The sequence below is a fragment of the Bubalus kerabau genome, chromosome 4, assembly GCF_029407905.1.
Source record: "Bubalus kerabau isolate K-KA32 ecotype Philippines breed swamp buffalo chromosome 4, PCC_UOA_SB_1v2, whole genome shotgun sequence".
NCBI classification, from domain to species: Eukaryota; Metazoa; Chordata; class Mammalia; order Artiodactyla; family Bovidae; genus Bubalus; species Bubalus kerabau.
Genome location: NC_073627.1, coordinates 43220913 through 43721844, shown reverse-complemented (window position 1 = coordinate 43721844; position 500932 = coordinate 43220913). Strand labels below are relative to the sequence as shown.

The 500932-nt window shown below is 41.9% G+C and overlaps 8 protein-coding genes, 2 long non-coding RNA genes and 5 other non-coding genes across 25 annotated transcripts; 6 read left to right on the top strand and 9 right to left on the bottom strand.

The window, feature by feature from the left end:
• The first annotated feature begins 22311 nt into the window (after positions 1–22311).
• Positions 22312–23153, top strand: LOC129651367 (ferritin heavy chain-like). Its single transcript, XM_055580112.1, has one exon. It carries the CDS (start codon positions 22527–22529, stop codon positions 23070–23072), a length of 546 nt encoding a protein of 181 aa, XP_055436087.1. The 5' UTR covers positions 22312–22526; the 3' UTR covers positions 23073–23153.
• Positions 23154–60252: 37099 nt separating this feature from the next.
• On the top strand, positions 60253–167804 carry TAOK1 (TAO kinase 1). 2 transcript variants are annotated; one of them, XM_055577078.1, is made up of 20 exons: positions 60253–60553; positions 105797–106018; positions 114325–114396; positions 117842–117943; positions 119160–119205; positions 119750–119846; positions 121820–121933; positions 126897–126988; positions 130338–130431; positions 132062–132143; positions 134423–134590; positions 136660–136863; positions 140842–140976; positions 143437–143673; positions 145258–145386; positions 145473–145676; positions 147337–147576; positions 153415–153627; positions 154525–154707; positions 160027–167804. In XM_055577078.1, the coding sequence occupies exons 2-20, from the start codon at positions 105887–105889 to the stop codon at positions 160486–160488; spliced, it is 3006 nt and encodes a 1001-aa protein (XP_055433053.1). In that variant the 5' UTR covers positions 60253–60553; positions 105797–105886; the 3' UTR covers positions 160489–167804. The 2 variants fall into 2 exon arrangements, with proteins under 2 accessions (XP_055433053.1, XP_055433054.1); XM_055577079.1 differs by lacking the exons at positions 60253–60553; positions 105797–106018; positions 114325–114396; ... (2 more) ...; positions 119750–119846; positions 121820–121933 and having other exon boundaries at positions 132088–132143.
• A 30-nt stretch (positions 167805–167834) lies between these two features.
• On the bottom strand, positions 167835–180819 carry ABHD15 (abhydrolase domain containing 15). The gene is made up of 2 exons (XM_055577081.1): positions 178945–180819; positions 167835–175957 (listed from the first exon to the last, which is right to left on the bottom strand). Exons 1-2 carry the CDS (start codon positions 179823–179825, stop codon positions 175432–175434), a joined length of 1407 nt encoding a protein of 468 aa, XP_055433056.1. The 5' UTR covers positions 179826–180819; the 3' UTR covers positions 167835–175431.
• Positions 180820–181725: 906 nt separating this feature from the next.
• TP53I13 (tumor protein p53 inducible protein 13) lies at positions 181726–186252 on the top strand. The gene is made up of 7 exons (XM_055577077.1): positions 181726–181961; positions 182141–182215; positions 182428–182469; positions 184233–184361; positions 184497–184700; positions 184823–185378; positions 185458–186252. Exons 1-7 carry the CDS (start codon positions 181890–181892, stop codon positions 185568–185570), a joined length of 1191 nt encoding a protein of 396 aa, XP_055433052.1. The 5' UTR covers positions 181726–181889; the 3' UTR covers positions 185571–186252.
• An 809-nt stretch (positions 186253–187061) lies between these two features.
• GIT1 (GIT ArfGAP 1) lies at positions 187062–201973 on the bottom strand. Of its 2 annotated transcripts, none has more exons than XM_055577075.1 (20): positions 201690–201973; positions 195389–195522; positions 194858–194970; positions 194632–194737; positions 193912–194129; positions 193732–193826; positions 193353–193395; positions 191238–191286; positions 190789–190861; positions 190147–190244; positions 189647–189758; positions 189418–189551; positions 189173–189325; positions 188844–189074; positions 188700–188753; positions 188426–188512; positions 188233–188306; positions 187946–188128; positions 187757–187820; positions 187062–187601 (listed from the first exon to the last, which is right to left on the bottom strand). In XM_055577075.1, exons 1-20 carry the CDS (start codon positions 201739–201741, stop codon positions 187389–187391), a joined length of 2286 nt encoding a protein of 761 aa, XP_055433050.1. In that variant the 5' UTR covers positions 201742–201973; the 3' UTR covers positions 187062–187388. The 2 variants fall into 2 exon arrangements, with proteins under 2 accessions (XP_055433050.1, XP_055433051.1); XM_055577076.1 differs by having other exon boundaries at positions 188426–188443.
• Positions 201974–205672: 3699 nt separating this feature from the next.
• On the top strand, positions 205673–223302 carry ANKRD13B (ankyrin repeat domain 13B). The gene is made up of 15 exons (XM_055577068.1): positions 205673–206124; positions 216266–216401; positions 216528–216652; positions 216740–216785; positions 217373–217516; positions 217606–217795; positions 217872–217938; positions 219243–219324; positions 220099–220163; positions 220388–220518; positions 220619–220776; positions 220907–221059; positions 221200–221363; positions 221451–221527; positions 221936–223302. Exons 1-15 carry the CDS (start codon positions 206011–206013, stop codon positions 222171–222173), a joined length of 1890 nt encoding a protein of 629 aa, XP_055433043.1. The 5' UTR covers positions 205673–206010; the 3' UTR covers positions 222174–223302.
• On the bottom strand, positions 223186–231566 carry CORO6 (coronin 6). Of its 5 annotated transcripts, none has more exons than XM_055577069.1 (11): positions 231335–231564; positions 229910–230169; positions 228320–228442; positions 227593–227722; positions 227307–227488; positions 226073–226192; positions 225526–225630; positions 225292–225437; positions 224870–224927; positions 224540–224770; positions 223186–224450 (listed from the first exon to the last, which is right to left on the bottom strand). In XM_055577069.1, the coding sequence occupies exons 2-11, from the start codon at positions 230105–230107 to the stop codon at positions 224328–224330; spliced, it is 1416 nt and encodes a 471-aa protein (XP_055433044.1). In that variant the 5' UTR covers positions 230108–230169; positions 231335–231564; the 3' UTR covers positions 223186–224327. The 5 variants fall into 5 exon arrangements, with proteins under 5 accessions (XP_055433044.1, XP_055433045.1, XP_055433046.1 ...); XM_055577070.1 differs by having other exon boundaries at positions 229910–230109; XM_055577071.1 differs by lacking the exon at positions 226073–226192 and having other exon boundaries at positions 231335–231566.
• A 3192-nt stretch (positions 231567–234758) lies between these two features.
• On the bottom strand, positions 234759–234831 carry TRNAE-UUC (transfer RNA glutamic acid (anticodon UUC)). Its single transcript has one exon. It is a non-coding gene; the product is annotated as a tRNA-Glu (tRNA).
• Positions 234832–235450: 619 nt separating this feature from the next.
• On the bottom strand, positions 235451–482219 carry SSH2 (slingshot protein phosphatase 2). Of its 5 annotated transcripts, none has more exons than XM_055577063.1 (16): positions 482141–482218; positions 415285–415365; positions 371021–371064; positions 295989–296092; positions 289940–290004; positions 282954–283075; positions 278260–278328; positions 277409–277474; positions 272750–272944; positions 268711–268804; positions 268447–268575; positions 262124–262170; positions 258134–258280; positions 254297–254497; positions 244570–245404; positions 235451–242430 (listed from the first exon to the last, which is right to left on the bottom strand). In XM_055577063.1, exons 1-16 carry the CDS (start codon positions 482201–482203, stop codon positions 240403–240405), a joined length of 4290 nt encoding a protein of 1429 aa, XP_055433038.1. In that variant the 5' UTR covers positions 482204–482218; the 3' UTR covers positions 235451–240402. The 5 variants fall into 5 exon arrangements, with proteins under 5 accessions (XP_055433038.1, XP_055433039.1, XP_055433041.1 ...); XM_055577064.1 differs by having other exon boundaries at positions 278260–278325; XM_055577066.1 differs by lacking the exon at positions 415285–415365 and having other exon boundaries at positions 482141–482219.
• On the top strand, positions 246796–254302 carry LOC129649542 (uncharacterized). The gene is made up of 3 exons (XR_008713154.1): positions 246796–246926; positions 250692–250877; positions 253101–254302. It is a non-coding gene; the product is annotated as an uncharacterized LOC129649542 (long non-coding RNA).
• Positions 279733–279839, bottom strand: LOC129651854 (U6 spliceosomal RNA). Its single transcript, XR_008714361.1, has one exon. It is a non-coding gene; the product is annotated as a U6 spliceosomal RNA (small nuclear RNA).
• Positions 287762–287832, bottom strand: LOC129651944 (small nucleolar RNA U2-30). Its single transcript, XR_008714434.1, has one exon. It is a non-coding gene; the product is annotated as a small nucleolar RNA U2-30 (small nucleolar RNA).
• On the bottom strand, positions 287972–288051 carry LOC129651947 (small nucleolar RNA U2-19). Its single transcript, XR_008714437.1, has one exon. It is a non-coding gene; the product is annotated as a small nucleolar RNA U2-19 (small nucleolar RNA).
• On the bottom strand, positions 311247–311319 carry TRNAG-UCC (transfer RNA glycine (anticodon UCC)). The gene has a single exon. It is a non-coding gene; the product is annotated as a tRNA-Gly (tRNA).
• Positions 338638–452367, top strand: LOC129649543 (uncharacterized). Its single transcript, XR_008713155.1, has 3 exons — positions 338638–338750; positions 402863–402940; positions 452236–452367. It is a non-coding gene; the product is annotated as an uncharacterized LOC129649543 (long non-coding RNA).
• Positions 482220–500932: the final 18713 nt, after the last annotated feature.

Below are 500932 nucleotides of genomic sequence, written 5' to 3'. Positions count from 1 at the left end.
CAGTAGTAAAGAATCTCCCTGCTAATGCAGGAGACATAATAGATGCAGGTTTGATCCCTGGGTCTGGAAGATCCCCTGGAGGAGGGCATGGCAGCCCACTTCTGTATTCTTGCCTAGAATCCCATGGACAGAGAAGTTCATAGGGTTGCAAAGAGTCAGACACCACAGCCAAATAAATCAATCAATCTTTAAAAAAAAAAAAAAAAAGAAGAAGGGAGTTGAGGGAGGAGATGTTTCAGGGTAGGTGAAGAGGGTTGTCAGACCTGACCTCTCAGAGTAAGTGACATTTCAGTCAGAAGATGAGCAAGAGTTAGGGGAAGAGTAGAGTATTCTAGGAAGGGAAAGTGGCATATCCAAATGCCATAAGGTAGAAAAAAGCTTGAAGCCTTAGGAGTAATTGCAAGATCAGTGCAGTCTCTGATGGAAAAGCATGTCTAGGCTCCACTTTTCCCCATTCCAGTGAGAACAGAGTACAACCCAATGAGACCATGCGCAGGTGGCAGCAGCTCAGGTCTCAGTCGGGTCTATCACTTAGCCCCTTACGTCTGGACCTTGTTTCAGCATCTTCAAAATGAGATTAATGGATTTCCGTCTTGAACCTCTTTGAAATTTATTGTATTTAATCCATAAAATACTTGCCATCTTTATGATGTTACAAGTGCACATCCTGAGGAAAAAGAGTAGAAGCTACCCACCTGTTTATGAAAGTGAAAAGAGAACTATATTCACTCGTTTGCAATTGTCATTCAATTCCAGAAGACTAATTACGATCATGAGCTAGGTCATCTATTTTTGTGAAAGTAAACTGTTATTTGCAAGAAGGTGGTCTACTTGAAACTTTCTCAAGGGGAATCCAGTGACTTAGCCTAGAGTTTTGTTGTGAAGTTTCTACATCTTCAAGTCTTTCACTCTATCAGATCAGATCAGATCAGTCACTCAGTCATGTCTGACTCTTTGCGACCCCATGAATCCCAGCACGCCAGGCCTCCCTGTCCATCACCAACTCCCGGAGTTCACTCAGACTCACGTCCATCGAGTCAGTGATGCCATCCAGCCATCTCATCCTCTGTCGTCCCCTTCTCCTCCTGCCCCCAATCCCTCCCAGCATCAGAGTCTTTTCCAATGAGTCAGCTCTTCGCATGAGGTGGCCAAAGTACTAGAGTTTCAGCTTTAGCATCATTCCCTCCAAAGAAATCCCAGGGCTGATCTCCTTCAGAATGGACTGGTTGGATCTCCTTGCAGTCCAAGGGACTCTCAAGAGTCTTCTCCAACTCCACAGTTCAAAAGCATCCATTCTTCTGCGCTCAGCATTCTTCACAGTCCAACTCTCACATCCATACATGACCACAGGAAAAACCATAGCCTTGACTAGACAAACCTTTGTTGGCAAAGTAATGTCTCTGCTTTTGAATATGCTATCTAGGTTGGTCATAACTTTCCTTTTAAGGAGTAAGCGTCTTTTAATTTCATGGCTGCAGTCACCATCTGCAGTGATTTTGGAGCCCAGAAAAATAAAGTCTGACACTGTTCCCACTCTTTCCCCATCTATTTCCCATGAAGTGGTGGGACCGGATGCCATGATCTTCGTTTTCTGAATGTTGAGCTTTAAGCCAACTTTTTCACTCTCCTCTTTCACTTTCATCAAGAGGCTTTTGAGTTCCTCTTCACTTTCTGCCATAAGGGTGGTGTCATCTGCATATCTGAGGGGATTGATATTTCTCCTGGCAATCTTGATTCCAGCTTGTGTTTCTTCCAGTCCAGCGTTTCTCATGATGTACTCTGCATATAAGTTAAATAAGCAGGGTGACAATATACAGCCTTGACGTACTCCTTTTCCTATTTGGAACCAGTCTGTTGTTCCATGTCCAGGTCTAACTGTTGCTTCCTGACCTGCATACAGATTTCTCAAGAGGCAGATCAGGTGGTCTGGTATGCCCATCTCTTTCAGAATTTTCCACAGTTTCTTGTGATCCACACAGTCAAAGGCTTTGGCATAGTCAATAAAGCAGAAGTAGATGTTTTTCTGGAACTCTCTTGCTTTTTCCATGATCCAGCAGATGTTGGCAATTTGATCTCTGGTTCCTCTGCCTTTTCTAAAACCAGCTTGAACATCAGGAAGTTCATGGTTCACATATTGCTGAAGCCTGGCTTGGAGAATTTTGAGCATTTCACTCTGTACTCCTGCTTTAAACTGTTTGGTACTTAGACAAGTGTCACAATCAAACTGACAATAATGCATCCAGAGTCTCACCCCCACCCCAAATGTGCTGGGCATAATGCTGAACAGTTTCATGCCATAGTTTTCAGTTATGCCCTACTGTAACAACCCTATGAGAGTCATGTGTGTCAATTCTCATTCTTTTTGGTAGTTATCAATATATTCTATGAAGTGGCCACAAACACCGAATTAATGGCTATCAAACCATCACTCCTAATGGAAACAGAGCGTTAGGTTCCTTCAAACCTCTAGTCATAATATTTTCATCAATGGATCAGTACTTAATCTTAGTTTATGTGTGTCTCTGTTTAAAGACACCATATGTATTATATATTATTGATTCCTTAACATTGAACTCATGGCCAACAACCTTATAACTCATGCCTGTATCTAATGTTTATTTTGTCCATCTCTCCTTCATGACAGCCCTCTTGCACCTAGGAACAGTAGACTGCACTTCAGCAATATGCTTGGGGGACATATTAAGTAGGGAAATCACCAACAGCAAGTGCAAAATGTGGCATTGAATAGACCATTTGATGTGATTATGTCTACATGTGGTACCCTGGAAGCGTGGCAGCCATCTTACAACCAACCATGAGGAGATAAGCCTGAGGACAAATACCAATACACTGAAGAGCAGAAAATTAGGGGAAAATAAAATACAGAAATCCTCCATCCTTGATAATGTTATTTGCTGCTAAATTAACCAGCCTAGTAACTACCCTATCTCTTGCCTACTATGTGAGATAATATATTTTCCTTATTTAAATAATCTGAGCTGGAGTTTTCTGTTTCCTGTAATCAAAAGCAGCCTAATTGAGAAAGTCTGCCAAGAGAAATTTTTTAGCCCACTGATTTTCTAAGGCAGATCTAGGTCCCCTAAGAGAAATATCCCTCTGCCTAAACAGACTAACGTGTACCCTATTTTCACAAATTTGGGTGGAATTTGAGCTCATGAAAGAAGATAGTGGACTGATCACTTATTTAGTTCACACATGAAGCTTAACATGATGTTTCTAGAAACTTAATGGTTTTTCCTTGTTAATAATATGACACTCCTACGAAAAATCTTCCCTTAAACATACCCCTTTCCCCTAAAGCACCCAGAAGACCGGTTTTCATGTATCACTAGCTAGAATTTCATTACCTGTCCAAGCCTAAAGTTATGATTCCCTTAGGTCAATAAATATTCACATCCTAGAAAGATGAAGGACCTATATATCCATATCTTAATAAAACTGGGGTTCTCTTAGCAAGAAAGAATGGAAAAAGGGAACTACAGTTGGGTAGGCAACAAATGGGGTCTACCACACTTCTAAATAGCTGTTATTTGATGTCATCTTGCTCACAGGCTAATATTAATATCCTGGACAGAGGAGCCTGGCAAGCTACAGTCCATGGGGTTGCAAAGAACTGGACATGACTTAAGTGACTTAGCACAGCACATACACGATGGATGTCATTGATAATTGAGCTTTTAATGAAACTTATTCAACATTATAGGTTTACTTTTGGGGAGGGCAAAAATAATACAGATAACTCCTCCTCCAATCCCAATCCATTTGGGTAAAAGTTGCCCACATGATGCCCCATTATCCAGAAATACTTCAGAGTATAGTTCCTACAAACATGAGTATTTTCCTACATGACCACAACACAACCATCAAAACTGACCCATGATCACCACCTAATACTCAGAATCTATTCCATTTTCAGCCATTGTCCCAATAATGTTCTTTGTAAATACAGGATCCAAGATCATATGTTGTTCAGTTGTAACCTTCAATCTAGAATAGTATTTCCTCAATCTTTCCTTGACTTTCAGTACTTTACACTTTTGAAGATTACATACCAATTATTTTATAGAATATCCCTCAATCTGGGTTAGTCTCACGTTTCCTAATGATTAGATTCAGGTAACACATTTTCGGCGGGATGATGACAAAAGCGGCACGGTGTTTTTTTCATTGCATCCTGTCACGTGGTACAATTTCAGTTTGTCTCGTTGAGTTGCTGACGGTAACTTTCATCACTTGGTTAATGTGATATTTTCCAGGACTCTCCAGTCCAAAGTTACTCTTTTTCATTTTGTAATTAAGTGTTTTGTAAGGGGATATTTTGAGACAATTGCCAACATCCGCTGGATCATGGAAAAAGCAAGAGAGTTCCAGAAAAACATCTACTTCTGCTTTGTTGACTATGCCAAAGCCTTTGACTGTGTGGATCACAATAAACTGTGGAAAATTCTGAAAGAGATGGGAATATCAGACCACCACCTGATCTGCCTCTTGAGAAATTTGTTTGCAGGTCAGGAAGCAACAGTTAGAACTGGACATGGAACAACAGACTGGTTCCAAATAGGAAAAGGAGTACGTCAAGGCTGTATATTGTCACCCTGCTTATTTAACTTATATGCAGAGTACATCATGAGAAACGCTGGACTGGAAGAAACACAAGCTGGAATCAAGATTGCCGGGAGAAATATCAATCCCCTCAGATATGCAGATGACACCACCCTTATGGCAGAAAGTGAAGAGGAACTCAAAAGCCTCTTGATGAGGGTGAAAGTAGAGAGTGAAAAAGTTGGCTCAAAGCTCAACATTCAGAAAACGAAGATCATGGCATCCGGTCCCACCACTTCATGGGAAATAGATGGGGAAACAGTGGAAACAGTGTCAGACTTTATTTTTCTGGGCTCCAAAATCACTGCAGATGGTGACTGCAGCCATGAAATTAAAAGATGCTTACTCCTTGGAAGGAAAGTTATGACCAACCTAGATAGCATATTCAAAAGCAGAGACATTACTTTGCCAACAAAGGTTTGTCTAGTCAAGGCTATGGTTTTTCCTGTGGTCATGTATGGATGTGAGAGTTGGACTGTGAAGAAGGCTGAAGACCGAAGAATGGATGCTTTTGAAGTGTGGTGTTGGAGAAGACTCTTGAGAGTCCCTTGGACTGCAAGGAGATCCAACCAGTCCATTCTGAAGGAGATCGGCCCTGGGATTTCTTTGGAAGGAATGATGCTAAAGCTGAAACTCTAGTACTTTGACCACCTCATGCAAAGAGTTGACTCATTGGAAAAGACTCTGATGCTGGGAGGGATTGGGGGCAAGAAGAGAAGGGGACGACAGAGGATGAGATGGCTGGATGGCATCACTGACTCGATGGACGTGAGTCTGAGTGAACTCCGGGAGTTGGTGATGGACAGGGAGGCCTGGCGTGCTGCGATTCATGGGGTTGCAAAGAGTTGGACATGACTGAGCGACTGATCTGATCTGAAATTTCTTCTTCCTCATCAAATTTTCTCCCATTAACTTTAGTATCCACCATATTTCTTGGCTGAATTAGCTATCACTACAGGTTGCCAAATGGTGATTATCTAATTCCATTATTCTTTCTACATTTATTAGTTATATATATATATATATATATATATATATCCCTTTTATATATACACACACACACACATCCCTTATTGTGCTCATGGGCTTTTGCTTAGTCGTTCAGTTGTGTCCGACTCTTTGCGACCCCATGGACTGTAACCTGCCAGGCTCCTCTGTCCATGGGAATCTCCAGGCAAGGATACTGGAGTGGATATCCATTCCCTTCTCCAGGGGATTTTCCCAACTCAAGGATCAAACCTGGGTCTCCTGCTCTGCAGGTGGATTCTTTACTGTCTGAGCCACCAAGGAACAGACCCAGTTAGAAGTAATTAGAGAAGTGACAACTAGAATTTTAATAGACAAAATAAATTTCATTTCTTTTCAGAAGAAAAGGCCTGAGATCCAGTCTGGACCTGGCACTTTGGGGAGACTTGTAGCCAGGTAGCCAATTGCCTAGTTTTATAAAAAGTAAGGCTGCAGTTACTAGCTTCCAGCAGACATTGTTTTGAGAATGTACAGAGAAGGCAATGGCACCCCACTCCAGTACTCTTGACTGGAAAATCCCATGGACGGAGGAGTCTGGTGGGCTGCAGTCCATGGGGTCGCTAAGAGTCAGACACGACTGAGTGACTTCAGTTTCACTTTTCACTTCCATGCATGGGAGAAGGAAATGGCAACCCACTCCAGTGTTCTTGCCTGGAGAATCCCAGGGACAGCGGAGCCTGGTGGGCTGCCGTCTATGGAGTCACACAGCACAGAGTCGGACACAACTGAAGCAATTCAGCAGCAGCAGCAGCAGTGACATCTAAGTCTGACACAATTCAGAAAACTCAAGTTCTTAGCAATACAAGGACTAGTCTGAAATTATACCCATAGTGTCACGTAGTCATTTCCTTGTATGTCTGAACCATATCTACTCTATTTTGACTTTTAATTGTAATATCCTCCTTAATAGCCAAAGCTGATGTCACTATTAACGATGTAACTGCTTCTCTAGGTATAAGAAGAAGCAAGAACTGGGACTCATCAAATCTTCTCCTGAAAATAACTGAAGGCCTGTTCTGCCAGTTTTTCCTAGAGCACACAGTGCCTCATTCCTGATTTCGATGCTGAACTCCTCTCATGGGGTGTTGAAGGTCAGCAGCTGCAGTAACCATGATTTAATCTTTATAGAGATAGATAGCAAGTGCCAGTTTCCAGTTGGCAGGGCCCCTTCATGGTTATAAATTTGACCATCGTTTGAGGGGGGCATTTCATGACCATTTCATTCCACGGTACTGGGAATGCTCATTCCCAGTTCTGGCAAAAATTTTGCTGATATGCCACAAAATGTGCTGTTATTGGACTAGGCCATGAAACAGTATCCAGAATTCCCTGGACCACCTGTCTTGCTAGCCTCTTACAGTCCAGGAAAATATTTCCTCTTGTTGCTTCTTCCTATATCTAGAGTTGTATTATTATAATCATCGATATCATATGGAACTATGTATTATTTTACAGTCACACAGTTGGTAATGTAAGAAACAGCAATTTTGTAAAACAGGTGAAATTACAAATAGCATAGCTAGCAGTATTAGTATCCCTTATGTATATAGAGATATATCTCTTATACATATTTTTATGTATGCATATGTTTATTTATATTTGTTTTTATGTCTCTATTAATATTAAACCATGTGTTCGCACTGATAAGTTTAACTCTAATATAACATTAGAGGGCATTCTAGTTTTCTCCACTTCCATATTTGTAATTCCCATTGCAAAATATCTTCGGTATTTACTCATTGAATCAATCCCCCCAATATTCCGCAAATGGACTAACTGTCCAAATCATGATGCCCACTTTCCAGGCAAACGTTCTCTTCACCCCATTCTTCTTTCAACAGTCTGCACCTGGTTAACACTGCCCTTCATCCTCCTTTCCTGTGGACATCTACCTTGCTTGGCCCCCACATAATGGCTTTAAAAAAAAATTTATTCTTTTGACTGTGTGGCATGTGGGATGTTAGTTCCCCAAGCAGGGATCGAAGCCATACCCCCTGCATCAGAAGCACAGAGTCTTAACCACTGGACCACCAGGGAAGTCCTGACATTTTAATTGAATTATTCAGGAGGAGAGTAAGTCAGAAGGGCAGGATGGCAATCAAGAAAGCAAGCTAGTCATGTCTACCTTTTACGAGTGAGTACTCTAGCCCAAAAGAGAACTCTATCAGAGTAAGAAATGTTGGATGCTGGGTCAGGCCAGTGGAGATTATATTTTGGAGGAAGCAGACCTTCATTACAATATTTAAATAATAAGATAAATATCAGTGCTTAGAATTTAATGTAAATTAGCATTTTTCCTTCTAAAATATTTATGTTCAAAATTTTGAGTTGAAATAAATCACATCTCTTAAGCTACAGCCTTTATACTCAAAGTATGACCCACAACTAGCTACATCAACATCATCTGGGATCCCATAGGAAATACAGAATCTCAGTCCCCACCCTGGATGTACTGAATCAGAATCTGCATTTAGCAGGACCCTCCGAATGATTCATCCATACACTAAAGTTTAAAAAGCACTGAGTTTGAGCATTCACCAATTATTAGTAAAATCCATCCTGGTCTCACCTACAACATGTAGGCGGTAAAAATCCTTCTTTGCTAACTACAGAAGTTAAAGATGAAGTTAAATGCTCCAGGATTTCCCGGGTGGTCCAGTGTTTGAGAATCCACCTGCCAGTGCAGAGTTTGAGAATCCACCTGCCAGTGCAGAGGACATGGGTCCAGGAAGATTTCTCACGTGGCAGAACAACTAAGCCCATGTGCTGCAGCTACTGAAGCCCACACACCTCGAGCCCATGATCCTCAGCAAGAGAAGATGCTGCAGTGAGAAGCCTGAGTACTGCAACTAGAGAGTCGCCCCCACTCATTGCAACTAGAGAAAACCAGCGTGCAACAACAAAGATAAATAAATACATTTTGAAAAGTAAATACTCCATCTGTCTCATTTCATGTTCTTATTATTTTTATCCCCTCACTTCCTTCCTCATTTCCTATCTGCCTGCCTCCCTCCCCTTTGTTCCTTTTCTTTTTAAATGTCTGGTTCCCTTAATTAGGCAATAAACACCTTTAGGATAGAAACTATTTGTCCTGTAAGTTTACAGTTTATTAGTCAAATACCAAAGAGTCTGGCTAATGATTTACAAACTAACTCCTACAGGAACTATATTCAAAGAGTACAATGAAATAAAACGCAGTTAGATTGCTATACTTTCAGAATTAGCTTCAAATCAGAGAACTAAATTATTTTTCCGTTATTTTTCTTCCTGCAAAATGTCAGCATTTTAATTCTGGAATCAGACAAACCTGGATTCAGATACCGTAAGTCTGTGATTTGCTGGCTGTGTAAAACTGGGCAAGTCTCTTAAACCCTCTGAACTTTGATTTCTATTTTTGGAGTGTTCAAACTCATGAGCTTTTTGGAATAAGAAATCCAAGCTCTGAAAATTTCTTTTTCTTCTTTGATATGTAGACTTGGGCAAGCTATTTAACCTTCTTTATCCTCAGTAAAATAGAGACCCACATCAGAAGTTTGTCTTGGGAAAATGAATGTCAAGTGCTTAGCACAGTTGTTCAGCCGCTCAGTCGTGTCCGACTCTTTGTGACCCCATGGACTGCAGCACGCTAGGCCTTCCTGTCCTTCACCAACTTCTGGAGCTTGCTCAAACTCATGTCCATTAAATCAGTGATGCCATCCAACCAACTCATCCTCCCCCTTCTCCCGCCCTCAATCTTCCCAGTATCAGAGTCTTTTCCCAAGAGTCAGCTCTTCGTATAAGGTGGCCAAAGTATTGGAGCTTCAGCTTCAGCATCAGTCCTTCCAATGAATATTCAGGGTTGATTTTATTTAGGAGTGACTGGTTTGATCTCCTCACTGTCCAAGAGACTCTCAAGAGTCTTCTCCAGCACCACAATTAGAAAGCATCAATTCTTTGGTGCTCAGCCTTCCTTATGGTCCACTCTCATATCTGTACATGACTACTGGAAAAACCATAGCTTTGACTATATAAACCTTTGTTGGCAAAGTGATGTCTCTGCTTTTTAATATGCTGTCTAGATTTAGCACAGTGCCTTGGCACATAGTAAGATGACCACTGAACAACACGGGCATTAGGAGCACTGACCCTTCATGTAGTGGACAAATCCATGTTTAATTTACAGTTGCTGCTCCCTAGCCACAGTTCCACATCTGCGGATTCAGTCAACTGCAAATCATATCATGTAGTACTGTAGTATTTACTCGAAAAAATCCATGTGTAAGTGAACCTACATAGTTCAAACATGTGTTGTTCAAGGGTCAACTATGTGTTCAATAATTGTTAAATCTTTTTTCAATTTGGAAATAAGGATAATTATCTGCAACAAAAGTTGCAGTGAGAGCTTAGACAACGCAGGATCTGAAGAGTTTCCGGCACAAAGAAAGCATTCGTAGGGTTGGCTCATAGGTTGTCGTAAGGATCCAGTAGGATAAGACAGTATGATACTCATCATCATTATTGTTCCCTCCCTAGGAGGGTAGTTCTGACCTTGGGTTTTAGAGAATTTGGACTACAGTGTCTGTAACCTGCAAGTTCTTTCGGGTTTGTTTGTTTTTTTTTTTTAAACCATTCTTCATCTTACCTAATGCTTGTACTTATCACTTATGGATATGCTGAGATGCTACAGAAAGAATCACCTGGGCATTTCCACTTGGATCTGCCTTTGTTATACTTCTCTGATCCTAAGATCCTGCTCCTGAAATGGCCAGCACCATCTGGCTCTTCTGGGATGAGTGGCTGGATTTGGACTTCAAAAGAAGAGAAAAGGAAAAGCAGGTGGAAAGAAATGTTCCAAACTCTTCTTTAAGATAAACGGCAAGGACTACATGTGCCTCAAAAATGACTTCTTTAAAGGCCATGCAAACGATAGAGAGAGGGAGGAACAGAGGAAAGAGCAGCATCCAATTGCTATGGCAACTGGAATTTTGCAAATAAATACTTCAGCATAGCTTGTTTCTCAAACAAACTGACCTATTCTTTCCATTCTTTGATTCCCCTCCTGCTTCCCTTATCCTCCCTTTGTAAGTGGACACTCCTTCCTATCATACCTTGGAATGAAAAGGAAAAGTATTTCTTTTTGAGACTTTTTGTCACCCCCTCCCCAGTAAAATCCAGTAACACCTTGTTTGCTCATACATTGAGGCAGGAAGTGTCTATTATACAGAAACTCTGTCCCTCCATGAGTGGCATCATGGAAGTGTGGTAAGGCAGGAACTTCCCCCGAAAACTGATGATCAAAACAGTAAAGGTCTACTGGTGACTTGTGAGTCACCAGATTTCTGTAAGCTTCCCTTTCCCAGCATGCATGGAGGGAATGCTGCCCTAAATTATGGGAAACATGGGCAAGATTTGGGGCATTTGTATTCATATTCAACTGACCCACTTTGGACCCAGTCTTCCTGCAGCCTGAGCTCTCACTGGTCTCCTGTGCTTTAGCCAAACACGTCTACTTGTTCCTGGCACACACACTTCTGTGCCTTGGCTCTTGCCATCTCTGCCTGGAATGCCCTCTCCCCCTTTCTCCATTTCCTCCTCCTATTTTATCCCATCTTTCTTCTTATATGTCTCAAATCAAATAACACCTCTTCCACACAGCTTTCCCTGATTTCCACGGCAAGTACATTTCTTGCTTTTCTTATTTGTGTTCTTTCCTGGTATATGTGGTTGTTCATATGCATCTTTTATCCACCTTCCCTTCCTTCAGAAGAGATTAAGCCTCTTGAGAGCAGAGAACGTATATTCTCCTTGATTCTCTATAGCATCCCAAACTATAAATGGCCTTTTTACTTACAGGTATCCTTCCCCTACAGACTCTTGACTTATAAGCTTTTTAAGACCAAGGGCCATGTCTTGTTCCCTATTATATACCCAATACCTAGCTCATGGGCTTCCCTAATAGCTCAGTTGGTAAAGAATCCGCCTGCGAAGCAGGAGACCCTGGGTTGGAAGATCTGCTGGAGAAGGGATAGGTTACCCACCCCACTATTATTGGGCTTCCCTTGTGGCTCAGCTGGTAAAGAATCTGCCTCCAGTACAGAACATCTGGGTTCGATCCCTGAGTTGAGAAGATCCCCTGGAGAAGGGAATGGCTACCCACTCCAGTATTCTGGCCTGGAGAATTCCATGGACTGTATAGTCCATGGTATGGTAAAGAGTTGGACATGACTGAGTGACTTTCACTTTCACCTAGCTCATTGCTTGGCACATTGAACTGATATTCAAAAAATAATGGTTGAAGTAATGAATGAAAGTAGCTGCTTTTGGAAATGAATTAGATTAATTTGTAAATTGAAATAACTCCAGAAAGAATGAAGGGATGGAGCCAAAGCAAAAAGAATACCCAGCTGTGGATGTGACTGGTGATAGAAGCAAGCTCCGATGCTGTAAAGAGCAATATTGCATAGGAACCTGGAACGTCAGGTCCATGAATCAAGGCAAATTGGAAGTGGTCAAACAAGAGATGGCAAGAGTGAATGTCGACATTCTAGGAATCACCGAACTGAAATGGACTGGAATGGGTGAATTTAACTCAGATGACCATTATATCTACTACTGCAGGCAGGAATCCCTCAGAAGAAATGGAGTAGCCATCATGGTCAACAATAGAGTCTGAAATGCAGTACTTGGATGCAATCTCAAAAATGACAGAATGATCTCTGTTCATTTCCAAGGCAAACCATTCAATATCACAGTAATCCAAGTCTATGCCCCAACCAGTAACGCTGAAGAAGCTGAAGTTGAACGGTTCTATGAAGAACTACAAGACCTTTTAGAACTAATACCCAAAAAAGATGTCCTTTTCATTATAGGGGACTGGAATGCAAAAGTAGGAAGTCAAGAAACACCTGGAGTAACAGGCAAATTTGGCCTTGGAATACGGAATGAAGCAGGGCAAAGACTAATAGAGTTTTGCCAAGAAAATGCACTGGTCATAGCAAACACCCTCTTCCAACAACACAAGAGAAGACTCTATACATGGACATCACCAGATGGTCAACACCAAAATCAGATTGATTATATTCTTTGCAGCCAAAGATGTTTTGGCTTGTTTTGCAGTCAGCAAAAACAAAACCAGGAGCTGACTGTGGCTCAGACCATGAACTCCTTATTGCCAAAGTCAGACTTAAATTGAAGAAAGTAGGGAAAACCACTAGACCATTCAGGTATGACCTAAATCAAATCCCTTATGATTATACAGTGGAAGTGAGAAATAGATTTAAGGGCCTAGATCTGATAGATAGAGTGCCTGATGAACTATGGAATGAGGTTTGTGACATTGTACAGGAGACAGGGATCAAGACCATCCCCATGGAAAAGAAATGCAAAAAACAAAATGGCTGTCTGGGGAGGCCTTACAAATAGCTGTGAAAAGAAAAGAAGCAAAAACCAAAGGAGAAAAGGAAAGATATAAACATCTGAATGCAGAGTTCCAAAGAATAGCAAGAAGAGATTAGAAAGCCTTTTTCAGTGATCAATGCAAAGAAATAGAGGAAAACAACAGAATGGGAAAGACTAGAAATCTCTTCAAGAAAATCAGAGATACCAAAGGAATATTTCATGCAAAGATGGGCTCAATAAAGGACAGAAATTGTATGGACCTAACAGAAGCAGAAGATATTAAGCAGAGATGGCAAGAATACACAGAAGAACTATACAAAAAAGATCTTCACGACCCAGATAATCACGATGGTGTGATCACTGACCTAGAGCCAGACATCCTGGAATGTGAAGTCAAGTGGGCCTTAGAAAGCATCACTAGGAACAAAGCTAGTGGAGGTGATGGAATTCCAGTTGAGCTATTCCAAATCCTGAAAGATGATGCTGTGAAAGTGCTGCACTCAATATGGCAGCAAATTTGGAAAACTCAGCAGTGGCCACAGGACTGGAAAAGGTCAGTTTTCATTCCAATCCCAAAGAAAGGCAATGCCAAAGAATGCTCAAACTACTGCACAATTGCACTCATCTCACACATTAGTAAAGTAATGCTCAAAATTCTCCAAGCCAGGCTTCAGCAATATGTGAACTGTTAATTTCCAGATGTTCAAGCTGGTTTTAGAAAAGGCAGAGGAACCAGAGATCAAATTGCCAACATCCACTGGATCATGGAAAAAGCAAGAGAGTTCCAGAAAAGCATCTATTTCTGCTTTATTGACTATGCCAAAGCCTTTGACTGTGTGGATCACAATAAACTGTGGAAAATTCTGAAAGAGATGGGCATACCAGACCACCTGATCTGCCTCTTGAGAAATTTGTATGCAGGTCAGGAAGCAACAGTTAGAACTGGACATGGAACAACAGACTGGTTCCAAATAGGAAAAGGAGTACGTCAAGGCTGTATATTGTCACCCTGCTTATTTAACTTATATGCAGAGTACATCATGAGAAACGCTGGACTGGAAGAAACACAAGCTGGAATCAAGATTGCCAGGAGAAATATCAATCACCTCAGATATGCAGATGACACCACCCTTATGGCAGAAAGTGAAGAGGAACTCAAAAGCCTCTTGATGAGGGTGAAAGTAGAGAGTGAAAAAGTTGGCTTAAAGCTCAACATTCAGAAAACGAAGATCATGGCATCTGGGCCCATCACTTCATGGGAAATAGATGGGGAAACAGTGTCAGACTTTATTTTTGGGGGGCTCCAAAATCACTGCAGATGGTGACTGCAGCCATGAAATTAAAAGACGCTTACTCCTTGGAAGGAAAGTTATGACCAACCTAGATAGCATATTCAAAAGCAGAGACATTACTTTGCCAACAAAGGTTCGTCTAGTCAAGGCTATGGTTTTTCCTGTGGTCATGTATGGATGTGAGAGTTGGACTGTGAAGAATGCTGAGTGCCAAAGAATTGATGCTTTTGAACTGTGGTGTTGGAGAAGACTCTTGAGAGTCCCTTGGACTGCAAGGAGATCCAACCAGTCCATTCTGAAGGAGATCAGCCCTGGGATTTCTTTGGAAGGAATGATGCTAAAGCTGAAACTCCAGTACTTTGGCCACCTCAATCAAAGATTTGACTCATTGGAAAAGACTCTGATGCTGGGAGGGATTGGGGGCAGGAGGAGAAGGGGACGACAGAGGATGAGATGGCTGGATGGCATCACTGACTCGATGGATGTGAGTCTCAGTGAACTCTGGGAGTTGGTGATGGACAGGGAGGCCTGGTGTGCTGCGATTCATGGGGTTGCAAAGAGTCGGACATGACCGAGGGACTGATCTGATCTGTAAACTGAAACTTTAAATAGTGGGGAAATACACTGAGTAGGTACAGGTGCATAAAATTCATTCATTCATTCAATCAGCATTTAACAGGCAAATAAGGATCTCGACTTGAAGCTTATGTTTTAACGGGACGTGGAGAGAATTAGCAAACAAACAAGCAAACAAAAATGTAAATTCAGATTGGGATGAGTACTGTGAAGGAAATAAACAGGGCAATGAAAGGGAGTCACTTTAAAAAGGGTGTTATATAAAGTGTTATTTGTAGGGTTTCTCAACTTCTGCACTATTGTCGTTTTGGAATGGATAGTTCTTGTTTGCAAGGGGCTGTCCTGTGCACAGTAGGATGTTTAATAGCATTTCTGGCCTCTGTCCACTAGATGCCAGTAACAACCCTTCCGGTTATGATGAAAACATCTCAGGGCTTTTCTGGTGTTCCACTGGTAAGACTCCTCGTTTCCATTGAGGGGCAGGGCTGGGGGGAGTGAGTTGCTATTCCTGATTAGGCAATTAAGATCCTGTATGCCTCACGGCACAGTCTAAAATTTTTTAAAAATAAAATAGCAAAAACCAAAAAAAAAGCCTCTTAACGTTGCCAAATGTCTGGGGGACAAAATCACCCCCAGTTAAGAACCACTGCATTAAAGTAGTACCTCTTAGAGCTTGTGACATGAATTGAAACCTGAAAGACAAGACATAAATAAACCTTTAAAACTAGTGAAGTATATTTCAGGTAGGGAAGTAGACTACAGCCCATACAAACACAAATAGACTATAGATATGAAAATAATGAGTTTGGAGAGGAGTGATATATGATATGATTAGAGAGAGAAGCAAGGGACCAGTCATAGTTGCCTGAAGTCATATAAGGAAGCTTAGTTTTCATTTTAAAGTACTAGAGGTCATTAAGGGTTTTAAGCTGAGAGGCAGCACATTCTAATTTGTTTGTAAAGCTTGCTCTGACTGTAACATGGCGAACGGGTTGGGCAAGAGTTGAAGCAAGGAGACCAATGAGCAGACTATTGGAACAATCCAGGTGAAAGATGAGGCTTGGATTTCTCTAGTGGAGCAGTGGCTAAGAATCCACCTGCCAATGCGGGGGACATGGGTTCAATCCCTGGTCTGGGAAGATCCCACATAATTCAGAGCAACTAGGCCCGTGTGCCACAGCTGCTAAGCCGGTATGCACAGACCCCATGCTCTGCAATAAGAGAAACCACTGCAGTGAGAAGCCTGTGCTCTGTGCAACTAGAGAAATTCATGAGCAAAGCAAGGAAGTGCAGACAAACATAAATACATTTTAAAAATAAATAAAAACAGGAAGTGTTCAAAAGATAGAGATGCTGTGCCAGAAATTTAGTTGGGGAAAAAAAAAAAAAGATGAGGAGGCTTTAGTCTGCGGTAATAACAGTGGTAATGAAGATAGTGAACAGATTCGTGATATCAAAGAAGTATAAGACAAATTCTATCACTTAAAATTAGACACTACCAGTTCAGAACAGGACGACTTATGGCGTGGTAAACTGGGCTCCTCACTTCACCTCTCATAGTACTGCTTGGTCTACAGTCTCCATTCTCTCTGCAGGTGAGTTTCAGTGCATCCACCGTATTTTGGTCCTCACATGGTTTTGATCTGTGGCCTAGCCTCAACGGTACTCTTTCATTCAAGTATCCACCACCTACTAGTTGCCTCCGTCTCTCGGCTTTACAATTCCAAATTCTTGGGAGAGGTAATCTGATTGGTCTAGTTTGCTTCATGTTACCCTCTCTTCCAGGGGACATGGGTGGGACAAGTTCACTAAAGATGAGATACAAATAAATCACAGCAAGCTGTTTTTTGATCCACCTCCTAGAGTAATGAAAATAAAAACAAATATATACAAATGGAACCTATTAAACTTAAAAACTTTTGCACAACAAAGGAAACCATGAACAAGACGAAAGGACAAGCCTCAGAATGGGAGAAAATATTTGCAAATGAAGCAACTGACAAGGGATTCACCTGCAAAATATACAAACAACTCATACAGCTCAATATCAAAAAAACAAACAATCCAATCAAAAAATAGACAGAAGACCTAAATAGACACTTCTCCAGAGAAGATGTGCAAATGGCTAACAAAAACATTAAAAGGTGCTCAACATCACTAATTATTAGAGAAATGCAAACCAAAACAACAATGAGGTATCACTTCACTCCAGTCAGAATGGCCGTCATCAAAAAATCTACAAATGATAAATGCTAGAGAAGGTGTGGAGAAAAGGGAACACTCTTGCACTGTTGGTGGGAATGTAAATTGATACAGCCACTATGGAGAACAGCTTGGACATTCCTTTAAAAAGTAAAAGTAGAACTACCACATGACTTAGCAATTCCACTACTAGACAAATACACAGAGAAAAATATCATTCAAAAAATGATGCACCGCGATGTTCATTGCAGCACTATTTACGATAGCCAGGGCATGGAAGCAACCTAAATGTCCATCAACAGAGGAATGGATAAAGAAGATGTGAGATATATATATATATATAGTGTAATATTGTTATTGTTGTTCAATCGTTCAGTCATGTCTGACTCTTTGTGACACCATGAACCGTAGCACTCCAGGCTTCCCTGTCCTTCACTATCTCCTGAAGTTTACTCAGACTTACATCCATTGAGTCGATGATGCCATCCAACCATCTCATCCTCTGTTGCCCCCTTCTCGTCCTGCCCTCAATCTTTCCCAGCATCAGGGTCTCTTTCAGTGAATCAGCTCTTCAAATCAGCTCTATCAGAGCTTCAGTTTCAGCATCAGTCCTTCCTATGAGTATTCAGGGTTGATTTCCTTTAGGATTAACTGGCTTGATCTCTTGCTATCCAAGGGACTCTCAAGAGTCTTCTCCAGCACCACAGTTTGAGAGCATCAGTTCTTCGGTGCTCAGCCTTCTTTATGGTCCAACTCTCATATCTGTACATAACTACTGGAAAAACCATAATCTTTGACCTTATGGATCTTTTCTGGCAAAGTGATGTTTCTGCTTTTCAATACACTCTCTGAGTTTGTCATAGCTTTTCTTCCAAGGAGCAAGCGTATTTTAATTTCATTTAAGTAGTACATTAAAATATTCACTAAAATTCATATGAAATGGATTGCTGGCTTCCCATATAGTACTGTGCTTCCTTTATGCGAAAACTGGAAATGAAGAAGCAAAACAGAAATGAAAAAGAAGAGGTTAAAAAAGTGAGATGTAGAAAAGCCTTAAATAAGCATTGTTAAGCTGGGTAGTATGACATGATGTGTCATTACAGAGGTATATGCAAAGTGCTTTTGGAAGCACAGAATAGAGTAATGCTGGCAGAGCCAGAGAGGAAGTGACATTTGAGCTGTGTTAAAAGATGAAATGGAATTTTCCAGGCAGAGAATATTAAAAAAAAAAATGTTATACCATGTATAAGTAAAGGCATGGCATTTTCAGAATCTGTTACATAGTTTAACTTCCTTCTGTAGGTCTTAGAAGCAAACAGCAGAAAATTACCTGCTATTATTCAGGTCCATGGTTGATAACTGTGATGGCAACATGGAAGATGGGTTGGAAGAGGAAGATTCTTAAATCCTGGAGATCTGCAATGATATTGTGCTTGCCTAGGTAAAGAGGAGGGCTTTCTTGGTAGCTTGGTGATAAAGAATCTACCTGCCAGTGCAGGATATCTGGGTTCGATCCATAGGTCAGGAAGATCCCCTGGAGAAGGAAATGGCAAACCACTCCAGGATTCTTGCCTGGGAAATCCCATGGACGGAGGAGCCTGGTGGGCTACAGTCCATGGAGTTGCAACAGTTGGACACAACTTAGTGATTAAACCACAAGGTAAAAGCACAGTGAATCTGTTGAGGTATGGAAGAAAACAAAGAGCTTTGGAAGAAGTTGCCTATTGACTGCAGCAATGAGAGATGGTCAGTACTTGAAGATAACTCAAATTTCTGACTTCGGCAACCACCCAGGTAGGTGGTACTTCCATTGTCCAAGCTGAAGAACCAAAGAGAAGCAAGTCTGTGGACATAAGGAGACTATACATATTTATTTTATTTTTCTGCCTGCATCTCTGGAAAAGAGGATTTCCCTACAAATGTTATAGATAGTTTAAAAAGCTGACTTTTATCTGTAACACAGAATTTTAATTTTGCCTACTTTAAAAATTTTTTTAAATTGTTGCATGATATTCCACTGTAGCCCTGGTGGCTTTCCCGGTGGCTGAGCTGATAAAGAATCCGCCTGCAAGGCAGGAGATCTGGGTTCGATCCTTGGGTTGGGAAGATGCCCTGGAGGAGGGAAAGGCTACCCTGTCCAGTATTCTGGCCTGGAGAATTCCATGGACTGTACACATAAAGAGCTGGACGCGACCGAGTGACTTTCACTTTCATTCCACTGTTGGGATGTAATACTTAATTTCATGACATTTCAGAAGTTTGCTTTTTATGGTTATCATACTGTTGTTTACACATAATTTTAAACTTTTAAAAATGTATTGCTTGTCCACATTTTCAGCAATAGGCATATACCATCAATAAAATTTTTTTTTAGGTTAAAGAAGAAGCAACAATGTTGGAGTTTTGAGTAAGCATACTAGAATCCTGTTGTCATTGATCAGAAAAAGGAAAGTCGGAAGGATGAACTTTTTGCAGGGACAGACTTGGAGGTGCTGGCCGAGGAGCCAGTGTTTCTAGTTTGGAACAAGTTAAGATCTCAGGAAAATTAAAACATAAGACTAGAGCTCAGGAAAGAAATGAAATATGAAGATTTGGGATTATTCACAGAGGGAGAGTTGAAAATGCACAAAGAAGAAAATGTAGAAGGAAAGAACTGAGGGTGAAGGAAAAACAACAGGAAACACATAAATACTGCACACACACAGAAAACATGAGGGTTTGTTGTTAGACTGAGTTCAAATTCTAGTTCCATAAATTGCCATCTGTTCCAAAATTTACCGAGAGTCTTCCAGGAAAATCATTTAATGTTTCTGAACCTCAGTATTCTCTTAAGTAAAATGGGTATAAATAATATCCTAAACTATAAATAATACCCTAGGCAATGGTCCCCAATCTTTTTGGCACCAGAGACCAGTTTCACAGAAGACAATTTTTCCAGGGATCTGGGGTGGTTATGTGATGATCCAAATGCATTACATTTATTGTGTACTTTATTTCTATTATTATTTCCTCAGCTCCACCTCAGATCATCAGGCATTAGATCCTGGAGGTTGGGGATCCATGCCTTAAAGTGCTATAAAAATAAAGAAAAATGTAGGAAAAGTTTTTTTTTTCCAATTATCTTTTGTTATACAACAAATTTATCCCAAAATTTAGCTGTGACTTATTCTTTCACAGTTTCTAGGAGTGAGGAATGTGGAAGTGAGTTACTTAGCTGGCTCAGAATCTCTCATGAAGTTGAGATCAAAGGTCAGTGAGGCCTGTGGTCCTCTGAAGCCGGCAGGGTTTGCTTCCAAGAGGGGTTCATTCATATAGCTGATAGAAAAGGGTCTCAGTTCCCAGACAAGTGAACTTTGCCATGGGGCTGTTGGGGGTACCACTTCACAACAAAGCAGCTGCTTCCTCCAGAGTGAGTGAGCTGAGAACAAGGAGAAAGCTGTGATGCCTTTTATGACCTATCTCTGAAGTCAAACACCATCACTTCTACAATAGTCTATTCCTTAGAAGCAAGTCACTAAGTCCAACCCACACTCAAGGAGAATGGGATTAAGCTCAATCACTTGAAGAGAAGAGTAGCAAAGATTTTGAGGGTATATTTTAAAACCACAACAGATACCAGGCAAAATGTTACTTCTTGAGGTGTGATCCCGAATCCTCTTTTCTTCTCTACCAATCTTGATTTTTTTCCCAACCCAGTCTTCCCTTAACTCTCCTCTCCCCATAAATGACACTACCATTCACTCAATTACAAAAAGCCTGAGTCATTCTTGATTCTTTTCTTTCTCTGACTGTCGATCTCCCAAGAAATCCATCTGCAAGTATTGTGGACTCTGCTTCTAAGATAATGAATATATGAAAGTTGGGGGTTGAAGTGATAGAGACCCACTTGAGAGAAGGGGAAGTAGAGGTTTGGTATGGTTCTCCTGCCTTCCTAAAGCAGCATTTCACACCTTCTTTATTCATTCTTCCATCAGTGGATATTTAGGTTGTTTCCATGTCTTGGTTGTTGTAAACAAGACTGCAGGGAACACAGGGGTGCAGATACAAGACAGAGATTTTGTTTCCTCTGGATAAATACCCAGAAGTGGGATTGCTGGTTCTGCCCATTTTTAAATTGAATTATTTGAGTTTTGTGTTCCTTATGGATTTTAAGTGTGTGTGTGTGTGTGCTCAATCGTTGTGTCAGACTCTTTGGGATCCCATGGACTATAGCTCACCAGGCTCCTCTGTTCGTGGGATTTTCCAGGCAAGAATACTGCAGTGGGTTGCCATTTCCTTCTCTAATGCATTTTAAAGATTAACCCTTTAACTGACATATGGTTTGCAAATATTTTCTCCCATTCTGTAAGCTGCCTCTTCATTTTGTTGATTGTTTCATCTGCTGTGCGCAAGTTTGATGTAGTTTCTATAAATATAGTGTCACTTGTTTATTTTTCCTTTTGTTGCTTGTGCTTTTGATATAATATCAAAAAAAAAAAATGATTGCCAAACCACCATCGAGGAGCTTTTCCCCTTTGCTTTCTTCTAGGAATTTTAGGGTTTCAGGTTTTACATTTGAGTCCTTATTCCATTTCAAGTTAATTTTTGTGACTGATGTGAGATAGGGGTCCAGTTTAATTCTTCTGGATGTGAGTATCCAGTTTCCTCAACACTGTTTATTGAAGTGACTAAGCCTTTCTTCAGGCTTCCCAGGTGACTCAGTGGGTAAAGAAGCTGTCTGCAATGCAGGAGACGCAGACAGACATGAGTTCGGTCCCCGGATCTGCGAGATCCCCTGGAGGAGGGCGTGGCAATCCACTCCAGTATACTTGCATGGAGAATCCCATGGACAGAGGAGCCTGGTGGGCTGCAGTCCATGGGGGTCTCAGGGTCGGACACAACCGAAACAACTGAGCATGAGCCTTTCTTCATTGAGCATTTTTGGTTCCTTGTCAAATGTTAGCCTACTGCTTATGCCAGCCACATTTTATTAAGCATTTACTTTGTGCCTTGCACTACACTGAGTAAGTTTCATGTACTATCTCATTTAATCATCACATCTTTCTAAGGAGTAGAGATTACTATTGCTCATCTAACACCTTTGTTTAAAAGCTTACTTTTACTGTTATCAAGATAATGCATGTTCACACACATACTTTTTTATTCTTCTGTTAATTTATTTTCTTAGGATAGTTTTCAGAAGTGGAACTACTGGGTCAAAAAATATAAAACTTTTAACAGTCTTAGCGGAGAGTCGCCGCGGTTTCCTGCTTCAACAGTGCTTGAACGGAACCCGGCTGCTCGTCCCCCCCTACCCCGGCCGGCCACTCAGAGCCAGCCCTCGTCACCACTTGACAGCGCCCTCCGACCGGCCCAAGGTCCCCGCCACCGCTCCAGCGCCGCTCGGCCGTCGCCGCCACCACCACCACCGCCCATTTTCAGCCGCCCACCATGACGACCGCATCCCCCTCGCAGGTGCGCCAGAACTACCACCAGGACTCGGAGGCCGCCATCAACCGCCAGATCAACCTGGAGCTCTACGCCTCCTACGTCTACCTGTCCATGTCGTACTATTTTGACCGTGATGATGTGGCTTTGAAGAACTTTGCCAAATACTTTCTTCACCAATCTCATGAGGAGAGGGAACATGCTGAGAGACTGATGAAGCTGCAGAACCAGCGAGGCGGCCGAATCTTCCTTCAGGATATCAAGAAACCAGACCGTGATGACTGGGAGAATGGGCTGACTGCGATGGAATGTGCTCTGTGCTTGGAGAGAAGTGTGAATCAGTCACTACTGGAACTGCACAAACTGGCCACTGAAAAAAATGATCCCCATCTGTGTGATTTCATTGAGACTCATTACCTGAATGAGCAGGTGGAAGCCATCAAAGAATTGGGTGACCACATAACCAACCTGTGCAAGATGGGGGCCCCTGGATCTGGCATGGCAGAGTACCTCTTTGACAAGCACACCCTGGGACACAGTGAGAGCTAAGCCTAAGGCTGGTTTCCCACAGCCACAGGGGTGACTTCCCTGGTCACCAAGGCAGTGCATGCATATTTGGGTTACCTTCATCTTTTCAATAAGTTGTAACAAAACATCTACTTAAGTTCTTTCTTTAGTACCATTCCTTCAAATAAGGTAATTTGGTACCCCCCAAAAAAAATAAATAAATAAAACTTTTAAAGCCATCAATAATTTTTTTTTTCATCAAGAATTTATTTTATTTTATTTTAACTTTACAATATTGTATTGGTTTTGCCATATATCAACATGAATCCGCCACAGGTATACATGCGTTCCCCATCCTGAACCCTCCTCCCTCTTCCCTCCCTGTATCATCCCTCTGGGTCGTCCCAAGAATTTTTTTTAAAAATTCTTTTTTCTGTTCCTCTTTTCCTTTCCCCTTAACTTTTTAAAAATGTATTTTTAAAGATGTATTTGTTTATTTTGGCTGGGTCTTCATTGCTGTGTGTGGGCTTTCTCTAGTTGTGGCAAAGAGGACTACTCTTTGCCGTGGTGTGCAGGCTTCTCATGGTTGTGGCTTCTCTTGTTGTGGGGCACAGGCTTCAGCAGTTGCTGTGTACTGGCTCAGTAGTTGCCGCTCTTGGACTCTATCTTGATCAATAGTTGTGGTACGGGGGCTTAGTTGTTCTGTGGCACATGGGATCTTCCCAGACCAGGGATTGAACCCATGTCTCCTGCATTGACAGGTAGATTCTTAACCACTGGACCACCATGGAAGCCCACCCTTAACTCTGATTTTGAAATGGGTTTTTAAAAGATGGTAGACACAGATTCCCAAGAGAAGGAATGAGGGCACAGCCAAGAAACTGGGCAGAAATACTGTAACTTGGCTTAATTTTTTAACATTTTTCCAAAATAACTCTTGGTTAAAGAAGATCTAGGGCTTCACAGGTGGCGCTAGTGGTAAAGAATCCACCTGCCAATACAGGAGATGTAATTCCTCTGTCAGGAAGATCCCCTGGAGGAGGACATGGCAACTCCAGTATTCTTGCCAGGAGAATCCATGGACAGAGGAGCCTGGCAGGGCATGCGCAATAGGGTCACAAAGAGTCAGACACAACTGAGCACAAAGATCTATGGAATATTTACTTCAAATGGCTTCTGGGTTTTTTACCTTCAATTTTAAGAGAATATAATAGGTAAAAAAATTAGATTTAATACCACTAATTATTATAACATCAATAACCTTTGTCAAGTCTCACTTGGAGGACTTATTTGCTCCCTTTTTTATATGTAACATTTCTATTAAAAAAGTGGACTCCTTCACTGCTGATGGCCTACCTTAGAGCCTGATAGATGACAGATGCTTAATAAATATCGACTTCATGACTACCAAATACTATATTTAGAGTTTCTTACCTAAAAGCCCATCTAAGGAAAATGGCTAGTTCTGTCTTTTATGAAGATTTGAGGATGAGCTTTTACAGAATTGCCTGATTTTATTGAACTCATTCATTCATTAATCTACAGTTTGCCATCTTGTAAACAAGACAACCTTGGACTTCTCTGGTGGTCCAGTGGTTGGGACTCAGTGTTTTCACTGCTGTGACCCTGGGTTCAGCTCTTAGTTGGGAAACTAAGATCCCACAAGCTTCACAGTGAGGCAAAAAAACAAAAACAACGTAAGACAGCAACAACAAAAAAACAAATCTTAAGGTGGCTTAGAAACTTGTGAAAAGAAGTAGCAAGACAAAATATATTCCATATAAGAAAGACAAAGCACAGGGAATATAAGGGTAGGAAAGTAAAATGGAGCCAAATATCAACAAGCACATGCCATGAAGTTTTGTGTACACTTGCTAATAAGAGCAAAAAATTTTGATTTTAACTCCCTGGCAACCCAGAAAAAGAGATGAGAATGTGATCAGTTGCAACAATGTTTGCAGTGTTCATAGGCAAAAACAATCCAGCTACTCAGGAAAATCATCGTCCTTCCTGGAGATAAAACCTGACATAAATTTGCGCTGTGTTTTCTCTGATCGCTAATCTTGTGAATAATGTCACCTCCAACAGCATCCTCCTTATAGTAAACATGGAGATGAATTTTGAAGGGCTGTTTCTTATAGTGCCTATAATAAAAGCTGAGAACATTACAGCCATGTACAGTTCAGTAGGGCTTCCCTGATAGCTCAGTTGGTAAAGAATCCACTTGCGATGCAGGAGACCCCCGTTCCATTCTTGGGTCAGAGACGGCATAGGCTACCCACTCCAGTATTCTTGGGCTTCCCTTGTGGCTCAGCTGGTAAAGAATCTGCCTGCAATGTGGGAGACCTGAGTTTGATTCCTGGGTTGGGAAGATCCCCTGGAGAAGGGAAAGGCTACCCACTCCAGTATTCTGGCCTAAAAGAATTCCATGAACTGTATAGTCCATGGGGACATGAGTCAGCAACTTTTTCCAATCCATACAGTTCAGTAAGGACTTCCCAGGCGGCGCTAGTGGTAAAGAACCTACCTACCAATGCAGGAGACCTAAGAGAGGCAGCTTCAATTGAGTGGAGGGCATAACAACCCACTCCAGTATTCTTGCCTGGAGAGTTCCATGGAAAGGGGAGTTTTGGCCAGCTGCAATCCATGGGGTTGCAAAGAGTTGGACACAATTGAAGCAACTTAGCATGCACACATAGTTCAGTAAAGGCAAAAGATGATGACAATGTGCAGAAGATAAGCAACGCTCTCCTGGTCTTATTCAGCTTATGTTTCTTTTATTTAAGGGATCTAGTGTGAAAGTACTCTTGCCTGGAAAATCCCATGGACGGAGGAGCCTGGTGTGCTGCAGTCCATGGAGTCGCTAAGAGTCGGACACGACTGAGTGACTTCACTTTCACATTTCACTTTCATGCATTGGAGAAGGAAATGGCAACCCACTCCAGTGTTCTTGCCTGGAGAATCCCAGGGACGGGGGGGCCTTGTGGGCTGCTATCTGTGTGCCTGGTTCGATCCCTGGTCGGGGAGCTAAGATCCCACATGCCTTGTGGCCAAAAAACCAAAAACATAACATAAACAATATCATAACAAAGAGTTGGACATGACTGAAGCGATTTAGCAGTAGCAGTGTGAAAGTGCTTAATTTAAGATTCATGGACAACATTTGTGTGGGGTGTCGCTTCAGTCATGTCCAACTCTTTGCGGCCCCATGGACTGTAACCCACCAGGCTCCTCTGTCCATGGGATTTTCCAGGCAAGAATACTGGAGTGGGTGGTCATGACCTCCCTCAGGGGATCTTCCCCACCCAAGGATGGAACCTGCATCTCCTGTATTGCAGGCGAAATCTTTACCTGCTAAGCCATCAGGGACAACATTAGGGTATTTAAAGTCTTTGAAATTGTGTGCAAAAACATTGTATCATTTTGAAAGATTATGACATGTCAGTGTAGATTCATTGATTGCAACAAATGCACCACTATGGTGGGGATATTGATAATGGGGAAGGCTATACATGTCTGGGAAATCTTTATAACTTACTCTCTGTTTTGCTAGAGCCTAAAACTGATCTTAAAAGGTAAAGGTTTGGGACTCCCCTGGTGGTCCAGTGGTTAAGACTTTGCCTTCCAATGCAGGGAGTGCCTGGTTCGATCCCTGGTCGGGGAGCTAAGATCCCACATGCCTTGTGGCCAAAAAACCAAAAACATAACATAAACAATATCATAACAAATTCAATAAAGATTAAAAAAAAATTAAAGTCTTAAAAGAAAAAAATATGTCAATGAGTAAATGTACTTTCCTGGGGAAAAGTCTAGAGCAGGAGTTCTTAAGTTTAACTGCACATTAAAGTCACCTGCTGCTGCTGCTGCTAAGTCGCTTCAGTCGTGTCCGACTCTGTGCGACCCCATAGACGGCAGCCCACTAGGCTCCTCTGTCCCTGGGATTCTCCAGGCAAGAATACTGGAGTAGGTTGCCATTTCCTTCTCCAATGCATGAAAGTGAAAAGTGAAAGTGAAGTCGCTCAGTCGGGCCCGACTCTTAGTGACCCCATGGACTGGAGCCTACCAGGCTCCTCCATCCATGGGAATTTCCAGGCAAGAGTACTGGAGTGGGGTGCCATTGCCTTCTCCGTTAAAGTCACCTAAGCAGGTTTAAAACTAATGCTGGGAACTTCAGCTACCATGACTTTTAATTGGTCTTGAGAAGCCCAAGCATAGCTGTATTTTAAAAGCTGCTGTGAATACAAAACACTTAATGATTTTGTTAAAATCCAGGTACTGATTCAGTATATCTGAGATTAGGCCTAAGAGTCTGCATTTTATTTTAATTTATTTTATTGACGTTTAGTTGATTTGCAATGTGGTGTTAGATTCTGCATTTCTCACAAGCTTCCACTGCTGCTGATCTTCAGAACATAACTTTGGTTAGTAAGGCTCTGATGCTACTGCTGCTAAGTTGCTTCAGTTGTGTCTGACTCTGTGCAACCCCATAGACGGCAGCCCACCAGGCTCCCCCGTCCCTGGGATTCTCCAGGCGAGAACACTGGAGTGGGTTGCCATTTCCTTCTCCAGTGCATAAAAGTGAAAAGTGAAAGTGAAGTCGCTCAGTCGTGTCTGACTGTTTGCGACCCCATGGACTGCAGCCTACCAGGCTCCTCCATCCATGGGATTTTCCAGGCAAGAGTACTGGAGTGGGTTGCCATTGCCTTCTCCGGGTCCAGTGGTTAGGACTCTACAATTCAACTGCATGGGGCATGGGTTCGATCCCTAGTCAGGGAACTAAGACCCTGCATGCTGCATGGCAAGGACAAAAAGTTTTTTAAATCCTATGCTAAACCATAATGGAAAAGAATATTTAAAAAAGAGAATATTATATATGTGTGTGTGTATATAACTGAATCGCTTTGCTGTACAGCAGAAATTGACATGACATTGTAAATCAACTATACTTCAATTAAAAATATTGATTAAAAAATTCAAAATAATAAAAATAAAACTCAAAAAAGATCCATTCAAAGAGCAAGAAAGACCAATGGATTTTAATGAAACAGAGAATAAAAGGTTCATTGATATGGTTTCAAATTCTACACTGCAGCTAAGCTTTAAAAAATTATTATGTGTTTAGTTTCCATGTAATATCAAAGAATAACCACAATTATCTGAGAAGGCTATTAAAGGACATCTCCTTTTTCCATCTACACAGCAGTGTGAGGTCCAATATTCTTTTTATTTGTTTCTGTGTCCCATGCTCCAATATTCTTCATATACTACACCTAAAACAATGTATTGTAACAGTTACTGTGTACATAGATGGAAATCTAGCTAAAGAAAACATTAATGATAATTGTAGAAATGTAAAACATTAACACTTTTATTACATTTTTTGGAAAATATAATTACTTGTCACAAAAATACATTATTTATCTTAACATGTACCAATAAGTTTACCACTATTTTAAAAATTAAATAATTATTTCTTCATTTTAATTTCTAATACAGTAATTATTGGTAGATATAGCCTACACATGCACATGAATTAAAGCTCATTAATTAAAAAATTTTTTTGGTTTGAGAACTGCTGCTCTACTTTTATTAAACTACAAAGAGCTCCAAGACCTCAAAGTGATTAAGAACCTCAGACATTTAAAAAGGAATGAATGGATTTCTCTGGTGGTCTAGTGGTTAAGAATCTGCCTGCCAGTGCAGGGGATGGAGTTCCATCCCTGGTCTGGGAAGATCCCACATGCTAAAGCTGGTGCGTGGTGAAGCCCACGCACCGCCGAGTAGCCCTGGCTCTCCACAACTAGAGAAAGCCCACACACGCAGCAAGGAAGACCTAGCGCAGCCAAAAATAAAAGTAACTGAATAAATCTTTAAAAAAAGAAAAAGGGATAGATGAACTGATTGCATAGTCTCCACAAAGATGATTTTTCTCAGTTAAGCTTTCGATAAGTATGGAGTTGCAGTGAATTCTAGAATATATTTCTGATAAGAACTTGGAGTACAACAGTTCAAAGCTGCCAGTTATCCACTCAGTCTTAATATTAAAGGGTTGAAAACAGCTCTTGAAGCGCAAATCCAGTTCCATTTCCTAGTATGGTATACAAAGCACCTTTTTGATCTGTGCTTTACAAGAAATAACCAGTTTAATTCATGACCACTCTGGTAAAAACTTGTTATCTCTGATTTGTACATTTTGTTGAATGAATGCGTGAGTGACAACACGAGTAAATAAAACTAAATTTTTCACCTGTATGCAAGTCTAATTTAGTAAAGCTTCTCTATATAGCTCTACTCAATCAGTAGTGATCACTTCCTATATTTTTTTTTCTCTTTATTTGCCTATCTGAAGTTTCCTTCTGTGTTTTGATTACCACTTGTCTCTTTTTAAAGTTGTATTCATTTTTTATGGATGTATAGTTGTTTTACAATGTGGTGCCAATCTCTGCTATACAGCAAAGTGACTCAGTTATACATATAAAGACATTTTTTTTTTATATTTGTATATTTTTTATATCCTTTTCCATTATGGTTTATCCCAGGATATTGAATATAGTCCCCTGTACTATGAAGTAGGATCTTGTCATTTATCATTACTACTTGCCTCTTTGTTTTATCTCCACAGTTAATCTCTTTCCTTCTCAGCTTGATATCTGTCTCAATATCTCCATGTACCTTTTAAAAATATGTACATTTATACATATATATATTTATTCTTAGTTGAAGAATTGCTTTACAATATTGTGTTGGTTTCTGCCATACATCAACATGAATCAATCATAGGTATATATACATCCCCTCCCCCTTGTTGTTATGGAGCCCCGGTTGGATAAAGAAACTGGTATATACATACAATGGAATATTACTAAGCCATAAAAAGGAAAACATTTGAGTCGGTTCTAATTGGGTGGATGAACCTAGAGCTTACTATACAGGGTGAAGTAAGCCAGAAAGAGAAAAACAAGTATCATACATTAATGCATATATATGGAATCTAGAAAGATGGTACTGATGAACCTATTTCAAGGCCCCAGTGGAGACACAGGCATAGAGCACCTTTTGAAAATAAGTACCAATATCATCGTCTCAACACCCTCTTCCAACAACACAAGAGAAGACTCTATACATGGACATCACCAGATGGTCAACACCGAAATCAGATTGATTATATTCTTTGCAGCCAAAGATGGAGAAGCTCTATACAGTCAGCAAAAATAAGACCAGGAGCTGACTGTGGCTCAGACCATGAACTCCTTACTGCCAAATTCAGACTTAAATTGAAGAAAGTAGGGAAAACCACTAGACCATTCAGGTATGACCTAAATCAAATCCCTTATGATTATACAGTGGAAGTGAGAAATAGATTTAAGGGCCTAGATCTGATAGAGTGCCTGATGAACTATGGAATGAGGTTCGTGCCATTGTACAGGAGACAGGGATCAAGACCATCCCCATGGAAAAGAAATGCAAAAAAGCAAAATGGCTGTCTGGGAAGGCCTTACAAAGAGCTGTGAAAAGAAGAGAAGCGAAAAGCAAAGGAGAAAAGGAAAGATATAAACATCTGAATGCAGAGTTCCAAAGAATAGCAAGAAGAGATAAGAAAGCCTTCTTCAGTGATCAATGCAAAGAAATAGAGGAAAACAACAGAATGGGAAAGACTAGAGATCTCTTCAAGAAAATCAGAGATACCAAAGGAACATTTTATGCAAAGATGGGCTCGATAAAGGACAGAAATGGTATGGACCTAACAGAAGCAGAAGATATTAAGAAGAGATGACAAGAATACATAGAAGAACTATACAAAAAAGATCTTCACGACCCGAATAATCACGATGGTGCGATCACTGACCTAGAGCCAGACATCCTGGAATGTGAAGTCAAGTGGGCCTTAGAAAGCATCACTGTGAACAAAGCTAGTGGAGGTGATGGAATTCCAGTTGAGCTATTCCAAATCCTGAAAGATGATGCTGTGAAAGTGCTGCACTCAATATGCCAGCAAATATGGAAAACTCAGCAGTGGCCACAGGACTGGAAAAGGTCAGTTTTCATTCCAATCCCAAAGAAAGGCAATGCCAAAGAATGCTCAAACTACTGCACAATTGCACTCATCTCACACGCTAGTAAAGTAATGAGCAAAATTCTCCAAGCCAGGCTTCAGCAGTATGTGAACCATGAACTTCCTGATGTTCAAGCTGGTTTTAGAAAAGGCAGAGGAACCAGAGATCAAATTGCCAACATCCTCTGGAGCATGGAAAAAGCAAGAGAGTTCCAGAAAAACATCTATTTCTGCTTTATTGACTGTGCCAAAGCCTTTGAACTGTGTGGATCACAAGAAACTGTGGAAAATTCTCAAAGAGATGGGAATACCAGACCACCTGATCTGCCTCTTGAGAAATTTGTATGCAGGTCAGGAAGCAACAGTTAGAACTGGACATGGAACAACAGACTGGTTCCAAATAGGAAAAGGAGCACGTCAAGGCTGTATATTGTCACCCTGCTTATTTAACTTATATGCAGAGTACATCATGAGAAACGCTGGACTGGAAGAAACACAAGCTGGAATCAAGATTGCCAGGAGAAATATCAATCCCCTCAGATATGCAGATGACACCACCCTTATGGCAGAAAGTGAAGAGGAACTCAAAAGCCTCTTGATGAAAGTGAAAGTGGAGAGTGAAAAAGTTGGCTTAAAGCTCAACATTCAGAAAACGAAGATCATGGCATCTGGGCCCATCACTTCATGGGAAATAGATGGGGAAACAGTGTCAGACTTTATTTTTGGGGGGCTCCAAAATCACTGCAGATGGTGACTGCAGCCATGAAATTAAAAGACGCTTACTCCTTGGAAGGAAAGTTATGACCAACCTAGAGAGCATATTCAAAAGCAGAGACATTACTTTGCCAACAAAGGTTCGTCTAGTCAAGGCTATGGTTTTTCCTGTGGTCATGTATGGATGTGAGAGTTGGACTGCGAAGAGGGCTGAGTGCCAAAGAATTGATGCTTTTGAACTGTGGTGTTGGAGAAGACTCTTGAGAGTCCCTTGGACTGCAAGGAGATCCAACCAGTCCATTCTGAAGGAGATCAGCCCTGGGATTTCTTTGGAAGGAATGATGCTAAAACTGAAACTCCAGTACTTTGGCCACCTCATGCGAAGAGTTGACTCACTGGAAAAGATTCTGATGCTGGGAGGGATTGGGGGCAGGAGGAGAAGGGGACGACAGAGGATGAGATGGCAGGATGGCATCACTGACTCGATGGATGTGAGTCTGAGTGAACTCCGGGAGTTGGTGATGGACAGGGAGGCCTGGGTGCTGCGATTCATGGGGTCGCAAAGAGTCGGACACGACTGAGCAACTGATCTGATCTGATCATCTTCTCCATCAACTAGTCCTGCCTGACTTACTGCACCCCAGTACTCATGCGCCCTCTATGGGCCATGTGCTCATCCTATCAAGTGGAGCTCCTCACCATCTTCTGATAACACTAATAATAACAAACACTGATATTCACTGAATACTTACTGTGTGCTATGTGCTTTACTGAATGACCTTAGTCTTCATTGCGTAGCTACAGTACTATTTTTATCATTCCTATTTTACAGATTAAAAAATATAGGTTCAAGGAGTAAAATAACTTGTCTAAGTTTCATAGCTAGCTAGGATTTGATTTAAACCTTTTTCCTTTCACAGCTCTATTGAGGTATAATTTATATATTATAAAACTAACCTATTGTAAATATGCAATACAATGATTTTTAGTAAATTTGTAATTATGACCATCACCACAATCTAGTTTTGGTATATTTCCCTCACCCCCAAAAGTTCCTTTGAGGTCATTTGCAGTCAATTCCTGCTCCCACTCCTAGCTCCAGAAAATTACTTATCAGCTTTCTCTCTATAAAGTTATGTTTTACGGAATTCATATAGGTGGAATCCTACATTGCATTTAAGTGGACTCTTCTGTGTCTGGCTTTTTTTCACTTAGCATGATGTTTTTGAAGTTCATCCATGCTGGATAGTTTATCGGTAATTCATTCCTTCCTGCTTATCTATTTGGCTGCGCTGGGTCTTAGTTGCAGCATATGGGATCTCATTCTCTGACCAGTGATGGAACCTCAGCCCCTGGCACTGGGAGCATGAATCTTAGTCTCTGGATCACCAGGGAAGTCCCATTTCATTCCTTCTTATTGCTGAACAGTATCTGTCAGATGGATAGACCATGTTTTGTTTTGTATCCATTCACCAGCTGATGTACATTTAGGTGATTTCCATTTTGGGCCTACTATGAATAATGCTGTTATGAACATTCATGTACAAATTTCTGAGTGGACATATATATGGGTGGTTTTTCAGAATGAAATTTCTGACTCATAGACTAAGTTTACGTTGAACATTTTAGGAAACTCAAACTATTTTCCAAAGTGACCACTTTATATTCATTTTATATTCCCACTAATGATATACGAAGGTTCCAATTTCTCCACATCCTCATCAACACTTGACATTGTCAGTCTTTTTGATTATCACCATCCTAGTGGATGTGATGGAGAAAGCAATGGCACCCCACTCCAGTACTCTTGCCTGGAAAATCCCATGGACAGAAGAGCCTGGTAGGCCGTAGTCCATGGGGTCGCTAAGAGTCGGACACGACTAAGTGACTTCACTTTCACTTTTCACTTTTATGCATTGGAGAAGGAAATGGCAACCCACTCCAGTGTTCTTGCCTGGAGAATCCCAGGGACGGGGGAGCCTGGTGGGCTGCCGTCTATGGGGTCGCACAGAGTCGGACATGACTGAAGCGACTTAGCAGTAGCAGCAACAGTGGATGTGAAGTGGTATCTCATTGTGATTTTAATTGGCATTTCCTTAGTGACTAATAATGTTGAGTATCTTTGCCTGCACTTTTCAGCCATTTACATATCTTCTTTGGTGAGAACCCATGACTACAAAGTTAATGCCTCTCAAATAGACCATATTCATTTTTGTCTCTCTGCTTTTGATAGTCTTCCTATAACCTAAAAGGCCCTGGTATTTTATGATCTCAAATTTACAGTTTATTTTATTTATTTATTTATTCTTTGGCTGTATAGCACAGCTCTCAGGATTTTAGTTCCCCAACTGGGGATCAAACCAAGGCTGCCTGCAGTGGGAGCATGGAACTCTAACCATTTGACCACCAGGGAATTTCCTGCAATTTAAAAAAATCTAGTTCCAGATTTGCATCCTCTATAAGACTAATCCTGGCCCAAACTTTTATACATCCTATCTCCTGTCATATTTTGCATATAGCAAGAATCCAATAAATGTTTAAGTTTATAGATGGACTTTGTCCCATTAAAACATATGAATTCTATTCAATTTCTGAGCAGAACAATCAACATATAGTTCCTGAGAACTGATACTGTAGAAGAGACCAAGATGAATATAGCAAAATAAAATTTATCATCTAGTGAATCAACTCTCATGAGGCACAGATACAGGCCCAAATAATGCAAAAGGTACATCGTCTGCATTTGTCATCACCTCAGGCATAAATGAGACCCCCAAAGCCTACTATCTATTCGTGCATCAGTTTGTTTGACTATATCATTTATTGAGTATCTCCAATGTATCCGCTACTGTGTAATTGCTATTGTTAGATAAAAGACATAAATAAGATCCTTCTATTTGTTCATAGCAAGATAAAGAGAAGTGATAGGTAATCAATCCTAATACAGTGATAAGTGCTATAAAGGTATCAGTAGTTCCAGCGGGGACCACAGAGGAAACTGTGATCATGCTGTCACAAAACAGATGACTTTGATTTGGTTCTTTAGCAAAGAGTATTAGCCAAGTAAAATATGGGGCTTCCTGGTAGGAATCTGGCCCGTCTCTGGGTTTTTCTCTCACCTCAAGGAAGTCAGACTGTTGAAAACCATATCCAATTTTGGATTCAGTGAAATAATCAGGGCACAAAATTGTCCTGGATTGACCTGAGTTCCTAGGGATATTGGGATAATGTCAACAACATCACTTCTCTTCACCTTTTACCTCTCTGGGCTCATTTCCGGGCATTATCCTCTGAGCTTTTAGGAAATGAACAATTGTAGAAATCAACAAGGGACAAGGGCATGGATACTAAATAAGAAATGAACCTCTAGAAAAAGGCCATCTTTCGCAATCTGATCTCTTCAAGCCTGGAGGATAGCCTAAGAGCTGGAGCCCCTGAATTGTAAATAAAGTTAAATGTTCCAAAGTGAAACTGTTAGGTTTTTAGGTTCAAAAATTGTGTCCACTTGTGTTGGGTTTTAGCTCATACTGAGTATTATTTAAACCTTTCTTGGAGGACTTAATCTGGAAAACAAAAGTGGATGATGGCCAAGAAAACAGAGGAAGTATAAATAGTGATAACAGTCTTGGGAATTGTTATTTTGAGTAAATCTAAACAAGAAGGTGTTTCTCCAGCCATTAACCTGGTGTAATTAAAGACATAATTTCAGTCCTGATTCTGAAACCTTGTTCAAACCACTTAAATCTCCTAAGTCATAATCTCTTTATCAGAAAAATACTCCACCTTTCACTCATTATTGAAAGTTAAAGGAAGTATTTCTGTAAAAACCCTACTGGTTATCTACTTGATGATGGTGATGACGATTCTGATACAAATAGTGAACATTTATTGAGCATTTTCTACGTGCCAGTGTTCCAAAGTGCTTTGTATGATAATAATTATTTGTTGAATCACTGCTCAGGACTATCTCTATATGAAAGACCAGTGAATTATCAGTTGTCTTAGCCAGCCTGGGCTGTTATAAGTATATATACTGGATGGCTTAAACAACAGATACTGATTTCTCATAGTTCTGGGGGGTGGGAAGTCCAAGGTCAGGCTGTCAGCATGGTTAGGTTCTTGGTGAGGGCTCTCTTCCTGGCTTGCAGATAACACCCTTCTTACTGTATCCTTACATGGATGTTAAGGGGAAAACTCAGGTCTCTTTCTCTTCTTACAAGGACACTAATCCCATGATGTGGGCTGTACCCTCACAACTTTATCTAACATAATTATTTCCCAAAGATCACACTTTCAAATATTATCATGTTCGAGGTTAGGGCTTCAACATGTGAATTTTGAGGGGGACATAAACATTAAGCCATAACACCATTCTAGGAATTGGTTCTGCATCCTGGCTGCACACCTAATGTGTGTGTGTGTTCAGTTGCTAAGTCGTGTTTGACTCTCTGTGACCCCATGGATGGTAGCCCGCCAGGGTCCTCTGTCCATGGGATTCTCCAGGCAAGAATATTGCAGTGGGTAGCCATTCCCTTCTCCAGCAGATCTTCCTGACAGGGATTGAACCTGCATCTCCCGCATTGGCAAGTGGATACTTTACCTCTGAACCACTGGGAAGCCCTTGGTCATCTAGGGAACTTTCAAAAAATTTTAATGTCTATATGCTAGACAAATTAAGTCAGAATATTTGGGGAGAGGCCTGTTCTTTATTAAGGACAGTTAGAAAGAGGCAGAATTCACATTTTTCCCAAGTAATGAGTACCGAATTTCATAAAGCTCTAGTGGGCAGCCCAAGGAACTCTGATTTCACCCAATTTTCACTTTATTTCTGGATTTTTTGTTTATCCATATAGGAAGAAAATCCAAAGAGAGACTTCTTTGAGGATTTCTGTGGCTTCTGAAGAAAAGACATATTTGAGGCTTGATTAACACACCTATCAGGTCTCTTACTAGTTTTGGGGACAAGCTTTGAATTTCTTGTAAAGATGTTCTGTTATAGATTTATTTATTCATTTATTTTTTGGCCACGCTGCATATGGAATCTTAGTTCCCTGACAGGGATCGAACTTGGATCTGTGCAGTGAAAGCACAGATTCTTAACCACTGGACAGCCAGGGATGCCCCTGGATTTATTAATTTGATTACTATATACTGACTGCATACTATGCATCAAGAGTTGTGCTCAAAAAAGAAGAAAACAAATGCTTCCTCCCTAAAGAATTCACCTTCCAGGGTAGGAGACCCACACAGAAAACACAGATAAAAAGCAGAAACTTTCATGTAAAAATATTGTGAAACATTTTGAGAATACTTAAAAGGGAACAGTTAATTGTAGGTTATTAGGAAAAATTGGAGAAGGAATATGCCGTTTGCATTGGGTTTTAAGGACAAGATGATAACAAGGGATGGGAGTGGGTTGAGAGGGTATTTCTGGCAGAGAGGCAATGTGAGCAATGGGCTGGAATGTGATAGAATGTTGAGTGGTCCAGTGTCACTCAAATGTAGGACATTTAAGGAAATCACAGAAAATGAGAATAGGATGGCAATTTCTATTTAGTGGCTCAGCGGTTAAAGCGTCTGCCTGGAATGCGGGAGACCCAGGTTCAATCCCTGGGTCGGGAAGATCCCCTGGAGAAGGAAATGGCAACTCACTCCACTATTCTTGCCTGGAGAATCCCATGGAGGGAGGAGCCTGGTAGGCTACAGTCCATGGGGTCGCAAAGAGTTGGACACGACTGAGCGACTTCACTTTCAAGGACTTTCTTTCAAGAGATTAGAAGACATAGTTCAAAGAGAGTGGGAAAGCTTTGAAATGGCCATTTTACAGAATGGGAAAGGGAGTTCACTAAGAATAAAGATTGCTGTTGTTCAATCGCTCAGTTGTGTCTGATTCTTTGCAACCCCATGGACTGCAGTGCACCAGGCTTCCCTGCCCTTCCCTATCTCCCAGAGTTTGCTCAAATTCATGTCCATTAAGTCAGTGATGCCATCCAACCATCTCATCCTCTGTCACCCCCTCTCCTCCTGCTCTCAATCTTTCCCAGCATCAAGGTCTTTTCCAATGAGTTGGCTCTTCCATTGGGTGACCAAAGTATTGGAGCTTCAGCTTCAGCATCAGTCCTTCCAATGAATATTCAGGGTTGGTTTCCCTTAGGATTGAGTGGTTTGTTCTTGCTGTCCAAGGGATTCTCAGGAGTCATCTCCAACACCACAGTTCAAAAGCAACAATTCTTCGTCACTCAGCCTTCTTCATGGTCCAACTCTCACATCTGTACATGACTACTAGAAAAACCATAGCTTGACTATACAGACCTTTGTTGGCCAAGTGATATCTCTGGTTTTTAATATGCTGTTTAGGTTTATCATAGCTTTTATTCGAAGGAGAGAGTGTTTTTTAATTTTATAAATAAAGATAGTAGCCACCATTTATGAGCACTTACTATGTGCCAGGCAATATGCTAAGTGCAGCATATGCATTGAAGAAGTAAGTGGACTTGACCCCTGCCCTCATGGAGCCTCCAATCTAGAAGGGGAGGCAGACAACAAATAGGTGTATTCTAAAAATATGTAACATTTGAAATAAATGTTATGAAGAAATAAATAATATCATGAAAAGGAATGGTTAGGGATGAAGGCCAGGTTGGAACAGGGGAAGAGCCTTGGCCCAAGACTCAAAGGCTGAGAAACAGACCATGACAAGAGCAGACAGAAGAGAGCTTTTTGCTAAAGCCTAGGCCCAGAGAGAGTTTTGCCTGTTCCAGGAATTGAAAGAAGGCCAATGTGGCTGGAGCACAGTAGGAGAGAGTGGCAAGAAGTGAGAGGAGATAGGTGGGTAGAGGCCAGATCATTCAGAGTTTCTTCTAGGCCCTAGTAAGGAATCTGAATTATACTCTTAGCGCATGGGAATTTGTAGACTAGTTTTAAGCAGGGGAATAATATGACTGGATTTGTGTTTTAACATTAGTTACTAAAGAGACTTCCCTGGTGGTCCAGTGGCTAAGACTTCAACACTCCCAAGGCAAGGGCCCAGGTTCAATCCCTGGTCAGGGAACTAGATCCCACACGCCACAACTAAAGATCCAGCATGCTGTAATGAAGAACAAAGATCCTGAATGCTGCAGCTAAAACCCAGCAGAGCCAAATAAATAAATAAAATAAATATCTTTTAAAAATTAGTTACTATACTAAAGGGGAGTGGTTTGCGTCAGAGCAATCAGGAGGCCTCGAGAAACTTTTGGAGGGCTAATGCCTCTATCAGATGAAATCCTGAAGGAAATTAAGAGCACAGAGTGGTTTGGTGGAAAAAGTGATGATGTAGGTTTTATTGACTTCAGGTTGATATATATTAGTTATTTTTAGCAGAGCTCCAAGTGGAACTGAGATAAGAAGATTTGTAGAGTCAGCATGGACAGCTAATGTAAAGATAAGAAGGGTGGGAGAAGTGATGACAAGATTGGAATCCAGAGAAGTCAAGGCATTTTCTTACCCAGAGCTAGTTTTACAGGGTTGTCAAATACCTCACATTATCCTGTTGAAGATGTTCCACAAACAACTGGACAGGACCAGTGAGATTCAGGTTGTAGAACATAGCAAGAAGTTAATTAATATTTATTGAATGAATAAGGTTGATGTGATAGTTCTCCATCTAGCAGGAATAGTTGAAGGTAGAGGAATGGACAAAACCACTGAGGGATAAAAGAGAGAGAAAGAAAAGGGAACAGCCGAGAACAACTAAGCTCTAATTGGAATTGATCTGATAGAAACTGAATGATGTGACCACAAGAGAAATTTGAGTTACACTCTGGAAGATCCTAAAACTGATATTTTTAATAAGAATAGGAGAATATCTATTAAAGAAAGATGTTTAATTTTTATCTCTTACGCCCAAAGAGATCTTTAAGAATAGACAGCCTACTACATAAGTAGGATCTCAAGCATTTGGGGACACGATTTCAATTACATTGGTATTTTTTACATAGGTCTTACCAGGACAAACTAGGAGTTTTTAAAACAATAGAATATTGAATAAAATGGCATTCAGTCATGGAGAAATTGTCTCACACAAAATGGCTAAGTAGGGTCTCTTAAAGAGCTGTAATTAAAGGGGAGTGAAAACAAATTCTTTGCTTACAGTTTCAGTGGGTTTAATTAAAATGTATTTATATGGATGAGGCAGCCCATTCCACATGTAATTATGTATCTACTGTATCTAGATTTAGAGTTCTAGGAAACAAAGTCAAAGACACTAGAATAGACCAGTTGATTTTCTGCTTTTGTGTAGGAGATGTGGTGGTGGTGTAGTCGCTAAGTGGAGTCCGACTCTTTTGTAACCCTGTGGACTGAAGTCCGCAGGCTCCTCTGTCCACGGGATTCTCCAGGCAAGAATACAGGAATGGGTTGCCATTTCCTTCTCCAGGGGATCTTCCCGACCCGGGGATCGAACCTGGGTCTCCTGCATTGCAGGAAGATTCCTTACCGATTAAACCCCCAGGGAAGACAATAGAATAATCTAATTATTAAGATTGAGGGCATTAATGTCAGACAGACCTGGTTTTGATTCTTACTCAGCCACTTCCTAGCCCTGTGACTGTTTGCAAGTTACTTAACCTCTCTAGGCCTAGTTTTTTCATCAGTGCTACATAGAAAATGGAACAACCTACTTCAAAGGGTTATTGTGAAAATTAAATGAAAAAAATTAAAGCATTTAACCCAGTGCCTTAAATACAATCCCTGACATGTTCCATTATAGAAAGACATAACAGAAGCAATCTAATATCCAATACTTAATCTATGCCAGCTACTGTGCTTAAGTAATTTAAATACCTAATCTCATTTAATCCTTTGAGATAGGTACTATTTCTTTTCTGAATTTCACTCATGAGGAAACTGAGGTTTGAGGAATTCCAAGAATCAGAGAGCTCTACAGATACGTCACCCACAGGTGTGCATATGTAATTTAATGCAGACATATGCAAGGGTATTTACACGTTCATCATTTCCAGTCCTTTATTTCCTGGCACTTATATCTGAAATTGGTGGTGCTGGAATAGCACAGTGACATTAGTGGAAATGGGTGGAGGAGCACCTACTCAACCAGCATGAGTGTCCTCATGAAAAGGGTGTTGTAATATTGTAAAGAGTCGGGACTTCCCTGATGGTCCAGTGGTTCAGACTTCACCTCCCAATGAGGAGGGGGAAGGTTCGATCCCTGATTGGGGAACTGGGATCCCACATGCCTTGCAGTAAAAAAACACAAAAAAACAAAACAGAAGCAATATTGTAACAAATGCAGTGAAAGTGAAAGTCCTGCCAACTCTGCAACCCTATGGACTTGGAATTCCCTATGGTCCATGGAATTCTCCAGGCCAGAATACTGGAGTGGGTAGCCTTTCCCTTCTCCAGGGGATCTTCCCAATCCAGGGATCAAACCCAGGTCTCCCGTGTTGCAGGCAGATTCTTTACTAGCTGAGCCACCAGGGAAGCCCAAGAATATTGGAGTGGTAGCCATCTCTTCTCCAGCCGATCTTCTTGACCCAGGAATTGAACCGGGGTCTCCCGCATTGCAGGCGGATTCTTTACCAGCTGAGCTATGAGGGAAGCCCACAAATGCACTAAAGAATTTTTAAAAATAGTCCACATAAAAAAAAAAAAAAAAAAGTATTGCAAAGAGCACAACTCTATTTCTAACTTGCCCCAGGACCCTGAATGAATCATCGAACTGACTCTATGGGCCTCAGTTTCCTCATCTGTAAACTGAGGGTGCTGGCTCAGTTCTAGAATCCTCCAAACCTAAGCAGCCCTCAAGCCTACCACCTTGTATAGACAGTTCTATACAAACACTCTCGCCCCCATGGCAACAGCCACTCAGCTCTGAGCAGCGCTGGTATGCCTCACCACTCTAGCCAGCAGGACTATTTCCATCACAAATTCCTGGGTGAATAGAGGGTTTGAATGGGGGAGGGATCTGTCGGTCAGAAATCTTAAAGCCTCTGGCTTTAAAAGAAAGTCTGGAATAAATTGCCTGTGGGTGGCATGTATGTGCTAAATTAGAAAAAACAGCATCCCTGTTTAATTCACAAAAATCACCCTCTTAGCAGGTAGAGGAGCTGTCTTCGCTGAGATGAGATTTGAAGGGTCACTTTGCCACTAAGTGCTGAGTCAAGGAGTGGAGGAGATTGCGGCCCAGGTTCATTAGCATTGGCAAGGAGACCAAAGGAACGTTGCCAGAGGGTGTTTAAATCAATCCAAAATTTTGAGAAGTGATTCCAGTATTTATTTTCAAGATCCATACACTTGGATGTGACTCTTTCGTTATAATCAGAGCTCCGTTTTAGAAGCATGGAGATTCTGGGGCAAAAGGACACGGATTAAGTTTTGAGAAAAGAATAATTTTTCTCGAGGAAAGCAAGGGATGTCTTTGAGGAGGCTATCCTCTATCTGCTCTACTCTCTATTTTCAAACCTTTGAAAAGCTGTTTTCTCTGCTGGTAATGGTGATGATGAAAATGCTGAATTCATGGGGAGGAGGTCCTTCTTTTTCCTCCTCCACATTGCTTCCTTAAATCTGAGCCCAAGAGTGGAAAGGGGTACTGTCTGTTTATAACTCGGATGCAAAAAGAAAAGAAGGCTCAATAAGATACCAAGTTGTTTACAGATTTGACTTTCAGAGAGGGAGAGGTTCCAGGGAAAATGTAACATGCACTTCCCTAGGTCCCCACTTGAGGGCAGCAGTGCTAACTTTAATGACCTCCTTGGGGCTGCCTACTGCCAGGTCTGCGTTGCAAGGGCGTTGAGGAGAGGAAGAGTGTAGGGTGAGGAGCACCTGCGAACCAGGCTGGGGAAGAGTTCTCAAAAGAGCGTTTTCTGTAATGGGAGACAGGGCTGTGTCTATGGAACTGTGGGAATTCTGGAATAAATGCGTGGTCTCTGCTGAAGACTGAGCAACACAACGTGCTCAGAGGTAAGGGAGCTGTGACATTCAGGGCTAATCAAAGCTGGCGGCTCCTCGTAAACCTGTCGAGCTGGAACGTGCAGATTTTCGTCTTGCCACTAGAGGGCAGAATACGAAAAGAAGACTTAAACTGGCTCCACACCCCTGGAGGAATTTTGGTTTCAGAAAGGACAAACCTTGATCTTGCTAACATGTGTATCTGGTCAAGTCATGTCCCTGATTACACCTTTTCGCTGGCTCCCTAAAGTCTCCAGAGTAAAGTCTGAGCTGATGATAACAGTATACAAAACCGTTTCCTAATTGTCCTTGGTCCTCCTAACTACCTTACTTATCAGTTGGCCCCCTGCTCCCCACTGAATATACACAATCTTAGGGGGAGTAATGAGGTAGAAAGGGTGAGGGTTTGGAGCCAAGCACAAGCCAGTAAACCACCCCAGACTCCCTCTTCTCCCTCACTCTCACATTCAACTCCACTGCTGCTGCTGCTGCTGCTAAGTCGCTTCATTCGTGTCCGACTCTGTGCGACCCCGTCCCTGGGAGTCTCCAGGCAAGAACACTGGAGTGGGTTGCCATTTCCTTCTCCAATGCATGAAAGTGAAAAGTGAAAGTGAAGTCGCTCAGTCGTGTTCGACTCTTCGCGACCCCATGGACTGCAGCATACCAGGCTCCTCCATCCATGGGATTTTCCAGGCAAGAGTACTGGAGTGGGGTGCCATTGCCTTCTCCACCAACTCCACTAACTCCCGTCTATTCTATCCCTTAGATGAACTCCGTGAGGGCAAGACCCTAATTTGCCTTGTTTAACTTTATATCCTTGTTTAATTTTATATCCTCATACTAAGAGTAGGAGCTTATTAAATATGTATTGGACAGAGGAATGAATGAATGAATACATCCGTGGCATTTTTATCATCCTGGTCTACTTTACTACTGCCTTTTACCTGGTCTGCAATAGGAACCCAAAGTGTCTCCCATGTCCCCCCACTGTATACTCTGCAACCAGAGTGATCTTTCTGAAACACAAATTTGCCTAAAACCCTTTGATGCCTTCCCACAGCTCTTAAAATAAAGACAATAATTCATAGAGTAAGTATAATTTAGCAGTTTGGGCACTTGCTAGTTAAGTGATCATAAGAAAGTTACTAAATCTCACTGTCTTGATTTCCTCATCTAAAAAAAAATGTAAGGAACATAATTATTCCCACCTGATAGGGTTGGTGGGAGAATTAAACAAGCCATACATACACATAAAAGGTTTAGCATAGTGTTCAGTTCTGTGTTCAATAAGTGGTCATTACAATTGTTAGGTCCTGAATGAGGTAGTCCTGGGCTATCCCTTATTATTCCCTCTCATTTCTGGCAGCCTCATTAAGCTACTTTCAGATCTTGGAATATGCTATGCTCTTTTTTATTCCTATTCCTCTTTCTGGTCCAGATGTAAAGTTTACTTCCTCTAAGAAGGCTTTGTTGACACTTTCCATCTGGTTCAGGTGATGCTGCAATGGGTTCCCTTAACACCCTATATACCATTTATCACGGCATTTGTATCCACTCCCAGCACAGTGACTGACATTTAGCGATGTCTCAGTAAATAAATGTGTTGAGTCAACTCTAGACACACTGCACTTCTCTTTTTCCATGCTGTTTGTATATGTTATGTCTTCTTTCTGTTCTAAACAGAGCATCATGACTGCTACATCCATATTTCCTTTCGAAGGGAAACTTCACTACATACAGCCGCTGTTGAAGAGGTAGCCCGAGGTGGCCACAGTTCACGGAGGTACCTGTGCCTTAGCTGACAGGACCAGAGTTGGCATCTGATGCAATGGTGGACAACCCAGAACCTGGCCAGCAACTTACATACCTGACACCAAAAAAGGATGAGGTCAATCAGATTCTCTCTTACTCTCTAAGAATGAATTACAAAAAGGAGAGAATGTGGCTATTAATAACAGGAACAAGATCTAAAATCATATATAAAGAAAAGTCATGAGAGGGGACTTCCCTGGTGGTCCAGCGGCTGAGAATCCACGCTTCCAATACAGAGAGCATGAGTTCAGTCCCTAGTTGGGGAACTAGGCTCACTCATGACCTGTGGCATGGCCAAAAATAAAAGAGAGAGAAAGAAAGACCCCTCAGGGTCATGAGGGGTCAAGGCAGGCTCTAGCGGTGGATATATAGAAACGACAGGGAAGAGACCATAATACAAAGCAGAGACCAAGGAACCAGTTGGAAAGGAGGCCAGGAAAAACAGCTAAGTCATGCTAATGACTGAGCATCAGGATTAAAATACCCAAGATGCTCTCTCTCGCCCTTCTGGGCTATTACTTTTCCTGGTTTTCTTGTGACTTCTATCTTTCAAATAACCTTGTTGAGCTAAATGAAGTGACCCAGAGTGCCTAATTGAAAAGCTGTTTCTGTTTAGGAAAACCCAGGCATCCTTCAAGCCTGAATTTCTGGCTCTGGCTCTGTTCTCTCTCTCCATTCAGAGAAGTACTTGTCACATTACCTGTAATTACTGGGTTTTCTATTTCTACCATGTGGATATCAGCCTTTAAACTCTTTGAGGATAGGGCAACTTGTCTGTGTTTCTCAGCTACATACTCTGTCCAGATGCATCCTTGATATATAAAACCGGGGTCTAATCAAAGTTCTTTACATGTATCAATTTATGTAAGCCTCATGACGGAGAAGGCAATGGCACCCCACTCCAGTACTTTTGCCTGGAAAACCCCATGAATGGAGGAGCCTGGTGGGCTGCAGTCCATGGGGTCACAAAGAATTGGACACAACTGAAGCAACTTAGCACACAGGCATGCAAGCCTCATGAAAGCCCTCTAAGCAGGGTACTAGTATCTTTCCCATTTTACAGACGGGGAAAATGAAGCACAGAGAAACCTTGCCAAAAGTACAAAGTAAAGGGTAGAGAAGGAATTCAAACCAAGACATTTGTCACTAGAGTCCTATGCAATATGACCTTGAACTAAAGGGGAAGAGTGGGCAGAGAATAGTAGTTCAAATGAATATTTGAATTTCACAAAATGTTATGCTAGTGTCTGTTATTTGTTTCCATAATTTATTCAAGATTCCACATTGTATTTAGTTGCATTGAACAACTTCAGCCCCGTGCAAAAAGTTCTGGTAAATTCTCTTTTCATTTTTACTCTGTTACAAATACAGGGGTGTATTAAAGTATCTTTGATATTAATTTCTCATTTAAATATTTTCTTCTCTGTAATCACTCTCTGTGTTTTTTTCAGTCTTCTAACTTTATTGAGGCTTTCAATGGCTAAGTCAAAGACCTCTCTTGGTAAATGTCACATTGCACTTGAAAATTTGTGGGTTATTTTCAAATATCATTGGATGTGGATTCCTAACACAATTCTACAATGACAAGAGGACAGACACTGTATGTTTTTAGTATCTTTAGATCAAGAAATTTTTTTTACCTTGTTTTATGTCCCTGGATATGTTCCAGTGTCTCCTAGTTTATAGTCTCTGGGAACTTAAATATAATTTGTATCCTACTGTTGTGTAAAAATTGTCTAAATCTTAATTATGTTGACGTGGTTCATGGTGCTTTTCAGGTCTGCTTCTACTTTTCTGTATATCTGTTCTATTAATTTTTGAGAGTTAGACATTAAAACTCCAACTAAAAATCTTAATTTATCTACTTAAAAAATAATTGTAATATATAGTAGAGCTATATGTAACTTTGTTCTGTATTTTTCAAGGCTCCTGTCAATGTGTTATTGTACTTTCATAATTTAAAAAATAAAAAAGAAAGAGAAACAAACTGAATATTTGAATACTCTTCTACAGGGTATGAAGCACTTTCATATGTATTTTATGAGGACTTCAGGTGTCCCCTCCCCCTCTGTGGGAAACCAACTAGCACTTCTAGCCCTGAAATGACAACTACCTGGATTCTTTCTACCAGCACAGAAAAAAAAAAATGAAGTATAAGTAAAAGATACATACAGATGTATGTTTTAAATTCCATGGAGTCCTAGAGATGTTGATACTTTGTAGATTGGTCAGATTTCTAGGCTAGTGTTTAAGGAAAAAATTGTACTAGAATTTTTTTAAGATTTTTTTTTTATGTGAACCATTTTAAAAGTCTTTATCAAATTTGTTACAATATTGTTTGTGTTGTTTATGTTCTGTTTCTCTTGCTTAGGAGGCATATGGATCTTAGCTCCCTGACCAGGGATCCAGCCCTCGGATTCTTAACCACTGGACCACCACAGAAGTCCCTGGAATTTAGAAACCTTTCATCTGGGGCAAAACAGCCAGTTTCTCAGCTGTTCCAAGATCTGAGTCTCTCCATAAAATCAGCAATTGAAAGTATGCGTTGGGCGTGGTAGAGAAGGTGGATGGAGTGGTGATTCCACATTATGCTATTGTTTTTAAAGGAGTCTGAGTTTGGGGACTGATGCCTGTATTGGCAGCTTCAATCATTGTGTTTGAGTTACCATGACAACAAGCCAAACTTCAGGGGCTATTTGTTGGTGAGTGGTAAGGAGCCAACTGAAGGGAAGCTCTTTGAGGAAGCCTGGGGTTGTTTGTGGGTGGTAGTGGAACAGGGTAAGTGGTACAGGGTAAATCCAGATACTTGCTGGCCAGGTATACAAGTAACCTCCTCCTGATTGCCTGTATCTCAGGGATCTGAGTGAGTAACCAGAGGAGAGGTCTGACAGTAGCAACTGTTCAGCATGAGAAAGTTCTTAAATATTAATGGTGTTGTGGAAGAACAGGAAGAGTCTTTGGGTTCCTCAGAAAGTGAGGGAATGCACAGGGAGCTTTATTCAGTGCTCTGTGGTGACCTAAATGGGAAGGAAATCCAAAAAGGAGGGGATGTATGTATACAGATAGCTGATTCACTTTGCTGTACATCAGAAAATAATACAACATTGTGAAGCAACTATATTCTGATAAAAATATTTTTAAATAATAAAAATAAAAGACAATTAAAAAATTTTACAAAAGCGAGGGAACAGCAGGAGATGCCTATACCTGAGTAAAATTTACACAGGAAGTGAGTGCAATTTGTGTTGGGGCTGAATTCCTGGTGACACAGCCATATGGCTTTTGCTGACTGCCATCCTCCAGACAGTATATTCCTTTTGCAGAGTGGCTAACGTGTACATAGGATGGTGCTTTCCTCATGGTCACCTTTACTCCTTCCCCCAGCATCAGCTGGTACTCTTAAATGAGGGTGCTCCTACCTGTCCATCCAGCCTGAATTCCTACCCAAGAGGAAGGGTCTGGATCTTTTCCCCAAGCCACTTCCTCACATCTCTGATTTCCTCTCGAGAGTAGGAGGCTCCAGGGGACCACAGCTGACTCTGCCAGGCACAGAGGGTTGAGTCATCCCGCAGGCGTCAGAGCTGTTAGCAAAAGCTCTGCTGATCTGTATGCAGCTCCAACTCCCTCTCCGGTTCAGAGTTTTGGAGCCGTCTTGTTCAAAAGTAAAGAACGGAACACAGATGGCTGGTAACAGGATCCTACAGGAGCCTCCTCTCCCACTGAGCCCATCCTGCTAATCCTTTTATAGGAGAAGAGAAAATAAATGGTGAATGAAGAAAGAAAAAAAAAAGGAGTGTCAGTTTTGCTCTGTTCTTTGGGTTTTGGTGGAAGGCCTCTGAGAACAACCTCCTGCTCTTCATTACATTTCCCAAACATTTCCCCTTCCTGGTCCTTGTTTCTTCTCCTTCGCTTCTTTTCCCTCCCAGTTCTCTATTCTCTGTAGCATCTTTGAATCTGATGGAGTATTTTGCTGAATGTCTGCTATTTAGCCAGGCAATTGTAATCCATACAGACAAAAGAAAATCAAATGCACTAGAAGTGCATGTATCAGGTTTATCTCTTGGCAATTTATTTAGTTTCTCCTCTTCTACTGAAGCAGCATAATGCATTACAAAGAGTACAGGCTTTGGAGCCAGAGAGAAGTGGGTTCTAAGCCCTGTCCCAGGAAATAAATAAATACGTTAAAAAAAATCTGCTCTGTCACTTACTAGCTGGGTCATTTTGAGCAATTTACCTAACCTCTCTGAGCTCCAGATATGGCATTGGAATACGTATATCAATTCACTTCATTCGCTCAGTCATGTCTGACTCTGCAACCCCACAGACTGCAGCATGCCAAGCTTCCCTGTTTATCACCAACTCCCAGAACTTGCTCAAACTCATGTCCATCGAGTCGGTGATGCCATCCAACCATCTCATCCTCTGTCATCCCATTCTCCTCCTGCCTTTTATATGGGTATAATAGTATCTATGTTGTCAGTTGAGTCATAGATTAAACTAGATAGAGGTAAAATACAGTACCTAGGGACTGTCCTGGTGGTCCAGGGGTGAATAATCCACCTTGCAGTGCAGGAGACACGGGTCTGATCCTTGGTCAGGGAACTAAGATTGGATATGCTGTGGACCAACTAAGCCCACACACCACACTTAGAGAGCCCACGTGCCACAACCAGAGTCCATGTGCTGCAACAAATGATCTTGCATGACGCAATGAAGATCCCTCTTGCAACAACTATGCAGCCAATTAAAGTAATTAATTTAAAAAGCATAGTATCTGGAACATCATAGATATGCCCAGTAAATATTAACTTTCTCTTTCTTCTCATCTTCTGTTGCAATAAATACCAGGCCCCTGATTTTCAAGTATCTGAAAATTTTTTTTTCCATTTTTTTTTTCCATTGAGAAAGTTAGCATCGACAATCAGGTGCTACTGATGCAACTGAAGAAAGAAAGGCGAGTGGGAAGTGTGTGTGAGTGTTTTTGCAAGACCAGAAGACCAGGACTTTGTAAAAACTAGCATGCGAATATGATAAGGTTGCTTTCCCTCAGTTTAGAGATTCTTGGCCAAGATGCTGGTTTCCTCATGTTGCTGCTGTAGCATGGTTGATACTAATTTATTTTCCTTGGAAGATAAGATGCTAGGTTGCTGATTAGGTAAGTTATTACCTGTCTCTAAGCTTCTCTGGAACAAAGGATCACTGCTCCTCTTCGGTTCACAAAAGGAGGAGGATTGGTTGAAGTCTGTGTAAATTCCAGGAGGAAAGTTAAGTATGGCTTGGTATTATCCTTGGCACTGAGAATACCGGAAGTGTTTGTACAGTCAGGTCAAATGCCACTGTTCAATTTATGTGATTACCAAAGACTCAGCTGACACAGGGCTGTGGTTTGACATGGTTCCTTTGTTCCAGATAACAAACACGTGTGATGTCAGTTGTATTAATGTGCCGTGCTCTAGGGAAGCAAGAAGGAGGCTGATGACGGGGCCAGGATACTGTACCTCATTCTCTCTGACCAGGAGCTCTCTGACAACACGTTTTTCCTGTCTCTCTTTGTAACTGGTAATTAGGTTCTCAGCTGAGCTGCCAGGAATCTTGACAAGTTTCACAGGCAATCACCATTAGACAATTTACAACTGTAAGCTTTTCATAACTGGCATAGTCCCTCCCCAGGAAGCAAAGTTTCTCAATCCTAATCTCCTCCTATCATTCCAAGAGTCTGATCTGAGTGGAAGGCTAGCTCAGTGCATTATCCAATTCCAAAGCAGACTATTGCTTCCAGTGGAGGTGATGGGCAAACCTCTGTATTCACGTATGCCCTCAATAATAAGGGGATATGGTTGGGTAACAGAGTGGAAGTTGTCCAAGCCAGAGGTGGCATGCGCCTATGAGAATTTAAGAGCCTATCAAAAAGAGAGAAAAAAATTAGTTAATAAAGTGGCTTTTCCTTTTGTTCTTAGAAAGCTAAACCCCTGTACACTCAAAAAATTGAAAGCAAGGACACAGATATTTGTACATCATGTTCATAGCAGCATTATTCCCACTAGCCAAAGGCTGGAAACAACCCAAATGTCCATCAACAGATGAATGCCCAAATGAAATGTGACACCTACATCATACATGGAATATTATTTAGCCTTCCAAAGGAATGAAATTCTTTTTTTCAGCCACCTATGAGGTTTTTGAGATCTTAGTTCCCTGACCAGGGATAGAACTCATGTCTCCTGCACTGACAGGTGGATTCTTTACCACTGAGCCACCAGGGAAGCCCTGAATTGCCTATTTTTAAATGGTTAAAGTGGTAAATTTTTTAATGTATATTTTACCACAATCCTTTTGGATTAGGGAACTTAGGTAGTGGATAAAAAGAAATCAGTTCTTGGGGAGTTCCCTGGTGGTCTAGTGGTTAGGATTCTGGACTTTCACTGCATGGACTGGATTCAAATCACTAACTGGGGAGCAGAGGTTCCACAAGCTGTGCCAAAATAAAACCAAAAAAAAAAACACCAAAAACTCAGTTCTTCCCAGAAACTCCTCAGATGAGCTCGAATACTTACCTTGATCACAGCACTGGCCGGACTGTACCACCAAGACTATGATGCTGCTCACCTCTTGCTTTTTGCATCCATCCTTTCTCTTTCTCTTGCTGGGAACGAGCCTGTCCTCTAATCATAGTCTATGGGTTCCTGTGACATTGCCTCTACTCTGCACTCCAGGGATGGAGCAGGTTTACCGGGCCTAAACCCCCAGTGTGTGCAGCGTATGACACGCCCTTGGCTCTGGGTCAGGGATGGGCACACGATCCAATTAGAGCCAATGAGAGGCAAGAAGATTTTCTCTGGCATTTGGGGAAAAGAAATTCTCTTCTTTTTCCCCCCACAAATTGGATGGCAATAATGATAATAAGAATAATGAAAATAAGTTATTGTATTAATAATTGAATAATTATTAATTAATAATAATTTATTAATAAGATAAGCACTTATTGAGTGCTTATCCTATGCCAGGGAGAGTTCTGAACACAATTTATTTTCTTTAGCCCTCATGATAACTCTACTGAGTAGGGGACTTCCCTGGTGCTCCAAAGGCTAAGACTTCCAATGCAGGAGGCCTGGGTTTGATCCTTGGTCAGGGAACTAGATCCCATATGCTGCAACAAAGATTGAACATCTCATGTGCCACAACTAAGACCCAGCACAGTCAAATAAATAAATAAAAAGAAATATAAGAAGAAAAAAAACACACTAATTATATATATATGTATGTATGTATGTAGTTTGAACTATATTGGATAGGTACAATTATTATTCCCTTTTTACAAATGGTGGAAATGAGGCACAGAGTGTTTTGATCAACCTTTGAAAGCTCTCATAGCCAGCATGTGGTGAGGCCTGATGTAAAACCAGCTTTCACTCTGAACCATTACACTCTGTTGCCTTGAGAGGATGTAAGAACTGGAATTGCTGATGCCTCTTTCTGTGAAGCTTCAGACCACACACAGCCTGGTAGAAGTCCTAGAGATGAAACCAGAGTATTTAGCCCAGAACCAACTCTGCCTGAAGCCAGCCTGTGGACTTCTTAACATATGTGAGCCAAAATATTTCCTTTTTTTTTTTTTTTCCTTAAACTACTTTGGGTCCTGTTTCTATGTCAGCCAAAGGACTTTGGAGTGTTTATTTGTTGACTTTTCCCATTAGGCTGTGACTTGAGAATAGGAATGGTATTCATCTCTATATCCATAGAGCCTAGCATAATTCACATAACTGACATTCAATAATGATTGCTGTCTCTCAATGCATCATTCCATAAACACTTATTGTGGTTTATGTGTAAACTGGGTTAGATATGGGAGACGGAAATAAAATGAGTGAATGAAAGTTGTTATCCCGGAGTATATGGAAGAATACCAACTATAAAGGTTAATGTGATAGAGAACTCTAGGGATGCACATGTGTGCTAGAGTTTGAGGAAGTTGCAGTCACCTTGATAATATGTACCTGGATGCTGGGCAGGGCATTTTCTGGGTTCCTGCAGATGCCAGATACTTTCAGGACTGTATAATGTCCTGAGAATGTCTGGAAGTCACCTGCCTCCCAAACTGATGTACAAACCAGATTTACAGCTGGCGCTGTCATATGAACCATGCGTTTTCTGCTGTGCTTCCCTGTGTTGCTTGACTTTCAAAAGCACGTTCTGTAAAATAAGCGTGTCCTGCCCAATTCTCATCATCATGGTGACAATCAGAAGAGGTAATAGATAAGAACATTCTACAATGTGACGTTCCAGATGACTGTTGCTTTCTTTTACCTGGCCACAGCGAACACTTACATACTGTACTCTAAGAAGCATCCCCACAAAACCGTGTCGTTTGGCCTCGCCAGCAGTTCTATTCTTCTTGTAGTGAACATCTGTTGTTTTCGTCTGTCCAGAATTTCTCCCTCATCTTCTGGCAAAAAGTACCCTACATTCTTTTAAGGAATTTCCTCTCCATCACTCCATGTAATTTTGTGGAGCTGTTACTCTGAGCCTCTTGCCACAGGGTGAACACACAATCCCAGCTAGGGCCATCAGAATGTCTCACCCCTTGGGGAAGAGACTAGCCCACCGAGGAACATATGACACAGCATCCAAGCTGGGCTACTCAGTGATGCTCCTTTGGATTTTTTTAAAAGATTTATTTATTTGTTCATTTATTTATATTTGGCTGCACTGGGTCCTCATTGCTGCATGAGGGCTTTCTTTAGTTGTGGTGAGCACAGGCTACTCTTCGTTGCAGCACATAGGCTTCTGGCAGTGGCTTCTCTTGTTGCGAAGCACACACAGGCTCTAGGTGTGTGGGCTCAGTAGTTGTGGCGTGGTGCTCTGGCTCAGTTGCTCCAAGGCATGTGGAATCTTCCCAGACAAGGGATCGAACTCATGTCCCCCCACATTGGCAGGCAGATTCTTATCCACTAGATCACCAGGGAAGCCCTCCTTTGGCTTTTATTACTGTTAAGTGAGAGGGAGAATCTTTCCTTTACCTTTAGGGTCACTAAACTGGGATGATGTCAATCTGGACTTCTGTGGTCATTCCTTTCACTGCCTTCTGCTCCCTTGCCCCATCCCTCTGCCACATGAATCAACTACGAAGATGGAAGTTCATCTAATATGATCTATGTGAAGCCTGCTTACATGTCTCCTGGAAACACTATCTATGGTCCATATGCCCTAAATTCTGATCTGCTCATTCTCACAAAGTCCCAAATGACTTCAATTTCTTACATTTACAATATTGTAACATTTTTGTGTTGAGAATATTTGTGAAGAGGAGAAATAAAGGATGAGTTTCATGATAACCATTTGCATGGTACCATTTGATCACTTGGACTTCCCTCATGGCTCAGACAGTAAAGCGTCTGTCTACAATGCGGGAGACCTGGGTTCGGTCCCTGGGTCTGGAAGATCCGCTGGAGAAGGAAATGGCAATCCACTCCAGTAATATTGCCTGGAAAATGCCATGGACAGAGGAGCCTGGTAGGCTACAGTCCATGGGGTCACAAAGAGTCGGACACGACTGAGCGACTTCACTCGCTCACTTCACTTATTTTATCACTAGACTAGACGTCTAGTGTTTTTGGGCAACAGGTGAGAGAGAGCAGGTTATGCAAGAAAGACCACATAGCATGCGAGCTTAAGTGGTTGTATAAACCTCGATTTTGGAACAGGGACTCCTGTTACTAGTGATCACAATACAGTGTCATGTCAGCAAGGGAAGTATCTGGTTAAAACTGATACTAGAAAACTCCTTGATGGACTTCCTGGTGGTCCAGTGGCTAAGACTCCACTCTCCCAATGCAGGGGGCCTGGGTTCAATCCTTGGTTGGGGAACTAGATCTCACAGTCTGCAACTAAAGATCCCATGTCCTGCAACCAAGACCCAGTGTAGCCAAACTAAAGAGAAGAAAGAAAGAAAGAAGTCTCCTTGATTCATTTCCTGTGTATAGACAGTATTAACGGCAGGATTTAGTGCTGGGGTATACTAAACTAGATGATAGCAGTGGGAAGCACCTGGATCCCCTAGTTGCATTCCCCCCTCCCCAATACAACACAAATAAATTTATAACAAAAATTCAATCTATAGACAAAAATAGCCAAGCATTTGGAAGCTGGGTATGGCGTGTGGAGAGGAGGAAAGGAGAGACAAAAAGGGGCAGACATCTGACAAAATTCTTTAAATTCCTGAGGCACTGGACTTTTCAGTTACAGGATTTAATGCATTTCCTCCCCCTCACCCCCTCCAAGCTGATTTGAATTGTCACTTTCAACCAAAGTCTTCTTGCTAGTATTGTACTACTGCCCAGCAAAGAGAAGGCTCAAAGAGGAAGCCCAAAGATAATCTTAGGCCAATAAAATGTCAACTTATTTGATATTTTGATTGCCAGCTGTTTGTTTCATATCTTATGTAGCACAACTCCCATAGGACTTTGTGTTTTTGTTTTTAATCCTGGCAGATGTCAGCCAAAGACGAGGGCATGACAAAATCACCAGTTGATCCAGAAGTGCATTCCAAAAACCTCTCAGTCCGCAACCATGCAGCCCAACCCTTGCCACATTCATGGATGTCCCAGACAATTGTGATGTACTGATCATGGGCGCCTGCCAGACAGTAGCATCAGAGAAGTGTGATGAATATTTACCTCCTGACACACACACACACACACACACACACACACACACACAACATCTACAATTTGAAAACATTTCCCATGGGTTAGGCACTTTACATGTTACGTTAGTATTATTTTTTTTAATAATTTTTAAAATTTATTTATTTTTGGCTGTCCTGGGTCTTTGTTGCTGCACAGGTTTTTCTGTGGTTGGAGTGAGCGGGGGCTACTTGTCATTGCATTGCACAGGCTTCTTATTGCAGTGGCTTGTTTTGTTGCATAGCACAGGCTCAAGGGCACCCAGCTTCAGTAGTTGTGGCAGAACTCCCTGGCTCTAGCATACAGGCTCAATAGTTGTGGCACATGGGCTTGGTGGCTCTAAGGCATGTGGGATTTTCCTGGATCAGGGATCGAACTCCAGTCTACTGTTTTGGTGGGTGGATTCCTTACCATTGAGCCACCAGGGAAGCCCCATGTTACCTTATTTAAATCCTCACACAATCCTGTGAGGGAGGTAATGTCAACCCCGTTTTACAGAAAAGGAAAGCAAAACTCAGGCTGGTTATGAAGTCAGCACAAAATAACATACTCACCGACAGGAATGACAGCGGGAGACGGAACTCCACGGTCAATTTTTTTTTTTGTCGTTAGACACTTTAATTTTCTTCGTTAATATACACGCATTGTTTTTAGTTGTTAAAAATAATTTTATTTTACATTTTTAGTTATATTAATATATACGGTTTATTGGCAACATTGTTTATAACATATTGTATCAAGTGCACCACATGGAACATTTAACAAGATAGACAATATCCTAATTATATTCTCACAATACAATGAAAAGGATTCAACTCAAGCCAGAGCCTGTAAGAAATTATTTGCACATCATGTACATCTGATAAAGGACCTCTACAGTCCATGTTTTTCACTCTGGCCGTACTGCCTTCACATCCACTGCCTGATATCTTCAGGGCTGGCTTTCTTTAAGACTCCGGTGCAGCTGCTTTAATTTATTCATGGCTTTTGCTACAGATGCGTATCTGATAGATACCCGAGACTGAAAGTTTTCTAGGGCAGGACTTTGTTGAACTAAATTGTATTCTACCATCCTTAGGGACCTTGGCCCAGCGTTTATTTCTGTGTGTTAAAATGGGACAATCTAGGACTTCCCTGGTGGTCCAGTGGTTGAGACTCTACAACCCCAGTACAGGGGGACCTCAAGTACCTCAAGTGAGAAACAGGTATGAACCATCACAGCAGAGGCCATGGGGAAGAGGAACCAGGCCAATTCAAGAACTGTTCAGGAGTTAAATCCACAGAAAGCACAGTCCCTGCAACCATTCTAAGCACTGACTACCACTGATGAGTGTAAATTTCTTTTCTTTCTTGGATAAATTCTAAGAATTGAATAACTTATATGTTTTACAGTATCTACTAAAAATACCTTCATGTTGAACAAATCTGACTTTGGGATATGCCCCTGTAGGTGTGTGTGTGTGTGTGAAATTTGAAGAATTTGAGGAAAGAGGCCTATTAGCACAAGATCATAGGCACAGATCTGGGATAATAATAATAATATTAAGACAGCCAGAGTCTCTTAAGATGCCCTATGTGTTGAGGAAACAGAGTGGGGTGTGGGGGAGCTGTAATTTAGACAGAGGTAAGTGTGAGAACAAGGTCATGGCTGATACAAAATACTATAAAAATACTCCCTATACAACAACAAACCTTTATTAGTCTTAAAAAATTTTTTTTAGGCTATGCCATAGGTCATGCAGGATCTTAGCTCCCCAACCAGGCAGAGTCTTATCCACTGGGCTGCCAGGAAAGTTCCCAACATCAAACCTTTAGATTTCACTCCCAGTTTACAAGAAAAATAGTGATTGAAGCAAATGTGAAATGACATCATAAGGATGCAACTGGCCAAGTCCAGAATGTGGAAATTTCTTAAGATATATAATCTGGTTTCTTCAGCAAATAATCTGTGTATGAAAAAGGAAGAAAAAAGGAAAGGAGAAGAAAAAAAGGAAGGGAAAATGTTATACATGAAAAAAAACTTGAGAGACATATTTATCAATCAAGTGCAAAGTGCAGATCCCGATTCAGATAAATGGGGTATGAAATAATATTTTGGAAACTATTGGGGAAAAAACTGAACATGAGTTGGGTATTAAATCATATTAAGGACATATTTTAAAGGTGTGATAAAGAAATCATGGTTATGTTAAAAGTATTTATTAGAGATACATATTCAGTTCAGTTGCTCAGTTGTGTCCGACTCTTTGTGACCCCATGGACTGCAGCATGCTAGGCTTCCCTGTCCATCACCAACTCCCAGAGCCTGCTCAAACTCATGTCCTTCAAGTCAGTGATGCCATCCAACCATCTCATCCTCTGTCATCCCCTTTTCCTCCTGCCTTCAATCTTTCCCAGCACCAGGGTCTTTTCCAATTAGTTCTTCGAGTTAGTTCTTCTCATCAGGTGCCCAAAGTATTAGAAGTTCAGCTTTGTCATCAGTCCTTCCAATGAATATTCAGGACTGATATCCTTTAGGATTGACCAGTTTGATCTCCTTGCAGTCCAAGGGACTCTCAAGAGTCTTCTCCAACACCACAGTTCAAAAGCATCAATTCTTTGGCATTCAGATACCAGAGATATCAGAAATCAGAGATACATGTTAAAGTAAATATTTACAGGTGAAATGTTATCATGGTTTGTTAGAGATTTACTTAAAAGTGCATGAGGGTGGACTTCCCTGGTGGTACTGGATAAGAATCGGCCTGCCAATGCAGGGGACAGGGGTTCCATCCCTGGTCCAGGAAGATTCACGTGCCACAGAGTAACTGAGTCCATGCGCCATAACTATCAAGCCCGCATGCTACAACTACTGAAACCTGTGCCCCTAGAGCCTGAGCTCTGCAACAAGAGAGACGCCACTGCAATGAGAAGCCCATGCACAAGAAGAGTAGCCCCTGCTCACCTCAACTAGAGAAAGCCTGTATGCAGCAAGGAAGACCCAGCACAGCCAAACAAACAAACCCCCATGGGGTGAGGGAAAAGGTTGTGGGAGAACAGGTGAAACAAGAATGATGAAGTGTGATAACCAGTGAAGTTGGGGTAAGTCATGAGGTTTACTATTCTGACTCCTTTTTTGTTTGTTTGAAATTTTCTATAAAAAATTAAGAACAAATACTACAGGAAAGCATGAATCTCTTTCCATTCCCAAATGTATAAAGTAACCAGAAGAGAACATTCTTGCTGTAACACTCTCAGAAAATGGGATCAGGATTGGAGGGGCATTATTTAAGGAGTATGTGGCGGGAGAAGGGCTCCAGGGACAGGACGGTACAAGAAAAACTGTTTCTGAGCAGTGCTGAAAAAGCCATAGAGGAACACAAATTTCAAGATGAAAGGAGTATCAACTATGCCAACTATTGTAGATGTCAAGAAGGAAAGGATTAAAATGATTACTCCACTAGATATAACTAGGAAGTCACTCTTGACCTTGGCAGGATCAAAGTTTTCATTTTCAGTGGAGGTGGGATGATATACAACTTTTCCAAGAACTTGTCTATGAAGGAGAGGTACGGTGAAGATTGTAATCTCTCCTTCAATCTCAAAGAAGAATAAATTAGGGCATTTTTTGGTTTTTCATGCTGAGGGGAAGTTGCCCCTTTGAGAAAGATTGATGACATAGATGAAAAGAGTAATGACCAACTGATTTGCAAAGCAAGGACTCTTACTAGGAGAGGGAACATTGCGAACAAATTATACATACATCCCGCTGAAGCAGAGAGCTAGTTTTTTTTCTCATCACAGCCAACGTACTTGCCTAGTTTAACTTCCAATTATTGTTCTGGCGTACATATTCACTTACAAGTCCCACATGACACATCTATTTATCTCAGTTTTATACACTGAAGAAAAAAGATTTTTTTATGACTGAACTTTAGGCATACCTTTTGGTTCTTGAATAAAATTGTTCTCTTTGTGGCCCACCCAAGAGGTTTTCCCCTTTAAAAGGTTTTCATTACAAAAAATGAGAAGCACTACCTCTTCTCTTAGAACTCTTCAGTTTGTTTACTGCTCTTATTACTCAGCCTACTCACTCCACAAAAACTTTTCAAGAATTTGTCCTTTTTCTACCATCGCTAACATATAGGATGGTGTAGATCTGTATTTCTCTTATTACCGTTCCAAAAATTATTATAAACTTTTCGAATCTGAAAAACTCAATTATATACTGATTACGCTGACCATCTTATCTCTGAATTCCAAGGAGGGATTGAAGTAAAGTGTGTAAGAAGGGGATTATTCAACACGTCAGGGAAAACTTCATTCTCAGGGTTATGGGTGGGGGGTGCAGATACTTTGGGAGTGGGAAAAGCAGAGGCGGAGGAGAGCATATAAGCTCTTCTTTCTTAGGTTTCAGGGTGAAATAAATGCACCTGACGCACGCGTGGCAGAAGAGCTCCGCCAGCTGAGCGAGCCGGGGCCGGACAGAGGCTGTAAACTCGGGGACACTCGTGAGACTCCGTCCAGTGTTAGCACTCGCGCGTTCCCGTGAGGGCGTGCACGCGTACGCAGTCTTGTCTCGCGCAGGGTCGAGCCTGTCAGGCGGGAAATCTCGCGAGATCGGAGACTGGGATGACTGTCGGGAGGAGGGGAGTGGTGTCGGGGAAGGGGGGGAATCTGGGCAGCGGCCGGGCTCTGTGGCTTCAGGGCTCGGAGAGAGAGAGGGAGGGTGGCAAAGAGAGTGAGTCGGTGCCGCCGCCTGCCTAAGGAGAGAGGAGGGGTCCCGCTTGCCTGCGCCCTTCGCGGGCCGAGAGCGCGAGGCACCCGCAACCTCTGAGGCCTCCGGCCCCTGGGGACCCCGCCCCGCCGCCGGCCGGCCGGCCCGGGGCCTCTCTTCCCTTTGTGAGCGCCCCCTTCCCAGGGGTGGTGGTGGTGGCGGAGGGCTGTGCGTGGGCCCGCCCGCCGAGGGGCCGCGGCGGGGGACCGAGAGGGCCTCGGCTGTGTGAGGACAGGAGGCGGCCGAGGCCCGGGCCGGTTCCCCCGAGGCGGCGGCGGCGGCGGCGGCGGCTCCCGGCACTTCCCCGCGCCATCTTAGCTGAGCCCAAGCGCTGAGGGCGCCTCCTCGACCCCAGTCGTCCCCTCGCCCCCCCCCCCCCCCCCCCGCCCCTTGTCGCAGAGCTTGGGCTGGGCGGCTTGCTGGGGCTCCGGGGGGGGGGGCGGCGGTCTGTCGCCTGGCCCCCTCCTCCTCCTCACTCCTCGCCCTCCAGCGTAGCGGCTCTCTCGGCGCTGCAGGGGGCTGCGCCTGCCTACTCCGCCCCAGACCTGTCGGCGAAAGGGTAAGGGCACCTCTGCTTTGGGAAAGGGAGACATGGAGGGGGCGGGGAAATTCGGCCCACTCTGGCCGCTGCGCGGAAGCTGGGATGTGGGGGTGGGGTGGGGGAGGGAGACAAGGAGGGTCTGTGATTCTGTGGGTGGGGTGAGGAAGCTGGTGAACTAGGCGCCCTCCTGTTTTGAGGGGCAAGAGCAATTGCATTCCTCTTTCCTGAGGGTCACCGGAAGGGGTGGTGGAAGGGGATGTCTCGAGGAAGGTGTGGCCCTCCTAGGGAGACAGGGTTGATGTGCACCCCGACTTAAAGGCGCGAGGTCCCCTTCCCTTCTGATCCCTCTGCTCCTCCCTCTTCTCCTTTGTAGTGTCTGTGTATTCTTGAGAAGGGAGACTGCTCTGGATAGTCTACTGGGTAGATTCCTCCCGCTCCCCAGGAAGTCTGTACCCCACTTCTGTAGGGGTGATGGAAGCGTTTCTTTCCCCCTACCCTTCCCCATCCTTTAGTCTGCTGCAGTGCTGCAGAAGTCCAAGGCAGTTTCTTCATACACAGGCCCGTGTATACACTGAAGGGAGGGGGAGCGGGAGAGGGAAGTAATGGCGATTCCCTTAGAAAGGTTACCCCTTTTCCTTTGGTTTTAAATCGATAACAGTACCGGTTTAATACTCTTGAGATCTGTCCGTGGGAAGTATATCTGTTCCTGTTGTTATTGCGGGGATATGGCCACTCAAGAGGGACCCTGCCATGTTAGGAACAGTTTTGATGGTCTCTCTTGCTCTCTCATTTGAACAGTAGATTGACTTTGTGTGAGCATATTGGGTTTTCGTTAAGATTCAAGTAAAATAATTTTGTTTTCTCTGATTTCCCACTTTTTTTTTCTCTTCCTATGACTTTTGTAGTACTTGAAGAATTATTCAAGATTATTCTGTACAGACAGGATGTCAGATGGACATTGCTTCTCCCTGAGCTGTGAATTTTTAGGGTTAATACTATTTTGTATACATCGAAATTGGAATTTTCCCAAAATGATTAGGCCACACACCTTTCTATTGCAAATGCTTTGTTTCTTAGTGTAAGGGAAAAATAAACGTTAATTTGCCTGATTATGCTGTAATACAATATTCTGTAGTCAAAAAGTCATTTTCCACTTTTGCTTCATGTCATATTTGTTTAAGACAAATCATCTTATCTGGTTTGTGGTAGTACTTATTGGTTTTGTTTAGTAGAATAGAAATAAATTAAAAAAAAATTACATTCTAGAAGTATGTTGCCAAGTTCTTCTTGTGACCAAAGAGGAGTCTTGAAGTCTATAGTTGATACTTTTCTCTTCACTGATGGAGTGAGTTCAAAACGTTCCATACTTGAATATTTATATAATTAAATAACTGTTACACAGAGTGATGAAGATGACTAAATACAGAGATCATGTCTTGACATTTTACCATCAAGTTGTATTTATTGTTTAAGCTTTACTTAGTGGCTGACTTGTTTTTATATACTTCCCTGCCATCTACATTTTACATTGTTCATCAGAGCTCTTTTGGTGTTTGTTGCATTTTGAAACCCATTTTAAGACAAGGATTTAAAGATGTTAAAGGCAGTAGTAGTGTTAAGCATTAATTTATTTTCTGTCTTATTTCATGATTTTAATATAGGAGGACACGTTAATGGTATGTTAAGTCAGTTTTTATTATTTTTACTTGGCAAATCTCCTTGCTTTTTTTATTCTCTTGATTTTTTATCTGAATTCATTTAAATTTAAACAGCACTTCTCATTTGAATCTTTATTTCATGGCACAATGCAGCATGTTGTGGTGGGCAGTTTTTCCCTGTATGGCAAACTGTGACGTAAAGTTTAATTCTCTATGTTATGGCTTGTTGTTGATAATTAATTCGTATATACTAGCATGTGTAAACCCCAGCTTATTAAAGAGTGTCTGTTTTGTCTTTCAAAGATGTAGAGAGAGGGGATTTATCAATAAGGGCTATAAAACTTAAGGATGTAGACAGGATATAGGTAAACTACTTGCTATACATCAGAATGCTGGAACTAAGAAGTACTCTTTAGAAAAATTATAAAGAGACCCTTGTCAATAGTTGGTAGGAATTCTGCTAAAAGTGGTAAAATTATGTTCATGACCAATTAGATAAATTCATTATTGGGGGAAAAACTGAGGGTTATGGCAGCTGAGTTCTGATGCTGCTGTCAGAAAGAGAATACTGAGAACTATTAGTCTGAGTTGGTTGATTCCAGATTAGTATGGTACCTCTTGTGTTTCTAAATAGTTCATCTACAAAATGGCAGTGGACATCACTTCCTGTTCTTTCACAACTGACTCTCTGAATTCCCTTTTAATGACTTAATTTTTGGCATTCTCGTATCTGATTTGCTAATTTTGTTATAATTCTCATGCTTTATAGATGGAAGAATTTGTTAGAATCAATTTAGTTTTAAAAGGTTTTATATAGAATTATTTTGACAGTAACTAAGTATCCTTCCAAATTAAAGGATATTTTCTCAAACATTTAAACTCTGAAAGGTTTTAAAGAAATATAACAATATACAGGACCAAAAGTATGAGTGAACTGAATAGAAAGTAGTTACTGTATTTTCTGTAATATATATTTTGGGAGAACAGTAGATATGCAGTTAATTGACCATGTTAGTATACACCATGCTTTCTGCATATCAAAGTATAGGCATGATACTTGATCCCATGTTATGATGCCATCCCACTAGTACGAAAGAAACTAATTATTTGCAAAATACTAGAAGAACCAAATACTCTTAACCATAAAAAGTGTAATTTAAGAATTTGCTAGTACTTGTAAATATGGAGCTGGAGGAGGGCACAGCATCCCATTCTAGTATTTTTGCCAGGACAATTCCATGGACAGAGGAGTCTGGTGGGTGACGGTCCATAGGGTCACAGAGAGTCGGACATGACTGAAATGACTTAGCATGCACACAGTGGATATGAATACTTAGTAAATCCAGAAGTTATTTAGAGGGCCAATTCTTGGCATTGAATTTACATTTGAGATTGATCTTATTCAGATTACCTGGAAATAAATTCTGTTTTCCATTTGACCACTTGAAATATTAAAATCGTTTTCTCTCTCCTGTGTATATCTTTTTGGTTATCAGTAGTCTGTTGTAACAATTGCACTCATACTATTAACTTTTTAGAAATTAGGAGCTTTTTTATATGTATTAGTTAAGGGCTGCTGTTCAGTTCCGGATTATATATGAATGAATCTCTTCTAAAGTTTCAATTCTGTAGTCAAAAATAAAAGTGAGATTGTTGTATCAGAGTGCCAATGTATGTTCATCCACCTTTAGGTTTCTGTACTTGTTCATGGTTGGATTTTTTTTTTTATTGTTCAAGGTTTCAAATTTTAAAATGTGAGTGTAGGAGAAAGAAATGGCAACCCACTCCAGTATTCTTGCCTGGAAAAGTCCATGGACAGAGGAGCCTGGCGGGCTGCAGCCCATGGGGTTAGATGACTGAGCATGCATGCATGAGGGTGGAGAGAGATGGGTTGGTAGCAATAAATTGGTAGAACTAAAAAATAAATAAATAAAATGTAAGTGTAAAAAACACAAATCCATTATATTGGATTAAAATTTTTAATTTTTAATGATAAAAATTAATATTTAATATCATTAAAGTGTCTCATACCTTCTTCTTTTTTTTTTTTTTTCTCATACCTTCTTAAAAAATCCAAATGAATTTAAAAATTATGGAGGGACTAGAAACAATTTCAATTGGGATGTTCTGTCAACATTTGGTAACAATTATTTCTATATCAGTCTCTTGTTTGTGCTAGAAGAAGACTTTTTGTTCTGAAATAGAGTTTAAGGCTGCATCCTCTTACCTAGTGACTGAATTGAGTGGCCCATAAAAGGTGGAAAGGCTTTTCACAATATAAAGTACTTGGCATGTAAATAGAGTTAATGAAAGTACAGGTTACTAAATACTTTATATAATAAATATATAGCCTGTTAAAAATATCAATGACACTGGAATTGTTATGTAAACATAACTACATTTAATGTACCCTAACTTATCTTTGGAGAAGGCAGTGGCAACCCACTCCAGTACTCTTGCCTGGAAAATCCCATGGACGGAGGAGCCTGGTAGGCTGCAGTCCATGGGGTCGCGAAGAGTCAGACACGACTGAGCGACTTCACTTTGACTTTTCACTTTCATGCATTGGAGAAGGAAATGGCAACCCACTCCAGTGTTCTTGCCTGGAGAATCCCAGGGACAGCGGAGCCTGGTGGGCTGCCGTCTATGGGGTCGCACAGAGTCGGAAACGACTGAAGCGACTTAGCAGCAACTTATCTTTAAAGTTAAGAAGGGGATGATTTTTCCTTTTGATAAAGTTATTCAATATGATAGTGTTGTGCAGATTCAGAAATAAATGAATTACTTCATTTAAGGAGCACACATGCAAAGTTCAGTTTCTGAGAAAAGCTGCTGCTGCTGCTGCTAAGTAGCTTCAGTCATGTCTGACTCTGTGCAACCCCATAGACGGCAGCCCACCAGGCTCCCCCGTCCCTAGGATTCTCCAATCAAGAACACTGGAGCGGGTTGCCATTTCCTTCTCCAATGCATGAAATTGAAAAATGAAAGTGAAGTCGCTCAGTCATGTCCAACTTTTCGCGACCCCATGGACTGCAGCCTACCAGGCTCCTCCATCCATGAGATTTTCCAGGCAAGAGTACTGGAGTGGGTCGCCATTGCCTTCTCTTCTGAGAAAAGCATCAACAGATAATGGTATGGAGCACAATATTTGGATCTGTAGTCACCAATAATAAACTGGCGCTTCAGTTCAGTTCTGTCGCTCAGTCGTGTCTGACTCTTTGCGACCCCGTGAATCGCAGCACTCCAGGCCTCCCTGTCCATCACCAACTCCTGGAGTTCACTCAGACTCACGTCCATCGAGTCGGTGATGCCATCCAGCCATCTCATCCTCTGTCGTCCCCTTGTCCTCCTGCCCGCAATCCCTCCCAGCATCAGCCTTTTCCAATGAGTCAACTCTTCGCATAGGTGGCCAAAGTACTGGAGTTTCAGCTTTAGCATCATTCCTTCCAAAGAAATCCCAGGGCTGATCTCCTTCAGAATGGACTGGTTGGATCTCCTTGCAGTCCAAGGGACTCTCAAGAGTCTTCTCCAACACCACAGTTCAAAAGCATCAATTCTTCAGCACTCAGCTTTCTTCACAGTCCAACTCTCACATCCATACATGACCACGGGAAAAACCATAGCCTTGACTAGACGGACCTTTGTTGGCAAAGTAATGTCTCTGCTTTTCAATATGCTGTCTAAGTTGGTCATAACTTTCCTTCCAAGCGTTTAATGTATCTTAATTTCACCATTTATTAGCTGTGTGACTTCTTTATGTCACTTTTTAAGCCTCACTTTCCCTGGTGGCTCAGAGAAGGAAATGGCAACCCACTCCAGTATTCTTGCCTGGAAAATCACATAGACAGAGAGGTCTGGTGGGCTACAGTCCATGGGGTCTCAAAGAGTCGGACGCAGCTGAGTGACTAACACACTTCCCTGGTGGCTCAGATGGTAAAGAATCCGCCTGCAATGCGGGAGACCTGGGTTCAATCCCTGGGTTGAGAAGATCCCTTGGAGAAGGGAATGGCAACCCACTCTAGTATTCTTGCCTGGAGAATTCCATGGACAGAGGAGCATGGCAGGCTACAGTCCCTGGTTGCAAAGAGTCGTCTGAGTGACTGAACACTTTTTCCTGGTCTATAAAATGAAAACAATGTCTACTTTATAAGGTTGTTAGGTTTAAATGGGATAATACTTATTAAGTACTTAACATATTGCTTGATATGTAGTAAGCACTCAATAAGATGTTGGCTTTCACATACTGGCCACTTAATAAATGTTTATAAATGAAGATAGGGAGTCTTAATTTTTAAGAATGAATTATATTCCATAATTTTTATTTGAAGTTAGATTTATACATTTGGAGCTCTCTTTCTGTGTGTGTGTGTGTGTGTGTGTGTGTGTGTGTGTATATATGCATATAACATTTTTGAAAGAAATGGTTAGAATTTCTTTTTTAAAATAATATTTATTTATTTGGCTGACTGAGTCCTACTTACCATGTGGGATCTTCAATCTTCATTGCTGCATGCGGGATCTTTAGATGCGGCATGTGGAATTTAGTTTCCTGACCAGGGATCAAACCCCAGTGCCCTCCATTGGGAGCTCAGAGTCTTAGCCACTGGACCATCACAGAAGTCCCAGAAAAGGTTACACTTTCTAACCAAGGGTAGCTTGCAAACTTTTTGTACCTATAATGAACTACTATGTGGTTCTGTAAGAGATTTTCTTTTTCCTTTGCTGGATGTAAACCTGTCTTGAAGACAAAATTTCCTTTCCCTTTAGTTGTTGTTGGTGTTCAGTCACTGAGTTTGTGTCCAACTTTTTGCAACCCCATGGACTGTAGCCCGCCAGGCTCCTCTGTCCTCCACCATCTCCCAGAGTTTGCTCAAATTCATGTCCATTGAGTCAGTGATGCTATTAATATCTAACCATCTCATCCTCTGCCACCCGCTTCTCCTTTTGCCTTGTTTCCCCCTGCATCAGGGTCTTTTACAGTGAGTTGGCTCTTCGAATCAGGTGGCCAGAGTTTTGGAGTTGCAGCGTCATCAGCAGTCCTTCCAATGAATATCGAGGGTTGATTTTCTTTAGGATTGACTGGTTTGATCTTCTTGCAGTCCAAGGAGACTTCTAAATCTCATACTTCTACTTCCTGGAACTCTTTTCAGTGTCCCTGGCTTTGAAGGAATTCAAAGTAGTCATTTTCTCCTAAGGCTTTTTCTAGGTATGTTTTGTAGGTATGTCCCACCTTGAACATGCTTTATATTCCACAGTATATTAATTCAGCAAATGTTAAGTGATGATTATGTGCCAATAAGACTTGGTCCCTGCCGTGGAGGAATCCTGTCTTTTCATTTTTTCCACTTAAATAGTTTTCTCAAACTAGATATTCAGAGGAAAGCAGGGACCTTCCCGTGGTTGTCAGTTCCTCTAAACCAGTTCTTTTCAAATTTTAGGTTGTGACCCATTAGTGACTTGTCAATTCAATTTAGTGGATCACAACACCAGGTTTTTTTAATGAAAAATAATGAGGAAATGTCAGAGTGTGATGTGTAAGTAAAGATGAGCGTTGTAATGGGAAACTTCTTTTGGCTTTATTTTTATGAGTTCTGGGTACACAGTTAAATTGTTTTGAAATTTCTTTTTGAACCCTCATATCTGAATATGCTTATTTTTTCTTTTTCTTTCAACAACTCTACTTTCAGTCTCTCCTGATTCTAGTCTCTCATCTATTTGTTAGTTATGTTGCACATATTTACCTTTCCTAGGTCTTAAATCTTGTAGGGTACTGAAGACTTTGTCTAGTAAGTCCTGGGCAGGATGCCAGCAGTTTGGGGTATGATGATAACTTCTGAGGTTTTTATTTTGGGGAATATATTATCACATATCTAATGTCACATCTTACGTGAGGGCAGTTTCTCACGAATTGCAGAATTTATTAAAAAAAAAACAACTTTATTTGGAGCATAATAAAATATATTTTTATTTGAGGCATATGTAGATTTAAACTATTAGTTGTAACATGTAATTCAATAAAGTTTATTATTATTACTAAATGTATTGAGTATATTGAAAAAATTTCCGTGTACTTCTGTGCATTGTCTAAAGATATCCTTATATTTTGATGTTTTTAATTGACTTATGATAGTAGTTACAAGTCTCAATAGTTTGTATTTTGGACTGATTTCTTCCAATTTATTCCCATGAAAACTGAGAAAAGTTTCAGAAAAAAGTTGATGAACAGCATTATTAAGCAAGGTCAAGGTTTTTTTCCTTTTTTACACTTGGGAATTTAGTGTCACTCAAAATTGGGAAAGCTTTGTCTCTTTGCCAAAAGCATCCGTAATCCTTGATTGTAATAACTTATTAATGTGTAATTGTACTTGATAAGGAAACTTGAGTCTTCAACGTTGCACGGAAAACTCTGTATGGTTTATATTATAGTATTTAATATATAGAATTTAAGTAAACTCTTGCTGTGTAAATGGTAGGTGATGACTGTGATGTTTTATAGAGCCCACCACTTCGTAGGAGTACACTGTTTCAGTTAGTTGTTTCTTAAAATTCAAGGGTGCTGAGTCCTGGGGTGCAGTGTAATGTGCTCACTTTCACATTCTTTACTTTATGTGATTGTTAGTGATGGTAATTTTTCCATTACCTGGAAAAGCACAAATAATTTAAACAGAGTAATGAAAAGATCCTTTTATCTTTAATTTAGATACTGACAAAATCGTTTTGTGTATTATGTATGAAAGTTCAGTTCTGTGAAGTAATGCCATAAAACTTAAGGCTAAAAGGATTTTAAGAAGGAAAAGATGTGAAAATTTTCTACTTAGGAAAGAAATGCTCTGTAGTAGAAAAACTTGAATGCTAACTGTAGAAAGTATAGAATATGGATATTTGTTTATGTGATACTTGGAGCTCATTGTAGATATGCATGCAGATGTAAACTGGAGAAATCACTGTGTTCAAAAATAGCATGGTTTTAGGGGAAAACAAAAATAGTGATACATGAATTTTGTTTTGTAATGTATATTAGATACTTTGATAAGTATCTAATATATCTGTTATAATCTGATATATCTGACTAATATATCTTATACTTAGAAGAATAAGGTTTACAAGAGAGTTTGTTCCTGTAGTAAAAGTTTTACTAAATCCCTAAATAATGGATTGTTACCAAATGAGTTTTTCTTTGGTTGAATACATAAGAAATAGATATTGTTTATTATTTAATCATCAAATCAGTGATAAGGGTGGTGGGTTTTTAAATTTATTTTTTGTTTTGCTTTTGCATTTAGTATTAATAGTTTCAGTTCATTTCAGTCGCTCAGTGGTGTCCAACTCTTTGCAACCCCATGGACTGCAGCACACCAGGCCTCCCTGTCCATCACCAACTCCCGGAGTTTACCCAAACTCATTTCCATTGAGTCGGTGATGCCATCCCACCACCTCGTCCTCTGTCATCCTCTTCTCCTCCCGCCTTCAATCTTTCCCAGCACCAGGGTCTTTTCCAGTGAGTCAGTTCTTCGCATCAGGGGGCCAGAGTATTGGAGTTTCAGCCTCAGCATTAGTCCTGATTTCCTTCAGGACGGACTGGTTGGATCTCCTTGCAGTCCAACGGATTCTCAAGAGTCTTCTCCAACACCAGAGTCCAAAAGCATCAATTCTTTGATGCTTTCTTTATAGTCCAACTCTCACATCCATACATGACTACTGGAAAAACCATAGCTTTGACTAGATGGACCTTTGTTGGCAAAAATAGTTTCAGTGTCAGAAGGGAATTGGGTTTTGTGTCTTTAAGAAGGACCGAATGTGATTTTTTGCATTTTTTTTTTCAATCAACGAGAATGGACCCACGTTGGCAGTTAAATGTTTTGAAAACTTTAGATAGTGATCAAATTAAGAACTTTCCATTTTTATTTATCAGATTTGGAATGCAGATATTTTAATAATAAATCATTCTCTCAAAAATTTTCCTTCAATTGAATACTTAGGCTACTAACATTTTACAGTCTGTCTACTCTAAACAACTAAATTTAACAAGGCATCTGGTTAATTTAAAAGCCTTGTAAATACACATTTTTGTTCAACCTTTCAGGAGATGGCAAGGAGTATATTAGGGGAGGAATAGTGAAATAGATACAGTAAGCAAACATCTAAAATGTATTTTATGGTTATCTTAGAGGTGGTAAATCCAGTCATCACCAATAAAATGGTTCTGTTGTTGAGATACAAAATGTTTATTAAGTAATACAAAAACTGTAATTGTTTTTGACAATACATTAAGGTATACTGCCATTATATTGGATTAATATTAAGTGAAATGATATCCCAAATTTTAGTTTCCTATTATTCTGCTTTATCTTATTCAGGTTGCATTGTGATATGTGATTAAAACATTTTTTTTAAAGTTTTATTCTTTTAATCCTTTTCAAACATAGTCATTAAGCTATTTGGTTTACTCATATTTGGTCTAAGCTTAATATAGATATCAATTTCAATTTAACTACTTGAAATACATAGATTATAGTTTATGATCTGTTGATTTGTACTATGAAAGCATCCAATTAGAATGGTAATTGATGGAATTTAAATTTAAAGACTACCAGTGGGCTTCCTTCATAGCTCAGTCGGTAAAGCATCTGTCTGCAATGCAGGAGACCTGGGTTCAATTCCTGGGTCGGGAAGATCCCCTGGAGAAGGAAATGGCAACCCACTCTAGTATTCTTGCTTGGAGAATCCCGTGGACAAAGGAGCCTGGCGGGCTACAGTCCATGGGCTCACAAGAGTCGGACACGACTTAGTACTAAACCACCACCAGTGTAGCTAGTATACTGTATAGCTTTAGTATCAAAATAAGATTCTGTAATAACACATGTACTTGTTATGTATCTTTTGAGTGCTTTTCATTCCAGGCACTGTGATTATCAAAATAGGTTCAGTGATGACATCTCTTATTATACATTTTTAAATGCTATTTGCTAGCTACTAAGCTGGGATACTGAAATGAGTACGATTTAATCTCTCCTGTTTTTTCAGTTTAGCAGGGAAACAGACTTGGAGACAAATTATATCATACAAAAACGCAGTGTCAAATTTCTCAATCATGGCAGTATTGACATTTTAGGTAGGATAATTCATTGTTGTGGGGTCTGTGTTGTATAAGACCATTTGCAGTATCCCTGGCCTTTACCTTTAGATACCAGAAGCACTCCCTCTCCCCAGTTGTGACAATTAAAAATGTTCCCAGACATTGTCAAATGCCCCCTGGGGAGTAAAATCACCTCTTATTGAGATTCACTGGCGTAGTGAATAAGTTACAAAGAGCTGTTATTGTACAAATGAAGGAAAGTCAAGGAATGTTTAGGTGGAGTGACCCCTTATGGGAGTGAAATATTGTATGAATCTTGAAGAAAAGTAGAACATGAAAGATCAGTGTCTAAGAGTGTAATTACTGATAGTTTGTGGCTGTAGGCTATGTTGTTTGGAAGGGAAATTCAGTAAAATGAAGCTGAAAAACTACTTTGGGGCCATGTAGCTTTTAAACTATTTAATTGAGTTATAATTAGTGCAGCAAAATGCATAAATATTAAGTGTAAGCTTGTTGAATTTTTGCAAATTTATATACTCCTGTAACTCACATGCGCAACAACATATGGAACATTTGCAGCATCTCTCAAGTTATTTCTTTTTTCCTTTTTTTTAAAAAAAATTAATCCGTGTTGTTTTTTTTAAATTAATTTAGAAAAATACTTGTCTGCACTGGGTCTTAGTTGCAGCATGCAGGACCTTTTAGTTGTGACATCTGGAATCTAGTTCCTTGACCAGGGATCAAACCCAGGGCCCCCTGCATTGGGAGTGTAGAGTCTTAGTCACTGGACCACCAGGCAAGTCCCTCTTACAGTTATTTCTTGAAGGCCCTTTTTTGCTGTGCTCCTGTTTGATATGAAAACCATATAAAAGCAAGGATATGGTATGATCAGATTTATGTTTTGAAAAGATTACTCTGGAATTATTGCAGAGAATAGATGGGCAAAAATTATACATAGAGAGGTTGGTTAGAAGGTCATTACAGAAGCCTATAAATAAGGAGTAGCGCTCATATGATGGATTTTAGAGAGATTACAAATAGCTGTGAAAAGAAGGGAAGCGAAAAGCAAGGGAGAAAGGAAAAGATATTCCCATTTGAATGCAGAGTTCCAAAGAATAGCAAGAAGAGATAAGAAAGCTTTCCTCAGTGATCAATGCAAAGAAATAGAGGAAAACAACAGAATGGGAAAGACTAGAGATCTCTTCAAGAAAATTAGAGATACCAAGGGAACATTTCATGCAAAGATGGGCTCGATAAAGGACAGAAATGATATGGACCTAACAGAGGCAGAAGATATTAAGAAGAGATGGCAAGAATACACAGAAGAACTGTACAGAAAAGATCTTCACGACCCAGATAATCTCAATGGTGTGATCACTGACCTAGAGCCAGACATCCTGGAATGTGAAGTCAAGTGGGCCTTAGGAAGCATCACTACGAACAAAGCTAGTGGAGGTGATGGAATTCCAGTTGAGCTGTTTCAAATCCTGAAAGATGATGCTGTGAAAGTGCTATACTCAGCATGCCAGCAAATTTGGAAAACTCAGCAGTGGCCACAGGACTGGAAAAGGTCAGTTTTCATTGCAATCCCAAAGAAAGGCAATGCCAAAGAATGCTCAAACTACCGCACAATTGCACTCATCTCACACGCTAGTAATGTAATGCTCAAAATTCTCCAAGCCAGGCTTCAGCAGTACGTGAACCGTGAACTTCCAGATGTTCAAGCTGGTTTTAGAAAAGGCAGAGGAACCAGAGATAGAATCGCCAGCATCCTCGAGATCATGGAAAAAGCAAGAGAGTTCCAGAAAAACATCTATTTCTGCTTTATTGACTGTGCCAAAGCCTTTGACTGTGTGGATCACAAGAAACTGGGGAAAATTCTGAAAGAGATGGGCATACCAGACCACCTGACCTGCCTCTTGAGAAACCTGTATGCAGGTCAGGAAGCAACAGTTAGAACTGGACATGGAACAACAGACTGGTTCTAAATAGGGAGAGGAGTACGTCAAGGCTGTATATTGTCACCCTGCTTATTTAACTTATATGCAGAGTGCATCATGAGAAAGGCTGGGCTGGAGGAAGCACAAGCTGGAATCAAGATTGCCGGGAGAAATATCAATCACCTCAGATATGCAGATGACACCACCCTTATGGCAGAAAGTGAAGAATAACTAAAGAACCTCTTGATGAAAGTGAGAGAGGAGAGTGAAAAAGTTGGCTTAAAGCTCAACATTCAGAAAACTAAGATCATGGCATCTGGTCCCATCACTTCATGGCAAATAGATGGGGAAACAGTGGCTGACTTTATTTTTCTGGGCTCCAGAATCACTGCAGATGGTGAATGCAGCAATGAAATTAAAAGACACTACTTTTGGAAGGAAAGTTATGATCAACCTAGATAGCATATTAAAAAGCAGAGACATTTCTTTGCCAACAACCTTTGCCAACAAAGTTCCCTCTAGTCAAGGCTATGGTTTTTCCAGTAGTCATGTATGGATGTGAGAGTTGGACTGTGAAGAAAGCCGCCGCCGCTGCTGCTGCTGCGTCATTTCAGTTGTGTCCGACTCTGTGCGACCCCATAGATGGCATCCTACCAGGCTCCCCCGTCCCTGGGATTCTCCAGGCAAGAACACTGGAGTGGGTTGCCATTTCCTTCTCCAGTGCATGAAAGTGAAAAGTGAAAGTGAAGTCTCTCAGTTGTGTCCGACCCTCAGTGACCCCATGGACTGCAGCCTTCCAGCCTCCAAAGCTGAGCACCGAAGAATTGATGCTTTTGAACTGTGGTATTGGTTGGAGAAGACTCTTGTGAGTTCCTTGGACTGCAAGGAGATCCAACCAGTCCATCCTTAAGGAGACCAGTCCTAGGTGTTCATTGGAAGCACTGATGCTGAAGCTGAAACTCCAATACTTTGGCCACCTCATGCGAAGAGTTGACTCATTGGTAAAGACCCTGATGCTGGGAGGGATTGGGGGCAGGAGGAGAAGGAGACGACAGAGGATGAGATGGCTGGATGGCATCACCGACTTGATGGACGTGAGTCTCAGTGAACTCCGGGAGTTGGTGATGGACGGGGAGGCCTGGCATGCTGCGATTCATGGGGTTGCAAAGAGTTGGACACAACTGAGCGACTGAACTGAACTGAAGGTAGAAATATTGATGGAGATCGGTTCACTAGAGGTAGGGGAAAGGATATGTTAAGAATGACTCTAATTTTTCAAAAAAAGGGAAAGATAGTGATTTTGGCTTTGGTTGTGTATCAGTCAGGAGAGACCAGGTTATGTAGTGGTAACAAACAGTTCAAACATTTCAGTGACTTAACAGGACAAATGTTTTTTGCTTGACATGATGTGTATATAGTGTGGGCTGGTGGGGCATTCTGTTGTTCTTACTATGTAGGATCTCAGATTAGTGGAGATTCCATCACATGGTTCCATGATTTCTTGCCATGGGAAGGAGACTGTTGCTAATAACTCACTGGTTCTTAAAGTGTCTTTCTAGAAGAGGGTCATATCATTTTGGCTTATCATTTATTGGCCAAAACAAGTTATATGGTCTTAAGAGATTTCACAGAGAAGGTAAAAAAGTGCAGTATGTCCTGAAAAGGAGAACTGAAATATTTCAGCTATGATAAATATATGTTGATTTACAGCTTTAGTCATTTCAAAAATGAATTATGTGACATTTATGATTAGAATTTTAGTAGTAAAAAGACCCACTGTTTATTGATCCAGGTACTACTTTATATGTATGTGTATACACACACACACACACACACACACACACATATTAATACATGTTTTATCTAAGTTTTTCATAACATCCCTGAAAGGTAAATAGCAAGTTGCATTTTGTAGGGGGTAACTGATGTTCTTGAAGTTAAATAACTTACTGGCTAGCCAGTAAGTGCTGGAGCCAGGAGTGTCTGTAAAGCCTGAGTTGTACTCTTATTTGGTTGGGTAAAAACTATTTGGCAGTAGGGTAGGAGGGAAAAAAACTGATTGAATAATCAATCAAATATTGTTGATTCGACTTAATATTGTTAATTAGACAAATGAACTAGCAGTGGTATTCTTGTAAATAACATTTTTTGTCTAAGATTTTTGGGAAATGTTACAAGTATAGACTAATTTCACTGCATTTTAAAGTTTCACAGATTAATATCTGCTGAGTCTTATTTATTTATTTTGTTTTTTACTGCCTTCTCTCTGGGTTTCTGCCTGTATCACTCTACTGAACCTTTTCTCTAATTTTTTTCATTCTTTTAGATTTTTTAATTTTTAATTGAAGGATAATTACAGTATTGTGTTGGTTTCTGTTGTACATCAACATGGATCAACTATAGGTATACATATGTCCCCTCGCTTTTAAGCCTCCCTCCCACCCCATCTCACCCCTCTAGATTGTCACAGAACCCTGGTTTGAGTTCCCTGAGTCATCCAGCAAATTCCCACATAGGTTAGTGTGTATGTTTTCATGCTACTCTCCATCTGTCCCACTCTCTCCTTCCTACTCACTGCCCCCCACCATGCCCATAAGTTTGTTCTGTATGTCTGCATCTCCATTGCTGCCCTGCAAATAGATTCATCAGTACCATCTTTCTACATTCCATTGTTGTTGTTTAGTCACTCAGTCGTGGCCGACTCTGCAGCCCCGTGGACTGCAGTATGCCAGGCCTCCCTGTCCTTCACTATCTCGCGCAGTTTGCTCAGACTGTCTACCGCCCCTTTTCCTGTCCTTAATCTTTCCCTGCATCAGGGTCTTTTTTAATGAATCAGCTCTTTGCACCAGGTAGCCAAAATTTTGGAGCTTTTGCTTCAGTCCTTCCAGTGAATATTCAGGATTAATTTCCTTTGGGATTGACTGGGTTGATCTCCTTGCTGTCTGTATGTATTAATATATGATTTTTGTTTTTCTCTTTCTGACTTACTTCACTCTGTATAGAAGGCTGTAGGTTCATCCACCTCATTTTCTCTAATTTTTTGAGTGTGAGAATCTTTCATCAGTTCTTTGTACATGAAATGCTAGTGTATGTGATATGCCTTTCTATTACTCTTAGTGAGCATTTCTTTTTAGGTATGTGAATTGCTAGTCATAGGGGTGTTGGTAATTAGAATAAGAGGGAGTCTAGCTGTTGAGAATAGAAAATTCAAGTTGAAAGCTGAGTCAGGAGTAGGAATTTTTATAAGAAAACCTTAGAAAAGATTAAAGGAAACAAGTAACTCTGATCTGTAAAACTGTCTTCTTACCTTGGTTGGAAGAAAAGGGCTTATTTTTAGATTATCTCCTTCTTAAGAATTTGTTTTACTGGTTCTTTCTGACTTCCCTTAACTGTAGATGTCTCTTGGCACTTGATATTTTTCTTTCTCTCTCTGGTCGTCTTTTTCTGCCTGTTCTTTCCAGTGCCTCTCCCAACCCCATCCTGTGTATCCAACTGCCTGTCTAAGAAGTTTTGTACTTCTTGGTTATCTATAGGCACATCAGGTTCAACTTATCTAAAAAGAACTCATCTTTTTCATCTCTTCTTGCAAAACATTTTTTTAAAAAGTTAACTTTACCAAGGGCACAACTTAGTGACTAAACAAACAACAATGTACTTGGCAGTAAAATTCACATTTTTAATGTACAGATCAGTGACTGTAACCATCAACCTAGTGAAATATAGAACATTTTTATTTCATCTAAAAATTCCTGAACAGTCTCATTCTACTCTTATTCTTAGACAGCCACTGATGTGATTTCTGTTATTGTGAATTAGATTTGTCTTTTCTAGAGTTACGTAGAAATGGAATCACACAGTATGTGTTTTTGTGCTTGGCTTCTTTCTCTTGGCATAAGTCTGTGCTATTTATCCATGTTGTGTGTATCAGCAGTTCTTTTTTATGTTCCTTAGTAATATCCCTGTGTTGTGATATACCATTAATTCACTTATTGATTGATAGTTGCATCATTTCCAGTTTTTGACTATTGCAAGTAAAGCTGTTTTGAAAATTTGTGTGCAAGTTTTTTATGGACATCTATTTTTATTTCTTTTTTAAACCTTTCTAAAGTCTTGTAATTAGAAACTTGGATTTTTTTTTTTTTCTTTTAATCTCTTTCCTCACTTACATTCATCCAACAGATCATGAAGTCATGGAGTTTCTTTTTTAAATGGTTTTACCTTTATGTTCTCTTTTTCAAAGATCTTTAGCATTCTTGAAAAGTATTTTAATTTTGTGAAGCCTTATTTTAGGAATAGGGCATGTAAGGGTGATTAGGCAGAAGGTGTCCTTGCTAAGTGAGGTTATAGCCAGGTGGGAATGCTGATTGAAACTGGGGAGAGGATGATGCTGACATTGAAGTTACAGGATGGGGAAAAGGGATGTTTCTGCTGAATGCGCTCCATCCCTGCCTGGTAAAGCACTGTTTTAGTCCCTATTCTTGTTGGTAGGTTGAGATTGCCATTTTTAGGTTTTTGTTTTGTTGTCTGTTTATAGGTGTATTTGTAATGTGTCTGACGAAAAGAAAGTTCTTTTTTCATGGATATGCTCATTGCTAAGAAATCTTCAGCCAGTTACTTAACATGGGCCTTGGCTTCCTTATCAGTAAAATGGGGATAATAATAATAGGCTTGTCACATAGGGTTATTAAGAAGATGAGAAGCATTATTATATGTAAAGTTCTTAGAACAGTACCTGGCATATTGTGTTCTGTAAGTGTTTGCTAGTATGATTACCTTAATTCTGAGTTACTAAGGCTGACTTTTCCTCTCCCATTTCAGTTCCTTTTCCATATTACTGTAAGATTTATCTCCCAGCACACCACTCTTCTGTTACCTATTCAAACCTACAGAACTGCTGTATTATTTGGCAACTATTTATGTGTCTTTTTTCTTTTTTTCAGTTGTGGTAAAGTATACAGACAGTAAAGTGCACAAATTAAATTTTACAAATTTATCAACCACTCAGACTAAGCTATAAAAGTTTCTAACATTCCAGAAGCTTCCCATTTGTCCCTTTCTATTCTCACATCTGTTTTGACTTCTTTGCTATTGTTGAGTTGCTAAGTTGTGTCCGACTCTTTGCAACCCCATGGAATATAGCCTGCCAGGTTCCTCTGTCCATGGGATTTCCCAGGCAAGAATACTGGAGTGGGTTGCCATTTCCTTCTCCAGAGGATATTCCCGACGCAGGGATCGAACCTGCATCTCTTGCATTGACAGGTGGATTGTTTACCACCGAGCCATCAGAGAAGCGCTTTTGATTTCTTTACCATAGGTTATTTTTGCAAATATGTCCTTTTTTAAATTGAGGTATAATTGACATACTAGTTTCTGGTGTACAACATGATTTGATAACTGTATATATTGTAAAATGATCACTATAATAAGTCAGGTTAACATTTGTCACTATACATAGTTACAGATTTTTTTGTGTGTGAGTGATGAAAATGTCTATGATCTCTACTCTTAGCAACTTTCAAGTGTGCAATACAATATTATTAATTACAGCCACGCGGCTATACATTACATCCCTGTGACATTTGTTTTATAACTAGACATTTATACCTTTTGATCCACTTCACCTGTTTAGTTCACCCCCAGTCCCTGCCTCTGGCAACAGCCAATCTATTCTCTGTATCTCGACCTTGTTCCTGACCCCTCCCCCGCAAGATTCCACATATAAGTGAGATCACATGGTGTTCTTTCTCTGTCTATTTCACTGAAGGTCCATCCATGTTGTCCCAGATGGCAAGATTCTCTTCTCTTTTTTGGCTGAATAGTACTTCATTGTGTGTGTATTTATGTATATGTGTGTATGTCAGATTTTCTCTGTCCATTCATTTGGTGATGGACATTTAGGTTGTTTCTCTATCTTGGCTGTTGTAAATAATGTTGCAGGGAGCATGGAGATGCATATATCTTTTAGAATTTTCATTTTCTTCAGATAAATACTCAGAATTGTTGGATCGTATGGTAGTTGTTTTTTTTTTTTTTTTAGACCCTCTAATGTTTTTCATAGTGGCTGCTTCAATTTACATTCCTACTAACAGTATGGAAGGGTTCCCTTTTCTCCACATCTTTGCCAACACTTCTCTTCTTTTTGATAATAGCCATTTTAACAGATGTGAGGTGATATCTCACTGTGGTTTTGATTTCCATTTCCCTGATGATTAGTGATATTGAGCAGCTTTTTATGTACCTCTTGGCCTTCTGTATGTTTTCTTTGGAAAAATACCTACTCACATCCTCTGCCCATTTTTAACTTGGATTGTATGATTTTTTCCTCTTGAGTTGTATGAGTTTTTAAAGCTTTAAAGTTTTTAAAGTTTTCAAATATAAAGGTTATATTTGAATATTAACCCCTTGTCAGATACATGCCTCACAGATTTTTTTTGTGTTCAGTAGATTGTCTTTATTTTGTTGATGCTGCAAATAATTATTATGTTTAATTTTAAGCTTATCTGTGATTGGCCCCTCCATACCTATGAGGTCTTATTTCTCATTACTGCCTAGCATACAGATTTTATTATACCTGCTCTGTCTATCTTCATGATGTCCTGTTAGTACCCTTTTGATCTCATCTGTTCTTCCTGTCCATTCCAGTATTCTTTCCTGAGATTGTCCCCAACTGGTCCAAATTATTATTGTCTTTGTCCCCTCGGGCCCCCCCGGGATATTCATCATGTGGGATTTTAGTTCCTTGACCCCAGATTTAACCCATGCCCCCTGCGGTGGAAGAGCAGTGTCCTAACCACTAGACCGCCAGGGAATTCCTCCTGTCCTTGTTCTTATCTAGATTCTTTTTGGCTCATTTTCACTGTCCCAGGTTAGTACTTAATGAGGTGTTTTCTCTTTTTGTAATTACTTAATTGTCTTAACTTTAGTGGTACTGTGGTTATTTTCTATTCCTCCCTTATGATGCCTAGCATAGGATACATAGTACTAATTGTTGAGTAGAATCTGAATTTTTATGTTTAAGTTCTCTTAAGTATTGGATAGCAACTAGCAGTCATACTAAACAGCTTGTCAGTGAACTAGGATAACTATAAAACTACACAAAGTATAAAAATCACATTTTCATGAACCTGTGGAAATAATTGAGGCTATTCCAGTATTAGACTACAGTAGAATGGGAAATTTAAAACTGAAAGAATCATAGAGATAATCTAACTACGTATCCTTCAGTCAGTTCAGCTGCTCAGTCGTGTCTGACTCTTCGTGAACCCATGAATCGCAGCACGCCAGGCCTCCCTGTCCATCACCAACTCCCGGAGTTTACCCAAACTCATGTCCATCGAGTCGGTGATGCCATCCAGCCGTCTCATCCTCTGTCGTCTCCTTCTGCTCTTGCCCCCAATCCCCCCCAGCATCAGAGTCTATTCCAATGGATCAACTCTTCGCGTGAGGTGGCCAAAGTACTAGAGTTTCAGCTTCAGCATCAGTCCTTCCAATGAACACCCAGGACTGATCTCCTTTAGGATGGACTGCTTGGATCTCCTTACAGTGCAAGGGACTCTCAAGAGTCTTCTCCAACACCACAGTTCAAAAGCATCAATTCTTCGGCGCTCAGCTTTCTTCACAGTCCAACTCTCACATCCATACATGACTACTGGAAAAACCATAGCCTTGACTAGATGGACGTTTGTTGGCAAAGTAATGTCTCTGCTTTTTAATATGCTATAGGTATCCTTACCCCACCTTAATGCTGAACCCATGAGAATTGCTTGCATGAGTTACAGTAGGTCTGTGAACTTCTTGAGTTTGTATGTAATTTGCTATGTATATGTGTGCATACATACATTTTTCTAGGGTAGGTAATCTGTAGCTTAATTAGACTTTCAAAGGTGTCTGTGGCTCTAAAACTTAAATATCCTGTATCGAACCAAAATATGACATTTCACTGATAAGATAACTGAGGCTCAGAGATAATTAAAACAGAATAGGGGTGACTTACTCATATATTCATTGTTGTTCACAATGATGATCCTGAGTCAACGGGAAAATATTAATTATTTCAGTGTGCTTTTCTTTATAAAAAGGGAAACAAGACTATACGAAAGAGTCTAATGTAGCTAGTAAATATTTCTATCCCAGATGGTTAGAATGGACTTTTGAAAATTTGAAGTGAAATTCACATAACATGGAATTAATACTTTTAAAACGAGCAATTCAGTGGCATTTAGTATATTCATAGTGCTGCATAATTACCACTTCTTTCTAAGTTCCAGAGCATTTTACTTACCCCAGAAGCAAACCCTTTACACATTAAGTAGCTACTTCCTCTTCCCCCTTTTCCCTGCTGCTGATAACCACCAGTCTGTGTTCCGTCTATGTAGATTTACCTCTTCTCAATATTTTATATAAATTGAATCGTAAAATGTATGTATCTGACTTTTTTCACTAATGTAATGTTTTAGAGGTTCCTCATTTCAAGACCATCCCCAAGAAAAAGAAATGCAAAAAAGCAAACTGGCTGTCTGAGGAGGCCTTACAAATAGCTGTGACAAGAAGGGAAGCGAAAAGCAAAGGAGAAAAGGAAAGATATACCCATTTGAATGCAGAGTACCAAAGAATAGCAAGAAGAGATATGAAAGCCTTCCTCAGCTATCAATGCAAAGAAGTAGAGGAAAACAAGAGAATGCGAAAGACTAGAGATCTCTTCAAGAAAATTAGAGATACCAAGGGAACATTTCATGCAAAGATGGGCTCGATAAAGGACAGAAATGGTATGGACCTAACAGAAGCAGAAGATATTAAGAAGAGGTGGAAAGAATACACAGAAGAACTGTACAAAAAAGATCTTCACGACCCAGATAATCACGATGGTGTGATCACTGACCTAGAGCCAGACATCCTGGAATGTGAAGTCAAGTGGGCCTTAGAAAGCATCACTACGAACAAAGCTAGTGGAGGTGATGGAATTCCAGTTGAGCTGTTTCAAATCCTGAAAGATGATGCTGTGAAAGTGCTGCACTCAATATGCCAGCAAATTTGGAAAACTCAGCAGTGGCCACAGGACTGGAAAAGGTCAGTTTTCATTGCAATCCCAAAGAAAGGCAGTGCCAAAGAATGCACAAACTACCGCACAATTGCACTCATCTCACACGCTAGTAAAGTAATGCTCAAAATTCTCCAAGCCAGGCTTCAGCAGTATGTGAACCGTGAACTTCCAGATATTCAAGCTGGTTTTAAAAAAGGCAGAGGAACCACGGATCAAATTGCCAACATCCGCTGGATCATGGAAAAAGGAAGAGAGTACCAGAAAAACATCTATTTCTGCTTTATTGACTATGCCAAAGCCTTTGTGTGCATCACAAGAAACTGTGGAAAATTCTGAAAGAGATGGGCATACCAGACCACCTGACCTGCCTCTTGAGAAACCTGTATGCAGGTCAGGAAGCAACAGTTAGAACTGGACATGGAACAACAGACTGGTTCCAAATAAGAAAAGGAGTACATCAAGGCTGTATATTGTCACCCTGTTTATTTAACTTATATGCAGAGTACATCATGAGAAAGGCTGGGCTGGAGGAAGCACAAGCTGGAATCAAGATTGCCGGGAGAAATATCAATCACCTCAGATATGCAGATGACACCACCCTTATGGCAGAAAGTGAAGAATAACTAAAGAACCTCTTGATGAAAGTGAAAGAGGAGAGTGAAAAAGTTGGCTTAAAGCTCAACATTCAGAAAACTAAGATCATGGCATCTGGTCCCATCACTTCATGGCAAATAGATGGGGAAACAGTGGCTGACTTTATTTTTCTGGGCTCCAGAATCACTGCAGATGGTGAATGCAGCAATGAAATTAAAAGACACTTACTCCTTAGAAGGAAAGTTATGACCAACCTAGACAGCATATTAAAAAACAGAGACATTACTTTGCCAACAAAGTTCCCTCTAGTCAAGGCTATGGTTTTTCCAGTAGTCATGTATGGATGTGAGAGTTGGACTATAAAGAAAGCTGAACGGTGAAGAATTGATGCTTTTGAACTGTGGTGTTGGAGAAGACTCTTGAGAGTCCCTTGGACTGCAAGGAGATCCAACCAGTCCATCCTAAAGGAGATCAGTCCTGGATGTTCTTTGGAAGGAGTGATGTTGAAGCTGAAACTCCAGTACTTTGGCCACCTGATGCGAAGAGCTGCTTCAGTTGAGAAGACCCTGATGCTGGGAAAGATTGAGGGCAGGAGGAGAAGGGGACGATAGAAGATAAAATGGCTGGATGTCATGACCGACTCGATGGACATGGGTTTGGGTGGACTCCGGGAGTTGGTGATGGAGAGGGAGGCCTGGCGTGCTGCGATTCATGGGGTCGCAAAGAGTCGGACGTGACTGAGTGACTGAACTGAACTGAACATTTAGTAGTTCATTCCTTTTTATGGGTGAGTAATATCCTGTTGTGTATATAACACATTTATTTATCCTTTCATCTGTTAATGGACATTTAGGCTGTTTTTATTTTTTGGCTGTTGTGAATAGCGCTGTTGTGACCATGTGTATACATGTACTTCTTTAAGAACCTGTTTTTAGTTCTCATGGGTATATACCAAAAAGTGAAATTGCTGGGTCATATGGTAATTCTCTGTTTAGCTTTGAGGAACTGCTAACTATTTTCTACAGTGCCCGAATGCACAGAGGTTCCATTTTCACCACATCTATTCCAGTTTCACCACATCAATTCCAATAGTTGTTATTTTTCATTAAAAAGTTTTTAAAAATAATAAGCCATCCTCATGGATATGAAATGTTACCTCTTTTGGTTTTATTTTGTATTTCCCTGGTGACTAATAACGGAGGAGCCTGGTGGGCTACAGTCCCTGGGGTCCTTAAGAGTCAGATACGACTGAGCGACTTCACTTTCACTTTTCGCTTTCATGCATTGGAGAAGGAAATGGCAGCCCACTCCAGTGTTCTTGCCTGGAGAATCCCAGGGACAGGGGAGCCTGGTGGGCTGCCGTCTGTGGGGTCACAAAGAGTCAGACACAACTGAAGTGACTTAGCAGCAGCAGTAGCAGTGACTAATGATGTTGATTGAACATCTTTTCATTTGTGTGTTGGCCTTTTCCATATCTTCTTTGGACAAACAGAAAATAAACTTTTGGTTCTCAAAGAGGAATGCTTTGGTTATGAAGACAAATCTTTGAAGATATAAAATATTTGATGTTAATATATAATTAAGTGCCAAACTGGTGTAAATACAACATACTATGGGTAATTAAAAGGAGGAGATGTGGTAAGACTAGTTTAAACTTTAAGACCCCTTCTAACATTATGTACAGTGATAAATTTTAATGCAGGTAAAATAACTTTGGGACTTTTCTTGCTTCAGCTATTTGATTATTGTTCTCTGACTTGGCATTGAAAGATGCTGGTTTGATTTTGTGCCTGAAAACATAAAATTTGCAGTTATACATACCAAAGTACTTGATTTCAGGTGACTAACATAAACACATATAATACATTAAATGGACAATAAAAATAAGCAGGTGAAAATAAAGGTAGGATACTAAGAGGCTTATAGTAAAACACTCTGAAAGTATCCATGATAGTTTTAGCTTTATTGAGGTACAATTGATATACAAATAATTGCACATATTTAGTGTATACATTTTGATGGGTGGACAGAAGCGTACACCTGTGATACCATTACCACAACAAGGTATCTGTCACCTCCCCAAATTTTCTTGTCTTTTGTGATATTTTTGTTTATTTGCTTTGTGATGAGAACACTTAACATGAAAACTATCCTCTTAACATATTTTAATGGTATTCACAGTTGAAAGAACTCGATTGAGAATTCATTCTTCCTTGCTTCTTTTTCAATGGATGGAGAGAATCACATATAAGATTCACAGTGCCTATTAGACTTATGAGGGAAAAAGCCTGTTATTCCATGAGAAGTCGTAGAGAAAATAATTGGATCATTAGAAAAGGGGTGGTTATATTTTGGGAATTATTGCAATAAGTCAAATAGAATATATTGAATAACTTCTTGCATTAACGCAAACTGAAGGAGTATGTTTGCTATCCTTTAGCCTTGTTTAATTAAAAACTATTTGTAAAAAAAGAGGCAGACTCACAGATAAAGAGAACAAATCAAGGGTACCAGAGGGCAAAAAGGAGAAGGAAATTAGGAAGTACAAACTATAAAGTATAAAATATGTTATGAGGATAATACTGTAAAACATGGGGAATATAGCCAATATTTTATAATAACTATAAATGAAATAGAATTTTTTAAAATTGAGTCATTATGTTGTACACTTGTAACTTACATAATACTGTACATCATGTGAACTTCAGTTTAAAGAAAAGCAGAAAAAAAGACTTTTAATGTGTTGAGTAAGAAAATGATTCAAGACTTTCCCTTTTTGCAGTTAAATTTGGTACCTTGTTTGGTACTTCATAAAGGCAGATTTTGAACTCATTGATTTTTTAAAAGGGGCACTTTTCAAGGTAGGATTGTCTTTTACTCATCTACTATTAATATTTAATAAATATTTGTTAAGTCAAATTCTCCTATATTTGCCTTCCCACTTAATCATTTCAGAATCCCTAACATCTAGGACGGTGTGTAGACTTGGTAAAGACCAAGTAAATACTGAATGAATTATGCTTATTCTGGTTTACTGGTTGGTTTTGCTATTGTCTTGTTATGTCAGATGAAGGCAAATTGGTTCAAGCTTGATAGAAATAAGAATGCTTTATTTACATGTAGTTCCTCTTCCTGTATGAATTACTGTATATATTTGGATATTAGAACATGGAGCATTATTACACCTCAGTGTTAATGATTTGCTAAGATAATTATATCTTTTAATGTATGGTCAAAACTGATATTTCTCCCCTTAAAATTTTATATATTTTAAAGGATATTTTGCCCCTCATTTTAGGTAATCATCCTTTTACTTGAACTATTACAGTAATTACTTAGAATAAAATGTATCTCTCAATTTGCTAATATTTTGGCATACCATAAAAATTCATTAACTGCAGAGGAATCAATATTAATTATTTTAATATTTCTTCCATAGGATTAAGTTTGAATTATAGAAATCAAAGTAAATGCTAGAATACCATTTTAATACATAATTATTGGTAAGGGTTCTAAGTTTGGCAATTTCACTAAAGAGTCAGGAGGTTTTAAAATTTTTTATTGCAGTATAATTGATTTAGAATGTTTTGTTAGTTTCAGGTGTACAGCAGAGTGAATGGGTTATACATATACATATATCCTCTCTTTTTAAGATTCTTTTCCCATATGGATCATTACAGAGTCTTGAGTAGAGTTCCCTGTGCTGTACCATAGGTACTTTTTAGTTATGTCTTATATATAGTAGTGTATATATGTCAATCCCAATCTCCCAATTTATCCTCCCTCTTTTCCCCCTAAGCATAAGTTTGTTTTCTACATTTGTGACTCTGTTTCTGTTTTTTAAAGAAGTTCATTGGTACCATTTTTTAGATTCCACATAGAACCAATATCATATGATATTTGTCTTTCTCTATCAGACTTAACTTTACTCAGTATGCCAGTCTCTAGGTCCATTCATGTTGCTGCAAACGGCATTATTTTGCGTTTTTTATGGCTGAGTAATATTCCATTGTATATATGTATCACATCTTCTTTATCCACTCCTTTGTCAATGGACATTTAGGTTGCTTTCATGACATGGCTATTGTAAATAGCGCAGCAGTGAACATTGAGATGCGTGTATCTTTTCAAATTGTAGTTTTTTCTAGATATATGCCCAGGAGTGGGATTGTTGGTTCTTAAGGTAGTTCTATATTTAGTTTTCTTTTCCAGTTTTAAAAAAACTTATTTATTTTTGCAATTTTTTTTTTGGTTGCAGTGGGTCTTCGTTGCTGTGCATGGGCTTTCTGTAGTTGCAGGAAGCAGGGGCTACTCCTCATTGTGGTGTGCAGGCTGCTCATGGCAGTGACTTCTGTCGTTGAGCACAGGCTTTATGCACACGGGCTTCATTTGTTCTAGCCTGTGGGGCGTGCAGGCTTCAGTGGTTGCAGCATGCGGGCTCAGTAGTTGTGGCACGTGGGCTCTAGAGTGTGGGGTCAGAAGTGTTGGCACCTGGCCTTAGTCGCTCCGTGGCATGTGGAATCTTGGGATCAAGCCTCTGTCCTCTGCATTTGCAGGTGGATTCTTATCCACTGCCTGTGTTTAGTTTTTTAAGTAACTTCCATACCGTTCTCCGTAATGGTTGTACCAGTTTGCATTCCCCTAATCTTCCATAACTAAAAAATAATTGCCAAGACAAGAAAATCAATGTTGGTATAATACTGTGAACTTAACCTCAGGCCTTATTTAAATTTTACTTTTTTTTTTTTTTTTAGTAATAACCCTTTTCTGTTTCAGGACTTCACTCTGCAGTTCGTCATGAGTCGTTGTTCTCCTCCAGTCTGTTGGTGGTTCCTCAATCTTTGTCACTTTTTTTTATCCTTGTCATGTTTAATGAGTACTGATCAGTTATTTTTAAAATGTCTCTTGATTTGGGCTTCTCTGGTGTTTTCTCATGATTAGACTGATGATATATTTTTAAGAATATTGCGGAGTATATTGTGGCCTTCTCAGTGCATCATCATATCAGGGATCTGATATGTGATGTTGATATGTTTTACTGTTGATGTTAATATGGTTTGTTAAGGTGGTATTTGTTCTATTTCTGTACTGTAATTTTCCCCTTTGTAAATAGTAAATACCCTGAGACTATGTGTTTAAACATACTTTTGTCAAACACTAAGAAACTGACATGAAACAACATGGTCTTACCTGTATAGCACAGGGAACTAAATATTACAGTATCCTGTAATAAACCATAATGGAAAAGAATATGAAAAAGAACATGTATGTATAACTGAATATTTGTACATCATGAAGTAACACAGTATTGTAAATCAGCTATACCTCAATTATAAAAAAGAAAGAAACTGACATGAGTATATTACTTATTTAACTCACAGACTTTATTTGGATTTCACCAGGTTTTTTTTCCCCACCAGTTTTTCCATTAGTGTTCTGTTTCTGTCACAGTCTCCTCTGAAATATGATAGTTTCTGTCCTTTATGTCCTTGGTTTTCATGACCTTGATACTACTGATTAGGTATCTTGAAGAATGTCACCAATCTAGGTTTTTTTTTTCCTTATGATTAGCCTGAAATGATGGGTTTGGGGGAAGAATACCATAGTGCCTGTCTTATCAAATCATGGGGTGTAAGATAGGCCACATGACACACTGATAACGTTAGCATTCTTCCTTTGGTTACTGTAGTGTTGGCCAGGTTTTACTGTAAAGTTACTGTTTTTCCCTTTCCCTACTCTGTTCTTGGGAATTTAGTTGCTGAGTCTGTGTGTGTGCTCAGTTGCTCAGTCACCTCCGACTGTTTGCGACCCTGTGGACTATAGCCTGCCGGGTTCCTCTGTCCATGGAATTTTTCAGGCAAGAATACTGGAGCGGGTTGTCATTTCCTTTCCCCGGGATCTTCTGGGCCCAGGAATCAAACCCATGTCTCTTGTGTCTCCTGCATTGGCAGGCGGATTCTTTACTACTGTGCCACGTGGGAAGCCCCACTAAGTCTAGGTCACCCCTTAAAAGGGGGGCGATTCATATTTTGGTTTCCACTTCATGTGCTTAATTGCCATCTATACTCTTCATAGGCTAAGTGTCTTCAAATTATTTGCCCATCTCCTCCATTTTAAAATGGGGCTGTTATTTAGTTAGAAATTCTTTGTTTATTCTTTTATAAGCCCTTTATTAGATATATACAGGTTTTGCCAGTATTATTTCTCAGTCATGTCTTGATTTTTATTTTCTTAACAGTATCCTTTAAAGAGCAGTTTTCAGTTTTGATGAAGTCTAGTTTGTCAGTTTCTTTTAAGAAATTTTTGTATAAACCAAGGTCACAAAAAATTTTTGTCCTTTACTTCCTTTTAGAAGTTTTAAAGTTTTAGGTTTTACATTTAGGTCCATTATTCGTTTTGACTGAGTTTTTGTTTAAGGATGAGGTAAGGGTTTTAAAACATATATATATTTCATTACATTTGTTGAAAAGACTGTCCTTTCCCCTTTTGATTATCTTTGTACTTTTGTCCTAAAACAACTGACCATATATTTATGGGTTTGCTTCTGGTCTCTATCCATTCCATTTGTTTCTAACACCAATGTCACACTGTCTTGATTACTGTAGTTTTCTGGTGTCTTGAGTTCAGTCAGAGATTTCCAGCTGTATTTTATTCAACATTGTTTTGGTTATCCCAGGTGCTTTGCTTTTTAATGCAAGTTTCAGAATCAGTTTCTCCAGAAAAGACTACTGGTCTTTTGAGATTGTGTTGAATCTTTGTCTCATTTTGGAGAGTATTGACAACTTAACAATATTGAGTCTCTGTTTTCATTTTTTTTTTTTGTCATGAATGGATTGAACCTTGTCAATTTTTTGTTTTTTTTGCATCTACTGAAATCATATGGTTATGCTTTTTTAGTCAAATAGAGTGAATTACATTGATGGATTTTCATTCCTGGGATGAACTGTACTTGGTCATGATATATTATTTTCATAATTTGCAGGATTCTTTTTTTTTTTTTCAGAATTTTTGCATTTTATGTCAATATGGGATACTGGTCTGTAGTTTTCTTGTTCATCTCTGTTTTGATATCATGGTATTGTTGACTTTATAAGATAAGTTAGTAAGTGCGTAAATGCTGGAAGAACTTATGTATAACTGGTGTTATTTCTTAAGTATTTGGTAAAATATGCCAGTGAAACCATCTGGGCTTCATATATTCTTTCTTGCAAAGCTTTTAACTATAAAGTTAGTTTACTTAATAGAAACAGAGCTATTGAAGTTAGGTTTTCTATTTATTCTTGAGTGAACTTTGATAGTTTGAGGTTATTAAACACTTTGTCTATTTCATCTGAGTTATCAAATTAACTGGTAAAAGTTATTCATAATATTTTCTTATTCTTTTAATGTCTTTAGGGTCTGTAGTGATATCCTCTCTTTAATTGCTGATACTGGTAATTGGTATAATTTCTTTTTTTTTTTTTCCTGTATCAATCTGCTAGAGATTTCACTGTTTTTTATCTTTTCAAAGAACTGGACATTTATTTTTCTTTTAGTTTCTTCAGTTTTTAATTTCATTGATTTTTTACTGTTCTTATTACCTTCTTTCTGCTTGTGTTGTGTTGAATTTGCTCTTTTCTTGTTTGTTTCTTAAGCTGGAATCTTATGTTACTGATTTCACATGTTTTTTGTTTTCTAATAATATGATTCAGTGTTATTAAATTTCCTAAGTACTTCTTCACCTGTGAACTATAGAGTCTGATATACCATGTTTTCATTGTTACTCAGTTTAGAGTATTTTCTAGTTTCTCTTATGTCCTGCTGTTTGACCAACCATGTGTCACTTAGAAGTATGTTGTTTAATATCCAAATAATTAGGAATGTTCCTAATTTAATTTTTAGTTCTGTGTGGTCAGACAACACACTTTGTATGACTTTAATTCTTTTATATTTACTAGACTTGTTTTCTCGCCCAGTGTATAGTCTAGATTGGTTCCATAAAGCTTAAGAAGAAAGTGTATTCTGCATTTAGTCATGGAGTATTTTTTAACTGTGAATTAAGTCAGATTATTTGATTGTTAAGTTTCTGTACACCTGTTGGTTTTCTATACTTGTTATCTCAATTATAGAGAGGAATATTGAAATGTTAGCTATTCATTTGTTTTCATGACTGATTCATGGTATAGCATGTCTCAGAATTTCCTTCCTTTTTAAAAAAAAGGCTGAATGATATTTCCTTGTATGTATATGTTTATCCATTCATCTGTTAATAGATACTTGGTTTGTTGTTGGTGGCTCAGATGGTATAGAATCTGCCTGCAGTGCAGGAGACCTGGGTTCGATCCTTGGGTCAGAAAGATCCTCTGAAGAAGGGAATGGCTACTCACTCCAGTATTCTTGCCTGGAGAATTCCATGGACAGAGGAGCTAAAGTCCATGGGGTCACAAAGAGTTGGACACAGCTGAGTGACTAACACTTTGCACTTATTCTTTTTTTTTTACTTTCACGTTTGGCTATTGTAAATAACGCTGTTTCAAACCTTGGTATGTGATATTCTTTGAGCCTCTGCTTTCATTTCTTTTGGGTGTGTACTTAAGGCTACCCTGGTATTCTTAACAGTGTTTGCATGATTTTATATCCTTCTATTTTTAAGATATTTTTGTCTTTGTGAGTTTCCTGTTGAGAGCTTTTTTTTAATTGCCTTTTTGAAAAGGGCTTTGCTTTGTAATTCATTCTGTCTCTCCTTTTTATTTGGAGTGTTCTTAGACCATTTACATTTAATGAAAATAACAATATGGTTGGGTTTCACTGTTCCTTCTTGCTGTCTGCTTTCTGTTTGTCTCATCTTTTGGTTATTTCTTTTGTCATTTTTCCCCCTCCTTTGTTTGGATTAAGTATATTTATTTATTTAATTTTATCTCCACTATTGTCTTAACAAGCCATATGTATTTTAAAGTGGTTATACTAAGATTACAATAGGCCTTTTAACTTAACACATTTCACTTTCAAATATTATAACACTTCACATGTAATGTAAGAGCCTTACAATGGCATTCTTATATTTTTCCCTCTAATCTTGTGTGCTATTGTTTTCATACATTTTTCTTGTGTGTTAAAAACTCAGGTTACATTGTTGTTATTTTCATGTAAACAGCCTTTTGTATTTTAAACGATAATTTAAAATTATTTTTAAAAGTCTTTTGTAGTTATACCATATATTTGCCATTTCTTTTGCTCTCCATTTCTTTGTGTAGATTTGACTTTGTGTTCAGTATCATTTTCTTTGTGCTTGAAGAACTTGCATTGAAGTGAAGTGAAGTCGCTCAGTTGCGACCCCATGGACTGTATGTAGCCCACGAGGCTCCTCCATCCATGGGATTTTCTAGGCAAGAGTACTGGAGTGGTTTGCCATTTCCTTCTCCAGGGGATCTTCCCGACCCAGGGATTGAACCCGGGTCTTCCACATTGCAGGCAGACGCTTTACCGTCTGAGCCACCAGGGAATCCAGGGAACTTGCATTAGGATTGGTTTAAATTTTATCGTAGTAGTATGGCCAATGTTATGGCATCATTATTGATTGAATTTTGACAGCACATACTTGACATTTTTCTACTCCGTCTTCTGCATTATGGAAAAGCTAGTGGGGGCAGTGGAAGAATGTAACTCATATAGAAATAAGTGAATGCAGATATGTAATAAAACAGATATAGAGTGGCATGAGTTTTTCCTACAATATCCTAGTGCATTATTGGAATCGATAAGAATTTACATACAGGGGAACAATTGAAGTAGTTTTAGAAGGGTAGATAGAATTTTTAGGCAGAGAAGGTATTTGATAGCATTGCAAGGGGAGAGAATAGCACTAATAAATATATGTCATGCCATTGGTGAGAAATAAGTTTAAAAACTTTTATTGGACTCAGATATGGAGAACCTGGAAAGGTCTGTCTAGTGAAGATTGTAATGGTGAGAAGTTGTGGGCCATTTAAAGTTTTTGAGTAGGAGGATTGAGTGGTGCTGTAGAGGTGTTAAATGAGTCAGGGGGTGCCCTATTCATTAAGATCTTAGTTTGAAAATAGACTGCTTAAGGAGAAAAGATTTATTATAAGAGTATTAAATTACTCATAAACTCAAAAGGAAAGCTGGAGAGCTTGTCTCGGGCAGTTCCTGGGGTCTTACTATCAGGAATGAATTGATAGTCTAATCTGGATGCCACCTAAATGAAAGCATGTCATCCGTTTTTTCCCCATAACTTTGGTCATTTTTTTCAAAATTCAGAATCCCTGGAAATAGTTTATTGGCTTATCTTGGTTGATGTCCATTCATCTGTGAGGTGATAATCTGGCATTTTTATAGATAGTACTGCCTAAGCAGAGGAGAGGTAATTTCCCAAAAGGAAATCAATGCCATTACTGAAAAGTGGGGATAGATGTTTGGGAGGCCAGCAAACAACTACTCAATAGTACATCATAATGAATTAAGGAGGAAAGCCTAGAGATTCGAATTCTCATTTGGGAGGCTTTCTTCTGAAGAACTTCTGAAGAGGTAACAGAGATCTTAATAAAAGGTAGTGGCTGTGTGATTGGCTAGTAATGGTTTTGATATGAAATACTCTGGAGGTAGAATCTAAAATTTAGTTTCAAATGCTTCTTACTCCTGTAAATATATAGATAACTAAAGTTAACAAAAGTTAAAGAAGGTTGATGACGTATAGTGGAAACCTGGCTCTGTTACTAAGCTATGTGATACAATGAGCAAATTAAATTACTTAACTTTTCTGAGCCTCGAGTATAATTTGGGTTGATAATTATTTTAGGACAGTTGTGACAATTCAATAAACTAAGAAAAATGCTGTAATATAAGAATAATTCAGTGAATTTTAATTCTCTTCATTATTAAACAGAAAAACAGGATTTCTTTTGATTTTTCTTTTTTTGTTAGGAGATGCTTTAGGGAAGTGCTGTGCTTTGTTATTTGGTATTATATACTCTGTACACTTAGTATTAAAACTTAATTCCTTTATGTTTTGAGATTTTTATGGAAACAGAAGGGAAACATTCTGGATTAGAAATTAGCTTGAGTTAGACTTTTTAAAATAGGCCTTTTATTTTTATAATTTTAGACTTAGAGAAAAGTACAAAGATAATACAGAGAGTTCTCACATACCTTTCACTCAGCTTCCTCTAATGTTAATATTTTAAATAACCATGGTATATTTGTTGAAATGACAAAGTTAACATTGATTTAAGACTATTAATTAAATTACAGATTCTATTCACATTTACCTGATTTTCCACTGTTGTACTTTTTTTCTGTTCCAGGATCCAATTCAGGATACTACCTTAGAATTTAGTAAATTCAGATTTTTAAATTCCACTTCTGCAAACCACTTAACCCGTCAGACCCTCATGCATAAATTTTGACTTAAAGGATATCTATCTGAACCTCCATTTATAGTGCTCATGTTCTGAGTCTGTTTATATCTGTCACACAGTGTGCCCTGTTTTTATTTTTGAAAGAGATTCTAAGATCTAATCCATATACCAGATCTTTTGACAGTAAAAAAAAAAAATTCCATTTATATCTTATAATTTTGCTTTACTATTAAAGGAAAACTATAAATTTATTGAGATTTGGGAAAACTTCAAGAACTTTTTCTTCCATTTGAACAAAAATGACAGAAAAGCAGGGTTGTGTAATAATTGAAAGGAAAGTTATAAAATATGAGTATTGTTAAACTGCCTGTTTTGAGGGGCAATACTAGGGAGGGCATAAAGCTTAGAAATGTAACTTGAAAGTGAATCTTCATGTAGTGGAATTTATAATGGAAATAATTGAGAGCAGATATATCTTTTCTCCAATAATCCAAAGTATTTCATATAGCTGCTTGTTAGTTCTTCTCAGGTTTGGGCACGGTTTGGTATAGGTTAAATTGTTTATATATTTTAAGTTGTCCCTTTTTCCTTCCAAGCTATGTCTGTGTTAGGGAAAATATCATATTGGAAATAATTTCAAGACAGTTGTATTTTATCCCACAGATTCTCCTGTTCAGAAGTTGTTGAACCTATCAACAGTCTTGCCTTATGAATAATCAACTTTAATTCTATAATAGGTTCAGTTAAATAACTTCATTATTTTTAGGGCCGTTGCAGTAGTATTTTGATTAATTTTCTTATTTAAATTTACTTTTAATAATTGGGTTAGCTTTTGTTATTCTAATCCAGTGACTCTTAACATGCTACACAATTTTCATGCAGGTGGCTAAGGATTACACTTTGACAAAATATAAATGTGCAGCAAAATTTTGTATTTAGTGTCTCAATTTCTGCTTGTTAAAACCATATTTTTCATTGTTTACCTTTGTAATATATATATTCACTCTGACACTTTTTTTTTACTCTGACACTTCTTGAATGCCTACTCTCTATGAGAGATATTGTTAGGTATATAAGATTCAAAGATAAATAAGGTAGCCTCTGCCTTTAAGGAACTCAGTGATAGGTGAGATAAATAGATGCTTAAATAATTCAGTACGATGAGATGTGTTAGTTGAGCATAAGCAAATTTTAAGAAAGTATCACACAGAAAACCAATTAATTGTGCCCGGAAGAACTGGATTGGGAAAAGTTGCTCTGTGGAGATGACAACCAGAAATCAAAAAGCAGAGGAGTTTGACTTAATAATTTTGAGCACAGTGTTTTATCTGCATATTTCATTTAATCCTCACAAACCTCGCATGACTTAGAGGCTTCCGTGGGGGCTCCGTGGTTAAGAGTCTGTCTGCCAGTGCAGGAGATGTAGGTTCGATTCCTGGGTTGGAAAGGTCCTTGGAGAAGAAAATGGCAACCCACTCCAGTATTCTTGCCTGGGAAATCCCATGGACAGAGGAGCCTGGCTGGCTACAGTCCATGGGCTCACAAGAGTTGGACACAACTTAGCAACTACAACAACAACAATTTTAGAGATGGGAAAACTGAGGTTAGAGAGATTAAGTTACTTGTCCAACAAGTTAACTGCCAACCGTAAGTATGTTGGCAGATCCAGTTTGGGGACTTAGATAATATGATTTCAGGACCTGTGTTTTAGTCACTGTCTGTTCACCACTCTGTAGAAAGAGGAGCACAAGTGATAAACTGGGAAGCCCCTGTCATCAGAGCACAGGAAGTTGGAAGGAGATGAAGATAAAGAGTAGGTTGTGTCAGACCATACAGTTTCTTAAAAGTCACGGTAAGGATTTTTGTTTCAACCCTAGTAAAGTGTAAAGGCATTGAGCACTTAAATAGAGGGGATGACATAATCAGATTTGCATTTTGAAAGCTTATTGGTTATAGGAGACCAAATGAATTGGAGGGGGGCCAAAAGTGGATGCAGTGGCACCCTGTTGAAGTTCATGATAATAAGTAGCCCAGGTAACGTAAATAGCCTGGATGGAGCAAATAGGTGATTGTTGGGATGGAGGAAAGTGGGCTGGTTTAAAGAAAGATACAAAAGGGTAAGACTACAAGACGTGGTTATGGCTACATATTACTTATACATTCTATATCTTTATCAATGCTCAAAATTAAACAATATTCATAACTGCTCCATGTAAGGCTCTCCTACCCAACGACCCAGTGACATCTCATTTATTTATTTGGCTACATTGGGTCTCGGTTGCTACATGTGGTATCTTTCGTTGTGGTGTGCAGGCTTCTCTCTGGTTGTAGCACCTGGGCTCCAGAGCTTGTGTGCTCAGTAGTTGTGGCTCTCTGCAGCTCGTGGGATCTTAAATCCCTGACCAGGAATCGAACCCACGTCCCCTGCATTGGAAGATGGATTCTTTTTTTTTTTTTTTTTTGGAAGATGGATTCTTAACCACTGGACCACCAGGGAAGTCCCTCCAGTGACTTCTTTAACTATTATTTTTGCTTTTTACCTTTTTCCTTCTTTTCAATTGGACATACTTAACAGTGGTTCAGAGGATTGATTCTGTATTTTCCACCATTAATTCACCATGTGGTTTTGAGAAAGGCATGTGACCTTTTGAAACCAAATACTCTTAATTTCTTCCAATCCTAAAATTTTGTAATTATATATAATATTTATAAGTAGGTTGAAGTACCAGACATCAAATGAGTTCTGTGTCAGTTAAGCCAGATGGGAGTTCCTGTAACATCAAATTTATCTCATTGGTGGCATTTCTCAGTTGTATTTATCATTTTTAGTTATTGGTATAGCAACTGGTATACATGTGTGTTTCTTTTGAGGGAAGACATAGTAGACAGTATAATGTGTGTCTGCCCATTCTCTGTAAAGAGACAGTTTTTCTTTCTCTAAAGTGATTGAACATTTGACTAAGTTGGCTCGTTTCTAAGCTTGAGCCCTCTGAGTAACAGATGTAGGGAAAAGGGCGTTATGGTATTGAAGCAGTTGCATAAAGCCAACAATGTCCTTTTTGTGAAAATCTGAAGGTTCTTTAAAGATGGAATACCATGACATCATCACTGTTCATCTAAGGAGCATTCCTCAAGTAATACTGAATATGCTGTGATTATCAGTACCCTTCCCCCTTCTTTCTATTGCTTGACTGATGTTATTGTCAATTATTTGACTTTTTGCAAATGTGGAGCAGTTACTTAATTCTGAAAATCCTAAGAGCCTGAGATTTTAAAGTATATTGGGTTTTAATTCTAGTTTCATCAACTTTCTTAGAGATTTGTGTTTTAGGATTGAATAAAATGATTTCATCCACAGAAACTGTGTTATCTTTTACATTCAGCCCTCAATAGCCTAATAAATGATAAGCTTCTCTGGTCTATTTTAATGGAACAGAAACAAATTAGATCTCCTTTGCTGTTTAGAGGATTCTTAGTATCTTTTACTATTCTCTTTTAGTAGGAGAGATACGGTGAGTTATAATAATGATATTTTCCCTGAAGAACAGATTAGATATCTTTAAAATATAATCTAATAGTCTGGTTTTTTCTTTTGTAAGGAAGATTATTGCAGTCTCATAGAACTTTTTACACATGCTTATATCTTTTAAGCCTGATCACCAGTCCATCCTAAAGGAGATCAGTCCTGGGTGTTCATTGGAAGGACTGATGCTGAAGCTGAAACTCCAATACTTTGGCCACCTCGTGTGAAGAGTTGACTCATTGGAAAAGACCCTGATGCTAGGAAGGATTGGGGGCAGGAGGAGAAGGGGACAACAGAGGATGAGATGGATGGATGGCATCACCGACTCGATGCACGAGTTTGGGTAACTCCGGGAGTTATGGACAGGGAGGCCTGGCGTGCTGCAATTTATGGGGTCGCAGAGTCGGACACGACTGAGCGACTGAACTGAACTGATAGTTTAACAAGCTGTATTAGTACTGTACTTTGGGTATTTATGTACTTAATATTTACGTTTGGCAGAAATTAAGGAGTTTATGGTTAGGGTTGCTGTGAAAGTTCCTCTCTGCTGTTTTCTTTTCCCTTAGTTTTTCACGACAGCTTTTGAAGATGAACAAGATTCAAATCAAGTACCTTTGTCAGTTTTACACTGATGACTCTGTGTTAACTCGAGCTTAACAGTGTAAAGTGTAATCTTTGCAGAGACTACAGTTGAGTCTCAAACAGCATGGATTTGATCTGCATGGGTCCACTTATATGCAGGCTTTTTTCAGTAAATACATGTAGGTACTGCCAATGTATTCTCTCTTCCTCATGATTGTCTTAACATTTCTTTTTCTCTAACTTACTTTATTGTAAGAATACAGTATATAATATATATAACATACAAAGTATGTTTAATTGACTTTGTATTATCACTAAGGCTTCTGTTCAACAGTAGGCTATCAGTAGCTAAGTTTTTGGGGTTGTTGTTCAGCTGTGTCTGACTCTTTGGGACCCTGTAGACTGCAGCACACTAGGCTCCCTTGTTCTTCACTATCTCCTGGAGTTTGCTCAGATTCATGACCATTGAGTCAGTGATGCTCTCTAACCATCTCATCTTCTGCCACCCTCTCACATTCATTGATAGTGGTGTTCTACAGTGTTCTGTATATTTTCAGACTACTTTTAAAGTTCTGAAAGGAGTGTTGGAGGCTCTCAGTATAATTATAGGCTTGTCCTATTTCTCTTTATCAGTTGTATCAGTTTTGCTTCATTTTATTTGAAGTTCTTTTGTTATTCAGGTGAATACAAATTTAGGGTTTGATAATGGCATACCATCATTATGTAAGTTGCTCCTTATCCCTTGTGGCTAACCCAGTTCAGAAGTCTGTTGTCTGATATTAATGTAGCCACTCCAAATTTCTTTTGTTTAGTATTTTGTATTTCTTTTAGAGCAGATCTACTGGGAACAGATTCACCTTTTAAATATATTATTCTACTTTCTGGGACCTCCAGTATTTCTTAGCAAAATCTGTGGTCATTCAAATTCTTGTTTACTTTTGTTTTTTAGCATTTTGATTATGATGTGGACAGCCCTGATTTTCTTTGAATTTTTCCTGTTTGGAATATACTGAGCTCCTTGAATCTCTAAATTTATATCTCTTGTCAAATCTAGGAAGTTTTCTGCCATTACCAAAACAATTTTTTTCTCTACCAATTTATTTTTCCTCTCTTTATGTGAATGTCAGTGATGTAAAACTTAGTTTGATATTGTCCTTTGAGTCACTAAGGCTCCATTCATTTCTTTCAATCATTTTTTTCCTTTTCTTATTTCATTTTAGATAATTTCATTTGCTCTCCTTTCAAGTTTACTGACTCTTTCTTCTATCATCTCTGTTCTCTGGTTGAGACCATGCAATGAATTTTTAAAAAATTTTCTGATACTGTATTTTTCAGTTCCAAATTTTCCATGTGGTTCTTTTTTTTTTTTTGGGTTCTTTTTTTAAAAAAATAGTTTTTCTGCTAAGAATTTTGTTTTTTCAGTTGTTTCAAGAGTGTTAACCATTATCTCATTTGATTATAATAGCTGCTTTAATTTCTTTATGTGATAATTCCAACATGAGTCATGTTAAAATAGGCATCTGTTGGCCCCCTTTTCACTTGATAATTTGTCACACTTTCCAGTTATGTATATTATTTATTTGCTTTTACATGAAAAGTAATTTTGGATTTTTTCCTGGACATTTTGAATATTGTCATTTCTGATCCTGTTCATATCCTCTGGAGAGTGTTGATTTGTTCATTTCAGACAGCTACCAGTTAGATGGCAAGTTCTGTCTTACTTTCTGTGGAAACTAGTTCTACCATCAGTTCTGTTTTCAAAACCTTTGCTGTGCTCTTTGGATTTGCCCTTCAGTGTACCTCTCAGTGATAATCTGAGACTTGGGCAGTGGTGTATATCATTGATTAGGTCCTCTTTAGCATAGTCTTTGCTGCACCTCTTTGAGTCTATTTACACAGACATAAATCATAATTGTACTGGTTTGTACAGAGAATTGCTAAGTCACTTCAGTCGTGTCCGACTCTGTGTGACCCCATGGATTGCAGCCTAACAGGCTCCCCCGTCCCTGGGATTCTCCAGGCAAGAACACTGGAGTGGGTTGCCATTTCCTTCTCCAATGCATGAAAGTGAAAAGTGAAAGTGAAGTCACTCAGGTGTCCGACTCTTAGCGACCCCATGGATTGCAGCCTAACAGGCTCCTCTGTCCATGGGATTTTCCAAGCAAGAGTACTGGAGTGGGGTGCCATTGCCTTCTCCGTGTACAGAGAATTAGGGGATCTCTTTTCCAGCTCTCTCCTCTCCATGATTTCCCCCATGCTCTTCAGTTTCCAGGGCCTTATTCCCAGTTCCAGAAAGACATGTTTCTGTCAGAGCTTTTAGACCTCTGCATTGTACAGCTCCCCATATCTGGGGTTGCCCTTAAATGAAGTGGGGAAAGGAGAGAGATGAGGGGAAAAAAATAAGGGGAATTCCCCCTCATACTTTTTGGATGACAAAGGCCCTGTTTTCCCAATTTTTCTGACCAGAGAGATTGGTTTTCTCATTGGGGTTTTTTTCTGTTGCTGGGACAGTGCTATTCTATGGCTGAGGAGAGAAAAAAGACCAAAAAGAAGGCATTCCCTCCTGCCAATCTCCAGATCACAGGATTCCCTTTTTCTGGCCCTTTGGACACGGGGAGAATTTCTTTAAGTGTTTTTTGTCAGCACCCTAAATATAGTTTCGTAACTTAGATCACACTCCTAGGTCAAAACTGGGAGATAAAGGGATAAAGGAGAAAAATGGAATGAGAAGACTCATGGCTATACTTTCAAGTTTTGACTCCTCTCCACAGTCATTTATATTACCTCTTTTTGGAATGTTTATATATATCCTTTGGTCATTTATATTTTGGTGGATTTGTTATTTCTTCAGTGATTTGGATGATGCCACCATATTTAAGGAATAATAACCCTTAGTTTTGATGCCACCATATTTAAGGAATAATAACCCTTAGTTTTGTGTGCTCTGGATATTTCAGTTTTTGTGTTCAACTCAATTTTTTATATACAGATTTTTTTTAAATGAATTAGTCTTTTGTAAGTTCAAGTGCTAATAACCTTTTAGATGTTCTCTCTAGTTGGAGTGTGTATGCTTCTAGTTAAAAAAATATATTCTATTTTTCTCAAAAATTTTTTTAATTTTTAGAAGTGGTTGGTATAAAAATTCAGATAATATAGATGTCTAGGTTAACAAGTAATGCTGTTCATAGCCTTACTTTATCAAAGAAAATGTTACCATTTTAATACACATCCTTCTATACCTTGTTCATAAATTTGTTGTATATACTTATATATTTTAGATTTTAAACCTTTTTATTTTTTAAAGTTATTACTTTGAGGTATTATATACATAAATGCATCCATTTTAATATAGTTTGAATTTGACAGGAGTGATTCTCTACTGAAATCAAAATACAGAACATTCTAGAACCCTAGACAGTTCCTGTGAGCCCTTCTGTGGTCAATTCCTCTTTTCTTCCCAAAGCTGATCCAAGCAACCATGAATCTTTCCCTGTATACTAGTTTTGCCTATTTGAAAATTTATCAGGGATATCATATAGTTTTTACTGTTTGATTTCTGGCTTTTTTTTTTTTTTTCCCCTTGAGAATAATGCCCTTTTTTTCTTTTTTGGCTGTTCCACCCCTCCTCCACCTCCTGCCCACATGTGGGATCTTAGTTCCCTGACCAGGGATCAAACCCACTCCCTGAGGTGGAAGCTTGGATTCCTAACTTCTGGACTGGCAGGGAGTTATGGAGCATAATGCTTTTGATAAGTCTTCTGGGTTGCTGCATGGATCAGTAGTTTATTCCTTTTTATTACTTTTAAAAGAATTTCATTGTGTGAATATACCACAGTTTTATTTTATATATATATATATATATATTTGTTGATAGACGTTTGTATTATTTGCAGTTTGGGACTATTATTAATAAAGCTGCTATGTACAAGTCTTTTTGTGTGCCTTTGTTTTTATAACTTTTGAATAAGTGATATCTAGTTAAGGAACTGTTACATCACATAATAAATGTTTATTTAATTTGAAAAGCATCTGTTAAATGGTTTTCTAGAATGGTTGTACCTTTTCAAATTGCCATCAGCAGTGTAATGAGTTCCAGTTCTTCACTTTGTTTTTTTTTATCTTTTTATTTAATTTGGGGGTGGGGGGAAGTGTGCGCAATGCTTATGGGATCTTAGTTCCCCCACTGTGGATCAGCCCAGGCCCCCAGCAGTGGAAGCGTGGAGTCCTAAGCACTGTACCAGCAGGGACTTCCCCCAGTTCCTCACTTTGTGCATTTATCATTGCTTATATTTTATATAAGTGTTTTTGATATGGGTTCCTTAAAGTTGGATTTTTGTGTGAAATGTTAAGGGTACATTTGATTTTTGTAGGTTTTTCTCCATAGGTTTTGTACTGTTTTTGCAATACCACTGCCACTGTATAAAAGTGCATATTTCTCTTGCACCACATGTCAGCGTGTGGTGGATTTTTGCTGTTCTGATAGGTATAAAATTAAATCTTAGGATAGTTTTAACTTGTATTTCTTATACTTTGAGTGATGTTGAACATATTTTCACATATTTAATGACTGTTTCTTTTCTTTGTATTTTTTTCTTTCTTCTGTGAACTACCCATGTCTCTGCTGAACTGTTGGGTAGTGTTTTCTTTGTGTGTGTCTGTGTGTGTGCGCGTGCATGCTGTTTTTAGAAACTGTATATTAAGAATGTAAGATTGTCAGATTATTGTCTTGTTTGTTGAAACTTTTTACATATTAGAAATACTAACCCTTTGTAAATGTAAGTTTCAAACATTTTTTTCCCCAAGTTTATTATTTGTCCCTTTTATTTGAAGTCTTTTCATGGCCCCTCCTTCCAAGTTTAATATTTGCTGTTCTAACCCGTATATAATTCTGATGTTTAGTTTGAGGAACAGGTGTTTTATTTTTTTCCCAAATAGCTATTGGTGTCTCTCAACAACACTTATTTTTCTCAAATACTTTTTTTCACTCATTGATTTGAGAGGCCTGGTTAAGCCATTTAGCAGTAGTGTTTATATAAGGTATGTGATAGGGATATAATTTCTCTAATTTTTTCCAAATGGGTTCTTAGTTCTCTCGACAAAATTTGTTTCTTCTTTAACTGTATGCTAAATTCCTAGGTACACATACATGGGTTTGTTTCTGGACCTTTTTAGATACCTGCTTAAAAGCTTTATGAAGTGGAGGAGAGTTAGAATCTAATGACATTAATTAGGAGGCAAATGAAATAGCTTTGGGAGATTTTTTTTTTTTAATTGGTGAATTTATTTAGTTAAGTGGCTAACATTTAATGTAGTGCTTACTATGCCTAAATACTAATCTATGCTTATATTTATTCATTTAACCTTCACCAACCACTGTATTAGGTAGGCTATTGTTTTCATTCTACAGTTTAGGAAAATAAGGCTACTCAGTTCACAGCTTGTAATTAGTGTTGCCAGGACATATTCAGGTAGTGTCATTCCAGAACCTAGATTCTGAAGCTTCTCAATTATGACCGCCATTTTTTAAATTAGGTAATCTGATATAGAGGAACTGATAACCAACAAATTCCCTGGTAATTCTGCTGTCTGTAATATCTACTTACTGATGAAGCAGATTTGATAAAGGCTATATTTTAATGTGAGTCATGTTTATAGAGAAAGCAGTTAGTTGTCTGTTAAATTCATTACTTTCTCCCATTGCATTTTTCTTTGGAATGTCTGTATAAAGAGTTGATTAAACACTGGCATATGAAAGGAAAAGAAAGACAACTTACTGAGTTAAATTCTTTGTGTATTTTCTTACATTTGAAAATCATTAATAGATGGGAATCTAACCTTTCTGTTGTTAGAAACTTCCTATGGGTACACCTTAAGTTGGCATGCATACTTTTTTAATAGCCTATGTCTTCTGCCAGTGGGCTCACTACCTCAGAATTAGGTAAGGATTAGATAAACCTTCTAAGATGTAAACATTTATTTAATTTTTAAATTGTGTGTCTGGTAATGCTTACCCTATGTGTAGTTCAGTTCAGTCGCTCAGTCGTGTCCGACTCTTTGCGACCCCATGAATTGCAGCACGCCAGGCCTCCTTTTCCATCACCAGCTCCCGGAGTTCACTCAAACTCACATCCATCGAGTCGGTGATGCCATCCAGCCATCTCATCCTCTGTCGTCCTCTTCTCCTCCTGCCCTCAACCCTTCCAGCATCAGAGTCTTTTCCAATGCGTCAACTCTTCGCATGAGGTGGCCAAAGTACTGGAGTTTCAGCTTTAGCATCATTCCTTCCAAAGAACACCCAGGACTGATCTCCTTTAGAATGGACTGGTTGGATCTCCTTGCAGTCCAAGGGACTCTCAAGGGTCTTCTCCAACACCACAGTTCAAAAGCATCAATTCTTCGGCGCTCAGCTTTCTTCACAGTCCAACTCTCACATCCATACACGACTGACTACTGGAAAAACCATAGCCTTGACTAAACGGACCTTTGTTGGCAAAGTAACGTCTCTGCTTTTGAGTATGCTGTCTAGGTTGGTCATAACTTTCCTTCCAAGGAGTAAGTGTCTTTTAATTTCATGGCTGCAGTCACCATCTGCAGTGATTTTGGACCCCCCAAAAATAAAGTCTGACACTGTTTCCACTGTCTCCCCATCTATTTCCCATGAAGTAATGGGACCGGATGCCATGATCTTCATTTTCTGAATGTTGAGCTTTAAGCCAACTTTTTCACTCTCCTCTTTCACTTTCATCAAGAGGTTTTTTAGTTCCTCTTCACTGTCTGCCGTAAGGGTGGTGTCATCTGCATATCTGAGGTTATTGATATTTCTCCTGGCAATCTTGATTCCAGCTTGTGTTTCTTCCAGTCCAGCGTTTCTCATGATGTACTCTGCGTATAAGTTAAATAAGCAGGGTGACAATATACAGCCTTGACGTACTCCTCTTCCTATCTGGAACCAGTCTGATGTTCCATGTCCAGTTCTAACTGTTGCTTCCTGACCTGCATATCGGAATCCTTTATTTTTTTAAGCCCCACAGGTGATTGTGATGATGAGCCAGATTTAGGAACTCCTGCACTAGCAGATTGGAGAAGGCAATGGCACCCCACTCTGGTACTCTTCTTTGGCAAATCCCATGGATGGAGGAGCCTGGTAGGCTGCAGTCCATGGGGTTGCTAAGAGTCGGACACAACTGAGCGACTTCCCTTTCACTTTTCACTTTCATGCATTGGAGAAGGAAATGACAACCCACTCCAGTGTTCTTGCCTGGAGAATCCCAGGGATGGGGGAGCCTGGTGGGCTGCCGTCTATGGGGTCACACAGAGTCGGACACGACTGAGGTGACTTAGCAGCAGCAGCAGCAGAACTAGCAGATCACACTTCTTTCTCAGTGAAATTCTCGGCCTGAAGTAACTTTATATATGCTATCAGAAAATGATCTTATACAAATTATTCTTAGCAGCTTTTCCTGACTTTTTTCTTCTCTTATTTCTCTACAATAGCTTATGCCAGCGTGGCTTCATTCATACAGATGAACCAAGGATTGGGATAGCAGTATAAAATTAGAATCAGACAGCTGATTGCCCAGCAGGATGCCATCAACCAACCGTGCGGGCAGCCTGAAGGACCCTGAAATTGCAGAGCTCTTCTTCAAAGAAGATCCAGAGAAGCTCTTCACAGATCTCAGAGAAATTGGCCATGGAAGCTTTGGAGCAGTCTATTTTGTAAGTGTTAAAGGCTTAAGTCAGTGACCAGAATACTTAAAATTCAGTCATGGAAAAATAAAAAATAATAATATAAAGAGACAGAGGCCATAGTTCATTTTATAGTCACTTGTATTGCTCTGTGTATATAATATGAAAGTAGTTTTAGTTATTGAGTTTCTTGGCTTATTAAAAAATTGGAACAAATGTATATCCTCCTGAGCACTTCTTTCACTTGGTTCCATAAGTTTTGATGTGTTGTATTTTTTTATTCATTTAACTCTCAGTATTTCTACCATGCCTTATGACTTCTTTGGTACATTGGTTTAAAAGTATGCTGTTTAATTTTTACAGTCTTGTGAATTTTCCTTTTTTTCCTTTTTTGTTATTGATTTCTGACTTAATCCTGTTGAGGTCAGAGAAGATACTTTGGATGATACCTATCTTTAAAAATCAGTTGAGACTTGATTTTTGGCACAACATGGTCTATCCTGGAAAATATCCCATGTGCACTTGAGAAGAATGTGCATTCTGTATATCTGGTTGGTTTATTATGTTAAGTTCTCTATTTCCTTACTTATTTTCTGTCTGGTTGTCCTCTTCTTTCGAGTATTGAAGTCTTCAGGGCTTCCCAGGTGGCTGAGTGGTAAAGAATCTGCCTGCCAACGCAGGAGATGTGGGTTTGATCCCTGAGTTGGGAAGATCTTTTAGAGAAGGAAATGGCAACCCACTCCAGTATGCTTGCCTGAAAAATCCCATGGACAGAGGAACCTGGATGGGCTACAGTCCATGGGGTAGCAAAAGAGTTGGACATGACTTAGTGACTAAATAACAGTTGAAGTTTCCAACTGTTATTGTAGAACTGTCTATACATAATGGTCTGTCCATAGGTGTGTGAATGTTTACAATTATATCTTCTTGATGTATTGAACCTTTATTAGTACATGATGTCCTTCTTTGTTTTTAATAACATTTTTGAATTTAAAGATTTTTTTATTTACAAAAGTCCACAAAAGTCTTTTTGTGGACCCAGTTTTTCATTTCTTCTAAGTAATTACCCAAGATTTGTTGAAGGTGTATATTTAGTTTTATGGCCAATTGCCAGACTTTTTTCACTAAGTAGAAAGTTTACATTCCCATTTGCAGTGTATGAGAATTCAGTGTATGTATCCTTGCCAGCATTAGATGTTGATGGTCATTTGGAGTTAATTTGATGGGTGTATAATGGTATTTTAGTTAGGTTTTAATGTGTATTTCCCTAATGATTGGTGATGTTGAGCTCTCTTTCATAGGCTTAATGGCCATTCACATGTCTTTGGAAGTATCTGTTCAAATATTACATCCATTTTTTGAAAATTGGGTATTCTTTTTTAATTGAGTTTTCAGGATTTCCTTGTGTATCTGGGTTACTTGATCAGTCAATGTATCTTTTGTGATTATTTTCTTCTAGTGTGTACACTGGAAAATTTTGTTGGTGCGATGATCTATGTATGTCAAATGGCTAATATTTGTAGGTTATAGTCTTCAGATCTTTTGAGTCTTTTGATTTTACTAGTTTGTTTTTGTCTGTGTCAGTAACTGAAAGAGGTGTTTCAAAATCTCCACTGATATCTATTTTGCCTTTTAGCTCTATCTTGTTTTACTTTATACATTTCTAATCTGTTACTAGAAATATACAAATTTAGGAATACTGTATCTTGTTGAATTGTCCCATTACCATTAAGATTTCACTCTTTACCTTTTACAGTATTTCTTGCTTTAAAAATCTACTTTTGATATTATTGATAGGTTTCCTTGGCTAATGCTCACATAGTATTTCTTTTTCCCTTTCATTATGTGAGAGCATCCTTATGTAGCCTTTGTGAGTCTGATATTTTTGGCCCAGGGACTGTTTTTAATACAGATGCCTGCCACGTCTTTCTTCGGTGTATGGTGACTTTTATCCTCTTGATAGCGCACTGGATGTTGAGCAGGGCCTCCTGTTTGCTCTGTAATTGTCACAGCCCTGTTGGAGATAAGGTCTGCTTCCCAGTTATTGCAGTGGAAGCCCCCAAATTGGTTTCTGAGCTGTGGTATGAGGTAGGTGGGAATGGGGTGCTTCTGCTGGGAGTGCAGCCACTGTGTATGCCTCCACAGAAGCTGTCCACCAGGAAGTGGGCTCTGTGGTGCAGCCTGCTGTGTGCACTCACAAAGTACACTGTAGTTGGCACTACCCTTGACCCCACCTCAGTTGAGGAATACAGGCCGTCACCCTGGATATCCCTCAGGTTCTGTGCTCACAAAACCAACTGGGGAGATCCACCACAATCAGGCACCTGGACCTACCATGAGGGCTATAGAATCAGTCCAGACCCAGGCTCTGCCTCTGTGTGCCTTTGCCCTCAAATCCCGCAGTTGCCAATACTGGACCTCCCCATCTTTGGAAGCACCAGTATTCCCCCGTAACGCCCCTCAGACACTGGGCTTACAAAGCCGCCAGTAGCAGTGTGAATCCACCAGTGTTGAGCTCATAGAGGGGGGGCCACATCTACTGTGAGCTCCTAGAAAATGAGGCTGCTGTGGTAGGGCCCTGCCTGTCCCTTTACATGTGTGTTAACTTGTGTTTGGTCCCTCAGTTGTGTCCGACTCTTTGCGACCCTATGGATTTCAGCACGCCAGACTTCCCTGTCCTTCACTCTCTCCTGGAATTTGCTCGAACTCATGTCCATTCAGTCAGTGATGCCATCCAACCATCTCTTCCTCTGTCACCCCCTTCTCCTCCTGCCCTCAGTCTTTGCCAGTATCAGGGTCTTTATGAAGGAGTCAGCTCTTTGCATCAGGTGGCCAAAGTGCTTCAGCATCAGCATCAGTCCTTCCAATGAATATTCAAGGTTGATTTCCTTTAGGATTGACTGGTTTGATTTCCTTGCAGTCGAAGGGACTCTCAAGAGTCTTCTCCAACACCACAGTCCAAAAACATCAATTCTTTGGCGCTCAGCTTTCTTTATGGTTCAACTCTCACATCCATACATGACTACTGGAAAAACCATAGCTTTGACTAGACAGACCTTTGTGATTTCTGTTGCGGCCCAGATGTGCATTTTGGGGTGGGGAGTAAAGGGAGGTGGCCAGGACCATCTGTGCTGGTCTCTGCCTGCCCTGTCTCCCTCAGGCTGGTTGCTGGACTCTCTCTGAGCCTGTGAAGCTCACTGTCTGTCCCAGCCCATCTCCCAAGAAGTGAAGGGGATTCCCAGACTGAGGGAACTTTGTTCTTTCATAGCTCACCCTCAGGGGCACAAGTCCTGTCCCAGTTCCTTTTTTTTTTTAAATTCACCCTACCCTGTTACATGGTGATCATTCTTGCAACTTGGGTTGTATGAAATCTTTTTTTGTTTGTTTTGTATGAAGTCTTCTGCCAGTGTTCAGTAGATATTCTGTGAGACTTCTTCCACATGTAGGTTATTTTTTTTAATGTTTCATTTTATATTGGAGTATAGCCGATTAATATTGTGATAGTTTTAGCTGCACAGCAGAGCGATTCAGCCAGATATACACATGCATCCATTTTCCCCCAAACTCACCTCCCATCTAGGCTTTCTGGAGAAATGTATCATTTTCTTGCAGGGGCAGGGAACATAAAAGATAAGCCTTATAAGACCCTGTATCAGAAAGCTAAAAAGTGCTTTAAAAAAAAAGAAAAAGAAAATGGGGCCTGTCAGAAAGAAAATGGAGCCAGCTTGGAGGGCCATATCTGAAAGAATTTGAACATCAGTATAAAGATAGTAGTGAATTATACCCATTTAATAAAAAGGGAATTCATAATTTCCATGATAGAGAAGGATGGATGGATGAAAAGGGAGAGCTTTTCCTTAAAATAGAATGCCTGACTGATATATGTGAAGGGAATGGCATAGGTGTTTATGGGGGGGAATCAGCATTTTGTTATCATCATAGTGAACTGTCATTTTGTTTGGGGCTTTAGTGTTTGCTAAATCTAAGGGAAAATTTTGATGAGCAAGATGTTTACATGGTTTTAAAGTATCTCTCCACAGATTGCTTGTTAGATACAAGGTAGGAAATGGTAACTTTGCCTATACACATTGGAAAACCAGAGACAATGCCTTTAGCGGGTGAGTAAAATTGGTAACACCAGTGAGGAATGGACACATTGTATACCTCCAGATAAGATACCCTGGGAGGGCACAATATTCTTCTAGTGTTCTGGCCAGGGGTGTATAATCAGAATCTAATCTTGAAAAACTGTCAGACAAGCACAAGTTTAGTTACATTCTCTAAAAATACCACTGCGTATTCTTCAAAAATGCCAGTATCATGAAAGACAAAGAAGGGTTGTGAAATTGTTCTAGATTAGAGGAACTAGTAAGACATGATAAGTAAGCAAGATATGTGATCCTGAAGGGAAGGAAAACATGTTAACAAACATTTAATATTTTTATATTTTGCTTTTTAAAAACACGAATAAATAAAAGTCCTATCTCGTTTTAACTTGGTCATTTAATTTGAATTTTGTCATTACTATGTTTGGATTTTATTAATAGTCATGTTTTAATTTAACATGTATTATTTATTAACAATGTATATTATTTATATCAATAAAATGAATGTAATTATTTTATAATGTGTTATTTTATGTATTCTTTATTATGTGGGGTTTTATTTTTATTATTTAAAGAATTTTTTTTACTTTTGGCTGCATTAGGTGTTTGTTGTAGCCTGTGGGATCTTCTGTTGCACAGTGCAGGCTTCTCTCTAGTTGTGACATGTGGGCTCAGTTGCCCCATGACATGTGAGATCTTACTTACCCAACCAGGGATCGAACTGGTGTCCCGAGTTTTTCCAGATTTCCTGGTTTGTCTCTTCTCTGTCCTAGAATCCAATCCAGAATACTACATGGCATTTAGTGTACCCACTTTTAAATTAAGCTTTGGCCAATTAAAAGTGTAGCAGTTTATGGCTTCCCTGGTGGTCCAGTGGTTAAGAGTCCACCTTGCAATGCAGGGGGACACCAGTTTCATCCCTGGTCCTGGAAGATCCCACATGCCACCCAGCAACTAGGCCAGTGAGCTGCAGTTACTCAGCCCACATGCAGCAACTACTGTAGCCCGTGTGCCTAGAGCCTGTGCTCCACAACACAGGAGAAGCCATCACAATGAGAAGCCTGTGCACCGCAACTGGAGAGTAGCCTGGGCTTCCCTGGAGGCGCTAGTGGTAAAGAACTTGCCTGCCAGTGCAGGAGACACAGAAATGATTCAGTCTCTGGGTCAGGAAGATCCCCTGGAGAAGGAAATGGCAATGCACTCCAGTATTCTTGCGTGGAGAATCTCATGGACAGAGAAGCCTGGCGGGCTACAGTCCATGGGATCACAAAGAGTTGGGCACAACTGAAGCAACTGAGCACAAACATGCACACACCTCACACATACCTCGTAGTATAGAAAAATTAGCTCAAAATGGATCAAAGACCTGAATGTCACAGTTAGAACTGTAAAATTCTTAGAAGAAAATACAGGGGTATATCTGCATGTCCTTAGTTTAGCCAAAGGATTCTTAAATGTGGCACCAGAATCATGAGCAACAAAAGAAAAAAATAAATTGACTATAATCAAAAATAAAAAGTTTTATGCTTCAAAGTCGTGAAAAGACAGCCTACAGAATAGGAGCAGAAAAATTGTAAATCATATATCCATAATCTGATAAGGGACTTGTGTCTAGAATATGTAAAGAACTCTTTTAAATCAATCAAAAAACAATCTAATTTAAAAATGGGCAAAAGTCTGAATTGACATTTCTCCAAGAAAGATGTGTTAATAGCTAAGAAGCACATGAAAAGATGCTCAGTATCATTAGTCATGAATCTTGAAAAGAGTCAGTCACAAAAGACCACATATTACCTGGTTTCATTTATATGAAATGTCTAGAAAGGGCAAAATCTCTAGAGAGACAGAAAAGTAGATTAGTTGTTGCTTGGCGTTGCATGGGCAGAGAAAAGAACAGGAGGGTGTTAGCTAAAGGGTATGGAGTTTCTATCTTCTTTTGTTAATGGAGAAGATTTTTATTGTATAACACACACAAAATTTACCATTTTAACTATTTCTAAATGAACAATTTGGACTTTCTTTTTGAGGTGATGCAAGTTCTAAAATTGACTGTAGTGTTGGTTGCATGTAGTGAATATTCTAAATGCCAAAATTGTATGGTATGTAAAGTGTATCTCACCTGTTACAAAAGAAAGGAATATAGCTGTTTAGAAATGTTGATTAAAATAAAGGGGTTCTTAAATAAGCAGAGAATATTTTGAAAAAATAAATTTATTATATATTCAAGCCAGAGCTTCTGCGGATAGATCTGATTCACCCATTACAATAAGTAGTGCCAGTTTCCTAACCAATTCACTGGTAATTGAAATTGGAATGTGAGTAAGTTTCCCAGGGCCCACTTAACGGAGTCTTTTTTTTTTCAGGCCACTCTTGAGAAATAATTTACAGATGTGCTGTCCTTTTTTAAGTATAAATTATATACCATAAGTTCACCAATTTTGTGTGTGCATTTCAATCATTATCAGTAAATATGAGTTTAGCAGCCATCACCATAAAATAATTTAGAACTTTTATCTTTGGAAACTCCTTAAAATCTGAATTGAAGATGAGTTCTTCCAAAAGATGTTTTGAGATGGTTCTGATGCTTTTAGTGAACCCACTTTAATTATTTCGCAGCTATTCTCATGTACCTTCTTAATATATAGATTATAATTTTTTAACACATAGGAGTTTGGCTTTTTCTTTTCTAGTTAAATAGAAACTGGAACTTCTAGTTCTTTCCTGTTATATTTTGTTACTTTTTTTCAGACTGACTTCAGCACTATTAAATAATAATTGTGATAGCATTTTAGCAGTCTTGTCTTAAGCCTGATTAATAGTTGTTTACAATAGAGGTGATTTATCATGTTAAGAAAGGGCTTCCCTGATAGCTTAGTTGGTAAAGAATCTGCCTGTGATGCAGGAGACCCTGGTTCAATTCCTAGGTGGGGAAGATCCCCTGGAGAAGGAATAGGCAACCCACTCCAGTATTCTTGGCCTTCCTTTGTGGCTCAGCTGGTAAAAAATCCGCCTGCAATGTGGGAGACCTGGGTTTGATCCCTGAGTTGGGAAGATCCCCTGGAGAAGGGAAAGGCTACCTACTCCAGTATTCTGGCTTAGAGAATTCCATGGACTGTGTATAGTCCACGGGGTCGCAAAGAGTCGGACACTACTGAGCAACTTTCATTTTCATCATGTTAATCTACGTTTCTAATTTGTGTTTTCTAAGAATGTGGCCTTTTTTGCATTTGAATGTATTTAGAGTGGGGCCCTTTCTACATTTTCAGCATTTATGAAGTGCTTATATGTTTATTTCCCCCTTTACAAAAATGTGGTAAATTATGAAATTTTTTCTGGTAACAATCTTTTGCATTTCTGTAATTATAGTGTATATCATCCAAATGAAAAATTCTTCTAATGCTCTATAATATTTAAAAAATTTCTAGAGTTTTCTGGTCTTTATTTGGGCTTCCCTGATAGCTCAGTTGGTAAAGAATCCATCTGCAATGCAGGAGACCCTGGTTCAATTCCAGGGTTGGGAAGATACCCTGGAGAAGGGATAGACTAGCCACTCCAGGATTCTTGGGCTTCCTTTGTGGATGAGCTGGTAGAGAATCTGCCTGCAATGTGGGAGACCTGGGTTCGATCCCTGGGTTGGGAAGATCCCCTGGAGAAGGGAAAGGCTACCCACTCCAGTATTCTGGCCTGGAGAATTCCATGGACTTCAGGGATCAAACCCACACCTTCCACAGTGAAAGTAGAGTCCTAACCACTGGACTGCCAAGGAATTCCCCACTCAAGAGTACTTTAAAAATAGTTCATTGATGTTCTTTTCAGTCTGCCACCATTGTTTCTTTTACTCATATTTTCTTCTTTAGATCAGTTGTAGTAATTTATTCCTTCCTAGAAAATTGTCCATTTCATTGCAATTTCAAAATTGATTAGCATAGGCTTATATGTATATATACTAGTCTCATGTTGTCTCTTTGTTATAGTGCTGTTCAAATTTCTGTTTTTTCCTTAAATAGATCTCTGACAGTTAAACCCTGCTTTATATTTCTTTCCAAAGTACCAGCTCCTGGATGATTTGATAAGTTTCACTATATGGTTATTGGTGTTGTTTTTAATGTTCTTCAAAGTCAGTTTTGATGTCCTTTTTGACAGGTAGCTTATGAATGCTTTTATTCTCAAAGAAATTATTGCCCAGATTGTTAATTTTTACAATAATCTTTTCTTTGTTTTTTTTTTAAGGCCCGAGATGTGCGCACCAATGAAGTGGTGGCTATTAAGAAAATGTCTTACAGTGGAAAGCAGTCCACTGAGGTAAGTGAAATATTTACATTCTTATTCACAGGCTAGAAAAAGACATGCTATTTTTAATTGAGGATATTTTTAACTTTTTTCTAGAAGTATAACGTACCTGAAAGTACATACAAATACAACATATATCTCAGTCTGGTTTTTTTTTTTTTCCCACAAACTGAGTGTACCCATTTAACTTGTCCCTAGAGCCCATTATCATCACATCACTGGCATCTTAGAAGCTTCCCAACTTGGCCCCAGTTTCTAATTTTTTTAAACTGGGGTATAATATATTATTCGATTATCAGTTTCTAAAGGAGTAAACTAGGATAAGATGCATTTAATAGTAAATTATATTGGATGTAATTTTTTTAATGATTTGGAAATTAAGGGCTGATTATAAAAAACTAGTATGAAAAAATTTTTAAATACAATTATTAATACTATGATGAGTATACTTTAGTTTATTAATATTATGATTAGTGCTTTTCAGTATATTTAATTGCATGAATTTATTTTGTGGAATATAGTCTTTTTAAAAACTGGGATCTGTAATTTTCAACATAATTATTTTTAATTGTGGTAAAATACATATAACACATTTACCATTATAACCATTTTCAAGTATTCAGTTCACTGGCATTAAGGGCATTCATATTGTTTTGTATCCATCAGCACCATTCATCTCCAGAGCTCTTTTTCATCTTAAAAACCTAAAATTCTTTGCCCATTAAACAGCAACTCCCCATTCCCTCCTTCCCTCAGCCCCTGGAAATCACTATTCTACTTTCTGTCTGTATGAATTTGACTAAGTATCTCATGTAAGTGAAATCATGCATTTGTCCTTTTGTGACTGGCTTATTTTACTTAACATAATGTTCTCAGAGTTTATCCATGTTGTGGTATGTGTCAAAATTTCCATCCTTTTTAAGGCTGAGTGATATTTCTGTGTATGTGTGTGTGTTTATCCATCCATTCATCTGTCAGTGAATGCTTAGGTTTTTGTTGCTGCCTTGTTATTGTGAATAATGCCACTATAAACATAGGTTCGGAGAAGGCAATGGCACCCCACTCCAGTACTCTTGCCTGGAAAATCCCATGGATGGAGGAGCCTGGTAGGCTGCAGTCCATGGGGTCACTAAGAGTCGGACACGACTGAGCGACTTCACTTTCACTTTTCACTTTCATGCATTGGAGAAGGAAATGGCAACCCACTCCAGTGTTCTTGCCTGGAGAATCCCAGGGAAGGGGGAGCCTGATGGGCTGCCATCTCTGGGGTCGCACAGAGTCGGACACGACTGAAGCGACTTAGCAGCAGCAGCAGCAGCAAACATAGGTTATGCAAATACTTTTTTTGAGTCCTTAGTTTCTGTACAGACTTTTAGGTGTTTGATCAGAGTTGGAATTGCTGGATCAGTCTTTAACTTTTAAAGATCTTGGTTTTCTACGTTTTTGGAATTTCATTATTTTATGATAAATCTTGTTTTCGTGGTGATCATACAATGAGTACAATAACACTTACTATATTACTGTTCCATCATTTTGATACCTAAAAGACTCAATTTCTTACATGGTTACTGTCTCTTATTTTCCATTCTGTAGCACAACTTTAGAAATAGCTTTCATAGGTGCACTTGTACTGTATTGAAATGTTTGATTAGTCACACCTAGAATAAAAAGTTTCATTTAGAAGTCATCTATTCTCATCTAATACTAATGTCCTTCTTGACATTATTTTACACTGAAAAGATGCTGGGTTTTGTTTTGTTTTAAAAGTGTCAACTATCTTTGAAATTTGAAAGCTGTGGAAACATTTTCTGAGTTTAGCATTTATATCTTACACATTTTATATAAAAATTGTGAACATATTTTGCTTTATTTTGTTGAGGGCTTATGAAATAACATTGGAATTATGTGGTCTTACATTCTAGTACAAAACATTTTCTAAAGTTTTCTATTATGCTAGTTTCCCTGGCTTTGAAAATACGGCCCAAGTCAATGATAAAGATTGAAAACTAAAACAAGGACAAAAAATAGACTTCCTAGTTCCTATCCCACACCTGCCAAACCTCTGGAGTCTCTGGATATGGACCTAGTATCCTGTATTCTTAGAGTTCTCTGGTTGCTTCTTAAGAGTAACTATGTTTAGGACATGGCCTAAGTATCTAAGGTTGTCATGGAGTAGCTTATAACTGAAGGTTTATGTGTATTTCTTGGTATGTGTCATTGAGGAATGCTGTTAGTAAAATATGTAGGAAAATGTTTTTATACTGTTCCCCCCCCTCCCCCCGAACTTTCCCATATCAGTTGAGTTGAGTTCAGTCGCTCATTCATGTCCGACTCTTTGCGACCCCATAAATTGCAGCACGCCAGGCCTCCCTGTCCATCACCAACTCCTGGAATTCACCCAAATTCATGTCCATCGAGTCAGTGATGCCATCCAGCCATCTCATCCTCTGTCGTCCCCTTCTCCTCCTGCCCCCAGTCCCTCCCAGCATCAGGGTCTTTTCCAGTGAGTCAACTCTTCGCATGAGGTAGCCAAAGTATTGGAGTTTCAGCTTTAGCATCAGTCCTTCCAGTGAACACCCAGGACTGATCTCCTTTAGGATGGACTGGTTGGATCTCCTTGCAGTCCAAGGGACTCTCAAGAGTCTTCTCCAACACCACAGTTCAAAAGCATCAATTCTTTGGCGCTCAGCTTTCTACACAGTCCAACTCTCACATCCATACATGACTACTGGAAAAACCATAGCCTTGACTAGGATGGACCTTTGTTGGCAGAGTAATGTCTGTGCTTTTCAATATGCTATCTAGGTTGGTTATAACTTTCCTTCCAAGGAGTAAGAGTCTTTTAATTTCATGGCTGCAATCACCATCTGCAGTGATTTTGGAATCCCAAAAAATAAAGTCTGACACTGTTTCCACTTTCCCATATAGTAATGAATTATTCTCTAACATTTTATTTTAGAAGGTATGCACTTAGGGGTTTAAAATCTTCATTTGAATTTAAAAAGCAAACTAAACCTTAATGTTTGGCAGACAACATAAGCCAAAAACACAATAGATTAACTTTGTGCTATGTAAATTATACACCAAAAAGCTACAATTAATAACGGGAAGTTGAACTTTTGAAGAAATATCACTAAATATGGTATATAGTTTTCATCAATATATCTGATGTGTGATTGTAAAATTTTAATAAGACCCATTGATGGTACATTTTACAAAACTAAAATTTGTCCTACCCTGAATGGAATAATTTTGTAAGTTGTGTAAATTGAGTTATATACTGTATAAACGTAAGTTTCTAATTTATTATTTTGGTATTTAAATATTACAAATAAAGTTGTATGTCCTTGATAACCCATCTTAGTCTAATAATTATTTTTTTCTTATACAACTTGCTAAGGAAAAGCAGCTGTTCATAATTCTTTCCTTTATTTGTTTTTTTTTTTTCTCCCCACAGAAATGGCAGGATATTATTAAGGAAGTCAAGTTTCTACAAAGAATAAAACATCCCAACAGTATAGAATACAAAGGCTGCTATTTACGTGAGCACACAGCATGGGTAGGTATATTCTTTCCCCTTGCTATAATTTTAGTTGGCTGAAATGTTAGTTCTTATTGAGAGGAAGAGCAGCTTTTCCTAGAATCCTAGGCAAAGAAGATAATACAGGTTTTGCAAATTTATTGCAGAGATTTAGCTAACCTTTTATGTACCTGGTAAAATGTTCTCAGACATTTTTAGTAGTATCATTCTTCAAATGGTTTATCAAACATTGGTGAAAGCAGTTCTGTTATTTGAAGATGAAATCTAGCATATCTTTGACATAAATGTAATCTGTTTAACCACAAAGATCTTGTTGAAGTCCTGATGAGTCCTGGTGAAATTTGAACTGGTTGTGATTCCTTGGCTGAATAATACTAATGTTAGAGAGTTGAAACACTTTGTTATAAGAAGTGGAAATTAATTTTGCGCCATTGTTACCATTCATGTGATAATGGTAGTAATATTGTAGCAGTGTGGGCATAATAACTGTATCTTTTAAGAGAAAGGCAAATTTTCTTTAAATAAGAATGATTCCTTATTTTGAGTAATTAGTAATTCACAATTAATTTTCATTTTAGTATACTGAACTTAGATTTGTAATCTTGGGTGCATTTTCATCCAGTTTAATTTTGATGGTGGTCGCGGTGGTACTCAAATACAAGGCTGTGGTTAAAGAAAAACTTTGACTTTTTTTTTTTTTTTAAAGCGACTTTGGGGAGATTACCTCTCTGTCTCTCAAGTTTCTTCATTTGTACAATAAACATAGTGATAGGGTCTACCTCATAAGGTATTTGTGAGGATTTACCTGGCACATAGAAGATGCTCAAGATGCTCTGTGTTTGCGTTAACTGTAACCTAAGCTTTGTTCAGAGAACAATTTTTTGCTTCCTAGCAATTTTCAGTATTGCTGCATACTATATACTATAGATTAATAGTAACAGCATATGTATATTCCTTTATAATTTTAGTAGTAGTTATATCTGAAATACACATCTTGTACAAGTAATTGTATGTTGGTAAATGTACCATTAACACTACTTACACATTTGACAAATTACTAAATACATAAATAGTCATTTTTTTAAGGTAAATGGTGACTAGGATTTGTTTTGCTTTAAGCTGTCTTCTTGAACTCTTTGGTAAATTTATTTAATCTCAGATAGAATCTTTTTAATATATTTTAATGCTTTTTTTAATATATTTTAATGCTTTCATAACTTTTTTTCCCATGTAGCTTGTAATGGAATATTGTTTAGGATCTGCTTCAGATTTACTAGAAGGTAGGTTTCCTTTAATTATTAAGAAAAAATAGTATTAGCACAATAAAATGAGAATTCAATGAGAAATTTCTTAAATAACGTACAAATTTTTCAGAAAGAATAAAAATCTTAAACTTTTCTGTGTTCTCAGCATAATATGCATTGTGGTCATTAAATATTATATAGTAGCATAAAAGTGATTTTTTTCTCTCATTATCACTTAAGTTTTTTTTGTATTCTTTGTCATTCACCTTAATCTGTTCTTCTATTCACAGTGAAGGTATATGAGAATAAAGGGAGAACATTTATTATTTTTGTTTTTGTAGTCACCAAATAATTGCTTATTTGTTGTCAGGTTAGACAAAATTGGCTGTGAACTATACTTCAACAGCTAGGTACAGCTGTATACTAGTTGTAAAGTTCAGTAGGCTTATTTTATTATCTTGGGGAGAATATCCCTTCTTGCACACTGTTAGTTTGTAAAAATTGCCCTATATATTAGGTATCTATATTTATTTTTAAACAAAAATAAAAAGTATTTTCAAATAACTTTTTTTATTTTAAGTTCACAAAAAGCCATTACAAGAAGTGGAAATAGCAGCAATTACACATGGTGCTCTCCAGGGATTAGCCTACTTACATTCTCACACCATGATCCATAGGTAAGTAGTTTGAAAATTGTTATATACTAATAAGCAATGACTTGTTGTATTTACCAACCCTGAAACTTACTAACCCTGAAATTTTGTTGGTTATAGCCAAATAAAAGCATTTCTTCTAAACTCGTTTTTTAGATTGTCCATGTTAAGAACAACATACTGGTACACTTGATCTCTCTGTTTAAGATAAGTTTTATCTTTGTCTATACATGATGCCAGACTTTCTGAAGTACAGGCATACATTTTATTGTGCTTTGCTTTATTTCACTTCACAGATATTTTGTTTTTACAAATTGAAAGTCTGTAGCAATCTTGTGTCAAGCAAGTCTTTCAGTGCCATTTTTCCAGCAGCATTTGCTCACTTTATATTTCACATTTTGATAATTCTCACAGTATTTCAAATTTTTTCATCCTTTTTGTTATGGTGATCTGTTGATCAGTGATCGTTGATGTTACCATTATGATTGTTTTGGCATTTTTTAGCAGTAAAATATTTTTGAATTAAGTTATGTACATTGTTTTTTAAAGTAAGGCTATTGCACACTAAGTAGCCTACACCAGTGTAAACATAACTGTTATATGCACTGAGAGGCCAGAAAATTCATATGACTTGCTTTATTGCATACTCGCTTTGTACAGATAGTCTGGAATCAAACCTTAATATCTCTTAAATATTGCCTGTATTGTACGCTTTATAGATTTGTGGTAGAAATTTAATTGTGGAGTCATTTAATTTGGGGAATGGAAAGGACAATAAGGGTTACATAGTCTTATAAGAAACTGCTCTCCCATTTTGTGACTAATTTCTCAAAGTTTACAAAGCCAGATAGATTTAGACTAGAACTAAACCTAGATCTTCTGAATTCCTGGTAAGTGATAATGCCAGATTTATTCCATTCATTCCATGCTCTGGATAAATAAAAGATACTTAATACTTTTTGTACTTTTGAGTATTAATCCTCGATGATCCTTTATAATAAATAGTAACTTTAAGCAATTCTATAATGCATTTTTAGCATTGATATTAGTTTTGCCTATTTTAGAAGAAAATTAGCATGTTTTGATTATATATGTGAATCAGGGAATACATATTAAACTTTATAGTAGCATCAGGTCCTAGAGTAAGGTCCAGGAGAAATTTCCATACTAGTAAATAAGTGAATAGAAGATTTGGAATTATAACCCAACTTCTTTGCACTTAGCGGCTTGTGGGATCTTAGTTCCCCTCCAGGAGTAGAACCTGGGCTCACAGCAGTGAAAGCACCAGGTTCTACCCACTGGACCACCAGAGAATTCCCTAAAGTACCCCTTCATTTAAAAAAAGAAATGAATGGAAGGAACATAGATTAATTTATGTTCGCTACAGTACTGTGGTAAGAACTGTACTATAGTAAGTGCTTAAGAACTTAGTTTTTCTGTTTTTGAAAGGATAATTGTATGTTATGGTGCTCATTGGACTTACAGTCCCATTTTATAAATATCCGTAATTCTTTAGAGTCATGGATATTACATTATCCAAATGTTTGTTTTCATTTCATATTTAGTTAGGAAAACTATCCTAAGGTTTCAAAATGATTGGGGACATGAAATGCTTTTCTTTTTTTTTTTTCTTTTACATTAAGTAGACATTGTGAAGGAGTGGTCAGCTATTTAAATTTAATTTTTAAAGCCATTTAAAACCATGTTTGTACCAATAAACAGGACCTCAAATATAGACTTTACACTTTAATCACCTGAATTTCTGTCTTTTATTGCTGTTTTGCCTCCTCTTTTACAAAATTGTTACTTAGTATGAATTTTGTATTTTTTGTTTTCTATTTTAGATCTTAATTCTACCCCAATTGAGAGATTATCCTAGGACTTAATTATCTTGATTTCTCCTTTTCTATTTTATGAATTTTTATTTTATTTTTATCATGGTTTTACACAATCCAGTGAAGGAAAGAGAAATAATTTTTTGTGTTCCTTAAACTCAGAGATATCAAAGCAGGAAATATCCTTCTGACAGAGCCAGGCCAGGTGAAACTTGCTGACTTTGGATCTGCTTCCATGGCATCTCCTGCCAATTCTTTTGTGGGAACGCCATATTGGTAAGAATAATCTTATCTGGATTTAATCCTCATAATTGAAATTGTGTGTGGTTGTATATGGTTGTGCATTTTTTAAAGTGTCTTATCTTTTTCCTGAAAACAAAATGTTATTTTGGACATTTTAAGTTTAAATATTATAGTTAGTTTCAAATACAGATTTGGAGTGCTCCCTTTACATCCCCCAATTTTTAAAATTTGCCTCTTTCAACATTCTTTTCTATTATTTGCATCATGTTGGGTGTGGGGACTTTAATAAAAATTCAAGTGGGGAGAAGCTAGAAATGCTAAGTAGAAATTTTTGTATTTTCTTTTTTTTTTTTTGGTATTTTCTTTAGATTTATGTTTACTGTATATCATTGATGTTCATACTAAGAATACCTGAAGACTGGTAGTGGACTTGGAGTTCTCTGGAGTTTTTTTGTTTTTATTTTTATTGTGGAGAATTTTAAAGATACATAACACTTGGCGGAAGTATAACGAACCCTTACATACCAGTCACTCAGCCCAAGAATATTATCACATGGTCTGTCCTGCCCTATGCATTCACCTCTCCCTCTCTTCCTCTCCCCACTACATTTGAAAGAAATTCTAGACATCATCTAAGTGTGTTACTCAGTTGCTACATCGTGTCCGACTCTTTGCAACCCCATGGACTGCAACACGCTGGGCTCCCCTGTCCCCCATTATCTCCTGGAGTTTGCTCACATTCATGTCCATTGAGTTGGTGATGCTATCTAACCTTCTCATGCTGTTGCTCCCTCTCCTTCGTCTTTCCCAGCCTCAGGGTCTAATGAGTTGGATCTTCACGTAAGGTGGCCAAAGCATTGGAGCTTCAGCATCAGTCCTTCCAATGAATATTCAGGGTTGATTTCCTTTAGGATTGACTGATTTGATCTCCTTGCGGTCCAAGGGACTCTCAAGAGTCTTTTCCAGTATGATGATCCAAAAGTATCAATTCTTTGTTGCTCAGCCTTCTTTATGGTCCAGCTCTCACATCTGTACATGACTACTAGAAAAACCATGGTTTTGACAGTACAGACCTTTGTTGGCAAAGTGATGTCTTTGCTTTTTAATAAGCTGTCAGGTTTGTCATAACTTTCCTTTCAAGAAGCAAGCATCTTTTAATCTCATGGTCGCAGTCACCATTCACAGTGATTTTGGAGCCCAAGAAAATAGAATCATCTAATTTTACCCATAAGTAATTTATTGTTAATGGCAGCGATTTTGAAGGGAATAATTTTCCAGATCTTCAACTTTCAAATGTATCCTCTTTCTCTGTGTATACTGAAAGTGGTGTCTTAGGCCCACTATGTCATCTTTTCACCTGCCTTTCAAATCTCCCTTCTGCTTTATAAAAGAAAGGCTTCTAACCCAACCTGAATATTGCAATGATTCACTGCTCTGGAATGTCAAAGCCTCAAAGCAACACCAGAGGAACAATTTGAGAACATATAGGATCAAGTCAGGACACAAACTCTTGGCAAGTCCTTGTACCTTTCCAGTCATCTGTCTTCTGTTCCTTTTACCCCTTGCTTTTTCTTTCTCCCCAGTTATTCCCCTTCCCTTCTTTTTTTCTAGTGTAGAATTTATAACTGTGACATGGTTGTCATGGGGATGCATTAACATGTTATTTGCATTGAATTCAGACTTTCTGGCACAAAGTGATTCTGGTATAACTGATTGATATGACCATGAAGACTGCCTTTGCTAATTATATTACACAGCAGTGTTTTTAACAAATTGCGTGAACTAATTCTGCAACCCCAAGTTTTGAGTATCTTTAAAGCACATATACTCTGTGTGTATGTGTGGACATACACTGTGCATTATATCCTTTGCAACTGTTTATAAAATTTATATATCAATTCAAAAATGTGCAAGGGATACATAGGTTTTATAAATTCATTGAAGGTAAATAATGAATAAAAAAATTTGAAGACCACTACTCTAGATGACCAAAAATTTCTTACGTAAAACCCTAGTTTAGATAGAGTGTCCTCTTCTCTAAAAAAAGGGTTCTGTGAGTGAATGATATTTCTTAGTGCTTCCCCTCTTTAGACATCAGTGTATTAAATATTAAAAAGACCCTCAAATGTTCTGCAATAAAGAACAAATTACTCATTTAATTTTTCCTAACTATAATTTCTCAAACTTACTTCAACATCTTAAAGAACACATTGGAAATACCCTGCTATTGACAATAGAAAGTTTATAATAAAGTGAATATATTTTAAAATTTGTGTATAGTACATTTGGAACACAGGAACTAAGCTCATATTTATATGTCTTTCCACAAATGCACATGGGTACCTGCTACCCACATACACAAGTGTACCTGGTAATAATCTTATTGACGCAGTCAGCAACTGTACTTAATACCAAATTACATACGAAGTAAAAGGTAAAGTATCATAGGAACATTAGATCCTAGTTAGATCCTAGTTAAAGACAGGAGAAAAGGAAAGCTATCCCCTTTGAATACAGAGTTCCAAGGACTAGCAAGGAGAGATTTAAAAAGCCTTCTTCAGTGATCAGTGCAAAGAAATAGAGGAAAACAATAGAATGGGAAAGACTAGAGATGTCTTCAAGAAAATTAGAGATCCTAAGGGAACATTTCATGCAAAGATAGACAAATAAAGGACAGAAATGGTATGGACCTTACAGAAGCAGAAGATATTAAGAAGAGGTGGCAAGAATATACAGAAGAACTATACAAAAAAGATCTTCATGACCCAGATAACCACGATGGTGTTATCATTCACCTAGAACCAGACATCTTGGAATGCAAAGTCAAGTGGGCCTTAGGAAGCATTACTACTATCAAAGCTAGTGGAGGTGATGGAATTCCAGTTGAACTATTCCAAATTCTAAAAGATGATGCTGTGAAAGTGCTGCACTCAATATGCCAGCAAATTTGGAAAACTCAGCAGTGGCCACAGGACTGGAAAAGGTCAGTTTTCATTCCAGTCCCTAAGAAAGGCAATGCCAAAGAATGTGCCAACTACCACACAATTGCACTCATCTCACATGCTAGTAAAGTAATGCTCAAAATTCTCCAAGCCAGGCTTCAACAGTATGTGAACTGTGAACTTCCAGATGTTCAAGCTGTATTTAGAAAAGGCAGAGGAACCAGAGATCAAATTGCCAACATCTGTTGGATCATTGGAAAAGCAAGAGAGTTCCAGAAAAACATCTGCTTTATTGATTATGCCAAAGCCTTTGACTCTGTGGATCACAACAAACTGTGGAACATTCTTCAAGAGATGGGAATACCAGACCCACCTCCTGAGAAATCTGTATGCAGGTTAAGAAGCAACAGTTAGTACTGGACCTGGAACAACGGACTGGTTCCAAATGGGAAAAGGAATACGTCAAGGCTGTATATTGTCACCCTACTTATTTCACTTATATGCAGAGTACATCATGAGAAATGCTGGGCTGGATGTAGCACAGGCTGGAATCAAGATTGCCGGGAGAAATATCAGTAACCTCAGATATGCAGATGACACCACCCTTATGGCAGAAAATGAAGAACTGAAGAGCCTCTTGATGAAAGTGAAAGAGGAGAATGAAAAGCTGACTTAAAACTCAGCACTCAAAAAACGAAGATCATGACATCCAGTCCCATCACTCCATGGCAAATCGATGGAGAAACGATGGAAACGGTGAGAGACTTTATTTTCTTGGACTCCAAAATCACTGCAGATGGTGATGGCAGCCATGAAATTAGAAGACACTTGTTCCTTGGAAGCAAAGCTATGACCAACCTAGGCAGCATATTAAAGAGCAGAGACATTACTTTGCTAACAAAGCTCTGTCTAATCAAAGCTATGGTTTTTCCAGTAGTCATGTATGGATGTGAGAGTTGGACTGTGAAGAAAGCTGAGTGCCGAAGAATTGATGCTTTTGAACTGTGGTGTTGGAGAAGACTCTTGAGAGTCCCATGGACTGCAAGGAGATCAAACCAGTCAGTCCTAAAGGAAATCAATCCTGAATATTCATTGGAAGGACTGATGCTGAAGCTGAAGTTCCTATACTTTGGCCACCTAATGCAAAGAACTGACTCATTGGAAAAGACCCTGATGCTGTGAAAGATTGAAGGCTGGAGAAGGGCATGACAGAGGATGAGATGGTTAGATGGCATCACCAACTTAATGGACATGAGTTTGAGCAAGCTCTGGGAGTTGGTGATGGACAGGAAAGCCTGGCATGCTGCAGTCCATGGGGTCGCAAAGAGTTGGACGAGATTGAGTGAGTGAACTGAAAGACAGGAATTAGCTTTTTTTTGGCCATGTTGCTCTCTCTGGTCTGGGAGCATGGAGTTCTAACTGAACTGCCAGGGAAGTCCTGTGTTTCATTTTATAACCAAGACACATGTTGGTTGGTTATAAAGTTAATAACTGTGATGATTTTAGTTATCAGCTGCCCTAGCCACTTTTATTATGGATCACTATTCTAATTTGAAAGAAGACTGACAAGCTATGGTTAGTCATTGTTGGATAGTGTGACAGATACTTTCTGAAATACATGAAGTGAGCTTGTCCTTTCAAGGGAAACAACTGATGGTATTCAGTGCCAGTGATAAAATTCCCTCTTTCAAGCAAAAATCAGATGGAATTTTGAGACCAAAATGTTTGAGAATCACTGGGCTAAAGGATATACAATATTCGAATCCGCAAACTTGAACAGATACAGAGTACAACCTTGCTCTCAGGCATCCTTCCTTTAGGATGCTGTTATATGATCATGATAGATGGTGAGAATGAGTCTCACACTATACAAGCAAAGTTAAATATTTACCTCACAACCTGTAATGCATTTATTTCTCTTTTTCAAAATTATTACGTCCAGATGTCTTGCCAGGAATCCACACAAGTGTTCTCCATATAGATAGTCATTACATTTTAAAAGACTAGCATACATTTTTTTTAAACTTTAATTTAAATGACATTTTTTATTTTAGGATGGCCCCAGAAGTAATTTTAGCCATGGATGAAGGACAGTATGATGGAAAAGTAGATGTATGGTCTCTCGGTATAACTTGTATTGAATTAGGTAAGCATGTTCTTTATTACTATGTAGTAAGTTTTGATCTGTGTTTTACCTCCATTTCTATACCAAACTACAGCTTTTTATTTTTTATGTTGGTCGCTAAAGGGAGCAATATTTTAAAGGTTTCATTTTGGTTATCTGATATATATATAAGGTTATGTATATAGGTTGTATATAATATATACATTAGGTTATATATATATTCTATATATATTAGGTTGTGTATATTATATTTGCTCTGTTAAATTAGATCTTAAATAATTTCCCACTGTATAATTGTCTTAATATTAACGAATACTTGTTAAACACTTGATTATATGTGTGATTGCTAGATTTGCCATCTACAGATGGTCTCTAAAGCATTTATGAGTTGCTTACCTTTACCTGAGGTCCTTACTACTTTGAGTTAAATATGTGAATCTATGTGTCTGCCCACATATTGTAGCAGTTTGATTTTATGCACACATTTTGTTCTGTTGCATATAAATGGAACTATGTTTAAAGCAGTGGACCATCTCATAGCTTATGTCTTATGACCAAGAAATCTTAAAGTGCAAGATTTTCCGTAGGTGGGTTTATATGTTTGATTACAGTTAATCTGATGAAAAAAAATCCCTGGTTTGTTGTTTTGAGGCATGATTATACAATGGTGTTTATAAAAATAAATGTACCACTTTTTCTGATTATAAAAGTATATATTGAGGGTATAAAAGGTTTAGAAGGAAAATAAAAGAACTATTAACTACAGTAATTTGTTAATGGAGACACAAGATAGAAAGATGTAAACTGCGACGTGAAAGATACAGAGAAAGGAGTCCAAACCGAACACTAAAGACAGTCATCAGATCACAAAGGGAGGAGAGCAAGAGAAAAGAAAGGAGCAGAGGAATTACGAAACAGCCAGAAACCAGTTAACAAAATGTAATGGGTACATATGCTTATCAGTAATTAATTGTAAGTGAACTAAATTCTCCAATCAAAAGAAATGACTGAATGGATGAAAAAACAAAACTCGTCTATATATTGCCTACATGAGACTCACTCCAGATGTGAGGGACACATGGAGACTGAAAGTGAGGAATGGAAGAAGATATTCCATGTCAATAGAAACCAAAAGAATACTGGGGTTCTTGTTCAGTCTCTTAGCTGTGTCCAATTCTTTGCAACCCCATAGACTCCAGCTCGCCAGGCTTCACTGTCCTTCACCATCTCTCGGAGCTTGCCCAGACTTATCGTCCATTGAGTCAGGGATGCCATCCAACTCTCTTGTCCTCTGTCATCCACTTTTCCTCCTGCCTTCAATCTTTCCCAGTATCAGGGTTTTTCCTAATGAGTTGGCTCTCACATCAGGTGGCCAAAATATTGGAGCTTTAGCTTCAGCATCAGTCCTTCCAATGAATATTCAGGGTTGATTTCCTTTAGGATTGACTGGTTTGATCTCCATGCAGTCCAAGAGCCTCTCAAGAGTCTTCTCCAACACCATAGTTCAAAAGCCTCGAACAGAATAGACTTTATAAATATCAGACAAAATAGACTTTAAAAACAAAGACTATCAAAGTAGACTTTAAAACAGAGACTGTGGAGGAGGAAATGGCAACCCACTCCAGTATTCTTGCCTGGAAAATTCCACGGACAGGGAAGCTTGGTGGGCTTCAGGCTCTCAAAGATTGTAGGATCTTAGTTCCCTAAACTTCATCCCACAACTATGAAAGCACCAAGTATTACCACTAGACAGCCAGGGAATTCTTGTCACATCTTAAGATGTCAGTTACCAGAGTGTAAACCTCATCACAGCACCACATTATATACTTGAAAGTTGCAAGAGACTGGTCCTTAAATGTTCTCATCACCAAAAAAGAAATAAAAATTGTGTGATGGGAGGGAAGTGTTAGCTAATGCTATGGTGGGAATTGTTTTGCCATATATAAATGTATCCAATCAACGCATTGCACTCCTTAAACTTATACAATGTTATATATTAATTATGTCTCAATAAAGCTGGAGAAAAAATTTTTTAATTAAAAAAGAGGCTGCAGTAAGAGACAAGAATATTACATAATGACAAAGAGGTCAGTTCAGCAGAGGTTATAACATTTGTAAATATTTATGTACCCATCATAGGATCACCTAAATGTATAAAACAGTATAAACAGACCAAAAGGGAGAAATCAACAGCCACACAATAATAGTAGCATAGATGCACAAATCCTCAACAAAATATTAGCTAACTGGATGCAACGATACAGTAAAGGATCATACACCATGATCAAGTGGGATTTATTCCAAGGATGAAGGAGGGTTCAAAATCCACAAATCAATCAGTATGAGACATCACAATAACAAAATGAAGGATAAAAATCATACAGTGATCTCAATAGATGCATAAAAAATCTTTAGACAAAATTCAACATCATTTTTGATTACCTTAAGGTAATCTTAAGGTAAATTTAAGTGGTCAGTGAATACCATCAATAATGGAACCGTTTGAAATTATATATAATCTCATAATAAATATCATCTCATATCATCTCATAGAATAAATTTGAAAAATATATTATTTACTTTTGTGATATTTCTATCAAAGTTGTATAACCCAAATTTTATCTTTAGAACCAACCAAAATTGAGGGATATTGAAAAGTCTTCTATACTTCAAAATAATCAAGGTAATGACTTCAGCTGTCACCTTGAGTGTGGATAAAGAAAGGGAAATTCAACCCAAAATAAGCATAACAAAGAATACAAATATCAAAGCAGAAATCAGCTAAATAGAAGCAGAGAAACAGTAGAGAACATCAGTGAAACTAAAAACTACTTCTTTGAGAAAATTAATAAAATTGATAAACCTCTAGTCAAACTGATCAGGAAAAGAAGAGAGAAGACACAAAGCACTATCAGAAATAAGATATGACATCACTACAGGTTTTAAAAGAATCATAAGGAAATACTGTGAACAACTTTATGTTAATAAATTTAACAACTTAGATAAAATAGTTTCCTTGAAGGATACAAATGACCAAAGGACACTTTTGCTACTGAGACATTATTGGGATACTTGATTGAAACTTGAATGGGATTTGAGGATGAGATGATAGTCATGTATCAGTGTTAATGGTCTAATTTAGTCGATGTGTTAGTTTTTTTAGTAGAGTATGTTTCAGAAAATAAACACTAAAGTATTTAGGAATGGTGGAGCATCTGGCCAGCAATTTACTGCACATTGATTGACTTGAAATAATTCTTTGAACTCTACTTGAAGTTTAAAATTATTTAAAAAATAACAAAAAACAGTACTTGTATGTCCCTGTTTAACAGGCATATATTTTAACAGGAAAGTTTTTTTTCTTTTACAGCGGAAAGGAAACCTCCTTTATTTAATATGAATGCAATGAGTGCCTTATATCACATAGCCCAAAATGAATCCCCTACACTACAGTCTAACGAATGGTAAGTATTGCTAAGAGATATATTACTCAACATTGTATAAATTAAATGCTTTTTCATAATGTTATCAAAGTGATTTCATTTCAATTAGGTAAAATGTATTACTGAAAAATTATTAAAATAGGTTCTATCATGTTTATCCTTTATTATGTGTGCTTTTCTTAGCAGATATATGACTCAGTTCAGAAATAAAGGATAGATGATACCACATAGAAGCAATAAGTATTTGCTTTTTACAAAAAAATATTTAGTTTTTTGAACTTCAGAAACACATATAACCCTGATTATATAATAAATAGCATGATTTAAACATAGTATTTTACAAGTGAAATATAGATTGCCACAACCTGTAGTGATGTTCAGTTGGGGAATGGCTTATAATTTATATAGCATATGAAATAGGTAAAACAGTTTGATTTATCAGAATTACCAGATAAATTCATAACTTTGAAATCATTCTGATTGTCATTATGACATTTATTATTCAAATTGCTTAATGTTTTTCTCTCCTATTGCTTCCTTGATTTGAAAAATTAAGTTCATTAGTGTAAAAAGCTTATAGAGACCTGATTGACAGTTTTTAAAAACCAGGATTTCATCAGTGATAGAAAATTTTAGTGGGAAATAAATTCCTCATGGGTATCAAACATTTGAAAAATTCTAAGGAAATAAACAGCATATTTAATAAATATTGTAAAGTTCAAAATAGATGCATTAGTTGCCAATAATTTATTTTAATAATTAAATTTAATTATTAGAATTTAATAAATAATTTATTAAATAATAAATTGATAATAAATAATTTAATGGGCCAGTGATAAGGCTTAACTAACACATTCATAGGTCTTAGTACTTAAGTAAATACACATAAAAGGAATCTTTTGGGACAGAGTTTAGTATTATGATACATATAAATAATGAACACAGATTGTCTACACACTGTGTTTGATGCTTCAGGGATTCGAAAGAGAATTTCTTTTTTGCCTATAAGGAATTTAAAATCTTACTTAGATATTGAAGACGAACACCAGTGGAGTAGTAATTACTTAATACTCTTTGAACTCTCATCAGTAACATTATACAATAATAATGGGTTACAGACTTCCAGTGTTTTAAATGTTTAAAAAAGAAATCTCAGCTGGTTTTCTGGATTTAATGGAAGTTATATCCATTTGCTCAGGGATACCAAATACTTAGCTGTACGGAGTACTGCTTCCAAAGCAAATGGAGTAATACTCTGAATCCCACTATACAGAAGATGATCCAAGGGGCAAAGAAGAGAGAGAGGTGGTTTATAGGGAGAAAAATAATAAGAAAGTTATCCTAGATTTGAATGCAAAAAAGAAAATATTGGCTTTTCTAACTTTCCCTCTATATAGAATGCGCTGTGATATTTTAATTGCGGGAGCAGAAATTTAAAATAATCTGTGCAAATTTATCTTTGGAAAATGGTGAAGACTCATTGGCTGCTTTAGATAACTTTTCATAGACATATATGAAATGTATCTATATCTGCTTTTTTTTATCATTTCATATCCAGCCCCCCTCCCAACAGTAGGCACATGCTTTGTTTTGCTGGTGCGTTTTTAAAGGAAATAGCAATATGTTCACTTGATACTTTCCTTTACAATAGGTCTGATTATTTTCGCAACTTTGTAGATTCTTGCCTCCAGAAAATCCCCCAAGATCGCCCTACATCAGAGGAACTTTTAAAGGTCAGTTCAATTATACTGTTTTCTACTCCTAAGAAATTTTTTTAATGTGTCATTTTTCTTTGATTTGGAATCAATATTAGGTATGCGCTACTGGTTTTTAACTAAAATACTGTGTATTCTATTAAAGTAATATGAAGGAAATAGAAATGATATGTGATATATTTACATAAATATTGTGAGAGAAAAGAGATTTTAAAAGAAATTGTTAAAATGAATATCATATTTTTGTTTCCATTTTGAAAATAAATTTTTCTAACTTAGCAATGAAAAGATTTTTTAAATCATGTGTACTCTTCAGATTTCACAAAGTTTCATTGCCTCATTTAAATATGAGATTTACATGCTTCCTGTTCTCAAAAATTTATTATTTCACTTGGCAGTTGACGATTGTATCAATAGCAGTAATAGTGTGTTGAGCTTAATATAGTTCTTAAAACATCTAGATAAAGCAGTGGTAAAATGGGATTTGATTTTCTTTGTGACCCTAAGAAGTCTTACTGGTTTTTCACTATAAAATTTAAATAGCCTATTTTTGCATGAATGTTTTACAGTTTCAAATGGATTAAGTTTATTTTCATCAATGCACCTCAGTTAAAGATACAAAGAAATTGAAAGGTTCTTATATGTATTCAGTAGTATTACTTGAAACTTTAGTGTGTAGAAGAGCAGTACTGATTTTCAATAATGCTTGAGGAATTTTAGGCGGTAAGCTCACTTATACTCTAAGAAATGAAAACTTGACTAAATTGGTACTCACAATAGCAACAGAAGGTTTGGTATAGTTCGGAATTATATTAGTGAAAAATAAGCAAGATCTGTATGTAGAAAACTGGCAGACTTAGAAATATAAGATATGAAGTTGGGATAAGAAGATGGAATATTGTATTGATAAATAGTGATACATACCAAGCTAAGGCTCAGGAAAAAGGAAGAATGTGACTTGTTTCTCATACTTGCCCAATATAGGTGAAAGAAGCTCTTTGGGTATAACCCAACCTACCAAGCCCAGGTATTTGGTATTTGGTGATTAGGTTCCAAATCTGAATATAGTGTTCATTTACCTAGTTGATAGCATATATTGGCACAGCCTTATTGGAAATGATAGGAAATATCTAGCAAGTGTTTCTTTCCCTTTGGCCTGACATTTCTTTCATGATTCGTCGTAAAGGAAAAAACAGAAAAAAAAATTCTAATGAATTTTTAAATTTTTAAAACAATTCTATGAAGCCATTTATCTCTGAATTAAAAGTTGGAAATAACTGTCCAGAATTAGGGTAATGGAACTTTGGCATAAACCTTTGATGAAATATTCTGTAGGCATTATGTTTACAAATTTGAATTAACAGTCTTATGATAGTGAAGCAGAACCAAATATGGTAGAGTTAGAACTCTTTACATAGAGAAGTAAGTTTGGCTAACAAAAAAGGTAAGTGTTACAGAAATTCAGGGGCATCTCATGAAGTCAAGGGCGGAATGTGTCTTTCTGCAATCTATATATTTACGATCTATAAAACAAAAATCTGTATATAGAAAATTCCTGAAAAGAAACATATCAAAATGTAGCAGTGATACTCTAAAGGTGGAATTATTCTTTCAACTTTTCCTTATTTGATAAGGTTAAGTTTTATTCAATGTTAGTAAAAATCACTAATAATATGCCTTTTAATCAACTACTAGTGTTTTATGAAGAGTATTGTTTATGCAACATATAAAGGAACCCAAAATATCCAGGTTTATATTACATAATTCACCAGCAGTAAATACATTTCTCTTGAAACCTAATAAAACTCAGAACTGACATGCCTTTTCTGTGAAATCAACAGTTCTAAGAATATGTAAACCTTTTTTTAGCATTTGTTTAGGGCTGTAATTGGGCTTACTTCTTAGTATTTAATTAAACCCTTTTATCATTTCAACTCTACATTTTTAGTTGACCAAAGTTTATATAAAATGTAGGCACAGAGTAAATATATATAAATAATGATTTTATAAGAAGTCAGAAATATAATAGAATAGCATAGATTATAGGCATTATCTGTGATGATTATTTAGGATAGTAACTCTGGAGTCTAAGAAGGGGCACATGTGTGCATGCTCAGTTGTGTCTGACTCTTTGCAACCCCATAGCCTGTAGCCCACTGGGCTCTTCTGTCTATGGACTTTTCCAGGCAAGAATACTGGAATGGGTTGCTATTTCCTTCTGCAGCTAAGAGAGGTGTACATTTGTATTAATGGAAAAATAGTAGGTTTCAACTTGACTTTTACATTCTTTTATCCAGCACATGTTTGTTCTTCGGGAGCGCCCTGAAACAGTGTTAATAGATCTTATTCAGAGGACAAAAGATGCAGTAAGAGAGCTGGACAATCTGCAGTATCGAAAGATGAAGAAACTCCTGTTCCAGGAGGCACATAATGGACCAGCAGTAGAAGCACAGGAAGAAGAAGAGGTAATTTAGAAATGAATCAATATTGAGCTCTCTTCATCGGCTTCTTTTCTCGTGGAGCTCGTCTTTTACATCATGAATCTCTTATATCAGTGGTTCCCATTTGTGTTTTCTTATCACTGGTCCTGTAAAATCCCATGTGGGAAAAACAGTTTTGTGTTATTTAAATTCAGTCCCTTTGTTGTGCACATTGGCATATATAGTAAAGCTCAGCAACGTCTTTTATTAAATAAACAAATTCAACTTTGTTTAATTTTGGCCCTTTCAAATTTCTTAGCCACTGAACCCTTTTTTGCCTTATTGTCTCAATTGTGAGAGACATGCTTTTGAAAATATATAAAATTATTGACTCTGGAAGTTACTCACTGACAAGTCATTAGCAAGTTACTAAGCATTCTACTGTATTACCAAGGACATTTCTTTTCAGTTCTGCATAGTTTCATTCCATCTACACAGTTCTGAAATACTTATTTTCAGTTCAGTTCAGTCACTCAGTTGTGTCTGACTCTCTGCGACCCCATGGTCTGCAGCACACCAGGCTTCCCTGTCCTTCACCATCTCCCAGAGTTTGCTCAGACTCATGTCCATTGAGTCAGTGATGCCATCCAACCATCTTATCCTCTGTCGTCCCCTTCTCCTCCTGCCTTTAGTCTTTCCCCAGCATCAGGGTCTTTTCCAGTGAGTCGGCTCTTCTCATCAGGTAGCCAGAGTATTGAAGCTATGTGTAAAGCAAGGCTCAGTGGTTTACTCAGTGTAGGTAGAGGCATATGGGTTCAAATTCAGATAGCTCTCACTCTCAAGGTCAAGTTCTTTCTATGTTGCTTTTTAGGGAGAATGGAAATACAAATGTGCAGTGGATATGTTATAGAACTTTCTAATGTTGAAATATACATATAAAGCTTTTACTATAATTATTTTCACTTTTCTTTGCTTCTGTCAGAATTCCAGAGCTTTGGTTTGTTTTTTACTGTTTTCCAGTGAGAAATATCATTTTACATTTGGAAACTAGGAGAAGCAGTTACTTTTTAATAGTGCTGCACAATTACTGAACTATAAAATGCAAGATTTTCTTAACCAGCAGTTTTGGGTTTTTTCATTTTTTAGTTCTTATGATAGTCTTTTGAAAATTGCTTTGGGTTACTTTATTGTGGGATATTTTAGATACATGAAATAAAATTTTGAATAAAATAAAGTTTTAAAATTAATAAATTTCTCATGTAGTTAAATCTATAACAGCATCTCTGTTAGGCTAGAGATAGGAGAAAAGTTCCTTTGTATATACCATATGTCTATATTAAATTCTCCATATCTTAGAGAATTTTGGTATGGTAACACTACTAAAATGTTGGTCACTTCAGAAAAACATTCTTATGATTTTATATATATATGTGTGTGTATATATATGTATATGTAATACATAATTTTTAATTTAAGAAAAATAGGATTTCTTTGGTGGTAGAATTTTTAAGAAAGAAAGAAAAATATACTTACAAAAGACTTCAACAAAAAATAACTAAAACGAGGTGTTTCTAGGATTTTTTTTTTTTTTTTTAAGTTGGGGCTTGTTTTTCTGATTTATTTTTTTCCTACGCCCTGTGGCTTGTGAGATCTTAGTTCCCTGACCAGAGATTGAACCCAGGCCCTCCCTCAGCAGTGAAAGTGCTGGACTCCTAAACCGTACCACCAGGGAATTCTCATGGTTGGGGCTATTTTAACCATGGGAATTATTGAGAAATAAGCAAAATCTCTCTGTATACCCAATGAGATGTGTGGTAAAAATGGATTTCAAAAAATGGCAGACAGTTTAGAGAAAATGCTTTACTTTGGAAGTAACCCAAAACTGATAAATTGACTTCACATAGTTGGTCAGGTTTTTATTTACTTGTTGGTCATTTTTATTTGTTTATTTTTCTGTTACGGATCAACTTCCTGGTTTCACCAAATAAAGGGAATATCTCATGATAGACCTCTGACTTTCTAAAGACTGTTGGCCAAGCAGTGTGCTTGATGCTTCTATTGAACAAATCAGGAGAGATGGAGATGTCTGAACCTATTGCTCTTTTTTTCCCTAGGAACAAGATCATGGTGTTGGACGGACAGGAACAGTGAATAGCGTTGGAAGTAATCAGTCTATTCCCAGTATGTCCATCAGTGCCAGTAGCCAAAGTAGTAGTGTTAACAGTCTTCCAGATGCCTCAGATGACAAGAGTGAGCTAGACATGATGGAGGGAGACCACACAGTGATGTCTAATAGTTCTGTCATCCACTTAAAACCTGTGAGTATTTGGATTTCAGTGAAAAAAAAATCAGCTTTGGTAAATAATTTAATTCATCTGGTTAGTTTAAGAGTTAATTTTTTTTTTTTTTTTTTTTTCTGTTTCAGAAGTTGGGAACAGTTTTAGGTAACTTATTTGAAAATGGCAATAGGCTTGTTAATTTCCAGTATAATATCTGCATTTGTAAAATTAATGTCTTGAGAATATGGAAGGAATATTTTAAAAATATCTCAGAAGAAATACTATATATAATGTATTATTTGAAGTCATTTAGATGGAAAATGAAGTACTTTAAAAATAGTAGGTATACTCATGAAATTCATTGTAATATTAATATAATATTTTTGAAGCATGGGAGAAAGGATTAGGATGGATGGTGACCAAAAGTGATTTTGGTCACTTTACATTATCCATATAATGTTTACAGCTTTAAAATAAAACTTAGAGTCTAATTATCAGATCAGATCAGATCAGATCAGATCAGTCGCTCAGTCGTGTCTCACTCTTTGCGACCCCATGAATCGCAGCACGCTAGGCCTTCCTGTCCAACACCAACTCCCGGAGTTCACTGAGACTCACGTCCATCGAGTCAGTGACGCCATCCAGCCATCTCATCCTCTGTCGTCCCCTTCTCCTCTTGCCCCCAATCCCTCCCAGCATCAGAGTCTTTTCCAATGAGTCAACTCTTTGCATGAGGTGGCCAAAGTACTGGAGTTTCAGCTTTAGCATCATTCCTTCCAAAGAAATCCCAGGGCTGATCTCCTTCAGAATGGGCTGGTTGGATCTCCTTGCAGTCCAAGGGACTCTCAAGAGTCTTGTCCAACACCACAGTTCAAAAACATCAATTCTTCGGTGCTCAGCCTTCTTCACAGTCCAACTCTCACATCCATACATGACCACAGGAAAAACCATAGCCTTGACTAAACGGACCTTTGTTGGCAAAGTAATGTCTCTGCTTTTAAATATGCTATCTAGGTTGTTCATAACATTCCTTCCAAGGAGTAAGCATCTTTTAATTTCATGGCTGCAGTCACCATCTGCAGTGAATTTGGAGCCCAGAAAAATAAAGTCTGATATGGTTTCCACTGTTTCCCCATCTATTTCCCATGAAGTGGTGGGACCGGATGCCATGATCTTCATTTTCTGAATGTTGAGCTTTAAGCCAACTTTTTCACTCTCCTCTTTCACTTTCATCAAGAGGCTTTTGAGTTCCTCTTCACTTTCTGCCATAAGGGTGGTGTCATCTGCATATCTGAGGGGATTGATATTTCTCCTGGCAATCTTGATTCCAGCTTGTGTTTCTTCCAGTCCAGCGTTTCTCATGATGTACTCTGCATATAAGTTAAATAAACAGGGTGACAATATACAGCCTTGACGTACTCCTTTTCCTATTTGGAACCAGTCTGTTGTTCCATGTCCAGTTCTAACTGTTGCTTCCTGACCTGCATACAAATTTCTCAAGAGGCAGGTCAGGTGGTCTGGTATGCCCATCTCCTTCAGAATTTTCCACAGTTTCTTGTGATCCACACAGTCAAAGGCTTTGGCATAGTCAATAAAGCAGAAATAGATGTTTTTCTGGAACTCTCTTGCTTTTTCCATGATCCAGCGGATGTTGGCAATTTGATCTCTGGTTCCTCTGCCTTTTCTAAAACCAGCTTGAACATCAGGAAGTTCATGGTTCACATACTGCTGAAGCCTGGCTTGGAGAATTTTGAGCATTACATTACTAGCGTGTGAGATGAGCGCAGTTGTGCAGTAGTTTGAGCATTCTTTGGCATTGCCTTTCTTTGGGATTGGAATGAAAACTGACCTTTTCCAGTCCTGTGGCCACTGCTGAGTTTTCCATATTTGCTGGCATATTGAGTGCAGCACTTTCACAGCATCATCTTTCAGGATTTGAAACAGCTCAACTGGGAGTCCATCACCTCCACTAGCTTTGTTCATAGTGATGCTTTCTAAGGCCCACTTGACTTCACATTCCAGGATGTCTGGCTCTAGGTGAGTGATCACACCATCGTGATTATCTGGGTCATGAAGATCGTTTTTGTACAGTTCTTCTGTGTATTCTTGCCACCTCTTCTTAATATCTTCTGCTTCTGTTAGGTCCATACCATTTCTGTCCTTTATTGAGTCCATCTTTGCATGAAATGTTCCTTTGATATCTCTGATTTTCTTGAAGAGATCTCTAGTCTTTCCCATTCTGTTGTTTTCCTCTATTTCTTTGCATTGATCACTGAAGAAGGCTTTCTTATCTCTTCTTGTTATTCTTTGGAACTCTGCATTCAGATCTTTATATCTTTCCTTTTCTCCTTTGCTTTTTGCTTCCCTTCTTTTCACAGCTATTTGTAAGGCCTCCTCAGACGGCCATTTTGCTTTTTGCATTTCTTTTCCATGGGCATGGTCTTGATCCCTGTCTCCTGTACAATGGCACGAAGCTCATTCCATAGTTCATCAGGCACTCTTATCTATCAGATCTAGGCCCTTAAATCTATTTCTCACTTCCACTGTATAATCATAAGGGATTTGATTTAGGTCATACCTGAATGGTCTAGTGGTTTTCCCTACTTTCTTCAATTTAAGTCTGAATTTGGCAATAAGGAGTTCATGGTCTGAGCCACAGTCAGCTCCTGGTCTTGTTTTTGCTGACTGCATAGAGCTTCTCCATCTAATTATGGAAAAATATAAATTCTGGGTTTAGGAAATAATGGGTATTTACTACATTAGTCATTATACTTTTGAATGCAAAATTTTAAATGTTCTTCAAAATATTTTAAGATCGGATAGCTCCTTTAACAATTAATAGTAATGCTTCCTTTTTTAACTTCACAGCTTGCAGTGTTAACTAAAAAGTTATTAGGCAGAAATAGATGAAAGGTGGAAAGAATGGATAAATAAAACCATGGTATATACATATGGTGAATATTACTGAGTTATACAAAGGAAGGAAATTCTAATAACATGATACAACATTAGTGAATTTTGAAAACATTATGCCAAGTGATATAAGTCAGATGTAAAAGGACAAATATTCTATAATTCCTTACCTAGAATAGGCGAGTTCATAGAGACAGAAAATGGATTAGAGGTTACCAGGGGCTGAGTAGAGGATGAAATGGAGAGTTTATATTCTTAGGCAAGAGGATCACCCATAAAAAAGATTATTCCTGTAACTGCTGCTGCAGCTGCTAAGTTGCTTCATTCGTGTCCGACTCTGTGCAACCCCATAGACAGCAGCCTATCAGGCTCCTCCGTCCCTGGGATTCTCCAGGCAAGAACACTGGAGTAGGTTGCCATTTCTTTCTCCAATGCATGAAAGTGAAAAGTGAAAATGAAGTCGCTCAGTTGTGTCCGACTCTTAGCAACCCCATGGACGGCAGCCCACCAGGCTCCTCCGTCCATGGGATTTTCCAGGCGAGAGTACTGGAGTGGGATGCCATTGCCTTCATGTAACTAGTTGGTTGTTAATTGACTTCCTTTTCAGTAATGAAGTAATGTATATATCAAGAAAGACATCGATTCTTAAAATTTTTACAATTATTTTTTGTTTACTTATTTTGGACCGGTGGCAGGAGTATTACAAAGTTTTTTTAAGCTACATTATTACTTCTTAAACCCAAGAGCCCTAAAGTAATTAATTGTATTACTGCTATTTAAAATACTAGCTGCATGTTTTATTATCTTTGTTTTTAAGTTATATTAAGGCTTTGTAATTTTGCACTTCATGAATATTATATAAATCTAGCCATAATGTTTCATTATCCTCATTCTGTATACTGTTTCATACATTGAGGAAATAATGTCTCCTGATTCAAATTATGTTGAACATAAAATGTCAGCATTCCCATTTTTTGTTTTTGCTTTTTAGGATTATGTCTTTGAGATTTATTGATCCATTTGTCTTTAAAATTTAATTTTCTCGAAAGTTCACCCAAACTGTGTTTGTTCACAACAGATTATATTGTTTGTTTCTTTGCCTAGGAGGAAGAAAATTACAGAGAAGAGGGAGATCCTAGAACAAGGGCATCGGATCCACAATCTCCACCTCAAGTATCTCGTCATAAATCACACTACCGTAATCGAGAACACTTTGCTACTATACGGACGGCATCACTGGTATGTACTACCCCAAATTAGAAATACGTTTTTCATGTTAGACCTTGGCATCTATATTCAAGTATAATTATATCTCTCTTTTTTTTTTTTGTATTTCTAAAATTTATTCAACATTTAACTGCCTGTTATAAGAAAGATCTTACAGAAAGCACTCTGAGAGATGTGTGTACAAATAACTAATATATTAGAATATATTAAATGCTTAAGAGGGCTGAAAGTGATAGTCACTCAGTTGTGTCCAGCTCTTTCGATCTATGGACTGTAGCCTGCCGGGCTCCTCTGTCCATGAAATTCTCCAGGAAAGAAGTGGATCGCAATCCCCTTCTCCAGGGTATCCTCCCAACCCACAGGGCTAAAAGGTACTAAATAGGAATTCAGATTACCTTTGATTTAGGGTGAGTATTTATAAATCGTTTGAGCCTTTAATAATTAGTTGGTTTTAGGCACAGGGCGAGAGAAAAAATGTAGTTTCCACCTAAGAGTTGACAGGCTAACAAAAATGAGGGGAAGTGTTCATGAAATAGCAAGTAATCCAATTTGATATACTTAAAATATAGTTCTTCTGACTTCCCAAATAATGAAAATGGATTATTTGTTCATTACAAAGATGTTGTACTGGGGTACTTATAACCCTGATCAGTCAGATATGTAGGACCAAAACATGATAAAGGTGGGGATAGAAAGATGTTAAGGTATCAAAGGGAAGTAGGTTATTAGTAAATATGACGGAAAAAAATATATGGAAATTGTCTGAATTATCAACTACATAACAGATCTTGTAAATCTCATTCTGTGGCCCATGAATCTGAATAACATCTGGGGTCAAAAACACCATCCCCTGGACTTCCCTGGTGGTCCAGTGGTTAAGAATCTACCTGCCAGCACAGGGAACATGGGTTCAATCCCTGGTCTTGGAAGATCCCACAGGCCAAGGAGCAAGTAAACCCACGTGCTGCAGCTACTGAAGCCCATGTGCCTAGAGCTCATGCTCCGCAACGAGAGAAGCCATCACAATGAGAAACCTGTGCTCCGCAACTAGAAAGTAGCCCCTACTTGCCACAAGTAGAGAAGGCCTGCAGTCAGGAACTAGAGAAGACCCAGGCCAGCCAAAAATAAAAATAAATTAAAAAACAAAAAGATAAACACCATCCCCTATGATAAGTCAAGTCGTTCCTACTGTTCTTTAACATGTAAATAATTCTTTGAACAGAGCAAGTAGCAAAGATTGCTTAGTTTTTTCATGACCATTTTAACAAATACCTGGACAAGGCCAGCTTGTTGGGAAAACATCTTTGTGACTGGGCACATATTAATGTTTCCCAAGCAAGCCTTCTGTCTCAAATTTTAGCTCCCTCAAATTAATTGAGGAACGTTTTTTTTAGTCATGCCACTCAGCTTACAGGACCAGGGATTGAACCCACACCCTCAGCATTGCAAGTACAGAGTCCTAACCACTGGACCACTAGGGAATTCTTGAGGAATTCTCTTAAGTTATGGATTTAGACAACTGAAGATCCATATCCCTAAACCTATTAAGTCTATTTATTTCAGATAAAACATTCATACAGTAGGTAGATTTGTGTACAAAGATATGCGTAGCTATATTTTTCAATAAAAGTACCATGTACTATAACTCAGTCTGACTGCTCTGCCTTGGGTTTTTTTCATACAATAAAATACACAGATCTTAGGTCTTCAATTTGAAGTATTTTTAGTGGTACTCATTACGCTAACCATCAACTAAGAAGATACATATACATACTGAATGCTAGTGTTGTTCACTTTAAAATAATTTATTTTATATTATGTGAATTTCACCTCAACTAAAAAAATCAGTTTACACATTTTTTTTCTTTATTGTCAGTGCTTTTTGTGTCCTGCCCAGGAAATACTTGTCTGCCCTACAGTCATGAAGATAGTCTGTGATTTCTTCTACTTTATGATATCTGGATTTTGTGTTTATGTCAAATGATTCTTTTCAAATTAATTTTGGTATAGAGTGATATAGAAGTCAAGGTTTTTGTTTGTGTTTTATATACAGAGAACCAGTTATAATTTGATAATACATTTATTTCCTCTTTGACCTGACTTGACTTTTTGGTAGAAAAATCGGTTGACTAAATGTATATGATCTATTTCTAGATTTTATTCTGTTCTTTTGATCTGTTCAGCCTGTCCTTCCACCAGTGCCACACCATTTTGATTACTGAAATGTGTGTCTTGCAGCTTTTTTTCCCTCAAGAATGTTTTGCTTCTTGTAGCTCCTTTACATCTATATATAAATTTTTGAACTAGCTTGTCTATTTCTTTAAAAGATCACCTGGAATTTTAATTGGAAACTGCTCATTGGAATCTCTTACAGTAATTGTCTACTTGGATAAATAACAGAGTGGTCTAAAATGCTTCTGAAAGAAAAAATGTTTTGCTTTATTGTTTTCTCTCCATTGTTTGTGTGTCTAGGTTACAAGGCAAATGCAGGAACATGAGCAGGACTCTGAGCTTAGAGAACAAATGTCTGGCTATAAGAGAATGAGGCGGCAACATCAAAAGCAGCTAATGACTCTAGAAAATAAGTTGAAGGCTGAGATGGATGAACATCGCCTCAGATTAGACAAAGATCTTGAAACACAGCGTAACAATTTTGCTGCAGAAATGGAGAAACTTATCAAGAAACATCAGGCTGCTATGGAAAAAGAGGTGGCTGATTCACTATTCTTAATTTCTTTACTGTAGATCATAAGCATCTCAGAATTAACCAAGATGGCATTTTGATGTTAGGATATTTTCCCTAGAACCAAGCCAGTTCAATTGGGAATAAGGGAGAAACATTTATGTAACATGTATAGTATCAGGTACTAAGTCTGGGAACCAGTAGACGTAGGATTATTTCCTAATGCTCATAGTTTTATTGTATCACAGTGGGTAAATCCTGCAACCATTCTAGGCCCTGATAGTACTCTGATAGTATGAGGAGTTTCTTAATTGTCTATCAATAGGTGATTTAGGTCTCAAAAAATCATTTATGATTCTCTTTGTGTGTTTTTTGGAAACCTTCCTTCAATTTATAGTAGCATTTTAATATTAGAATAATTAAAGATTACTGTAATATAACAAAGTGTTAGAGATAATAAGTTAAGAGAGATTCAAATTAAGATTTGGCCCATTTTGTTTATTTACAAATGTGTCATTCTACTATATGATTTAAGTATATATATTTTAGGATTCTTCTTATGGGAAACCTAATGTTTTTGATGTCCCATCAATTAAATTTTATTTTGATAGTCACATTTGTCAAGTATAATGTAAGCTTCTCAGTAAATTAGCACAATATCTAGAAATATATCTAGCTAGTCCACATTGAGGCATTATTTATTATGGTTACCCTGTTCACCTTCCTGCCCCGCCCCACCCCAAATTAAAAGACCCACTCTCATAATAATAGTTCAGTTCAGTCGCTCAGTTGTGCCCGACTCTTTGCGTCCCCATGAATCGCAGCACACCAGGCCTCCCTGTCTCTCACCAACTCCCGGAGTTTACCCAAACTCATGTCCATCGAGTTGGTGATGCCATCCAGCCATCTCATCCTCTGTCGTCCCCTTCTCCTCCTGCCCCCAATCCCTCCCAGCAACTTAGGAAGAGATAGATACTAACATATTTAGAAAAGCAGATCATGACATAGGATGTGCAATGTGTTATTTAAAATGTGTGCATGCATAGAAAAAATAGGAAAGGTGTGTATCAAGTTGTTTTTCTTGTTTTTCTCTGAGTGCTAAAATCATACAAGGTTTTTTTTTCTTTGTGTTTTTCTGTATTTTCTAAATGATCCACAGTGAATATACGTTGCATATGTAATCAGAAATAAAACAGTATGATATATATGTATCTAATATTTAACATTTTTATTTAATATATAAGTTAAAGGTCAGGGTTTACTTTGAAGAGGAGTATATTATTTAATATACAAGTCAATCTAGATAAAAGGTCATGATTTTATTATATTTTGAATAAATACTTATTTTTTTATTGGGGGGGCATATTGTTAAATTTTTAAAAAGGTGAAAGCTTTTTAATTCTGTAATAGGTCAACATTTTAAAGATGAGTCCCATTTTACTGGTTCTCTGAAATTCAAATAAGATGCTAAGTAATACTTATTAGTAATTTGTTGGATGTTCTTATTTTGGTAATGCTTATACAGATTTTATCCTAAGTGGTATATATTAAACTGTTTCTTTGAATCTGTCTACTTAACTAATTTGATCCATTTTTTAAATTTCTCATAGGCTAAAGTGATGGCCAATGAAGAGAAAAAATTTCAGCAACATATTCAGGCCCAACAGAAGAAAGAACTAAACAGCTTTTTGGAGTCTCAGAAAAGAGAATATAAACTTCGAAAAGAGCAGCTTAAGGAGGTACTTTTATTTAATACCAAATACCACATGATATATTTATGCCTTTGATTTTTATGTATTTTGAACTGAGTTGTTTATGTTGCCAGGAGCTGAATGAAAATCAGAGCACCCCCAAAAAAGAAAAACAGGAGTGGCTTTCAAAGCAGAAGGAGAATATACAGCATTTCCAAGCAGAAGAAGAGGCTAATCTTCTACGGCGTCAGAGACAGTATCTAGAGTTGGAATGCCGTCGCTTCAAGAGAAGAATGTTACTTGGGCGTCATAACTTAGAGCAGGACCTTGTCAGGGAGGTACGTTTGAAACGCGAATCTTTTCTGAAACTATGTTAGTCCCTTGTCAGTCTCTGGGCCTTTGCACTTGTGCCTCCCTCAGCCTGAATTCTTCTTTCCTAGATTATCTACATGGTTTGCTTCCCCCCATTCATGTCTCTCCTCAGAAATGCCTCCCCTAACATCCAAATCCTCCTCCTTATTTAAATATTCTTCTCTGCACTTCTCTCTCCTATACACACACACTTTTGGGGGAGAAGCTTCTCTTCTTGCCTAGAATGAAAATTTTATGAAGTCACCAGTTTTATTTTCTTCCAGTCTTTATATCCCCTATGTGTTACCATTTAATACTTTCTTTATAATCATGTACTTAATTGAGCAAACGTAGAAACTCTTGTGTCAGGGAAAACAAATATCATCAGTATCAGGGATACCTCTGAGCACAGATTAGCTTATTTCCAAGAGTGGCTTAAAATAAACTTCAAGTATAGCATAATTGTTCAAATTTACTAATAATTAAAGAAATTCAAATTCAAGTAGTTGCATCAGTTAAATAAGAACAGTTTAACAGACTGGCAACATTGAATCCTAGTAACGGTATTGGGAAATGTGCAGTGTTGGTAAGAGTATAAATTGATACTGCCCTTTTGGAGCTCATATGCTTTTACCTACAAATCCACTTCTAGAACTCTATCCTAAAGAAATAATAACATAGTTATATGATGCATGATGCATCAACATTTAATGAAAATTTTTTTATAAAGCAAAAAATGGAAAATTATAGTATTTCAAAGTAGAAACCTATGGTGAAACTTAAAGATCTGTATATACTGATCAGATCTGAATATATGTCCATTATATTGTTAGCTGAAGAAAGCACATTACATGCCTATGTTGTATATTGTTACTCAGTTTTTTGAACTATATGTTTTTGTATAATAGTTGTTTCACAGTAGCATGGGGAAGGTTGGGAAGCATTTTCTTCAAACTGTTGTCCTTTGCAGAAAGGTTTGCAGGGGCAAAGGGAACAGGTTTGACGTGTGTGTGTTTTACACTTGTTCTTTTTAATCTGAAAGTAAAAAGGAATTAAAACATTTATCGAGCATCATGTGCTAGGTATTATTCTGAGAACTTTCCATTTATGAATTCATTTCATCCTCACGTTAAATCTGTACAATAGTTATACTATTATTTCTTTGAAAAGTGATGAAACTAAAGCACAGCAGGTTTAAACAACTTACCCAAGGACTTGGTGACTGTAGGTAGCAGAGCCAGGTCCATGTTCTTATCCATTACACTATACTGGGTATACTGTATGTAATAAAATTGGATAGGACACTCTGAAGAAATTCAAAAAGTGGCTTCGGGGTTCTCTTCAAATATAAAATTGGGAAAGAAAAAAAGAAGGAAAGAAAGAAGGACATTAAGTCTACTGAGATTTGATATGTTTTAAGCTTATGGCATAAAATAGTATTAATGAATAGTAAATACTAGAATAAGGAAATTTGTCTTTACTAATTGCCCATTTACTACTGTATAGGTCATAAAATCTGATATTTACTGTGTAGTCATTATTGAATCTGGGATTACATCTATTTCCTGGTTAATCTGCTTCTTAGGGATTTTTCCCCTGGCATTGTACAGCGATAAATATACCTTTGTCTTTTGTATTATGGATTAGGAGTTAAATAAAAGACAGACTCAGAAGGACTTAGAGCATGCCATGCTACTACGACAGCATGAATCCATGCAAGAACTGGAGTTCCGCCACCTCAACACAATTCAGAAGATGCGCTGTGAGTTGATCAGATTGCAGCATCAAACTGAGCTCACTAACCAGCTAGAATATAATAAGCGAAGAGAACGAGAGCTAAGGCGAAAGCATGTCATGGAGGTTCGACAACAGCCTAAGAGTCTGAAGGTACCTTTAGCCTAAGCTAAAGTTATTTAAGTAACATGTCTGTGAAATGAATGATGATTTTAAAGTTAGCAGCAGTAGGGCTTGGTATAGACTTGTTTGGTGTTGAACCTTTCCTTTCTCTTTCTTATTGATAACCTTTTCAGTTTGAAAGTTTATAAACACTAGTGTGATCTTTGCAGATACTATACAAAAAGTGAGGCAAAAAACAATGTTTCACAGTTATAGTCAGGCTTTGAATAGAATGTCTGCTTTTGATGACAAATGAGCTCAAGATTTTCCATAAAGGAGATTGTTGTTACTTTACTATGGAAGAAAATGACCATTTCCTCTTAGTTATGTATCTGTATCTACTTACTCAATTTGAACAAAACTGACTTGATTTTAACATCAAGTTATCCCATTTTTGTTTCCCTAATAGTTGCAACTTCCGACTTCCTCCAGGAATTTAAAGAAGACGGGGGACATCAGTTTTAGCACTTACGTAATTTAACTGGTCATCTGAGTTAAATTCACCCATTCCAGTCCTGATTAGTTCACTGATTCCTAGAATGTTGACATTCACTCTTGCCATCTCCTGTTTGACCACTTCCAATTTGCCTTGATTCCTGGACCTAACATTCCAGGTTCCTATGCAATATTGCTCTTAACAGAATTGGACTTTGCTTTTATCACCAGTCACATCCACAGCTGGGTGTTGTTTTTGCTTTGGCTCCATCCCTTCATTCTTTCTGGAGTTATTTCTCCACTGATCTCCAGTAGTATATTGGGCACTTACCGACCTGGGGAGTTCCTCTTTCAGTATCCTATCATTTTGCCTTTTCATACTGTTCATGGGGTTCTCAAGGCAAGAATACTGAAGTGGTTTCCCATTCCCTTCTCCAGTGGACCACATTCTGTCAGACCTCTCCACCGTGACCTGTCTGTCTTGGGTGGCCCCACACGGCATGGCTTAGTTTCATTGAATTAGACAAGGCTATGGTCCGTGTGATCAGATTGGCTAGTTTTCTGTGATTATGGTTTCAGTGTGTCTGCCTTCTGATGCCCTCTCGCAACACCTACCATCTTACTTGGGTTTCTCTTACCTTGGTTGTGGGGTATCTCTTCACGGCTGCTCCTTACCTTGGATGAGGGGTATCTCCTCAGGGTTGCCCCTCCTGACCTTGAATGTGGGGTAGCTCCTCTCGGCCACTCCTGCACCGTCGCAGCCTAGCGCTCTCGGTCGCCACCCCTGACCTTGGGCGAGGGGTACCTCCTCTTGGCCGCGCTTCTGCACGGTCCATTGCAGCTGGCAGCCGGCGCGCTTTTGCACGGTCTATTGACCATTATATCTACTACTGTGGGCAGGAATCCCTTAGAAGAAATGGAATAGCCATCATGGTCAACAAAAGAGTCCAAAATGCAGTACTTGGATGCAATCTCAAAAACAACAGAATGATCTCTGTTCGCTTCCAAGGCAAACCATTCAATATCACGGTAATCCAAGCCTATGCCCCAACCAGTAGTGCTGAAGAACGGTTCTATGAAGACCTACAAGACCTTTTAGAACTAACACCCAAAAAAGACGTCCTTTTCATTATAGGGGACTGGAATGCAAAAGTAGGAAGTCAAGAAACACTTGGAGTAACAGGCAGATTTGGCCTTGGAGTACGGAATGAAGCAGGGCAAAGGCTAATAGAGTTTTGCCAAGAGAACGCACTGGTCATAGCAAACACCTTCTTTCAACACACAAGAGAAGACATCACCACACATGGACATCACCAGATGGTCAACACTGAAATCAAATTGATTATATTCTTTGCAGCCAAAGATGGAGAAAAGAAGCTCTATACGGTCAGCAAAAACAAGACCAGGAGCAGACTGTGGCTCAGATCATGAACTCCTTATTGCCAAATTCAGACTTAAATTGAAGAAAGTAGGGAAAACCACTAGACCATTCAGGTATGACCTATTCAAATCCCTTATGATTATACAGTGGAAGTGAGAAATAGATTTAAGGGACTAGATCTGATAGACAGAGTGCCTGATGAACTATGGAATGAGGTTCGTGACATTGTACAGGAGACAGGGATCAAGACCATCCCCAAGAAAAGAAATGCAAAAAAGCAAAATGGCTGTCTGAGGAGGCCTTAACAAATAGCTGTGAGAAGAAGAGATGCGAAAAGCAAAGAAGAGGAAAGATATAAGCATCTGAATGCAGAGTTCCAAAGAATAGCAAGGAGAGATAAGAAAGCCTTCCTCAGCGATCAATGCAAAGAAATAGAGGAAAACAACAGAATGGGAAAGACTAGAGATCTCTTCAAGAAAATAAGAGATACCAAGGGAACATTTCATGCAAAGATGGGCTCGATAAAGGACAGAAATGGTATGGACCTAACAGAAGCAGAACATATTAAGACGAGGTGGCAAGAATACACAGAAGAACTGTACAAAAATGATCTTCACGACCCAGATAATCATGATTGTGTGATCACTGACCTAGAGCCAGACATCCTGGAATGTGAAGTCAAGTGGGCCTTAGAAAGCATCACTACAAACAAAGCTAGTGGAGGTGATGGACTCCCAGTTGAGCTGTTTCAAATCCTGAAAGATGATGCTGTGAAAGTGCTGCACTCAATATGCCAGCAAATATGGAAAACTCAGCAGTGGCCACAGGACTGGAAAAGGTCAGTTTTCATTCCAATCCCAAAGAAAGGCAATGCCAAAGAATGCTCAAACTATTGCACAGGTGCACTCATCTCACACGCTAGTAAAGTAATACTCAAAATTCTCCAAGCCAGGCTTCAGCAATACGTGACCCATGAACTTCCTGATGTTCAAGCTGGTTTTAGAAAAGGCAGAGGAACCAGAGATCAAATTGCCAACATCTGCTGGATCATGGAAAAAGCAAGAGAGTTCCAGAAAAACATCTATTTCTGCTTTATTGACTATGCCAAAGCCTTTGACTATGTGGATCACAAGAAACTGTGGAAAATTCTGAAGGAGATGGGCATACCAGACCACCTGACCTGCCTCTTGAGAAACCTGTATGCAGGTCAGGAAGCAACAGTTAGAACTGGACATGGAACAACAGACTGGTTCCAAATAAGAAAAGGAGTACATCAAGGCTGTATATTGTCACCCTGCTTATTTAACTTATATGCAGAGTACATCATGAGAAATGCTGGGCTGGAAGAAGACTCTGGGCTGGAAGAAGCACAAGCTGGAATCAAGATTGCCAGGAGAAATATCAATAACCTCAGATATGCAGATGACACCACCCTTATGGCAGAAAGTGAAGAGGAACTAAAGAGGCTCTTGATGAAAGTGAAAGAGGAGAGTGAAAAAGTTGGCCTAAAGCTCAGCATTCAGAAAACTAAGATCATGGCATCTGGTCCCATCACTTCATGGCAAATAGATGGGGAAACAGTGAAAACAGTGTCAGACTTTATTTTTCTGGGCTCCAAAATCACTTCAGATGGTGATTTCAGCCATAAAATTAAAAGAGGCTTACTCCTTGGAAGGAGAGTTATGAACAACCTAGACAGCATATTCAAAAGCAGAGGCATTACTTTGCCAACAAATGTCCGTCTAGTCAAGGCTATGGTTTTTCCAGTAGTCATGTATGGATGTGAGAGTTGGACTGTGAAGAAAGCTGAGCGCCAAAGAATTGATGGTTTTGAACTGTGGTGTTGGAGAAGACTCTTGAGAGTCCCTTGGACTGCAAGGAGATCCAACCAGTCCATCTGAAAGCAGATCAGTCCTGGGTGTTCTCTGGAAGGACTGATGCTGAAACTGAAACTCCAGTACTTTGGCCACCTCATGCGAAGAGTTGACTCACTGGAAAAGACCCTAATGCTGGGAGGGATTGGGGGCAGGAGGAGAAGGGGACGACAGAGGATGAGATGGCTGGATGGTATCACTGACTCAATGCACATGAGTTTGGGTAAACTCCAGGAGTTGGTGATGGACAGGGAGGCCTGGCATGCTGTGATTCATGGCGTCGCAAAGAGTCGGACACGACTGAGCGACTGAACTGGACTGAAGTGAATTTAACTGGGATTTGGAGAGTTCTGGGGTACCCATGTCAATGGAATAGGTGATTGACACCTGTTGCCTGCTCTGCTGTTTCTTCATCTGCCATCCAGATGATGACTTGTCAATGTTAGATGAGTAGAAACAACTGTAATTTAACATTCCTCTTGCGTTCACTTCAGTCAAACATTAAGGGGTATAGTTTATTCTTGGTACAAGTATTACTCTTCTTAAAGAAAAAGCACATTTTTCAAGGTCTTTTTTTTTCCCCCCTCTCATTTGACTAGTGGTGTGGACACTAATTACAGTGTTTTCTTGACACAATATTTAAAAATAAAAACTGTTAAAAGACTGAAGGCTGTTATACAGAGGTAGAAAAGAATGGCTAAATGTCATTGTCCCATTCCTGGCTAACTTGAATATTCTTTCAGTATTGTTAACCAAGAACAGTATTTAAGAGTGGCACCACTAAACTTAGCTGAACTAAGAGTTTCTCTTTGTAGCTAGGCATTTTTTGACCTTTCACAGGATGGCTGTAACTTAATGACTTGGTTGGTACAAAATGTGGAAAGTGTGTATTTGATACTTTGGTATTTATTGGCAGAGGTGGTGGAGAGGATGAATAGTTACTTCCTTGAAAAGTATGTTACTTTGGTTTTATATGCATTTGTTGCACACTGAATCAACCAGTCAGTATTTCAGCTATAGTTTCTGCCTTGTGAAGTACATGAGTAAATTCTCATTTTTGGGCTTGAACAATATACCTTATAGAAATATATCTCATCTTTTCAAATTTTGTTAGGACCTGGGTTCATAGAAATAACTAACCTGCGATTAACCAAAAACTAAAGCCAAACCCCTTTGTCTATGAACTCAAATTGTTTTATCTCCCAAATGTTTATGTAGTTCAAGTCTTTTATCATCACCTCAAGAAGGCCTGTCCCCTCCCTTGCCCCACAGTTTATTCCCCTTATGGGAAAGATAATTATAATAATGTTGCTGCTGCTAAGTCACTTCCGTCATTTCCGACTCTGTGTGACCCCATAGACGGCAGCCACCAGGCTCCCCCGTCCAAAGAATTGATGCTTTTTTTTGATGTTTTAATTACTGAGAATTAATTCTCCAGGCAATAACACTGGAGTGGGTTGCTATTTCCTTCTCCAATGCATGAAAGTGAAAAGTGAAAGTGAAGTTGCTCAGTCGTGTCCGACTCTTAGCGACCCCATGGACTGCAGCGCACCAGGCTCCTCCGTCCATGGGATTTTCCAGGCAAGAGTACTGGAGTTAGTCAGTTATAATAATGATAGCCTGCTTTTGTGGGGTCTGTCACAGACTATGTAGTTAGAGTTGAGATTGTCATTAAAAGAAATTGGAGCAACGTGTCTCAGATAAGGAACAATAAATATGCTTATTTTCTGCCTTAGAAATCTGATAAGATATTGTCTGGCCAATAAAAAACTTTTGTATCTACTATTGTTAATGCATGAGAAGAAGTTTAATTTTCTGTCATCAATATACACAGCAATCTAAATTAATTTTAATATTTATTTGTAACTATTACCAAAATAATGAGTACTACTTGAAGTCATATGAAAAATGAGGTACTTGGTATTCTAATGTTCTAAATTAGAGCTTTTGTAATACATAGAATCTAATGGTTTTTGACCTAATAGCCAAGTAGAAACATACTGTACCTGCAACCTTATGATCTAACTATTTTGTTTTTCCCTCTCCCTTTCTCCTAGTAGCCTTTTTTTTCATATAAGCATAAGGTATACCAAATGCCATATGTTAAAAATTATATATATCTTTTTTTTTCCTTCTCAGTCTAAAGAACTCCAAATAAAAAAGCAGTTTCAGGACACCTGTAAAATCCAAACCAGACAGTACAAAGCATTAAGAAATCACTTACTGGAGACTACACCAAAGAGTGAGCACAAAGCTGTTCTGAAACGGCTCAAGGAGGAGCAGACCCGGAAGTTAGCCATCTTGGCTGAACAATACGACCACAGCATTAATGAAATGCTCTCCACCCAAGCAGTGAGTTTGTGTTATTTAGGCAAAACAAATTCAGGGCCACTTTCTTCCACCCCCTGAAAGAAGTCTCAGTAATTAAAACACTAATAGGAAGTGGTAGCTCTCCTACAGCCTGGGAAATAGTAGTGGTTATCTGTATTTTTCCTGTCTCTGCATTCTTTGGAAGTAGGCATGATTTATATAAAATTCTCATTGATGCATTTAGACATGAGATTCTAAATAGGCTCCTTGCCAGTGCCTCTCAAGTGTTGAGCACATATCGATACCAAGAGTATACCTAGATTAGAGCAACAGCATTGTTAGGCATTGGGCAAAAAGTAGTACTGTATTAGAAATCTAAATGGTCACATTTTAATGGAGGCAAATACAAAGTATTTTCTATGTAAGTTTTGTGAACTTTTTCTTAAAGGGCCAGATAGTAAATATTTTAGAATTTGTGGGACAGAATACAAAATTGAGGATATTATGTGAGTACATATAGCCATATAAAATGTAAAAATCATTCTTAATTAGCAGACTATAAAATTAATTAATTAAAACAGGCAACTGTCCAGATTTGGTCTGTAGCTGTAGTTCGCTGGTCCCTGTTCTATAATTACTTTCATTGCGGAGAAGAGATTCAGGGTCTTATATCACTTAATCAGATTCTAGATTTTTCTTAAGAAAAATATGGTTATTCAGACATCCTCCAAATAGCATATGATATGATAGCTTTTATCTTCTCGTTATCATCATTGGTTACTGTGCCTTCCTTTTTCAGAGATGTTTACTCCAAGATACAAGAGAGAACAATTGTGTATCCTATAAAAGAGTAGTCTGCCTTTTCTCACACCTCCTTTCCATAGGTCTTGAATAAATAGTTCACAGTAGGATATATCTGTTTTTTCCCCTCTCTTTCAGCTGCGTTTGGATGAAGCACAGGAAGCAGAGTGCCAGGTTTTGAAGATGCAGCTGCAGCAGGAACTGGAGCTGTTAAATGCGTATCAAAGCAAAATCAAGATGCAAGCGGAGGCACAGCATGATCGAGAGCTTCGGGAGCTTGAACAGAGAGTATCCCTCCGCAGGGCACTCTTAGAACAAAAGGTATAGATGATAGAAGGAAGTTATTTGTGCTAACATTTGCTTTCATCAGAAGTATTTTATAAATACATTTTCATATTAAGAGAGGTGGCATTTGGTTGTTTTCACCATATTTCCTTAATTCTAATTTTGTAGTGTTTTTCTTTAAAATTATTGATTCAGTAATGAACCTTAATGAATTCTAAACATCAGGGGGATATAATTAAGTAGTTAATGCTGCTGCTGCTAAGTCGCTTCAGTCATGTCCGACTCTGTGCGACCCTATAGACGACAGCCCACCAGGCTCCCCCGTCCCTGGGATTCTCCAGGCAAGAACACTGGAGTGGGTTGCCATTTCCTCCTCCAATGTATGAAAGCGAAAAGTCAAAGTGAAGTCGCTCAGTCGTGTCCGATCCTTAGCGATCCCATGGACTGCAGCCTGCCAGGCTCCTCCGTCCATGGGAATTTCCAGGCAAGAGTACTGGAGTGGGGTGCCATTGCCTTCTCCAAGTTAATGCTAGAGGAAGGATATGGGGTTATGTGACGAGAGTTGAATTGTGATTGAGTACCTCTGGCTCTGTGTTCCCTCACTTTTTTTGTGTACCTAGCTCTACCTAAAGAGGTTGGTGAAAAACTTAGATAAAAAACTTCTTTTCTTAGAAGAAAAAGAACTTTAGTAGTTGCCTGAGAGAGGCAGAGGCAAAGGATGTGGAATATATACTTTACTGTTATATCCTGGGCCTGGAACTATAGAGTACTAGGGCACAGAAGGTAAAACTTGTTCTGCACAAGCTGAAAATGTTACTTCTAGATGTATCTTTTTTTCCCCTCTCTCTTCTCTCTTTTAACTTATTCTTTGTCATATATATTAGAGAATAGAACTAGAAGCCCCAAATTAATTTCCATTCTTTAAGGTATTATAGCTGTGTTTTGTGTGTGTGTGTGCATATTTGGGGGAAAAGCTAATGGACAGAGATTTTTAAATTTTGAAAGATAAAGGAAAGTTTTGTCATGAGAAGTAATAGAATACAAGTTGTACCCAGGATTCAGAGCTATGTTCAGAATTCCTGAGCCATAAGTTCCCAGCAGGTGATTAGTCTTAGGTCCAGTGATCCTTTGTATGTTAGTACTTGCCTAATTTATTAAAAGTTGTCATGGTTTCTAGACCATTGGTCCATAGATTTTCCTCTACTTCCAGTAGTTCTTCTGATAAAAATAGAATGCCTTACTAAATTAAAAATACATTCTTAAAATATAAATAGGTTATTACTAATAGAATACCTAAATAAAATATTCCTTTCTGTCACAACTCTTATCACTGGCTTCTCCGAGGGGTACTTGCTTCTAAAAATTATCTCACTTACGTTTCCCATTCATAATGGGAAAGCTAGAAATGCATATAAATTTTGAGAAAAGTCTAGTTTGTCCCATGTACAGGTTTCATAAATCTGATTCCAACTTGCTTATTAAAATTAAGTCTAAAATATTGTCTCTTATGCTTCAAGAAGTTATCATTGGACTTTTGTGATGGTCCAGTGGTCAAGAATGCACCTGCCAATGCAGGGAACATGGGTTTATTCCCTGGTCCGAGAACACCCCATATGCTGCGAGGCCAGTGAAGCCTGAGGCTACAACTGCTGAAGCCCACACACTTAGAGCCGGTGCTCTGCAACAGTAGAAGCCAACACAGTGAGAAGCCCGCACACAACTAATGGATTGCAGCCCCTACTTGCTGCAGCTAGAGAAAGCCCACGCAGTGAAGCCTAGCAATGAAGACCCAGTGCAGCCTAAAATAATAAATAAATGATTTATTTAAAAAATTATTACTAAAAAAAGAAAAAAAATTATTACTAAAATGGAAACTCCCATGGTGTTGTAAGAGAAATATTGGCACTATTTACAGTCAGCTCCCCCACACCAGTGGGTTCTGCATTCATGAATTCAACTAACAGATTATGATAAAAGTATTGAGGGCAAAGAAAATTCCAGAAAGTTCCCAAAAGTTCCGGAAAGCAAAACTGCAGTTTGCTGCAAGCCCCAGCAACTATTTACATAGTATTTACATTGTATAGGGTATTATAAGTAATTTAGATATGATTTGAAGTACTGGAATAGGGCTATGTATTTGTATTTTTAGCTCCACCTAGTGGTTCAGAGTTAGTGCTAAGCAGTATCTTCAGTTAACAGTTCAGTCGCTCAGTCGTGTCCGACTCTGTGCGACCCCATAGACGGCAGCCCACCAGGCTCCCCCATCCCTGGGGTTCTCCAGGCAAGAACACTGGAGTGGGTTGCCATTTCCTTTTCCAGTGCATGAAAGTGAAAAGCGAAAGTGAAGTTGCTCAGTCATGTCTGACTCTTAGCGACCCCATGGACTGCAGCCCACCAGGCTCCTCCATCCATGGGAATTTCCAGGCAAGAGAACTGGAGTGGGGTGCCATTGCCTTCTCCAAAGCAGTATCTTACACAGTCTTATTTCAGTATATGAACCAAGTGGATATGTTCTACAGAGCCTAGTGAAATGTGTGCATAAAACCGATATGCATTGGTCAAGGTGCAGTGGCACTCTCATATATAGTTAATGCATTTTGCAAAGCAACTTGGAAGTATATATTGAGCTTTGGAAATGTTACGTATTTAAGACTTTGAAAATTTATTCTAAGGGAAAGAAATCCAAATATCGGAAAAATAAGATGCATAAATATGGTAATTATAGCATACTTCATAATGTTTTAAAATACATAACCATCTAAAACAGAGCTATAATTAATTATAGGCAAGCCACTTAATGAAATCTTATTCAGCCATTTAAATGATGGCTATAAAGATAGTATTAATATAGAAAAATGCTTATGATGTATTGAATAAAAGTGAATTGAAGTAATGCTAGTAGTGGTTATATTAATATGGTAGAATTTTTTTTTCTTTTTTTACTTTTTTTGTGGGGGGAGAAGGGCATACCATGCAGCTGTGGGATCTTAGTTCCCTGAACCAGGAATCAAACCTGTGCCCCCTGCAGTGGATGTGCAGAGTCCTAACCCCTGGCCTGCCAAAGAATTCCCTCTATTTTACTTTTTTAATATGGCTTATATTAATTTAATAAGAGAAAATACATTCAATTAGTATTACAAATAATAAAGGAACAGTAGAGTGATAAATCTATAAATCTATTTTGAGTTGCTCCTTGATTTTTAGGGCTAATATTTATGTTTCAACTGAAGTGCATGACAGTAAAGCTGTTTGGGATCAGTTGGCAGCTACCAAGGCAAGGTACCCTCTGTACAAAAACCGAAAAATCTTAACAACTATATTTTCTGCACTTTGTACTTACGGCTATACAGATAAGAAACAGTCATCTGAAAATAGAGGTGGAACCAGAGTGAATATTAGTCGTTTCATGCTGGGTAATTCTCTTTGAAGATTACTTTAATCTCCAAAGAATCAAGAATTGTTCCTTAGGTTTGGCACTAACAGAGTAGGGTTAGGGTTAGGGCTTCCCTCGTAGCTCAGTTGGTAAAAAATCTGCCTGCAATGCAGGAGACCTGGGTTCGATTCCTGGGTTGGGAAGATCCCCTGGAGAAGGAAATGGCAACCCACTCCAGTATTCTTGCCTGGAGAATCCCATGGACAGAGGAGCCTGGCAGGTAACAATCCATGGGGTCATAAGAGTCAGACACAACTTAACGACTAAACCACTACCACTAACAGAATATAACAAGTAAACCTCATTTGGCTCACATGAAGCCCTTTGATGACTTTTATCATTTCATTTATGTTAAAATTTCAACAAAATAGCAACATAACTATAAATGTTAAATTCCTTATTTGGTCCAAACAAGGTCCAGATACTGCTTTTGGTTAATTGTCTTTTAAGTCAATGAGTTTATAATAGGACCTTCTTCCGCCCATGTTTTTTTTTTCCCATTTGAATTGGATCATTTGCTCTGTAGGAATTCCAGTTTGGGCTTATTATGTCCTCTAGTGTCTTTAAAAATGTATCCTTCTCTCTTTTACTTCGTATTTCCCATCAGCTGGTAATTAGATCCAGAGATACGATTAAATTTAAATTCTCTTCTCTTTTTAAAAATTTTTTGCAAGGAATTTTCATGAAGGTTACTATGTACTTCCTTTTACATTACATCAGGAGATATATAATGTCTAGCTGTCCCCCTTTTAAGTGATATTAATATTGGTCAGTAGGTTTAGGCAATTATCAATTTGATCATTCATAAAAAAGTTCTCCATGAACTTTTTTCATTGCCTATTGACTTTATTATGAATTATTTTACATTAAAAAAAAATGTATGTGCAGTCAACTACACTTATTTGTAATACCTTCCAGTTTTCCAGAACTGATTATGGCGGCTAGCCAACCACTAATTTCTAGGTATATAGAGTCTCCTAACTTTTTAATGAAAACTTTATGGTTTGTGTTTGTTTGCTTTTTACTTAAGGCTTTGGTGTATCTGGAATATGGTGTAAGATGGAGTTCCATTTTTATTTCCTTCCAGATAGTTGGCCATTGTGCCTGTGTTATTTGTTAAAAATTCATCTTTTCCCCATTGAATTAATTAATGCTCTTGTCCTGCTTTAAAACTCTACAAACTGAGATCTTTATTTCTATTTCACTAATAATTTGTCTCTACACCAGTACCACATTTAATAGAGTGACATTTTGGTGTGTCTGATAAAGCTAGTTTCCCTTCACCCATTTTCATTTTTATTCAGTGTTTTAGGCTTTCCTGGTGGCTCAGATGGCAAAGAATCTGTCTTCAGTGCAGGAGACCTATATTTGATCCCTGGGTTGGGAATATCCCCTGGAGAAGGGAATGGCAACCCACTCCAGTATTCTTGCCTGGAGAATTCCATGGACAGAGGAGCTTGGCAGGCTCTATAGTCCATGGGGTTGCAAAGAGTTGGACACAACTGAGTGTCACTCACTCACTCAAAAGTCATCCAGTTGACAATCTAGAGACAGAGATGGCTAAGGTATTGTTATTTACAAGATTGGCCAAGGAGAGTCCCAGGTGTCTTCAGTGTTTTACCTAATGATTCAGTGTTTTACGTAATGATTTAGTAGCCATTGATGATAATTGGCTTGATTTATTAATTCAATAGAGGTTATTGCCTTTGTTTTTAAGAATTTGGTTTTACACATCTTAAAAATATAAATTGTATATGTTTCTATAGTACATCTCTTTGATTTTTAAATATACATCCACAAAATAGCCATTGTGAACTTTTTTATGATTCACTTCAAAGCTGACTAATTATGACTTCCTTATTAGTTTATAGATTTAAAAAAATAGATCAGCTTTCTTTTTGCTTCCCTCTAACCCCCAACAGATTGAAGAAGAAATGTTGGCTTTGCAGAATGAACGCACAGAACGAATACGAAGCCTGCTGGAACGTCAAGCCAGAGAAATTGAAGCTTTTGACTCTGAAAGCATGAGACTAGGTTTTAGTAACATGGTCCTTTCTAATCTCTCCCCTGAGGCATTCAGCCACAGCTACCCGGGAGCTTCTGGTTGGTCTCACAATCCTACCGGGGGTCCAGGACCTCACTGGGGTCATCCCATGGGTGGCCCACCACAAGCTTGGGGCCATCCAATGCAAGGTGGACCCCAGCCGTGGGGTCACCCCTCGGGGCCAATGCAAGGGGTACCCCGAGGTAGCAGTATGGGAGTCCGCAATAGCCCTCAGGCTCTAAGGCGGACAGCTTCTGGGGGACGGACGGAGCAGGGCATGAGCAGAAGCACGAGTGTCACTTCTCAAATATCCAATGGGTCACACATGTCTTATACATAACTTAATAATTGAGAGTGGCGATTCCGCTGGAGCTGTCTGCCAAAAGAAACTGCCTACAGACATCGTCACAGCAGCCTCCTCACTTGGGTACTACAGTGTGGAAGCTGAGTGCATATGGTATATCTTACTCATTTTTGTAAAGCATTCTGTTTTGTGTTTACTAATTGGGATGTCATAGTATTTGGCTGCCAGGTTTTTTTTTTTTTTTAACTTTTGAAGAAATTTTGAAAAGGGGAACTGTCATGTAGGTGTGTATACAAATACATACACACCCATATATATGTATCAAGCCTGTGGTTATAAGAAATTGGGTAGATAGGGGGTATTTTTGAAAACTGCAAAAATAGACTGCAGCAGTGTATCTTGGGTCATCACTTGGGGGCAATGATACATCCTAAGAAGGATGTGAAAAGATCTAAAGCCTTTCTACATATCCCACATTCTTATAAGCCACTCACAGCAGGCAGCATATGCTGAAACAAGTTCTTACTGAAACACATCTGTATCCCCTTACCAACGTAAATTGGTCTGACTTCTCAGCCTCATTTGGAGTGAAAAAGAACATGGAAATCCATGAACACTAAAGGGTTGCATTGACTTTTTCAGAGAGTAGGAAACAATTTAGTTCTTTTTCTGAATGCTGCATAGATTTGTCAGTGAAGTTTTTTTTTTTTTTTTTTTTTGGTGCATTCAATTGTGCCTTCTTTGTGGCATGGTGAGATGGAGGTGCTTAAGGAGATCACAAGTGGTGTGGGAATTGTATCAACAAACCCATGAGCCTTTAAAGGGGAAGACAAGAAGGGTGAGAGAGGCCCCTGAAAGTTCATATGGTAGGTATGTTCAGCAGCAAGAGTGAGGAGATGAAACCTCTGTGTCCTGACGTTTCGTTGCTTATACTGTGATATCTCATCCTAGCTAAGCTCTATAGCTTCCAAGACCCCAAACAGTACTTCTACTTTGTACAAAAACAAAGATATATAGCCAATACAAATCAAATGCCAGAGGTATTTGAATGATGCCATATTTGCAAACTGCCATCTATTGGAATTTTCACCACACTACATAGACAGAATTTGATTACCCCCTTTTGGCTTATGGGATTTCCTGTTTACAAGTAGAATAGCCAATTATTTAAATGTTTAGTTGCCATAGTGAACCAGGAGTCACTGAGCCAATGGCTTTGCCAGCTGCTGACTAATCCTCATCACCACTGTAGATTTTGCTGCATGTGCAGGTCCTCTTTTTTTTTTTTTTTTTTTTCTAATTGCTGTTTTTGTTGCTGCAGTAGTTTACAAACTTCTAGTTCCTTGAGCCTTAGTGACCATTCGGCATCATGTTAACATCACACAACAGGAAACACCACTTCCAGAAGTCTCTAGCCTCAGTGCTAAAGTACTACTGAAAAGGAACTAGCTAGTTTGGCAAAGTAGAAAAAAAAAGTAAAGTAAGTTATAGTGGTCAGGGAATCTCTTGACAAACGCTAACTTTTTTATTTTTTCCCACAGAGGGGCATGTTTTGTTTTGTTTTATTTTGTTTTGCAATGAAGGATCAACCCAATGCTGAAAGTTAGATGTTACTTGGTATTCCACTGTTAGTGTGGAAATTGAGTTGAAGGTGGGTAGGAAGCTGTGAGTATGACTTGAAGGAAAAAAAAATGTTCTTTTCAGTGATAGAGTTTCTTACAAGTTACTGTTTTGCCCCCTCCCTTGTCTTGAAGAACCCTTGCTGCTAACTCTGGATCCTGCTTTTCATATAGTCAGAGGACCCCCAGGTAGAATTTTCTAAGGCCCTCTCAATGATACTCTTCACCTAGGTCCAGGCTAATGACCAACCAGTAATCTGTTTGTTGAAATCTTGGTTTTCTCAACCAAATTTTAGTCTTCCCCAGGTATGTCAGTCTAATCTCCATGAATCCTCCCCTTTAGGAATTTCTGGCATTCATTTAAAGGTAACTGGAAGAAAAATTAATGTAAGTCTTTTAAAAGGCAAGATCACAGTAGAACTCACACACACTTTTAGGCAGTGTTTCAGGTAGTGCTCTGGTACATTGTCCTCTTGGCCAGGCTTGAAATCACCAGTTTTTAGGTGAACATGACATGTACTTGCTTTTCTGTCTAATGAAAGGGGCTTTTTATTTTCTGTCTTTTTGCATTCATGTTGTATACAGTATTTCAAGCAAACTGAGGTATCTACCTATTTGGAGGAAAATGATAGGAGAGAGCTTTAGAGTTAATAAAATGTATAAAAATATAATGAATTTGATACCTTTTATAAAAATTCTTACTAGATCTGGCCCCTCTGTACTACTGGAGGGGTGGAATAGAAGTGCAGATCAATTTTACATATAAAACTCTTTAAAAAATACTACCAATAATACATGTTAAAGTCCACTTGTGGACTTGAATTAGTCAAATTGAATTATTGAATTCATGCAGACCGTATGTACTTGTAAAATTGTGGTTGAATACTGACTCCAGATGTCTATCCAATAGGTCGTTGTATCTGATTTGTGTGGCAACCAGTTTTACATGTAGGTCATGACTATACCTGGATTATTCCATTAAGTTAATTAAAGTATATATAGTTTGCAAAAATGGTTCAAATTAATTGATTTGTGTGTGTGTGTAAGATCTAACTTCTGAAGAATATCATACATAGTAGGAATCATCAGAGTAAAGCTTGTAGCAAGAAAATTTGAAAGGTTTTGAGAGATCCTAAAGAAAGAAGCAGGCACTTTCTGAATCAGTGTACAGACTTCAACATTTGATCAAAGTACTACTACCTCCTCCCCAGTGTTGGTGTTCACTATATATAAATGTGTTTGAGAAAATAAAAAGTATGGGAAATTTTACACACGCATATCAGAAAGTCATATATGCTATGTCTGGCATCCAGAGCTTGGCAGTATAAGTTTCTTGTGTTCACTCTCTCCCCCTTTTTTAAGTTAGCATTTGAAAAATGCAAAACCTCATACTTTGATACATTGTTCCTAATGGGGTTCCCTTCCTTTTGCACTTATTTTTCCCCTTATTAAAGTCAGCTCTAACCCCAAATTAAAGTATCTGAAAGTATTTTCATTATATAGATAACATTAGCTGGAAAATATGTTTATATTTTATTCAGAGCTGCCATTCTTTTCTAAGTCATTTCAGTGCCTAGAGATGAACAGTCCTGGAATTGAAGCCACACCCACGGAAATGAGATGCTTGGTACTCTAGGCCAAGGGTTTATTGGTAAATTGAACTTTTTAGCATAGTCAGTATGATTTTCAGCTGCCTAGACATCAAGTAAACACCATTTAGCACACTAAAGAAACTGTCCTTGACTCTCTCCCACTTCCACCTATTTTTCCTCTCCCCCTTTTCAAAAATCAAAAACACTTTGAGTATCTTTTTCAAACCATAAGGCAGACTTTAGTAACTTTCTACTTCTTTATGTCTGGCATTTTAAACTTTTATAGAATACATTGTGTTGGACACTGGAATAATACTGTTTATTTTCACCTGTGAAAAATGACTCTATTGTACTTGAAACACCTCCTTTGCATTTCTCCATTTGTGCCATTCACTAGTGGAAATAAATTGTATTATACCATAATCTACTGGCTTTTAAAAACTGTGTTAAATATGCACATTTTTGGTATAGCTATTATCATTTGTATGTATATATTGTATATACATATGAGTGTCTATATGTGTGTATAGATAGATGGATATAACTCATACTGTACATTTCCATCAGGGCACTTAAGGTTCTGTTATTTTGTTTTGTTATTTCAGTCCTCAGTTAAGGCAAGAATGCATGTGTTTCTTAACAATTGAATACTCTGGGTTGATATTTATGAGAAGGTGGTCATTAGATGGAGTCTTTTCTTTTTTGATCCTTTCTTAGCACTTGAGTGGGTGGAAAGAAAGTTAAGTAAATTGTGGAACCATAAGTTGCAATGCAGTAAAGTAGTGCTGGGGAAGGAACCAGTTAGTGTTCCTGTGAGTTTGTGTCGTGATGCAGTGAAAGATAGAGATGCAGAGAGAAATGAACCATGGTAACTAAAAACCACTGGTGGTGATTCCTCTGCAGAGGTGAAGAGAACCGATAAATCACATAATCTTCATGTGCACTCCATACATACTTCTTAGTAGTGGTGCCATTGATCCTCTTACCCTTTTTGTTCCATTAATAATGATGATGATAATGATAAACTTTGCTAAGGACCAAAACATCCAAGAAAGAAATTACTGCTAAAGCATCTAAGGTTCTCCTAAACAATAAAGTCAACAGGAAATGGCCACTGGGAGAGAAGGATTTGGTGTTGGCAAGGGGCTTTCTCCTTTCGGCTGCCTCTTCTTGCTTGCTGATAGTGAGTTCTTCATGTACTGTCCACCCCTTCAGAGGCAAATCTTTGTAAGCACAGATTTGGCCCCACACTGCAACCCTTTCCTAGGAAGTTTATATGGCCCTGCGTTTTGTTCCATGCTCACAATGTGAAGTGTCTAGTGTGTATTCAAGTCAGAAAATAATATATTTAAGGTGTTTAAGTGTGAATCTCCTATAATGATGAAAGAGGAGGCTCTTATGTCTTAAAAAAAAAAAAAAACAACTGTCTTCTCTAAGGAACAGATCTAAAACTTGGGCTGTCATCTTGGAGTTGCTTACCAAAATACAGATCATTATTGTTAAAGAGAAACTGATTCTCTGTTTTCCCTCATCTGTCATGATAGTGCCCCCAACCAGGCTGTAGCATTACCTTTGAAAAGGCCCTCACTTACTCTTAGTTGTTAAGAACTGGAAATTTTCCATCCTCAGATTCCTTAAAGGATGAAGAGTATGCTGTACACTTAGCAGACTTGCCTCTTGTATGCAAGGACTACTGATTGAAGTCTATTTTGCTGTGTGTCTGGTTATGTTGTCTGCACTTTTATTAAATCACTACAATAAGTCTACATTGGAAATGACTTAATTTGTAAAGTTTTATTAAACACTGTCTAGAAAAAGAAAGTGAAGCTGAGAACTCTTCCTTTGCTGTGTGTTTATATTTTCTACTGAATTCTGGTAGCCCCTTTTAAAGTCAGTTGACTAGTTCTTCCCTCACTTACATTCAGATTTCCAAAATTTCACTCATGCAAGGGAAGAGAATCCATTTGGCCTAATAGTAGTCCTCAGATCATAAATACATAAATTAGTATGCACCTTATCTGCCTGTTGTGGGTTTCTTAAACTTGCACTTCCCTCTCACCCACCCCAAAATAGATATCCTTTAAAGAAAATAAAGGCAGAGAATAAAAACTGGGGAGCCATTTACTATGTCACCATCACTGTTAACTGTTACCCAACAATCAGAACTTTTTGAAGTTTCAGAGGATGTGTGCATGTGTGTGTGTGTGTGCGTGTGTGGTATCTGTTTGATTGTGTTGGGTTTGTTTATTTTTAAATATACAAGAGATTCTTTTTTTAAATAGAGAAAAAGGTTAATCCTCTCTGAAACAGGATGCCCATTGGATATATTAATCTAGACATCTGTAGGTAGTTTGCCATGAAAAAGTGGAGAGAAGATGAGACTTGTGAATGAATGAAAAGGGTATCTTGATACCCCAGAATTCCCCCCAAAGTACGGGTAATTCAACCTGCACAGTTTCCTTTTCACTCATAGTTTTTAGCAATTGTGAGTGAAGAAATCGTGTAATTATCTGTAAATATGTAGCTAACAAATTGACCTAGTTTCTGTATTTTTTTTGTTTTTGTACTAAAGTTTATAAGTCTGTGCCAGCTAGAGAGGAGTTGCTGTCATTGCCAGTTGTGGTCCTAGCATCTAACCCTGAAACCATCCTAGGTGACATTTTTAGAATTAATGCTTCAGTGTTGTTAAACGGGGAAGTTAAGTTTAATCATTGGTCAGGTTTAAAATTGTTTGAAGCAGAGTCATTTTATTTAATATGATTACATGTCCTCAGTCATGAATGAGGTAGGGAGCCTCCCTCCCCCAGTGGCCATGTTTACAGAAGTGTGTTTTGTCTATAAAGTGCAAGAGTTTTAATGTTTGTGTAAATTACGCAGGTGATAACATTATGGCTTGGAACTGTTTATTGGGCTCTCTTGCTGAATTTTCAAATGAACTATGCTTATTACTGGCACATTGATCCCATTTCTGGAGCATTTTTCCTATTTCCAGAACTACATATGTTCCTTTGTCATTATCCCTTGATATGCCTTGTAGCCTAAGGTATTAAAAGCTGTTAAACATAGATGAGGGAAATGCGTTTTTTTAAATCCATGAACCTTCACTTGTATGCTTTCATTACTCATGTTATGTTTCTATGGCAACTCTGAGGTCAGTGGAGTTTAGAAATGAGATACAAATATTAATGAAAAGTGTGTGCTCTTTGCTTTTGCATGGCTTGGCTTAGCATCAAAGGTATATTAGGCCACTTGAAAGCATGAAGACCAGTTGTATGGGAACAGGTTTCTCTCGGTGGCACATTTTGCTTTTTCTGAGCCCTCAAATACATTGCCTCAGCGTGAACATTATTGTTTCTATAATTACACATGGTCATGGAATGAATTATGTGACTTAAAAGGATGGAACTGCTTGATGTTTGCAGATTCTAACTGGCCATGTGACTGTTTGGCACATATCACACAAACCTGGGGGGAAATATTGGAAGCCTTCTAACCCCTGTTTAGTCATAGACAAGTGTATTCAGCTTATCAAGATACTGACTGCCCCTGTTGTGTTGCCAGAAAGCTCTTCTTTGGTGTCCATTCCAAATGTGCTTTCTTGCATTTCATAATATCAAAGAAACCACCACCTCTTCTCTCAAAAGCATTTTATATGTCATACCTTTTATTCTATATTAAATGGGAATTGTGCCTGTTTAGAGTGCCCCTCCAATTAATTACATCCATGTGTCTAAAATAATCCAAGCCGGAGGCACAGGTGGGAAAAACATTTTATTTTTTAAGTCCACTCGAGGCCAGTAATTTATCTGACAAGGTATTTTACCACATTATCTTGACATTTGCTATATGAGCCTATTAGAAATTGCAGGTGGTTTCATAGGGCAAAATCCAAGTGGAGAGGGATATGTGGGGTTTCTATTAAGAGATAATTTTGTTATTGTTTTACCTCTCCTTTTATGATCCTCCCCTGCTAGGTTAGAATGGGTTAATTCTCCAAATTTGTTTTTTATCTTTTAGGGAAATTTTTACAAAAGCAATGGTCTGATGTAAATAACATTTTGAAGTATAGTGCACATAACTTCCCCAGACTATTCCAACCTGATAATTTGTAAATGCTTTAGAGTTTTTTAAATTAACACTTGTGTTGCTAAATCCTATTTATGTAAGTCTGCTAAAGATTTTAACCCATTTAAAACTTAAACATTTAAATAATGGATGGGTTGCTCTGAACAATTTAGCTTTCAGAAACCCCTTGTTTTAGTATATGAAAAGGATAGCCTAATGCGCATTAATGAGGTTGGAGAGACTATGAGAAATATGTATAGTGTATATTTTAAAACAGCTTTGCTTGTATTGTGAAGATTTAAAAACAAACTTGAGATTTTTAACGTAACTATTAACACAGTTTTAACATAAGTTATCCCACTGGGTTTAAGAGCATCTTGAATGTATAATCCTTTTTGTAACCCAGGTTGGTTTCTGCTTTTACCAGTCATCCAAACATATTATTTATGATTTTAGTTTTATATACTCATTTACTTTTGTTTTCCTCAACCAGCATGATTTTTTTGCACATGTATTGTAGAAATTTTTAAAAAGAAAAATCAATACATCATTTTCTCTGAATTTTCTTCACTTCTCTCTTCCTTTCTACTAACCCGTTACCTTAAAGGCCATATCGCTCCATTTGCATTATTTGTGCAAATGCCAGGTTGGTTTTTATTTTTATTTTTGCTATTTACCGAAAAAAAGAAAAATGCTTCAGTCAATTGCTTTTTTATTTAAAAAAAATTAAAAAAAGAAAAAAAGCTGTAACCTTATCATTTCTGAGTAGACCATTGAAAGATGAATGCACACCTGTAATAGACCAGGACCAGCTTTGGTGGCTAAATGGAATATTTTAACTAAGCAAAAGGTTCTTTTCTAAAAATGGTGTATATAATCCACAATCTCTTTCAGTTATTCCCACAAGTCAGGGGTCCAGATAAAATGAGGGTTATCAGCTAACTGATATGTTATCATTGAGATTCATCAATGAATTTGTACATTTCTAGTTCCCTTTGGTGAAGGGGAAAAAAAAACAGATTTTGCAAAACCTAGATTTTGGCTTGGTTTATTGCCTCCTTTTTTGGCAGCCTTCATCTTCTCATCTCCCAAAGCCCTTGAGCCTGTCGGGTTTTCATGGTGGACAAAGGACCGTGGTCTTTTAAAGCTGGGACGTGATTTTTTTTTGGTGAGAGATTATCATGTTGAAAGTGATGTTCTGCCACTTTCCTGATGACTAATTTTAAATCTACACAGTCCTCTTAATTTTTGGACCAAACAGACACCCACAGTGGAGGCTTCCCAAGGGTTCCAATGGAGATGAAGCCTCTCCCCCACTGTCAGCACCAGCTGGTAAAAGTGACTGTACAGATGTGCATTTTCCTTTTGGTAGAAATGGTTTGCAGCACTAACTGGTAAGGCTTATTGTACAGTATATTGTCAGTATTCTTCTGGTTCAACATACCTTATAGTTCATATATAACCTGTATTAATTGTATAGATTGTGCATTTAAAGCTGTTACCAAGTTGTCAGAACATAAGAGCGAAAACAAGGTCATATGTAATATTTTGTTTGTAAGTATCCTTTGTATCATAGCAAAGGAAATGTTTAAAAAAAATCAACTGTAATAAAGTAATTTTAGTACACGGAGTGTCTGCTCAGTTTTTTTTAAGTAATTGTATTTCCATAAAATATATTTCAGTTCAATGACTGTTTATTGGATAATCACTGAATCTCAGGCACTGTGCTGGATGAGTGAGATGCGGCTAAAAATGAGCTCCCTGATGTCGGCTCTAGTCTAATTGCCTCAAATTCTGTGTGCCCAGGCAGTGATGTAGCCTATTGTGTTGTGGCTGTGAGATACAATTCTAGTTTAGGTTCTAACGGTTTGATGCATGTTCTTAAGTTTTATACAAACATACGTTGTGGTATATATTACTCCAGTTCCTCCCGTACACATGGACGCCCAGCTGTCTGTGGTTCTTGGACCTTGTGCAAAGAAAGTTTCTGAAGGTGGTTTCATCTGGGTTTATCTTCCCAGATTTTAAAATCGCCACATTTTAGCCCTGAATGAGGTAGATCATCTAATCCAGTCCTGTTAAAATGACTTTTTTTTATCAGAAGGCTTGGAGGGACGGAGTTTCATGGACTGGGGCTTCTGTGTTTTTTTAATTAGTAGTTTTAAGTGTCATTTTCAAAAGCATTATTGAGATTACCTACTTTATTGAATAGAAGACTATCAGAAAAGTGGCACTTTTCAACATAGCTTTTAAACTCCTAGAATGTTGATATTGAGCTACTTTGAGATTAATTAGCATTTACATAGGGTTTAATTTGCCTGGGTCAAACAGCCAAGATTAGATTCCAGGTGTTCTATCTCTAGCATTTCCAGCATCCCACCTTGAATTTGGTTGAGCTATAAAAAGGGATTTAAAAAACAAGATTTCTTTTTATATCTCCACAATTGAGCTGTTCAAACTGCAGTGAAAGGAGAGTATCATAAAACATGTGCTTCTAACCATGTCAGCAACTCAAAACACATGTTGTTATTGACCAAATGCATCAAAGATGCTCTGAGTTAATGCATAGGGTTTAAAGCCTATCCTACCTGACTATAAAAGAAATTTGAACAGAAATAAAAAATCAGCACAGTGGTCTGCTAGCTCCAGAGCCCCAGGGTTGTAAGCTAGCACTGTCATCTACATCTGAGTGATGAAAAACCGCTAAACCAGGGTTTTCCTGTATGTGTCCCAGGCAACTAGTGACTATATTTTCAGATACTTGTTCTTATGGATAAGAGGCAAGGCCAGCAGGGGAAGGGGGGGGGGGTTGCTAAGGCTATATGCAAACTGCAATAAACTTTAGGGACACCATTCATAGATACATGTTGACTCTGTCACAGAGTTGTGCAGCAGCTCTGAAAACAAATTCTTTCTCCTTTTGTTAACATGCTTTACATTATGGAGTTTAAGATGAGCATTACTTATTGTCATCTCAGTGATTGACTAGGAAAAGGCAAAGTTTGGCTTGAAGAGCAGTGGTTGGGGTTCTGGTCTTTAGCCCCGTCACTACTAACTGTGAGATCTTGAAGGGCACATCCTTTCTGACATCACTTATAAGAAAAAAGCAGATGGTTTTTTGGCTGGAACAAATGAACCAATGATAACATGGTTATCGGCATGTGTGTGTGTGTGTATGTGTGTGTGTAGTGTATATACGCGCGCGTGCTTGGGAAGGGAGTGGAAAGAGTTTGCTTTCAACTGGGCAACCCAGCATTCAGTCTGTGAGCCTCAAAGGTGCTGCTCTTCCAGGTCCTTCCCTACTTTGCAATAGAATTAATAACTAGAACTTCTTGGCCTTATAAGAATCGGAAAAAAGATTCTGATCTGAAAGCAGATGTCACCTCATTACAGAGGTCTTTGAACTCTGATTGTGGAATTAAATGGATTTGCAGAACAGGATCCATCTGCTTTTATTATTTCATTTTAGCCTAACAGACCTAAATTAAGGTTTTTTCATTGTCTCAGTGTTTTCATGTGGAATAACTCATAACTTGCCCAAAAGTCCTATGTGTCACTGATAAAGAAGAAACTAGAATCCACATCTCCAGAAACTATTGCGGTATTCTGTCCAACACACAAATTAATAATTGCCCCTGGAAAATATCTCTATGTAGGTATCATTGATGATCAGGGAATTTTGAGCCTACTGGGAAATTATTAGCCCAGAGCAGGAGGACTGGTTATTGATTAAACAGAGCTGCCAGTGGTTAGTGTTAGTGGACACAAACCTAGATCTATAGAAGTGAAGCAACACCCAGCAAATAGTGTGCAGTGAGGCTCTGTTAACTCACAGGTAGGTAAGTGTGGCTTGGTACATGGAGGACTTGAGACAAACAGCATGTTTGTTTCTGGAGATTTAAAAATGACATTCCATTGTTGCAGGGAGACTGCAATTTATTATTCAGAGGCAAACAAGTTGGAGAGAATTTTTTGTTTAATCACACTAGTGATAGACACTAGAACAGGATATTATTATATAGGAAGGCTGGAGGAGCTAGAGATACTTGTTTTTAAAGTGTTAACATCTTTTATTGTTTGTTTTAATGAAATTGCACTTTCTCAGCATAGGTCCCCTCCACGATGTGTGCCAAGTGGCTGTCTAGGTTGCATATTCTACCAGAGTTGTGGGACTTCCTGCTTCCTAAGGCATTCATTCCACCTCTGGGCACTCGGACACTCCCTGGGTATAACTTCTCAATCTTAACTCTGTAAAATGTGATAAATAGTGAAAACAGTTTCTGATGCCATCCTATGTGGCTTGGATGTAGAATCATTGATATCACTGAATCACTGGTATCATTGGCAAGTTCCGCCAAAGTGGCCAAGTGTATCTGTTTATTTAAGCATGGAGAAACTTTAAAGTTCATTTCTAAAGGAAGAAACCTTGGCATTACTAAGCGTATCTGACTGACAGAGGGTCCTGTGGTCTGGGTGGAAGATGAGTACAGAAGACTCTCTGGCTCTGGTGTGGTTTTGAGGTTGTATATAAAGCTGAAATGACACTTCCTGTGTCAAGACCTCTTTTATAACAGCACTCAAGTCTTAGCAAGGATATCTTCACTCAAAACAGAGAATGTCTTCTCAAAATGAGGATTTGGTGCTATGTTTTTTTTACATTGTCATCTCTGGCCAATCCACCTTGGAAACCCATGTATAAATACATAAAATACTAAATCTTTAAGAGAATTAAGTTACAGCTTAAGCACAGTTTTTGATATCAAAGGTCAGAACTTAGCAGAACTCAAAGAAACTTTGAGAAGCAGTTGTGGGCTTCCTACATTCTGATCCAGTGGATGGAGACATAACTCAGTTTCTACTTCGGAGATAATGTCTCCTTTATTGTCTTTGGGTTGTGTTTTTTCCCCCTTTACCATTTGAAGGTGATTATAAATAATGAAGAGACCAAAAGGGGAGGTGAGCAAGTGAATGAGACCTGAGTGGACTGCCAGACATGCTACCTGAACACTCCCAACTCATGGTACTTCCTTGGGTTTTGTTTGTGTCATTGTTTTCTTGCCTCCCCAAGTTTGTAACTTGTCAGTTTGTCCAAGGGCCGGGCACTCTCTCAGAATGTGTGTCTGGGGTTCTTCCATCTGGTTTCATATAATTAGCTCACAACCAAAGTGGAGCCAGTTTGGGTGAGTCCTTTATCATTAGATGAAAGGCAAAGTCACCCAAACCTGCTTGAACAGGAAGTACACTTTCTTGCCAAAAATGGGCTGAAAAGCAGTGATGTCACCAAATGGTGATGAGAAGACGGGACAGAAGTAGCTTTTTGAGAACGGCTATGAGTACATCTGGCACAAGGAGCATGGAGGAGAATTGGGGTTTAGGTCATTAGAGCTGTGGATCCAAGGCAATCAGTGGAACTGGATTGGGCTGTTCTGAAAGCTTGGCTCTGGAGAGGGAAAGGCTAGTAGTAGTGTCAGAAAAGAGGGAACTAACCAAAAAAACACCTCAGATGTGAGGGTCATACTTTTATCACATAAAGGATATATATATATATATATCTTCCTCTACCCCCACCCCACAAGCTTGCTTTCCCGTAAAAGATGAACCATGATTTCTCCAAAAGCTATTATCTTAAAGGACTAGAGTCTCAAGGTATCTGGCCTAGAGAAACAATCCAGATTTTAGCCCTTAAGGGCCATTTAATCCTGGGGGTGCAGTGTGGGGGGGGGGCGGTGTTTAAAAAACCACTGTTTGGTTTACAGTGAGTTCTGAACTATCATAGGGTCCTGAATATGGGAGTGCCAGAGCTAATAAACGGAAATCTCCACTGTACCAGATGCTGGTGGAGAGGGTGGCCAGATGTCAGTAGCTCTTCACCAAGCCTTACACCAAGGCAGTTAGCCAGAAGTACAATGGCTTCTTTGGGGTTCCCTTCCTTATTATTGGAGAAGGCAATGGCACCCCACTCCAGCACTCTTGCCTGGAAAATCCCATGGGCGGAGGAGCCTGGTATTATTTCTCCTGCTCAGAAACAGTGAGAGAATGTTAGCTGAAGAACGTGGAGGAAGAGGAACCAGCAGTGGGGAAGGAGGGGGAGAATCTTTTCATGACAGGATAATGTGCCTTAGACAATTGAGTGTTGTCTGCCTTCCGGTTCAGATTCTTAGATTAGTTTATAGAGTTTCTTCTTATTTGATCTAGAAGAACAAGAATGGGCGAAGATTATCCAAATCTAACATCATGGCCCTAGGAATTCCTCATACCAAGCCTTAGGACATGGTAAACGTCTCTCCTCCTTAAAACTGCTTTCCTGTTGGTGAGGCCAGGATGGAGCCGCTTGTTGAAACAGGTGCTTTCTTTTCTTGATAACCAATTAAAACTTCCGGGCAAAGCTTTCTCTTTTGGGGGGAGGGGACAGACTGGATGTCCTACTGTATTGCTTAATGGCCTAACCCAAACCAATTGTGTGGGTCAATCCATACAATACCTTATTTTACTCTAATCTTCAGCGTTAGTCCTCAAAACACCGAGGTTATCAGTCAGTAAGTGGCCAGATCCAGGGGGAAGCTTTTTCTTCATCTACATGGATGGATAGCCTTTTGAATAATTGAGCAGAAAAGGCATGATAATGTGAAATATTCATAAATCACTGAGTCAGCTCCAGTCAATCTCTTGGAACTACTGTTTTCTCTAGTACCAGATGTCTCTCTGAAGAGGGAAAGGCTAGCAGCAGTGTCAGAAAAGAGGGCAACTAACCAAAAAAAAACCACCTAAGATATGAGGTTTGTACTTTTACCACTTAGAGAAAGCTCACATCTCTAGAGAAAAACACCTCTCGCTGGAGCTCTGGAGTAATCCCCCAAAATGGAACTGGAAAGGGCACCTAGAATGTCTGAAAGCCTGGCTCCTTGAGCCATGGTCAAGCACACCCTGCAAGGATTTCCTATTCTTAATCACTCCTGGAATCTCTCCAGTGAGTCTGGAGGTCCTAGGCTGAAGCCCCAGATCAGCCCCCCTCGCCCAATCAAGACTTGCAGAACTCATCCAAACACTGGACCTTAGTGTACCAGACGCAGGTGTTCACGTTCTCCGCCTTGTCGCCCTCCCCAACCCAGTCTCTGCACAGCACTGACCGCCTCGGGCCTTTTTCACTGACACAGCCACACGGCTCTATGAGCCGCTTCCACAGCTGTCACCGTGTGAAGTCAGAGGAGCGCCACAGCCGCAGAAAAAAAAAACGAGGGAAGTGGGACCAAGACACAAACATCCTGTCTGTCCCCACTACCTCAAGTGGCTCCAGCTTGAGAAGCTGTGGGGCACAGACCTACCAATGGCTCACAAAAACTCATCTTCTCTGTGTCATCGCTAGTGGACTAGCATTTTCTCTAAAGTCCAGGAACTTAAATGGTGCTATTCCTTGGCTTATGAAGTCAATGACTGGACAGTGACGGGCAATGCCCCGCTGCTGAGCCAGGATGAGTTGGCATGTGCAGAGCAGGGTCTGGGCAGGAGTTCTCCCCAGGGGCCAGTGAACGCCAGCTTCCGGGGGGGGTTCCATCTCTTTCCACAGACCAGTTTAATAGAGGGGCTGGACCAGGGGCAAAGGGCTGCAGCGGCCTGGCCGCGTTCCGTCCTCATTGCCTGGTAAGGACTCAGCCATGCGCAGTTCTGTTCTTCCTTGTGGGGCTAGGGGCTTCTCAGGTCAGGTCTCACCGCGTATAGGATCTCTTCCAGCTAAAGATCTCCTCCAGACTGGAAGAGGGGGAGACCTCCCGCTTCGGCAGGGTTCCCCAACGACGCCGGCCCGCAAGGAAGGAAGCTCGGCGCCTGCTCAGCCCTTTCATCCTCTCTTCCGTCCGGAAGAAGTCAGTCAAGGCCCGGAAGTACTCCAAGGTGACCTCATGGCTCCAGGCTGGCAAGGGCTCCTGGCGCAGGAAGCCGCAGTGGCCCCCGTGGCGGCTGAGCAGAAGGAAGAAGTAGGGGTTGCTGTGAAAGAGTTCAGTTGGCAGAAAGTGGTTTGGGGGCCCGCATACGGGGTCGTCGGCACTGCAGATGCACAGCACAGGCACCGCCGCCTCATCCACATCCCGGAGGGGGTCGTTGTGGTCCCAGTAGGTGTCCCAGCTGATGGGGAAGCTCTTGGTGTGGCAGAAGAGGGTCTCCTCAAACTCCCGCAGGGAGCGGCTCCTGAACAGTTTGCCGGTATCCACCGTGTCCTCCAGGGCCGTGGCGTACCTGGCAGCAAGAAGTTGGAGGAGGAAGGAAGGAAAGAGAAAATAAATTGACAGCACATGTTACAGAATGGCTGCCCACAGGCCAGAGTCTGACGACGGAGGCTTTCTTTGGCCTTATAGTGTGTTTAAAAACGTCCACATTGTTGCCATCATTTAAAACCAGGAGATTTGGGAATTCCCTGGCAGTCCAGTGCTTAAAACTGCCGTGGGCCTGGTTTGATCCCTAGTCGGGGAACTAAGGTACCACAAGCTGCATGGTGTGGCTAAAAATAATAACATCAGGATAATTCACATAAAATGCAGCTAGCTGGCTTCTCAAAGGAAATGAGGAGGTCTAATGACGTGGGCTGGCATGGCAACAATCAGGGTTTTCTGCCCTCCTTCCTGTATTACAGTATCTATGAGGATGGTCATTCATGGCATCACCTCCTCAGCCCTGGGGCAGCATTTGACTTTACAGCTGTGACCACTGTCCTCCTGACCTCAACTTCTGAGCCCTGTAGGGAACTTGCTGTCACCTGTAGGGAACAAACTGTCACCTCCTGTACCCCTCTTAGAACCCACTGGCTCAGACTATCCAAACCAGCAAGTGACACCCCCATCATTAACATTTTACTCTAAGTTGTATTAGTTTGCTTGCTTTTTAAAAAATATATTTATTTATTTATTTTTAGCTGTGCTGGGTCTTTGTTGCTGCACGGCCTTTTCTCTAGTGGTGGCGAGCCTAGTTGCAGTGCCCGAGGTTCTCATTGCGGTGGCTGCTCTTGTGGAGCATGGGCTCTCACTACGTGGGCTCAGTCGTTGCGGCTCCCGGGCTCTAAAGCATAGGCTCAGTAGTTGTGGTGTAACTGGCTTAGCTGTTCCATGGCATGTGGGATCTTCCAGGACCAGAGATTGAATCCATGTCTCCTGCATTGGCAGGCAGATTCTTTACCACTGAGCCACCAGGGAAGCCCAGTTTGGTTGTTTTTTAAAAAATAGATTATATGCTGTCCGGATGATGACAAATGAATGTGACCTTGATCAGTGGGGCAAGTATTTCTAGAGAGGGCTGAGTGGCGGAGGAAGTAACTGAGAGTGTAATAATTAATTTACAGGGTGCGTTCCCAAATGGGAGCCTGAGAGCAACTGCTCTGGAAAAGAGGGATATATTTGCTGTTTCCACCTCCCTGGGGAGAGCCTGGCACCCTGACCAGGAGGCCAGGATGGGTAGTTCAGTACTTAGCTTGGGTTAATTCAGCCTTAGCCAGCTGAATTTGGATAGGTGCTTCCTGCAAACAGTCAAAGAGGCTTGCCCCAAGTGGGCAATCCCCAAATTCCATGGGCAGGACAGTTCCTAAAGGCCCAGTTTTTCTTTTCACTTCCCCACTGTATCCTCCAGCTGGCACCTGGGGTCAGCAGCACTGATGGTGGTCATTTGTGGAAGGAAACTGACAATCAGGCTATGTGAGAGCATCTTGCCCCTGGACTGTTCCAGTGGCTTTGGGTTGCCATGGTAGCATGTGGGCTGTTGTTGAGCTCAGGGTTTGGGAGGCAAAATGGAGCAAGGAAAGAAAGAGAAATCACAATTGCCACCACGTATTGGTGCCAGGCCCCGTACTTTGTTTATCTTACTTCATGCCACCTTGTGAGGTTCAGTTCAGTTCAGTCACTCAGTCGTGTCTGACTCTTTGCATCCCCAATGAATCACAGGACGCCAGGCCTCCCTGTCCACCAACTCCGGGAGTTCACTCAGACTCACGTCCATCGAGTCAGTGATGCCATCCAGCCATCTCATCCTCTGTCGTCCCCTTCTCCTCCTGCCCCCAATCCCTCCCAGCATCAGAGTCTTTTCCAATGAGTCAACTCTTCTCATGAGGTGGCCAAAGTACTGGAGTTTCAGCTTTAGCATCATTCCTTCTAAAGAAATCCCAGGGCTGATCTCCTTCAGAATGGACTGGTTGGATCTCCTTGCAGTCCAAGGGACTCTCAAGAGTCTTCTCCAACACCACACTTCAAAAGCATCCATTCTTCGGCACAGCCTTCACAGTCCAACTCTCACATCCATACATGACCACAGGAAAAACCATAGCCTTGACTAGACGGACCTTTGTTGGCAAAGCAATGTCTCTGCTTTTGAATATGCTATCTAGGTTGGTCATAACTTTCCTTCCAAGGAGTAAGTGTCTTTTAATTTCATGGCTGCAGTCACCATCTGTGGTGATTAGTAACTCCCTTTAACTGAAGATGAAAGTGAGGCTCATAGGGATTAGCTAGACATGATGGTAACACTGTGGTGGGGCAGAAAGACCTGGGATGTGGGGTCAGACCCATTTGGGTTCAAATCCTGAATTTCCAGCAACTTAGCTGACCCTTTCATCTCCTAAGAAAGCAACAGTGTAAGCCGAGGCCTGGTTATTTGCTGTGGGACTGTCACCCAGGCCTTTTCAGTGGAAGAGTCTCCCTGTCACCCTGGTGGTAGATTCTTTTCTTTTTGGAGATTTAAAGAAATATGTTTAAACATTCTTAAAATTTTTTGCATTAAATATTGAGTACATACCTAGGAATATGCAAAACATTTGTCAGGTCTAAGGACTTTCAATAAATCAAATAACCACCAAATTTCTGATTCCTGTCATCTCCAGGCTCAGAGACTATAAGGAAACATTCTGGACAATCAGTCACAATTGCTTCCAGAGCCCTGTTTGCTGATTTGACTAGGCGATGTGCAGCATCAGGTGCTCAGGTTGCTAGGATGAAATGCAGCGGAGGTGAGGCCAGGGGGCCCCCTGGGTTGGAGTCCCTGCTCCAGCTAATGATGCTGACTCAGTCGGTCCGTGACTTTTAAATTTGCTTCTCTGATTCTGTCTAGATTAGAGGGTTTGGACGCTTCAGAAACTGTGGAGAACTCTGCCCAAATTGCTCTACACATGTTTGATTCAGTACCAGGCAGAGCTGTTTCCCAGCCCCAAACCCCTACCCACCGCGTCTGCGGCCCCCATTACCCACCTGCTGAGGGCGATCTTCTGGTGAAGCAGAAAGCCCCGCTCATAGGGCCAGGGCAGGCCGGTCTCAAACCACTCGCGGCAGCGTAGCACGGGTGAGATGCAGGCGGCTCCGGTCACGTAGCTGGAGGAGCCACACTCGCCCAGGTAGGACAGCAGCAGCGCCGAGCCCGAGCCCTCGCTCACCGCGAACAGCGGGGCCGCGGGGTGTCGGAAGCGGATGTAAGTGATGGCCTCTTTGAGGTCGGATGGGTCCCCAAAGGGCTGCAGCCGGGGGCTGACCAGTGGGCAGCCGTGGTGGCCGCGCCGGTGGAAGATCACCGGGTAGTAGCCGCGCTCCAGGGCCAGCAGGCAGAGGCCGAGCACGTTGCGGGTGAGGCGCCCCCAGGCATTGGGGATCACCAGCAGTACCGCCGGGAGGCCCCCGGCGTTGGTGGCCCGGCGGCCCCGGGCGCCAGGTCCCACAACCCAGTCCAGGGCCACCAGCCCGTCATCTGCCAACTGCAGGTACTCCCGGGCCAGCTCGGACCCCGGCCCCACCGGCAGCACGAAGTGGCAGAGGGTCTGCAGGTGGGGCCCAGACAGCCAGGGGCGCGGGCCCGGCTCCAGCGCGGCCGAGCGTCGCAGAGCGCGCAGCAGGCACTGGGCCAGCGCCGACGGCTTACAGATGAGGCTGCAGCCTCCGGGCAGCGGCTCCCGCCCGTCGCTGAACTGACCCGCGGGGCCTCCGCCGTCCACCTCCTCCCCGTGATCTTCTCTCCGCGCCCCCGGTAGGGTCCTCGCTCCGACGGCGCGCCTGCCGGGCCGCCGCAGCTTCAGGACTAGCAGGCAGAGCAGGGCGAGCGCAGCCAGAAGTAGGGCAAGGGCGGCGCCCCACGGTGGCATGGCGAGGCCGGAGAGCCCCCGGCGGGCGGTCGCGGCGGGGACGCCCCTCGGCTTGCTCCCCGCTCTGCCCGCGGCTCCGCCCGGCCGCGGCGGCCGCCCAGGGCCCTCCCGCGGGGCAGGGAGAGGGTGCGCTCGGGATTGGCCGCGGCCCCGCAGAGGCAGCCAGTTCGCGCCCGGCTCCCCTCACCCGCCCCCCGGCCCTTTGTACAGCGATTGCGACAGGCAGGAGCAGAGGGTGAAAGGAGCGGAGGCCACGGAGAGGCAGCGAGGACGCGCCGGCGAGGCGGAAGGGAGTGGGGAAGGCGAGCCGAGGAGCGGAGTGTGGGCGGCGGAGGAGTGGGGGGAGACGGGAGTGAGCCTCAGGATCCTCTGCCCCCACCCCTCCGCCCCGCGTGGTGTGTGGCTCCCGGGGAGCCCCTGCGTCACTGCCCTCTCAGGGGCCGCTGCCGAGAAGCAGCAAAAGGGAGACGCGAATGAACCGCAGCTCCCGGCGCGGACCCCGGGCTCCCGCGGGGCGGCGCGGCGCGGCTGCAGCGGGAACCATCACCCGCACCTCTGTCGCCCGGACCGGCGGTCCTCTCCGACCTCGGTGTCCGTCTCCGCCCCGCCGGCACCCGCAACTGCGCAATAACTCCTGCCGGGAGAGGGTCCGGCTCAGGGCCAGCGAGGGCCAGGGCAGGCGTTCCGCCCCGACAGCGGGCTTGCAGCGGGAGCCCAGAAGGCCAGGGACCTCTCGTTCCTTTGCCTGCATTAGAGCGCCCTGCCTACGCCCCCGCGAGCACGGGGTTGCCCTGGATCCTGGCTGCAGGGAGAGGGAACCCTCAACACCGCTCCCCAGGAAGGACTTCCCCAAAAGAAACAGCCCCTGAGCCGGAGGGAAAGAGGCATTCGGGTGCCTTTGGAGGGGGGTGCCTGTCACCCCGCGAGCGGGCCGTGGCGGGGGATGGATTGAGTCCCTTCATCAGCTCAATCTCTGGAGCGCGGGGGGCGGGTAAGAAACACCCCTTGCAAGTCACGAGGGGTGGGGGCGGTGGATGTGGGAGACGCTCTTGTTCGATTTCAAAGTTTCAGGCTGGACATTACAGCTCTCCCTCTCCACCCACTTTCCCGTCTTCCCTCAAAATCTCGAGCTGGGCCAAGGAGATGGGCGCCCCGCTGCGGGGAATGTCTGGCCCGAGCACCCTGCTGGGGGAGAGGCCTGTGACTCCACCTCACGAGGTGGCCAAAGTCTCCTCGGGCACCGGCGGGTCGCCGTTGGGCTTATCACGAAAGCGGAGGCGGACGTGGACAACAAAGCAGCCCCCAGCCCGGCTGCAGTTTCCCGAGACTTCCAGGCCTGGGGAGCGTGGAGGCCCGAGACCCTCTGAGACTCCTCCGGTTTCGGGTGCTATTTGCGAGGGGAGCAGTGGGGACCCTCTCCTTTCCGTAGCTTGTTATTTCAGGATTCTGCCCCTCTTCCAGAGGCAGTCATAATGATGAATCTGAAGCGGGTTTGCCGAAGGAGCGGACGCGTCTCCTTTCCTGGGCCACCTAGTTCACAGGAGTCCCATTTCCCGCCCTCCTTCACGCTCCACGATCCCACCCAAGAGCTGCAGCTGCGCCCTGCAGGCCGCGGAGACCCGCTGGGACCAGTTTCGTGGGGAGGGAGGTGGTCCCGCCTGTCTCGCTGCGCAGTGAGCTGAGGACCGGCTTCCCGACGACTTTTCCGGCTTGGGCTGGCGGACGCGTGCGCGCGCGGCCCGGGCGGTGGGCGGGCCCAGGGGCGGGGCGGGGACCGGGCGTGAGCCGCCCGGAGCCGCGGGGGCGGGGCGGGGCGATGTCGGGGGCGGGGCGATGTCGGGGGCAGGGCGATGCCGGGGCGGGGCGATGCCGGGGCGGGGCGGGGCCGGGGGCTCGCGAGCCCGGGGAGTCGAGGCGCGCGGTCTGGGGTCGGGCCAGACCCGCGCGCGCTAGCCCGGGGTCTACGTGGGCACGCGGGCGGCGTGGGTGCGCGGGGGCAGGCCCAGGCGGCAAGCGTTCCCTTGTTGGCTGGGCGGGCGGCAGGCCGGCCTGGGGCGGGCCGGGATGGCGCCTCCTCCGCCGCCGCCCCAGCTGTTGCTCCTGGCCGCCCTGGCGGGACTCCTGGGTCCCCGTGAGGTAAGGCGACCAGCTGCCGAGAAGCTTTCGGCCCGGAGTCTCCAAGTGCTTTGCCAGAAGGAGGGGCGTGCCGAGAGGGGAACTCGGAGTTCTCCCTTGGAGGGCTGGGCCTGGGAGGGAGAGGTCATAGCCCTCTCCGAGGCCAAACAACCCAGCTCTTCTGCGCCTTGAACCCACAGGTGGTGGCTGAACCGGCGGCGGCGGAGGAGGCGGGAGCCCGTTGTCCCGAGGGCCTGTGGCCTCTGCCCCCACAGGTGGGAGCCTGGAGGGCGGTGGGAGAGAGGAGCGTGAAGGGGTAGCGCAGTCCCGCCCTGGCCTCGCGGTGCCCTCCACACCTTGTTCCTTTGGCCCTCGTCACCAGCGTCACCATCCCAACGTGACAGCACGGGCCTGCTGTCGTGTCCCACCCCCATCCCCCCAGCGGAGTCCCCCGGGGCCTCTCAGTTCTCTTGTCTCCCTGGTACAGGTGTCACCAAGAGTGACCTACACACGGATGCGGCCACAGCAGGTGAGTACAAGCAGCAGGCATCCTCGGGGTCTGTGCTGGAAACAGCCAACTCCCTGCAGGCTCCACCTCTTCTGCTCACTAGCTCCATTCTTTACTGCTCCCCACTCCAGGAGGAGACCTTAGTGCTCTTAGTCCTAGGACAGTGAGCTTAGGCCTCTGTCTTCTGCAGTGAGGTGTCAGGAATGCTATGAGTAGCTGGCTGTGTGGGCAGGAGGCTGCAAGGGGGTTGAGAGTCCTAGGAGAAAACAACCTGTGCTCTAGCTCTGCTGTGTGACTTTGGAAGTCTCTGACTTATCTGGGCCCTGCTTTTCTGTGAGAGAGGTTCTCAGTGGTTATTATGGGCTTCCCAGCTGGCACTGGTGGTAAAGAATCCACCTGTCAATGCAGGATATGCAGGAGATGTGGGTTCGATCCCTGGGCTGGGAAGATCCCCTGGGGAAGGAAATGGCAACCCACTCCAGTATTCTTGCCTGGGAAATCCCACGAACAGAGGAGTCAGGTGGGCTGTCGTCCATGGGGTCAAAAAGAGTCAGACACGACTTAGCAAGTAAACAACAAGGAGTGTGTGTATGTCAGGTTACCGACCAAACCTTGGGTTCACCTTGTGTGCCTGTGTGTTTCACTGCCAGTGGTTGGATAGCTTCTCTGTCCCTTTGGTTTTCCTTTTGAAATACCTATTTTTGATCCTTGTAATATCTCCAAGCCAGAAGAGCTCATGCCACCTATCCGTTTCCTTTCCCCAAACAGCCCTTTTCATTGCAAACTGTTAAGAAACCAGTGGCTCCTCATTTCCCACCTTATCGTGGCCCCACCCCCCTGTCTGGTTTTTCTGGCTCTACCTGGTTCAGTAAGCGTCGTGTAACCTCTCCACAGCTTTGGTTCCCCTTCAGTCATGTTGGTCTGCTCACCACCCATGAGTGTGAGGCTCCTTCCCCTCTATACCTGGCCTGACCTGACTTGAAGGGGGGCAGCTCCCTGCCCTCCTGCCATCCATCCCTACCCTTCTTTAAGGCCCAGGGCAGGAGTCAGCTCTCCCTTGAGACCTTGCCTGAGCACATTAGCCCTTATTTATTCATCACCTTCTCCAAATTTGTGTAATGCTTGAAATCGTCTCTTATAATTTAACTGCTAATCACTTTGAGCTTTATTAGTTTGCTCGTTCATTTGCATTAGTCCTGTTTCCCTGAGTTTCCTTTGTATTCCCTGCAAGCGGAGCCCAGGAGTTCTCTTTTGGCATCTCCTACAGCCTCCGGCACAAATGCCGAGCATCAGGTCAGCTCAATCAAAGAATGATTCATAACTGAAGTGTTTCCATCCTGAGATTGTGCACCTGCTGCCTGTGTGCCCTGTATTCGGATGCTTTGGGGAGACTGAATATATATAGATGGGTCAATACATAGAAGACCTGGTCTCTCTTTGTGGGGGTGGTTACAGCCTAGGTGGGGACCTGTAGAGCCAGGTGCAGAGGAACATAGCTAAAGAGGGTGGTCTGAGTCTGGCAGGGTTAACCACGCATGTTGTCGTGGAAGCTGTGACCTTTGAGGGGTGGCACTGCTTGGAAAGGAGGGATGAAAGGAATGCTCAGAGGCAAGAGGGCATGCACACCAGCATCCAGGGCTCTTGATCCTTTCCTGAGCCCAGAAGGTGGGAGGGTCATCTGGTCATCCTGGGAGTCCCTTGAAGTTGGCTCCCCAGGATGGGAGAACTTGGAACTCTCAGGAGGGACCTGGGCCCGGCTTGATGTCTCCATGCCTTTCCTGCAGTCTGAGGACGTCAGCTTCCTCTACCACCCCTGTGCCCACCCCTGGCTGAAGCTCCAGCTTGCTCTTCTGGCCCACACTTGTGTGGCCCAGCCCTCACTGGCCCCTGACTCCAGCCTCACCCAGGATCGGGTAAGTGCTTGCTGAAAGTTGATTGGTACCAGTGGAGGCTGCAGCGCCGTGGGCAGGGCAAGGGGAATTCAGGGCCTCTGCTTGCTTGCTCCCCAGCTTCGACTTAGCTATAACAGTTCTCTCTTCCTTTCGTAGCCCCTCGTACTGGCAGCATGGGGCTTAGCGCTGGAGATGGCGAGGGTGGAGCCGGCCCGGGCTGCCCACTGGCTGAAGAGGAGGCAGCGGCAGAAGCAGAGGAGAGAGAAAGCTGGGTTCCGTTCTGACACTGTTCCTGGGCCCCCTTCCTTGGTGCCCATGCTGGGCAGAGGGAGGCTGTGCAGTCAGCGAGGGTGTGTGCAGGTGAGGGGTGCTGGCCAGGCGTGGCGGTCATGGGGTTGCTGGCTCAGGGTGGTGGTGCCATTGGGTGCCATTGGCCTGCATCTGGGCAGGGAGGGGGTGACTGCTGTCTCTTCTCCTCTTAGGCCCCGGCTTTGGCCTTTACTCTGCGGAGCTGGCAGCCACCCGGCGTGGAGGTGGCATCTAGTGGACATGGGCAGCTCTTTCTTAGTGGTGCCAGGAGACGTGGGCTGCGGGCTGCCCTTGGTCTCCAGCCCACACCCTCAGCCCCGAGGTTCCCCTCTGTTTCCCCAGGGAGCTTGGAGGCCAAACAGCCCATGTTGGGATCTCAGGGTGAAGGCAATAATGCCGGGTCTGTGTCCACTGGCCCACTGCTGCCTGGGGGACCAGGAAGCAATGTCAGCTCCAGGCTGGAGGTTCAGCTGTCCAAAGGGCAGAACAGTCCTGGGGGCTGTGCCTGTCCGGGTCAGGCTTCCCCGGCCCCTCGGGCGGCAGGGCCACCGAGGGCCGCCCGCGGCCCTACCCCGCGCACAGAGGAGGCCGCCTGGGCGGCCATGGCCCTGACTTTCCTGTTGGTGCTGCTCACGCTGGCCACGCTCTGCACTCGGCTGCACCGAAACTTCCGACGCGGGGAGAGCATCTACTGGGAGCCCACGGTGGACAGCCGGGACACCGTGGCTGGTGAGACGTGGCCCTCCTCACCCCCAGCCCCACCCCGGGGCTCTTCCCGGCCCTTGACCACTCCCCCTCCTGCCCATAGCTGTGCTGAAGCGGAGGCTGCTCATGCCCCCTCGCCGGGTCAAGCGCTCCCGCCGGAGACCCCTCCTCCCGCCCACGCCGGACAGCGGCCCGGACGGGGACAGCTCCGAGTGACCTGCACCAGCCCTGCCGCTGTGGCAGGTTCGGCTCCTCCCCCCGCCGGAGGCCGCAACCTCCGCCACGTGGCCCCCGCGCGGGGCGGCCCCCTGGCGGCCGGAGGGAGCAGTCACGCCCGAGCGCGGCAGATGGGCTGATCCTTAGTGTGTGGTTTGCTGGGAGGAATGGGGTTGGGGAGAGGGAGGAGAGAGAAAGGAGCAGTTTCAAACTTCCGTTGCAAAAACTCCGTTTTTATTAAATTATTTTAGTAGAGGCTGGAGTTGAGCTTGTGCATCTGCCACACAGACTGACTCACTCCCGCAGGGGACACTGTCCTAGGTCACGTAGGTCGTGTTTGAGGTCGGGAGGGGGATATAGCATCAAGTCAGGCACCGTCTGCTTGCTGCCTCTTACCAACCTGGCCTCAGATCCTGGGTTTTAAAACGTGGTAGGCCCTTCCACCACCATGGGCGGCCAGGTGGCAGGACGCTGGTGGTAGTTACTGAAACGTTATTTGCAGGACCCCGCTAACAGAAGACAAGGGGCTTCCCTCCCCTTCAGTATGGGGGCTGCAGCAGTCACCGTTTTCACTGGCTTCATACTTTTGCCAAGTTGGTCTTTCTCCATTTCATGTCTGCACCTCCCTGATCCCTCCTCCCACAGTTCCCAAAGCATCAGAAAAGGGCACATGGTCACTTATTTATTTTTGATACAAATGTACATGACACACGTCTTGACAGTCAGCCCACCCACCACCACACAGGTCGAGCCTGGCCCCGGGGACAGAAGTGGGGCAGGGAGAGGAGCTGGTAGGAGCTGCCGTCTGCCTCCCCAGGCTGCAGGGGCCCAGACACCGCAGGCGCTGGCCTCTCGGAGGTCACAGGGAGGGGCTCTCAGCTTCGTCGGGGACCCCGGGGAGCCAGCCCCAGGCTCGGGTGCTCAGTTCTCAGCCCCAGCCGGCACTTTCCCCCTCCATAAGGGAGGGGAAGAGAGATGGAGCGAAGTGGTTTTCCTTTAAGTTCATAGAGGGTATGAGTGGGGGGAGCAATGAGGGGAGGCAGAGGGCAGGACCCAGCTGGTTCCCTCCCCCAGCCCCTGGCCCCAGGATGGGGGGGGGTCAACGCCCAACCCTGGTCCCCTCACCCCTCACGAAACCCCAGATGGGCCAGGCCTCTGGAACGGCACTGCCGCCCCGCACACTCACACGCAGGCACACTCAGTTACCACAACGTTAAAATTAAGGAGTGGAAGAGAGGAGAGGAAAAAAAAAAAAGATTAGACTTTTCCAGTGTTTGCTGCTGGGGACCCCGGGAACACAGGTTGGGGCCTGTGCCCTAGCTGGGGCCGTTTGGCATTGGAGGAGAGAGCAGCAGGGGGCTGGTGGCTACAGGGTGGGGACATCCACAGGTATTATGTACAAGGGGGGGATGCCCCCCCACTCAGCCCCCAGGAGGGCTGGACTGGCTCATGGGGGTGGGGTGCATCAGGGGAGCTGCCCCACTTAGAGTGTCCCTACCCGACCCTTGGCTGAGGGTGCCCCCGAGGGCATGGGGTTGGGAGTGCCGCCTTGCAGGCCCCTGCACGCTAGAGGGGTAGGGGGGCTATGTACAGGGAGGGGTGCATGGAATGTGGGGGCAGAAGCTCCTGCCACCTCACCTCCCCATCCTTGGGGGCTCGAGGGGGACGGGCACCAGGGCACCTGGCTGCCGGGAACAGTGGCAGCGCTAAGGGCACTTGGGCCGGCGGCTCGGTGGGGGTGTGGATGAGTGTCTGGAGTGGCCCAGCTCCCACGGCCAGTGAGGTCCCAGGGTGCGGGTGAGGGTTTGGGGACAGTGGTCACTGCTTCTTCTCGCGGGTGGTGATGGTGACCAGCTGCTTGGCGGCCTTGGCGATGTCGTAGGCGCACTGGATCACCTGCTGAGTCAGCAGCTGGAAGTCCACGGGAGCGCCGGGCTCTGGGGGCACCGTCTTCCGGCACTCGCTCTGCAGCCGGTAGGCGCTGGCGTTGAGCAGCCGCAGCGAGCTTCGCACGGGCTCCAGGGCGGGCCTCTGTGGAGGAGTCGGGCCTTGGACGTCCAACCACGAGCCATGATGGGACCCCGAGGGTCCAGGGATCCAACCAGGCCAGCGCCATCAGACTCTCCACACCCGCCCCACCCTGAGGCACCCCCGCCCCCTCCAGGTCCCCTCTCTGTCCCCTGTACCTTCGGGAAGAGAGAGGCCATCTCAGTCACGGCCAAATGGATCTTCTCTGAGCAGGGCACGAAGCTGGGCGGGGGGAGGGGGGGGAAGGGCAAGTGAGGGAAGGGTCCCAGGACAGTGCAGCACTGGTCCCTCCCTTGTCCTCTGCAACACCCCCAGAGGCCCGTGTGAGCCTCTGCCCACCTCTGTACCTGTCATGCTTGAATTCCTGGGCCGCCCGCAGTAACTCCTGAATGTTCTTGGTGACCTGCTCCGTCTTCAGGATGACATCCTCCGTGCTGGGAAGCCCAGGGTCGAGGTCGCCATCCAGGCTTTCCAACTCCGGGTGGAAGTCCTCTTCCTTGCCCAGCTCCAGAAACCTCTTCCCTTCCAGGCTGGGGTTAGAGAGGGAGGATGATTCTAGCCGTGAGTGAGGGCCCTTGCAGACACTCTCATGGACGCTCAGGGGCCACCATCCCCTTTCCCCACGGAGCCTCACCCCAGCAGCGGGTCCCCACTTTGCGTGTTCTCATAGTCACTGTCTGCGCCGCTGCCGTGGCGGGAGAGCTTGCTCTGGAGGGCACAGGGCCGGGGCAGCAGGTCAGGGGTGTGTTCGCGGACCCCCGTCACCTCACCAGCACACCTCTCTCTTTCAGCCCGTCCCTCCCTTGGGCCCTGGGGATGCTCGTTACCGTGTGGCGGCTTCCTTCCTGGGAGCACGACAGCAGTGGGGAGGAGGGAGTGAAGGGCACAGCTGAGGCCGACACCCCCTTCCGGATCTGAAACCCAGGCAGGGCTGGAGTCAGTCTCCTCCTCCCCACCCCCCTGCCTTGCGGCTTCCCTGCAGCGAGGCTGGGACCGTGTGTGTCCGGTCACCCTGTGCCCAGTGTCCCGCACAGAGCCTGGCATCCGCTGGGGCCAAGAACCTATTTGTGGGAATGGACCCACTTCCCAGGCCCTGCTTACCCGGTAAAGGCCGGCAGGGACGTGCACTGAATAGATGGCGTCGTCCTCCAGCTCCTGGGGGTGGCACAGGGGGGTCACAGGGGGCCCTGTGCTGGTCCCAACCCTGTCCCCACCCCACTCCCCTGGGGCCCGCAGGCGGCTCACGGTGCTGTGGAAAGGCTGGAGCCGGGTGGTGAGCTCGTCCCCGGGCGGGACCCCAAAGGGCTTCAGGGCGGAGCCTGGTTCATACATGGAAAAGGCCTGGCGGTCCCTGCGGTGGGTGCTCCCGCCAGGCCCCACGGGTGCGTGCTCAGCTCGCTCGCTGGGGAGGGGGGGTGTGGGCACCGGCCCTGGTGGCTGCCGGATCTGCAGGTTCTCGGCCTGCAGCTTGTGGATCTGAGAGTGAGAGGGGCGTCAGAAACCCCAGGCAGCACCGCCACCTCCCGGAGCGTGCCTCTTCCCCGCCCAGCAGGGCCCGGGAGCCCCCTCCTCACCTCCCTCTGCAGCCTCCGGAGCTCATCGCTCAGGCTGCTATTGACCTTCATGAGCTGCTGCACCTTGGCCTCGGAAGCGGCCAGGGCCTTTTTCAGCTCCAGGTACTCTTGCAGCGTCACAGCCCCGTCTGACAGGTCCGAGGAGTCCATGCTCTGCAGAGGGAGACGGGCCAGTCAGCCCCCTCGTCGCCGCTGGGGCCCCAGGATATGAGGAGTGTGTGGGGGTGTCGGGATGGTTCTCGGACCCGAGCTCGGTTGTTCCGCGTGGCACCAGCACTGCGCAGGGGCTCCTGGTCTGTGTCCTCGTCCGAGGCCACGCTGTCGTAGTCGTGCTGGTCGTCCAGGTCACTCTGGCCCCGCGCGGACAGCTCGAGGTTGTCTGAGGGCACAGGCTTGTCACTCAGGGCCCAGGGCCGCAGCCTGTGTACCGCGCCACCCGGGAGGGAGCGCACCCTGGAGGGGCGCCCTTCCCACCTGTGGGGCTGCCCAGGCTCTTGCCCTGCTGTCTCCTCTTGGCCTCGCTGAGGATGTCGATGATCAAGGTGGCGAACTCCCGGGCGTTAAAGCGGGCCAGCTTCTGTCGCCCCTGGGAGGGAGGCAGGGCCGGGCTGGTGTGAGGAGGCCCATGTGGCTGATGCGAGACGTTGGGGACAAAGCAGCCAGGCCATCCAAGGAGCCCAGCCCAGGGTGATACAAACATGGAGGGCCTGGGGGGAGCTCTCAGAAGCTGGGCAGCGCCCAGGGGCTGCTCACCGAGGGCTCAAAAGAACAGCCTCCTCCCCATTCCCACATCACGGAGCCAGAGGCCAGGGTGAGCCAGAGGCCAGGGCGAGCCAGAGGCCAGGGCAAGGCCTCGGCCAGGAGTGGGGACGAGCAGCAAACAATGGCCTGTCTGCCGGAAGGGAAGGGCAGGGCCCCGCAGTGGTGACCCAGCAAGGGAAGAGATGGCCCCAGGCCCCATCCAGCCAGCTCACCTGATTCCGTGTGGCTGAGTACTCGGGGTTCACTGGCAGGAAGGGCACGGCGCTGCGCTCGGTCACCAGGGTGCTGTGGTTCTGGGTCGCCAGCCACACTGTGGGGGAGGGGCAGGGGCGGACTGTCCACGGGGGCTGGGCCCGCGGGACAGGCCGGGGCGGGAGGGCCGGAGCACTGCCTTCTGAGCTCCTTCCCAGGCCCGAAGGGCCCCCAACACTGGTATTCAGAACACAAGTAGTTTGGGCCAGGGAAAGGCTGGGTGAGGCCAGCTGGGGACTGACAGCAGAAGAGGAGACTCCCTCCCGCCTCTGGGCTGGAATCCACTATAGCCAGGAAGGAGGGATGGAGGGGCGGAGCAGGGCTGGGGAGAGAGCCAGAAAGGGCGGCCACTGGGCGGAGAGGAGCCCCGGTCCAAGGGGCTAGGGAGAGGAGCAGGCTGGCTGCCTCGAGCTCGGCAGCTCTGCCCACTGGCCGGGGCCGCTGGGCTCCCAACTGGCAGGACTCACGGGCAGGCCTGCCAAGCAGACCAAGCCAGGCACCTCTTCCTAGTCCTGGCGAAAGAGCCACCCAGGTACCAGCCCTCCCCGGCTGGCAGGGCCTCCATCCCCTCTGCCCAAGACTTCCATGCCCTCCTGGCTCACCAGCGTCATTTTCCCTTCGATCCACCTCGTCATACACGTCCATGGCTAGTTCCTCAAAAAGCCGGTTGCTGAGCTGGAGGCAGAGAAGGGGACCCGGGCCCTGTCAGTTCAGCCAGCCCCAGTGCCCACCGAGCCAGTGCCCCAGGGTCTTGTACGATGTGGGCAACGACTTGTGTTCCCCAGCTCTCCCCCCGTCTCAACTGGAAACCAGGGCGGGCAGGGGTCTGTCTGCCCAGCTCTGAGGTGGGAGAAAGAGGGAGACCAGGGCAGACAGTTAGTGCCCATGAGGGTAGAGACGAAGGAATTCCCCTGGGAGCCATAGGAGGGCAGAGTCAGAGTCACAGACGAACAGTGGGAGGTGGGAGACAGGAGACTGGGGAGACTAGAGGGCGGGGCTGTCACAGGAACAGAGGGTCAGCGATGGGGGCACCCTGTCTGAGCAGACTCACCGCCTGCAGCTTCTTCTTGGCAGCTTTGGCCAACTCGGACAGGTCCAGGCTGTGGACGAAGGAGGGAGACGGGCACAGGGAGGAGGGGAGAGGCCAGATGTGAGAAGCAGCCAGGCCCCTGCCAGTGACCTCCCAAACATGCAGGGACCCCAGGGAGATGACATCCCAGGTGCTGCGCATCAAGTGCCTCTCTGCCCCGCCCCTCCTCCAGGGCCTGCCCCCGAGCAGGCACGTATACCTCTGAGACATGCACTTTTGCCGAGATCTAAGTCCAGAGGAGGCAGCAGAGGAAAGAACAGGACAAGGTGGCAATTACCCAGGAGCAAGGCACACAAACTCCCGCGCCAAACTCAGACCCAACTCCGTGCGCATGCCAGACCCGAGTGTACCAAACCCAGCTCATCGTCCCCCAGCCCACTCCTCAGCGGCTGGCGTGACCCAGTCGCCCTGCACCAATGTCAGCTCTGTGCCCTGCAGCCTCCTGCATCCTCAGGCCCTGGCCAAGCCTTCCCAGGTGCTGCCATTTCATCCTCCTGCCTGGTCTTTGGCAGCATTTTTCACCCATCTTCCTGCGTCCAGCCCTGCCCCTGCAATCCTCTATTCAGCCACAAGCCAGGGCATTTTGGACACATCTGGCTGCGCCATTCTGGCCTTAGAAACTTTTTCAATAACAGGGTATGTATGGCACACTTCAACAAAAAGCTCACTTTAAAAATATGCTAAGGAATTCCCTGGCGACCTAGTGGTTAGCATTTAGCACTTTCACTGCTGGGTCCTAGGTTCAGTCCCTGGCTGGGGAATCAAAATCCTATAAGCCATGTGGCGTGGCAAAAAAAAAAAAACCCCAAAAGCCTTAATGCTTTGCATGTACTATCTTATTTAGTGTTAACAGTCCAGAAAGATAACTAAGGCTCAGAGAGGTTAAGGAGCCTGTCTGCACTTACACAGCCAGCCAGTGGCAGAGCAGACTCCACACCTCCATGTCAGAGCCCCTCTGCTCCCACGACAGTCCCAACTCACGTCGGGGCTCAGCACCAGCCACTCTCTCCCCCCCACCTCTCGTCCAGTCCTGCTCCAGGGATTCCCTGCCTCTCCCATGCTCCAGCCTCGAGGTCTGCCTGCAGCTCCTCGCACAGCACTCTCAGGTCTGTGCCTCTGCCTCTCTGGCCGCACTCCCCACACAGGACTGCAGTTGACTAGGGCCCTGGCCACCCTGTTGGGATGGTGATACCCCTAAGCACCGGGATCACGCCTGAGGTACCTCTGTGTTCCAGGGCCAACAACAGCTGGCACCGCAAAGGTGCTCAGCTAGCATCTCATCGAGAACCTGCCTATGTGCGTTTACAACACACGAACACACACAAGCAGACAAACACACCAGGCAGAGTCAGACCAGAGAAATGGGGGGAGTCTTGGGGGTCTCAGAACAGAGAAGATCTGGGGCTCGAGGGACCTGAGGGGTCCAGGCCTGACCAGGGCTGTCTGCCCACATGGGCTTCGGAGCAGGAGGGAGCCTCTCCAGATCCAGGCCAGCAAGCACAGCTCGGCCACAAAGGGCAGCCACCAGGTGGCGCCAGCGCCCATCCTGCGCACGCGTCCCCCACTGCCTGGGCTCCTGGGGCCTCTCACACAAGGGGTGGGTAACACGTCTCCTGGCCTTGTGCCCCCAGCCCCTGCCGGATTTCTGAGCACACCACAGAAGCCTAGCAGAACCCCAAAGTTAGTCAAATTCCCGGGGTCCGCCACGTTTTCACTGAAGAGCAAAAATCTGTCTAAAGATTTGACAGTTGGGGTCAGTGCCCCTAACAGAACCCAGAGTTCCTGGTCTGGGGGTTGGGGGGCTGTTTCTTGCACTCAAGCCCTATGTGCTTGACAGCCATGGGGGTCAGGCTGCTGGCCACAGGCTGAGTGGACATTTCTTACCTGCCTTGGGGCCCAGCATTAGGGAGTGAAGACCAGACTGTGATAGGCTTGTGCTTCCAACCCCTGAAGGGGGGTGGGGGCAGGGGTGCAAGGTCCCTAAAGCCTGAAGAGTTGGGGGGTGGGGGTTCTGGGGGTTGGGCATCCTCATGGCACCCAGCAGCCTCTGGGAAGGGGCATCAGGTGGGCACTCACCTGTCTGCCATCTGTGGGATGATGTAATGCCCATTCTTGTGATCTGAATAAAAATAAAAATGCCAAGTCACTGGTGCTGGGTGGCCTCAGCAGCTAGAAGCCCACCCACTGCCATGAGCAGGACTTGGCACCCAGAAGGGACAGGGAAAGGGAGGAGGGCAGGCTACCCCCAAGGGCCCTGGGAACTGGCTGCAAGTTATGCCCACCCCCACTCCCTACCCCAACATGCTGCAGCCCAGAGCCTGCAGCGATTTCACAGGAGCCAGTTGCCTAGCAACACTGTTCCCCAGCGGGCTCTTGTCACCATGGCACCTGCTGCTGGGGTGTGTCTGGGTCCCACCTGCCTGGCCCTGCCAGGCCCGCCCCACACTCTGCTCACCCGGCTTGCGCCCACAGAGATAGAAGGCCAACCGGTCAGTGAGCTCGTACTGGCACTCGACTAGCCGTTCCGCAAGCTCATGGTGCCCCGCCTGCCTGTGGGGAGGTCACACGGCTCAGCCCTTCAGCCGCAGTCCATTGCCCACACCCAGCCAAGCCTCACCCTTTGGCTGGCCCTTACCTGGCATAATCAATGGGTGTACGGCCGTTAACATCTGGGGAGCCAGGGTCAGCCCCATACACCACAAGCAGCTCGGCCTGCAGCGTCTGACCTGCCTTGGCAGCCACATGCAGAGGTGTGGTGCCCTTTTCGGGGTGGAAGAAGTTGGCCTGGGCACCCAGGGACAGCAGGCGCAGACATGTCTCCAGGTTGCCCGTTCGCACGCTTGAGTGCAGTTGCTGCGAGGAGCACAGTGTGCAGTAAATGGGTGTGTGCCCCCACCTCCCCGCCACAGCACCTGGTCCAGGCCCCCGGGACTCTGGCCAGCTCCCAGGACCCGGCTGCAGGCAGGTTGTCAGGGAGGACTGAGGGCTGCACTTCATGCCCATGAAGCACAGCTACAGTCAGTCACCACTGACCAACCGTGAGCATGCAGTGCGCTCGGCTTAGAACAGACACTGTCCACGAGGTAGATACTCTTTCTTTTCCATTTTACAGATGAGAAAATGGAGGCTCTGCCCAACGTTTTCTGGCTCTTGGGTGGCGGCTGGACGATTTTAGCCTTGCGTGTGCACTTGGAGCACAGGGGCCTTGATCGCACGTGGCCTGAGCATGCAATCCTGTCCTTCCACTGTGCCTACTGTTCTCGCCTGACCTGGCTGCCTTGGGGACCTAGGGCTCAGTGGGGATGGCATCATGGGTGAGGATGGGCCTGGTCCCCTTCCAAGGTGCCCCACAAACCTTGCTGAGGTCTTTGGCGGTGACTCCGTCATCGTCCCGGCAGGGCAGCTTGTGCACAAAAGCCAGCATCTGGTACTTGGCCCTGATGAACTCAGACTTGATGGGGCTGCACGGGGCACGCAGGAGGAAACGGGGAGCAGAGCGGGAGAGGTCAGGCACCAGGCCACCTCCCAGGCTCATGTCCCGACCGCACAGCCACAGCCCCCACCCCTCACGCCCAACTCACTGGACTTTGTCTTGGGGGTTGGCTTTACGCCGGCCGCTCTGCACCTGCGCGGGGTCCAGCAGGGAGTGCTCCCAGATGGAGTTGGCCCCGTTGCTGGCGAGCGTGTGCACCATCTGTGGGCAGGAGGCACCAGAGTGAGCATGCCCACTGTGCACCAGCAGACGCCTCCGAGTCCCGAACTGGATGCAGCACCAACAGGCCTACTGTGTGCCTGGCACTGTCACACCCCCAACCCAGTCTGGCCATCCAAGGATGTGGGTCCGGTTGAGCACTTCAGGGGTCGTGGTGGGTATACTGAGGCTCTCAGCGGTTAAGCTCCATACTGCACGTTCAGGAGTGGCAGAGTTAGGGTGAACGCCCAGGTCTGTGTGGCTCCAGTCCTGGTGGCCTTGTCTCTGTGCCCAGGCGGCAAGGGGCAGGACTAGGCTCTGCCGCGGGTAGGGGGCCCCGGGCAGCTGTGTGTGTGGGCACGGGGGAAGTGTGCCTGCGTTCAGCATGCCCTATGGTAAAGACAGGAAGCAGCCCGGGTACCTGCAGCAGGGTGGGGGGCCAGGCGCTGTGGCGGAGGTGCTTGACAATGGAGATGTGGCGGCCCAGACTCCGGTGCACGCTGCAGCACTCGTCACACACCAGCACACCCCTGCTGATGGAGGCCCAGCCGGGGTCTGCGGGGTGAGCAGGGAGAAGGGTCAGCCACAGCCAGACGGATAAGCCTCCCGAGCACGGCCCTGGACCTGCACTGTGCTTAGCTCTCCACGCACAATTTGCACACTCAGTCCCCTAAGGATTGGGGAGCTGGGCCACTGAGGGCGCTGAGCTCTGGAGGAGGGCGGGAGGGACTCCCTGAAGGCTTGCTCCAGCGGCCACTTACGGAGCCAAGCCTTCTCCTACACGTCTCTGCCCCTGGGGAGGTGTGGTCCCCAGGGCCTCCTAAGTGGGCACAGCTTCCTGTGCTGCAACCACTGGTGCCAGGACCACAGTCCTTCTCCAGGGAACAAGACTGCTGCCCTAGCCCTGCCCCTGGGAGGCACGAGTCCCCAACGACTGCATGCCACATCCCCAAGAGACACTCCTGTGTCCGGACCGGTGCCACAACTCTCCGCACCCAGGCTTCTTTTGGAGTCACTGGCCCACCTGTCTGACCCATCACACCCTCCAGGGGCGCCCGCGTCTGCCCTCACCTGGGCAGGTAAGAGGCCTTTTCATGGCAGCCTACCACCACCATCACTGATGGGTAAGCTGGAGCCCCGCTTAAGGGGGATGGAGGGGGCAAAGGAACTAACACTGCCCGAGCACCCACTGGGGACCAGTTGGGTTTGCCATCAGTATGGCGCCTCTAACAACTGTCAGGCAAGGCGGGAAATACTACCCCCGCTTCACTGACAAGGAACCCGTGTCTCAGAGATACTAGGGTGCTTAGTCAAGGCCACCCAGCTCATGAGGGGGATTGCTGGGATGTGAACCCAGGTATTTAGATGTCCACACCAGCCGCTCTTGCAGCCCTGAAGTGGGCGACCCCAAGTGGGCAAGAGCCCTGGGAGTCACTTTCTACTCTTTGAGAAGTGAGCTTTGCAAGCAAGCAGAGGGACCAGAGAAGGGTGGGAGTTCCTGGGGTCCTTCTCAAGGGCAGCAGAGATGCCTCCCACCCCAGGCCCCTTGCGGGAGGGGGAGGAGACAGCTGCATACAGCTCAGGCTGCGGAAAGGTCACGGGGAGAAAGCAGCCATTGTGTGTGGCCGGAGAGTGGGGGCGGGGAGCCGCTCTCCCAGGACTCTCTGCTCTGCCCAGCCCCCTGCCCGCCTCAGAAGCCCCATCCTGGGGGGTTGGGTGGGGGGCTGGCTCTCTGCCTTGCCCCTAGTGCTCAAATTGTCCACAGTGGTCCCCACTGGGGGAGGGGACAGGCTAGGGGCGATGAGAGCCTCTCTAAGCAGAAGGCAGTTCTCAGGCCCCTCCCCGCGAGGACTCCATCAGCGCTCCCCAGGGCTGTGAGGAAACTGAGTCAGCGCAGCCTGAGCTGCGATGGTGTCTTCTCCGCGGCACAGAAACAGGAAGAGGAAGGAGCAGCCCCTCTCTCTGGGTCTGGGTTTTAGGGATCTGCCCCCAAAACATGACAGAGGGGTGCAGCAGGTGCCCCCACCCAGCTTCATCGGAGGCTGACTCTGGGGGGCCACCATCTCTGCCAAGAGGGGGAGCCCTAGAGCAAACAGGAGCGCTGGCTTGACCCAACCGGTCTGGCCTTCAGGCAAGGAAAGCTCCCTCCCCCGCTCCAAACCCCACTGGGTCAGGGGTCTGCCTGCCAGCCACCTCTGGCCAGCCCAGGCAGGAAGCTGGAAATGACGCAGCCCAAATTCCTCTTGTTGAAATGGTGGGGTTTCCTGTCAGCAGGGAGCCGCCCAGGCCAGGATCATAAATGGGCCGCTCTAAGGCCTCCACCCCAAGCCCATGGTCCTCCCGGAGGAGCCAGGCCTGGACGGGCTGGCCAGCCATCCAGCGCCAGAGCAGACACGGTAACCCTTGAAGGCGGCAGGGACCAGGATCTGGACAAAGGGGTCCAGCTCTCCACTCTCCCAGCCTGGCGGAGGGTCCTCCCTCCTACAGTGACCTGAACCAGGTGGGCAGGGGAACACTGCCCTGGTCTGGGGCACAACGGTGCCAGCTCGGTTCTGGGTGACATAAATGGGTCACTCTGCTCCCTACTTCCTCTGCCCAAGGGGCCTGGGCCTCCCACAGCAGGCGCCCCCATGCCCCACCTAGGCCAGTTCCGAAGGTGAAAGACCAGGAAGGGGTTCTGAAAGTCAAATGGCTACTGCAATTTGAGATTAAGGGACCCGTGCCCCCTAAAAGGCTTCCAGGACCAAACTCGGGGCAGAAAGGACAGGGAACGTGAGGGTTAGGGGGTGCGGCCACCTCCTCAACATCTGCCAAGTTTCCTGCCCAGTTGGCAGTGGCGGGTGGGGCTGGGGCGCAGGGGTCCCGTGTGTGCGCCAAGTGGCAGGAGTGGAATAATGCGAACCAGCACCAAGCTCATGGATGCCTCTCCTAAGGGGAATTCACGCTGCTGCTGCTGCTAAGTCGCTTCAGTCATGTCCGACTCTGTGCAACCCCACAGACGGCAGCCCACCAGGCTCCCCCGTCCCTGGGATTCTCCAGGCAAGAACACTGGAGTGGGTTGCCATTTCCTCCTCCAATGCATGAAAGTGAAAAGTCAAAGTGAAGTCTCTCAGTCGTGTCCGACTCCTAGCGACCCCATGGACTGCAGCCTACCAGGCTCCTCCGTCCATGGGATTTTCCAGGCAAGAGTACTGGAGTGGGGTGCCATTGCCTTCTCCAAGGGGAATTCATACCACCACTCAAAGCCATCAGTGGTCTCTGGGGCCAGTAGCTAGCCTTTCCTATCTAGGCACTTGGGCAAGAGGGAGAAGCCCATCATCTTGAAAGCAGGCAAGAGTAATCTACTCCATGGGACAGAGGTCACAACGGCAGTTCCCTGTGGGGGCGGGGGGCGGGCCTTGACACAGAAAGCCCTGTAGAGTGTTGGGCGGGCTCTACTTCTAGATTGGAGTTGTGGCTACAGAGTTATGTATGTATACAGGTAAAGACTCATCAGGTTACAGAGTAGGATACAGGCACTTTGTTGTACAGAAGTTGTGAGTGTGTGCTAACTCGTATCTGACTCTCTGCGATCTCATGGACTGTAGGTCCCTCCCGCTGCCGCCCCCCCTCCACTCCAGCTCCTCAGTCCATGGGATGTTCCAGGCAAGAATACTGAAGTGGGTTGCCATTTCCTTTTCCAGGGGTACATAAGCTACACCTCTGTGAAAGAAAAAAGCTCAGCATTCACCCCAGCCCACAATTTACATCATGAAGAGACAAATGAGACTGCAGGTTCCCAGATGCCTTTAGCTGGTGCCCAGCCTTGCTGACTCAAGATGCCTGTTAAGATGGGCATTGTGAGGGCTTCACGTCTGTGCCAGGGGCTGCCCGAGCCAGGGGGCTGCCCGGGGGCCCAGGGCGCAAGAGGCAGGCCCTTAGAGATGAGGTGGCTGTGCGGCAGGTGGAGTGGACGGGCAGGAGAGGGGAGATACACATCCTCCAGGGTTCCCAAGGCAGGTGCGGTCACAGACGGTGCCTGGCGAGGCAGCACCACCGCCAGGGCCGGCAGCCGTGCCACGCTCACAACACTCAGACTTGTCTCATGCACCCAAGCCTGGAAGGAGGGTGGAGCTCTTTGGGGTCAGGCTCATCTTACCTTTTACCTCAAGACCCCGCAAATCAACCAATCACAAAGAGACCACGACCCCACTCCCAGGGCTGGGTCTGCAGGGCTCTGAATACGGTGAGAAGCCTACAACTTCAGGTAGGAACCACATACCAATGAGGGGGCTCCCAACTGCTAGTTTCCCTCCAGCTGGGCTAGAACCTGGGCTGTTCTAGGTCCCAGACTGAAAAATGCCCCAAGAAGTCAGGGTCCTGAGAAGCCTCCAATCCCTTGGGGGAATGCCTGCTCTGTGCTAGAAACCATGCTGGGTGCTGGGGTGAACAAGACTTTATCAGCACCCTGCACGCCTCACATCCTCACCTCAGCACCTGCCTCCTCCTGACCTGCTTTCTGGATCGGGGCCCGAGGTGGGGGCGGAGGGAGGGGGTTCCCAGGAGCACACAGGACTCTGTGGGATGAGGACCGGGGATAGGAGCCAGGCACCCCAACACATGAGAGACACACCACTCCTGCCCATGCCCACTGGGCATCCAGAGGCTTCTAATCAAGTAGTCAAAGGCAATGGAGAAAGGACAACTGCCTTGCTAATGCTGCCCTACGTCCCCCTGCCCAGAATCAGGACAGCAGACTGGAGATGGGACGGTCCTCAAAAACCATTTCTACTCCAACTTCTTGGCCTCAGAGTTGAGGAAACTGAGACTCAGCATGTTTTAGAAAAGTCTTGCCATGAGTCACAGAGTAAGCTAGAAACAAAGGCAACACAAAAATCCAGGTTTCCATGATAAAGTGTCTGTTAAGCAACCCCCTCCCAGCCACACCTTCCCTCCCCACCAATGCTCCTTCCCTCCTTCCACGGAGGAGAGGGGCAGCCTGGCAGAGGGGTAGGTGGGCAGAGGGGCAGAACAGCCTTGGACCAACACACAGAAGGCAAGCTCTCCTCTTAGCCCTTAATCCCCCAGACCTGCCTGCAGTTGGGGGGAAGGAAACAGTAGTTTCTAACTAACCAGAGGTAAGGACACCCCACATCCCTGGACACACAGCTTCCTCAGGGCCCTCTAGACCACGGTATGCCCTGAGAGGAGGCCTCAGGGTCACAGCCACCCAGACCACCATGCTCCTGCCAGGTTCCCACAGCGCCCAAACACTCAAGCTTGGAGCCACTGAAACCACCAGAGCATCTGTGGGTCTCAACCTGTTGGGGTCCTGTTGTTATTTACTCTCTCAAGACGTGTTCGACTCTTCTGCAACCCCATGGACTGTAGCCCGCCAAGGCTCCTCTCCCCATGAGATTTCCTAGGCAAGAGTACTGGAGTGGGTTGCCATTTCCTTCTCCAGGGGATCTTCCCGACCCTGGGATTGAACCTAGGTCTCTTGCATTGGCAGGTGGATACTTAACCACTGAGCCACCAGGGAAGCCCTGGGCGTGTCCAAAGGGTGGCAGGAAGTTATGGGCCACAAAACAGCACCCCACACTCTCTACTTAATTGTGCCCAGAGTCCTCCTGGAGTTCATGGACCCTCCCTTGAGCCTGCCCGGAGATCTCCCAGGGAGATAGCTCCTTTTCTAAAGAGAAGATGGTCAAGGGCCAGGGCTTCGTTTCCCCAAGCCAGCTGCGGAGCCCGATCATTGGCAGTGTCCTACAACATCAGAAGGGAGCAGCCTTTCCGGGTCATTTCTCCTCACTTCCTTGGCAGGTCAGGGGGGTTTCACATCAGCCTGGACCTGACTCGGTGGGAAGAAGAGAAACAGCACCGAAAATACAGCCAGGAGGCAGGCCACAAAGCCAGGTGGGTCCCGGGAATGTAGGCACCCCTCCGCATGCTTCCTACCCATTTCTGGTCAGGCTGGGCTAGGGGACAGGGAGAGAGGTCTGTGCCCAGGCTGGGGTATGGCCAAACCCATCTTCCAAGCAGGCCTTACTGGAGCACAGGAAAAGCTGAGGCTCATTGTCCCGTTACCAGGCCTGCGGACACCTCAGGGGACGATGCCCAAGCCTGTGGTGGCTCTGAACACCAGGCCCTGCGAGGAGCCTTGGGAGCCAGGGGCAGGGAGTCCTAGGAGCAGCCACCCCGCCGTCTGCTCCCGAGAAAACAGAATCCAGACAACCCCCCACCCCACCCCTGCCCATCTGCCCGCTTTCTGCCCCTTGCCCTCCGCCACCCCTACGGGCGCGCAGACCATGAGAGCAGCAGGTGCAAGACGCGGGGGTGGCCCTGAGATGACACAAAACCACACTCGCCCCCACCTCCGAAGCCCGGCCGGCCTCCGCCAGTCCTCCTGGCCACCCTAGGCTGGCGCTTCCGTTTGGATCCAGAGATGGAAGGCGGGGGGAGCGGGGGAGGGTGGGGGGCGCCAGCTGAGGGGCGGGAGGCGGTGCCGGGAATGTCCTTCCTCGCTGGTCCACGGACGCGAGCAAACCGCGGCCCCCCGAGCGGCCCTCCCTCCAAGGACGCGGCTCCGCAGCGGCCCGGGCGGGGGCCGAGACCGGAGGCCGGAGGCCGCAGCCCCCAGCCCCGCCCCGCCCTCCGGCCCCGCACGGCGCGCCCGCCAGGCCCCGGCGCCCTCCCGGCGGCGCCTCGGTGCACGGTCCCGCCCCCGGCCCGTCCCCGCTTACCCGGGGCGCTGCAGTCCGCACACACCTCCGCTCGCGGCCCCTTCCGGGACATCCTCAGCGGCGACGCGGCCGCAGCCCTCTGGGCCAGCGTGGGGGGCGCGGGCGGCGGGCCCGGGCGGCGGCGGCCCCTGCTGCCCGGCCCGGCTCCGGCAAGGCCCCGGCTAGGCTCCGCGCGCCCGGCCAACCGTCCGCCCCCGGGGCTGGCCCGGAACCCGCCGTGCCCGCCCGCCCGCTCGCCCTCGGGCGCCCTCCGCCCCGCGCCGCCCCGCGCCGCCCCGCGCCGCCCCGCCGCCGCTCGCTCTCTCCGCCCCCTGCGCGGCTCCGGGCCGCTCCTGCAGGAAGCGGCGCAGGCCCGGCCCACCGGGGGAGGGGCGGCCCGCACACCCGCCCCGCCGCCAGGCCCAGCCCGCCGCGCCTCCGGGAGAAAGGAAGCCGGGAGCGCGGGCGGGAGGGGGCGGGGGCGCTTAAAGGGGCCGCCGCCGCCGCCAGGCCTGAGCGCGCAGCGCCGCCTGCGGCCCGGGCCTCGGTGCGCCCCTGCCGCCGAGACGCTGCGAGTTCGCCTCACAGCCTCGTCCCCTTCATATTCGAGGCTGAGGGTGGCCTGAGGAGCTCGGGCCCAGGGACAGTAACCCCTGGGGATCAGAGAAGAGTGAGGAGCTGGAGGCCCCGGCCCCCCCCTTATCCAGGGGCTGTGGTTCGAGGTACCCGCTTGTCTGTTTGGGTTGAATTGTGCGTCCCGGTCCTCCCGTGTATCCACATTTGTGTGTCCAGGTGTGTGTGTGGTCCCACTCTTGCTGACTAGCCCACCGCCAACAATATGGACGGCCAGGTGCCAGAGGTCATGCAGTGAATCCCCCAGTCTCCGGGCTAAAAAGACATCTATCCGTCCTCCATGCTTTCATCCAGAGAGAAAAGAATCTGGACAGTTTTGTTTTTTTTTGTTGAAGACCTCCTGAGGAGTGAACACTGTGCCTGTGTGCAGAAATATCCACTTGGTATCAGTGTTGTATACATCAACGGTATTTCTGAGCCACTAGGGGTGTGTGTCCAGGGCGTGGGCATATAACATATAGGGATCCTTTCTGTGGTGGTCTTTCTTCCTGGACTTCACGGGGAGACTCACTGGACGGGTGGGGGTGACAGGGAGAGGAGGCGCAGGCCTCACATGGGTGCACCCCTGCACTGAGCATGCTCCCCCGTACACGTGTGCCCCACGTGCACCCAACCCCCATCACTGCAGCAGCAAAAGGCCAGCGCTCTGTTTGTTGGGAGAGGGCAAGGGTGCCCAGGCCCAAGGGCCAGGGTAGTGGTGACACGATTAAGGCAGGTTCCCCAGATTAGGGGAGGGTTGCCTATGGCCGGGAGTCCTGCTCAAAAGCAAGGGGGCTGGAGGGGAGTCCTTGGCAGGGGTGTTGGAGTTGGCTCATTTTATCCCGGCGGTGCCAGAGCAGCAGTGACTTGTGGGTGGCAGGCTGCTTCCCTGGGGGAGACAAGTAATGCTCATGAGTCACACCACCCGAAATATATGCAAAGCTGCCTCCATCGCCTTTCGCTGCAGCCCAGATTGACAAGTTTGTTTGAGATTGCGATCCACAGGGTGTATTTATAATCGCACCTTAGAAAAAAAATCTTGCAGGCATCCCCTCCCCCCATAGCCAGCCGCTCATCTGGCAGGGTTTCTGCGAGCAGATACCTCGCGGGGTGGGGTAGGGTCGGGGTGGGGTGGGGGGGTTGGCACCACCTGCCGCCCCGTGGTGCACCCTCACCGAGGAGTCAGTCTGTGGGGTTGGTGGCCCCATCCCTGGTGATGGGAGGAGTGGCCTGGCCGCTCTTACTGGGCGCCCAGCCCACGAGCTGTGGCCGCCCGCTCACCCCTGATCGACCCCCAGCTATGGAATTTCATTTATTAAATGTCGAGGCGGCTGCTGGCAGCCCCATTGCTTGGCTGTCTTTGTTTCTCTGCTGTGTGGGCGCGTCTCGAGCACGTGGCAGCTGGAGCGCGCAAGCTGGAGGAAAAGCGACCTGGGTTTAGAGTCCAGGGCCACTTGGCGAAAAGAGAAACTCCGGCTGCCCAGAAGATCCCACCCCCCCAATCCAGGCTGAGCTCCCCGCCTCCTTGAGCTCCAAGCCTTTTCAGGGGAAGAAGGATGAGTCATTCGGTTCCCCCGACCCCACTAGCCCCATCTCCTGGTTGGCCCTGGGACTACCGGGGAGTGGCCGAAGCACGGATCCACTCTCCAAACTTTGTTCCCGAAGCCCCCAGCCCCGCCACAGACGAGCTTCTGGGCCTGGGGCTTAGGGATAAAAGGGTTTCCAAATTTCCCTTTGGAGACTTCGCCACCTCAGGAAGCAAGACAATTAAAGAGGAATCACAACAAGATTGTAAAAACAATTTAATGAGGAAATGTACAGGCATTCTCCCGGCCACTCCTGCCGTCCCTTCCCCGCTCCAGCCCCCTCCCCAACTCCGGCTGCAGCCACGGCACTCTGGTGACCCCTCGTGGTGGAGGTGGGCAGCGGTCCCCGGCAGCGGGAGACGCCAACTGGCTCCGCCCAGCCTGGAGAAAGGGGCGAGGCAGTCCACTCCTCCTTCATCGTTCCGCGCCGGGGCCTGGCACCGCAGGGCGTGGAGGAGGAACGAGAGAAGACCACACAAAGAAACCTGAGAGGCACGGAGAGTTTGCAAGCTTTCGCTAGCACCTCCCACACAAACGCTTCTTGGATTGTTCTAAGTGGGGCTGGTATGGAATCCCTGATTCCTGTCTTGTTCTAAGGTGGGCTCCAGAAGGCGCAGTGCCTGGTCCCGCCACTGGGGGACGGTGGGAGGGATAGGCCTGGTGGGCCTGGTGAGGGGAGGGATGAATCATTTCCAGGTCAGTCGCCATCCTTAGCTAACCCCAAGAGGTAGTATTAGAGTCACATTTTAGAGGTGAGTGGTCTGAGAAAATTAAAGCAATTTGCCTAAGGTCAGGCAGTTAGTAAGGAGGAATAGGAATTCAGGTTCCCTTGGACACCCCAGTCCCTCCCCGCCTCCAGGGGCTGGGCCAAGCCCCAAGTCCTTCTAGCCCCTGCAATAGGCTGCCCTGGAGGGCAATTCCACTTTTATCGAGGCATCTGCTAGCACTCTTCTGGAAAGATTTCTCTGCCCTGGAGTTATTCAGGAAGAAGAAAGTCTTTGGAACCAGTGCTTCCTCTTCAGAGGGGACCACACGGGGTGGAGGTGGGGAGCTGCCACCTGCTGCAGTCTCTGTGCAGCCCCACTCAGGTCCTTGCAGAGAGCAGCGTATGGGGGGAGGGGTGTGTTCTCCCATCCTTAATAGACATCGTCTTTCTAACGTCAAATGCAGAAGATGGAGTTTAATTTTAAAAGAAGGCAGGGAAGACTCCTACGTAGTATTTCAGGTGCTAGATTTCTGGTTGCTCCAATGACCCTTGGCACTGCACACTAACGCCTCGCATCTTTCTCAGGACTCCTTCCACCAGTCACTCTTTTCTTGGAATCTGGATCCTGCTCACATTCCACTGGGACCCAAACTCAAGCCTGAAGGCCACACCTTCCCGCGCCCCCTAATGCTTGAGGAAGGCCTGTAACCCCGTCCCTCCCCAGCAAAAGGCAAAATGCCAGGGGGTGGGGGTGCACCCCAGTCCACCAGACGTCAGGACACTGCCTCCGACCCGGCCGGGCCTGACTCCCTCCCCACTGTCTCAGTGGATCAGGGGGACAGTGCGGGACCCTCTCCGGCCACTCACCAGCCCCGGTTCCACGAGGCGGACTACAAGCCCCATGATGCCGCGGGGCCCAGTGATAACAAGCGCTGCCCAGGGCATCCGCGTCCCCCTCCTCTCTCCCCCGCATCCCCGCATCCCTAGCCGATCGCTCGGGCTGAGGGCCGGGCTATGCAGCTGCGGGGTGCCGGGGGCCGCGGGCGCGCGTCCCTGCGGCGGCGGCGTCCCTGGGGCCCGCGCCCCGAGCGCCCCCGCGCCCGCTGCGGGCGCCTGCTCCCTCCGCCGAGCGGCGTCTTTGTGCGCGGGGGTGTGGGAGGCAAGGCGCGAGTCCGCGCCGCGCCGCCGAGTGCCCGCGCCCTCCGCGGGCGGGTGGGGGCCTCTCCGCGTCGCCCGCCGCCGCCGCCTCGCGAGGACGCCCGCGGCCCGCGCCGCCCGCACCGCGCCACCCCCGCCCGCCGGCGCCGCTCGCACATGCCCGAGCCGCAGCCCTGCGAGCAGGCAGCGCCGGCCCCCCGCCCCGCGACCCCGGGCCCCGGCTCTGGCGCCGTCCCTCCTTCCGGGCCGGGCGCCGCGGCCCCGGTATGAGGAGCGGGCGATGATCCCCGCCAACGCCTCCGCCAGGAAGGGGCCCGAGGGCAAGTACCCGCTACACTACCTCGTGTGGCACAACCGCCACCGCGAGCTGGAGAAAGAGGTCCGCGCCGGTCAGGTAAGAGCGCCGTCGGGGCGCCGCGAGGACCCCACGGCCCGGCAAGCCCGCCGGACTTGGGGAGGGGGCGCGGCGCTGGCTGTCCCGCCCCCCTGGCGAGTTTGCAGCGCTTCTTTGTTCGCCGGCGCCGCTTTTGTGCTGTTGACCTGGAGAGGGTGATGGGAGCGGCCCCCTCTCGCTTCCCTCCGGCCCGGCCGTGCGGTCCACACGTGCTCCGAACCCTCCCTGATTGGGGTAGGGGACGTCCTGCCCCTCCTCCGCCGGGGCAGTGAGGGCTGCGGGGAGGGGCTGCCGGCTCCATCTGAGCTCCACGCGGTGGGAGAGTCCGCCCCACTCAACCCGGCAGCGACACCTCCCGCGTGAGTGTGCGGAGGTGGCCTGCGTAGGCAGGGGGTCACAGGTCAAGGATCGGAGACTAGGCCGGGACCCTCCCAGGCGTGCCTGCCCCACCCAGTGCCCTCTACCCTCTCCACGAGCGCTTATCTGTTTGCTCACACTGGGCTGAGCCCCTGAACCCCACCGACCCCAGCGCCTGCTCAGGAATGGGGAGTGAAGAGAGAGCGCCTCTGGGGTGAAGCCCTGGAGGGCCTTGTCCAGGTGCTGAAAGGCGCTCTCCTGCCCTCTGATGCTGGGCCCGGCTTCTAGGTGCTGAGGAAGCCAGGGCCCCACTGGCCCCCGACAGGGTTTGAGGTTTTGTACACACAGCGGCTCCCTGGTTCTCTAGTCATTGAGAATGGGTGGGTCAGCCAGCCTTGGCTGGGCGGTGGCCTCCAAGAAGATATGATTAGGGATGGAGTCTCCTCCGCATTCTTCAGGACAGAGGCAGGCAGGCACAGGTCACAGGTAGTTTCCAACTCTGCCCTTGGGCCCAGGTCACAGGCAGGCTCTCCTGGCAGAAACGACTTGCTCTCCAGGGTGGGGAGGCAGGAGCCAGAGCTGGGCCCCCCTGGCCCTGGTGTATCTCCATTGAGGCCTGCAGACTTGGCCTGGATCTGTGATTCTGGGGCCATGGACTGGGAGTGGTTTCCTCAGGCGCTGCCCCCTTGGGGAATATGCCTTTTGAGGGCCACTTCCTGAGTCACAGGAAGTTCAGTTTGAGGAGCTGTCTGCTTCCCAAGGGAAGAGTGAGGTGGAGAGCAGGACATCACCAGGCCAGCGAGGTGAGGGTCGGAGCCCGTCTTCAAGTCCACCACCAGGCCCTCAGAGCAGCACTGCATCCAGCTGTACATGGCAGGCGCAGAAAATGGTGGGGTGACCTGAGCCTTCACCTCTGGTTGGGGTGTCCACTTCCATTCTACCTCCATTTCCACAAGGATGCTTCAGGTTGCTCTTCGGATCCTGTCTCTGTTTATCCATCATAAAGGAAGTGGTTTGCTGCCACTGGTAAAGGAGGCAAGGTCAGAGTGGTAGCTCCTGGAGACAAAGATGAACAAACCAGGCACAGCCCACGCCCTCCCAGAGACCCCCTTGTGCTGATGCAAATGTGAGCAGGGAAGCAGTGTGTTGTGCAGGGTGCTAAGTCAGTTCAGCCTCTTCTGGCTTGTCTCTACTTTCCTCCCCTGAGGGCAAGAGAAGACATCCCTGAGGGAGGTTGCAGCTGGAGGGATTTAAGTATGACCTAAGAGGAACTTCCCAGTGGGATGGTTGATGATTGGCTGAAGAACTGTTAGGCAGAAGGCTAGTGGCTGAATGTCCAGAACACCTTGATCATGCTCCCTTGCCCAAGAGGAGGGTGCTCTTTTCCTTGCAGAGACTGGAGAGAGGCAGAATGCCCTAGAAGAAAAGGCCATTTCACCCAGGCCTTTTTGATTGATAGTCCTTGGGTCAGCAGTTCTCTTGCTGGGGTGGGGTTGGAGAGGGGCGCCAGAGCCTGCTGCAGGTGGGGCTCCTTCGGACCACTGAGTGTGGTCCCCTCAGGCTGCCACAGAAACCAGGTGCACCCCAACCCCACCCACTCATCCCCTTTCCCTGGTGAATTTGTGTCTTCCTGAAATGTACACTGCCTGCCCTGATCCCAGCCCAGGGGGACACAGGGCACTGGTTGAGGATAAACCCTTCTTCAACCACAAAGGAGCCAGATCAGTCCTCTCCTTTGCACCAGGGTGCCAAGAAGGGAATGCCAGTCAGTCTGGGTGGGAGAGCCCCCAGGCGGAGTTTCGACTCCAGGACTGATCTGGACGGAATCCTTGCATCCAGATGTGCATTGCTCAGTTCTTCGGGCCTCAGACTCCCTGGGAGAGCTAAGGATGCCTCCTCCCCAGGCATTTCCTGCAGGTGAGGGGTCTGGGGGGGGCCACCTAACATCCTAATGAAACCCTGTCAACCCCAGGTGTCTCATCTGGGGGTCCCTGATCTCTGGTCCTCTTGGCACCCACTGTCACAGAAAACAGCCAGGCTTTCCTCAAACACACAGCAGCTGGGTTTCCCTGGTCTTCATTTGGCATAGCAGCCTCCTCTTCACTCCAAGAAAGCCCTGCAGAGGCCCTCCCGTGGGCAAGCTTGGCAGTGCTGGCCAAGGAGGAGGGGGATGGCACGGCAACCTTCTGAGCAAGTTCACAGGGGCTGGCTGCAGGGTGTGGTGGGGAGAGGGAGGTGCTAAGCGGAGGTTTTTTGAAGGGAAGTGTCCATGATCGCCCCTAGCCGCTGCCCAGCAGTACAACGGTTGCTGGGTGCCCTGCTTTCTGCCATGCACCTGCTCTGCTAGGTTGGGAGGGGGCAGGAGGTTGTAGGGTAATGGATGTGCCAGTTCTCCCTTAGCTGGCATGAGGCCTGGGGTCCAGACAACTGGGCATGGCCTTGGAGCTGCGAGTCCCTGGGGTTCCCTGGGGGTAGGTGGTGGAGGTTAGACGGGAATAGCTCCCTGTGGGAGGGCCAAGGAGAGCAAGGTTCTTCTTGGGCAGCAACCACTCTGGAGGGGACTGGACGATGGTCCTAGGGGAACATTTTCTTTCTTCTGGAGGCTGCCTCCATCATAGTCCTCCTTCCTGATTTCCCCAGGTCATCTCTCTGACCTGACACCCCAGTGAGATGGGATTGTGGGGCCCGTGGATGCTCAGAGGCTGTCCCACCCAAGGTACCTGTTGTGACCAGGAGCACCTGTGATTGCGTCTCCTGGCAAAGTAGGCAGTCCCCAGTATAGGCTGTCACCACAGCTGATGAGCTGGGAAGCTCGGGAGAGGGAGCCACAAACCCTCAAAACCAAAAATCAATGTGTCTGGGATAGGGGGGAGGGGCTGCGTGGGGCAGAATGGAGGGGGACTCAGCAGGTGCCACCCCCACGGGCCCAGCTCCACTGTCCATGGGGGAAACACCCTGCCTCGCTCCCCCTTGGAGAGCTCAGGTCCGCCTGGTGGGAAAGCAGAGAAGCCGTGGTGGCCACACCAGACTCGGGCTATCCTCCCTGGGGTGGGGGTGAAGCAGGGCAGGGAAAGGAGCCTGTCTACTCCTCCAGCACCTGCGTTTACTCTATACATTTGGTGTGTTCTTATAAGATTTCACCTAACAAAAGGACTTGCTAATGCTAAACAACTTTGAAAGATACTCTGCGAGTGCACGTGGGTTCAAGGAGTGTGCATGTGCAAATGTGCTGGCATCTATGTGTGTTACACATGAGTAGAGGCCTGCAGGCTGGAGGGCAGCTGGACATATGCCCTTGGACACACGGGTGCACATGTACTGTGCCTGTGGATGCAGGAGCACGTGTGTGTGTGTAGTGTGTGTGTGTATGCAGACGGGGGCCTGAGTGAAAACAGGGAGACTCTATGCCCAGGGAGCCCCAGCTCCTAAGCTCGAAAGTCCCTGCTTGGGCCCCCAGCTGAGGCTGGCTGGGGTGCAGAGCTTCTGTCCTCTTGGCGGGGAGGGCTGGGGGTTGGGTTTCATGGGAAACCTTTTCATTCCAGCAATTAAATAGCAGCAGGCCTTTGCCGAGAAAATTAATGAATTCTCCCACCTGGGCCCTCGGCAAGGTGCCGCTTCCACCGAGGGCCCAGCTTTGAATGGGTGCAGGGGATCTTCTTTGGAGCCTGGCTGATGGTACACAGGGCTCATGGTGGCCCTGGAAAACACTGGGGCCCTAGGGACCCTGGGGAGTGCTGCCAGGAGAGCTCCGGAGGAGCGGAGGTAGGGCGGGCACCCCTTCCTGGCCGTCACCGGCCTCTGCAGCCTGGAGCCGAGGCACCTGAGGCGGGGGAGGCGGGCGGCATCTGGAGCCCTGGGGCTGGCCCTGCTGGCTCCCTGGGGCCTTGTTAGCAGCAGCAGCATCTGGAGCAGGGCCAGTGGGAGGCGTGATGGCTCAGCTGCGGCCCCGTGGGAAGCCCTCCTCCTGACACCCCACTGACCCAGCCTGCTCGGGGTCTGTGGATGCTGCCTCACTCCTATCCCAGGACTCAGGATCCCACCCAGGTCGGACCCTAAGGGGCCCAGCTCAACCTGTAAGAGGCAGAGAGTAAATAATGCTTTGCCCTCCTCTCTAGGGAGCTGGACTCCAAGCTACAGCTCAGAGGGCACAGGGGCTGGGCACAGTTTGGGTTTTGTTTTTTTTTTGAGGCTCCTTGTATATTTAAAGACAAATGCCAATGGAAGGTTATAAAAATTATATAAATCACTTAAACTGTTTTATTTTTGACAAAGGAGTTCCCTACCTCCCCCACCTCTGCATCTCACCCCCAGAGGCAACCAGTTTGAACTCTTTAGGCGATTCAGTTATTTGCCTCATATTATAAACAACATACTTCTACAGCTATTTACTAGCTAATCAATTTTACACTTTACTGCCTTGCCCTCCTTCCCCATGTCCCTTAAAAATAGTCATCTAGGCATTTGCTTAATAAATATTTATGAAGCACCCATTATGTGCCAGACACTGTCCAGAGCTGGGGATATAGCACGGAACAAAACAGACAGTTCCTTTATGGGGCTTACATACAGTCTAGGGGAGGGAGACAATGAAGAAATAAGTAGGCAATTTAATGCTGAAAGAGAGCTGGAGCAGGAGAAGGGGCAGCAGGCAGACAAACAGCAACTGTCACTTGAGCTGGCTTGTCAGGGCCAGCCTTTCTAAGGAGGTGACATCTGAGCGGTGGCCTTAATGAAGTGAGGGAGGAAGCTTTGTAGCTACCAGGACCCAGAAGAAGATGGTTCCAGGGAAGGCCAACATGCCGGAGTGGAGCTTGGAGAGATGGGAGAGCATGTGAGTTCAAAGAGACATTCAGGATGCTATCCTCAACTGCAGGGGAAGCCACGGAGAGCTTCTGAGCTAAAGGGCGTCAGGACCTGAGGAGTCATATTTTACAGGTACCTGTGATGGGCCCTAGAGAGAACAGACCTAAGGAACCAAAGAGGAGTGGGAGGAATTAGGTGACAGACAGGGTGGCTACGACTAGGAGGGTAGCCTGAAGGTGGTAACATCTAAAATGACTCTGGATCTATTTTGAAGGTAGAGCCTATAAGGTCAAATTTTACTGGTGGATTAGATATGGAAGGTGAGAGAAAAAGGAGAGAAAAACAGTCTTCCCTGGAAAGGGAGTGACCTGAGGTGCTGTTTACTGTGATGGGGGAACTGGGACAGGTGAAGCTGTCCAGGGACAGCTGGAGTGAAGAAAGCAAGGGAAAGAAGCACAGGTCAGAAGGTCCCATTCTGTTTCATGGATTCAGTTTCCTTTTTGTATTTTTGTGAGGGTGCACATGACTGTGCCTGCCTCCAGTTTTCTGTTTCCTGCATTGACAGTTGTTTCCTCTGTGTTTTTAGCACCTATTTGGAAGTTTTGGTATCTTTCTTTCACGTTGGGCAGCTTTCCTCAAGTGTCTGGTCACCCTTGGCTGCTGGGGCATAATTAAGGATGGAAGTGTGGAGCTTATTAATACGTGGGTGCTGCTCTAAGATGACTGGCCTGCTTATTGTTGCTGCTGCTGCTAAGTCGCTTCAGTCGTGTCCGACTCTGTGCGACCCCAGAGACGGCAGCCCACCAGGCTCCCCCGTCCCTGGGATTCCCCAGGCAAGAATACTGGAGTGGGTTGCCATTTCCTTCTCCAATCCATGAAAGTGAAAAGTGAAAGTGAAGTCGCTCAGTCGTGTCCGACTCTCTGCCACCCCATGGACTGCAGCCTACCAGGATCCTCCGTCCATGGGATTTTCCAGGCAAGAGTACTGGAGTGGGGTGCCATTGCCTTCTCCGTCAGTATATATCAGGCTCAATTTATTTAACATTTATTTTTATTTATTTATTTGGCTGCATCGGGTCTTTAGTTGTGGCCCACGGGATCTTCGATCATTGATTAATAGATCCCTCACTGGGGATCAAACCCAGGCCTCCTGTACTGGGAGTGCAGAGTCTTAGCCCCTGGACCACCAGGGAAGTATCTCAGGCGCAATTTCTACAGAGGGTAAACCCCCTGGCATCCCATGAAGAGAAGTGGGGGGCATCTCCCAGCTTTACAAAATTCGGGAGGGAACCAGGGGTTCTAAAGTTTAACCAGGCCCCCCAGTATTCAGTTCTGAGCCTTTCTGCCACCTCTGCTGTTCCCACTGCCTGCATGTTCTTCACCTTTCAAGGGTGCTAAGTGGGGGGCTCTAGCTTGACTGGGGTTTCCCTCTGTGAATGGTTGGGTTCTAGTACCCTCTCTTCCCCTAAGTCAGTTGTAATGCCCTGGCCACTTTCTTGTGGGTTTTAAATATTTTACTGGCATTATTTTAAACAAAATTATTTGACTGTGTCATGTCTTCGTTGTGGCAGGTGGGATTTTTGCTGTATCATGCAGGGTCTTTGATTGCAGGGTAGTTGCCTCGAGGCCTGTGGGATCTTAGTTCCCTGATCAAGGATCGGACCCGAGACCCCTGCATTGCCAGGCAGGTTCTTAACTACTGAACAACCAGGGAAGTCCCACATTTACCTTTTGAGGCAATCTTCATTTCTTTGTGTAGATCTAAGTTTCTATCTGGTATCATTTTCCTTCTACTTGAATAACTTCATTTAACATTTCTTGCATGCCTTCTGGTGACAAATTCTCAATTCTTATTTGTCCACAAAAATCTTTATTTCCCCTTATTTTTGAAGTATGTATTTTCACAAGATATGGAATTTGAGGTTGACAATTCCCATCCTCACCCCACCCGCCAGCACTTTAAAGATTTCATTCTATTGTCTTCTAGCTTGCATGGTTTCTAATTTTTTTAAAAATGTAGAATTTTCTGTATTCGTCCTTCCATACATAGTGCGTCTCATTTCTCAAAACGCTTTTAAGATTTTCTTTTTATCACTAGTTTCCAGCATTTGATTATAATGGGCCTTGGTGTAGGCTTTTGGGTATTTATCTTCCTTGGGATTCATTGAGTTCCTTGGTATTCATTGAGTTCCTTGGTTCTGTGGATTTATCATTGTATTAGTTTCTGCAACAAACTACCAGACAGGGTGGGTTAAAATAATAAATTTATTCTCTCATCATTTTGGGGGTCGGAAGTCTAAACTCAAGCAAGATACCCGTGCCGCTCCCTCCAAAGGCTCTGGGGGAGAATCCTTCCTTGTGTCTTCCGGCTGCCCGTGGCACTGAGCGTTCCTCGGCTTGTGGTTGTGCCACTTTAGTCTCTGCCTCCCCTCACAGGGAACGTCTCTCTGCCTCTTACAAAGACGCATAAAACTGGATTTAGGGCCTTACTGGATAATTCAGGCTGATCTCATTTTGAGATCCTTAACTGTATCTGCAAAGACCCTTTTTCAAAATAAGGTCACATTCATAGGTTCTAGCAGTTAGTATGTAGATATATTTTGGGGTTGTTTTTTTTTTTTGGTGAGGGGGATGGCACCAGTATTCAGCTCACTATAGTAGGTTGTTGTTTTTTTAAATGGAATTTGGGAATTTTTTGGCTATTCCTTTAAATTTGTCTTATTCCTCCACTTCCTTTCTGAACCTGTGGGATTCCAATTATACATATGTTAGAATGCCTTATGCTTCTGCTAAGTCGCTTCAGTCGTGCCTGACTCTGTGCGACCCCATAGATGGCCTCCCACCAGGCTCCCCCATCCCTGGGATTCTCCAGGCAAGAACACCAGAGTGGGTTGCCATTTCCTTCTCCAATGCATGAAAGTGAAAAGTAAAAGTGAAGTTGCTCAGTCGTGTCTGACTCTTAGCGACCTCATGGACTGCAGCCTACCAGGCTCCCCGTCCCTGGGATTTTCCAGGCAAGAGTGCTGGAGTGGGATGCCATTGCCTTCTCTGAGAATGCCTTATAGTGTCTGACACATTGCTGAGGCTGTTGGAATGTTTTTTCAGTACCTCTTTTCTCCTCTGTTCTTCAGTTTGTATAGTTCTGTGGCTGTATCTTTAAATTCACTTATTTTTATTTTCATTCTGATGTATCTAATCTGCTATTAACTCTACCCAGTGAAAATTTCATTTCAGAACATTTTATCTCCCAATTTTTCCTTTGTGAATGTTGTTTTTCTTTAAAGTTTTGAGCACATTGAGCCATTCATCTTTATTATGTCAGAATATGTTTCTATTAAATGATTTTTCTCCTGATTATGGGTCATATTTTCCTACTTCTGTGCATATCTAGTAATTTTTAACTGGATGTTGGACATTGTAAATGCTGTGATGTTAAGCATCGGGATTTTGCTGTCTTCATTTAAAGGAGTGTTAGGCTTTGTTCTGGCAGCCTAATTTAAGTTACTGGCAAATCAATTTGATCCTTTTGAACTTATTTTTTATCTTTATTAAAATTAGGTCTGGGTGGGTCTTTAAGGACAGGCTGGGGTTGCAAAGAGTTGGACACAGCCTGGTATCTGAACAACAACTTCTAGGGTATAATCCTTCTTTTGAATACCTCTCTATTGAATACCCTGGGTAATCAACAAGGGCTCTCTACTCTAGCAGGTTGGAGCTTGAATGCTTCCCTGCTATGGCTGAACTCTGAGAATTTTTTTTGTTTTGAGTCTGTTGTTTCTTTTCTGCCTGGTTTTGTTAAGTTTCACTGTAAAAATGTGAAGTTTAGTATTTAGCAAAGACTCAAAGGAGCCACATGTAGATTTCTGGAGCTCTTTAAAAACAAACAAACAAAATGTAGCTTACTTTTTCCTGGAACTCTGCCCTGCAAGTTTTAACCACCTCAGCCTCCCTGCTACTGTCTCTCAGCTCCTCAGCGGACTACCGTGCCCTGCTGGGGATTCTCCTCTCTGCATGGCTGTTGGGAACATTCCTCCAAGTACAGACTTAGACAATCACAGGCCCCACCTTGTTTGTTTGTCTTACTTTAGGGATCACACTCCTGGGCTAATTGTTGCCTAATGTCTGAAAACAATTATTTCAAGCAACAGTTTTCTCTGTTCTGGGTGGGATGGTAATTTCAGTTATTTATTCATGTCAGCATAGAAGCCTTTCCCTGGCATTTTAATCAAGTTTTGGGGGCAGAGAAGAGTAGTTACACGCATGTGGTCAGTTATTTACACAGAAGTCCTAGTCTCCTGAAGTATATCTGAATGTTTATATTTAACAAACATATGTTTTTATCACCCAACAAAAATTTCATGCAATATAACTGTACTATTCACAAAACAACAGGATTTATTAAAAAAAAAATGTTAGTGTCCCAAAGGCACAGGACATGGATTTGAAGGTGTACCATGAACATGTTCTTTTCTTCCTGTTAATGTATCACTGCAGCTGTGCTAAAACCTCACAGTGATAATGTCATGATCTAAACTGATGGCCCTTCCTGAAGGTGCGGTGTTGGACACCTAGGATGGGTCTCAGGTGCCCTCCCTGGCCAGTAGCCTCTCTAGACCACCCTTCAGCCCCAAGCTTACCCTTCACAGGCAGACCACTGGGCCTTGGAAGAGTGAACCCAGTCAGGGCACCTAGGTGAACTGGAAAGGAAGTTCCTCCCTTTTTCAGAGTTACTTCCTGCCCTGTCCTGCAAGCCCCTTTCCACTCGACCCCAGTTCATTGTGCCTGTCTCTCCCGTTGCTTTCTGAGACAGGCAAGGCAGGACAACTAGGTGAGTGCTGCCTGCCTAGAGATAGATAGCTCGTCACTGTATCTTCCTGAGGCCTTTCCACACTGCCTTGATTCCATCATTAATGGACTCCTGAGGCAGGCTTAGATGGGCTGCCTCGTGACGTGACCAGGGCAACCGCTTCACCTCCTCCAGGTGGACATTGAGCAGCTGGATCCCCGGGGGCGGACTCCCCTGCACTTGGCCACCACCCTGGGGCACCTCGAGTGTGCCCGCGTGCTCCTGGCGCACGGCGCAGACGTGGGCAGGGAGAATCGCAGCGGCTGGACAGGTGGGCACCCCTGCTCGCTTCCACCCCACAGCCTGGGTCTCCTGGCACCATATCGTCACCTCTGGTTGGCTGCAGGGAGCCCTAGGCAGGGTCCTGCCCTGTGACATTGCCCCCCTCGACCCCCAGTGCTTCAGGAAGCTGTGAGTACCCGGGACCTGGAGCTGGTGCAGCTGGTGCTACGGTACCGGGACTACCAGCGGGTGGTGAAGCGGCTGGCGGGCATCCCCGTGCTCCTGGAGAAGCTGCGCAAGGTGAGGGCCAGCCTCTTCGCCTCCCCACCGTGGCCCTCGAACCCTGTCTCCAGTGCAGGCTTAGCCACTCTCCTTTTCATCCTCCAGGCCCAGGACTTCTACGTGGAGATGAAATGGGAGTTCACTAGCTGGGGTAAGAGGGGTTGCCAGGGGCCTCTCAGGGGCATCTCCCACCCCAGGGCTCCTGCACTTGCTGCTCCCTTGCCTGGAGCCTTCTTCCCATTGCGCTCCCATGGCTCCCTCCCACCTTTTAGTTCTCAGCTCAACACTGTCTCTTCCTGAGGCCTTTCCACACTGCCTCAATTCTGTTATTAATTCCTTCACTTTGTAATGACTGGCTCATTTGTCTGTTACCTGTCATCCCTTGCTAGAAGGTAAGCTCCAAGATGGCAGGGGTCCTGTCTTGTTCAATGTTGTATCCCCAGTGCTTGGCACAGAGGAGGTGTTTAATAAATATTTGTTAGACGATTGGATGCAAGATTGAATGAATTAAATGGTGAATACTAGGGACTTAGTGGTGGCTGACTCATGCCTGTCTCTGACTTTAGGTTGCTCATATCTGAGTGACTGTGGTCTACATTTGTTGGGGGGTTGGTTGGGGGAGAGGCTGCTCTCCCACCAGTCCCCTTACCCATTCCCAGACACACCCCTGACCCCCATGTTCTGAGGTTTGGTGGGCCAGGCAAACTGAAGCCACCTCTGACCTTCTCATCCACTCAGTGCCCTTGGTGTCCAAGATCTGCCCCAGTGACACCTACAAAGTGTGGAAGAGTGGACAGAACCTTCGGGTAGACACCACACTCCTGGGCTTTGACCACATGACGTGGCAGCGAGGGAACCGCAGCTTCATCTTCAGGGGCCAAGGTCAGGCAGGTGGGAGGCAGGGCAGGGTGGGGAGGCTGGGGACGCCCCCACGTGAGCCCTGACTCCCTGAGCTATTCTGGGGCTGGCAGACGCGAGTGCCGTGGTTATGGAGATTGACCACGACCGCCGCGTGGTGTACACGGAGACCCTGGCTCTGGCCGGGCAGGACCGTGAGCTGCTGCTGGCTGCTGCCCAGCCCACGGAGGAGCAGGTGCTGAGCCGGCTCACTGCACCTGTTGTCACTACGCAACTGGACACCAAGAACATCTCCTTTGAGAGGTAAGTGGGCATGGCTTTGGAAGCCTGGAGCCAGCCTGGTGGGTGCCCCCTCACCTAGACCACTCTGCTTCCCCAGGAACAAGACAGGCATCCTGGGCTGGCGCAGTGAGAAGACTGAGATGGTGAATGGGTATGAAGCCAAGGTGAGGTCACAGTTCCCAGGTGCCAGACCCACCACTCTTGCCTACACTGAGCAGGACAGGGGCTTCCTGACCAGTTTCTAAGCCCTGGAGGTACAGAGACAATACAGTCTGGAGGGAAGAGCCTGAGACCAACAGGCAACTGATGAGAACAGCTGGAGTTTACTGGTCCACCTAATACTACGTTCAGGCTTTCCTGGCGGCTCAGGGTAGAGAATCTGCCTGCCAATGCAGGGCATGCAGGTTTGATCCCTGGGTTGGGAAGATCCCCTGGAGGAGGAAATGGCAACCCACTCCAGTATTCTTGCTTGGGAAATCCCATAGAGAAGCCTGGTGGGCTACAGTCCATGGAGTTGCAGAAGAGTTGGACATGATGTAGCAAGTAAAACAAAAACATTACATTCACGTGCAATGCCCTGTTTTGACATTATAAATGTATGTGCATGTGTGTATGTGTGTCTATTGTACACATGTACACACGTCTATGTACATATGTGTGTATATCTCACACACGCTCATTTAATCCTCACAACAGCCTTTTAAGGTAGGTGCTTTTATTATTCCCGTTTTACAGATGGTTTACAAAAGGTTGATTTTAATCAACCTTTCTATGGTTTCCCATTTAATCTTCACAACAACTCTATGAAGTAGGGTATTGGCCCATTTTATGAAGAGGAAGCAGAAGCTTAAAATGATTAAGTAACCGGCTCAAGGTTGCCCACATCTTCTGGCTGACTCCAAAGCCAGGCCTTCACTCCTGAGCAGACTGTTGAGGGAGGTCTCCCACAGTCACTAATGGGACCCTCACATCACCCATGTGGGGTTACACGGTGAAGAGGCCAACCAGTGCAGGGTTCTGTGTTGCTGCTGTTTCCTCCTGGAGGCCTTCCCTGGACCACAGGCTAGGCTATGGTCTCTGCTTTTTATTCCCACAGTCCTGTGCTTCTCCATCTAGAGGACATGTCACACTGGGTTATTACCATCCACTGTCGTCTTGTCTTTTCAAAAAGACTGTGAGCCTTAAGAGGACAGGGATCATGTCTGGCCATGCTTGTTCATCACTGTATCCCTGATGCCTGCCTCAGTGCCTGGCCTAGAAATGGTCCTCACAAAATGTCTGTTGAATGAATAGGAAAATGAATGAATAACTTCATATAATTACTTGCCCAAAGGCCTGGAGACTGGAACAAACGGTACCTCCCTCCCCTGATCATTCCTTAAAGGAAATGTTTGTGATGCCCTTGGGGGCAGGGGCAGGGACAGAGGTACCAAAGCTGTCAGCAAGTCCTTTCCTCATCTGTCCCTAGGTATATGGGGCATCCAATGTGGAGCTCATCACCCGGACAAGGACAGAGCATCTTTCAGAACAGCACAAGGGCAAGGTCAAAGGTAATCAGGCAGAGGTGGGTGGGGGATGGGGAAGAGGTGTGTGGGGAAGAACCAGCTCCCACATGAGCCCCTCTAATCAGTATTTCCTCTGACACGCTAGCAAGAGTCCGGATAGCTTACTCAGGCAAATAGACTTCAATTCAAATGCCAAATCCTAGTGATTGGTAGTGGCTGCCTAGAGTGCTGATAAGATTCTAAGGCAACATTTGGGCTCAATAGGAAGGGATGCTATAATTGATTACTAATATCTGCACTGGATTTGTGGGTGGGGGGACGTGACATATGCTATCAGCCATTCCAGTCTAGTAGGGCACACCGGAGGCAGAAAGACACGGGCCCTGCCACTGATTCTCTGTGCCCGCTGATACCTACACCGAGCTCTCTGGGCACCAGTTAAGTCTGTTTAAAGTGGGAAAATGGAATTCCCACGTCACAAGAGAACAAAATGAAGTTACTACGGAAGCCCCCAAAGGAAAACACACACATGCATATCCCCAAACTGCTCCCCAAAGGCAGGAATTTTTTGTCCGGTGTCACCAACCTGGACAGTGACATTTTGGGAAGTCTCTCCTGAGCCCCAGGCCTACTTTTATTCCAGCTGGTCCTGCCCCTGCCCCCTTGGAGTCCTCGGTCACCTTCAGGTGAAGGTGCCTGGGTGTGTGGTGTGGGTGAGCCACCCTCCCTCCCCACCAGGGACCAGCCTCCTCCCTGGGTCTTGGGTGCTGTCCCTTCTGAGGGGCTGCAGTGTCCTCTGAGACGCCGTGTTTCTCGTAGGTTGTAAGACACCTCTGCAGTCCTTCCTGGGAATTGCTGAGCAGCATGGGGGCCCCCAAAACGGGGTGAGTGTGTGCCAGGGGTACCCCTGTGTGGAAGGGCATGGATGGGGATCAGGAGGAGTCATACTGTGTGGAGCTGCTTTCTTTCCACAATGCCCAAGGCCCTGTCGGCTCCACAGTGGTGGGGAGTTGGGGGAAAGGAGACAGATTTGGGGCTTGTAATACCAGGTGGCTGCCTGGCCTCAAGGACTGAGAAGGGCTCATGCACTCCTCCCTGTGTGGTACAGACCCTGATCACTCAGACCCTGAGCCAAGCCAACCCCACTGCCATCACTGCAGAAGAGTACTTCAACCCCAACTTTGAGCTTGGAAACCGCGACATGGGTCGCCCCATGGAACTGACCACCAAAACACAGAAGTGAGGGCCCCTGCTGGGGCTGGGGAGGGTTGGGCAGGGCTGGGGGAGGGGTCACGGCTTCTACAATGGCCCTCACTCTTTGGGATCTGCGGGGGGTCAGGTTCAAGGCCAAGCTGTGGCTGTGTGAGGAGCATCCCCTGTCCCTGTGTGAGCAGGTAGCCCCCATCATTGACCTCATGGCCGTCAGCAACGCACTTTTTGCCAAGCTCCGGGATTTCATTACCCTGCGCCTGCCTCCGGGATTCCCCGTCAAGATTGGTGAGGCCTCTACCCTCGTTCCTCTTGAGCTGCTCTGGGGAGAGTGGGGCTTCTTAGGAGGTTAAGAGGGGGTACCCATGGTGGGAGGGAGTGGGTGGTGGTGGCGCCTGATGGGTTTGCTCATCCTCAGAAATTCCGATTTTCCACATCCTCAACGCCCGCATCACCTTCGGGAACCTCAATGGCTGTGACGAGCCGGTGCCGTTGGTGAGAGGCAGCCCCAGCAGCGAGACCCCTTCCCCAGGCAGCGACTCCTCCAGCGTCAGCAGCTCCAGTTCCACCAGTGAGACCCCGAGCCCGCCCTCACTCACTACCCCCACTCTTCCCCCGGCCCTCACCGAGCGCTTCCCCGGGGAGAGGGCGGGAGGGGGTGGTCTGGTCCACTCTGACCCCCTCCCCGTCTCCCCGGCCTGGCCCCTCCAGCCTCGTGTCGCGGCTGCGAGATCTCCCCCGCGTTGTTCGAGGCCCCGCGCGGCTACAGCGTGCTGGGCGGCCAGCGCGAGGCCACCACCCGCGACGACGACGACGACCTGCTACAGTTCGCCATCCAGCAGAGCCTGCTAGAGGCGGGCAGTGAGTACGACCAGGTGCATCTCCGGAGGCCGCGCGGAGGGTTCCCCACCGGGACCACGGCGTCGCCACCACAGCTAACGGGCTCACATCCCGCCCCGCAGGTCACCATCTGGGAGGCGCTCACCAACAGCAAACCGGGCACTCACCCCATGTCCTACGAAGGCCGCCGGCAGGACAGGTCGGTGCCCGCCCGTCCTGAGAAGGTTTCGAAGCGTCTATGCCCCCACTCCCGCCTCCACATAGAGAACACGACCGGGACCCTGTCCACAGCGCGTCCGGCCACTGCCGGCTGGGCAGCCCCCCTTGGCCCAAAGAAACCGCGGTCCCCTCATCGGGGACCCTGCTGGTGTCAAGGTGGCGTCCTTTCCCAACCCAAAGGCGGCCTGAGAGCTTTCACAGATCCTCACCAGACAGAGGTGGGGCTGGGATCCACTCCCACCGGGTGGGAGGGAGCCAGGGAGGTGACTCGAGACCCTTTGACCCCACTGGAGGGTGGCGAGGCCCGCGGTGTCTGAGGGCCTCCACGCTGCTTCCCGCCCCGCTTCCGGGCAGATGGGCCCTAGACGTCTCTTTACCTGTCCCGCAGGAGCGCTCCGCCCACGCCGCAGCGCCAGCCCGTACCTCGCGCAGCCCTGGCGTCGGTCCCCAGCCCTCGGCCCAGCCCGCGCCCAGGCCCGGGCGGCCACGTGTTCCGGAGCTACGACGAGCAATTGCGGCTGGCCATGGAGCTGTCTGCGCAGGAGCAGGAGGAGCGGCGGCGGCGCGCGCGCCAGGAGGAGGAGGAGCTGGAACGCATCCTGCGGCTCTCCCTGACTGAGCAGTAGTGCCCTCTGCCGGGCGCCCAGGCCACGCCCCGCGGAACCCGCCCCGGAGCGAGGACCGCCCCGCCCGCACGCTCACCGAGATGTCTGGAGACCAGAGGGGTCGCCTCGCGGGCGCAGCGGCGCACCCGTCAACCGACGCGGAGGGGTTCAGCCCGGCCGCGGAATACCTTTCCGGGCCAGGGCCCTGGAGGCAGCCGGCACGGCCCGGTTCCCTTGCTTTGCTGTATCCTGACCCCCCCGCCACCCTTCTCCTCTGGGCTCGGACCGGTCCACGGGTGGAACCAGGTGGTCCTGAGGGGGAGACGGTCCTGAGAGGACCAGGGTGTCCGTCCTCTGCTCCTTCTGGCCGGTCCTCCTTTCTGCTCACTGACCCCACTCCAGGACACTGCCCGTGAAGCCTTTGCATCTCCGCTCTTCCCCCCTGGGGAGGAGGGGGGTGCAGCTGAGCTCCCCACGTGCTGTGTTGCCGCTTTGTCCCAGACACAAACCAGCACGTCCAGGGCCCAGCCCCTCCCCCACCCCCGCATTTCAGCGTCAAGTGCACTTAGCGGGGTGCCAGGCTCCCCCAGCCCCCACACCCCTCCCGGGTCTCAGGGTGGTCCCAGCTTCTCTTGGGGGCGGCCAGAGGTTGGAGTCCCCATCCCCAAGGCACGTTTTTTTGTGATCAGGGAGGAGGCTAGGTCTGGGCAAGGCCTGGCTCCCTCATGATGTCTTGGCGAATGAGGGGCATAGTGGGTGCAGCGCAAACACAAGACAAGGGTCGCCCAGAGCCGTGGCACCACTACCCACCCCTTCCCACCAGCTGCTGCTAGCCCTCTGTGGTTGTGCATCCCACTTGCCCCACCCAGGGGCTGACTCTAAAACCCTTCATCCAATGGTGCTAACCCCCGGCTCCCCCCTGCCCTACCCCACCCACCCAGAGAAGCACAGACCCCGCCGGGGGCAGGGGCCCACCGCACACCCTTGTCTGGGTTCTCGGACTGGCCTTCCTGGCTCAGCCAGTGAGACTCAGAAGGGACACAAAAGGGATGGAAGAAAAAGAACAAAGAGAAGCTGTTCCTCTCACCCCCTTCCCTGATGCCAGGGGCACCAGACTGATTCTGAGGCACAAATAAAAGAGGCTTCAAACCCGAGGTTTTTCTTATTTGCCTTTACTGGGGAAGACCGCCCACCTGCGGGCTGAGGGTTCCTTCTGAACTTCAGAGTGGGGAGGGCTCTGAAGAAAGAGGATGTCTGGTGGGTCCTGAGCCGAGGGTTTCATCTGTCAGGGCCTCCAGGATTCTGGCGGTGGCATTTACAGAGGCTGGGGGTCTTACATCCCTACCCATGCAGGAGGCAGAGACTGAGCACTTAGTAAAATGTTTCATTCAGAACATCTTGTTTTCCTCCTAGAGTCAAGGCCACAGCAGAGGGCTGGGAGCTGTGTGTGTGTGTATGTACAGCAGAGGGCTGGGAGGTATGTGTGTGTGTGTTCAGCAGAGGGCTGGGAGGGGTGTGTGTGTGTAGTGGAGGTGGAACCTGCTTCCTCATGCCAGTTTTCTGGTTGGTTCTTGTGAGGAAGTGCCACGCGGGAGCCGCCCTCTCCCCCGGAGGTGGGGAGAAGAAAGGGAGCCCTCTGCCATGGACTACATGCGTGTAGCCCGGGGGACCGGCTCTACAGCCAACGTTTGTGTCTGTCTGTAGAAATGGGGTGACGCCCGTTCAGTTGACCACTCAGGATGGTGCGGTCAAATGAGCTGATTAGAGGGAGAAGCATTGTAATTTTCCCCAGTCTGGGGAGACCCGTCGAATCGCTACCCCTTTGAGGTCAATCCCAAGCTCCCCACCATCTCCAAGCATTGCGCTAACACTAAGCACTTGCTCTGCCCCGGGCGAGGAACAAAGGGGACACTGCCTGCGGCGCAGCACCATTGCTGAGGCCCCGCCAGCTCCTGCCTAAATCCCGGACGAGGTACGCCGCCAGGCGGGCGCCAGACGGACGCGAGTCTCTGCAATTGTCCAGATCTCCCGCGAAGGGCGGAGTTCCCTCCCTAGTCCCTGCCCAGGCCTAGAGGGGCGGAGTGCGGAGCTCGGGACCCAAAGCCAGGGCCCTCGGGTGTGCTGGCGCTCCGCCCCACTGTGCTTCCCGGCTTGGACTTCCCCGGTGGCGCTGCGCTAGTCCGTGCCGTCCACCAGCTCGCACAGCATGTTCTCCAAAGACGTGATGCGCTGCTCCTGGGCCTGCACCTGCTCGCGCAGGGCCTTGATCTCCTGCAGCAGCGTCTCCAGGGTGTGCTGCTGCGGGGCGCAGAGGACCGGAGAGGTGTTGGGCGCGGGGCGGTAGGGGGCTGTAGATTGGGCCTCGGTGGAGCCGGGCGGGGCCTTACCGACAAGGGGGCATTGCTGGCTGACTGGCTGCAGCGAGGGCCGGAGGGCGGGCGCACGTCCAGGATGTTGCGCTTGGTGACCCGGAGCTCGCGGTGCTTGGGAGGCACGTAACCGTCCCTCAACGAGATGAGCACGGGGTCGGCGTCCTGACCTGATAGCCATTCGTCTGCTTCTAGGGCCGGCTCGGGGCCCGGCGTATCTGGGTAAAGGTCGTCCTGGAACAGGTCTGACTGCGGGGGGTAGGGAGACAGGAGAACAAGCTCAGCGTCCAGCCTGCTCCGCTCCCTTCCGCCTCGGAGGTGTGCCCAACCCTCTCGAGATCAACTCACCTTGCGGGGCACAGTCATGACGATGGGTTCACACTTTCTTTCGTGCAACTTGTAGAACCTAAAAGGGAGCGGGGATCAGCACCCGCTCAGGCTCCCACTCCCTTCACTTTTGCTGGGGACCAGGGGGATCGCAGAGTCGGACACTTGCTGGGAGCCTACGATGCCTTGCACTTTAAACACATCCAACTGGTAAAACGCCTCTGAGAGGGTGTTTATCATCCTTAACAGGTTAAGAAACTCAAGTTCAGAGAATGTCAAGCGTGTAGCTTTGGGGCTGGCACTGGAAACAAGTCTGTTTGACCCCAACCTCCCAATCCAGCCCACTCCTTTCCAAAGATTACACGCCTGGGGAAGCCCCCGCGTCTTCCCAGATGGGACGTGGGGTACAGAGGAAGGTGAACAGGAAGGGCAAAGCTGCTGACCGTGCGATCTCGCACTTGCTGACATCGAGTCCCCGCTTGGGCATGAAGCCCATGCCCCTCTGCGGCTCCTTGCTGCTGAAGGTGTTCAGGTAGTGCACGAAGGGAGGTTCCTCGGTGATCTCAAAGTACCGAATGCTGCTGTCGCCCTGCAAAGCCAGTCGGTTCAGAGCCGTATCGGGCAGGCCCCCCTCATCTCCGTCCGGCCCCCTCTTCTCCCCTCCCGGCCGCCAGCACCTTGCCGCACAGGTAGACGATGCTGGAGTCGGGATCGTAGAAAGGCAGTAGGACCCCATTGCTTGTGTCCATCTCCTGCAGCGCCACTGGCTCCTCGAAGTTGTTCTGCCCAAGCACAGGAGACGTGAACAGCCAGCCCCAGCCCGCCCTCGGTGGCGCTTCCGGATGCCCCGAAGCTCCTGGACACTGCCTGCCCTCCCTGACGCCCTCGCACTCCCAAGGCACCTCTGGTGAACGAAGCTGCAGACCCAACCTCTGGACACCACTCCTGGTCCCCCGCACCTAGACCCCCTGTGCCGCCGCATGCAGTCACCGCAAACCACCCCCAGGGACTCGGCATCACCAGGTGGGGGCGCCAGCATGGGCTCCTTCAGGCGACGCAGCAAAACTGGGCAGAGGGGTGGGTGTGGGGATGGCAGGCGCTGCCAAGGGGGCAGCAGCCTCCAGCCCTGTCCAGGTGGGCATGCCCTGCGGGTGGGGGGCGCCTGGCCCCTCCCCCGTGATGCCAGTCCCCGGGGCACACACCCCAAGCGTCCAGCTGCGTTACCGGGTCCCACAGGCCCAGCTCTCGCTGGCTCATGCGGGTGAAGCCCGTGGTGAAGATATGACCCTGGCGCGTGAAGACAGCCCGCATGGGCCTCATTCCCTCGTGGGCCGCAAACCTCTCCTGGGGGCGGAGGGGAGACAGGGAGAGGCGTCACCCAGCTGCTTGCCCTGGGGAGCCTGGAGGGCCGGGCAACCAACTTGCTGACTTGGGTGTGAGGGCGGGGGCAGAGACAAAAGGGGCCCTAAATATTCAGTTTCCTGGGGCCCCCCTGGGTGGCCCCAGGCCTGGAGAGCACGGGGCGTGAGCGTCTCTCTGCAGATGCTGAGCCCTTAAACGCCCTCAGGGCAGGGGAGATGTCTGCGGGCTTCCCTGGAGCGCGGCCAGGCTCTTCCCAGACCGGAGCTCCCCGCTCCGCTTCGGCTCTCTTGGGCGCGGGCCACGGCCGGGGAGGGCGCTCCCAGCTGACCCAGCGAAGGAGCGAGCGCGTGCGCCCAGCGCGGCCTGGCCTACCGGGTCCCAGAGCGCGAGTTGCCGCTCACTCATCCTGCTGAAGCCGGTGCTGAGCAGCTTCCCGTCTGTGGTGAAGACCGCCCGCAGCGGGCGGGCGCCCTCGTGAGGCCGGGCTCGCTCCTGCTCGCGGGGTTAGTGGGTTAGAGCGCGCGCGGCTCCGCCCGGCCCCGCCGCACTGGACGCGCGCCCTCCGCGCCGACGTGCAGTGTCCCGCGCAGCCCGCGCCCCGGGTTAGATTGAGGCTGGTGAGGCAGGTGCCGCCGCCCTCGCAGGCCACCCAGCTGGGACAGACAATGCGCGGGGATGGCCCCCAACCCTCCGCCCGGCTGGTCAACTAGGTTGGAAAGGGGCCTGCCCGCGAGCCAGGGTTGGGTCCAGACCCGGGAAGAAGGCGTGCCAGCTGGGAGAAGAGGGGTCCGGGGGCTCAGGTTCATGCAAGGTCTGGTGGGAGGATAGAGTTTGCAGCTTCTCCCCTCCTCAGTCACAAATCGGGCAGCCCTCATCTAGGCTGCTGAGATGCAGGGAAGGGGAGGAAACAGGAGCCGGGCAGAGACCAGCGGAGCTGGGGGCTTACTTAGGGCAGGGGGCTAAAGGGAGGACTGGGGTCTGGGATCGAGGTGGAGAAGGTGAGCGCTGGAAGCAGGGCTCAGGGGAGGGCGGGTACAGAGGCCTGACAGCTGCCCCCTGATGTAGGGGCTGAGGAGTGGCCAGGCCAGGCACTCACCGCCACCACCTGGCCCTTGCGCGGGTCGATGATTCGCAGGGTCTTGTCCTTGCAGGTGGTGGCTAGCAGGCTCCCGTTGGTGTTCCAGCACACGCTGTGGATGACGTCTGGGTGCATGTCGTCTAGACTCAGGAGCACCTCCCCAGTGCCCACGTTCCAGATGATGATCACATTGTCACCACCTGCCCAGAATGGACAGACATCATCACCTGGGCCCTGCCTTTGCCAATACCACCCCCCCCCCCTCGCATCCCCGATCTCTATTAGAACCCCTAGCACCCCAGACCTGCACTGAGCAGGACATTCCGGGCAGTGGGGTGCCAGGAGAGGATGCCCACACGTTTGGAGTGGCCCTCCAGTGTGATGATGGGCTCTGTGATGCTGCGCACAGGGGTATAGTCTGGAATCTGCCACACCTGGGTGGAAGGAAAAGGCGTAGGGTAGGTGGGATGAGGAGCCAGCTTCATCACTGCTCCTCCCCTACTTCCTGGAGAAGGAAATGGCAAGCCACTTCAGTATTCTTGCCTGGAAAAGCCCATGGACAGAGGAGCCTGTTCATGGGGTTACAGGCTACAGTTCATGAGGTCGCAAAGACTAGGACACGACTGAGAGATTTCACTTCTTCCCCTAATCCCCCACCCCCACTCCACCTGCTCTCTTGCGGGGTAAGGGTCAGATGCAGAACAACATGTGATGGTGGCCGCCTGGGGCAGAAACGGCTGGGAGCCAGGAGGGGGCGCTGTCAGCTCTCCAGAGACCTCCCTACTCCCCTGAGCAGGGCGACTTCAGAGCACTGCCCCCCTGCTCTTCAGGCTCCAAGGTGGCCACGGCTATAATTAGTCCTAAGCAGTGCATCCTGGGAGGGGGTGGACATGTAGCTGAAAATAGCCTGGGAGCTGGGCAGGGCAGGTCCTGGCACTCAGCACCTCCCTTACCACCTTACAAAGCACAGGTGAGGCCGCCCTCACGGCTTCCCATGCCCCACAGCCCAGGAGCATCCACCTGGTACCTACCATGATGGTGGTGTCGTCTGAGGCACTGGCAATGACGTTGTCATTGTGCGGGCACCAGTCAATGTCCAGCACAGGGGCAGTGTGCCCAGTGACCAGTGGGTAGTTCTTATCCACTCGCCCTGTCTGCAGGGGTCAGAGAAGGAGATATGGGGCTATTCTCCTGTGTGTTTTCAGGGGGCTGGGAGTGGACCTATTTACATCTCAACTATCTGTTACCTGTTGTCTCTTTGCAGAACTCACCCCCTCTCTGCTCCTCCAAACCCAGACAGCCTACTTCCTCTACTTCCCTGAAGGCAGAGTCTAAGTCATTTAATATCAAGGAATCAGACGCAGAGAGGTAAGATAACTTAACCAAGGACACACAGCAAGATACTGGTAGAGCCAAGACTTGACTTCTCAGTCCAGTGTTCTTCCAAGAACATCTCCTTGGAGGACGCTGTTCTTGGGCCTGTCCCCTGCACCTGAAATCTCCCTGGGAAACCCCTGCTGGACTAGGTCAAGGTAAGGTTATATGCAGTGCAGGGCTGCACAGCTCCTTCCTAGCCGCAATGGGCAGATCTCTCCCTGGTCACTGGCTTTACCTTGGAACCACAAGCAGCAGGCATTCCTCGTGCCTGCTATCTCCCAACCTGAGCTGAGGCCCATCTATTTTTAATCTTTATGGTATGTTTGGGGGGGGCTCTGAGGCCTTTGCAGGGGCTGGCATCGACCCAGACCAGGCGGCAGGGGAGAGGGGTGGCTGTGTGGCACTGGAATGGCGGTTGTACTGGGGGAGGGGGTGGCTCCCACTGAAATTTGAGCCCTGGGGATGGTGTCCTTGGATGGCGTCTGCATTGTCTTGGAGTGAGTCACTGGCTATTGTCAGGCCTCATCCTGACCTTGCCACCTGTGGGGCCTCTCCTAACAAGGTGTAGAGGCCAGAATCCAGGTCAAGGTCATGCCTTGGAGTGGACAGCCTATGGGTAGGGATGGCTGAGGGGCTTGAGGCTACTCAGTAAAGGTGATGGTCATTGCTTGGCCCCCATCCCTGGAGTACTGGGGGCTCTGGCCTCATGACATATGGGGACATATGTCATGTCCCCCTGCCTTTTGCTCTTGTTCTACCTCACTGCAAGAACCAGAAAGGGGGAGGCAGCCAAGGATTCTGGATAGAGCCTGACCCTGTCCTCACTGTGCTGCTCTGGGGTGTGATTTAATCCAGTAGTCACCCTGGGCTGGGTACAAAGATCCAGAGGCCAGAAACACGAAGGGGTGTGGCATCAGGAGAATAGGAACAGAATCCAGCCAGGTCCTGACTCCACTGCTTCCCAACTATCCATCACCCCCTCCAGGTCCCTGCTGGGTACAGGGTGCTGCATGGAGAAGGGATAGGCTGTGCGTAGGTGGGGACCAATGTGATGCTGCTGTTCTGGGAGGGATGAGGGAGCTCCCAATCAGTCCCTGAGAGATTGGGGAATAGGGAGCAGTCAGTCCGCCTAGACTGCCCTGTCGAATTAGGAATGGAGCTAGGTGAGAACACAGGCTGCTGTCCGGAGTCCCCAGGAGTCACAGTCGGTGTCCTCCACCTGCTTCCTTCCCCTCATCCCTCACCTTGGCCAGAGGCAGGACGATGAAGGCACCTCCACCCCCAGCCTCCACAATAATGGCCAGGAATTTGGGGTTGACGGCACAGAAGGCGCTGTCCCATGTGACCTTGGACACACGGATGTCCTCGTAGGCCTGGTCAGCCTTTGCCGCCTGTCCAAACACGTGGCGGAACTTGCTCTGCCGAACCACGCGCCGGCTCATAGCTGGGGGCAGAGATGGAGGATCTCAGTGCCCAGAAATGCTTTTGGTCCTTAGTCCTGTAGCTGTGGGAGGGAGGAAGAGTTGGGGGAGTGGCAAGTGAGAAGGATTATCTTGCCAAGAGTCAGGTATAAATTAATACGGAGTCTGGTCCTAGAAGCAAGGCGTTTTCTTATATATGGGAAAGTTCTTTGCTTAGTTCAAGGGACTTGGATTTGGGACCTGACTTCTCCTTAAAGAACCGGCCCTTAGACTGGGGCCAACAGTGGAAGCTAACTGGGCCTGAAAGCTTCCTGGACCTTCAAGTGGTTTTGGGAGGAGCCTCAACACCAGGCTGCCCTCCGGCTGCCAGCCTTGGGTGAGCATCTCTTCACCGAAGTGGTTTATCTCCCAGAGGCGTCTTGTCCAGAATCAGAGACTTCCTGGCTTAAGGCCATTTGTGGGGCTAGGACTGCAGCCCCCCAAGATTCTAAGCTCAGCATCTCTGGCAAAGGTTAGGCGAATGGGGTTTGCCTTTTTCTAAAAATTTGCCAAGGAGGAGTTCCTCCTGTCAGCTAACCTGAGTCCTTCCTGCTCCTGCTGTCATCAGTTTCTTCCCATGCTGTCGAGGGTGGGGTGGGAGTGGGAGGAACGCGCTGTAAGGTAGATTTCCTCCTCCCACCCCTCTCGCACCGGCTTCTCTAAGAGGCCCTCACCACGGTATTCTGGCTTTTGCCCGCCATACTTCAGTCCCACTTCTCCTCTGGGTCCTCTCTCCTGCTAAACTCTTGCGGCTAGGGTCCTCGAACCCCTCCCCAGGCCAGAGCCAAATTTTCAGAAGTGGAATGGGGAGGGTGAGGTGCCTCTTCTCCCTCTAGGAGCTTGCACTCAGCTCTTCCCCAGGCACCACACCAAGCGCTTCCCAAGCCGCAGCCACTGCCTCCAGCCCCTCCCCAGCACCGGGCATCCTTGTGCCCTTCAAGCCACTTCTGCAGCCCCCGGCCTCAGGCCCGGCCTCTGGCCTCCCAGCACCCTCCTCCGGCCCCGGCACTGCGTTCTTGCGAGACGAGGTGTCTGCGCCCTGAGGGCGCGCGGGCCGCTGTCCGGCCAAATATAGACGCCAAGTCCGCCCCGCCCGGGACCGAATTTGGCGGCGGTAGGGGGGAGGGGGGAGGGAGCGCAGACCTCTGTCCCCTCCAGACACCCCGCCCGCTCCACTGGCTGCGGCGGCGGTGTGTGGCGGGGGAGTACCTGGTCCTGGGCCGGCCGAGGGGCGCTCACGCTGCGACTTCTCTGCGGAGGGGCTTGGGGGTGCGCTGAAGGCCGAAGGAGGCGTCAGGGCGCCGGAACTGCCTCTCCGGGTGTCCGCGGCGTCTGGGGCCCGGGCGTTCGGCTGCGCGCTCCGGCCGCTGCCTGCAACTCCCGGGGCCGGGCGCCGCTGCAGTCCCAGCTGCCGCTGCCATCAACCTGCGGAGGCGGGGCTCCGGCGGGGGCGGGGTCACACAGGCCCCGCCCCTCCAGCGGCGGGAAAGTCGAGCGCTGCATAGGCAGCACGACTCGTCCTCCGGCCTGGGAGACGCGTCCAAAGGAGTTTTGCGTGTGTGCTCGCGGGCTGTGCGCGATCCTTCTCCGGGATCCGCGCCTACCGGGTGAACTGGGGAGGCCCGGGTTCCCAGACCTTAGAGCTGGGCGCTGAGAGAGCGAGCCTACGAGGGGGCGCGCTCCTCTTAGAGCCGGCGGCCGCGCGAGATCAGATGCCTTCGCGCTGCATTCCTGCTGCAATCACAGTCCCAATTTAGCCAGTCCCGGCAGGCCGGGGCTGCGGGACTGCACGTCCACACACCACCGAGGAGAGAGCCCGGAGGATGCTCTGGGGACCCTTGGATGAGGGCCTAGGTTGGCCCAGGGCAGCTGGGAGAGTCCCTGACGGGGCTGTGAATGTTACTGTTACTGTGTTATTAATACACTGTCACTGTACTAGACATTCCACCCCTTTAGGGAGAATTCCACGGAACAGGGCAGAAAGCAACCTAAAAACCGGGAGTAGGAATGAAGAAGAAAAAAGTGAAAACCAGGTTTAAGGAAAAGCAGCTGGCCCAGGTCTTTGGCCAGATTTTAGACACTAAACCTGACTCCTCAAGTCTTGAGGGCCTTGTTTATATTGATGTTCTACTGTGTTCCGGGGAAGCCCCTACCCCACTCCCACTCCCTTCAAGACCCTTGGATGAGTATTGACCAAGATTAAGTAAAAGCTAAAGTCGCTCAGTCATGTCCAACTCTGCCACCCCACGGACTATACAGTCCATGGAATTCTCCAGGCCAGAATATTGGAGTGGGTAGCCTTACCCTTCTCCAGGGGATCTTCCCAAACCAGGGATGGAACCCAGGTCTCCCTCAGGGCAGGCAGATTTTTTACCAGCTGAGCCACAAGACAAGCCCAAGAATATTGGAGTGGGTATCCTATTTCTTCTCCAGCAGATCCTCCCCACCTGGGAATCAAACTGGGGTCTCCTGCATTACAGGTGGATTCTATACCAGCTGAGTTAGACCAAGATTAAGGAAGAGATAAAAAGAAATCTGATCAAAATGCAGCCAGTGAAAAACAATTAGTCCCTATAGCTGCTCTTTAAGCAGTCTCACCTGCTGCCTGGATTTCTTCCTTTAGATCATAAGGCCCTGGAGGGTCCAGGGGACCAGCGATTCTCATTCTCCAGGAGTGAGTGAGTGAAGTCGCTCAGTCCTGTCCAACTCTTTGCGACCCCATGGACTATACCCTACAAGGCTCCTCTATCCATGGGATTTTCCAAGCAAGAATACCGGAGTGGATTGCCATTTCCTTCTCCAGGAGATCTTCCCGAGCCAGGGATTGAACCCGGGTCTCCCGCATTGTAGACAGATGCTTTACCATCTGAGCCACCAGGGAAGTTTTTCTCTGGACACACCTGGAAATCAATGGAACACAGCCTTCCAGAAGGTAGAGGTCAGCATTAGGGGTAAAGGGAGGGAAGGTGGTGGGAACCTCAAACGGATCAGAAGGCTTCTCAGGAAGAGTCCAAGTATTCAGTGGCTTGTGGGCCAGACACTTGTTATGGGTACTTCAGGAATGATTATGGCATTGGAGTGGGGCATAAGAGTAGTTTATGAAGAATCTCCCTTTTACCTAAAGATTCCAGGCACATGATTAGGAGGAAAAGATCTGAGGGACTCAGTAGCTCCTTAATAACAATAGCTACACACTGTATTACAGACATTACACTTACTAATTCCATTCTGATAATAGTCTTCTGAGATGGGTGCTATTATTACCCGTGTTTTACAGATGAGGAAACTGAGGCAGGAAACTGAGATAGTAGAGCTGAGATTCTTACCCAAGAGTTCTGGTGTCTGGGTCATGCTTTTCAGCACCATGCATTTCTTTTTTTTAAAATTTTAATTGATTTGGCTGTGCCGGGTCTTCGTTACTGCTTGGGCTTTTCTCTAGTTGTGGCGCGTCGGGGCCTCTCTAGTTGCCTCTCGTTGTGAAGGACAGTATCTAGGGTGTGCAGCATCAGTAGCTGCAGCTCCTGGACTCTAGAGCATAGGCTTGATAGTTGTGGTGCATGGGCTTAGTTGCTTTGCAGCATGTGACATCTTCTGAGATCAGGGATTGGATCTACGTCTCCTGCATTGGTAGGTGGATTCTTTACCATTGAGCCACCAGGGAAGCCCAGCACCATGCATTTCTGTCTCTCCTTGAAGGAGAATGCCACTTTGTCTCACAAATGCTGATACCAAGAGTTACGTTTTGTGGCACAGAGGAAAGGACGCATGGACTAACTACAAAACTGGAGTTTTAGCCGTTGCTCAGTCACCCTATTTTTGCACCTTTCTTGAGCTGTATAATGAAGAGGGCTGGGTTAGGTTCTTTCCAACTCTGCACCACTTGTTGGCAGAAAAGCTACGTGACATGCTGTCTCCTACCTTGAAATGGCATTTTTTTCTTCTCTCCTCTCCTTTTCTCCTTTTTAGAGAGAGCCAGGAGCTCCATTCTAGAGGGAAGGGTCTGGGGCTAGGAAGCAGGAATCCTTCAATCCATTCTGCCTTCAGTTCCATCACTTGGGAAGCGGGGGAGGTGTGCTCTCCAGGTACAGGAGCAGGAACTCAGATATTGTTTAGAGCTGGTAAGGCTCAGCCCTGCCCTCTAGCCTTCTGGCTGCCAAGGCCTGGCAGAGCCATGGGTGAGTGGAGCCAAGGTACAAAGAATCAATCAGTGGAAGAAGCTTCTTGGACTTAGTGCTTTCCCCGGCTGTTATCCATCTAAACTGCAATCCGTAGAAGACAGGCATAGAAAGCCACGACTGATCAGGGTTAGGGACTCCAGGCACCTCTGGAATATTTTGTGAAATGACCTTGCCTTCATCATCAGGCACTCTGGCACTCGAGCCAGACACCAGTGGTGTGCTCATCTCATTTGATATGGATGATTCATATCATCCATAAAACACTGACAAGGCAGTGTTTTCTCTGGAAATGGAGCTTTCCCTAGATGGTAGCACTGCTTTGTATGTGATGAACGGCATCACTAAATATCTCATGATGGGTCTGTTGGAGGGGTGGGAGAAATGGAGACCCCTTCCCTCCCAGCCTGGTTTGTTGTGGATTTTTGGGCTGTGCCGTGCAGCTTGTGGGATCTTAGTTTCCTGACCAGGGATTGAACCTGCGCCCTCTGCAGTGAAAGCTCAGAGTCCTAACCACTGGACCACCAGGGAATTCTTCCCCTCCCTGCCCTGTCCCCAGCCTGTTTTATTGGAGAGCTGCTCTTTGGCCCCATCTCTCTTCCTCTACCATTGACATTAAGTGCTTCTTTTCTAACGGTGGGAGAGGGTTAAAGCTTTTACTTTGGAAAGTCATGTCCCATTTCTAGAAACCTTTCCGTGAGCTGAGGTGCCTTGTGCCGAACAAAAGCTTGTGAACTCTCATTCATGTCCAGAGAGGTCATCTACCCAAGAAATCCAGTCTCTGCTGGGCCAGGTCACGGCAGCTGTCCTGAGCAGACCTTGTCCCACAGATGGCAGAGGAATTTTGGTTCCTTTGCTTATTCATTCTAACATTTAGGTGGTGGCTTTGACAAGAGCCTCTTTGACCAGGCAAGTTCCCAGCCTGGTCACTTGATTGGAGCCACACTATCTGAAATACCCTTTGGTGACCCCATTTCCCATCCAGTCCCTGTTTTGTGAGAGGTAGAAAGTTTTATTTTCCCCAGCAGTCAGCTATCTCATGGGGAGGGAGAGCAATCAGTGAGAATTGATTCATGGTTACCATCAGTGTTCTCTTCCAATCCCACCTTCTCACCACCCCCTCTTTTGTTGCACTTGATCCAGTACACACTTCATCTTCAAAATAAAAATTTATTCAATCTGTAACAAGAACATTGAATCTGCACATTTGCGCACAAGTTCACATTTAAAAACAGCGGAGCACATCAATAATAAAAAATCTATGATACAAGTGGAACATCCCAACCAGCAGGAAGATTAAGGAAGGAGATGAGACCACTCTTTATATTCTGCTTCAAATGCCTCAAAAAGGTCCCAGAGATTCCAGGGAGCACCTGCTTTATTTAATAAAATGTGAGCATAAAAGTTTGGGATTGCCTGGGCAAAGGTTAACAGTCAGTGGGAGGGGCTTTGGGGACTTGTTTTCTACCTTTACAAGTCCTACAAAACAAAGTAGAAAGGAAAAAAGAAAAGGCACCTTAAGCTATGCCAAGCAAACCAAATTCCAATAGAACATAAAAGCCAAACAATTCCCTGTGGACTTACTGATGGGGAAACATTTCAGGGCCAGTTAGTTGCCCAGCTTCCAGACTGAGTCATCAGCTCGAGGTAAGTCCCGGGTATCGGAGGCGGCTGCTAGTGCCACTGTGAGGACACAGATGGTGGCCCTAGTCACATACCTCCTGGGGCATCTTCAAGCCGCTGAGGGCTGATTCCAGTTTAGAAATTCTGCCCCAGATCTCTGGGGCACTGAGAAAATGAGGCTGGTTCTCTTTTCACAGCAGGAGCCAGGCCCAGTCACCCTCCACTTCCAGGCTATTAAAATACAGAAGCATCTTGCAATAGCCCTCCATGGCATCCAGGGACCCCAAGCCCTGGAGAAGGGTTAGGAGTGTGCAGCTGCCTGCTCTGGTGGCAGGCAAATTTTCATTCTAATACGGCCCCTGGATGAGTTGAGGCAGTAAATAAATTTATGCCTAATACATGCCTTGATCTTTTAGTTTGGAAGGGAAAATGAATCCAAGATGCTCTTAAGTTGGATTGGTGCTGAAAGAAAGAGCTAAGATTTCATCTCATCTACCATCAAAAAGCAAAACAAAATTGAAAAACAACACTAGCCATTCACCATTACAACCATCACTATAAGACCACAGCATCACTGAGGAAATGACGACTGTTTCCATACAGCGTGTTGGCCGGGAGTGCAGGACACAGATGGAAATCAGCTCCAGGTGGCCCCCACTTCCCCATGAGGGCTGACCACAGGGCCTTGGTCTGTGTGAGGATGGCCAGGGCGGGTGCCTGGAGGAGGAGAGGGAGCGGCCATCAAGATGATGCTCCTTTTAATACTCACAATGTAAACAAAGTATCCACAGACAGTTGTTCAAAAAAGCCAAAGAATGGCTTTATTTTAAAAATTGAAAATGCCCTTGAAAATGACCCTTTTTGCATAATGCTTTCTTAGAGAGAGAAATAACTCCCACCCCCCCCCCCAAAAAAAAAACAATCTCTACTAAACATAGCTAGACCACCTCAGAACTGAAATCCTCAGCTGGAGCAAAGGAAGATGTCTGCGAGTTGCTACTCTCAGCAACTTCAGGTCTATCTGACGGCATCTGTCCGGGGCCTTTTAGCAGGAGGGGGGACCCCAGAGCCTGCGTGGTCATCCTCAGACTGTCCTTGGGGCTCTTGGTAGTTCCCAAAACAAGAAAGAGGAAATGCCAGCTGGGATACAGGTACAGAAGCAGGAGAATGCTAGGTAAAGAGCCTGAAATGTTAGGAATGATCCCAAACATTCGGAATCTGAAAGGCCATCCAAATGAGGTGAGATGAGGATGACTACAGAACAGTCCTACGTCTGCCAGAGCACACACCGCGCCTACGTTGTTTCTAAAATCAAAGAGGGGGGGGCTTTTCCTGCTGACCAGAGCGCCATCCAGATTGCAGCTCAAAATCTGTGTGCCCGGGGGCTTGCACCCCATGCACCACAATGTGACTTTTTACACACACACACACGCACACACAATCACACAGCCCTCCAGAATAAATTTTGAGTCAGGCTATGGTAGTTTTCAAAGTAAAGAGAACAAGAGGCACTGAGCGAGAGGTCAAAACTTCTACTCATCTCTGTCAATCGCCCAGACCTGCTGCTTTGGGTCTGAGTTTTCCATGAACAGAAAAGGGAAATAGGTCACCCGAGATTATCAGACCGTTTGAAGAGAATACAGTTTGGAAAGTTGTTGATAGGCTATCATGGACTTCCCCTGGACAGAACTCAGCTACGTAAATAGCACAAGAACACTCAGTTGTGGGAGTCTGAGGGCTGGCAAAACCCCGTGGCATGCTTGAATTACAGACCTCATGTAGAGAATGTTTCTTTAGGCAGGTAAATTAAATGATTAAAAAATATAATTATTTTTAAAAAAAGGCAGAGCAAGACCATTTCCTCGATGCTTAAAAAAAAGTTTCTTTCTTCACAGCGTTTGAGGGTTCCCCAACCCCCCGCATCTCTGCTGTTATTTAATGCAGTGAGAGTGAGCATTGAACACCATGGCGAGAACAGTGCAATACTGCAGACACCCAGGTGTGTCCTTCTTGATATGAGGGATGTCACCATCTCAGGGGAGTCACCGAGTGGACACGACTCTTTACCTCCATGCCAAGCCTCCTCTTCCCAACCCCGCAGTTTCCTGTCCTTTCCCCATCATCTTGGTGATGGAACTGCCTCAACCAGACAGGGAAGTGTTAATGGATGAGCCCTGGAAATTCTTAACCCTGTCTTGCAAGTCTCCTCACACTGGAACATGCCGCCTAGCAGAACACTTTACAACACATTAAATATCCAGGAGTCACAAAACTGTGTGGATGACACATCTGAACACTGAAGAAACTATTTTGGAACAGCACAGGTACCTATCATTACTACACCTTAAAAAACACTTAGGAGGTTTCTAATTGGCCTCCTGGCAGGGACGTCAGACCCAACCGCGGCCTCCTCACAGCAACTGGATTCACAGCTCATCTTGAGCACCTAGGAGTGGCCTCAGCCCACCTCTGCTGTCTCCTTTGGGTCACCCTGTCCTCACCGAGCTCTGGCCTCTGACATCATATTCACAGCCTGTGAATCTGTCGTCTTCTCTCAGTGCTGTGATGAACCCCAAACCTAAACCTCAGCTCTGTGCTTGGTGTATTTCTCAGCGATGTGGCCATCGACCAAAGCACACAGGAAGCCAATCTGTAGACCTCTTTGGTTCTGAGGAGCTGCAGAAGGCGTTCCTTCCGGGCTAAACATGTGTTCTGTAAGAAGCTGAAACGGTATTTACGGCAGGTGCTCCTGCGTTAAGGACCTCCACAATAGCAGCAAAGCAACAGCATCCTAGATGTGGTCATTAGGGGCACCTGCCCTTGCTGAGGCCTCCCTGTGGCTCTTCAGCCCAATCCATTAGGGGCTTCTGACCCGGGCAGCAGTAACACTCACATATGCTCCCTGGCTCTGATTCAGCCAATGTTCTGGGATTTCAGTCTCAAAGAGGCATCAGCCTTCAGTCACGCTGCAATCTTATTGGGAGCCTTTGGGGGTTTCTCTGAGGAGGAAGTTACTAACACATAATTTGGCAGGAGCTGGTGATTAGAAGTCTCCATTTAAATTATACCACTGTCCATAGATTCTCTGCAGATTCCTACCAACACCCATGAGTTTTATTTCTGTGGTATCTGTATGTCTTCCAGTTGCAGCTTTACTCCTTCTTAAAATGGATAAATCAAAAAGACCCTACAACAACAAAACAATGTAACAAAGTGAGGACATTATGTACATAAATACTGTATATAAACTAGAGAAATAACAAATCTTCCAGGAAAAGAAAAAAAGAAAACTTATGTCAAGTGTTAACAGTGATAATATTAAACAGAAAAACTTTGCATTCGATGGAGGTTATACATAGGTCATGTAACAATTCAAATATCTATGAAATTAAAAAGTTAGGCAGCGCTGGGAAAAACAGCATGAGGGAGGAAAATAAATTGGAAAAATATGGCCATGAAACTCAAAAGGCCCGCAGAATTATTCAAGTAACGAAAGGGTTAAAACCCTACATTTGTACTCATTTTAGAACACAAACACATTTTCAGCTGTTGTTTTTCAAACTTGTCCCTATCGTGTTTTCTCATTGGGAGGATGCTGCAGAGCACATTTCCGGGGGTAGAGGGGAAGAGGGGGAGGGGAAGAAAGGGTAGGATGACCACCTTAGTGGAGTCCATCCACCCAGAAGCTACTGGGCGTGACCACCTCTCCACCCCCAATTTCACCTCTTCTTATTTGGATTCCCTTTACAGAGGACCTCTTGGATTTCATTTGGAGGTCATTTTAAATTTAATAAAATGATTTGCTTGGGGTAAAAAAAAAAAAAAAAGTATTTGCTTGATAGGTTTACAAAGCCAGCCGTTATCATGCCTTTTTATAATGATACACTCTGGAGACCAGAAGAGATGAATTCTAGAAGACCCTCTTTGAAAGCAAAGCAGAGCCTGCCCACCTCGGGAACTCCCAATGGGCTGGGCTGAGAACATGCTGACGTCAGGCTGCCCCCTTCAGCAAATCTGAATCCAATGCATCAGGTCTGGAGACCAAACCCTCATCACACAGGCCCAGGGCAGCGCTTCCAATTTCCAGCTTCATCCCACCCTCCCCTCATCTGCTTCCTTCCTCAATCAAGCCAGCAGGCCTTTCCTAGGAGGGCAAAATGAGGAGCAGGTGGCAATTGATTGAAAAACAGCACGTTGCCTTGGATAAAGGTGTTCTTTGAAAATGAGTATTTTTTTGAGGTTTGAATTTTCCAAAAAAAAAACAACAACAAAAAAAACCAAAATGGTCTTGCCGTCCAAATCAAACTCTCTCTCTCACACACACGGGGTGGGGGTGGGGAACAAACCCTGCATGCGCCAGGAACAGTAAAACGACCAAAATATTATAAAATTAACCAATAAAGTGCATGGTTCCTTACGTATTACACCTGCCCCTTTTACAAACATTTCTTTTAGAAAGTCACGTGTACAGGCTCAGAATCACATGGTATTATAGAAGGGGTTGGTTGTCCGTTTTTTATCATTTGCTTTTCTCAGTCTCCTAAGGGGGTGAGTTCTGCCGTGCTGCTCTCGGGGCGCCACAGCCAGCCCCGGGGCCGGGCTGGTGTCCTGCAGTCCCTGGGTCGGTACCGAAGGAAGGCCTCCTTCCGAACTAGTCAATTCAGGTCCTGCCCTGGGGAGCAAACACTGCTGACTGTAACCGAACTCTTTGGCATACTGTACAAGGGGCCTCTCCACTGGCCTGCTCTGCGCGATACACTCTGTGGTTCTGAGCTGCTCTATGAAATACTTGGTGGGCTCTCGGTTCTGGGGAGTGTCTGGGTTTTCTGGGGGCTCCTGGGCCTCCATGCCCGAGTCCATTCTGAGGAAGGGCTGAAGCAGTTTGAGATGAGGGGACTCAGAGGAGACAGGCTCCCTCTCTGGCGAACAGTCTTTACAGAGGTCCAAGTAACCTAACTTGGCAAGGGAAGCTGAACGCCTCATTTGGGGTGGCTTGGGGAGCCCTACCTGGAAAGTTGCTCGGGACTCGATTTCTTTAGCGCGTCCCTTCACCACCCTGGGGCTCTGACTGGGACTCTCTATACTGTCGCTACTGGAGCTGTGTGGGAGCTGATGGGCTACAGATGTTGGGTCCAGTTTTTCTGGTTGCTCCCCGATATTATTACCCAGTTGGCTGATTAAATGCAGGTCTTCGCTACTGAACTGGGAGCCCTGATATGGCACTTCACTGGCCCTGGAGAGGGGGCCCTCCTGACTTTCTTCCCAGCTGCCCTGCTCCGTGGAGGGCTCGCTGTCTGTGGTGCTGCTCTGCCCTGTGAAGCCTTCCAGGTGAACCACCGTCTGGGGGTGCAGGTGATCCAGGCTGGCGCCACATGGTTGGGCCGTGGGACTGACAACAGGCGCTGCTGGGCTGCTCAGGGTAGGGGGCAGGTTGACCGGCCTGCTGTGCTCGTGCTGGGGAGAGGAAGAATGAGGCGGAGGTAGCACTCTGAGGTGCAGAGGAGCCTGGTCGGGGCTCAGCGTCCGGTTCAGATTTTCATCCAGAGCACAGAGGACAGTGAGGGTCTCTTCCACCTTCACTGTCCTCAGTCCCTGCACCCCACTCTTCTCACTGCTGGCTCTTTCCCACCCTGGCCCGGGATCAGGGGATGTGGCTGTGTAGGTGTATTCAATGATTTCTATCTTCTTGGGAAAGGGAGCAGGGGCCGCTGGTGTCTCCGGCCCCTGGCCTGAGACCACAGTCCTCGGCTCCCGCAGGACACCTTCGTGCTGTGGGCCATCCTGAGTTGCTGGCGCCGGGTGAGACTCCCGCAGATCAGGGGCCGGGACGATGGCAAGCTGCTCAGGACGTGGTAAAGAGCCAGACTCAGACCCACCGCATCGCCCTTGGCCCCTGCCCGTCTCTGGCTCCTTGGGGACATATGACAGTTCTGGGGCGGCTTCGTCACTCTTCCCTTTCGCTGCCGGGTCTGCCACCGAAGAATCGTTCTTGGAATTCTTGCGAGTGGACAGCGAGATCCCCGCAGGGGCAGCACCATGGTGCTCCTGTTCTTGCCGCAGGCGCTCCTCAAACTCCAAGGTGGCTCGCCTCACGGACCCGGGATACCACTTGGCACCCGGAGGCATCCCGGGACCCCAGAGCTCTTGTTCCCCCTCCGCTGGTTCCTCTTCTTCTACCTCCGCGGTGGAGGAGTGTGCGCCTGGGCACCCCTCGGGGTCTCCCTTCCCTGAGTCTTTGGCTGGTTCAGGCTGGGCTGGGCAGGAACCTTCATTCTGCTCCAGGTTTCCAGGTCTGTTCTCGGTGGCCTGGGCCCTCTCCAGGGGCAGCTCGTGGACGATGTGCTTCTTTGGTGTGTGACATGGGTTGGACAGCACGTCTCCTTTCACTTGAATCTGTCCGACTCCTTGACTGATGGATTCAATCTCAGTGACGATTTCTTTGACTGACATTGCATTTTCTGAGTGCGGCTGCATGAAGATGTCCGGGCTGACCTGTTCTGAGATTGCCTAAGAAGAGGGAACAGTGAGAAGGTTATGGTAAACTGGAGTCTGATTGAAAGAGCCAGACTGATTGCTCACTAGCTTCTGATCCAGGAGAACCTTCTGGCTCTGAGGACACAAATCATGGGGTGCCTGGAACTGTCCTCTGCCTGGGGTTACGCTCTATTTCATGGTACAAGAAAAGAACAGATTTACCAAAGGCAGAGATACAAAATTAGTCATACATCGTGTCACTGCCTATTAAACTTTTGTTCTGTTTGCTCTAATAGAATTCTGTTCCAATAGCTTGCTCCAAAAGTAAACAGTAAGTAGCCCTGGAGGCTCCTATAATCCTTATTTTCTGAAGACCCTGAGCCTTCTAGATTCAGGCCATCCTGGGGTAAACGAAACTTTTCCTCTCTAGCCTATCAACTTCTGGCCTAATCTGGTTCAAGGGGAAGAGTTCCACTGAAGGGCTCAGTGGCCGCCTTACATATGCCCAGAGTCTGAGGGAGATGGATGTCTGACTTGGAGTCTCACTGCTCTCTTCTGTCCTCTGTCTTGCCAGCTCTCATCCACTCCTCCCCCTGCTTCTCCCAGTGGCCGCACCCCAGCATGTGAGCACAATTCCTATGTTTCATGGGGCTCCTTCCGTGGCCGATGCAGCCACATACCTGAGCACACTGAGGAACTGTGACTCTGACATTTTACTGTTCCACCAGTTACAAGTCCCCAGATGGGTTTAGAACTAAGCCAAAGAAAACTGGCCAATGCGAAATCAAGCCCTACTGTAAAACAGTTAAGAATCTCAGAATTCAGAGATGGCCCTTGGATGTCTCTTAAAGCAACATCGTTCTGCGCCTCAATCTATTGTGGCAGCATTTTTGTAAATTTTCAAAGTACAGTATTTCCCTAGGAATTGTTCTGGTCTTTCGCCTTCATAAGAGTCAGAGCTAGTGCAGACTAGCAAGGTCAGTTATGCCTTTGGGAGAAATGTGCTGGGACATCAGGCAGAGGCCAACTTGCCAAAGCTGGGAGAGAAGCCACAGCGGGCCCAGTATGGTGCAGGGGCTGTGGAGAGAGTGCTCATATGACCAGGAACTTTGCAGAAAAGCTATTTCTGTCAGAGCCGCTGCACCCATTAGTCCAAAGGCGAGCTTGGGCATTCTGGTCTCCCGGTAGAAATGAAATAGAGGCATAATTTTGGGGGAGAAGAGAAGACAGAAGCAGAGGCAACAACTGCCCTGGGTTGGTTAAGAAGAGAGAAGAAACATGATGAGTATATGAGGTGGTAAATTTAAGTAGGTGGGTATCAGGAGATGTCAAGACTCTAGTCAGCTCCACTGAAATCATTAAATGACTTCATTTATGTTAAACCAAATTGATCACCATTTACTTCCCATTATCAATCTAAGATACCATTGTTTTTAAGATACCACCCAATTTCCAAGTCAAAATGAGAATAATAATTAATTTGAGTCTTAGAACTGTTGACACATAATAACTGTTCCCCTCCCTGGTCTGAGATGGCTCAAAGGAACTCATCAGCCACTGAGAGGAATCTTGGGATTCTGTCTGCTCTTAAATTATTTCCTCAAACCATCTCTCAATTCTCAAATACCAGAGGGTGGCAAGATGAGGAACAATTCAGACGCATTATCAATAGCAAGAACTCAGCATGGGAATTAGCTGCTACACCAACAACTATTAATACATGTCCAGTCTTTGAATTTTCTGAAGCAGAAAGAACTTCCCCAAACAAATCCATCCTCTCAGAGAGCCGGGTCTCACTCAGGCAGCAGGTGAGTCCCTGGCACCTCCCTGCTGAGAGAGGGAGATATGATCTGAACTGCAGAGGTCCAGGGGGGACCTCTCCTTGTTCTGGGAGGACATACATTTTGGCTAGTCCCTTCTTCCCTCATCCCCTTTCAGAAATACTTCTAATGACACCAAAAGCCTGGAAAGATAAATTCCTTGAAATGCCACTGATTTAAAAAATATAACTATATTTAAACCCTAAGTTTCCCCAGAAAGTCACAGCCAGACTGTCTCTCCTATATCGCCTTCTTCAGTCTTTATCAATATCAAAAATAGAGTGAAGAATCCCAAATATTCTGTCTTCACAGAGAACAAAAGTAGGGACAGAACCATAAAGAGAGTCTTTACCTTTGACTGCTCCTCATCTACTGAAGACTCCTCAGATGCGTGGGGAGTATTACTCAAAGAGCTGCTTCTCTGGTCATCAGTGGTCGCTTCAGAAGGGGCTGCTTCCACCACTGACAGTCGACAGCTCTCATTCCTTCCTCCACCCACTTCCTCCATCCTTGAATGAGAAAAAGATCGGGACCGGGTTTCTTGGGAAAGCTCTACAAACTTCTCTAGAGCGCTGAAAAAGTCAATGCGATCTCCACTGAAATCTGAGACTGTGGCCTGGCAGCTGGGTTGGGGGCTTGGTGACTCGGGATCTGGGGACATGGGGAGATCTTTCAGGCGGGATGTCAGCTCTTCCATGGGCAGCAGGTGGACATTCATGTCTGCTTTCAGCGCGTCCGTCTCCAGATCTTCCACAGTTAAGTCTGGGAACTTGTGGGCCATTTCTGGGTCATTTCCAGGTTGGATTAAGGCTTTGGATGCATGGCAGTTGTCAAGAGGGAATTTCGGTTCATTGAGACAACACCCTGATGAGCATCCATTGATGTCATTTAGGTTTAATTCATCTTCAATCTGTCCGGCGTGAAATTCCCGAGACGTAAACTCCAAGCAGATCATTCTTTCTTTGGTGCACAGGGCTTTCTGATTCTCATCCTGCGGGACCACGTGTTCCACAAAGACGGGAGGGATGGTTGGGTGGCTCTCCATGGTCTTCACCTCGGCAATCTGATCTGCTGAGGTGGTAATCTCCTTTTTGTTGAGTTCCAGTCCTGGTTTGCAGATGGGTTCGTGGTGGTCCGAGAGGTCGCTATCTGAATGCGATCTCCAGAGTTTGTTGTGCCGCTGTTTGCTGTGGAGGACACACATAGGAAATGCCTTACTCTGATTTGTGAAAACAATCAATACCCTCCCAGGAAACCGCTCCCAGAGCAACGTAAATCTTATCTTGCAAGATGCTCTGTTAACGCCCAGTGGGAGTAGGCAATCAACAGTTGAAAAGAGGTTCAATGTTACTAATAGCAAACAACAAAAACAAAGCAAAGCAACAACAAAGACAAATGAATATGAGATCTGACTTTTTACATCGGACTTACAAGAGCCAAGATGGTTGTTAACATATAGTGTGGATGATGGTTTGGCCAAACTAGCACTCTCATGATACATGGTGGGTAGGGGTGTGAACTGTAGAATTTCAAAGGATGAAATCTGGCAAGAGCTCTCAAAATTTAACCCTTTCACCAGCAACTCTCCCTTTAAAATTTTTACTTTGAGAAATACTACTACGTAAGTGCACAAAGCTATATATATAAAAGGATGTTTACTCTAACACTATGGCACCAAAAAAATTTATTTAAATTACAGTCCATACACTGACATGCTATGAGGCTATTAGAAAGAGTCAGTATTTCAATGGAACGATGTCCAGGGTGTATTATTAAGTGAAAAGCATGTTGAACACACTTGGAACATTTAGTTCCCATGTCAGAATAAATGTAGGAAAACATCTGCAGGAGCACCATTAAACTGGTAACAGGGTTTATTTTGAGGAAGGTGGGGCTTTCACTTTGGGGGAGGGCTTTACATTCTACACTCTGTAGTATGTCTGTAATTTGTGAATTTAAAATGAGCATGTTTAGTATTAATAACTGGGGGGAAAAACTAAAACAAACAGCAAATAATACAGAGAAACACTTCAATGGAGCCCAGCATAAGTCCTCATAATTGAGATAAAGGCCCCTTTCATAAAGATATCTGGATAAAAATCACCAAGCTAAAGTGACCCTGGAAAAGGAGGTAAGCCAAAAAGACTACACACATGTCCATCCTGTGGTTGATTTTGTGGAGAGGAGGTCTGATGAGATCTCATTTCAAAGCCTGCTCTAACAGGGAAGCACAGTTCCCAAGGCTCCAGTCAAAAAGAGGAAGGTGGCCCTGTGGCTGGCCCAGGGAACAGGTCGCCAAATGTGGCATTTGGGGGTGCGGTTTTCACGACTCACAGGCGGATGAAGAGTTACTTCACCTCAGGGTGGAATGGGAAACAGCCCAGGACAGCTTACTCAGGGCACAGGGCCATACCTGCCTCGGCTGCCCATGAATCTCTGCCGAGTCATGCGCCTGCACTAATGTGAACCCCTGTTTGTTCTCAGCTCTGCACCTGCTCTCAGCTCCCCCGCCTGTTGGCTGCTTGGGTGGGGCTCTGACTCAGGCCTGCCCAGCAGAAGGGTGCTTTTCCGGGTAGGGAGCAGGTCAATTTGTTTATGAAGACAGCTATAATCAATTAGCTGGCTGTGAGGTAGGCTTTTCACCTTTCCCAAGCTGCACGAACTCCAGCCACCCCTAGGAGGAGACAACATGTCACACATCCCAAATGCGTGAGTGGTGGTGGGCGGGGGCCAGCGAACTGGTTGGATAGGTGGGGCCTTCGCGACCAACAGATGCCCCTGTGCTTTAAAGTTCCTTCTTTTCAATTGAGACACTCTGTTTCCTGACCTAAATAATGACTGTGTTCTCCAGTTTATGCTCTTCGCCTATCGTGAGGATTTTCAAACTGGCACCAAGTCCTCTCAGCCACCATGGTGGGGTGACTCCTGTGATGCAGACAGATCACTGGGAAGGCTATCTCTGGGAGGAGCTGTTCTCACCCTGATAATAAACAACAGCTTAAGTCACCAGGCAACTGTTATCTTCCTGGTCCTGAGAACCCTCCAAAGTATGTTTCTAAAGAACTGCCTGTAAGTCACTACCAATGAGAGACGGATGTTATGCTAATAGGCACAAACAGGGCCAGTCTCAGAGGAAGTGGCTGACATCATAGCTGCTTTACCCAGCAGGGATTTCCTTCCCTTCCTGCAGAAGATAATCATCAGAAAATACTGGGTCAGAGCTCTGGAATTATACTGACACCTCCTGTAAAGGAGAGAGAAAAATCCTGATCCAAAAATAAGTCTGATTCTGTCGCCTTTTTCATTTTTGCAGTAGGACCTGCAGGGAGAGTGGCAGGCAGGTCTCTGACAGTCAAGACACGGCCTTTGTTCCGTGTGGCCCCTTCTCATCCTTCTCCTCCCAGTGCAGAGGTCAGTAACCAGTGACCTGAGTTTTGTGCTGATCACACCCTCCTTTTTCCTTATTGTGTCATTACGTTTTGTTCTGATAATACATAGCTTGGTTTGCACGTTTTGAATTTTACATAAATGAAATCATACTGTGTATTCTTCTACAAATTTTTTTTTTTTGGGGGGCCTAACATGTTTTTAAGATTCATCAATGTAGCTGTAATTTTATAGTGTAGACAGTAAGCCACAATTTATTTATCTGCCCTGCTGAGCAGCAGTTTTGGGCTACGAATGATTACAGACAACACTGCTGTGGATATTCTTGTGCCTGGTGCTGTTTGGTTTCTCAAAGGTGTTTACATACAGGAGGGGAAAAGGTGGGTCACAGGGCCTGTGTGCATTGTTAATTTTACTCAGTAACACTACACGGCCTCCCAGTGAAGCCTCTTCCTAAGCCAGTTTATTCTAATACTCCATCAGTAGGGAAAGATATAAGACATTAGATCATATTTGTTACTTTAAACTGTTAACATTTATACTCAGCTGATGCTCCAGGTAGGCAGCAAGTAAAAAGTGAATAAGTGGTGGTTGCTCAGTTGTGTCCGACTCTTTGTGACCCCATGGACTGTAGCCCGCCAGGCTCCTCTGTCCATGGAATTCTCTAGGCAAGAATACTAGAGTGGGTAGCCAGTCCCTTCTCCAGGGGATCTTCCTGACCGAGGGATCGAATCCAGGTCTCCCACATTGCAGGCTGATTCCTTACCATCTGAGCCACCAGGGAAGCCCCAGACAACAAGTAAACAAGGTCAAAAAGAACTTCAGAGCTGGTTTGTGGCCTGGATGATGCAACCAAGTCTCAGGTTCTTTTCCTCCCTGAGTGGCCTCTGACTTGAATTTGGATTCATATAAACACACTGACACATGTGAAATGACTGGGTCATTCTGGGTAGGAATTTGGCCTTTTACTTAGTAAGTGAGCAAGAAGGAAATCTAAACGACAGGATGCATATGAGATCCCATTCTCTTGCCTCCACTTTTTCTTACTGTTAGTTGCTCAGTCGTGTCCGACTCTTTAGTGACCCCATGGACTGTAGCCCACCAGGCTCCCCTGTCCATGGGATTCTCCAGGTAAGAATACCGGAGTGGACTGCCATTTCCTACTCCAGGGAATTATTTCTTCCCGACCCAGGGATCGAATCCGTGTCTCTTTTGTCTCCTGCACTGGCAGGCAGATTCTTCACCACTGTGCCACCTGGGAAGCCTCTTATTGTTACATGTTTGGTAAAGTACCAACTCTTGAGAAAATTATGTAGAGGAAAATACTGCTAAAAAAGGAGTATCAGTTGTAGTAAAATCAAAGTGTTTATGGTCACTTCTCAGGGCATTAGGCAGTCTGCAGAGAAGAGGAGAAGGAAGAGGGAAAGAAACCATCAGCTGAGCATCTTCTGAGCTGTGCACGGTCCTAAATGCTCCAAGATTATTTCACTGAAACGCTATTAAGAAAATCCTTTAAACTCTACCTGTGATTGGCTGTCACCTGACCAGGAATCCATGTCCTCTCATTCTCAGGTTCCCTCCTGCTGGCTGACCACTGTGTGCCAGCTAACTAGACTAATGTCTCCACCAGCAAAGACAGCTCTATCTTCTCTGGCCCTGGTGACAGGGACATTCAAAGAGTCAAAACACCTATGAGGCCATGTCACAGACTACCCCTGGCCACCATCCAGTTTTTCTTCCTCGCGCCTTATATGCTGGAACCTGATATCTCAGACACATGGTCCAGCTTGCAGATACATGAAAACTGAGCCTGTCGAATGGAATATAAATCTGCCAGATACCTCAATGATCAGAGTCCAGGATAACAAACAGGGTTGCTGGTAGCTTAATGGAGGGTTTCAACACACACACACACCCCTCCTCCTGCATCACTCCTATCCCCAGCTATAACAGAAAACATAAAATTAGATATGAACAGTCAGTACCTTTGTGATAAATATCCTCACTTTCAGATCTAAAGGAGAATATGAAATATTAGCCTTCTTCAGGCTTAAAGACAGGCTGAAAGATGTAAAAAGTCCCTTGAATTTCACAGGGACTCTCACTGTTTGGTCTACTTTCTCATATCCTGATTAAGAGACTGTAACCACCTCATAAATCACTACAGGGGCCTACTGTCACTTTGTTAAGCTTCTCTTCTAGCCAAGGGGTTGAAGTGCCAAGCTAATACCCTCCAACAGAGGGTTGCTCTCTCAAGTTAAGCACCCTGTGCCACTCTAGACAACCAATGGGGCTTGACAATGCCAGGATCAGGCTGCTAGTTCTGTGGGAAAATCACGGCATGCTTCCTGGGAGAAGATGTGAAATACAAGATGTCTGAGTGCCTGGACAGGAAATGGAATTTCTTTGCAAATACAGTGAGTCCTCGGGATTTTCCCAAGGACTTTTCCTCTCTTGGTTACCGAACCACAAGGCTTGGCAGAGCTTCAGACAGTCACAGGCCTCTGGGGCTTCTCCTTCTTTGCTCTTCTAAGCATACAGACCCTGAAGCAGGTCTCTAGGGCTGGGTAAGCAAGCTTCTCTGAGGCCCAACCCACTCGGCAGTCAGCTTGGCAGGTAGCTTTACAAGTGCTGTATTCCTGACAATACATCATAGCCTGCAGACCCGAGCAGCTATATGCCCAGGAGGCACTCCCACTCTTCTTCCTTACTGGCAGAGGCCCAATTTGGTTTGAGTGTTCAAGTCCCACAGTGAATGTGGTACTTCCCTAACACTAGAGGGTGAACGTGCATTTATTTTATCTTTTTGGCCATGTGGCTTGTGAGATCTTTGTTCCCCGACCAGGGATTGAACCTGGGCCACAGCAGTGAGAGCGAGGGAGTAGTAACCACTGGACTGCCAGGAAATTCCCCGTGAGTTTGTTTTAACCAGCCCAGGAAATTCTATCTTCCTAGTCAGTGATTAATTAGTTTTAGGAGTATGACCCAGTCCTGGTCAATGGTCCTGTGGGGGTGAAGTGGGTGGCAGACTGTTGGGGCGCTTCTGAAAAAGGTCTTCTCCTCTGGTTGAAATGCCCATTCTTTCAGCCAGATGCTGTGGAACTTCTATGGAGATGCCTAGAAATGTGGCATCTGTCTGGAGTCATAAGGCAAATTCAAGGACCAAGCCATTAGCCAGGGAAAGGAGAGCAGGAAGACAGCACCGACCAACGTCCTTGATGCCACCCCAAGCCATTATACAGTCTGCTTGGATGCTTCCTGCTACAAGAGATGGTAAATCTTTCTAAACTACCTACAGCTGGGCGTTGGGCAGGGTGTCCAGTGTGTACTCCTGCTGATCCACTCTTCAGCTGAACCACTTCCCAGCCCACTCTCTGCCCTGGAGACTGACCTATGGCTCACCTCGAGTGGCCCCTTGTCTTCTGACTTCCGCAGGGTTGGGCTGATGGGGAGCCCCAGCAGAAGACTGGAGGGAGGTGAGTGGAGGTAGGCCACTGTTCTCCTAGCTTTTTACCCGCAGGGCCACTCTGGCTGGCTGGCTGGAGCCCCTGCCTGAAGGCTGCTGCCTCTCTGAAGGGGTCTTTTCTCCAGGAGTCTTCTTCCAGGTTCTAGTAACTGCTTCCCCTACTCTGGGCCCAGAAGTTATTACCAAACAGCTCTGCTGATACAAGTTCCTTGATTCCACTACAGTCTTAAGGCCTTTGTAATCAGTCCCTTTAAAAAGTCTTCCTCATAGAATCCGAATCTGAGTAATGGGCTTCTTGTTGAGACTCCCAACTGATGGAGACCGTCTATTACTTGCAGCTCAAAGTCACCTAAGTGACACCCCAGCACTGGACTTCAGTTTTTAAAATTCAGGAAACATCACAATACAGACAATTCCAGGACACTTCCATTCCAGTTTCAAGGGGAGTGAGTGTGTCTGTGGGTGGTGGGAGGTGGTGGTTGGAGGAAATAAATGGCACATGCATATGTGTTTTCTGGGTAGCCCTGCAGGAAGCATGTGATGAGAATCACATCTGAACAACCCTTAACAGTACATATCATACATTATACACACTCTTATTTACCATAACGCTGTGAGCTAGGGCTCTTGGTTTTCATTTTATAGACAGGATCAGGTGAGGATGATAACTGAGAATTCTCAAAGCTGCAACAAGGGGGTGAACCAGGAACGGAAACCAGATCTACTGACTCAAAATTCTGTGGTTTCCTCACTCCCCAGGGCTTTCCCTTCCCTCTGTGAATCAAGACCAGAAAGGCAGGAGGGAACCAAGAGGGAAAGGGAAGAGGCAGGGTGGATGTGTGGGTTAATCCTACCCTTCCTATCCTCATCCGAGATTTTTCTGCAATTCCTTTAACATATAAGAAAAACTACATATGCTAGAAAAACCCAATCCAACAGCTTGCAGTAGCTTGGGATTCCAGAATAAATACTGAAATTGGCAGGACACAGAGTGTTCTTCCTCTCGACGGGTCACGTGAGGACACTGCCTAATATCTGTCATGTGTGCGTCTGGGAATATACAACATTTATGCGTCATTCAACCTTCAGATGCCCCTTTCTTGTGCCAAAAAGAACTGCTCTGTGCCCTATCTTCTGATCTGACCTAAAAATGTCATCAAAATCTGGCCCCAAAGACCTATAAATTCTTTTTAAGTGGAGGACTTCAGTATCCTCCCAGCCTCCTAAGAGAACGGCTTGGATGAAATCATGCCAAGAACTGAGTAAGTGGGCGGGGTTTTTAGTGGAAACCATAGTGCTGTGGCCACATGTTCACAATACCACGGGGGTGGGAGGGTGGTCCTTTGGCTGGGATAGGTTGGAAGGCTATTTAACATTTTAACATCAGGGGAAACACAGCCCAGATTCAAGAGTCAAGACCAAGTCATGAGACTCACTGGAGTTGAACTCTGGCATCAGCTCCGCCTGCTTCTAGGCAGCTGTGCCTTCACCTTAACAAACCACTCAGAACATGCCAATGTGGGAAAACACAGCAAAATACAGCACTCCACAGAACTCCAGCACGTGGCATCTCAGGAAACTGACCCTTGAATTCAGTTTACTATCTCAATCCTTTTCCTGGAATCTGCTGAAGGTGGTTTTCACCACCCCCACTAAAGGGGTAATAAATAATGTAGTAAAATTATTAACTCATCTTACAACCAATTACCAAATTATTGTGGAAAGAGCCAGTTCGTATTGATACAGGAAGATATTGAAGACCTAGTTCTGGGTAGACAGAGAAATACAAATACTGTACTCTTACACATGGAATCTAGAAAAGTCAAACTCGGAGAAAAAGAGTGGTGTAGAGTGGTTGTTACCAGAGGATGAGTGGGGTTAGGGGGTGATGGGGAGATGTTGGTCAAAGAACACAAATTTCCAGTGGTGAAATTCTCAAGTTCTGAGGATCTAATGTACAGCATAGTGATTATAGCTAATAATACTGTATTATATACTTGAATTGATGTTTTCTATTTGTGGTGCTGAAGAAGACTCTTTGAGAGTCCTTTGGATGCAAGGAGATTAAACCAGACAATCCTAAAGGAAATCAACCCTGAATATTCACTGAAAGGACTGTTGCTGAAGCTCCAATACTTTGATCACCTGATGCGAACAGTAGACTCATTGGAAAAGACCCTGATGCTGGGAAAGACTGAAGGCAAGAGGAGAACAGGGCAGCAAAAGATGAGATGGTGGATGGCATCACCGACTCAATGGACATGAATTTGAGCAAATTCTGGGAGACAGTGGAAGACAGAGGAGCCTGGTGTGTTGCAGTCCATGGCGTCCCTATGAGTCAGACACGACTTGGCAACTGAGTAACAACAACAACACAGAATGCTGCTAACAGAGATAGTAAATAGTCCCACCACAAGAAAGAAAAGGTGATTATGTAAGGGGATGGAGGTGTTAGCTGACAATATGGTTGAATTGGTTTGCAATATATAAATTTATGAAATCAATACAATGGACATCTTAATAAAGCTGTGGAGGGGAGGAACAGTGACAGTTAAGTGAAGTGTAAGTGCTCCATAAATGCTGCTACAGATTTAAAAAAAAAAGGCCCAATACTGAGTGAAGAGGTAAGGCTGAAAAACAGGTTTTGTGAAAAAAAGAAAAATATATCCATCAGTATATGTGGTAAAAGACCTAGAGACCCAGATAAGATAACGTCAACTGCTGTCTGTGGGCATGGAGTTTCTAAAGGATTTCTCCCTTTGTATTTTTATGTATTTCTGCAAAACATATATAACATTGGACTGAAAGATCGTAAAAAAGAAAACAAGAGTTATTTCTGGGAAGTAACTTCATACCTCACATGGATTACTTATATCCCAGTTTATGTTGGGAGCAATCAGTATCCGTTTTGATACAGCAGCTGTATCTGGCCTTAGAAGATGTTGAGGAGTATTTATGAAAACCTGCACCTACTTGAGAACTGAAATAAGGGGATCTTATTTCCACCTTTTAAATGTCTTTAGATGAAATGCCTAGTCCTCCATGCTGAGCTCAATCAAGTTCTGGTACTTATTTTTTAAAAACTAGATGGATAGAAGATTTCAATTTTCAAAATGTATCACACACTTAAATTAGGCTGAGGACTAGGTGCACAGAAGGACATTTCAGTGTGGCCTGGGGAGCATAAAGGAGGGAAAACTCTGAGCAAGTCAATTAAGGAACTCACCTTGCCAGCAAGATCCCCTGGTACTCTTCCAGCTGTCTCATGAAGCTGGGGTTGGGCTTGGTCACTGTCCGTCTTTCCTTCACATAGTCATAGGCTCGGTCCAAGTTCCAGCCATACTCCTTCATTGCATAGGCGATCACAGTGGAGGCCGAGCGACTCACCCCCATTTTGCAGTGCACGAGGCATTTAGATCCGTGTTTCCTTGTTTGGGGGATTCAGGTAAGGAGGAAAACACAATAGTGAGTACATTTTATCTTTATTTTTTTGAGATTTTTAATGTGGGTCATTTTTTGAAGTCTTCACTGAACTTGTTACAATATTGCTTCTGCTTTATGTTTTGGTTTTTTGGCTGTGAGGCAGCCTGCTCAGAGGTGAAGTCTTAACTGCTGGACCACCAGGAAAATCCTTAGAGTGAGTACACCTGAAAAGCTAGGTTCTTAATGTGTCCGTGTTTCCTGTTCGGCCCTTTCACTTTCTTGCTATGTAATTCACCCCACCTGAGTGCGCTTGTGTGCACCTCTAATCACGTGTGTGGGGCAATCCTGGTGCATTCAAACAATATTCAGTGTCAATATTAAGCCTCTTTAGTTCAGCAAATGTTTAGTTCAGCAAACATTTACCGAGCATTTACCATGTGTGAGACCTTGTGCAAAGTCTGTGATGCAGAAATAAGTAACAGGTTTTCCCTGGAGGGTAGGATTCACTGGGAGAAGCGGACAATTAAAATTCAGAACGGTAATTGCAATGACAGTTGGTCACAGAGCACAGAAGGAGAATTTTCAGTTTAGAGACTGGACCCCATTTTGTGTGTGGCTGCAGGCCAGTCCCCTCGGCCCCAAGGGCACATTTCACGGCTGGCAGGCTATTGAGTTACAGGTGTGGTGGTGATTCATCTAATTTATCCAAATGCTGGAGTTGCTTCCAGTTCCAGCAAGAGTTCTGTCCCAGGAGGAAAGCACAGACCAAATGAAACTGACTCTCCTCTTTACTCAGACGCAGCCCTGGATATTACTTTGCACACCACCACCACCCCTGTGGTATCTAGGGACTGGCTATATAACCCGGGGGAACTGGACAGGACCATGTGACGCACCACATGGCTTTCTCAGCCAGAAGGGTGGCATGAATAACAAGCTGTTTGTTTGTTTCTTCTTTTTTAATGGGGTAGAAGAGAAAACAAAGTTCCCATAGAGTGACAGAAACAAACAAAACTCCTCAGTCTTATGCCAGAGCTAATTCCTTCGGATCTGAACATTACCTGGTTATGCTAATTCTACTAATAACACAGTGTCTGGCCTGGAGTAAGCCTTCAAATGTTTGCTAAATGTATGAACAAACTTATGGATCTGCTGATTTTATCTGTCAGCTGTAAGTAGGATCGACATTTTAAAATCTGCAAAAAAGGACAGTTACTCTTATCCCTAGTATACATGGGCTGGGATCCTTCCCAAGGGGTTATCCCAATAAATTTAAAAATGCACATGTCAGCCCAACAGGGGAAATCTATTCATTCACTCACTCACTCACTCACTGTATTGCAGTAGACATGCTTCCTTCCAGAAGCTTATAATCCTTTTGCTGGAGAGACAGAGACACATGAAAGAGTTAAGCACCAATGAAAGGAAGCATGAGGTTAAGTGCCAAGATGAGAGAGCCAGCCAGATAAGCTGTGAGAATGCAGAGCGTGGTCTGGAATAATTTAAACAGCCTCATAACAAAGGTAAAATTTTAGCGTCCCAACGGCTGGTGCGAGTGTGTGTCTCTGTGTACTCAGATGATCCCAAATGACTAGGAAATATTTGTTTTGCTTATGGCACCACAGAGCTTTCATTTAGACTACAGTTGGGAAGCCACGTCACAGTGACTCAGATGGAAGTTCAGACATGTGTTCTGTATTTTCCCATCAAGCTCTGACAACTTTAATACGTTGAATTTCAGGTCTTTGCCTGCAGGCAAGGAAGGTACTCAAACTTGGCCAATCTTAAGAAAAATACAATTATGAAATCCATTCCTATGAAAACATTTCTACATTTTGAGCTGGGCTTTTTCAGTGAATGGCTTCTAACTCAGGTAATGAAGGATGTGGAGTTGGTTCTCACCTACCCCAATTTCATCTTTCAGGTTCAGTGCTCACCCCACCCCCTTACTTCAAGTGCTAGACTGTCCAGATGAAGCCCGGCATCACATTAGGACTCCTAAACTCACCCAAGTGTAGGCAGAGTCTGGAATTCAGGGCCCTGATTAGGGCTGAGATGTCCAAATGAGATGTCCAGGGTGCCACTTACGGAGGCGCTCACTCTCAGATGCTGACCTATACTTACAGGACATGAGAGTGCGTGCCTCTCAGTAAATGTAACATGGGCACCTCATGTATTTCCTTTCAACCTCAGCCCTGCTGGAATCAGCCTTTCTCTTCACTGGGACTGGGGCCTCGCCTCGATCTCTAGCCTCTTTGGCTATAACCCTGACTATTGCCTCATCTTTTCCAGTCCCCTTTCCTTAAGGAACTAGACTGCTCCTATAGTTGATGGACTGAAATGAGACACCATCTCAGGTTCAAGTCTTGTCTCCACCAGTTTTTACTTAATCTCTCTTTGAACCTCATCTCTGTATTCTGTCCTCCTCTGTACAAAAGGAAGGCAGTATACACCTCTCTGGGTTTTGGCAAACAGAGGAGAGAATATGTGTAAAGTACATGGGACATAGGAAGCATGCTATGAGTGGTATTATCATTAATAATTTAGTAAGACGCATCAACAGTACAAAAGTTTTTCAGGTACCTCTAGGAGACTGAGAGAATGGGCTCAAAGCTGGAGTATGGGAATGGGAATTCAGGGTAACTATAAGGAAGCATTTTCTGACCATGAAGGTCCTTAAGTGAGGTGTGGTATCATTCCTGAAGGAGGACTTTAAAAACAGAAGTGCTTCTCATCTGCCAGGGAGCATCTGAGTGTTGCCACACCTGCAGAGGGAGCATGGGCAACACGTTCCCTGAAGGTTTCTTCTTTTGAAGGAATATAGAGGACTAGCAAGGAAATCCCCAGGGACTTAAAAAAAAGTGTTGACATATTAATACTAATTAATACTAAACCCTAAATTAATACTATGGAATCGTTTCAGTAAAAGGAACACAACCACAGAAGGGCCAGAGGAAAATTTCACTATTTAGAGTACTGCAAATGTACAGGACCTGATACTCATTGGAAAAGGCCTTGATGCTGGAAAAGACTGAAGGCAGGAAAAGGGGGCAGCAGAAGATGAGATGGTTAGAGAGCATCACTAACTCCATGGACATAAATTTGAGTAAACTCCGAGAGATAGTAGAGGACAGAGGACCTGGTGTATTGAAGTTCATGGGGTTGCAAAGAGTTGGACACAACTTAGCAACTGAACAACAAGAAAAGTAAAAAGCAGGGGGAAAGATTTCGAAAGCTTGCTGTGTCTTTCCCCTTGATTTCAGAGAGGAGGATCTACTGTTCCATCTGTCTGGAGTAATTTCTATTCTATAACTTTCAAATGTCTTCACTGGCAATTTCAGAATTTCTTCCTTCTCTCATTTCTATTTCTTTTGCTGCAGCTTGAGTTTATTTTCTCTCATTTTGTGCTCAATGGAAATAGCCAACATGAAATCATCTTCCAGGGGCTTCATCTACTTAAAGCAAAAGTTTTAAGTCACTAGTCATCTTTTTTCCTAGGATTAAGAAATCCCAGTCTCCTTTTTTTCTTTACTTCCTTTCCCTGAGTATCATCAGTAAGTTATCTACAGCTTTCAGGCCCCAGCCATGTGTGGTGCAAAAGGAAGAGGAGTCCAAATGTGCACGTGGGACCGTGACTCACTTTGCTTTAGAGATGAACTTGTAAGTGTCATTCCAGTAAGCCAGGAGGTCGGTTGCCTCTTCATCATACACCCGAATGTTGTGATACTCAAAGACTCCCGGGAAGAAGTTGTCTATTTCTCGAGTGACATTCAAGATATAGCGAACCCTGTGAGGAAACCAAGAGAGAATATGAGCTCTATTACTCAGGCGAAATCCAATTCTCAGCATGTTTTTTCTTATTTAAAACTGGTTTACTCCTGAGGCTGAAATTAAGTACCAAACTACGGAAGAAAGCTAAAAAACAAAAGCAAAACAAAACAACCCTAAGAGGCTACACTTAATACTGAATCTGTAACAGGCTGGGCATAGCTGGGTCTCAGGGTAACTAAGAGAGAAGCTGTCTACCAAGTTCAACATCTACTAAGTTCAGTTTGTGTGTAGTTATACAATCTCATCTTTCAGAGTCTTTTGAAAATATGCCTTGCAATGTACTCCAAAGAATCAATTTGAAGCTGGTCATCTGACAAATTCTCTTCAGTCACAAAAATTATACCCGCAACAAAATTTATTCTGTGGAAGTCATGTGTATTAAACCAGATTATTAACATGTATCTTAAGAAAAAAAATAGAAGGAAATATTTCCTATCTTTCTAAATGCCAGATTGTCGGCTTTTTGCTCTATTACTCCCTTTAAACTACATGAAAGGCAAATGAGGCCAGGGCTGGGAGGGTCAGAGGAAAGTTGGACTTCAAACTCTCTCAGCTTTCAAGGCTGCATTCCTGGCTGCTATGACAGCAGATGTGTCTGAGAGTTCTTCCAGGCTTGCAGAAAATGGTTTCTGTATCAAAAATTTCCTCTGCTGCCTCTCCCACTGTGCAATCTCAATAAATGCTTGGGTTTAATTTGCCAAAGGATTACCTTTTTGCAGTGCTGTGTGGCCTTAAGACATCACTGTTGCCTACTTCAACAGTACAACACAGTCACTCGTTTCTCTCTGTAGAAGCAATTTCCTTCTCAGAACCACACATGGACTTCTAGAAACCCAGTCTCTGAAGTCAGAGGAAGGACTACAGAAAGGGAGAGCCATGGCGAAGCAAACCCGTGGTGAAGGTCAGGCAACCAAAATTTTTCTGGGACATGATTTCCATCTGTTTCAACTGAGCATCAAAGTCCATCACTAGAAAGGATTTTTTTTTTTCCCCTTTTTAATTTAAAAAGCAAGCTGGGCTTCCCTGGTGGTCCAGTGGTTAAGACTCCACACTTCCACTGTAGAGGGCACAGGTTCTATTCCCTGCTGGGGAAACTAAGATCCTGCAAGACACGTGGTGAAGCCCGCCCTCCCCAATTAATTAAAAAATAATAAAAGGCAAGCAACATGCACCTGTGGAACACATTCTAGAAGTTCTCCAAAAGGTAACCATCTGATCCAGTAATTCCTCTCCTAGGTACAGACTGAAGAGGAATGAAAACATGTCCACCCAAGGCCAAAAAGTGGGAACAACTCAAATGTCCATCAAACGATGAGTGGACAAATAAAATGTGGGGTATGTGTGTGTATCTCCATACAATGGAATAAAAAAGGAAGAAAGCAGTAATATATGCTATAACACTGTAAACCTTGAAAATACAATCTTAAGTGAAATAAACCATTCTTAAAAGGCCACATATTGTATAATTTCATATAAATGAAATGTCCAGAATAGGCCAATCTCTAGTGATAGAAAGTAGGTTAGTAGTTTCTAGGAGTTGGGGAGGTGGACGGGAAATGCGGATAACTGCTAAAGGGGCTTTCCCTTCAGGTTGGAAAAAAATTTTTTAATGGATTGTTACACAGCTCTGTGAATATACTAAAACCCACTGAAGCACACATTTTAAAAGGGTGAACTATAAAGTATGTGAATTATATCTCGAAACTGTCAGAAGAAAAGGCAAGCACACTTCTTATTTCATTTAAAATAAAAGTGAACAACTCTCCCATCCCCAGTCCCATAATTCAGTAAGGGATTATAGCAGGACAGGGTTTCCCAATCTTTTCATTATGGAAATCTAGGCAGCCACTACCCATTGGAAACGACACTCTTTGAATCCTACTTGCCATTTCTGTAAAGGAGCAGCAGTTTACCTGGAGTTCTAAAGTCAGTGCATTGGGAGAAAATGGCCTTATTGTCAAAATTACACTTGAAAATCCCTTAAATCATCCACAGGGGCAATATACATGTTTTATATACAGATCCCTGAACTGTAATTCTTCATCCATTTAAGATGAAGCACCAATGAATTTAAGAAACAAGATCTAAGCAGATGCCTGAGCATCTAACCATACTTGCCTGTTTTCTGTGTTTTATAATTTATCCTCGTAAGTGGTAAATGAGATAAACAGGTCTCATCTCTAGCTGGGGATATCAGTCAAAGTATATACATACATGAATGCTTCTAATGCATCTGGCAGGCAGTGCTCTATCAAGTCAGATTTCTTACTGAACACTCTACAGGTGCTAGTTTCCTGCAGATCACAGTCTGTCAATTTTTCTATCATTCCTTCACATTTACTGGGCACCCTTCTGGTATAAAGCTCTAAGTGTGGTATGTTTCACATAAAACTACGATATAGTCTCTGCTTTCAAGAACTACTGATTCAATCCTCATCAACTTAAAATTTCCAAGTTCTCTTTATTTTCATACCTTAAAATTAAGTAACCAGATTTCCATTCCCCCTCCCCCAAAACTCTTTGTATAATCACTTGTCTTTCTTCCTTCTGAGGGAGAAGTAGAAGTATGCATTTAATCACATTCAAGATAGCCAGAAGGCTGACTTGGAGCTGAGAAAACAGGCAGCCAGCAATCAGCCAAGGAGTCATCACTATCTCTGAGTTTCAGTAGGTCTTATCTTGGTCCAAATGACGAGTTAGCATGGCCAATGTCCAGACATGATTTTCTCTTCTCTTAATGTAATGATCTGACCTAAAGCTGAGTCTGATGGAAGATTTAGGCATTAGCTAAGAAGGGAGAAGGAAGAATGGTGGCTTTTTGCTTGATGAAGGTTCACTGTGGTCTCAGCTGCTATAATCAAAGATAACCATACTGTTTAGGAACACATTTCTTTTTTTTTTTTAGGAACACATTTCTTAATACAAGTCAGTCTTCTTGTTCCATTTTACATTGTTCATTTTATATTTATAACCTACCTAGTCTTCATGCACCTTACTATAAAAGGATAGGGACTGAGACTTATTTTTCTTTGGATTCCTAGCATCTAGCTGTGCTTGGCCTACATAAATTACTCAATAAATGTTGATTAGAGAGCTGTAAACCCAACACACGTGGTTCTGTGTACTCTTACATAAAAACAGGAACTACAACTCAGAGAGACAGTAAAAAGATCAATGGTTGCCTGGGGTGGGAGTGGGGAATAAATGGACAGAGCACAGAGGATTTTTCACACAGTGAAGACACTCTGTATGATGCCATCGTGATGGACACACGGTCATTATACATGTGTCCAAAGCCACAGAAGATACAACACTAAGAGTGAACTTTTCCATAAACTATGGGCTTTAGATGACTATGAGGTGTCAACATAGGTTCATGGGATGTAAAAAATGTACCTCTCTGGTGAGGATGTTGAAAATGGGGGGAGGCTACACATGTGTGGGGGCAGGAATATTCGGGATATCTCTGTACCTTCCCCTCAACTTTGCTGCAAACCTTATACTACTCTGAATAAAAAAACTCAATAACTGGGTTTGATTTTTAAACAGCATGAAAGGCTTACACATTGGTCTTTGAAGGACCTTCCACTGCAACAGTTGCTCTTTCTTGGGAGGAGGGGGATGAAACAGTGGGAGAATAGCTGTTTTAATTTTTATTAGATTATGCCCAGTAAAGAACCAACTGGAAGCAACTCTGAAGCTTAAACTTCCTCACTGACACCTCTTGGTCCGGAAATTGCAAAGATAAAACAGTGATATTTGCCACCCAGGGATGTCAGCAATTGCTCTGTGTGCTTACCCTCGGTTCTGTAAATCCTCTAAGTTGGAGGCATTCCATTCCGAGCCCTGCAGAACCAAAAAGACAAGGTTAGGGAGAGAGAATTAGCAAATGGACCAAATACAATACTTGAAAAGGAGTTCTATGAGGGGAGAAGCACAGTTTCTAAAAAGAAGGCCAATAATGGCTACCACATTTCCTCCTCTCTATGTGCCAGGGATTTTAAATGCTATCATATTCAGTTCTCACAAATGATGAGATTAAGAAAGTTACCTTCATTTTTTAGAGGTACTAAAACCAACCCATATAGAATTCAAATAATTTCTGCTCACGATCACATTTGCTCTACTTACAAGGCAGTTTTAACATTGTCACACCAATACCAAAACCAATAATGAAAATATTTAGTTCAAATTTTCTTTGCATTTTTTTTCTTATTATATCACACTAAGGAGTATAATCGGAGAAGGTAATGGCACCCCACTCCAGTACTCTTGCCTGGAAAATCCTATGGACGGAGGAGCCTGGTAGGCTGCAGTCCAAGGGGTCGCTAAAAGTCAGACACGACTGAGCGACTTCACTTTCACTTTTCACTTTCATGCATTGGAGAAGGAAATGGCAACCCGCTACAGTGTTCTTGCCTGGAGAATCCCAGGGACGGGGGAGCCTGGTGGGCTGCCGTCTATGGGGTTGCACAGGATCGGACACGACTGAAGTGACTCAGCAGCAGTAGCAAGGAGTATAATCAGAGTATGTATTATGCTTTATGCTTAAGTTATCTGAATTAATTTTTTTTTCTGTGAGGTTATCAGTTTGATATACATGTGGGTTAATTTGCTCCTGCTTATATTCAATTTTAGGGTGTGTTTTTTCTTCCATGTTTTCAATTTTTTTTTTGAATATACAAGACTTTTAAAAGGTTGAGAGTCAAAAGTTTATTAAAAAGTAAACTTGGAAGTCTCACTCCCACGCCTATCTCTTCAATCCCCATGGGAAACCATTTTTATTAGTTTGTGGCTTATTCTACCTATGTTGTATTTTGAAAAAATATAAGCAAATATATATTATTGCTTCTGACTTACACACAAGTACTGTACTACATCTACTTTTTCTGTTCTTTGCTTTCTTCACTGTACAACGTATCCTCAAACCCACTCTGCATCACAGTGCCACTTTCCCCATAGCCTTGCCAACAAAATGTGCGGTTAAGCTTTTGAATATTCTCCAAACTGATAGGTGTGAAATGTTATCTCAGTGTAATTTTCATTTGCATTTCTCTTAAGAGTAAAAGTGAGCAACTATTCAATGTTTTAGGTCCATTTTCTACCTTTGAGCTATCTGTTCATGTCTTCTGAAAAGGCAGTTTTTAAAATAAGAATTTATATATTCAGAATAATGCATTAAGTGGGATTTCGCATTAGAAGACTCAAGTTCAAGTCCTGACTCCCCCTCTGACTGGGGGGCCTTGGGGAAACTGCGTAACCTGTCTTCACTTTCCTTATCTGTAAAATAAAACACTACCCCCACCCTGGCTCTAGGAATCTAATGGATGGATACCTTCCCCTCAAACTACAAAGTTTCTCCCATTGCTTTTTCCATGTGAGAACACAAACAGCAATCCTGACTACACTGCTACACTGATCTCAGACTACAGCCTCCAGAATTGTAATGTTTCTACCTTTTATACAGACTTCCCTGTGGCTCAAATGGTAAAGAATCTGCCTATGCTGCAGGAGACCAGGGTTCGATTGCTGGGTCGGGAAGTTCCCCTGGAGAAGGGAAAGGCAATCCACTCTAGTATTCTTGCCTGGAGATAGAAGCCTGGTGGGCTACAGTCCGTGGGGTCTCAAAGAGTCTGACACGACTGAGTGACTAACACACAGTATATATATGCCAGCACCCCCACCTTGCTCTCCCCAACCACATTTCTCTCATTTGAAAATGGAAAACCCTCTCCCCATCCTAGATCCTCTAGACATTGTCCTTCTCTTCTTCCCTTCATAGCCAAGATTCCCCAGAAATATAATGCTCACTTTCTATAATTCCTCATTTCCCATGTATTTCAACCCAGAACACCATGGCTTCTTGCCCTCATCACTGTCGCTCATGATCTCTTCTAATTTTCTAAACCAGGTGACTTTGGTAATCTTACTCCACTGGCTTTCTATGAGTATTTTTCTTAATATGGTCATTACTCCCTCCTTATTTAGATCAGACTGCACAAACACCTAGCTTCATGCCTAGCACAATAAAGAGGATCATCAAATGCCTGTTGAATAAATGGTCAAATGAGATAAGTAAATGAAGCACTCTGAAAACTGTCAAGTGTCACTCTAGCGCTACCTTCACATTACAAGTGCTCTGTAACCTGGCCACTGAACTAGGAGACCTCAAGGATGCTGTAGGAAAAGGTCAGTAAGTGATGGACAACTGATCTCTTCTAGAGACCAGGGCTCACTTGATTTGCTTTTAAAATAAACATGTATAAGAGGTTCTTAAGACTCTGTGCTCAACCTTGAAAAACACTCCCACACCAAAGAAACAGGCAAGAAGAATAAAAACAGGGCTTTCAAGGAGACAGAAGCCAAGCAATAAGGGTTGAGTGGCTAAACTGGAGCCAGGGAAATGTGACCACCTCACTTCTTAATTTAGAAATCTAAATCCCCTACAGAATTCTGTCCAGCTAGATGGAAATAACCCTGACGTGATGGGAAGAGTCCACGGTTTACATCTACTAGTCCAGAGAAACTTCAATCTGACAATCTGAAATGATACATACCCAGAAACAAAAGAAATTAAATTCATCAGCTACTGATTCAGTGAGGCTCACATCAAGTGACCTGGGCTCTGCTTAGGGCTGCTTCAGCTTGGAAGAACTGGAATCAACATGGTATCATTACTTTTCTGTCCTTAATACCAATGCCATGCATATTAGCCTCCTGGGGTCCTCCACAAACTCAATCTTTTTTTTTTCCTCCATGTTTCTCAGGCTTACAACTACATACTTCCATGGGGGTTTTCACTAAGTTCTATGTAATTATGCTAAGCATATTTTAATTGTACAGAAGTATAAAATGAAATCTTAAAACTGCAATACATCTTAAAATAAGTTCACTTCCATCTTTCACTTTGGTTCACCCACATTATACTCTGGCCCAAAGACTGAAGTGACTGATTTTTTTTTTCAAATGTTATCCTTAGGAAATAGCCTTGTTGGGGACCAAGTGTTCCAAGCAAAATATAAGGGGACAGCACATTTATGGCAAAGGAGGAGGACTGTACTGGGGGTTCTGCTAAGACCATACAGCTCAACACAGAATCTTTAAGGACTGGTATGCCTGTCCAAATCTTTATCACACCATAGCTACAGCATCAATGCTGTGAGTCACTTTACTGTGGTACAAGCTCTACAATTTCTTCTAAAAAGTTGATGATATACATCTCCAGTTGAGGGGCAAAAATCCTGAACAAGAGACTTACCTTAATGCTTCTTTGAAATGGAAACTCTTATTTTAAAAGATTTGTAATGTCAAATCTTGAAAAAGATAACCATCAGTGGTAAACTTCTGACTACTTTTTTATTCATGAAGAAAACTACTGGTTGCCTGTCCAATAGTTCCGTGTTTCCCTTGTTTAACTAAGAAAGCTGATGGCCTTTCTGCAAAGGATCTCTGTTCACATCTAGCATTTTCTCAGCCAAATCGGACAGCCTCCAGGAGAGCTGTTGATACTGAGATTTGGTTGGGCAAAGGCTTCCAACTCAGAGGAGTAGTACACTCTTAAGGGTGGGGAAAAACTTTTTCTGGAAATACCCTGGCTTCCAACCAATCAACCCTGTCTTCTCGCAGCAGGTTTTTCTTTAAATTATGCTCTATACTTTTCTTCTCAATATCAGCTGGACACATTTCTGAATAAACATCTCTGTGGAGTGCACTACAGAGCTGAGCATTCTTCCTAAGGCAGGGGAGAATTCCTGCTGCCTCCCTCCACACAGTCTGCTTGCACTCCAGGCATGGCAGCTATGAACAAGACGAAATGACTTTGCAGAAAATTAACACCACCACTTGCAGTTTGGATAAGACCTCTTTTTCCAAGTCAACTGCTGGGAAAGCCAGCGGAGCACAGACTCACTGGAGAAGAGATACGGGTTTGGACACAGGATGTGGCGATGCAAACAAAGGGAGGAAGCCATGAAGGAAGATGTACAATAAGATGTTTAGACAACCTGTTCGTGCACTTATTTTGCTGCATAAGAGTTAAATTTCAGAACTCTCCAGTTCGAAAATTGCCCCCCAAAAGAAAAATATTCACAAGGCAAAGAGCATGTCCATTTCGAGAAAACAGAATTATATCTGAAGCTGAATACATTTTCCCTTTTTCAAAAATATGCACATAGATATATATTAAAAAAGTAAAAAAGAGCTAGAAGGCAGTATTATATAAGCAAGGATAATGGTGTTTATCTCTCTTGTGTTGATTAAATGTCGTTTATTGTCTTCTAAAGTTGTCTAAAATTTTTTGCAATGAAATCGAATTATTTTTGTAGTAAGAGAAAAACCCAAGACAGAAGACTATGCCAATAATCATGAAATAACAGGATGAATCTATTGATACAAATACTCAAAGGCCTTTCTAGCTGATTAGGGACTAATTTGGGGAGAACTGGATTGTTCTTTCTGTTTAAAGTACTATTAACATGTATTTATATGTCCTAAAATAGTAACATTTGAAGAAGAGGAAAGGAGAAGGTAGCTCTTAAGAGGGTGGCATCTGAAACACAGGGAAGTATGTCTGAAATTAAACAGCTAGATAGTGACTGAATTTGACATTTATCATGTCTGCATCCTTTTAGGTATTAAGATTCAAGCTCAGTGGAAAAGCAACTCCAAGTTTATAGCTTTGGTCACTTTCTAACGAGTTATTTTTGGCTACAGGCACTTGCCTGTCACAAAAATTAGTCATGTTACATGGAGACAGTTGGGGGCAGGGTCCATTTGAATGAATGACTCATACGTTTTCTATGGACAACCCAAAAAATTCTTTCCAAGGATACAAGAACAGGGAATACTTAAACCCTCATAGAATTACATACAAAAGTCAGCAGAGCCAGGTGCTACACAAATGGAAAGGTCAATGACAGTTTTGCCATATGATCTATATCCAGAAGTGGTAACACACATTGGTCAAGTTAAAGTAATGGAAAAGCAGTTCCCCTCCCAGCTCACAGCTTTTCATGAGTAATTTCATAGCTATACACCCCATGAATCACTCGACAAGCACACACTCTCCAAAGTGTCAACAAGTTAATTCAGGGCACAAGCCTTCAATGGCATGAAGTCTAACTGCTGGGTGAAACAAACTCATTCAGGGTGAGATGATCCAGTTTAGTCAGTTCCTGAGCATTTATTCCTCTTCCCTGTTTCCCAGCTTCTAATCATTTCACAGCTCACAAATGTCCTTCTCAGAGAAAGGAAGTGAAATTCAAACCAATCAATTTAGTTCCTTGTTAGCATTTTTAGCCAAAGTATGTGAGAACCGGAAATAAAAGTGAGGTTTTGGTGTTCTCCACTGACTTTAATTATCCTTGTGTATCCTTGTTCCCACTACCATGTACAGATGAAAACAAGAACCTTTAACAATTGGGAGATAAATCGGTCTTGGGATTTTAGAATCTTTCCTAATCCATCTGTCAGAGACCTCTCCTTGGGCTAATTACAAGTCACTGAATGTCCAGCACCATCAAGAACAATTTTAAGTCACTGAAGATTTGGTAATCAAAAAGTAACTGAGGGACTGAAAACGTAGCTGCAGGGTTTCAAATATTTTGAAAGTTCAATAGTCTCTGTTAGAGGTAGTTTTCTGCTCTGTTCAGATGTATCAGACCTTAGACCCATTTGGCAGATGTGAAAGAGTGACATCCAAGGATCATTCTATTTGTATACACTGGACTGGTCTGCTTTGTGACTAACTATTACTTCCAACAGCATGAGATCTTTAACCACCCATGGGGAGAAAAGGCTTGATCTGTAGCATCTGCCAACTTCCTTGGTGTAAATTTTCCCACCATAGTCAACTGTTGTCACTGAGTAACTGGGAAGAAATGAGCAGAAGCATACCATTATATAACCTTTCCACCTCACAACAGACGTAAATAACCTTTAGAGCATAGATAACAGTAAAATGTAGTCAAATAATTAGGAAGTGATGACGTTTGGGTATTTATTACCTTTGTTTTTAACATAAGCTACATTTTATTTAAGTATAATAAAATTTGATAATTGTCCCCTATGAGTTGGCAGAGATGAGGTTTGGCAACACCCCTTTAAATCGGCCCGAAGACTTACCAAGAACACATGCTCGAATATCTGTGTAGGGCTATCCATCTGACCAAGGATCACTATCATTTCATTATCTATAAATTCCTTGAATTCTCGCAAGTTGCACACCATTTGCATTTCCAGTTCAGTTCGTATCTGAAACAGAGATGACATAACTGTACTAATCTCTGAATGGTCCCTCTGGACTTTCAATCGATCACCATTTCCAACCCCTCCTCCTATTATTAATCTACCTCTAGCCTTGAACAATGAGGACTCAAGGTCTCTTACCTCTTTTGATGTGATATTCTCCAAATCCTTTTGCATCATAATCTCCCTTAATCTGGTTTTAATTAGCCTCTCTGTCCGCTCACGTTCAGTTGGTCTGAGAAGAGAGAAATGGTGATTTTTCTTAGGTAGGAAATTGACCAAGTTAATGAATGTGTCATTTGATTATGTTTCCAAATTGTCAGGCTTTTCCTTTTGTTATTCTTAAATTTATATTCTGGAGGCAGGGAAAAAAGAAATTGATATTTTAAGTTTCTTTTCAGAATGTATAGAATGTAACAGGGAGAAATTATTACTTGAAGAGACTGTACATGTCTAAAAGCCCATAAATACATTCATGTATAAAGATCCAAGAAGGAGTAAAGACAAATAGGCTACACTGAGTATAGTACTTTAATGGACGACCATTTCCATCAAGTAACCTTCAGCACCGCTTGTTGAGCTAGAAAACCAAGCTGGGTATGACCTACTATGGAACTGCATCTTTTGTAGCTTAAAAATGCCACCCAGTGCTGATCATTTGTTGCTATGACTGGGAAAGAGAGAAGAGTGATTTCTGCTTTCTTCAATGAAGCAAATTCTCTTCCAAAATGAATTTCAAGAATTAACTACCTAGAGTACCCTATCCAAAATATTTTCCTTTTTCACAAAAGCTCTTGCAGTATTTCTGTGAAATTATTATCCCCATTTTACAGATAAAGGAAATAAACAACTGAGAGGTTAAATGCTATGCCAACCGTCACTTACGATGGCAAGAGAACCAGAACTCTTTGCCCAGCTTAACACTCTACCTGCAGGATAATGCTGCTTCCATTAGTCTTCCAACTCTCTTAAAAATAAAAACTTCCCTTGGAACTTTATTATGAAATCAAACTAGGAGGCTGATTCTCCAGTTACTAGAAAGATACTGGTTCAACATAACTGGATGTTTCTCTCTAAAAGCATTATTCCTTAAGATGCAGCATCTGAGTGGGGCTCACAGGGAGCTCTTTCTGCCTCTGCCTTCCCTCCTACCTACTCAAGAAGGTATCCATTCTGAACTTCCTTATTTGGAGATGGAAATGGACTAAGCCTTCAGGCATCCTGCCTGCCTTTGCTGCCTACAGCCTTATCACTGGCTGCAAAAATAGCTTCAGTATAATCTCCAAAGATGGATGCTCTGAGCCCACAACCTTGGGGTTCCCTACCACTTGGACTCTTAAGTTTTTCATGAACCCCGCAGAGTATAGCTAACACCTATGCCATTCCTCTGTCAATCAGCTCAAGCACCCTAGTCTTGACCAGGAATAAAATGCTTAACCATGCTCCCCACCACTTTTCCTAGACGTAGTTAATGGTAGAGAGTTACACATTTCAGTCTATTAAAAATAAACACTGGTCTTAAAAAAAACAAATTGTAGCACCTGAGTGCAATGGGTTCGATTCCCTAGTTTAGCAGCCTTTCTCCCAATCCTTCACACTTATTGGGGCAGAGTGTTTGGGAGCAAATACACCTGGGTGTTTTTTCTTTTACATTTTTTTTGCTTGTTTTGTGTTCTTAAATTTTGGCTTTAGTTATTTTTGCTGCTCGTGGGCTTTTTCCAGTTGTGGCAAGCAAGGGCTACTCTCTAGTTGTGGTGTGAGGGCGTCTCATTGCAGCGGCTTCTCTTGTTGCAGAGCACAGGCTCAGTAGTTGTGGCGCATGGGTTTAGCTGCTGCATGGTATGTGGGATTAAATCTGTGTCCCCTGCATTGTCAGGCAGATTCTTAACCACTAGACCACCAGGGGAAGTCCACACCCGGGTTTTAACCCCAGCCCTGCTACTTACTATTTATATGACCTGAACAAATTTCTTTCTTTCACTGAGCCTGGTTTCCTTTTCTATAAAATAAGAACAGTAATACTCTCTGTCTCATGAGGTTTTTATGAGAATTAAATGAGATACTATGGATGAAGTGCCTAGTATAACATTTGACCTACACCAGAGGCACCATATACCTATGTTCCCTTCTCAACCTTCCTTGGATTTCATAATATAAACTTTATTCACAGTGGAGCACTTAAGTCCATTTTGGCATACATTCTCTGTATCCTCAGCATTCTTTTTAAGGCTCTTCTAGTCAACTTGGGAAAGAAGAGGGAATGGAAAAGGCATTATATCACAAACATACTTTCTCCCTCAATTTCACTAAAGAAAAATTTGGAAAATACATATATACAGAAAGAAGATAAAAATCACTGAAAATCCTTCTATCATTATTAGTACTCTGACCTACAGCTCTGTCTCTTTTACTATAGACAGACACTTGTTTACTAAACGTATCTTAAAACTGTGGTTATATTGTACATACGAAGAATTAACATTTGATGGGTCTTTACCATGTGCCAGTGACTATAATTTACATATTTATTTATTTATTTTTGCTCAAGGATAGAGAGAGATTGGAGAAGGCAATGGCAACCCACTCCAGTACTCTTGCCTGGAAAATCCCATAGATGGAGGAGCCTGGTGGGCTGCAGTCTATGGGGTCGCTAAGAGTCGGACATGACTAAGTGACTTCACTTTTACTTTTCACTTACATGCACTGGAGAAGGAAATGGCAACCCACTCCAGTGTTCTTGCCTGGAGAATCCCAGGGACGGGGGAGCCTTGTGGGCTGCCGTCTACGGGGTCGCACAGAGTTGGACACGACTGAAGCGACTTAGCAGAGAGAGATTATGGGCAATTTCATTTTCTTCCTTTTTTGGGGCTGTAATTTTCAAATTCTCTCTAATAAAATCAGGAAAAATGAAAAGAAAGGTTTTCTCTCTCTGATTCAAAGTGTCTGTTTATAAACCAGATGAGACGTCCGTTCCTCTGACACCCATCAACCAGTCATAAAGAGTAAATCAATAACACTGCTCATGTGGACTTTGCTGGCAATCAGTGGTTAAGATTCTGAGCTTCTACCCCAGGGAACTAAGATCCTGCAAGCTGTGTGCCATGTCCAAAACAACAACAACAAAACAAAATAGAAAAACCAAAACCAAAACAACAATAAAACATGGCCCCCAATTCTGAAGGCCATACTATGCTTATCTTTTTAGTCACTGTGGAATCTTGAAGGGACTAGAGCTACCAGTACTAACTGACCCTCGTACCAATCATATCCTACACAGAAAAGTTTCCACTTTTTTAATGACTATTCCCTGCACACGATTTTTGGAAATTTCACTTTTTTCTAGTAAAAAAAGCATTTCTTATCAAAATTAAGCCTTTAAAAAAATCATGCACTGCTTAGGTGTCACTTCCGGAATCTGAAGGCAAAGGGGTGTAAGATCCTTTTAGTAAGTCGCTACTCTTCTTTCCCAGATGTAGAAAATACCTTGGAGGTGAAGAAAGATCAATTCAGAGCAAAATAAACATCCTGATTAATTACGAAAGCAGGAACTAGGTATGAAAAATTTTCATAAGTTTCAACACACAGACCTAACTAAAAGGAAATAAACATCAGCTTCAACTTAGGTCTTTATCCAATTCACAGCACAGCAGGGAGATTTAATAAAAAATCTACAGACCTGATAAGTCAAATGTGGGGCTAAAACACAAATTATAAAATGTATTTTAAAAAATCTTAACAGAAATCAGTTAAAATGTCAGTATTCTTTTAAATTGACTGGAAACGTTTTCTGAAGTGTTTAGAAACATCTGCGCTAAAGCTTCTCAATGTCATTAACTTGCTTAGCAAATGCTTCTTTTATAGATAATGCAAAGACAAGAGCTCAGCCGAACTCCTTTAAACTCAAATTTCCAATTAGTGGAATCGGAATTAATGGGATTTTATGGTACTGCAGTCCTTAACTGTGGAGACTCCGCTGTGCTCAGGTGTGAGACTCTTTAGGTCTTTACATACAACAGAAAGAACAGGGTTCTTTGTGTGGCAGATGTGTAGTGTCAACAATGACTAGTATCACTCTTAAGGTTCATTCCCTAAGAGGAGAGATAAGGGAGCAACATGTTGCTTCCAAACCCCTGAGAACCTAACAGAGGGGACATCTGGGATCCCCAGCAAGATGACTTACATGTCTGTGAAGAGAGCAGGAGAGTCAGGTCGGTGGGACTGTACATCCTGCATAGCATTCCATTCGTTGACCGAGGACTGGTCTGAGTTGATATGGCTCTCATAGTAACTCACCCAGGTGAGAAACAGGCTGCCAGGGTAGTAGTTATGCATTCTGGCCACTTCACAAGCCTTGTGTAAACTCTGCAGTGCAGACCTGAAAGATAGGCTGGGAAGTGAGACTGGAGACCTGTGGGGATACCTAAAGGCCAGTAATCCATGTATACCCCAAACTCTGCCAATTTTAAAATCTTACAGAATTGGGCCTCTGGAGAATCTACTGCTTGGAAATCAAGATTCTCTGATTCTGATTATAATAATACTATATTATCTATTCATAGCAATCAACTAGACAGTTCTTGCTGAAAAATATGATGCATTATAAAGGTGGTGGTGGGGTGGAGGGGAACTGACAACCTACCAGTGGAAAATAGGTCCAAGTACCTGTGGAGCTCACCATGAGCTCACAATATATACAGTTAGACATTTGTTGCTGTTGTTGTTTAGTTGGTAAGTCATGTCCAACTCTTTTGTGACCCCCATGGACTATAGCCCACCAGGTTACTCTGTTCATGGGATTTTCCAGGCAAGAATACTGGAGTGGGTTGCCATTTCCTTCACCAGGGGATCTTTCCAACCTAGGGACTGAACCCACGTCTCCTGCATCTCCTGCATTGGCAGGTGGATTCTTTACTGCTGAGCTACCAGGGAGGCCAAGTTAGATATAGTTATGGTTTTATACAGCTATAATTGGAACCATGCTATGGCCCGTATCACTAGAGAACTCAAAAGATCTACTTCATTTACTACACAAAGATTTGTTTCTCTTGGCACAGGGTCACGTAGAGCATATATTCCCTATAATTCTTAGAGGTTCCACAAAGATCACACAGACAGATGTCCCTAAGCTTTGAGGACAAGTCCTTCTATGTCCAGGATGTGCTGCTCTAGTGACGTTTGTCATTCTTGCTGCCTTAGTCCCCTAGTCACTTTAAGCCATTTATTCATACCCTTGAGCTACTTTCTAAGAACAGCTCTGGTTATTCTGTGACTAATTAGATCTCTGACTCCAAATCTAGGAACTCAAGAAAGGTAAACAAAACTGAAAAATATTGTTTTGGTTATATACTTGGGAAAAACTTGAGCCAGAAATGCTAGGAAGTTAGTTACCCCAAAGCAGGCATCTTTCTATGTTTTTGTTTACTGATGTATCTCAAGAGCCTAAAAGAATGCCTTCTTTAAAAACAAAGCAAAACAAAACGCCTTCTAGTTCAAAGTTAAAATTTGTTGAATGAAATGCCTTATTAACTATAAATTAATATCTCTTTCCTAAGGGAAAAGGACATTATGAGAGAACTCTGTGGCCAATCTATTTATATCCTTTGCTTAAAAATGCCTTTTTACTGTTTCTTCTTTCATAACAAATATGATCATGCTCATTTTAGAAAATGTAGGGACCTGAGGTAAAAGGCAGGAATATCCTATAATCTGACCATCCAGAAATAACAACTGTTAAGTTTTTAGTATAGATCTTTCCAGTCTGTTTGTCTCTGCAGAGATCTAAAATAAAGACATGATCATATTCTGCATACCATTTAGTTTGTTCTTTTACTTTATACTTTGTTGTCAACATTTTTGCACGTCAATAAATGTTCAACTAGATAATTTTCAATGGCTGCATATTTAGAATCATGGATGTACTGGAATTTAATTGATTCCTAGTTTTTTTAGACATTTAAAAATTGCTTTCGATTTTTTTGATACTATTAGAACAACTGATAAAGATTCTTAACAGTTAAAAATCTGCACACACCCTTGATTATTACCTCAGGATATATTCTTGGAAGCAGAATCACTATGTCAAAGGGTATACAAAATGGTAAATTGTACTGGCAAATCACTCTCCAGAAAGATCACTCCAGTTTATCTTCCCATCAGTGAGGCTATGACAGTGCTGTTTCTTGAATCCTTGTCAACCTCATATAATGTACATTAAAAAATAAAATTATGACCAATTTTGATTGGGAAAACATGCCAGTCCATTTCTACTAGGGAATTAGATTTTCTCCAAAGAACAAAATCACAGAATCTTTTAAAATGCTTCCTTTTACTCAAACTAAGCCAAATTCTGAGAGTTGGGCTGGGAAGAAAGCTGAGCGCCGAAGAATTGATGCTTTTGAACTGTGGGGTTGGAGAAGACTCTTGAGAGTCCCTTGGACTGCAAGGAGATCCAATCAGTCCATTCTAAAGGAGATCAGTCCTGGGTATTCTTTGGAAGGAATGATGCTAAAGCTGAAACTCCAGTACTTTGGCCACCTCATGCAAAGAGTTGACTCATTGGAAAAGACCCTGATGCTGGGAGGGATTGGGGGCAGGAGGAGAAGGGGACGACAGAAGATGAGATGGCTGGATGGCATCACCGACTGGATGGACGTGAGTTTGAGTGAACTCCGGGAGTTGGTGATGGACAGGGAGGCCTGAAGTACTGTGAATCATGGGGTCGGCAAAGAGTCGGACACGACTGAGCGACTGAACTGAACTGAAGCCGAATTCTCAGCAAATTTTAGTTTCATTACACAGATTCAAGTCTCTAGTCACCCGCAGGCTCAGCAGGTAAAGAATCCACCGGCAGTGTAGGAGACGTGCGGGTTGGGAAGATACCCTGGAGGAGGAAATGGCAACCCACTCCAGCATTCTTGCCTGGGAAATCCCATGGACAGAAGAGCCTGGCAGGCTACAGCACAAGGGGCCACAAAAAGTGTTGGACACGACTGAGCATGAACACATATTCTAAAGTAAAAGCCAGCTTAGTGCAACATACAGGATATTCAATGCATGTTTTCTTCATCCAGGAAACACATGCTTCAAAAGCATATGCCACAAGTATTTGGTACAAGAACCCTAAAACACATTCAAGGCACAGCCACCTTGTATTTCAGCTGTGTACAGGAGAGAGAGGCTATAGTAACCACCTTCCTGTGAAGGAAACACCTGGTTTAAACGCTGCTTTGATTCACACATCATCTACTAGGGTTTTTTGTTTTCCTGTGACTTTCAGTTCACTACTCCCCATGTGGTACACCAAAAAAAGTTTATTCTGCAATAAGCTAACAGAGCTAGGACTAGTCGGTCTACTTTAAAACATCAAAGCTTGAACTACTTGAATCCTAAAGAATTAAGACTGCTTTGTATCCCTCCCCAAAATATAGCTGAGAACACTGCATTTATGGGACTTAGGCTGTTGGGTTTTGTTTGGTACAGGTCAGATGCTTTTTTTTTCCCCTTCAAACTTTAAATGTTTTATTTTGTACTGGGGTACAGCTGATGAACAATGTTGTGGTAGCTTCAGGTGAGTAGTAAAGGGCCTCAGCCATACATATACATGTATCCATTCTTCCCCAAGCCCCTCTCCCATCCAGGCTGGCACATAACATTGAGTAGAATTTCATGTGCTATACAATAGGTTCTTGTCATTTATCCATTTTGAATACAGCAGTGTGTAACTGCAGGTCAGTTGCTTTTAACTGAATCTTAGTCAAAAGAGGTTATGAGTTTTTCTATGAGAAATTTATCACTGAAATATGGCCTAAAACTAAAAATTGGTCTAAACACATGACCTGAAACTCTGTCCTATCTCAATTACTGTATGAGGTGATAAGATTTAATTGTTCAGTGGACTCTCTTTTAGGACTGCACCCACTTCAAGCCTATCAATCCAGTTATTCAGGGGTAAGTGATCTCCCTGGAGTCTTTTTCAGGCTCCTTTATTTCTCCTTTGGCTTGCATTCTGCCCATTCTGCTCCTCATGGGGACTTCCACTACAGAACAGGCAACTGAACAAGGGACTGAAATTCGAATCCCTGACCGGGGGATGACTCTGAATCTTAAGAATCACATCACTCCCTGCTTATATTGGATCATTTTTCTAGATAATCCAGAACAAGAGAAAAAGAGTCTATTCTGTCTAAATGTAAGAGATACTCGTAGGCCAGTTATGTGACCTCTCTCACCCATCATAAAGAGCTAATAATATTATTCTGGGGAGTTGGTGTGATGATTAGATGTAATCCTTATGTAGAGCACTCAATGCCTGACACACACAGTAAGTAACCCCAGAAGTGTCAGTACATCAGCTGATGGGTTATTAACAACTACAGTGTTTTTTCTAGAATTTATGTGCATTATATAAATAGTGTAACAAACAGCTGCCAACAATTTAAATGGAAACATTGATATATAATGTAACTCCATCACTGCTATACCTGATTTCCTGAAGAAAGGGGAAATTAATGCACAGTCATGAATGTTCTAGATGCAGCTCTAGATGGCTACCAACTAACTGAGTCAATGTGTCCCTATAAAGCTCAGATCCGACTGGCTATGGATTCACTTGTTCACCAATGCTGAAGGCCTTCCATCGTGATCATTTGAAAACTGAACTTCTAGGACATCTTTAACTATCATGGCCACACAAACAAATCACACAATATCCTATACACACAAACAGATCACTGGACATTTTCATAAAGAACTGTTCCATTTCAAATACAATTTCTCATAAAATACTGTTTCAGTAACATATTAAAAAAAACTTTTGTAGAGATATTAAAAGTCCTCTTACCACATTGCCTGCACAGATACAGGTTTGAATATGTGAACTCTGTTATCTGTCGAGACGCTGAACCCACTAAGGAAAACAGAATGAAACAAAAATCCGTTAAGTGAGAGTAGGTTATTTCAGTTGTGAGTTTTCAAGGTTGTTTCCTAGGCTAGCAACCGCTGGCTCAGTAGAAGGTATCAAGTACTTTGTGCAGAAGTTAACTGGAGTAGGACTTGACTGAAAAGTCCTTCAACAAACTGTCTGATTTTATCTACCAAGCAACATGAGTGGACTCCCACGTTGGAGTGAGGGAATTACATACCATTTCCCAGCTGTAGCTATGGACAAACTGTTCTGCTGTATATTTCTACTTGGAAGTCTTGCGGGTTCTTAGTAAACCTGACCCCGGTATTATAAACTGGAGCAAACATCTTGGTCTCTTGGGGACAAATTCTAAAAACACCAGGAGGTGGGGGTGGGGAGTCACTGGAAAGAACTGGCACAGAAATGGGTTATACTGTAGGCTGACAGCTGGCAGAGGCAGTGAGAGGTTATTTGAAACAGAACATATCATCCTCCGGGAGAGCATTGCAACAGTCCCACATGCTCAGACTAAAGAGTGAGCCAACAGACTAGCTCGTCTTTGTTTGGATTCTTACCATAGTCAGCCCAGAAGAACAGAAGTGAGAGGTTCTGGCAAGTTGTATTTTTACTCTACTTTACAAAACAGGAGTTTAAAAGGACTCGCTGAGCTGCTGATATGACAGTTCAGTTGGGTACAATGGGCCTCCCATTCAGCTGAATGAATGGGCACTAAGATGGAACCCCACCCCTTGGCTTTCTGTAGGAGAATAAAAAGGGAAAGCTCTTACCCATCACCATCCAAATGGATTAGGGTGTCACTCCAGAGAGGCAGGACTAAACCCATGGTACAAGTGCTACTGCAAGACAAGAAATAATCCGTAAGTTACTTTCTATTACCCTAGGAAGCAGTTCTTTTTTTAACTCTTTCACCACAAAGGATAAGTCCCTAAGTTCTAAATTCTAACATAGGTGGAGAAATTTCTAACATATTACAATGAATCCAATGTATGTGCCAGAAGCTGTTTTAAATAGGTGTTTAAACAGTTAGTTAGGTACTTATATTAGTATCTGTTATATAACTAACTATATTTGTTAGTTAGATACTTATATATTTAACAAAGAAAACTTAACTGACTCAGCTTCCTGTATTGCTGTCTTGCCAATGGCCGCTATCTGAAAAGACCAGGTGATGGCTGATGCGCTACTGGCAGGGCTCAGCCCAAGATTACAGCTCCCAAGTCAACTCTAAGAATTATTTCTAATACCAAGAACTACTGCTGGTTACTGCAGATCTCTGAATGTGATTTGCTCAATTTTAATTCCGAGGTTTACATAGATTTATTAAATGCCAGAATATACTCAGTAGTCTAAAAGGGAAAAGTAATTGTTGATGGCTTAGAGAGACAAAATAGGCACACTGCCATTTAAATGAATAAAACAGTGCTTGGTGGCTATGCACTGAAACAGCACTGCTGAAATACAGAGTGAACAGGACTCTCAACAACCAACAAAGGGGTAGCTCTAGGATCGTATGTTAAAATATTGTTTAAATTACACACTATTCCAGGAAGGAAATTAGTTTTAAGTTAGTGGAACAGGCTTGAATAGGAAACCATGGACTCCTGATTGAGTCTCTACCACACCACTTCTCTGGACAACTATAATTACCTTAGACTTCTGTCACTTCTCCTTAAGGCTGCCATAAGCCATTTTCCCTTCAATCTAGTCTCCCAAAGGCTCCCACACTCTCTCCCTGCCAATATATCTAGAAATGCAGCATGATATAGGAGAAAGAACACTGGATGTAGGAGATGGAACAGTGAAGGATGGTTAAGAACACAGGCTCTGGTGTCAGAGGGGCTCTGGAATCTGGATTCTGACATTAATCGTATAATTAACTGTGTTGTGCTCCAGTTTCCTATCTGTAAAACTGGGATAAAAAATACCTTCTTTACTGGGCTGTTTTGAAGATTAAATTAGATAACACACCAAAAAAAAAAAGTGTGCAATAGTGCCTAAACGTAACAACTACCATTTATTGAGCAGTTAGTTATACTATGTCAAAAGATCTGAACCTAATCTCCTTCAGTATTTCAATTCCTTTTGACATGTTATTTAACCCTTCTTAGCCTTAATTTCTTCATCTTAAAATGCAGGTACCAAAGCCTGAACCTCATAGGGTTATCATAAAAATCTAACATAAAGTGAAAAATAAAAAAATATATATATATATGTTTTTTTTTTTAATATATGTTTTTTAAAAAAATACGGAACACTTCATGAAATTGCGTGTCATCCTTGCTCAGGGACCATGCTAATCTTCTCTGTATCGTTCCAATATTAGTATATGTGCTGCCGAAACGAGCACTAAAGTGAAAAAAGAAATTTAAGTGAAAAATACATATGACCATGTTGTCATGTAAAACAAATGTTGAATATAAATCTGTAGTGGGTGCTCTAATAAAACGGAGACTGATTTTGGCAGGGCAGGGAGGGGGACATCATGATAATGCATTAAGAACAATACAGGGAACGTGGAACTTCCATCGCTGGAGTCACTGCAGGGCTAAGGGAGGCCGTCCCCTCGTTGGGCTGCATCTAATGTGCACCGCACTTGCTGGCCTGTATTGCTCACAACGCCACTAGTGATTCCAGAGTAGGAGATTCAGATCAAGATTGAACAGCTGATGCACACTGTAACCTCGGGCCTGAACTCCTGAACAGCTCTTGTGCCAGGCCCTGGAGGGAGGAAGACAGCTCTACCACTGTTTTTGTTGAATAGATGAGATGGGTGCAGAGAAAACCTGTTTTGAAAATGGCTTCTCAAGGTTGAGTGAGTTTTTAGAGTAAGTTTTTTTTTTTTTTTTAAGCAAATGCTTAACTAGGTCCTAGCAACAAGTATATGAAGGGTCAATAGCTTAGTGAGAAATCGAGAAATTAAGTAACTAAACCAGGTATCAAAGGTTCAAAGGAGTGTGATCCATGGGCTCGTGACCGGACACCAGTTAAACTTTAGACAAGTGACAATGATATGCAGGAACCAAACATCACATTTTCTGCTTGTATTCAGGTTAGAATGTGTTTTTACATTAAGGAGTAGATTCATCACATGACAGGAAAGAGAGGCCTGAATTAGGCACATCTAGTATTTTTATCTAGTTTATCTTGAGTCACATGCGATTTTCTCCATTAAAATATAGTTACTTCTTTTAATAGATACTCATCTCATTAAAAAATATTTATTGAGTACCTCCATGTACCAGACATTTCAAGGTATTGGTGGAATGAGGAAAAATTAAAACATTATAAAGCTCTTTTATAACTTGAAATATGCATCAAATGCAATTTGGAAATTAAAGCTATACTTTTTATTAAAAAATTTATTACATAAACTGTAACACAATACTTAAAGATCTTATAAAGAGGCTAAATAAATTGGCTGTAATAGATTTTGAAAATCCTTTGAATGAACATGTCATAAACATTCTGGGTTCCACTCTGGTTTAATACTGTTCTGAAACATTAACTTTTTGTATTCTCAGATACAAAAGGATACAGGTTCCTTAAACAGCAACTGAGACAGAAATGATACTAGATTACCTGAGCAATGGTATTCTGAAGTAGGTAGCATTTTTCTTACTATTTAAGCTCATTCAAACAGAGGGTGTAGGGGAATAATTCATAATATCAAATTTACCAAACCGAATTAAAACTAGTTTCTCTAGCTTTTCTTATCACATTTTGTCTTCCGTAAATGAAAATTTTCTTTTGTTGGTCAGATATGATTCAGGCAGGACTATTACCAAAGACAGATGCAGTTTACTGAGGATAAATTACTGGACACTCACATTAATAAGCATTCTTTATGATTTCTGGGGATGTTCAGAACAAAGTGAGAGAGAGAGAGCGTTGGACACCTGACCCCTCACACTCTGGGTCAGAAGAATCTGCAGCTGTCGCCTCTCTCTCGGGCAAGACGCAAATGATGTGTCACCCAGTTCCAGTTCCTGTTTTATGGGACTTCCAAAGGAGTGCTCAGGGAGAACCAAAGAAAGGAAGTAAGGTGGAGAGCAGCACTGTCCACCTGATCTTTCTGTGACGATGGAAATGTTCTGTTCAACACGCAAGCCACAAGCCACATAGAGCTAGAGCGTGTGAAATGTGGCTAGTCGTGGCAGAGGAACTGAAAGTTTAGTTTTATTTAATTTTATTTAAATAGTTACGATGTGATTAGTGGCTATCATACTAGACAGTACAGATCTAGAAAGATAAAAACCCAAGGCAGAGGTTTTAAAATACTAATGAATGTCGGCAAGATAGGTATTCTTACAGGATGAATACATCTTGAAAGATCTGCTGCTTAGCTAACAGAAGAGGTTAAAACCGGGCAGGAGAAAAAGCTTCCTAAATGTGGTTTTCAATCCTGTGTAATTTCAGGGTATTACAATTAAAGGCTGTAAGTGGTACACAAGGCAACGACTCTGGCCCTGTGATCCTGGTGAACCCACAAATCATTTTCAGGCTGACTGCTATGTTCAAGCTCAGGTAAACACTAGTTCGAAAATCTTTCTGGTGACAGTGTGATTTTTTTTTCCCCTCCTTCCAACATCAGGACAATGAGAAGAGCTCTCAGTCTTCTTTGTTCTCTGTGGCTAAATTCTCCCAGCCTGGGTCACACCCCTAGCTACTCCACAATTGCACTCTAGTCCTGAACCAGGAAGTCCACGCTTTGAGACATCTGGCAGGATTTCCTGAGGCTTATTATCTACAGTGCAAAGATCTGCTTAGCAGCCACATTCCACAGTCTTCCTAAGATTTCTCCAGAAAAAGTGGGAAGATAAAAAAAGAAAGCGACAAACCTTCAGGGCACAAAGGAGCCAGGTTCTGTGTGATATCTTTAATCTTAGGATGTAAAGTGCTGCTAAAGTCAAAGGTGAATATTATAAAAGGTTCTGTTTTGAGTTTTAGAAATCATCCTTCCCCCCTTCTTTCTAACTCAGAAGAAGAAAAAAGGAAGTGTGACATCTGACAGAAGCAAGGTGTAAGGCCATGGATGTAAGAGACGAGAATTAAAGTGGGCTCTCTTTGCCCCCAGAACCTACTGGTACAAAATCACAAAGGATGTGTGCCCCAGAATCACCAAGTGAGTCATTATGGCTTAAAATAAAGTGGATTGCAAAGAAAAGCCTTTTTTTTTTTTCCTCCTTGGAGACAGAACTTTAAACCATTTTCTTTATATCATTACCACCTAAAGATGAGAGTAAGGAACAGTGGTAAATCAGGGACACATAACCAAAGACATCAGTAAACAATTCTGTCTCTAAAGATTGTGTGTCTAAGATACTTTTGATGTTCTCTAGTTTTACACACGGAACGTTTTAGAGGTAGAACTGCATAAGATGTTCCTGTGATAACTCAAAAGGTAACTGGAGTAGGTGGTTTAAAAAGAGGTTATCCCATCCTCCCATTTGAGGTATCATACCTGTCATTAGAGGAGAAATCCATTCCTAGGACGATGCTTTCTTCAGTGTCTTGTCTACCATTAGTTGAAACCACTACCATATAGCGTGTTCGATTCTGGTAAGTACTTTCTAGTCTTACAGCCTGGAAATTAAGAAATTTACAAGATCAATTTAAGATCATTCAACCCTTTTTATATCACCATTTTAAAGTATACTCAGGGAGACAGCAGAGCCATAGTTAGGAGACCTAAATTTAAATTCCAACTCATGTATTAACTACGAAGCCTTCAGTAAGTTATTTGGAAGGGATATAATAACAGGTATTCTGCTGGGTTATAAGAATCATATGAAATAATGCATGTGAAGTACAGTGCTTGGCATATACTAAATGCTCAATAAACATTTGCTGTCAGGATAATTTATAATAGTAACAATTACCCTGGCATGTTCTATTGACCTAAGAGTGGAACGTGATCTGTGACTCACAGATCCAAGTCCCACCAACAATTATAATAGGAAGCAAAGCTTAATATCCCAGAGGAGTATGCTCTATTGAACTCTTACAGATTATGCACTATAAGATTTTCTTGTTTCAAATATCAGAAGTTTATATTATTTTTGTCAAAATTACGCTATTTTAAAAGGGCCTTCACAAAATTCAAATATGCACATGGTCTTGGATTACATTAAGAGCTTACTGTCAGCATGATAAGGGCCTTGTTAGTTATACCTTTTTCTTAAATATCTGGAGTAAGAGGACATGATGCCCAAGTTTTACTTTAAGATCTTCCAACAGTGGGAAGCAACAAGATATTCTCCAGTAGGTGAATGGATAGATTATGGTACACCCAGATAATGGAACATTCAGTTCAGTTCAGTTCAGTCGCTTAGTTGTGTCCGACTCTTTGTGACCTCATGAATTGCACTGTCCATCACCAACTCCCGGAGTTTAACCAAACTCATGTCCATCGAGTCGGTGATGCCATCCAGCCATCTCATCCTCTGTCGTCCCCTTCTCCTCCTGCCCCCTCCCTCCCAGCATCAGGGTCTTTTCCAATGAGTCAACTCTTCGCATGAGGTGGCCAAAATATTGGAGTTTCAGCCTCAGCATCATTCCTTCCAAAGAACACCCAGGACTGATCTGCTTTAGGATGGACTGGTTGGATCTCCTTGCAGTCCAAGGGACTCTCAAGAGTCTTCTCCAACACCACAGTTCAAAAGCATCAATTCTTTGGCGTTCAGCTTTCTTCACAGTCCAACTCTCACATCCATACACGACTACTGGAAAAACCATAGCCTTGACTAGATGGATCTTTGTTGGCAAAGTAATGTCTCTACTTTTCAATATGCTATCTAGGTTGGTCATAACTTTCCTTCCAAGGAGTAAGCATTACTCAGTGTTAAAAAGAAAGGAGCTGTCAAGCCATGAAAAGACATGGAGGAATCTTACATGCACATTACTAAGGCAAAGAAGCCAACAAGAAGAGCCTAGATATCTACTGTATGGTTCCAGCTCTATGACATTCTGGAAAAGGTAAAACTATGGAGTCAGTAAAAAGATCAGTGGTTGCCAGAGGTTAGAGGGGCACTAAGGATTTTTAGGGCAGTGAAATAACTCTGTTATGATACTAAAGTGGTGGACTACACGTCACTATATATTTGTCAAAACCTGTAAAATGTACAACACCCAAGGGTGAACTCTTATGTAAACCACGGACTTTGATAATAACGATGTGTCAGTGCAGGTCCATCAATTGTAATCAGCTCTTGTGGGAGACAGTAATAATGGAGAAGGCTATGCATGAGGGGGAATAGAAGGTGTGTGGAAAGTCTCTGTACCTTCTGCTCAATTTTACTGTGAACTTAAAACTGTTCTAAAAAATAAAGTCTACTAAAAAAATTTGCTTAGAGGGTAGGTCTTCTGCTAATTGTCGCCATCATCATCATTGTAAGGAGGAGGAAGAAGATGGAAGGAGGGAGGGTTGGAGGGAACTTTTATTTATTTTTGGCCACACTGCACAGCATGTGGGATCTTAGTTGCCCAACCAGGGATTGAACCCATGTCCCCTGCATTGGAAAGCAGATTCTTAACCACTGGCCCACCAGGGAAGTCTCTGGAGGAAACAATCAGAGTTGATGAATATGTCCATAGCATAGCCTGTGGTGATGGTCTCACGGGCAAAGAAAAAAAAAAAAAGAGCCATCAAATGACCCACTTAGTAAGGCAGAGGTAAGGCGCTCCTGGCTGTCTTTCTGCCTCCACTCTGACTCTCCGATGAAAAGCTACCTGTGAGCACAGACACCAGAGTAGCTACATTAAGCTTGTTTCTGGTAAGAGCTCATATACCAAGAATGTAATTCCCACCATTCTGACTCCATGTAGCAGGTAGAGAGCTGTACTGCTGACTTTTATGTTCCATGAAATAACAGAACATTTCAAACCAAATTCACCTGTGAGAAGTTAAGAGGTAACTAATATTTAGACCGACAAAGGTCTAGTCCCATGGGCTTAGATCGAGTGAGCATTATACACACAGAGTAATGGGCAGTAGCAGATGCACATGAGGACTGGGAGGCAGCGTAGACGCTGAGATTCTAGAAACACTACACAAAATATTAAATTAACCAAACACCTGGCGCAAGTAAACTAGAATTTCTAATAAACAAGGTCTCAGGTATTATTACATACCTAGATACTATTATATATCTAAACCTGGGCCTGTTTTGGCAAGCCCTAACTGTTCAGTTTCCTGAATATGTATGTTAGAGGCCTTTTTTGCTGTCAAAGCTCTGAAGATTTCTGGAAAGGCTCACATGCAGATGGGGACAACTGAACTGTGCTTCTGGTCATTTATTTACAACTTCTACATCTACTAGTGGGGACTGACTAGCTAAGCGGAAGCCAGTACAAGTAAAAACAAACAAACAAACTCCATAAACATTACCTATTATGTAAGTTACCAGGCCAAGTTAGCAAGTTTGTGATATTCAAATAAAACATTAGTTGTGTTTCTTTTACAAATGAGGTGTGTATTTGTTTATCTATGTGTCTATTTAAAATATAAAGAGCATTTCAAATGTTTGGCCCTCCCTTGTTTTGTCTAACCATAACAGAAGATCCTAAACCTAATGGGAAAGGTCTCAGTCATCTCACTCTGATTTAGGCTTGAGTTACTAGCTTCCCTAGTGGCTCACTGGTAAAGGATCCGCCTGCCAATGCAGGAGATATGGGTTCAGTCCCTGGGCTGCGACGATCTCCTGGAGAACGAAATGGGAACTCATTCCAGTATTCTTGCCTGGGAAATTCTACAGACATAGAAGCCTAGTGGGCTACAGTCCATGGGGTCACAAAAGAGTTGGACATGACTTAGCGACTAAACAACAACAACTGGCACATCACGGATTCACTCCATTTTCAGCTTCTTAGATGGAAGAACTGCACTTAGAGGTCTTGGGATTTGATCATGGCCCTCTACATGGTACCTACAGCTATTACTAAATTTTTACTAAGCAGAAATGGAGCTTTAATCAGGGAGTCAGGAAGCCATCATGTTAATTTAATACCTATGTCCTAACTAGAAGGATAAGATTAAATTTTTTTTATAATTATAATTTTTTTTGCAAAGCCTCAAGTCAACTTGAGGCCTCAAAATTCCCTGTAAGCTTCAAGATTCTAGATTAAGGAATTAAATTAAAATGTAAGAGCCACAGGATAAAGAAAAGCCTAATACCCACCCTGGTTTGAGATCTATTTCACTCCTCTGTTAGAGGGAATTTAACAATATTTAATAATTGAATTCATCAAGCCAATCAGAGAAATATAATTAAAAATAGCATTTTGCAGATAATACTGTAATATTAGAACTGGTTGCAATTCCAGTATTTCCTCAGTTTCCAGAACTTCCATGGAATAGATAGCCTGAATAAGACAATGACTAGAATGCATTTGATTAACTGAAGCTCTCATTGAAAAGGATACTACCGAGGCTTACTCTAATTACCCAAATAAAATAGCATTTTGGATTTTAAAAGGTGGCAGCAATAGCAACTGAGAAAAGTACTCTAAGAAAGTCCCTTTACTGCTAAATTTGGAATCCTAATACAAGTTTCAGGAGAACCAGATCCAGCAATGCTAGGTCTGAGAAGTCATCTCAGACACTTTTTGAGAGATAAGAACCCCACTGTTCTTAAAGCTCATCTATCAAAGAATGTTAAAACTTCCCTCATTAAAATGTTTTATCTGATTACAAGCAGTTCAAGAACTGATACAATAACTTCCCTCCTCAGCATCATCCAAGTTAGGAAATACCCCTCCTGAAGCCTACGGTGCACCCTTAATCTCTTTCCCCCAAGTCTTACACCACGCCCCTGCATGCCGTGTTTACCCGGAGGGAAGCCACATATAAAGTCCCAACGCCTAGACATGCAGCTCACCCAGTCCGTCAGAAAGAAAGGTTTCAAAACTATGTAAATATTAATTTCTAGCCAAAAGAACAAAGCAAAGTTAATATCTAAAATTAAAATAGACTTCAGATGTGACGCTAATAGACCAAAGAACACTGTCTTCAAAAGAATAGAGCTTGACGGAGTCTCTGGATTTTATTATTTTTAAAAGTCTCTATGAAATTCTTAAAAAATAAAAAAAACAACTCTAGGACTTATATTGGTGTAGTCATTAAAAGCAGGTTTATTTACTGACATGGAAAGATACCCACAGGAAAGTGTGATGAAAGCAGGTTATAAAACATTTATATTTTTAGCTTTCTATTTCAAAAAAGAAAAAAAAAAGGCATTATCTGACATGACACACTTTTTTTCTTTTCATTTCTGAGCTCAGATCAAGTGTAGAAAACTTAACAGTTATAAAGATCAGTAATAATGCATTTTTTATCATTGCTCAGAACTGAGCAGCCTTTCAAACCTATACTGCCCCTCCCCCAAGTCTCGTCAACCATTGACAAGTCTTCTGTGATCCACTGTCACCTTTATAAGCACACACAACCTAGAAATAAGTTTTAAATTACTTTATACTTTTGCTTGTCAGCACTACAGAGATCATGCTTTAGGTGGACTGCAAGGTTTTCTGACACTGAAATGTGGCTGTTTTCATCACTGGCCCAGTTCAGGAAGAGCAGATTGCAGAGCATCAGACACATTGTTGCTGTTCAGTTGCCAAGTCCAGTTCCACTCTCTGTGACCCCATGAACTGCAGCACGCCAAGATTCCCTGTCCTTCACCATCTCCCTGAGTTTGCTCAAACTCATGTCCACTGAGTTAGTGATGCCATCCAACCATCTCATCCTCTGTCACCCCCTTCTCCTCTTGCCCTCAATCTTTCCCAGCATCAGGGTCTTTTATAGTGGATCAGCTCTTCGCATCAGGTGGCCAAAGCATTGGAGCTTCAGTGTTAGCATCAGTCCTTCCACATACTCTTACACATACACTTAAGACTAGAAGGATACTCATCCAAACACTAAGAATGATTTTCTTGGGGTACAGGATACAAAGTGCTTTTTTTACTCTGTTCTTTATGAATTTCTGTACTGTCTGATTAAAGACAAAACATTTTCTTTTTGGAAAAAAAAATTAATGTACTATATAACAAAACCAAAAAACTCATTTTCTTAAATTCTCCTGCAAATTACTCAAAGACGCCTTCTAGTAGTACCTTGCCAGAACCTCAGTTCTAGTTAAAAACATTAGCTAATGTTACTTTAAATGTTAGGAAAGTTCTTAATTTCCTAGTCTATTTTTTTTAATTAAATGGGTCTTTGATAATCTGTTAAGAGTACTATAAAACCACTGTCTTCATTTTATCAGCTACAGTTTTCCTAAGTACTAAATTTAATGCTTAAGACTGTATTTACAATGCAGAGCTTTCCTGGAGGAAAAATTAGTTTAGTCCTATTTTCAATGCTAAAGCAAAATGTGAGATTTAGTGCCTCTATTTGTTGTTGAATTATTCAAAAAATAAAAGCAGTACTTTCAGTTGACTAGCAAACTTTTAACCTTATGCACAATCCCCAGGATGAGAGTTTCAGCATTTCAAATTTAACTCAAAACAAAGGGCTTTGCTTTGAGTCTACAAATACTTCTTTCAGTTAGAAAAGTGCTAATTTGTCCAAAGTCACACAATGTATTCACTCATTTTCTTGAAGATGACTCACTCAATAATCTGAAACATAATGACTATGTGTTTGCAACAATTGAAAACAACTGCTGTAAAATGGCTTATCACTTGAACTCTGAATTCATTCAAAGGCTTCAGTTACATTTTTTGAATTTATACTTTATAAATGTAAAGCAGCTGAAGCTGCATATTTTAGCAGCAAAGAAAAAAAATTAATTGCCAATTCAGCCTTCCTAACTGCTCCCTTATGCTTTCTCAAGTCTCTTGTGGTTGAAATTATTTTAACATTTAGAGGTGCAATCCCAACTCTGGAATTTTATTAATGAGAAGAAGATAAAGTGAGTGATCGATCTCAGCTTTAGCTCTACCAAAGCTCACAATTTTTGGAAACGATCCACAAATTTCTATTTTCAATACATGCAAGTGACTGTTATGGATTTTAGATGGGTTGTTCTCAAAGTGTGATTCCTGGACCAGCAGCATCAGCAATACTTGAAAACTTGCTAAAAACATAAATATTACTGCCTCCCTCTCCCCAAATCAAACTCTTCAGGTGGAGTCCAGCAAACGGCAGTTTAACAAGCTCTGCAGGTGATTCTGATGTACTCTGAAGTTTGAGCATCACTGCTTCAGAATGTGTGAGTTATGGTCAGTAACTCACAAACTCGTGCTCAGCAAGTCTTGGATCATCAAATTATTTCACATCATTTCAGATTAGCTCACATCCCCGATTACATTCTAAGCTCTTTGCTGATGTCATTCTTCTTTTCTAGTCCACATAGTTCCCAGCACTGTGCTGGGACATAAAAACGACTGTTTAATGTTTGCTATCTTAGCCTTTTGAAGAAGAAAGTTATAATAATACCACTAACTTACCAGCCTGATGTTGTCTTCTGGGCGAAGTAGTATGAACATTGCTTGGAGATGCTGTTGGAGATCACCTGGTGAAATTTACAAAACAAAGGATAATTATTCTCCATTGTAATGTTGAGAGAAAGAATTCCTTCTACCCTAATAACTTGTGTAAAAGAAAGTTCTGGTTCACTGAGGGGCTCTAATTAGACAGAGAAACTGAGCGTCTTTATATGAATGGTGGACTGCATCTCCATACATTCACTTTTCAATTTATACTACATTAAAATGCGCTTTGTGTTTGTCCGAGCTGCACTTGAGACCAATCACAGTTTTGTACTATGACTGAGGCTGATGAGAGTGATGGGCAGAGAAAGCACTGGCTGTGTTTTCAGGGCCACAGAAGGTGGAACTGAGGGAATCTTGAAACTGAGGTATATGGTATGTAGTGTTAGAATCATCCCTAACTTAAAAAAAGCTAACCATTTTGCCATTCCTATTTTTGTAACTGTAATATTCAGCTGTAAAAATCATAATTAAAAAGATTTTTAGATTCCCCCCGGAATAATGTCAACAGTTAAAAATGATTTCCACATTAGTAGCTGATATTAAAGAGACAGTATTCATTAAATAGGCTTCCCAGATGGTGCAAAGGTAAAGAATCCACCTGCCAATGCAGGAGATGCAGGTTCGGTCCTCAGGTTGGGAAGATCCCCTGGAAGAGAAAGTGACAACTCACTCCAGTATTCTTGCCTGAAAAGTTCTATGGGCAGAGGAGCCTGGAGGGCTACAGTCCATAAGAGTTGGACATGACTGAGCAACTGAGCACGCACTTATTAAATACATCAACTCTTGGGAATTCCCTGGTGGTCCAGTGGTTAGACTCTGTGCGTTCATTGCTGAGGGCATGGGTTCAAAACTTGGTCAGGAACTAAGATCTTGCAAGCCACATGGCATGGCCAAAAAAAAAAAAAAAGAAAAATGCATGTGTGTGTATATAAATACAGCAAATCTCAAGGGATATAAATTCTAGTGAACATATCATTAGGTGCTTTAAAATGGCCCATCATTATTTCAATCTTCACTAGTTTTTATACGTTCTATAAAACTAAGTTGAAATTTCTTTGTATCAAACTAGTATAGATTTCCTCACATTCCCTACTATACTAGCAAATCTGAAGCTTCGGCTGTGTGCCAGTCGCTCAGTCGTATCCGACTCTTTGCAACCCCATGAACTGCAGCCTGTTCCAGGCTCCTCTGTCCATGGAATTCTCCAGGCAAGAATACTGGAGTGGGTAGCCATTCCCTTCTCCAGGCGATCTTCCCGACCAAGGGATTGAACTCGGGTCTCCTGCATTACAGACAGATTCTTGACTGTCTGAACCACCAGGGAAGCTTTGGCCAGTAAGAGATAATTAGATAACGTGCTGTCATAAATGAAGACAATGAGAGAACAAAAAAACTTCATTCCTGCCCAACCCTTTTTTGAGAGTCTAAAGTGACTAACGCAGCTGCATGATCACAGATGCCAGTGTAACCTGTTCTCACACTGGTCTTGGAATCTCCATACATACTTTTCCTCTAGGTAACTTCATAGCTGTTAATTATGAGATGAAATACTGATATGTGCAAGAAGTGGAGAGAGATAGGAAGAACAAAAAGTAGGCTGGCAAACAGTTGTCTGTCCTGTGGTACTTGCGGGATGGGATCTTAGGTTCCCTGACTAGGGATGGAACCCAGACCTTCAGCAGTGAAAACGCAGAATCCTCACCACTAGACCACCAGGGAATTCCCCTATTTTGTTCTCTTAAAGAATAGTTTTTTTGCCTTTTCCCTCCATTTTACTGCTGGCTTCTTTACTTCTTCTATTGAAGAACCTTTCAACTTTCAGAATTAAAAAGAAGAGTCATTATGTTTACCCAGGTTCATTCTGTTATACTTCAAACCCAGAGACACAATATAAGTCTCATGTGCAAGAGCCAGTGTGGGTTCATAGCAGAAATCCAAGAGAAATGGAAACATGTGTCCACACAAACAGGCTATTAGTCCTCAAATGGAAAACACTCAAATGTCTATCAACTGATAGATGGATAAATGTGGTATATATCCATACACTATGATACTATTCTATCATAAAAAGATACATACTATCACATAGATGAGTCTTGAAAGGGGCCGTGTCTCAAGTGAAAGGTGCCTGTTTCAAAAGATTGTTTATATGGTTCCCCTTATACGGAACACCCCTAACAGGCAAATCTATAGAGACAGGATGCAGACTAGTGATTGTTCAGGGATAGGAGAGAGGGTGGGGGGATATAGGGAGGGACTGCTAATGGGTACTGGGTTGCTTTTTGGGGTGACGAGAATCTCCTAAAATTAGATTGTGGTGATGGCTGTGTAACTCTGTGAATACACTGAAAAAAAATCCCTGAATGTACACTTTATATGGGTAAATTGGGTGAATAATATAGTATTTATGTCTCAATAAAGCTGTTAAAAAAAGAAAAGAATGAGAGTGGGGAGACAAAGTGTTAGGTATAAACAGTGAAGAATGCCTACAATTACTAGCTACAATTGAGGTAAGCAGCTCAGGCTTTTTAAAAACTAAGTTTTCCTTTTGTTCTATGAAGACAAATAACCTGAGGAAAGAATTTTCAGGATGGAGAACTTCCAGAAGAGAAAAACGTTTCTGGGCAAATGATCAGTTACTAAGTCATGTCTGACTCTTGCAACCCCAGGGACTACTGTAGCCTGCCAGGCTCCTCTGTCCATGGGGTTTCCTAGGCAAGAATACTGGAGCGAGTTCTCATTTCCTCTTCCAAGGGATCTTCCCGACCCACAGATCGAACCTGCGTCTTCTGCCTCTCCTGAAATGGCAGGTGGGTCCTTTACCACTTGAGCCACCTGGGAAGCCCTTCTGGGCAAAGAGTAGCGGTAAATCCCCACTCCAACTACTACTGGCCCAAAGATCTAGCTGGCTTCTCAGAAGGTTCAACAGTCAGGGAGCCCTACCCCTACAAAGGGGTTTCTTCTGCGAGCGGGGCATGTAGAAGCTCAGGTTTGTCAGTGGTGAAAAGCACTGCCATGAACAAAGTGGGTGCTTCCTACTAGGAAATCGTCCTTCACAGAGACTAACAGAAGCAACACACCCGAACCATTAATATCCCTTTTCTACATTTTGTTTTCATATATTTCACTGCTGGTAGTGACGTTTTAGACTTGTTTGATTTTATAGACTTTTGGCTGTTTCTCTTTAAAATGTTAGCAGACACTCGCTTATGATATTGCCTTTTGATTATAACAAGTACTTGGACATTTTTAATGAAGACCAGATAAAATTCTAACTGGTTCGAGAAACATGCAGAAGAAAGTACCATGAGACAGAGGAAGCCCTTGATCTGTTCTCAGTTCTGCAATCATCTTTTCAGTTACTGTGGACTTGGCCAAGGGAACTCCCAGCTTATGCGAAGGTCTGGCTCTATGAGCTGCATTTATACTTACACCGCCTCATCTGTTCTGGTCTGAATCACAAATAAAGTCCATTCAGTTTGTGTTAAATCTGCTTTTCTTTTTGGTATAGAGAAAGCTCAGTGGACAAGGTCAAGTAGAAACCTGGGTGGCAGCTGAGTGTGGAAGTCTGACCAAAGAAAAAGACCAACCAGGGCCAGGAGCTTTAAAAGCCCCTGACCCCACTTACCATTATATGCCACAGAGCAATTTAACTAACATCTTAGTCAGACAAGCTGGATTTAAGCCAATATTTCATCTTCTTTTTACTGTAAGTGATAAATATCCACAGCAAACAGGAACACAAAGCTCAACTGGGTCTACTTCCTCTGTGCATTCAAGTTTTGGGGGAGTTTTTTTGAGTGCCTCTTTTAAAAATTTTCCATGGCTGGGGTTATGGTAGGAGGATAATACTGTCCAATGAGCTGGATTATAATTCTGAGCTGCTACGCTTTGAACTAGATGAAGCCCCAAACAAGAAGTAGGGCAGCCACTAGAATAGCTGAGATTATCTGGACTGGAGCTAAACTCAACTACTGGCTCAATGGGACCCAGGATTTCTGGTTTTCACCTTTGACCTACATACTCAAGGTTTACAGTCTTCTTTGTTCTTTTCTTACTAATTCTAATTTCCTCCACTCTTCGAGGTAATACGTCATCCAAATGGCCTATTTTGGACAATAAGCAAACACTCTGTGTAGCACTGATTGAGGTTTCTCTGTTGTCCTGAGGACAACCAACTTTTATTTTCCCCCCAAAATGATACAAATTAGACTTGCTATTTAGAAGAGAGGCATAAGGCTGGTTATCTTCCTAAACTATGAATATTCTATACCTGGAGACCTCTCTCCTGAGACAAACTTTCTTCAATTCTTTCTTAACCTCATTGCCACAGATGCACCTAACTCTAGAGAAGTCTAAAAAAAAGTAAAAGTAAAGTCAAGTCACTCAGTTGTGTCCGACTCTTTGCGACCCCATGGACTGTAGCCTACCAGGCTCCTCTGTCCATGGGATTTTCCAGGCAAGAGTACTGGAGTGGGTTGCTATTTCCTTCTCCAGGGGATCTTCCCAACCCAGGGATTGAACCCGGGTCTCCAGCATTGCAGACAGACGCTTTACCGTCTGAGCCAGCAGGGAAGCCCCTAGAGAAGTCTAACATATGGAAATACAAATGCATTTTCTACTGTTAGTGGGTATGATATTGTGATTTATAATAAGAAATATATTTCATCTCTGTCCAGTTCATGGCACAGAGTTTGTAATATTATTGTAATTTCTTAAATGATGGGAGCCAGGAAGATGTCTTCTGTTATATTAATGACCTGACACTCTAGGAGAGTACCTCGGGATGGGGGCCGGTTGCCAGGGGAAACTATGTGATCAGAGGGTTGGAATTTCCTTATCTGGGGAGGGAAGAGGGGCTGAAAGTTGAATGGATTACCAATAGCCAATAATTTAATGATGTCAGTGTAGTGAAGCCAGCACAAAAACTCAAGAGGGCAGGTTTCAGAGTGCTGCTATATTGAGGAACACGTGAAGATTGGGGAGTGTGTACACTCAGAGGGTATAGAAGCCCACTGCCCCTTCCCAAAATATCTTGCCTTACACATCTCTTCCATCTGGCTGTTCTGAGTTATATCCTTTTATAATAAGCCAGCCATCCAGCAAGTAAAATGTTTCTCTGAGTTCTATGAGCTGCTCTAGCAAATTACACAATCCCAAGGAAGGGGTCACTGGAACAGTCAATCTATGACAAGTTGGACTGGTGACTGGCATCTGAAATGTGGGATAGGGAGGGGCGGCCTTATATAATAGAGCCCTTAATCTGTGGAATCTGACACTACCTCCAGGTAGACAGTGTCAAAAATGAGTTGAATTGCCAGATACCCAGTTAGCGTCTGAGAACTGCTTGGAGGTGTGGGGAAAAAAGCCTCATATTGTTATTAGGTGAAGAATATTAGCAGGTTATTTCAAAATCAGAGCATTATACCCATACCTAAGTGAACATTTATTTGATGACTTCCTGTTTCTCTATGTCTTCTGAATTACATTTTCAGTCTTTTTAATGTGAACACAATCAAGACATAGACTCTGATATTTAAATATGTGATATAATAACTTTTGTTATCACAATAGTAACACTGAATTTACTTTAAATTAGTAATATATCATATTAGTCTTGTGACTCCCTAGAGAGCAGACAAAAACAAATACTATCTTTGGTCAGTTGATACTGCATAGGATTTGAGGAAACATCTGAACATCTTTTAGCTGATTACCAAAACCTTACTCGAGAAATCACATTAAGATGCCATTAACATCTTTTTTGTACCTTATTATTTTTCCAACAAAAATTTATTGACCATCTACTTCATGTATAAGGTATTCTGCTAAGTGCCAGAAAAATGGTCTATGAGCATGAAAGAAAAGTGATTACAGCATAGTACAATGCTTTCTTTCACTATTACAGAACTGCTGGAGAAATGACAGTGGAGGTAGTCAGTCTTCTAAGACAAAACAAAAGGCAAAGAAACCAAGAAAAGGAATGGCATATGTGGAGCTTTACCTGCATGCTTGTTGCGTCTGTGGCTGACTCTTGGTGTGGATGAGCCATTTCCCCGGGGTAGAAAAAGGGCAGCACCTTTGACAGTTAGAAAGCTCTCGCTGATGCTGCAAGGAAAAAAGTACACATAAATAAGTAAATAAGTACTTTAAGGAAGAAAAACTGAAGAGTAAGATAAAGACTGACTTTGGGATTATTTTCTCTTTCCTCTTCTAAAGTTCCAACCTCATGGGACGAAGTAAAAATAAAATCAAGCGACACTGATAAACAACAAGGTACTACTGTATGGCCCAGGGAACTATATTCAATATCCTGTAACCGCAATGGAAAAGAACATGTATACATATGTATGAATCACTTTGTTGTACACCAGAAACTAATATGTCATTGTAGATCAACTCTGCTTCAATTTAAAAAAAGGAAAAAAGAGAAACTCTGGTTACTCACAGTCTTGTCTACTACAGACAATTCTTCTGGAACAAAATTCTCACTATTCTACATACATTACATAGTAGCAGTTAAGAGGAAGGTTCTAGAAACAAGGGTAAAGGGTCTGGAACCAGACTGCCTGGGTTTGAATCCTAACTCTGCTACTTCTTACCTGAGTGAGTTTAGGGGGCCTAAATTTCTCTATCTATAAAACAGAGATTCATAAACAAATTGAGCTTCTTGTGAGAAGTCAGTAAGAGTAAGAAGCTTCTTGGACTGGCGCCCTTAATAGATATTAGTTTAACAACTCATAGATCTATGGTTGTCAATAATGGTGTTTCAACAGTGTTCTAATCAGATGTGAAATGTGTTATAATACTTAGCTACTAACAATAGATATAAGTTTGCAAAAAAAGATTTATATTTAAAATACACACATATCACAGTAAAGAGTTACTCAGAATTTTACTTTCATAAACTTGCATTTCCATGGCGTTAAAAAGGCATAGTGCAGAGGAAGTATGTTCACCTCACAGAGTGTGCCTTGGGTATTGATATGATCCTTCATGTGAATGACAGCTCAACAGAGATGGAAGAATTATCGCTTAGAGGCTATTCAAAGCACGATTACTAGTGGATATCCACAAAAAACCCAAAATTGTATCTGCATTATTTCATATCAACAATGTTATCTACAGAATTCAAAAAGGATAGAACTTATAAACCATTAATGGTAAAGTTTAGAAACACATAATGAAGGATTCCAAGACTATCTTTGAGTACTCCAGTCAGGGTTAGTTAATGTATTGTAAATTACACTGCTCTGCCTGTTCGACATTTCTGCTTGGAAATCTAATTGGCATTTCAAATTTATACTGCCAAATCTAATCTCTTGAATTCCCTGGCCACATCCACCCAAGTTGTTTAGGACAAACATATAACAGTTATTCTTGGCTTCTCTGTGTCTGACAATATATATCTAACCCCTCAGCAAGACCTATGAGACTTGAATTTGTCCATGTATCTCCATCACCACTCTGACAACGGTCCAGGGCACCACTGTTTTTCACTTAGACTGCTGTTTGAAAAGTTTTCTTTTAAGGGTTTTATTACAGAAAATTTCAAATTGATTCAAAAGTACAGGTAATAATATATGAGCCCCTATGTTCTCATACATTCCAGTTCCCATTCATGGCCAGTCTTGTTTCTTCTATACCTCTGCCTCTTTGTCCTGACCCTGAAGTGAAACTAACCCCAGACATTATATCAGCAAAAAGCCTCTAAACTGGACTGTCTGCAACTATTTCTGTACCACCACTATCCACTTACCAAAGAGCAACCAGAGGGCTTTAAAAATAAAATATATAGATATATATCATATAATATCACCTCCCTGCTTAAAACCCTCCAACAGCTTCCCTTTGAATGTATAAATAAAACCCAAAGTCCTTAGCTGGGACTTCTAGGCCCTGTAACAGCTGATAAGGAGTTACTTCCCTGGTCTTATACCATCTCCCTTTTCTTTACTATGATCTGGATGCACCAGCTTTCCTTCTGTTCTGTATTTCAGGCCCTTCTCGGGGCCTTTGTGCTCTTTGTTTTCTACCTGGGACACTATTCTCCTGGCCTGTCACCATCTACGTCACAGCTTGATATCATCACCTCCCCCCATTCCAGCATACTCTATCCTGTTGTTCTCTTTTGTTTTCTTTCAGGATATTTATCATAAACTAAAATTATATGTATTCACTTATACACTTGATTGTGGTCAGCTCCCTATAATAGAATATAAACTTTATGAAGAGCAAGACTTTTATTTTGCTCAGCACTGTATCTTCAACACTGGAAACAGCGCTAAGCACGTATCAGGTACTCGTAGATATCTGATGAATAAATGAATTCATTCCAACCACCCCCCCCCCACCCACACACAGTTTTTTCTGACCCATCACTGCAACAGGAATTGTAATTTAGGACAATAAAATAGAAATTCTGTAATCTCACAGGTTAAGAAAATTACAGAATTAAAAATATGTGGCATATTACTGGACTGTAAAATACAGATGTTTGACAAGAAACTAATTGGCACATGAAATTAAATCATCTTTATAATGTCAGTTCTTGGCTTCATTTTATCTTTGAATCATGTGGTGTGAAGCTGATAAACCTCTGAGGTAACTTGCCAAACAGATTCAAATTTGTCTTCTAAAAACAAAGACTCCACAGACGCCACTTTAAAATTCTGCATGCTGGCTGGGAGGGGCTGCCTTTGTTTTGTTTTCATCTTTAAATAAAGCGTTGCGCTCTTGTGGTCTGTTGCACAAGTTCTGTCTATTGTTACATTCGTGGTGTGCACATGTCACCCTGCTGCGGGTCACTCTGTTTCACTCACATTACGGGAACAACCTAAAACAAAATGTCTAAGTGACAGGATGAGTGGGGTACACCACAGACAGGAAATGACATTCACACTTCTGCCAACACAGCAACTGTCTGCTTTACAAATGAAAATATTTTATAAAAATAAAGGTAACCAGTCTACCTATCAGCAGGCAAGTTACAGCTGGGGGCATTTTGGTTTCCAGTACACAAAGTGGTCTCTACATCTGACACTAAAGAAGTATATTTGTTGAGAGCTTATTTCAGTCATTCCTTTTGTGAGACAAAGGTACTTTCTCTTTGACAAACACACCAACTTCCTGGTTTTTAGAGCTCTGGAATACTGCTCTTAGATACATTTGTTTCATATGCTTTAAAATATATCTAAGTGCCTTCTTCAAAATGTATGCAGTGCTTTCATAAGGGGGGAGTTGGGGTGGAGGACAAGAGTCCGTGGTTAACTCAAAGCTACCTGGAAAATTCCTGATTATAAAAGAAAAACCAGGAGTCAAAGTCACGATTGGTATAAGGGAAAAGATGCCATTCTATTTGAGTCTTTTATACAAATCTCAATAAACTTTTCTGATACAACAAAACGCACAGCAGACCCAGCTGGGCTGGGAGCTGCCCTAGTAGGGGCAACATAGGCCCCCAGAGAGTCATGGCAGATGCACTCTGGACGGTATGATCAACTGTCTTTATTCTGTGGTCTCAAATTTTGACTCCCCAGTGATCACAAAAGTGGCATAAAGGGGACAAAAGTGTTGGTCACAAGGGACCAGGAATGAAAGTGTGGCTAATTACAAAAAACCCTTATCACTGAAAAAAAGTCAAAGTTCTATAAATGCTATCAAAGATGGGATGGCAGCATGGTGGCACAGAAGTGAAAAAACAAAATTCGAAACCACCAGAGTTTAGGAGGATCGATTTCAACTTGAAAATTAAATGCCTTATTTGCATATGAAGAAACTAATATGTAAATTTAATCACATGTACTTCAGTGTACGGTAAAGGCTGAGTATATCTTGCTAGGGTAACAAGAGACTCATTTATGTAAATATTCATCTTTCTGAAGCAGCTGGCTGAAGATTCAATCAGCAGAGTTGGTTTCTAAAATTGAGAAGAGTAGGTGAAAACTTTTATACGTTTTCTGAACTGACCAGTTCTCTAGAGTCTGGCCTAGGAAGAGGACTCCTCCAGTAAATTCTCTGGAGCCATCTATATGATTACAGATGCCCAAGTTAAACACAAACCCCAGAGGACTTAACTCCTATATTAAGGAAAACACAAGATAAAGAACACTCTCTGAATCCAAAGATGGAGAGTAACTAGCTGCTTGATGAGAGAATGACAAGGATCATCTTTCTAACACAGTGACAGTGAAGTTCTCCAGTCTTTATCAGGGATACAACTGAAGAACATCTACTCGTGTCCTGCCTAAGATCACCTGCTCATCAAATGGAAAATCATCCCTTGTTTGACAGATGAACTGAGCTACTAAAAGCTAACTTGAGTAGATGCCAACTGTATGCGAGGCACTGAGCTAAGCACTTCACAATATTTCATTTAACCTTCACAACAAGGTTACTTGGGTACTATTTTTTACTCTCAATTTACACATAAGAGACTGAGGGGCTCAGAAATGGTAAATTATCTGCCCAAGATCATACAGCAGGCTAGCAATCCTCTGAGCCAGGATTCAAACCAAGGTTTGATTTGAAAATTCATGCTCTGAATCAGTCTTTACTATGCTGTTCTAGTTTTATGATATAGTTTACAGAAGATGAAACGCAATGTCTTCCCTACAGAGCTTTTCAACAGAACAGATTTTAAAAGCAGATACAGAAGTGAAAGCAAAGGACAGAAATTCATTCAGATCTCAGCTCTGTGCATTCCCTTTTTGTTCCCTGACCAAGGCCATGAACAGAAAGACTTTACTGAGGGGAATGAAGAACATCTGGCTGAGAGATGAATCCAGATGGGCTGCACAGTAGAGAAAAGAACTGGGCATGACGGTAGCATTTTTAGTCTCAAAAACAGAGGAACGAATCCTCTGCTTTAAATAATTCGGGAAAGCACTCTGTGCCAATCCCTCCCAATCAAAAGCACTTTCCAAAGCATGAAATTTGTGAACTGGCAGTTTCTACTCCGGCAAAGTGTAGAGAAGGTCAACTAAGGGAAGAAAACACTTAACTGTTTTGAGATTAGAATAAATTTTTGAGGAATGTGGCCAGGGTGGTCAACCATGACCAGCAGGAAGACTGGTCAAAATAAAGCAAAATAAAGCAACACACCTGCAAACTACTGTATGTGAGTCTGACAGACATTATTCTTTTTTACATATAACACACAAGATGAAATGAATCATTTACTATGGGAAATCAAGTTTCATACAGTGGGTGTAATGCTTTCACTTTAACATTAAAATGAAGAAAGTGGATTTTCACGTTTATAATGTTTCTAATGCCAAGTTCTTGAGTTTGCTTGGCATTTCTGCCTGAAGCCAAAACTCATAGGTAAATTATTGTGTAATACTGAAAGCACAAAATATAACTGCACAGGTAAGCTGCTGGCATTTATGTGAAATTCAAATACACATAATTTTCCTGAACTGTTTTATATTTTTATCTTGAAGAATACTCATTTATGAGAAAACTATCAAATATATTTCGTACTCATAACAACACTCTCCTTTTCCTGATTAACTTTTCTCTGCTTATTTAGGTATTTGATTTTCAGATTCAAGGTACTAGGGCAGCCATGTCAATCCCACTAGGTGGAAAAGAATTCATGTCCCCAGTCAATGTGACCACATCACAGAGAAGGTAATTTCATAATAAAAGTTTCAAATATCAGACCAGAGGCCAAACGACTACAGAGCTATGAATACTAGCACCTACTGAAAAAGTCTGGCTAAATTCTAAAAACAGGAAAGGAAAGTCATTGTTGCCTGATGGATGAAACATGGCTACAAAAGTCAACAGTAAACTTCCAGGTAATGAGAAAAGTTTGATTCTGTAATCCTAAAGTGAAATTACAATGAGAGAAAATCCAAACCCAAATATTGTATGCACTATTCTCTGTAATTAAACGATCCCCAACCCATCCCCAACATACAGGTGGTAAGTTCCAGTGACAATGTTGGAATGGCAATGGATACCTGGAACTTTCTCCCCACCCAGCGCATATAAACTCCCAGACACATGCCTGTGAATGCAGCAGCAGGATTTTTTTCTCCATCAGCAGATAAGCAGAGGCTGGGGTACATTAGCAAACCAATCACTGGCAAAGGGGAGAAAAGCTTATGGCTCCAGTTCTTATTCACTAACTACAACCACCAGACTATTTTAGTCCTAGCTAGTCTTCCATTAAAACTCTGTTGCACAATGCCCAGCACAAGTACCTTCAGATACAGCTATTTACCCATCTTTTCTACAACCACATCACAGAGAAGGTAATTTCATAATAAAAGTTTTTCTACAACTTTTCTACAACCTAAGAAGAAGAAAAAAAAAGGTCTATTTGTTTAAGGCTGAGGAACAAATTCCATCAGGACTAATCTTCCTGGTCCTTTTCCTACAGATCATAAATTAGAGGGACCCCCCCCCCCCAACCGGATATTCCTTTATCATTTTGAATGTTCATTTACTGATAAGATCTTGTAACTATTTCATTCTTGCCTCAAACATGTGCATCTCAGAATCATCCAGACAGAAACACAATCTAGGATCAACAATTTTACCACTGGCCATACAATTCAACCTTCCCATTTCTAGAGACGGGGGTACATCTGCCATTTGTGGTTTCTGGCTGACAAGCAGTAATAGAGAGCTCTCCTGCCTGTCACCCTAGTCACCTCTTGGGGAATCTCCCTCAATGTACCTAGTCATGGTGACCTTCCAACTCTGGAGCTGCAAGGGGCCTTGCAGGACACTGGCATGTGGATTAGGCCTGGCCAGCTGGAAACTGCCTCCTGAATCTCAGGCAGGCGACCCAAGTGAGTAAGGAAAGTGGGGGATGGTCACATTCACCACAGGGAGAGTGGCAAGGTAGAGACTAGTCTATGCCTACTCTGGCTTTTCCTTGAATGTCCTTGGCTCCTGCCTGTTTCCTAGGTTTGGTCTTCCAGCCTCCCATCCATTAGGTAAGCTCTGACACCCTTCTAAGAAAAATTTTGCTGAAGATAGTTAATATTCATTTCTGAGCTTGCAACAGAGAATCTGATACATCAACTGAAGTTCAGAGAATCCAAACGGCTTGCCCAAAGTCACACAGTTAGGTAGCAGTGGAGCTCAGATGAAGGTCCAAGTCATCTGAAACCCAGGGCAGCACCATAACCCTTTATCCTAAGTTAGAGGTTACCAAACAGAGAAGGCAATGGCACCCCACTCCAGCACTCGTGCCTGGAAAATCCCATGGACGGAGGAGCCTGGTGGGCTGCAGTCCATGGGGTTGCTAAGAGTCGAACACGACTGAGCGACTTCACTTTCACTTTTCACTTTCATGCACTGGAGAAGGAAATGGCAACCCACTCCAGTGTTCTTGCCTGGAGAATCCCAGGGATGAGGGAGCCTGGTGGGCTGCCGTCTATGGGGTTGCACAGAGTCGGAAGCGACTTAGCAGCAGCAGCAGCAGAGGTTACCAAAATAGGACACATTTGATGACTTAATCATCTGAAACAACCAGCAGCTAAAAACACATCTGGTCAGTTTATCTAATGAGAACAAAGGCAGGATTTCACTGCAAAGCCTGGTGTGATATACTGGCTCGATTTTTCATGGTATCTTGAAGACAAAAGTTTAGGTCTTAATAGGGAAATATTTAGACATACTCCCATGATTTAGACATACTCCCATGAGGCAAACACTTTCATGTAGTTTCTTTTTCCTTTAGTATGGTTGTTGGATATCAAACATTGCTTAAAAAAAATAAATAAATAAGGAAGACCATGAAGCCTAGGCAGGAGGGCAAACAAGTTGACATGTGAAAAGCAGTGGCTGCCTGCCTAGCCCTGGGTTCCTCTGCAGTCTTCTCCCAGACCAAAGGTGTGTCTTTCTAGATGCTGTCTGCTCACATATACACTTGACCTCCTGGATTCCAGGGATCTAAAGTGTTTAGCTGTCGGTTTGGATTTTTGAAGTACTACCAAATAATGACAGGTCAGAGTTGGAGCACCCTCAGAGAGGGTCCAGGTCATGGCTTCAGCTGGTAGTAGGTGGGCCTAATTTAGCACATTTTGTAAAACCAGCACACACATAAAATCATTTTAATCTCTGGGAACGTGAAGAAGAGCAACCACTCTCTCCAGCTCCTCCAGGCAGCCACTGTTCCTGGACTCACACTGAGCATTCCGGCCCCCAAACACTTCTGAGTGTGAGCTAAGATTCAGAGACCAGGACTCATGACATTGCTGCCGCCTTCCAACCTCCGTCCCTTTGCAGCCCAGCCACTCTAGCAAGTCTCAGCCTCATCTCCAACAGTCATCTGCCAAAAGTCTACTCACTTCTGCTCAGAAAAATAAAAACAAACATCCCTCTCCCCACCCCCCAACAAAAAACCCCTAGCTGCCTATGAAAGGAGTTGGTTTCAGGCACTTCTGATGACTGACAGTGTAGGGGGAGTTTTGTTTCCAAAAGGTCCTCTGAGGAGGAGGGGAGAAACCACCTCAGCTCAAAGGAACCCATTTCCGTTACAAGCTGAATTAATAAAGCTTATAAGTGCTGTGGCCCAAAACTCTAGACTTACATACTTCTCTTTTAAAAAGGTAAAGCTTAAAAGCTATCTGAACCAAAAATGAAATGACCTTAACGGTTCTTTCTCAGTATGTAACATGCTGGATGTACTTACGGGTCACCCAAGAGACATGATCCACATTACCTAGCACCAAATTTTAAAATAGTTGGTGGGATTAAACAAAACAAAAGGAGATTAACTCAGAAAAACTGTTCAGCATTTGAAATATCATTTCATTTGCATGATTCAACAAATGCTTTTCCAGGTATTTAAAACACACCTGCAGAAGGAATGCAAGTTGGGCTTTTAAGCACTTGGCCAAAACGTCAACCCCTGCTTTCTGACTATTTCTCTCTCACTTTCACACAAAGCCTCTTGTGAGGCTCAGGGTACCGTCTACTCTCTGTTGCTGTCACCTCTGACACCCTTGTCACTGTCTCTAATTCACTCCTTACCTTGCTCAATCTTCTCTCTTTTCACCCTGCTTCTTACAACAATCTTAAGAGATTCCACTGTTCATACAGATGAACATCCAACAGCTTTGTCCCCAAATCTCTCTCCTCTTGATCCTCACAGACTGTCACCTAGGCTCCATTTAAACTAATTCCCAGAATCCCTTTCAAAGGCACTGGATTTTTTACAGACTTGATTTCAGAAATCAAACTCCCAGTTACTGATTGCAACCCCCTCTCTTGTGACCTTCATGTGTTCACTCACTCTTCAACCTGGTGGAGACTCCAGCCCCTCAATTTCTCAATTTCTTTCCAAGTCATCCACCTCTTTTTGGCTTTTCTTCCTTCCGTAACCAACCTAGTCCCGTGTCTTACTTCCTAACAGGTTTCCCTACCATCTGTTCTCTTTGTTCCTGACTTCCTTTCATAATACTGCAGCTTAAAATTATAGTATTCTTTGATGAGACTTATTTATGATTATCTGTATAAGCAGCAAGCTCCTTGAGCAGAAACGACTGCTTTGTTTAATATTCTTTATTTAGTGTATAACACAGTACCTGACACTAAGCAGATGTGCAATAAATATATACTCAATAAATGAAAGGCAGCCCCAAAACATGCTTAAGGAGATTATGAAATTGTGCCTCTGGATGCTAGGGCACATCCATGGCCTCAGTGACAGAGGTGTCAGAGACGACAGCAGCAACAGTGAGTTGACTAAGCTGGGCAGTTAACACCTACAGATCTGCACCCCCCCCACCCCCAATTTCTTCCCCTGCCTTCTCCAAACCCTCCCTGCTCTCCTCAAGTTCCCATCGCAACTCCTGCTTTCTTCAACTCTCCAGTTAACCTAGTCTTCTACACCATCAAGAAAATGGAGGCTAGCTGGTGTGATTGCTCCCAATTAATTTCCCTCCTCTGCAGACTTATCTCCTTTCTCTGACCTGAGAGGATGATGCATCCAGCTGTCAAAAGTCAACCTGTTCACCAGCATCCTTGACCCCATTTCCTTGTCTCCTAGTTGTATCAACTGGTCACCCTCTTTCGAGTGACTTCTCCTTAGCCCAGAAACATGCTCAGGTCTGTTCTTTCACATCCTTAAAACAAAACCCTTACTTGATCTTGTGTTCCTAAGTTCTCGTCCTTTATTACTGAAATTCTTTAAAAAGGAGTCTATACTTTCTGTCTCCATTTTCTTCCACTGCAGTCATTTTTCCTACTGCCATCTTGCTCCTCTCCCGCCTCTGAAAGTCCTTCCCATCCAAGTTTGCCAGTGATTTCCTCAGTGATGGATCCAAGGGACAAAAATCCTTTAGTCTTAGCTTAACATCAGTTTCTGCTTTTCATTTAGACCTGGAGCCCTGACAGGCACTAGCAAATCACATTCTCCTTTTTAAAAGAGACTCATTCCTCTTGGCATCTGAGACACTGAATCCCAGTTTGAGATCCTCTGCCAGATATCCTACCCTACCTGACTCACCTCTCTTAAAACAGACAGATCGTCTGACTGTCACAGTGCTTTGAAACTCACTGACAACTAATTATACTGAAAAATCAGAATTTCCAGCTTCTCTTGAAAGATCAGAAAATTACACTTATGTTGGCATTCACACCTACGAACAACTGGCCACGGCTGAGCAGTGGCTGTCCCTTTGGACTTCACAAGATGGTGAGTGCTATGGAGCAAAACTGAGCAGAGTAACAGAGAGGGCTGCTGTGTATATCTGTGCTATAAGGTATGCTCGGGGAATGTCTCTCTGATAAGGTGACATTTGAGCAGAAATCTGTAGGAAGTAAGGGAGGGAGTCATGTGGCTGTTTAGGAAAAGAATATTAAAGGCAGACGGGGCAGCAAATGCAAAGGCTCTGACGTGTACTTGGCTGGTTTGGACCATAGCAGGGAAGTTAACAGCACTCAAGTGTGGTGAGTCAATGACGTGTGGAAGAAGATGAGATCAAAGGGACAGGGAAGGGCAAGTGACACAGGTCTCAGTGTCTCCACTTCATATGGGATTCGGCTTCCAAGGCACTCCAATGGAGATCTTCTTTGGCTGGTCAAATCCAATGGATGCTGTTCAGTCCTCATCCTTCTTGATCATTTGACTTTGTTGATAACCTTCTATCTCCTAATAGTCTCACTTTCTTAGTACTGCTACTATGCTTTTCATTTGTGGGCTCCTAGTCTTTTCCAACCTCTTACATATGTCATCTTTGGTCATTTCCTTGTCATTCCTCTTTCTGCTCTGTATATACTCTTCTGATGCCTTCTCCAGCCCACCCTGTCCTATAAAGGATGACTCCTGACTAGTTATCTTACTGATAAATAATAAATTACCCTAAAACTTGGAAGCCTAATGCAACAAAAACCGCTTATTACCTCACACAGTTTCTGTGGGTTAAGGGTCCAGGAGCAGGGTCTCCCTAATTTAGGTCCAGTGGTTAAGAATCTGCCTTGCGATGCAAGGGAGACTGGTTCGATCCTGGTCCAGGAAGATCCCACAGGCCTTGAAGCAACTAAATCTGTGCGCCACAACTACTGAGCCAGTGCTCTAGAGCTCACGAGCCAGAACTACTGAGCCCACAGGCTGCAACGACTGAATCCCACATTCGTAGAGCCTGTACTCCACATCAAAAGGAGCCACCGCAATGAGAAGCTGGTGCACTGCAGCAAAAAGAAGCCGCCACTGGCTGCAACTACAGAAAGCCAAGTGTAGCAACGAAGGCCTAGCACAGCCAAAAAATAAAGTACATAAATCTTAAAGGAAAAAAAAAGAGTGCAGGAGCACACCAGCTGGGTGGTTCTGGTTCAGGGTTTCTTATGAGAAGGCAGTCAACTGAAGCCTAGTCTGGAGGTGGGAAGATCTGCTTTCAAGACTGCTCCCTTATATGGATATTGACAGGAGGCCTCAATTCTCTGCCATGCAACGGTCTGATCGAGTGACCTTATGACATGGCAGCTGTCTTTCCCCTGTAAGTGATCCCAAGGGGAACAAGGCAGAAGTGCAGTGATTCATACCTTAACCCTGGAAGTGACACACCATAATTTCTGCAATATCCTATTAGTTACATAGATCACTCCTATTTAATATTGGAGGGAACTATACAGGATGCAAATACTGGGAGAAAAGAATCGCTGGGAACCATCGTGGAGGTACGTTACCTCCCAAATTGGTTCTCTAGCTCAGATTTATCACCAAAGCCCCAGACCTGTACCACTGGCTGCCTAAAAAAATGTCAGTAACTAAGTCAGGTCTGACTCTTTGCAAACCCAAGGACTGTAGCCCGTCAGGGCCCTCTGTCCGTGGAACTCTCCAGGCAAGAATACTGGAGTGGGTAGCCATTCCCTTCTCCAGGGGATCTTCCCAACCCAGGGATCAAACCCAGGTCTCCTGAATTGCAGGCAGATTCTTTACCATCTACTAAATCACTGCAGGTGGTGACTGCAGCCATGAAATTAAAAGACGCTTACTCCTTGGAAGGAAAGTTATGACCAACCTGGATAGCATATTGAAAAGCAGAGACACTACTTTGCCAACAAAGGTCCATCTACTCAAGGCTATGGTTTTTCCTGTGGTCATGTATGGATGTGAGAGTTGGACTGTGAAGAAACCTGAGTGCCGAAGAATTGATGCTTTTGAACTGTGGTGTTGGAGAAAACTCTTGAGAGTCCCTTGGACTGCAAGGAGATCCAACCAGTCCATTCTAAAGGAGATCAGCCCTGGGTGTTCTTTGGAAGGAATGATGCTAAAACTCAAACTCCAGTACTTTGGCCACCTCATGCAAAGAGTTGACTCATTGGAAAAGACTCTGATGCTGGGAGGGATTGGGGGCAGGAGGAAAAGGGGATGACAGAGGATGAGATGGCTGGATGGCATCACCGACTTGATGGATGTGAGTCTGAGTGAACTCCGGGAGCTGGTGATGGACAGGGAGTCCTGGGGAGTTGGTGATAGACAGGGAGTCCTGGCGTGCTGCGATTCATGGGGTCGCAAAGAGTCGGTCACGACTGAGTGACTGAACTGAACTGAACTGAACTGAAATAGCTATTATTTGTTGATGATAATGGGAACAACTTGGCCATTACTTCACAAACTTTTTTTGGTGAAAACCTAGAATCAGGTATGATGGCATGTCCATCAACATGCTGTTAGGGAGTTATGTGATGGAAGTAGAAGTTGGTGGAAGTAGTTTGGTGCTGGCTCTGAGTGTACTGTGAAGTAAACTTGAAGATGCTGTAATGAGCATTTATTGAGTTCCCATCCTGTGCTGGGCATGGTGCCTGGCACTTTACAATCACTATCTCGCAATAACTCTATGAATAGAAGTTATTCTTCCCATTTCACAGAAGAAAGAAAGGTTTGGAGGATAACTTCCTTAAGCTTACCAATTACACAATCAGCATGACAAAGCAGGGGTCAAATTTTGGCCTGTTTCCAAGTTATGTTGCTTTGCTTTGTGTTTTGAAACTCCACTCCATGGCTTCTTTAGCAGTCTGAGTTCTTTCTTTGCCTGTTTTGTACAATTCAGGCCCACTGCAGCCTACCTACCAGGGTACTGGCAGGGTTCCAAGAAGTAATTCAAATTATCAGAAAACCAAGGTTTTATGTTTTGGTTTTAAATTAAGTAAGTTCAGTGCTACTTTACTGCAACCTTACAAGTAATTCTCAAAATTCACTGGCCAAAAAATTTAACCCAGTCCGTACAAGAAGTCTATCATCTTGCTTGTCTAACCAGTTCTTCTATAGTTCTCTAACTTAGGCAAAGAAAATTAGATTATTTGCCAACAGACACTCTTTTTTGGGGAAGGGAACTGTGCCACATGGCATGCAGGATCTTAGTTCCCTGATCAGGGATTGAACCTGCGCCCCTTGCAGTGGAAGCGTAGAGTCTTGACCACTGGACTGCCAGGGAAGACCCAGCAGGCACTCTTAGAAGTCCCTCAAAGATACTGATCAAATAAAGATACTGATCAAACTATCAAATAAAGAGAAACAGAGAAAGGCATGTCACAAGTATGCTGACTCCTCTTTTAAATCTTCTCCCTGGTTTGCTTTACTATTAAAAGTCCTTGGGCAAATCCTTTTATTATATTTGTATCTGTTTTAATGCACATTACAGAGCCTCCTGGCATGCACAATGAAATCCAGGAGGAATGCTGTTACCAGTGCTTAGGTTCTGAGACTTACAAAAGCAGTTACCTTTTACTAAATAGTAATACGAGTGGTGATGATGAAGGAGTGAGAGGCGGGAGAGAATGAGAAGGAAGAGAGAAACACAGCAAAAGGCAAAGTTCAAAGGACAATTTAAGGAGCTGTTAAAGAAATGGGAAAAGAGAAAGTAAACAGCAGGCAGTCGCCTTAACTCATATTTTATAACAGATCTGATGTTCCTTGTTTCCTACAGTTTTCCCTCTTACAGAATCATCACAGAATTGTACCACCAATACAGATGAAAAATGTACCCCATTTTTCCTTGCAAATTCAATTTATTAAGCTTTCTTGATAACTGATGTAATTTTAATAATTTTTCAAATACACTAGATGTACCTTTTTGAATAAACTTAGGAAGAAAGCAATGATCTACAGCACCTTCTTCCTTATTTTCCAGAGAGCATTCATGAGAAATCAGAGGGCTAGGGACCAAGAGATCACACAGTGGTATTTTGCAATACTCCAGAACGCAATATGAAGCAATGAGAATTCCAAATATTTGGATTTGGAAAAAGAGGAAAATATTTAAATCAAAATGATCCAAGAGTAAATTTAAATTTCATATGTGTTTAAATGTGCTGGAGGGAAAAATGATAAATCATCACATACCTGCTCCAATATAGGAACGATCCTACACCAACTGCCTCGATGTTTTTAGGTACTGGCTGAGTTAGGTCCCAGAACTACCCCATGATGTAACTCAGGACACAGGAAAACATAAGGAACAAAAGGAAATGATTTCTAACTGCCAGGAGCAATTCTCTTTTGCACAGTGATTGGAAGGAAAGCCGCAATCCTTTTATCTTCTTACATGGCAACAAATAGCTAGCAAGGCTGTATGTAAGTCTTGTGGACTTTTTCAGTCCTTAGGGGACCCTACATACCATAGAGGGCTACTCTTTAAATATCTAAGCACAGGGGACCACAGCATGTCTAACAGAAAGGTGGCTGAAGGTACTCTTTTTTTTTTTAAGTTTTCTTTCTAAAAAAGTTTAATTAATTAATTTTTATTTATTTATTTGGCTGAGCTGGATCTTACCTGTGGCATGTGGGATCTAGTTCCCTGACCAGGGATCGAACCTGGGCCCTCTGCATTGGAAGCACAGAGTCTTAGCCACTGGACCACTAGGGAAGTCTCTCAAGGTATTCTTAAAGGTGCAGATTCTTTTTTCTCCTTTTATGGGGGCTGTATGAATCGAGCCTGGTGGGTTACAGTCCAAAGGGTCACAAAGAGTCAGACACAACTGAGCATATGTGAATTTATATGCTTATTTATATTTATGATAAATACTGATATATGGACTAACTTGTTCATTTACTCAGTTTTTGCTTTTCTTGTATATTTCCTTTCTTCTCATCTACCATGGTAAAGAATATATTTTCTATTTTTACATGCTTATCTTAACATTTTAATAAATATACTTAATGCAGCAAATCAGTATTTCTAGTTTGTAGATATGTTTTTTCCTACTCCAGGTTGCCATGGGGTGGGCACAGCAATGTGCCTTGAAAATCAACATACTTTAAAACAGCAGTTTTTAGACGTTAAGAAAATTAAAAAGCCTACACATATATATCTCACTTTTAAAGATAAAAGTTGGATCTTAGCCACATTCTAAAAACTACTAGGATCTAGGAAAGGAAAATAAGAGAACTAGGACTCACTGACAAAATGCTGATAAGCTGCAATGCCCTTTCGGTAACTCAAGACCAAAATCCAAGAGATGATGCTGGGATCAGGGGCAAGAAAACAGGGAAGTGACTGAATGGCCAAGTATCTGAACTTTGGCTTAAGAAAAAGGATATAACCAGGCAAAAAGCTATGCGTGTAAAGAATGGGAAGGTAACATGGCAGGAGTGAAAATGGCTACTTGTAAGAATGGTGGCTTTGAGGTGGCAATTTCTTTTTGCAAATATCTTTTTAATGATTCTTATCCTGTGTTTTTAATTTTAAAAAAGGACCCCAAAAAGGAGGGGAGAGGGCAATACAGGAAAACACACCGTGGGAACACAGTCAAGCACACAGATGTTTTGCGTAAGCTGTGTTTTCAGACATCTACCACTGAAAGGAGACTTGAAAAAGTCAAGCTGTCCTCAACAAGTTCTCTGAAGTGATGGGTGGGGCTTGAGAGAAAGTGAGCTGTGATGAAACCAACAATTAGTACCCTCAGGGCTGAGAAAGCTGCAGTTTCTTAGATAAGTTCCTCATTTATGAGCCACCTCTCTGCCCCAAAGGCTTTGCCATCAGCAATGTGTGCTAGGCAAAGGATGACCCAAGCTGCCCTTCTGTCCATTTCAAGTGATCAAGGTTCTTTGTCAGCAGCACCGCTATTTCTTTGCAGAGAGCTTCTCTCTCTGTGGTAGAAGAGAGAGGGCACAACCTACTGTATAAAAATTTGAGTGGGAAGCAAGCTGCCCTACTCCTCCCTTCTTGTTTCAATTCCAAATAAAAATGCTTATCATGTACAGAAAAATTCATGTAAAGGCCAAGATAATACACCTGTTCATTTGTTCCACCGCCTTGCTTTGGTGTATTGTTAAGCTTTGTTTCTGTTTAATGAGATGTATATTCCTAGGTCTACACTCTTGGCTTTTTTCGTGTGTAAGGCAGTGAAAGTTCATGCACGCTGCTTTATATAGTGCCCAGTCTTAATACTATGTATGGAGTATTTAACAAATGTGATCTGAAAATGACAACGGAAATGATGCTAAAGACTCACGTCCACTTTGAAGTCTAATGAAGTATGAAAGTCACTCACTATAAAACCTCTGAGTAGCACTGACGTATATGCACTAGCTGTGTGCATACTCAGTTGTGTCCGACTCTTTGCAACCTTATGGACTGTAGCCCACCAGGCTCCTCTGCCCATGGAATTCCCCAGGCAAGAATGTACTGGAGTAGGTTGCCATTTTCTCCTCCAGGGGATCTTTCCGACCTGGGAGCTGACCCACGTCTCCTGTGTCTCTTGCATTTGCAGGTGGATTCTTTACCACCGAGTCACCTGGGAAACCCAACACACATGCACTACCATGTATAAATAAGACAGCTAGCAGGAGGCTGCTGTGTAACACAGGAAGCTCAGCTCCGTGCTTTGTGGTGACCTAGAGGGGTGGGATCGGGGTGGGAGAGAGGAGGCTCAACAGGAAGGGTATATATGTGTACTTGTAGCTGATTCACATTGTGGTACAGTAGAAACTAATGCAACACTTTAAAGCAATTATCCTCCAATTAAAAAATTAAAACAAAACCTCTTCTCTGGTGTCTGTGTGTACACAGGCTGTGTGAGTGTTCTTTGCAGCCTTCCATCACTCCTGATGCAAAGAAGGGAACTTCTATTCACAGAACTTTCAACTTGCAGAGTTCTTACAAAGTTCTAGCTGGTGTTCTATCTTGAACTTCCGTTTTCTGAGAAGTTGAGTGTGCTGGATGAGTTACCGTCCAGCATCTGCCTTCTGAGTGAGTTCACTACAAAAGATTTTAGAAACTTCTTATTCAGGCACAGTAGCCTCTTCTAAGTCTTATGTGAGCTCCCTTTACTGCTGACATGACAATGGAGCTAATAATCTGTAGGTTTATATAAACTTGTTTGGCTAAAGCCACCCAAATTGCTCATATAATCTTACTATATGGTGGAAGAATAAGAGGCAGGGTTGCAGTAAATATGGACAGAGGTAAGTAGGTCATAGGTTGAAAAGGTCTTCTATGACTTGCCAAAGAATTTGGACTTTAACCCTGAGGATGATAGAAATCCAAAGTTTGCATTACCAGAAAGATTCTTCGAACTACAGCATGGAGAATGGACTGGAAGGGGTTGAGACTTAGAAAGAGAGAAACAGATATTACTTAAGTGTTCCACGCAAGAAGGAGACAAGGTAGTCAGTCAGTGAGCTAACGGGAATGAAGAGAAGATGGATATCTTGGGGATATTTGTCTAGTTTATTTTTTGGTACAGATGGAAATTTTACTTAAAACTTATATTGTACGAAAGTCTAAAAAAGAAAGATTTGATATGTGCCAATTCCTTGCAATCCAAGAATATCTTTTTCTTTTGCATCTCCTGATTCTGCAGACAGATCCTTTCCTTTAACAAATCTCATTGCTTTACTCTCTCACCCAGGAGGGTCAAAAAAAAAAAAAAAAAAAAAGTCTTATTTACATGGATATTAACTTTTATACCACCTGCTTCTGCCCAAACTTTTCTCAAAACAGGTTTTTCTTTTTCTTCACTATCTCAGATTTTTCTTGTTTTACTTTGTTAATCCTCAGATTTGGAGATCAAATTTGCCTTAACCTATCTGCCAGCTGACAGCCCATCATCCTGCACAAGCCAGGGAAACTTACAGGCAATTCTTCCTCACGTCACTTTGTTATCACTCATGTCTATATCATTTCCTGCCAGGCACCAAACTTCCAGCATCAAGGAAGAACAGCTGAGGAGAATGCTTTTACACAAAAGACTTCTCTCCTTCCTTATCCCCTACTCAAGGGATATGACAATAGACTGACGATATAGTCAGGGGTCAAGTTAAACGGAAGATAATGCAACTAAGTTCTAAACCCACCATTTTCAACCGATCATAAAGAAAGCAAGGTTAACTGTCTGCACATAATATAACAAGCAAAAAATGAATCAGAAACCAGAAGCTGACTTCAATCAAGAGAAGGCAAGTGAATTTTACAAATTCATCTATATTATATTAGAACAGGACATCAGTGAAGAACTGTTAGGCCAGTAATACTAAATCTCTTTGGCTCTCAGTTAAATTAAGTTAGATTATTAAAGACAATCTATGAGAAGACATATTAAGAACAGGTGGCAAGAATACACAGAAGAACTGTACAAAAAAGATCTTCATGACCAAGATAATCACGATGGTGTGATCACTCACCTAGAGCCAGACATCCTGGAATGTGAAGTCAGGTGGGCCTTAGAAAGCATCACTACAAACAAAGCTAGTGGAGGTGATGGAATCCCAGTTGAGCTGTTTCAAATCCTGAAAGATGATGCTGTGAAAGTGCTGCACTATATATGCCAGCAAATTTGGAAAACTCAGCAGTGGCCACAGGACTGGAAAAGGTCAGTTTTCATTCTAATCTCAAAGAAAGGCAATGCCAAAGAATGCTCAAACTACTGCACAATTGCACTCATCTCACACACTAGTAAAGTAATGCTCAAAATTCTGCAAGCCAGGCTTCAGCAGTATGTGAACCGTGAACTTCCAGATGTTTAAGATAGTTTTAGAAAAGGCAGAGGAACCAGAGATCAAATTGCCAACATCTGCTGGATCATCGAAAAAGCAAGAGAGTTCCAGAAAAACATCTATTTCTGTTTTATTGACTATGCCAAAGCCTTTGACTGTGTGGATCACAAGAAACTGTGGAAAATTCTTCAAGAGATGGGAATACCAGACCACCTGACCTGCCTCTTGAGAAACCTATATGCAGGTCAGGAAGCAACAGGTAGAACTGGACATGGAACAACAGACTGGTTCCAAATAGGAAAAGGAGTATGTCAAGGCTGTATATTGTCACCCTGCTTATTTAACTTATATGCAGAGTACATCATGAGAAACACTGGGCTGGAAGAAGCACAAGCTGGAATCAAGATTGTCGGGAGAAATATCAATCACCTCAGATATGCAGATGACACCACCCTTATGCCAGAAAGTGAAGAAGAACTAAAGAGCCTCTTGATGAAAGTGAAAGAGGAGAGTGAAAAAGTTGGCCTAAAGCTCAACATTCAGAACACTAAGATCATGGCATCTGGTCCCATCACTTCATGGCAAATAGATGGGGAAAGAGTGGAAACAGTGGCAGACTTTATTTTTTGGGACTCCAAAATCACTGCAGATAGTGATTGCAGCCATGAAATTAAAAGACGCTTACTCCTTGGAAGAAAAGTTATGACCAACCTAGATAGCATATTGAAAAGCAGAGACATTACTTTGCCAACAAAGGTCCATCTACTCAAGGCTATGGTTTTTCCAGTGGTCACGTATGGATATGAGATTTGGACTGTGAAGAAAGCTGAGCGCCGAAGAATTGATGCTTTTGAACTGTGGTGTTGGAGAAGACTCTTGAGAGTCCCTTGGACTGCAAGGAGATCCAACCAGTCCATTCTAAGGGAGATCAGTCCTGGCTGTTCATTGGAAGGACTGATGCTAAAGGTGAAACTCCAATACTCTGGCCACCTTATGCAAAGAGTTGACTCATTAGAAAAGACTCTGATGCTGGGAAGGATTGGGGGCAGGAGGAGAAGGGGACGACAGAGGATGAGATGGCTGGATGGCATTACCAACTCGATGGACATGAGTTTGAGTAAACTCCGGGAGTTGGTGATGGAAGGAGGCCTGGTGTGCTGCGATTCATGGGGTCGCAAAGATTTGGACACGACTGAGCGACTGAACTGAACTGAACTGATGAGAAGACAGCTCTCACAGATAGCTAATCTCCTCATCTCTAAAACCAATAGTTGTGTAAAACATAGCTCTGAAGAACTTAAAAAGAATTTGTATTAAAGATGAACCACAGACTATCCAGAGGATGGGATCATAGTAAACCTGGGGAATATACCTAAATCACAGTAAAGCTGCCATGTTGTAACAGCCAGCTAACTTTGTTTCTTATTTCTCTTCTATAAGTGGGATCATAACACTAAACAAGGTGTCAGAGTAAACGATGATAAAAAATTGTGATGAGGTGGCTGTATCAAACCTTTCTACAAATAGATTTCCAGTTCTGAGGTCATATTTTCACTGACTTGGAGGAGGCACCAGGGGCACACCTGGCCAGGACTCAGCTGACCAGGATTTTCTAATCTCACTTTACACCTGGTTTGGTGCCACTAAGTCAGTTTTAGCAGTTTAGGCAGATTCTCTATTTATAAAAGAGAAGGTTAGTATCTCACCTGCTGTATGGAAACATGTAAAGGTAGAGAGGAGGAAAAAGCAAGGGACTCACAGGTGACCTAGAGTTTTTGCTCTGTCACCACTGAATTGTATAATATGACGTGAGGCAATCATATTTCATTTTTCTCAAACAACATTATAAGCTTTTAAAGTTTGTAATTTTAGGAGATTACCACTAGCAACTGTAAAAAGCATTCCATTAGTTCAAGAGGAGATCACTTTATTTTTATCGTATTAATCAGTCAAAAAGACCAACTAGGTTTTTCATAGCAGAAGTAACTCTCAAAGAATTCCCCTAAAATGTTAGGTCACAACAGCACATTAAATGACATTAAATGCTATAGACTTCTCCTTCTTAGTAACCAAATAGTTAATGTGTTCACTGGATTCCTGCTTCCATTGGAAATTTTTTCTGCAAATGGAATCCCATCCCTCCCCTACTTGAGTGTTGATCAATTAAAAAAGAAAAAGATGCACAAACTTTAGTCACTAGTTGACAGAAAGTTTGTGCAAGGTTTCTAAGTTAACAAGTGTCAGAATTATATAAAGACAAGTTATTATCCTAAAGTACATGAAGCTTAGGCTTTATCTTTGAAACTCTGAAGAAATGTTAAGTTTTGGTCAAAGAAATAGAAAAGGAAACTGCCCCTTAGGCATGTTTTCATATGGAATGGACTCCTGGTTTCTTTCTGAAGTGATTCACTTTAGCTTTTAAAACAAATTTTTTGGTTTAGTGCATAAAACTTTTTCCCAAGGAAGCTGAGTAGCTGGAAAAAGCATCTTTACCTATAGGCAGAACCGGAATAGTTCTGTTTCTTTAAATATAATTGTAACACTAGTAATGAAGACCAGCTAAGGTCATTCTACTGTCTCTTTCCATATCAGCCAAGTCCACAACTCGCTATATTTAGACAAGGTATGCAGGCCCCACTAAAGATAGGAGACTCAGTCCTAGGCTTAGGGTCACAACAGTGGGGTTACTTCCTCAGCTGAGGGGGAAAGACACACACAAAAGCAACCCTGTATTGATGCACGCATTCCTTGGAAACCAACAGAGCAACCAATGCTCAATTGTATTTCACTGTGAACAGAAGTATAACCTCTAGTATGCATACAACAGTCTCTACCATACATAACTTCACCATAGTCACGACTAAAGCAAAGGTAACTCACTAGCCAGGACTGGTCACCATGCCTCAGCCAAAGAGCTGTCTAGGTCAACAGGGTAAAATAGTCAGCCGTTTGGTCTCCTGGGAACTGGAACAAATAGGTTTCAACTTGGGAATTCCCTGGTGTCAAAAACACCAGGGTCTGCCTGGTATAGTCCTCCAGCAAGGTCTAGCTGACAGCCTCTTAGACCACCATTCAGCAAAGAAAGAACCAAACGGGGACAAAACTGACTTGTGTATTTAAAAAGAAAAAGCTTATGGAACAGGGATTTTATAATAAAGATTGTGTTGAAGTGTGTCAAGGACATGGTAATGCAGGTAACAGAGGAATCTCCTTGGGTGCACATATTCTGTAAGGGGACCCTAAACCTGGACTCAAAACAAAGAGCCTTAGGAAAATATCTTAAAGAAAAACACAATTGCCCTTGAAAGAAAGCTAAGAAGACCCTAATAACAATCAGATGTTTTTGGTACCTCCCCAACTGTCAGGGAAAAAAATTAAATACATTTAAAGAATTCAGTAAACATGCTTCTGAAATGCAAGTATAACAAAGAGAAATCTATTTATTTTCATTCAAAGGAAACTGCACATTGCAATTATGAACATTTCCACTGCAGGAAAGATAAGCAGATGTTGGATGTTTTCCCAAAGTTTTTAGTGTCACTGAAGAGGCCTACATTTTTTTCAGTTTCATGGTCAATGCTAAAAAGGCAACATTTAGAATGCTTTTTCTCTTCATACATATTTGAACATTTCTACAGTGACATATTTAAAGAACAGTCAGTAAAGAGAAAACAAACATACAGCTTATATACCATATTTGTATATTCATTTTCTAGTATATACTTCTAAACTAAAAGCAACATAAGATACATATTTAATATTTTAAATAGGATGAATTGTGAAAAAACTCCACTCTTGTTTCCTCTGCATTAAAATCCTACTCAATGAAAAATAACTGCATTTAAATATTCTCAACTGACACTGAAATAATCCTTTTGGAGGAAAAAATACTAAGATTTAAATAAATAGTTTCATTTCTAAAGGGTGTTTTATTTCTAAGACAGAGAAACTGATCTGAGTTTTCTCGTGGCTTTACATGCAAAATGCAGATTTTTTTTTTTTTTGGCCACAGCAAAGATGCACTGGTTAAGGGCCTAAATAAATAAATAGCATGAGATGGCAAAAAAGCAAAAATGCCACATAACATTTGATTGCTCACAGTTCTAAGAATTTGTAACTATACATTGTAGGCTGTGGAAACTGGCATTAATAGCAAAGAATGGTTTAACGGGTTGGCGAATTCTTGACCCTCAGAACACAACACAAAGAGCACACTCATTCCACTAAATATCTCAGCCCAGGGCAGCGGTCCTCAAACCTCTCAACGAGCTCTTTATAATTTAATAAGTATCTGGATTAAATGTATTTAGAAATTCTCCTAATTCTTCTGACAACTTTCCTTCAAAGCAACAACTTTAAGTCATTTCTGCCTTCCTAGAGTGCAAAGCACCAGAAATACTGTACACCAGAACTGCTCCTCTTTTCACTCACCAAATAGGTTGTGACTATTTGCTGAAGAATACAAACATTCAGGCTTTACAGCAATATTCTGTTTTCTTTACGCAAATACCATTCTTAGATTATCTACTCCAAGATTATCAGACAGAGAGAATTCAAAAGGCCGCATAATCCTCAATAGAGAGAAAATGGTAGGTCAAAATCTTTCACTGTGGGAAAATCATGAGTGTTTGTTTAAAAATGGATAAATGAATCTCACTGGTAAGGTTAAATAGCTTAAAAACACCTTACTTAGTTTCTAAGTCAAATGCCCACAACAGTCTATTCCAGGTTCTTAATTTGGGGTGAGGGCAAGGTCATTACATTCCTTTGAGGATTTAGTGAAAACTATGGCTTTTTCCTGCAGAGAAATAAATGTACTAATCATTGATCTACAGACCCACTTTTTCAAGTGATTTCACTGTATTCATAAACTTAGTCTAAAACTCTGGATTAAAGGAAACTTTATTAATAGTTGCCCTGAAGAGATGGGCAATTGGGAATCAACAGTACCCACCTCCCACCCTGTCATCTTTTAGCAGATAACAACTCAGCTTTAACAAGAGCCAAACACTGAATGACTGGTGCTTGGATTTAACTTTGAAGCCAGAGGAAACCCACATGAATAGATAAGGCTGGGACTTTCTAAGGGTCTTCTATTAATATAATACTTTGGACTCCTGCCATTCTAAAGCACACAACAGGCAAATCCTATGAAAAGACCCTCTTACCTGCCCCATAACGCTGCCTCCTTTCCTATGGAAATCCCTCTACAATCAACTTGCTTATATCACAAAGATTCCCAAGCATTAGGCTGAAGTTTACCTACTGAAGCCCTGGAGTACCAGATACAAAAGGATTTCAGCACAATAGAAGATTTTGGACAAGATTTTCAAATTCATTAAAGTCAAATCTGACTAGTGAAGTTTTGCTTCCCTAAACCTACTGGATACTCTGGAATTTTTTAATAGCTACCCAGAGCATGCCATGTCATGCAGCATGCCGTTACAGTCCTTGTATTCTAACAGTGTGAACAATCTATCAAAACAAACATCACTAATACATTAAACACTGCTTTATGTGCTAGTGACTCAGCATGAAGGAAATGACTAGATTTAGTTTTTTTTGATCTTATGATTTTAGAATCCATGCTACATGGGAGAGAGGATTAAAGTCAATGTATAACTACCATGAAGGCTAATGTTTGTTTAAGTTCGCAATCTTTATCTGTTCCTATTATGTTCATAAATACAGTTGCCTCATATTGTTTATTTAGATTGCCTGTCATACCTAAGAAATGATTTTATTTATTTATACCAAATGTCTACCCTTTAATTTGCAGCTCAAAAATTTTATCAGTTTACTGACCATTTTCTCTAAAGCAGCATTCCTTCCAGGTTACTTTTCATTTTTTGTTTTGCTTTACTTTTTATTTATAACTGTATCATAAGCTAATTAGTTACAATAGTTTATTTACATTCTGGAATGTAAGTTCTAAGAGCTCAGAGTTAGTCTTTTTGGATCATTCCCAGTGCCTAGAACATTGTACGTGATCAATACACGAATGAACAGGTATTTACCAAGTAGAGATACAAAATTAATCAGAGTAAATATAGCACAGTAAAAAAGCATGAGATATAAAGAGGACTTGGATGTTAGTCACTGCTCTTGAATTTATTAGTTACATAACCTGAACAAGTCATTTAATCTCTTTGAACGTCAATGTCTTTCCTTTAAAATGATGCAAAAATATTACTTCAAAGGGTTATAGGCAATAAAAGAAGTAAAAACTTGTTGCAAATATTAATCATTATATCCCAGCAGTTATTTTTGGAAAACTGGCAGAAAATTCTGTAAATCAGATCAATTTTGAGAAAGTAAGTTACTGTTACCTAACCCTTGGTCTCACAGAAACTGCAGAGGCAGAATGAAGTAGTGAGGTTTTGGAAAACTGGCAGAAAATTCTGTAAATCAGATCAATTTTGAGAAAGTAAGTTACTGTTACCTAACCCTTGGTCTCACAGAAACTGCAGAGGCAGAATGAAGTAGTGAGGAAGCACTACATGAGAAGGGGTGGACTGGAATCTCACTTATCACCTGGCTGACCTTGAAAAAATTCTCTTAACCTCTCTGAAGCCTACTTTTCTGATCTACTGATATAAAATGTGTGTGAGGGGGTGCTACCTCAAAAGTGAATTGTTTGAATCAAATGTTAATTATGAAAGCACTTTTTAAACTTTAACACAGAATATTTAATTTTAGTTAAATCGATTACCTTCCCTTAGAGAAAATCCTAATCTTGTTTGTTTCACCAGCGAAATGGAAGGAAATAGTATTACAGAATGTGTTCACATGGACTACAGACAGAGTATACGTACTCCCAATTCTTTCTGCAAGTTCTCCAACTTTGGTGAGAGGATGGAACAGAACAGGAACAGACAGAAAAGGAAGATAGAAAATGGAAAGCGAAACAGGTTCAGAAAGACACAAATTAGTAGCAAAGAATAGGTAGCAAGTGGAATAAGTAGCAAAGTTCTGACCAACTGTGAGTCTATTTAATTTCATACCCAAGGTCACGGCCCATTTCATGGATGTGTGACTTGTGCAGCCACATTAAGTCGGTGCTTGAAAGGGCCTTGCACTTGCTTCAATGCTCTGATGCTTTTTGAACGGGGGCCCCTATTTTCATTGGCTGCTGGGCCCTGCAAATTATGTAGCTAGTTCTGCTCGCAGTCTTTCCACTAGACTAGAGGACAAGGACAATAGCTTACAACCTCAATGACTGCATACAAAGACCACTGCTAACTTAAAGGACAATTATTAACAAGTAGACTTTTAATTCAGAGAAGGCAATGGCACCTCACTCCAGTACTCCTGCCTGGAAAATCCCATGTATGGAGGAGCCTGGTAGGTCGCAGTCCATGGGGTAGCTAAGAGTCGGACACGACTGAGCGACTTCACTTTCACTTTTCACTTTCGTGCATTGGAGAAGGAAATGGCAACCCACTCCAGTGTTCTTGCCTGGAGAATCCCAGGGACGGGGGAGCCTGGTGGGCTGCTGTCTATGGGGTCGCACAGAGTCGGACACGACTGAAGTGACTCAGCAGCAGTAGCAGCAGCAGACTTTTAATTAGGTTGGTGATCACCTATTTGTAGTATCTGAATTCAGAAGTTAGCAAAATACCTAGTAAAAGCCAATTTAATTAAAAAGCAGCAGACCAAATTAGAAATGCAAATATTATTTGCCTTTCCTATTTTGTGGCCCACCACGTTCTAATAACAGGCCAAAATGTGATGTTAGCAAGTGAAATACCTGAAGCTCATCTGACGTTTCATTCTGAAATCCAACAAAAGACCCGAGTGACTGCGGACTACCTTCGGTTTTTGATCTAGTTATCTGCTGCCTCACAGTACGCAGAGCAGAGTGACAGCGCCACAGAAATCGTCCCTGGAGTGAAAGCCCTAACGCAATCCAGTTCAATTAAATCACACCCTTTAAATAACGTTTTGTTTCTTTCCTGCTCCTTTGGACTGAGAGACAGCTGGTGGCTTTTCTCTGATTGAAGCTGAAAGGCTGAAGCTGATGAACTGAACATTTCTCACAAGGCAATTCAATTTTTGACGCCTCCCTTTCCCCCCTTAAAGCCAGATTGACCCCATACTGGTCCATTGTGACCTTTGGACTCCTTATCAGTCACCTTCAGTCTCCGACAGGAGTTGGACTGGCCAACCCACAGACGTCCACTCTCCAGTGAACAAAGGCTCGCTATGTAAAAGAGACAAGCTGTGGCCAGCGATAACTATCTGTAGAGAAGGTGCTGAACTCATCCTCTGTGTTCCAGCAGCATGTCCAGGACTGCTGCCACTACAAAACAGTGAAACTTCACCCCAAAACTTTCTCTGCCTGTGATTTAAACACACACCTTAATTAAGGAGAGAGCTCAGTTTCAAACAGAGGCAGGCAACCAATGCTAATGAATCCAGCAGGCAAGTGTGACCTGCGTTCTAACATTCTTTTCTCCTTCCCGTCTTTTTTTCTTTAAGTGGGCCAGAAGCCCCTCTGGATACTGTTTAGATCTGCACGGACATTCAAAGTAAGATTCTTTAAGAGCTTTAGGAAATGCATACAACTCTTCTCCTTTCTCCTATATTCAATACTCAAAAAGCCTTAAAGATGAAAACTTTTTTTTTTTTTTCCCAAGATTTTAAATGGCTTGTTCCCTAAAAAGTTTCTCTCTCCAACTTTGGGAAATATACACTGGCTTTTACAAACCAGATGAGGAAATTCTAACTTCACAAGTTTAGTTACAAGCATTAACAAACTAATATATATTATCATTTTTTTAGATGGTTGGATGGCATCATGGACATGAATCTGAGCAAACTCGGGGAGATAGTGAAGGACAGGGAAGCCTGGCATGCTGCAGTCCATGGGGTTGCAAAGATTCAGACACCACTGAGCAACTGAACAGCAGCAGCAGCAATCCTTAGTAAGACAGAATTTTAGGAAATCTCAATGCCTCTTAACACTTCCTAAACAGAAAACAATGAAATGCTGTTCAAGGTTAATTTGCTTCAGGACCCTAAGTCAGTCAGTTATCTTTTAGCTCAAAAATCCCTAAATCAAAAATGGTGATGATTTTAGAATTAAAAAAACAACACGGGGCGCAAACCCAAATTCACAAACACTACATGTATATTCAACACCATCTACGGATAATTAGTTTTTCCCTCATCTTATCAATGTACTATTATTTCATCTTCTGACAAGTTCTACTCAAATACCTTACAAATTATTTTCCATCAGTGACTGGGTATGAAAGCAATTCCTGATAGGAAAGACAAATAAGGATCAATTTTCCTGAGTCTTCAATTGGTTCAGATGAATTGAAGGATAAAATTGCTTCTACCTTGATTTTACTTTTTATTATTTCAGGAGCACTATGAAAATGAATTACTAAATTGGTGGAGGTACAGTTACTAAAATTGTAGACAGGTACAACATTTTTGGTGAGCAAATTGGCAGTCTGTACCAAAAGTTCTAGAGATAGGTATACCCTGTGGTCTGGCAATCCCAGAATTGAATTTTAGGGTATTTCCTTCAGGGACATGTGCAAAGATTTAGACACAAGGATATTCATTCGGTGAGGCTTTGTTTATAACTGCAAAAAAACTGAACACAATCAAAATGTGCAACAATAGGGCAGAATTCAGTTCTATGGAAAACAAATAACTCTCAGAAAGGATATGAAAGAAACGCATTTGAGGACAATGGCAGGATGTTCCTAATATGCTTAGTGAAAAAAAAAACAACAGATTACAAAGCAGATGATAGAAGACAATCGCATTTTTAAAAGGATATACATACAGAGAAAATTGTGGATATTAACAGAATAGTAAACATCTTCGGAAAATAAGAATAAGGGTAATGCTTTTGGGGGAGAGGAGGATTTCGGATGTTTCTATCATAAGCATGCATTATCTGAAATATTAAAAAAAGAACCAATACTTTTGCTTTGTTGATTTTAAGTACCAGTAAGACCAGTTCCATTAAGAAAATCTCTCACTCAGGACAAGTTCACTTTTAAGCTGAGTGGGTGGTAAAGAATGAGACATTATCAACTTGACAGTGCATCAGGTAGGCAAGTTTTTAAAGCACAGAGACTCTCCCTTTGAAAAATGTCCCCAAATTGACTTGCAAGACTGCCATAAAGAAGAGCACCGATATTCAATATTTTCTGGTTGATTTTGACTTTAATTGAGGGAGAGATTAGGTGTTGTCATTTCTTTAAAAAGCATCGTAAACATTCTTACGACATCATCATTTTCAGACTAAAAGGCATATAACCTTGCTGAGAACTTCTCCAAGTGTCTAAAATGGCAATGAAGACGTCCAGCAGTGTGAGCACAGTGGACTTCCATCATAACTGAGATGGACCACAGGTGAGACACAAAAGTGAACAGGCCCCAAACCCATTAAGAGCCAAGACTAAGGTAGGTTTCTCAACAGATGTGCTCAAATATATTTCCAAGGAGGTAAGAAATAAAGTAAGAAGAGATCATAACAAGCCAGTCTACAATCATCAGTGTTTCTTTAACTTTGGGGAGAAAAAATTACACCAGGTTTAAATTTATTTAGTTAGAATCACGAAATGGAAATATATAGAGTCCCAGTTTGCCATTTTTCTCAGTGCAGGAGAGCATAACAAGGCACAATCTGCTGAATTTTCAGTAGCTACAGTTACTTGTCTTTGAATCAGTATTACTAAACTATCATACTTTGGGCCTTGTGTAACCTGGCATTTATACAATTCTTGGTCTTTATTTTTTAGTTTTTGGTTTGTTTTCAGTTTTACTGAGATATAATTGGCACACTGTACAGCATGATGACTGGACTTAAATAAATCATGAAATGATTATCGCAATAAGTTCAGTGAACATCCATCATCTCGTATAGATACAAAATTAAAGAAATAGAAAAAATGTTTCCTTGTGATGAGACTTGGCCTTTATTAATTGATGTTTGATCATAGGCTTACTCATATACGTGTAAAAGAGCCTCCTGTCCACTAGGATGGTTTTTCTATGTGTACTTAAAACTAAGGGGCTGTACCTTGCCATTGCCTTCTCCATACATTGCTTATAGAACGCTAAATAAGATGAACCATTAATTGACAACCAGGCCATTAAACTGGTAGCCAAGCCATTAAGAACAAAATCAGCACACCCTTCCCCTGATAGCTCACTCCACTGTAAATATCACAAGCCCTCTCTCTGTGCCAATGGGAGCCACCCTGCCCACCACATGGTGCTGATGTAACCATATCTCGAGCTCAGCACCTAGAGAAAGCAGGGAATGAGGTTTTGCTTTGGGTTACTTGAATGTGTTTCTTTCCTCCCCTCTTCCCTTCTTCCTTTCTTTTTAACCATAAAACCACTAGCAGATAGTTTCGTGATTTCTGTTCTCATGCTGCCTATGGGGATTTCACAGTGCACTCCCAGCCACTGGTACTGATTCAACAACAGCCTTTGTAAAATTGGCAGCCTTCCTAAATAAGCTATGTAGAGTCTGCAAATGCTGGTTACTGTGCTGTGTAGTCTGTGGGTACTCGATAAAAACTTGATTAAAATTCTGCCCACATGATATATCCAAAATATGCTCAGAGCTATTTTCTAAAGAGCATGATCGGTCTTTACAAAAGTCTTTCTGGATTTCTCCTTCCTACCACAAATGATTAACAGCAGTCATTCACTGACTCTTTATGGCTGTGACATCTGCTACATCAGTCTTCCTTTTCTCTCATGGCTGAAGTACCCTTTACCTCTGCTTATACTAATCAAGACATGTAAGAGGGCCAGAAATGAAGGTCAGAAGTCAAATTCTACCGTAAAATCTTTACTAATCGGCTCACTTACAATAACTTTTTGTCCTCTGAATACTTAGAGCACCAATCGCACCATTCGTCTGGCACTTAGCTGAATTGTGTTCTTATTTATCCTTTAATTAATCTGTCTTATATCTCTCAACAGACTGAGTATCCTGGCCACAGGAACCATGTCTTGCATTTCTTTGTACATCCCACCCTTTGCCCAGAATATGACAATGATGCAAATGATGGAACTTCTCCTACCAGGCTGTCGTACCACTCTTAATTCTTTCTCCTATACTCTGGTTCACGTTCAAAAGGGCAAACATACTAGCTGTCATTTACTGAGTGTTTACGGTTTGCAGTACTTTATAATTTACATTATTAACTATCTCGCGTACATGGTCTGTAGCTGCAGGCTCCTCTGTCATGGGATTCTCTAGGCAAGAATTGAGCCGACCCCCATGACCTGCAATCGTGAGTCTTTTACCACTAGCGCCACTTGGGAAGCCCAATTAACTACATTAATTAATATTAATAGACACTATAAGCTCCATTTTTATTGGTGGGGAAACCAAGTTTCATGGTGGTTATAAGTTGAAGGTCGCTCAGCCTGTAGGTGGTGAAACTGATTGAAACTCAAGTCTATTTCATTCCACACACCAGACTATTACTATCAGCCACAGTAACAAGTGACAAGACACTGAACGAGTGGTCCAAGATACCTTTTAAGAATTTCTAAATAGAATATTTAATGAAAGGGATACTTTAAGAATTGAGTGTGAAATTTCACTGGGGAGGAATGAGCATCACAGAGGTGGGGTTGATAAAATGACCTACACCAAATCTGGTCAAAGGAATGACCAAAAAGTTCAGTTTCATACACTGTCAGAATCTGTTTCACTCCCTTCCTGGGAAGAAAAACTGACACTGAGAATTCACATTACCTCATAGATGTTCCCACTTCTCAAACTAAATTTTCCCCCCAAATAAAGATGATATAATAATAGCAAATTAAAATTTTTTTGGTGTTCATAAGAACTGGATATATTAACTTTGAGAGAAACACAGTAATTTAAAGATGCCTGGAACAGAGGAGAGTTCCAAAGAAATGACATCTCTCTTAAGAGCTCTATAAGTGATACTTATTTAAAATCAGTGAAGAAAAATGAGAAATACTCATATTCAATTTATTCCTTATGAATATCAATATTCCTTATGAAGATCAATTGGCTTTTATTATACAAAATTTAAAGAACAAAGATGAGACACGCAACTAAGAAGCTAAGCTCATAAACCTGTTCAGCCTTTTGTTGACATTTCTTAGGTTGTAAACAGGCCTGTCTGTGGCATTAAGTTTTAAGAATACAGACACCACAGAAGACAAGCAATGTGAAGTCCACAGTTAGAATTGTTAGGGCTTGAAATATGCTGTTACGGATCATGAATAGCCACATGAATCTTTGTCAGTAAACATTAAGTACAAATGATGAAAGCAACAATCATAACTGAAATTTTAATTTTTCTTTCTTATTAACTATCTCTAGCCCTAGCACTAATGAAATGAGGCAGATATTACTCCCCCAAAAAACACAAGCAACAATTTGAACCATTTTAAAAAATGTCATTATTAAAAAAAACAAACTAATAATTCTGTGTCTTCTATAACTGGAAAACCGAACTTACAATTAAAAAAAAAAAACCCTACTCTAGTACAGGCTAACACTGAGGTTTCTCTTTACTGGAGAGTAATTCAAGCCTCTGGATTCTGTAGTTTTAACAGACACACAACTAACGCCAAATCCCTCAGGTGACTAAAAGAAGGGTCACAGCCCTCTGAAAACAGATTAATGCAGAAAACAAGAGTGGCCAAATTCCCACAACCTGCAAAAAGGAAGTGAGCCCAAATAAGCCCTTTGGTGTGCAGTACTAGCAATCTATTTATAAATCATTTACTACATCCTTTCCAAATCACAGGAACACCTAAAAAACGCCTTGATGCTTTTAGCATATTTCTTCAAGTTAAACCTAATTACGTTAGTGGAAGCAACATCCTGTATAATTCTAACAATGCAAAGCTAAATCTATCTGAAAGTAGTTAGGATACTAATTATTATTATTAATTTGCTTTCATCTTAGTAATCCAGAAGGGCTTCCCAGGTGGTTCAGTAGTAAAGAATCCACTGACCAATGCAAGACATGGTGGTTCTTTCGATCCCTGGGTGGGGAAGATCTCCTGGAGGAGGAAATGGCCACTCACTCCAGTATTCTTGCGTGGATAATCCCATGGACAGAGGAGCCTGGAGGGCTACAGGTCGCAAAGAATCAGACACGACTGAGCATGCACGCACACAGGAATTCAGAAACATTGTGTGATAGCATCTACACCACTATTCTCTAGTCCCAAGGCAATTTTACATACGGTAATTAAGAAGATTCACATTTACTGGAGAAACCCAAGAAGGGACAGAGCAAGAGGATCTGCAGTTTAGCCCTTCTATTACTCCGAGATCCAACAGCTCTTGGAGCCAGAAAATGACAACATCCTTAATTATCTGGCTTTGGGCAATGGTTTCTCTGTAAATCTACAGAAATTGCCCCATTTCAGGAGTGATTACAAGTGAGCACACAATCTGAAGAACAGTAATTTAGAAAAAAAAAATTCATCAAGACTTTATCAAAGAAATCTTGACTTGAGTGCATCACGACCTCACTATTCCTGCTCATCTTTATGCAGTTAATGGCCAAAGTTGAGGGCTTTCTCCCCCTCTGTTCCAAGCCAATTATTGCTCTACTTACTTCAAAGCAGCCTAAGTGTGGGTAAAGTCACACAAAGTTATTACTACTAATAAAAACACAAATGTACCTTTCACTCTGACAATCGAAAATTAACTTCTTTGTATTTGAAGACCGTAACACTAGATTAATACACTTGATGCAAACTTAAATGATCACACTTTACACAATATTTTACCTTTTAAAGCTATATTACCTACCTATTTAAGGATCAGAAACAATCATGAAAATGGTATTGATTCAAAATCAAAGAGACATCTCATGTCTTTAAAAACTATCAACATTATTATTAGTCTCTTTACCCACCAACCAGAGATAAAAAGCTCTTAAATCATATATGAATGTGTGGCTTCAGTAACTGAATTACCAATTATTATAACTATGTTTTGTCCATTTCTGAGAGGAGAAATCTAGATTTTAAAGTAGCAAAGATGATAAAGACACTTATTAAATAGAACAAGGAAGTTAAAAAATATAAAGGCAAAACAATTTCATAAAATTATAACACTTAGAGTAGGACCTCTTGGTTCTAGGCTTTTAAAGTACAGAATTGCCACTAAAGAACTGCTTTAGAGCTAGAAAAAGATGGGAGACTATACCTAAATCATTCTACAGATCATATACCAGCTGGACAAAGATAACACCAAAGATTCAACAAATATCTGAGAAAAAAATCTTAAAAGTGTTAGTAAACCAATTCCAGCAGTATGTTAACAAGTAATGCAAACAGCTTTAAAGGACGATTCAACTTTCCCAACTCAGTTATGTCACTGCATTGCCAAGAAAGGGGGAAATATTATCCTTCCAATAGAGGGCCAAAAAACATCTAATCAAATTCAGTATCTGTATCTAATTTTAAAATATTTGAAATTAGGAATAGTAGGAAATGCCCTCAGCTTGATAAGTGATCTATGCTGGAACTTATAGCACACAGTACATCTATTCAGAAAACATAAAAAGTATCCCTTTTACAATGGAAAACAAGACCAGGAGCATTGCTACTCTTTAACACACTAAAGCCTATGCTGAAGCAACAAAGAGTTACACTCAGAGAAAACTCATTTACAGATGATATAATCATCCACTCAGTAAAGTCAAGAAAATTAACTAAAATATCTATTCGATATAAGGACCAAGAGTTCAGCTAGGTGGTCTGGTATAAAAGCAAATATAAAAAGCAGTTTTACTACACACCTATAGGGACTAATTAGAAAAAGTCATGGGAAAGAAGAGCTTATTCACAAGAACAACAAAAACTTTATAAACAACTACCCATGAATATACCTAATAAGAAATGTCTAACTGCTATATGAGGAAAAGTGTAAAATTTAAATGAAGGGCATTTTAAAAACAGTGAATAAACAAACACATATCACATTCTTCATCGGGAAGGCTCATTCTGTAAAGCTGTTAATTCTCCCCAAAACTAGTTCAGTACAATTTAAATCAAAATCCCAACAGGATTTTTAAAAGTAGGATTTGGCAAGTTGTTTCTAAGACTTATCTGGAAAATAAGCAAGGGTAGCTAAGATAGTAAAACACACACACACTGAGGGAGGCCTTGCGATGCAAGATATCAAAATGTCTACTAAATCTATATTAAGTAACAGTGTGGTAGTGGTGTATGAGCGAAAACTTTTTAATATATATATTTTAATATATAATATGAATAGCATTTCAAAACAGGGAAGTGAGACTGGACTAAATAAATGGTACTGGACTCAACAACTATCCATTTGGAAAAAAGGTGAGGTTAGAGCTCTACTTCATACAATAAAAACAGTGTGTCTTGTTTCATTGTGTTTCACTTTACTGCGTTTTGCAGATACCACTTAAAAAAAACAATAATGGAAGGTTTGTGGCAACCCTATGTAGAACAAGTCTATTTGTGCCATTTTTTCAACAGCATTCGCTCACTTCATGTCTCTGTGTCAAATTTTGGTATTTCTCGAAATATTTCAAACCCTCCACTACCAAAAACATCAAGACTTGCTGAAGGCTCAGATGATGGTTAGCTTTTTTTTTTTTTTGGAATAAAGCATTTTATAATTAAGGTAAGTACTGCTTTTTGTTACACACTTAGTAGACTATGGTGTATACATAACTTTTATATGCACTGGGAAACCAAAAAATTTGTGTAACCCGCTTTAGTGTCACATTCACTTTATTGCGGCATCTGGAACTGGATTCACATTATCTCCAAGTCTGTCTGTAAAGATAAATTCCAGTTTTAAAAAGTGAAATAGTTTTACAGTGTAGACACACTGCTGCTGCTGCTGCTGCGTCGCTTCAGTCGTGTCTGACTCTGTGCGACCCCATAGACGGCAGCCCACCAGGCTCCCCCGTCCCTGGGACCCTTCAGGCAAGAACACTGGAGTGGGTTGCCATTTCCTTCTCCAATGCATGAAAGTGAAAAAATAAAGCGAAGTTGCTCAGTCGTGTCCAACTCCTAGTGACCCCATAGACGGCAGCCCACCGGGCCCCTCCGTCCATGGGATTTTCTAGGCAAGAGTGCTGAAGTGGGGTGCCATTGCCTTCTCTGGTAGACACACTAGAAAAATACAAAAGAGTACTTTTATAATCTTGGGAGTGGATGGGAAGAGTTTTTTAAAAAGCCAGATAGAAAAATCATAAAATTATTGACAGATTTTACTACATAAAAGTTAAAAACTTTTATACAAGATACAAAATGAAAAAACAAGCACTAGAGCCAGGAAAATAATTGTTAAACATATTCAGAATATACAGAATAATACATGAGAAAGGAAAAAAACAAATGCCAATAGAAAAATAACATGCAAATCACAGAAGAAAAATGCACAAGACCAATAAAAATACAAAAGGATCCTAAAGCTCTTCAATAGTAAGGGAAATGCAAAGGAGTGTTTAAGAGCAGGGGTCCTGGGTTGAGGCTGCCTGTGTTTGCATCTTGGCTGTATTATCTCAGACAAATGACTTAACATCTCTGTGCCTCTCATCTGTAATCGAGGATAACACCTAAGTCAACGTTGTTAAGAACAGAGAATGAGATAATATGCATGGTGCTCAAAACAATGCCTGGCCCACAGTAAGAGCTCAGTAAAAAATTAACTGCTATCTAGTATCATTATTAATATTACCAGGGTTGGTGAAGACACCTATGTAAGTATATAAGCTGGTAAGAGCTAATTGGCAAAGCAAACTGCAAAGCTTGGCAGCATGTATCAAAATTTTAACACATACATATCATCAGACCCAGAAATTCCACTGCTAGAATTTTATCTAAAGAAATGTTCCCACATAGATACAAAGACATATGCATCAGGACTTCGCAGCAGTGTTAAGAGTTCTAGATTTGGAGACAGGAAATGCTGGTTCTAGTTTCAGTTCTACCAAGAACAAATCATGTAACCCCTGTGCCAATCACTTCACCATTTTGATTTTTCAGTTTATTTACTTTACAAAGTGTGAATGATGACTTACCCAATCTGCCTCACGGGAATACTTGAAGGCAGTGGTTCCCAAAGTGTGGTCCCTGGATCAGCATCACCAGCATCCTCTAGGAACTTGTTAGGAATTGAAATTTTCTAGTCTCACCCCAGACCTACAGAATCAGAAACTCTGGGAGTGTGGGCAGCAACCTGTGTTTTAATAAACCATCCAGGTGATTTTGACACAAGCTTAAGTTCAGAGAAGAGCACGTGTGAAATTACTTGCAGAACTAAAAGAGCATTAGTATTATAAACACAAAAAATAAAACTGCTTCTATCTTTCAATTTTATGAAAGGTACCTTTTAGATAATTATCTCAATATGCTCTCTGTTGCTGAGCTCAAGCTTCTGAAAGCACTCATGTGAAGCTAGGAAGTCAAACTTATATATGCAACCAAGTAAATAAATACAAGTATTTTGGATCAAGGATAAAAAGCTCAAGGTCACCTCATGAACAAATCAAGCAATGTCTCAAACATTCAAGTTTCCAGACTTCTGATCAGTGGTTTTCATAATGGGAACTCTTTTAATGACAGCCCTTGCCAGCGTTCTATCTACTAGTTCTTGATCCTTCCCTGAACTTTTCAGGACACAAAAACAGTCACCTGTTTGTGGATAAGCTATTTGTTTGGCTTATAACAATAACACCAGAAAAACCTTGGCCCCTTGCTTAGCGAATTCACTTCTCAGAGATTGAATGTTGGCTCTCTAAAAATAACACAGGTTCCAAAAAAAAAAAAAAAATAGGCTCATGTATTTTTCAGATGTTCAAATTTTGTTGTATATGAAACCACGTGTAGACTCTGCAAGGGTATGGAATTTCAGGATCATTTGAGTAGTCTGATCCCACACTCTTGAAGTTTGATTAGATGCTGCTCCGGGTTGCTCACATATATTTTTCTAGTAGGATTAACACAACAGTAACTATTTTTTGCTTCTGGAGTTAATTCAATCACTCCTTAATGTTCTTCACTGAGCACATAAGAAATAACAGTATATTTGGTGAGTTTTACACGAAGGTAAGGAAAGGCCTTAATCTCATAACGATAGAATTCCCAATAAACACAGTAATACCCACACTATTCTCTAATTTCACCTATATGTATATACATACCACAATTAAAAGTCAAGAAATAAGAAAGAGCATGTGAAATCACCAAACTAGTTATCCCAAAGGCCCTCCTCTAAAGGTCATTAACTTTCTTCATAGGAAAGCCCCTAAGATCTTCTTGAAGTCTTTTTATGCTGACACAGTTCTCATAGGATTTGTTACACGGTTTACCTGGTTCTAAACCCAGAGCAAATCCAATGCAGCAATGAGAAAAGGAAGAAAAGCTCTTATGAGTGGGTCGTCAGCAGAGACAAGAGAACCATTGGGCTAAGAGAACTCAGGTGTACTCCCTTCCCCAAACAGACAATTAAAATTTGGTCTTCACTTAAGGACCTTAATTAACTCTTAACCTTTTAGTTGCTCCCATTCATCACTGCTATTTATATATCTGGCACTACAGGGAAATGCTCACAGTAGCTAAGTTTTTACTAAACCAGGCCTCAGAGCCCATACTTCTCTTTAGGAAGGAGATTCTTCACCTTCTATAAGATCACATCACTTTGAGAACCTGATTTTTTAAAATATATGTATCTACCCAATATTTCCATATGATCTCAAGGAGTTCATTAAACTTCTAAAGCCAGTTCATAGCTTTAGTAACCATGGACCCCAAATTTAAAACTTTTGTGTTAGGAACCAAAAATGGGCATGTTTAAGTTAACAAAATTCAGGGTTTTATTTGGAATGGTCTTTAAAGATTTTTAAATGATGATGGACTGGGCAATACCGTAAATATAAATTAAACACGATGGCTAAGGCAATACTAATAAATACACTTTAGAAGAAGTGAACATTAACAAGACTCTCTCAAGAAAAAAAAAGTGGCAAGAGAGAGACAAAAATGAAAGAGAAATAATCTGAGGACTCTTGAGAAGACTGCCTACCTTAGGAGCAAAACTCTAAGTGGAGCAAATATGTTTTTCACTCCTAAGTTGAAGATGTCAGCAGTTAAAGAGAATTTCTAAGACTATAGGTCTTAAAAGTAACTTTGCAATTGCTAAGACAGAAGACCATTTCTACAGTGGTTTTGAGCACTGGCCTAGGAAACATCTGGATTCTAAGGACAGTTTTGGCATTTATTAGCAAATACTTAAAGCCTCAGCTTCATTATCTGTAAACAGAATAAATTAGTTCAGAGGGTGGGTGTGATGATTAAATGAGATAATAACACACACACTAAACTCAGCACAGAGGCAAGTGGTCAATGAATGGCAGCCGTTTAGTTTTTGTTTAACTTCAATTTACCCATTTTTCTGTGCAGGAGTTTATCGTTTGTAAATTGTTACCTACCACACACATCATCTTTTATGATCCTCTGGGGTCAGAACCACAGTGTCTTCATTTTACAGTTTAAGAAAAAAGTCAAATGTACCCCCAAGACACTAATTAGTAGGAAAAGAAATGTGTACACTAGATTCCAAACTTCTAAACAAGATTCAAAACTCCTTTCCCCTGCAAAGCTCAGAAGCTCTGCCTTTTAAATTCTGTTTAATCTTTTAACTGTAGTTAAACATATATAAAATTTGCCATTTTAACCATTTTTAAGTGTACAGTTCAGTGCCATTAAATATTCACTCTGTTGTGCAGCTCTCTCCACCATCCATCCCCATAACTTTTTCTTCTTCCTCAAATGAAACTCTGTACCCATCAGACACAGACTTCTCATTCTCTTCCTCCAAACCCTGGCAACCAGACTACTTATGCTCAAGTCCTCCATGTAAGTGGAATCACAGTTCTTGTACTTTGTCACTGGCCTATTTCACTCAGAATGATGTCTTCAAACTTCATCCACGTTGTAGCATATGTCAGAATTTCCTTCCTTTTTACAGCTGAAAAATATTCAGTTGTATCCCAGACCACATTATGTTTATCCATGTATCCCTTAATGTACATGTGGGTTGCTTCCATTATCTCTTTTAAAGTATTGTTCACACTTATTTTGCCACTGGTTACCCATTTTCAGATTATTCATTCCACCTCCCTTTTTTTTTTTTTTTTTTTGGTAAAAGGTAAAGTGCAGGTACTTCCCTGGTGGTCCAGTGGTTAAAACACCTGGCTTCCACTGCAGGGGAGGACTGGTTACAACCCTGATCTGGGAACTATGACCCCATATGCTGCCCTCCTCCCTCTACAAGGTCAAAAAAAAAAAAAAAAAAAAAAGTAAGTAAACGGTTGATTTAATTCTATAGACTTTGTAACAAAGCAGTAAAACCACTATATTGGGGCGGGGGTGTATGCTTTTTTCAGTACACCACCTAGAACCAACACAAAACGGAAAAGTTAAAATGCAAATTTGATTTGGTAACAGAGGAAACTGTTAAAATAATAAATTAGATTTAAGATTATCTGACTCAGTGGTAAAGAATCTGCCTGCCAAGCAGGAGATGTGGGTTTGATCCCTGAGTCTGGAAGTTCCCCTGGAGAAGGAAATGGCAACCCACTCCAGTATTCCTGCCTGGGAAAACCCATGGACAGAGGAGCCTGGCAGGCTACAGTTCATGGAGTCGCAAAAGGTCGGAGAGGACTTAGCGACTAAACCACCACCACCATAGAAATCACTTTACAGGCTATTCTTGGGACCTTTAATATAAGGATAATGCAAAGTTTCTACTGTTGGACGTGAAACTAAAAAGTTCTTTAGGGTTGACCTGGGTGGGAGACAGAAACGCCTTAAGTGCCAGGAGTCTGGGAAAACCTCAATAGGTGACTCCCCTTGAAACCACTCCGAGTGAGAGCTAGCACACTACAAAGACCAAACTGCTGCCAGCTAAAAGTAACCCTGAACCTCTCAACCAGTTTAATGATGCAACTTGAATAGATGGGAGTTCCTCTATTTTGCCCTTTTTTAAATGTGAGGTGAGATTAACCACAAGCTTGAGCACACAGTTCTCAGAAATAGCTAAACCACCAAGGAAGGGAGGAACAATTCTAGAGACTCTGAAAACTGTGATGATTTAAAGATGCAACGAGATCTTTCACTTTAGCGATTGAAGGTGTGCCTGCAGGCTTCGGTTGTAAGCGCGTACTACTACTGGCGGAGACAAAAAGAGAGTCAAACTACTACTAAAATCCAGCGTTATGAAATAATTCTAGACTACAACCAGACAGTGTGAAAAATGAACTGCCCTTCTTCGTGTGCACGGCTTGCAACAGAAACCTACGGTCACAAGCAAACTTATTTGAAGCAAGGAAACAAAACAACACGGGAGCCTGAGCGCCAGCGGGACCCGCAGGGGAGTCCTAGCGTTTCCGGCCGGCGGCTGAGAGGCTACTGACCGCTTTAGCCCGTCTCCAAAATGCCAAACGGCTGTCACTCCGTCATCACAATTTCCCTGGGGCGACCTCACTTTCAGATCCTCTCAAAGTTTACCAGAAATTCTCCCAAAGGATTCTTCTGTCCGCCTTCCCACCCTCAGGACACTTTCCGCCTCCAAGAATTACTCTACATCTCTACCCTACTATGCTGCCCCTGGGGGCCCCGGGAGTTGCAAGCGAGCAGGGTGCGATTTCACCCCTGCTTGCTCCCAGTTGCTGGGAAAACCGGCTGCTGAAAAGCAAACTTTCCGAGCGACCGTTCGCAGAGGGCGGAGGGCGCGCGGCACTCACAGCTGGTTGATGGCGTTCTGCGAGATGACCGCGTTGGCGGAGAAGTAGGGGATCATGTCGGGGCCACCGAAGCTGCAGGTGCAGGCGAGGGGCGCCTTCTTCTCGCGGGCCAACGTGCTCAGGGTCATGGGGCCGGCTCAGGGCGCACGGCTCCGCATCTTGGCCCCCGCCCGGCTGGGGCACGAGGCGCTCGCGTTGGGCTCCACGGGACTGGAAGCGCAGGCAGTGCGGGCTCCCGGCGGCCGAGCTGGGCCCGCCGGGTCTCGCGGAGGCAGGCGCCGCAGCCGTGGGGCTCGGCCGCGGACTCCCAGCGGCCGGGAGCCTCCAGCAGCCCACCCCAACTCGCGTCCGGGGCGGGGCGGGGCGGGGCTGAGAGCGCCGGCGGGGCGGACCCGAGAGCCGGAGGGTCGGGCCCGCCGGAGCCCCGCCCCGGAGCTCGTCGCACACGCCGGTTCCGCAACCGGCGTCCAGACCTGCGGAGCGAGGGTCGGCACCAAGCTGCCTCGGCTTGAGTGGAGGAATGAAGCGAGCCCGAGATTGAGGGTGCGGAATAGGGTGTGGGTGGCCAAGAAAGGTTCGTATTTCTTTGGAATTTTTCAACAGAAAGGTCCTGTCTTTTAATCGGCTTTATACACGAATGGCAAACAAATCCCATTTTTCAAATAACCTTAAAACTTAAAAGGCTGTACACTCGAGAATACAACACTTATTTATCAACGGCTTCCTATGTGCTACGGGCTAGGAAGACGCAGAAATTAACTGAGTTTTTTTTAAAGCAAAACAGTTGAAGTTTTGATGGGAAAAAAGTATCTACAATGTCGATTCAGTTCAGTCGCTCAGTGGTGTCCAACTCTTTGTGACCCCATGAACCGCAGCATGCCAGGCCTCCCTGTCCATCACCAACTCCCGGAGTCCACCCAAACCCATGTCCATTGAGTCGGTGATGCCATCCAACCATCTCATCCTCTGTTGTCCCCTTCTCCTCCTGCCCTCAATCTTTCCCAGCATCAGGGTCTTTTCAAATGAGTCAGCTCTCCGCATCACGTGGCCAAAGTATTGGAGTGTCAGCTTCAATATCAGCCCTACCAGTGAACACCCAGGACTGATCCTTTAGGATGGACTAGTGGATCTCCTTGCAGTCCAAGGGACTCTCAAGAGTCTTCTCCAACACCAAAGTTCAAAAGCATCAATTCTTCCACACTCAGTTTTCTTTATAGTCCAACTCTCACATCCATACACCACCACTGGAAAAACCATAGCCTTGACAAGACAGACCTTTGTTGACAAACTAATGTCTGAAGCGACTTAGCAGCAGCAGAAACAGCATCAGGTTGGTCATAACTTTCCTTCCAAGGAGTAAGTGTCTTTTAATGTCATGGCTGCAATCACTATCTGCAGTGATTTTGGAGCCCAGAAAAATAAAGTCTGCCACTGTTTCCACTCTTTCCCCATCTATTTGCCATGAAGTGATGGGACCAGATGCCACAATCTTAGTTTTCTGAATGTTGAGCTTTAAGCCAACTTTTTCACTCTCCTCTTTCACTTTCATCAAGAGGCTCTTTAGTTCTTCTTCACTTTCTGGCATAAGGGTGGTGTCATCTGCATATCTGAGGTGATTGATATTTCTCCCGACAATCTTGATTCCAGCTTGTGCTTCATCCAGCCCAGCGTTTCTCATGATGTACTCTGCATATAAGTTAAATAAACAGGGTGACAATATACAGCCTTGACATACTCCTTTTCCTATTTGGAACCAGTCTGTTGTTCCATGTCCAGTTCTACCTGTTGCTTCCTGACCTGCATATAGGTTTCTCAAGAGGCAGGTCAGGTGGCCTGGTATTCCCATCTCTTGAAGAATTTTCCACAGTTTATTGTGATCCACACAGTCAAAGGCTTTGGCATAGTCAATAAAGCAGAAATAGCTGTTTTTCTGGAACTCTCTTGCTTTTTCGATGATCCAGCAGATGTTGGCAATTTGATCTCTGGTTCCTCTGCCTTTTCTAAAACCAGCTTGAACATCTGGAAGTTCATGGTTCACGTATTGCTGAAGCCTGGCTTGGAGAATTTTGAGCATTACTTTACTAGCGTATGAGATGTCGATTATCATCTGCTAATGCTTGTAAATAAATGTATAAGGGCTCTCCTAACCATCTTACAATCTACGGATTCCCAGCCTTAACTGCATATATGAATCCACCTGTGGAGATTAAAAAAAATCCCAATGCCTGGCTGCACCCTAGACCAATCAAATCAAAATCTCTTAAGGTTGGGATCCAGATGGGCCAATACTTTGGCCACCTGATGCGAATTAACTGACTCATTGAAAAAGACCCTGATGCTGGGAAAGATTGAAGGCAGGAGGAGAAGGGGACGACAGAGGATGAGATGGTTGAATGGCATCACAGACTCAATGGACATGAGTTTGAGCAAGCTCCAGGAGTTGGTGACGGACAGAGAAGCCTGGCATGCTGCAGTCCACAGGGTCACAAAGAGTTGGACATGACTGAGTGACTGAACTGAACTGAGATCCAAAAGACAGTATTTTTCAAAGCTTCCCAGGTGATTCCAGTGTGCAGCCCGGGTTGAGAACTGTTGTGTGCAATGATCTAGAGAAGAAGACAGGCTAGAAATTATATCCTCACTGTAGAGATGTGGGAACATTCACAGTCTAGCCAGATGACCTGATTTGTAAGTGACATATAGGAACTTAGATATGAACTCCTGTTTCATAACTCCTGATCTAGGGCTTTTCCCACTAAAACCTATTCCCTAATGCTTTATGATTTTTCTAACTACTCACTGAGCAATGCCTTTCACCCAAACAGGGACCAGCTCTTTGTAAAAGGAGAATCTCTTTTCTCTGTCTCCTACACACTGTGTGTAGTGGCTGACAAAAGGGACTGGCCCCCCTGCAGGCACACAGTAAATAAAAGTTAGCCCCCTTATCTCTTGTCCTTACTGTCTGATCAGAATACGTATTTTTGGGCATTGGTATTTTTACCTTTTATGAATACCTCACTAAACTATACATCAATATAAGATGCTATAAGAATTCCAGAGACAAAAATTAACAATTTTAAAAAGCGACTTCACTATTATAAGAATTTTTTTCATGAGAAAAAAATTATAAGAGAAACTAGAAATATAAAAGAGACTAAAATTAGGAAGAACTCACTTTACTACTGAGCATATGCTAGAATCAAGAATAAATAAGTCTTTGTTTCATATAAAACTTCAGACCTCTTTTCCCAATGGGAAGTTTGGCCATTTTCAAAACACTAGTAATGAAATAATCTAAACTATAAATTCTGTGTCTATAATCCGAATCATTCTTCTGGAAGTTGATCCTTCCATAAAACAAAATTATTACCAAGGCACTGAGGAACTTCAAATATTGCAAACTCATGCTGGAAAAAGATACCTAAATTAGGAACTAGCTGGCAAGTGAAGAGTTAATAAAAGGTCTGGACTTTGGAGTCCAGCGCACCATGATCTTCATCCATCTCTAGGAAGGAAAAATTCTGAAAGATTTATTCAGGCTGTGTCAGCAGGCACCCAAACGGCAGTGTAAGAAAAAAAATCTGCTGATACACCCCAAAATAAATTGCTTTAAATAACTGGCAAACTTGCCAGTTTGAAACTTCTTCTAGGCTGTAATTTATTACAGCCTCCTGCAGTGATTAAAAAAAAAAAGTAACAGGCTGTTTGGAACAGCACTGTTAAGGTGAGTCCAGTTCCTTTCATGACACAGAAGAGAAGTCAACATTAAGTGATGCAGTTTAGGAAAGATGATGGCATGGTAATCATCTGTATCTGTCAGGAAAAGAAGTCAGCAGGATATGTTTACTCAATGCAGCACTTAATATATCTGGCATTTAAAAGCGACAGAGATAAAGATTTCATAAATATGTATACTTGTCTTTTACAAATAGGTTCCTATAGTGACACCCCAGAAGTGCACAGTCCTTTGTTTTCCCTCAAAAGACCTGTCAGTGCCCATTCAACAAATGAAGGAGACTGTTTTAATACCCCCATCTAGGCCTTTTCAAAGGCTTTTCAAAGTTAAATTCCCATTTTGAACTGTAATATAGAAAACTGGCAAAGTGCTAGAACAAGCCTCTTGATTTTTTTAATAAAAAAAAAATCATCTCTGTAGACTGGGGTACCTTTTAGGAAATAATCCTTCCTACTACTGTTTCTAAAAGTTGAACAAATTCTCTTTCTTTTCACAATCTACAGAGTGTCAAAATGTCAATCAGTTTAGTTTCAGCTCAATTTAATCCTTTACTCTCCACTGTCAGGAAACAAGGCTCCAGGGAGAAGTGCTCTGTACCCAAGCATCTGGGAATTAAAAAATGATTCCAAATTAAATTGAGCAGCATGAAATAAACTAAGTTAGTTTTCTACTCCACATGAAGTCAGAAGGGGCTTTCTCTAAAAAAATAGAAAAACATCTGCACAAAGTCCCTGAAGAAAAATCGATGTATTTCTTTACTGCTTGAGTTTAGTGGATATGAAATGAATTTGGTCATGTCATTTGCCTATCATCTCAAGGGTCAGAAATATGAATATTCTAAATGTTAACTTGGCTCTTGATAGCATTAGCAATGATCAAATTAAATTTTTTGTAGATTCATATATTAATAGCACTTTAAAAATTTTAAAGCAATAGATGTCTCTTTTAAGACATACTCCACTACTATGTCTTCATGTGTCGTAAGGCATAAACACTGTAAAACTGTATAAAACTAGGGACTTGCATAGTGACCTAACTGTACTCCAGGGAACACCCAAAGGTGAAATGTGAAGGATGTAAACATACTTTCATTGCTGCAACAAAATTTCAACATGGGTGGATCACTTGAATTGACAATAGCTAATGAGCTCAAAGGTGACAGTGTTAATTTATAATCTCAAGAACTGTGGGCTAGAAACCAAAGGACATAAATTTACTTCTAACACAGTCACTGAATAATCTAAGATTCTGGCCAACTCACTTAACTTCATCTGTAAAATGTGATAATAAAACCCTAAGAAAAGAGTTGGGAACCTTAGGAAAGGAATTTCATCCAATCTGGAGATCCTAAGAAATGGATTTAATCCACTTAACAAAGTCACTTAGTTCAAAGTAGTATTGTCATTCAGTTGCTCAGTTGTGTCCAACTCTGCGACCTCATGGATTGTAGCATGCCAGGCTTCCCTGTCCTTCCTTATCTCCCAGAGTTTGCTCAAATTCATGTCCATTGAGTCAATGATGCTATACAACCATCTCATCCTCTGTCGCCCCCTTCTGCCCTCAATCTTTCCTAGCATCAGGGTCTTTTCCAATGAGTTGGCTCTTTGCATCAGGTAGCCAAAGTATTGGAGCTTCAGCTTCAGCATTAGCCCTCTCAATGAATATTCAGGGTTGATTTCCTTTAGGACTGATTGACTGGTTTGATCTCCTTGCTATCCAACGGACTCTCAAGAGTCTTCTCCAGCACCCCAGTTTGAAACCATCAGTTCTTTGGTGCTCAGCCTTCTTTATGTTCCAACTCTCACATCTGTACAAGACTACTGGAAAAATCATAGCTTTGCCCTTTGTTGGCAAAGTGATGTCTCTGCTTTTGAATGTGCTATCTAGGTTTGTCGTATCTTTTCTTCCAAGGAGCAAGCATCTTTTAATTTCACGGCTGCAGTCACTGTCTGCAGTGGTCTTGGAGCCCAAGAAAATAAAGTCTGTCACTGTTTCCATTGTTTTCCCATTTATTTGCCATGAAGTGATAGGACCACATGCCATGATCTTAGGTTTTTGAATGCTGAGTTTTAAGCCAGTTTTTTCAGTCTCTGCTTTCACCCTTATCAAAAGGCTCTTTAGCTCCTCTTCACTTTCTGTCATTTGGGTGGTGTCATCTATGTATCTGAGGTTACTGTTATTTCTCCCAGCAATCTTGATCCCAGATTGTGATTCATCCAGCCCAGCATTTTGCATGACATACTCTGCATATAAGTTAAATAAGCAGGGTGACAATATATAGTCTTGATGTATTCTTTTCTCAGTTTTCAACCAGTCCATTGTTCCATGTCCAGTTCTAACTGTTGCTTCTTGACCTGCATACAGGTTTCTCAGGAGGCAGGCAAGGTAGTCTGGTATTCCCATCTCTAAGAATTTTCCACAGATTGTTGTGAATACAGTCAAAGGCACAGTTGGCAATTTGATCTCTGGTTCCTCTGCCTTTTGAACATTACTTTGCTAGTATGTGAAATGAGCCCAATTATGCAGTAATTTGAACATTCTTTGGCATTCACCTTCTTTGGGATTGAAATGAAAACTGACCTTTTCCGGTCCTGTGGCCACTGTTGAATTTTCCAAATTTGGTGGCATATTGAGTGCAACACTTAACAGCATCATCTTTCAGTTTTTTAAACAGCTTAGCTGAAATTCCATCACTTCCACTAGCTTTGTTCGCAGTAATTCTTCCTAAGGTCCACTTGACTTCACACTCCAGAATATGTGGCTCTAGTTGAGTGACCTTTTTTGGTACAGTTCTTCTGTGTATTCTTGCCACCTCCCCTTAATCTTTTCTGCTTCTGTTAGGTCCTTACCATTTCTGTCCATTATTGTGCCCATCTTTGCATGAAATGTTCCCTTGGTATCTCTAATTTTCTTGAAGAGATCTCTAGTCTTTCCCATTATATTGTTTTTCTCTAGTTCTTTGCATTGTTCACTTATCAAGGCTTTCTTATCTCTCATTTCTCTGGAATTCAGGATTCAATTGGTTATACCTTTCCCTTCCTCCTTTGCCTTTCACTTCTCTTCTTTTCTCAGCTATTTGTAAGGCCTCCTCAGACAACCATTTTGCCTTCTTGAATTTCTTTTTCTTGGGGATGGTTTTGGGCACCGCCGCCTGTACAATGATACAAACCTCCATCCATAGTTCTTCAGGCACTTTATCAGATCTAATAGTCCCTTGATTCTATTTGTCACTTCTACTGTATAATCATAAGGGATTTAATTTAGATCATACCTGAATGCCCTAGTGGTTTTCCCTACTTTCTTCAATTTAAGTCTAAATTTTGCAATAAGGAGCTCATGATCTGAGCCACAGTCAGCTCCCAGTATTGATTTTGCTGACAGTATAGAGCTTCTCCATCTTTGGCTGCAAAGAATATAATCAGTCTGATTTCAGTATTAACCATCTGGTGATGTCCATGTGTAGAGTTTTCTCTTGTGTTGTTGGAAGAGGGTGTTTGCCATGACCAGTGCTTTCTCTTGGCAAAACTCTGTTAGCCTTTGGCCTGCTTCATTTGGTACTCCAAGGTCAAACTTGCCTGTTACAAAGTAGTATAGCTCAACAGTTAAAAATTCTGGCCTTAGAATTTAATAGGCTGGGCTTGAATTCTAGAACCACTATTAACTATGAACTTTAAATTGCTACTTAATCTGTAGCTCAGTATTAGTACCTAATTTATGAAGTTATTGTGAGGATTAATTAAGTTGAAAGATATAAAACACTGAAAAGAGTACCTGGCACAAAAATCTACTTTTTTGGCCTTATGGCTCTGTAAGCTTAAGTGAACTAAAAGAAAGGTTGAGGAAGACTTCAGAAATAAAATCAGAGAGCTGGAGTCTTCAGTGAAGAATCTCAGATCAGAGTGTAGGACTATCATAAAGTTTTGCATTTTTATTAAAAACTTTTTTTGCTTTTCTAAATCTTCCATGTACTCTTATCTTTTGGCTGTTTCTCTGAGGTAAAACCCTTAATAGGCAAAAGACCTATGTGCTTTTCTTTAGGTCATTAAGAACACTTTGTGTGTGCGTTGAAGGGAGCAAGCAGACTTTGAAGTCAATCTGGCAACCTTAGGGTAAAGTCCACTGTGCATTTTAGTTTATTAACTGAGAAAATGAAAATGTTGAACTAGAGATAATCCCCTGTGCTCTCTTCCATCAAGTTGAAAAACAGCTAAAGTGGGCAATATTAAAATGGCAATGAATGTGACATCAGGAAGTTCTAGATTCTAGCTACTTTGTCCATGGACAACACTTACCCTGTCCCAGCTCTTGTTTCTTTAAAGTGGGATGGTAATGCTTACCTCACAGGTTTATTAAGATACGCAGACACAAGTGCTTTGTGAACAGGACAGCACCAGATTTTTGTTACTGTTACCATCCATAAATTGGCCAATCAGCTTCTGATAACAGAAAGTGCTGTATTTGTTTGTATTTGGGATGAGAAGTAGATGAATGAATGAAATTTAAAATACAAATATACTTCCCCTATACACCACCATTTCATTCAAGAAGTCTTTACTATTATTGTTTTCCAGGCAGTTAATTACATATTGTCATCTTGTAGTAACATGACATCTGCAGTGCTTACTGGGATTTTGCCTTTTTAAAAAAAGCTTTGAAATAATAGTATTAATGTATATAACTTTATTTTTGAAATACCTAGTCATAAGAAAGAATGATTATACCAATCAGAAGACCTATCTGTATTTTTATGTTTTCTCTAAGGGCTTCATCTAGTGAAATAAATAGTAAATTAATCTCCTGAGTGTCAAAAGGGAGAAAACCAACACTTTAAAGAGTTACAAAACAAAAAGCCTGTTACCTAGAGTAGCACAACAATCTGTCTCCTGTTAATCTATAAAACGCTAGGCTAGAACTCTCAAGATAATACCCTTAATTTTCAAACTTGTTGCCCAGACAGACCAAGAGGTATCTTGCTACACTTAGTCAAAAGCACTCTTCATGCAATACAATAAACCAAACTCTGTAAACAAAGGCTCTTCAAAGCAATCAAGTTTTGCAATCACTATGTGGCTAATAGTTTAATTTAAAAGAATATCCGACAATAGTTTTAAACACTGGCTGGAACAATGTCACTGAGCCCTTCCAATCCTTTCTATGGAACTTTCCACCATAAGAGCAATGGGAAATACTGAAAGGATCTGCATATCAACTCCATAAGAGGCAGATCTAAGGCATTCATCCCCCATAGTCTTAACCACCATATGCTCTAGTAGGAAGAAACACTGAAATGCTGCTTTCTTCAGGTTACAAAGGCCTCACAACTCTATTGTTTAGTAAAAATAGTAGGCGTTTATAGATCACTTTTCACATCCAACACACCTTACAAAACATTTAACCATTTAATCCTCACTCTCTTTAAACATTAAAAAAGAAAATTTAAACACAGCCTTTCAAACACAGGCTCAAAAACATTTTTTTTTTTTTTTTTCAGTAGAAAGATAAAATAAAAGTCACTCTTCTCATCACCATCATCCTACTCCCAGGGATGACTGTTAATACTTCCAGAAATTTTTCCTGCATAAGCAAACATTAATATGTTATAGCTGTTCTGTAAGAAATATACATGCACACAAGCCATAATTATCTACACATATTATTACACTTTGTGCTCCCTCCACACTTATCACCATATCTTAAGATACTTTTCCATGTTTATAAAGATGTACCTCATTCTTTTAAAGGAGTGCTTCATATTCTATTTTAAAATTATATATAATTTAAATACTCCTCTACTAATGGACATTCAAATTGTTTTCAGTCTTTACTATTATAGACAGTATCACTATGATCATACTTTCACACAATCTTTGGGCTTTAAAGTGAATACATTTGTTGGGCAGATGCTGAGAGATGGAATTGGCAGTTAAAATATTTTAAACATCTTAGGAATCGGCAGACATTATCAAATTGCCTTCCTAAAGGGTTTAATTTTTTATTTTCCACTGGTATCTCTGTGTCTACTCTCACTCTGTGATCCAGTAAATTAACTCAGGGCCCAAGATTCTCTTCTACACCTCTTCTACATAATACATTAAAAACTAAATCTATGTAATATATATGTACATATGTTGGCCTTCCCTGGTGGCTCAGATGGTAAAGAATTCACCTGCAATGTAGGGAGACCTGGGTTTGATCCCTGGGTTGGGAAGATCCCCTGGAGGAGGGCATGGCAACCCACGCCAGTATTCTTGCCTGGAGAATGCCCATGGACAGAGAAGCCTGGTGGGCTACCGTCCATGGGGTTGCAAAGAGTCAGATAGGGCTGGGCGACTAAGCACAGTGCAGTACATATATGTGTATATGTCAGTGTATATGTATGATAAAAGTAAAATATACTTTAAAAAACTAGAGAAAAATGTTAAATTATAAAGAAAAATATTATGAAGAAATTATCATAGATAATTTAAAAGAATTAGACTGTAAGAAAATATATATAGCACTTAAATTATTTTGAAGATAATCTAATTTTTAATTCAGAAGATATCTTAAGATCTTGTTTGATGCTAATGATACACAAGATATTATAGATGAACAAGCCAAATGTGGCCTAATACCATCAATGTCCTGAAATAGGGTGAGACAGAGACAGAAAAATGGGAAATAAACTGGAGTAACATAAAATGGAATCTAGAGGAGCTGAGAAAGTCTTGAAAATAAAAGCAATAAATGATATTTACTGAGCTGACATTTACCGTGTACCAGGTCCTTGGTGGCTTAGATGGTAAAGAATCTGCCTGCAGTGTGGGAGACCTGGGTTCGATCCCTGGGTTGGGAAGGTCCTCTGGAGAAGGGAATGGCTATCCACTCCAGTATTCTTGCCTGGAGAATCCCATGGACAGAGGAGCCTGGGGGCTACAGTCTATGGGGTTGCAGTCAGACACGATTGAGCGACTAACCACACAGCACAGATCCTCTATTAAGAGTTTCTGTGTAGAACTTATGGTTGCCAGGGGAAGGTTGGGGGGAAGGGATAGTTAGGGCGTTTGGGATGGACATGTACACATGCTATATTTAAAATGGATACCCAACAAGGACCTACTATACAGTACATGCAACTCTGTTCAATGTTAGGTAACAGCCTGGATGGGAGGGGAATTTGCGGGAGAAGGGATACATATATATGTATGGCTGAGTCTCTTCACTGTTCACCTCAAACTATCACAACGTTGTTAATCAGCTATATACCAATACAAAATAAAAAATTAAGAAAAAAAGTTTACATGAAGTATCTCAATTCTCACAAACAACCCTATGCTTCTATGATTATCTTTACTAGGCTCAGAGAGGTTAATTGATTTGTCTAAGGTAATACAGCAGTAATTTGAATTCAGCAAGTTATTCTGGCTCCAGAAAGAATCTGTTTTGTTAATCAATGTTCTACATTGTCTGCATGATTATATAGGTTCACTACAGAACAGGTTTAAGTCTGAAAAGGTCTATTGCCAACAGGAAGAACTCCTGGGGACCTTAAATACCTACCTTCCTGCACCTTGTGTTTCCTTCTCTACTTGATCCTAGCTATAGCTGGCAGGTCCTGACAATAAATGGCAACCTACTCCAGTACTCTTGCCTGGAAAGTCCCATGGATGGAGGAGCCTGGTAGGCTGCAATCCATGGGGTCGCGAAGAGTCGGACACGACTGAAGCGACTTAACAGCAGCAGCAGCAACCCAGTACTAAATATAGCAGTAAGATGACCTTCTGGTTGTTGTATACCATTCTCTTGCTACCAGATCCTGTAGAGCTCTGTATTTCAAACTAATATTCATCACAAGATATTTTTCAAAGCACTTATACCTCTACAGTTTTTTGCTTCCCTAGTTTTTTTTTTTTTTAAACACAGCATCTTACATGAAAGAGGCATTCACTGTATTTGTGGATAATCATGGGATCATGATCTCATTTAATTAAATAAACCTACTTACTAGCTGGGTAGGTATTATTGTTGCAGGAAGACGGATCCCTTCCAAGGCCCGAAACTGGGCTCTTGTCTAACACTCGGAAATGAATTGTCCAAGGAGACACATGTGCTGACAAAGCAAGAGACTTTATTGGGAAAGGGCACCTGGGTGGAGAGCAGTAGGGTAAGGGAACCCAGGAGAACTGCTCTGCCCCGTGGCTCGCAGTCTCGGGTTTTATGATGATGGGATTAGTTTCCGGGTGGTCTTTGGCCAATCATTCTAATTCAGAGTCTTTCCTGGTGGCCCACGCATCGCTCAGCCAAGATGGATGCTAGCGAGAGGGATTCTGGGAAGTGGACGGACAGGCGGTGTCTCCTTTAGACCTTTCCTGATCTCTTCTGGTTGGGGGTGGCTTATTAGTTCCGTATTCCTTACCAGGATCTCCTGTCATAAAACAACTCATGCAAATGGTTACTATGGTACCTGGCCAGGGTGGGCGGTTTCAATCAGTGTGTTTCCCTTAACATTATCACTCCTCATTATAGTTAAATAAAAAGATGAACCAGCTAATAATATCAAGGTGATAAGAAGCCTACACATTAGGCTGCTGCTGTATGTGTGCTCAGTCACGTCCGACTCTTTGTGACCCCACAGACTGGATTTTCCAGCAAGAATACTGGAGTGGGTTGCATTTCCTCCTCCAGGGGATCTTCCCGACCCAGGGATTGAACCCTCCTGAATTTCCTGCATTGGCAGGTAGATTCTTTATCACTGTGCCACCTGGGAATCCCACTCTTTAGGCTGAGATGGGTCTAATTCAATCTGTCAACATACTATTAACAGATTAACTGAATACAACTGGATTAACCCTGAATATCTATAGGCCAGGCACTTTAGATGCTGATTATCAAAATGATTAAGAGTTAAACACTTTTATAATAATTCCCTATTTAAAATCCCAAAGAGTTCTTTATTCCCCTTTAGATCACATCCAAGCTCTTCTTCTGGCCTTCAGATATTCCATGATTTAAATCCTGCTATAATCCAGCCATTATGGCATATTACTCTCAACTCCATCCCTTCTCCAAAACAGTTTAATTATTTTTTAGCCATTTCCCAAAACAAATCCTTGCCATAATTAGGTGGTTTTTATCCTGTCTTCCTATACACGAGTCTTACTCTCCTCCCTGTTCAAATTATTCCTTTTCTAAGACCATTTTTAGACGTGAATACCAGACCACCTGACCTGCCTCTTGAGAAACATATATGCAGGTCAGGAAGCAACAGTTAGAACTAGACATGGAACAACAGACTGGTTCCAAATAGGAAAAGGAGTACATCAAGGCTGTATATTGTCACCCTGCTTATTTAACTTATATGCAGAGTACATCATGAGAAACGCTATGCTGGAAGAAGCACAGGCTGGAATCAAGATTGCCGGGAGAATCAATAACCTCAGATATGCAGATGACACCACCCTTATGGCAGAAAGTGAAGAGGAACTCAAAAGCCTCTTGATGAATGTGAAAGAGGAAAGTGAAAAAGTTGGCTTAAAGCTCAACATTCAGAAAACTAAGATCACGGCATCTGGTCCCATCACTTCATGGGAGATAGATGGGGAAACAGTGGAAACAGTGTCAGACTTTATTTTTTGGGGCTCTAAAATCACTGCAGATGGTGACTGTAGCCATGAAATTAAAAGACGCTTACTCCTTGGAAGGGAAGTTATGACCAACCTAGGTAGCATATTCAAAAGCAGAGACATTACTTTGCCAACAAAGATCTGTCTAGTCAAGGCTATGGTTTTTCCAGTGGTCATGTATGATGTACGAGTTGGACTGTGATGAAAGCTGAGCGCCGAAGAATTGATGCTTTTGGACTGTGGTGTTGGAGAAGACTCTTGAGAGTCCCTTGGACTGTAAGAAGATCCAACCAGTCCATTCTAAAGGAGATCAGTCCTGGGTGTTCTTTGGAAGGAATGATGCTAAAGCTGAAACTCCAGTACTTTGGTCACCTCATGTCAAGAGTTGACTCATTGGAAAAGACTCTGATGCTGGGAGGGATTGCGGGCAGGAGGAGAAGGGGACGACAGAGGATGAGATGGCTGGATGGCATCACTGACTCGATGGACATGAGTTTGAGTGAACTCCGGGAGTTGGTGATGGACAGGGAGGCCTGGCGTGCTGCGATTCATGGGATCGCAAAGAGTCGGACAGGACTGAGCAACTCAACTGAACTGAACTGAGACCATTTTTATCCAGGCTTTCAGGGGCTTCCCTCATAGCTCAGTTGGTAGAGAATCCGCCTGCAATGCAGGAGACCCCTGTTCGATTCCTGGATCACGAAGATCCCCTGGAGAAGGGATAGGCTACCCATTCCAGTATTCCTGGGCTTCCCTTGTGGCTCAGCTGGTAAAGAAGCCACCTGCAATGCGGGAGACCTGGGTTTGATCCTTGGGTTGGGAAGATCCCCTGGAGAAGGGAAAGGCTACCCACTCCAGTATTCTGGCCTGGAGAATTCCAGGGACTATACAGTCCATGGGGTCGCAAAGAGTCGGACATGACTGAATGACTTTCACTTCACGTCTCTGTTTTATGCCACATAATTTACCTCTCTGATGAAGCAAATCACACAGAATAATTCTCTTTCGTGGACTTCATAGAGCCTAGCACAGTGCCAGGCAAGTCATAAGTATTAAGTATATTCTAGTTGGTTGATCTATTATCCCACACCCCACTACATTCTTCTTAGGGCTCTACATAAATATTTCCTAAAGGAATTGATATGTTAATGACAGAGTTTCTCTCCCCTTGGGAGCTGCTGATATGGGGAGAATTCCCTAGGACTCCTCTTCACTACCTCATCTTTCTGCCGCCTCTTGCTCTTTGGGTAGATGCTGTCTTCATACAGAGAATACAGTAGAGGGCATGGAATACAATCCAGTATGTAAGGGTTTTATTTTTATTTTCAAGCCTGCCCTAGACTTTCAGGAGCCAAAAGTTCAAATCGCAGCAGGACTGATTCAGCCCTTTCACAAGCAATTTAGTACTATGCAGTTTGTTTAGACTGATCAAATTTCCAAGACCTGGCTGAGCAGCATCATTATCTCTTTAAGCTTTCATGTATCAGCTTCCCTGGCCACATTTCACTTGCCATGTCTTTCTTCTCTGAAATCAGATGAACATGCAAAATTACGCAGTTACATACAATTATGTACTTTTCAACAACCATGTCAAATATCTTTAAGGAATTTAAATATAAAACAAAGTTTGGGTTTTTGTTGTTTTTTTTTTCTCTCTGGATTAGGCAAAAATCAAGAAGGAGGCAAAAGTTACACTCCTCAATTCTCAGTAGAAAGGGAGCATTCTGTACAATTCTTCAGCTAGTACATCAACTAACAGAAGAGATATGGTATTGCCAGATTCAATTCATACCACCTCAGCTGGAAGGCCAACTGGACAATAGATCTTAAGTGAAGTGAAAAATACTTTGCTGGGGGAAAAAATACTTTGCTTGGGGAAAAGAAGACTAGCAACTCTGCCTTTTAATGTTTGATTGTGAAATATTCAAACATGCAGCAAAGAACAGAGAGGATAACAAACCGCCAGAGGCTCAGTAGACAGCACAATCACATCCTAACACTTCACCTTTCAGATTCTAAAACAATTAGCTGAAGCTGCATCACCCCTTTGAATTTCTCTGAGCCTTCTGCCCTCTCTCTATGCAGGTACCTACTCTCCTCAGTTTGGTGTTCATTGGAAGTGACTTAGCATGCATGCACTGTGATATACTACTACACACTAGAACTCTGCCTACTGTTTGAGGCATTTGCCTGACAATAAGAATACTAATTTCATTTTAATGAAGAGAAAACAGTCTCAAAGAATGAATTTGTCTCAAGTCATGCAACCAATATAAACATAGGTCTCCTAACTCCTATATTAGTGCTCTTTTCATATAATTAAGAACACTGAACTAAAACTCTTTTTGTCTTAGTGGCATTCAACTATATTGTTGTAGTACATTACAAGAAATTACATTGTTTATTATTTGTTTATAAAGTACTTCACCTTAAGTGGCCTAATTTAATAGCAATTATTCCTTGGGGTTGATATTTTCCTAATTTTATAGGTAAAGTAACATATTTAAAGAAAACTAAAAAAAAAAAAGATAACTAAGCTTAATGAAGTATTTTAATAACAGCATACTGCCTTTCAAAAGGAAGGTCCTTCAAGGAAAAGGATTGTGTTGGGTTAAAAACAGTAATTTCATTTTGGGAAATGAGAGACATTATTGCATCAACACAATTCTTAACAAAAAATTTTAAAGAAAAACTGTGTACTTATTATATTTAAATTAATTAACATTTGAATTAAAATTTAAAATATGCACAAGCTGACTTTAAAAAAATGAGCAAATAAAAATATAATAAATCACAAAAATAGGCAGTGAAAATTTATTGATTATTGCAAACTTCTTATAATTATTGTCATTTTTATATCACAGAAAATGAATTTGGGACTTTGAGTGTGAGCCTGGTGACAGATTTAGTTAACACTGAATGAATTACAAGAAAGTTATTTTCTTCTTACATTACCAGGTGTAGTTTATTCTACTTAGAATTTGAGTTCTGTGCTGTATGATATAGGCAAGTCACTAATCTCTTTGTGTCTCAGCTTCCTTATCTATAAAATGGGCAATAATGGTAATTTCCTGCAACTGTTACAAGGACTCAATGAGATAATGATTATAAAGTATAAAGTATGAATTGGGTGCTTGCAGGCATATAAAAGTTAATTTTGAGAGGATAAAAGACATGTTTTGGGAAGGGCAGATAGTTCATCAAGGCCTGAATAAAGAGTATAGGGCTTAGTGGCAAGAGTAGGGCTGGAAAGTTGGAATGAGGTCAGTTTTTAAAGTTTTTAAAATGTTATAACAAATTCTAGACTACTCTACAGGCAACAGAGAATAACAGGAGATTTTTAAGTTGCAGAGTGACATGAATAAATCTGAGTCATCTCTGAGAGTAGGTGGAGACTGTATTGGCATGAGGATCAGTTAGACGCAGAGGGATCATGTTAGGAGCCAGTAATTTAAGCAAGAAGAGGGACTAGGTTAAGGCTGAGGCAGAGGTCATGGAGAGAAAGGGAAAAGTCTGAGATAAAAACACATTTGTATATTTTATGTAACCCTTTCTGTTCATAATGATTCTATAAATACAGAATTAAAGTCCTTTATAAAGCTATTAACACAAATTCTACACTAAAATAAACTGTATATTATATTATGCAAGCTTTAAAATTTGATCAAAATATAACAGGTTTTGCCAAACGGTAAAGAATACCCAGATGACAAAGCCTACAGTATCACTACAGAATAAAAAGATAAGTGACCAAGTCCACCTTAAACCTGATGTTTACTATTCCCACTTGCATGTTTAGTCAAGAAGTCTTTTTCAGGGATTTAAAATAATTTTGTCTGTAGCAATTCCTTGTTTCAGTCTATAACTTTTTTCATATTTGTTCTTTCATCAGAAAGAGGTTCAGAATGCAGAAACGATGGCTTAGGGACTGAAGCCTTGGAGGGTGGGGTTGGGAAGTCAGGGATGAATATGAAGTTTCTAGCTTAAACTTTTAAACAGATGATAGAGTCTTAAGAAGAGAAGTTGCAAAGGCCCACAGTGGGTATTGACGTGATATGATTTCTTCTCTGAATGTCAAAGTGAAGAAATTCAATGAAACGCAGATAAATGGTGGGAGTCACTAAGACTTCTCTTAAGGAAGCCAAATGCCTCATCATCTAATTAGTGATGTGCATGTATGGATGAATGAGATCCTTACTGTCCCTACCTACTATGCAGCAAAATCACAGCCAAGGGAACAAGCTTGGTGGAATCAATGGGGAAAGTCCATCAACAGAGGAATGGATAAAGAAAGATGCAGTGTATATATACAATGGAATATTACTCAGCCATAGAAAAGAACAAAATAATGCCATATGTAGCAACATGGATGGACCTAGAGATTGTCGTACTGAGTGAAGTAAATCAGACACAGAAGACAAATCTCACATGATATTGCATTTACATGTGGAATCTAAAAAAAAGGCTACAAAAAATTTTAAAAAGGCTACAGATGAACTTATCTACAGAACAGAAATAGAGTTACAGATGTAAAAATTAAACTGGGGGGTAAGGGGGAATAAGTTAGAGGACTGGGAGTGACACAGACATACTACTATATATAGAATAGATAACTAATAAGGACCTACTGTATAGAACAGGAAACTCTATTCAATACTCTGTAAGGGCCTAGATGGGAAAAGAATCTTAAAAAAAGAGTGAATATATTTACCTGTATAACTGATTTACTTTGCTGTACATTTAAAACTAACACAACATTGTAAATCACCTATACCCAGCAAAAACTTTTTTAAAAATGGGGAGGAATCTTTGGAAGAGAAATCTGATAAATACAATAAATACAATCACAGGACACATAAGAGGTTGTAGGCAGTAAGAAATAAGGGTTTAGAGCTCAAAATGGGATCCGAGGTAAAACCTTATGGAAACACCCAAACAAACTCTTCGGCCAACTCAATAGATTTGAAAGTTCTGGGCACAGAGGCATGAATAATGAGGTAGACAGGGTCACTGAGGGACAATACATAGATTTGAGGATGGGAAGCCACGAGTATCCTTGAAACAGTATGCACAATTAAGCAGTATGCACACATTTTTCTAGCGAAAAATTCTAGCGTTTTACCTAGCGTTTCAAACAACTCCATGTTTTCCGAAAGGTTGAAAATTTCTACTCCAGGAAATAAAAGTGAGGCAAGGATAGTCTCTGGAGAAAAATTAACTTCTGAGAGATGAACAGGTAAGAACTGCTGGTGAAACCAACTGAGATACTCTGGATAGAGGGTATAAGGAGAACCAGCAAAGAATGATGATAAGAAAGCCAAAGGAGAGACTTCCCTGGTGGTCCAGAGGGTAAGACTCCATGCTCACAGTGCAGGGGCCCTGAGTTCGATCCTTGGTCAGGGAACTAGATCCCATATGTCACAACAAAGGATACTGCATTCCACAATGAATATTGACTATCCTGTGTGCTGCAACTAAGACCCAGTGTAGTCAAATAAATATTTTTTAAAAAGAAAGCCAAAGGAGGTGAGAACTGCATAAAGGAATGGGCAATAGTGTCATTTAAAATTGGGATAAAAAATTATTCACTGGCAATCTTAACAAGAACAGCATTTGGAATGATGGAAGGGGCAAAAAGTCAGATTTCACGGGTGAAACAGTGAATATGAGTTGACAAAGGAGGCAGTTAATATAGACTGTCCTTTCAGAAATCAAAACAAACTTGTAGTGTGAGCTGAAAACAAGGTTATGAAATGGTATTGTAAAATTATATTTTAGTTTTTTTGGTCCGATAAAGATCTGACCATGTTTATAACGTGAGCGAAACAAGCCAATAGAGAGAGGTAAAACCCTATGACAAATTAAAACATTGTCCAAATAACTGATCTTGAAAAAGGGTACAATATTTAAAGTCTAAATTTCAAGAAACAGGAGTATTTTTACGAAAGGTACAGATATCAATAAGATGATTAGAATCCTCTGCATATTAAAAACTTTCTAAAGATGTGTTCACATACTTGAACCTAGAAGATTCACACAAATTTGGCTCAGAAATTATTTTCCAGAAGTTTCTAGAAATGTAATTGTGTGTGTGTGTGTTTGTGAAGGATAATTTAATTTCTCATTCTTGACATATTTTTGACATCTGAAGAGATCTGCATAGGCTTGTCTTCTGCTATATCGCATTTAAAGTTTAATATACCCCCAAATAAACTACAGTAATATAAAAAGCAAACAAAAGTCTAGGGTTGCGGAAGGCTCGGAAATAATCCAGTTAATGAGCTTTCCATGGTGGAATTTGGTATTCTAAAACTTAAGCTCCTGCATAGCTACCTTATCACACACAGTTAGGACTTGGAATTTCATATGTAACTTCTAGCCAACAGGTTATTTTTTTTAAAAAAACAAGAACCATTTCTTCTTTTCAATCACAGATAACCTGCACGCTAAGTTGCTTTGGTTGTATCTGACTTCCTGTGACCCCATGGACTGTATGTAGCCCGTCCTCTGTCCATGGGATTCTCCAGGCAAGAACAGGAGTGGGTGGCCATTTCCTTCTCCAGGGGATTTTTCCGACCCGTGGATCAAACTAAAATACCCACCTTAAAAACAGTAACACACGAACTTCTTACTGGCATCATATTTTCTTATGTAATTATTTGTAATCCTGCCATATATGCCTTTCCTATCTTTTACATGGCCTGTATTTTCCTGTTCCAGAGAGTATCAATGATAAAAATTTTATGTGGGTAAAGATGCAGCAGTATTGTGTGTATGTAATGTATATATGTTATAGATCATCCTTTTAATAGAAAGCCTGGAGTTTGGTTTTCTAAAAATTATTTTGGTATTCTGTGGAATTTACATGCCAATCTATTTAAGACAATCACCATTTAATTCAGTTGAATATTAAAAGCGATTTCATTGATTACATATTTCAACTGTTTAGAGGGATGTTCTGCAAAACAAAACACCAAAAAAACATTGGCCTGGAACTACTCCAGTGGTTAAGACTCTGTACTTCCATTGCAGGGGGCATGGGTTCAATTCCTGGTAGGGCAACTAAGATCCCACATGCCGCAAGGCAGGGCATGGCAAACAAACAACCCCCCTCCTAAACCCACATTGGCCTTGCCAGGTATATTTAAATTTATTTGAAAATTTTAATGTATCAACTGTCTTTTTTGGAGTTAGGGGAATGAATAACTAGGCTATTAGTGATTTTGATGGTTTCTGAAATACTATAAAGATTTGTTTACTTCAACCCTGAATACTCATTGGAAGGACTGATGCTGAAGCTGAATGAAGCTCCAATACTTTGGCCAATTGATGCCATGAGCTGACTCACTGGAAAAGACCCTGATGCTGGGAAAGATTGAGGGCAGGAGGAGAAGGGGACGACAGAGAATGAGATGGTTGGATGGCATCACCGATTCAATGGACATGAGCTTGAGTAAAATCTGGAAGAGAGTGAAAGACAGGGAAGCCGAGTGTAGTCCGTGGGGCTACAAAGAGTCGGACATGATTTAGCGACTGAACAACAACAAATTGTTTTTTATGAACATAAAATTATGAACCTAGTTTTAGAAGAGCTCAGTTTATAATGATAAAAAGGATTAACAGTAATAATAATACCTTACCTCTTGCTGAGTGCCTATTATTATGATAGGCATTTAACCTTTATATCTCAAATCCTTGCAAAAAACTGTAAAATATTCTTTTTTCTATTATAGAGTGGAGGAAATGGGCTCAATGAGGCTAAGTATCTCTTCCCAAAGTCTGAAAAATGGGTGGAAAGTATCAGATCAGATCAGATCAGTCGCTCAGTTGTGTCAGACTCTTTGCGACCCCATGAATCGCAGCACACCAGGCCTCCCTGTCCATCACCAACTCCCGGAGTTCACTCAGACTCACGTCCATCGAGTCAGTGATGCCATCCAGCCATCTCATCCTCTGTCGTCCCCTTCTCCTCCTGCCCCCAATCCCTCCTAGCACCAGGGTCTTTTCCAATGAATCAACTCTTCGCATGAGGTGGCCAAAATACTGGAGTTTCAGCTTTAGCATGATTCTTTCCAAAGAAATCCCAGGGCCGATCTCCTTCAGAATGGACTGGTTGGATGTCCTTGCAGTCCAAGGGACTCTCAAGAGTCTTCTCCAACACCACAGTTCAAAAGCATCAATTCTTCGGTGCTCAGCCTTCTTCACAGTTCAACTCTCACATCCATACATAACCACAGGAAAAACCATAGCCTTGACTAGACGAACCTTTGTTGGCAAAGTAATGTCTCTGCTTTTGAATATGCTATCTAGGTTGGTCATAACTTTTCTTTCAAGGAGTAAGCGTCTTTTAATTTCATGGCTGCAGTCACCATCTGCAGTGATCTTGGAGCCCAGAAAAATAAAGTCTGACACTGTTTCCACTGTTTCCCCATCTATTTCCCATGAAGTGGTGGGACCGGATGCCATGATCTTCGTTTTCTGAATGTTGAGCTTTAAGCCAACTTTTTCACTCTCCACTTTCACTTTCATCAAGAGGCTTTTGAGTTCCTCTTCACTTTCTGCCATAAGGGTGGTGTCATCTGCATATCTGAGGTTATTGATATTTCTCCCGGCAATCTTGATTCCAGCTTGTGTTTCTTCCAGTCCAGTGTTTCTCATGGTGTACTCTGCATATAAGTTAAATAAACAGGGTGACCATATACAGCCTTGACGAACTCCTTTTCCTATTTGGAACCAGTCTGTTGTTCCATGTCCAGTTCTAACTGTTGCTTCCTGACCTGTATACAAATTTCTCAAGAGGCAGATCAGGTGGTCTGGTATTCCCATCTCTTGAAGAATTTTCCACAGTTTATTGTGATCCACCCAGTCAAAGGCTTTGGCATAGTCAATAAAGCAGAAATAGATGTTTTTCTGTAACTCTCTTGCTTTTTCTATGATCCAGCAGATGTTGGCAATTTGATCTCTGGTTCCTCTGCCTTTTCTAAAACCAGCTTGAACATCAGGAAGTTCACGGTTCACGTATTGCTGAAGCCTGGCTTGGAGAATTTTGAGCATTACTTTACTAGCGTGTGAGATGAGTGCAATTGTGCGGTAGTTTGAGCATTCTTTGGCATTGCCTTTCTTTGGGATTGGAATGAAAACTGACATTTTCCAGTCCTGTGGCCACTGCTGAGTTTTCCAAATTTGCTGGCATATTGAGTGCAGCACTTTCACAGCATCATCTTTCAGGATCTGGAATAGCTCAACTGGAATTCCATCACCTCCACTAGGTTTGTTCATAGTGATGCTTTCTAAGGCCCACTTGACTTCACATTCCAGGATGTCTGGCTCTAGGTCAGTGATCACACCATTGTGATTATCTGGGTCGACGAATATGCTACTGGAGATCAGTGGAGAAATCACTCCAGAAAGAATGAAGGGATGGAGCCAAAGCAAAAACAATACCCAGCTGTGGATGTGACTGGTGATAGAAGCAAGGTCCGATGCTGTAAAGAGCAATATTGCATAGGAACCTGGAATGTCAGGTCCATGAATCAAGGCAAATTGGAAGTGGAAAGTATAGTTCTTCATTTATTCCTTCTACAGAAAATTAGTACCATCTATGTGCCAGAATTTAAGGATACAATCGTGGACAGGATATTATCTCTGCTCTCACTCAGTTTAAGTGGCAAGAACAGACAACAAATAATGTGTAACAACAGCATTGGAAGTGCTGGGAAAGGGAAGCACAGAGCTCTGTTACAGCATGAGGTGAGAATTTTTCCACTGAACAGTAAGGATTATTATAAGCAAAGGTGGCTCATAACCAATTATGTGTTTTACACAGTTTCTAAATTTCCTGATCTTTTGTTTGGTGTATCAGCAGAACAGCTGTTTTAGGTAATCGATAACAGGTCCTTTCTTCTCCCTCCAAATGATTCCTTGGCTTGAGGAAATTCCCAGTGATTAATGAATACCAGAACAGTCTGCCAGTTATGTTTATTAATACAATCTTTTTGCCTCAGGATGGTGGAATAGCAGTGAGTCAGAGAAGCAAGCAGATGAGTCCGTGCTTAATAAATATTCATTGTTGAATGAAGCAAGATGATCAGTACCTTTAAACAGGGTTTTACATTTAGCATCCAATGGCTATAGCTATGACTTTTGGTAATCATCCAAGTTGAATCAGATTTGACTCAGAGATGGGAAACGCTCGTTTCTAATTCAATATTAGGTTTGTACTAAATAAGAAGTTTATTGGTAATTTGAAGTCTGACAATTTCTCTTCTTCTTTTTCTTCAGTAAATGATCTTAATACTAGATGATGTACAGGGTGTCAGTCATAGCACAGAATTAGAGAAATAAGACTGTGAGTTTGTGAAATTAAAATGGAAACGAATTTAGAAAATACTAGTGAAAGTACCATCACTTTATATCTTGCCTTAATATTTGGTGCTGAATATTCATTTAAGCTTTCCTATGAACAATTTTGCTTGCATTTTCAACAGTCCTGTAAGATAGATGAGAAGATGCAATCTTCATCTTACAGATAGAAAGGAAGGCTCAAACAGAACTGGATTTTTATCATAGAAATATCATTACAGTGAAGATAAACAATAATGTAGTCCAATTTTCTGTCATTACATAGGTATAATATAAGTATTTGCATGGTTATAAATTATATACATTTATATAGATTTCCTATTAAATTACAATTTGAAAAACAGATGTTGCACTGGGATAAGGTTTCACTTTTACCTGGGAAATTGTTTGTTTTTCAGAAATCTTATTTGCTAAGCACCTGATGAAAGTGTGGTAAGCATTTTGAACTATCTTTTCTGAAGACTAATAGTCTACAAATAATACTAATATTCAACACATTAGTTCTAATGAATGCTTTTTAATTTTACTTTGTAAAAACTCTCCATCAGATGGTTTACTCTTCATCTTCTGAGATAATTAAATGTAAGTGTTGAAGTGATTAGGAATTTGATGATGATGGTGATTTGAGAATTTGAATTATAATAGGAAATCTTTCTGAAGTGTTTACTTTCTTTAAAATATCTTTAAAACAAACACCTACAGCTGATACATATATGTAATTTTAAATGTGTATGTGTATTTGTATACCCTGTGTGTGTACATGCATATGTTTATGTAACTATGTTTTAGGGTAAGAAAAATCATGTATATTAGGAGTTCCTACAGTTTATACTGTTTAAACCCATAAACACAAGAATATCAGAAAGAGAGAAGGAAAATAAAAACCTGACCTTATATTGAACTCAGCAGTTTTGAATTAAGTGTGTAGAATAAATCTTTCCTAATAGCCTCTTATTCTTTCATCCAAAACAAATAACTTGTAGTGAACAAGAAGGTAAGTATATTAACTTTATTAATTTTTCAAAGTTTCCTGAAAATTTTCTGGAAGAGCTGAGATTTTTTAAAAATATAATTTCCATTTTATTTTTTAATGTATTTTTAAAAACTTTTTATTTTATATGATGGTTGATTAACAATGTTGTGACAGTTTCAGGTATACAGCAAAGTGATTCAGTTATATATACATATATATATATTCTTTTTCAAATTACTTTAAGTTGTTACATAATATTGAGCAGAGTTCCTTGTGCTATACAGTAGGTCCTTGCTGATTATCTATTTTAAATATTGTAGTGTGTACATGTCCATCTCAAACTCCCAAACTATCCCTTCCCCACAATGGAGAAATTACTTAAAGTAACTGATGATAGGAAGGGACTCACTTCTCATTATGCTATTTATTTTACATGTGCCTTTAAGCATTTTGTTCCTTATTTCCTGCATTACTGTCTTCTTTTGTGTTTAGCTGCATTTTTGTAGTGAAATGTTTAAATTCCTTTCTCATTTCCTTTTGCATATGTTCTATAGCTAATTTTTTGTGTGTGGTTATAATGGGATTACATATAACAACCTAAAGTTTTAACACTTTAAATTCAATTTATACCAGCTTACCTTCAATAACATACAAAAATTCTGCTCCTTTACAGCTCTGTCTCCACTCTTTTCAGTTGCTGATGTCACAACACCTTTATTGTGGATCCCAAAACATAAACTATTAATTCTTTTAAACGCATTAGTCTCTTAAATTATGCAGAAAACAAGATATGGAGTTACAAAGCAAAGTTATCATAACACTAGTTTTTACACTAATAGTTGAAGGTTTTTTTCATTTAAATGTGTTAGTTTCAAATCAGGTAGAAAGCAAAAAGTGCAGTTCCAAATCAATTACAATACTACTAGCTTTTATAATTGCCCGTGTAACTACCTTTACTGAGATCTTTATATCTCCATATGGCTTTGAGTTACTGTCTGATGTCCTTTCATTTTCACTTGGCAGGAGAAACCTTGGGCATTTCCTGCAGGGCAGGTCTAGTGGTCACAGGCTTCCTCAGCTTTTATTAATCTGGAGTCTTAATTTCTCTTTCTCTGCTGAAGGGAAGTTTTGCCAGATGTAGGATTCTTGGTTGACTGTTGTTTTCTTTTAGAACTTTGAATGTATTGGTTCATAGGTCTTTGGGCCTCCAAGTTTCTGATGAGAAATCTGCTAATGATCTAACCTTGGGGATCCCTTGTATGTGATGATACACTTTTCTTGATGCTTTCAAGATTCTTTGTCTTTTGGAAATTTGATTATAATGTGTCTTAGTGTGAGTCTCTTTGAGTTCATCTTACCTGGAGTTTGTTCAGCTTCTTGGATATTTATGTCTTTTATCAAATTTGGGAAGGTTTTTTTTTTCCCCCCTTTTGGCTGTGCCATGCAGCTTGCAGGATTTCAGTTTCTGGACCAGGGATTGAACCTGGGCCACAACAGTGAAAGCCTAGAATCCTAAACACTAGGCCACCAGGAAACTTACAAATTGTGAACTTTTAAGCCATTATTTCTTTAAATATTTACTCTGCCTCCTTCTCTCTCATCCTTCTGGGACTCTCATGACACATGTTGGTCCTCTTGATGATCTCCCATAAGTCCCTTAGGCCCTGCTTGCTTTTATTCAGTCTTTTTTTTTTTCTGTTCCTCAGACTTGATCATTTCCATTGCCCTATCTTCAGGTTTGATTTTCCTTTCTCTTTCCTGGTAAATCTGCCTTTGAATCTGTCTAGTGAAATTCTTTTTAGTTACTGTACTTTTCAGCTCCAGACATTCTGTTTTGGTTTCTTTTTAGACTTTCTATCTCCTTATTGATACTTTCATTTTGTTCACATATCATTTTTGTAAATTCCTCCACATTTTCCTTTAGTATTTTGAATGTCTTTAAGATAGTTGCATTAAAGTCTTTGTATAGTATATCTTCATTACATATTTTTTCAGGGACAGTTTCTATTATTTTTTCTTTTGAATGGACCATACTTTACTGTTTCTTTGTATGCCTTGTGCTTTTTTTTTGTTGAACATAGAACATTTGAATCTAATAATGTAGTAACTTTGGAAATGTGATTCTTCACCTTCCCCAGGGTTTACTATTTTTTGTTATTGTTTTTGTCTTTTTGATTGTTGTAGGCCATCAGGTAAAGAATCCACCTGCAATGCAGGAGACACAGGAAACGCAGGTTTGATCCCTGGGTCAAGAAGATCCCTTGGAGGAGGAAAATGGCAATCCACTCCAATATTCTTGCCTGAAAAATCCCATGGACAGAGAAGCCTGGTGGGCTATAGTCCAAAGGGTCATAAAGAGTCAGACATGACTAAGCAACTAAGCATGATGACAAGGCCATCTCACTGAGGATTAGGCTGAGATGTAAACCTAAGCTCTTTTCAGGTCTTTTCTGAGCTTTTCCCTAGGCATACATAGACATGTTCAATTTTCCTCCATATGAAATGTTTCTGAAGTCCTCATCCTTAATGTCTGACTCTCAAAAGGCGGAAAGGCAAAAAGTGAAAGGGGAGGAAAAAAAGGTGCTAGTCTTTTAAATCCCTGAAACACTTCAGCATGAAGAGGGGCTTGCAACAAAAAGGGGGATTATTCCGCAACAGTGGCTGCCTGCCTCTTTGTCTGCACCTCAATGGTCAGAAGTGGCACTCAGCTATCAGATCACAGATCCTTGATATCTTGATATCTGGAGGATAGGATACTTTTTGCTCACCCCATTTGCTATTAATATAAGCTGTATGCAAGCTGTACCAGGAACATGTACATGGCTATTTACCATATAGCTGAGAGTGAGGGATGGGTAGTTACTAAGAGTTAAGAGCTAAAATTGATAACAATTTACCCTCTAGTTCTTTCCTTGGAGGTTGCAAGCCTTTAATAGACCACAGAGCTCCACAATCAGTCATGTCTGACTCTTTGCAACCCCATGGACTGCAGCACGCCAGGCTTCCCTGTCCGTCACCAACTCCTGGAGTCTACTCAAACTCATGTTACATCAGACAGATTCTCCAGTGCAATTGTTGTCAAAGTGGACAGGCAGATTCCTGGTGCTTCCTTCTTCAATATCTTCCCAGCATCCTCTCCCAGAAGCAATAGGTATTTGACACTTCATTAGTCTCCAGAATTTTATAAGAAAACAACTTTTCAAAAATTTAGTTTGGCCAAGTCAAGAATTAAGGGGAAGTGACTTTTGTTTGTTGTTTATACCCTGAAGAATAACATCTGGGGGAAGAAAGTAGAATTAACTATATTTAGCTTTAACAGATATACCTAATTTCACTGTGGCTGCAATAATTAGTTTTTCAAATCAGATTTAAAAGGAATACCTCTTGTTCTCAGAAGCAGAACATGTCAGATAAATATAAGATAGAGTCTGTGAACACATTCTTCAGAAACAAAGAGTACTTCAGTGAAATGAAAATTCTTATTCTTGTTGAGCGGCTAGGAAAGAACCTTCCAAACTGTGCACTTAGCACAAAGTGGCAGAACTCGAGGATGGGAGGATAGCTCGCTACACCCCCTGGTGGCCACATCAAAGTATTTATAAACAGCTGAAAGTTTTCTGGATCAGAAGAGCAACCCATATGGACAGAGGTGGAGATTCAGAGTTCAGACAGACCAAAAGCAGAAGATGTAGAGCTTCACTATCATCAGTTAGAGCTGGTTTTTAACACATGGGAAAGCTTTACTTTTATAAATCAATCAATCACACGCACGCACATATTCTAAGTTCAATATAAGGTTTCTCTGTGAAATAATATCATTTTATTTCTTAAAAAAGAAAAGTGATGTGATGCGGGCATCTTACTATCAAATGGCTCAGAAAATAAAAAGTTCTTTGCACTGTATCAACAATTTTTCTATAAGTATGAGATTGTTTTAAAATTTTTAAATGTATATGTGCTGTGTGCTAACTTGCTCCACTTGTGTTTGACTCTTTGCAACCCTATGGACTGTAGCCCACCAGGCTCCTCTGTCCATGCGACTCTCCAGGCAAGAACACCAGAGAGGGTTGCCATGCCCTCCTCCAGGGGATCTTCCTGACCCAGGGACTGAACTTATATCTGTTACATCTCCTCCATTGGCAGGTAGGTTCTTTACCAAGGGTTTCCCTTGTGACTCAGCTGGTAAAGAAGCCACTTGCAATGCAGGAGACCTGGGTTCGATCCTGGATTGGGAAGATCCCCTGGAGAAGGGAAAGGGTACCCACTCCAGTATTCTGGCCTGGAGAATTCCATGGACTGTATAATCCATGGAGTTGCAAAGAGTCAGACATGACTGAGCGACTTTGGACTTTCCTTGGCTCAGCTGGTAAAGAAGCCGCCTGCAATGTGGGAGACCTGGGTTCGATCCCTGGGTTGGGAAGATCTCCTGGAGAAGGGAAAGGATATGCAATCCAGTAATCTGGCCTGGAGAATTCCATGAACTGTATAGTCCATGGGGTCGCAAAGAGTCGGTCATGACTGAGTGACTATCACTTTCACTTCTTTACCAATAGCGTCACCTGGGAAGCCCCCCTCCCGAAATACATATATGAGGATAAATTAACAGTTCATATTTACAGTAGACTTTTCCTCTTTACTACCTTTTTAAAAAAATTTAGGTATAATGCTCTTATTCACTAAGTTAACAAATTCTTTAACTAGAACACACACTCAGGTAGAAGTACACCTGTTTCCTTTCCACAGCAAAAGATGGGCAATATAGTATTTATTGTCATTATGATATTTAAATCCATACAAACATTATTTCACTGAACAGGCTGAAATGAAGTCATAGCTCGAAAGTAAAAAAGAAACAGACCAAAGGCAAGAGAAGGAAAACCTGATGAGGTACCAGAGACAGAGATCTGAAGAAAGATGTGTCTACAAAACGAATGCGTTAGTAACACGGTACCATGGGAAATTAGAGCTTCCCTCATAGTTTAGTTGGTAAAGAATCTACCTGCAATGCAAAAATGTGCCTGCAATGTAGGAGACCTGGGCTTGATTCCTGGGTCGGGAAGATCCCCTGGAGAAAGAAATGGCAACCACTCCAGTATTCTTGCCTGAAAAATGCCATGGACAGAGAAGCCTGGTGGGCAGTCACAAGAGTCGGACACGATTTAGTGACTAAACCACCACCATTTGAAATTACATCTTACACAAAGACATGCCCTGACTCTATGTTTTCTTTCAGCCCTCTTTAAGCTATTTCCACTTGACTATTGCCCTGCTGTTTCACATGTGCAGAGGTGAACTCTTCATACGTTGTCTTACAAGTTCTCTTTTTCAACTACACCATTTCTAGTAAAGATATCAACCAATCTTCTATTCCTGTTCATTCATTTAATGAGCATTTATTGAGTGCTAATTGCTGTGGATGCTGAGATAAAAGACACAGTTTCTGTCTTCATGCTGCTATCAGTTAGGGAGGTGACTGCCCACCTCTAGCCATCTGCCTGCAACAGCTTTCTAGCTCATTCTCCTGCCTCCTCTCATACTGCATAACACTGCCAGACTGTTATCCAGCAGTCATGCATTCTTTTAGACAAAGATCTACCAAATCAAAGTTGTTCTACTCTTAAGATATGAATGATGATCTGCCCTTGGAACACATTAGTACCTACTTCCATCCTTCTGGGCATATCCTCCCACCTCCCCATCCTCCTGTGTATGGAATGCTCTTCTGTTCTCCTACCTACATCCCATTTATCCAAGACCCAGAACTTACCAGGATATTTTCTGATTTTCCTCTGGCCCACACTGCTTGCTCTCTCTTTCTCTTCCCCACCTGCTACAAAACTTTCATTGCTAGGTTTGAAGTAGCAAACCTACTTACTTACAGTTGATACATACAGAAATGGGAGAATTCTACTATAATTAAAATATTTTCTAAATTTAGATCTACTTTATTTCCTTCCACAACTAGTTATCTTAAAAAAAGATATCTTGGGATTTCAAAGATTTATTTCAAGGGTATCTTCCTTTTGCTCACTTTTATTTATTACCTTGGGGGTTCCCAGGTGGCACTAGTGGGAAAGAAAGAAAGAAAAAAAGTGAAATCGCTCAGTCATGTCCGACTCTTTGCGGACCCCATGGATTGCAGCCTACCAGGCTCCTCTATCCATGGGATTTTCCAGGCAAAAGTACTGGAGCGGGTTGCCATTTCCTTCTCCAGGGGATCTTCCCAACCCAGGGATCAAACCTGGGTCTCCTGCACTGCAGGCAGATGCTTTACCTTCTGAGCCACCAGGGAAGCCCCAGTGGAAAAGAATCTGCCTGCAATGCAGGAGACACAGGTTTGATCTCTGCATCGGGAAGATCCCCTGGAGGAGGGCATGGCACCCCACTCTAGTATTCTTGCCTGGAAAATCCTATGGACAGGGGAACCTGGCGGGCTACAGTCCACAGGGTCACAAAGAGTCAGACACAACTGAGAACATTTATTACCCTGAAATTTTATTAGGCTGACTCATGAGACAGCCATTTGTAAGTCAAAATGGCTGAATATTGGCATGTTACATGGCTTTGTTTATTCTCCAGTCAGCAAAGTGGGTCAAAACATAAGAAGATGAAAAGCAATGAGTTCATAAATATGCAAAAGGAAAGACTGGAACTGAATTTCATCCATTTATATTTTTACCAAAAAGGTAAGAATACATAACCTGATTTTCAGTTCTACAACTGTGTTATCATATTTTTATGCCTATCTTCTGCAAAAGACAACATATCACCAGAATTAGCTATCATAAAAAGGACCTAGTGGGCATGAACAGATCATTTGTTTTTTAAATATAGTAAACTACATATAACATAGAATTTGCCTTCTTAACTATTTTTAAATGTACAGGGGATTAAGTAATTCACACTGTTGTGCAACTGACACTACCATCCATCTCAAGAACTTTTTCTCTTCCAAAAATGAAACTTTGTACCCATTAAGCAATAATTCCTCATCCATCCTCCACCAGACCCTGGCAACCAACATTCTACTTTTCATATCTGAGAATCTGACTACCTTAGGTATCTCATATAGGTAGAATCACACAGTATGTGTCTTTTGGGGACTGGGTTTTTTCACTTAGCATAATGTCCTCAAGTGAGTTGATTAAAAAAAATTTTTTTTTATTTCACAGACATTTAAACAAATATTTTTAAAAGGCACTTATTTCATACAGAAGATATACTCTATTGGGTCACAGTATAATAATGTACTTATAACAAGAAAGAAAGTAGAATTCTATGCAATCTTGAGAAACTAAAATATCATATAAAATATAGTTTGTTGCATTACAACATTGACAGTGCTACACTTTCAAATATTTAAGGATTTCAGTGAATTATTATTAAATCTTTAATATAACCATAAAAAGCATTTTAAAGAAGATAACAAAAATGTTATTATATACATCCTAGATATCTCTCATAATTCTTTTCTTTTAATGACAGCAAGTACTGGTATCCTTATAAGATGCCCACTATTCCGTGAGAGGAAGGAAAAAAGTTTCACTGTATTTTAAAAGACTGGGTAAGTTACTTAGCTGAAGAGGGCATGGCAACCCACTCTACCTGCCTAGAGAATTCCCTGGACAGAGGAACCTGGCGGGCTATAGTCCATAGGGTTGCCAAGAGTCAGACACGACTGAACCAATTGAGCACGCACACACAAACTAATTAGTATATCCTTTGTATTAACCAATCTGTAAAAAAACACCAAAACCTGTCAAAATGAATGACAAACATAAGGACAAAACTGAAGGCTGAAATGTTCTTTAGTTAGGTAAGGAAAATTTGCTTTTTTATTACCTAAGATAGGTAATTGGGTCAAAGCTAGGCCAATATTGGCCTTTCTGGTTAAAAAAATAAAAAAGAAATCTACTATTTAATTAAGTTAACTAGTTAATTTATATATTGAGGTATACTTGCCACACAATAATTATATTAGTTTCACGTGTACAACATAATGCAGTCCACTACTTAAAATCTGAGTCAGTAACGGGATTCTTAAAGCAATTCCATTTTGAGACATCAACTAAGCATCTTGGAAAACCAGGACAAACTCATCTGACAAGACTGAGAAAGAATTAGAGAAAAAACACTATAGAAATGCTATAGGATGTAATGAACAAACATACCTCCTGGGCTGTGATCGGCATTCTTCCTCCCCACTGTCTGCCTCCTGTAGAGAGAGGAAAATAGAAAAAAGTTACTTAAAATCTGAGGTCTCATATCATAATACCAACAATGAATGCAATTTTATTAAGCTTTACATGTAGGGAGTATCTCATTGATGGTGTGTACTTAAACTAATTTCTCTCCATAAAAAGTGACTTCAACCAACCCACTGGGTTGATATTATATCAACAGAATGTATTCCTAGAGGAAACTTTAACAATAGCCTACGAATTTTTTAATAACAAAGTATTCATAATTTAAAGAATACCTCTGAAAAATAACTTGAGATGTTATGTTACGGTTACTTTCAATTAAAATGAGTGGGCATTCTTTCACCAACAAATACCATCAAGGTGACCTATTAATGATTCTGATCCCCAAAGAACCACCTAAATAATGAACACCATTTTGAAAAGTTCTCTTGATCACATGACCATTACCTTAATGAACTATTACTTACTGAATATTTATAACATTCCAGGTGCCTTGCTCAATACTTTTAAGTACATAGTCCAACTTATTCCTTATAAACTGAGAAGGCTGATCATACCCTAGTTTTCACCAAGTCTGACACATACACATAAATCTACAATCAATGCAACTAAAAAGCATTGAATCATTGTTTAATTGCAATATTTATTTTTTATAGTGGCACATCAAATAATTGAGGTATCATACTTACAGCAATTTAGGCTCAATAAAATATGAATATTTTATAGAAACTGAAATTCACAAAAAGGAAAGAAGTTGCTCAAGGAAACTCATGTAGTAAGCTAAAATTAAAACTGATAAAATACTGCCTCCCAACAACTGAAAAAGGGTATCATTCACCCTGACCTAGGTTAGGAATTATTATATGTTAAGATATTATATAGATCTTCATGGAGACAAGAATAGCAACATGAAGGAAAAGCGTGAGAAAAGATGAGAGAATGATACTGAGGTGCTAACTTTGTCTTTAAATTTCCTCTCTGACATTTTATATTTGCACTCTGGTCACTTTTGCCCTATTTGGCAAACACAAAAATAGGAGAAAAATAACTCAAACAATATGAGTGTTGTCTTCTGGTAAGTCACCCACATTTTCAGTTTATGGAACCACCCCATTACCTTTACATCATCCTGCCTCCATTCCTGGGCAGAAATGGCCAGCTCTATAGCTGTTATTCTTCTTTTATTTTCATGATTGATTTCAGGTATGCCCTTATCTTGCACAAACAGCAGGAGACAGCAAAGATCATACCCTCAGAGGGAGGACAGGGAGAGGGTCATGGTATATTACACTCTGCCTCCAGGGGAAGTTTTAGGTTTAGAAGGATGCCTTTCGGGAAGTGAAGAACAGTGTTTAAAAGAACCAATCGTCTCTAGAGTCAATAGTCAGAACCTGGAAAGTCTGCGTGAATGAAAATGAAAAGACTCATAAGCAAATACAAATGTTAGATTTTGGAGCCTAAGGGAACTATGCTTCCTTGGAGGGTGCAAAGAGCCAAAACCAGTTACATCTACAGAGGTGAACTAACATTTATTTAATACCACTACAGGCCAGATAATTTATACATTATTTTATTTAATGTGCACCACAATGCCATGGGGCTTGCTAAATGTCACAAAGCCAATAAATGATGGGAGTCACAATTTGAACTCAGGCCTATATTTCTGCTATAAATAGCTGCCTCTAAACTAAAAATCTGCCTTTGGTACCTCAACCCCAGGACAGGGGGTGGGAAGGGAATTGCAGAAGAAAGTCTAACTTTTCTCAAGGATTATAATAAAACAATATCCTTTTGTCATCTTTCTTCTATGACGTCTACACTTTAAAATAGTGTCAAAGGCATGGAAAATTCCTTTTTCACAGAAAAAAAGTAAGCCAAAACAGTGTTTCTAACACAAGATCCCCAAATGACTTTTTTTTTTTCTTTTTTAGATAATTTTACAATAGTCAGGCCAATGAATTATTTGCTTCCCTTTCATCTTACTTGGAAAAAGAGGCTTAGGAAAAAAGAAAAAAAAACTCAGTATGTCAAGGCAAGGTAAAATGGAATTTTTTTTAAAAAATGAAGAAAGTGTTCAATTATGCTTATTTCAATGGAATTCATTGCTAAAAATACAAAGATTCAACACTGCTTATTCAGCAAGATTAATGATCAGGTAACACAGTTACCTTGAATGGTGGCAGTTAAATGGTAGCTAAAGGGAGAATGCTTACCATTCTGTTGTAACAAGTGCGTACACTAGACCATATAAAACCAGCTATCTTGTCAAATAACTTGACATATTGTTGGTAAAAAAAAAAAAAAGAAAAGAAAAAAGTGCAAACAGTGTGCTCAGAACATTAGAAAACACCAGGATAAAAGTGTAGATATATCTATCAGTTCTTCTAAGTAGATAGAATCATTTTTGATGAGTAAGGAGAACGAAATAATTAAATGAATAAACACAAGTTTGTTGACTTTTTAAAAAATATTCCAGAGTACTATTGTTAAGTAGTTTTTATTTAAAGAGTACAATTTCTTCCTGATGTTCTAAAGAAAAAATTGACCTATAAACAATAGAGTGTGAGATTCTGAATATGCATTTAATTTTAGGATATTCATAAAACACTAATTCAAAAAGATACACGCACCCCAATGTCCACAGCAGCATTATTTATAATAGCCAAGATATGGACGCAACCTAAGTTTCCATCAACAGATGAATGGATAAAGATGTGCCGTGTGTGTGTGTGTGTGTGTGTGTGTGTGTGTGTATACATACATATATATAATGGAATAAATGGAATACTGTTGCTGTTGTTTACTTGCTAAATTGTGTCTGACTCTTTGTGACCCCACGGACTGTAACCTGCCAGGCTCCTCTGTCCATGCTCAGCCATAAAAAAGAATGAAATTCTGCCATTTGCAACAGCATGGATGGACCTGGAGGGTATTATGCTCAGTGAAATAAGTTAGAGAAAGCCAAATACTCCATGTTATCATCTACATGTGGAACCTAAAAAAATAAAATAAATGAACTCTTAGAACAGAACAGAAACAGACTCATAGATATAGAAAACAAACTGGTGGTTTGTTTACCAGTGGAGAGAGGGAACAGAGTGGGCAAGGTAGATGCATGGGATTAAGAGATACAAAGCACTGCGCATAATGAATAAAAAGGATATATTGGACAGCACTGGAAAATATAGCCTTGTAATAACTGTAAATGAAGTGTAATCTATAAAAATATTGAATCACTATGTGGTACACTTTAAACTAATATAATGCTGTATATAAACTATATTTCAATTAAAATATAATACATAATTTTAGGGTATTCAGGAACCATTAAGTATGAATTGATAAGTTAATACATTCTTATTAATCTTAATACCTGAACACAAAAGTAGGTCACTTAAGTAAAAGATGTTTGAAAAAGAACATAAGCATCTAAGTCATATTTGTTGAGAGATAGGCTGGAAGTGCTGCTAGCCTTGAAAAACACCAGGCTAGGTAGGTGTTAAGCAATAATTTCCCAACCTTTATGGTCCAAAGTTCTTCACACTTTCCTACCAAAATTCTTTACACTCCAATCCAAGTGGATTCATTCATCATTTTTCAAAGGTCCATGTTGTTTCATCATCGTGGAAGGCCCTTCCGCACCCTCCTAGATCTTTCTGCAACCTTAAAAGCTGGCTTTAAAAGTCAGTAGTTCATGATGCTTCTGTTATCATCCTACTGAGAGGCTGTCTGCCTCCCTCCAAACCTGACAGTTGCTGTGCCTGCTTTCTATAGCACTACTGAGATCTGTCTGTGGGTTACCGCTGGGCTCTTGTTTTACTCCATTATCAAACTGTAATGTGCCTTATTTTCCCTTTGCATCTCACCTTGTGTTTAGCACAATGCACATGGAACTCGATAAAGAGGTGAATGGATGCATGATTGGAGCAGTGAACTAAAACCATGCAAACGCGGAGCTAATTGGCTGTGCATTCTTAGCTAGTAAGGACTATGCCAGCTATGTTTTACCCTTAGCCGGTTAATAGAACAGTTTTGGTTGCTCAGGAGTTAGTCTGTGATGAAGATCTGGAAGTAATACCTTAGGCTTTTCCTTTGGTTAAGCAGAGAGAATCATTCACTTGCTCTCATTTATGTATTCATTCACTCATTCCACATTAATTGACCACCTATGATGTGTTAGGTACTAGGCACCAGGAATTAAAAGTAAGCAGAATCGCCCTTATCCTTGGATAGTTCATATTGTAGTAGGGGAGACAGTTCCATAAGCCAAAAATTATATGTCATTTGGCTTACAGCAGAGGATATACAAAGTGCTCTAGAAACAACAGAGGAGGAAATGACTAACTGTGGGGCTTGGATATGCTTCACAGAAGTTAATTTTCAGGCTAGGCTTGAATTAGTGGGTTTGTGTTAGATGGAAAATAGGAGGAAGAGTATTTCAGGCAGAAGAGCTGGCAAAAGGAACAGAAAGAGGAGTAAGAGTCTGGACATGTAGGGAATGGTGAGCAGCTGTGAATTCCAGGAACAAAAGGATGGGTACCGGAGGTTAAGGCTATCAGGTAATACTTATGTTACGAGTCCATAAGAGTAGAATATTAAGATAACAGTCCTAGGGTCACAAAAAGTGGTTGTGGATTATTCATTAACTGGACTTCAGATTAACCATCAGTCACTTCTGTCCCTGGGAAAAAACAAAGGGTATCTGTCCGACAGGAAAAAATAATCTAGTAGTCTTTCTAAGAGTAGACATGAGCTTTGAAATCAGGAAAATCCTGCTTCTGGCTTTTGAAAGAAGCAAATGTGAAGGATACAGGCTTGAGGAGGAAATAGGGCACCATATTGCCACTTGGCTACTGGTAAGAGAAGGCTTAGATTCTCTCTAAGAAACAAGAGAGAAAGAAGATGGGGATGCAATCATGTTTGGGTTATCTAATGCTTTCTAACAAACCACTAATTTATTATATTTCATGGGTCAGAACTTCAAGCAGTATTTAGCTAGGTGATTCTTCTGCTCCACATAGTACTGCTAAAGGTCACTCAGTGCTACTCTGGTGGTATTTAACTGGAAGTCGGGCCAAGTGAGAGTCCAAGCAGTTTCATGCATATGCCTGACATCTTAGCCTGGAGGACTTAAGCTGGGCTCAACTGGACAGTCAACTAGGACGCCTGTGGATTGGGTCTTCTCAAAGTCCACTAAGGCCTCAGTTCAGTTCAGTTCAGTCGCTCAGTCGTGTCCGACTCTTTGTGACCCCATGAATCGCAGCTCGCCAGGCCTCCCTGTCCATCACCAACTCCCGGAGCTTGCTCAAACTCATGTCAATCGAGTCAGTGATGCCATCCAGCCATCTCATCCTCTGTCGTCCCCTTCTCCTCCTGCTCCCAATCCCTCCCAGCATCAGAGTCTTTTCCAATGAGTCAACTCTTCGCATGAGGTGGCCAAAGTACTGGAGTTTCAGCTTTAGCATCATTCCTTCCAAAGAAATCCCAGGGCTGATCTCCTTCAGAATGGACTGGTGGCCTTAGGGTTGGTCTATTCGCATGGGGGCTTAGAATTCCAAGAGGCTAGGCACAGAATTGGCACAGTGTCACTTCTGCCATACTCTGCTGGTGTATTAAAGAGGTCTAGCCCAGATTCAAGGGGAGGGGTATTAGACTATCTTTCAGTGGGGGAAAGAGCAAAGACTTCATAGTCATCTTTAATCCACCCTCTCAATACCGATGACTAGCGAATAAGTATGCAGGCAAAATGAACAGGACAGGAAAAAGGCAGTTAAAGAGTTAATGAAGTAGAACTTCTAAAGACTAGGGCCACAGAAATATCCAGGAGAGAAGAGAATAAAGAAGATGATTCTTATTCAGTACAAGATGCATGGAAGGCCAAATGGATAATTTTACAGTCTGGTGTCTATAACGAAGTGCCCTCTCTGAAGATAAGAAAGGACCTGAAAGTGTGGCCATTCACACACACACACACACACACACACACATTACTGTCCAGGACCAGAATGAATAACCTGGGCACTTACATCTGAGAAGCTGGTTTGTAAGAAGCTCTGCTGCTGCTGCTGCTAAGTCACTTCAGTCGTTTTCGACTCTGTGTGACCCCATAGATGGCAGCCCACCAGGCTCCCCGTCCCTGGGATTCTCCAGGCAAGAACACTGGAGTGGGTTGCCATTTCCTTCTCCAGTGCATGAAAGTGAAAAGTGAAAGTAGTAGCTCAGTCGTGTCCAACCCTTCACAACACCATGGACTGCAGCCCACCAGGGTCCTCCATCCATGGGATTTTCCAGGCAAGAGTACTGGAGTGGGGTGCCATCGTAAGAAGCTCAAACCTCATCAAATCAGCAGTCCCGATATAAGATGACTTTGTTTTAAAGTTGTTTAAATTGAGATGCGTGATACTTGCTGGGATTAAGATCCAAAACAGAGATTCAAATTAGTCATATTTCAGGAAGATGTAAGACACATCACAGAGGATAACATAGGCAAAACACTCTCTGACATACATCACAGCAGGATCCTCTATGACCCACCTCCCAGAATATTGGAAATAAAAGCAAAAATAAACAAATGGGACCTAATTAACCTTAAAAGCTTCTGCACATCAAAGGAAACTATTAGCAAGGTGAAAAGACAGACTTCAGAATGGGAGAAGATAATAGCAAATGAAGCAACTGACAAACAACTAATCTCGAGAATATACAAGCAACTCCTACAGCTCAACTCCAGAAAAATAAATGACCCAATCAAAAAATGGGCCAAAGAACTAAATAGACATTTCTCCAAAGAAGACATACAGATGGCTAACAAACACATGAAAAGATGCTCAACATCACTCATTATCAGAGAAATGCAAATCAAAACCACTATGAGGTACCATTTCACACCAGTCAGAATGGCTGCGATCCAAAAGTCTACAAGTAATAAATGCTGGAGAGGGTGTGGTGAAAAGGGAACCCTCTTGCACTGTTGGTGGGAATGCAAACTAGTACAGTCACTATGGAGAACAGTGTGGAGATTCCTTAAAAAACTGGAAATAGAACTCCCTTACGATCCAGCAATCCCACTGCTGGGCATACACACGAGGAAACCAGAAGGGAAAGAGACACGTGTACCCCAATGTTCATCGCAGCACTGTTTATAATAGCCAGGACATGGAAGCAACCTAGATGTCCATCAGCAGATGAATGGATAAGAAAGCTGTGGTACATATACACAATGGAGTATTACTCAGCCATTAAAAAGAATACATTTGAATCAGTTCTAATGAGGTGGATGAAACTGGAGCCTATTATACAGAGTGAAGTAAGCCAGAAAGAAAAACACCAATACAGTATACTAACGCATATATATGGAATTTAGAAAGATGGTAACAATAACCCTGTGTACAAGACAGCAAAAGAGACACTGATGTATAGAACAGTCTTATGGACTCTGAGAGAGAGGGAGAGGGTGGGAAGATTTGGGAGAATTGCATTGAAACATGTAAAATATCATGTATGAAACGAGTTGCCAGTCCAGGTTCGATGCACGATACTGGATGCTTGGGGCTGGTGCACTGGGACGACCCAGAGGGATGGTGTGGGGAGGGAGGAGGGAGGAGGGTTCAGGATGGGGAACACATGTATACCTGTGGCGGGTTCATTTTGATATTTGGCAAAACTAATACAATTATGTAAAGTTTAAAAAAAAAAAAAAAAAAGACACATCAAAGTAAAAATAAGGAAGCCAGAATACAGTGCAATCCTTATTTCTGAAATCAAAACCACACTATGCTGTCATTATGACAGGTTTTAAGAAGCTGTAAATGACCTTATTGCCCATGATTTCAAGCAATAGAAAACCTCTGTGAGACACCTACTATTTCTCAAGTATTTCCTTTGAATTCCTTTCAAATACAAATACATATGAATCACAGTTGGAATGGTTAATGAGGTACTTCCTCAGTGATAAGAAAGCCAGCTGATTAGAATTTGGCTGATATAACTTTGCTTCTGAAGAACACCAAGTCTTTGGTCAACAGCTAGTTGAAGAGGTATCACAGTACAGTCACTCACTGCCCACTAGAAAACCCGAGCTCTGGATGTGGAGCTGTTACTGGATGCCTTTTGTTTATAATCCTTATTCTACTTAAATTTTTTATTTAATACAGGCAACTTAACCCCACCTGCACCCCCCACTTGCCCTAATTTCAGAGTAGCTAGACTGTTTTTTCTATCACAGAGATCCGACTCCTTGAGGCTACTTGGTTTGAAAAAGCAACAAGTCTTATCATGTTCTGAACCTGTCACATTTGACAAGCATGCAATATGGAAATTTCACAGGTCACTGGTCCTTAACTCTGGCTCCATTCAGAACTTTTTCAATAACACAAATCTCCAGGCCTCACGCCTACAGACTTTTATTCTTTATCCCTGAGGTGAAGCCAGTGGTGTGCTGGAGCCAACTGTTAAGATTTTTAGGGATCTTATGAGACTCACACTGGTAGTCTGAAGTTGGCTATGGTGGGACTTTTACTAGGAATATCAGCAAATGCTACAAAGCAGCTCGTACCCGGAAAACATGTTTTTGAACATGTACCAGCCCACCATGAGGTGTGGGGCCCTAGGATCTGCGCATTTTCAAAGCTCTTGATAACTGACAAGCAGTTTAAATTGAAAACATTTGTCTTAAAGGTTTGGAAAAATATCAAAAGTTCAGGGTAAACAAAGCTACTCTCTTCAGGTTAACTGTGCCATGCCAGGTGCCAGGGAGACCAGTGATGACGGGAACTCACCTCTCCCGAAAGATCTATGGCTCCTGTCCTAGACTGTAAGCTCTGTAAGGGCAGAACTATGTTTGCAGAGTGGCAGTCACACAGAAGATGCTCAGAGAATACTAGATGAAATAATAACTATTGTTCAAGGTATGGTAACTTGTAAGTGGCAAAATTAGGCCTCCACCTTAGGTTAACTCAGTGTATTATGTGCCTCATCGCCATTAAATTACTGGTCATATCCTTGGTTTGTCAATCCAAGAAGAGTGCTTAAACATGGGGTAGAGAGCAAGCAGCATCCATCATAAGATAAGACTCTGCCTCTGTGCTGCTCCATAATTTAAAGTCTTTTCATGACTATTATCTCATTTGAAGCAACCTAGGATAAATGCAGCACAGGCATGATTAACACTTACTTTTCAGCTGAAGAAACTGCCTCATGGAAGTGAGATAATTTGCTCAAAGTAACCTAAGAGTAAGCAGCAGAGTCACGATTCTGTCTGGGAAGGACAAATAAACCTTCTATCAGAACAAACTGCTCTTCTTGCATGACAGGAATATGCCACGTACACCAATAGGGGTCTTACACCTTGTCTTTATCTCCCTGTCCAGATTCTGCTTCCTACTATTAAAGTGAAATTTCACTTCCACTTCACTACTCTTTGAAGACCTCATATTTGGTCCATTTCCTTTACTGTAGCCTGAGGTCTCAAGATGGACATATGCTTTTATGTTCAGCCAGGACATAGTGGTACAACTGTACTAATTGCTTACACGCTGAAATACCGAATGGTAAACAGTGGCTGCCTAGAGCCCCTCGGATTGTTTCATGATCCAGCAACAATCAGATTCAGTTCAGTTGAGTCACTCAGTCGAGTCTGACTCTTTGCAACCCCATGCACTGCAGCACGCCAGGCTTCCCTGTTCCTCACCAACTCCCGGAGCTTGCTCAAACTCATGTCCATTGAGACGGGGATGCCATTGAACTATCTCATCCTCTGTCATCCCCTTCTCCTCCTGCCTTCTATCTTTTCCAGCATCAGGGTCTTTTCTAATGAGTCAGTTCTTTGCATCAGGTGGCCAAAGTATTGGAGCTTCAGCTTCAGCATCAGCCCTTCCAGTGAATATTCAGAACTGACTTCCTCTAGGATTGACTGGTTTGATCTCCTTGCGGTCCAAGGGACTCTCAAGAGTCTCCTCCAACACCACAGTTCAAAAGCATCAATTCTTCGGTGCTCAGCTTTCTTTATGGTCCAATTCTCATGGTCCAACTCTCACATCCATACATGACTACTGGAAAAACCACAGCTTTGACTATACAGACCTTTGTTGGCAAAGCAATGTCTCTGCTTTTTAATATGCTGTCTAGGTTTGTCATAGCTTTTCAACAATCAGATTAGTACCAGGCAATGTGGAGGACCTCCGGGTCTGACTCCTGCCTATTCTGATTGGTTGATAGCTATGCCATACTAGTTGTTAAATATTCTGAATACCACTTCAACATCTCTTCTGCTGTCTAAACTTTGGTTTAAAATTCTTGACTCTGATCTTGTCTTCACCTTGGAGGCAGTGCCTCTATTGTTCTATTGTTTGTGTGTGCTGCTAGCTATACCCCAATTGCTGGCTTGCCTTCTGCTCTTATTACTAGTCATCTGTTACACATGATTACCATTCTTCCACAAGGAATTTAAACAATAAAAGGCATTGATAACACCCAGGGAAGCGAAATAAAATCCACTTATGAAGAGTCTTTTTATATTAAACCTTTAAATTGTTTATGGACATAAAGAATTAAACTATGATCAAGCAAAGTTATTCAGTTGAAACATTATTCAGAAATAAGGTCAAAGAACAAAAGCAGAAGAGTAATGAAACAACACTGATCACTTATCAAACATTACTAAACTAAGCAAGCATGATTGTTTTCAAATTTCTAATCATTTCCAAAATAAGGAGTTGATAAATACTGTTAATGGTTCTGACCAAAAAGAAAATAGAATATTTAAAACAGATGTACTGCTGTCAGTTTTGATTAGGGGGAAATACATTGCTATTTTGTTAATATTTATATTTAAATCTAGACATCATTCTAAGCCATCAACAGGGGAAAAGATAGAGTCACGTTACTCAGTATCTTTGAATGTAGTAGTAGTAAAAGTTGGTCAGTCGTGTCCGACTCTTTGCAACCCCATGGACTACGGAATTCAGTCCCTGGAATTCTCCAGGCTAGAACACTGGAGTGGGTAGCCTTTCCCTTCTCCAGGGGATCTTCCCAACCCAGGGATCAAACCCAGGTCTCCTGCATTGCAGGCAGATTCTTTACCAGCTGAGCCACAAGGGAAGCCCAAGAATACTGGAGTGGGTAGCCTATCCCTTCTCCAGGGGATCTTCCCGACCCAGGGATCAAACCCAGGTCTCCTGCATTGCAGGCAGATTCTTTACCAGCTGAGCCACAAGGGAAGCCCAAGAATACTGGAGTGGGTAGCCTATCCCTTCTCCAGCGGATCTTCCCGACCCAGGAATAGAACCGGGGTCTCCTGCATAACAATAAATAATAAACTAATTCATTCAGAGCTGCTAGAGTCCATCAGAGATACAAAGAAATATGAGATAATACTATGCTGGAGTTTATCTGCCTGAAGCAATAAGGCTGTTATACTGGAAACAATGCTGCAACAGGTACAGTGTAAATGTATGGCACAGGAAATACACGTCACTGGAGTTTAGAAAGTGTGTATCACCAGGGTCCAGGGTTCATAGGAACAAGTGAGCTCTGAGTCCAATCTTGAGGGAAGAGCAATGTCTGAAGAGGCAGAGGCTGACAGAGCATTTGAGACAGGGACAAGAGGAATGAACAGGGGGAGTATGTTTGACACACTGGGCCGCTGGTCAGCTGACCAGCTGAGTTGAAACCCAGGGCTTGCCTTGAGGTAAGCTGCAAAGAGCAGAGAGCGGCAGTCTAGACCTGATCCTAGGAGGAAGCCAAGGAGGGGATTTATCAGAATCTCAGAAAGTAGAAAAAATTATAAATATGCTGCTTTGGTGGTAATTAAAAATTCTTGAAGGGAACAGAGGCTAAAAAAAGAAAAAGAAAAAAGAGACTAAAATTTGGAAAGCCAATTGAGAAAAATTAGGTATTTTTCCTAAAGCCAGGATACACTGGTTAATTTAACCACATCTCCACTAGAGGGCAGACAAGTCAAACCCTACACTGGTTGAACTGGAGAACTGGCATCCACAGAAAACATTAAGAGTGAACACCATTGCTGCTTAAAGACCACTTCCAGTGCCTTCAACCTTGGAAAAAGCCTTTAGTCAGCAGATAAATCTTTCACAGAATAGCTTAAGTGGTATAAAATGTGTCTTAATTGCAAAGTGGACAGGTGGAAAAGTTATACTTTGGGAATCTGGCTTGGCTGACGGGCACATGTGCTTATACGTGACAAGCATACCTGGAATGCCAAGAGTAGCACTCATCACTGGCTAATTTACCTCAATCCTCCCCACCCAACTCAGGAACACTGTAAACACTACTCATGGCATAGCATGATAATGTGTATACTATCTGGACCATGATTTCAATCTAGGTACTCATTTTGGTCCACTGGGGAGGTGCTTGGTCCTAAGAACTTATATCCCCTGTATACAAGTCAAGAAGCAACATGAAGAACTCGACATGGAACAACAGACTGGTTCAAACTTGGGAAAGGAGTATGTCAAGGCTGTATATTGTCACTCTGCTTATTTAACTTATATGTAGAGTACATCATGTGAAATGCCTGGCTGGATGAAGCACAAGCTGGAATCAAGATTACTGGGAGACATATCACTAACATCAGAGAGGCAGATGACACCACCCTTACAGCAGAAAGCGAAGAGGAACCTAAAGAGCCTCCTGATGAAGGTGAAAGAGCAAAGTGAAAAAGCTGGTTTAAAACTCAACATTCAAAAAACTAAGATCATGACATCTGGTCCCATCACATCATGGCAAATAGATGGAGAAACAATGGAAACAGTGACAGATTTTATTTCCTTGGGCTCCAAAATCTCTGTGGAAGATGACTGCAGTCATGAAATTAAAAGATGCTTGCTCCTTGGAAGAAAAGCTATGACAAACCTAGATAGCATATTAAAAAGCAGAGTCATTACTTTGCCAACAACAGTTCATATAGTCAAAGCTGTGGTTTTTCCAGTAGTCATGTACAGATATGAGAGTTGGACCATAAAGAAAGCTGAATGCCGAAGAATTGGTGCTTTTGAACTGTGGTGTTGGAGAAGACTCTTGAGACTCCCTTGGACAGTAAGGAGATCAAACCAGTCAGTCCTAAAGGAGATCAGTCCTGAATATTCATTGGAAGGGCTGATGCTGAAGATCCAATACCTTGGCCACCTGATATGAAGAGCAAACTCACTGGAAAAGACCCTGATGCTGCGAAAGATAGAAGGCAGGAGGTGAAGGGGACAACACAGGATGAGATGGTTGGACGGCATCACCGACTCAATGAACACGTATTTGAGCAAGCTCCAGGAGATGGTGAAGCACAGGGATGCCTGGCGTGCTGCAGTGCATGGGGTCACAGAGTCGGACACGACTGAGCGACTGAACAACAACAACAACAAAGTAAGAGTAAGGTGACGTCACCAGAGGCTCTTACATGTGCATTTGTCTTGGCAGGCTGAGGAGCTGTCATATAGGGGTGTTGGGAGGAATCCTTAGGTCTAACTAGAACACAGCATCAATATTAATATCTAAACAAAAGAACAAAGAATTCCATCACACATTTAGATGCTAAGATAGATCTGCAAAGTACTATAAGCACTTTTCCTGTTTTGCTGTCTTACAAAATGTCACGATTAAAGGTGCAAGGACAATTCTGTTTAGTAGGCTGACTTTTTTTGCCATTAGCTGGAAGTAGTTTTCCTCCACTCCTGGCCAATGCTTGCATCACAAGCACTTTCTTTCCCCTGGGAAAATGACAACATTTAGTGTCAGAGATTATGTACTTCAACTGCAGATGAAATTTGCTATTCTAAAAAATTAGTATTTCCAACAAGCTAGGCCACCTTGGGCTTCCCTGGTGGCTCAGAGGTTAAAGCGTCTGCCTGCAATGCGGGAGACCTGGGTTCAATCCCTGGGTCGGGAAGATCCCCTGGAGAAGGAAATGGCGACCCACTCCAGTATTCTTGCCTGGAGAATCCCATGGACGGAGGAGCCTGGTGGGCTACAGTCCACGGGGTGGCAAAGAGTCGGACGACTGAGCGACTTCACTCACTTCACTAGGCCACCTTATCTCTTGTTGTGTTCAACTGCTAAGTTGTGTCTCTTTGTGACCCCATGGACTGCGGCACACCAGGCTCCTCTGTCCTCCACTATCTCCCAGAGTTTGTTCAAAATTCATGTCCATTGAGTTGATGATGCTATCTAACATTTCATCCTCTGCCACCCGTTCCCCTTTTGCCTTCAATCTTTCCCACCATCAAGGTCTTTCCCAGCAAGTCAGCTCTACGCATTCAGGTAGTCAAAGTATTGGAGCTTCAGCATCAGTCCCTCCAATGAACGTTTAGGGTTGATTTCCTTTAGGACTGACAGGTTTGATAGTATTATTTCTTAGATTTTGCTATCTTCCTTCTGCCTGGAATACATTTCCTTCTTTGCTTGCTTACTTCTACTTATCCTTCAGACTGTAGCTCAGATGTCCCTTTCTCCACAGCTTTTCCTTGATGCCTCTAGACTGAGGCATATTTCAGCAGCATCAATTTTACTTGATAAGAAGTATTATTTTTACAGTAACAGAGATACAGATACATAAACAAGTGCACACAATTTAAAGTAAATCATAAGAATTCAAATACATTCCAGCCTTGTATTATGCTCCTTTAAACTTTATATATCCACACTGCTCTGCTGTAAGAGAAACTTCTGGTGGAAAGATTTGAGTGCAGAGGACTGCTGTATGTAAGTTTAAAGTTAATACTGCTGAATATTGAAAATTAAGACAGAAGTTAATTGGTGGCGGGGGTGGAGTAGGTATGGTAGGTTAATAAAATATGAAGAGAAGGTCAGATGCTTATGACTACCTGGTCTAATCCTTAAGACTACAAGCATGCCGCTTAACTTTATTTGTCTTCCATAAACAAAAGACTGAAAAACGTAAGTTCAGAAAAAGTTGATTCAGCACTTAAACAAACAAACCCAAAGCTTCCAAACTTACTTGAAATGAAACATGGGTACTGAAATGAAGGAAAAAATATGAAGTTATAAACCAGTCAGTTCAGTTCAGTCACTCAGTTGTGTCCGACTCTTTGCGACCCCATGAATCGCAGCACGCCAGGCCTCCCTGTCCATCACTAACTCCCGGAGTTTACTCAAACTCATGTCCATCAAGTCGGTGATGCCATCCAGCCATCTCATCCTCTGTCGTTCCCTTCTCCTCCTGCCTGCAATCCCTCCCAGCATCAGGGTCTTTTCCAATGAGTCAACTCTTCGCATGAGGTGGCCAAAGTATTGGAGTTTCAGCTTTAGCATCAGTCCTTCCAATGAACACGCAGGACTGATCTCCTTTAGAATGGACTGGTTGGATCTCCTTACAGTCCAAGGGACTCTCAAGAGCCTTCTCCAGCACCACAGTTGAAAAGCATCTATTCTTCGGCGCTCAGCTTTCTTCACAGTCCAACTCTCCAAAGTATGATCTAATTCCTAATATAATTTAGGCCTAGCTAGTGGTCTTGGCTAACACACTGAACATCATAAAGAAACCAATTATCAGGTCTTTCACAGTTCAAACACTCCTTGCTTTAGTTTATTAATGGAAATAAATGACAGAGAAAAAAGTGGTAACTTAATGCAGAAAGATTTTAATTACACTCAGTCACTATTAACTTTGACAACCCAACAACTAATATATAACAAGACAGCATCTCCCCCACTAATATAACTAAAACTGCATGAATACAAAATAGTGTTTAAGAGAAAGGTAGAATCTTATGACAGAGAAAAATCTATTGAGAGAGAAGCACCCAGTCGTCTGAATTTCTCTATATGCTGAAAATTAGCATTATATGTTGTCAACTTATAAACTATCTAACCCATCCCAGAAGCTTCTCAGATACTCCCTCTTTTAAACACCTATTATATTTCATTAATTATGTCCACATTTCTCCTTGTTTTCTCCTTCAGCCTCACTTTTACTTCCCTAAGGCTTCTTCCTATCTACCATTCCCTTCCATTTTGCACAAACTTCAAGAAGTTCTCTTGTTGGTCTTCTTTTGACTTTTATATCTTGAGATTAACTTTAGAAAATATTCATGCTGTAAATTCTGGGAAAATATTGATGCATTTCTCCCTGCCACCTTCTCACCATTTAACAGTCTAAGACAGAAGAAACTGTCTTATAACCAACTTTTCAACGCAATTCTTTTCTTCCTCCATCCTTAGGAAGTTCAGAATACACCTTATCAGTGATGCTTAAGGTCATTAGACTCTGACAAGTAACTACAGAAAGCCTATAATGATAGCCTATAATAATCTGACTACAGATTATTTTGCTAATTATCCTGTGTCATCTATTAGTAATGTACTCTTTGATCTAGATCAAACTGAATAGAACTGGGGAAGAAAAGGGATAAAAAAGGTAAACAATAAAAGATGAGTATATAGTACCAGATAGGAAGCCCCCTCCCCTATTTACAGATTCTAACATAAATAACTATGAAAGCATCTATCCTCATTTTCATTAGTTAAATATTTCTTCTTGAGAAACTAGTATGGGCCCATAGGGAGATAGCTGTATGTGTGTATATTCAAAGAATCAATAAAGGGCACCAACAATTCCATAAAAATGCAATGCCTGGAAGCAAAGATAAATATAAAAAGGTATTTCACACACAATATCCCGGTCAGTAAATACCTCTGAGCAACACCCGGAAATATTTATTACTTGCCTAATTTCCTAAAACCATAAATCTCCTGATAAACAATGCCTTGAACACCCCGTGAAAACAACCAACGCACTCAGTTCAGTTCACTTGCTCAGTCGTGTCTGACTCTTGGCAACCCCATGAACCGCAGCACACCAGGCCTCCCTGTCCATCACCAACTCCCAGAGTTCACCCAAACCCATGTCCATTGTGTCAGTGATGCCATCCAGTCATCTCATCCTCTGTTGTCCCCTTCTTCTCCTGCGCTCAATCTTTCCCAGCATCAGGGTTTTTTCAAATGAGTCAGCTCTCCGCATCAGGTGGCTAAAGTATTGGAGTTTCAGCTTCAGCATCAGTCCTTCCAATGAACACTCAGGACTGATCTCCTTTAGGATGGACTGGCTGGATCTCCCTGCAGTCCAGGGGACTGTCAAGAGTCTTCTCCAACACCACAGTTTAAAAGCATCAATTCTTCGGCGCTCAGCTTTCTTTCTAGTCCAACTCTCACATCCATACATGACTACCGGAAAAACCATAGCCTTGACTAGACGGACCTTTGTTGGCAAAGTAATGTCTCTGTTTTTTAGTATGCTGTCTAGGTTGGTCATAACTTTCCTTTCAAGGAGTAAGCGTCTTTTAATTTCATGGCTGCAGTCACCATCTGCAGTGATTTTGGAGCCCAGAAAAATAAAGTCAGCCACTGTTTCCTCATCTATTTGCCATGAAGTGATGGGACCAGATGCCATGATCTTAGTTTTCTGAATGTTGAGCTTTAAGCTTTAAGACTGTGGCTCAGATCATGAACTCCTTATTGCCAAATTCAGACTGAAATTGAAGAAAGTGGGGAAAACCACTAGACCATTCAGGTATGACCTAAATCAAATCCCTTATGACTATACAGTATAAGTGAGAAATAGATTTAAGGGACTTGATCTGATAGACAGAGTGCCTGATGAACTATGGACGGAGGTTCGTGGCATTGTACAGGAGACAGGGAGCAAGACCATCCCCAAGAAAAAGAAATGCAAAAAAGCAAAATGGCTGTCTGAGGAGGCCTTACAAATATCTGTGAAAAGAAGAGAGGCAAAAGGCAAAGGAGAAAAGGAAAGATATACCCATTTGAATGCAGAGTTCTGAAGAATAGCAAGGAGAGATAAGAAAGCCTTCCTCCGCAATCAATGCAAAAAACAGAGAAAAATAATAGAATGGGAAAGACTAGAGATCTCTTCAAGAAAATTAGAGTTACCAAGGGAACATTTCATGCAAAGATGGGCTCAATAAAGGACAGAAATGATATGGACCTAACAGAAGCAGAAGATATTAAGAATGTGGCAAGAATACACAGAAGAACTGTACAAAAAGAGCTTCACGACCCAGATAATCACAATGGTGTGATCACTCACCTAGAGCCGGACATCCTGGAATGTAAAGTCAAGTGGGCCTTAGGAAGCATCACTACGAACAAAGCTAGTGGAGGTGATGGAATTCCAGTTGAGCTATTTCAGATCCTGGAAGATGATGCTGTGAAAGTGCTGCACTCAATATGCCAGCAAATTTGGAAAACTCAGCAGTGGCCACAGGACTGGGAAAGGTCAGTTTTCATCCCAATCCCAAAGAAAGGCAATGCCAAAGAATGCTCAACCTACTGCACAATTGCATTCATCTCACACGCTAGTAAAGTAATACTCAAAATTCTCTAAGCCAGGCTTCAGCAGTACGTGAACCATGACCTTCCAGATGTTCAAGCTGGTTTTAGAAAAGGCAGAGGAACCAGAGATCAAATTGCCAACATCTGCTGCATCATTGAAAAAGCAAGAGAGTTCCAAAAAAACTATTTCTGCTTTATTGACTATGCCAAAGCCTTTGACTGGGTGGATCACAACACGTTGTGGAAAATTCTGAAAGAGACAGGAATACCAGACCACCTGACCTGCCTCTTGAGAAACCTGTATGCAGGTCAGGAAGCAACAGTTAGAACTGGACATGGAACAATAGACTGGTTCCAAATAGGAAAAGGAGTATGTCAAGGCTGAATATTGTCACCCTGCTTATTTAACTTATATGCACAGTACATCATGAGAAACGCTGGATGAAGCACAAGCTGGAATCAAGGTTGCCAGGAGAAATATCAATAACCCCAGATATGCAGATGACACCACCCTTATGGCAGAAAGTGAAGAAGAACCAAGGCTACTCAGTGTCGGTAAAATGAAACAGTACTATTTCATACAACTTGAATAAAGTCAATTGAAACTATGGAATAAAATATCAATAGTAGTTATAAAGTATGCTGTAGATTAAAAAAACCTCTCAACCTATTAAAATTAGTTGAAATGGCAAACAATGTTTTCATGCTATGTTTTCAGTTTGATAAAGGAAGCAATCAATCATATAAGCATAATTAAAACTGCAACTACCAATAGTTGGGAGATAAAATAGTAGCACCTGTTTTCACCACACTGACAGGCTGCCCCAGGTCCTAGCAATTATGTAAAAAATCCTAACTCCCTTCTAGAAGTTATTCCTCAATTCTTCCTCTCATTCCTCTTCACTGGTTTACTGAATAATACAAACTGAAATAAAACATCTCTCCTGATTTTTCTGTATGAGGCTGCCCTGGAGACTACCTCAACCAGAGGTCATCAATGTAGACTTTAGGATTTAAATTACAAGGAAACTTATTAGAAAACTCGGCTTCCCAGGTGGCACTAGTGGTAAAGCATCTGCCTGTCAATACAAATCACATCAGAGATGAGGGCTGGATCCCTGGGTTGTGAAGATCCCCTCGAGAAGGCAATGGCAACCCTAGTATTTGTGCCTGGAGAATCCCATGTCAGGGAAGCCTGGCAGGCTAGAGTCCATGGGGCCACAGAGTCGGCATGACTGAACGACTGAACACTGATAAGAAAACTAGCAAGAAAGACAAAAAAAAAAAAAAATTTCAATTCTTAGGAAATTCAGATTAGATTAAACTCAGCCCCTTGCCACTTCTCTCTTCCCAGGGGTCCTTGGACTGTGCAGCAGTGTTTGCCTCTGTTACTCAGGGAACCATCAGCAATGGGAACTCTGATACTTTCCTTTTTCTCTTCTCCTGTACCATCGACAAGCATCTGTAAGAGTCCGTTCAGAATTTCAACCCTTTTCAAATTATTCTTAGCACCATGTCCCACGGAAATGCCTCAGTCAAAAAACATAGTATGCTTTGACTTTCTTTCATCAAGAACATACTATGGTTCTTGCCTCTTAAGGAGGAAAAAAATCACAAAAAATCTTAAAGTCTCTGATTCCTCTCAACTGGATCTGACCTCTCCTTTCCAAAAGGAGACCTTTTGTTCTTTCTTCTCCTATTTATCTTTTTCCTTGAATTATAATTACAGATAATTATATCTTATTCTGACTTATTGAGAGTAAAGTACCTAATAGATACTCTATAAATATTTATTGAACGAATGAGTCATCAGGACAAATAAACTATGAAAAAAAAATGTTTCTAGGTAAGGAAAAGAAAAATGAGTAAACTGGACTACAAAATAGTGAAAAACCACAGAGGGGGAATATTGTGATCCACTATATAGAAAAAAGGACTTAAACAAAAACCAACCAGCCAAACAAGTCAATAACAACCAAGAGAATATCTAAATGTATTATGCCTAATCAGCCTTAGAATTCATGGTGATAAGAGACTGGAAATAAGTGCTAAATAATAAGCTGGGTCAAATCTGTAGCTAAGGGCAAAGGACACACTTAATACAGTCACAGAACCAGAAGCACCAAGGCCCTCTTCAAAAACGCTGCTACCTCCTTGGTCACTAACCTACCCCTGCAGCATCTCCAGTGATATGTGACCCAAGAGCTGAGTCCCCTGAGACTGACAGTTAACACAGAGTGTTGCAGTAGCACTATTCACAATAGCCAGGACATGGAAGCAACCTAGATGTCCATCGACAGATGAATGGATAAGGAAGCTGTGGTACATATACACAATGGAATGTTAGCTATAAAAAGGAACACATTTGAGACAGTTCTAATGAGGTGGATGAACCTGCAACCTATTATACAGAGTGAAGTAAGTCAGAAAGAAGAAGACAAATATTGTATATTAATGCATATATATGGAATCTAGAAAGATGGGACTGATGATCTACATGTAAGGTAGCAAAGGAGACACAGACCTAAAGAACAGACTTTTGGACACAGTAGGAGAAGGCAGTGGCAACCCACTCCAGTACTCTTGCCTGGAAAATCCCATGGACGGAGGAGCCTGGTAGGCTGCAGTCGCTAAGAGTCGGGCATGACTGAGCGACTTCACTTTCACTTTTCACTTTCATGCATTGGAGAAGGAAATGGCAACCCACTCCAGTGTTCTTGCCTGGAGAATCCCAGGGACAGAGGAGCCTAGTGGGCTGCCGTCTATGGGGTCGCACAGAGTCGGACATGACTGAAGCAACTTAGCAGCAGCAGCAGAAGGCAGAATGGGATGATTTGAGAGAATAGCATTGAAACATATATATTATCATATGTAAAACAGACAGCCAGTGGGAGTTTGATGTATGATGATGTAGGGAGGGAGGTGGGAGGTGGGTTCAGAAGGGAGAGGACACAGGTATACCTGTGGCTATACATCATGTTGATGTAAGGCAGAGGCCATCACAATATTGTAAAGTAATTATCCTCCAGTTAATATAATACCTTTTTAAAAAAGTGTTGCACTTCCTCAATCTTATTAAATTAAGCAAATGTAAAGTGGTATATATTACTATATATGAAAAGCTTTTGTTAAAATGATGTCATATAATCACTGAAGAAAAAGTTCATATGAGCCAGGTACTCTTTTACCTCCCTCTCTACTGGTTCTGGTTTCTTCCAATCCTCATTCCCATAAAAGCATATTTAATGCACAATATTCAGCTCCTGGCTTTCGGAAAGTCAACCTGGCTCCAATTCTGCCTGATGATCACAGTGGGATCTAGATTGGCCATACTTACCATACCAATAAAATGGGCTAATCTTGACTACCTAATCACATCTGCAAAATGACTGCAACCATATCATGCTGTTGTATTGGTACTAATGGTGAGCTGAAATTTCTGTTTATGAAAGCAAACAGTTTGGGACATCAGTGAGCCCATTCTCTTTCCCCTAAAGGGCAATTTCTATCAGGTTTCCTCGGAAACTCTTAAAAAGTGCCATGGTATCATCGTGAAAAAATTAAATACTTTAGTTCTACTCCACTGAAAACTAAAACAAAAAATGTTTTATAGACAGATGAAACACAGATTATAAATAATAAAATCTATGCATTATACAAAAATAAACTGACTTGGTGGAGAGGTGAAGTTACTTTAATCAAACAGACATGGCTTCAAGACATTTCATGTGATATATTAAAATAAATAATAGTTTAAATTTTTAAAAGGGACATTAGGAATGCTACACTTTGCATTTTGAACACACGATTGCAAAATCACAGTAGAGTTTATCAACAACAGTCAGCTGAAGAAAACAGCTCTTCCTCTGTGTCTCGTATGTATGTGGAAAACTGTCCCCGTGGTCTCCTCTCCAAACGAGACCCTGCACCCTGTCTTCTCATCTGAACTTTACACACGCTCACTCTTAAGCCAACCTCTGGCTGGGCAAGGATGGTACCCTCTGATTGGCTGCTACATGAAACAACAAACAAACCTTTATTTTCAACAACAAATGACCTTTATTTTTCTATTTAAGCCAGTTTCTGTTGTTCTCAACCAAGATTCCTGACAAATATATTATGAACCATTTTCCCATGTGGACCATCAAGGAGAGGTAAGAGAAGGAAAAATCTTTTATTTCCATTTTAAAGGTAGAAAAATTAAAGCATCAACAGGTGAAAATGATAGATCACTACTGTGCTTTGTGCAAGAGAATATGTTGTCCCTCACATAAGCTGGGGAGTCCAGCACAGATATTGAAGACTGTACTAATTTACACACACACGCAGCTGCAAATCAGACTGTTCGATCTGTCCTTAAACCATTTATTCCTGCCTGTCTGGTTTCTCTGTTTTCAGATAGCAAGGCCTGGTTAAAGAGATTCCATCCTTGTCCTGGCCACAGAAGAGAAATTGTCATGGGTAAAGCTAGAGTGTTTACATAGTGTCTGAGTTTTAAATACCTATCATTATAGACTTTGTCCTGCCACATAATATGAAACAAGGCAACTATAATTTGGTCAGAGGTCATATCCCTCAAAGCAGATTTCATTTCTGTAGGGTAAACCAGGAAATGGCTTCGCTGGTGGCTAGGTGGTAAAGAATTTGCCTGCCAATGCAGAAGATGCACGTTCGATCCCTGGGAAGATCCCCTGGAGAAGCAAATCACAACCCACTCCAGTATTCATGCCTGGAAAATCCCATGGACAGAAAAGCCTGGAAGGCTACAGGTCACAAAGTCAGATAAGACTTAGTGACTAAACAACAACAACAAAACCAGGAAATACTGCTGTTTACTTTTAGCCTTGTAGCTTAATGTTTAACTAACAGTAACTATGTATACTAAATAGTTGAATAATCTCATTCTGTGGACATTAGTGTTTTTAGATGGCATACTAAAAGATCTTTTCACCTGAATTGTTTTTTAAAAAAATATTTACTTATTTGGCTGTGCCAGGTCTTTGTTGCAGCACATGGGATCTAGTTCCCCGACCAGGGACCAAACTCTGGCCCCCTGCATTAGGAATGCAGAGTCTTAGCCACTGGACCACCAGGGAAGTCCCAGAAAACTTTAATATAGAAAAATATATTCCAAACAAGTATCAAGTTAGACGGGCTACAATAATATACAGCATCAAAATCTCAGTGACTTAAAACGGTAAGTTTCTCATTTGTGCTACATGTCCATCTTAGGTTGGTGGAGATTTTGCTCCATGTTACCCTCTCTTATCTGGGACATGACTAGTCATTATGGCAAGGAGAACTGAATATAATGAGTTATGCATCAGCTCTTAAAGGCTTCCATCTAGAAGAGACTAGAGTCACATATTTCATTTGCCAAAGCAGTCATATGACCATGACCAACTTTCAGGGAAGTTTAATTCTACCATTATCCAGAGTAAGGAGACCCAGAAATATAGGCAAACACAAATGATTACCACAATAATACATAAGGATACCTTATTATACAAGAAGCAATGTGAGTTAAGGGAAGCAAAAAAGCTAGTGGTTCATGTAACTGGTAAATTCAAGAGGAATTAAAAAATGCAACAATGTTATTAGGTCTCTACTCTCCCTCTCTCCTTGGGCTCTGCCTGCTTCCTCTTCTTAGGCTGACTATCTCTATGTGGCAGTAAGACGACCACCAACCACATCAAGCATATATCATTCACATAAGCAGAGAGTCCAGAAAACAGAACTTAAACTTTTTACCCCCAGCATCCATCTCTCTCTCAACAGGACTCTAACTGACCCTGTGTGGACCAATCATGGTATCCAGGGAAAAGGGGTACTTTGACCTGTCTGACATGGGTGTCTGGGCATATGACCATCCCAGTGGTAGAAAAGCAGGACCAAGTGATAGTCAGCCCCCCTAGAATCACATGATACTTCTGGGAGCAAATAAGCTCCCAGAAGGAAAGCAGACCATACCAAAAATGTAGCAGCTATATACCTAGAGGATTCTGTTATTTCATTTCCTCCATCATTCCCCTCAACTCTGATGATGTGTGAGATTAAATTCTATAAACATAAACTCATATGGTCTTGGCTTACTTACTACAAATTGTTGCTGATGTTAAGCCAGGTCAGCTGTAAGAACACACTAGGGAACATATATAGGAAAATCCTGGGACAAAACTTCTTTATTTTGCATAAAGCTCTTCTGAGTACAAATCTAAGTAGTTAACAAGAAAATTTCATCTTACAGAACCAAAGCAAGGGATGATTTCTAAGAATCATTCATTTTCCAAATGAATGACAACAGGACAACTTGATAACTATGCTTAAAAGAGTAATGTCGCAAGGTCAGAGACAACACGCCGTCACATTAGGTTTGAACCCAGCTCCGCCCTTGGCAGAAGCAGAAGGTGAAATGGTAACAGGCATAAAACTACAAGCTTTACAGAGCAGTGCTTTCTGAGTTTGTTTACAGATGTACCTTAAGCAGCTGGAGTAGTATATGATACATACTAAGTGGTTGATGAAGAGGAGCAAGGATTAAGTTCCTTTTCCTATTTTAAGTAACAGTCAATACATAAAATAAACTTTACTTTCCCACAGAGTCATTCTTCTAAAATTTTGGTAAACAAATTTATCCAGGAAATAAACGTTCAGTCCCCAGAAGTTCCAGGTAACACACACTGTGATGTGCTACTTTCCTCAATATAGCTTTTTAAAGCTGGATAGGAAAACACAAAACAATGAAAGAAAAACAAAAACATAATTAATGAGTACATTAAAAAACCAACAGCTATAGAACTATAAGCGAACATTTTTTAGATCACCACACCACGTTAGGTTTTAATAGTAACGCTACATAACACATTAGTTAATCATTTTAAAGAAGGTAGTTACATATGGTAGAACCTCTGTTTATCTTCCTGCAACAGCTAGGGAAAGCCCTATTTTTGGTCAACTCCTTCCTCACCCAGTACTTTCTCTGCTGCCAGAACAATTTAGCTAATACTTTTGGGTCTTCCCTTAGAGCACAGAGAGAAAAGGCAGCTATGCAGGGGGAGACATCATGTTAGACAAGAGAAAGAACAAGACACAAAGCACACTTTTATTTTTAAAATGAATTATCCACCATCTGTGAACCATCTCACCACAGGAAGTCTCTGACAAATTCAGTAAGTAAACTTGATTATAGGGAAATCTCATTGACTACATAAGAAACTTTTAATTTTTCCCTCTGTAGCATTTGGCAGCAAAACTCCCTTTAAAACTCTGCTTTCCTATGTTCTCAAGATAGAAGACGAATTTAAACACAAAAAGACTTTTTAGGCAGACTCAGAATCCACTGCAAACTTCCAGAATAGATTCCCACCTACCCAAACTTCCCAGGGCTCTTAAAAAATGGCATGCTTTAGCCTTTCTATCTAGTTCCATAAAATAAATCAAAGGCAGAAATGTATAATTTTAGAGAACAGGCAATGATAACAAAAGTCAGGCAATGAGAATTTCTATAATCACATGATATGGCAAACTTTAAAGCAGAAGAGAAAACACATTTTCTGGGCACTGATTTCTTAGAAAACATTAAATTGGAAACTCCCAGTTTCCAGGCCTAGAATTATATCTCACTGAATGAAGAAATCAGTGGCATTTAAACCTTTTGTGAAGCTGGAGCAATCTATTTTGGAAAAGCAGTTTTAGAGGAGACATTATTAACATTTTAAATACTGTCAACAATTAACCTTGATCAACCTGAAGCCTTGCTCAGCTGTATAATTACACACATTAGTTACCTAGTATTGTGGGAAACAAAGAGATAACAGGCGTTTCCAAGCAACAACTACGTTCTATTGATTTCCTGCAACTGTTAGAAATCTTTCAAAAACCATACTAGGGTTTGGTTTAAAGCAAAACCATAGCTAGGGTTAAAGCAAGCTACCAGTCCTCAGCTTTCATTTCTATCTCCAAGCGACATTTGTGAAATTAAACGTTAGGCGTGATGCTTCTCTACCAGTTGACGACACTAGACGACTACAGCTCAGCAGTGATAGCTAGAAAAGACCACTTGTGACTGTTGGATGGAAAGCTACTCCATGGACCACCAATGGTTCTCAGAGCAGCAGTTAAATCCTTCATGAGATTATTAGACTGCAACAATGGCTAACATTTAATAGAGGTTTACAGTGTTCCCAACCTTAATCTAAGTGTTTCACAGACATTATCTCATTCAGTCTTCAAAATTACCCCAGGAGGCAGAAATACTATTTATTATCTCCATTCTCTGGACGAAGAAATTGAGACTTAGAGAAGCAAAGAGACCCAGGGTCACACACTCTTCACCACCACACCATACTGCCTTTCTGTCAACTTCCCTCTTCTTAAGAGTGTGCGTGCCTGTTCAGTCTTTGGTCCAACTCTTTGAAACCCCATGAACTGCAGCCTGCCAGGCTCCCCTGTCCATGGGATTCTCCAAGCAAGAATACTGGAGTGGGTTGCCATTTCCTCCTCCAGGAGGGTCTTCCCAATCCAGGGATCAAACCCACATTTCCTGCATCTCCTGCATTAGCAGGAGATTCTTTACCACTGTGTCATCTGGGAAGCCTTCTTATTAAGAGCACTGTTGCCCAACAAATGAGTTAACCAAATCAAATCACAAAAAAACAAAACAAAACAATGCACCAACTGTCTATGGTTAAAATCAATCAATCAGTCAATCAATTGGAAGTCCATTCTTCATAGTAAAGCCAGGTAGATCTAATGGTACCCTATTCATGCCCCCAGCTGAAAACTCTTCAATGGTTTTTTCCTGTCCGATTAATAAAGACTGCTGCTGCTACTAAGTCGCTTCAGTCATGTCCAACTCTGTGCGACCCCATAGATGGCAGCCCACCAGGCTCCCCCATCCCTGGAATTCTCCAGGCAAGAACACTGGAGTGGGTTGCCATTTCCTTCTCCAATGCATGAAAGTGAAAAGTGAAAATGAAGTCACTCACTCATGTCTGACTCTTAGCGACCCCATGGACTGCAGCCCACCAGGCTCTTCTGTCCATGGGATTCTCCAGGCAAGAGTACTGGAGTGGGGTGCCATTGCCTTCTCCTAATAAAGACTAAGATCCTTAATTTAGTTTACAAGGCTCTGCATCATCTAGCGTGTACTGACCTCGCCAGCATCATTTTGTATTATTTCCTCCCTATTTTCTATGTTCCAACCTCACTGACCTTTTTTTGATTTCTTAAATAAGTTTCCTGACCTCTAAGTATTTTCTTCCCCACTCTCTCCACCCAACATTTCTCTGGTTGACTCTGACTCATCCTTCAGAGCACAATTCAAAATACCAGTTCTCCAAGGAAGCCCTCCCTTGACCACTAACCTTAAGCAGGTCAGTTTTATCTGGCCATATTCTCACAGGATGGTATGCTTTCCTCTTTTCAGAATCTATCACAATCAAAATTTATAAAGTCACTGAATAATTAGCTGTTTAATCAACTTTCTCTAGGAGAATGTAAATTTCCAAGGGAGGAACCATGTTTGTCATAAGTACACTATCCCCAGCAACCAGCACAGTGTCTTAGCACATCAGATGTACTCTGTACGTATCTGTTGAAAGAATAAGTGAAAGGTAACCACACACACAAGCTTCCCTGATGGCTAAGTTGGTAAAGAATCCACCTGCAATGCAGGAGACCTGGGTTCGGTCCTTGGGTTGGGAAGATGCCCTGGAGAAGGGAATGGCTACCCACTCTAGTATTTTTGCCTGGAGAATTCCATGGGCAACTGCAGATGATGACTGCAGCCATGAAATTAAAAGACACTTGCTCCTTGGAAGAAAAGCTATGACCAACCTAGACAGCATATTAAAAAGCAGAGACATTACATTGCTAACAAAAGTCCATCTAGTCAAAGCTATGGTTTTTCCAATAGTCATGTATGAATGTGAGAGTTGGACCATAAGAAAGCTGAGTGCCAAAGAATTGATGCTTCTGAACTGTGATGTTGGAGAAGACTCTTGAGAGTCCCTTGGACTGCAAGGAGATCAAGGCAGTCAATCCTAAAGGAAATCAGTCCTGAATATTCATTGGAAGGACTGATTCTGAAGCTTCAATACTGTGGCCACCTGATGTGAAGAACTGACTCCTTGGAAAAGACCTGATGCTGGGAAAGATTGAGGGCAGGAAGAGAAGGGTACAACAGAAGATGAGATGGTTGATGGCATCACCAACTCAATGGATATGAGTTTGAGCAAGCTCTGGGAGTTGGTGATGGACAGGGAAGCCTGGCATGCTGCAGCCCATGGGGTCACAAAGAATCTGACACAACTAAGCAACTGAACTGAACTAAACCATATACACAAAACATGGAAACTCAGGTCATGCCCTTAAGGCACAGGGACCACTCAGGGCAGTGTCACTACAGCCAGCGAAGGAAATACCAAGGCAAGTTCTGCATTGCTTTTGGTGGTTTAAATAGTGCAGATAGTTCAGGATAGACGCTCAGTACCAGATCAGTGGAAAGCAAGAATCGGGTGACGGATGAAACAGGTGAAGAGGATTAAAAGGTACAAACCACCAGTTATAAAATAAGTAAGTCATGGGGATATAATATATAGCACAGGGAATAGTCCTTGTTATAATAACTTTGTATAGTGCAGAATGTATAAAAATACTGAATCACTATGTTATACATCTGAAATTAATATTCAAAGTCAACTATACTTCAATAAATTTCTTAATTTAAAAAAGGACAATATGATAGAGTAATAAATATCTACCTTATATCTGCTTCCCAGCCAAGTTTTTCTCCCTAAAAGCAATTGCTGTTTTCCATTTTTTGTATATTACCATATACAATCTAAGCATATTTAAGAATCTAAATATATTCTTTTTTCACCTGTTTTGGTTTTGGGTTTTTTGTTTGTTTTACACAAATGATACACATACTGCTCTGTGTCCTGGTGTTGTTGTCTTGGTGGTATCATTTCACAATAGGAGATAACTTCACATTGGTTCACATGGAAACTCCATGATGGACATTTAGGATATTTCTAATTTTTGCTATTATAAATGATGTTGCAATGAATAGCTTTGAATATCAATTTTTATACATATAGGAATATTTCTGGAGGATAAATTTCTCCTATTGAAATTTCTGGAGCAAATGCTAGGGGCATTCAGAATTTTGATAGATAATTTCTAAATTGTCCTTAATGGCAGCAATTTTAATTTACACCCCATCAACAATAAATAGCAATGCTGCTTCCCCTGTGATTCTGCCAACACAATGCAATTATCAAAATTTTTTGACCTTTGCCAATCTGAGAGGTAAAAAATGGAACTGGTTATGAAGACTATTGAATATCTTTACATATGTTGAAGAGCCATTGGTATATCCTTTTTTGTGAAAGTCTGTTAATTACTTTTGCACATTGTTTTCTTTGTGGTCTTTTAAAAAATTATAGAACACATTATGTATTATAGAAATTAGATCTTTGTCATGTGTTGAAAATCTTTCTCCCAATGTGTTGTTTGTTTATAGGATCCTTTAATGTAGAAGTTTTGACTTCTTATATTTGAATTTATCAATGTTTCTTTTACAGTTTCTGAGTTTTGTGTCATAGTTTCTAAAGTCTGTCCTGCTCCAAGATCATGAAAAAAGTTTCTCCTGTATGTTCTAACTTGTAATATCAATTTTTTTTTTACATTTAATTCTTTGTTGTGCTGTGCTGTGCTTAGTCACTCAATCATGGCTCCTCTGGTCCATGAGGATTCTTCAGGCAAGAATACTGAAGGGGGTTGCCATGCCCTCCTCCAGGAGATCTTCCCAACCCAGGGATCGAACCCAGGTTTCCCACATTGCAGGCAGATTCTTTACCATCTGAGCCCTTTAATTTTCTGATTTGGCTATAATTTATTTTGTCATAAGAGTGAGGTAGAGCTGCAACTTAATTTTTCCATTTATTTACTTTTTCACTTAACATTTCAAATATAATTTCTCACAGAATTAGTTTTCATGTTTTTCATTGTAATGGATCCATTGAATTAATATTACCATAGTTTACTTAACCATCCCCTCTCTCCTACTACTAAACATATTCATTACTATGTTAGTACATATACTTTTCATTTTAAATAATCTCTTCAGAGAAAATTTTTAAGAATTAGATTTCTGGGTCAAAGAGTTTAAGCATTATTATAACTAAACTGTCAGACTGCCAGGATCTAATCAATTTATAACCTTTACCAACACAATCAAGTAAGATGTATACATGAATATCAAGCACAAATCTTTTCCAAACAGAAATTACCCTAGGCACTATTTACATCTAAATAGCTCATAATTCAGAATCTAAAAACTTGCAGCACACTTCTACAGGAACTGTTATTTCCTGGGAGGAAAAAAAGAGTAAGTGAACAAATTCTTTTGGAGCAAAGGGCAATGCAGAGGCCTCTGCTGGAAAATTCTAAGACAATAACTTGGCAAATCAAGCATTACAACAGAGTGATAAGAAGACTGCAGCATTTAAATTCAAGACCATATTTCAAGACTGTTTCCCTCCATCCTTTCCCTCCCCAGGAATGGTTTCCCTTCCTCCTACATTCTTTCCAAGCACCTTGAGGTTCTAGGCACCATCTAACACTTCTTAGCATCTTCCATGAGCAGTCTTCTGCTTGGTTCCCTATATCAGGGCCTTCAAATTAAGTTCAAGGCCAGGAACAACCCACTCCAGTACTCTTGCCTGGTAAATCCCATGGACGGAGGAGCCTGTTAGGCTGCAGTCCATGGGGTCACTAGAAGTCAGACACGACTGAGCGACTTCACTTTCACTTTTCAACCCACTCCAGTATTCTTGCCTGGATAATCCCAGGGATGGGGGAGCCTGGTGGGCTGCCGTCTATGGGGTCACACAGAGTCAGACACGACTGAAGCAACTTAGCAGCAGCAGCAGCAGCAAGGCCAGGAAATACGATGTTGATTCCAAGTGGAACATCCACCCCGGCCCATGCATGCAAAGAGGGCACTTCCTCGTGCAAATATATCTAGTGTATTTACAGCAGAGATGCTCAGCTTCTTTGCATCTCTCTATCATTTGCTGAAATTCACATACTACTCGCCACCTTTGTTGCTCCCCCTTCTCTATGCTGCATCCTAGGGCTCTTTTTTTCAGAGAAGGCAATGGCACCCCACTCCAGTACTCTTGCCTGGAAAATCCCATGGACGGAGGAGCCTGGTAGGCTGCAGTCCATGGGGTCGCTAAGAGTCGGACACAACTGAGCGACTTCACTTTCACGCATTGGAGAAGGAAATGGCAACCCACTCCAGTGTTCTTGCCTGGAGAATCCCATGGACGGAGGAGCCTAGTGGGCTGCCGTCTATGGGGTCGCACAGAGTAGGACATGACTGAAGCGACTTAGCAGCAGCAGGGCTCTTTTTAAAGAAGCATTTTAGGAGGCAAACTTCTGAAAAAATTATCTTACTGTTGTAATTTCTTCCTTTAGGATGCCCCTTCTGGAAACTTGGTACAGTGTCATGGTATGAATGCTGCTCAGACCAGAGAAGAGAGTCACAAACCTGGGGTAGGTTTCAAGTACAAGTCTGACAGGCAGCAGGCATGGTGAGTAGCTGCTTTCAGAATCAGACTTGAAATTTACTACTTACTAGATGTGACACTAAGTAAACGTCATAACTATTTTGAACTAAAATATCACCATGTTAGGCCCTTCTTGATTATCTAAATCGCAATTCTGCCTCGTTATTCTTTATTACTATTTCCCCATTTGTATTCTTCATGGCACAATCACATGTTGAAACTGAATTCTTATTTGATTTTTATTATGTGTCTTCCCCAATGGACTGTAAGTTCCATAAGTGTAGGGTCTGACTTTTTCATCACTGGATACTCATTTCTCAGCATGGTGACTGCCACAGAGTACACTCAAGTAAGAGTAGAATAAATGAGCTCAGTTTTCTTATTTGAAAACAGGAATAAATAACTACCCATATCAGAGATGTAGTATGAGAGAATACACGTAAAAACATTTAGGACAGAGTGAGGCACATGGTTCCTGCTCAACAAATGTTAAGCCACTATTTCAGTTACAGTTCTCAGAAGTCATGGCCTTTGTAACTTAACTTTCTTAATTGTAAAGCGGAAGAAAGAATGACGAGACTTCCCCTACCGCCAAAGCACACTGTGAGATTACAAAGACATAAACAAAGACATTACGAGGAACTCACAAGACAAGATCCACTGAGGTTAAGAATTTGTTAAGTTTACAACTCTCCCATGACATCTTAATCAGAGCCATTACTGCTCTCTCCAAGGTTAATAGTTCCTGCCTAATAGCTCTGAAATCAGGATTTCACTCCCAGCACAAAGAAAACAGACTGGGAGAGCAAACTAAGCTGAGGAGGACTGCTTGAGCGTAACAGTGGCAGTACTCTAGAAATTCATAGAAAGAATGGAAAATCAGTCTGGTTAGAAAATAGCCTGGTGATGTATCCAATTTCTGGTGATAAATACTATCTTACTTCCTAAAACACAAAACTTGATTGTTATTAAGCTACCTCCTCCTCTACATTTCTAACAACAATATGTCTTTATAATATTACAAATTCAGTCTTCAAATGCCCCCAAATCTGTAATATTATAATTTCTCCCTAGGGAACTTCTATGGACCACTATTCTTTTTCTTTAAAGACATCTTTATTTTTAATTTTTTTTTTTTTGGCTGCGCTAGGTCTTGGTTGCTGCTTCCAGGCTTTCTCTAGTTGCAGCAAATAGGGGTTACTTTCTAGTTGCAGGGTGCGGGCTTCTCATTGTGGTGGTTTCTCTTGTTGCGGTGTATGGGCTCTAAAGAGTGGGATCAGTAGCTGTGGCTGGCTTAGTTTCCCTGTAGCATGTGGAATCTTCTGTATTAGGGTTCAAACCCATGTCCTCTGTATTTGTAGGCAATCCTTAACCACTGGACCAACAGGGAAGTCCAAAGTACTGAAGTTTTTAAAAAAATATTCATAAATTTTTATTTACTTATTTGGCTGCACACGGGGACCTTTAGTTGCAGCATGCAGGATCCAGTTCCCTAACCAAGGATCAAACCTGAGAGCTCAGAGTCTTAACTGAGGAAATCTCTATGAATCACTATTCTTAACTCTGGCTGCACAAAGAACCACCTATGGATCTTTGTAAATAATAAAAATGTTGAGCTTATCTAAGATTCACTGAACTAGGAACTTCCTAAAGTGAGATTTGTTTGTCTATATTTCTGCAAAGTTTCAAGATTATTCTGCTGCAAAGCCAGAGTTAAGACCTACTACTCCATTTGCTCTTGACTTCCTAGCAGGAGAACATTCTATTCAAGGGTAAAGGCAATCCAGCACAAGGTTAAGAGCTCAAGCAGGGAGTGTCAGGCAGACTTGGGTCCCAATATCAGCATGGTCACATATCTTAGGCAAGTTTATGTCTTCTCAACTTTAAATGGGAAATACTGAAAGTACTTATGCTCAGAGACCTGGATTTTAGACTATGTAATAAGAAAATCACTTAGCACATCCAGTAAATAGTAAATGCTCAACAAATTGTCTTACTAACCTTTCAAAGGGCAGATTATTTACAAGCTATAATTTATTTTTTAAAGTCTGTACAATTTTATTAATGAAAAACCTACAAGTCCTGCCATCTCCTGCTCTGCTTGTTCTCCTAAACCAAAACAAAGGGAAAATATACCTGATCAGGACTTGGCCCCAGTTCATGGAAGCAGGATAACTCAGCTAGAGCTTTTATTTGGTTGATTTTATAAATTAGGCCAAGTTCTTGGTTTCTGCCTGTAGTTGTTTAACTGCTACATTCTGCATAGTCTCATGCCAGATGTCTCAAAAATATGTCTCTGGCCAAAAGAAGGACCAGAAACCAGACCAATATAAATCCAGCACAGGAAAGCAAGATGTGCTGGAAGCATCGTTTTCAGATTCCTTTAGCCAAGACACAAAACTACATGCAACTTGCAAATCAACTTGCAAATCATAGGCGCTATGGCAAATACTAAGATGAATAAGAAAAAGTTTCTGGCCTTTCAGTAGTCATTTTATGAATTTAAATAACCTATTTTACAGGTCGCCACAAGTTAGTCATGCCACAGGCCAAACCAAGGATGGTGAAGAGAAGCAAAGACAGTCAGGATGCCCACTTTTCCCTCCTCCTTCCCCCCAGAGCTGGACTATGAACTTAATTGTGCCCATGGACAAGAGTGGCATTGTCCTGACTCTGCTGAAGAGATGATGACATCAGGGAGTCCTATATCTGCCTCTGCTCTCAGGAAAGATAATGTGCCAGACCCAGAAACCATCTCATTTAATTCTAAACTCTATGAGACAGGTGCTATTGTTATACCTGTTTTACAGATGGGGGAAGTAAGGCTTAGTGAAGTGGAGTCACACAGCTAGTTAAGAGTGACTTAACTATGAGCTGGGACTCTGACTCAGGCTGTTAGAATCTTAGCCTGAACTCTTTAAAGATTACATGATGCTATACATGGAATCTAGAAAAATGGTACTGATGAACCTAATTTGCAGGGCAGCGATAGAGATGCAAATGTAGAAAATGGACTTGCGGACATGGAGTAGGGGGGAAGACAGGGTGGAACGAGTTGAGAGAGTAGCACTGACAAATGTGCACTGCCATGTGTAAAGCAGACAGCTAGTGGGAAGCTGCTGCAAAGGGGGCTCAGCTCAGTGCTCCGTGATGACCTAGAGGGCTGGGATGACAGGGGGTGGGGGGAGGCTCAAGATGGAGAGGATATATGTATACTTTTGGCTGATTCATGTTGTTGTACGGCAGAAACCAACACAACATTGTAAAGCAATTATCCTCCAATTAAATTTTTTTTTAAAGATTACACAATGCTTATCCCTGATTCTGGAGTTCAGAGAGGTCATCTAAAGAGCATAGCCTGATGCCTACATCAAAATCATATGGTCAAGAAGCCAGGAGAGTGGTAACTCTAGGGGGTGAGGGCCAGAGGGTGAGTAGTGATGGGAAGGAACCAAGGAGGGGGTGATGGAGGAAGGGGAACTGGTGGAGGGGTGTAGTAATACTCAGTCTCTTGATCTAGGTTCAGGTGACACAGTTTCTTGGTGTGTTTGTAAAAACTCCAGTTTGTGAAAATTCAAGATAAACATAAAGTACACCTTTCTGTATGTATATTTTATTTTAATAAAAATATAATTCACAAAGTGTAAAAGTGCTCTTTGATTCTTTTCTATGTCAGATCCTAGGACTGTTGACTCAAGAAGAGTAAGTCTTAGTAGCCTTGTCAAAAACTTTACCCCTTATTGACACAGGTTTACTGAGGATTTGACCCACCCAATTTCAGTATCTTGCTTTTCTTTTTAACAGAAGCCTAGCCAGGGAATTTCACTGAATAAAAGTTGCATTCTACCTGAGGTAGCAAATGTATACAGTCAACTCTTATTATTCCACTCCATCTTACATTTTATTCACTCTTTAGAGATTACAAATGTCATAGATTGGAGCTCTGACTGGAGGTAAAAAAAAATAGCATAGCTAGAGTTAAAACAGTAGTTCTAAACCCTTCCCTAGTGGCTCAGCTGGTAAAGAATCCGCCTGCAATGCAGGAGACCTGGGTTCAATCCCTGGTTGAAAAGATCCCCCAGAGAAGGGAATGGCAACCCACTCCAGTATTCCTGCCTGGAGAATTCTGTGGACAGAGGAGCCTGACAGCCTACAGTCCATGGGATTGCAGAGTCGGACATGACTGAGAGACTAACACTTTCATTTTCATTTTCACAATCCTGGATTCATATTAGAATAATCCTGGAAGCCTTTAAAAAATACCAATATCTGGGTCCCACTCAGAGATCCTGGTTTAACTGGACTGAGGTAAGACCCTGTTATTAAATTATTTTAAAGGGTCACCAGATGATTCTAACATGCAGCCAAGATGAGAGCCACTGAGTTAAACTATAAAGCTAATTTTTAAAGTAGCCTTTTTACCAAAGATTACTACAAAACTCATTTCTCTTCAAATCACTTAAGACTTTAAAAAAAGAAAAGCTGAACATTAGTTCTCATTTGTTATTCTAGGATAAAAACAGTTGAGATATGACTTATTCTGGAACAACAACAACAAAAATTATCATAGGCTTTCTACTGGCATGATGGTTTGGATCAGAGTCCCTCCAAGGGAGAAAAATAGGAATACTGTTCATGGTGAAGGTGTTTCTGCCACTAGCAACACTTTTAACCTGTTTTCTGACCAGGTGCTCTAGTCAGCAATCTCTTTGCTATGCAGCAGAAGTGAGGCAGAAAAAACTCAAATCATTCTGAACTCTGGTCAGACAGCTGTTCGATGTTGGCTAACTGGCCATTTGAAACTCGTAATAAAACCCACACTGCCTTAGCAATGAATTTCCCTTTTTAAATTCTTTTTACATTTGTGTGTGTTGGCTAGTGAAATGGTGTTTCTGCAAGTGAGTCTGAAAAAGAAATAAAACGCACACAGTACAGGGAGCTGAAAGGAAGAGGGTAAACACAAGTCATCAGAAATGACCAGATGCACATGCTCGCTGGCCCACATACCATCATCACTTTCCATCCAACCAGTTTGTTATCACTGTAGCTGTAGGTTTATCTACAAACATCTTGTTTGTGCTCACAATTTCTAGAGATTTAGAAAAGTAGATTTCTTAGCAATTTCCAGTTCTCCCCTCCTAAGTGTAGTTTTACTTTTTAAGCCAACAAATCATTCATTAATTTTATCATTCTATACCATATTCCAGCCCATATTCTGGGCTTCCCTGGTGGCTCAGCAGTAAAGAATCCCACCTGCAATGAAGGAGACAAAGGTTCAATCCCTGTGTTGGGAAGATGCCCCGGAGAAGGAAATGGCAACCCACTCCAGCATTCTTGCCTGGGAAATCCTGTGGACAGAGGAACCTGGCAGGACACAGTCCATGGGGTCAAAAAGAGTTGGACATGACTTAGCAACTAAACAACACCACCACCATATTCTAAGACTTAAAACGTACATGAAAACTAGGATGCTTCTAAAGAAACCTGAAGATTAAGACTCCTATCTTCAAACCATAGGCTGGCTACTTATTTGAACCAGGGTTTATCTTAATGCTAATAACTTATTAATATTCTATAATCCTTCATCTTGAATTTAATATTAGCCAAGTTAAATATTCTCTCTCTCCCAAAGCAATTCTCTTACCCTACTGCATGTGAAAACCTCTGTAGATGTTGCCACTTATATTCTGAGACACCTGCCCTGCCCTAGAAGAGAATGCAAACCTAAAGTTTAAAAATGTAAAGTATTCTAAACAAAGGGAGAAAAATCAAATCAACAAAATTAGAAATGAAAATGGAGAGATCACAACAGACAACACAGAAATACAAAGAATCATAAGAGACTACTATCAGCAATTATATGCCAATAAAATGGACAATTTGGAAGAAATGGACAAATTCTTAGAAAACTACAACTTTCCAAAACTGAGCCAGGAAGAAATAGAAAATCTTCACAGACCCATCACAAGCACAGAAATTGAAACTGTAATCAGAAATCTTCCAGCAAACAAAAGCCCAGGTCCAGAAGGCTTCACAGCTGAATTCTACCAAAAATTTAGAGAAGACCTAACACCTATCCTACTCAAACTCTTCCAGAAAATTGCAGAGGAAATTCCAAACTCATTCTGTGAGGCCACCATCACCCTAATACCAAAACCTGACAAAGATGCCACAAAAAAAGAAAACTACAGGCCAATATCACTGATGAACATAGATGCAAAAATCCTTAACAAAATTCTAGCAGTCAGAATCCAACAACACATTAAAAAGATCATACACCATGACCAAGTGGGCTTTATCCCAGGGATGCAAGGATTCTTTAATATCCGCAAATCAATCAATGTAATACACCACATTAACAAATTGAAAAATAAAAGCCATATGATTATCTCAATAGATGCAGAGAAAGCCTTTGACAAAATTCAACATCCATTTATGATAAAAACTCTCCAGAAAGCAGGAATAGAAGGAACATACCTCAACACAATAAAAGCTATATATGACAAACCCACAGCAAACATTATCCTCAATGGTGAAAAACTGAAAGCATTTCCCCTAAAGTCAGGAACAAGACAAGGGTGCCCACTTTCACCACTACTATTCAACATAGTTTTGGAAGTTTTGGCCACAGCAATCAGAGCAGAAGAAGAAATAAAAGGAATCCAGATTGGAAAAGAAGAAGTAAAACTCACTGTTTGCAGATGACATGATCCTCTACATAGAAAACCCTAAGACTCCACCAGAAAATTACTGGAGCTAATCAATGAATATAGTAAAGTTTCAGGATATAAAATCAACACACAGAAATCCCTTGCATTCCTATACACTAATAATGAGAAAATAGAAAGAGAAATAAGGAAACAATTCCATTCACCATTGCAACAAAAAGAATAAAATACTTAGGAATATATCTACGTAAAGAAACTAAAGACCTATATAAAGAAAACTATAAAACACTGGTGAAAGAAATCAAAGAGGACACTAATAGATGGAAAAATATACCATGTTCATGGATTGGAAGAATCAATATAGTGAAAATGAGTATACTACCCAAAGAAATTTATAGATTCAATGCAATCCCTATCAAGCTACCAACGGTATTTTTCACAGAGCTAGAACAAATAATTTCACAATTTGTAAGGAAATACAAAAAACCTCAAATAGCCAAAGCAATCTTGAGAAAGAAGAATGGAACTGGAGGAATCAACCTGCCTGACTTCAGGCTCTACTACAAAGCCACAGTCATCAAGACAGTTTGGTACCGGCACAAAGACAGAAATATAGATCAATGGAACAAAATAGAAAGCCCAGAGATAAATCCACGCACCTATGGACACCTTATCTTTGACAAAGGAGGCAAGAATATACAATGGAGAAAAGACAATCTCTTTAACAAGTGTTGCTGGGAAAACTGGTCAACCACTTGTAGAAGAATGAAACTAGAACACTTTCTAACACCATACACAAAAATAAACTCAAAATGGATTAAAGATCGAAACGTAAGACCAGAAACTATGAAACTCCTAGAGGAGAACATAGGCAAAACACTCTCCGACATACATCACAGCAGGATCCTCTATGACCCACCTCCCAGAATATTGGAAATAAAAGCAAAAATAAACAAATGGGACCTAATTAACCTTAAAAGCTTCTGCACAACAAAGGAAACTATAAGCAAGGTGAAAAGACAGACTTCAGAATGGGAGAAAATAATAGCAAATGAAGCAACTGACAAAGAAGTAATCTCAACAATAGACAAGCAGCTCTTGCAGCTCAATTCCAGAAAAAAAACGATCCAATCAAAAAATGGGCCAAAGAGCTAAACAGACATTTCTCCAAAGAAGACATACAGATGGCTAACAAACACATGAAAAGATGCTCAACATCACTCCTTATCAGAGAAATGCAAATCAAAACCACAATGAGGTACCATTTCACACCAGTCAGAATGGCTGCGATCCAAAAATCTACAAGCAATAAATGCTGGAGAGGATGTGGAGAAAAGGGAACCCTCTCACACTGTTGGTGGGAATGCAAACTAGTACAGCCACTATGGCAAACAGTGTAGAGATTCCTTAAAAAACTGGAAATAGAACTGCCTTATGACCCAGCAATCCCACTGCTGGGCATACACACCAAGGAAACAAGAATTGAAAGAGACACATGTACCCCAATGTTCATCACAACACTGTTTATAATAGCCAGGACATGGCAGCAACCTAGATGTCCATCAGCAGATGAATGGATAAGAAAGCTGTGGTACATATACACAATGGAGTATTACTCAGCCATTAAAAAGAATACATTTGAATCAGTTCTAATGAGGTGGATGAAACTGGAGCCTATTATACAGAGTGAAGTAAGCCAGAAAGAAAAACACCAATACAGTATACTAACACATATATATGGAATTTAGAAAGATGGTAACGACAACCCTGTATGCGAGACAGCAAAAGAGACACAGATGTATAGAACAGTCTTTTGGACTCTGTGGGAGAGGGAAAAGTAGGATGATTTGGGAGAATGGCATTGAAACATGTATAATATCATATAAGAAACGAATCACCAGTCCAGGTTCGATGCACGATACAGGATGCTTGGGGCTGGTACACTGGGATGACCCAGAGGGATGGTACGGGGAGAGAGGTGGGAGGGAGGTTCAGGATGGGGAACACGTGTACACCCGTGGTAGATTCATGTTGATGTATGGCAAAACCAACACAATATTGTAAAATAAAAAAAAAAAAGTAAAGTATTCTAAACCAAATAGTTTTTACATTTTAGATTTTTCTTTCTTTTCATCTGCCTTCTCCACATTCAATTCTAGAGGGTAGCTTTCCTTTTCTTTCTTTAACAACAAAAAGCTAACACCTCTCCCTTTTACTGGGCTATTCAAACACAAAATGTGTTTTGATTGCACACAGGGAAAGTGCATTCCCTCCAAGGATATAATATCCAAGCAAAGGAGTATCTATCCCTCTTACAGCCTGGTAGGGTAGGGGAGGAGTCAGAAGAGCACAGAAAGGAGAGAAAGAATTAAGTTGTATTCTTAGGAGATAAACTAACACAACAAGCATTTTCCTGACCTATAAGCTAGGGAAGAAATAACCCTACAATGGGGATGAATCCAGTTGTTTCAGCTGAAGCCCACAATCACCATAACTGGAAACCTGGGTCAGGCAGAGCTCTTTTCCTTCAAGGCAGGAGAGCAGTAGGTATGAGGATGGGAAACGAAGAGAACCCTCAGGAGTCTTCAGGGGCTGCTGCAGCCACCAGTACCCAACCTGCTCTAGTCCCTGTTTACATTCTTTCTTATCTGGAGCCAAAGTGAAACTCCTGCTGCTTGGGCCGGTGTCTTCTTCCTTTGTGACCTCTTTCAGTCACAGGTTCACCGTGCTGTAGGGCAGGCAGTCCCTCTTCCCATTATGGAGGCCTCCAGCGACCCTGTGCATAGCAGAGGGAGAATTAGCTGCTTCTGCTTCTGCCCTGTTTCTGGTTCCCTAGAGGCTGAGTGGTGCCAGGGAAGGGGCAGAGGTCTCTCTACATTCCTCTCCTCTCTTTCATGAAACCCTCAGGCGATGTCAGGCAGCCAGCTCTCTTCCAAGCCCTCATCCCTTCTCTGCCTCCAGCCAAATCTCCTTCCACTCACCCACAGATCTCTTCTCTTCTCCCCATGTATTGCATTTCCATGAATACCATGAGACTAATCTGTTGAACGGTAGATTATACATTCTCCTAGAGTAAATTCTTTTAATTTCCACTTTATTGGGGGTATAATTGACAAATAAAATTGTAAGCTATTTAAAGTGTACACTGTGGTGACTTATATATGAATACATTGTGAAACGATTCCCCTCATCTGGTTAATACTTTATATATATATATATATATTAGTATTGGTGAGTATACATAAGTAATATATATGTATATATACAGGTTATATATATATAATATATATACACATTAGTGAGAACCTTTAAGTTCTGCTGTTTTAGCAATTTCAATTATAAAATACAATGTTAACTACTGTCACCATGTTTTACATTCGATTCTCAGACCTTATTTACCTTGTAGCTGTATGTTTGCTCTTACAGTAGATTTGATATTTTATGCCTAACTCCCACAGCCTTGGGACTTGGAATTTGTACATGAGAATCAATCAAAACTTGGTGAATGAATGAATCCATGCGTATGTAAAGGAATGAATATAGCTGACCAAAGTTCATATTTCTGTTATCCCAAGGTTGACTGAAAAAGTTCTTTATCTTCTACTTTTCATTACAAGTTAACTTCTATTTCAAATAGTTATCAAGATCCCTACCATTTTCTTTGAAGAAAATCCAAAGTGGGGATTTCAGTCAGTTTGCTCTGCAAATAATTTTGCTTTAGAGTTTAAACCTTCATATTGGGAAGGACCTTTTCAATCTCCTTTGATGTGAAGAGTGGGAATGGGAAGGTGAGAAAAAAAAAAAAGTGTGGGAAATACTCCTTGAACAAACAAAACAGGAGGATCCAGTACCTTCACAGGTGAAGCCAGTCAAGTACATGAAACCACTTTTGCCTCTTGGAGAGGCAACAAACCTGACTTAAATGACTGAAAGTTCTGGCAATAAAATCAAGCAATGGGGCAACTAAGCCCATTTGCCACAACAACCGAGGTCAGCATGCTCTAGAGTCGTTGAACTTGTGACTACCGAGTGCATGTGCCCTACATCCCGCCCACCACAGCTAGAGAGTAGCCTTCGCCCTCCATAACCTGAGCAAGCCCGCTTGCAGCACCGAAGACCCAGCACAGCCAAAAATAAATAAATGAATAAATATTTTTAAAAATCAAGCAATCCAGAGTAATTTGCAAATATATATATCCATCTAATTTTTCCTAATAGAGAAAACTATTAAAACTAGAATCTTTTCCCTACATGTCCAACTTCATAAAAATCTTTATGTGGACTGCCATGCACTGATCCCTGTAAGACAAAAATCAGCCAAAACAAGAAGGATTAAAAACATCCTCAGTCCAAGTGCAGAGGACCCCACCGCAGACTGAACCAAATAAATCTTGTAGGATACTACGTGTAAGGAGACCAGTGCACGTTCCATCACTGATGATGCTGCCTGCCGACAACGCGCTCGCTGACGGCTGCCAGCTAAGGTCTGACGTCAGTGCTGCTCCCGCTTATCGCACAACACTAGGCAAAGAATATAACCTTTCCACCCTCAGTCTGTCATCTCCTACGTGTAGATAATAAATGAGTGTTCATGTGAATTCATTAATGTTTTCAAGTCCTAGGGAAGTGAGTTATTAGTGAGTCACAGTGACTGACTTCGTGCCATTTCAGACTCTTCATCAGTGCGGAATGAAGTGCAACCAGATGAATCAACATAATGGTTGAACAAGGTCCTAAACCAATGATCACCTTCACTGTGCCATGAAGGTGAAGTAAAGACAGTTTAAAGCAGACAGTACTATGCTGGTATACTTGATAGGCACAACTTCGAGACAGAGTTTCCATTGGTGAGACTTTAACAATACTTATAGAATATCTGCTATGCACAATAAGCATTCTGGAATAGACAGAATCCAGATTTTATGATCGAGGTTTGTAAAACCTAGTTTGAACTACGGCTTGCAAAGGCAGTTATCCTACTGAAAGCAATATGTAGTCAATTTAAGTCATTCTCTAACTTCAGCCTGATTCCGTAGGTAATTTGCAATAATCAGAAAACTATGCTGGGGATCAGATGTTGTTCAGTGGCTAAGTCACGTCCAACTCTGTGTGACCTCATGGACTGTAGCAGGCCAGGCTCCAGATGAGATCAATACAATTTACAATACCTCATGAAATGTACTTAGATAGTTCTAAGCTCGAGATGATCTGGCTGACTCTCTAGGATTTATAACACTACTTTGTCTTAACGTTATCAACAGCCAGGATATGTTAGGTCTTTGTATGTGGGGAATAAAGGTCCAGTGGCAGCACCAATACCAGCTGTCACAGGGAAAAGACCATAAAAAAATGTGAAAAACCCACAAAAACAACCACATTCCTTAGTGAAGAAGACTTACTTAAGGTTCCAGGGTACAGCATTTATCTACTTCGATAGATATGTTTTGAGGGGAGATTATTACACATACACATATACCAGACTATTTATACATATGCTCATTCCAAGTCACTTATTTGCCTTCCCAAGCTATTTGGCTGAGTTAGGCCAAACAGATAAAGATAAAATAATTTGTACTATCTCAGCTGCACTGAAGAGCCAAATTTACTCTAAAAACTTTCACCTGAATCACCAAAGGCTGTAGAAAGACAAATACCTACGTACATTGGAATCACTAAAGATTTCTGAGTCTTCACATTCATAGCAAAGTAATGCTGTGGATTCACTGTCTTCCAGGTGAGAGCTCTGTAACACAAACGAGATTATTTCAGAGATCCAGATACTGGGGCCATAGCATGAGGAGAAAGGCCAGCAGAAATCACTGTGTTGCTGTTAGCTCATAGGTGAAAAGCTGATTCTGATTAGTAATGGCTGTTTTGGAGAGAATAAAGCCAACAAGGTGATTGGTTAGGAAAAGTGAGGCATGTTGGATTAGCTGAAGCATTTTCTGTGGTTTCCAACTGGGCCATGGGATGTCCTTTTTCTGTAAAGATGTTGCTACTAACCCTTCAGAGTATGTACTCTGGACTTCTTCCAGAACAGGGTAGGTTTGTGTTCGCTTGTCCTCATATTCAAAGGTATGTATTCAATGACTGTTTAGAGACAGGCTTTCGAATGTAACAGCGCACGATTAGGGGTTCGAACCACTAGCCTAGCCAGCCTCATTAGTCCTCTGCTAACAAGTGTTTATAAGGACAGCCAAAAAACATGCCCTAGCCAAGTCCTACTGATATATTGCCAGAAAACAATTTAAAACCTTTCTTCCACTCTCCAATCTCTTTTTCAAAATCTGTCTAGAAGACAGATAAGAAAAATGAGACAAAGGGGTGAAACAATTAGCTGGTAACACAAGAGAATTTTCCCCTTATGCCTAAAAGGAGCACACACACACAAAAGCTCCAATTGTGACCCATTGCTGCTGCTGCTGCTAAGTTGCTTCAGTTCTGTCCTACTCTGTGCGACCCCAAAGATGGCAGCCCACCAGGCTCCCCCGTCCTTGGGATTCTCCAGGCAAGAACACTGGAGTGGGTTGCCATTTCCTTCTAAGTTTCTTCTAATATTTGCTGTTTGGGTAACAGCTACTGGCAACTTGAGTTATCCCTACATAGAGATGTATACAGCTATGTCATCAAAACTTCATACTACTATATGATGTACCAATCTCACTTCTGGGTACAAATCCAAAAGAATAGAAATCAGGGTCTTGAAGAGATGTCTGCATCTTATTTTAAATGTTCTTACCACAAAACAAACAACAAAACCCCTAGGAGCCGAAGGAAACTTTTGGAGTTAATAGATATTTTTATTACCTTGATTATCCAATGATGATTTTCATGGATGTATGCACATGTTCAAACTCATCAAATTGGATATGTTAACTATGTTGAGTTTTTTTGTTTATCAATCAGATCTCAATAAGTCTATTAAACAAACAAACAAAAATTGTCACTATCTGTGGCTGAAGCTTAATCATACACAACAACTTTATGGCTATCATGGTTGACTGATATTTTGTATTTTCAAAGCTGAGACTGTTTCAACTCGTAGAATACCTGCAGAGATGAGTTTTAGAGTGCAGATAAACAGAGTAAAGTTCAGAGTTCCTACTTCTGGTAACTTCCTCCTCCTGTTTTATTTCCTTCTTATCTTTTCCTACCCTGATCCTTTGCCTACTTTTGGGTTTTGTCCTTACAACCAAGTCTCATATTCCATTTCTCCTCTCTTCCTCTTTCAGAAAGTAAACAAACAATTAAATATTTAAAATCATTTTTAGGTCTTGCAAATGCAAAGTCTCTTTCTTACTCCCTTGCATTTTGGAGGAGGAAAAAATAAGAATACTTATTCTCCTTTGTCTTAAAAAAAAATCAGTCTACAAAATATGTGACTACTTCTGAAAGTCATATTAGAAAAGCTAATGCATTAATAAATAACAAACAAAATATCTGAAGGAAAAAGGCAGAGATCAAAGCTGCTTTCAATTCTCCCAAATTCCTTATATCACAACAGATATAATATAGATGATATCAAGCATATCAAACATGGTTTGTCACTGTCAAGAGAGAAAAGTACACATTCAGTTCAGTTCAGTTCAGTCGCTTAGTTGTATCCGACTCTTTGCGACCCCATGAATCACAGCACACCAGGCCTCCCTGTCCATCACCAACTCCCAGAGTTCACCCAAACTCATGTGCATCGAGTCGGTGATGCCATCCAGTCATCTCATCCTCTGTCATCCCCTTCTCCTCCTGCCCCCAATCCCTCCCAGTATCAGGGTCTTTTCCAATGAGTCAGCTCTTCGTGTGAGGTGGCCAAAGTATTGGAGTTTCAGCCTCAGCATCAGTCCTTCCAATGAACACCCAGGACTGGTCTCCTTTAGGACGGACTAGTTGGATCTCCTTGCAGTCCAAGGGACTCTCAAGAGTCTTCTCCAACACCACAGTCCAAAAGCATCAATTCTTTGGTGCTCAGCTTTCTTCACAGTCCAACTCTCACATCCATACATGACCACTGGAAAAACCATAGCCTTTAATCCTAATTACACTGGTTGACGACTTTTAGGTTTTCATTCTTGTATATATTGCAGCATGGTTACATGAGCTCTTCCAAAATGACCTTTCAAGAAGCAGGTTCTTTTATATAAAATGGACTATTGTCCATAAAAAAACTGAATTTCTGCCATTTGTAACATGGATAGACCTGGAGTATATCATGTTTAGTAAAATAAGTCAGACAGAGAAAGACAAATATTGCATATAACAAAACAGAAACAAACTCACAGATATAGAAAACAAACTAGAAGATACCAGTAGAGAGAGGGAGGGGAGGGGCCAGATAGGAATATGGAATTAAGAGTACAAACTACCATGTATAAAGTAGATAAGCAACAAGGATATATTGTACACCACAGGGAAATATTGTCAGCACTGTGTAATAACTTTAAAGGAGTATGAGCTATAAAAGTATTGAATCACTATGCTATACATCTGACACTAATATTGTAAATCAAATAAATTTCTATATTAAAAAAGTAAGAGGTCCTATAATGACATCTGCATTCCTAAAGTTAAGACTTTCCTACATACTTATTAACTGAAATTCAATTAACTGCTTATGACAATTGATAGGAGAAACTCCTACATATTGAGGTATGTGGAAGTCATGCTGGCTTGTACATGATTTAACTGGAATTTTATGCTAACTAAAACAGCCTGTTTGTGGCCTATCAAACATACATTGTACATCTGCATTAATCATTAAAAAAAAATAAGGTGCACTGACCAGAAGTACGGAATGTCCATGTTAAAAATAAAGATTAAATGCCTTCCTTCCAATGCTGGTACTCCCTTGATGATAAGAGTTCCTTCCCAGGAACCAAGGCCATATTGACTGGCTGTGTACATGCTGATTTGTTTTTGTTTTTTTAAATCTTGAATAAATGTGTCTTTGACTTGTCTAATGTTCTTTGTTCTGACAAGGTATAAACCTATGCTGAAACCCATGCTCCTCTGGAGTGGTTCCTCACAGTTCTCTGCGAGGCTGTCTTTTGGGCTATAGCCCTCAGTTTGGCTGAAATCAAACTTTTCTATTCCTATTATAGGCTATTTATTATTTCCACTGACAATATAAAGAGTTTATTCTAAGAATGAATGTTTAGGAACTCTATTAATATAATTTAGCATATAATTAAGAAAAATGAGAAAAAATATATGATTATCTAAATAAATAGTAAAAGACATTTGATAAAATTAAAGGTAATTTTTGGTTTCAAACATTTTTAGTAAGCTAGGAATAAAAGATGTTTCCTTAAACTCAGTCCCTGGGTGAGTTTAGTTTACAGCTAGTACTTCTCAGGTGGGTAGGCCCTTGCCTCAACCTAAAAGTAGGCCCTTCTCAGGTGATCTGGCCTGAATTTCATGTTGTAGAAAGTCCTCCAGTGTTTCTTCTAACATGACAACAGTGACTGTGCCAAGTTTGCAGTGCAGGTATCAATTTTCTTTTCCCTTCTTTTTCATCTTTTCTTTCTATCTTCCTTTTTACAATATTCCTTTGGTCATTTTCAGTAGGAATTTTGAAGACAATAGAGTTAAACTGTTAATAATATTCTTGCATTGGAAGTATCAAGCCCAAATCTTAACTAAACTGAGTTTATATCCTGATTCTGTCACTTACTAGTCACGTGATGTTGAACACATTAATTAATCTCTCTAAGCTCAATTTCCTCATCCATAAAAATGGGCACAACAATAGCATCTACCTAATAGGGTCACTGGAAAAACTGTATGAGAGATGATGTAAGAAAAACACTTAGCATAATTTAGCTACTCATGTTTGGAGAAGGCAAAGGCACCCCACTCCAGTACTCTAGCCTGGGAAGTCCCATGGACGGAGGAGCCTGGTAGGCTGCAGTCCATGGGGTCGCAAAGAGTCAGACGTGACTGAGCAACTTCAAATGGCAACCCACTCCAGTGCTCTTGCCTGGAGAATCCCAGGGACAGGGGAGCCTGGTGGGCTGCCGTCTATGGGGTCGCACAGAGTCGGACACGACTGAAGCGACTTAGCAGTAGCAGCAGCAGCTACTCATGTTGGTAATACTACTGCTACCAATAATAATACATATAACTAAAGTAATAATAATCTCCTGCCTGAAAGTAAAACACTTAACACATTTGGGCTAAGTTCTCTTTCAAAGGAACTTTTGCCATCAAGGGAAATTTTGTTTCTACAAAATTTTAAGTGTTTTACTTCTAAATCCAGACAAATTTGCATTCCCTACATAACCATGAGTATTCATTACCACTTACTATACCCCTACTAAGAACTAATAAGCACTTTACTTGGTTCTAGATTAGCTATAGTAAAACTCCAAACAAAAGGGAAAGATAACTGAACAGGTTCCAAAGCTAGTTTTTAGCTTATCAGATCAGATCAGATCAGTCGCTCAGTCGTGTCCGACTCTTTGTGACCCCATGAATCGCAGCATGCCAGGCCTCCCTGTCCATCACCAACTCCCAGAATTTACTGAGACTCACGTCCATTGAGTCGGTGATGTCATCCAGCCATCTCATCCTCTGTCGTCCCCTTCTCCTCCTGCCCCCAATCCCTCCCAGCATCAGAGTCTTTTCCAATGAGTCAACTCTTCGCATGAGGTGGCCAAAGTACTGGAGTTTCAGCTTTAGCATCATTCCTTCCAAAGAAATCCCAGGGCTGATCTCCTTTAGAATGGACTGGTTGGATCTCCTTGCAGTCCAAGGGACTCTCAAGAGTCTTCTCCAACACCACAGTTCAAAAGCATCAATTCTTCAGCGCTCAGCTTTCTTCACAGTCCAACTCTCACATCCATACATGACCACAGGAAAAACCATAGCCTTGACTAGACAAACCTTTGTTGGCAAAGTAATGTCTCTGCTTTTCAATATGCTATCTAGGTTGGTCATAACTTTCCTTCCAAGGAGTAAGCGTCTTCTGATTTCATGGCTGCAGTCACCATCTGCAGTGATTTTGGAGCCCCAAAAAATAAAGTCTGATACTGTTTCCACTGTTTCCCCATCTGTTTCCCATGAAGTGATGGGACCGGATGCTATGATCTTCGTTTTCTGAATGTTGAGCTTTAAGCCAACTTTTTCACTCTCCACATTCACTTTCATCAAGAGGCTTTTTAGTTTCTCTTCACTTTCTGCCATAAGGGTGGTTTCATCTGCATATCTGAGGTTATTGATATTTCTCCCGGCAATCTTGATTCCAGCTTGTGCTTCTTCCAACCCTGGGTTTCTCATGATGTACTCTGTCTATAAGTTAAATAAGCAGGGTGACAATATACAGCCTTGATGTACGCCTTTTCCTATTTGGAACCAGTCTGTTGTTCCATGTCCAGTTCTACCTGTTGCTTCCTGACCTGCATACAAATTTCTCAAGAGGCAGATCAGGTGGTCTGGTATTCCCATCTCTTGAAGAATTTTCCACAGTTTATTGTGATCCACACAGTCAAAGGCTTTGGCATAGTCAATAAAGCAGAAATAGATGTTTTTCTGGAACTCTCTTGCTTTTTCCATGATCCAGCGGATGTTGGCAATTTGATCTCCTGCTTATATGGAGATGCAAAAACCACAAAGATAAGGATATGGCTCCGTGGAAATATGGCCCTTTGGCCAAGTATCATTTGGAGAAAAACAAGGGCTAACACTGCAGGTAAGGAAAACACATCCAATATACAAGAAATTTCAATTCGGAACAGCTTCTGAGCAACAATTACAGTAATAAAATGTTGCAATCTTTATATGGAATGTATGATGCAAAGTCTCATGTACTAAGGAGGATGTTTTGAAGCCTGTTAATTTGTGCAGTTACCTAACAACTGGCAAGCAGAAGTCTTAAGAAATAACCCCACAAGAGCCCAAACTTGTTTCTACTGTTGTCTCTTTTATTCTATTTTTGTTACAGCTTATGTGATTTTAAGAAGCAGAAAACATTTATGATTATTATATTTTTACCTTTCCTTTTTTCCTTCTTTTCTCTTCCTAACTTTTCAAGGGGCTCTAAGTAAGTGAATAAATTGCAGTTGTTCTTAAAGAACTAGAGACTTTGAAAATACACTTTTAGACAGCAAAAAATAAAACACATGTGTTCCCTAAAGCCTGATGACCACTTGGGGGCTAAGAGCTTTTCACATTTAAAGGTCAGGATAAGAAATAGGTTTTACTTATCATGACACTGAAGTGTAACTAGATTGAACAAAGCAATCTTGTAGCCTAAAGATGTGGTAGCTCAGTCACCTGCAATGTCTGAGCCACCTGCAAAGTCTGCCTGCAGTGCAGGAGACGCAAGAGACGTGTGTTTGATCCCTGGGTCGGGAAGATCCCCTGGAGGAGGGCATGGCAATCCACTCCAGTATTCTTGCCTGGGAAATCCCATGGACAGAGAAGTCTGGCAGGCTCCAGTCCATGAGGTTGCAAAGAGTCAGAATGACCGAAGTGACTGAGCACACACACACTCACAGAGGACCCAGCTGAGAAAACCTTCTCTGCAGTCCCTAACCCCAACTTACACATTTAAAACCATTCTTTTTTCTCCTTTTAAAAAATTGCATTCCCATGACTTATTTATTTTAGAAGTTTGCACCTTTCCACTCTTTCACCCATTTTGCCCACTCCCTGCTTCTGGCAACTATCAATCTGTTCTCTGTATCTATGAACTTAGTAAAAACATTATTTTAGTATGTACATGGTAAACAAGATTCCAAAGCTGTTGGAGAATATTTGTTTTCTTCCCATCACCGTCCCCCACACCTCCTAGTTCTCTACAACCCCATTCCCAGAAGTAGTCACTGCACTAGTTTCTTGGGTATATTTTCAGAGATATACTGTACACATACCCATTACATGTGTACATATCCTTTCTCTAAAGCACACAATGGAAACACACTGAATCTATTTTTCTGTTACTGCCTTTTAAAGTTACCTTTGTTTAAAATGTTTAAAACTGTGGTAAAATAAAATTTATCATCTTGAATGTTTTTAAGTATAGAGTTCACTAGTGTTAAGTATATTCACATTGTTGTTCAACCAATCTCTGGAACTTTCTCATCCTGCAAAACTGAAATTCTATACCCATTAAAAAAAAAAATTACTCATTTCCCCCTCCCATACCCCCTGGCATCCACTATTCTACTTCCTGTTTTTATGACTTAGATTACTCTAGATACCTCTTATAAGTGAAATTATACAGTGTGTGTCTTCTGAGACTGGCTTGTTTACACTTAGCATAATATCTTCAAGGTTCATCCATGTTGTAGCAGGCATTAGAATTACCTTCCCTTTTAAAGCTGAATAATATTCCATTGTATGTATATGCCACATCTTGTTTATCTGCTCATTCATCAAAGGACATTTACTTCATGATTTTGATGGCTCCATGATACTCCATTGTATATTAATAGATGTTCCATAATTTAGTTAACCAATCTCCTATTGTTAGATTCAAGTGACTTGTATTTATTTCCTCATTTGCTATATTATCACAAACTTGATGGCTTAAACAACACAAATTTATTCTCTTATAATTGCAGGGATCAGGAATGCAAAAATCAGAGTGATGGCCAACCCATGATCCTTCTGTAGACTCTAAGGTAGTGTTATGGACGGAAGTGTGTCTCCTCACCCCACCCCCCAAATTTATACATTGAAGTCCTAATCCCAAGTATCTCATAATGTGACTGTATCTGGAGAAGAGGTAATTAAATTAAAATGAGGTTATCAGAGTGGGCTGTCATGCAGTATGACTGGCATCCTTAGAAGAAAATCAGGACACAGGTACACACAGAGGAAAGATCATCAGCAGACAGAGAAGACAGATCTACAAGCCAAGGAGAGAGGCCTCAGAAAAAAAAATCAATCCTGCTAATACCTTGATCTCTGACTCCCAGCTTCAGAACTGAGAGAAAATACATTCCTGTTGTTAAGCCGCACTTGTTACTTATGGCAGTCCTAGGAGAAGGCAGTGGCACCCCACTCCAGTACTCTTGCCTGGAAAATCCCATGGATGGAGGAGCCTGGAAGGCTGCAGTCCATGGGGTCACTAAGAGTCAGACACGACTGAGCAACTTCACTTTCACTTTTCACTTTCATGCATTGGAGAAGGAAATGGCAACCCACTCCAGTGTTCTTGCCTGGATAATCCCAGGGACAGAGGAGCCTAGTGGGCTGCCATCTATGGGGTCGCACAGAGTCGGACACGACTGAAGCGACTTAGCAGCAGCAGCAGCAAACTAATACAGACAGAATACTCTTCCTTGTCTCTTCCAGTGTTCAGAAGCAATCTGAATTTCTTGGCTTGTGGCCCCTTTTCTCCATCTTTCAAGTTAGCAAAAGCAGGTTGAGTATTTCTCAGATCACATCAGTCCAGCCTCTTCTCTGTCTCCCTCTTCCACTTATTAATTATCCTTATGTTGACACTGTCCCCTACTCTGATAACCCAGGATAATCTGCCTATTTTAAAGTCATCTGATTAACAACCTGAATTCCATCCAACTCTAATTTCCCCTCTTTACCATGTAACATAATATATTCACAGGTTCACAGATGACAACTCTTTCGGGGGAGTGCATTTTTCTTTTGCCTACCACAGAATCTTCTTTTCTGCAACTTTTATTGGGGAAAACAACTGTGTTTTAGAATTTAATATTCACATCAGAATAGTGGGAAACACAAAATTAAGTGACCAAGCAACACTAGAGCTATCTACTGCACTGGTAAAAAAGTTCATTTGGTTTGGGGATTTCCCTGGTGGTCCAGTGGTTAAGGGGGCTTCCCTGATAGCTCAGTTGGTAAAGAATCCGCCTGCAATGCAGGAGACCCTGGTTTGATTTCTGGGTTGTGAAGATCCACTGAGAAGGGATAGGCTATGCACTCCAGTATTCTTGGGCTTCCCTGGTAGCTCAGCTGGTAAAGAAACCACCTGCAGTGCAGGAGATCTGGGTTTGATCTCTGGGTTGGTAAGTTCCCCTGGAGAAGGGAGAGGTTACCCACTCCAGTATTCTGGCCTGGAGAATGCCATGGACTTTATAGTCCATAGTTCACAAAGAGTTGAACACGGCTGAGCGACTTTCACTTTCACTTCCAGTGGTTAAGACTCTGGGCTTCCATTGCCAAGGGCACAGGTTTGATCCCTGGTGGGGGAATTTATCCTATATGCCACTCAGGAGTGGCCAAAAAAACACACAGTCAGCTTTTTTTTTTAAGTATATAATATAGCACATGTAGTTCAATAAAAGCTATTAAAAAAAAAAAAGTTCAGTTTTCCAAATTGTGCAGAAAAACCCAAATGAACTTTCTAGCCAACCCAATATTTTGCACTTAGAGGATCTTAAAAACTTAGCAGCAACAGTAGAATATTTGAAATGGTTTTTTCTGGATGAGGAATTGGATTTGATCCAACCACAGTATTTTACACAGGCCTCTTTATAATCAATAGTACACATTTGCAAGATAATTGCCTAGTATTAAGGATATAATCCATGGCCAGTAATAATTAGACTGAGTTAACCTGACAGTTTAAATTGGAGTGAACTGGTCATTCCTTCTTCTAAGTATCCATAGTTCCCTGCACATACATTTTCTAACCCTTACCTCACTCTACTGTAATTATTTCTATACATACTGCTTCTCTCTCGCTAGAAGGGGGAACTTCTCAAGTTGTATCTCTAGAGCCTGGCACAGAGTAACATTCAATAAATGTTCAATGAATGAGTAAGTGACTTAGCATTAGTCATCACAATTCTTCTTTGTTGCCAATAACAATAATACAAATTAAGATGAGCTAAAATCTTTGTGTATAGTTCTGGTTAAGAGACCAATAGTCTTCACAACCCTAAACACATGATGTTTGTTCTTTAATTAGTCATAGTAGTAACAGCTCTTACTGAAGAGCCAACTGTTACATGAGACGCTGCCTTACTTGGGCTCCAAGTCAACATGGAGTCTTTAAGCCAAAAGAGCATCTCCATTTCTCAGAGCTACTTAGCAGGTTGGCTTGTCAGTGGCTGAGATGTCCAAGGATTCATGCCACAAGACTTCCTAACTCCGGCTTGCAGTTAGTCCATTTCATCTGCAGAGGTACTGCGGCTCTCTATACCCTTTGTATCTAATTTACAGCCCTTTATAGTAAGCATCAAGCCTCATTTTGCTATCACTTCTCCTTTCAGAAATAATCTCTCAATCTAAATTTTCGCCATCCTTCAAAGCACCACTCAAATCCTAGAATTTCAGGAAGCTTCAAAATGACAACTTCAGCCTTACTTACCTCCCTCTCCTCTGAGCCTTCAAGGGCTTGCTAGGGGTTAGCAAACTACAGCCTGCTTTAACATGGCCAGTAAGTTAAGAATGGTTTTCACATTTTTAAATGGTTGTGTTGTTTTGTTTAGAGAAGAGGCAAAGAAGAATACGCAACACAGACCACTTAAGGCTGGCAAAACCTAAACTTTTACTGTCAGGCTTTTAACAGAAAAAGTTTGTGGATCCCCGGCCTAGAGCACACAATCCAATTCAGCCTAATGATAAACTGGGGCTTCCCTGGTAGCTCAGTGGTAAAGTCCACCTGCCAATGCAGGTGACACAAGTTCAGTTCCTGTGTCCGGAAGATCCCCTGGAGCAGGAAAGGGCAACCGACTCCAGTATTTTTGCCTGGGAAATCCTACAGACAGAGGAGCCTGGCAGTCCATGGGGTCACTAAAGAGCTGGACATGACTTATTGACTAAACAATAACAATAATGATAAATTGCCAAAACTGTCTCTAATCTTTGTATGGATCATAGTTTTATCTCCCTGTAATTTTATTGAGATATAACTGACATATAACATTAGTTTAAGGAATACAACATAATGATTTGACATATGGATATTCTGTAGATCTAGGTTTTGCTTTTAATTCTTTGAATATTCACTTATGATAGTATTTCAGATCCTCTGCAAATGCCACATGACTTGTACCAGCAAATTCGCACCCTCACACAGAGATAATTTGAATTTATTTTTTTAAAGCCCACCAAATCCTGTGATCTCCATAAGGTTTGGTTTCTTTTATATTCTTTTCCTGATATGACCATCTGTCCTACAAGGGCATGTTTCTGAAACAGAAAAATCTCTATTTTACAAAAAGCAGTAATTTTCAAAGTGTGGTGCCCAGACCTCCAGGCGATGCCTCACTTGTGAACTGGTTAGGCTCCATTCTAGACCTACCAAATTAGGAAATTTGGGGTTCAGACCCAGAAATGTGCTTTTTAACAAGCCCTCCAAGTGATTCTGATACACATGAAATATATGTTTAAGTATGAGAGCCAGTGAACTAAAGTATTTGCATCTGTAGATAGCACTTAAATCACTGCTTTAGGTCCAGAACGATGGAATCGTATCACTCCAAAACTAACTCTTGATAGCAAAACCAACAAAAGCAAAGTGGTAAGTAAGGAAAGTGGACAGTGAGACATAAACACAGTTATTCATACGCACAGGTTATTCAACTTACTACCTGTATTCAATGAATGCCTATATAAGGTAACTAAGCTTAGGTACTATGATGGATTATGAAAAGTAATCACCCACAGAAGTAAGAACAAATTAATAAACAAGTAGTAAGTTCATAAATACAGATAAAAGCAAAGAAGCTGGGGGCTGGGGGTAGATGCTCAACCTTTGCTGCAAGCCCACAGAAAGAATGAGAGTTGCAGCTGCAATTCAGAACTTCAAGACTGGAATCTCAAGATACAAAAGAAAACTTTTGGATTTATGTCTCTAGTTGCTAGTTAAGTGGCTCAAAAATTGATATGTAATCTATAGAGACTAGTGTGTCTCAATTTAGGCAAACCAAATATTCTATTATTTCCCATTTTTGGTTAGGCTTCTGCTACTGACAAATTAGCTGCTTATTCTCCTCCTGTTCTGTGTAGGAGTTAAAAAAAAAAACCAATTCTGTCAACTCCATGAGCTGACAGCAGGCTAACAAAACAAGGAGGTACAGAAAACTTAACTCCACATCTGCCAAAAGCATACGATTCTTGCCGACCTCCATTTATTTGTAAATCATCCTGCGTATTATCTTACAGCCTTTAACACCTCAAAATTCTAATTTTTTATTTCTCTCCTCAGACCAATGTATGAGCACTCTCTGTGGTTTAAATACAATTATTAATCACACCAATCCCTCCCCCCGCTACACACACACTTAAAATTTTTTGTGTGTTGCTTAATTTGAAACCTGGGCTATGACAGTGAATTGGGTTTTAGAGATGCTAATGTGTATACCATGTAATATGACCACTGCAAGCTTCTGCAGAGTGTGCATAGAGGTGAAGCTCTTTATTCCTTTGGGGAACGCAGGTTTGAAGAGCAAAGACAAAGCTATTTCAGAGAAAGTAGGGGAATTCGGGAAACAAGAGGAATTTGAAGACAAGAAGATACTGAGTAAGAAAGGAGAGAAAAGCCTCCTTGGACAATTGTCTGGGGATGTGTGCCAGGAAAGAAAGATTGCTGTTACTGAGACAGAGTCCTGAGACGTTACCAAGTCAGGTTTCAGATGATTGTGAAAAGAACAGTTTTTACTGAGAACCAAGGATTAGACCTATTTCCCAGTGAGTAAAGAGCTTGATTCCTTCTGCAATAAATAAGAGAACTAAAAGATTTAGCTCTAGTACTGGAGGAAGAATCTAGGTTGATAGCAAGGAAGGCTAGAGATACCTAACAGGCTGAACTGGGAGTAAAATAAGCCATGATTTGTAATTAATTTCCTATATAGCATTCTGGCCACAGGATCTTCACAATGCACAAAGGAAATTTTTGCATTCTGATTGATAAACTGGACTATGATGAGAGAAGCTTCCCAGAAGCTGAAAGGTTGTACACCTCAGGTTATCATCTTCTAAAGAAATCCTCTCTAGATAAATAGTTACACCAACAGTTGAAACTATCCAAGGGGAACATCACCTGAATATCATTTTGGAGCTCTTCTTTCTTGATCCAAACTCTCAACATATGCTAAAATAAATTACTTTCAGCTTCGGGTATGGCAAAGGTAGGGCTTACCTGTCATGATACTTGTATTCAAATAGCTGTTTAAAGGTTATTCAGTTTAAAGGCAGTTCAGTTCAGTTCAGTCGCTCAGTCATGTCTGACTCTTTGTGACCCCATGGATTGCAGCATGCCAGGCTTCCCTGTCCATCACCAACTCCTGCAGCTTGCTCAAAACTCATGTCTGCTTAAAGGCAAGAGAAGCCCAATTACGGAATCTGTCCTAATCTGTCTTTTTCTCTTCCGTCACCCACGTTTCAGCAGCTGACATCATAGTGAGATTGCCAAAGTCCTTGGGGAAAACTCATACAGATCAGAGACAAAGTGATCACATCAAATTTTGTTTCCACCAGAGAATTCTGAGAAAGGTCCCTATCACATACTAGTCATGGGCCTGTGGAGTCCTCCCCACTTCTCTCAGTGAGGAAAAAAGACTTTTAAGCCCCTCTCATCCAGCATCATAAAAAATAATCTGGAAAAATGGGACTTTGTGGAGGGCTAATAGCAGCTCAGAGCTGACTACAAGTTGAGCAATGAAAGGAAACGAGCAGAGAGATGAGAGTGGAAATGTCTCAGAGATTCCAGACATAAAACAGCAATGCTCCAGAGCCAGAAGAGAAGCTGGAGGGAAGAACCCATCAAAGAAAGATGGCATGTCTCTGAGTTCAGTTTCCATTTTAGAAAAAGAATTTTAGAAATCAATTCAGAAATTGCTTCATGAGCCAGAGATTCCAGGGCAATGGTCAATACCCAGGGAGTCTTATCTCCTAAACCACAATTGGAACACATCTTAAGAGCCACTGTAAGAAACTCCCAAAAGCTAAAGTGATCCACGGTATCCAGTAACAAAGGAGTGTCTCCTACAATCAATTATGCTGGTTACCCCAAATCCAAGCCAGTGTGTTAGCTGCTCAGTCGTGTCCGACTCTTGTGACCCCATGGACTGCAGCCCACCAGGCTCCTCTGTCCATGGGATTTCCCAGGCAAGAATATTGGAGTGGGCTGCTATTCCCTTCTCCAGGGGATCTTTCTGACCCAGGGATCAAACCTGGACTTCCTGCATTGCAGGCAGGTTCTTTACCATCTGAGCCACCAGGGAAACCCAAACAAGCCAACCATGCCTTAAAGAGGAGACTGCTGGTTAGTAAAGCTCACATCTGAGGTAGGGCTCCACCACCAGCCACAGGGCTATCCCCTTGCAGTAGTCCTCAATCCAGATGAGTTGGCTTCTAAGGTCTCATAGTCCCATCTCCAGAGTGTTTCCACTGGGCTCACAGCAGTTTTCCAGGTGCTGTGTGTCCTCATGGAGGCCAGAGGGAAACACCTTGGGTCCTTAAGTTTCAGGCCAAAGGGAAGAGCCAGAACATGGATTTTGCCCCACATGACAGAAGCATGGATACTTGAGACTCAAAAGAGGAGAATATCAAGGATGAATGCAGGATTGGGGAACTCACAAGGGAAGAGTTACTCTGCCTAGGCCAGGGGGTTAGAGATCCTTGTGAACAAAACCCTCCAGTTACTTTCTCAGAAGGGAGTTTCTCTGAAAAGACACTTGCAGGAAAGGATGAGTTGCTTTAGACAGTGGCTTTTTCTTAAGAGTAGAGGCAAAGTGCAGGGAGGTCCCCTGTAGAAATCAAAGTCCATATCAACCTCTGCACAGAGCCCAGGCCCAGTTGAAACCGCAGCCCTTATCTATCCCTGGGCAGCAGGAACAGGTACTAAAGCACCAGAATGTATGACAGTCATTATCCTGATCCTAGAGAAAACCTGGAGCTTATGCATGGACTTCTTGCACGGGACATGTCAGCACAAGAAGACCTCCAGGCCCATGCAGGGACCCTAAGCAAACCAAAGTGACAAGCGCCATGTCATACATCAGTCAGGTTCTGACGCCACAGTTGTCTGAGCCTGGTCTGGACTGGCAGAAATAGGGATATTCCAGCATAAAGTCCTCTCCTAGGAGAAAAATTTCTCTAAAAGAAAACATTAATTCCAGGTAAAGAAATATCTTAGTTCTCATGTTAACATATCCTCTAAAGATGATGGAATCTGTTTCTCATAACCAAGGAAATTCTTTTCAATATACTAGTTTCTTCTAACTGGGGAAACAAAATGAAACAAACAAGCAAAAACTTGAGAAGGCTTAGACTGGGGAGTTGTCCTAGGCCCAGTTTGTTATTTTCACTATTCCTGCTCTCTAGATGGAGAATAATGGTACAAGAACATTGGTATTCTTGATTGGTATTTAAACCAATCTTAGAAAATTATTGTTTATTGTATTGCATATTAGAAAATTATTATTAAAAATACAGTAATTTACTATCATCCCTTTGCCACAACAAAATAATCCCATTAGAAAGGGCACCAGCCCATCAAGAAATGCAATGGAATCTTACACCCTCCAGAAACTTTAAATCTGGATCACATTTTCTGTAAGTCCTCAAATCAATGTTAATTAGCTGGTATGGATGTCAAAGGTATGTGGTTAAAAAGATTCAAAGTAAAAAATCACCCTACTATAGTGTTACATTCCCACCAGGAGTTACAAAACAAAAACCTCCACTAAGTAAAACCCAAATTTTAAGGTCCCACTTAAGTAGAAATCAGACTAGAAAATGTAACTGAATATAACTTCTTCCAATTAAAAGTTTCTAATTTCAAATTACTGAAGCAACGCCCTTTCTTCTCTAATCCTCAAATAACCACAAATTCAAATAAATGGATAGACTGCTCTCATGTTCTGAAGTTCTTAATTGTCTGCTTAAGAGATAAGAAACATTTTTATATTTTGATAAAATAAAAATGCAAAATAAAAGGTCACTTGTGGTTCATAAAAGTCCTTTCTCTGAGGGCTGTTCATAATTTACATCTAGCCAAGTAACACCACTCAGTATACCCAGCTTCCTCCATTCTGAACAATCAATGAAGAAACTTTAAAATTTTCTTACTGAAACAGTTATACAGGCTTCTGTGTATGTTGTAGCATTAGAGTTTGAGTGACAGATTTCCTTAGACAATTATTTCCCACTTACTCCTCAATCTATGTTGTTGCTAGTTGCGAAGCTGTATACAATTCTTTTGTTACCCCATGGACTGTAGCCTGCCAGGATCCTCTGTCCATGGGATTTTCTAGGCAAGAATACTGGAGTGGGTTGCAATTCCCTTCTCCAGAGGCTCATTCTGACCCAGGGATTGTACCTACGTCTTCTGCTTGGCAGGCGGATTCTCTACCGCTAAACCACCAGAGAAGCCCTTCTTAAGTCTATACGGGGCCTCATAAATTTGCCATTTCCAGCACTACAGAACCTTGAGAAGGAAGTAAGCAAGCACTTCCTTTGAAATTCTGAAAGTTTTGGTGTGTTTAGGGGGAAAGTATAGTTAGTTACTTTCTGTCCCACTTGGCCAAAGGGCAGCTGGGAATCTCATGTTCTCCCTGCAAGCCCCTTGGCAACAAATCACAGTGGGTAAATCTCCCCAAAACACAGTAATAAACCAGCTTCAACTTTTTTTTTTTCTCCAAACTGCAGGCTGATAGAATCATGAATAGCTTGTGAAATCAATTCAGTGATTTGCAGCAACATAGCTTTTTTTTTTTTTTTTAACTGGAATAGCATAGAAAATATCAGAGTATGTTGGATGAAAGAAGACAAAGAACTGTTTCATGAAACTTCTGTTTTAGATATGCATGCAAAAACACCTACAAAAGCATACCAGGCCATAATGTAAAATGCATTTCTTACTGTGGATCTCAGTCATAAGAATTTGAAAGCTACTCCTCTAGTCTACAAGTTTCATGAGGAAAAAGACCAAGTGTACCTAATTCACTCATTCTATATACCTAACAACTACACATAGGGCCTGGTATTTATAACAAGCACTCAATAAATAGTTCTTGGCTGACTCTTCAATATGCATTCTTATATTATTAACACTGTGGTCCCTAAATCAAAATTTGTATTGAATACAAGTAATTAGATAATACTTTTTAGGGGGCACTAAAAAAATAACATTTGATTAGCAAATTTAACAATTTCTCCCTTACCTGCCCTCTGACTGATGTGCTAAACAAATGGTAGATCCCAGAAGGAAAGAGAGAAGGCAAGATCTTGCTTGGGAACTGACAAACTAAATGATTACCCTGAGGATATATTAGACCAACATGGGTTTATGATCTTCCTATATACATATTCTGACATAATATGCACAGACTTGTACAACAAGAAAAACACAGAATTTAGAATCAGGAGACATAATGACACCTAAAGAGTAAATGACCTTAGGCAAATGGTTTTAACTCCTCTGAGCCTAATTTCATCAACTGGGAAAACAAGTTGTGACAACTATAAATGGTTTGACCAAAATATAGGTGTAACTTCTAGAAGAATATATAGGAGAAAATCCTTACCGCACTGGGTTAGGCAAAGATTTAATGATGCAAAAAGCACAAATTACAAAAGAAAAAAAATATAAAAATGGATTTCAACAGAAGTAAAAGCTTTTTGCTCTCTGAAAAATACACTTAAGAAAAACAAAAAATAATCTACAACTGTAGATAAATTTCACAAACTGGGAGAAATATTTGTGAAATATGTCTGACAAAGTGTTTGTGAACAGAGCTGTTGTTGCTGTTGTTGTTTAGTTGCTAAGTCATGTTCAACCCTTTTGAGACCCCATGGACTGTAGCCTGCCAGACTCCTCTGTCCATGGGATTTCCCAGCCAAGGATACTCGAGTGGGTTATCCCTTCCTTCTCCAGAGGATCTTCCTGACCCAGCGATCAAACCCGTGTCTCCTGCACTGCAGGCAGATTCTTTACCATTGAGCCACCAGGGAAGCCTACCTGTAATTTTTACAATACAAAATGAAGAAGTAGTCTTTCTTATTATGGACATAAGGCGAATGAAGTTTGGGTATCTTCAAAGGTCAAAATAGAATCTTTCATGGGTGAACTCTAATTGTACACAGAGTTTTCTTATGACAGCATCACAGGGTGGCAACTAAAGTAGTCTCGAGACTTTCTGAAGTTGTGAGATTCCCTTAAGCATTTCTAAAACTGCTCACATGAGAAGGAAGGGAAGCAATATATGGAATTTTAGGAATGAAACTCTGGCTAATGGGGTTATGGGGCATCTGAGAAGTCACAGGATAGGTCTGGCTTTCTCAGAGGGGAGACTGCAATTTTTTTTTATTTCCAACATCTGCTATTAAAATTAGTTCTGCACAAATGTCTGCAGATGCAGAGCAGCTGGCAGTTTTGCCTGCATTTTGCCCATTGGTAGAGCATAAGCAAGTCAATGAAGAAGGGCTGTTGAATTTTCCAATTGTTGTCCAGTCTTTTCAGAGAACTGGCAAATTTATGTTCTGGAACACTGGATTCAGAACGTTAATATCCTAGTGAACACTGGTTAGAGCTGGAGATATTCGTAGTGGAAATGAAAGTTTACATCTAGTCTCTGAAGATAATAAGACTTGAAAATACACTCTCTTACAGCCACATAAGCAAATCTTCTCTATATCCAAGTGGAATGAAGGCATACTATCCTATCTACATTACTGCTTTCTGACTCATTTGATTTTTCTAAAGAAATCAGAAAATAACCATGTCCTACCTCATTAGTTAATCAAAAATGCAAAATAAAACAATTTTCATCCTTCAGGCTGGAAAAAATAAGAGACTACCCAAGATTCCAAAGCTCTGAAGGAAAAGAAGAAGAACTCTCATCTCCCAATGGCTGGGAGTATAAAATAGTAAAATTTTTCTCAAAAGTAATATGATATTGCACCAAAAATCTTAAAGATATTCCTTATCTAAGACTGAGAAAATTCCAGAATTTATTTTAAAGAAATAATCAGGGATGTATATCAAGATTTATATATTAAAAAAAAAAGAAATAGAATCACAGATGTAGAAAATCTAATGGTTACCAAGGGGGAAATGGAGGTAGGGATAATTGGGAGATTGGGATTAATATAGACATACTACTGTATATAAAATAGATAATAAGGACCAATGTACAGCACAGGGAACTCAATACTTTGTAATGGCCTATATGGGAAAAGATTCTTAAAAAAGAGTGCATATATGTATATATATATAACTGATGCACTTTGCTATATGGCAGAAAGTAACACATCATAAATCAACTATACTCCAAAAAAATTTTAAGGTTTATGTACAAAATATTCCCTATAGAATCATACATATATGCAACTCAAATATTCAACAGGTAAACAGTTAAATTATAGCATGTTGAAATGAGTATCTTAGCAAAACACAAGGAGAGTCTTATTTCAGCTAAATCCTTTAATAAGTCTGAATCAGTTTTTAAAATCAGAAAAATAGTGATGAAAAGCAGTGGTCCATCAGAGATGCTTGGTTTTTAAAGTGACAAAAGGCTAAAACAATTTCTTTTGAATTATGTACATGTTGGTTTTAGACTAATTATAGCTCTGAGTCTAGAAAACTGAGAGTTTAGAGCTTTAAGCTTGTTTGAGCATCTCACAACAGGAATTGATGACTAGTAGTACCCACTGGACATAATCACACAGTACAACATTAGCATGAAAACTGGTCTCCCATCCAAGAAACAATACAATAGCAACAATAAAAATCAGTGTACACTCATATGCCTTAAGACTACATTAAAAGAGAAAAACCAAAGTTCCCTCTCCCAGCAAAAAGGGTGATAATATTCACATATGGTTGGGTGGGTACAGGAACAACTAGAAATAGAGCTCTCACAACATGGTGATATGGGGCACAAAAGGAGGGCCTACAACATAGATGAAAAGTTTTAGTAGCTGAAAAGATATTTTTTGGGCATCAGTTTAGTTCAGTTGCTTAGTCGTGTCCGACTCTTTGCGACCCCATGAGTCGCAGCACGCCAGGCCTCCCTGTCCATCACCATCTCCCGGAGTTCACTCAAACTCATATCCATCGAGTCGGTGATGCCACCCAGCCATCTCATCCTCTATCGTCCCCTTCTTCTCCTGTCCCCAATTCCTCCCAGCATCAGAGTCTTTTCCAATGAGTCAACTCTTCGCATGAGGTGACCAAAATACTGGAGTTTCAGCTTTAGCATCATTCCTTCCAAAGAACACCCAGGACTGATCTCCTTTAGAATGGAATGGTTGGATCTCCTTGCAGTCCAAGGGACTCTCAAGAGTCTTCTCCAACACCACAGTTCAAAAGCATCAATTCTTTGGCGCTCAGCTTTCTTCACAGTCCAACTCTCACATCCGTACATGACTACTGGAAAAACCATAGCCTTGACTAGACGGACCTTTGTTGGCAAAGTAATGTCTCTGCTTTTGAATATGCTATCTAGGTTGGTCATAACTTTCCTTCTAAGAAGTAAGCGTCTTTTAATTTCATGGCTGCAGTCACCATCTGCAGTGATTTTGGAGCCCAAAAAAATAAAGTCTGACACTGTTTGCACTGTTTCCCCATCTATTTGCCATGAAGTGATGGGATCAGATGCCATGATCTTCGTTTTCTGAATGTTGAGCTTTAAGCCAACTTTTTCACTCTCCTCTTTCACTTTCATCACGAGGCTTTTGAGTTCCTCTTCACTTTCTGCCATAAGGGTGGTGTCATCTGCGTATCTGAGGTTATTGATACTTCTCCCAGCAATCTTGATTCCAGCTTGTGCTTCTTCCAGCCCAGTGCTTCTCATGATGTACTCTGCATATAAGTTAAATAAGCAGGGTGACAATATACAGCCTTGATGTACTCCTTTTCCTATTTGGAACCAGTCTGTTGTTCCATGTCCAGTTCTAACTGTTGCTTCCTGACCTGCAAATAGGTTTCTCAAGAGGCAGGTCAGGTGAGGTACAAATAATAAGCCTCTGAAATGCTTCATGTTTGAAAGAAGAATTTTAAAAAAATCAATCTTGGTGAGTTTTATAGCTACAGCATTAATGAAACACACAAGCAAGCCAACATGCAAGCAAAACAAAATATCTATACTTACTAAATGGGTTACCTAAAAACCTAAGAGAAATGGAATTGGGTAGGTTGGCTTTTAATACAATTTTTTTAAATAGAGAGGCTTTAAAATGTATAAGGGACTCAAAAATCTCTAAAGAAACATGTGAAACAAAAACATAAATTACACACATACACACAGAGACCACATATCCAGAAGAAAAGTTGACCTTACTGACATTACATACCAAGGCAAACATCAATCAGCACCTATTATTAGTATAGGGCATGTGACCTGAACAGAGCAAATTTAAAATAATTGGAAACTCCAATCCAGGGGAAAGTCCTCCTCTCCCCCTAACACCTTCAATATTGTTTTTAGAAGAGGTTATTGACAAAACACCAATTGACTGATTTAGAAACAAGTTTCTAGGAAAAGTTCTTCAGATATTTGATATTTGGCCCAGTTTCTTTTACTTTCCACATCTATACTCTCTTAAAAAAGAAGTGTTTGGGCTTACCTGGTGGCTCAGTGGTAAAGAATCACCTGCCAATGCAGGAGATGTGGGTTCGATCCCGGATATGGGGACATTCCACATAACGCAGGGTAACTAAGCTTGTGTGCCACAACTACTGAGTTGAGCCTGAGTTCTAGAGCCCACATGCCGCAACTACTCAAGTCTGAGTGCCCTACAGCCTGCGCTCTGCAACAAGAGAAGCCACCGCGATGAGAAGCCTGTGCACCACCAACTAGAGAGTAACCCCAGCTCACCACAATTGCAGAAAAGTCCTCTCAGCAATGGACACACAGCACAGATATAAGTAAATTAATTAATTAATTAATTTAAAAATAAAAGCATTCAAAATTGACACCTAAATTCCAGAAAAGTTTATAATATACCAAAGAAAGACAGTTACAAGGGATTTTTAGCTAAAAAAAAAAAAAAATAACCAACAAAAAACCACGTGGTTCTGTTTGTTACATTTATTATCTGTGAGTTGTGACAGGAGAACACAGAGATGCAGAATTCTCTGTGATTGTTGGGTAACACCTAATTGGGTCAGAAATTTTAGTTAGTTAGAATGCTGCAGAATCTCAAAGGATTATGGAGTTGGTCTTGAGCCCTCTTTTCTAATTGTCCCTACTTGGTGATCTCATTAGTCACAGGACTTTAAATACCAACTGTTCATTGATGATTCCCAAATGTACACCCCTAGGCCAAAACCTCTCCTGTAAGGTCCAGACTCATATTCAATTATTTGTCATCTCCAGTGGGGATCTCACGGTTATCTGTGAACTCCCTAACCCAACCCCTACTCCACCTTCCACAAATCTGCCCTGGTCTAGAATTCCTCATCTCAGAAAGAGGTACAAACACCAGCTCAGTTGCTCTCATTATGAAGCTGGATTAGTCTCTGACTTACTCCTTCATCCCAACCCTCTATCCAACTTATCAGTGAGCCCTCCAGGTCCTGCTCAAATCTATCTATTCTTGTCTCACCTGCAATAGCCTCCCTACGGGCCTGCCTGCTTCCATTCTTTATCTCCTATAGTCATGGTCACTCCTATGTTGAGAACCTTCCAATGGCTTCCCCTATCCCTCTTGGGAAAAAAAAAGTTCAAATTTCTTACTATTGCCTATAAAATCTTACATCATCTGGCCCCTGCCTACTTCTCAAGTTTTTTTTTCATTGACTCAACAAATAAGCCAAACTCTTTCCACCTCAGGGCCCTTGGACATGCTATTCACGTTGCTTAGACTAGTCTTTTCCTTATTTTCCTATGGCGGGCTCCTCCCCACTAAGTATGACTTCTGCAGGGAGGTCTTTCCTAATCTCCAGTTTAAGCACTGCTCCTTTTTGTTTCAGTCACAGAACTACTACAACTTGTAATTACATATTTGTCTACATGCATAATTCTGTCTTCACTACTATACAGAATAAGCTTCATGAGAGAAGGAACTATGTCTGCTTTATTCATCAAAGAATACTTGATTGCTTAGAACAGCAGGTGCTTATTGCCTAGCACAGTACCTGATACAGAGTGATATCCAGTATATATATTTTTAGAATTAATAAATCAATGAATGAAGATATTTCAAAAGCAACTGGAGAAATACATGGAAACAATGAGAAGATCAAGAGAATCTGGGTTGCAAATACTACCATATTACCTAACACAGCATGCAGACTTCTTCCAGATTTCTACTACAGTAGATATTCCATATTAAATAAAGTATTACTAGTCATAAGCATCAGTGAAGGTATATGGAAAAGAATGAGATAAAAATCTAGCCATATCCTAACTAAATATATTACACTAGGATTGCAACTAGTAAACTTTAATGGTGCAATATGATACTCATGATCTCTTAGATGATTATTAATTATCTAAGCTACATAAATAATAAATAGGCAGAAAAATAAGATCAAAGTAGCAAGTGAACAACTGAAAAAGTCTAGTTGAAGATTGGTGATTTTCTAATGTGAATCATAGAAAATCTTTAAAAATACAGAATTTGGTATTCTTATTTTTCATAATTAAACAAACTGGTGACTAAATTACATGAATTTTGTCTAAACCTCATGTCTGTACTATTTTAAAAAATGTGTCCAGGAGTATATAGTTGAAAAATTTCACAGTGAAAAGTCTAAGAACTAAAATATGATGACCATATTTTCCAAACAAAAAATCAGAATGTATATTGACAAACATTTTTTAAAACAAGAGTATTGAAAAATCTTAAGTATTATCATCTCCATATTACAGATAAAAGTAGAGGGACTCAGTCAAGTAATTCATCCAAGATGAGAGTAAGGGAATCAGTCTAGGTTTTTGTTTCTCAGAGGCTCATGCTATTTCCACTTGGTTATAATGCATTCCACTATTTGCTTTTTCATTCACTCCAATATAAACTGAGTATTTACTAGATGCTGCTATGATTAACTTGATATAAGAAAGGAAATTATTACTTGTCCTTAAAGCTCAAAAATATTTTCAGAATCTGACAGGGTTGAGGGGAACCTGCCTGCCAATGCAGGCGACTCAAGAGACGGGGGTTCGCTTCCTAGGTTGGGAAGATACCCTAGAGAAGGAAATGGCAACCCACTCCAGTATTCTTGCCTGGGAATCCCATGGTCAGAGGAGACTGGCAGGCTACAGTCCATGGGGTCGGTCGCAAAGAGTTGGACACAACTGAGCATGTGCATGCTCACACACACACACACACACACACACACACACACACACACCCCAACGGAAGGAGGGAGGGATAGGGGAGGGAAGCTACTTGAAACAAAGAGGATCAACTGTCTGTCTTCTTTGTTAGATCTGCTCAAACATCATATGACATCCATTTGAGGCCTCTGGCCCATCAGAAAGTCATCAAAACAAGATGCATTGTTTCCAAGTCCCAGCTAAGGCTCATGAAAATTAAGCTGGTAAAAGCAATGCCATAAAAATAATATTGGAATTCTAAATTTTGACACCTAGAGATGTAAGAGAATTAGAATGTTAGAGAGTAGCCTGTTTTAAAAAGCTTAATGTTACAAAATAATTTGTTAAGAATCAAAAAATACAATAAAATGATAATCAAGTACAAGACCATACTTAACATAGTTATGCATGTGCTGCTAGGATAAAAAATCTTCTATCATTCATTCATCTATCTGGCCATCAAACATCGTTGAGTGCATACTACATAGGACACTTGGCTGAATGGTACATAAGGCTGAATCAAATGTGGATTGCACTCTTAAGTAGTCTTCAGTTTAGTACTAGAAGGAAAAAATAATTACATGGTAGAAAGGAGAGCCTACTTTCTTGCAAGGATTAGGGAGGGCTTTGTGGACAAGGGGTGTTTAAACAGGAGCCTGACACAGAGAAGATGTGGACATATGGAAATGTGAGGAGAGTGTACTCGTGTATTCTGACTGGGTGGAGCCAGCAGGTTGAATACCATAAAGAGGTTAAATGGAAAGCAGGCTTCATCCCGGAGCCCATGATTTTGCTATTAACTCACCCCACTTAACTCATAAAAGCTGAGATACTTCCCACTTCTAAACTATAAAATGGAGCTAGTACTACCCTCCTCCTTGCCTGGGATTTTGTGAGGAGTAATTAATACTTACAAAGAAGTAATATTCTCAGAGGAAGTTTCTTTTCCTGAATTTTAAAAGATAGAAAATTATTTTACACATTACATTTTCTAGTTTCTCCTTAATAAGTTTTGCATCAACCATAGTTACCTTCTCTATTAAAGCTAATTTAATAAATAACTCAGACAATTCCTCAAAGTATCACAGAATTCTTTGGCCTCCTTGGATCTTTGTTGGCCTCCTTATTAGGCTAACAACCAAGGAAAGACACAGCAACTGCCTGCAAGGTGTAATAGTGAGATAGAAAATACACTCAGATGAAGTAGTTTGTTGCAATCAGAATATAGAATATAAGCTTCTTAACATTAAGTAATTCTCAGAGACTAGAAGGGTTGTTACACATGGATTTAGTCCAATTTACACAGATGAGGGAACTAAGGCTGAGGGAGATCTAATGACCTGCCCAAGATTACCCACATGATTAATGGTAGACCTAGGACTTCCATTTCTGGTCCGTCATCTTTCTTTTAAACCAGAGGTCAAAAATCAGGACTCACTGGAAAAATTCTGTCTACAGAATTGTTCAGTATAGCCCCCATGGTTTTTTAAAATTATTAATCTGAATTCTTAAAGCAAGAGATACACAGAGATTTGTTACAGACTCTGTCTATTCCCTAAGTCTTGTGTGTGCTTGGGATTCTCCAGGCAAGAACACTAGATTGGGTTGCCATTCCCTTCTCCAGGGATGGAACCCAGGTCTCCCACATTGCAGGTGGATTCTTTACCATCTGAGCCACTAAGAAAACCCCTTCAGTTCAGTTCAGTCGCTCAGTCATGTCAGACTCTTTGCGACCCCATGAATTGCAGCACACCAGGCCTCCCTGTTCATCACCAATTCCTGGAGTTCACTCAAACTCATGTACCTACTGACCTGGGGAGTTCCCCTTTCAATATCCTATCATTTTGCCTTTTCATACTGTTCAGGGGTTCTCAAGGCAAGAATACTGAAGTGGTTTGCCATTCCCTTCTCCAGTGGACCACATTCTGTCAGACCTCTCCACCATGATCTGCCCCACACAGCATGGCTTAGTTTCACTGAGTTAGACAAAGCTGTGGTCCGTGTGATTAGATTGACTAGTTTTCTGTGATTAAGGTTAGAAAACAGGCAAGTAGTATGAATATGTGAATTGAGACTAAGAAAAAACCCCTTAGACAGTCTCAATTCACATATTCGTATTACTTGCCTGGTGCTGGTAGAATGAATTCTGACCATTTTCTGTATGCTCTCTTCTCTAATAGTAGATGCTGAATTTAAACAAGGAAGTCAAATAATTCCCTACCATCCCGAATCTCAAATGCCATTTTTAAAATTTTCCTTAATAATATTAGCTCATTTTTGAGGAGTGTGTGTGTGTGTGTTCATCATTCATTTGTGTCCAACCCCCTGGACTGTAGTTGGCCAATATCCTCTGTCCATGGAATTCTCTAGGCAAGAATACTGGAGTGGGTTGCCATTCCCTTCTCCAGGGGATCTTCCTGACCCAGGGATCAACCTGGGTATCCTGCATTGCAGGCAGAATCTTTACCATCTGAGCCACCAGGTAAGCCTCATTCTTTGTGTAGGACATATTATAAAAACACAGAGATATGCTCAAGGTTATAAAGCTCACTAGTGAAAGACCTAGGGCTAGACCCTGGGATTACGGGCTGGGTTCAGAGGCCTTTTATTTCTCTTCCAGTTTTATTTAAATATACATACAGCACTGTATAAGTTTAAGGTATACAGCATAAAGATGTGACTTACCTATATCATGAAACAATTTCACAGTAAGTTTAGTGACCATCACCATCTAATATAGATACAAAATTAAATAGCAAAGTTTGTGTAATGACAACTCTTTGGATTTACTCTCTGAACAACTTCCATAGTTGACCTACAACACTGTCAGTTCCTATTACACAACACAATGACCTTTCTCTATACATTTGAAAATGATCACCATGTTAAGTCTAGTTATGATGTCACCATACAAAGATATTACTTAGTTATTGACTATATTCTGCACACTATATATTTCATATCTGTGACATTTATTTTGCAACTGAATTTTGCACCTCTTAATCTCCCTCACCCACTTCTTTATTCCCCCATCCCCTTCTCCTCTGGTAACCACCAGTTTGTTCTCTGTATTTATAACTGTTTCTGTTTTATGTTTGTGTTGTTTTTTAGATTCCACATTTAAGCGAAATGATATAGTATTTGTCTTTCTCTGATTTATTTCACTTAACACAATATTCTCTAGGTCCATCCACGCTATAGCAGTGGCAAGATTTCACTCTTTTTATGGCTGGGTAGTATTCCATTGTATATATTCCACATCTTCCTTAACCATTCATCTTTTGATGGGCATTTGGGCTGCTTCCGTATCTTGGCTACTGTAAACAATGCTGCAATGAACACAGGGGTGAATATATTTTTGTTTTCTTCGGATAAATACCTAGGAGTGGAATTACTGAATCATATGGTAGTCCTACTTTTAATTTTCTGAGAAATTTTCATACTGATTTCTACCATAGCTGCACCCATTTACATTCCCATCAACAATGCATAAGAGTTCCTTTTTCTCCACATCCTTGCCAACATTTGTTAAATGTTATCTTTTTGATAGTAGCCATTCTGACAGGTGTGAGGTGATATTTCATTGTGGTTTTGGTTTGCATTTCCCTGATGATTAGTGATGTTGAGCATCTTTTCAGGTGTCTGTTGGCCATCTGGATGTCTTCTTTGGAAAAATGTCTATTCAGATCATCTGTCCATTTTTCAGTCGAGTTGTTTGCGTTGTTTTTTTTTTTGACGTTGAGATGTATGAGCTCTTGCATATTTTGGATATTAACCCTTTATCAGACACATCGTTTGCAAATATCTTCTCCAATTCAGTAGGTAGCCATTTTATTTTGCTGATAGTTTCTTTTGCTGTAGTTCGATGTAGTCTTATTTGTTTATTTTTGCTTTGTTCTCCCCTGCCTGAGGACATATATCCAAAAAAAATGTTACTAAGACCAATGTCAAAGGGAGTATGCCTACATTTTCTTCTAGAAGTTTTGTGGCTTCAAATCTTATATTTAAATCTTAAACCTTATATAAGATTGCTCTGGGCCGTACAGTAGGAAGATACACTGTGTTCATGGATTGGAAGAATTAATATTATTTAAATGACCATACTACCACAGGAAAAATACAAGTTAAAGCAATTCCTATCAAAGTACCAAAAGCATTGTTCACAGACCTAGAACAACTATTCTAAAATCTATATGGAAACGCAGGTAAGTCTTTTTATTCAGCTTTGAGCCCAAAGGACCAAATAGCATATCCCACAACAATTCATCTATAGTTTAATTCCCTCTTTTCAGAAAAATATTTATATCAAACTAAAAGTGAACATATTTCAGTCAAGAGTATATTTCATACAAGGTATAGTGAGTCTGAAAGATAAATAAGTAGCATCTACATGCTTATTATTGGAAAAGGCAATGGCACCCCACTCCAGTACTCTTGCCTGGAAAATCCCATGGACAGAGGAGCCTGGTAGGCTGCAGTCAATGGGGTCGCTAAGAGTCGGACACGACTGAGCGACTTCACTTTCACTTTTCACTTTCATGCATTGAAGGAAATGGCAACCCACTCCAGTGTTCTTGCCTGGAGAATCCCAGGAATGGGGAAGCCTGGTGGGCTGCCGTCTATGGGTTCGCACAGAGTCGGACATGACTGAAGCAACTTAGCAGCACATGCTTATTTTATGTTCCAGGTTTTCTTCAAATACAAATGCATAACCAATGATCACAAATGAACTGTAAGTGTTAAATGACTAAACTTTAGAAAAGAAGAAAACTGAAGACTAGAAAACAGAATTTAATATTTCCCTGCCAACATCTACACATATGTGAAATACTGAAGAGATCCCAAACCTCAACTACAGTAGCTATAAAATAAGTTTATTGTCAATCGGCCACCAAAGAATAGTAGGATGGCTTTTAGATGAAAAAGAGAAATAGAATCTTTATATTAAATAGAATTCAGTTCAGTTCAGTTCAGTTCAGTCGCTCAGTCATGTCCGACTCTTTGCGACCCCATGAATCACAGCACGCCAGGCCTCCCTGTCCATCACCAACTCCCGGAGTTCACTCAGACTCACGTTAATCGAGTCAGTGATGCCATCCAGCCATCTCATCCTCTGTCGAACCCTTCTCCTCCTAGCCCTAATCCCTCCCAGCATCAGAGTCTTTTCCAATAAGTCAACTCTTCACATGAGGTGGCCAAAGTACTGGAGTTTCAGCTTCAGCATCACTCCTTCCAAAGAAATCCTAGGGCTGATCTCCTTCAGAATGGACTGGTTGGATCTCCTTGGAGTCCAAGGGACTCGCAAGAGTCTTCTCCAACACCACAGTTCAAAAGCATCAATTCTTCAGCGCTCAGCCTTCTTCACAGTCCAACTCTCACATCCATACATGACCACTGGAAAAGTCATAGCCTTGACTAGACGAACCTTTGTTGGCAAAGTAATGTCTCTGCTTTTCAATATGCTATCTAGGTTGTTAATAACTTTCCTTTCAAGGAGTAAGCGTCTTTTAATTTCATGGCTGCAGTCACCATCTGCAGTGATTTTGGAGCCCAAAAAAATAAAGTCTGATACTGTTTCCACTGTTTCCCCATCTGTTTCCCATGAAGTGATGGGACTGGATGCTATGATCTTCGTTTTCTGAATGTTGAGCTTTAAGCCAACTTTTTCACTCTCCACTTTCACTTTCATCAAGAGGCTTTTGAGTTCCTCTTCACTTTCTGCCATAAGGATGGTGTCATCTGCATATCTGAGGTTATTGATATTTTTCCAGGCAATCTTGAGTCCAGCTTATGTTTCTTCCAGTCCAGCGTTTCTCATGATGTATTCTGCATATAGGTTAAATAAGCAGGGTGACAATATGCAGCCTTGACGTACTCTTTTTTCTATTTTGTAAACCATCTGCAGCATCCATTTCCCCAATTTTATTAATAACAAACTAATTTTAAAAAGTACACCTGGGAAATGTATTAGAACTTGAAAATTTTCCTAAAAAACTATAAAATGAACTCAAACGTTTAAAAGCTTCAGGGAGAAAAAAAAATTAAATGTCTCCATTGAGAAACAGCCTGCATAACTGGCTTCTTAAGATGTAAAGGAAAATTGTTTTGTTATAGAATTTAATGGCTAGAGGATTCTGGGACATACATAGGTTGGTACATAGCTATCAACTTTGTCACCTGAATAGCTATACAATGCTAAGGTGTTTTTTTTTTAACTTTTCCTGAGAATATAATTTTTAATTTTTAGGAAATGATGTTCTGGGGGCATACTCAGAACTGGACCATTCACTCCTTCCTAAAACTCTTTTGGCATCTGTGATACCACTTTCTACTGGTCTTCCTCAAATTGCTTTTCAGTTGTTCCTTCTCAATCTCTGTCAGGTATTTACTTTCTACCACTCCTTAAACACAAGGGCTCTCAGGCTCTGTCATTAGCATCTACCTCCATGGGCGTTCCTTCAGTGATTTCATCTCTCTCATTATAAACTAATTTCCAGTTTTTATCCCCAGTCCTCTTGAATATCCTACTGCCTAATGGGTACATATCTGCTTAGATGTTTCACAGGATTACACACTCAGCAGTCCACAACTGAACTCATCTTCTTCCTGCAGAAGCTTTACTTCTTGTATCTTTGTTAATGGAATCCACCACCTGCTCAGACCAACAAACTTGAAAATCTGAAAGAGTCAATTTAGTCTTCTCCTTCTGCCTCATCTCTCACAAACCATTATCAAGGCCCTATACCACTTTACTTTTTATATTTTTCTCTAACCTGTTTCATCCTCTCTATCTCAACCACAATTGCCTTAGCTTGGGCCTCTGTTAGTTTTAGGACTTAGCTACTGCAATGATCTCATCTAAGTCACAATTCTAACTTTGCTTCTGTGAATAAAGTTCATGTTCTTCATTGCCAAAAGCAGCATTTCCTGTGTCAGTTACCTATGGATGCTTATGAAAATGCCTATTTCTAGACCAGTCTGAAATTTTACACACTTCCCAAGTAATTGTGATACAATGTAAAACTTGAGATAGAAAGGCTAAAGTTTAAGTCCAAAATTCTTACCAAGGCACACAAGGTACTGAAGGACTTGGCCCTTTGTCTACTTAGCTCTCTAAGCTAGCATCTGCCTCTCTCCCCCATCAAGTCTTTATTATTTAGAATACTGAATTTTTCTGCACTTATCTCAGAGCTTTTGGTTTCCTTGCCTTTGTTTTTCTTCCCCTTTCTTCACTTCATCAAGCCTTACTCAACCTTTTTGGAATCATGAAAGAAGGTCTATCATGAAACTGCTTTTATTCTTTCAAGCAGACACTTAGCTCCCAAATCGTATTAACCAAAAACTGGCTTTCCTTGAAATGGTATCATAGAAAGATATTTGGTCTTTGTCCCTGGCTCCAGGCACAGAGCTCCTAAAGCCCTTGTGATTTCCTGAGTGATAAGGGTGATGGAGCATCTTTTGTTCTAATGAGGTGAATCTTGGTGGGTCCCTAAATAGCTTCAGGATGAGAACTAGTGGCCAGAACAATCAAGCCTTAATTAGAAGCTTGGAAATTTCAGCCCTACCCTGCAAACACTAGGAAGAGGAGATGGGCTGGAAACTGAGTTAACCATCAATAGCCAATGATTTAATCAATCATGCCTAGGTGATGCAATCTCCATAAAAACTCATAAAGGGCAGGATTCTGAGAACTTTCAGGGTGGTAAACACATCAAGGTGCTGAGATGGTGAGATACCTGGAAAGGTCATGGAAGCGCCACGCCCCTTCCTCATAGCCTGCCTTATGCATCCCTTCCTTTTGCCTAGTCCTGGAGTTGTATCCTTTTTAATAAACCGGTAACGGCAAGTAAAGTACTTCCCTGAGCTCTATGAGTGCTTCTAGCAATTATTATTGAACCTGAGGAGAGAGGTTGTGGGAACCCCTGACTTTGTAGCCAACCTGGATAGAAGTGTGAGTAATGTGGGGACTCAATACTTGAGAGACTGGTGTCTGAAGTAAGGACAGTCCTGTGGGACTACATCCTTAAATTTATGGAGTCAGATGGTAACTCTGGGTAGTTATCAGAACTGAACTGACACATAGCTGGTGTCCTCAAAGAATCGGAGAGTTGGTTGCTGTCAGGAGGAAAAACAACATCTCACTTGCCTTCAGAAGCATGTGTATTCTCTGAAGGAGATGGAATTTATGATTAGGAAAACAAGTAAAATTATTATCCTTCTCCATTTTTATGAATCTACTGCTAAAATCAAAGGCATCTCATTCTAATACCCAAAAACAACAAAGGAAGACTCTCTGGGATTTTCCACTGGCCAGATTTTAAAAAACAATCCTTAAAGTACCCTATTTGACCTGTTAAAATTGATGACAGGAAACTGGAATCATTAAGAGGAAATGTAACAATGCCTTTCACGGTACTGAAGTGGATTAAGTCTAATTCTACAGCTTCCTGAAGGAGAAAGCCCACGTTTATATATGGGCTTTTCTAATACCCTCCAAACTTAAACTCACATCAGTAAATGTCAGGTTTGATTAAGAGTAATTTTCATGAAAACTTAAGTATGATTCAAGTGAATAGAGGTTTCAACATTTATCAGAAGGCCTCTTTGTTTTCTCTTTGAAAACTGCTTCTGTTATAAAAATGCGTCGTTCACTGTTAAAGAAAAATGTTAAAAATATAAAAACATACAGAACATGTCAAGTCTTAAAGTGTTAGTCGCTGAGTCGTGTTCGACTCTTTGCGATCCCTTGCACTGCAGCCCTCCAGGCTCCTCTGTCCATGGGATTCTGACAAGAATACTGGAGTGGGTTGCCATTCCCTTCTCCAGGGAATCTTCCTGACCCAGGGATTGAACCCAGGTCTCCTGCACTGCAAGTAGATTCTTTACCATCTGAGCCACCAGGAAGCCCACAAGTCTTAAAAACTACCCATGATTCTACCATTCCAAGGGAATCAATGGTTTTATGTATTACCTTCTAGATACAAACGCTGAAAAGTGTTTTATTAAGTAAAAAGTGATTTTACACTGTAGAAGTGTTTTAAAATATGCTTTTATAAATGAAAATTTACTGTCATTGTAATTTTTTAAATTATTTTAAATCAAACAAATGAGGCAAGAATACATTGTTTAAAAAATTCCAACTACACTAGCAAACATAAAGTTCCTTTTAGAAAAATCCCAGGCTCAGTTTCCTCCCAAGTTAAGCGGACCTATTAGCCAGACTTTTAGATACGTGTATGTGTACATCTGCACAACAGAAATGACGTTTTATTTTGCGTAAACAGTATAATATTTGCATGTACATTCACAGTCACTCAGTCGTGTCTAACTTTCGGTGATCTCATGGACTATAGCCCGCCAGGCTCCTCTCTCCATGGGATTTCCAGGCAAGAATACAGAAGTGGGTTGCCATTTCCTTCTCCAGGGGATCTTACTGACCAAGGGTTCAAAACCACATTTCCTGCACTGGCAGACAGATTATCATTTACTGTCCTGTAATTTGCTTCCTTTACTCAGTATGTTATTTGGAAGTTCTTTCCCTGTTAATACACATGGATTTATCCCATTCTCCGTAAGCTCTGCCTAGTTGTCCTGAGTGTAAGCATTCTCATATGAATGAATACGGGATTTGTTTTGCTATTACAGACAATGCTACAACAATCATTCTTGTAGCATGTGCTTGAGTTACATGTAAGAATGCTTTTTTAAGGGTAGAAAACAAGAAAGGAAATTGCAGAGTCATAGGTACAGGTAATTTAAGTTTTAATAGATACTACCAAATTGCCCTCCAGTGGCTATACCAAATTCTAGGTTCACAAACAGTTTATGATACTACTTTTTGCTCTATTCCCTCATTCAGTTCAGTTCAACTGCTCAGTCGTGTCCGACTCTTTGCGACCCCATGGACTGCAGCATGCCAGGCCTCCCTATCTGTCACCAACTCCCGGAGTTTACTCAAACTCATGTCCATCGAGTTGGTGATGCCATCCAACCATCTCAACCTCTGTCATCCCCTGTTGTCCTCTTCTCCTCCCACCTTCAATCTTTCCCAGCATCAGAGTCTTTTCCAATGAGTCAGTTCTTTGCATAGGGGGCCAAAGTACTGGAGCTTTAGCTTCAGCATCAGTCCTTCCAATGAATATTCAGGTCTGATTTTCTTTAGGATGGACTGGTTGGATCTCCTTGCAGTCCAAGGAACTCTCAAGAGTCTTCTCCAGTACCACAGATCAAAAGCATCAATTCTTCAGCACTCAGCTTTTTTTTTACAGTCCAACTCTCACATCCATACACAACTACTGGAAAAACCATAGCCTTAACTAGATGGATCTTTGTTGGCAAAGTAATGTCTCTGCTTTTTAATATGCTGTCTAGGTTGGTCATAACTTTTCTTCTAAGGAGAAAGTGTCTTTTAATTTCATGGCTGCAGTCACCATCTGCAATGATTTTGGAGCCCAAGAAAATAAAGTCTGACACTGTTTCCACTGTTTCCCCATCTATTTGCCGTAAAGTGATGGGACCGGATGCCATGATCTTAGTTTTTTGAATGTTGAGTTTTAAGCCAACTTTTTCACTCTCCTCTCTCACTTTCATCAAGAGGCTCTTTAGGTCTTCACTTTCTGACATAAGGGTGGTGTCATCTGCATATCTGAGGTTATTGATATTTCTCCCGGCAATCTTGATTCCAGCTTGTACTTCATCCAGCCCAGCATTTCTCATGATGTACTCTGCATATAAGTTAAATAAGCAGGGTGACAATATACAGCCTTGACGTACTCCTTTCCCAATTTGGAACCAATCTGTTGTTCCATGTTCGTTCCATGTAGCTTCCTGACCTGCATACTGATTTCTCAAGAGGCAGGTCAGGTGGTTTGGTATGCCCATCTCTTTCAGAATTTTCCACAGTTTCTTGTGATCCACACAGTCAAAGGCTTTGGCATAGTCAATAAAGCAGAAGTAGATGTTTTTCTGGAACTCTCTTGCTTTTTCAATGATCCAACGGATGTTGGCAATTTGATCTCTGGTTCCTCTGCCTTTTCTAAAACCAGCTTGAACATCTGGAAGTTCACAGTTCATGTATTGTTGAACCCTAGCTTAGAGAATTCTGAGCATTACTTTACTAGTGTGTGAGATGAGTGCAACTGTGCGGCATTTCAGCATTCTTTGGCATTGCCTTTCTTTGGGATTGGGATGAAAACTGACCTTTTCCAGTCCTGTGGCCACTGCTGAGTTTTCCAAATTTGCTGGCATATTGAGTGCAGCACTTTCACAGCAACATCTTTCAGGATTTGAAATAGCTCAATTGGAATTCCATAACTTCCTCTAGCTTTGTTCGCAGTGATGCTTTCTAAGGCCCATTTGACTTCTCATTCCAGGATGTCTGGCTCTAGGTGAGTGATTACACCATCATGATTATCTGGGTTGTGAAGACCTTTTCTGTATAGTTCTTCTGTGTATTCTTGCCACCTCTTCTTAATATCGTCTTCTTCTGCTAGGTCCATACCATTTCTGTCCTTTATTGTGCCCATCTTTGCATGAAATGTTCCCTTGGCATCTCTAATTTTCTTGAAGAGATCTCTAGTCTTTCCCATTCTGTTGTTTTCCTCTATTTCTTTGCAGTGATAGCTGAGGAAGGCTTTATCTCTCCTTGCTATTCTTTGGAACTCTGCATTCAATTGGGCCTATCTTTCCTTTTCTCCTTTGCCTTTCACTTCTTTTCTTTTCACAGCTATTTGTAAGGCCTCCTCGGACAACCATTTTGCCTTTTTGCATTCCCTCAGTACACCAGTTATTATCAAATTAAATATGTTTGCTAACCCATGGGTGAAAGGTTTTATCTTATTTTTAAATTTCTCTAATTACTAATGAAGTTGAATGTATTTTCTTATGAGTCATTTTTATGAATTTGTTTATTTTTCCTATTATTGTTTTTAGGAGTTCTTTATGGATCAGGAGTACCAAGCATTTGCTCTATATACTACAAATACTTCTCAATTATTGCTTGTTTTGTAATGTAATTATGGTGTCTTCTTTTCTTAAAATTTATATTTGGACTTAGTCAAATTTATTAATCTTTTTTTTTAGGGCTTTTGTGTTTAGTCACCTACTTAAGATTTTTCCTTTCTCAAGGGAACATAAACTTTCCTATATTTTTCCTCTAATAACTTTATATATTTTAAAATGTGTAGGTCTATAACCCATCTAGGATTTGTTTTTCAGTTTGATCTAATGTGGGGCTCTAACTTTTGTTTTTATATGCACAGCTAATTACCAACTCCAGGTGTAGTTCTTCCTATCACCACTGATTTGAAACATTATTTCTATCATGCAGTAAATCCCTATATACACACATAGACCTGTATCTATTTCATTAATTTATACTGCTTCAGGAAAAGTTTATAATATATTTTTATATCCTCTAGGGCACATCTCCTCTAACCCTCTTATTTAAAAGTATCTTGCTGGGCGTCCCTGGTGGCTCAAAGCTGAGGAATCCACCTGCCAGTATAGGAGTCACGGGTTTGATTCCTGGTCGGAGAAGATCCCACATGCCGAGGAACAACTAAGCCTGTGCACCACAACTATTGAGCCTGTGCTTTAGAGCCCAGAACCACAACTACTGAGCCCACGCGCAACTTCTGAAGCCTGCATGCCAGGAGAGCCCATGTTCCACCACAGGAGAAGCCACTGCAATGAGAAGGTCCTGCACTGCAACTGGAGAGTAGCCCCCACTCGCCACAACTAGAGAAAAGCCCTCGCAGCAACAAAGACAAAACACAGCCAAAAATAAACAAATAAAGCATAAATAAATATATATATATATATAAAATAAAAATAAAAGCATCTTGCTATTCTTGAGCATCTTCTCTTCCACATGATTTTTAGAATCAAGTTTCAAAAAGCCAGTTAGGATTTTGAGGGGGATTGCACTGAAGCTCTAAGTTACCTGGGGTAGAAATGGCCTCTCTACAATATTAAGCCTTTTCTTTGAGGAACATGCACAGATCTCCACTCAGGTTTTCTTTTACATGCTTCAATAGGGTTCATATAGGTCTTACAGATTTCTTGTCAAAGTGCTGCCAGGCACAGCAGGCACTCTGTAAATGGTAGCTACTATTGTTACTAAGGGTTTATTGGTTGCAGTAGACTAAAAATAAACCAGGAAGCATACTCTAGAAACCACTGTCAGTTTCCCAGGACAAAACTAAATCTGGATCCTAAATTAGCCTTCAACCCCCATCTCCCTTCCTATTCTTACCTCTATTCCAATGAAAAGGTCCATTTTTCAGAATTATTTTAAAAATAAGTTTTTAAAAATCTAATTTTAGTCACTAATATAGTAATTCACTAGAGAATATATTTAAGCCTTGAACAGTCTCTGGGGAGATCCTTAATAAAACACTAAAAGCATCTAAAAATACATTTCCAAGACAGAGCATGTAAATCACATTTCCTGTGCAGGAACTGAGCTTTCTACTCTATGGATCCAGAGGTCAGTTAACAGAATTATCCCTCAGTGTGTTCTGTATGCCTGCCAATAATTACCATAAAATGCAAGGAACAAAACCCAATTAGAGTACTCAAATTATATTCCATGGTTTCAAAGACACTTTACCAAGAGTATACAGTAGCTTTGAATGCTAAAACGGAATAGGACCTTAGAGAGTCAACTCTTATTTCTCAGATGAGAAAACTAGGGCTGGATAGATGAAGAGATAAGCTAGGGTCATAAAATTAAATGGGAGCAAAGCCAGATGAATGGCTCTTCTACCATGCCAATGTTACTTCTTCCAGATCTGTATTACTTTGGGGCCACCTATTTCAGGATTCACCTATTCCTATGGATGATATTTTGGTAACAATGTAATAACCAGGATCAGTAATTAATTAATGTCATAAATGCAAGCTATTACCATAGAATGCATTCAATAGAATAAAAAAATGTCTTGAAGCATTCACGAGGATTTTTGTACATTTGGGATGTTATCATTATGGAATTGTTTAATGAGGATTAATGGAGGATAAGGTTGAGTTTTAGAAAAAAAAAAAACAACAGGGCACTTCAGGTGTGTTTCACAGATCCTCTTTTGTAGACCCATCTAAAATGACATATGGAATTTAGAGTTTAAGACAGGAAAGATACAGCAGGCCAGTGTTTCACATGAGCTGTTAAAACAACACGCCCTGAAGTCAGGCTCAGTTCAGTTCAGTCACTCATTCATATCTGACTCTTTGTGACGCCATGGACTATAGCACGCCAGGTTTCCCTGTCCATCACTAACTCCTGGAGCTTGCTCAAACTCATGTCCATCAAGTCGGTGATGCCATCCAACCATCTCATCCTCTGTTGTCCCCTTCTCCTCCTGCCTCAATCTTTCCCAGCATCAGGGTCTTTTCCAATGAGTTAGTTCTTTGCATCAGGCTACCTGGATTCTAATCCTGTTCTATCCCTTATCTGTTCTTCAATTTCCTCATCCGTAAAATGAAGACAATAAGAGCGCCTGTCCTCAGAAGGTTCTGGGATCATACCTGCAAACAGTTTAGAAAAGTGCCTGGCAGTTCAAAATAAATGCTCAGGAAATGTTGGTTATTCTTCTTTCTGTCTCTTTAAAGAAAAGAAAATCTGTGATCCTCACAGAACAGGGAATAGACCTATTTTTAAATGGGCTTCTGCACTGGAGGTTAAGGGACACTGTTACTAAATATTAATGTTAGAAAAGAATTTTTAGCTTTGTAATTTAATGTATTAAAAAAATTTAATGTAATTTAATTTAAGATAAACATTTCCTTCCTCATCTTTTATAAAAATCAGGATGATTTTACCAAATGCAGAACAGTGAAGATAAAGGAAGAAATTGCTTAGACAGATATTGCACTGACCTCACTATAGAAAATGACAGATACCAGCCAGAAAAAATCCTAAATCCAAGGTGGAGACTGGGGAGCCTTCATGGTCTCATGGAATGGTTAGAACAGACTTTGAAGAGCATCAAACATTAAGTGTATTCCTTTCCCACCAAAATTTCAGAAATCAGAATTGGAGCTTTATATATGATACTTAGTTCCAGAGTAGAGACAAACTTGGAAATTGGGCAACCCTCTGGGGTGGGATTTATATGACTACAAACTTAGTAATTTTTACAAATCAAACACTTTGATGCTTTATGTTGCTATAGTTTTAAAAGCAATGTTAATTACATAAACACCAGAAAAAGTCACTATAAAGAAAGGAAATTAAAATAATTTATGTAATTTCCTAAGTAATTTACTATCCTTCTAATTTAAAATAATGAAATGCATTTTATAGAAAAATTGAGTCTGGTTTTTTAAAGGAGCAAACAGTGTTGTTAACTGGATAGCCACCTGCAAACAAATTAAGTTGGATACTTAAACACAAAAATCAATTCAAAATGGATCAAAGAGCTAAATATAAGGGAAAAACTATAAAACTCTCAAAAGGAAACACAGGAGTAAATCTTCATGACCGCAGGGTTTACAAAGGATTCTAACATACACATTAAAAGCACAAGCACAAAACAAAAAACTAGATAAATTTGACGTCATCAAAATTAAAAAGTTTTGTGCTTCAAAGGACACCATAAAGGAAATAAAAGACAATCCACAGGAGAAAATATTTTCAAATCATATATCTGACAAGGGACTCGTTCCTAGAATATACAAAGAACTCTTCAGTTCAGTTCAGTTGCTCAGTTGTGTCTGACTCTTTTCGATCTCAACGACTGCAGCACACCAGGCCTCCGTGTCCACCACTAACTCCTGGAGTTTACTCAAATTCATGTCCATTGAGTCGGCGATGCCATCCAGCCATCTCATCCTCTGTCGTCCCTTTCTCTTCCCGCCTTCAATCCTTCCCAGCATCAGGATCTTTTCCAAAGTATCAGTTCTTTGCATCAGGTGGCCAAAGTATTGGAGTTTCAGCTTCAACATCAGTCCTTCCAAAGAACGAACATTCAGGACTGATCTCCTTTAGGAAGGACTGGTTGGATCTCCCTGCAGTCCAAGGAACTCTCAAGAGTCTTCTCCAACACCACAGTTCAAAAGCATCAATTCTTTGGTGCTCAGCTTTCTTTATAGTCCAACTCTCACATCCAAACATGACTACTGGAAAAACCATAGCTTTAACTGGATGGACCTTTGTTGGCAAAGTAATGTCTTTGCTTTTTAATATGCTGTCTAGGTTGGTCATAACTTCCCTTCCAAAGAGTAAGCATCTTTTAAATTTCATGGCTGCAGTCACCATCTGCAGTGATTTTGGAGCCCAAGAAAATAAAGTCTGCCACTGTTTCCACTGTTTCCCCATCTATTTGCTATGAAGTGATGGGACCAGATTCCATGATCTTACTTTTCTGAATGCTGAGCTTTAAGCCAAAGTTTTCATGCTCCTCTTTCACTTTCATCAAGAGGCTTTTTAAAAATTCTTCGCTTTCTGCCATAAGGGTGGTGTCATCTGCATATCTGAGGTTATTGATATTTCTCCCAGCAATCTTGACTCCAGCTTGTGCTTCATCCAGCCCAGCATTTCTCATGATGTACTCTGCATTTAAATTAAATAAGCAGGGTGACAATATACAGCTTTGACGTACTCCTTTTCCTATGTGGAACCAGTCTGTTGTTCCATGTCCAGTTCTAACTGTTGCCTCCTGACCTGCACACACAGTATTCTCAAGAGACAGGTCAGGTGGCCCGGTATTCTCATCTCTTTCAGAATTTTCCACAGTTTATTGTGATCCACACAGTCAAAGGCTTTGGCATGGTCAATAAAGCAGAAATAGATGTTTTTCTGGAACTCGCTTGCTTTTTCGATGATACAGTGGATGCTGGCAATTTGATCTCTGGTTCCTCTGCCTTTTCTAAAACCAGCTTGAACATCTGGAAGTTCACGGTTCACATATTGTTGAAGCCTGGCTTGGAGAATTTTGAGCATTACTAGCATGTGAGATGAGTGCAATTGTACTCTTACAACTCAATAATAAAAATGCAAACAACCCAATTTTTAAACATGGGGCAAAGTACCTAAATAGACATTTCTCCAAAGAAGATTTACAAATGGCCAAGAAGCACATGAAAAGATGTTCAACATCATTAGCCATGAGGGGAAAACAAAAATCAAAGCCACAATGAGACAACACTTCACGCTCATAAAGATGGCTAGAATCAAAAAGTCAGATTGCTAATTGGAAATCTTAAACACTCAAGTTTCTTTATAAGGAATGTAAAATGGTGCAGCTGCTTTGGAAAACTGTAAGTAACTTAAATTTTTAAACAGTTACCACAAGACCTAGAAATTTCACTCCTTACATGTACTCAAAAGAAATGAACATTTAAATCCATATAGAAACTTGTACATGAATGTTTATAGCGGCATTATTCATCCTGGCCAAAAGGTGGAAACAACATAAATATCTACCAGTGAATAAAAGGATAAACCAAATGTGACATACCAATATAATGTGATATTATCCAGCTATAAAGGAGTGAAACACTGGTACATGCCACAATATGGATGAGCCTTGAAAATATCATGTCAAGTGAAAGAAGCCAGTCACAAAAGACAACATACTAGATCATTCCATACCTATGAAAGTCCACAAGGGGGAAATCTATAGAGACAGAAAGTTGATCACTGATTGCTTAGGGTTGGGAGGGAATAGGATGGAGATAACGAGACGGCAAGAGGTTTCTTTCTGAGGTGATAAAAATGTTTTAAAGCTGTGGTACATATACACAATGGAGTATTACTCAGCCATTAAAAAGAATACATTTGAATCAGTTCTAATGAGGTGGATGAAACTGGAGCCTATTATACAGAGTGAAGTAAGCCAGAAAGAAAAACACCAATACAGTATACTAATGCATATATATGGAATTTAGAAAGTTGGTAACAATAACCCTGTACACGAGACAACAAAAGAGACACTGATATATAGAACAGTCTTTTGGACTCTGTGGGAGAGGGAGAGGGTGGGATGATTTGGGAGAATGGCATTGAAACATGTATAATATCATATATGAAACGAGTCACCAGTCCAGGTTTGATGCACGATACTGGATGCTTGGGGCTGGTGCACTGGGATGACCCAGAGGGATGGTACGGGGAGGGAGGAGGGAGAAGGGTTCAGGATGGGGAACACATGTATACCTGTGGCGGATTCATTTTGATATATGGCAAAACCAATACAATATTGTAAAGTTAAAAAATAAATTAATAAAAAAATTAAAAGAACATGTCCCCTCTAACAAAAAAAAATAAAAATTGACTGTGGTAATAGGTCAGAGAAGGCAATGGCACCCCATTCCAGTACTCCTGCCTGGAAAATCCCATGGACGGAGGAGTCTGGGAGGCTACAGTCCACGGGGTCCCTAAGAGTCGGATACGACTGAGCGACTTCACTTTCACTTTTCACTTTCATGCATTGGAGAAGGAAATGGCAACCCACTCCGGTGTTCTTGCCTGGAGAATCCCAGGGACGGGAGAGCCTGGTGGACTGCCATCTATGGGGTTGCACAGAGTCGGACACGACTGAAGTGACTTAGCAGTGGTAATAGGTACATACATCAGTGACTAACCAAAAACCACTGGCCACTTTAAATGTGTTAACTGAATAGTATGAATTTTATGTCAATAAAGTTATTAAAAAATAGTAAGTTTGGGACTTCCCTGGAGGTCCAGTGGTTAGAACTCCACACTTTCAATGCTGAGGGTGTGGGTTCGATCCCTGGTCAGGGAACTAAGATTCCACATGCCTGGTGGTACAGCCAAAAATATAAAAATAATAAATAATAAGTCTGAAAAATACTTTAAAGGGTCATCCCACAAAAAGCACCTGGACAGGTACTCATCTGATTTAGGTTCTAACCATGGATACTTTTACCAACACTCAATGGAAGAACCAAATTGGTTCAACTTAATCACAGGTTGGATCCACTGCACCAGAAGATTTCATTTGTTTAGTGCCTACCAGAATCATCCAAGAGTCTATTAACAATACACAGTCCTGAACTCCTTCAAGAGAGCTTTGGTAGGACAGAGATGAAGCCCATGAATCTGCTTTGCTATGTTTCCACATAAGTCCAGTGCAGATGATTAGCAAACACATTTAATATAAACACTTGCCTGTGCTATGCCATCTGGATGAAACCCATCAGATTTAATGTACATTTCTAAACAAATTCTAAAATGCTGAATATGTACCTTAGTTACAGAAAAAATAGCCTCCACACTTAACACTTTTTTGAAAATTAGTCCAAAGGTAACTACATCACTTTCAGACTTCTCATTTGAACAAAAGGGCCATCGAGCTCTAGAGAAAGAAGAATAAATAGCCATAAAAAGCATAGAGCTGGACTACATTCTTATATAGTGACACACTTAAATCAAAAGGCCTCAGTACAGCCCACATCACAAATACCTGGTACTACTAACTGGAGAATATTTACTCTTGAACATTTTAATGGTTATAATTCAGAGCCTTATGTCTTGTTCATACCATCACTTTCCTAGACTCTATCAGAATTTTAAAAAGTAAAGAAATAAAGTACAAGTAGACTTTTTCAATAGTAAACGCAAAAACAAAATAACTTCTAGAAGTTCCTTATCTGGTATTTCATCTGGAAAAATGTAGAAAGTCCAACACAACTCGCCTCTGTGAGTTCACCTTAAAAGGGGGACGGGGGGAGACTCGAAGTGCAGAGAAGACATGTCCCAAAGTTTATGAACTCCATCCCTCGGAGGGGAGGCAACATGCTTTCTAGACCTTCAGTTTATTTACTCTTGCTTCATACTCAACTCTGAAGAGCTTAGTTTCCAGGTTTTCTAGTTGGAAGTGGTTATGAAGCAGCAAATTAGAAGTAAAGAACTACTCAAAGACATGACGACAGCAGGAATGACAGCCAACACTATGACAATAAAGCAGAGGATTCGGTAAGGCTGTAAAAAGTACACACAAAAATATAACCTTACTTTGAACAGAATCTCCTAAGGGCATTACGGTACCAAAGCTCAGTGTAAAACTTCCCACTCTTCCAAAGCTAATCTCTCCATCTATCTTCTGGAACCTTCTCCTCCCATTTCCTCCAGACTCTTGCTCCATGAATTATCCTCTCTTCCTTATCATATATTGACCCTTTTCTTGCCCAAGGACTCCTTCCCCTCATAAGAAAAATATTCTCAAGTCTCTTCCAAATAACACAAAGGAGCCCTTCTTTCACCCACACTCTTTTCTAATTATTTTCTTCTTTCCTTCAGAAACAAGGTTTTGATAAGAACAATCTCTACCTGCTACCTCCCCTTCCTCACCACTCATTTATCTCCTAGCCGGCTACAACACAATTGTCTTCTGACCACTTACTGCACTGTAGCTGCTCTCACATGGGTCATTAGTGCCCTCCTCATTGCCAAAGTCAACTCACTTACTCCTCTTGGCTCTGTTGAACTCTCTGAGACATCTGATCCAACAATGACCAGTTCCTTCCTAAACTCCCTCTCTGCTTAGAGTCTCTGATGCCACACTCACTTGGATTCTTCAGTTCTGGGATGCCAGTGGGACGTATGCAAAAAAAAGGAGAGAAGAGTTCATGATCAAACAGATTGGGGAAATATGGTATTAAAGTTAAACAGGTTTCTTTACTATAGGATTTCTCATATTTCTTTGGATTTCCCACATCAACACTGATGTGAATTACGACTTAACAAGATGAGGTCAGCAGTGTTTCCCAAACTTACTGACTCCTCCTTCCCTTTTCAAGAACTACCTCATAGGACAAACTGAGAAACATGTTTTGGGTAACATTGTTCTTGATGTTCCTTTTCAGTCTCATCTGCAGGATCTTTCTCCTCCACTAGCCTCTCAAAGGTCCAAGCTCCTCAAAAGTTCACTTTTAGTGCTTCACTCATCTCATGCCTTTAGTCATCCACTTGTCTCAACTTACATATTCACCATAGGTGATCTCATTTACTTTCGAGGTTTCAATCCAACTCTAAAATCAACAAGTGATTCTGACACTTACTAACATGTGCAACCTTGAATCTTGGCTTCATAATCTATAAAATGGGAATAATGATAACTAATTCACAAGGACTAAATGCATGAAGTATTTACCACACAGTATTCACACATTTAAACATTTAGGCAAAAGCTCAGTAAATGGTCTCAATCAGACCAAACCTGTCTCCAGTCTTTCCATGTGCCATCTGCCCCAGGGGTATGTACCAACTCTTGTCTCACAGCTTTGAAGGCAGGGACTGATTATTTTAAACATCCTTATACCCGTAGGGCCTGAAATATAAAAGGCATTCAATTAAGATGTTTTAGATTGTTTAATTAATATTCATCAGATATGGATACACGTTATATTTGGCTAATTCCAAAAATCAAATTCACCTTCAAAGGAAGATTTGCTACCTTTGAAGATACTTATAAGAGCTGAAGGCAATGCCAGAAAAAAGGAGTTCCAAAGATGCTAAGCAAAGTTGCATCTTCGCACAAGTACACTGTCCACTTCCCTTGGAGACTAGACAACATGTATAAGCTCTTTTTTGTTTTTTAAAAAGAATTAATCTTATTATCCAAATCCTGGAACTCCTTAACTAACTGAAATCTTCCAAATAAATAAAGAAAAAACTGAAGTCCAGAGCCAAATTGGCGTCTCTTCATCAACATCTGCCTTAGATGTTTTCTTGCTTTTTAAAACTCTGTAATTCTCTCCAAGATAAGACCAGAAGAGTCAAAGTGCATCATCCCTGCCAAAACCTTATTCATGTTTCAATTCTTTTCCTACGTTTTTCATCAAGAGTTTCTCCAAACCTCTCTTAGCTTTAGAAGATTTATTATTAAAGACTATACACTTATTTATTGTAAAAATGACTTACATTTCAACACAACCTCTCTTATAGAAAATTAGAAAAACCTCTAAATCTCTTTAAGTAAGAAAATAAATGTCTAAGTAGCTTTCCAGCTACCTATACCTGTCCCCCTTTTACTAGCAAACAGTATTTCCTGATATCATGGCAATACCTGTAAAGCTATCAAGATACAAAAATCAAATTTCCATGAGACCTAGTTCCATAACCATAGTAAGATTAAAAAAGGAAAAACACATCATAAAATAAGACTCAGTAGCTGAATTTAATTAACTCTAAATGGATAAATCATCCAATCGCAGATGAACAGATCTCAAAGGATATTAGGAGAAAAATAATCACAGATAAGAGAGACCACAAGATATTTAAAGTAGTAAAAGTATAAGCTCATATACTATAAATGCCACATAAATTTCCGTGGTCTTACAGTACTGATATTTACCCATTCTTACTACTAACTTTCTGGAATCAGGTACTTACCCAGACACAGATTCCTAAGAATTCGCAATATAAGTTAAACTCTATGGGAGAATTGCCAGTATCTGTTATTACCTATGCTCATATTGAGCTAAGAAACACCACACCATTACTAACATACTACATCATTTCATGAGTCACTTTATTTTTTTTTTCATGAGTCACTTTAAAACAAGATTTTCCTCCTTTAAAACAACTCTATACCAAGCAACAAGTGATAAGGTACAAGTTTAGACAACTTTACTTTCAGTAGAATATATCTGACAGCACTTGAACAAAAGCATATTGTTGATCTTAGAGTTTTACTTTCTATCACTGTTATTCTTACTTTCAAATTTTGGCTCAAGAAAAACATTCAGAGGTTGCATCTTTATCTACAGTGACCTACAAAATAAGTACTTCCTCTAAGAAAAGGGAGGGTCTATTTGTCTTCCTATGTGGCAATTTCTTAAGTTATATTTATGCCATACTCTTTATGATTAATTATATTTGAGCACCACAATCTGACCCAAGCTATTGAAGTCCCCAAGTATTTTAAGCAACAACTTCACATTACTCAGAGAATGAGTGTACAAAGATTATTATATCTTTATATACACAAGAAGTATTTTTTGTCAGTAGTATAAGATCTTGTTAGGCATATGTGTCAATGCTGTAACCAGTTCAGTTCAGTTCAGTCGCTCAGTCGTGTCCGACTCTTTGTGATCCCATGAATCGCAGCACACCAGGCCTCCCTGTCCATCACCAACTCCCAGAGTTCACCCAGACTCACGTCCATCGAGTCAGTGATGCCATCCAGCCATCTCATCCTCTGTCGTCCCCTTCTCCTCCTGCCCCCAATCCCTCCCAGCATCAGAGTCTTTTCCAATGAGTCAACTCTTCTCATGAGGTGGCCAAAGTACTGGAGTTTCAGCTTCAGCATCATTCCTTCCAAAGAAATCCCAGGGCTGATCTCCTTCAGAATGGACTGGTTGTATCTCCTTGTAGTCCAAGGGAATTTCAAGAGTCTTCTCCAACACCACAGTTCAAAAGCATCAATTCTTTGGCACTCAGCCTTCTTCATAGTCCAACTATGGTTCACTGTAGCTTTACTTGAAAATGGTTAACACACTGGATGAATGATTCCCAGATGAATTTTCTCTTTAGGGCTTCCTAACATCTTCAGTTCAGTTCACTCAGTCATGACTGACTCTTTGAGATCCCATTGGCCTGCAGCACGCCAGGCTTCCCTGTCCATCACCAACTCCCGGAGCTTGCTCAAACTCATGTTCATTAAGTTGGGATGCCATCCAACCATCTCATCCTCTGTCGTCCCCTTCTCCTTCTGCCTTCAATCTTTCCCAGCATCAGGATCTTTTCCAATGAGTCAGTTCTTTCCATCAGGTGGCCAAAGTATTGGAGTTTCAGCTTCAGCATTAGACCTTCCAATGAATATTCAGAACTGATTTCCTTTAGGATGGACTGGTTGGATCTCCTTGCAGCCCAAGGGACTCTCAAGAGTCTTCTCCAACACCACAGTTCAAAAGCATCAATTCTTCAGTGCTCAGCTTTCTTTATAATCTAACTCTCACATCCATACATAACTACTGGAAAAACCATAGGTTTGACTAGATGGACCTTTGTCAGCAAAGTAATGTTCCTGATTTTTAATATGCTGTCTAGTTTTGTCATAGCTTTTCTTCCAAGGAGCAAGCACCTTTTATTTCACGGCTGCACTCATCACCTGCAGTGATTTTGGAGCCCCAAAAAATAAACTCTGCCACTGTTTTGTCATCTATTTGCCATGAAGTGATGGGACCAGATGCCATGATCTTAGTTTCTTGAATGTTGAGTTTTAAGCCAACTTTTTCACTCTCCTCTTTCATTTTCTTCAAGAGGCTCTTTAGTTCTTCACCTTCTGCCATAAGGGTGGTATCATCTGTGTATGTGAGGTTACTGATATTTCTCCCGGCAATCTTGATTCCAGCCTGTGCTTCATCCAGCCCGGCATTTCGCATGATGTACCCTGCATATAAGTTAAATAAGCAGGGTGACAATATACAGCTTTGATGTACTCCTTTCCCAATTTGGAACCACTGTTTTTCCATGTCCGGTTCTAACTGCTGCTTCTTGACCTGCATACAAATTTCTCAGGAGGCAGGTAAGGTAGTCTGATATTCCCATCTCTTGAAGAATTTTCCACAATTTGTTGTGATCCACACAGTCAAAGGCTTTGGCATAGACAATAAAGCGGAAATAGATGGAATTCTCTTGCTTTTTCTATGATCCAACATTTTTTTTCGGATGTTGGCAATTTGATCTCTGGTTCCTCTGCCTTTTCTAAATCCAGCTTGAACATCTGGAAGCTCATGGTTCACATACTGTCTCCTGGCTTGGAGAATTTTGAGCATTATTTTGCTAGCACGTGCAATTGTGCAGTAGTTTGAACATTCTTTGGCATTGTCTTTCCTTGGGATTGGAATGAAAACTGATCTTTTCCAGTCCTGTGGCCACTGCTGAGTTTTCCAAATTTTCTGGCATATTGATTGCAGCACCTTAACAGCATCATCTTTTAGAATTTAAAATAGTTCAACTGGAATTCCATCACCTCCACTAGCTTTGTTCATAGTGATGCTTCCTAAGGCCCACTTGACTTCGCATTCGAGGATGTCTGGCTCTAGGTGAGCATTCCATTTACTATCACTTTGTTGTTTAAAAACCTTTACACCATACATTTATAAGCAAGTAAAAAAAACTGCATTAAAAAAATCAAAATATCCTTCTGTGTAAGTGACATACGTTCACAACTTAAACAATAAAAAAGAAAAAAAATAGCATAGCATATTTCTGGGCATCATGTTACTTTTGGGTTTTAAATTTGGAAGCAGTAATGTTAAGAATTTTCCCTTGAAATACAATCCATAAGTCTCATCTTAACCCCTAAAATAGTGACATTATTCCCTTGGCTACACTCATCTGTTATAAATTTTGGCTGGTGTGGCAGGAAAAAAACATCATCATTGGTCCATGTTGCACATCAGGAGTCAAGCTAAGCCCTGGACAACCTCCATTTCTTCATCTTTAAACATCATATGCTATACCCATAGAAACAACACAGCTACCATTTATTGAAGGCTTAAAAGGGCCAGGTTCTATGCTAAGCATCTCAAAATAGTAACTCTGGAGTTGCATCAAATATCCATTCAAATTGTGCTAATTTGATTACAGGTGCTCCAAAGAGAATAAATGTGAATGAAAATAAAAGTTATTGTTTAGTGCACATGATTTTAGTACATGCCATACCTTCAACAAGTGCATGCAACAAAATGAGCATGAGATGGGAGAAACTGTGCCCTGTTGGATACTCTCAGTTACAAAGTTGTATGCTAACAACATGTATATTGTTCTTTACGGGTGATTTAAAGGATTTTTTTTTTCAAGATTAATTTTGACTATAATTTGACTTTTTCCTATACGTTAACTCTCAAACTCTGCTAAAGTGGGACCTCACTGTATCTCATTTGGTCCTCATTAAGATTCCATGAAATAAGTATAAGTATTAACCCTATCTTAGAGAAGAATTGATGCTTTTGAACTGTGGTGTTGGAGAAGACTCTTGAGAGTCCCTTGGACTGCAAGGAGATCCAACCAGTCCATCCTAAAGGAAATCAGTCCTGAATGTTCACTGGAAGGACTGATGCTGAAGCTGAAACTCCAATACTTTGGCCACCTGATATGAAGAGCTGACTCATTTGAAAAGATCCTAATGCTGGGAAAGATTGAAGGCAGGAGGAGAAGGGGATGACAGAGGATGAGATGGTTGAATGGCATCACTGACTCAATGGACATGAGTCTGAGTAAACTCTGGGAGTTGGTGATGAACAGGGAGGCCTGGTGTGCTGCAGTCCATGGGGTCGCAAAGAGTCGGACACAACTGAGCAACAACTGAACTGAGAGAACAATTAATAAGCAGAGAGAATGCAACTTCCTTGGCCGAGATAGGATCCAACTAGCTCTTTCTGATTCTGATTGTGATCTGATTTCAGATCCACAGCCTCTGCACTTAACCACTATGCTATATTGCCATATTCTATGTCCATTTTCAAGATGAAGAATGAGAGGCACAGAAAAGATTAAGCAAATTTGTCCAATACTACACTGCTAGCAAGTCTTTATAGCAGGACTTAAACACAAACTAAGTGGCCCACAAGACAAAACTGGGCCACAGACGTGTTCTGTTTAGCTCCCAAAATACATTTCTTTAACCTTCATTAGTTGTTATGATAGACAAAGTTGGACAATAGCCCTTCCAAACATCTTCTCCCTTGTTGTCACTCAACAATTAATATGGAAAGTCATAAGCTTGCACTCCCAGGTTCTCTTGCAGCTAGAGATAACCATGGAACCTAAGCTCTGGCCAGAGACTTTAAGAGAAGTCAGCTAGGAATTGAGTTGGTTTCCAGAAAAACTTTTGCTTGCCTAATTAAAAGTAAAGCTAACTGTTGGCACTGTATCTTTCACTTCTGGAATCACTGTATCTTTCACGTCTTGAATCAAACATGGATGTACTGCCAGGAGCTACAACAGACATTCTTTGCTACTGCTGCTGCTGCTAAGTCGCTTCAGTCGTGTACGACTCTGTGCGACCCCATAGATGGCAACCCACCAGGCTCCCCCATCCCTGGGATTCTCCAGGCAAGAATACTGGAGTGGGATGCCATTTCCTTCTCCAATGCATGAAAGTGAAAAGTGAAAGTGAAGTCAGTCAGTCGTGTCCGACTCTTAGCGACCCCATGGACTGCAGCCTATCAGGCTCCTCCATCCATGGGATTCTCCAGGCAAGAGTACCGGAGTGGGTTGCCATTGCCTTCTCTGGAGACATTCTTTAGGTGAAGACAATTATAAAAATGGGACTCCAACATACTATTAATGACAGAACAGAAAGATGTAAAGAACTTGGATCCTTATGGTATTGTTAAGCTGCTGAGTGAGTTAGTCCTCAACTATATATCTTTGGATTTCCTGCTAGACAAACCAAAAATATTCCTATGGTTTAAACTTGGTCTTTTGTTACTTATAGACAAAATCTCTCCCAGACAATCCAGTTGCCAACATTTAAAAACCAAGAGATTTCACATGAAAATCTGCATTACTAGTGTTTCTTGAAATAGAAGACTTTTCCCTCTACTGGGTCTGCATTCTCACTTGGTCACAATTGGTAGCCTCTGACAAGAGAGCTAAAGGTCTCTAGCTTACCGCAAGCCCCATTTAGTCAGCTTCATTAATTTCAGTCACCTGCCTGATCCCACCACATTTAAATGTGTGACCTTCTGTAATTACATCTCTCAGCATGTCTAGCCTAGAATCCACATGACCACCTGAATGTCTAACATCTCAGAAAACCTCCAGTCAATTTCTACTAAAGGCATAGTACAGATTTTACTACAGCAAAAACTCTTCTGAAACTGCCCAAAAGTTGAGTTGTTTTGAACTTTATCCCTTAGAACCAAACTCTGGAAATGATTTAACAGGAATTAGGATAGTTAATTTTCTAGTTTTGGAACTCTGTGAAACCCTAGGAAACAATGTTTATGAATAAACTCCAAGATTTCAATAGTAATCAAAGGTCCAAGAAACATCCTGGATTTGTTTCATAGAAGTAGCAAAGAAATATAAAAATCACTGTAACCAAAACCCCCCAAACAAGAGACTGGTTGTGATTCAGTAATCAGGATGTGAGCTTGCACCACCACTGCACATTACTGGTAAAAGGCTTAGGATTCTGATATCCAAACCTGTTAAGATAGATTACAAAAGCCTCAAATGCCACAGGTGAGGGATGATGTTGTGGGACATTTCAAAAAGACTGCCATTTAGGATAGCTAAATAATGGAACCTTTCACGAGAAGCCGTTTCAAGACATGAAATTTATCTCAACTGCCAAAGGCCATTTCTTGTCAATTCTTCAGACAAAAACATAAATGAAAGGCTGAATTACTTTAAATATCACTCATGTGTGCTCAGTGAGCACTGGACTCATATACTTAGTGCAAAAGTTCACTGTGTCTTTATCTAAAAAGAATTTAGATAGCTTTAATGGTAATTGTAGACCACTACGAACAGTCTTGTCTATCTTCAAATGTACATCATTACATATTACTTCATTACCATTACAAAGATAGTTGTGCCAATTTCTATCCAGGGTGTACAACTTGTCATAAAGTGATACATCTGAAAGTAATACATATTTGACACAATTCAGTGAAGACCCAAATACATCATCTATAATAAATTTTGGAGACGGCAATGGCACCCCACTCCAGTACTCTTGCTTGGAAAATCCCATGGACGGAGGAGCCTGGTAGGCTGCAGTCCATGGGGTCGCTAAGAGTCGGGAACGACTGAGTGACTTCACTTTCACTTTTCACTTTCATGCATTGGAGAAGCAAATGGCAACCCACTTCAGTATTCCTGTCTGGAGAATCCCAGGGACAGAGGAGCCTAGTGGGCTGCTGTCTATGGGGTCTCACAGAGTCGGACACGACTGAAGCGACTTAGCAGCAGCAGCAGCATAATAAATTTGCCTTAGAAGCAAAGCTTCCAAATCATATAATCTTAATCTTTAAAAATTAAATACTGCTAAGTAATTCTGTGCAAAGAGCAAAGAATTAAATCTACTTAACATTAGTAATCACTAGCTGTTACTGAACACTCACTATGCTATAGTCCTAGACACTGTGTTAAGCATTCATTTAGTTATTTCATGAAAGCCAACAATAATTCTTTAAGATAAGGAAATCAAAGCTCAGAAGGTGATTTTCCCAAGGTCCATACCTAGTAAGTGGGGGAGCTGGGATTTTTAACTCCAGAATCTGGCTCTAGAACCTAAAAAAGTCAATTTAACCACTATGCTATACTATAGCCTACTCCCTTAAGAACAAGAAGGTAAGATAAAATCAGTATTAAATTAGCCAGAGAGGGAAACTGTCTTTTGGGGTCTGGATTTGGCAGGGAAGAAAAGTATACTGAGGATCAATGTACAAAATACTTCTTCTTCAGAGAAATATAATCAAGAAAGTAGCAGCATTAAAAGAAAATTATTTCAATATCAGTGTCACATTGGTTACTGATCTTGAAGAAATTCTGCTCTCCATTTCCAGAATGGTATTTCAGAAAGTCAATAAAAAATCAAGTGAAGTATGCAAAAAGCAAAATGAGAAAAGAGAATTATCTAATTTTAGGGAGGCGTCAGGAGATAATTATAAGGCATTTTCTCAACTATTGACCCATATATTTTCAAATAACACTTGTATATTCAAATATTTTCTAAAGGCAATTATCCATTTCAATAATTTTGCTCCTTGTCCTTGAATTTAGGACAAGTGATCTAATTCTACACTAGAAGGTTTCACTCTGGAGTCCAGACAGCCATTGCAGAAAAGTTATTTCTAATTAGAGAATCACTATCATGGTTATTTCAGAAATGTGAGCCACAAATAGAATACAAAATTCAAAAGTACAAAATCAAAGAGGGGATTTCCGTGTATCAGCAGAAAGAAGAAAAAGTAAAACAAAGAACCTCAATCATCCAATTTTCTAGATCACATGGTTCAAGACAAGGTAACTTGTTTTTAAAAAGAATACATTGTACTAGAAGCTTAAATGTGCATCTTGCTGCTGCTGCTAAGTGGCTTCAGTCGTGTCCGACTCTGTGCGACCCCAAAGACGGCAGGCCACCAGGCTCCCCTGTCCTTGGGATTCTCCAGGCAAGAACACTGGAGTGGGTTGCCATTTCCTTCTCCAATGCATGAAAGTGAAAAGTGAAAGTGAAGTTGCTCAGTCGTGTCCGACTCTTAGTGACCCCATGGACTGCAGCCCACCAGGCTCCTCCGTCCATGGGATTTTCCAGGCAAGAGTACTGGAGTGGGGTGCTGTTGCCTTCTCCAAAATGTGCACCTTAGGGACTTAATAAATGTCTGCAAAGGAATGCCATTCAATAAAGAGAAAAAAACATTTATGGGGAAAAAAAAATGTAAGCCTGGGACCTGTTAAAACACTGTTTTCCTCTAAGCACCATGAATCACCTGAAAAGACAACTGGAAACAAACCAAAGACTAATTTCGTGAGCAACTGTTCTAACTGCCATATACTGGTATTCTAAACAAGCTCATGAAACACAGAGGTTCACATCATCCGTGGGGCCTTCCCTGGTGGTCCAGTAGCAAAGAATCCACCTGCCAAAGCAGGGGACATGGGTTGGATACTTGGTCCAGGAAGATCACATGGGGCAGTTAAGTTTGTGTGCCACAGCTCCTGAGCCCATGCTATACAGCCCAAGAGCCCCAACTCCTGAAGCCTGTGCACTCTAGAGCCCACGCTCCATAGCAAGAGAAGCCACCACAGTGAGAAGCCTGTGCCTGGCAACTAAAGGGCAGCTCCCACTTGCCGCAACTAGAGACAAGCCCATGCAGCAAGGAAGACCCAGCACAGCCAAAATAAATAATAAAACTTTTTTTTAAGTTTAAAAAAATCATCCTTGGACCTTTAAACTTCTTCATTTTGTGCCACAATTATATTCTTCTGTAAGACAATTTTAAGAACACAGTAAGGTTTTACTCAGTTTCGTTCAATGAAATTTTCTCATTTTTTTAAGAATAAGAAATTATTATAGATTAAAATCTCACAAAAATGGTGCTTAAATGGAAATCTCCTAAGAATACTTTCTTTCTCCTAAGAGCCTTATATTTCATCTTTTAAGATTCTGTATCCTGCAAGAATGTTTTGTAGGCAAGTGAAGGAGTTCCTGGGTTTTTCAGCCACACCTTGCCTAACTAAACTTCCTTTACAGCCTGTACAGTTTCCTTTGAAGTTTAATTGGAAACCACAGAATCAGCATAAAAGTGCTCAGAGTTGAGAAAGTTGCAGCTTGTAGAAGACAGATCAAAAAGACAAATCAAAATATTGTGCTCATAGAAATCTTAAGGCAATCCTTTTCAGCACTCTCTCAAGGAAGAAATAGGTTATCTCTATTTTCTGACAAGGTTCAATAATAAAAACTGTAATCTAAATGCAACCAAAGTCTAAACCAAAGCTCTCTTGTTATATGTGAGTTTATCCAGTTGCTTTGGAAGTACATCTTCAAAAAGCTGCATTCAATTTCTACTGCCAACTCCTTGTATAGCTGGATTAGACAGATCATTCTTCTCAACTATTATTTCCTTGTCGTTGTGTTGTTCAGTTGCTAAGTCATGACCGACTCTTTGTAACCCCATGCACTGTAGCATGCCAGGCTTCCCTGTTGTCTACCATCTCCCAGAGTTTGCTCAAACTCATGTCCATTGTAGTCAGTGATGCTATCCAACCCTCATCCTCTGTTGCCCGCTTCTCATCCTGTCCTCAATTCCTCCCAGCATCAGGGTCTTTTCCAATGAGTCAGCTCTTTGCATCAGGTGGCCAAAGTACTGGAGCTTCAGCTTCAGCATCAGTCTGTCCAATGAATATTCAGGGCTGATTTTCTTTAGGATTGACTGGTTTGATCTCCTTGCAGGCCAAGGGACTCTCAAGAGTCTTCTCCAGCACCACAATTCGAAACCATCAATTGGAAAGCATTATTTCCACGTACAAAGATGTATTTAAATCCATAAACACCTTTAAACACACTCCGTGTCCTCAGATTCTCCACATTTTTTTAAAAAAATCCATCAATTTCTGTTCTGTTTTGCCACACGATTCATAACCTCAATCATTAAAAGCACCAACACATACAGCCTATGATACAAACTAAGGTGACCACTTACGAAGATCTGTGCTACCATAGAGCAAAACATCCAATAGATTAATATGCTGCTAAGCAATAGCACCTCACTCCAGTACTCTTGCCTGGAAAATCCCATGGATGGAGGAGCCTGGTGGGCTGCAGTCCATGGGGTTGCTAACAGTCGGACACGACTGAGCGACTTCACTTTCACTTTTCACTTTCATGCATTGGAGAAGGAAATGGCAACCCACTCCAGTGTTCTTGCTTGGAGAATCCCAGGGACAGGGGAGCCTGGTGGGCTGCCGTCTCTGGGGTCGCACAGAGTCGGACACGACTGAAGCAACTCAGCATCAGCAGCAAGCACGGCCTAGAAAAATTGATAACTTCCCAAAGGGAAAAGATCTTTAAAGATTGTAGTTGCATTAATCATTCTTTATGGTGCTCCAGGGTCATTACAAAATCATACACAACATACTCTGTCACAGAGATTGGCAACTAGAGCTAAGATGCCCCAATGTTTAAAATGTAGCTATTATTGAATAAAAAATATACAAAAGAGAGAAAAAAGAGAAACTAATCCTTGAAATAGACTGTTCATGTGAATTATATTGTCATAAAAAAATATCCTACCCACCAAACTTGTGTTATAATGAAAAACTGCTTAACAACCAAATAGCAACTCTAAATTATCATCATTATAAAACTGACTAATACTTCATGAGTGCATGCATATTTGGTGCCAGGCATGATGCTAATGCACTCTAATTTTTATTTCTGTGCAAGAAGTACTATATTACACCTTCACAGATGGGCAAACTGAAGCACAGAACTGTTAAGGGACTTGTCTAAGTCTAGAAAGTTCTAAAGGTGGGGTTCAGATTCAGGCAGGCTCTTTCCAGACCTTACACTCTAAACCACTGTGCTAAATTGCTTCATGTTGCTACAGGCATTTCTGAAGGCCTAAGAAGGGAGAAATGAAAATATTTTCAGGGATTCTCCACTCCCATGTGATTTATATCATAATCATTGGCAGATGCTATTTTTATTCTAAACCACAATCACTTTCTTAAACCTCAAAGAATCAGTGAGCTTCCCTAATAGATTAAGATAATGTGTTATGAGTTGCTAACCTGTGGTTTATTTTAAATCTTGCCTGAGACGTGCTGCGTATCATAATTGTGGAAAAAAGGGGCTCTTCCAAATTCTTGCTCTTTCTACAAAAGTGTCTGAAGCAACAATTGGAGAATCATTGCTCTAATGATTAACTTGCACAGAATGTCTACCCTTAAAGTTCAGTGAATATAATTTCATACATTCACATGCATGAAGCATTAAAAAAAGAGGTTGCTGTTGTTTTTAAGTGGGGGAAGGTGCAGAGCAGGGAGAGGGACAAGGTAGTACCTACAAACACACACTCTGCAAAGACAGAAGCGTCTGTGTCTGGCTACCATGCCTTAGACAACAAACTGTACAATAATCACCCTGTGGAGAAACTGACTTCTAATTGTGAACAGAACTGAAAAAGATTAATACTTAATATTTGGAAGTAATAAACATACCTTTCATTTTCTTAGCTCCAAAAATCTTTTGCTCCTCCAACTTTTCCAATTAATCCATTAAACATTCTCTGTCCAGTATCTCGTAGAAAACTGACATCTCCTTCCCATCCATGCTCACACTTGGTTTGCAATTCTCCTATTCCACTCACCATCCTAGGTCGTTGTTTTGTTTTAATTCATGCTTAGCTTATAGCTGTCTTCCCCTACTAGACCCATAAATTCTAAGGCAAGGACTCAGAAGTCCTTGCTGGTCTTCTTTGTCTTCCTCAAGTTACACATCAATTATGATTACTACACTGTAATATAATTACTTTTTTAATATACTCTAAGCTTCCTGAGGCCAGGGACTAACTGGCTGCTGGAGCCCCAATCCTGGCATGAATGAGTAGATAAACAGATACCTTCAGAATCAAGTGTAGCACAGGATACAAAAAGGTACTAAATTATCTTAAAAAAACAAAAACAAAAACAAGCAGCTTCAAGAAAAAAATCAAGGCTGTAACACAGTAGATTACTTCTGCCCATTTCTTTCTAAGCATAGCCTCTCCCACTAAGTGAAATTATTTTGCTTTCAGGAAATCTAGGGAATCATGGGAGCTTTCACTACATTTTGGAGCCAAGATCACCTCACCTGACTTTCTCCTGACAAACAGGAAAATGAGGGGCCCTGTGAACAGCAGCTGTGCTGCTCAGCTACACAGGAAAATGCAGGGCAGTTTGTAAGTGTATCTGAAAAGGATTCAGGCTGAAAACCAGAGGAAGAGAATGGATGGCATTACCTGCACAAAACAGCACTCATTACCTACTTGCTAATTAACAAGACTCCTTAAGGTCTCTCCTCTCAGGTACACAGGACCTCTGGCATATTTCAAATTCGGTAGTCTTGTCAATAGACATAGAGGTTGTTTGTGTTTTTTAAAAGTAGTTTCCCTCCTACTGCTAGGTTTCTTGAATGAGTGAACAAATAAATGAAAAATATGAACATGGAAATACTTACTATGGGCTAGGCGCTGTGTAGCCAACATGACAGCAGGCATTTAATGGAAAAACTGCAAAGTGCTAAGCCGCTGGAACCAGGAACATATCATGCAATGGTGCTACATGGGATGGCAGTGTGGGCTCTGCACGGTGCCTTTTTCAGAACTGGCATAATCTAGAATCTGCTCCCTCTCACTTAAGGCCACAGAGAAAGGACGAGAGACCTGAAGACACCTTTTGAGTACCAAAGGCCTGCTCTTCCTTCAAACCAGTCAAATTTTAAAATCTTAGCTAGTTTATTTTCTGTCCATGCAATTTAATGAATACTAAATAATAAGAAAGCTCCTGTGGGAAGAGCAATGGAACTTCACTGGAACACACTCTAGCTTGTACTCTTAACGCAGTGTTTCTCAGAGGTGGAATCAGGAAAAAGGAGTGGTGGTTACATAAAGTGAACTGGGACAAGTTAACTATTTGGAACAAAATTAATTTAGTATTCACATTATGCAGTAAAACTGAGTATAAATGTAATCTATAAAACAACTTAAGAAAATACTAGTGAGTATTTCTCTGTTCTATTGATGGAAAATTGAACAAAGTAGAAAAACAATGGAAACACACAAAGACTTTGAAATGACAGTATTAAGATGTTTTAATGTCTGTACGTCAAAATGAATAAAAAACAAAATGCAAATGAAAACTAAGGCAAAACATGCAACATAACAAAAAAAGATTGTTATAAGTATATGAAAAATATTTACAAATCAATATGGCAGAAATAATTATCCACAAAGAAAGCTTGGCTAAACACATGACTGACTTAAACAGAGACTATAAAACAAATAACAGTAAGTTATTTGAAAAATGTTTAACTTCTGATTTTTTTTTGAAAAGCTAACTTAAAACAACAGAACTATAACCGTTGGCAAGGTTTTACTTTACTCATTTTACTTCCTTGAGATTCAATTTTCTTTGTAAATTACAGATAATAATAATACCTACACCAGAGGAGTGATGTAAAAATTAAACAACTGGGGACTTCCTCAGTGGTCCAATGGTTTAGACTCCACCTTCCAATGCAGAGGGTATAGGTTTGATCCCTGGTTGGGGAATTAAGATCCCACATGTTGCACGGTACAGCCAGAAAACATTAAACAATATAAAACAATATAATGTATATAAGGTATTTAGCACAGTGTTTGGTACACAGTAAATGTTCAACATACAAGAGCTATTATGATTAAGAAAAGAATGATGACAACATTCAGGATTGATAAGGGTACAATGAAGCAGACATTTTTATACACAGCTTGTCAACAAAGCTTGATTCAACCTAAAACAGCAATATGTATCCAAAATCTTAAGGGTAGTCATATTTTGGGGGCTTCTGGAAACAAAATAATGCTTTAAAACAATGGAAAAAATTGCTAACTATGACTATATCCATCAATCCATCCATTGATCCATAGTCCGATATTTTTGACCCTGGTGATACAAAAATATATCAATAAACCAAGTCCCTGGCTGAAAGGTTAGTTAGGGAGGTAAGCAATCAAACGGTCAAGTACAATAAAGAGATAAGAGCCATGATGGGGAAGTATAGGGTGCTATGGTGCACGTAGAAGGAGCACCTACCATAGTCTGGGAGTGGAGTCAGGGAAGCTTCCCAGAAGAAGTGACATTTAAGCTGAGACCTGAAGGATGAGTAGGAATTAGTCAGGTAAACAGATGAAGGGAAGGTGTTCCAGGTAAAGGGAACAGCATGTGCAAAAGCCTAGAGATCCAAGGGAGCATGGCAGGTCAGCTTGACTGAGCAGTGTGCAAGGCAGGGACTTGGGAAGTGACAAGGCTGAAGAGGTAAGCAAGGTTGTCTTATTAAAAGTCTTGCGAGCAAAACTCTGGAGTGTAGACTTTATTCTAAGGGCAATACAAACACCTAAAAATCAAACAGTTTTAATAAATAAAGGGTTAATATTCATAATGTACCAGGAGCATACATAGGTTGAAAAGGATGCACAGTTCATAAAATGGAAATACAGGACTGTAGTTGAATAACTCTGGAAGTTTACTAAAAATCACTGAATTGTACACTTATTAAAACAGGTTTATTTTAGGGCTTGTAAACTATACTTCAATAAAGCCATCTTTCTAAAGAAAGTTAACAGAAATGCCTAATAAACATCTCAAAAATATTCAACTTGTCTAATAATAAAATATATATCAAGCCAACTAGGTACTACTGTTTATCCTTAAAAATTATTAATGATTAACAATAAAATGAGAATATGCAGTGTTAATAAAGCTAGGAGAAATTAGCATTCTTACACTATGTTGGTTGGAGTAAATGTTAATTGGAAACAACCTTCCTAGAAAGTATAAATATGCAACAGGAATCGTAAAATTGTTTATACTCTGAGATCCTGTAACTATATTTCTTGAAATCTTAATAAATGTTCCAAAATGCTGTCAAATATTTATGCACAATGATGGTCACTGCAATGTAATTTACAAGTTGGAAAAAACCTAAATATTCACCAATAATGGAAAGGTTAGAATGAGTTATAACTACTCAATGCAGCCATTTAAGTGATTTGGCATACACCTATGAAATGGCAACCCACTCCAGTATTCTTTTTTTTTTTTTTATTATTTTTTTTTTTAAACTTCCAGTATACTTGCCTGGAGAATCCCATGGAAAGAGGAACCTGGTGGGCTACAGTCCACAGGGTCGCAAAGAGTCGGAGACGACTGAGCGACTTCACTTTCACTTATGATATATATAAAACTTTTTTAAAAAGCATACAGAATTATACATACAGCAACACTTCAGTTATATAAAAATACACGCTCAGCTGTATGGCACATATCTTTCATTCTCTTTTCTGTGCTTTTCCATATTTTCCAGATTTCCTATAATTGGCCTGTATTATTTCTATAGGTTACGAAAATTTCTAAAGCATCACTTTTATTTTATATAAGTCAATTTCATATTTTATGACTTTATTTTCTCTGCCTAGGGAGAGAGGTGTGGTCATATTTGAATATATATCATTTAATAATATCTACTTATCCCACATCCCCATTTGTATATATATAGATAAATGAATTTCCCAATTAAAGTGTGCATCTTAAACATCAAGACTTTGGTGAAACTTGGATGGGTCTTTATCTACAAACACACTTTACTCAATCCTGACTGCTTAAACCAAGACAAAACAAGATTAAGCTTTCTTATAAAGATTTGGAATCATCGTTATAACTATATAATAGCGGCTCTAAAGGAGTACTGGGTCTTAGAGGAATATACTTGTCCTTACATTAAGTAGTCCCTAACTGCTAAATTTTTTCCTTGGGTCAGCTATTTATAGGTTTTCTTCCCCTGCCCTTGCTGTAAAAACATCAACTATCATTTCCCAGAACTCTAAGGAGCCTGCCTTTAGCAGCACCTGACCTTTTCCATTCATATTTTGCTGCTGGTAATCTTCTAGGAGTATGGAAACTAAATATTCAAGTTTATAAGATTTCTGTGTAAACTAAGAGATAACAGGCTTCAAATAAGGGTATCACCAAAAAATGATTTGTACAAACTTAGATGATTCTGTTCCAGACAGTCAAAACAGACAATATATAAATGAACTCAAAAGACAGTGTGAGTTCTTAATTGCACCTCAAGTCTTGATTCCTTTACTGGCAGTCAAGTTCTCAGGACCAGAAACCAATATGCTGTTTGTCTAACCACACCATGGAAAGAGATATGAACCAGGAGCCATGGAACTTGGTTCTAGTGCTAGATTTTATCCCAACCCGTTTTGTCATCTTCAGTAAGCCTTTTAACGTTGATATCTGTCCTGTGTAACTTCTGAGGCTATTCTAGAATTAAATCGGACCATGAACACAAAACACTCTGAAAAGTATAGAGCACTATACAAAAGCAAAAGATTTTTATGGTATTTCACTGTATTTATATAACCCTGGGTCAATATAGATATCTGTTCAGAAAATTCATACCAGAAAGATAGAAGGTAAGAGGTCATTCTTAAATTGCTTCAATTAATTAAAAACATCTATTATCTGGGAAGAACAACATATTCCAAGAGTTGACATCTCTGATCCCTCCTCCCCTATATCCAATAAGCCCAGGCTCTGTGTGTCTTTTCTACAGTCCCTTGCATTTGTCCCTCTCTTTCCCACTCCCAGTTCAAGCCTTTACTATTCACACCTAGACCACCGTAACAGCCTCTAACAGGCTCTACTTATGCCTTTTCTCCCTCTCTCAACTCCCCTGGCCCATAGCTGGTGGATCAGTTTTCTTAAAACACTACTGTGATCATATTTGCTCAAAACCTCTAAGGACTCTCTATTACCATCTCTGTCAAGTTCAAATTCCTAAGCTCAGCAGTCCCTTTGCAGCCCTAGCTGCCTCCTCAGCTTTATCTATTACCACTCTTCCAAACAAATCCTTCCTCAAACTGGTCTATTTAAATCTCCTCAGATATGCCTTGTATGTTTCTGTCTCTGAGTCTTGGTGTATACAGCTTCTCTCCACCTGGAACACTTTCTACTCCCCAGCTTCTATCTCAGTCTCTAAACATTCAACCTCCCCTTCAAGGCCTAGTTCGAGAGTCACCTAACTATGTTATACTTCTCTTTGATTCTCAAGAAGGAAAAAGATGGAAGATTCTAGACACATTTGGGTTTGAATTACATCTTCAACAGCTGAGTGTCACTGGGTACATTCCTTAATAGCTCTTTGCCTCAGTTTCATCAGTAAGATGGGATAAAAGAAATTTCCCTTGAGCATGCTGTGAAGAGTAAATAATCCATGTAAGGTAGTTACATGTTAGATATTGGTTTCACTACTATTGCCACTAGTGAATTTATCTTAATTTGATTTCATATAATACTTATGGCCATTTACAAACTGGCTGTTGATATACATTCAGCATCATTCCCCTCACACTCCTTTTCTACTCATCTCATTCTTGCCCCTCCTCTAGTCCCCATGCCTTCCCTCTTCCCCTCCCTCCCAAGATTACATGACCCTGAAGGACAGGGTCCATATCTTACACATCTTACTACTATAATAGTCATTCACACCCAGTAGATGATCAATAGGTTTATTTAATCCCTAAAGAAAAAACACTGAAGAGCTGACAGTATTAAAATGTCTTACCTCCTACAGTGAAACACCGTAACAGAATGCTTAAAATGATAACAACATCTAAATCTCCAGCCTCACAAAATTAAATCTCTCCTTTCATGGTTCTGTAGATTGTTTCTGCCCTCTCTTAAAACAAAAAACTCAACTTTTCCATGCAGCAAGAGACACAACAGCAAATATATCCAAGTTAGACAGCAATCGAATACTGGAACACAAGGACCATGACAAAACTCAGCTAAAAAAGCTCTGGGTGAAGTGGAATAGGAAGACAACTTAAAGGGAAAGGTAACTGCTCATAGTTATGCTGACAACACTGACTGTTTCACACACACACACACACACACACACACACACACACACACACACCACACCCCCCCCCCGACTGTTTCACACACACACCCCAGTACGAGGATTCCTTTTCTCCCTTTTACATATAAAATGAAATAATCAGGCTACTATAGCAAGTAGATGTATCAGTCATTTAGCTCAATAACTAAGCTTACCCATGATCAATTTAATTACCTATATCAAAGTGCCTATTAACATACCTCAGGATTCTAAAATAAGAAAGTGTTGGCTAACGAAGTTATATCAAATAGATATGGTATTACTGTATACTAATCATTCACCTCAAGAAAATAAGTATAATAACGTGATATACATATATTATTATTACATCAATTGTTTTCAACAATGCCCAAGGAAAACCATGTCAATATAATTCTGGTTTCTGGTTTACTTGCTCTACTAAACTAACCTTCAGTTGCTCTCTCAGCCAAAATCAGGCCTGGTAACCACTATCCTCAAAAGGTTTACAAGGAGAGTGAATTAAAATGGTCTGATGGTATGTTAATGACTTGCCAAAAACTAGCATCAACTACCACATATAAGAATAACGTATATTAAATTTCCAACCTTATGATACTTGTCTTCAGAAGACCCTTAAATATTTTACGAGCTTTCAAGTGCAGTTATTCTAAAATCATATAATCTTAAGAGTTAGAAAGAGCCCTTACACCATCTCCTACGCCAAAGGACCTCCAGCCTTTTGTTTGAACTTTTCTATAGCACTCACTATTTTGCAAGGCAGTCCACCCCACTGTTACAAAGTTCTTCCTTAGCATGAAAATCTGCCTCCCTGAACAACTATCCAAGGATCCCAGCTAGTTCTTCTGGAAACAACACAAGGAAAGGTAACCTCTGAAGTATAATTGCTTCTAGAATTAGGATATAGCTGCCAATTTAGTCACACAAAGTGCAAAAGCTGGCTCAGGGGAAAAAAAAGGAAACCATCACACACTACACAACAAAATTTTGAAATTCAGGAAACTATGTTGAAATCACAAACCAGCATGTTTTCAAGATGTCAAAGCACACACCTCAGTTAATATATAAATTAAGAGTAACCCGAATTTTTACAGTGGAAGGTGTTTCAGTGTATATTGACTATGTGTTTGCAAGTTTAAACTACTAAACCCACCAACCTAGTTTTTAAAATTACAGTTCTGTAGGAAGTTCCAAATGGTTTTTCCAATTTCTCATATATTCATTCCATCTATTTCCCTCTAAAACATCTGGATTTTTTTTAAAGATCCCATTTCGCCCCACTGGTGCAATATTTCATTTTAAAAAATAAATATTTCCAGAAAAAAAAAAAAAAGCCTAAAAGAATGGAACGTAAAAAAGTGGGGGTGGGGCGAAGGCAAAGAAGGGCCCAGCAGGAAAAGGCTGGTTACTGGGTATTTTCCTTCTGGAAGCACGCTCCACTGGCACTGGCATCTGAAGTAAGGAGCCATACAAACACGACTCGAGAACAAGAACGATCATGAGCAATGAGTGTGATGCATAAATGTCTGTGAGATGTAAATGAATTGGCACTGGTCATCAAGCAGCGCCAGATGCTTCAGGACCTCGTCGAGGAAAGGTGAGAGGTCCAAGGAGCAAAGACCCCCGCCACCCTCTGGGGGAGGGGAGATGGCGAGAAACCTAGGAGTAACTACCGTTCAGCCGTCCAATGAAGCCCAACGGACAGGACACAAGAAAGACAGCAAGTGACCAGGGGGAAGGCAGACGCCCGGAGAGCCCGAATAAGGGCGGGCGGTGGGCGAAGACGGAACGGGTCCCCGAAATGGGTGTGGGTAAGGGGATGTGGGTGTGGGTAAGGGGCATGGCAGGAGTCCCGGGGTCCTCTCCCTGCAGCAGAGCAACAGAGGTAAAAGGAAGGGGGAGGGTGAAAAGCAAGAATGACTCATTCCCGAAAGGAAGTGCTCAAGCCAGAGGAAAGCATGCCACAGGGGGCTTCGGGGCGAGGATGGTGAGGCGCTAGGTGCTCAGAGTGACGGAGGCACAAATCAACGTCCGGTAGTTCCTGCGGCTCATCTTTAAGATGGGGGGGTGTGGGGGGTTCGCGGCAGCCGGGTGCCAAGGCCTGGGAAGCGGCGCGGCGCGTGCGCAGTGGCGCTCGGCGGGACCCGCTGAGGCAAAGCGGAGCCGCAGTGACAGAAGCGAGCGGAGCGGCTGCCGGGAGGGGACTCACCGAGGCGCAGGGGCTGGAGGTAGTGCTGGGGGTAGGCGACCGCTGGACCGTGACCAAAGCCATCTAGGCGCTGCTGGGCTGTTCCGGGCAGGGCATTCTTGTCCCGAGTGTGGGGGGGCGGGAGGGTGACGGAGCCGGGATGGGGCAAAGGGGTGTGGGGTGGGGGTGAGGGGAACAGGGAGGAAGAGGAGGCCGCGCGAACGGCCGCAGACTCCGCACCCACCACCGGACTCTCGCAGACTGACGCGCCGAGCGGGCGGCTGGCTGGCTGGCGGGCGGGCGGTTCGGCAGCTGCGGGGCACAATGAGCGCTCCCAGTGCGCAGGCGCCACCTGTCAGCAACCGCCTCTCCCCTCCTCGCGCGCCGCCGCCTGGCCGTAACCCTTGAGTTGCCGGAAGCCGGCCGGGTGCGTGCGCCTCGGGCCGCCGCCCCCTCTCGGGATTTCCCCCTGGGCTCTGGGAATCGCGCGGGTTAGGCCGCGCTGGGGGTTTGAGGGGGTGGGTTAGGGAGAGGGTTCTGCGGCTGGGGAGGGGGTGTCGCTGGAGTCCCCACTCTCGAAGGACAACCTTTTCTTATTCCCGAGGTTGGGCGCACAGCTTAACCTACCTTAGTGAGAAGAAACGGAGGTGAAAATCCTGAGGCGAACGAGTTTCCGGGTGGGAAAGGGCGCCGCGGGGTTTCAAACGCTTCCTCTGAGGGCGGATGGGACTTTCTGGGCTAGAAACCTTACCGTTGACCCGGCTCTCGAGGGCTTTTTTCTGAGCTTTCCCACCCTTCCGCTCTGAGTTCATGTTTTATGATGAGACTCTGAAAGAAAGAAGGATTTGTAATTTTATACCCCGAGAGTCTTCATGGTACCCTCGTGCTTCCTCTATTACCCTGGCCCCTGTCTAAGGGCTCATTCATTATTCCTGAAGTGCAGGGAGGCCGAGAGAGCCTGGGGGAAGCCGAGAAAGCTGGGCTCGCGGAGTTACAAGGGTCCAACCTGCTATTTACCTCCCACTTGCTTCCTGCTGGGAAGAAATTCTCTTTTCAACAGGATTTGCTCGTTGGGGTTTTCCTTCTCTTCGTCTCTAGATTTCATTATTTCATAGACACATGCGAAATGTCGATTGAATATTCTAAAGAAATAGTTTTCTAAAAGATAAATCATCAGCTGAACCTAAGCCAAGAACATAATGAAAAATCAAGATTTAAGGGGGGCGGGGGTGGAAATCACGCCATGTAAATACCATAGATTGATTACACAGAGAAAGAGAGTTGACAAAGCTATTTCTCAATTTGAGTGGATGTGCTGGTAAATACCACCATACATAACATATCTGTAAAACGCAGACATTCAGGAGTTTGCAGTTATTAACCTACTGCCTCTTGCTTGTCACTCAAAGTCTCTTGGATCTTATTGCTTCTTGTAAATTGGCAGAGCGGCCTTGAGCTCCTTCTGGCCGCTGTATGGTTAAGTGCCACTGGAGCCCTCTGTGCTGAGCCTTTGTTCTCTCCCTGGGGCCCTGTGGTTGAAATAATTAGCAGGGAGGTTCCATCAAGAATCAGACACTGAGGGTCCCTGTACTGTACAGTCCTATGTCGAATGTACAGCAGAGAACCCAGCTGGTAGTCTTTTGCCCCCTGGTGGTGGCCAAGAGTGCCTCCGAGCCAAAATTAAACAAAGATGTACGGTTCACAGATTAAACAATCTGACTGTGTTTTTCCCAGAGCTATTTAGTAAACAGGAAAAGAGCAGACAAAGTTCAGAGGTAAGAACTTTGAACCAAAGCTTAGCAGATCAAACAGGAAGCTATATCCCTAGGCAAGAATTTTACATTGCTGAAAGCTGAATGAACACAAATAAATGAAATAGGGCTTATTAACCAAAGTATAGTTCTAGAAAAAAGTGTTATTCAAATTCTGTAAAGCAATTATCCTTCAATAAAAAATACATTTTTTAATGTTATTCAAATCAGTAGGTCTTAGTAATATACTTCTGACTCATGGACAGCAACACTGATTATCTGCTTTTATGTAGCAACACAATTTTAAATTCTTTTGGACAATGATAATCTTACAGTGCAAAATAATCTTACAGTGGGAAAGAGCACACCTTAGCGATTAGAGATCTCGCTTCTAGTTCCTGGCCTCTGTAAAACCTTGAGCAAATGGCTTAAAGTTTTTAAGTTTTAGTTTATTTCTTCAATAGAGTTCTACCTCACAAGATTCTTATTCTCAAGTGAGAAAAAAAGTGAAGTGCAATATAAACTGTAAAACCCCATGTGTAATTAAAATAATTTTGTTATTCTCTTAAGTTTGTTCCAAGTGCAGTCAGCATTTTCTGAGTATACCCCATGTGTAGAAAATAGCATCAAGCAAAAAGGTAATAAAAATATTTTAAAATACATGATTCCATGCCTTTTCTTAACATTAGGAGAAGTAGATTTGTGATCAAGACATGTCTCATTTATAGGTAGGTATAGAACGTTATTCACAACTGAGGCGATAAAATTCTGGTCAAAATTAGGATTGTAAGGTACCCAGATTCACATAAGGTTTGTAATAGAAAGCTAATTTATTGACAGGAGAAATATCTTTTCCTGGTGTATGACTTTTTAAGGAAACTAAGATTTGGAAGTTGTTGGTGCATGTTCATTGAGTCATTACCATTAATTGAGAAAATAGTGTGCCATATACTAGTCACTGTTTTAAAAACAAACGTCTGTCTATCTCTCACAGCTTGTTAGCAGTGGAAAACTCATCCAATAATTACAGTAGGCTTTAATAGTACTGTTATTTCAGTCGCCTTTGCTAGGCCCCATAGGAAATACATATACATATGTGTGTGTGTGTGTGTGTGTGTATGTGTATATATATATATATAAAAGAAATCTAGAAATGTACAAAGTGCTTTAGAAAAACAGAGAAGGTCTGGGCAAATGCTCGCTTTATGATATTGGCTTTCAGTCTTTGCCTGCAGTCCCAGTACAGCCACATGGTGAACTGATCTGGATCCTTGTGCCACTGGAGTTCATTTAAGCCTTGACTTGTATTCCGGTTCTTCAGGGGTGAAATTATAAAAGAGCTTTTGCAATTTCTGTGATCAGCTGGTTCTTAAGCTTTGAGAACCTGATGAAAACTATTAACCATCTCCGCAGAAAGATGCACTTACATATTTCACACACCCTGAAATCCATTAAGGGGCTCTAGGTTAAGAATCCTGATCTAAAGTTTAAAACAGGGCTTCATATTTCACACACCCTGAAATCCATTAAGGGGCTCTAGGTTAAGAATCCTGATCTAAAGTTTAAAACAGGGCTTCCCTGGTGGTCCAGTGGTTCAGACTCTGCCTTGAAATGCAGGGGGTGTGGGTTGGATCCCTGGTCAGAGAACTAAGATAACATATTCTGTGGAGCAACTACTGAGCCCATGTACCACAACTAGAGAGTCCATGCACCACAACGAAAAATCCTGCATGATGCAATGAAGATCCTGCATGCTGCAAGTAAGACCCAATGCAGCCAAATGAATAAATCTTAAAAAAATGAAATTTAAAGGAGTGGCTCTCAACCTTTTATCATGACATCTATAGAAATCATGATATTTGTTCAGCACACTGGGAAAAAATAGAGGGGATTTGGAAGCAATAGGGGCTTGGTGAAAAAGTTATTTTCTGTATATAGTTATAATGTGAAAAATAACAAACATATTAAGGATGATATTAAATATTGAGTTTGCATAAGCTTCCAAATAAAGCTTTTCAAAAATTTAATGAAAAATCCAAGATTGCGTCTATAAACATAACATTCTCTATGTAGGGTTTTATGATTGAAATGATTGCATCTAATTCCTGAACAAGACAGTTTGACAGTGATCACTTAGTAGTCATTTTGATGAGAATTTATATTCATCTTATATATATTGATGAGAACAAGTAGGTGATAAATTTAAAATAATTTCACAACAATTCAAAATTTACAAGCATAAATTATATATGACTAATAGCTCTTACTTTTTTATCACCAGAAAACATAATGTGGTAATATTTTATGATAACATGACTGGATTTAGAATCCACTCAAACTTTTTCATATTAAGTATAATTTACAAAATAATGATGAAACTTCAATTCACAGAGTATGACTGTATTATGAGAGCAATAATTCTGCAGCTAACTTGGATGTAACGAAAGGACACATCAGCCATAAACAAAGAGAAGAATTCAATATATATGAAGAGAGAGATGGAAAGCTGAATCCATGAGGAGTATTTGACAGACCTCCCTGCCTTTCTTGGCCACACATTAGGCTCTGAGTCCTGCTCCTTGAGTGCCTGGAACAAGCACTCCTCCAGCAGCTTCAGGGCTCAATGTTTGTGATGAGCAGCAGTATATACCAACTGGCCTATGAAAGTGATGTCCTGGAGATAAAACATTCCTTGGCTTTGTTCCTTTATTCGAGGATACTTGCTTTAATAAAGCAAGTCCCCCATGTGCTTGCCTTCTATGGGACCATGGGGCACACTAGGATGGATCATCAGACTCTGATTCTTTGGGTTACTCTTTGAGAATCCTTATGTCAAACTGCTTCTGCCCAGGGGTGAATTATGTAGAGGCACCAACCACCCTAGTCCTTTCAGGCTGCTCCTGGGGCTGCATGGATAACCATCTTGCAGTACATCTGTAACTCATTGATCACACACCAAATCAAGTCATATACAGACATATAAAAGTATGTCATATAACAGACTATAGTTTATACAGCTAAGCTTGTTAAAATGTGAGGGGAAAATCGTCCTTAATAATCCAACCTCTTACATTTGAAATGACAAGTTAGAAAGTAATAAAACAAGTAGAAATCGGGACTTTCCTGGTGGTTCAGCGGATTAAGAATCCACCTTGCCGAACAGGGAACTTGGGTTCAGTCTCCGGTCAGGGAACTAATATTGCCAGGCTGCAGAGCAACAGAGATTCTGCATACTGCAACTAAGTCTGCAGGCCACAATGAAAAATACCATGTGCTGCAATTAAGACCTTCAATTAAGCCAAATAAATAAATATCCAAAACAAAAAAGCCAGATAGAAACATATACACATAGAGTTTATAGTAGCTAAGAGTGAATAGAGTATGATTGAGTCATATATTGCCTCTGTGCTGCATTTAGTTGCTCAATTATGTCCAACTCTTTGAGACCCCATGGACTGTAGCCCACCAGGCTTCTCCATCCATGGGGATTCTCCAGGCAAGAATACTGGAGTGGATTACCATGCCCTCCTCCAGGGAATCTTCCTGACCCTGGGATCGAACCCCGGTCTCCCATATTGCAGGCAGATTCTTTACCATCTGAGCCATCAAGGAAGCCCATATTGCCTCTACCTGGTTGTAATTTTTCTTAAATTTTAATAATCTTATACTAATTTTATTTGATAGTGTCCAGATAGGAGATCGGAGAAGGCAATGGCAACCCACTCCAGTACTCTTGCCTGGAAAGTCCCATGGACAGAGGAGCCTGGTAGGCTGCAGTTCATGGGGTCACTAAGAGTCGGATACGACTAAGCGACTTCACTTTCTTTTTTCACTTTCATGCATTGGAGAAGGAATTGGAAACCCACTCCAGTGTTCTTGCCTGGAGAATCCCAGGGATGGGGGAGCCTGATGGGCTACCGTCTATGGGGTCGCACAGAGTCGGACATGACTGAAGCGACTTAGCAGCAGCAGCAGCAGATAGGAGATAGAAACCACACCAGTTAATTGAACAGGTGATTTAACAAGAATTGTTAACTAGGTATGAAGTTAAGGGGGTGACTGAAAAACTAAAAAGAGAAATGTAAGGTATGACAGAGGTAGTGACTGTTACTACCTTTAGGGCTGAAAAACAACCTAAACAAAGGCATTAAATGGGAAAAAAAATCACAAACTTGGAGGAGTGACCCCTCAGATCTCTGAGGAGGCACTGCCTGACTGGTGTTGGTGTCTCTGAGCTTAGATGGGGGTGCTTGAGGGGACCAAAAGTCTGGGCCCCAGACCTCTACAGCAGAACCCTGGCTGGTGTCAATGAAAATTACAAAACTGTAGAAAAATGGCAAACTGGTTTCAACTGTTGCTACAGAATGAATCTCCTACTACCAGAATAAAGCATTGCTGGAGTGAAGCATACTGGAACCAACACACTACAGGAAGCAGTCATGAGATAGACAGCAAGGAACAAGCCTCTTGTCCTTCCTCAGCCTTGGGGTCTCCCTCCAATGCCCCCAATTAGCAGAGCTTAACAGAGCCAGCTGGCAAGGCAAAGAAATGTGGTTTTCACACTCCAGCTCCAGCATGAAAGAAAATTACAAAAGGAGCTGAGGAAAAAATAACAGGCAATTGGTTGATGTGGAAATTGATACCAGAAGTGGAATCCATCTTCCATCTTCTGGTTTTGCATATATCTCATGAAGACAGTTAAAGACCTTGCTCCTTTTGCTCCGCAGATCCGATCAGCATAATGTTATCAATGCACTGGATCAACTTAATGCTGATTGGAAGGGCAAGATGCTCAACATCTCTGTGGACTGTATTATGGCAGAGAGCAGGAAAATTGACATAGCCCTGGGGCAAGACTGTGAAGTTATATTGTTGGCCTTGCCAAGTAAAAGCAAATTGCTTCTGGCGTTTCTTGCCAATTTGTATGGAGAAAAAAGCATTTGCTGGATCACTAGCAGCATACCAAGTGACAGGAGTTGTGTGTTGATTTGTCCAGTAAAGTTACTTATATGTGGAAGAGCAGCTGCAATTGGAGGCATCACCAGACTAAATTTATAATCACCCATAGTCATCCTCTAAGATCCAGCTGCCTTCGTCACAGGCCAAACAGGTAAGTTACATTGATGTAAGATAAGGACTTCCCTGGTGGTTCAGTGGCTAAGACTCCACACTTCCAGTGCATGGAGTCTGGGTTCTGATCCCTGGTCAGGGAACTAAAGCCCACGTGCTGCAACTAAGAATTCTCGTGCAGCAGCTGAAGAACCTGTAGGGAAGATAGCATAACTAAGACCCAGTACAGCCAAGTACATAAATAACTTTTTTTTAAATTGGCATGAGATAGATTTCATCATTCCTGCTTCTTTAAGTCTTTATTGGTGTCACTAATCTCTGTAGTTCCCCTTCTGCCATCCCCAAAAAACAATGATTTTTGTTTACTCTCTGGTGTGTGTGTATGAGGGGGAAGGGGGTTCCCAAGGGCTTCAACTTGGCTCTTCATACTGTAATGGTCCTTATTCCAAGATCAAAGGGCCAAAACAGAAATTCTGCTAGTTGCCAGATATCCTAATTGTATATTCAAGAGCTAATGAAATATCACAGAATGATCTATAGACCCACTGTGCCCACTGTGATTCAAACTTGAGTTAAAACTCCATGCCTGGTATAAGTCCCACTTAAACTGGTGGAATGCATTTGGGTCCCCAGAAATTAGCACCAATTAATGCCAGTGTTTAGAAATCCTTGCAAAACCTGAATATTGTTTTTTCCCCCATTACAGAGTCATTTTAGGAAGTGGCCACAGTTATCTGTGGAAAAGACACGGGGGAAGATTTTCAGTATACACTATGGCAGTGCTGCAGATCCTTCCTTAAGAGGATCCAGCCTTCCCTTTTAATTAAGGGGCTCAAGTCTGGAAACTGGGAGAGAGAGGTCAGAACTCTCTGCTCTGGTGACTAAAGTCGTATTTTCAGATCAGATCAGATCAGTCGCTCAGTCATGTCCGACTCTTTTTGACCCCATGAATTGCAGCACGCCAGGCCTCCCTGTCTATCACCATCTCCCAGAGTTCACTGAGACTCACGTCCATCGAGTCAATGATGCCATCCAGCCATCTCATCCTCTGTCGTCCCCTTCTCCTCTTGCCCCCAATCCCTCCCAGCATCAGAGTCTTTTCCAATGAGTCAACTCTTCGCATGAGGTGGCCAAAGTACTGGAGTTTCAGCTTTAGCATCATTCTTTCCAAAGAAATCCCAGGGCTGATCTCCTTCAGAATGGACTGGTTGGATCTCCTTGCAGTCCAAGGGACTCGCAAGAGTCTTCTCCAACACCACAGTTCAAAAGCATCCATTCTTCAGTGCTCAGCCTTCTTCACAGTCCAACTCTCACATCCATACATGACCACTGGAAAAGTCATAGCCTTGACTAGACGAACCTTTGTTGGCAAAGTAATGTCTCTGCTTTTGAATATGCTATCTAGGTTGGTCATAACTTTCCTTCCAAGGAGTAAGCGTCTTTTAATTTCATGGCTGCAGTCACCATCTGCAGTGATTTTGGAGCCCAGAAAAATAAAGTCTGACACTGTTTCCACTGTTTCCCCATCTATTTCCCATGAAGTGATAGGACCGGATGCCATAATCTTCGTTTTCTGAATGTTGAGCTTTAAGCCAACTTTTTCACTATCCACTTTCACTTTCATCAAGAGGCTTTTGAGTTCCTTTTCACTTTCTGCCATAAGGGTGGTGCCATCTGCATATCGGAGGTTATTGATATTTCTCCCGGCAATCTTGATTCCAGCTTGTGTTTCTTCCAGTCCAGCATTTCTCATGATGTACTCTGCATATAAGTTAAATAAACAGGGTGACAATATACAGCCTTGACGAACTCCTTTTCCTATTTGGAACCAGTCTGTTGTTCCATGTCCAGTTCTAACTGTTGCTTCCTGACCTGCATACAAATTTCTCAAGAGGCAGATCAGGTGGTCTGGTATTCCCATCTCTTTCAGAATATATAGATTTTAAGATATATGTAGAGACTTACATTGTAGTCCAGTGGTAAGACTCCTCTCTCCCAGTGCAGGGGGCCAGGGTTCAATCCCTGGACAGGAAACTAGAAAGAACCCCATATGCTGCATTGAAGAGTTGGCATGATGCAAATAAAGATCCCGCATAGTAGTAGTAGTGTTAGTCGCTCAGTCATGTCTGACTTCGATCCCATGGACTGTAGCCTGCCAGGCTCCTCTGTCCATGGGATTTTCCAGGCAAGAAAACTGAAGTGGATTGCCATTCCCTTCTCCAGGGGATCATCCTGACCCAGGATCATCCCGACCTACTGTCCATTTCTGGGTCTCCTGTACTGCAGGCAGATTATTTATCAAAATATCTCACATGCTGCAACTTTAAAAAATAATAATAAAGAATCCCACATGCTTCAATGAAGATTGATGATCTCATGTGCGGCAACTAAGACCTGGCACAGACAAATAAATACCTAAATATTAAATAAATATTATGTGTGAATTATCAGTACTTTGTTAGAAAGTGAAAGAAACTGTTAGTTGCTCAGTCGTGTCTGACTCTGTGACCCCATGGAACTGCACCTCACCGGGCTCTTCTGTCCACGGAATTTCCCAGGCCAGCATACTGGAGTGGGCAGCCATTCCCTTCTCCAGGGGATCTTCCTGACCCAGGGATCAAACCCGGGTCTCCTGTGTTGCAGGCAGAATCTTTACCATTTGAGCTGACTGGTCATCTATTCTAATCCTAGGACCACCCATAATCATTTAGCTGAATGCCAAAAGAAATCTGATAACCACTGTATCTCTACTTCTCATTATGTGTCCACTTTGTCTTTGGTGGATAAACACTGACGTTTGGCCTCCGCTACTCAAACGGGTCATCCCATCATGCTTTGCCTACAGAAGAAAGCCAACATAGAACTTTTCAATGATACAAATATTCCCAGGCACTAATGTATTTTGCAATGCTTTAGTAAAGGAACCCTCCCCAAGTCCTCTCAGAGGATATACTTGTGGGGAGTAGATATGCAAGTCAATATGTGACATATCCGGAGAAGGCAATGGCACCCCACTCCAGTACTCTTGCCTGGAAAATCCCATGGATGGAGGAACCTGGTGGACTGCAGTCCATGGGGTCGCTGGGAGTCGGACACGACTGAGTGACTTCACTTTCACTTTTCACTTCCATGCATTGGAGAAGGAAATGGCAACCCACTCCAGTGTTCTTGCCTGGAGAATCCCAGGGACAGGGGAGCCTGGTGGCCTGCTGTCTTTGGGGTCGCACAGAGTCAGACACGACTAAAGCAACTTAGCAGCAGCAGCAGCAGCAGCAGCATGTGACATATCTGGAGAAGGCAGTGGCAACCCACTCCAGTGTTCTTGCCTGGAGAATCTCAGGGATGGGGGAGCCTGGTGGGCTGCCGTCTATGAGGTCGCAGAGTCAGACACGACTGAAGCGACTTAGCAGCAGCAGCATGTGACATATCTACCCCATATCCCTAAGCCTTTTGATTCCTCTTACTGTGGATTCCTTATCCAGGGAAGTTCCTGTGCCTTAGCTTAATTAAACATAGGCCACTATGGAGTCCAAGTTTCAGTGAACTTAACAAATAAATACTGAATAAATAAATAAATACTGAATTAATAAAAACACTGAATGTCACTGTAGGTGCTAATACATTAAATTCTTAATTTCTGATACAGGTACCCATATCAATAAATTCCAGTCAACCTGTATTATATTTCGTGCTCCTTCCTTTAACTCCCTTATAATATACTCGCATAAACTCCCTGGGCTTCTAGCATAAATAATAATGAAACTGTTTTACCATTAAAGCTGTTTCTCGAAATTATGGTTGCCAGGGGGAAGGGATAGTTAGGGAGTTTGGGATGGTCGTGTACACACTACTGTCTTTAAAACAGATAACCAATTGAATAGTATATGGAATTCTACTTAATGTTATGTGCCAGCCAGGATGGGAGGGGAATTTGGGGGAAGATGGATACATGTTTATCTATGGCTGAGTCTCTTCCCTGATCCCCTAAAGGAGATCAGTCCTGGGTGTACATTGGAGGGACTGATGTTGAAGCTGAAACTCCAGTACTTTGGCCACCTCATGCGAAGAGTTGACTCATTGGAAAAGACCATGATGCTGGGAAAGATTGAGGGCAGGAGGAGAAGGGGACGACAGAGGGTGAGATGGTTGGATGGCATCACCGACACAATGGACATGGGTTTGGGTAGACTCCGGGAGTTGGTGATGAACAGGGAGGCCTGGCGTGCTGCGGTTCATGGGATCACAAAGAGTTGGACACGACTGAGCAACTGAACTGAACTAAACTGAACTTCCCTGTTCACCTGAAACTATCACAACATTGTTAATTGGCTATACCCAATACAAAATTAAAAGCTTAAAGTTTGAAAAAAAAAGATTAAAAAATAAACTCCATAGGGTTCTGTAAGAATTAAATGTGATAAAATGTGAAAAAATATTGTAGAAAATTAAATCATATTTAGTGTCTTCTCAAAAGCAAAAAAATTAATTTCTGCTAGGGAGGCTAAAAAAAGCTGTTTCCACCCGGTCAGACTTTGTATTTGCCCTGCTGGAGCAATTTTTAAAATCATATTTTAGCTTTTTTCTCAACAGGGTTGCCACCAGAACACGGGTGTCATGAAAACCACTGCTAAATCTAAGCCACAATGGGAAAGGAGAAGACTCATAGCAATATCATTGTGTTGTTTGGACGTGTGGATGTGGCAAGTCTACCACTACTGGCCATCTGATCTACAAATGTAGTGGGATTGAACAAAGAACCACTGAAAACCACAAAGAACCTCCTTTGAGAAGGAGGCAGCTAAAATGGGAAAGGGCTCCTTCAAGTATGCCTGGCTTTTGGACAAACTGAAAGATGAGCATGAGTGTGGTGTCACCATTGGTATCTCCCTGTAAAGAAATCCAAGACCAGCAAGTACTGTATGACCATAATTGATGTCCCAGGACACAGAGACTTTACCAAAAACACGATTACAGGCATATATCAGGCTGGCTATGCTGTTCTGATTGTTGTCACTGGTGTTGGTGAATTTGAAACAGGTGTCTCCAAGAAGGGGTGATCAAAGAGTAAGCTAACTAGCAACTAACGGTTAGCATTAACAGAATGGATTCCACTGAGCCACTCTACAGCCAGAAAACCTATGAAGGGCTTAAGGAAGTCAACACCTACATTAAGAAAGTTGAATCCAACCCTGACATAGTAGCATTGGTGCCAATTTCTAGATGGAATGGTGGCAACATGCTGCAGCCAAGCTCTAACCTGCCTTGTTTCAAGGGATGGAAAATCACCATTAAAGATGGCAATGCCAGTGGAACCCATGCTGCTTGAAGCTCTGAATTACATCCTGGCCACCAGTTATCCAACTGACAAGCCCTTGCATCCATCCCTCCAGGAAGTTCATTTCAGTTCAGTTGCTCAGTTGTGTCCGATTCTTTGCGACCCCATGGACTACAGCACACCAAGCTTCCCCATCTATCACCAACTCCCAGAGTTTACTCAAATTCATGTCCACTGAGTCAGTGATGCTATCCAACCATCTCATCCTCTATTGTCCCCTTCTCCTCCCGCCTTCAATCTTTCCCAGAATCAGGGTCTTTTCAAATGAGTTAGCTTTTTGCATCAGGTGGCCAAAGTAGTGGAGTTTCAGCTTCAGCATCAGTCCTTCCAATGAATACCCAGGACTGATCTCCTTTAGGATGGACTGGTTGGATCTCCTTGCAGTCCAAGGGACTCTCAAGAGTCTTCACCAACACCACAGTTCAAAAGCATCAATTCTTTGGCATTCAGCTTTCTTTATGGTCCAACTCTCACATCCATACATGACTACTGGAAAAACTATAGCTTTGACTATAGGCACTGTTGTTGGCAAATTAATGTCTCTGCTTTTTAGTATGCTGTGTAGGTTGGTCATAGCTTTTCTTCCAAGGAGCAGGCATCTTTTAATTTCATGGCTGCAGTCACCATCTGCAGTGATTTTGGAGCCCAAAAAGATAAAGTCTCTCTCTGTTTCCACTGTTTCCCCATCTATTTGCCATGGGACCAGATGCCATGATCTTAGTATTCTGAATGTTGACTTTTAAGCCAACTTTTTCACTCTCCCCTTTCACTTTCATCAAGAGGCTCTTTGGTTCTTTTTCACTTTCTGGCATAGGGTGGTATCATCTGCATATCTGAGGTTATTGATATTTCTCCCAGAAATCTTGATTCCAGCTCTGGGTTTCTCATGATGTATTCTGCATATAAGTTAAATAAGCAGGGTGACAATATTCAGCCTTCACGTACTCCTTTTTCCTCTTTGGAACCAGTCTATTGTTCCATGTCCAGTTCTAACTGTTGCTTCCTGACCTGCATACAAATTTCTCAAGAGGCAGGTCAGGTGATCTGGTATTCCCATCTCTTGAAGAATTTTCCACAGTTTATTGTGATCCACACAGTCAAAGGCTTTGGCATAGTCAATAAAGCAGAAATAGATGTTTTTCTGGAACTCTCTTGCTTTTTCAATGATCTAGCGGATGTTGGCAATTTGATCTCTGGTTCCTCTGCCTTTTCTAAATCCAGCTTGAACATCTGGAAGTTCATGGTTCATGTACTGTTGAAGCCTGGCTTGGAGAAATTTGAGCCTCCAGGAAGGATGTCTACAAAATTGGTGATGTTGGTACTGCCTCTGTGGGTCAAGTGGAGACTGGTGTTCTCAAGCCTGGTATGGTGGTCACCTTTGCTCCAGCATTACAACTGAAGTTAAATCTGTTGAAATGCACCATGAGGTTTTGAGTAAAGCCCTCCTTGGGGTCAATATGAGTTTCCCTATCAAGAACTTGCCTCCCTGGAGAAGGAGATGGCAACCCACTCCAGTACTCTTGCCTTGAAAATCCCACGGACAGAGGAGCTTGGTGCAGGCTACTATCCGTGGGGTCGCAAAGAGTCGGGCACGACTGAGCGACTTCACTTTCACAATTCTCTGTATGTCATTTTTTAGTAGCAAAACCAGATCTGAACTGACATGAAATTTAAAGTCTTTATCCCACTTATTAGTAGTATGAACATTCATATTTTCCTGCAGATATATTAATATATTTGACTACAGAATGCTGACCCAGGGCTATACTTAGATAATATCACTTTCTAAATTCTAAAAAACTAGAAACACGTTTGGCTCCAAAGATGTCAGATAAAGGATTGGGTTTTTGTTCATTTGCAGTGAAGTACTGCTGCTGCTGCTAAGTCACTGCAGTCGTGTCCAACTCTGTGTGACCCCATAGACGGCAGTCCACCAGGCTCCCCTGTCCCTGGGATTCTCCAGGCAAAAACACTGGAGTGGGTTGCCATTTCCTTCTCCAATGCATGAAAGTGAAAAGTGAAAGTGAAGTCGCTCAAGTCGTGCCCGACCCTCAGCGACCCCATGGACTGCAGCCTACCAGGCTCCTCCATCCACGGGATTTTCCAGGCAGGTGTACTGGAGTGGGGTGCCATTGCCTTCTCCAAGTGAAGTACTAGGCAGCCATAAAAAAGAATGAATGAGATTTGTATACATGTGCTGCTACAGGATATTCTCTAAGACACATTGTTAAGTAAAAAGAAAAATCCAGAACAATGTATTGCATGCTATCATTGTGTTAAAAGGCAGGGGGTGGAGGTAAGGACAGAGAGGATAGATAGAATATTTCTGGAAGGACAGAAATTGATTACAATTGTTGTCTCTTGGGAGGGCAACTGGGGGGCTAATGTCAAGAGCATCGTTCCCCTCAATGTATTTAGTGGTTTGTTTTTTTTTTAATTTCACTTATTTATTTCATTTTTGCCTGTTCTGGGTCTTCATTGCTATGCTATGGTTTTCTCTAGTTGTGGCGATCGGGTGCTAGACCCTAATTGAGGTGCATGGGCTTCTGATTGCTGTGGCTATTCCTGCTGTGAAGCTGGGGCTCCAGGGCGCACAGGCATCAGTAGTTGGGGCACATGGGGGCTCAGTTGCCCTGTGGCATGTGGGATGTTCCTAACCAGGGATCAAACCCTGGTCCACTGCATTGATGGGCAGATTTTTAACCACTGGACCACCAGGAGAGTCCCTGCCATTTAGTATTGATTAGGCAGGTTGATCAGACTCTCTCTGGCCTCTGAGGCAGGAGAAGAAATAACTGGAAGACAGGAGTATGAAGACAACACCAGGTCCAGGGCCCAGAGGGGAGTGAAGGCGTGTTCATGGTGGCACACAGAGAAGCTGTCCAGAGAGCATGGTCCCTGGAGGCACCCTGAATCCTCGCCTCCCTGCTTTGCTGGGTCCCCCTGAGATCCCAGTCTCCTCCTCTGCTTGGCGAACATGAAAGATGTCTCTAGTCCTTGTACCACAAGGCTCTGTTAACACCAGGAAGTGCTTGTGTGTGCACATGTGTGCATGTGCACACTTACATGTGCGTGCAAAGGGAAGGCTTAACATTTTCTAGGCGCTTGAGTCAAATGACTTCTGCAGTCCTTTACAAAATGAGCTCAGCAGGGGAGTGTGCTGTCAGGGGCATTTTGCAGAATCTCCCATCAGCTGCACTAGGAGGCAGTCTATTATCACAGAAGGCTCTCAGAGTGGTTTACAGTGCGGGCCCAGAGCTGCCTGCCTGGGGCGCACAGCCAGGAATCCGGAAGCCTGGACAGCCTACAGTCCGCCTGAAGCAAGGAAGACCCCTTCAGCCCTGAGTGCAATTGTGCTGTCTTTTCCATCCAAGGCCATGGCTGTCTCTGTTAAATTCTAGACATGCTAAGGAATGATCACAATTATGTAGCAACTAACATTTACGGAATATTTACTATGCACAGCGCTAGGCACTTTATCACTGCCTTGATTCTGTATACCAAGTCTCCAAGGTGGGAATTATCAAATGAGGTGAGAAGGGTCAAGAGACTAGGCTAAAGGTCACATGACAGGCATTTGAGCAGAAGCACGTTGCGGGCTCCGTTCACAGAGTGGCCTGGGGCCTCCATGGCTCTGTGTAAGAGCAGGGCATGTCCTGTTTCTGTTGCCATCAGTGTAGGCCCTGGTTAGTAAGGGGTTGATGAATAAATATTTCTTCCTCCTCCTCAAAAAAAAAAAGAACTTGCCTGTCAAAGATGTTTGTTGTGGTCATGTGACTGGTGACAGCAAAAAGGACCCATGGATGGAAGCAGCTGGCTTCACAGCTCAAGTGATTATCTCAGACCAGCCAGGCCAAATCAATGCTGGATATGCCCCTGTGCTGGACTGTCAGTCACATTCTTGCAGGTTTACTGAGCTGAAAGAGGTAATTGATCATCATTCGGAGAAAAATCTGGCAAGTGGCCCCAAATTCTGGAAATCTGGTGATGCTGCTGTCACTGATATAGTTCCTTGCAAAACCCATGTGTATTGAGAGCTTCTCTGACTATCCTCTTCTGGGTCATGTTGCTGTTCGTGACATGAGACAGTTGCTGTGGCTGTCACCAGAGTAGCAGACAAGAAGGCAGCTGGAGCTGGCAAGGTTACCAAGTCTGCCCAGAAAGTTCAGAATATTACCCCCAATACCTGCCACCCTCATCTTAATCCATGGTGGAAGAATAGTCTCAGAACTCTTTATCTCAGTTGGCCATTTAATAGTAAAAGACTGGTTAATGATAACAATGCAAAGTATAGCCATCTCTGCTCTGTTTTGGTTTTCAGTTGGGTAAAATATCTTTTCCCATCCCTTCACTTTGAGCCCATGTCTGTCCTTAAAGCTGGGTTTTCCAGGTGCTTCAGTGGTAAGGAATCTGCCTGGTGATGCAGGAGATGCAGGAAAGGCGAGTTCGATCCCTGGGTTGGGAATATCCCCTGGAGAAGGAAATGGCCATCCCCTGAAGTATTCTTGCCTAGGAAAATCCCATGAACAGAGGAGACTGGTGGGCTGCAGTCCATGAGGTTGCAAAGAGTCAGACATGACCGAGCACGCACACACATCCTTAAAGGTGATAGGAGTCTCTTGTAGGCAGCATATGTGTGGGTCTTGGATTTTTTTCATCTATCCAGCCACTCTATGCATTTTGATGAAGAATTTAATCCATTTTATTGATAGATGAGGACTTACTCATCTTATTAATTGACATCTAGTTAAATGTCATCTTGGGACTCCCTGGTGAGTGGCTGAGACTCTGCACTCCTAAAGCAGGCGGCCCCAGTTTGATCCCTAGTCAGGGAACTAGATCCCACATGCCGAAACTAAGAGTTCGCATGTAGCAACAAAGATGGAAGGTCCCAGGTGCCACAACTAAGACCTAGGGCAGCTTAAATATATATAATATTTATATAATAAATATATATATATATATATATATTCTCTCTTCCCCCAGTGTTTCACTGGCAATCTTTGCTGGCAGGGTCAACTTTTTTAAAACATCAATTTCATCACATTTTGTCCTATGCTTAAAAAGCACAAAATAAAATCCAAATTCCTTGATTTATCGTGAATAACTCTTTACAGTTGAAAAATTACGTTTTTGGCCTCATCTTCTGCCACTTTCTAGAGTATAACTATGCTCTGCTGTGAAAGCTTCAAATACTTATCGAACTTTCATTCCCTAGCATGTAATGTTCCTTCTGCCTCAGATACTCTTTCCCCGCTCCTTTACACAACAAAATGTTTTATTAGTCACTTAAAATCCAGCTTGGAAATCTATTTTTCTGTGAAAGCTTCTCTGGGTAAATTAATTGCCTCTGTGTTCCTTAACATTTTGTATATGCCTCTGCTTTTGTCCTTACAGATGGTATTGCATTGGTTTATCCCATTTTCTCTCACTAAACTAGGAATCCTTCAAAAGTAGGTCTTACCCATCTTTTTAAAAAAATATTTATGTATTTATTTGACTAGGCCTGGTCTTAGTTGTGACATGTGGAATCTTTAGTTGTGGCGTCTGGAATCTAGTTCCCTGATCAGGGGTCGATCCAGGTCCCCTGCATTGGGAGGCCACTGGACTACCAGGGAAGTCCTTTATCCATCTTTTAAAGCCCAATGTCTGTCTGCATATAGAAGGTTCCCAGTAAAAGTTTACTGAGTTGAATTTATCTGGGTGCATCTAAACAAAACCAATTTGAAAAGAAATGGGAAGAAGTTTTCTAGCAGGAGATGGACACTGTAAACAAAGCAGCCTGTGAGAATGCACTATTGGGACCTAGCAAAGAAATCGATTTTATCTTATTTATTATTTATGAATTGCTTCAAAAAGACTTTATGGCAGCTATTTTTAAGTGTTTGACACTGTTGTCTCCAAAGGCAGTACAATGGGTTTATCTGAGCAGAACATATGTTGCTAAAAAGAAAGTGAATACTCTAGCACATTATACACGTGTGCTAAGTCACTTCAGTCATGCCTGACTCTTGGCGACCCTGTGGACTGTAGCCCTCCGGCTCCTCTTTCCATGGGATTCTCCAGGCAAGAATACTGGAGTGGGTTGCCATGCCCTCCTCTAGAGGATCTTCCCAACCCAGGGATCAAACCTGCATCTCTTATGTCTCTTGCATTGGCAGATGACTTCTTTACCACTAGCAACCCACTCCAATGTTCTTGCCTGGAGAATCCCAGGGACGGGGGAGCCTGGTGGGCTGCCGTCTGTGGGGTCATACAGAGTCTAAGATGACTGAAGCGACTTAGCAGCAGCAGCACCACCTGAGTAGCCCCTGAAAGTCAAAGTGAAGTCGCTCAGTTGTGTCCGACTATTTTCGACCCCATGGAGTATATAATCTAGCAGGCTCCTCTGTCCATGGGATTTTCTAGGCAATAGTACTGGAGTGGGTTGCCATTTCCTTCTCCAGGGGATCTTCCTGACCCAGGGATCGAACCCGGGTCTCCCTCATTGTAGACAGACGCTTTACTATCTGAGTAGCCCCTAGCACATTATAAATAAACCATTTCACATTAAAAAGTCCGTGGATTGTAACTTTCCTAGAGGCAGAAGCCATGTGTATAAAATTTACTTTTTATGTAGCACCTAGCTACACAAACTCTTAAATGATTTTTGGCACA

Coding starts and splice junctions, on each gene's coding strand:
- LOC129651367 (XM_055580112.1), top strand. CDS start 22,527: ATGACGACCGCATCCCCCTCGCAGGTGCGCCAGAACTACCACCAGGAC.
- TAOK1 (XM_055577078.1), top strand. CDS start 105,887: ATGCCATCAACCAACCGTGCGGGCAGCCTGAAGGACCCTGAAATTGCA. Junction 134,591..136,659: donor AAGCACAGGAAGAAGAAGAG/GTAATTTAGAAA, acceptor TTTTTTCCCTAG/GAACAAGATCATGGTGTTGG. Junction 136,864..140,841: donor CTGTCATCCACTTAAAACCT/GTGAGTATTTGG, acceptor TTCTTTGCCTAG/GAGGAAGAAAATTACAGAGA.
- ABHD15 (XM_055577081.1), bottom strand. CDS start 179,825: ATGCCACCGTGGGGCGCCGCCCTTGCCCTACTTCTGGCTGCGCTCGCC. Junction 175,958..178,944: donor CAGAAGATCGCCCTCAGCAG/GTGGGTAATGGG, acceptor TCTTGCTGCCAG/GTACGCCACGGCCCTGGAGG.
- TP53I13 (XM_055577077.1), top strand. CDS start 181,890: ATGGCGCCTCCTCCGCCGCCGCCCCAGCTGTTGCTCCTGGCCGCCCTG. Junction 182,470..184,232: donor CACGGATGCGGCCACAGCAG/GTGAGTACAAGC, acceptor CCTTTCCTGCAG/TCTGAGGACGTCAGCTTCCT. Junction 184,701..184,822: donor GTCAGCGAGGGTGTGTGCAG/GTGAGGGGTGCT, acceptor TTCTCCTCTTAG/GCCCCGGCTTTGGCCTTTAC.
- GIT1 (XM_055577075.1), bottom strand. CDS start 201,741: ATGTCCCGGAAGGGGCCGCGAGCGGAGGTGTGTGCGGACTGCAGCGCC. Junction 194,130..194,631: donor CCGCCAAAGACCTCAGCAAG/GTTTGTGGGGCA, acceptor TGCTCCTCGCAG/CAACTGCACTCAAGCGTGCG. Junction 188,129..188,232: donor AGTGGGGACCCGCTGCTGGG/GTGAGGCTCCGT, acceptor CTCTAACCCCAG/CCTGGAAGGGAAGAGGTTTC.
- ANKRD13B (XM_055577068.1), top strand. CDS start 206,011: ATGATCCCCGCCAACGCCTCCGCCAGGAAGGGGCCCGAGGGCAAGTAC. Junction 221,364..221,450: donor CGGGCAGTGAGTACGACCAG/GTGCATCTCCGG, acceptor CCCGCCCCGCAG/GTCACCATCTGGGAGGCGCT. Junction 221,528..221,935: donor GAAGGCCGCCGGCAGGACAG/GTCGGTGCCCGC, acceptor CCTGTCCCGCAG/GAGCGCTCCGCCCACGCCGC.
- CORO6 (XM_055577069.1), bottom strand. CDS start 230,107: ATGAGCCGGCGCGTGGTTCGGCAGAGCAAGTTCCGCCACGTGTTTGGA. Junction 227,723..228,319: donor CAGACGACACCACCATCATG/GTAGGTACCAGG, acceptor CCTTCCACCCAG/GTGTGGCAGATTCCAGACTA. Junction 224,771..224,869: donor TCATGACTGTGCCCCGCAAG/GTGAGTTGATCT, acceptor TACCCCCCGCAG/TCAGACCTGTTCCAGGACGA.
- SSH2 (XM_055577063.1), bottom strand. CDS start 482,203: ATGGCTTTGGTCACGGTCCAGCGGTCGCCTACCCCCAGCACTACCTCC. Junction 415,366..482,140: donor CCTCCAGCCCCTGCGCCTCG/GTGAGTCCCCTC, acceptor TTTGTGTTACAG/AGCTCTCACCTGGAAGACAG. Junction 277,475..278,259: donor ATCCATTTGGATGGTGATGG/GTAAGAGCTTTC, acceptor TGTTTTCCTTAG/TGGGTTCAGCGTCTCGACAG.